General features: G+C 43.1%; 1 protein-coding gene and 1 non-coding gene across 7 annotated transcripts; one reads left to right on the top strand and one right to left on the bottom strand.

The window, feature by feature from the left end:
• The first annotated feature begins 147472 nt into the window (after positions 1 to 147472).
• ETV6 (ETS variant transcription factor 6) lies at positions 147473 to 437537 on the top strand. Of its 6 annotated transcripts, XM_061417838.1 has the most exons (9): positions 147487 to 147815; positions 150190 to 150384; positions 270129 to 270258; positions 378911 to 379075; positions 395604 to 395738; positions 413511 to 414056; positions 427668 to 427810; positions 429689 to 429789; positions 433434 to 437537. In XM_061417838.1, the coding sequence occupies exons 2-9, from the start codon at positions 150250 to 150252 to the stop codon at positions 433537 to 433539; spliced, it is 1461 nt and encodes a 486-aa protein (XP_061273822.1). In that variant the 5' UTR covers positions 147487 to 147815; positions 150190 to 150249; the 3' UTR covers positions 433540 to 437537. The 6 variants fall into 6 exon arrangements, with proteins under 6 accessions (XP_061273828.1, XP_061273822.1, XP_061273824.1 ...); XM_061417840.1 differs by lacking the exon at positions 150190 to 150384 and having other exon boundaries at positions 270132 to 270258; XM_061417839.1 differs by lacking the exon at positions 150190 to 150384.
• A 98939-nt stretch (positions 437538 to 536476) lies between these two features.
• On the bottom strand, positions 536477 to 536549 carry TRNAQ-UUG (transfer RNA glutamine (anticodon UUG)). Its single transcript has one exon. It is a non-coding gene; the product is annotated as a tRNA-Gln (tRNA).
• Between the last annotated feature and the right edge of the window lie 40167 nt (positions 536550 to 576716).

The raw sequence follows: 576716 nt of genomic DNA, 5'->3' as shown, positions 1-576716 counted from the left end.
CAGTCCTGTGAGAGGTTGGAAAAGGTAAATGAAAGAACTTCAGTTTCCCCTATCACATTTCGAGTTACATAAGGAAAAAGAAAGAAAAGGTTTGAGTGTGTTTTGCTGACCTCTCCAAGAGATGTAATACAAATTCACCATGGAATTTTATTCACCATTATTTTCCTTACAAATGAGCCTCCTCTTAACGACAACAAAACTCATTTAGATAAAGTTGAATAGAGGTTAAAGGATCGATAAAGAATGAAAGAGCCCATATTTCATTATAAGATTTTATATAAGATGATGGATGTTCACTGAACTTACTGTGGTAATCATTTCATAATGCATGTTAAGTCAAATCATTGTGCTGTACACCTTAAATTTATACAGTGCTATATATCAATTATATCTCAATAAAACTGTAGAAAAATAACATATTTATTCAAGTAAAATGAACATAGTACCTGATAAAAATTTCAAACAAGGCTTAAAATATAAAATTGTAATGGAAAATACCTCTGCTTCCTAACCCTGAAACCATGATTAACAGTTTCTTCTATTTCTTAAAAAAAATTCATTATTCTTACTGCTCAATACTCATGGAGGATTATAGTCATCCTATATGACTATATATAGTCTCTTAGAATATGAGATATTCTAAATTTTATTCTTAGATTCATACATTTAACAAGTATTTGAGTCTTATTTTATCCAGGCCCTGCTTCACTGCTTAGTTGTTTTTTTTTTTTTTTAAATAAAGTGGGAGGTTCTTTAAAGTCTATAATGCCTTACAGTTTTCATAAGTTTAACACACGTAATTTCATATAATCCCATAATGACCCTTTTTCCCCCTCTAGCCCTTTATTTACCCTCTCCCCTTCCTCTCCCCACTGGTAACCACTAGTTTGTTCTCTATATCTGGGAGTCTGCTTCTTTTTTGTTATATTCACAAGTTTTTTGTATTTTTTAGACACCATGTATAAGTGGTATCCAGAGAAGGCGATGGCACCCCACTCCAGTACTCTTGCCTGGACAATCCCATGGATGGAGGAGCCTAGAAGGCTGCAGTCCATGGGGTCACTGAGGGTCGGACACGACTGAGCAACTTCCCTTTAACTTTTCACTTTCATGCATTGGAGAAGGAAATGGCAACCCACTCCAGTGTTCTTGCCTGGAGAATCCCAGGGACGGGGGAGCCTGGTGGGCTGCCGTCTATGGGGTCGCACAGAGTCGGACACGACTGAAGTGACTTAGCAATTAGCAATAAGTGATATCATACAGTATATGTCTTTTATAATTTATTTCACTTAAAGCATAATGCCCTCCAAGTTCATCCATGTTGCTGTAAATGGCAGAATTTCATTCTTTTTTATGGCTGAGTAGTATTCCATGATGTGTGTGTGTGTGTGTGTGTGTGTGTACCACATCTTCTTTACCCATTTCTCTGTTGCTTACATATTTTGGCAATTGTAAATAATGCTACTATGAACACTGGAGTGCATGCATCTTTTTGAATTAGTGCTTTTGTTTCTTTCAGATATACATCCAGGGGTGGAATTGCTATATCATATGGTAGTTCTATTTTCAATTTTTTGAGAAATCTCTATGCTGTTTTCCATAGTGGCTGCACCAAATTACATTCTCACCAACAGTGTAGGAGTGTTCCCTTTTCTCCTTAGCACCAGTTTTAACCATTTGAGCAAACTTTCTGATTAATAACCCAGCATACTCCCTATGCCCCCTGGAGTTCATTCATTTAACATATATTGATGAATCACCTATTTTTTTTTCAGAATTTTTCACTATTGCAAGGGCTTGAAGCTATGTATACAAATGAAGTAAAAGATATAATATGACAAGAGCCTTAAGGAAGCATAGGGTATTCTGGTGATCCAGAGGAGATAGAGATTACACTCACTAATGATGGTTAAGTCAACAGTTGTTCAAAAACTCAGTGAATCAGGAAGTATGATAGACTCTAGTGACATAAAGACATAAAGACTGTCTCTGACTCTAAAGATATTCTTGGCTAGTTGTTCAGGAAGCTTTCATAAAGGAGGTTACATTTTAATTGGATCTTAGAAGGTGGAAAGATTTCATCAGGGGAAATATGGGTAAAACAGGGAGGATTATCGATGGGTAAAACAGGAAGGATTATCAGGAAGAAGAAATAATCCAACTAAATACACACAGAGGCAAGATAGGAGAGCAGAGGAATATTCAGGGAGTAGCAATTAGGCTCATTTCTCTTACAGGGTGGTTGCAGAAAACATAAGGAATTTGAGACCATAGAATGGAATGCCTACCCTAGACCAAAGAGATCTGACTCATTGGTAGATAATAGCCTGTTAGTGAAGGGCAACCCTGGTGGCTCAGTGGTAAAGAATCCACCTGCAATGCAGGAAATTCAGGTTCAATCTCTGGGGTCTGGAAGATTCCCTGGAGAAGGAAATGGCAACCCACTCCAGTATTCTTGCCTGGGAAATACCATGGACAGAGGAATCTGGCAGTCTACAGTCCATGGGGTTGCAAAGAGTCAGATGCAACCAAGCACACATGCATGAAGGCTTGTTAGTAGATTACGCTGATCCAACTCATATTGTATGAAGACAATCAGAGAGAATTTTAAAGAAGAGAAGAGGTTGTTACAGTAGCACAGTCAAGATGTTAAGTAGAAAGAATAGCATACAATCAGCAAATTAAATTTGTGTGGATGGCATGGGAAGTGAGGGTCCAGGGAGTGGGAAAACAACACCAAATTTTAAAGAGTAAATTATTCCAATGACATACACAGGCGGTCAAACCAGAAACCAATTTCTGAATGCTGTTAGGAAGAGAAGAGCTTGGGTGAGGAGAGAATTTTCAGCAGGGGGCAAGATCAGTTTGGCTAGTGGAAGTTATTTTGCTTTAAGAGAATCTTCATGGGAATATTCCATAAGCAGCAGAAACCATGAGGCTGAAGTCCATGAGATTTTGCTTTATGCGTAGTTATGTGTGATTCATTTGCTCTGAAGTGATGACTGTGACCAAAGAGTAGATATGATTCCAAGACAGATGGGGAAAGACAGGAAGACTAGGAAGAAGCTTGGTATAGGAAGTTCTTTCATTTAGGACGACCAAGGAAAAGTCAGCAAAGGAGACAGAGAAGTAGAAAACCATAATGTTACGTGGACAATGAAAATGAGGAAGGAGAATACTTCAGGGTGATAGTAAACAGCATCAGATGCAGCCAAGACAGGTCAAGAATAAATAAAATTAAGGAAGTAAGCAGAGGAGAAAAACCAATCAAGAGACAATGAGCAGGGGGCAGTCCTAAGATGGAGGAGAAATAGGATGGAGAGACCACTTTCTCCCCCACAAATTCATCAACAGAACATTTGAACACAGCAAATTCCACAAAACAACTTCTGAATACTGGCAGAGGACAACAGGCACCCAGAAAGGCAGCTCATTGTCTTTGAAAGGAGGTAGGACAAAAGATAAAAAGAGAGACAAAAGAGGTAGAGCCAGAGATCCATCCCAGGAAGGGGGTCTTAAGAGAAGTTTCCAAACACCAGGAAACACTCTCACCAGCGGGTCTGTGGGGAATCTTGCAATCTCAGAGGACAACATAACCAGGAGGAAAAATAAATAAGTAATTAATTAAAACCCATAGATTACATGCCTAACGGCAACTCCCAGCGCTGCAAGCTACCAGCAAATGAGGGCTGAACAGGGAGGCACTGGCTGCATTGCTTAGGGCACACCTGGCCAGAGCGCCCTGAGGGCAATCAGGGAACTAATGTAAGATAGCGACCCAAACTCTGGGATAGCCAGAGAAAGAGAGGGAAAAAAAAAAGAGAGAGAGAGAGAGAGAACTGTCCTGCAAAAAGCCCTAAACTGAGGCACTGCCAGGCCCGCTCACAGAACAAAGGACTGAGTGAACACCAGAGGAGAGCTAGCAGGCTGCGGGCTGGTCCATTCCCTGCCGGATACAAGCAGGCGGGGTGGGGGTGGGGGGGTGCGGGCAGCCAGAGCAGGAAAGGGGCAATCGTGGCCCCAGAGAGGCATCCTCTACCACACTGCAAACAGGCTCCATTGCTAACCAAGAGTTCTTGGGACTCTGGACAGTTGACATCCCCAGGAAGGTCGCAGCCAGAGATCAGCTCCCCAGAAGAGACACATGGCACACCTGAGAAGATGCACCCGTTGTACACCCAGAAAACTGAGCGGCTTGGATGGGGAATGCGATAAGACACACCGCCCACCTAGGGGCAACTGCGCTCGCCAAGCACCTGGTCACCTGAGCTGCTCAGACCTGGGAAGGGTACAAAACGCAGGCCCAACCAAGTCTGCACCTTTGGGGAGTACTCCAGAACCTGAACCTCAGCGGCTTAGACCTGGGAAGTGCATGCAACCCAGGCCCCGCCTCAGAGAGTTCCCTGCAGAGCAACCTTGAGTCTGAGCAGTGTAGACCGGGAAAGCACACACACCATGAGTGGGGCAAACCCAGTGTGGCTGAAACACTGCAGCACTCCCCACACACGCCAGTGATATTTGTTTGCAGTGTTCCTCCCTCCCCATAGCACGACTGAACAAGTGAGCCTAAATAAGTGACCACCTTCGCCCTCCTTGTGTCAGGGCAGAAATTAAACAGCGAAGAGACCAGCAAACAGAAGAAGCTAAAATAAACAGAGGGAACCACTCTGGAAGTGACAGGTGCAACAGATTAAAACCCTGTAGTTAGCACCAACTACATTGGAAGGGGCCTATAGATCCTGAGATCTATAAGCTGGATCAAGGAACTATCCGAAACTGAACTAACCCCACACTGTCCACAACAGCTCCAGAAAAATTCCTAGAAATATTTTTACTATTATCACTTTTTTAATTTTAAAATGTTTTTATTTTTAAGTCCTCTATTACCACTTTAATTTTCATTTTTATAATCTATTATCTTGCAAAAAGAAGCCCATATTTTTAAAGCAAACTTCATGTATATATATATTATAATATATATTATATAATATATATTACTATATAATATAATATTATGTGTTTATTGTTATATTATAATATTATTGTAATAAATATTATTATTTATTATAATAATAAAGTGTTGTTATAATATTATTATTTATTATAATAATAAAGTGTTATCATATTATTATTATAAATATTATTATTTATTATAATAATAATAAAGTTTTGTTTTGTTTTTTTAATATTGTATTTTTGAGAGTCTAACCTCTACTCTAGATTTTTAATCTTTGCTTTTTGGTATTTGTTATCAATTTTGTACCTTTAAGAACCCAATCTTCAGTACCCATTTTTACTTGGGAGCGAGATTACTGGCTTCACTGCTCTCTCCCCCTTTTGATTCTCCTTTTTCTCCACCATGTCGCCTCTATCTCCTCCCTCCTCCTTCTCTTCTATTCCCAACTCTATGAATCTCTTTGTGTGTTCTGGGCTGTGGAGAACACTTAGGGAACTGATAACTGGCTGGATCTTTCCCTCTTCTTTTGATTCCCTTTTCTCCTCCTGGTCACCTCTGTCTCCTTCCTCCTTCTTCTCTTCTCTGTATAACTCCGTGAACATCTCTGAGGGGTCCAGACTGTGGAGAGCACATAGGGAAGTAATTACTGGCTAGCTTGCTCTCTCCCCTTTTGATTCTCCCTCTTCTCCTCCTGGTCACTTCTACTTCCCTCCTCCCTCTTCTCTTTTCAATGTAACTCTGTGAACCTCTCTGGGTGTCCCTCACTGTGGAGAAACTTCTCATCATTAACATTGATATTTTATCATCAGTGCTGTACAGATGGAGAAGTCTTGAGGCTACTGTAAGAATAAGACTGAAATCCAGAGTCAGGAGGCTTAAATTCAAAACCTTAGAACACCAGAGGAATCCTGACTCCAGGGAGCATTAATTGATAAGAGCTCATCCAAAAGCCTCCATACCTACACAGAAACCAAACACCACCCAAAAGCCAACAAGTTCCAGAGCAAGATATACCATGCAAATTCTCCAGCAACACAGGAACATAGCCCTGAGCTTCAATATACAGGCTGCCCAAAGTCACACCAAACCCACTGACATCTCAAAACTCACTAGTGGACACGTCATTGCACTCCAGAGAGAAGAAATCCAGCTCCACCCACCAGAACACCAACATAAGCTTCCCTTACCAGGAAATCTTGACAAGCCACCCTTCCAACCCCACTCACAGTGAGGAACCTCCACAATAAAGAGGAACCACAAACTGCCAGAATATGGAAGGGCCACTCCAAACACAGCAATCTAAACAAGATGAAAAGGCAGAGAAATATTCATCAGGTAAAGGAACAGGATAAATGCCCACCAAACCAAACAAAAGAGGAAGAGATAGGAAAATCTACCTGAAAAAGAATTCAGAATAATGATAATGAAAATGATCCAAAATCTTAAAAACAAAAAAGAGTTACAGATAAATAGCCTAGAGACAAGGATTGACGAGATGCAAGAAACCTGGAAGAAGGACCTAGAAGAAATAAAAAACACTCAATATATAATGAATAATGCAATAAATGAGATCAAAAACACTCTGGAGGGAACCAACAATAGGATAATGGAGGCAGAAGATAGGATAAGTGAGGTAGAAGATAGAATAATAGAAAGAAATGAAGCAAAAAAAAAAAAAAGAAAGAAAGAAAGAAATGAAGCAGAGAGGGAAAAAAAAAAAAAGAATTTAAAGAAATGAGGACAACCTCAGAAACCTCTGGGACAATGTTAAACACCCCAACATTCGAATCATAGGGGTCCCAGAAGAAGAAGACAAAAAGAAAGACCATGAGAAAATACTTGAGATAATAGTTGAAAACTTCCCTAAAATGGGGCAGGAAATAATCACGCAAGTCCAAGAAACCCAGAGTCCCAAACAGGATAAACCCAAGGCGAAACACCCAAAGACACATGTTAATCAAATCAACAAAGATCAAATGCAAAGAACAATATTAAAAGCAAGAGAAAAACAACAAATAACACACAAGGGGATTCCCATAAGGATAACAGCTGATTCTTCAATAGAAACTCTTCAGGCCAGTAGAGAATGGCAGGACATACTTAAAGTGATGAAAGAGAAAAACCTACAACCCAGATTACTATACCCAGAAAGGATCTCTTTCAAATATGAAGGAGAAATCAAAAGCTTTACAGATAAGCAAAAGCTGAGAGAATTCAGCACCACCAAACCAGCTCTCCAATAAATGCTAAAGGATCTTCTCTAGATAGGAAACACAGAAAGGGTATATAAACTCGAACCCAAAACAACAAAGTAAATGGCAATGGGATCATACTTACCAATAATTACCTTAAATGTAAATGGGTTGAATGCTCCAACCAAAAGACAAAGACTGGCTGAATGGATACAAAAACAAGACCCCTATATATGTTGTCTACAAGAGCCCCACCTCAAAACAAGGGACACATACAGACTAAAAGTGAAGGGCTGGAAAAAGATATTCCACGCAAATAAAGACCAAAAGAAATCAGGAGTAGCAATACTCACATCAGATATAAATAGACTTTAAAATAAAGTCTGTGAAAAGAAACAAAAGACACTACATAATGATCAAAGGATCAATCCAAGAAGAAGATATAACAATTAAAAATATATATGCACCCAATATAGGAGCACCACAATATGTAAGGCAAATGCTAACAAGTATGAAAGGGGAAATTAATAATAACACAATAATGGTGGGAGACTTTAATACCCCACTCACACCTATGGATAGATCAACCAAACAGAAAATTAACAAGGAAACACAAACTTTAAATGATACAATAGGCCAATTAGACCTAATTGATACCAATAGGACATTTCACCCCAAAACAATGAATTTCACCTTTTTCTCAATTGCACACGGAACCTTCTCCAGGATAGATCACATCCTGGGCCATAAATCTAGCCTTGGTAAATTCAAAAAAAAATGAAATCATCCCAAGCATCTTTTCCGATCACAATGCAGTAAGATTAGATCTCAATTACAGGAGAAAAACTATAAAAAATTCCAACATATGGAGTCTGAACAACACACTGCTGAATAAACAACAAATCACAGAAGAAATTAAAATATGCATATAAACAAAGCAAAATGTAAACACAACAACCCAAAACATATGGGACACTGTAAAAGCAGTGCTAAGGGGAAGGTTCATAGCAAATCAGGCTTACCTCAAGAAATAAGAAAAAAGTCAAATAAATGACCTAACCCTACACCTAAAGCAACTAGAAAAGGAAAAAATGAAGAACCCCAGGGTTAGTAGAAGGAAAGAAATCTTAAAAATTAGGGCAGAAATAAATGCAAAATAAACAAAGAGACCATAGCAAAAATCAACAAAGCCAAAAGCTAGTTCCTTGAGAAGATGAATAAAATTGACAAACCATTAGCCAGACTCATCAAGAAACAAAGGGAGAAGAATCAAATCAACACAATTAGAAATGAAAATGGAGAAATCACAGGAGACAACACAGAAATACAAAGGATCATAAGAGACTACTATCAACAATTATATGCCAATAAAATGGACAACTTGGAAGAAATGGACAAATTCTTAGAAAAGTACAACTTTCCAAAACTGAACCAGGAAGAAATGGAAAATCTTAACAGATCCATCATAAGCAGGGAAATTGAAACTGTAATCAGAAATCTTCCAGCAAACAAAAGCTCAGGACCAGACGGCTTCACAGCTGAATTCTACCAAAAATTTAGAGAAGAACTAACACCTATCCTACTCAAACTCTTCCAGAAAATTGCAGAGGAAGGTAAACTTCCAAACTCATTCTATGAGGCCACTATCACCCTAATACCAAAGCCAGACAAAGATGCCACAAAAAAAGAAAACTACAGGCCAATATCACTGATGAACATAGATGCAAAAATCCTTAACAAAATTCTAGCAAACAGAATCCAACAAAATATTAAAAAGATCATACATCATGACCAAATGGGCTTTATCCCAGGGATGCAAGGATTCTTCAATATCTGCAAATCAATCAACTTAATACACCACATTAACAAACTGAAAGATAAAAACCATATGATTATCTCAATAGATGAAGCCTTTGAAAAAATTCAACATACGTTTATGATAAAAAAAAAAAAAAAAAAAAAACTCCAGAAAGCAAGAATAGAAGGAACATCAGTTCAGTTCAGTTCAGTCACTCAGTCGTGTCCGGCTGTTTGCAACCCCATGAATCACAGCACGCCAGGCCTCCCCGTCCATCACCAACTCCCAGAGTTCACTCAAACTCATGTCCATTGAGTCGGTGATGCCATCCAGCCATCTCATCCTCTGTCGTCCCCTTTTCCTCCTGCCCCCAATCCCTCCCAGCATCAGAGTCTTTTCCAATGAGTCAACTCTTCACATGAGGTGGCCAAAGTACTGGAGTTTCAGCTTTAGCATCATTCCTTCCAAAGAAATCCCAAGGCTGATCTCCTTCAGAATGGACTGGTTGGATCTCCTTGCAGTCCAAGGGACTCTCAAGAGTCTTCTCCAACACCACAGTTCAAAAGCATCAATTCTTCGACGCTCAGCCTTCTTCACAGTCCAACTCTCACATTCATACATGAAACTCAAAATGGATTAGAGATCTAAACGTAAGACCAGAAACTATAAAACTCCTAGAGGAAAACATAGGCAAAACACTCTCTGACATAAATCACAGCAGGATCCTCTATGATCCACCTCCCAGAATAATGGACATAAAAGCAAAATTAAACAAATGTTGGTGGATTCATGTTGATGTATGGCAAAACCAATACAATATTATAAAGTAATTAGCCTCCAATTAAAATAAATAAATTTAAATTTAAAAAATAATAAAAAATTTTTTAAATGGGACCTAATTAAACTTAAAAGCTTTTGAACAACGAAGGAAACTATAAGCAAGGTGAAGAGACAGCCTTCAGAATGGGAGAAAATAATAGTAAATTAAGCAACTGACAAAGAATTAATCTCAAAAATATACAAGCAACTCCTGCAGCTCAATTCCAGAAAAATAAAAGACCCAATCAAAAACTGGGCCAACTGACTAAACAGACATTTCTCCAAAGAAGACATACAGATGGCTAACAAACACATGAAAAGATGCTCAACATCACTCATTATCAGAGAAATGCAAATCAAAACCACAATGAGGTGCCATTTCACGCCAGTCAGAATGGCTGCTATCCAAAAGTCTACGAACAATGAATGCTGGAGAGGGTGTGGAGAAAAGGGAACCCTCTTACACTGTTGGTGGGAATGCAAACTAGTACAGCCACTGTGGAGATACCTTAAAAAACTGAAAATAGAACTGTCATATGTCCCAGCAATCCCACTGCTTGGCATACACACCAAGGAAACCAGAATTGAAAGAGACACGTGTACCCCAATGTTCATCACAGCACTGTTTATAATAGCCAGGACATGGAAGCAACCTAGATGTCCATCAGCAGACGAATAGATAAGAAAGCTGTAGTACATACACATAATGGAGTATTACTCAGCCATTAAAAAGAACACATTTGAGTCAGTTCTAATGAGGTGGATGGAACTGGAGCCTATTATACAGAGTGAACTAAGGCAGAAAGAAAAACATCAATACACCATACTAACACATATATATGGAATTTAGGAAGATAGTAATGATAACCCTATATGCGAAACAGCAGAAGAGACACAGATGTATAGAACAGTCTTTTGGACTCTGTGGGAGAGGGCAAGGGTGGGATGATTTGGGAGAATGGCATTGAACCACGTATATTATCATATGTGAAATGGATCACCAGTCCAGGTTTGATGCATGGGACAGGGTGCTCGGGGCTGGTGCACTGGAATGACCAAGAGTCATGGGATGGGGAGGGAGGTGAGAGAGTTCAGGATGGGGAACACATGTACACCCATGGCTGATTCATGGCAATGTATGGCAAAACCACTACAATATTATAAAGTAATTAGCCTCCAATTAAAATGAATAAATTTATATTTTAAAAAAGAGACAATGAGCAGTTGTTTGTGGGGGGGCAATTATTTGGGGGTTTAGGTAAAAAGTATTGAAATCAAGACAACAAGCCCCAAAAGAAGGTGTTTATGCTAATCCCTATATCACCAAACTGAGACTTAATTACAGTTTCAGTTCTTCTAGAAATGGAATCTTAAAGCAGTCAATCAGGATTCTCTTGATGAGCACTATTTAGGTAATGTGCCTGTTAGACTCTTTGCCAATACCTGAAGGAAAGCAACTTTGCCATAACCAACCTGGTTGGATGGTTGGTTGGTTGGTTGGTTTTTTGCTTGTATAACTTTCTTGTTCCTGCTTGCTTCTGTGTTTGAGTTTTTCACCTAGTACATCTCCCGGGAATTCCTTTCTATCTACTAGATTAGATGCAGCCTGATTCACAAACTGTTGAATGAAGTCAATAAGATCTTTGAATTCACTCAGTTGAATTTTGTTTTTTAACAGTTGGCAAGAGCATAGACAGAGATAAGGGAGAGAAAAGAATAAGAGAATCAAGGTATTAGATGGTGAAAGTGTTGGGATAAATGACCACACAGAGTTGCAAAAAATATGTGTAATTACCTATTTACACTTCTGTTTTCTTCCATTGAAGTAAGCTGCTTTCAGGAAAGGACCAAGAGCTGTTCATGTCTGCACCCCAATTAAAGACTGCTTCTTATCATTAATATGCATTCTTCTATTTTCTCACAGAATCACAGAAGCTCTGATGCTTCACTGGGCATTTATGACAGCCCAACAGAAGACTGCACTTCCCAGAGGATATGAGCAGAAGTAATGTGTGAAACTTCTAGGTTTTGTTCTTAAAGGGAAGAGACATATCCTCATTTCCACTTGCCCCCTTTCTGCTGCATGGATATAGGTATGGTGATGGCTCATCTTGAACCATCTGGATGAGGGCAACACCATAGGGATGGCAGAGAAGATACAAAGGAAGGATTCTGCATTCTTCTCAAAGTTGTAGAACATGGCCATCATACCAGCTCCGAGAAATAAGCCCCTGTCCTGTTCAAGGCCCTGATGGTGTAGTGTGACGAGGGATACACTGGCATTGTACCCCAAGTAGCCCGGACTAATCCACATCCCAACACTCTGCATAGCTTCTACTGGTTGCTTCATAAAGATGCAAGGGAAGGAGGGAAAAGATGTCTAAGAAGACGTTTTAGATGTTGGCAGGACTTTAGCAGGAAAAGGAAATGCTGCTTTGAGTTATGAACACACAGTTTCATTCCTTGTGTCTCCATTTCCTTGTACAAAATGAGGTTACGAAAAAAAAATCTCCAATTTGATCTTGCTTCAATTTGCTATTAATTTAGTGAAAAGTTTTCTTATTACAAGTCTAGTCTTAAAAGAGGCAAGGATTTGTTTTGATTTCTAGCCTTCTGTTCTGAGATGCATGAGATTTACAAATGTTTCAAAGGGCTTCCAAATCCAAATTCACTCTGATACCAATACTGAGAGATTGGCAGAGTGCATATTATTTTTTTTTTACAAGTGAGCCCCCAGCATATTGTTGCCTCCATAAATAGTTAAATATTGAGTGCTAACCAAAGAGATAGAAATCCAAAATGGTTAATGACCTGCTCAAGGTCATAGCTCTTTAGCACAATGCCAAGTGGTAGAACCAAAACTTCTAAAAACCTTTTTTTTAACAACTGCTTATCGATTTATTAAATAAAAGTCTTCTTCTAAAACTCTTTTCACCTCTAATCATAACAGACTTAGTGGACAATAACCTCTGATGGCATAAACCATCTCACCCAGAATAAGGTTTCTCTTGAAACACTTTGAGGCATCCAATTCCTCATTCTTTCTGTTTGAAACCCAAAACATCTCGTGATTGGCATTTTGTTCCACCATCACTTCTGGGGAAGTACATACAAGCACATTTTCCTAATCTATTTTATACCTCAAATGGGAAATTGTGAGAGGCAAGGAAAATTCTAATTCATTTCCAAGAAACTAAGATCGATACTTTCTCAACTTATCCCACTCTTTGCTTCTATGAAAAGCAGTTCTTCCCATAAGAACAAACACCCTGTTCATCTTCATTCTCCATCTTTAGCTGGAAGCCCTACCATGAGCATGTAAGCTTGCAAGTTCTCTTGCTTAAAGCACAAAACCATATTTGATGGCTTAACTGATAATTTTTCTAAGAACTACAGGAAAAATCCATGGAATTTTAATCCTGGGAGCATTTCTAGAAGGAAAGCCAGATAGATGTTTTGCCTTCCAGGCCTTTGTGGTTTATGATAACGGTACCTCATTTGGATGGCCTCTTGCAGGCAATTACTCAATATCAATGATAAGGAAACACTGCTGTGTTCTTTCCATCCTCCGTGGCCAGCAAGAAGTTCCAGTATGCCTAGTAAGATCAATTCCTTTTTTTTATATCCTCAACCACGTTCTTCATATGGTGGGAGACCAATAAAGTAAATACTCATTGAATCCATGAGCGAATAAATGAAGAAACTGACCTTTTCAAACCAACTTTGTTTATAGTCTCTGTCCTCAATTCAGGGGGGCATTCTATGACAGCCATTCTGTGTGATCCAGCAATGGGTACTCCCAAACAAGAAAAGTACATGTAACACAAGCCCAGAGATCCAGGAAGCCAGGAAAAAAGAACCCAGGAAATACCGACATGTATCCTGCTTTTCCATACAAAAAACAAATACAGGTGGGTGATATGGATGGGGTGAGCAGCCTGAGATCAAGCAGAATGCTAAATTCACAATTCAAGCTGCGTTTTAGATGAAACCTGCAGGAATTGTGCCCTGCCTGTACTTCTGTTTTTAACTAGTTAGGGGAATTTAATGGAAAGTGGAGCAGCGTGGTGCCCCTAGGTCTCTGGCTAACGACTAAACATACTAGAGGTCTGTTTATGGAGGTTATTGTGTCCTGACCCTAGAAAAGCAAAATCAAGGCTGGAGTATTTTACCCTTTAGTCAGCACAGATATTAATCCTGGCAGGCAGAATGTATGTTCATTTAGGCTTCCTAAATGCACCATGCATAGAAATCAAAAAGGAAAACTACCCAAATTTCTGACCTGTGAATCAGTATTACATGGCAATACCAATAGTTCCTGCATTTATGTGGAATTTGACAAGTTACAAAACAGTTCCTAAACATCATCTTATTTGAGTCTAACAAGATCCTTGTGTTAGTTATTATTCCAATTTTACTGAGTATCTTCAGGACTTGATTCTGGTTCTTTAGAGGTAGGAAAAACAGGTTGATCCACACTTCCTTTTAAAGAACAGTTATTGGTTCCTTTGTCTGAGGTGATGCCAACTTCACACCCTAAAAAACAGCAACCTGAACCAAAATGACAGGGAGTGAAAAAGGAAAGTTCTTGAAGTCCTGATAAAGGCAGCTATCCAGGCCATTACTACATGAAATCAAACCATCCTGCAATTGTTATGGTCGGGGGAGGGGGACCAGAGACCGGGGTAGGGGTCCCTGTCTGTAAAACCTCAGAAACCCAGAGAGTTTAGGATAGATACGAACTCAGCGATCATCTGGCCTAATACCTTCATTTTAGTGAGGAGGAAATAGAGATTCAGAAAGATTAGGTAAGATTATTTGGCTTCCAATGACAACACTGCCTTTTGGCAAATTCCTTAACATATCTCTGCCTCAGTTTTCCCATAAGGAATATGGGAATACCAATACCTACCTCCTGGGGTTGTGATGAGAATTAGGATACTTAGCAATACTGAATATTTAGTAAGTACTAAAAAATACCATACTGTAACCATCATCATATACCAAGAGCACATAGAAAAGTGGGGGCTAAAATATGACTCTAAATACAGTATTCTTTCCACCACAGGACACTATCTAATTCCTCAGGAGGAGCTCTTCCACCCCCCACTGTGAGGCGCCAAACGCATTAAAAGTAAATTCTTGTTTTCCACATCTAAATGCATGGTAGAAATTGGATACAGAGAAGTGATTCAGAGGCAATGGGCACATAAGAAATTTGGTATTAGATAGACATCCACCATCAAAATCAGGTATCTGAAATCTGTATTTGGATGAGAGTTTCAGACAAAAGAGCTACAGGAAAAGAAAAAAAAAAAAAAACACATGGTAACCTCAGTAGTAACAGGATCAAAGAATATATGATTCACTGTCCTCATTTCTAGTGGCTGTTTTCCCATTGTTCTGTATGTGAAGAGGAGGTGGGGGGGAGTGTTATTGTTGTTGTTGTTGTTGTTTTGAAAGTTATTGCAGACAAAAAATAAAATAAACTTACCCAGGGGATAGAGGGAAGGAAAGAACGAACAGGCAGAGCAGGGTGGTTGTGGTTTAGTTGCTAAGTCATGTCTGACTGACTCTTTGCAACCCCATGGACTGTAGCCCATGCAGCTTCTCTGTCCATGGGTCTTCCCAGGCAAGAATACTGGAGTGGATTGCCATTTCTTTCTCCATGGGATTTTCCGAACCCTGGGAACCTGTGTCTCCTGCATTGCAGGTGGATTCTCTACCAAGAATCCAAGAATTATCTACTGAGCCACCAAGGGAGATTTAAAGGCAATGAAACCACTCTCTGATACTGTAATGGTGGACATGTGTCATCAGTTCAGTTCAGTTCAGTCGCTCAGTTGTGTCCGACTCTTTGTGACCCCATGAACGGCAGCACACCAGGCCTCCCTGTCCATCACCAACTCCCGGAGTCCACTCAGACTCACGTCCATCGAGTCAGTGATGCCATCCAGCCATCTCATCCTCTGTCGTCCCCTTCTCCTCCTGCCCCCAATCCCTCCCAATATCAGAGTCTTTTCCAATGAGTCAACTCTTCGCATGAGGTGGCCAAAGTACTGGAGTTTCAGCTTTAGCATCATTCCTTCCAAAGAAATCCCAGGGCTGATCTCCTTCACAATGGACTGGTTGGATCTCCTTGCAGTCCAAGGGACTCTCAAGAGTCTTCTCCAACACCACAGTTCAAAAGCATCAATTCTTTGGCGCTCAGCCTTCTTCACAGTCCAACTCTCACATCCATACATGACTACAGGAAAAACCATAGCCTTGACTAGACGGAACTTTGTTGGCAAAGTAATGTCTCTGCTTTTCAATATGCTATCTAGGTTAGTCATAACTTTCCTTCCAAGGAGTAAGCGTCTTTTAACTTCACGGCTGCAGTCACCATCTGCAATGATTTTGGAGCCCAAAATAATAAAGTCTGACACTGTTTTCACTCTTTCCCCATCTATTTCCCATGAAGTGATGGGACCAGATGCCATGATCTTCGTTTTCTCAATGTTGAACTTTAAGCCAACTTTTTCACTCTCCTCTTTCACTTTCATCAAGAGTCATAAATTTGTCCAAATTCATAGAATGTACACTAAGCATGAAACCTAATGTGGACTTTGGATGATGGTGTGTGAGAAAACTGTAAAGCATTTAAAGAATATTTCATTCAATAATTTTTTAATTTTAAGCAAACTTAGGTGTCTGAGTGCATGTTAAGTCACTTGAGTCATGTCCAACTCTTTTTGACCCTATGGACTGTAGCCCACCAGGCTCCTCTGTCCACAGAATTCTCCAATCAAGAATACTGGAGTGGGTTGCCATGCCCTCCTCCCAGGGATCTTCCCAACCCAGGAATTGAACCTACATCTCTTATATCTCCTGCATTGGCAGGTGGATTCTTTACCACTACACCATCTGGGAGGCCCATGTCTGAGTATAGCACTGACTGATTCCATCTCAAGGCCAAATGTCCATGAAATAATGTAGGTAACAAAACACAGTTGTTTCACGCAAAAGGAGCCTACTAGACCCCTTACTAGAAAGAGTCTCACTAGAGGAGAAATAAGTCACAGCATCCCAGAAATACTCTGCTACAGATGCATATGGAATAGAGCCACAGACTGTTAGTCTGTAAGAACCTAGAGAAGAAGGTCCATCTAAATATCGCGTCTGTTCTCCAGAACTTAGCCCTATGCCTGGAACATGGTAAGTTTTAAAGCTTAATAAAGAACAGGGAGAAACTCTCTGAGATAGAATATCCATGAGATTAGTATTGGTGTGATCATAAGACCCCATTTATCCAGTGTGGCATCGGGATCTCCTTTGATGAGATGGTCCACAGGAATGAAATCAGATTCTGGAGCCTGTTGATCTAGGTCCCAGGCACCCCCAGCTGCCCCACGAAGCACAGGGCCTTGGTTTCCATGGTGTAGCCAAGCAGCCCTTCCCCATGAGACAGCAGGATAAAGGTCTGATTTTTCAGCTGTCCTCTGATTGGAAGGAGCAGTGTATCACCAGGGCCCAAGCCCCAAGGGCACAGTGCTATGGCTGTAATCCCACTAAAGCCCATAAAAAGAGTTTTAAAATCTTACTGGAAGTAGAGCAAGAATCCCAGACCCCTGAAAACAGTATTCAAAAGAGGAATTTACTTATTAATTTTCCTATTTTTATTTTTTTTTCTCTTTCTCGTCCACTGGATTCCCAAGCAGGCTACTGCTTATCCTCCCACTCATATCAATCAGGATTACCCTTCCAATTGTACTCCTCACTGGAGTTAATTTAGGGCTATTCTGACTTTTCTTTGGATTTCTCAATAGGTTCTTTCCTGGACTCTTCACTCAACAGTTCAAATGACTCTTCGGTGAACTCCCAACTGAAATCTTGTTCCCAAATGTCACTGAATTATCCACCTATGTGTCTCAATCTGTGGGCACTGTCTCATGCAGAAAACATGAAATAAAAGGCAACCAAGCAAATACAAGCCAGAGACTGAGCAGTTCAGCAAAATCTAGGGTAAGCCTTTCTCCCATAGCCCTTACTCTGAGACAGGAGCAGAGGGCACATCCCTGGCTTTCCACCATCTGGAAATTCCTCTATCTGTGCTGTTAGTCATTGGTCACAGTTGGACATTGAGTACTTGCATTTTTCATTTTCTTTAATTTTAATTAATTTATACAGTTAACTACTGATCATGGCTATGGTACTAGACAGTTTATAGCCTTTGCTGCACTACTTGTGTGACAGAGAGAATTAATTCTCATTTAAGGAGCAAAATGCCTTTTCCCTGCTACTTGTCCAGTCAAATTTCTCTTGTCAGGAATGGAAATTTCCTCAGGGGAAAAAAAAATGAAATAACTGAGAGGTTTGGACTTCACTAGCACAAACAGCTGAACCACTCCCATAGGACCATTCTCATGGTCCAGCTCTATCTGACCAAACTGATTGTCATTTTTATTGCCATATTTATTGTCCAAATTTATTCTTATTGCAATGTGTGCATACTCAGTTGTGTCCAATTCTTTGTGACCCCATGGACTGTAGCCTTCCAGGCCCCTCTGCACTCCACTTTCCAGTGGAGAAGAATTGATAGATGAGCCACTAAAATTCATTGGAACAGTCACCAGAGGCTGAATGAGTAGGAATCATTAAGGGACCAAATCAAAGATTTCAAAGCACATCAAGAACAACAAAGACTGTTGATCAAAAGAAAAATACACAACCTAAAAGTTGCAAGTTGAGGGTTTTTTTTTTTAACTTTTTATTTCATATTGGAGTATAGTTGATTGGCTTCCCAGGTGGTGTGGTGGTAAAGAATTCGCCTACCACTGCAGAAGACACAAGAGACACAAGTTCGGTCTCTGGGTCAGGAAGATCCCTGGAGTAGGAAATGGCACAACTGAGCACCCACAGTAATAGTTGATTAACCAATGTTGTATTACTTTCAGGTGTACAACAAAGCGATTCAGTTATACATATACACACATCTGTTCTTTTTTCAAATTCTTAGATTGTTACAGAATATTGAGCAGAGTTCTCTGTGCTAGACAGTAAGTCTTTGTTGGTTATCTATTTTAAATATTTGGGGACCTTATTGAGGGCTTTTGAGCCCAGGAGACAGCCTCTCAGATAACCCTGAGGAACTGCTCCAAAGAGGAAAGGGGAGAGTCAGGATATATATATTAATATTTCATGGGGGGAAAAAACTTGTAGTTGAACATCAAAAGAGTACTGCTAATCAAAAGAACAGACATCTCAAGTTAATGATTTTTGTTCTTTTCAAAGTATGAGAAATGGCAAGGATCTGGGGTCATCCAAATTTTTCCTCAGATGTGCATCATAACCATCTAGGCCAATATCCAGGGCACAGAGTTCTTCCTATTTTCCTCCACCTTGAATTCCCCACAGGGTGCACTGTCCTGGGTGACTGCAGTGGCTGATGGCTTGATCCTGGTAAAACTAGAATGGCAGGCAGTTTTCCTTTCTTTACAGAAGGCAAAAGGGGAAAGATTATTAGAATCATTAAATATAGTTGTCACTTTCAAATAATAATTACTAAGTACCTACTTACAAGTATTAAAAGTATTAAGTATAAGAAATATTAAGTACCTACTGGGAATTGAGCAGAAATAACCAGTTTAGTAATTCAATGGAAGGATTTGTAAGAAAGGCTAGTACAAAGCATCAGAGATTAATCCAAATCATTATGACCAGGTCCTCTTACTTGTAATAATCAGAAAAATAAATAAAACCAAAAGGATTCAGAAAGAAAATACCCACAGATAATGAAAAACATGAAATATATTCTGTAGCTTATAAGGTACATTCTAGAAACATATTAGTATTAGCAAATCCAGCTAGCTGTTAGCTATGTTTTGGCTTTAAAATTAGTTTTCCTCCATTGAGGACATAAATTCAGGGATGGGGAAGGTGAAGATGAGAGGAAGACTGGAATTCAATAAAATCCATTAGAAGGTAAGGAAGAGGTAAAAGGGAAAATCAGAGCTAAACTAGATCTCAGGGGCAAGGTGAGAGGATGAGAAGTTATTGCGTTTGAAGAAACTCTGAGAAGTAACAGGATGAAGGAAATCTTCACATATCCTATGCAAACCAGGCCGGATGAGGAAGCTGAGGCACAAGAGAAGTTAAGTAACTTATCCAAAAACACAGAACTATTTAATGTCAATTTCAAGGGTTAATGAAACATCCATAACAACCTTGCTGTATATTATTTTGATAGAATTTCAATCCTCTTGTTTATGACTTCTGTGGTTTCAATCCACTTGTTTACGGCAAAGACAAAGAGCTTTTTGACAAAGAGCTGATTTTAGGAGTAAAGCTGTTTTGCTATAAGAATGAAGTAAGCTGTGTTAGGATGTCACCATCTCATCTATTCTTGATAAGCACTCAGTGATCAGCTGCTGAGGGGCTGCCTTAGAGACTTATCAATAAAAACATTTGTTGCTCATCACTAAGTCGTGTCCGAGTCTCTGCGACACCATGGACTGCAGCGCACCAGGCTTCCCTGTCCTTCATTGTCTCCAGAGTTTTCTCAAACTCATGTCCATTGAGTCAGTGACGTCATCCAACCATCTCATCCTTGATCTCCTCCTTCTCTTCCTGCCTTCAATCTTTCCCAGCATCAGGGTCTTTCCCAATGAGTCAGCTCTTTGAATCAAGTGGCCAAAGTATTGGAGCTTCAGCTTTAGCATCAGTCTTTCTGATGAATATTCAGGGCTGATTTCTTTTAGGATTGACTGGTTTGATCTCCTTGCAGTCCAGGGACTCTCAAGAGTCTCCTCCAGCACCACAGATGGAAAGCATCGTTCTTTGATGCTCAGCCTTCTTTATGGTCCAACTCTTACATCTGTGCATAACTACTGGAAAAACCATAGCTTTAACTCTAACAGACATTTGTTGGCCAAGTGCTGTCACTGCTTTTTAATATGCTGTCTAGGTTTGTCATATAGCTTTTCTTCCAAGGAGCGTCTTTTCATTTCAAGGCTGTAGTCATCGTCCACAGTGATTTTGGAGCCCAAGAAAATAAAGTCTCTTACTATTTCCATTTTTTCTCATCTATTTGCCATGAGGTGATGGTGCCAGATGCCATGATCTTAGTTTTTTGAATGTTGAGTTTTAAGCCAGCTTTTTCACTCTCCTGAACATATGAGGCACTTAAGTGAAGGAAACATTTAGGCTATAAATACCCAAAGTTTGTAAGGACTACGTGAGAGCTTCCTCTTGGCAAAGCTACCCTTTGCTGATCTAGTCTCTAAAGACCTTAGTGCTTTAGCTCCTGTCTTGGTAAAGTCTACCCTCTCATTGGCAGTGGCCAAAGCTATGCAGCATTCTGAGAAAAAGCCCACCTTGGCCCCCAACACCAATACACCCTTGTTCCTGAGCGCTCTAACCGCTCGAATTTTCACTCGAGTTTCACCACTGCTGGGCAAACCCGATTGTGGTCGGTTAAGCCAACTCTCATAAAACATGTACACCTCATATGAATTTGAACTTTATTTCTATCACCTCCCTTTGCCTGGAAACAACAGTGTAATTAATCTGTCATTTGTTTGGGGTATGTGATTTCTTTATTGGCTTATTGAGATGTTACTAAAATCCTGGTCTACAAGTCCTGGTCTCAGGACTTGAAGCTCAGATTCTTCTCCTTTTTTAAATATTTATTTATTTTGGCTGCACCAGGCCTTTTTTGTAGCACATGGGATCCTCCTCGCTCATATGAGACGTTCCAGTTGTGGGACTCAGACTTCTTAGTTGTGGTGTGAATGTGGGCTCTAGTTCCCCAACCTGGGACTGAACCTCGGGCCCCTACATTGGGAGCACTGAGCCTTATCCACTGGACCACCAGGGGAGTCCCAAGGCTCACGTTCTTGATGTCTTCTCTCAGAAAGAATTCAGTGAGAAATGGAGTGATAGGTAAGAAGTGGATTTATTTAGAGAAAAACACACCCCTCACACAGAGTGTGGATCTATCTCAGAAAACAGGAGGCCCAGAAACATGGGATGGTTAGTTTTTATGGGCTGGGAAATTCCACAGGTTAATGAGTGGGAAGATTATCCCAACTATTTCAGGGAAGGAGTGGGGATTTCCAGGATTGAGCCACTGTCCACTTTTTGACCTTTTATGGTTGGCCTCAGAACTGTGAAGGTGGTGTCACTTAACTTATGCTAATGTATTACAATGAGCATATCATGAAGCCCAAGATCCATTGAAAGTCAGATCTTCTGCCATCTTGGACCTAGTTGGTTCTTCCCAATTTTTGTCATATCCTATGGCTATGTTATTCTTTTAAAGTTTGTGCCCTGCCCCTTCCCTCCTGTTTCATTACCCTATGTGCTGTTGGTTTGTGAAACTGTTGTAATTCCTGCAGTGAACCTGAGTTCAATTAACTACTGGCAGAGACCATTTCAGCCTGAGCATAATTTACTGTTCCCTGAAGCAAAACAAGTATCGACAGATAAGATTCATCAAAAACTGATTCACGGCTTATAAACAAGACCTGAGCTTAGCTCACAACCTTCCGGCAATTTTTCTTTACCCCAAATTCTTCCACCCAAAAACTAAGGGAACAAGGGAGAGGGAAAAAAACTCACATAAACAAGCACATAACCACGGTGATAAGAAGCAAGCCAAGGTCTTTGATCGTTCTCCATTCTGTTTCCAAAAATACACCAGAGAGTAGGAGCCAGGAAAAGGAGTAGAAGAACTGCCAGGACTGTGGGCTTAGTCCAGGGTCCTGGGCCAGGAAGGATGTCATCTTCCTAACTGAGCCCAGCCCACAAGGCCCAGGCTACACGCTGCAATGTTCCTATTCACTGAAAGTGAAACAAGCAAACTTGTGTGGAATAAGAAGAGGAAGAAGAAAAAAAGATGAGAGAGACTCCAGGAGAACAGAACATCAGGGTCAAGTGAGGACTAGATGATTCCCTGAAAAAGCAAGCAAGATTTAAAATGCATGTGACCTGCAGCAGGAAAGCACATTTAAATAGCCAGAGCCTCTGAATGTCGTCAGCCACATGCACTGCTCCTGAGTCACTGAGAAACAAACCTGGAACAGACAATGGAAAGCAGAGAAGACCATCCCCTGCTCCCACAGATTATACCGTTCACTGCTCATGCTGCAAGGCACTTGGGAAAAATTGGTACCTCATTGTGATTTTCACTTCCCAGGTCTCACCTGCCAGGTTCTTTGCTCCTAAACCTTGGCTCAAAGGTTCAGAAACCTCCACAAGGACTCCAAGAGAGATTTGCAATTCTTCCTTTAGATTTTGCACAGCGACAGAGTACACCCACCTGTTCAGAGAATCTGGGCAGTCAGAGTGGCCCTGGCCTCCTTTTCCAACTATCTAACCAATCCCCTCAATTCATCTCTCCCCTTGTTCCTTCAGCTGTTCCATTATTTTAATAATAAATTCATTGAGTGAGCATGATTCACCTTTATGATAAGGGGTAAATTATTTTCTAAAGAAAATATAAACACTGCCATCCTTTTTTACTTGTTCTGACATGCATATTAACTTGTTCAACAAATATATATTGAGTGTCAGACGTTGTTCTAGGTATAATAGTAGTAGAACATGAAATAGGCTTACTTCCTGGCATCATGGTGAAGAAAGACATCAATAAATAAATAAGTAAATATAAGTAAGCTAAATAGAATTAGTGGTATAGAAAAAATCAAGGAAGGTTTATGGATAGTGCAGGTGTGGCAGGTCTGGGGTAAGTTAGTCAGTGGATATGCTATTTTGCATAAAGGCTCCAAGAAGGGCTGTCTGAGAAAGGCTTCAACAAAGTGCGGGAGGGAGACGTGTGCTCTCTGGAGAGGTTTCCAGGCTGCAGGAAGAGTAAATGCAAAGGCCCTGAGGTGACATGGGAATGGGCTTGGTTAATTTTCTTCATTCCAAGTTGCCTGGTCTTCTCCCAATATAGTATGAATAAAATTAAGAGCCACCACAGAGAAAGAAGCATCAGACACAATCCTTGTGGATGAAGGAAGCAGTTAAATGTTAACACAAAGGTCTAAGATCCAAAATGATAGACATCATGCATGCTAAGTCGCTTCAGTCATATCTGACTCTGTGTGACCCCGTGGACATAGCCCACCAGGCTCCTCTGTCCATGGGATTCTCCAGGCAAGAATACTGGAATGAATTGCCATGCCCTTCTCCAGGGGATCTTCCTGACCCAGGGATTGAACCCACGTCTGTTATGTCTCCTGCATTAGCAGGCAGGTTTTTTACCACTAGCGCCACATGGGAAGTCCTTCCTTGGTGAAAGGCCCTCAAGAGGAATCAAATATTCATACAGTTATTAACTAATTTATGTGGTAAGTATTTTTGAAGTAAGCTAAAGAAGAAGGCTGAGGTAAAGCTGGAGAAGAAACTAAACAGACTCAGGGAGCAGAGGGGAAAGAGAGGGAGCCAGGAGAAGGGAAGAGTTAGAAAGGGTTGTGAAAGAACCTCACCAGGGAGGCAATAAAAAACTGTTCAGTTCAGTTGCTCAGTATCGTCCGACTCTTTGTGACCCCATGGACTGCTGCACACCAGGCTTCCCTGTCCCTCACCAGAAACAAAGGTAAAAGGAAACAGGAAAGAATCTGAAGAAACCATGTTGCAGAAAGATTGGAGAAGGCTCAGCATATGCAGTGATGCTAAACTCATACCAAGGATGTCATTATTCACAAAGATCCTGTCAGCCTCTCCTTTGTGGCAGGAATCATTGCCATCTGACATTTCAAGTACTGATTCCCACCTGGCTGGTCACTTGGCTTTGCTGGTAACACATTCCTTGGTTTAATAAATCTCCATACCTCTTATAGTCAAAACAGTAATAACTAAACCATTAATATTGGTGATCCTCTATAGTTTGGTTCTATAACAAGTCCAGCTTCACAAAGTAATAGTCATTCCCAAGTCTGGAAGCAGGGTGATATAACATGGAACAACAGACCGATTCAAAGTCGGGAAAGTAGGACATCAAGGCTGTATTTTGTCACCCCGCTTATGTAACTTCCATGCAGAGTACATCATGAGAAATGCTGGGCTGGAGGAAGGAAAAACTGGAATCAAGATTGCCGGGAGAAATCAATGACCTCAGATATGCAGATGACACCACCCTTATGGCAGAAAGCGAAGAAGAACTAAAGAGCCTCTTGATAAAGGTGAAAGAGGAGAGTGAAAAAGCTGGCTTAAAACTCAAAAAACAAAGATCGTGGCATCCGGTCCCATCATTTCATGGCAAATAGATGGGGAAATGATGGAAACAGTGAGAGAATTTATTTCTGGGGGCTCCAAAATCACTGCAGATGGTGACTGCAGCTATAAAATTAAAAGACGGTTGCACCTTGGAAGAAAAGCTATGACAAACCTAGACAGTGTATTAAAAAGCAAAGACATTACTTTGCCAGCAAAGGTCCATCTGGTCAAAGCTATGGTTTTTCCAGCAGTCACGTATGGATGTGAGCTGGACCATAAAGAAGGCTGAGTGCTGAAGAATTGATGCTTTTGAACTGTGGTGTTGGAGAAGACTCTTAAGAGTCCCTTGAACTGCAAGGAGATCAAAGCAGTCAATCCTAAAGGAAATCAATCCTGAATATTCATTGGAAGGACTGATACTGAAGCTGAAACTCCAATACTCTGGCCACCTGATGCGAAGAACTGACTCATTAGAAAAGACCCTGATGGTGGGAAAGATTGAAGGCAGGGGGAGACAGGGATGACCAAGGATGAGATGGTTGGATGGCATCACCGACTCAATGGACATGAGTTTGGGCAAACTCCAGGAGAAGGTGAAGGACAGGGAAGCCTAGTGTGCTGCACTCCATGGGATCACAAAGAGTCAGACAAGACTGTGTGACTGAACAACAACAACCGTTCATCATTTTTTTTTTTTCTCAAATATTTATCAGGCACTTATGTGCAAACTTGAGAAGAATAAGTAATCCCTCCTCTTACCCTCTCCCATCCTCACTGGTGAGGAAAACAGGGAAGGGAAGAGCATTGGATCCTAGGCTTTGATTTTGCAATCTAGTTTAGGAGGCAGATTCGTATCAAAGCAAGACAAGGAAAAAACAATGCTGAGAGTTCAGAAGGCAAGTGATTAGAATCAGGGTTTGAGAAATTTGTATTACTGACAGTAGCATTTGGTATACATGTTGACAACTGGGAAATTAGGGGAGGTAAATAGCACTCTGAGGCTGAAGTTCATCCTGTGTTCATGTCAAACCACTAAGAAAAGACAAACAGGTAGCCTCTGGGTAGGAGGTGGTTGGCTGACCAGAGACACTTTATCTGAAGGGATATACTGGAAGGATGTCCTAACTCTTCCTTGAGGCCTTAGACTAGGAATTCTTTATGTAATTGCTCCCATTTATACAGAAAGGAAAAATTTTGTTCTGGTTCTTCTGTCCGTAATGATGAAATGAGATTTCCAATTTCATTACTGTCAGGTCCACCCCTCTCCCCACAAATTCTTGCTCATCCACCTTTTACTGAATACCTAGTAATGCCTCACAGGCTGCTGAACAATGCTCAGAAAAAGAAGAAAATTGCTTAAGTTCTTCCTGTCAAGATTTCAGAGACTTATAAGAGAGAGGCCTAACAGAGAAATAATGGCACCTCGATACAGCTGGTGAGAATGCAGGTCTATTTTTTTTTAATTTTTATTTTATTTTTAAACTTTACAGTATTGTATTAGTTTTGCCAAATATCAAAATGAAATAAAATCCAAGGAGATGCAGTGTAAAAATTCAGTAACCGTGGCATTGGGGGAAGGAAGATCTTGAGAAGAGCCTGGTCTGAGACACTTCAGAGACAGGGGATTTGCCAGTAAAGGGTAGAATAAGTGTTGAAGACTGATGGAGGGAACACATGAAACAGATTAAAGGCCAAGTGGGTTTAAAACAAAGTGGTGCTCTGCCTATGTTTTCCTTAAGAGTTTAATGGTGTCCAGCCTTCCATTCAGGTCTTTAATCCATTTTGAGTTTATTTTTGTGTACGGTGTTAGGGAATGTTCTAATTTCATTCTTTTACAGATAGTTGTCCAGTTTTCCCAGCACCATTTATTGAAGATGCTGTCTTTTCTCGATTATATATGTTGTAGATTAGGTGCCATACCTGTGTGGGTTTATCTCTGGGTTTAGTATCCTGTTTCATTTATCTATATTTCTGTTGTTGTGCCACTACCATATTGTCTTGATTACTATAGCTTTGTAGTATAAAATCAGAAAGCCTGAATCCTCCAGCTCCATTTTTCTTTCTCAGGATTGCTTTCGCTATTCAGGGTCTTTTGTGTTTCCATACAAATGGTAAAATTATTTTCTTCTAGTTCTGAAAAAATAACATTTGTTTGACCTGCCTCCTAGAGTCATGAAAATAAAAACAAAAATAAGCAAATAGGATCTAGTGAAGTGAAGTAAAAGTCGCTCAGTCATGTCCGACTCTCTGCGAGTCCATGGAATTCTCCAGGCCAGAATACTGGAGTAGGTAGCCCTTCCCTTCTCCAGGGGATCTTCCCAACCCAGGGATCGAACCCAGGTCTCCCACATTGCATGCGGATTCTTTACCAACTAAGCCACAAGGGAAGCTCAAATAGGACCTAATTAAATTTAAAAGCTTTTGCACAGCAAAGTAAACCATAAACAAGAAGAAAAGACAACCTCAAAATGGGGAAAATGTTTGTAAAATGAAGCAACTGACAATGGATTAATTCTTAAAACATACAAGTAACCCATGCAGCTCAATATAAAAAAAAAAAATGAACAACCTAGTAGATAGCAAGGAGATCAAACCTTTCAATCCTAAAGAAATCAACCCTGAATATTCATTAGAAGGACTGATGCTGAAACTGACTGAGGCCCAAATGTTTGGCCACCTGATGCAAAGAGCCAACTCATTGGAAAAGACCCTGATGCTGGGAAAGATTGAGGGCAGGAGGAGAAGGGGATGACAGAGGATGAGATGGTTGGATGGCATCACTGACTCGATGGACATGAGTTTGAGCAAACTCTGGGAGATGGTGAAGTACAGGGAAGCCTGGCATGCTGCATTCCATGGGAGTCTCAAGCAGACACAACTGAGCAACTGAACTGAACTGAACCAGAAAAATGGGCAGAAGACCTAATAGACATTTCTCCAAAAAAGACATATGGATGATCAATAAACACATGAAAAGATATTCAACAACACTAAATGTTAGAGAAATGCAAATCAAAACTACAATGAGGTTTCACCTCACGTGGTCAGAATGGCCATTATCAAAAAAAAAAAAAAATCTATCAACAATAAATGCTGGAGAGGGTGTGGAGAAAAGGAAACCTCCATGCCCTGTTGCTGGTGCTGCTGCTGCTGTGTCACTTCAGTCGTGTCCAACTGTATGCCCACCAAGCACAGGCATAGACGGCAGCCTACCAGGCTCCACTGTCCCTGGGATTCTCCAGGCAAGAACGCTGGAGTGGGTGGCCATTTCCTTCTCCAATGCATGAAAGTGAAAAGTGAAAGTTAAATTGTTCAGTCGTGTCAGACTCTTCACAACCCCATGGACTGCAGCCTACCAGGCTCCTCCATCCATGGGATTTTCACCATTGCCTTCTCCAAACATGCCCTGTTGATGGGAGTGTAAATTGAGAACACTATGGATAACAGTGTGGAAGTTCCTTATAAACTAAAAATAGAACTACCATATGACCCAGCAATCCCACTAATGGGCACATACCCAGAGAAAACCATAATTCAAAAAGATACATGTGCTCCAATGTTCATATAGCACTATTTACATAGCCAGGACATGAATGTCCATCAACAGAGAAATGGATAAAGAAGATGTGGTACATATGCACAACGGAATATTATTCAGCCATAAAAGGGGACAAAATGTCATTTGTAGAAACACAGATGGACCTAGAGACTGTCATACAGATTGAAGAAAATCAGAAAGAGAAAAACAAATATCATATATTAGTGTATGTATGTGGAAACTAGAAAATGATATAGGTGATCCTATTTACAAAGCAGAAATATAGACACAGGCATAGAGAACAAATATATATATACCAAAGGCAGATAGGGTGGTTTGGAATTGACATATATACACTATTGATATATGTGTTCAGTTCAGTCCAGTCGCTCAGTCGTGTCCAACTCTTTGTGACCCCATGAACCACAGCATGCCAGGCCTCCCTGTCGATCACCAACTCCCGGAGTCCACCCAAACTCATGTCCATTGGGTTGGTGATGCCATCCAACCATCTAATCCTCTGTCGTTCCCTTCTCCTCCTGCCCTCAATCTTTACCAAATCAAGGTCTTTTCAAATGAGTCAGTTCTTCGCATCAGGTAGCAAAGGTATTGGAGCTTCAGTCATCATGTGATGACGGACTTCCACATCAGTCCGTCCAATGAACACCCAGGACTGGTCTCTTTTAGGATGGACTGTTGGATCTCATTGCAGTCCAAGGGACTCTCAAGAGTCTTCTCCAACACCACAGTTCAAAATTATCAATTCTTCAGCACTCAACCTTCTTTATAGTCCAATTCTCACATCCATACATGACCAGTGGAAAAACCATAGCCTTGACTAGACAGACCTTTGTTGGCAAAGTAAAGCAAAGTTTCTGCTTTTCAACATGCTGTCTAGGTTGGTCATAGCTTTCCTTCCAAGGAGTAAGCGTCTTTTAATTTCATGGCTGCAATCACCATCTGCAGTGATTTTGGAGCCCAGAAAAATAGTCAGCCACTGTTTCCCCATCTATTTGCCATGAAGTGATGAGACCAGATGCCATGATCTTAGTTTTCTGAATGTTGAGCTTTAAGCCAACTTTTTCACTCTCCTCTTTCACTTTCATCAAGAGGCTCTTCAGTTCTTCTTCACTTTCTCCCATAAGGGTGGTGTCATCTGCATAGCTGAGGTGATTAATATTTCTCCCGGAAATCTTGATTCCAGCTTGTGGTTCTTCCAGCCCAGCATTACTCATGATGTACTCTGCATATAAGTTAAATAAGCAGGGTGACAATATACAGGCTTGACGTACTTCTTTTCCTTTTTAGAACCAGTCTGTTGCTCCTTGTCCAGTTCTAACTGTTGTTTCCTGACCTGCATACAAGTTTCTCAAGAGGCAGGTCAAGTGGTCTGATATTCCCATCTCTTTCAGAATTTTCCACAGTTTATTGTGATCCACACAGTCAAAGGTTTTGGCATAGTCAATAAAGCAGAAATAGATGTTTTTCTAGAACTCTCTTGCTTTTTCCATGATCCAGTGGATGTTGGCAATTTGATCTCTGGTTCCTCTGCCTTTTCTAAAACCAGCTTGAACATCAGGAAGTTCACAGTTCACATATTGCTGAAGCCTGGCTTGGAGAATTTTGAGCATTACTTTACTAGCGTGTGAGATGAGTGCAATTGTGTGGTAGTTTGAGCATTCTTTGGCATTGCCTTTCTTTGGGATTGGAATGAAAACTGACCTTTTCCAGTCCTGTGGCCACTGCTGAGTTTTCCCAATTTGCTGGCATATTGAGTGCAGCACTTTCACAGCATCATCTTTTAGGATTTGAATTAGCTCAATTGTTATTCCATCACCCCCTCTAGCTTTGTTCATAGTGATGCCTCCTATGGCCCACTTGACTTCACATTCCAGGATGTCTGGCTCTAGGTGAGTGATCACAAAATCATGATTATCTGGGTTGTGAAAATCTTTTTTGTACAGTTCTTTTGTGTATTCTTGGCACTTCTTAATATCTTCTGCTTCTGTCAGGTCCATACCATTTCTGTCCTTTTTGAGCGAGCCCATCTTTGCATGAAATGTTCCCTTGGTATCTCTAATTTTTCTTGATTACACATATTGATATATGTGTAAAAATATGGTAACTAAAGAGAGCCTGCTGTATAGTACAGGGAACTCTGCTTAACACATTGTGGTGACCTAAATGGGAAGGAAAAACAAAAGGGAATGGATATGTGTATATGTATGGCTGATTCATTTTGCTGTTAGAAACTAACACAACATTGCAAAGCAATTATACTCCAATAAAAATTAATTTTTTTAAGAAAAGCAATGGGTTTGGTGAGTCAAGATCACACATTTCAAGACTGGAGATTTACTGGGAAGCCAGAGAGAGATGAAGGGCCCTGAGAGTCCTATTAGGAAGCCTGGGTTCCACCCTGTGAGTCAGTCAGCAAATACTCCTTATTTCAAATCCACAGGGTGACTTGCTGAAAATAGGAATTTCTGAGCCCTACTAAGAGTGTCGAGCCAAGGAATCTACAGGCTGTTTTTAACAGCCTCCTCAAGTGATTCTTTTCTATACAAATTTTTCTAATATAATTTTGTTTATTTTCTTATTTATTTTTGCCTGTGCTGGGTCCTTATTACTGCGGGGGCTCTTCTCTAGCTGTGGTATGCAGGCTTCTCATTGTGATGGCTTCTCTTGTTGTGGAGCATAGGCTCTAGCGTGCACAGACTTCAGTAGTTGCAGCTCCCGGGCTCTGGAGCACGGGCTCAGTAGTTGTGTCTCATGGACTCAGTTGCTCCACAGCAAGTGGGGTCCTCCTCGACCAGGGATTGAACCCGTGTCTCTTGCATTGGCAGACAGATTCGTTATTACTGAGCCACTAGGGAAGCCCCCTCCGCAGGTGATTCTTTAGTAAAGTTTGATAACGAAGGCTAGAGTAGGGGGAGCTTTGAAAAAATTTAACCATGAGAGAAAAGTAAAAAAAATTGACATTTATAAACATTGTATATGTACATACTATATATGGGTATATGTGTGTGTATTATAACTAACCTTTGTACTGGTTTAAAATTATTTTCCATGGGTAGGCATCTCATTTTCCCTATTAGCAGAGAAAGACCATACTTACCCCAACATGCACTATCAACTAATTACTCCTCCTCTGACCACAGCCAACAGTGCTTCAGGGTCTTAAAACACAGAGGCAGGAGTCCCCAAGCAGGGGAAAGGCTGCACCTAAGACCCAGGCTCATCCCGAGATCCACACTGGCTGCAGCATCTTCAGCACCGCATCCAACGGTCCAGTGTTGAAAGGCTGCTACCTGATCTGCCATAAGTCTGGTAAATCTAATCATGGCACTCCCCCTCCTTAATGGCTTTCTACTGTCCACAGGAATAAGGTCAAATGCCAGGGTAAAACATAAAAACCTGTCTCAGTCTATCCCTACCCACTTTTCCTAATTTATTTCTTACCAATATCATGGGTTCACTTGAGGGACCAACCACATGGAACCACTTATCATTCCCAAGTATGTGACGTATATTCCCATCTCTTTATCTTTGCACATGGGGCTTCCCTGATGGCTCAGTGGTAAAGAATATGCCTGCCAAGCAGGAGAAGTGCAGGTTTGATCCCTGGGTTGGGAAGATCACCTGGAGAAGGAAATGTATTCCAATCCAGTATTTTTGCCTGGGAAATCCCATGGACACAGGAGCCTGGTGGGCTATAGTCCATGGGATCGGACATGACTTAGTGGCTAAACAACAACAATCTTTGCACATGCTATATTTCCTGTGAGACACTGACTATCCTGACTCCACACTAGTCTCTGCCTGGGAAACTCTTACTCATGCTTCAAGATACAGCTTAGATGTCATATTCTCAGTGAAGTCTTCCTTGATTCCCTCTGAGAGAAATACTTAAGAACTGTGGTTTTTAAAAGCCCATAATGTAGAATTAACCATCTTAGGATTTCCTTGGTGGCCCAGTGGCTAAGACTCTGCACTCCCAATGCAGGGGGCCCAGGTTCGATCCCTGGTCTGGAAACTAGATCCCGCATGCCGCAACTAAGACTTGGCTCAGCCAAGTAAATAAAAATTACCATCTTATCCATTTTCTTTGTTTTTCAAGGAGTGCTTAATTACAAAGTAGATAACATATGTTTATCTAGCATGTGTTTTTATTGTGATCTTATTTGCATTTTCCAAAGATAATTCTTGTGGCAGTGCAAAGGATGGTTTGGAAAAGGAACCACAGGAGCAGACTCTCTCATCTAGACATTAAAACAAGGACATTCACTGAGAAACACAGGATGCACAGGGTCGGGGCTGGCGTTGGTGGACACACCGTGGGCTGATGGTGTCACTCTAAGACCCAGATCTTTTCTACCACCACCGGCTGCTTTCCCAGGTCTCTTGCCCTGGAAATGGCTGCCCTGGAATGGCTCTCAGAGCAATCATCTCTTTCCAGGGGCAATCACTGAGTGATTAGGACAGTTCTGGACTATGCCCGTTCCAGAGAAAGCAGAGGACTATATTGCTAAAAGGCATCTTAGAATCTAATCCAGTGCTTACTTGAAATTTAGGTCCAGAGAAGTAATAAATCACCCAAGGCCAAGACAGCTAATCACTGAAGTCAGGACTCAAACCTGTCCCAGGACTCTGGTGTTCCCAGCTGTCACACTGCAGAATAAAGACAGAACCAAAGCTCCAAGTCCCTGTTTCCCACTTCTGCTGCTTTTCTCTGACTGAGTCACACCAAAATTCATTAACAGTGATGTGTGGAAGATCCCCTGTGGATCCTGTTGGGTATGGTGCTGTCACAATGGTTGAGGCACCGCACCAAGCTGTGAAATCCACAAATGAAATACAGTTCTTCCCTGTGGGCGTCCACTCACATAGGCAGCTCTGGCAGGACTCCGCTTTGTTCTTTTCTGCATAACATGAGAGGAGGCCCAAAAATTTGTGGACAAGCCTTGGTGAATGCACAGCACCAATCATGGTAGGAGAAAACAAGGTAGCAAGAGAAAAAAAAAATGAGTGTGTGATTTTCAGAGAGGCTGACTTGGAAAAAGGAAATTCAGTAGCAGACAAGTGTGATTATGATTTAATACCTTAAACAAAATAGATGTGGCCTTTCTGATGCAGAATTAGGTAGACAGCCAATGTGGAGTGTGAGAAGCGATAGCCCTGACTAAAATCACATTCTTAACACAACTCCGGAGTGGCCAAAATTTACAAACATGATAGTTTTTTGTGTGGTAAACCATTATCCCTAGAATCTCTGACCTTTCCTTTCCATCCCTATTAAGCTGATGTGCTGCGTTAGCTAATTCATTAATATTAATTATTGTTTTGCCTGGTAATAAGTGGATGCTATGAATGACCATAAGTGCAAAGATTGTTTTAAGCATTTTATCACAAACTTTATCTCCCCTGATTCTAAAATCAGCCCTTGTACATAGAATACATCTTCATTTTAGGACAAGAAAACAAAGGCTCAGAGAGGTTAAGGGGAAAACCGCAAGTCACACAGCCAGGAAATGGCAAAACTGTGAGTTTAATCTATGTCTTCTGATCTTTTTCTTTTTTTTTTTTTAATTTTTTTTAAATTTAATTTTATTTAACTTTACAATATTGTATTGGTTTTGCTATATATCAAAATGAATCTGCCACAGTTATACATGTGTTCCCCATCCTGAACCCTCCTCCCTCCTCCCTCCCCATACCATCCCTCTGGGTCGTCCCAGTGCACCAGCCCCAAGCATCCAGTATCGTGCATCAAACTTGGACTGGCAACTCGTTTCATATATGGTATTATACATATTTCAATGCCATTCTCCCAAATCATCCCACCCTCCCCCTCTCCCATAGAGTCCAAAAGACTGTTCTATACATCAGTGTCTCTTTTGCTGTCTCATATACAGGGTTATTGTTACCATATTTCTAAATTCCATATATATGCGTTAGTATACTGTATTGGTGTTTTTCTTTCTGGCTTACTTCACTTTGTATAATAGGGTCCAGTTTCATCCACCTCATTAGAACTGATTCAAATGTATTCTTTTTAATGGCTGAGTAATACTCCATTGTGTATATGTACCACAGCTTTCTTTATCCATTCATCTGCTGATGGACATCTAGGTTGCTTCCATGTCCTGGCTATTATAAACAGTGCTGCGATGAACATTGGGGTACACGTGTCTCTTTCCCTTCTGGTTTCCTCAGTGTGTATGCCCAGCAGTGGGATTGCTGGATCATAAGGCAGTTCTATTTCCAGTTTTTTAAGGAATCTCCACACTGTTCTCCATAGTGGCTGTACTAGTTTGCATTCAATCTTTTTCTTTTAACTAAGTTTATTTTAATTTTTAACTGAAGGATAATTGCTTTACAGTATTTTGTTTGGTTTCTGCCAAACATCTACATGAATCAGCCATAGGTATACCTATATCCCCTCCCTCTTGAACATCCTCTTCTGGTCTCAAATAGCATATTCTTTCCCCTACGTCTGCTCAGTGTACCAGTAGAACTCTCTAAAACAAACAGAGCTCACATCTCAAAAAAAGAGACTAACACAAGACATAATAGAGTATAAGGTAAATAACAAATCCAGGTTTAAAATACTTTTCAGAAAAAAAACTTGCATCAGTAACTGCCTTAATGTGCCTGTGAATTAAGCACCATATCTAGGAAATCCAAACCCATGGCTCTATTTTCTAAAAAAAATATTTTTTAAAAAATGTATTAGTTTCAGGTGTACAACAGAGTGAATTATTTTTATTCATTGAGAAGTGGTCACCACTATGAGTCTAGTTACCTCCTATCACCACACCACCCAAAGTTATTACCGTATTATTGACTATTCCCTATGCCATTCTTTGCATCCCTGTGATAGTTATCTTATAACTGGAAATGTGTACCTCTTAATCCCTTCACCTGTTTCATTCATTCCTCTCCCCTCTCCCCCCATGGTGACCATCTGTTTGTTCTCTGTATCTTTGAGTCTCTGTTTTATTGCATTTGTTTATTTGTTTTGTTTTGTAGATTCCACATATAAGTGAAATCATATTTCTCTGACTTGTTTCACTTAACATATATCCTCTAGGTTGATCCATATGGTTACAAACGTCAAGAATTTTTTTATGGCTGAGTAATAGTTATCTATCTATATATATTAATATAATAAGTCTTCCCAGGTGGCTCAGTAGTAAAGAATTTACCTGCCAATGCAGAAGACACGAGAGATGAGAGTTTGATCCCTGGGTGGGGAAGATCCCCTGGAGGAGGAAATGATAACCCACTCCAGTATTCTTGCCTGGAAAATTCCATAGACAGAGAGGACTGGCAGGCTATAGTTCATGGAATTGCAAAGAGTCGGACATGATGGAGTGACTGAGTTCACACACACACACACACACACATATATATATATGTATATATACCATATCTTTATCAATCTGTCAATGGGCACTTAGGCTGCTTCCATATCTTGACTATTGTGAATGACGCTGCAATGAACATTGGACTGCATATATGTTTCTGAATTAGTCTTTTTGTTTCTTCCCAATAAATATCCAAAAGTGGAATTGCTGAATCATATGTAATTCTATTTATAGTTTTTTGAGGAGCCTCCACATTGTTTTCCAGAGTTGCTGCTGTGTTCACACTCCCACTAACAGTGCACAAGGATTCCCTTTTCTCTGCATCCTCAGCAACACTTGTTATTTTTTGTGTTTCCAATGACAGCCATTCTGACAGGTTTGAAGTCATGTTGCAGTTGTGACTTGCATTTTCCTGATGATTAGTGATGTTGAGCATATTTTCATGTGTTTGTTGACTGTGAGTCAAGTGAAAGTCGCTCAGTCATGTCCAACTCTTTGCAACCCCATGGACTATACAGTCCATGGAATTCAGAATACTGAGGTGGGTAGCCTTTCCCTTCTTCAGGGGATTTTCCCAACCCAGGGATCAAATCCAGATCTCCTGCATTGCAGGTGGATTCTTTACCAGCTGAGCCACAAGGGAAGCCCTATTGACTGTGGTTCCATACATTATGATATACCACTCATCAGCGATTGTTTCATAGGTATCTCCCAGGAAACACTGGCAGAGGTTTTTTGTTTTTTTTTTTTAATATTTAAATGACTTCAGCAGGTATGTTTCTCCAAATACTCAAAAATTCCATCCATCCTTGGCAAGTAGGCCTGCCTAAAACAAAACTGAAGATTTTCCGAATGAAACACGCTCAAATCCAAATCTTTTTTCTATTCTGTTGGTTTTCATACTAACTAGATAAACTTCAACTAAAAATGAAAGAAACAAAAAGTTTGGTTTGCACTCATTCTTTAGAAGAGAATGAGGTAATGCCCTGAGAATGACACACTTCAGACTTCATTGCCTGAAGGAAGCACAGCATCAACAGGACACTGTGTTAAAGTTCAGAGTCTGGTTCTGTGGGATTTGGATGGGGCCCGAGGCTCTGCATTTTAACAGACCTTACATTTGGAGCAGCAAAACCCTGGAAAACCCCTGAGTGCTCTACTGCTGCTGCTGCTGTTGCTGCTGCTAAGTCGCTTCAGTTGTGTCTGACTCTGTGCGACCCCACAGACGGCAGCCCACCAGGCTCCCCCGCCCCTGGGATTCTCCAGGCAAGAACACTGGAGTGGGTTGCCATTTCCTTCTCCAATGCATGAAAGTGAAAAGTGAAAGGGAAGTCGCTCAGTCGTGTCTGACTCTAGTGACCCCACAGACTGCAGCCTACCAGGCTCCTCCGTCCATGGGATTTTCCAGGCAAGAGTACTGGAGTGGGATGCCATTGCCTTGTCCGCCTGAGTGCTCAGGGTTACATATATTGACAAACGCTGGCTCCCCTCAGTTACCAATAAAATAAATTATTAATCAGACAGGGCTTCTCTGTTGGCTCAGTGACAAAGAATCTGCCTCCATTGTGAGAGACTCCGGTTCAATCCCTGGGTCAGGAAGATCCCCTGGAGAAGGGACTGGCAACCCTCTCCAGTATTCTTGCCCAGAAAATCCCTAGGACAGAGGAGCCTGGTGGGCTAAGTACATGGTGTCACAAAGAGTCGGACACGATTGGGTGACTAACACACAGCACAACAGTTAATCGGGTAAAGTCAAGTTGCTTGCTCACCACCATAAAGGACACACATAACTACCTAGACTAAGTCCTAGTAGCAGCTCAAAGCCAGGGGCAAAGTCCAGATACTTATGACATTTTGAGGGTTTTGTTAAAGGTGGGTCTTTCAATATGAAGACTTGATAACAATTTGCAAAGATTATGAAATAGTAATAATTAAAGATTGGTGGACAGTAAAGATTTCCAGAGAGTCTTGGGGAGTAAACAGCTGTTTGATGCCACCTACTGGGAAGAAGTCTGATTTTGCAGGAGTTTCCTAGAACAGCAAAGACTTGGTGAAGACAATAATAAATAATACATAGTAAATAATACAAGGAGGAGAAGGGGATGACAGAGGATGAGATGGTTGGATGGCATCACCGACTCAATGGACATAAGTTTGAGTAAGCTCCAGGAGTTGGTAATGGACAGGGAGGCCTGGCGTGCTGCAGACCATGGGGTCGCAAAGAGTCAGACATTACTGAGCAACTGAACTGAACTGAACTGAAATAAAACAAATATTAAAGCCTTATTAATAATAAACTGTGTGGGTATAAGTGGTTTTGATTTCTAATAGAGATGTGCACTTGACATATTATGATACACAGTATCCACAGTTTCCTGCAAGGAGTCAGGCTGGGCCTAAAGAAAGCAGGGAGGAACTCCGTGTATCAGAGAGAGCCACCTTCTGGCTCTTACAGGTTTATAAAAACAATCTATGTGCAATGATTGATTTTAACAGAATGACTAGGCTGCCACCTATTGATATATTTTTAAACTTTTCAAACGTTTTACAGAAAGCGTACTTTCAGGTAAGACAGGAATGTGTGTGTGCTCAGTCGTGTCCAACTCTTTGCAACTCCATGGACTGTAGCCCACCAGGCTCCTCTGTCCACGGGATCCTCCAGGCAAGAATACCGGAGTGGGTTGCCATTTCCTACTCCAGTCGTTGGCACTGCTGAATTAGCCCCAGTCGCCCCAGTGGAGGCACAGGATGGTCAGCTCTCCACAGTCTGCCCATGTCTTGGTTTCTCACTCACTGGGAAGGACAACTGGCCTCTTTGACTTCAACAATAGAGTTGTTTGTTTGTTTGTTTGGAGTACAGTTGTTTTATAATGTTTGTGTTAGTTTCTGTTGTTCAGCAAAGTGAATCAGTTATACAAGTACATATAGACAACAGAGTACTAATTAGGGGATCTGTTTGGCTGGAGTAACAAAGACTAAATGTAATGATGACTTAAACAAGGCTGATGTTTCTCCCTCATAACGGTCCATGTTGTTTCCTCTGTGAAGTCAACGAGCCCTGGCCCAAAATCCCTCTGTATTTTCACTTTGTAATCCTCCACAAATAGTTTCCATTTCATGGTCCAAAATGCTGCTCCAGTTCCCATCACTTTTCCATTCCAGTCGAAGGAGAAAGGCAGGGCTTCCTTTTGTGTGAATAAAATAAACTGTTCTCATTTTTAAATTCCAAATATCCAGGCTGGAATTATTTCTTTCCCTACTTCCTTTTCTTCACCATGTAAAATATAGCTGTGGTCTCCATGAAACACTATAGGCAGAGATGAATAGGTTTTAGCCATATGAAGAGTAATTCGCATATAATGTGATGGTCCCAGTAATGTTTTGGGGAGAATATAGAATTTCTGTGCTCTGATCAACTTTATGCATCAATTTTTAAATTAAATTTAATTTATTTTTGGCTATACTGGGTCTTCGTTGCCTTGCATGAGCTTTCTCTAGCTGCAATGCTTTGCATGGGCTTTCTCTAGTTGCAGTGAGTGAGGGCTACTCTGTTGCAGTATGTGGGCTTCTCATTGTGGTGGCTTCTCTCAGTGAGGAGCACAGGCCACGGTGCATGGGCTTCAGTAGTTGCAAATAAGGACTCAGTAGTACTGGCACATGAGCTTAGTTCTCCAAGGCATGTGAAATCTTCCTGGACCAGGAATCCAGTCCATGTCCCCTGCATTGGCAGGGAATTCTCATCTACTGTGCCACCAGGGAAGCCTGTATGCATCAATTTTTAAAGTCAAGCTTATTGAGTTCTAATATCTATACAGTAACATTTACCTTTTTAAAGTGTAGAGCTTGATGAGTTTTGACACTTGAATACAGTTGTTTAATCACCATCACAATGAAGATATAGAAAAATTGGGTCACTCCAAAGAGTTTTCTTATCTTCAAAGTCAATCCCCCCGCCACTATCCACTCCCAACTGCTGCTCCCATTAATCTGATTTATTTTTTTATAGTTTTGCCTTTTCCAGAATGTCATAGGAATTGAAACACATCATACTTGGTTTCTGTGTCTGACTGTTTTCACTTAACGAAATGCTCTCAAGGTTTATTGGCTTTGTTGCTGGGATCTGTAGTTGTTGCTTTTTATTACTGAGTAGTTAGCCACTGTATGGATGCACCACAATTTGTTTATCCTTTGATCAGTGGACAGACATTTAGATTGTTCTGGATTTGAGGTTATTATGAAAGAATCTGCTATAAACATTTTCATGGGGGCCTTGATGTACATCTATGTTTTATTTCCCCTGGCAGTGGGGTTGACATGAACAGTTTTATGCTTAACTTCCTTTTTCTTTTAATCCATTTTTTTGGCTGCACTGGGTCTTCATTGCGATTTGTGGGCTTCTCATTGTGGTGCCTTCTCTTTTGCAGAGCGCAGGCTTCAGTAGTTGAAACTCAGGCTCAGTAGTTGGAGCACACAGGCTTAGTTGCTCCACGGTATGTGGACTCTTCCCAGACGAGGGATCAAATGCATGTCCCCTGCACTGGCAGGTGAATTCTCATCCACTGCCCACCAGGAAGGCCCTATGCCTAACTTTTAAAGTAATAACAAAGCTGTTTTCCAGAGTAGCTCTCCCATTTCATATTCTGCCCAGAAACTCATAACAGCTCCAGTTTTCTCCACTTCCTCAACAGTGCTTGGTATTGTCCACTTAGTATTAGTCATTGTAGTGAGTGACTCATTTAGTGACTATGTAATGGTATCTCCTTGTGGCTTTAACTTTTACTTCCTTGGTGACTAATGATGTTGAGTGTCTTTTCACGTACCTGTTTATCACCTTTATTCAAGTGTCTGCTCACATTTTTTGCCCATTTTTTAATTGGATTGTCTGTCTTAGTATTGAATTGTAACAGTTCTTCATATATTGTGGTTAGTATCCCTTTTTTCATTTATGCTTTACCAATATATTCTCTCAGTCTCTAACTTATCTTTTAATTATCTCAACAATGAAAGATGTTTATATTGATGACGCCTAATTTATCTTATCATTTTTTCTTTTGTAGTTCATGTTTTTTGTATCCTATTTAAGAATTCAAAGAATGACTTAAATTCCTTGCACTTGTTGTTAAATAAAACAAAGCTATATTAACCAATATAGTATAATATTGACATAAATGTAAAAATATAGATCAAAGAAACAGAATAAAGTCCATTTGATGCTTGCTGTTATCACACCTAATATATTCATAATTGCTTAGAACTCATTAAGTAGTCAGTATTCACATTTCTCCCAGTCTCTCAAAATACTTTTTCCACTGGTTTGTTTGAATTGTAGTCAAAATAAGACCCTAACTTTGTAATGAACTGATGTATCTCCTAAGAATTTGTATCTATGCCCCCCCTCTTCATCAGTCTTTTTCTTACTTCTTTATATCAATAGAAGAAACTGATTATTTGTCGTATAGAATTCCCCCACAGTCTAGCTTTTGCTAAGTTGCATCCCTGCAGTGCCATTTAATGCATTCTTCTGTCCCGTTTGCTGTGAACTGGTAGTTATATCCAGGGCCTTGATTAGATTCCAGGTGAATTTTGTTGTTGTTTTTCCACAAGACTATATCATAAGCAGCAGTGCGTTCTCGCTTCAGGAGGCACTTAATATCTGTTCTTCTCTGTTTCAATATTACCAGTCATTGAGAATCATAACACAGACCCTTAAGGGTGTACTCTCTTGCCAGTCCCTTCTTTGTGCCCACTCACCAGACTAGCATGCAGTAATGAGCACCAGACATATAGAAGGGAGTTGGAGACATGAAAATAGGTAACACAGGGATTGGCCCAAAGAAGTTTGCAATCAGCTAGGGAGAAAACCAGGGTGGGAGACATAGGAGAGCTATTACAGTGCCACCTAAGTATTGAAATTGAAGAATCTCAATATAACTAGAAACCATAGAGGGAGGGCAGTCTTCACCTTGCCACTTATTAGCACAAGAAAGCCTTCAAGTTATTTCACACTCATGTTTTCCAATAAATTAATAGGGCAAAAGAGCACCAACTATGAGTGATAGTTGCTCAGTCATGCCTGACTCTTTGCAACCGCATGGACAGTAGCCTGCCAGACTCCTCTGTCCATGAAATTCTCCAGGCAAGATTACTGGAGTGGGTTGCCATTTCCTTCTCCAGGGGATCTTCCCGACCCAGGGATCCTGCATTGCAGGAGAGTCTTTACCATCTGATCCACCAGGGAAGACTACTATTAAGAGACATTTCTAAGTATAAAGACAGGTCAACGTAAAAAGTATCACCAGATACATGCTTGACTTTATCTTATAATCTATAGACAATACATTAGAATATGTAATGAATCCATACACCTTTTCCTAAGGAAAACCCAAGACAGAAGTAGCAATAAAGTTATAAATGGCAGTCATCAATAAGATGAAATAACTTAGATGAAGCTTTTCTCTCTCGAAGAGATGGGGACTGGCAAGTGGTCAGGAAGGAAATACAATGTGCTTTTAACTGTGTATGAAAAATAATGTTCAGTTCCATGTTGCTGAACATAGTTCTGTTTTTGCCAAATAAATCCTCTACTTCAAATTACTGTTCAAATGCTTTATTAAAACTCCTCTTCTGGCCTTTGTTTTAGAATTTGTTACTTTTGTTGCCACCTCCTGATTGTTGTCCTCTGAAGCTTCTACTTTTTTCCCACTGTCCCCTGACACCTCGGTAGCTCTCATGCTGTCCCCTGAAGCCTCCATTGCCTTCCCGCTGTCCTCGGAAGTTGTGATATCCTTCCCGTGGACCTTCTAATTCTGGTTGCTCCGTGGCCACAGAAAGCTTCCAGCGCCATGAATCATGCCACTTGTCCTGTACTTCTGTTACTGATGCAATAGGGATATCAAAGCAAATACCCTGTTTTCCTTTGAGAAAGACCATTCCCTTCACTTTGGAATCAATATCCTCACCCAGCTGCTCTTTAAGTTCCTTCCAAGCATAACTAATGTTTGGCATTTCAATTGAGCACCAAATGAGCCATTAAAACATCTCAGCCCCATATAGTTTGGTTGCAATATGACTTAGTAGAAGAATATGAAGAAAAGATAGAGGACTTCCCTGGTGGTATAGTGGGATGAGAATTCTCTGCCAATGCAGGGGACATGGGTTGAATCCCTAGTCCAGGAAGATTCTGCATGCTGCTGAGCAACTGAAGCCCATGTGCCACAACTACTGAAGCCCGTGTGCCTAAAGCCCATGCTCTGCAACAAGAGAAGCCACTGCAATGAGAAGCAAAGAGTAGCCCCGGCTATCCACAACTAGAGAAAACCTACTCGCAGCAACAAAGACCCAGCCCAACCAAAATAATAATAATTAACAAATAAATAAATAATATAAAAAAGAAAAGATAGGAACGACAAACTTGATATTGTCAATAATCAACATTATTTTACCTCCTGTACCTGTCTTCTGCACCAACATCTAATGTAATCCTAGGTTATCTTAGCAGAATTACCATGTCTCTGTATAATGATTTCAGCTCTATTCTGCCCTGGTCAAGCTATTCCATGAGAACTTCCGGAGGGAGATATGTAAAGAATAATACAGTCTGAGGAGAGAAACCTTTGAAGAAAAGCTATGACAAACCTAGACAGCATATTAAGAAACAGAGACATTACTTTGCCAACAAAGGTCCATCTAGTCAAAGCTATGTTTTTTCTAGTAGTCATCTATGGATATGAGAGTTGGACCATAAAGAACACTGAGCACTGAAGAAGTGATGCTTTTGAACTGTGGTGTTGGAGAAAACTCTTGAGAGTCCCTTGGACTGCAAGGATATCAAACCAGTCAATCCTAAATTAAATCAGTTCTGAATATTCATTGGAAGGACTGATGCTGAAGTTGAAACCCCAATACTTTGGCCACCTGATGAGAAAAACTGACTCTTTGGAAAAGACCCTGATGGTGGGAAAAATTGAAGGCAGGAGGAGAAGGGGACGACAGAGGATGAGATGGTTGAGTGGGATCATCTACTGGATGGACATGATTTTGTGCAAGCTCTGGGAGTTGGTGGATGGACAGGGAGGCCTGGCGGGCTACAGTCCATGGGGTCACAGAGTCAGACATGACTGAGCGACTAAACTGAACTGAACTGATACACCCAGGACTTATTTCTTTTATTTTAGAATTTTGCACCTTTTGACCTGTTTTAACAATTTTACCCATCCCCCCACCACCATCGCCTGGCAACCACCAATGTGTTCTCTGTTTCTATGGGTTTCTGTTCTTAGATTCCACGTGTAAGTGAGACCATACAGTATTTGTTTCTGTCTGACTTACCTCACTTAGCATAGTGCCCTCAAGGTCCACCCAGCTATCAAAAATGGCAGCACTTCCATCCCTACCTTCTTTCTTGACCACATGCACCCTTCCACTTCCCAGATCCTTAGAAGTCCTTCCCTTCCATCTCAAAACTTCCCCCAGTGTTTGCCCATATTTTCCTTCCCTTTTATCTTTTTAAGAACATCTTCAACTGCTTCTGGCTCTTTATTCTCTTCGGCCCTCCATAATCTGAGCTTTTCACATATTCCTATTCTATCAAAAATATTCTTCGCAAAGCTCACTCTTGACCTTCCTAATCATCAGGAAGTAATTCAGCCAAAGTAGAACCTCTGTGGCCCTAGCGGCACGGGGAAAGGAAGTGATGAACCCTGAGATGAAAGAAGGAAGAGACCGACAGAGGCCTGGTCCATGGTTTTGCAAGTGAAGTCCATGGGCCACCTGCATCAGAAACACCTGGGGACTGAGAAAAATGTATGGCCTTAGGGCCCACTCCAGACCAGTGTATCTAGAATTTGGGATTCTTCCCAACCCAGGGATCGAACCCAGGTCTCCTGCATTGCAGGGAATTCTTTAGCAGCTGAGCTACCAGGGAAGCCCATAGAATTTGGGAACATTAATAAATTTTATTTTATTAAGTTTAATAAATTTTATTTATTAAGGTAAAATCAGTATTTTAATCATGTATTTTTGTTGATATTTACATAGGAAATCTAAGAAGCACTGGGCTACATCATGAAGATTTGGCCAGAGGGTGAACACTCAAGCTGGCTTCACATCCACTTGCCATTTTATCATAGTTTGTTGTTGTTACTGTCTTTGGTTTGAATACTTCCTTGTTCGGGAAATGAGGTGTTCTAGGTTCACTTTGTACTTTCTCTACCCAGCCCAATTTGGCCAATACTTCAAGGAGTTCTGATGTCTTTTACTGGAAAATGGCCATTAGAAGTGAATAGCTGGACATGAGATGAACTCTTTGCTATTGGGCTGTCACTGCTCTCAAGCCTCTTCAGTGTACAGAGCTAAGGAACACAGACAATACATGTATACACACAATCATACATGCGATTGCATTCATATCTATGCCTATACCTATCTAAACCAGTCAATCCTACAGGAAATCAACCCTGAATATTCATTGGAAGGACTGATGCTGAAGCTGAGGTTCTAATACTTAGGCCACCTAATGTGAAGAGCTGATTCACTAGAAAAGACCCTGATGCTGGGAGAGATTCAAGGAAAAACTAGAAGGGGACAGCAGAGGATGAGGTGGTTGGATGGCATCACTGACTCAAAGGACATCAGTTTGAGCAAGCTCTGGGAGATAATGAAGAAGAGGGAAGCCTGGCGTGCTACAGTCCATGGGGTCGCAAAGAGTAAAACACGACTTAGAGACAGAACAACAATCTATCAATATCATCCATCAATCTGTCTAATCTATCTGTCTATCATCTATCAGTCTCTATCATCTAACAGTCTCTATCATCTAACAATCTCTATCATCCATCTATCTATTTATGTATCTACATGCTAAAAACCACGAATTGACTGATGGGAAGACAAGAGAAAAGTTACAAGCACAGTGGAAATTACAAGTACACAGAGAGAGGAAACTAGAATGATCCCAGTTTCTTCTCTCTGTATACTTGTAATTTCCATCTGAGACACTGAAAAAAAACTGGCTTATAGTATATTTACCTGTTCTACCAGTCCCAGTGTATGTAACTTTTCTCCCATTTTCCCTGCCAATCCCTCCTGCTCCAGCCCTGAACCCCATTCCAAGCCATCCTCCCTTGGGGTGCCTTCCTTAACTTCCCTGGGCTCGGACACCTCACATCAGGCCACACTCTTGCCTCCACATGCGCAGTCTTCACTGGGTTTAGGCTCGAAAACCCAACTGGGCCACTGAATTCCCCCCTCCTCGACCACACTGCAGATGGTTTAGGACTGAATTTTTTAGGAAGGGATGAGAAAGGAAGGTGAAGAGAAGTGAGAAGAAGGATAAAAGAGAGAAAGGAGTGGGGGAAGAAATAGGAAGGAGACGTAATACATTTAACAGGGAAGCAAAGTAGATAAGAGTGGGTTAGAGACAGCACTAAGGAATCATATTCCAAGCCATGGATGGTGAGTTTTACAGCAGTATGGCAGCAACGGAGAAGAGTCAATATGAGAGATATTTAGGAGGTAAAATGGACCGAACTGGACAATAGATTAAATACAAGGGGCAAGGGAAGGGAGAGGTTCATATTAAGGATGATTCTGAGGTCTCTGACTTCATAATTATATGGATAATTATGCCCTTGCTAGGAAGAATGCTGTAAGAGGACCAAATTCTGTATATGGACACAATTTGTACTTCTCTTTTATAGCATTGCTTCTATATAATAGAAGTAATATACAATGTGTGCAAATAATATACAATAGAAGCATTGTACTTCTATTATAATTATACACGTGTAAAATTTTGAAATCAAGGCTTTTTAAAAATAATCTCTTTATCTTTGGCTGTGCTAGGCCTTCATTGCTATATGGGCTTTCTCCTCATTGCAGTGCATGGGCCTCTTGCAGTGGCTTCTCTTGTTGCAGAGCACAGGCTCTTCGGCATGTGGGCTTCAGCAATTGCAGCACATGGGCTTCAGTAGTTGGAATGAATGGGCTCAATTGTTGAGGTTCCTGGGCTCTAGAGGACAAGCTCAATAATTGTGGCACACAGGCTTAATTGCTCCACAGCATGTGGGATCTTCCTGGATCAGGGATTAAACCCGTGTCTCCTGCATTGGCAGGCAGATTCTTTACCATTGAGCCACCAGGGAAGCCCTGAAATCAAGGCTTTTCAAAGCTTAGCAAACTAAGGCCCACAGGTCAAATGAATCATGGCCCACAAGCTAATAAAAACGGATATACAACAAAGACTGTACGAGATTTGCCAGTCTGAAATATTTACTCTGTGGCCCTTTGTAAAAAGAGTATGTGGACCTTTGCTTTCATAGTTCATCTTGCTTCATGAGATAATGAATACATGTTTATAAAAATAGATTTTATACTTAAAACATTCTCCAAGGAATTTAAATTGTAAAGGAAAAATAATATATAAGGAAGCATAAATTTCATGTATAGAAAAAGAGAAAAATGTGTATTTTAAAACCGGATAAAATGGAGAACTTCCTGTCGATTTAGTCAGTCAATAAAAATTCATGGGGAAGGAGAATTTGTAAGAATTTGAAAGTTCTCCTTGTGTGGTCTAACTGAAAAAATTTAGGCAATCTTGAATTTTTGTGGCAGAATGAACATATTTTTTACTCTTGCAAAATTATACACTGTGAATAAGAAATCATATTCTCCTAAACATCAAGTTTTATTGCTCATGAACTTCTCAGTTTCACCTTTACTTTCCTTTAACTAGCAAAAAATACTCTTTAAACTAAATGTTAGCCCAATAATGGCTCAACAATTTAGTAAATGTGAAGCCATATTCCATTATCTTGCTTACGATTACAATTGCATTTATACAGAACCCAGTAATTTTTCCATGTAAGAACAATTGCTTCACCTCTTCTACAGACCCCCATCAGAGTTTACATTGTTTTAGAGATTACATGTTCTGTAATCACTACTTAGAATTAAGGCTTGGATATTTTTGCAGTTGATTTCCTTGGATAATTAACTTCATTTTGTCTGGTTTTCTTAAGAGGCAGGTTTACAGGAATTGCCATGTAAATGAATATGCAAGTTGGTAACTAAGGATACTATGGTTTTACTAGGACAGCAGCCAAGTCCATCTGTGTACATACAGGTGGTTATAAGCAAAACATACCAGTCATGGAGAAGGAAGTAAGAAAGAAAGAAAAGAGGTAGAAACCCCACCCTGTCCCCTCCATACAAGGAATTCGACTTTAAGCACTTAGTTTAACGAAGGCTTCCTTTATAAGGCATTTCCTTACCCCTCTGCTGTCTGATTTAGAAGTTAGAATCAATTACTTCTTTTCTTATACCCCATTACACCTAGTTCAAGTATCTATTCTAACAATTACAGACAATTGGCTTACATGTCCACTTCCGTCCGCCAGGCTGTAGGCTCCTTAGGGAAAGGACTGTACTTCAGCCTTGCCAAATTCAATGCCAGCCACAGAGCATTTTCAGCAAACCTTTGTAGATGAGTAAATGCACCCCAGTATCTTTGCCTGGAGAATTCCATGGACAGAGGAGCCTGGCGGGCTACAGTCCATGGGGTCGCGGAGTCGAAAATAACTGAAGCGACTTAGCACAGCTCAGACAGCACAACTTGCTCAATGCGGGCTTATCTGCTTTCTCATTTGCAGCCAAACTAAACCAGCCTGAACCCTGAGATCCTTGACTTCCCATGTGCCTTTTCTTGGGGTACCAGGGAATGCTCATAATCCCCCATCATGCCTCTCTGCTCCCAAAATAGTCCCTTTGCCTGGAGCACCCTGGCCTATCCTACCCACACCCACACAAATCAGCAAGAAAGAGTTTTAATGGATTTAGAGATCATGTGCTCCTACCCCTCCTGTCTATCCATAAAAATCCACTTCAAGCACCACTTCCTCCATAAAGACTTTGTGGTCACTCTGTCTCACAATACAGAAAGACACTTGGCACTTTGGAACTCCCCTATGGCAATCATTGTATGTGTTAGACTTATTCCTGGGCATGTTTTTCACATCTGCTACAGGGCCAGGTTGAAAACTATAAATTTTAAAATATTTTGGTGTCCTAAAAATTAAACAGTAACATCTGTAATTTCTACAATTAAAGCTTTTATGCTTTGGGAGGAAAGCACTTCATTCTTTCAAACAAAACGAAAGTTTGTTTCTCTGCTCTTCAAGTTTCCCAAGTGTCAGCTTCGTGTGTGTAATGGGTATTTACTCGTCAACCTTGATTCTCAAGAACACAGCGGCCTGTGAGCATTTTCAGGAAAGACAGCCCTACTCCTCTCAGTGAGCCTTCAAAGGGTAAGCAGGGGACTAACAGCACAGTAAGTGTATGACGAGATGACTAGAACTAGCATTTACTCAATGATGAGCAAGAAATAAGTTTAAACAGCCCCATCCAAATCTTTTTAGTGCGCCATGGAGACCACACATCTCCCATAACACAGGAAACAGCGCAAATCTTGAGAAGCCAGCAGTACAAAAAGCATAGCTTCCTATCTTTCGTCTCCCCACCACTCAGTGCCCTTGGCGGGGAGCCACCTGCTTCCAGCTTTGTTTGGAAAAGGATTTATGGGACAGTGGCATTAACATTGTGCAGACTAACGCATCTTTGGATTTTTCTGGAGGCCACTGCTGTTTCTTCTGCTGGAGTCCACTTAGCAAATATCTTGGGAATGCAGTTTCTCTAATGTCTTGGAAGTTTCTCTACATTTGATTCCTGAAGCATCACTTTCCACATCCTCAATCAGAAATCAGAAGGTACCTAGCCCATTTCCTGTGTTCAAGGCAGCACTAAGCACCAAGAGCTGTAGGCTCCTGGGCTGCTGCCAGGTTGGGGCATGGGCAGAGAGGATGCAGAGCAGAGCAGCACTGACTCTACCTAGTCTTTTAGATCAGTATTTCCAGGACCAGACCAAAACACAGACCCGTGTCTTATCGGGCATCTTCTAGTTAGTCCAGTCAACAGTTTTCAAAACACAATCTGTGGGGCTTCCCTGGAGGCTCAGTGGTAAAGAATCCGCCTGCCAATGCAGGAGACACAGGTTCGATCCCTGATCCGGGAAGGTCCCACGTGCTGCCAAGCAACTAAGCCTGTGCACCACAACTATGGAGCCTGTGTCCTACAGCCCCGTGCTCCACCAGAAAAGCCACTGCAGTGAGGAATCCACACACCGCAACTAGGGAGCAGCCCCTTTTTGACACAGCTAGAGAACAACCTGGACAGCAATGAAGACCCAGCTCAGCCAAAAATAAATGAATGAGCAAATACAATTATATATATATATTAACATATATATGGCTGCCCTGAATTCCTAGAAGTTTTCTGAAGGATGGAGGTCTCTGAGAGATGCCTACAGAAAGGGTAGCACCAGACAGGAGAAAGAATGGAGTGGGCAGAGCTTCAAACCACTGACTCAAAGCAACCCTTCTCTTGTGTGTCTTACTTTATAAAATAGCTTTTAAATTTTATCTTTTATTATTAAAATTGCCCAAAATACATGAAAATAGGGAGAACCCAAAACACTACAGCTTTCAACAAAATAATGCCTTACTTGTTTCTACTTTTCTTATAAGAATTTATGTGAAATAAGACTTCTGCTACTATTTTTTTTTTTAATACTGGGTTAGATAACTCACTTCCAGTATAGATTATAGTTTGCTGGCTCCAATTGCTGCATCGTGAATTTAATCTATTGAAAGGGAAGTGTCAGGTCTAGGGGCCAGTCTTCATATTTGCAGAGCTTCCATTGTTTTAAATATTTATTTATTTGGCTGTATCAGATCTTAGTTGTGGCACACAGGATCTTCGTTGCGTCACGTGGGGTCTCTCTTGTGCACTGACTCTCTAGTTGCGGCACAGGCTTAGTTGCTTCACAGCTTGTGGGATCTTCCCAGATCAGGGATTGAACCTGTGTCCCCTGCATTATAAGATGGATTCTTAACCATTGGACCACCAGGGAAGTCCCATGATTCCATTGTTTTTGACCTGAGGTAATTTCTCTCTTCAAGATATTGCATTGAAACAAACAAACAAAAAAAAGATATTGCATTGAGTTCCCACTACATTATTTTTTCACATTTAAAATCCTCCTCCTCATGGGATTTCCCTGGAAGTGTAGTGGTTAGTACTCTACTCTTTTCTTGCTGGGGGGCCTGGGTTTGATCCCTGGTTAAGGAACTAAGATCCCAAAAGCTGCACAAATAAACAACAAAAAAAAATGCCTCTCCTTCGAAATTCAGTGCTTTTGATTATGGTACTCAAGAGGATCTAACACCTTCCCCTCACAGTCTGTTACTTAGAGTGAATCACCCTCTGTGATGCCCTCGTGTGGTCCCCTCTCAAGTTGCCATGGCAAGCCAAATACAATGGAGCCTTGATAAGCTTGCATGTGGGACTTGTCCCTTTGGAATGCTCTTTGTTGAATCCAAGCCCTCATGCTGGGAGGAAGCCCAAGCGACCACACGAAGAGGCTGCTGGTGAAGAAGATTGAGACGCCTGACTGACAACATCAGCTGAGCAGAGCAACCAGCCAGCAACAAGCACTGACCCCCAGCCACACAAGCAAGACCAGTAGAACCTTCCAGCCACCCCAGGGCCCCAGTCAATGCTCACAGGACGCAGAACTGCCTAGTCAACCTCTAGAATCATGTGAAGCAGTCAACTCCATGTGATATGAAGTTGTTGTGTTAAGCCACTACATTTTAAGATGTCTTATCTTGCAGTGGTAGATAATGAAAGCACATGACTCCACTCTTCCTACACCAAAAAAAAAACCACAAAAATTATCTTTCAGTTCAGTGTGTGTGGGTTTCGGTCATGTCCAACTCTGTGACCCCATGGACTGTAGCCCGCCAGACTCCTCTTTCCATGGAAGTCTCCAGAATACTGGAGTGGGTTGCCATTAACCACTCCAGTGGATCATCTCTACCCAGTGATCCAACCTGCATCTCCTGCTTCTCTTGCATCAGCAGATGGATTCTTTACTACGGAGACATAGCAAATACACAGTTTTTAAAATTTTTTAGCATCAGTTTATTTATTTGGCTGCTCTGGGTCTTAGTTGGGGCATGTGGGATCTTTGATCTTTGCTGTCACATGCAGTATCTTTAGTTGCAGTGTATGGGATCTAGATTCCTGACCAGGGCTCGAATCCTGGTCCCCTTCACCGAAAGGAGCATGGAGTCGTAGCCACTCGACCAACAGGGAAGTCTCTCAATAAGCATATATTAAGCGTATGCACATAGCAGAAGCTAGCTAGATACTGGAACCATGATGGCAAAGAAGTCCATTCCTGTCCCAGGGATTCATTACCCGGTAGGAGAGACAGACATCTAAACAAATAAATACAGTGGAGAGTCACACATGCAATAGTAAATGTGTGTAAAAGAAATAGGACTAATAGGAAGGAGTAATTAACTATTGAGAAAGACTGCCAAGAAAAGTTTCTTAGAGGCAAAAACACCTCAACAGGGTTTATAAGGGTGAATTGGGAAAAAGCAGGTGGGGAATCATGAGAGCGTGATGCAGAAAAGGTAGTAATAGAACATGATGCGTGCAGACACCTGCAAAACCTGTCTCTACTGAAAGGACGAGGGAGGGAAAGGTGAACATGAGAATGTACAGAGGTGCACAGAGGCCGGGTCACGGTAGCCTAGGAGAGCTGCTCCATTCAACTCCAAGGGCAATGCGGAAAGTGAGGAAAGGAATTCCAGGCAGGGTCAGGCTGTTCTTTTTTTTTTTTTTTTTTTTTGGTCTTCGTTGCTGTGCACAGGCTTTCCTTAGTTGTGGCAAGTGGGGCCCACTCTCTAGTTTCCAACTTCTCATTGAGGTGGTCTTTCTTGTTGTGGAACAAGGTTCCAGGCTTGTGGGTGTCAGCAGTTCTGGCACACAGGCTTAGTTGCCCCACACCACGTGGAATCTTCCTGGACCAGGGATCAAACCAGTGTCCCCTGCATTGGCCAGTAGATTCTTAACCACTAGACCACCAGAGAAGTCCCTTAGCTCAGGTATTGAAAGATCGTATGGGCTGCTATTTGCAGGATAGATCATCAGAAGCAAAACCAGAAACAACAGCACTTGTTAGAGGCTTGAATTCGGGCAGTGAAAGTATAACTGAGGGGAGAGAATGGATTTGAGGAATACTGAAAAGGGAAAAATTTGGTAAAAAGAAAAGTGAAAATAATTTTGTGTTTCACCATCCTCTTTTTCAGAGCTGGTGTGCTAGGGCTGCAGACAAGTCTGGCATAGCTGGGAGAATGGCTTCTCACAAGAAGATTAAGCAAGTAAGTAAATATTTTGGAAGTGGCAGAGCAGTTTCTCACTGTTGCAGAAAGGCGTTGTAAATGTGGAGAGAAGAAACTGCAGAATTGGACTGGAATTTGGAGATATCAGTTTGAAGTCATGGTTGTTTAAGATTACATGATAGACGATGGGCTTCCCAGGTGGCGCTGTGGTAAAAAACCCGCCTGCCAATGCAGGAGACTTAAGAGACAGGGGTTCAATCCCTGGGATAGGAAGATCCACTGGAGAAGGAAATGGCAACCCATTTCAGTCTTCTTACCTGGAGAATCCTGTGGACAGAGGAGCCTGGCCAGCTATGACTGAAGTGACTTAGCACTCACGCATTTACATGGTAGGATAGATAGATAGATCCATAGATATGAAAATAGGTATGAACAGAAAAGTGTGTTACATTTCCTAGGTGTGGGCACCAAAAGGGCTCAGAAGCAATGACAGCCGGTTGCACTGAAATCCCACCATCAAAATCTCAGTTTCTGGTTTCTTGGGAAAATGTCTGATTCCAAGGCTAGGGCAGGAAAAAACAAGATTAGTCTGGAAATACAGAAAGTAAAGAAGCATTCAGAGAACTGTGAGGACATGCCCAAAGAACACAGGAGCCCGCTAAACGGGGCTTCCATTAGCCAGAGCTGGGATGATTTGAGCACCAAAATAAATAATGACACTGATTATAATCCATCAGGGAAAAAAAATCAAAATTCATGAGTTCATAATTATATAACTACATAAATAAATAAATATTAGGGAAAAGAGAAAGCCTCTACCTTATAGCAGAATGCCAACCAATAAATATAGACAGAATGATGGAATTAGAAAATCATGACTTGGCAGCCATCCAAGTTATTAGTAATAACTAATAGTAATAACATTATTAGTTATTACTAATAACTAATTTAGGTAGAATCATCATTGGATGCTAAAACTTGCAGGGAACATTTGATAAGGATATGAACATAGTCTCAAGGCACATCCCCAAATATTTATCTGATTATTTAAAAGTACAAAATACTTACTATTTAACTTGAAAATGAACAAAGTTAGCCGGCTCCATCTTAAGTGATAAAATACAACATGACCAGGAACAGGATAAATTGACATTGTTCCTTTTGATAAACTAGAAATTACTTCCAGGAAATTCCTGCCAAAAATGCTCGACCCAAATCTAGTAATGAGAAATATCAAATCAACACGTGGTAAGGGACATTCTACAAAGTAATTATCCTGCTCTTTAAAAATTGTCAAAGTTGTGAAAAACAAGGAAAGAATGAGGAAATGCTCCAGATTGAGGGAAACACTTGCTAAATACAACACATGATCCTGGGTTGGCTTCTGAAATTATAAATCACATTATTGAGATGATGTTGAAATTTGAATGAGGCCTACAGATCAGGTGGCAGTATTACCGCAATATTTCCTGGTCTCGATGGTTTCATTCTGACTAAATAAGTGTCCTTGTTTTGAGGAAATACACACTAAGTGATAAAGGGTGATGGGACATCATGTCTGCACTGCTCTCAACTGGCTCAGGAACAAAACAACAGTACTATGTATAAGCATTCAGATGGAACAGTAAGATACATGAGGCAAGGTGTAAATAACTGAGGAGCCTGGGAAAGGACATGAAAGTTCTTGTGCTACTCTTGCAGTTGTTCTATACACATGCAGTTATTTTTAAACAAAAAAATATGTTTAATGTGTTAATATTCTAGAAAATGCAAACTCATCTAAAGTGACAGAAAGCAGAGATGACTGGTTGTCTGAGTGGGGAGGGACCGAGGAAGGAGCCAGGATTACACAGGGACACAAGGAAACTTTGGGGGCTAATGGATATGTTCATTATCTTGATTGTGGTAATGACTTCCCTGGTGTATGTCAGAACTTACACTGCACCGTTAAAAATCTACTAATAAGTAAAATAGAAGAAATTATTTTAAAAATTCCTGATCCCTGTCTAGGGAATCAAACCAACTTTTTCTGGTCATGTGAGTCCATATTCCTGGAACACCTTATCCCAGGAAACTCCTCTATCTTATCCACTGTTCTGTAAGCAAAAAGACAGTGGACTTCCATCTCCTCCATTGACTCTTCCTTTACCAAAATCTGCTGTCTTTCATTGATTCAGCAAATCTTATTGTTGAATATTTTTAAGGAGTGACTTTTTTTTTAAGTATAGCTGGTTTGCAATGTGGTGTTAATTTCTGCTGTATAGTAAAGTGATTCAGTTATACATATATATTATATATATGTATATATATATTCCTTTTAGTATTTTTATGGGCTTTTTTTCCTATTTCACACACTCCCTAATCAGTACATTTTATTTTTTTTATTTACTTGGCTGCATCGGATATTAGTTGCTCTGCAGCATGTGGGATCTTAGTTCCCCTACCAAGGATCAAACCCATGTGCCCTGCATTGCAAGGTGGATTCTTAACCACTGGACCACCAGGGAAGTCCCCTTATCGTTGAATTTTAAAGTGTACTCACCTTTACCATTCATACAATGGAAGTATACAATCTTTTCTATTGCTATTATTAATCATTTAAGATATTCATTTTTATGTTTCTGGCTTATTTTTACATCAGAATTGAAGGTCAGATGTTTAAGTTTTCAGAGAATATATACTGTGTGATGCAGAATTGTGTGATGTCTACCTTGGTGCAGTCAAGGGAGGAGAGGCAGGCAGGAGGGCAGCACAGGGAACGTGGTTGGATTCCAGGGTGGGCTTCCAGCCCTGGTGCCATCACTAACCAGCTGTCAGCTGTGGGCCAAGAATGCTTTGCCTCCACCTGAAAGTAACACAACACTGTATACCAACTATACTTCAATTAAGAATTTTTCAACATATAGCAAGATTCATCTTACCATTGATGACATCTTACAATTATAAGGGGCTTCCCACGTGGCGCTGGTGGTAAAGAACCTGCCAGGCTACAGGTAAAGAACCAAGTAAAGAGCCTGGCAGGTAAAGAACCTGGCAAAGACCAGGTAAAGAACCAGGCTACAGGTAAAGAACCAGGTAAAGAACCAGGCTACAGGTAAAGAACCAGGTAAAGAACCAGGTAAAGAACCTGGCAGGCTACAGTTCATAGGGTCACACAGAGTCGGACACGACTGAAGCAACTTAGCACACACATGTAAAATTATAAATGGCAACACTTTTTTTCTTAGTGGTGTTTAAACTGAAGGTATATCTTGAATGATTAAAAAAAGCAAGGGGAACTAGTCTGGATTAAAGGAAGTAAAAGAGAAATGACACCTAAAAAAAGAGAATGTTTTGCCTCATCTGTTCGGATCTAGATGTCCCACATGTCAAAACAAGGGGTGGATTAAATGTCATATAATCCACCAGTAAAATGTTCTCCACCTTTAGATTATTTGAGGTGTGACCTCTAGATGGAACCCCTGAGCCCATGTCCATGCTGTTGCTTTATAAGGAGAGGCGGTGAGGCAGCAAGAAGCCCAAAAAGCATGGATGCAGATGATCCTGTGGTTGATGCAACATGCAGAAAGAATGCAAAGTTGTCCCCTGCAAACAACCATATTCTTGTGTCTTTAACATCTGGGCTGGGAAATTAGAGATCAGAGGAAGTCAGGCCAAAGAGAAAGCCACAAATGTTTTTTCATTCTCCCCTTTACTAAACTCCAAGTCCCTTTGACATGAAGTATGCAAATCCTGTGTGATTTTCTGTGTTATCTGAAGTGAAACTTATTTTGAGTTTCACATGTTTTTAGCCAAATGTATTCAAATGAATATTATTTTTTAAAGAAGGGGGATGTGTGTCACTTATGTCAAAGGCATTCAAGGATGCTAAAGAGAAATGTTTTTTTTTTTAATTTGAAAATAAAATTTCTATGAAATCAATCAAAATGGATGAGAATTTTAAAAAAACATATCAAACTATAAGCTGATAGAAAAGATTTTATTTTTGTGGCATTTGTGTATGCTAATACAAAATGTTCTGTTCTATGTTCTGTTAACACTTGAACACAGAAGCAACAAATGCTACAGGATAACTGATTCCTTATTCAGTGTTTACAAGTTACACGTGTAAGAAGTGACATACTCTGTGCCCCTCAAATAATCCTTTGCTCTTATTGCTGAACTTTTCTGATGAATATTTTTCAAAACTCTTTCTAAACTGACTTCAGTGTCTCTATTGGGAGATATTCCCTTCCACTGTGCACCTTTAGCAGTCAGATACTCTGCCTTTGGGAAGAACATATCCAGACACTTAAGGATGATAAATGATAATGGTGGGATTCAGGCAGCATCATTCAGATTCAGCAAGAACTTAATGAGAAAACAGTATGTGGCAGAAATCTCAATTCCTTTATTTATTTCTCATAATACCTTTGTTCATGGCAAATAGATGGGGAAACAATGGAAACAGTGAGAGACTTTATTTTGGGAGGCTCCAAAATCACTGCAGATGGTGACTGCACCCATGAAATTAAAAGACGCTTGCTCCTTGGAAGAAAAGTTATGACCAACCTAGACAGCATATTAAAAAGCAGAGACATTACTTTGCCAACAAAGGTCCATCTAGTCAAAGCTATGGTTTTTCTAGTAGTCATGTATGGATGTGAGAGTTGGACTATAAAGAAAGCTGAGCACCAAAGAATTGATGCTTTTGAACTGTGGTGTTGGAGAAGACTGTTGAGAGTACATTGGACTGCAAGGAGATGAAACCAATCAATCCTAAAGGAAATCAGTCCTGAATATTCATTGGAAGGACTGATGCTAAAGCTGAAACTCCAATACTTTGGCCACCTGACGCGAAGAGCTGACTCATTGGAAAAGACCCTGATGCTGGGAAAGATTGAAGGCAGGAGGACAAGGGGATGACAGAGGATGAGATGATTGGATGGCATCACCGACTCGATGGATATGAGTTTGAGCAAGCTTCAGGAGTTGGTGATGGACAGGGAAGCCTGGCTTCCTGATGCAGTCCATGGGGTTGGGAAGAGTCATCTGACACAACTGAGAGACTGAACTGAACTGAATGTCTTTGTTGATTACCATTTTTAATGACATTTTATAGACTGTGAGACAGACACTTAGAGATGGTAGGTAATTTGCACTAATAACCAAAGTGGGAAAGCCAGAATTCATACCAATGTCTCTTGAGGTCAAACCCAGTGCTTCCCAATTCTCCAAGGTACAACTTATTACCTGAGTCTTAACAGAGAAGGCAGAACTCTCACAGGTGAGTAAGCATGAAGGTATGGAAAGGTTTGGGCTTCCCTGGTGGCTCAGTGGTAAAAAATCCACCTGCCAATGCAGGAGATGTAGGTTCAATCCCTGGGTCAGGAAGATCCCCAGGAGAAGGAAATGGCAGCCCACTCCAGTAATCTTGCCTGGGAAGTCCCGCTGACAGAGGAGACTGGCAAGCTACACTCCATAGGGTTGCAGAGAGTCAGACATGACTTAGCAACTGAGCATGCTCGTACACGTGGAAGGGGTGTCTTCCCTCCTTGTTAGAGATACTCTTCCTTTTCATAATTATCATTCTTCTTTCACCAGCAAAGAGGAATATGTAGGGGACAGACCACATGTAGGCTCTTGTCATCAATAGTGCAGAGCTATATAATGTCAACAGTCAGCAGCAGATGAGGAGAAATCATGTAAAAGCACTGACTGACAAATAGGAACACAAGGAAGGCACCACAGCTGCTGAAGGGTCACCTCCATCGTCCCCAACCCAAGGAAAACGTGTCTGTGGGATTTGGGCTGAAGCTCAACACAGTACCAGAGACCTGGTTTTCCTGTCACTGTTGTTGACAATGATGATCTTGTAAAGGGATGGTGCAGACAATGAATTCTCTGAGCAGCACAGAGAAGGATTTTCTCTAAGTGTTCTTCTTCTCACCCACAAACTAGTGCAGGATGTCCCACTCAGCCTATAGTTAGGAAGGCAGCTAGACCTGATGTTTAGGGAGCTCTGCCTTCCCTCAGGAGGGTGAAGGAGGGGAACCTGAATGCAGAGAGTATCTACCATTTTCCCTAAGGCCTCATAAAGTGTCCGTCTTCCTTACTTCCTGCAGTTCCTGGAACAAGACTGAAGGAATTGTGAGCTGTACTCATCAGCCCTCTAACTTTCATATCAAACTGAGCACATTGTCCTCTAAGTAGAAATCTCTCACAAGGAGAATGTCGGTCCCTGTGAGTAGCCAGAAAGGTTGGTCCATACATCTAACCTGTAGGTAGAAGAGAGAGCTGGGCTGTTCCAGTCCACTCCCCTAATAACTTCCCAGCCCCATTCAGTTCCGTGGGCAGCAGATAAGACAGAGGCTGTTAACCCAGCCTGCTGACCAAGTCTCCACAGGTCCTTTTATCATGGCAAGTCTGAACTGAAAGAGAAATTTTGTTGCAGTGTTTCTTTTCTTTCTCTGAAGCTATCTCTGCTCAGAGTGATGGGTGCAGCCTCCTGCTGCAGATGGCAAACCGCCCCCTCCCATGGTGTTTCTGGTCACTGGCTTTTGTGCTGGCTCCGTGGGAGGAAATTCCTTCTTGACCTCAGCATTCCTTCCTGACAATTACCATATGCCTTTAGAGACCTGGGAAGCTTCACCCTGGTTTGCACTGTCCCTGTGGAGGCCATTCTTATCCAGAGCAGGACTGAAAGCTTGCTTTTTTCATTATAAGCTACCTTGTTTCTGTGAGATTCTGTAGAAGTGAAGGACTAATGCTAAAGCTCCAATTCTTTGGCCACCAGAATGGAAGAGCCAACTCATTGAAAAAGACCCTGATGCTGGGAAAGATTGTGGTCAGAAGAAAAAGGGGCTGACAGAGGATGAGATTATTGGATGGCATCACTGACTCAATAGACACGAGTTTAAGCAAACTCCAGGAGACAGTGAAGGACAGGGAAGAGTGGCGTGCTGCAGCTCATGGGGTCACAAAGAGTAGGATATGACTGAGCAACTGAACAACAACAAAATCGTGAATTGCACAAATTATTCCATCCATTAAAAAAAAAAATATTTCATCTAAATCATTTAAAGCATGTTGCCTTGTTGCTAGGGCTTCCCAAATGACTCAGTGGCAAAGAATCTGCCTGCAGTGCAGAGACTCAAGAGACACGAGTTCAAGCCCTGGCTTGAGAAGATGCCCTGGAGGAGGGAGTGGCAACCCACTTCAGCATTCTTGTGTGGGAAATCCCACATACAGAGGAGCCTGGTGGGCTACAGGCTATGGGGTTGCAAAAGAGTCAGACACAACTGAGCAACCAAACATGCACGCACGCCTAGTTGCTGGCCTGTGATGACTGGCACAGGTAGCCAGGCTGAGTTTAATTAAAGGATTTTCCTGTCAACAGCTGAGAGTAGCATTCTCATCTCTAACTCAGGAGGAGACTTTGATTAAAGTAGACGGCCATTACCTCAGGGAGCAGGCCCTCCTCCTGTCTCTACCCCTAGATTCTCCGCGTGTCATCCTTACCCTACACTCCCCTGGGAAGAAGAGGGGACTGGAAGGAAATGCTATGCTGCCCAGGACCACCATCTGCACAAAGGTAGAGAAGATGTGCTCACAAAACAGTTACACAAGGCTTAAGTGGGTATTCTAAAAGCAATGAAATCTTTAAAAATTAGTAAGGCAGCCTATTTTTTTTTCCAATTTTACTTATTTACAAGGTTACCTGCAAGGTTTTGCTTGTTTCATTTTTGTTGAATTGTTTATTTTGTGAATAGGAAGACATGCATATAGTAAAAGGCTACATAGCGAAAGTAATCTTCCTCCCACAGGTCTGCCAGACTCCTGCCCCAGTTTCCTTGCCCTCCATGTGCTTAGTGACTCGGTCATGTCCATCTCTTTTGCAACCCACCAGGCTCCTTTAGTCCATGAAATTTTAAGAATACTAGAGTGGATAGCCATTTCCTTCTCCAGGGGATCGTCCCAACCCAGGGATTCAACCCTCATCTCCTCCTTTGTAGAGGAGATGCCTCCTGTGTTGTAGGCAGATTCTTTACCGTTGAGCCACCAGGGAAGCCCAGTTTCCTTGTACATTCCTCCAGAGATATTTCCCTCAGTTATAGGCTGTATGTGTGTGCACTCATTGTTTATCTGAAATTCAAATTTAACTGAACATCTTCTATTTTATCTGGCAATCTCACACTGGGCATCTCTGCTTCTAGACCTTCTCTGGAACAGAACTAGAATATACATAATTTTAAAAATATAATATAATGCAGAAATATAACATGTAATATATTAATAGCATAATATATAATAAATAAATATACATATAAAGTATATTAACTCATGTTTATATACATATCTGTTATTTCTTTATTTTATCTATAATATATAGATAGAAATACATCTATTATTTCTATATTTATTATATATCACATATAAATAATATATGTTTATATTAACCTCTTTATATAAATATCCATTATTATTTCTATATCTGTGTGAATATATATCTCATATATATCCAGTCCATCCTAAAGGAGATCAGTCCTGGGTGTTTATTGGAAGGACTGATGTTGAAGCTGCAACTCCAATACTTTGGCCACCTGATGCATAGAGCTGACTCATCTGAAAAGACCCTGATGCTGGGAAAGATTGAAGGCAGGAGGAGAAAGTGACAACAGAGGATGAGATGGTTGGATGGCATCACTGACTGGATGGACATGAGTTTGAGTAAACTCCGGGAGTTGGTGATGGACAGGGAGGCCTGGTTTGCTGTGGTCCATGGGATCATGAAGAGTCAGACATGACTGAAATGAACTGAACTGAATATGTCCATTGAGTCAGTGATGCCATCCAACCATCTCATCCTCTGTCATCCATCCCCTTCTCTTCCCACCTTCAATCTTTCCCAGCATCAGGGTCTTTTCAGATGAGTCCATTCTTCACATAAGGTGGCCAAAGTATCAGAGTTTCAGCTTCAACATCAGTCCTTCCAATGAACACTCAGGACTGATCTACTTTAGGATGGACTGGTTGGATCTCCTTGCTGTCCAAGGGACTCTCAAGAGTCTTCTCCTACACCACAATTCAAAAGCATCAATTCTTCAGCACTCAGCTTTCTTAATAGTCCAACACTCACATCCATATATGACTACTGGAAAAACCATAGCTTTGACTAGATGGACCTTTGTTGGCAAAGTAATGTCTCTGCTTTTTAATATGTTGTCTAGGTTGGTCATAACTTTTCTTCCAAGGAGCAAGTGTCTTTTAACTTCATGGTACTAGATTAGAGTCAGGGATATCATTTATATATGTGCTATATATATTTATAACAAATATAAATGTACATATCAAATATATAAGTTAAATATGAGTTCATAATGATATCCCTGACTCTAATCTAGTATCATAGGGGTCCTTCTAGTGTCCCCCTTGCTTATCTGTAACTTCCTTATTAGACAGTGAAAAACCCAGCCCCACTATCTGCCATCCATTTACTCATGTGTCCATTATTATTACTTACTGTGCATGTAAAGTGGTTTCAGAATTGCTCACTCATACCCGCATGAGAAACAGATTTACCACATGGAGCACACTGTTTACACACAGCTCCTTCTGCCATCAACCTTACAATTCCCAGTCCAGACACCAGTTTCCAAAGTCACTTAGGTGACTCCTCCCTGATTCCCTTCACAGTTGTTATGTTATCCACTCATAATACAGTTGGATTCATACCTCAGTGAAAGTCTGCTTTCCATCCTGGGATCCGCAACATCCTGGTGGATTTTTTAATAACTGTATACATAAAGGTCACTGTTTGTTTTTGGAGCTTTTTAATATTTTTTAGATTTATTATTTGTTTGGCTGCACTGGATCTTAGTTGCAGCATGGGGCATCTTTAGTTGCAGCATGCAAACTCCCAGCTGCAGCCTGTGGGATTTGGTTCTCTGACCAGCCATTGAACCCGAGCCCCCTGCACTGGGGGAGTCTTAGCTACTGGACCACCAGGGAAGTCCCACGGTCACTCTTTGTGTCATATAGTTCTATGGATATTAACAAATGCAAGGTCATTTATCCACCATCTTAGAATCGTAGAGGGGTTCCATCACCCTGAAAATTCTTCCATGAATTTTCTTTGTGGTCAATCCATGTTTTCTACCCTGTGGTGTTTTCTACCCTTAGAGTGTTGCCTTTTCTAGAGTGTTACGTAAATGGAATCATAAAACATGTAGCCTTTGGGATCTGGCTTTATTCACTTAGCAAAACGCATTTAAAATCTATCCATGTCAGTGTGTGAATCAATAAATAGCTTGTTCTTCTTCATAGCTGAATAGTATTCCAGTATATAAAGGTACCACAACTTGATTATCCTTTCACCTTTTGAAGGTCATTTTGGTTGCTCCCTGGTTTGGGAGATTATAAATAAAACTGCCATAAATATTTCCATACAGATTTTTGTGTGAACGTAAATTTTCGGTCCCCTTGGGACCAAAATCTCTAGGAACGTGATTGCTGGGAGGTTGTGTGTGTTTGTCCCTGTTACAGTTACAAATGTGGCAGGACAGTCTGCACATGTAACGGTGAGAGTATAACTCACCACTGAGGTGCAGGAGATAGCAGGTCTAGTAAGTTTGGAAAGTCCAGGCCTCAGAAGGCTCCCTTAAACAGAGGTGGGCAATGAGCAAGCGTTTTTGTTTAAGGGTCAAAAAGAGAATGTCCCAGTTGAGCATCAGCCTGTTGAAGACAATCCATAAACAGAGTCATGTGTCGTGAATCACAGTACCACTCTAGAAGAAATATAATGATTTAATTAGGTATTTTTAAAATATTATTTATTTTTTGTTTATTTCAAGTGCTGTGCTGGGTCTTAGTTGAAACACACAGGATCTTTGATCTTCAGAGCAGCGTGTGGGATCTTTATTTGCAGCATGCAAACTCTTAGTTGCAGCATATGGGATCTAGTTCTAAGACCAGAGATGGAACCCATGTCCCCTGCATTGGGAGCTTGGAGTCTAATTTTATGTTATCTATTCTGGTTCCCTTCGCCAACCCCTGCCTCCTGATCAGTAGGGATGGGGGGAGGAAGATTCAGCTTGCTCTGGTAACTTACACAATCTCTTTAGAAAAATTTTAAGTTATAAATAAGTCTGGGGAGAGGCATGAGGGGCCCTGGTCTCATGACATTCCTTAACATGTGCTGGCTGACATCAGCTCCTCTCCAGAGCGTTGACCCTTCTCCCTCTGGTCACTGAGTTCCCTGAAGGGATCCGATGCTGAGCTCTATAGCTGGAGGACTTGTGACTCCTGTTCTTTGAGCTTGCTTGATTCTCTCGCACTGCGAGGGGACTTGGGGGAGTGCAGGGAAGTGAAACCTCAGGATCTCTGTCTGATCATGCTGGATCAACAGATCTGCTTGGACTAGAGATCTCTTCAAGAAAATTGGAGATACCAAGGGAACATATCATGCAAAGATGGGCACAATAAAAGACATAAATTGTATGGACCTAACAGAAGCAGAAGCCATTAAGAAGAGGTGGCAAGAATACACAGAACTATACAAAAAAGATCTTCATGACCTAGAAAACCACGATGGTGTGATCGTTCACCTAGAGCCAGACATCTTGGAGTGTGAAGTCAAGTGGACCTTAGGAAGCAGCACTATGAACAAAGCTAGTGGAGGTGATGGAATTCCAGCTGAGCTATTTCAAATCTTGAAAGATAATGCTGTGAAAGTGCTGCACTCAATATGCCAGCAAATTTGGAAAACTCAGCAATGGCCACAGGACTGGAAAAGGTCTGTTTTCATTCTAATCCCAAAGAAAGGCAATGCCAAAGAATGCTCAAACTACCACACAATTTTTTGCACTCATCTCACACACTAGTAAAGTAATGCTCAAAATTCTCCAAGCCAGGCTTCAACAGTAAGTGAACTGTGAATTTCCAGATGTTCAAGCTACTTTTAGAAAAGGCAGACGAACCAGAGATCAAATTGCCAACATCTGTGGGATCATCAAAAAAGCAACAGAGTTCCAGAAAAACATCTATTTCTGCTTTATTGACTATGCCAAAGCCTTTGACTGTGTGGATCACAACAAACTATGGAAAATTATTAAAGAGATGGGAATACCATACCACCTGACCTGCCTCCTGAGAAATCTGTATGCAGGTCAGGAAGAAACAGTTAGAACTGGACATGGAACAACAGACTGGTTCCAAATTGGGAAAGGAGTACATCAAGGCTGTATATTGTTACCCTGATCATTTAACTTATATGCAGGGTACATCATGCAAAATGCCAGGCTGGATGAAGCACAGGCTGGAATCAAGATATTGCTGGGAGAAATATCAATAACCTCAGATATGCAGATGACACCACCCTTATGGCAGAAAGTGAAGAAGAACTAAAAATTTCTTGATAAAAGTAAAAGAGGAGAGTAAAAAGGTTGGCTTAAAACTCAACATTCAGAAAACTAAGATCATGGCATCTGGTCCCACCACTTCATGGCAAATAGATGGGGAAAAAATGGAAACAGTGAGAGACTACTTTTGGGGGCTCCAAAATCACTGCAGATGGTGACTGCAGCCATGAAATTAAAAGACGCTTGCTCCTTGGAAGAAAAGCTATGAAAAATCTAGATAGTATATTGAAAAACAGAGACATTACTTTGCCAACAAAGGTCCGTCTAGTCAAAACTATGTTTTTTCCAGTTGTCATGTATGGATGTGAGAGTTGGACCATAGAGAACACTGAGCACAGAAGAATTGATGCTTTTGAACTGTGGTGTTGGAGAAGACCCTTTAGAGTCCCTTGGACTGCAAGGGGATCAAACCAGTCAATCCTAAAGGAAATCAGTCCTGAATATTCATTGCAAGGACTGATGCAGAAGATGAAACCCCACTACTTTGGCCACCCGATGCAAAGAACTGAGTCACTGGAAAAGACCCTGATGCTGGGAAAGATTGAAGGCAGGAGGAGAAATGGACAACAGAGGATGAGATGGCTGGATGGCATCACCGACTCAATGGACATGAGTTTGAGTAAGCTCCGGGAGTTGGTGATGGAGAGGAAGCCTGGCAGGCTGCAGTCCATGAGGTTGCAAAGAGTCAAACATTACAGAGCAACTGAACTGAACTGAATTGATTCTCTATGCACTGTGTGGGGACTTAGGGGAGTGCAGGGAAGTGAAACCTCAGGATCTCTGTCTGATCATGCTGGATCAATAAATCTGCTTTGCATGGCTGCACCTCAGTCCAGCACAAGGCAGCTTGGAAGGCAGTATTCTCACACAGGAGGAGGTGAGGATGGGTAAGGTGAAATTGGCAAGAGGCTGGAGATGGGAGGCTGGAGCCCACCCTACCCTTGGTGACATCATCCTAAGCTATTGCATCTCAGGTCTGTGGACTAAACCTAGGAGACAGCAAATCAGATCACAAGTGCTATACTCTCAGGCACCTCCCTCCATCCTCTATGGGTCTTACCATAATCCTTCGGGGCAAGAAAAGACCTGGCTTTCTCCCTTCCCATTCTTGCCAGACCACCCATAGGTAAAACTCAGTGGTCTATTCCAGGATGGGCAGTTACAGCTTCAAATGTCACACTTGGAAGGCACAGTGGAGTAGGATTTTTTGCTCTTGTGTTTATGAGGACTTCACAGCTGTGCTAAAAGCATATACACAGACATGATCAGACTACTAAACTCTCATCTCAGTATTTCCAACTCACAGGAGAACAGTGGTCAGGGATAAAATTAAACATTTTAAAGGGAATTTCTCATCTGGCAGAATTCTATCACACAAAAAGTCCCTGAAGATGAGACTGCAGAGTAAGATTCTGAGGGACACGTTTATTAACCAATCAAGGAAAGCTGTTCACTGACAGCAAATTAATTAAATCCTGTTTGTTTGTGGCAGCCAAAGAAATGTGTTCAAAGGAAATAAACTTCTTCAAGACTATCAGCCTTTTGGTGACAACAGTTGCTGGCAGAGCTGAGGGCATTGGGAGCAACATCGATCGTCAATTAAAAAAACAAGACAGATGATTGGAGTGGTTTTCCTTGGCTCTGGATGAGTCAACAGATGTTTCAAATGCTCCTCAGTTGTTTATTCAAGGAGTTAGTGCAGAGATGACTGAGAATCAGGCTCTGGGAATAGTCTGAGAGGAAAAAGGCCCTTCATCGTGCACAGAAATCAACCAGGGTGACTTGTGAAAAATGTAGATTCTGATTCTGTAGATTTCAGATTCTGCTTTTCTAACAAGCTCCCCAGGATGTCAGTAGCATTATTCTCCTGGACCACATTTTAATAAGCAAAACTGGCATGTATTTAGCAAGGGACAAGCTTTGCAGCTTAAAGCTGTCACCTGTGGGTCGGGCTAAGAAATGCATAGGGTAGTGAAAATTAAACCTAATGCCTAAAGGTATTTTGTGTAATGTTCTAATTCTCTTTTCTTTTTTTAAAAAAGTGATTTTATTTATTTATCTATTTTTGGCTGTGCTCTGTCTTCGTGACTGCGACGGCTTTTCTCTAATTGTGGCAAGTAGGGCTTGTCTTTAGTTACAGTGCATAGGCTTCTCATTGCGGTGGCTTCTCTTATTGCAGAGCGTGGGCTCTGGGGCACACTGTCTTCCGTAGTTGCAGCACATGGGCTCAGCAGTTGCAGATCCCAGGCTCTAGTGCACAGGCTCAATAGCTGTGGCACACGGGCTCAGTTGCTCTGCAGCATGTGGGATCTTCCCAGATCAGGGATCGAAACCATGTCTCCTGCATGGGCAGGCAGATTCTTTACCACTGAGCCACCAGGGAAGCCTATTTTCTCTTTTTTTTCTAATAACTATGTATTTATTTATTGGCTGCACTGGGTCTTCATTGCTGCACGGGCTTTCTCTTATATGGCAAGTGGGGACATGAGTTTGAGTAAGCTCCAGGAGTTGGTGATGGACAGGGAAGCCTGGTGTGCTGCAGTCCATGGGGCTGCAAAGAGTCAGACACGACTGAGCGACTGAACAGACTCTAGTTGCAGTGTGAAGGACTTCATTGCAGTGACTTCTCTTGTCACAGAGCACAGGCTCGAGGGCGACCAGGCTTCAGCAGTTGTGAGTGCATGGGCTTAGCTGCTCCACGGCATATGGGACTCCTTCAGGACCAGGGGTTGAACCCATTGCCCCTGCATTGGCAGGCAGATTGTTAACCACTAGACCACCAGGGAAGCCCTCTAACTTAATTTTCTTAATTGAAATATTGTTGACCACAGTATCACGTTACTTTCAGGTATCAACATATTGATCTGACATTTAATCACATTATGAAATGATCACCACAATAATTCTAATAGTCATTTGTCACCTTACACAGCTATTATAATATTATTGACTATATTCCTTATCCTGTATATTACCTCCCTGGGACTCATTTATTTTATAACTGGAAGTTTCTGCCTCTTAATCCCCTCCACTTATCTCCCTACTCCCCTCCCCTCTGGCCACCACCAGCTTGTTCTCTGTATCTACAAATGTTTCTGTTTTGTCTGTGTGTTCATTTTTTTATATTTTTAGTTTCCACATATAAATGAAATCGTACAATATTTGTCTTTCTGTGTCCAGCTTACTTCACTTAGCATAATACCCTCTAGATCTATCCATGTTGTCACAAATGGCAGGATTTCATTCTTTTTAAGGCAGAGTAATATAATATATATAACATCTGCTTTATGTGCTCATCCATCGATGATGCTTAGGTTGTTTGCCTTTCTTGGCCATTGTAAGTAATGCTGGGTTCTAACTTTAAATGATTGGAGATGATACGTTGTGTTGAGGTTTTAGCGGGATGGTACATAACACATCTTTTCCCTGTCTGAATTCAAAACTAATTGAGATATAAGGCATATAAAGATCAAAATATCCCGTTTAATACTGATAAAGTTACTTAGAGAGGTTGTCCTAAACATGGGCTTGCTAATGTTCCTCTGAATTGAGTGAAATGAGTTAACTTTCTGAAATAACAAGCCAGACCCAAAGAGACAAAGCCTGGGACACAGACTCACATCAGTAGCCAAGAACTGGTGTGAACACACACTCTCTGCCGACAGCACATCCCCAAAAGAGAAGGAGATGGGCTGAGTTCACACCCTCAGCCCCTGGGGGAGGAGCCAGTGGGGGCTTCAGAGAGAGACTGGGTGTGTGAAAGTTCCTCCACCTGGAGTGAGGAGAACCTGTGACCTGCTCAGTCCTTAGATGGCTGAAGGAGAACCTGGAAGGGGGGTGAGGAATTATAACACATTTGCAAGCAGTAGCTAACTCCCGCATCTATTTATACTCTCAGCCCAAGGTTTTGCTAACATATCTATTACAAAGAGATCTATTCCCCCCCTCCCCAAAAAAAATACAAAATAGAGCATGCATCCACATCCTGACACAAGACTGGGAAAGAAAGTTAATTAGACTTTCCAGTTTCTGGAGACCAAAATTCAGTTCAGCTCAGTTCAGTCGCTCAGTCGTGTCCAACTCTTTGCGACCCCATGAATCGCAGCACGCCAGGCCTCCCTGTCCATCACCTACTCCCGGAGTTCACTCAGACTCACGTCCATCAAGTCAGTGATGCCATCCAGCCATCTCATCCTCTGTCATCCCCTTCTCCTCCTGCTCCCAATCCCTCCCAGCATCTGAGTCTTTTCTAATGAGTCAAATCTTCGCATGAGGTGGCCAAAGTACTGGAGTTTCAGCTTTAGCATCATTCCTTCCAAAGAAATCCCAGGGCTGATCTCCTTCAGAATGGACTGGTTGGATCTCCTTGCAGTCCAAGGGACTCTCAACAGTCTTCTTCAACACCACAGTTCAAAAGCATCAATTCTTCGGCGCTCAGCCTTCTTCACAGTCCAACTCTCACATCCATACATGACCACAGGAAAAACCATAGCCTTGACTAGACGGACCGAAACACCCAAATGGAAGAAGAGTTTCCAAATACTAGAGAATCCAAAAAATTAAATTAAATTAAAACTGACCAATGTCATTTACTCGTGGCCCCACTTGATCATTGATTCTCCATCTATGTATTAACTGTTCACCTGTACCTGTGATAACTCCATGCTCCTCCATGCTCTTGACTTTATAGTAGAGCTGGAGACCCCTTGCCCAGTCCATCTTTATGACCAGACTCAGGAGCCCCTCACTCTTTTTCACATCTTCCAGTGCCTCACCTGAGAGTGTTTTCCACTGTCTCTTTACCTGGAGAGAACTATGTACACCCCCATCAAATTACCATGCATTTTGTTCCTCCAGGACAATTTGACTCACTTCATTCTAGAGGGTCTCCCATTTCTCCTTCGGCAGATTCACTTCTTTGATTGATAAGGTAGTTCACTGCATTTGAATAAGTCACTAAAGTAGTCTGGAGTTGACAAAAAAGTGACACTACATTAACAAAGAAGTGACAGTAAGTTGTTCTCTCTTTTTAAATATTTCTTTATTTGGCTGCCCCGGATCTCCATTGCAGCATGCAGGATCTTTAGTTGTAGTGTGAGAACTTTTAATTGCAGCACATGGGGTCTAGTTCCCTGACCAGAAATCGAACCCAGGCCCCATACATTGAAAACATGAAGTCTCAGCCACTGAACCACCAGAGAAGTCCCAGTAAATTGTTCTTATATGTTCCTTCAACTCTGGAATCCTGTGATTTGGTGATGGTGATTTTGAGTTCTTAAGAAAAAGCAGAGCTATTATTTTCATGATCTTAGCAACCTTTTTTAAATTATTTTAATCTAAATGATTGATAGATTATTTAATCTAAATCAAAATATCATGCAAAGTCTAGACACAGAAATCAGTGGAATAATAAATCAACTATTTAAAACTGAGAATTTGATGGGTGGTTTCTTTGTTTTGAGCTACAAGTGGCTTTGCTAAATGTGACAGCATTTACATCTACTTAATTTAGAGCTCTAGTAGTGGTTTACAAAAAGAGAACTTAAAGCAAGTCAACCATATAATTTTTTGTTAATTTGTATGCTGAATAGCCATTTCTGTTCTAGTAGCATGCAGCTGGAGGTTTTATAGGACAAAATGCTTTTATAGGACAAAAACAATTAATATGTGCTCACTGACATAATTTATCTGCAATCATTCCTCAATTACTGTATTTTATTTAAATTTGGATAGTGTCTCCAAGGGTGTGATTTTTCATAAGACATTGGGGGACAGACTCTTAGAATTAGCTGGAGTCCTAATGTCTAGCTTTGTGTTTGCTGCTTTTTTGCCATCCTCTGAGGGTTTCTTGGATTGCATGCCAATTGTATGCCTTTCCTTTCCAGTTATATTCATCTATTTAATTTGGTGGAACACAGTTAGAGGTTTGGGTCATCCCTGGTGGCTCAGCAGGAAAGAATCTCCCTGCCCGTGCAGGAGACTCGGGTCCTGACCCTGGATCGGGAAGATCCCCCAGAAAAGGAAATGGCAACCCACTCCAGTGTTCTCTGTCCTAGGAAATCTCATGGACAGAGGAGCCTGGCAGGCTACAGTCCCTGAGATCACAGGGTCAGCCACAGCAACTAAACAAGTTAGAGGTTTAACTCCAGAGATTAAGTTGGTGCAGCTAAATATATGAATTCAGAAACAGGAAGTTGAAATCCTATTGCCAGATAACGTCTCCTTTCTTGGGGAAGTAAGAACGAAATTTACTTGCTGAAATTGTCAGCTCTGTGAGAAACCTGAAGATGATCTACCATTCCAGTATTTTTACAGATGATACTACAGGGCAAAGGAGTGGTTTGGTTAACATTTCTCTGAGAAAGTTTCATAGGCAAAAGAACCAGAGAACTCAGGGGTATTTCTTGAGAAAAATAGTAGTTGAGCTTGGAAGTAGACAAGAATAACACTTCCATAAGATAAGTAAGAAGAGCAAAGATGAATTAAAGAAAATGATCTAGAAGATCTTCATGACCCAGATAATCACAATAGTGTGATCACTCACCTAGAGCCAGACATTCTGGAATGTGAAGTCAAGCGGGCCTTAGAAAGCATCACTATGAACAAAGCTAGCAGGAGTGACGGAATTCCAGTTGAGCTATTTCAAATCCTGAAAGATGATGCTGTGAAAGTGCTGCACTCAATATGCCAGCAAATTGGGAAAACTCAGCAGTGGCCACAGGACTAGAAAAGGTCAGTTTTTATTTCAACCCCAAAGAAAGGCAATGCCAAAGAATGCTCAAACTGTCGCACAATTGCACTCATCTCACACACTAGTAAAGTGATGCTCAAAATTCTCCAAGCCAGGCTTCAGTAATACCTGAACCATGAACTTCCAGATGTTCAAGCTGCTTTTAGAAAAGGCAGAGGAACCAGAAATCAAATTGCCAACATCCACTGGATCATCAAAAAAGCAAGAGAGTTCCAGAAAAACATCAATTTCTGCCTTATTGACTATGCCAAAGCCTTTGACTGTATGGAACACAATAAACTGTGGAAAATTCTGAAAGAGATAGGAATACCAGACCACCTGACCTGCCTCTTGAGAAACCTATATGCAGGTCAGGAAGCAACAGTTAGAACTGGACATGGAACAACAGACTGGTTCCAAATAGGAAAAGGAGTACATTAAGGCTGTATATTGTCACCCTGCTTATTTAACTTATATGCAGAGTACATCATGAGAAATGCTGGGCTGCAAGAAGCACAAGCTGGATCAAGATTGCCAGGAGAAATATCAATAACCTGATATGCAGATGACACCACCCTTATGGCAGAGGAACTCTTATGGAAGAAGAACTCAAAAGCCTCTTGATGAAAGTGAAAGAGGAGAGTGAAAAGTTGGCTTAAAGCTCAACATTCAGAAAACGAAGATCATGGCATCTGGTCCCATCACTTCATGGGAAATAGATGGGGAAACAGTGTCAGACTTTATCTTGGGGGGCTCCAAAATCACTGCAGATGGTAATTGCAGCCATGAAATTAAAAGATGCTTACTCCTTGGAAGGAAAGTTATGACCAATCTAGATAGCATATTAAAAAGCAGAGATATTATTTTGCCAACAAAGGTCCATTTAGTCAAGGCTATGGTTTTTCCTGTGGTCATGTATGGATGTGAAAGTTGGACTGTAAAGAAAGCTGAGCACCAAAGAACTGATGCTTTTGAACTGTGGTGCTGGAGAAGACTCTTTCGAGTTCCTTGGACTGCAAGGAGATCCAACCAGTCCATCCTAAAGGAGACTTGTCCTGGGTGTTTATTGGAAGGACTGATGCTGATGGTGAAACTCCAATACTTTGGCCACCTCATGCAAAGAGTTGACTCACTGGAAAAGACCCTGATGCAGGAGGAGAAGGGGACAACAGAGGATGAGATGGCTGTATGGCATCACTGACTCAATGCACATGAGTTTGGGTGAACTCCAGGCGTTGGTGATGGACAAGGAGGCCTGGCATGCTGCAATTCATGGGGTTACAAAGAGTCGGACATGACTGAGCGGCTAAACCGAACTTAACTGACTGATCTAGAAGAAATGATAAATGTCAATTAACTCCAATACTTTAACAGATTAAGAAATGAGGTCAGAGGGGTTAAGTGCTTTACCCCAGGGTCACACAGAGAGTTAATGTCAAGAAAGTCTTAGAACCCAGGGTATCTCTCTCATAGCACCTCATTTTATTCATTTTTTAACTATGAAATTATCTCAAATAATCATTTTTTTTGTCTAAAAAGAGAGGAATTAAGTATCTGTAGTATCTCAGAATGCATTAGAACATGAAGCAGATAGAGGATCCATTTTCTCTCTGATATAGTGATTTCCTGAAAATAATTGAGATAATTTTTTGGTTCAATTAAATTACCATGCACCTTTATGAGAAATGTATTAAGATAGGAGATAAAAGTGGTACAATATGAATAAGAAAATGGCTCTGACCCCTCAAATGTTTATTCATTTACTCTTTGCTGCTGCTGCTGCTGCTAAGTCGCTTCAGTTGTGTCCAACTCTGTGCGATCCCATAGACGGCAGCCCACCAGGCTCCCCTGTCCCTGGGATTCTCCAGGCCAGAACACTGGAGTGGGTTGCCATTTCCTTCTCCGAAGCATGAAAGTGAAAAGTGAAAATGAAGTCAGTCAGTCGTGTCCGACTCTTTGCAACCCCATGGACTGCATCCCACCAGGCCCCTCCATCCATGGAATTTTCCAGGCAAGAGTACTGGAGTGGGTTGCCACTGCCTTCTCCATCCTTTACTCTACTGACTGATAATTGTGAAAAATGACAAATAAGAAGTTTCAAATGTACTGAGGATTTAAGGGGAAAAAGAAATCAGATGTTAGATCCTGATGTTAAAATTATATTGTTAAAAACTTATACTCTTAATAAAGACTTAATCACTTGGGAAGAATGAAAAAGATTGAAAAACATTCTAATTAAAAATAAATCTATCTTACAGAATCTTTTAAGATAGATTAGCTTAATTGTGGTCAAATGAATTTATTTCTTCCCCAAAATGTTGATACAATGTGGTTTCATTTCGTGCCTGTACACAGTCTTCAAGTGTCAGAGCTTATCCATGCACACACAGATCTTCCCCTATGGTTTTTCTTGAGAACTGTTTCAGCTTCCTGACAAGGCACTTTTCATGTCTTGCTTCACCCAACATTGCGACTTTAGATAATCATTTGTTAAATCATCATCTCACCAAAGCAGAACAGCGGGCCCTAAGAAATGTGAGAATGAAAGACTGGGGTCTTAACATTTACAAATCTAAAACAAATCTACTGTATCCATTAAACAATGTATCTTGCATTCACTCAACCAATCAACATTCACTGAGAAAACATTGGAGGTGAAAACATGGTAATAATAGAGCTAGAATCACTAAGAAATACAGAGAAACCAAAATAATAGGTTGTGATGTATCATGAGAAATATGGTCAGGGAACGTAAGTCTTTGTTGGAAGTCAGAGAATGCTTCTTATAGGAGCCAACAAAAGAATTAAACCTTCAGAACTTCCCTGCTGGTTCAGTGGTTAAGAATCCACCTTGTAATGCTGAGATTCAGCCAGATTCTTGGTCAGAGACTTAAGTTCCCACATGCCCTGAAGCAACTGAGCCTGCCAGCCACAAATAGAGAGTCTGTGCACCCCAAGAAAAAGATCCTGAGTGTCGCAACCAGGTCCCAATGCCGCCAAATAAATATTAAATATTTAAAATAGTAAAAATTAATTAAACCTTTAATTACGTTCTCCATCCACGTGACTTCCACTATCCAAAAGCTGCTTTTCACTAAACAAATATTTACTTAGTAACTGTAGACACTATTGGGACCATTAAGAAAAGTGAAGAAAATAGGTGGCATGCTTTGAGTTTAGATTAAGAAGCATGTCTCAGAATGTAAACCTCTTTTCCTCATTCACTATTTATTGTTTTACTTGACAGACTTTAATGAGCAGATGAGAGTCATTGAATACTAGTAATTAATAAGTATATAAACACTTGAGAGTGCTGTTAAAGTGTTTAAAAGTCCTTAAGAGCCGTTACTAGGTCACACATGTCCTGAGTCATCTTATTTACCTTATGAATTCGCCTGGCAAACCTTGTTTTCATATGCAATGCAAAGGTGGGGTTCAGGTCAGTCTATGTGAAAACAATTACAAATGGATGGCCCTGAATGCCTGAGGTTGTACTTTTTTTTTTTTTAATAAAGTTTAGTATCTTTTCTTCTTTTTGCTTCACTGGGTCTTTGTTGCAGCATGCAGGTTTTCTCTAGTTGTGGCTCTTGGGTCCTCTAGTTTCTGTGTGCTGACTTAGTTGTTCTGCAGCATGTGGGATCTTAGCTCCCCAACCAGTGATCAAACTCTCTTTCCCTGCATTGGAAGGTGGATTCTTAACCACTGGACCACTGGAGACGTCCCCAAGGTTGTTTTTTTATATATATATAATTTTATTTGTTTATTTTTATTTTGGCTGTGCTAGGTTGTTGTGGCTGTCGGGCTTTACTCTAGTTGTGGCCAATGGGGGCTACTCTTTAGTTGCAGTGCGCGGTCTTCTCTTTGCGGTGGCTTCTCTTGTTGTAGAGCACAGGCTCGAGGGCACATGGACTTCAGTAGTTGGGGCTTCCGGGCTGTAGAGCACAGGCTCAATAGTTGTGGTGCAGGGGCTTAGTTGTTCCAAGGTATGTGGGATCTTCCTGACTCAGGGATCCAACCTGAGTCCCTGCATTGGCAGGCAGATTCTTTACCACTGAGCCACCAGGGAAGCCCCCAAGGTGCTCTAAATGGAAAAACAATAACAGCATCAGGCATCCCATTTTGGGCCATATTTTTCCCCACATGCTGCACATTATAGAAAATGTATAGTTAGTCCAGTTTTTTTTATTTGCTTGGCCATAAATACTCTGATCTTTGATTACTCAAAACACAGAATTTCCCCCCCTTAGATTACGTTGGTGGGGGGTAGGAAAAAAGTATTCCAGGTAAAAGGACCCAAAGAGAAACACCAAATTATCAATAATAGTTGTCTTTGGATCGTGGGGCTATGGGTCATTTTATTCTGTTGTATATTTTTCTATATGCCCAAGTGCTCTACTGCAGAAGGAAATGGCAACCCACTCCAGTATTCTTGTCTGGAAAATCCCATGGACGGAGGAGCCTGGCGGGCTACAGTCCATGGGTTCGCAAAGAGTTGGACACGACTGAGCAACTTTCACTCACTCAAATGCTCTATAATAAGCATAACGTGTGTAGAATCCAACTAAAATGGAGTCACTCATATCAGGAGCAAAATGAAGATAGTCAGTGCAGGCACATAAAGGAAATTTAACCTAACCTTACAGGAATTTACAGCTCTTCTCAGAAATCAGCAGAGGACAGCAGCCAAGCCCCAAATGCTATCTCAGGACTTCCTTCTTCCCCTGACCCAAATAAAAACAGAGACCTCTAGGCAACCAACAAGCTGAAAAAGCCAAATAACTTCCGTATTTATCCCATAAAAATCCTGGTCTGTGAGCAACTCAGAATTGCTCCCATAACCTTAAGTTTCCTAACTTGCAAGTCAAAAACATTACAATAAACTCATCTTTGTGCTTTGGTTTCTTCAGTATGCAGAGATTGGTTTTCGATACTTGCTTCTTTAAAAACTTGAAACTAAAATTATTAAAAGATCCTAAGACAGTAGCCTAAACACTGAGCAGTACCTTCAAAAGCATTAATACTTTTGTAAGAACAAACTCTTTTTGTAAGCAGTTTGCTGTGGTCTGTGTTTAATTTAGATCTCTTTATTATGCTGGCTACAGTTAGCCCTGAATCAGAGTGCCCAAGGACCAGAAACCTGTCAGGAGACCAAGCAGCAAGAGTAAGCAGACACCAGTGAGGTGGACAGGGTTGTAGAGAACTAACAGTGGGTCTAGAAACTCTGAGTTAAACAGCAGTGGAAAGAGAAGTGGAAGCAGAGAGCAGCTGAATCATCATGATGTCAGGGCATTGCATGCAGAGCCACAGACAAGATGACAGGATGGATAGAGCTGCTTCTTATCAGAAGAGCTTTTTTAGTGCTCATCAAGACCTCCGTGTCTTGCTCCTCAGCCCTGTGGCTGACGAGATCTTGCTGTTCTTTCTCTGCTTTGCATATGTTCTTATACTACAAACCATCAACTGAGACAACCTGAAGATGTAGCTGCTCCTTGCAACCTACAAGAAGCTAACTGGCATAGACAAATATTTAGGTTGTATCCACTGAACCAATAAACAGACAGAGCTCTGTGGTAAACCGCCTAGAAGATAAACATTTCTGTTTAAAGTTATTTGCTTAGGGTTGAGTCCTAGAATAAAAACTGACAGGTCAGAGGGTAAAGAACTTTGTGAATACTGCCAAACAGCTTTTCATAAATTGCTCTAATTTCTATGAGGGTTTTTTTTTATAACTTTTAATTTCTCACATATGCATTTTCTGTTTCCCGTGTCTGGATGGCTGACACTGATTTGGTCGACCCAACTTTCATTTGCATCATGATTCTTCCCTTACTTGACTTTACTATGTTTGGGGCAGAAGCTAAATTGTGATTTCCACTTTCCCTTGTTGATGTGAAAAATAAGTCTTCTAGTTCTTTCTCCAAATTCTGCCTTCTTCCTCCTTGAACTGCAGTGAGACACGGTAGTCATTGTGAAAAACAGAAAGATAAAAGCCACCTGCTAAGATATATGAGCCAAAGGCTTATGCCTTGGCCATTGGTGATGCTTGGAGCCAATGTATCAGCCCTAGACTGATTCCCATGGGACATCTTTTTTTATGTGAATGAAACAGTTCTTTCACTTGTTAAGCCATTGTAGTAGGTTTTTCCATTTCTTGTTGCTAAATGCAATTTTGACTATTATACACACTTTTCATGACTTCTATGTTGCAGATGTCTATGGTTTGCTGCAGAAATTTTCCCAGTTTGTTGTTTGTCTTTTAATTTGTTTTTGATTTTTTAATATACATATGGTTTTATGTTTGTGCTTAAATGTACCCATTTTTCTGTTATTTATTCAGTCAAAAAATTGAAAAATGTTGTTAACAATTTTGAAAGTTATTGAAGAAATAAACAACACATAGTCTATCAACTGTAAAACAGAAGGCAATGAAGAATAAAGACAGAACATATATATATACATATATAACTTAGTATCACAACATGTATATTAATAATAGTGAAAATGGGTTCAATTTCTTAAACTTCCTTATTAAAAAACTGGCTGAACACACACACCTATGCACACACCCACGCACATACAATCGTGCTGTTTATAAAATGTACCCAAACCAAAATGACTAAAAACTTTGAAAGCAAAAAGGTATACAAGGATATACCAAGAAATTAAATTTAAAACAAGGATTAATCTTGGGCAAAATACAACCTAAGGTGAAAAACAATAAATAAGTTCAAAACAACCATTTTGATAAAAGTGCACCATGATATGTCATGTAATTTTATTCATAAACACTAGATAGTTATATACAGAGCAAAACACAATAGAAACACAAGAGGAAAATTACAGAAACACAAATGCTCTGGGACATTTCAGGTAAAATAAGCAATACATAAATATTAAGAGAGCTGAGTAATATAATTAGCATGTTTGATTTAATCAATGCTTACAAAATTATGTTTGCTCCAAAATAGTATGCCTTCTTTTTTAGTGTGCCTGAAGTATTTACAATCATTTAATATTTTGCCAGAAGATAGTTTGGAGAAATTATACGTTGAACAGATCATAACATGTTCTCTCAGCATAAAGCAAGAGAAATTGACTTTAAAATTTAAGTAAGTTCCATAAAATATCTTTTGAGTGAAAGAGGAAATTCACTGCATGCATATGTCACATTTTGCTTATCCATTTATCAGTTTATGAATTTTGGGGTTGTTTCCACTTTGGGGCTTGAAAAAAATCATGTGTAACGCTGCTATGAACATTTGCATCAAGTTTGTGTGTGAACATGTGTTTTCAACTCTCTTGGGTACATACCCAGGATTGGAATTTCTGGTCATATGATAACTATATATTTAATTTTTCAAGGTACAGCCAAACAGTTTTCTAAAGCAACTGCACCATTTTACATTCCAACCAGCAATGTATGAGGGTTCCAACGTCTCTACATCCTCCCCAACACTTGTTATTAAACATCTTTTGATAATACAGTTATCCTAGGGGTGTGTGAGTAATACCTCATTATGTTTTTTATTTTCATTTCCTTGATGATACTGACCTTTTTTCCTGTACTTATTGGTAATTTGTATATCTTTTAAGAAATATCTATTCAAATACTTTGCTCATTTTTACTTGGATTATTTGCCTTTTATTACTGAGTTTTGAGGTTTCTATATACTTTGGTTACAACTTTCTTATTAGATTTGTAAATATGTTCTCCCATAATGTGGAGTTTTTTTCACTTTCTTGCTAGTGTCCTCTGAAACAGAAAAGGTTTTTTTAAAACTTTATTTTATTGAACTATAGTTGATTTACAATGCTGTGTTATTTTCTAAGGTAGAGCCAAATGATTCAGTTATACATACATAAACATTCTTTTTCCTATTCTTTTCCATTATGGTTTACCACAGGATATCGAAGATAGCTCCCTGTGCTCTACCGTAGGACCTTGATGTTTATCTGCACTATATATAACAGCGTATATCTGCTAATCCCAAACTCGCAATCCATTCCTCCCCCACTGCCTTGACAATCTCAAGTCTGTGCTCTATGTCTGTGGGTCTGTTTCAGTTTCGTAGATAAGTTCCTTTGTGCATTATGCATTCTACTGCATTTACCAAATACACATGTGCATGTATGTGTGTGTATGAAAGTATCAGGCATAAGGTTAAGTCAAACACGTATATAACCTCTCATTGCTTGCTGAGGCCAGTAGTGAAAATGGGGAAAAAAAAAAAAAAGACTCTTGGATATATTAAGAGGGTTTGATTTGGTTTTGTTTTTGAGCGATCCCAGAATCAGGTTTATGGATGTGTATGGCTCTCTGAGGCTCATTTGATGCCAAGGAATAAAGGCAGATCTCTTCCATGAAGTTATGAAAGCATGACACCTCCATGGGCAAAGAAAGGTGAGACTGGAGAGGGAAGATATTTAATACTAAACAACAGGGAAGGGCCAGGCAGTTATGGACTTAACAGGGAGGGCTATGTGTGGACCAGGCTTTGCTTGTGCCAGTAACTGGACACCATCTGTTTGTACGGGTTTTGTTTTCCCTGCACCACCCTGGGTGATGCAGAGTTCAGCCACTCACTGTGTCCACTTAGACTAAATATTTTTCTTACAGCTTAGTGGAATTAAACTGGAGACTTAGAAGTCAGAGAATATGACATTCTGTCATCTTGCCATCTGTCTTGCCTTCTGTCTCCTTCGATCTCCTCTTCTCATTAACTTCCCTGCTCCTTCACTGGTATAAAGTCTTCCCTTTGTCTTATATGTACTAGTTTGGACACCAATATTTTTTATAACACGGCCAGTTTAGGAGCCCAGTCCTCCCTTCCAGGACAATTTAAGCATTTTCTTCCAGTCAAATCCCTCTCCCAAAATGCAATTTTTGTGAATTCAAGTTGTCGTATCAGGGGCTTCCCAGGTGGCAAAGAACCTGCCTGCCAATGCAGGAGATGTAAGAGACACGGGTTCAAACCCTGGGTTGGGAAGATCCCCTGAAGGATTCTTGACTGGAGAATCCCATGGACAGAGGTGTCTGGCGGGCTACAGTCCCTAGGGTTGCACAGAGTAGGACACGACTAAAGCCACTTAGCATGCAAAATTGTTTCATCACCTCACATAATTAACTGTGTATTGAATATATTTGTTCTTGTAGTAGGTTAATATTTTGATACTTAACTATGTGTTTTTTTTTTAATTCCTTTTACTCATCTCTTTTTCCCCCACCATTCAAGGAATGTTAGAATTTTTAGAGATACAGATACAGAGATGTTACAGAGAGAACAATTAAATCCTAAACAGTTAAGCTCCTGAAAGTAATTTGTAAAGTCTAATTTGTAAAGCAGACAAAAAGTTCTTAAAATCCAGTAATTGAGAGAAAAAATGGAGGTGTTTTTTTTTTTTAATTCCCAAAGTCTGGCTTTAAATATCCAGAGCCAATGCCTGGAGGATCAAGAACATAGTATCTACACCATAACCACAGAAGTGGAGGCTGCGATGTCAGAAGAGCCTGAAGGAGATAAGAGCTTGATCAGCAGACAGGAAAGTGAGGATTGTGGGGGATGTGCTGAGGGCTCATTTGTGGGGCCTCAGGCTGTTCGAATCCTTCCTTCAAGGTCAAGTCTTTGCAGAAAAGCAGAATAAGCTTTAAATCCGTTTGAGGCATTCCAGAGCAAACAGAACCACTGCACGGCTTCACAGACAACCTAAATGACCGTAAACCTCAGAGAGCAGCCTGAGTTTTCCTGAGCAGCAGAAGGACCAGTAGTGGTCAGGATAGGGGCATCGGGGCCCATGGAGTTCTCCCAGATTCTCCTACATCCACTGGGCATGATACAGGGGCAGGAGCTGCGATCGCCAGGCTCCCTGAGAGGGCAGGGCTTAAACTGAGGATGCCGGATTAGGAAGAGGAAGACAGAATTTAGATGGGACAACTGGGGTCCGTGGCACCGCTCAGCAGGAGCAGAAAGTAACACTCAAGCCTGGAAGGTGTGATTACAGATGTCAGCACAGACAGAGACACCCGCCGTGCAGACTCACACACCCGCCCCGATGCTACGAACATCCCCCAAATAGAGGCCTGCCAGTAGTAAAAGAACTAGAGCAGTAGGGATGGAGGGTGAATTTGAATTACCCGTAGGAAACTGAGTTTTTAACTGATTGTAAATTAAGGATACAAATAGAGAAATCATTAAATTTTTAATAAAGCCATCTTCTGATAGTACAAAGTTTATACTCCCAAATTACTCAGGAAAGTTACTTGGCAGTAGCCACTAAAACTAAAACTGCACAGACCCTTTGACCCAGCAACCCCAGTTTTAAGAATCTACCCTTTAGGGACTTCTCTGGTGGCCCAGTGGTTAAGAACCCACCTGTCAATGCAGGGGACATGGGTTCATTCAATCCCCGGGCCAGGAACCAGGATCCCACATGCCGTGGGGCCACTGAGTCCATGTACCACAACTACTGAGCCCACACTCTAGGGACTGCGAGCTGCGACTGTTGAACCCATGTGCCACAACTAGAGAAAGCCTGCGTGTAGCATCACAGAGCCTGTGCACCGCAGCAAAGACCCAACACAGCCATAAAGAAAGAAAGAACCCATCCTTTAGAAGTAAAAGAGCCGGGATTCAAAGGCATGTGTAAAAAGTCTTTATTTTGACAATATTTGAGGTGCCAAAACCCTGGAAATAGCATGAATATGTATCAGTAGAGGATGGGTGGATAAAGGACTGTGTATCTATTCCCTGAAACGTTATGTTGAAATATTAATAAGTTATTAAATGAAAAAAGCTGTAGTGTAAGTATATTATCTCATTTTTGTTAGCCAAAGAGAGAGAGGTCCTTACATACGCTATTATAAAAATGTAAAAGAGACCTCAAAGTGTAGCCATTGGCTCTTTTATGGGTGGTGTTGTAAGGAGGAAAGAGCACTCATTTTTTATGCACTTCAGTATTGTTTGACTTGAAACAGAGAGAAGGCTCTGATTTTGTAATATGTTTCAAGTAATAAAATAGAAACGTGGGAAAAATGGATGTAAGAAGGAGAAAAAAATCCCTCAGCTTAACAGTTTCAAATGATCCCCTCAAAAGCTTCTGTTTAAGAAATGAATATGATTTTGAAAAATTAGATTTTCATTTCTCTCTTGTCTATCTTCTCTTAACTCTGCAATAAACTATGGTGAAACGGTGTGGGGGATTCTTAAAATAAACCATTCACACTGGAGAATATACTGAAGAATGAAGGTTTGATGTTAACTGCTTCTGAGTCCTACTTTAAGGGCTGCTTTGCGTTTGGGGAGCTGACCCCCCCTCCTTGCCTGGCTAACACCCCCTCACCTGTGAGCTTCTCTCCTCCCCTCTGTCCCATGTCTCCCTGGTCCCACATTTAACCACCTTCCATCTCCAGCCCTCCTTTCCTCTGACTTAACTTCTTTGATCTTTTTAAAAAATTTTTATTGGAGCATAGTTGATTCACAATGTTGTGTTATTTTCAGGTATACACTAAAGTAAGTCAGTTATACATATCCATATATCCACTCTTTTTTTAGATTCTTTTCCCATATAGTTCATTACAGAGTATTGAGTAGAGTTCCCTGTGCTATACACTAAGTAGGTCCTTATTAGTTATCTGTTTTATATATAGTAGAGTGTATATGGAACTTCTCTGGTAGCTCAGTGGGTAAAGAATCTACCTGCAATGCAAGAGACCCCAGTTCGATTCCTGGGTCAGGAAGATCCCCTGGAGAAGGGACAGGCTACCCACTACAGTATTCTTGGGCTTTTCTGGTGGCTCAGACAGTAAAGAATCCACCTGCAATGCAGGAGACATGGGTTTGATCCCTGGGTTAGGGTTTGATCCCCTGGAGGAGGGCATGGCAACCCACTCCAGTATTCTTGTCTGGAGAATCCCAAGGACAGAGGAGCCTGGCAGGCTACAATCCATGGGGTCACAAAGTGTTGGACATGACTAAGCACACTCCCAGTCTCCCAATTTATCCCTCCTCCCCTCACCCCCTGTAACCGTAAGTTTGTTTTCTACATCTGTACCTTTACTTCTGTTTTGTAAGTAAGTTCATTGGTACCGTTTTTTTTAGATTCCACATATAAACAATATGATGTTCATCTTTTTGTGTCTGACTTCTCTCAGTTTGACAATCTGTATGTCCATCCGTGTTGCTGCAAATGGCATTATTTGTTCTTTTTTGTGGCTGAGTACTATTTCTTTGTATATACATACCACATCTTCTTTGGAGGTTCCCAGGTGGCACAGTGGTTAAAAAAAAAATCTGCCTGACAATGCAGGAGATGTAAAAGATGTGGGTTTGATCCCTGGATTGGGAACATCCCCTGGAGTAGGAAATGGTAACCCACTCCAGTATTCTTGCTTGGAAAATTCCATGGACAGAAGAGCCTGGCAGGCTGCAGTCCATGGGATAGCAAAGACTAGGACACAACTTATCAAATGAACGCACATACACTACATCTTCTTTATCCATTATTCTGTGGATGGACATTTGGGTTGCTTCTGCTGTCCTGGCTATTGTAAACAGTGCTGCAATAAGCATTGGGGTGCATAGATCTTTTTGAATTATGGTTTTCTCTGGGTATATGCTCAGGAGTGGGATTGCTGGATTATATAATAGGTCTATTTTTTAGCTTTTTAAGGAGCCTTCATACTGTTCTTAGTGGCTATACTGATTTATATCCCCACCAACAGTGCAGGGAGGTTCCTTTTTCTCCACACCCTCTTCAACATTCATTGTATTTTTTTTTTTTTAATGATGGCCACTCTGACTGGTGTGAAGTGATAGCTCATTGTACTTTTGATTTGCATTTCTGTGATAATGAGCCAGGTTGACCTAACTTATTTCCTCCCCATTCATGGGGGCACCTGGAACCCATGCCAAGTAGCACACAAGCTTTTTTCATGAAAATCACTTCATCTTCAGAAATGGGATGAAGGAAGGGGGCAGGGTTGGATGGGCCACATCTAAGAACAGTTCAGGAGTGGAGGGTTCCAGGCTGTGTTAAAGATGGCCTGTTCAGTTCAGCTCAGTCGCTCAGTCATGTCCGACTCTTTGCCACCCCATGAACCGCAGCACGCCAGGCCTCCCTGTCCATCACCAACTCCCAGAGTTCACCCAAACCCATGTCCATCGAGTCCGTGATGCCATCTAACCATCTCATCCTCTGTCGTGCCCTTCTCCTCCTACCCTCAATCCCTCCCAGCGTCAGGGTCTTTTCAAATGAGTCAACTCTTTGCATCAGGTGGCCAAAGTACTGGAGTTTCAGCTTCAACATCAGTCCTTCCAATGAACATCTCCTTTAGGATGGACTGGTTGGATCTCCTTGCAGTCCAAGGGACTGGCAAGAGTCTTCTCCAACAACACAGTTCAAAAGCATCAATTCTTCGGCACTCAGCTTTCTTTATAGTCCAACTCTCACATCCATACATGACCACTGGAAAAATCATAGCCTTGACTAGACGAACCTTTGTTGGCAAAGTAATGTCTTTGCTTTTTAATATGCTGTCTAGGTTGGTCATAACTTTCCTTCCAAGGAGTAAGCATCTTTTAATTTCATGGCTGCAATCACCATCTGCAGTGATTTTGGAGCCCCAACAAATAAAGTCTGACACTGTTTTCACTGTTTCCCCATCTATTTCCCATGAAGTGATGGGACCAGATGCCATGATCTTCGTTTTCTGAAAGTTGAGCTTTAAGCCAACTTTTTCACTCTCCTCTTTCACCTTCATAAAGAGGCTTTTTAGTTCCTCTTCACTTTCTGCCATAAGGGTGGTGTCATCTGCATATCTGAGGTTATTGATATTTTTCCCGGCAATCTTGATTCCAGCTTGTGTTTCTTCCAGTCCAGCGTTTCTCATGATGTACTCTGCATAGAAGTTAAATAAGCAGGGTGACAATATACAGCCTTAATGTACTCCTTTTCCTATTTGGAACCAGTCTGTTGTTCCTTGTCCAGTTCTGACTGTTGATTCCTGACCTGCATACAGGTTCTCAAGAGGCAGGTCAGGTGGTCTGGTATGCCCATCTCTTTCAGAATTTTCCACAGTTTATTGGGATCCACACAGTCAAAGGCTTTGGCATAGTCAATAAAGCAGAAATAGATATTTTTCTGGAACTCTCTTGATTTTTTGATGATCCAACGGATGTTGTCAACTTGATCTCTGGTTCCTTTGCCTTTTCTAAAACCAGCTTGAACATCAGAAGTTCACGGTTCATGTATTGTTAAAGCCTGGCTTGGAGAATTTAAAGCATTACTTTACTAGCATGTGAGATGAGTGCAATTGTGCAGTAGTTTGAGCATTCTTTGGCATTGCCTTTCTTTGGGATAGGAATGAAAACTGACCTTTTCCAGTCCTGTGGCCACTGCTGAGTTTTCCCAAGTTGCTGGGATATTGAGTGCAGCACTTTCACAGCATCGTCTTTCAGGATCTGAAATAGCTCAACTGGAATTCCATCACCTCCACTATCTTTGTTCGTAGTGATGCTTCCTAAGGCCCTCTTGACTTCACATTCCAGGATATCTGGCTCTACGTGAGTGATCACACCATAATGATTATCTGGGTCGTGAAGATCTTTTTTGTACAGTTCTTCTGTGTATTCTTGCCACCTCTTCTTAATATATTCTGCTTCGGTTAGGTCCATACCATTTCTGTCCTTTATCGAGCCCATCTTTGCATGAAATGTTCCCTTGGTATTTCTAATTTTCTTGAAGAGATCTCTAGTCTTTCCCATTCTATTGTTTTCCTCTATTTCTTTGCATTGATCGCTGAGGAAGGCTTTCTTATCTCTCCTTGCTATTCTTTGGAACTCTGCATTCAAATGGGTATATCTTTCCTTTTCTCCTTTGCTTTTCGCTTCCCTTCTTTTCACAGCTATTTGTAAGGCCTCCCCAGACAGCCATTTTGCTTTTTTGCATTTCTTTTCCATGGGGATAGTCTTGATCCCTGTCTCCTGTACAATGTCACAAACCTCTGTCCATAGTTCATCAGGCACTCTGTCTATCAGATCTAGTCCCTTAAATCTATTTCTCACTTCCACTGTATAATCATAAGGGATTTTGGAAGAGGGCCCGTAACTGCCAGTAATTTTAGCAAGGAAGGAGAGAAAAGGAAAACATGAACTAAAGCCTAAGAAAAGATCAGAATTGGGAGAAGAGGTGATAGAATGGTCTGTCAAGCTAAAGGGCAAAAGAAAAAAAAAAAAAACAATAAACAGTGTATCAGGAAAGAGATTTGACAATTAATTTGTCCAACCTGGTGTCTGCCTCTGGCCCTCCTCCACATAGTGCACACCACTGAGATCAGAATGTGTTCTTCAGTCTCAGAGTCATCAAGAGGAAACCCAGCTTCCTATATTGGAGGTTCTGGGGGTGGGAGTCTACCAGCTAGAAATAAGTATATTTTCCACTTCAGGATTTAATTTAGGGTTAAAGGCATAAAGTAAGAATGCATTTCTTAGACAAACGCGTTTCCGTATTCCAACAGTCATTCTTACCTACTTACTCAGAATATTTTTGGTGTGATGACATGAGATAGAAGAAGGGGGTCTCCCCTACACATGATTTAGTGCAACCAAATAGTCTAATAACCAGTGCATTTGTGCTCAGTCACGTCTGACTCTGCGACTCCACAAACAGTATCCCACCAAGTTCTGTCCGTGGAATTTCCCAGGCAAGAATACTGGAGTGGGTTGCTATCTTATCCTCCAGGGGATCTTGCCTACCCAGGGATCAAACCTGAATCTCCTGTGTTGGCAGAAAGGTTCTTTATCGCTGAGCCCCTGGGGAAGCCCCTAATAACCGAGTAAGTAAATGTTTTCTGGACAAAATATTAGCAATTCTTAGGAAACCCTTGGCTTGAAGCGGGGCCAGATGAGAAGAGGCCTTGCAATCACTGGTGGACTCAGTACTAGGCTCCTCTTCCATGATGAAACCATCCCTGAAGTTGTTCAACTCCCTCTGAGAACGGATAACGCAAAACAAATGACCTATTTAATGCCTCAGCCTCTGAACCCTATCTTCTGCCCCGCATTCTGAAGCAGCCCAGAGGACCTGAACCAGACGACTCATGAGGAAGTAAGTAAACTAGCCCACACAGGACACTGCCCTCCTCACACAGAAGTGAGAGTAAGTTCAAAACTGGATGGAAGTGTTTGCTGCAAAGGCCTTTGCTGCCCATGTTAAGCAACTCAGGCTCACACTCCCAGTGTCCTGGCAAGAAGGTCTCTCATAAGAGCGGGAAAAAGGCCAAAGAAGGACAAAACCTCCAAAACAGAAGCTCGGCAGCAAAACTGTGGGAGGGAGAGAAATGAGGCAATTGCCCTGGGCAAATGGGCAGGTGACTCAGCATGCCTGCAAGAGAGGAGTCAGAGGTTCCGGGGAAGTTAGGGCTCCTGTTCCCATGGGGCTGGTGGAGCGGAAAAGGGAGGGTTTCGTCTTCAAGGAAAACGCCGAGGTCCCAGGGTGCGAAGCTGAAAAGGTGGACGGACCTTCACCAAGGAATTTCTGGTTTCTCCGTCCATACCTAGGGTTAAACGCTGTGAAAAAGCAAATGTCCAGCAGGTGGCAGCACCAGATAACTGGAGTAAACAGAGGCTGCAAAGCGAGGCCGACAGCTCCCCGGCACACTGCAGCGTAAAACACTCCACTCGGTGACTTTCCTGGTGGGATTTCATTTAGTCATCAGCCCGTCGCTCCCTAAAAGGAAGAGCACTGAGTTCATTTGTATGTTCCCAGCACCTATCACCGTGCCTGGCACATGCTTGGCTGTATCTGTAGATTGAATGAATCAATTAATCAATTGTTTCTTTTCCCATATATACAATTTTAAAATTCCCCTAAACTCAGTGGTAAAGAATACGCCTGCCAAGCAGGAGACACAAGTTCAATCCCTGGGTCAGGAAGATCCCCTGGAGAAGGAAATGTATTCTTGCTTGGGAAATCCCATAAACAGAGGAGCCTGGTGGGCTGCAGTCCACCGGGGTTGCAAAAGATTTGGACACAGCTGAGCGACTAAACAACAACAAAAACAAAAAAAAACTAGAGAAAGGTCATCATTGGAAGTGATCCTATTCCCTTCTTATCCCATCACTACTACTGTCGTGTCAATTACAGATTTAATTAGTTTTAGCAGTAGTGATAATAAAGCCCCAGACTGGATTCATTCTCTATCCACCCTTCTGCCTACCTGCATTCTTTTTAATATAAATTTATTTATTTTAATTGGAGGTTAATTACTTTACAATATTGTATTGGTTTTGCCATACATCAACATGAATCCGCCACAGGTATACACATGCCTACCTGCATTCTTAAGTGATAGTCGTTCAGTCGTGTCAGACTCTGCAACCCCATGGACTATAGCGCACCAGACTCCTCTGTCCATGGAATTCTTCAGGCAAGAATACTGGAGTGGGTTGCCATTCTCTACTTAACTAATATATCCCTATCTTTCAGAGACTTTTAAAAAAATCATGGGTTTAAAAAAACAAGCAAACCCTGAGATTTATAAGGAAGGCAGTAATCATTCTCTGATTAGGGTTCTGTTGTTGTTGTTTTTAACCAAGGACTCATTCGCCAGCTATGCTTACTTTAAGTTTTACTCTTAAAAAAATGTTTCTTCCATTGGCCCTTTCCAAAATACATTACTGTGATGTGTGGCTTGTGCTTTTTTAGAATAGTTACTTACTAGTAATTTGAAGTAATAAAGATAAGGATTAAATAAAGTAATATGCGGGGACTCCCTGGTAGCTCAGCTAGTAAAGAATCTGCCTGCTGTGCAGAAGACCCCAGTTCAATTCCTGGGTGGGGAAGATCCCCTGAAGAAGGGATAGGCTACCCACTCCAGTATTCTTGGGCTTCTCTGGTGGCTCAGACAACGGTTAAGAATCCACCTGCAATGCAGGAGACCTGGGTTTGATCCCTGGGTTGGGAAGATCCCTTGGAGGAGGGCATGGCAGCCCACTCCAGTATTCTTTCCTGGAGAATCCCCATGGTCAGAGGAGCCTGGTGGGCTACAGCCCACAGGGTCACAAAGAGTCAGACATGATGAGCTACTTAGCACAGCACAACACAAACTAATGTGTAGTGAGAACCCACTGTGCACCAGGCCTTGTGCTGTACTGGTTTAGGGTGAAGACTGCCTATCACTCCTGACATAGAGTAAAAAAATCCTCACCCTTTGCCTGACCAGCTACACAGAACAGCTATGCTGGACACCAGAATAAGACCTTCCATATCTACCTATCTTTCCCTAAAAGCTAAGGACAGGATCTTTGCTAATAAAACAGTGTCAGTCAACAACAGTGAGTTGGAGTGTGAGGGATGTTTTATGAATACCTGTGAGTTCTTTGAGGGCAAGAATGTCATGTTATATATTTTCATATCCCCTACACCTCACCCAGAGTCTGGAACACATTAAGGCCTCAATAAATATTTGCTGAATGTGTGAAGACTATCAGGGTATTTCTCATTGAACAATGGTACTTGAATCAGAGTCATGTTCTCAGCAGGAGAAAAAAAAATACTAGAGCAGATCATGGGAGCCATCACTCAGTAGACTCATGAAAATGGGCCTAGAACCAAAAAAGTCTGATAGCATCATGTGGAGACAATGACACCCTTGATTATCTCTCCCATCTCAGGAACTCCTATCCTCACCCTGTTCAACTTTGTTACACCTAATCATCTTGCTGTTGCTTTCACACCTTTATTATATATTAAATGCAACTTTCCTGAACTCAAGGAGTCCATATGAGTCCTTTCTATTCATGGGGGAAAGTTCTAAGTTAACATTACTCTCCCTAACTCTAAAAGAATTTTATATCCTGAAAACAGTTATCTTAAATAGTGATGGTTCCCAGCTTTAGGCTTAATTCCTGTTGTCTTCCCATTCTGCACATTCTCCAAAGGTACTCTCATCCACACCCATCATTTCTATACCAGTAACTCCTGATCTTCACCTGTAATTTAGGTTTGTCTCCTGAATTCCAAGTTCATACACACAGCTAATCACCTACTATAAACCTCGACCTCTATGTACCATAGCTACCTTAGATACATCATTTGTGTGTGTGTGTGTGTGTGTGTGTGTGTTGCTTAGTGGTGTCTGACTCTTTGCAACCCCATGGACTACAGCCCACCAGGCTCCTCTGTCCATGGAATTCTCCAGGCAAGAATATTGGAGTGGGTTGCCATTCTCTTCTCCAGGGAATCTTCCCAACCCAGGGATCAAATCCAGGTCTTCTGTATTGCAGGTGGATTCTTTACCATCTGAGCCACCAGGGAAGCCCTAAGTACATCATATCAAAGATCAGTTTCAAGAACTTCTGGTTTAAGATGTAGATTGAGCATATCCATTTATTCTTTTTTCCAAAAACTATATTAAAATCATAGTAAAGAAATAAAAATGTGTGGACACCCTCCACCAACCCCATTCAACAAAGAAAATGGGAGAGAAGCATAGGAGTAGAGATTCCAACACAGTTCTGAAAGTCAGGAGGTGAATGAAGAGGGGAGAGCGATACTCAGAAATGAGCTGCAGCCTAGAACACCAACAGCAAGACCACAGTCAATGGAGGAGTCCGTCTGCCTGAAATAAACACTCTCAACTCACAGATTGCAAACTCTGTAGAGAAGGCAAGAGAATGAGACACGAGTGGAAAACAAACAAAAGCACTTCAGGATCTTCTGAAATATTAGGAGTGATGTTGCATCTATAAAGCAAAACCAGGATAAAAGATGTGAGTGCCACAACTTCACATGTCTCCACCAACCTCCTACCTCAGTAAACACCACCATCATCCACCCAGTTTCCCAAAGCCAGAAAGTTGAAAGTGACCCTTAATTTTTCTCTTCTCCTTATGCCTCAGCCAGTAAGAAAAGAGTTGATTCTGACTTCTCTTTCCCCACAGCCATAGTCTTTAATAGACTTTTATTATGTCTTCTCTGGATTGTCTCAAAAGCTTTGTTACTGTCCCTTCTGACTCTAGGTTGAAGCCTTTTCAAGTAATTCCCTCAGATCTTCTAACTCCTAATCAACCAGCATCTGGAATACTGCCCTTCCATCACTGAGTGCTCAGTGGTTATCTTGAATAATATCTGACCATTTGTCTAGTCCCAGATTTTCACTACTTCATATCTTGTTCGCTGCATCCCACTCATATGAACTTACTTTCAGTTCTTCCTCAAGACGCGTCTCCTTTTTAAAACATGCTCTGTTCTCCCTCCCTGGAACCCCTTTCTCTTTGCTGGCGTGGGAACTCCCTTGAGGCTCAACTTGAGTGTTACTTCCCCTAAGGAAGTTCCCTAACTTCCCTGGACTGGTGTGGGAATCCTGGCCCTTCTATGTCCTCTGTGTATCTCATCCACCTCCACTTACAGCATTTTTGTGTTAAATCATAATTGTATGTTTCCTGTCTCCCTGAGACCAGATGGAAGGCTCTTTGGGTCCCATGAATGAATGACAGCATCCATTCTGTGATAATGATCGTAATCACAGCAGAAGGAAACTCAAGAAACCCTCCATATAGTCCCCACCCTTGGGATCATTGAGATATTATCACTTTCATTTAATTAGAGATTAAGTGAAGAAAGATGGTAATGCTAACCCTATATGTGAGACAGCAAAAGAGACACAGATGTATAGAACAGTCTTTTGGACTCTGTGGGAGAGGGAGAGGGTGGGATGATTTGGGAGAATGGCATTGAAACATGTATATTATCATATGTGAAATGAATCGCCAGTCCAGGATCGATGCATAATACAGGATGCTCGGGGCTGGTGCGCTAGGATGACCCAGGGGGATGGTACGGGGAGGGAGGTGGGAGGGGGGTTCAGGATGGGGAACATATGTACACCCGTGGCTGATTAATGTCGATGTATGGCAAAACCACTACAATATTGTAAAGTAGTTAGCCGCCAATTAAAATTAATTTATATTTTAAAAAAGAGATTAAGTGATTTATTTATGGTTACAAAACTGGAGCATAGGGCTTGTATGTGTGATGGAAAAGAGGCAGGATGGGGAGAGCATGGTGGTTATAACTAAAATCCTGGTTTCCTATCTTTTTAAAAAAAGTTTCATTGGCATATAGTTGTCTTACACGTTGTGTTTAATTTCTGCTGTACAGCAAAGTGACTTAGTTACATACGGTAGTGGTTTAGTCACTAAGTCGTGTCTGACTCTTGTGACCCCATGGACTATAGCCTGCCAGGCTCCTCTGTCCACGGTATTCTCCAGGCAAGAATACTCAGTTATTTTTTTATATATATATATATATATATATATATATATATATAACAAGCAATGCTCCCACAGGTTATCTCATTCATTTCTTCCCCTAATTCTCTCCCTTTAAAAAAAAAATATTTATAGTTTGGCTGCTCCAGGTCTTAGTTGTGATGTGCGGGACATATGATCTTCCTTACAGCATGTATGATCTGTAGTTGCAGCATGTGAACCCTCAGTTGCAGGACCTTTTAGCTGAGCATGTGGGATCTAGTTCCCTGACCAGGAATCACACCCAGGCCCCCATGCGTCAGGAGCTCAGAGTCTTAGCCACGGGACCACCAGGTAAGCTCCCCCTTTTTAACTTTTTAGATGAACCAAGTTGGGCTTTTGTCATTTACAAAATCCCAACTTAAATATTTTATTTTCACCACAGGCTTCTCCTTCCCGTGAACACATAGGAAAGCATTTCACCAGTTACCAAACCATGTGAGTTCTACCTCTTCACCACCTCATTTTCTTCACCAAACTCAGGTGCTAGGTTTCCTTAACCCAGACTCCAGTCTCACCTCCTCTAAACATCGTCCAATTTCTGTCAAATAACTTTCTAGAAAAAAAATTCTTCTTTTCCTTAACCCTCAGTGGCTTCCTAGGACTCAGAATAAAAACAAAGCTGCTCAAACAGGCTCAACATGCTACGATTCTGCATTTGCTTTCTCTTTTGCTTCATCTCTCCTAACATACCCTTCAACCAAAGATGATCACTCACCCACCAGCTAAATATTTTCTGAACTTTCCTGCTTCTGTTCTTGTCATTTTCTCTCCACTTTGCAAAGATACAAATTCTACCCATTCTTCAAATGTCACCTTCTTCAGAAAGCCTAAAGCCTCTCAGACAGCAGAAAACTGCATTTCCTTGGCTTCTACAGTGCTTTAAACCTCTAGCAAAGCACGTTTGCTATGTGCTATAGTACGTTCATACATATTATCTTCCCTGTCCTCAGGGAACTTTATAGCTTAAAAAAGAAAATAATATGGTTAACCATTTGGACTAAAGCTTTCCAGAATGTGCCATCCCAAAATGTGCCTCTTTGGCATATGGATTATTTTCAGCTAAATGCAATTGAAAACCAGCAGATGCAGGAGACTCTTGAGAGTCCCTTGGACAGCAAGGGGATCAAACCAGTCAGTCCTAAAGGAAATCAACCCTGAATATTCATTGGAAAGACTGATGCCGAAAGCTGAAGCTCCAGTAAGTACTTTGGCCACCTGATGTGGAGAGCTGACTCATTGGAAAAGACCCTTATGTTGGGAAAGACTGAGGGCAAGAGGAGAAGGGGACAAGAGGATGAGACTGTTGGAAGGCATCACGGATTCAACGGACGTGAGTTTGAGCAAGCTCCGTGAGACAGTGACGGACAGGGAAGACTGGTGTGCTGCAGCCCATGGGGTCGCAAAGTGTTGGACACGACAGAACGACTGAACAACAACAAGATGCAGGGAAAGCTCTTTACTTCCCCCAACTGCCCAGAAACAGAGTAAAATATTCCCCTTTTGTAATGGAGATTTACATTTATAAAAGAAGTCTCCACTTAGAAAGGGGTCATACCAGCAAGAGAGCTACTCCCTAAGACAATTCACCACCTGGGAGCCTCTTATCTGCTTTACAGGAAAACCTCATAACCCATGTTTACCAGGCTTTCCTCTCCTCCCCTTTCTACAACTTGCCTCCTCCATCCAGAAGCTCAAAATCCCTTTTTCTTTGTTTATCCTAAGATGGTATATAAGCCTCAATCAGCCAGCCACTTCCTTGAGCTTTCATTTCTTTGGAAACTCATTGCACCTATACATAATGAAGTCTGGGGTTTTTGTTGTTCTCTTATTAATCTATTTCTTATCAGTTTGATTGGAGAAGTGGGCAGCCAGTGAACCTAGGGAGGGTAGAGAAGAAAGTTTTCCTCTCTTGCATTACTCAACATAGTCTTTCTGCACTACATACAAACAAACACCTGTGATGCTCTCGATATGACTTGGAGGTTTGGCCAGAGGGATTGTTTCTCCTCTCATTATTTAAAATCTTAGTTCAGTGTTGGAATCAATGCTTATTATGGAATCTGTGAAACAATGATTATGAAATTCCAGATAATTATAGCATTTTCTATTGTTCTGTTCTCATGAATGTTTTCTGCACGAGAAGTACCAATTTAAAATAAAGTCTAGAAGGAAACTGAATGTCTGAGCCTATCCTATTAAGAAAAAAAAAAAATTTGCCTGCTTGTCTCCTTCTTTGTTTTTTTTTTTGTTGTTGTTGTTCTTGTTTCTTCTTTCTTTCTAAGAGACAATCTACATGCAAGCTATGGCTCGGGTGTAATTATAAGTGCCAAATCGAAGTCAGCTCTTATTTACAAGTCCTTTGCCAAGTCAGCAGTCCATCTCCTCCTGTCTGATGTACACAGACTGCACCCAAACCAGTCTGAGTCATATTATTTGTTTGCCATGACAATGGAGCATCTGATAGCATCTACTCCCTTTCTTGGTTCAGATCATGAATGTGGCTCCTCTCAGCTCTCTAAGTCACCAGCTTTTGAGTATTTACAATCTGTGACAGTACAAAGAAATGGATTTTGAACTCTAAGCAGCCCATGGTAGAAGCAGGGAAGCCACAGCGGAAGCAAAACCAGAGTGGGTCCTGATAACAGTGAATTTTCTGTAAGTGGGAAGGAGTTATGAAAGGTGGCAGAGAGGAGTGACGATAGATGACTAAAAGCAAAGGAAGCTTATAAAGAAAGCGGGACATTTGCTTATGGATGGACAGGAAGGAGAGAAAGCATCGTGCCCAGCAGCCACTTAGAGAAGCGTCTGCACAGGGATTAAAAAAGGGCTTTCTTCAAGTTGAGAAGAAATAAGGAAGTTATTCTCTTGAAAAGGTCGTGGTAATTTTAAAGCTGTGAGTGTGTGTATGCTCAGTTGTGTCTGACTCTTTTGTGACCCCCATGGACTGTAGCCCGTCCAGGCTTCTCAGTTCATGGAATTTTCCAGGCAAGAATACTGAAGTGAGTTGCCATTTCTTTCTCCATTTAAGGCTATGGGATGACATATTTAAATGGTTTGACTGGAATTTGGCTAAGTCCCTATCTGCATGCAATTCTATATAAACTGAGTTTTACAGAGTCTTTGTTTCTGGGTGTTTACAGCCTGAATCTCGATCTCCATTTTTGCAGATGAGCTGTATTGAGAACATTGGTTTTCAGACTCTCTAATCCTGGTTTTTCAACCGGGCAGAGCCAATCAGCCAGCCCAGTTTTTGCTGGGTTAGCACAGTTAGTAAGAACCGAAGCAAACCTGATTAACTGGATGGGGACTCCTGCGCCTGGCTTGCTGAGGAAAGTAGGCAGATGTTGCTGATACAGAGTCGAAGAATCTGTGGGTAATTGATCCAACACAGAATCTAAGAGTCAGGATATTGGAGTCAAAGTTGCATCTGGTTTGTGGTCAAAACAGCAGGAATCTGAATCTCTGTAGTGTGGACTTTGAGCAAATCACTCAATTTCTTTATGATTCAGTTTCCTGTGACCTTGAACAAAACACTATTTCTCTCAGATTTGGCTTCCTGTGAAAAATCAGAATATGAAGTTGTTGTGAGGATTAAATGAGATCAAGTATGTGAAAGTGTTTTATAGTCTGCAAAGTGTTATATAAACATAAGGCATTATGAATTTTGGGTTACGGTCTTGAAAACATTATGATTAAGCAATGGTTTCTATGAGTTTCTGAAAGCAGGTGACTCATGCACATTGTGTGTGGAAAGGATGAGCCATTTACTAGCTCAACATTAATTCAAATTAATTCAAATGTTTATTAATGGCATACTAGGTACCAAGAGTGCTTTAAGTGCTGGAGATATGCTGTGAAAAGAACAGGTAAAAATCCCTGTCCTCATGGGCAGGATGAATGATAAGCAGACTAGTAAAAACAGAGGAGGGCTGAAAAAATTCCTCGTGTAAAACCTGGGGATCCATTATTGTGAAGTTAATGTAGAATGGTTTTCAGTTGATAATATAAAGATAATGAGACAGGTAGTCCAGTGGCTAAGACTTCAGGCTCCCAATTCGAGGGAGCGTAGGGGAGGGTGGGAGGAGGGTGGGTGGGCAGGGTACAATCCCTGTCAGGGATCTAGACCCCACAAGTTGTAACTAAGAGTTTGCATGCCATGACTAAAGATCCCACATGCTGCAACTAGCCCCAGTACAGTCAAATAAACAAAAATACATATTAGAAAAAGATAATGAAATACAGTATCAATAGACAGGGAACTGAGGAAATCCCAACTGTCAGGAGGAGGTCACATCCAGACTCCTTTCACCTCCCTGCCCACAAGAACTTTAGCTGGTTAAGAACTGAGAACAAAGGCTGGGCAGAGGCTGGGAGTCAAGGGCTTTATAGCTGGCATTCATGTAAAGAGTTTAAGGGGATATGTCTTAGAGAAAAGTAACACGGGGAAGGGAAATAGGGAGGGACATGGTTGGTGAGGAAGAGAATGGTCAGGATGGCTCACTGAGAAGGTAGCATCTGAGCAGAGGCCTAAAGGAGGGGAGAGAACCATCCGCGCAGACATCTGGGGCATCCCGTGCTCATAGGAAGGACAATGAATGGAAGACCCTGAGAGGGGAGTAGGCCCGCTGTGCGTGAGAGACAGCAAGGTACCAGTGAGCTTGTAGTGAAGTGAATGAGGTGGGGGAAGAGCAAAGCAAAAGGCAGCATCGGAGGGAATGGGGCCACATGTGGGGGCTGGGAAAGACGCTGGATTTTACTTTGGTTGAGATGGTAAACCACTGAAAGATGTTGAGTAGGAGAGTAACATGATCTGAAGGTTCTGACAGGATCACCCAGGCCACCGTGTAGAATACTAATTACAGGGAACAAACGCAGAAGCAGAGAGAGCAGAGGGAAACTATTGAAATAACCCCGAAGAGAGATACAGTGGCTTGGACCAGGGTGGAACCAGTGGTGGTCAGAAGTGGATGAACTTGGAATACATTTTGAAGGTAAGACCAACAGGATTTGCTGACAGATTGGATGCGGGTGTAAGAGAAAGGCAAACATGTAGAACGACTCTAAAGGTTTTAGCCTGAACAACCGGAAGGTCCAATTGACTTTTTACTGCCATGAGGGTGAGTAGGGGTGAGTGGGGTTGGTTTGAGAAGTCAAGGATCATTTTTCTGTTTCTCTTCTGATTCTGTTAAGTGTGGGAGTTCAAATTTAACGAGCAAGTGAAAATCACTCAGTCATGTCCAACTCTTTGCGACCCCATGGACTGTAGCCTGCCATGCTCCTCTGCCCATGGAATTCTCCAGGCAAGAGTACTGGAGTGGGTAGTCGTTCTCTTTTCCAGGGGATCTTCTCAACCCAGGGATCAACCCAGCTCTCCAGCATTGCAGGCAGATCTTTTACTGTCTGAACCACTAGGGAATCCCAAGAATACTGGAGTGGGTGGCCTTATCCCTTCTCCAGGGGATCTTCCTGACTCAGGAATCAAACCAGGGTCTCCTGCATTGTAGGTGGGTTCTTTACCAGCTGAGCTACCATGGGAAGCCCTGGTAAATGAGTAAAGGTGGAGAAAAAAAATAGCAAAGTTAAATAGAAATGGCATTCCAAGAGTAGGTTGAAGCTATAGGTACAAAAATAGAAGGGTAGGGGATAGGTCTACCTAGCAAGCTTTCTAGAAGCAAAGGGAGATAACTGGGTTGAAGAGTTGGGAGGAGCCAGGGAGTTGGGATAACACAACAAAGACTTGCACCTTGCTGTTGTAGGTGTCCATTGCTGGGGCCCAGGAGGGAGTGTCAGGAGAAAACTGGATGGCGGACCATATAATCTCATTAAGTCATAGGATATGTGAGTGAAGAGCTAGCAAGAATTTCAGCAAAGACAAGCCAGTGGTCTTGGGATGGGGGAGGAATTTACGGCATATCTTCAGAAGGCAATGGCAACCCACTCCAGTACTCCTGCCTGGAAAATCCCATGGACGGAGGAGCCTGGTGGGCGGCAGTCCATGCGGTCGCAAAGAGTCGGACACGACTGAGCGACTTCACTTTCACTTTTCACTTTCATGCATTGGAGAAGGAAATGGCAACCCACTCCAGTGTTCTTGCCTGGAGAATCCCAGGGACGGGGGAGCCTGGTGAGCTGCCATCTATGGGGTTGCACAGAGTTGGACACGACTGAAGCGACTTAGCAGCAGCAGTTTGAGGAAAAGGGTTCAGTTGAGAGCATGTCATCCATGTGGCATGAAAACCAATATATTTTTTAGGTGCTCTTCCTTTTGGCTCACTGCCCCATCCAATCTATTTTTTAGTTCTGTAGGTTCTACTTCCAAAGTGTTTCTTGGATCTGTCCATTTCTACTGTTTTCCACTGCTAATACTCTAGTCTAGGTGACTAAAATCTCTTCCCATTAATATCGAAACAGCCTCCTAAATGTTTCTCCGTGTTTATCCTTATCTCTTTTAATCTATTTCCCACATAGATGTAGGAGGGAGCTTATTAAAATGTCAATCAGCTCTTGATAGTTTCCTTAAAATTCCTCACTGACTCCCCATTGCCCTTAGAATAAATAATTGTGATAAAGATAGCACATCTATGATACATACTGGCCCTCTACTAAGAGCATTACGTGTAGAAATTTGCTTAATATTCAACCCTATGAGGCAGGAACTATTATTATAATGTATATGTATCAAATGAGGAAGCTGAAGCACTGAAAGGTAATTTTTTCAAAAGGCCTGCCCTAACCTGTTTTCCCAGAAACAGAGGCTGAAGTAAATGCATATGTCCCACAACTTAACTAGAGAGTGCACCCTCAGGAAGCAGGAGTGAAGTCGGGTCAGGAGGAAGTGATGGGGCCACTGTGTGGTATCCAGTCCTACTGATGGCTTGATTGTGCCTGAACAACTCTGAGAAGCTATGTGAGGGCATCTCTGGTGGTCCAGTGGTTAAGGATCTGCCCTTAGGGATGCAGGGAACATGGGTTCAATCCCTGGTCCAGGAAGATTCCACAAGCCAAGGAGCAATTAAGCCTATGTGCCACAGCTACTACGAGCTATAACTACTGAAGCCCATGCACTCTAGAGCCAGAGCTCCGCAACAAAGTGTAGCCCCCACTTGCCGCAACTAGAGAAAGCCCGAGCACAGCAAAGAAGACCCAGTGTAGCCAAAATAAATAAAATAAAAGACATAGTTATTTGGCATAAGTTAAGGCAAAGTGGTTATCACAATAAATTTAGTTAAAATCCATTACCACACATAGTTAGAATTTTTTTCCTGTGATAAGAACTTTTAAGATTATTCTTTCAGGAAGCTTCAAAGATGCAACATAGTATTGGTAACTATAGTCCCCCTGCCGTACATTACATCTCCAGGATTTATTTATTTTATAACTCTAAGTTTTTACCTTTTAACTGAAACCATGTAACTCAGACTGGGACGTGAACTCAAGCACTGGAACTTGAAGCCAGCCAAAACCCACACTGGGACTTCAACCTTTTAACTGAGATCACACTTGGTCTCAGAACTTAGTGAAGCTCAGGTTCTGGATATCTCATGGCAGAAAGAATTCAGTGAGAAAGTGACAGATAAGAAGTGGAGAAACACATTCCACAGAGACAGTGTGGGCCATCTCAGAAGCTGAGAGTGGCACTAGGGTATGGGGTTGTCAGTTTTTATAGGGATGGGTAATTTCATAGGCTAATGAATAGGAGGGGATTTCAGCGATTTTGGGGAAGGGGTAGGGATTTTCAGGTTTGGGGCCATCACCCACTTTTTGGTGGTCGGCCTTGGGACTGTCATGGCAACTAGCCGGGTTGTTACTTAGCTTACCGTGAGCACATAGGTCCAGTGGAAGCTGACTTGTCCACAGTCTTGAACCTAGTTGGTTCTTACCAGTTTATGTCATGTTATGTCATGCTTTTAAACGTTGTGCGTGTCCCCTTCCCTCCTGTTTCATAACCACCTGCACCCATTTTACCAGCCCTTCTCACCTCCGACCTCTGGCAGCCACCAAAGTCTTCTGTTGATTTATGAGATCTTTTAAATATTTTTAAAAAATTTTAAGCTTTCATTTAAGTAAAATCATACAATATTTTAGTTGGCTAAAAGCTAAAAAGTCTTTGTTCAGTAGGTAACCTAACTTGTTCTACCTATCAGAAACACATTGGGATCCAAATATTTTAGATAAACCAGTACATTCTATATTATTTGTATCTAACTCACATATAAAATTTTTAAATGAATGCTATAAGATTCCTTTGTGCTATAAGATTCATTCATTCATCATATTATTCACTATAATGCTGTTTGTGTCTGTCTGAATGTTTATGTCTACATACGTATATTTTGTATATGTGATATTTTTCTATTTATGGATGGTATTGCCAAAATTCATAAAAGAACTCTGCTTTAATTGGTTTAAAAAGGAACACTGAAATAAGTATTCCTAAAACTGTCAGGAAAAGAGGAATTAACCCAAATTGGTTGACTTTTTTTTTTTTCCAAGTCCATTTGATCTCAGATAATGTATGGTCATAAAACTAGTTTAATATTGCTGGTTAAAGAAAAAAAAAAGTTGTGTCCTGAAAGTTGTTGTCATTAAATATCATGCAGACATACAATTTTATTATATTTGGGTTTTTTAGTCCAATGAGAATATGTTATCTCTACTAGCTGTTTAAAATTATAAATTTATTCTAAGGCATATGTTTAATCCTTAGTTTCTTTACTCTCATGACTTTTAATATTTTCCTAACACACATGTTATAAAATTTGTTAACAAGAAAACAACCTTAGATGAAATTTTCATGAACAATTCAAACATAATTGTTAGCAATATGTGTGTTAAATGGAAGTGGGTAACAAGTTTTTACATGAGCCTTTCTGCTTAAGAATATTTTCCAAAATCTTTTGGGTATCTTAAAACTTTGAAGTTATACTCAGTTAAGTTAAATGATGTTCTTTGATTATCTAAAATCATTTCCAAATAAGATAAAATACCAAACCTTAACTTGCTAAACATTTAGTTTAATTTTATTTACTTTGGCCTCGTTATAGACCAACTTAAGATATTTGGGACTGTCAAAAAATGTATTATTTTATCATATTGAAAAACTTTACTATGAAGAAACAGATGCCTCTAAAAATTATAAAATTGCTATATTCATAAATTTTCTAATTTAACGCAGAATGCTAATATATACATACATACATACATAAAACATGTGTGTGTTCACATGTGTTCACAATTGCTTACTTCCTTGCTTTCCCTGGAAATTAAGGTTACAAAGGGTTAAGAATTCTAATCAACATATGTAAATTAGCTATTAAGAATAATAAAAATGTAGGGAAAACCCCTGTGTACAAAGTATGCAAGAAAAATAAAGCAGGATGTGAGACATGAAGGATGCTTTTTTAAGAAAAAGGAGAGTAATTTTATCCTAAACTATTAGTTTAAGGTTATTTAAAAGTTGTTTCAAATGAGAAAGAGGAAAATAAAGGGCAAAAACCTAGACAGATATATTAGTTCAGTCATGTCAAACTTTATGACCCCATGAACTGTAGCCTGCGAGGCTGCTCTGTCCATGAAATTCTCCAGGCAAGAATACTGGAATGGGTTGCCATTCCCTTCTCCAGGGGATCTTCCTGACCTTAGAATTGAACCTGGATCTCCGCATTGCAGGCAGATTCTTTACCATTTATAGGATGTTTAAAAGGAAAAAGAAAGAAGGTCTTTTCTCACATGGTCAAGCTGGCCAAAAGTATTCATCATAAGGTTTTAAAATGAATTTTAATATCAATAGTGTACTGATACAGAACTGGAGTTTGATTACTGGTCTGTTCTTAATATGATACTGTAACAAATTTTTCTTTACCTGTTGAGTGGTTCAGTGGTAAAAATAATCCACCTACCAATGCAGGAGACCAAGCAAAAGCCATGAAGCTTTCGTGCTCCATCATTTCGCCTCACTTGGCAGCTCCCAGCCCCACTGACGGTGTGCTGTCATCTCCAGAGCCATTGTTCAGCCTGGGTCCCTCCCAAACTAACGAGGAAAGTGAGGGACATGAACATGCAAGAGGTGGCCACAGACTGTGGCCAGAAACACAGGACAAGGAATGACACAGGAAGCTTCAGCTCGCCTTCAGTGGCTTTTTCTTTACAGTATTGTTTCATTTGGGCTTCCCTGGTGGCTCAGTGGTTAAGAATCTGCCTGCCAATGTAAGAGAAGTGGGTTCAATCCCTGGGTCAGGATGATCCCCTGGAAAGGAAAGTAGCAGCCCACTCTGAATTTCCCATTCTTGCCTGGGAGAAATCCCATGGACAGAGGAGCCTGGAGGGCTCCAGTCCGTGCGATCACATAGGAGTCAGACATCCCTTAGTAACTAAACAACAATAATCTGCCTAGGAAACAAAGATTCTGTATCTGATCAAAATAATTGCCTGTGCTTTGTACTCTCTACATTATGTTTTTGATTACTTAAGAATACAGACTTCTAAATATTGGAAGTTCTAAGTTGTGTCTTTTTTTTTTTTTTTAACAGTCATGTGACCTGTATTTGCCCTTGAATCTTTTATTGTCACTTTGGTTATCTTTTATTTTTAATATTATTTATTTCTTTGGCTGCACCAGGTGTTAATTGCAACACTCAGGGTCTTTAGTTGCAGGACTTTTTTTTTTTTTCCTTTGTCAGTTGAGGCATGAGGGATCTAGTTCCCTGATCAGTTGGAAGTGCAGAGTCTTAGCCACTTAGGTCCAGTGGCCCAGGGGCTGGGGACCTCTGCTATAATGAGCTTTCATCAGATTTTTAACCATGGGCATTTTAAAGTTTGTCATTCACACACAAATAATGTCTTACACTTCTTCGTTCTGGAAGTGGTAGCAGTCAACTCAGGTGAAAATGCTTCACCTCAGGGAGATTCACAGAAAAGAGCCTGATGAGTATTCTGGAGAGCAGGTTTCTGATAACATAAAAATCATGACACTGGACTGGGTAAATAAAAATTCAAAAAACTCTAATGGAGCCTTATGGTTAGGCCACCCAAGATGGCTGTTCTCTTGCTCTCTCTACATTCCCTGCTCCACCAGTATCTGCTTCACCTACACTCTGCACATAACTGACCTTAGTTCATACTTGCCCCAGGCCCCAGCTAGTGACTGTTCTTATCAAAGGGGTGGGGAGCGGGCTTGCCCATTTGCTGGTTTCCCTGGTAACTAATAAGCCAACCTGACATCAGTTTCTCCTATACATGGCAATCTCTCCTTTCCCTGCCAGGAGCAAAGACCTCCACCATGTCCTGCCTGTCACCCGCCACACATAGTGGGGTGTTGCTCCAGGACCTTGCTTCAGGCACGTAACTTTCCACCATCCATTAAATCATTGATGTCTCTGTCACTGACACTGGTCTCTTTCTTCAGTCTTAAACCTGGACAAGTACAGCCCTTGTAGGTCTATGGGTTGCAGCCCAACAGAGAATCTGATGAATTTATAAAATTGCTAACTCCAAATCAAGCAAAGCAAGAGTAATTTCCTGGGACTGAATGTACTGATAAGGATTATTATAATTTTTCTGGCCTTTTTGTTTGAAACATCACTGGTTCTTTAATGTTTCATTATTCAGATTTAAGGAACCACTTTTCTTTTTTAAGCTATCTTTAACTCATAGAAATATGTTAAAGTATGCTATGTGAATAAAGATGAAATATTGACTTTTTTCTTTCTACCAGATCCCTCATGAATTTGGAAGCTCTTATTAAATATTCTCATTTTCATGATAATATAATTACTTGTTAAATAAGAATCTGATGTTCTGGGAAAGTACCTGGCAGTCCAGTGGTTAGGACCCCACAGCAGGGGCCATGGGTTTCATCCCTGGCTGATCCCTGATCAGAGAACTGAGATACCAGGCAGCCAAAAAAAAAAAACAAAAAATCTGTTGTGTTTATTAATAGGACACAGTTTGAAACATTGGTTATATTACTAAGGCTTTCATTGGAATGGTGAATTTGAGAATGATGTGCATAAAATAAGATATGACCAGAAAGCTTCAAGAACTAAGGTTCACTGTAGGGAATCCATGCTTACAATGCCCTCTTAGAATACCCACCTGGCTTATACGCTTCCTAGTCTTACAGGTAAGTGAGAAAGATTACTTCCTAATAGACACAGGAGCCTTAAACACCTGAGAAAGGAGGAATGCACCAAATCTATAGGTACTGAAGATGAAGACTGATGATAAATTCTTGGCTTCACATCATACCCTGACAAGGCATTTAAAAATCTAATCTGAGTTCCCTTATTTAAAGTTCCAGCAAAGCAGACTTAAGAGAGCCTAAATCACTTCAGTTCAGTCGCTCAGTAATGTCCAGCTGTTTACAACCCCATGGACTATAGTACGCCAGGCTTCCCTGTCCATTGCCAACTCCTGGAGTTTACTCAAACTCATGTCCATCAGGTCGGTGATGCCTTCCAACCATACCATCCTCTGTCGTCCCCTTCTCCTCCAGCCTTCAATCTTTCCAGACATCAGGGTCTTTTCCAATGAGTCAGTTCTTCACATCAGGTGGCCAAAGTATTGGAGTTTCAGCTTCAGCATCAATCCTTCCAATGAACACCCAGGACTGATCTCCTTTAGAATGGACTGGTTGGCTCTCCCTGCAGTCCAAGGGACTCTCAAGAGTCTTCTCCAACACCACAGTTCAAAAGCATCAATTCTTCGGTGCTCAGCTTTCTTTATAGTCCAACTCTCACATGCATACATGACTACTGGAAAAACCATAGCTTGGACTAGACAGACCTTTGTTGGCAAAATAATGTCTCTGCTTTTTAATATGCTATCTAGGTTGATCATCTTTTCTTCCAAGGAGCAAGTGGCTTTTAATTTCATGGCTGCAATCACCATCTGCAGTGATTTTGGAGCCCAGAAAAATTAAGTTTGTCACTGTTTCCACTGTTTCCCCATCTATTTGCCATCAAGTGATGGGACCAAATGCCATGATCCTCGTTTTCTGAATGTTGAGCTTTAAGCCAACTTTTTCACTTTCCTCTTTCACTTCCAAAAGAGGCTCTTTAGTTCTTCCTTGCTTTCTGCCATAAGGTGGTGTCATCTGCATATCTGACGTTATTGATATTTCTCCAGGCACTCTTGATTCCAGCTTTTGCTTCATCCAACCTGGAATTTCCCATGATGTACTCTGCATATAAGTTAAATAAGTAGGGTGACGATATACAGCCTTGACATACTCCTTTCCTGGTTTGGAACCAGTCTGTTGTTCCATGTTCAGTTCTAACTGTTGTTTCCTGACCTGCATACAGATTTCTCAGGAGGCAGGTAAGGTGGTCTGGTATTCCAGACCATTCCATCTCTTGAAAAATGTTCCAGTTTGTGGTGATCCACACAGTCAAAGGCTTTGGCATAGTCAATAAAGCAGAAATAGATGTTTTTCTGGAACTCCCTTGCTTTTTTGATGATCCAACAGAGGTTGGCAATTTGATCTCTGGTTCCTCTGCCTTTTCTAAGTCCAGCTTGAACATCTGAAAGTTCACGGTTCACATACTGTTGAAGCCTAACTTGGAGAATTTTGAGCATTATTTTCCTAGAGTGTGAGATGAATGCAATTGTGCAGTAATTTGAGCATTCTTTGGCATTGCCTTTCTTTGGGATTGGAATGAAAACTGACCTTTTCCAGTCCTGTGGCCACTGCTGAGTTTTCCAAATTTGCTGGCATATTGAGTGTAGCACTTTCACAGCATCATCTTTTAGGATTTGAAATAGCTCAACTGGAATCCATCACCTCCACTAACTTTGTAGTGATACTTCCTAAGGCCCACTTGACTTCACATTCCAGGATGTCTGGCTCTAGGTGAGTGATCACACCATCATGATTATCTGGGTCATAAAGATCTTTTTGGTACAGTTCTTCTCTGTGTTGTTGCCACCTCTTCTTAATATCTTCTGCTTCTGTTAGGCCCATACCATTTCTGTCCTTTATCGAGCCCATTTTTGCATGAAATGTTCCCTTGGTATCTCTAATTTTCTTGAAGAGATCTCTAGTCTTTCCCATTCTATTGTTTTCCTCTATTCTTTGCACTACCCACTCCAGTGTTCTTGCCTGGAGAAACCCAGGGATGGGGGAGCCTGGTGAGCTTCCGTCTATGGGGTCCCACAGAGTCGGACACGACTGAAGCAACTTAGCAGCAGCAGCAGCAGCAGTCTTTGCACTGATCACTGAGGAAGGCTTTCTTATCTCTCTTTGCTCTTTGGAACTCTGCTTAAAACCAAATAAGTCCAAGATGGTGGAGGAACCAACTTCCACTAGACCTTGAGCCTCAGTATACACTCACTGTAACATATCAGCAAGCTAAATGCCACTCCTTCAGGCACCATTACAGTTCCAAGGCCAACTATAAAGATCAAAAAGTGGGCGGTGGCTCAATTCCTGGAAATCTCTGCCCCTTCTCCAAAATAGTTAGAATCCTCCTCCCACTCATTAGCCTATGAAATTACCCAGCCCATAAAAATAATCACACCATATTTTGAGGCCACTCTTCCCTTCTGAGATGGCCCATACTGTCTGTGGAGTGTGTTTCTCTGTAAATAAATCCACTTCTTACCTGTCACTTTCTCTCTCACTGAATTCTCTCTGTGATAAGAAATCAAGAACCTGAACAGAGTCCTGAGACCAGGAATATGATCTCAGTTAAAAGATTTTGGGTTCAAGTCCCAATCTGGGTTACACTGCTTCAATTCTAGAGAAAGAAATTCTTTCACAATGAAAAATAGAGCACATCCTTATGGGTGGTTGGATTCTAACCATGTTTGCTCACTTCATGCTTTTTTCACCTCTTAGTAAACAGGCTCCTGCTATTTTCTACATTTTGTCAGTAATTAAGATCTCTAATTTATCTCTCAACTTTCTTATTTCACATCACTGAGAATGAAAACCTGACTATCCGGATCTTGATTCAGTTCAGTTCAGTCGCTCAGTCGTGTCCGACTCTTTGCGACCCCGTGAATCGCAGCACACCAGGCCACCCTGTTCATCACCAACTCCCAGAGTTCACTCAGACTCACTTCCATCAATTCAGTGATGCCATCCAGCCATCTCATCCTCTGTTGTCCCCTTCTTCTCCTACCCCCAATCCCTCTCAGCATCAGAGTCTTTTCCAATGAGTCAACTCTTCGCATGAGGTGGCCAAAGTACTGGAGTTTCAGCTTTACCATCATTCCTTCCAAAGAAATCCCAGGGCTGATCTCCTTCAGAATGGACTGGTTGGATCTCCTTGCAGTCCAAGGGACTCTCAAGAGTCTTCTCCAACACCACAGTTCGAAAGCATCAATTCTTTGGCGCTCAGCCTTCTTCACAGTCCAACTCTCACATCCATACATGACCACAGGAAAAACCATAGCCTTGACTAGCTGGATCTTTGTTGGCAAAGTAATGTCCCTGCTTTTGAATATGCTATCTAGGTTGGACATAACTTTCCTTCCAAGGAGTAAGTGTCTTTTAATTTCATGGCTGCAGTCACCATTTGCAGTGATTTTGAAGCCCAAAAAAATAAAGTCTGACACTGTTTCCACTGTTTCCCCATCTATTTCCCATGAAGTGATGGGACCAAATGCCATGATCTTAGTTTTCGGAATGTTGAGCTTTAAGCCAACTTTTTCACTCTCCTCTTTCTCTTTCATTAAGAGGCTTTTTAGTTCCTCTTCACTTTCTGCCATAAGGGTGGTGTCATCTGCATATCTGAGGTTATTGATATTTCTCCCAGCAATCTTGATTTCAGCTTGTGTTTCTTCCAGCCCAGCGTTTCTCATGATGTACTCTGCATATAAGTTAAATAAGCAGGGTGACAATATACAGCCTTGACGTACTCCTTTTCCTATTTGGAACCAGTCTGTTGTTCCGTGTCCAGTTCTAACTGTTGTTTCCTGACCTGCATACAGATTTCTCAAGAGGCAGGTCAGGTGGTCTGGTATTCCCATCTCTTTCAGAATTTTCCACAGTTTCTTGTGATCCACACAATCAAAGGCTTTGGCATAGTCAATAAAGCAGAAATAGATGTTTTTCTGGAACTCCCTCGCTTTTTCAATGATCCAGCAGATGTTGGCAATTTGATCTCTGGTTCCTCTGTCTTTTCTAAAACCAGCTTAAACATCAGGAACGTCACAGTTCACATATTGCTGAAGTCTGACTTGGAGAATTTTGAGCATTACTTTACTAGCATGTGAGATGAGTGCAATTGTGCAGTAGTTTGAGCATTCTTTGGCATTGCCTTTCTTTGGGATAGGAATGAAAACTGACCTTTTCCAGTCCTGTGGCCACTGCTGAGTTGTCCAAATTTGCTAGCATATTGAGTGTAGCACTTTCACAGCATCATCTTTCAGGATTTGAAATAGCTCAACTGGAATTCCATCACCTCCACTATCTTTGTTCGTAGTGATGCTTTCTAAGGCCCACTCGACTTCACATTCCAGGATGTCTGGCTCGAGGTCAGTGATCACACCATCGTGATTATCTTGGTCATGAAGATCTTTTTTGTACAGTTCTTCTGTGTATTCTTGCCACCTCTTCTTAATATATTCTGCTTCAGTTAGGTCCATACCATTTCTGTCCTTTATCGAGCCCATCTTTGCATAAAATGTTCCCTTGGTATTTCTAATTTTCTTGAAGAGATCTCTAGTCTTTCCTATTCTGTTGTTTTCCTCTATTTCTTTGCATTTATGGCTGAGGAAGGCTTTCTTATCTCGTCTTGCTATTCTTTGGAATTCTGCATTCAGATGCTTATATCTTTCCTTTTCTCCTTTGCTTTTCACTTCTCTTCCTTTCACAGCTATTTGTAAGGCCTCCCCAGATAGCCATTTTGCTTTTTCCATGGGGATAGTCTTGATCCCTGTCTCCTGTACAATGTCACGAACCTCCATCCACAGTTCATCAGGCACTCTATCAGATCTAGTCCCTTAAACCTATTTCTCACTTCCACTGTATAATCATAAGGGATTTGATTTAGGTCATACCTGAATGGTCTAGTGCTTTTCCCTACTTTCTTCAATTTCAGTCTGAATTTGGTAATAAAGAGTTCAATGTGTGAGCCACAGTCAGCTCCTGGTCTTGTTTTTGTTGACTGTATAGAGATTCTCCATCTTTGGCTGCAAAGAATATAATCAATCTGATTTCGGTGTTGACCATCTGGTGATGTCCATGTGTAGAGTTTTCTCTTGTGTTGTTGGAAGAGGGTGTTTGCTATGACCAGTGCGTTCTCTTGGCAAAACTCTATTAGTCTTTGCCCTGCTTCATTCCGTATTCCAAGGCCAAATTTGCCTGTTACTCCAGGTGTTTCTTGACTTCCTACTTTTGCATTCCAGTCCCCTGTAATAAAAAGGACATCTTTTTTGGGTGTTAGTTCTAAAAGGTCTTTTAGGTCTTCAGAGAACCGTTCAACTTCAGCTTCTTCAGCGTTACTGGTTGGGGCATAGACTTGGATTACTGTGATATTGAATGGTTTGCCTTGGAAATGAACAGAGATCACTCTGTCCTTTTTGAGATTGCATCCAAGCACTGCATTACAGACTCTTTTGTTGACCATGATGGCTACTCCATTTCTTCTGAGGGATTCCTGCCCGCAGTAGTAGATATAATGGTCATCTGAGTTAAGTTCACCCATTCCAGTCCATTTGAGTTTGCTGATTCCTAGAATGTCAACCTTCACTCTTGCCATCTCTTGTTTGACCACTTCCAATTTGCCTTGATTCATGGACCTGACATTCCAGGTTCTTATGCAATATTGCTCTTTACAGCATCAGACCTTGCTTCTATCACCAGTCACATCCACAGCTGGGTATTGTTTTTGCTTTGGCTCCATCCCTTCATTCTTTCTGGAGTTATTTCTCCACTGATCTCCAGTAGCATATTGGGCACCTATTGATCTGGGGAGTTCCTCTTTCAGTATCCTATTATTTTGCCATTTCATACTGTTCATGGGGTTCTCAAGGCAAGAATACTGAAGTGGTTTGCCATTCCCTTCTCCAGTGGACCACATTCTGTTAGATCTCTCCACCACGACCTGCCCATCTTGAGTTGCCCCACGGACATGGCTTAGTTTCATTGAGTTACATTAGAACTATCTAAAAGCAGACCTTCTTAACTGCCTCCTGAGAAATCTGTATGCAGGTCAAGAAGCAACAGTTAGAACCGGACATAGAACAACAGACTGGCTCATAACTGAGAAAGGAGTATGTAAAGGCTATATATTGTTACCTTGCTTATTTAACTTACATGCAGAGTACATCATGAGAAATGCCAGGTTGGGTGAATCACAAGCTGGAATCCAGATTTCCAGGAGAAATACTTGCATCAGAAAGTGAAGAGGAACTAGAGCCTTTTGATGAAGGTGAAAGAGGAGAGTGAAAAAGGTGGCTTAAAATTCAACATTGAAAAAACTAAGATCATGGCAGCCAATCCCATCATTTCATGGCAGATGGATGGGAGAAAAGGGGAAACAGTGGCAGATGTTATTTTCTTGGGCTACAAAATTGCTGCGGATGGTTACTCCAGCCACAAAATTAAAAGGCACCTACCCTTGGAAGGAAAGCTATGACAAAGCTAGGCATCATGTTAAAAACCTAGACAGAGTGTTAAAAAACAGAGACATCATTTTTCCAATAAATGTCTGTCTAGTCAAAGCTATGGTTTTTCCAGTAGTCATGTATGGATGTGAGAGTTGGACCATAAAGAAGGCTGAGCACCAATGAACTGATGCTTTGTGTGCTGGAGAAGGCTCTTGAGACTCACTTGGATAGCAAGAAAATCAAAACTAATACAATTATGTAAAGTTTAAAAATAAAATAAAATTAGAAAAAATAAATAAAAAAAAAAGAAAATCAAAGCAGTCAATCTTAAAGGAAATCGGTCCTGAATTTTCACTGGAAGAACTGATGCTGAATCTGAAGCTCCAACACTTTGGCCACCTGATACAAAGAGCCAACTAACTGGAAAAGACGCTGATGATGGGAAAGATCGAGAGCAGGAGAAGAAGAGGGCAACACAGGATGAGATGGTTGGATTGCATCACTGACTCAATGGACATGGGTTTGAGCAAACTCCCGGAGACAGTGAAGGACAGGGAAACCTGGAGTTCTGCAGCTCATGGGGTCACAAAGAGTGGGACACAACTTAGTGACTGAGCAACAAAAACAAAAGGGCTCTGCAAGCTAACATCAGACCCTTTCATGCTTTGCTCTGAAAAAAAATAACCATGACTGTGACATTGATATACATGCCATCACCAAAGACATTCAGACTACAAACCAGGAAATTCAAAGTAAGATTGTGACAGTCATCCTCTCTCCATCATCTAACCATGCTTTGAGCCCAACATCCAAAAATAATTTTTATTTCTTTTCTAGTCCTCAAATCTGGGTTTATAATTTGCTCTACCCATGAAACTCTGAGTTTTTGTTTGTTTTGTTTTAATAGAAATGCCTTTTACTGGGTGTGCTCAGTCACTCAGTCATGTCTGACTCTTTGCAACCCCATGGACTGTAGCCTGCCAGGCTCCTCTGTACATGGAATTTTCCAGGCAAGAATACTGGAATGGGTTGCCATTTCCTTTTCCAGGGGAATCTTCCTAATCCAGGGCTTCAATGTGCATCTTCTGTATTGCAAGTGGATTCTTTACCACTGAGCCACCTGGGAAACCCCTTTTTTCCTGGGAGAGAGGGGTATTCAAAAGGCAGACTGAAGGTTGGCAGAATATGCTGCCCCCAAATATGCCTCTTTAGCATATGAATTTTTTTGAGCTAACAGAAGCAGAAGATATCAAGAAGAGGTGGCAAGAATACACAGAACTATACAAAAAAAGATCATCATGACCCAGATAATCATGATGGTGTGATCACTCACCTAGAGCTATACATCTGGGAATGCAAAGTCAAGTGAGCCTTAGGAAGCATCACTACAAACAAAGTTAGTGGAGGTGATAGAATTCCAGTTGAGCTATTTCAGCCCTAAAAGATGATGCTGTGAAAGTGCTACACTCAATATGCCAACAAATTTGGAAAACTCAGCAGTGGCCACAGGACTGGAAAAGGTCAGTTTGCATTCCAATCCCAAAGAAAGGCAATGCCAAAGAATGCTCAAACTACTGCACAATTGCATTCATCTCACACGCTAGGAAAATAATGCTCAAAATTCTCCAAGTTAGGCTTCAACAGTATGTGAACTGTGAACTTTCAGATGTTCAAGCTAGACTTAGAAAAGGCAGAGGAACCAGAGATCAATTTGCCAACCTCTGTTGGATCATCAAAAAAGCAAGGGAGTTCCAGAAAAACATCTATTTCTGCTTTATTGACTATGCCAAGGCCTGTGACTGTGTTGATCACCACAAACTGGAACATTCTTCAAGACATGGGAATACCAGACCACCTTACCTGCCTCCTGAGAAATCTGTATGCAGGTCAGGAAACAACAGTTAGAACTGGACATGGAACAACAGACTGGTTCCAAATGGGAAAAGGAGTACGTCAAGCCTGTATATTGTCACCCTGCTTATTTAACTTATATGCAGAGTACATCATGAGAAACGCTGGGCTGGAAGAAACACAAGCTGGCATCAAGATTGCCGGGAGAAATATCAATAACCTCAAATATGCAGATGACACCACCTTTATGGCAGAAAGTGAGAAAGAACTAAGGAGCCTCTTTTGGAAGTGAAAGAGGAGAGTGAAAAAGTTGGCTTAAAGCTCAACATTCAGAAAATGAAGATCATGGCATTTGGTCCCATCACTTGATGGCAAATAGATGGGAAAACAATGGAAACAGTGACAAACTTAATTTTTCTGGGCTCCAAAATCACTGCAGATGGTGATTGTAGCCATGAAATTAAAAGCCACTTGCTCCTTGGAAGAAAAGATGATCAACCTAGACAGCATATTAAAAAGCAGAGACATTATTTTGCCAACAAAGGTCTGTCTAGTCCAAGCTATGGTTTTTCCAGTAGTCATGTATGCATGTGAGAGTTGGACTATAAAGAAAGCTGAGCACCGAAGAATTGATGCTTTTGAACTGTGGTGTTGGAGAAGACTCTTGAGAGTCCCTTGGACTGCAGGGAGAGCCAACCAGTCCATTCTAAAGGAGATCAGTCCTGGGTGTTCATTGGAAGGATTGATGCTGAAGCTGAAACTCCAATACTTTGGCCACCTGATGTGAAGAACTGACTCATTGGAAAAGACCCTGATGCTGGGAAAGACTGAAGGCGGGAGGAGAAGGGGGATGACAGAGCATGAGATGGTTGGATGGCATCACCAACTGGATGGAGGTGAGGTAGAGTAAACTCCAGGAGTTGGTGATGGCCAGGGAGTCCTGGCATGCTGCAGTCCATGGGGTCGCAAAGATTTGGACATGACTGAGGGACTGAACTGAAAGGCAATTGAGAGCCAAAAGTTGCCGGAAAAAACTCTTTACTTCCTCCTAACTGCCTAAAAATATACTAAAATTTCCCTTTTTGTGCTGGAAATTTACAATTAAAAAGGAAATTTCCATTTGCAAAGGTCTCTCACCAGAGAAATAGCTGCACCCAGAGACAAGTCTTATTTGTCTGAATAAGGACCTGAAGGACTTATTTGCATAAGGAATCAACCCTTAGTTATCTATGGTTCCTCCCTTCTCCTTTCCACAACCTGCCTCCTCCACCCAGAAGCCGCAGCTCTTTTGTTTAGCTTGAAAGTGTTAGTCACTTAATGGTGACTTTGCAACCCCATGGACTGTAGCCCGCCAGGCTACTCTATCCATGAAATTCTAGAGGCAAGAATACTTGAGTGGGTAGCCACTCCATTCTCTGGGGGATCTTCTTGACCAAGGGTCTCCTGCACTGCAGGCAGATTCTTTACTGTCTGAGCCACCAGGGAAGCCCTGCTGCTGCTGCTGCTAAGTCACTTCAGTTGTGTCCGACTCTGTGCGACCCCATAGACGGCAGCCCACCAGGCTCCCCCGTCCCTGGGATTCTCCAGGAAAGAACACTGGAGTGGGTTGCCATTTCCTTCTCCAATGCATGAAAGCGAAAAGTGAAAGTGAAGTCACTCAGCCGTGTCCAATTCTTAGCGACCCCATGGACTGCAGCCTACCAGGCTCCTCCATCCATGGGATTTTCCAGGCAAGAGTACTGGAGTGGGGTGCCATTGCCTTCTCTGAGGGAAGCCCTAAGATGATATATAAGCCTTAATCTGACTGCCTCCTTGAGTTTTCATTTCCTTATAAATCTCTGTGTCTATGTGGGTCTGTGCATGCTAAGTCACTTCAGTTGTGTTGGACTCTGCAACCCTATGGACTGCAGCCTGCCAGGGTTCTCAGTCCATGGGATTCTCCAGGCAAGAATACTGGAGTGGGTATCCACTCCCTCCTTCAGGGGATCTTCCTGACCTAGAGATCCAACCTGCATTGGCAGGTGGGTTCTTTACCACTTGAGCCACCTGGTAAGTCACTGTATTGTCTATGTATATTAGCAAATCTGTGTTGTTGCTTTTTTTTCTCTCTCTCTCTCTTTCTAAACTTGTTCTTATTAGTTTAATGGCGGTGGGGGAGGGAGGATGCCCAGCCAGTGAACCTAGGAAGGTAGAGGGGAAAAATGGGTTTTCCTTCCCTTTGTAGGCAAAGCCCCTGGGGATGACTAAGACCAGAGAATCTGAAGGTAGCTCACAAGAACTGGCTGAGGCATATAGATAGTAAGTAATAAACCTGGGATTGAGGCTCTGGCTGCCTGGCCTCAAAGTCCATCCATTTCGTTGAACTTGAAATAATTTATTAAATTCTTTGGGGAACTTCCCTGGCAGTCCAGTGGTTAAAACTCTGTGCTTCCATCAAAAGGCGTACTGGTGTGATCCCTGGTCAGGGAACTAAGATCCCACATGCCAAGTGGTGCGGCCAAAACAAACTCGTTGGTAACTTGTTTTTTGTCAGTCACTTCAGGAAGCCTGGGCTTCTCTGGTGGCTCAGATAGTAAAGAATCTGCCTGCAATATAGGAGACCCAGGTTCAATCCCTGGGTTGGGAGGATTCCCCTGGAGAAGGAAATGGCAACCCACTCGAGTATCCTTGCCTGTAAAACTCTGCGGACAGAGGAGCCTGGTAGGCTCAGTCCAGGGGTATTGGTAGCAAAGAGTCTGACACAACTGAGCAACTAACACTTTCAAATGTAACTTAGTACAAGTCAGCTATTGGAACCAATATTGCCCGAGAGCCTGCTATGTATCAGGCTTTAAGCTACACTGTGCCTGTTAGTCCTTGCAAAAATGCCGCTGAGAAATCAGGAAGCCTCTTGGGCCTCCCAGATGGTGCTAGTGGTAAAGAAGCTGCCTGCCAATGCTGGAGACCAAGAGGCATGGTTTTAATCCCCGAATTGGGAAGATCCTCTGAAGGAACAAATGGCAACCCACTGCAGTATTCTTGCTGGGAAAATCCACGGACAGAGGAGCCTGTGGGCTGCAGTCCACAGGGTCACTGAGAGTCGGACGTGACTGAGCGACTGAGCACGCATGCAGTCAATACTCCAGAAAGCCTCTTGAGGAAAAGACAGTGTCTATCTTATCTGCCATTATATCTTCAACAAGGAACTCAGTGCCTGACCCAAGGAGATGCCCAATAAATATTGTAGAATGAATGAATTAAAAAGGGTCCCTACATGGGATTTTAATGGGCTATTGTCCATGCCATTATTCAAAATAAAAACACTATTGAGTTACTAAATGGACAGATGAGAAGTACTGGTAAGTGAAGGTAATAGACAGGAAGGCATAAAGCTTGCTCAAATTGTTTTCCAACTCTAGGAGACTTGAACTATGGAGGACATCATTCAGGAAACAGGAAGGAAGCAAAATTAGGAATTCCTTAGGAGGTTCCAGAAGGGAAATATAAAGAATCTGACACATTGTACGACACACAGTAAGTTAGATAAAGATGGTTTTTGAAACTGTGAACCTGAAACGGGTTACAGAAGTCCAAAAGTCCTGTACAGTATTATACAAAAACGTGCTTCTTTACATCCACATGCAAATTTCTAGACAATGATTTGTCTCACATTTAGGAAGAAATCCCGAACTTCCACCTGGGTAGGAAACACTGATTACAGCAACTATAGATTATCTAGACGACATTCTCAGTTTGCAAATAAAGAAATCAACTCCCCCAAATGTTGTGGGACCTGTTGAACAGGCAGACAATAAACTAGGTGACAAGAAGAACCAGAAGTCGGGTCTCTCAATTCCCAAGCCTGTATTCTTTGCTGTGCCTCAACGCCTCCCTGAAATTAAGTTAAATACCATGCAAAGGAAAAAAAAAAAGCTTAATTTCTTTGAAAAATGAAGAAGAAATCCAAAAAGATTAATTACAAAGGTAAAAAGCAATAGAACCATTAGGCTGAAGGAACCCCGAGATGCACCTAGTATTTCCCCAATTTCAGGAAAAGCACCTCTAAATATTCCCGAATGTATGTTTTTCAAGGTGGTTAAGGACTGTGAAAGAAAGAAAAGTGAAGTTGCTTAGTCGTGTCTGACTCTTTGCGACCCCAGGGACTGTAGTCTACCAGGCTCCTTGGTCCATGGGATTTTCCAGGCAAGAGTACTGGAATGGGTTACCATCTCCTTCTCCAAGGACTGTGAAAGAAAGGACCAAAAAAATCAGTCATTCATCTGAGAAACAAAAAGAACTAAGTTATCTTTATTCAAAACATAAGTATGAACGAATATATATCAAAGTTATCCACACCCAAAAAAATTTTAAGACTAATAAAGGCATAAGGTGACAATCTGTCAAAGTCTAAGGCTTATCTATGACACGAAGTATAAGAGCAACACACTGTGTTCATAAATACTAAGATAGCAAAGCATTTTAGACATTTGATCATCTTTCACAATGTGATCTCAAGGATAAAGTAAGTAAATGACATCCACGCCCTCCAGTCCTCATGTTCGGCAATTAATCAACTTTTGCTCAGAAAATATCAGGCTATTTGAAGACCTAAATTCAAATCTTGCGTTTGCCACTAATTCTCGGACTTGGACAAGTCAACTTCTCTGGTTCTCAATTTTTTTGATCTTCAGAGTGGAAAATTTTTCAAACTTTTTTTTTTTTTTTAACGTAAAAAGGGTTTTATTTGCAGGAGAGCCGAACTTGAATCAAACCAGCCAAACCCCATGTGGTCATGTGACTCCTCCTCCTCTTCCTCTGTTGCAGCGGGGCGGAGACTGCCAGGGCTCCGCCCACGGGCACGCTGGCCAGCTTGCCGATACCCTAGACAATGACGTCCTCAGTGTTCTTCCTGTTCAGCTCACTGATGACCTTGTTGAGCCGATCGTCATCTGTCTGGATGCACATGCTGTCCAGGATCTTTCCGATGTCCTTGGAGCTGGGGGAAGAATTGCCCCAGCGGGCGGCAAGCAGGTAGGAGGCCACGTAGCGCAGAGAAGCCTTGCACGTGCGACCTCTTCAAAGTCGGGGGCGGAAATCTCAAGCTATTTTCGATTTTTTTTAATTTAATCTTTTTGGTAACCACTTATAGTAAGATATGTTTCATATTCTCTGCATGAATAAACGTATATGATTATAACTGAAACAAACTTTCCTGAAAGAATATCTACCCTATTCAATGCACCCTGGTATTTTCTATTCTATTAGACTAGGTCCTGCTTCTTTTTTAAGAAATGCAAGTTATGACCCATAAAATTGATTTCATGACCTACACGTGGGTCACAGCCTACAGTTTAAAAAACATTATGAAAAACATGAAAGTCACTAGAAGGTTTTTTATTCTAATAAACTCTCTGTGAGAACCACAGGACAACAGTAAAATCAATTTACTTGAATTTCTGTTTTCCCTCCCCACCCCCATGTTGAAGGTGATGATAGGTTCTGATGAGGAATTACTGGTGGGAAAAGGGAAGGAGAAGATCTGAGCATCCATGAAAGGAAATTCTGCCAATAAGTAATGTAACACTGACACTAGAAAAAAAGACAGAAGACATTTACAACTAAATCAGAAAAGTTTTCATTGATATTTGTAAAGACTTCCCATGATCTGTTTTCAGAGCTTCTTAAGAGAATGTTTAAGAGAAGGAAGAGGCTGAGGGGATAGGAAGGAGAGAGAAGAAGAAAAAGAAGAAAAGGATTAAAATGGGTAAATGCTCTGTGTTGGTGGATGTCCTAACCCCTCTGACCTTCATAGGCGCTAGGCTCAGCTCTCATGAGAAACGCCCTCTGTATGCGTGAACGAGGATCTTCTGAGTCATGTCAGTGGCCCCCACTGCTAGAGCACTCTTTTTAAATCATTAATACAAATCTAATCATTATATTTCTGCTTAAAGTTCTCCAGAATATAACCTGCACCCTTCAGCATGGCACACAAGTCATTCATAATCTGATCACATCTGATTACACATTCCCCCTAACCGCTTCCCATCATCCCCGCCCCCTCTCCCCCAATATCATCAGTTACATCAAGTCCTGGAGTTCCCCAAGGTCCGTTATCATGCCTCTAATTGTTTCTTTCAACTCTTTCCTCTTTCTAGAATGCTTGTGAGAGCTTACCTCTCCAGGTCTTCAAGTCTCAGTGCACATGTCCTCTCTCCATCATTGCCCACCTGGTCTGTTCTCTAACACTGTGCTTACCCCAATCCCAGATGCTAAGGCCATGTATTGCAATATGTTTATCTTCCCCCTAGACAATGATGTCCTTGAGAGCAGGGATCATGTTCACCCTATTCAGGGGTGAACAGTGCCCAGCACATAGTAGAAATTCCACAGGTATTTGTTAACTTAATGAATATGAATAAGGAAGGACTTTCTTGTGTTCTACCTGTTTCAAATGCTGAGAGTGAGTGAAAGTTCTGAAATTCAGTGATGATGCTTGCCAGTCAAGTGTAATCAGATTAAGGACATAATCCTTCAGGCTTCCAACAAAGCCTTAGCTAAATTTTTACGTAACAAGTAAAGTGTAAGCGATCTCTGGTTTAAAAAGATAATGATTAATCGGAATGGGAACGTGAAAATTGAGAGAATGATGTCTTAAAACAGTCCCTCCAAAAAAGTTGGAAATTAGAAGTGGAAAGAAGTCAGAAAACCGCAGTGGAGAGTTACCAGAATTTAGAAAATTTACTATTTCAGCTATATCCCCTTTTTTAATGGTAAACATAAATTTTGCTAATGGTAAAAATCTTATGTGTGAAAGAAAGCAAAACACCTCTAAAACTTTAGCTGTAATCCTACTTTGATTGTTAAAAGAGTACGATTTTACTAAGATGATAGATCCTTTGTGTGAGGAATAAGTAACGTGGGATCAGGATAATTAATTTTTAAATATGGTAAATAAAATAAGAGAGGATAAGCTAAAACCAACAAGGAAAAAATAAGAGGAACAAAGATAATGAGTGTTAGCCCAAGGAAGGAAAAGAATAAAATATCTAAATATTAGAAAGTGAACAGGACTTGGCTGGTGGTCCAGTGGTTGGGAATCTGCCTGCCAATCCTGGGGACATGGATTCAATCCCTGGTCCAGGAGGATCCCACATGCCATGGAGCAACTAAGCCTGTGCGCCTCAACTTGCCAAATCTGTGCTCTAGAGCCTGTGCTCCGCAACAAGGAAAGCCACCACAATGAGAAGTCCAGGCACTTCAACAAAGAGTAGCCCCCTCTCGCCAAAACTAGAGAAAAGCCTGAGCACAGCAGTGAAGACCCAGCTCAGCCAATACACAAATAAATAAAAAGCAGCCTTTAAAAAAAAGGAAAAGAAAATGAACAGAAGTGAGCCCAACAAAAGCCCAAAATAAGGAATAAAAACAGATCATGATTCTAAAGCAGCCAGGCAGACCCTTCTGGAATTGAAGCAATCTTAGATCTGGTGTTTTAACAGGAAACACAGGAAGACATAGGAAGGAAAAAAACATGCTTCCACTAAATTGGTGATAAAATGCAGGTAAGGGACTCTAAAAGCCCAGGGATGTGGCTTAAATCTCCTTGCCTCTGTGACACACAGGATATCTCAATTAGATGATGGTTTCATTTCCTAAAGAACAAAGGAACTGAATAAAGTAAATGAATTTATTGTTCATCATAGAAAATAAAGAAGTCAGATGCCAGAAGTATTTCTCAGTGATTCAAATTCAAATTCTGATCCTTGGGGAACTCTCTGAAAAAAAATCTACGAGCACATGAAAAAATACCAGTAAAATTATATGAATTCATGAGGATAATTCAAGATACTGATATGCTTACACTTTCATTTTTTGGGGGGTTTCAGCCTAAAAATTACAGATGGCTATCTGTTAATGACTGATTTTGGAAATTGTTGACCTATATACCTTATCAAAAGCTTCTACAATGAAAATAGTACTACTTCATTACAATAGTAAGGAAGAAAAATCCCCTGACTTCCAAAAATTCTGAGTTGAATAACATCTAAAAACTTGGTTTATTTGATCTTTTGTGATAGAAATATGAAAAATTTGATCCCATCAACTCAAATGACTACTCAGATAATCTCCAGGAAATCAGAAGAGCATCAAATCCAAACTCTTGAACTAGAACTCGGAGGACACCATGCCAACAGCCATGATGGCTTTCATATGCTTCCTTCTGGGCGGAGGTGAACTTTAATGTTACTTGACAATAAGTAATCAAGTATGGTTAGGAGATTTTTACCTAATTTAGTTATTGACTGTATTATTACCAATTTCCTTGGCTCAAAAACCAGAAACCAACTCAACTTAGACTTTTTTTTTTTTTTAAGTGGGTTTATTTTTAAGCACAGAGAGAACTCATATTAAACACTACTCAATCCAGCTCATGGGAGCTGAGAATAAGAACTGGTAAGCTGTCAGCCTGGAAGTCATGCACTGTAGGTCCTGGAACCCCATGGCCACTCTTCTTTGCTTGTTTTTCGGAATATCTGCCCCCATGCTTATCTTTGCAGACCAGATCCCTTTACTTATTCAGTATTTCTGTTCTATGATTTTGGCCGGCACATGGCTTTTTGTAGCCCATAGAACTGACCCCGAGGATGGTGCTACATAACAGATAGGTACCTCAATTAACATAGACTCTGCGAGACCCAGTTCCATATTGGTTACAAGAGAAACTGCCGATTTTCTCAGCTTGGGTGAGGTATCCATACATCCCTCTTCCAGTCTGCCGTGGAAGAGAAACCAGCATGCATTGTATCCATGTGGCCACCTAGGTTCACCTCTTCCCCAGAGGCTTTTCTGGGGCTCATTTCCAAAGAAAGGGACTTTGTGCTAAAATGCACCCAAAATGTATGTATTGTGTTTTACTGTGCAACTTTGGATAAATCATTATATTTAGTAATGTGATGAACATGTTACTGTGTAGTTTTTCCCTGCCTCTCCCCACCTGGTCACCACATATCCCATTATTCCTTGCTTTGACTGCCAAGAGCCCCAGCCCCAAACTTTTCCTCACAACTACAAAGCCATCTCCAAAAGCATCTGCTCTCTTTCTCCCCGTCCACAGTCTTATTCCTGTTTCAGCCTGCTCTTTCTTTGCTGAAAGACAGCTAATTCATACTAAAGTAGTTACTACTGATGAAGTAACTTTACAGCAAGCCATTCATCTTCTCACTGACTTCATTTACTTAATCTTTAAAAGTGACAGGGCCTGGATTGACTCTTAAGTAAATTTCTAGTATAATACAACTTTTTAACTTCCAAAGATTCCCCCCTACAAGGCTATTTGCATTTTTTAAAAGCATTCTAAATGGTAATAATAGTTAACATCCATTTAGTGTTTCTTATATGCCAGACACTTTTCTAAGAGCTTTACACACAGTAATTACTTTAATCCCTGATAGCTCAGCTGGTAAAGAATCCACCTGCAATGCAGGAGACCCCAGTTCAATTCCTTGGTTGGGAAGACCCGCTGGAGAAGGGATAGGTTACCTACTCCAGTATTCTTGGGTTTCCCTGTGGCTCAGCTGGTAAAGAACCTGCCTAGAGTGCGAGACCTGTGTTCGATCCCTGGGTTGGAAAGATCCCCTGGAGAAGAGAATGGCTGCCCACTCCAGTGTTCTGGCCTGGAGAATTCCATGGACTGTTATAATCCATGGGGTTGTGAAGAGTTGGACATGACTGAGTGACTTTCACTATGTTTAATTGGAAGCATTTTTTCCTATCTTAGTAATACATAAAATTGTGTATTTGACAATCAATAAAATCTTAAGTTAGATGAAATTCACTGTATAATGTGGAAGACGGGGCTGATATTTTGGCTCTTCCTCAGTCTGCCATTCTTTTCACCAAATATTCATGTGCACCCATCTTGTTGAGTTTTAACAACTCAACATTTAAAAAACTAAGATCGTGGCATCTGGTCCCATCACTTTATGGCAAGTAGAAGGAAAAAGTGGAAGCAGTGACAGATTTTAATTTCTTGGGCTCCAAAATCACTGTGGATGGTGACCGCAGCCATGAAATTAAAAGATGCTTGCTCCTTGGAAGGAAAGTCATAACAAACTTATGCATAAACCTCTGCATATTAAAAAGCAGAGACTACTTTGCTGGCAAAGGTCCTTATAGTCAAAGCTATGGTTTTTCCAGTAGTCATGTATGGATGTGAGAGTTGGACCATAAAAAGGCTGAGCACCAAAGAATTCATGCTTGCAAATTGTAGTGCTAGAGAAGACTCTTGAGAGTCCCTTGGACTGCAAGGAAATCAAACCAGTCAATCCTAAAGGAAATCAACCTTGAATATTCATTGTAAGGACTGTTGCTTAAGTTAAAACTCTAATACTTTGGCCACTTGATTGAAGAGCCGACTCACTGGAAAAGACCCTGATACTGGGGAAGTCTGAAGGTGAAAGGAGAAGGGGGCTGCAGAGGATAATATGAATAGATAGCATCACTGACTCAATGGACATGATTTTTGAGCAAACTCTGGGAGATAGTGAAGGACAGAGGAGCCTGGTGTACTGCAGTCCATGGGGTTGCAAAAAATTGGACACGACTTAGCAACTGAATAACATTTTTTCTTACCACCATTGCTACTAATGGTCTGGGTCACTGGGCCAAACACTTTAGTTGTCTAAGGCTCAGCTTCCCCTGCTGTGAAGTGAGGGCTTTGGGCTGATTCTCAAAATGCTGTCTCTAGATCAGCAGCAGCAGCAGAACGGAAGAACTTGTTAAAAATACAGATTCTTAGGTCTCATCCCAGATTTACTGAGGCTCTGCCACCTGTGTTGTAACAAGCCCTCTGTCAGAGAAACCTGTAAAGTTTGAGAACCACTGAGAAAGCCACCAGTCAACTGATCTCTACGTTCCTTACAGCTGTAAACACTCTTTACATGCATGTGTGCTCAGTCATGTCCGACTCTTTGCAACCCCACGCACTGTAGTCTGCCAGGCTTCTCTGTCCATGGGATTTTCTAGGAAAGTATACTGGAGTGGGTTGCCATTTCCTTCTCCAGGGGATCTTCCTGACCTAGGGGATCGAACCCAAGTCCCTGTGTTTCCTGCATTGGCAGGAAGATTCTTTACCACTCCACCACCTGGGAAGCCCTCTAATTCTAAGTAAACACTCTAATTCTGAACAAAAGAGGAAAGACAGCTGGATTAACCTAGTTGCTGGCATGAAAGATGTTTTAAAAGATATTCAATCGGACAGAAAACGACTGTTTCAAATGAGGCAGGTGTTTGCTTAAACTATTCAGTTTTATGAGATTTGAGAACACCATGCACAGGTAAGGAGCTTTCCAACAATGAAATGAAATGAACTGAAGCAAAGTTAGAGACCACAGGTGGCCAGATGAGGACTGTCACAAATGCCCAGCAGCACTTTCCCTAGGAGGGTATATAACACACACAGGTTCATGGCTCACACTAGGTTAGAAGGGTTCCTCCCTTTCAGTGTTGAAGCTCTGCATTAAAAAACAAAACAAAACACTTAGTAAACTGCCTCATAAATGAGCTTCTTTATACTAACCATGCTTACGTTTACAAAAAAATCTTCAAGGTTCATTGTAAATTTTAGTGGTGTCAGAGGGCTCAAAGGTTTTGAGCTATAATACCAAAAAGCAAAGCAAAACAAACAAAAAACACAAGCAAAGAAGAAAAATAAACAAGGAAACCAACCCCAGAATCAACTTCTCTCTGTCCGGCACTGTTGGAAGATGAACAAGACGGCAGAAATGAAAGAGCTCAGCTTACTTTCTATAACATCCCCTTTTGGTCTTCCCTCTTTGCTTTCAGGGTGTGCTGTGCGTGCTCAGTCGCTCAGTGATGTCTGACTCTGCAACCTCATGGACTATAGCCTGCCAGGCGGGACCTGCTCTAATTTCTTTTCCTTATTGGTCATTTATGCCTATTAATTCATTGACTTAACACATAAGTATGAATAAACTTGATGATGTGCTGTGTCAACCACGCATTTTTATTGTGTTTTTCATAATGAATTCTAGAATAAAAGGTTCTGTCATCTGTGAAGGTATCACCTAATAGGTAGGGAAATTTTTGAGTGGCGCAGAAAAGCCTCCAGGGTCAGTAAAGAGAGCTCTGAAAATCATCTTAGTATATTTGGAAGCAATGGTAGCAGGGGAGGTGGAGAAACAGGGGACGTGAAGAAGGGGAAGTGAGTAGCAGAGGAGATAGAGTAGGAAGGAAGATGAAGTGGTGGAGCAGTCCAGGAGCCAGTGGTGAAATATTCATTTTATACTGGCCTCTTTGCTAAAGAACATTCTCCCACAGGAAGTAAAACCTGCAGGTTGATCAGGCAAGACCACCCATATCAGTAGTTATGAAATCTATAAGGAGTCTCTTCCAAGACTGAAGACTTCTTTCCCCACAGGTGAGACCTTTCCCACCTACCTGTTTTTGTGCTCCATCTTTCTGTGCCTGAGTAGAGATCAGCTCCTCTCCCATCCCCCTAATCATAGTCCATTTTCTGTCCCAGGAGCTGGGGCTACTGTGTTAATTGTGTTGGTTGGGCTCATGTAAGTGGTACGATGCAGACAGGGTGGATGGAGGGAGAAACCTAACCCATGCTTTCCTTACCAAACCCTGTGTTAGGGCAGGGGGTGCCTTTTTCTAATTCACACAAAGATACCCTATGAGCTAGCCACAGCCATGCCCCTGCATTCTGTTTTTGGGCATATATGACACTATAGTATTTTTAAAGAAGGTCCTCTTAACGTAGTGCTTAGATTAAGCCAGGCTTCTCGCTCCTTCTGTTAAACATTCTGACAAGTGTCGGTGGCATGTCCTTGCCAGCAGCTGGTAGAGGCCCTCCAGTATGTTCTGTTGTGTTATATGTGTATCAAGCACCCCCATTTGTTCCCAGACTGGTTTCTACTCATAGTACTTGTTGTTTTAATTATCTAAATTAATTAAATATTGAAAATACTGATGACAGCATGAAAAAAAGAATTGTAGTTTCTGTGAAAACTAAGTTTGATACTTTGCAAAGATTGGAAAGAGGTGAGTAGTAGATGTTGATAGAGTTGTGAGGGGCAGCTATAAACACCTGCCAAAAAAAAAAACAAAAACAAAACAACGCAAAGTTTACCATTCTAGGTTTGAATTACTTTATATGTGATTAGAAGTCCTTGATTCACTTGAGAGAAAGTCAAGCAAGAAATCACAAAACATGAATGATGGGCAGAGTTTATGAAAGAAAGGTGTCACTGCAATCCTCAGACCCACATTAACAACAAAAAATAATAAAACTTAAAAACTTACCCCATATCGGAAAACATATATTTATATTTTTTAAATTGAAGTGTAGTTGACTTACATTATTGTATTAATTTCAGGTGTACAACAGTGATTCAGTATTTTTACAGTTTGTACTCCATTAAAAGATATTACAAGATAAAGATAAAAAATTCCCTGTGTTATACAATATATACTTGTAGCTTTTCTGTTTCATACATAGGTATTTTATGGTGTCATGTCTTATATTTAAGTCTTTAAACTATTTTGAGTTTATTTTTGTATATGGTGTGAGGGTCTGTTCTCACTTCGTTGATTTGCATGTAGCTGTCCGACTGTCCCAACACCACTTGCCGAAGTGTATTGTATATTATATATTCTTGCCTCTTTGTCGAAGATTAATTGACCTTAGGTGTGTGGGCTTATTTTCCGGCTATTATGTTCCACTGATCCATATGTCTGTTTTTGTTGCCAGTACCACCCTATTTTGCTTACTGTAGCTTTGTAGTGTTGTCTGAAATCTGGGAGGGTTACGCCTCCTGCTCTGTTCTTTTTCCTCAGGGTGGCTTTGGCAATTCTGGGTCTTTTATGATTCTATATAAAGTCTATGATTATTTGTTCTATTATGGGTAATTTGATAGGGATCTCATTAAATCTGTAGATTGCTTTGAGTAATATGTCCATTTTAAAAGTATTAATTCTTCCTGTCCAAGAGCTTAGGATAGCTTTCCATTTCTTTGAATTATCTTCAGTCTCTTTTATTAATGTGTTGTAATTCTCAGCATGTAAGTCTTTCAACTTCTTAGTGTGGTTTATTCTTAAGTATTTTATTTTCTTTGATGTGATTTTTAAAGGAGGTTATTTATTTACATTCCCTGATATCTCATTGTTAGTGTAAAGGAATGAAACCAATTTCTGTATGTTATTGTTTTTTTAATTTTATTTATTATTTTTTAACACCAAAAGCATTTTGAACTGGGATATAGCCAGTCAACAATGTTGTGACAGTTCCACGCGAACAGCAAAGGCACTCAGCCATCTTTATATTAATCTTGTATCCTGTTATCTTGGTGAATTTGTGTATCAGTTCTAGTGGTTTTTACGTGGAGTCTTTAGAGCAGAGACCCTTAAGTTTGAACGCAGTTGGCTCTGATCCCTTCCCCTGTCCCCACACCTGGATCTTTGCCCGAGTGGGGCCCGTGTGGACTCTCAGCTCATGCTGGTCATGAACAGAGGTCCAGTGTACTGCCTGTGCGGGTGCCCATGGCTCTGCTCAGAGCAAGTCTCCTTTGTCTTTCACAGTCAATTGCTACCCCAGCCTCCACCCTCCTGCCTGGTTGTAAAATCCCTCCACAGAGCTGGCCAGCCGGCGTGGACCCTCAGCATGTACTGGGAGGTGAGCTGCAATGGAGCAGCCATCATCAGAGATCTGGGCTGCTGCTGAGGCCCTGCCTGAGTAAGAGACAACAGTGGGTGCCGCCACCCAACCTGGACTCCTCCCCAGGGTGAGGTTGCTTCTGTGTCCTACAGCTGAGTCTTCCCCCAGCGTCCTAGATCCAGTGCCATGCCATTACATGGAGTGAGTGGGAGCAGATGATTCGCTCAACCATGGCCAGGTGTGCCGATAGGGGTCATGGAAGCCCAGAAGCCACTGGAGCAGACCTCTCTCCTCCTGTTCTGGGGGCAAAGCCAGCGTGTGAGCACTCCTTGCAAGTGGAGTCCAGCCATCTCACAGCCTTTTGTTAGTCTCAGAGTTCCTCCAGTCAGGAAAGTGGGCTGTCTTCCCTGCCTAGGACCCCACGACTGTGGAGTCCAGTGTAGCTCAGACCTCTCCCTCCCCAGGGCGTGTGTCCTCTTCCTCTCCGTCCCCCTCCCAGGGGCACAGGTTCTGACCTGGCAGCTTCTCTTCCTTTCCTACCCAGTTACGTGTGGATCTTTCTTACAGCCTTGTTGGCCCAGAAGTCTTTTTGCCAGTCTCTGGTTCTTTTTCAGTGAGAATTCTTCCATATGTAGATGAATTTTCAATGTGTTTGTGGGAGGAGGTGCGCTCCACCTCCTCCTACTTTGCCAGCTCAATCTGAAACCCCTATTTATGTGCTTTATTTTATTATTATTATTATTATTTTTTGGCTGCATCACATGACTTGTAGGATCTTAGTTCCCCAACCAGGGATTGAACCAGCACCCTTGGCAGCAAAAGCACAGAGTCCCAACCACTGGACTGCCAAGGAATACTCATCTATGTATACATTTTCAGGTAAAACACATGTTTAAGAAAACTGTGTGCTATTTTAATCAGTTTTTCCAATTAATCCAACATTAACCAATACCTAGTCCAGATCATGTCATGTAAGAAGGCTTCTCTAGAAATTTTAGAGTTTAATGAGATTTGTGTATAGTAGCTCTTCCCCTGTGAGATGCCCTTCCATGAAACTTTAAGTATACTGTACTATGTCCGTCTTCGCTAACAATATTTTAAACCTTTTCAAAAATTTTAAAATTTGCTAAACAGTGTTTTCAACAACACAGCAATCACTTATCACACAAGAAAAGAGTCATCCTTGGGGCTTCCCAGGTGGCCCAGCGGTTAAGACTCTGTGCTTCCATTTATTGCAGGAGGTGTGGGTTCGATCCCTAATTGAGGAATTAAGGTTCCATATACTATGGCCCAGCCAAAAAACGAGAAGTCATCCTCAATAGCAGTCACATCTATACCAATTTGAAATATAAAAAGTGTTATTTTGAGTCTAAGTTTATGAAATATTACTTTACTATGGATTAGAACAAGACACACATTCTATCTGGCAACTTCAAATCAATATTTGGCACCTCTGCTGGGAATTCTGTAAAAATTGCCCTTTATGTTCAAACTGACAAAAACAGCTGGATATTACAAACTCAGAACTTTCTTAGGAAAGATGATTTAATGTGTGGTTAATTATTCATTAAGGGAGGAAGGAAGAAGACTGGAAAAGAAGTTTTGTTTCATTATTTCCCAACTATTTGGAATCAAAGAATCATGCAATTTGGAACTAAAGAGAAACTTAGAGGTCAGCAGGTTATGCTTCTGTCTCGTGGCAGAAATTTCTTCTTTAGATCAAATGGTCCCCATTCTGTTTTATTACCATCAAAAATGAGGTGTTCCCCATATTGGAGAGAAATATGCTTCATTCTTGAACAACTCAATTTAGAAAATTCTTTCTTGCTATCAATTTTATGCTGTCATATTGTCACCTCTACTCTTAGATATTAGTTCTGAAATTTGCAGTTTGAACACTTCGATCCTTGCATATTTTGAGGAACTGGATATATTTATCCCAGAGAAAACAAAATGTGTGTGTATGTCCTAGGTGGATTGTGGGTAAGAGTAACCAGCTTTTTAGTACAGAGGAAAATGACCTATGTGTTAGTTTAACAATTAAGCAATGTGGAGGCATGCCTTTGAAAGTAGTAAACTCATTTGTTGCAGAAGAGAGCAGTGATTATTGACTGGGAAATCTTCAGGATGGAATTCTTACATCAGATAGAAGGCCAAGGTAAGAAGCCTCTAAGATTTCTTCTAAAATTCCTTACTATACTTGACACTGTCCATAACTTTCTACTCCATAACATACTTGGTTCCTTCAAATATACATATATGTTATAGCTTCTAGATCTCTACACTATTCTACGTTGATCTGTTGTGAAAGCATGTTGATGTAATAATATCCTTGAAATTTTGTATTCAAAATTAAAATTTATAATTGGCAAACATGTTGCTGAAATAGGTCATCAGGAAATGGCCTCCCCTTGGTGACTTTGATACTGCTATTAAAAACCAATATTTGGGAATTCCCTAGTGGTTCAAGGGTTTGAACAGCACACTTTCACTGACAAGGACCTGGGTTCAATCCCTGTTTGGGGAACTAAGATTCCACAAGCCTGCACCAGGGCGCAATGTATATATGAAATACAATGTATATATGAAATACAATGTATATATGAAATACAATGTATATATGAATACATTGTTGCTAAAGAGCCTTGGAAGACAGCAATTCTACCTAAAATGGCCAGAATTTATCCTTAGAACTAGAATGCCACTGACAAAATAATAATTGATTACTTTGTAGCCTATTTAAGGAAATAAGAACCAAGAATCACTTATTTGTAATTCCAGAAAACCACGAAAAACTATTTTTTAAGACTAATTTGTTGGCAGAATCTGATATGAACCACCAGAGGCTACTTGATTATCTGTATTTATCCTATTTATTCTGAACATTCACATGTTTGACTGCTGAAGTATTTAGATGTTTGATTCAGAAGTATACTGTATTACCTTTCTAAATCCAAAAGATCTGAATTCAGAAACACATCTGGCCAAAGAATTTTGGCTTGGGGGCTATGAGCCTGTCATGTGTGACAGAAGATTGGTGGTGAGCATCTGTGTTACTTGGGGTCATAAGAGTTGGACACAACTTAGCAACTAAACCACTGCCACCAGCGTCTGTATATTAAAAAGAAAAGGATGTGATTCTACTTGCAGGAGTGTGGTGCTCCACACATTCTGAAGGATCCAGCAGTACAAATAAAAGCAATTATATCCTGAGTAAACCACGTCATGCTGGGCTATCAAACAGTAATGGAAATCTTCAACACCCACTCCCCTACCCCTGCATACACACACAAATACAAAATAACTAGATAGAGACCAAACACATTACAAATCAAGGGGGAAAATGGAAAAAAAAATACAATCATTGCAAAGATTTTAAAATGACATATTAATCACAGTAGGCTACCTCATGCTATGATGCTAAATCAGCTTGACTATCTCACTGACGTAACACAAATGAGATTGATTTTCTCTCTTACTGCACAGGAATCCAGATTGGAAGGAGACCCTGCTCCATAGTTACTGAAGGGCTTGGTGGATGAAGGTTTTGCCATGTGGCATATGTTGTTGCAACAGGATAAAAGAACATGTGGAAAACTCTGACCCTTCCAGCTTTGGATGGAAGATGATATGTCACTTGCATTCCTGTTGTTCAGGATTACTCACTTTGCCTCCCCAAACTTAAGTGTTCATATGGGTAAGCATAAGAAATGTTTGCCAATCATGACCATCTTTCCCATAAAAGGAAAAAAAAAAGAAACAGAAAAGATGGGACAAATAGGAATTTAAAACAACATGGTACAAACAAGTTCAGAGAAATCTATAATTACAATACACAAATGGAGTATACTCATAAGTAAAATAGCAGGGCTCCCCAGGTGGCACAGTGGTCAATAATTCGCCTGCCAAGAGGAGACATAAGACACTCAGGTTCAGTCTCTGGGTTGGGAAGATCCAGTGGAAGAGGAAACGGCAACCTACTCCAGTATTCTTGCCTGGGAAATTTCATGGACAGAGGAGCCTAGCAGGCCATAGTCCATGGGGTCACAAAGGGTCAGACATGACTGAGTACGCCTACATAACCAAAAAAACAGGTAATGTCAGAAGGGATTGTTTTAAAAATCTGCTTATATGATGTTTAGAAGAGATCCATCAAACATGTTAGAACAAATAAAGTCTAAAATAAAAAGGCAAAAAAGGATAAAACAGGAAAATATTTAACAGATATGGCTATATTTTTATTAGAAGTATAAAGATTAAAAAATTATTCAGTTCAGTTCAGTTGCTCAGTCGTGTACAAGTCTTTGCAACCCCATGGACTGCAGCATGCCAGGGGTACCCTGTCAATCACCAACTCCCAGAGCTTGCTCAAACTCATGTCCATCCAGTCAGTGATGCCATGCAAACATCTCATCCTCTGTTGTCCCCTTCTTCTCCTGCCTTCAATCTTTCCCAGCATCAGAGTCTTTTCCAATGAGTCAGTTTTTCACATCAGGTGGCCAAAATATTGGAGCTTCAGCTTCAGCATCAGTCCTTCCAGTGAATATTCAGGACTGATTTCCTTTAGGATGGATTGGTTGGATCTCCTTGCAGTCCAACGGACAGACTCTCAAGAGTCTTCTCCAACAGCTCAGTTCAAAAGCATCAATTCTTCAGCATTCAGCTTTCTTTATAGTCCAACTCTCACATACATGACTACTGGAAAAACCATAGCCTTGACTAGATGGGCCTTTGTTGGCAAAGTAATGTCTCTGTTTTTAATATGCTGTCATGGAGAAGGCAATGGCACCCTCCCTCCAGTATTGTTGCCTGGAAAATCCCATGGATGGAGGAGCCTGGTAGGCTGCAGTCCATGGGGTTGCTAAGAGTCGGACACTACTGAGCGACTTCACTTTCACTTTCCACTTTCATGCATTGGAGAAGGAAATGGCAACCCACTCCAGTGTTCTTGCCTGGAGAATCCCATGGACGGAGAAGCCTGGTAGGCTGCAGTCCATGGGGTCGCACAGAGTCAGATACTACTGAAGTGACTTAGCAGCAGCAGCAGCAGCAGCAGCAGCTTGGTCATAGCTTTTCTTCTAAGAAGCAAGCATCTTTTAGTTTCATGGCTGCAATCACCATCTGCAGTGATTTTGGAGCCCCCCAAGATAAAGTCTGACACTGTTTCCACTGTTTCCCCATCTATTTGCCATCAAGTGATGGGACCAAATGCCATGACCTTAGTTTTCTTAATGTTCAGTTTTAAGCCAACTTTTTCACTCTCCTCTTTCACTTTCATCAAGAGGTTCTTTAGTTCTTCTTTGCTTTCTGCCATAAGGGTGGTGTCATCTGCATATGTGAGGTTATTGATATTTCTCCCAACAATCTAGATTCCAGCTTCTAGATTGTGCTTCATCCAGCTGGCATTTCTCATGATGTACTCTGCATATAAGTTAAAAGCAGGGTGACAGTATACAGCCTTGATGTACTTCTTTCCAATTTGGAATCAGTCTGTTTTTCCATGTCCAGTTCTAACTGTTGCTTCTTGACCTGCATACAGATTTCTCAGGAGGCAGGTCAGGTGGTCTGGTATTCTCATATCTTTCAGAATTTTCCAGTTTGTTGTGATCCACACAGTCAAAGGCTGTGGCGTAGTCAATAAAGCAGAGGTAGATGTTTTTCTGGAACTCTCGTGCTTTTTTGATGATCCAACAGATGTTGGCAATTTGATCTCTGGTTCCTCTGCATTTTCTAAAACCAGCTTGAAGTTGGTTCATATACTGTTGAAGCCTAACTTGGAGAAATTTGAGCATTACTTTGCTAGCATGTGAGATGACTGAGATTGTGCAGTAGTTTGGACATTCTTTGGCATTGCCTTTGGGATTGGAATGAAAACTGATCTTTTCCAATCCTGTGGTGACTGCTGAGTTTTCCAAATTTGCTGGCATATTGAGTGCAGCACTTTCACAGCATCATCTTTTAGGATTTGAAATAGCTCAACTGGAATTCCATCACCTCTACTAGCTTTGTTCATAGTGATGCTTCCTAAGGCCCACTTGACTTTGAGTTCCAGGATGTCTGTCTCTAGGTGAGTGATCACACCATTGTGATTACCTGGGTCATGAAGATCTTGTTTTATATAGTTCTCCTGTGTATTCTTGCCACCTTTTCTTAATATCTTCTGCTTTTTTTGGTCCTTTATTGTGCCCATCTTTGCATGAAATGTTCCATTGGTATCTCTAACTTTCTTGAAGAGATCTCTAGTCTTTCCCAATCTATTGTTTTCCTGTATTTCTTTGCACTGGTCACTGAGGAAAGCTTTCTTATCTCTCCTTGCTATTCTTTGGGACTCTGCTTTCAAATGGGTATATCTTTCCCTTATTCCTTTGCCTTTCGCTTCTCTTCTTTTCTCAGCTATTTGTAAGGGCTCCTCAGACAACCATTTTGCCTTTTTGCATTTCTTTTTCTCGGGGATGGTCTTGGTCACTGCCTCCTATACAATGTCACAAACCTCTGTCCATAGTTCTCCACGCACTCTATCAGATCTAATTCCTTAAATCTATTTGTCACTTCCACTGTATAATCGTAAGGAATTTGATTTAGGTCATACCTGAATGGTCTAGTGGTTTTCCCTACTTTCTTCAGTTTAAGTCTGAATTTGGCAAAGGAGTTCATGATGTGAGCCACAGTCAACTCCTGGTCTTGTTTTTGCTGATTGTATAGAGCTTCTCCATCTTTGGCTGCAAATAATATAATCAGTCTGATTTTGGTATTGACCATCTGGTGATGTTTAGAGTCTGGTCCATGTTTCGAGTCTTCTCTTGTGTTATTAGAAGTGGGTATTTGCTATGATCAGTGCATTCTCTTGGCAAAAAAAATGATTAAGTATTAATATAAAGGGGGACATGTAATAGTATTTTAAAAGCCCAATTCTCTAGTAAGATATAAAAATTCTAAACTTATGTGCACCTACTACAACAGTATCAAATTATAAAAGTAAAATTTGATAACATGAAGAGAGAATACGCCTCACAAAGCTTAAAGTAGTTACTACATGACTTTTTATAGAAAAAATTTGTAGTCCACTGTACCTGGACATAAATAATCTCAACAAATTCCAAATATCAGCATCAAGTAATGACCATCTTTGAACTGGAATGCTATTAAGATATCAATAAAAAAAATAAGTTTAAAAATTCCATGCTTCTGAAAAAATGAAAAAGAAACCACAGTTGAAAATAATGCACATGTGAAAGGAGAAATGATAATGGAAATTTTAGACTACTCTGCAGTAAATGACAATGAAACTGTTATATATTAGAATTTGATAGATGGCCAAGGATGAACAATTAGGACCTCAGTAAGGGCACTAATTACAGTGCTTATAAACAGGCCAGATGTGTTTAAATCCAAGAGTTTAGATACATGGGCGGAGACAGTCTAGTAGGTCACCTTGGGAAAACAATAGAGAACCATTCATTATGTTGAGAATAGGTAAGTAAAGTGGGGGTGGGGGTGGGGAATCAAACATTTATCAATCTTTTCCTATGTGATTATACTGGTAAGCAGTCAATGATCAATCAGCTGGAAACACTGGTGCGGGTGGACAAGTTGAGGCTTGCAGAGAAATCCAAGAGAGCAATCATATTCAGATGCCCAAGTGAGCCTCTGAAAGGGAGCTTGTGGAGCAATCTGTGGGCTGGTCATGGGATTCAAGAGCGAGGACTCACTGCAGTCCCGTGGTGACCTCTGAACCTAACCATCACCAAACTTGACTGCAACAAACCTCTGAAAGCTGTGACCACGACTTCCACTCTGTCTTCCAGTTTCCTGCAGGCGTTCCTGTAGCCGATACTAATTCAGAACCAGAAGGGAAAGGGGATTCTAGAAAACAGCCCCATTTAGAGTAGTCCACCGTTTCTTAATCTGGCAGCTGTGCATCTTCTTTTCAACCACTTCTAAATATGGATAATAGCAAAATCATGTTTCCACTTAAGATGTAACTACCCTCACACAACTGCAAAGACACTTACCATCTCCCCCAGATGATCCACACATGAGATCCACTTTTCAATGATAGTCCTACAGCAGGACCTCACTCATCCTTTAATATCCTGTAACTGTTAATATTGTATGTTACATGGTAGATGAATGGGAGAGGAAAAATGAAACAAACAAGCCGTGTGTGTGTGTGTTGCAGACACAGGCAACAGCTCTTCTCACCCCCACACATTCATATCAAAAAGAAAATACACTCAATACTACCATCCTCATTTCTGCAATTGGTCACCTGATCATTAATATTTGTAAATCTCCTTTCCCCACTACCCATTTAGTATTCTCTGCACTCAGGAAGCACCTCAGCTTTCCTGGGGTATCACCCAAATTTTAATTCCCAAAGGATCTGTAGCATTTGCAGTCCTGCTGTATTGGGTTGTTGTTTTCTATCAGGCTTTCCAGATGCTCAGTGGTAAAGAATCTGCCTGCCAATGAGGAGACACAAGACACACGGGTTTGATCCCTGTATCGAGAAGATCCTCTGGAGGAGGAAATGGCAGCCCACTCCAGTATTCTTGCCTGAAGAATCCCATGGACAGAAAAGCCTGGTGGGCTACAGTCCATGGGGTTGCAAAGAGTCAGACAAGACCAAGAACACACAGTTTTCTGTCAACTTTTTCCATGGTGCATATGAATATGAAGAGGTATTCCCAGAGGATCCATTGTTACTCCACCTTGCTCCCATTGTGTGGTAGCAACCCAGTTTCCCCTTGAGGATCAGGATCAGTTACACTAGCTAATATATATTAAGCCCATTTTTTTTTCTCCTGCTGGTTGGTTCAGTGGCATGAGAAACTCAAACTGTCCAGGTTATAGTCTCAGCTTCCACTTTGGTAGAAGCATTGCCATGTCTATGCTGAAAACACACTTCCTTGGGAACTAAGACGTCTAAACCAACAGAGCACACCATTCAGAGGATAGGAAGCATCATTTTTACTAGTGGAGCTCTGGAGTTCAGAATAAAAGCAACCAGTTCCATTTCTACCGCTTGATTCTTGGAATGGAGAGAAGCACCACAGGGTGGCTGCTTGCCCAGTGCATATACACTGGAAGAATTTACTCCACCCTTGCACAGTGGTGCCACCCAGCTGAACCACAACTGAGTCTTCAAAGGGCCATCTCACTACCCTAGCAAGCTAATTGCTTCAAAGTAATGGGGAACATCACAGCTCAGTGAATTCCATAAGCTCAAGCCCATTGCTGCCGTTTGTTTGTGTGCTCAGTCAGTCAGTCGTGTCTGACTCTGCAACCTCATAGACTGTAGCCCGTCAGCTTCCTCTGTCCATGGGATTCTCCAGGCAAGAATACTAGAGTAGGTTGTCATTTCTTCCTCCAGGGGGATCTTCCCGACTCAGGGATCAAACCCGTGTCTCCTGGGTCTCCTGCATTGTAGGTGGATTCTTTACTGCTGAGCCATTGGGTTGCTGTCCTTTACTTGATACAGAATCAACTTCCTGTCCAGAAGTGATGCTGTATCGAATACTCTGAGGATGAAGAGGGCATTTTTTAAGTCCACAATCAGTGATTTTTCTCAAAGCTTGGCAGACAAAAAAGGTAAGTCCATTTCCAGATCTGACCACTGGAAGGGTTTTTTGTGACCACTATCCTTTAGAGCCACTCCAGAGTGGGGCAGTATGGCCACAGTTGTCCACTCTCAGCTGATATCAGCATGTTGACTGAAAACCACCTGAAAACAGGCCTGAACTTTGTCTTCGTTAGTATAGTGGACACAGAGAACTTCCAATGAGGCTGTAGGTGTGGGTTGAGAGACAGGAGGCAGTTTAACAGGAGTAAGAACAATAGGAATCTGAGCCAGTAGCTCAGGCAACTTCCTTGTGCCTTTAGGACCTGCTTGTGCCCAAACCTGTATATACTTCCACTCACACTGGAGCACTGCTGTGTGTGCCCAGCCCAGTGGCTTCCTGGGTTTTGTCATGGGTCTTTCAAATTTCAGTGGGTCTTCTGGATCAAAGGGCTCAAGGGGCAGAGGAGCACCCACACAGCATGGGTCTGTTGTAGAGTCTTCTTTTACACTGGGCCCCACTGAAAACTGGGAGCCAGTAGAAGTAATGCTTCTTCCTCTGGGGTGGGAAGGGTTAGATCCAGCAGCTTATTCTTCCCCTTAATAGAGATATCATGACCATGCCCCAGATCAGAGAGGGTAGTCACTAAGGCAGAAAGCCCCTAAGCTTTTGTGCAATTTATTTTTACCCTCTGGATAGTTGCTACTTCCTGCTGATCAGGTCCGGTCCATATGCTGTCACTGCCATAATGAACGAAAGTGATATTTTGTGGAATGCAGAGGCAATCCATGTCTTTTCAGACTAAATGATGATACAGGGCTGTAGTGTTGATAAAGGCTTGAGACAGGACAGTGAAGTGTATTGTCACCCCTACCAGGTGAAAGCTAACTATTCTTTGTCGTCTTTACTATGAGACAGGGGATCTTCCTGACCCAAGGATCAAACCCAGGTCTCCTGCATTGCAGGCAGACACTTTACCCTCTGAGCTACCAGGGAAGTCCCCCCTTACTATGAGAGATAAGAGAAAAAGTATTCACCAGGTCAAGTGCTACATAATGGGTACCAAGGGTGGTACTGATGTGCTCCAAAAAAGAAAACTCATTTGCAAAAGCAGATACTTTTGGAATCATGACCTGATTAAGTTCACCATAACCCACCAGCATTCACAAAGACCTCTCATTGACAGGCCAATAGGTGAAATGAATGGGAACGTAGTAGAAATCACGACTTCTCCATCCTTTAAGACTTTTATTGTGGCCACAATCTCTGTAATTCCTCCAAGAATGCTATTACCTTTAGTCTGTTATTTTGGCAAGAAAAAGTTATTCTAGGAATATCTTTTTTCTGGCCTTTAGTTTTTATTTTTAACTGGAGGATAATTGCTTTATAATGTTGTGTTGGTTTCTGTATACACTTTCTGGTCTTTTTTTATCATAAATCCCTCACTTCATAATTTGGGGAACAACATGGGGATCCTACCATTTGGTGAATATATAAATTCCAACTCTGTATTTCAGACCTGGGAAAATAATCATGGAGCAGATTTGGGTATCTACCAAGACCACTACTCAAGCCAAAACTCCACTTATTGAGTTTCTAGGACTCAGTGTTAACTCAGAGCCAGTGTGCAGTAACTGCCCCCAATTCTGGTTGCTTCTCCTTCCCTAATACTCAACCATACTGCTAAGTGGCCACAAGTGCCTTCGGGGAATGGTAGGTAGAGGCTTATAGTACATATTTTTGGGCAGTGTAGTGGGTTTCTTTCTTAAGGAGAGCTGCTTCCCCTTAATTTAAGGGGCTCTGTATCTACTCAGTCTGGACCAAATCAAGTCTGGGAATAAGTCAGGGACCCAGCACTGTTACTGGGACACAAATCACAATTTTTGACTCTAGACCTAGAGCTTTTTTTGTGTATACAAACCAAGTAAGACTTTATTAGGATGTCTATTTATTTCAGTCCAAGGGAGATCACAATAAATTAGCCAGTTACAAAGATCAAACCATTCTGATGACCAGTTTAGTTCTGCTGTCCATTATGACAACCATGTTCTCTTTTTTTCTGGTAGGTGACACCATCCTACAGAAAGTGTAGGCAGAAAGTGAAGAGGAACCAAAGAGCCTCTTGATGAAGTTGAAAGAGAAGAGTGAAAAAGCTGGTTTAAAACTCAACAATCAAAAAACAAAGACCAGTCCCATCCGGCAAATGGATGGGGGAAAAATGGAAATAATGACAGATTTCATTTTCTTGGGCTCCAAAATCACTACAGATGGTGACTGTAGCCATGAAATTAAAAGATGCTTGCTCCTTGGTAGAAAAGCTATGACAAACCTAGATAGTGTATTAAAAAGCATAGATAGCACTTTGCTGACAAAGGTCCATCTAGTCAAAGCTATGGGTTTTCCAGTAGTCATGTACGGATGTGAGAGTTGAACCACAAAGAAGGCCGAGTGCCTAAGAATTGATGCTTTCAAACTGTGGTGCTGGAGAAGACTCTTGGACAGCAAGGACATCAAACCAGTCAATCCTAAAAGAAATCAACCCTGAATAGTCATTGGAAGGTTGCTGGAGCTGAAACTCCAATACTTTGGCCACCTGATGTGAAGAGCAGACTCATTGGAAAATACCCTGATGCGGGGAAAGACTGAAGGCAGGAGAAGGGGATGACAGAGGATGAGATGGTTGGATGGCATCACCAATTCAATGGACATGAGTTTGAGCAAAATCTGGGAGACAGTGAAGGACAAGGAAGCCTCGTGTGCTGCAGTCCACGTGGTCACAAAGAGTCAGACAGGACTAAGCGACTGAACAACAACAACAAAGATAGTTAAGCCATGTGACTTAGCACCTGTCACTCCAGTATCCCACCATTGTCAGTGAATTCAATGGCTCACAGAGAAAGACTACTACAGAACTCCACAGGGATGCTGGTGTTTGCTTCAACAATGCACTACTTAAAGCCTCATGGAAGGGAGTGTCTTCTGAACCCTCCCAAATCATAATTAGGGGACAGTTGCACAGTTCTCACAAAACAAATCCACTCCAGCATTCTGATTACTTATCTTTTGGATACCTTCCATCTATGCAGTGTGAGATGGATTTTTAAAAAGGTGATCTTCAGGTACTACTTGATAGAAAACAGTTTCATAGTTTGTGTGTGTGGGTGGAGTTTTGAGTAATATGGGACAAGGCCTGAGGATAGAAATGGGTAATGAACTAAGAGATCTGAGCAGAGATAGGCAATTCAGCAGTGATTATACATGAACTATAGAAGTTAGGTGCTGAAAAAAGGGGAGTGGCAATAATCCAAGCTGAAGAGTTACTACTTCTGGAAAGATTAAGAATCTGTGAAATGAAACAGATTTGGGAAGAGGCAATATTTATGGCATAAAAGAGAGCAGCATGTCAAAAATTATTTTGAGGTTCATTAACTTGGAGGTTGATAATATGGTGGCATTAGGAAGAGAGATGAGGACGCCATGGGGAGAAGGCATATGGAATACAATAGTTTGAAGGTTAGATGGGGAAAGACGTGACAGAGGACTGAAAAATGCTAAAAATATAAATGTCTGGACGGGCCTATGGGAAGCTGATCATTTTGCACAGTGATTTTGTTTTAAACAACTGAAAAAAAATTTATGATTTTTTGGCCAGACTGCATGGCATGTGGGATCTTAGTTCCCTAGCCTCCCTGCATTAGGAGCAGGGAGTCTCGACCACTGGACCACCAGAGAAATCCCTGGCAGGGACTCTTAAGGTTTAAAAACCATTGTCTTATTTGGATAAGCATAAACACTTCTCGTCTTCTTTCCCACCCCACTAGTTATGACAGAACCCTTTTAAAGAAGCATGCCCACTGGGTTAAGGAACGCTGGAGTGGCAGAGATACGTGGATGGTGTTTCTTTTTGCAGTCTATGTTTTTAAAATGTTATTATTTTCATTGTAAAAATATAACTATATTATGATAATGACTATGTTTTTAAATTAAGCACATCCACTTTCCACATGTTCTTAACTGTTCATTCTTCCCCACTATTCCGCCCTCATCACTCTTGTAGGATAAAGATTAAACATTCAGGTTCCTCTTCCAGTTTGTAGAAAGTCACAGGAGACTGTAATTCATTCCCTAACACCCCAAACAAATTACAGAGTCTACATGCTGCTGCTGCTGCAGTTAAGTCGCTTCAGTCGTGTCCAACTCTGTGCGACCCCATAGACAGCAGCCCACCAGGCTCCGCTGTTCCTGGGATTCTCCAGGCAAGAACACTGGAGCAGGTACAGTCTACATAATTACCCCCCCCCCCAAAAAAAAAATCAGAGAGATGAGAGAACAAAGAAACCTCAGTGAATTAAATTTCAGAAAATGACAGTTCTTCAAATGAAAGAAAAGATCCGCATTGGTTCTCACCATTGACTGAATTATAGACAAGAGGACCCCACCACAGATGATGGCAAGGAGAAATCAGCCTAACTTTTAACAAATTTTAATGGCTGAAACAGCCATTTAATGGCTGAAAGCGAAACTATACTATCTCACAATTCTTTCCCACTGATTTTCATGAACCACTGGGATCGGACCACAAATAGAAGGACAGTGAAGAAGAGCTGAGAGACACTTTCAGAGACACATTGGACTTTCAGTTAAGACAGACTTACAGATGGTAGGAGAACTGACAAAACTCATGGCACTCCAGGCCTTCAGCTAACAAAATTGAAGGGCAGGGCAGGAGAGAAGGGAGCACCTACTCAAAGGCTTGAAAGATAATGAAGATACCAAGCAAGGCAGAACAGCTGAGATAACAGCACTCAGACAGTATCTAAGAAAAGTTCTGATCCTGCCTGAATCGAACTGCAAAATTACAACAAAGCTCACATCTGGCTCGATTATAAATTGTATTAACTCAGCTCCAGTTCTTATAGGAGAATGTGTGTACCCCTTTGGGGCGGGGGAAATATCATTTAATTCATTCTCTACTGTGTATTTTTACATAATGTATGTATTTTTATATAAAATGTCCAGTAAAAAAATCAATACACACACACAAAGGTAAGAAAATGTAACCCATGGTCAAGAAAGGAAACCAATAGGAGTTAACCAAGAAAACATTGTATTTGAGAACTGTAACAGTATAACAATGCTAAAGGATTTAAAAGTAGAACTCATGTATAATGATATGGGCAACTTCAGAGAAATGATGAAGAATATTAAAAAATGGAAATGCTAAAAATAAAAAAAAACAGTATCAGAAGTAAAGAACTAGATAGGTTTCATAGTAAGTTGGATGATACAGAGGAAAAAACTTAGAAAAGAGATAAATAGTCATAGAAAGCATCCAAATAGAAAGTTAAAGGGGAAAAAGAGTATTTAGGTCTATGGAACAATGTCATACGGTCTAACACTTGCATCAGCTGGAGTAAAAAAAGAATAGGACAAAGAATGGACAGAAAGAATATTCAAAGAGCTAATACATGAGAATTTTCCAAAACTGATGAAAGATATCAACTTATAGGTCCAGGAATAGTTGCCAACATCAAGAATTAAAAAAACAACTACCAACCCCCTATATGTAGGCAAATCCTAGTCACAATTTTGAAAACCAAATTTATAGAGCACATCTTAAAGACAGCCAGAGAAAAAAAGACATTATGAACTGGGAGCTAAAATATGAACTACAAATGAATCTTAATCAAAAATAATGGAGACAGAGATGGAATGACATGTTTAAAGTGCCAAAAGGAAAAAAAAAATCCATCAACATAAAATTTTATATACAGTTGAAAATTATCCTTCAAAAATGAATGTGAGCTAAAGACATTCTGACAGACAAAGCTGAGAAGACTCTGTCTCCAATAAGAAATGCCAAAGAGGTTCTTGAGGACAAAAAGAAATAATACTAGATCTGCAAGAAGGAATAAGAAAGTACCAAAAAGGATAAATAGTTGGGCAGATGAAAAAGAGACACATATTTTAGTACCTTCATTATACACATATATTTACAATATTAAGAAAAAAGTATCAACCACTATACAATGTATGGTGGGTTTCATAATAGGTAGAAATAAAATATAGGACAATATCATAAAGGATGGGAGAATAATAATGAAATTATACTGTTGTAAGTTTTCTTATATATCCATAAGTTAGAATATTATTTGAAGATCGACTGTGGTAATTAAAGACACAAATTGTAATTTCTAGAGCAACCACTATATTCAGCATAGAAACAGAACACTAGAAAGACCATCTAGGAATTTAAATGGAACATGAAAAAAATACCTTACTACCCCAAAGAAATCAGGAAACAAGGAATAGAGAAACACCTGACAAATGGGAACAAATGAACGAAAAGAACGTCCTTCAACCATAATTACTGAGTAGTTTGGAAATTAGTTTGTTATAGACTTGATAATGTTTTTCATGAATTCAACCTAAAACTGCAAAACAAAATACAGCTAGCTATATGTGAAGCTCATACTGCAGTTAAATTATTTTGACACAATTAACATTGTTTGAATCACAAATAATATCAAGCTGCTTTATACACTTCAGTTCAAACAAGTTTTAAAAAAGTTAAACAAGAAGCAAGATCTCCATTCTAACACAAATTTGCAGCAGTTCTATTTTTCTGAGCTCAAACTACAGTTCCAACAGTGGTTTTGGATTTTGACGCAAGTGAAAAAGACATTTTCGTATTTAAAATCCACTTCACTGTGCAATTGAGGCATTTCCACCTAATTTTCAATTGGAAATGATTAACCTGCAATGTAATGGCATACTAAAGGTGAAATATCAAGAGAATTTATAGAATTCCAATAAAATTGTATAACTGCCTTATAAGCAATAAATACGCTCAAGTAAAACCATATGCTCATGGATTGATGTATTTGGCAGTATCCTACTGGGTGAAAAGATATTTCCAAATGAAATAAGTAAAATCTCATGAGAGATCCACATTAACAGATAAACCTTTGCAATCAATTGTGATGATAGAGAACATTTACTTTAAACTGATGTTTAACTTAGTGAAATGTTATCCCCCTAAAAAAGAGTTCCATTCCTCTCATTGTTAGACTTGTATTACAACTCTTATTATTACACCTTATACCTTGTTTGTTTTCTCAATTGTTACATAAGTAACTACAAAATCTAAATTTTGTCTCTTGGGGCACAAAGCCTAAAATATTTAATATCAGGAGCTTTCTAGAAAGAGATCACCAGCCCCTGGATAAATGCAACATTTGCCACAGCAGCTACTGCAATATTTTGCTTTGGACCACACACACTCATTTAAACTTCTTTTGTGAGTCACCTGGAGAAAGTGAGGAGAGAGAATAAAGTTGAGCGTTAATTCGGTCCTGAGGTTAAATAATTGTAGCTAACATTGAGCAGGTAAAATATATAGCAAGCACTCAGATAATCACTTCGTATATATCTGCTCATTTAACACTCACAGGAATCTTAAGAGATAGGTACTATTCCCCACCCCATTTTACCCAAGCTGAGAACGTGAGCTGTCAAAGATCATACTGGTAAGTAAGGGATGTAGAGGTTTATAGGACTTAACCCAGCAATGGGACATCAGAACCAATGCCAGCAACACCAGCCATGGGATCAAAGGCAGATACGTGTGTGTGGATTGGGATGGGGGGCAGCAGGTGGTTCAAGGCAGAGGAGTTGGTGTGGATGTGAGCCCTCCCGGGAAGAATAGGACTACCAGGTGACAAGGACTTCTGAGGTCCTCGGAGACTCACAAAATCCCATTATTCCCACCTTCCCAGAAACAGGGCTTTCCCATTCCAACCCCTTAAATAAATCCTGGTTCAGAGTGTTCTTCGAATGAGCGTGTAAAAAAGTCTGCACAAGATTTATCACGTGGAGAGATGAAGGGAAGTGGGTAGGAAAATGGGGAGGCTCTGGGAAATGAGTCGTGGTCTATATATTCATAATTTAATACACATCCATACGTTAAAGCCGAAAGTACTAACAGGGTTTAGAATTTACATATAAATTAATGACGTGTCCACTTCAGCGGTGGACGCTTCGGAGCATTTTCAGAGACTATAAACAACAATAAAAATAATAGAGTGATCAGACAACACGTACTCAAGGATAGAACCTTCAGCCCCACCGGCTTTAACCTCCTCTCAATTGTTTTCCCAGCCAAATATTCTTCCCACCCTCCCGGCAGGATCCCGGGGGTCGTCCCATCTGGCAGTGACGGCTTCTGAGAAGCGGTCCGGGGAGGGCTATTATCTCCAGGAACCCGTTCTGTCAACTTTGTACTCGAGTCCCCTTTGTCGGTTGGTAGCGGCCGCTATTGCTTTAAAAGGACAGCGGATTTCGAAAGACGGAGGAAGGGTGGCTGGGGGTGGTGGTGGTCAGGAAAAGGAACTCAACCGCCTTTGATAACTGCCCAGCAGCCTTCCCTTCTCCAGGACGCGTGCTCGGCCGGGCAGCGACCGTATCCCCAGCCGGGCGGGTGCGCGCGCGCACCTAGCGTTTTCTGGGCGCCCACCTCGGCGGGGAATTTCCCCCCGCGGCCGGGCCGGCATCTGCGGGCAGCAGCCCCGCTTTGTCTCCGGCGGCGTCGCGCTCCGCCGCTCGCCCGCTCGCCTCTTTTCCCCGGTGCGGGCTGTAACCCGATCTCCCATTTCCTGGTGGATTCTCTTAAAGAGGCCGCGGTCTAGTAGCAGAACAAAGGCTATTGTTTTATTTCCTCCTTCGGGTTCCGCGTCCTTACCGGAATGTCCCTTCCTATATAATTATTTTCATTGCGTCTGCGCTCGGCTCGGGGTGGCGGGGGAGGGGGGGGGCGGAGGAAAAATTAAAAAAAAAAAAAAAAGCCCTGTGCCTTTCAGTGTATCTAAGAGACGGAACTAGGGGAGGGGGAGGCGTTGATCCTGTCCGGAGGGTTCTGGGGCCCCGAGCGCGAGCCCGGCGGCGGCCCAGCGGAGCTTAGCAGCCCCGCGCCCGGGCCCCGGGGGCCTCGCGCATCGTCCCCCGCCCCCCGACCGCCGCGCCGGCCTCTCTCCCCCTCCCCCCGCGCGGCTTTTATTTCCCGATGCCGGGCTGTAACCCGAGCTTTTATTTCCTGGTGGCTCCTTTAAGAGGCAGAGCTCAGTGCTGGGAATTCACGTCAGTTTCTGCACTGAAACTCTCAAGATCAATGAGCAAAGAGCTTTCTCAGTTCTGCCTTTCAGTTTCTCTCTTCCAGGAAGGAAAACATTCGAGAGAGAGAGAGGGAGGGCGAGGGAGAGCGGCGGGAGGGCGGGGGGCGGGGGCGCCGGCCCGGGTGGGAGGAGAGAGCGGGGCAGGCCGGCCGGGCTAGCGCCCCGGGTCGCCGCGCCGCGACCTGCAGACCCCGCCGCCGCGCCGCCCGCTCCCACGCCCCCGCCACCCCGCGCGCGGCGACTCGGCCGGCGCCCGGCCCGCCCCGCCCCGCCCCGCGCGCTCGCGGCCCCCCGGGGCGGCCGCCGGGAGAGATGCTGCAAGAAACTTCTTAAATGACCGCGTCCGGCTGGCCGTGGAGCGTTTCTGGGTTGGGGAGAGGAAAGGAAAGTGGAAAAAAAACTGAGAACTTCCTGATCTCTCTCGCTGTGAGACATGTCTGAGACTCCTGCTCAGTGTAGCATTAAGGTAAAGATCTTCTCCCCCTCCCTCTCCGGGGTGGAAAGCCTTGAGCTGCACCGGCCCGGCTGATCGTGCCGGGCTCCTCCGATCCGAGGGGGCGGTTGCAGTCGCTCTGTTCGCAGGAAATTATTTGGGGCGCCGGGGAAGGAGATGCAGCTCTCGGCGGCGGCGTACCCTTTAGTGTAACCTTGCTGCTTCCCCGCGCCCGCCGAGCCCCCTGTCGGCTCCTGCGCCCCCACCCCACCTCCTTTGCTTTATTGACAAGGAAATGCCGGTCACAGTCGGTCAGGAGGAACCCGAGTGGTCCTCAGGTCTGCAAAACACCCCGGTAATTAGTGCGCTTAAAAAAAAAAAAAACCTGCTCCCTACTCCTACTCCCAACATGTGATCGAAATGTAACTTTTGTTCCCGAGGGTGGTCTCCTTAGAAAAAAAAAAAGTTCTCCGGCTCTATCGAGGTTGGAATCTTTTTTTTAAGGGTTCCGCGAGTCTGGTCAGACAGTCTCTCCCCCGCGGCCCCCCCCCCCCCCCAATTGTAATTGCAAGCGCTTGTCGGAGAGACAGTAGTGCTGTCAGCTTTTCCTGGGCATTGCACAATGAATTTCTTTCTTTTCTTTCTTTCTTTTTTTTTTTTTTAAACCAAGGTGAATAAAGTTGCTGAATGGTTATTTTACTCTCGTAGACATCTGAACGTTGAGCAATCCAAAAGTAGAAAACTCCTGTGATGCAGGGAGAATGATTGAAGTGACCAGGCAGAATGACCTTCCCACTTTGACAGTGCAGAGAGGGTAGCTAAGAGTAGAAATCTCCCAGTCTCTGGCCAAGATTTGCAGTCTGGTAAATGCAGGATGGTGGAGGATGTTTGCAAACACAGTACTTATCTTCCAAGTAGTGGTGTGTGTGAGCATTTATGTACATGTCTGTATGTCTGTAAAGGCTAATGGTGCTGCGGTTTGTTGCTTCTAAAAAGTTGTAAAGTTTGCCACCGTGAGGAGGCACACTGATTTGTCCATCTCCCCCAATTAATTTTCCCTTCCCTGCGTTCGGTGTGCACTTTGATTTCACTGTTCCATCAATGCTCAGATGGAAAAGCCTTCTTCAGTGAGAAGCTGAAGCTGCTGAAGTTTGTTTGTGGCTTGGCCCATTTAATATGTTCATTGAGGGGACCCTGCAGAGACAATGAACAAATAACCAGTTTTCTTCATCCGTGGGGCATTTTGGGAAACGTCTCTCCTGTTTTAACATGGCATTTACATAGGATCTGTTTAGAGGAAAACACAACATTTTCTCATATTTGCTCATTAGGGTTTCATAATTATACTCAGGTGTTAGTATTTCTTACCAGGCACGATTTCTAAGGGGGTTTGAATTAGGGTTAATGTGAACTGAAAAGGTGGGTTGGGTTTGTTTTTGCCTCGCACAAAAAGCGCTTAGTGGAACTTTCGGGTTTCTGTGTAGGTATCTGGGGATAGCAGTATGTCTGCGGTGGAGAGGGTGTCAGAGTAAAGAATTTAGGTAGGTTGATACTTTAAAACCAATTTCTTTTGCTGAATAAATTCGATTCTATGAGTTCAGAAAAATCCTTGGGTATGCCTAATCTATCTGATACTTCATAACACAGAGGTAACTAAATAATAGGATATTAAATCTGTAAATTGTATTTAGCTCAACGACAATAAATCTGACCTCAGGAGAACTTGAACAACTATGGGAGAGTGATTTTGGAGTGGAGACAACGAACAGCAAGCCGTTTTGTGGTTTGCTAGCTCTTCTAAAGAGACTGCATAAGCCCGCTCTTCTGAGGGGCTCGGGGCTGCAGGCAGAAATACCAATGAGGGGCTCATCTCATGGTACCTCAGTGGAAGACTACAGCAACTCTTTCCTTACATGCACGGAGGGAACCAATCCCAAACCCAGACAGTGCAGTTTCTTCACTGTGACCTAAAAATTGCAGCCACGGTTTGTGTTATCATTTTCTATCTTATCGTTTACCCTCTCCATTCTTTTCGAAAGCTTCTTTTCTTGATTTCTGTGTTTCTCCGTAATTAGAACAGATCCAATGGTCTTCCCTAGTAGTGAAAGTATCACTTTTAATTTGGATTGTCCTTTATAGAATCGGTCTACGACTGCTTACTTGGACCATGCATATGTTTAAACGCACGCACGGGAAGTGCATTTTCTCATGGAGTTTGTTTAGTTTGCAGTGTTCCAGTAAGAAGCTCTGGAGATCAAGGACTGGGATTATTCTAGCTCGTCTGAAAATGTTCTGGTGATTGTGTGCGGTGTTTCCCTGAGTCCCTGGGATGTGGTACAATGACTGCATGATAAAAAATGTTTGCCGGGAACCCACTAGTACAGCGATTTTTTTTTTTTTTTCCTAGAGTCCAGTAAACAATAAAGTTTTCTGTGGAGCAGAGAATGAGTGTCAGGAGCTTTAAAAGATGAGCTCATGGCTCTGCTGTCCTGAGGACATGTGGCATGGAAAGCTCTCTGTGGAGAGTTTTCCCTCACCTCTCCTGTCTGCTCCTAAAATCTTTCACCCTGGCTTGTATCCTCTACGAGCAGCTGGTCAGCAGGCAAGTAAATTCCTCAGCAGCTGGTATGATGGAGCACAGAGGAGCCCGACCAGAGGCAGCCACAGGGGGAAGTACTCTGTTTACTTCTGAGCAGTGTCAGTTCTGCTAGAAAAAGAGTAGTGTATGATTTCGGTGGAATTTCCAAGGTGAAAGTTTCTGAATCAGTCAGTCAGTGACACCTTTATATGTATCGCTTGCGTGGTGGTGGTTGCTGATGAGTGCCTGATACTGGCTCTCATGTTTCTTTTGCACTTTATAACCATCTTCCCGGCACCCTAGGGAAGTTATCAGACACATGTTTACAGCAGAAGACAGGTGGACCAGCCCAAGGTCACCCAGACTAGGACTGCGCCCCTCTGTGTGTCTGCACTGGGCACTTTCATCATGAGAGATTAAATGCTTCCATTCCCGACCATTTGGGGGCTTTTGTTTGTTTGGCTTTTTTTTTTTTTTTTGGTCTTTCTGTGTGGCATAAGGGACTTTATTGCCCCACCAAGGATGGAACCCATGCCCCCTGCATTGGGAGTGTGGCGTCTTAACCACTGGACCACCAGGGAAATCCCTGGGGTTGTTTAAATGTAAGGACTAACTATATAAAAAGTCGACTGTTTTTTATCAGGGGATCGTGTGGCTGACTGCTAGGCATGGGAGGAAGGAAGAGGCTGTCTTTTCCATCATCAGTCTTCACCTTCAAGTCACCTGTTGAGTTCTAAGTTCAGCCAAGTTGTAGTGGAAAGCAGTTATGACCCAGCGGACCCAGCCCTTTCGGGGAGGGCTTCCAGAATACGATAGAAAACAGTCAGATAACTTCCCTGGTCCCCTCCCTCTCTTCCCTCTGTATGGGCTGGCTTTCTTAGTGGAATGAATTCTCTTTCTTACTCTCTAGGAGACTCCCCTCTGGACCCTGAGCTCCTTGGGTTGAGTGGTGATTATCTTTGTGTGTCTGGTGCCCACCTTGGCATCTGGCTTAGATGTATGTGTCAGTCACATTGGCTGACTTGCAGTGAGGCACGGAAGGTGGTCAGGGCCCCTTCCTCTCTGTCCTGTGTGCCTGGAGTGACTTAACGCTGCATCCACAAGCTGGCATGAAGTGGTTGTAGGGTCACTCTGCTGACTCAGGGAGGCCTGGGGCACTCCCTAGGGCATCATCAGTAGAATTTTGACCTTATAATTTTTCTTACTTTGGTGATATTTTCAAAAACTGCTTTAGTGTCTAAAAATAAGCAAAAATGTGGAGTTGAGTAAAAGATAAAGGGGCTTGAGGAATCACTGGAGAAGGTCCAGCTGAGGAGACTTCTAAAGTTTTCACTGGGTTCTTTAGCAATTGAATTAATTAGAGACTCGGAGTTGGGAGGCTATAAAGATCACCTGGGCCAGCGTCTTTTATGGCAAAGAGGTCCACATGGCTAAATGGTTTGCTTCAGCTGATATGTGTCCGAGGCAGAGCAATGCAGTCCTCTTGGTTTTCAATCCCCTGCCCCGTACTGGCTGGGTTCACAGGTTCGTCCCTATAAAAGGCCAAAGAAATTCGATACAATAGACTGTGCGCTCTCTGGCACTTCCTAACTTGGTCCATTTTAATCGCAAGCCAGCTGGTATGAGGGCATGGAGGTCTGTGCCAAGTAAGACGGTGTGTGGGGGAGCCCTGGGTCGAGAGGGTATATTGTTAGATGTGAGAAGAGGAAGGAGTAGGAGTGGGGGGTGAGGGAAGAAGGGCTCGATGGGCTTGTCTTTGCACCACCATCTACCACAATAACTTTTCTCTGTATTGTGGTGAAAAGCATGTAACATTAAGTTTACCCTCTAAACCATTGTTGAGGGTGCAGCTCAGTCATGTTAAGTCTCTTCCCATTGTTGTGCAACTGATCTCTAGAACTTTTCTGTCTTGCAACACTGAAACTCTATACCCGCTCAACACTAGTTTCCCCTCTACCCTCCTCCCAGCCCTCAGTCACCACCTTCCTATTTTCTGTTTCTGTGATTTTTGTCTCCTTTAAAAGTTCATAGAATTATACTGTATTTCACTTAGCAGAATGGCCTGGAGGCTTGTCCATATTGTAGCATGGGACAGGGTTTCCTTTTTTTCAAGGCTGTTTTACATTCCATTTTGGCTTCCCTGGTAGCTCAAATGGTAAAGAATCTGCCTGCAGTGCAGGAGACCTAGGTTCGATTCCTGCATCAGGAAGATCCCTTGGAGAAAGGCATGGCAACCTACTTCAGTGTTCTTGCCTGGAGAATTAATTCCATGGACAGGAGCTTGGCAGGCTACAGTCCATGGGGTCGCAAAGAGTCCGACACGACTGAGCGACTGCCACACACAGCATTCCGTTTTATGTATATGCCATATTTTCTTTAATCCGTTCATCTGTTGAAGGACATCTGTGTTACTTCCATCTCACGGCTGTTGTGAATGAGGCTGCGATAAACATGGGTGTACAAATGACTCTCTTGAGATTCCGCTCTGAGTTTTGGATATATCCCCAATGATGGAGTGCAGTGGTACTTTTTTTTTTTTTTTTATAGTATGTGAGAAGCTGGTACTTGTGTTTTGGGTTGAGGGCTCTGGGCCTCTTTGCTGGGCCTTTTCTGAGAAATCCTGGAGGGGAACCTTGGGCTCAAACATACACCTTAATTTATACATAGTGAGGCTCTGTGTTTCAAACAGCATCAGCTGAAAACATGGCAGCTAGTCCTAGAGAAATAGCTTACCTCTTTAGCATAGGTAAGTCGAGGGGAAAAACAGCCCAGTTTCTAGAATTTCCTAAGGAAGCTAGCACTAAAACAGATTCTGTGCAGCCAAGTTGACCTGCGTTTACTCACGCTGAGGCAGGTTGGAGGCAGGTTGGGGACCAGCATCAAGAGCCTGTGCGCCTGTTATGGATATTGAGAAGTTGCTCTTTGGTGTGACACTCCCAGCAGAGTGAATCAGTGTCAGACGAAGCCCCGTGGGGCATGGGGTGTACAAACAACGTATTTGTGAATGCTACTTTAGGAAAAGCACTGGTGCTGATTTCCTGGCAGAGGCCCTCGCTGCCATATTTGTTATGAGACGTGTGTAAGAAACCAAGCTCTGTGTGGATTTATTGAATAGAATGAGTGTAAGTTGATGCGGGGTTCCCATGCCAGGAGGGACCCGTCATAAAGACCATTCGCTGCCAAACCTAGTATTTGGGGAGAGAAAGACTAAAGTTAGAATGGCAGTCTATTAAAAAACAAACACATTTTTGTTGATTTCGGAACATACAGAAACCAGCCTAATAAATGTGGCTTTCTGGGGGCATCTCAGTCTGCGCCTCCATGAATAGGCAGAAATGACGTGTCCACACCGTCCTCTGATTAGAAATGACGGATGCTGTGTGCTCAAGACGGTGCCTTCTGCATCAAAATAGTACCACCCATGTGTTATTTGCTCTGCTAATTTGCTTGATCAGTCTTTTCTTCTTAGTGAAAGTATACGGTTCAGCCTGGTCTCTGTTTGAGGCAGTGTCCCCAGTCTTTTTGGCACCAAGCACCAGCTTTGTGGAAGACACTTTTTCCGCAGATGGGGGATGGGCGCGTGGTGGTGGTGGTGGGTGGTTTTGGGATGACTGAAGCACATTTCATTCACTGTGGACTTTATTATTGTTACATCAGCTCCACCACAGATCATCAGCATTAGATCCTGGACATTGGGGACCCCTGGGCTAATGATCTGGAATTTGGGGAGTATGGGTGGAAAGGGCGATGAGGCATTAGTCTGTGTTTGTTAGGTATGAACCCCCTAGAAGCACAGACTGCTCAGTCAGGTCTGTGGACTAAACTGGAACACCTGCATTTTGGGAGCTTTCTAAAGTCTCGATGGGCTTCTCTGGTGGCTCAGAGAGTAAAGAATCCACCTGCAGTACAGGAGATCCGGGTTCGATCCCTGGGTTGGGAAGATCTCCTGGAGAAGGGCATGGCAACCCACTCTAGTTTTCTTACCTGGAGAATTCCACGGACAGAGGAGCCGCTTGGGCTACAGTCCATGGGGTTGCAAAGAGTCAGACATGACTAAGCAACTAACACTCTCACTTTTCACTTCCTTTTATAAAATTTTAATTGGAGGATAATTACTTTACAATGTTATAATGGTTTTTTATAATGGTTTTTGCCATACATTGGATGCATAGGCATATATATGTCCCCTCCCTCCTGAACCCCCTTTCCCACCTCCCTCTCCACCCCATCCCTCCAGATCTTCTTGAGCTTTGGGTGCCTCGCTTCATACATCAAACTCCCACTGGCTATCTATTTTATGTATGGTCATATGTATGGTTCAATGATATAAGTCTAGGTAATTAAAGGGGTTTGCGTGCTGCTCTGGAGGTCATCCATCCTGCATTTCTTCCTTCTCCTCATCCTCCATCTCTACTACCATCACTTATTGGATCCTGCTGTGTGCCAGTCCTCAGACGAAGTGTTTTATGTGCATTATCTTATTTCTTCTTCACAACTCCCTCTGGGAGGCAGATTTTCTCCCTATTTTACAGAAGAGGAGCCTGCAGCAGTTAAGCGATGTGTTGGCCTGCCATCTCCCAGGCTGTGCATGGAGAAGCTCAGGGCAGCATCTACCTTCCCTCCTGACCCCAGTCTCAAGGCCAGCCTCCTTTGTGAAGAAAGTTAGAGAACTGAGAGCGATGGGGTGATGGTGGCGCTTCCCACAGGCCAAGCTGAGAGGCGGGAATAGAGCTGGCAGGGAGGTCTCCTTCTGCTTGGGTGGGTGGTTCCTAACCAGCCCTCTGGGGGCAAGGTAGCCAGATGGTCACTTTGCACACAGCACCCTCCCTGGAATGGATGTCCAGGTGTCCTGTTTCTACACCAATCCCTGATGTTGTCTTGTGATGCTTTGTATTTGGGTGGGTTCATTTGGGCCCTTTTCATGTTTTTCTTAGAAACCTTTCCCCTCTCTACTTTCCCGTCTGTGTGTGCTAAGTCGCTTCAGTCGTGTTAGACTCTTTGCGACCGCATGGACCATAGCCTGCCAGGCTCCTCTGTCCATGGGATTCTCCAGGCAAGAATACCAGAGTGAGTTGCCTTGCCCTCCTCCCGGGGATCGTCCTGACCCAGGGATCAAACCCGCATCTCTTAAGTCTCCTGCATTGGCAGGCAGGTTCTTTAGCGTCATCTGGGAAGCCCGCAACATTCCCCCAGTAACTCCTTATGCCATTGTCATGTGATCAGGTGGGTGACAGGCTGGGGCCATGGGAGCCAGACACCTTGGTCATACCTTCCTCAGTCTCTCCTTCCACTGCTTTTTATTTTTTTCCAATTTAAAAATTTTTACACAGTTCATGAATGCAGTACGTTTTAGAGACCTTCCCTCTTAGTTTGCTGTACAATGCAGGGAGCTCAAACCTGTGCTCTGTGACGACCTAGCGGAGTGGGATAAGGTGGAAGGTTCAAGACGGGAGGGGTCATATGTATGCCTGTGGCTGATTCATGTTGATGTGTGGCAGAAACCAATACAATATTGTAAAGCAATTATCCTCCAATTAAAAAATTTTTAAAAACCCATCCCTTTCGCTCATCTAAAGATACTGTGTGATTTCTTGGAATCTGTCTGATGTCGCTTCAGGGATTCCCTGATTTCCCCCACCACCAAAGGAATCGTCTTTTTTGTTTTCCTCTCTCCTGATAACCTGATGCCACTGCCCTTGTTCTGATTTCCTGAAGACAGGCTGTGGGCCCTCTGACTTGATGCATTTCTGGATTTGAGCAGCTTTCACGAAGCCTGTCTTCAGAGCAGATGTAGCGAAGGAAGCAGACAGAGTACGGTGTGGAGGGAGTTGAGGGATTAAGAAACTCTAAGTCCCAGTTCTCATGAAACAGAGGAGGCAACTGAATCCTGCAGTATTTAGATGTGTGTGTGTGCTCAGTCGTGTCTGACTCTGTGACCCCGTGGACTGTAGCCTCCCAGGCTCCATGGGATTTTCCAGGCAAGAACGCTGGAGTGTGTTGCCATTTCTTATAGCATTTCAGTAGTCTGCCTGAAATGGGTAGAGATGTGGTACATATTTACAATGGACTATTACTCAGCCATAAAAAGGAACAAAATTGGGTCATCTTTAGTGACGTGGATGGACCTAGAGTCTGTCAAACAGAGTGAAGTAAGTCAGAAAGAGGAAAACAAATATTGTATAGTAACGTGCATGTGAAATCTTAAAAGCTGGTACAGATGAGTCTATTTGCAGGGCAGGAACGGAGGTACAGCCTTAGAAAACCAGTATGAACACGGTAGGGGATGAATAGGCAGGTTGGGATTGACGTATATACACTACCATGTATAAAAGAGAGAGCTAGTGGGAACCTGCTATATAGCACAGGGAGCTCAGCTCAGTGCTCTGTGGTGACCAGCAGGGCGGAGGGGACTGGAATGGGGTGGGAGGGAGGTCCAAGAGGAAGCGGTATATGTATACATACAGCTGATTCTCTTCTGTGTATGGCAGAAACTAACAGAACACTGTAAAGCAACTATACCCAATTTTAAAAAATGAAAAAAAAAAACCTGCCTGAGATCACATTGCTGTTCGTAGCTGAGCCAGAGTCAGTCAGGTGTTCATGATCCCAGGGCCGTGTCCCACTGACACCAGGAAAGTTGACAAAAAGCAGACAATAACTCAGCCCAGCTTCGTCCTGGGATCTCCTGTCTAGAGAGTGAAACCGGTTTGTCTGGCACCACACAATGACTGATGGTATTAATGATCATCATTATGACCTCCGCGTTAAAGACAGTCTTTATGAGGTTTAGGAAGTGAGGAAATAGTGTTGTGCATTTTGGAAAGCTAGCCAACGAACAGGGCTGGCATAGAAATAACGTTACCTTTTAAAAAGGCTACACTTCGGTTATCTGGACCAGTGACTTACGAAACATATTACTTTCCTCTCCAGTGAAGACAGGAAAGAGCTACTCAATAAATCTGCACGCTCAGCAGACTTTGTGTGTTCCCCGGGGGTGTTTTCCCTTTGTATGTGGGAGTCAGACACACGGAAAACGATCTGATTTCCTGAATGACCCGCAAAGGGCGTGCGGTCCCGCTGGTGTGAGCGCTGTGGGTGCCGGCGCATAGGGATGTGAGCACTGTCATCGTAATCACCGCTGTTTCAGAGTTTGATTTGCATTTTATTCTGCCTGATAGCTGTTCATTGGTTCTTATCTGTAATGCTGATTTCCCTTAAGGGGATTGTAAGTTCTTGAGAAGAGGGTACCAGTCATTGCTGTACCATGAAGGGCTTCTAGGGGAAGGACAGACCCTGGAGTAAATAGACCTGAGTGTGAATCTTGCTTCTTAAACGTATTCATTAAAAAAATATTTTTATTAGAGTATAATTGCTTTACAATGTTGTGTTGGTTTCTGCTGTACAATGGAGTCAGCTATTTGTATACATATATCCCCTCCGTCTTGAACCTCCCTCCCTCCTGAACCTCTCTCCTATCCCCTAACTTGTTCATCTTAAGCTTGAACCTGGTAAGTCATCTGAAGTGGTAATAAAAATATCTATCACAGGACTTACCTGGCTGTCCAGTACTTAAGACTTCATCTTCCAGTGCAGGGGGTTGTGGGTTCGATCCCTGGTTGGGGAGCTAAGATCCCACGTGCCACGGGGCCAAAAAACCAAAACATAAAATAGAAGCAGTAGTATAACACATTCAATAACGAATTTAAAAAATGGACCAACTCAAAAAAATCTTTAAACAAGCAAAAAACAGTCCTTGAAGGCTGTTGGCAGTGCCTTAACATTGTTCAAAGCAAAGCAAAATGTAGTTCTTCTCTCTCTTTGTATATCCTCCCATCAGAGGAATCTAGAAGGGGTGAGAGATTTTCTAGTCCTGTAATTTTCCCAACATTACATCGTTGGGAAAACAGAGGCCAGAGACATCCTGGTATTGCTAGAGCTCCCGTGGCTGGTTCTTGGCCCTGCCTGAACCTCCAGGCCTCTTAGGTTGGCTGACTCCCAGCCAGGGCTCTTGTCACTGTCCCTTTGAGCTTCTCCCAGGCTTGGGGTTACTCAGTCAGCTCTCAGCAAAGCTCCGATTTTTGACTCTCATTGAATACAAGCCTCAACAACAGAAGAGACGAGCCAACTGCAATTACATGGTCGAAACAGATGCCGCTTGCATCTTAAAATTGTGAGGGAATAGCTCGCATGGTTCTGAATAAGTTTCCAGAGATGAAAGGAAAAAAACCCGAAGCCTGCAAATACTGTGCAGTGCCTCTGATGGGCATTATTACTCAGCCCTCAAGTATTCAAACCTATTAAAGGATCTGCTCGTTCATACAGTTACTTATTATTTGCAACCGGGACGAGACTCCGGAGGGAGCATCCATTCTTCAGTCTGCTTTTGTGTGGCAGGCAGCCCCGTGGCTGTCTGACCACAGAGCAGACACTGTTTGCAGTAGATGGTGAATTTTCTGGTTCCAAGAGTCTGAAGTAGATGGTTCTTCTTGGAGGTTTAAATGGGAGAATTTGAAGAAGCTAAATTTGTAACTTTCGGGTATCAAGGAACCTTGATTTGTTGTAGAGGTTAAGGGAGGCTGGGGGTTGGGGGCCTTCCCAGGTGGTGCTAGTGATAAAGAAAGTTCTTGCCAGTACAGGAGATGTAAGAGATGTGGATTTGATCCCTGGGTCGGGAAGATCCCCTGGAGAAGGAAATGGCTACCTACTCCAGTATTCTTGCCTGGAGAATCCCATGAACAGAGGAGCCTGTCAGGCTACAGTCCATGAGGTCGCAAAGAGTCAGACACAACTGATGTGACTTAGCATGCATGCAGGGAGGCTGAAGTATTTGTTATCAGCAGCTGTGATTCCTTTTGCTGTGGACTTACAGTGCGTTCCTGAGTTTTCTGCTGTATATCCATGTTAAATGAGAAGATGACATGGAGCCTGCAAAACCTCCCCCCGCCCCCCGCCGCCCCCCGCCTTCGAAAAAAATTTATTTGGCTGCTCCAGGTCTTAGTTGCGGCATGTTAGACCTAGTTCCCTGACCAGAGATCAAACCTGGGTCCCCTGCTTTGGGAGAGTGGAGTCTTAACCACTGGACCACCAGGGCAGTCCCAAAATGGCCCTTTTTGAGAATACTGTAGAGAATGTTCAAGGCCTCCTGTGTTGACTCCTGGAAGCAGGTGTAGGCACTTTTAAGCTGTTGAGGACAGAGCTTAGGTCTGGAGAGAGACCCAGTTCCTCTGCCCTCGCCCTGTTGGTGATTTTCTGCTCAGCTGTCTGTGCACTCTCCAGTGGGTTATGATGGGACCTGGTGACTTTATCTTTCTGAAGACTTTTCTGTATCATGAGGTCAGTAATCCCCGATTCTGTCACATCCCCTCTGCGAGGAAGCAACAAAGTTGAGATACTGACTCTCAAGTATTTCCGGAAAGAAGTGAGCTACAGATAGAAATCTGCATTGTAACTTAAAAGTCAGCCCCCCAAGAACAGCTTGTCAGTCTCTGAAGTCACCCGTGTGGGTCTAGGTGTGCAGTGGTGGCCTCGCATGTACCTGCCAGACTCTAGTGTGCTAAGAACAGGCATCCCTGGGGTCCCTGTTGAAGATTCCAGGTCAAGAGAAAATTTGGAACCAGTATCATCCAAAGGCTCCTAATAGCTAATAATTAGTACTTGAAGAAATAGATCTGCCACTGGTGTGGGCAAGAGGAGCTGTACCCGAGACTTGATGAAAGAGGAGCAAGCGTTTCCTGAGCACCTTTCTGGGCTTCTCTGGGGATTTTGCACAAGGGAAGGCAACGTTTTTTTTTCCCACGTTACTTCCTTCCTTCATTGTTCTAGACCGTATATCTTTCCCAGACACTATCCTTGAACATCATATCAGCCTCCTGCCGGAGCAAACCACAGGGTAGCGTCTCCTGACTCAGCCATCTGGTCCTGCTCTGTCTTCTCGTGTGCAGGCTTGTGATCACTGGCCGGGCACCCCCAGGGACAGAAGTGAGTTCTCTTTTCTTTGGGCCTCTGTGGGTGCGCTCGTGTCCAGCTTCCTGCCCCAGAGTGGGTACATCTGGTTTTGAGAAGTGGGCATGTGAAGGGATCCCGGGTGCATTTTGTAGTTACCGTATCCTCCTTTTGACTTACGATCTGGGAGATTTTAAAAATCCAGGTCAGGAGTTCACTTGACTGGTGTTCTGCTTGGAGACAGTGGCTCTCCTAACAGCCTTGATAGTCATGGCCAGTGATGGGCAGGGACAGCAGGGTCCCTGCTGGGGACCCTGCAGGGACATCCCTTCAGGGTCACTCTCACTTCATGCCTCTTAATCTAGCCTGTCTCTGAGCCTCGGTGAACTGGGGGGGAGAGCCATCGTTTGGGGATGAAATCTGAATAACAAAGGGCTCCCCCGTCTGGGTGAGTTCCCCTCTTCTCCTGGATGTGGAGACCTGAATGACCTGATGTAGCTGACAACAGCTCAGATTCCCTGGCAAGCTGCCAGCTCCGTATTTGACTCTGTCCAGGGCTTCCCTTGTGGCTCAGCTGGTAAGGAATCCGCCTGCAATGCGGGAGACCTGGGTTCAATCCCTGGGTTGGGAGGATCCCCTGGAGAAGGGAAAGGCTACCCACTCCAGTATTCTGGCCTGGAGAATTCCATGGACTATACAGTCCATGGGGTCGCAAAGAGTCAAACAAGACTGAGTGGCTTTCACTTTCACATCCCCCTGGTCCTTCCTTGGGTCTGCTGACTTGAATGCTTTAGGCTGAGGTGGAAGGAGAGACCATACTTGTTGGGAAGGCAAAGAGTCTTTGCCCTGAGAACCAGGAAACAAAGGCTCGCCCTCTGAAGCTGGCATGCTGCTCTCTTGTGTCTCCGAGGCTCTGTGATCCTGGCCAGGCTGTGTGAGCGGTGAGCGTGCTGCTTGGTGGCAGGAGTCCCCTGTGGGTCAGACGCAGTTTTTGAACACGATGGAATTCAGGGGGAATGCTGGCGAGCCCAGAAAGACTGGAGTGATGATCCTCTAATCTTTTTCAGCATGCTGCAAGGGGATCTTTCACTTTGAGCCAGATGGGAGGGAGATGGGTGTTGGGTTACACCTCAAATAGGGCACCTATTAGTACACCCGTCTATGTGCTCCCACCCTCCCTGGCACCTTGGCTGTTCTAAGCTCCCTATCCTAGAAAAATGCATAAAGAACCACTGACATCGATGGCAGGAGATTTATTTCTCCTTTCTTGGTACAGGGCTGCGGGCCTTGCTTGGAGATGGGTGGTACTTAAAAAGACTTAAAAATGCAAGAAGGGAAAAAGGCAGAAAGCCAGGCAGACCCCACCGAAAGGCCCTGTTATTCCAGCAGAGGGAAGAGGTGGGCCCCCGGGCACCAGTCACTCTTAACCTGAGCTGGCTCTTCTGAGAATTCGTCTGTCTTGAAAACCTTGGTAAAAATGGCCAAATGGAGCTTCTGTTAAGGTAGGGGGAATGCCTGCGTGTGCTTTTGTGGTTAGCCATGGTGTTGAACAGTCCGGTTTAAGGGGAAAATGGTTCTGGGTACGTTTCCATTTCAACTGTGGTCTTTAAAGGTTTACTGCGAAGGGGATGGGTGTGGGAGAATGTGAGTATAGTCGTCTGGCCTCTTGGTTAATTTTATCTAGGTTACAGGTGAGAAATGAGTTCACAACACCTCCTGTTTCTTATTTGGGTCTGTTTTAGGGTGAGTCTAGTTTGGGCAAATCTCCTTTTACCCAATGCACATATTTGTGGACTGCCAGCTTACATACCAAGTGAATTATTAGAAAAAATCCACTTCACAGCTCTGGCCCCTAGAGTGGTGTCTGTGATTCTTACAAGACTTAGGTCTTGTAAACCCTAAGTTTACCTCTTCTCTTCATCCTACTGGGATCCCATGTGGGGCTGTGTTGACAAGATTGTGCCACGTTGGGCAAGTTTTGACCACACACTTTCCCAGGCACGGTGAGGCAAGTGTGGGTTCAGCTGGCTGCTCCTAGGCAGTTGATGGTACTTGGCATATCAAGGGTTTCTGTTATGCTGTTTGCCAGAAAGGTAATCTCTCAACTGGTCCGAGTGTCCCAGGGCACACATGTTCGGCTTTGGGGGAAAAGTCACAATTTCAGGTTCACTCTTTGCTTGCATCTTGTGTACATTAATGGCCTCATAGCTGAAGTGCATTGAACTATTGCTACACTGTCCAAAGCCTGCAGCGTAGCTCCTTTGAGTCAGGGAAAGGTTTCTCTGTAAAGTTACTGAAGGCTGAAGCTTGAAAACTAACACTGGAGGTTAGAATCAGCGTGTTCTAGTGGGAACAGTGCAAGGGCAGCTGACACCAAGCCTTTCTGCACTATTTTTAATCCTAGTCGGGACTATATGGGATGGCTTGTGCCTTCTTGGATGTCATTCTGCTTTTATTCCAGGGGTTTCTTCTTGTGACTCTGTATATATGTGTGTATTGCATGTGCATAGGATCATATGTCCCGGAAATTATGGCATAATCTGTTTTCCAGTTTATAGAGTGAAAGATTGCATGAATCCCAGCCTTGTGACAGGGAAATCTTATATGTAGATGTAAAATACTTCTCCTTGGAGGGCTGGCTTTCTGATGGGCTATAAACGGATTGTTAAACAGCAATGCGAGGGGTTGTTAACAAGCTGTTTCTGAGAGCATCACCCTGGTCTGGTCTGAAAAGGCAATGTGTACATATTGCAGCTATGAAACAGTTTGCCTGTGGTGCTTATATGTTGGTAGGGTGGGTGTGTGTGTATTTTCAGTGGTGAATGAACTGAAAAGATAATTTTTAAAATCAAGGTCCCTGGTGGCTCAGAAGGTAAAGAATCTGCCTGCAGTGCAGGAGATCTAGGTTTGATCCCTTTGTCAGGAAGATCTCCTGGAGAAGGGAATAGCTACCCACTCCAGTATTCTTGCCTGCAGAATCCCATGGACAGAGGAGCCTAGCGGGCTACAGTCCATGGGGTCACAAAGAGTCAGACACGACTGAGCAACTAACACTTTCACTTTCTTTCGTAGTTGATTTACAATATTGTGGTTTCAGGTGTATAGCAAGGTGATTTGGTTATACATGTATGTATGTGTATACGTGTGTATATTCTTTTTTCCGATTCTTTTCCTTTATAGGTTATTAGAAGATACTGAATATAATTTCTTGTGCTATGCAGTAAATTCTTGTTTATTTTGTAATAATGTATATCTGTTAATCTCAGACTCCTAATTTATCCCTTTCCCCCTTTCCCCTTTGGGAATCATAAGTTTGTTTTCTGTCTGTGAGTCTGTTTCTGTTTTATAAATAGTTCATTTATATTTTTTTAGATTCCACATATATGTGATGATGTCATATAATATTTATCTTTCTCTGACTTCACTTTTAGTATAATTTCTAGATCTGTTCATGTTGCTGCAAATGGCATTATTTCATTCTTTTTTATGGCTGAGTGGTATTCCATTGTACCACATCTTCTTTATCCATTCATCCATTGATGGACACGTGTCTTGGCTATCGTAAATAGTCCTGCTATAACACTGGGCTGCATATATCTTGAAAAGATAATTTTAAATGTTTTTTATTTGCTCCTATGTCAGTGTCCACTTTCTCCACTGGGATATGTTTTGGTTGTTGGTTTTTTAAGCTGGCTTAAATGAAGCGGTATTTGGTCAGTACAGTGTGTGAATCAACCAAACTTCAAAAAGCTTTAGTTAATGTTCATGGTAACACCCTGTGTGAATAATAGCTGCCTTAAGGTTTTAGAATCACCTCCCAATAAGCAAACTAACATCTATGTTCCAAGTTCAGCGAAGCAGAGTTCCTCGTATGTGTCAAATCTTATTTGAATTTCTTGTCACATTCACGTGACATAGCTGGAAATTGGTCCATGCCAATTTCTGCTACTATTGGATTTTAATGAGCACGCTTTCTTGTTACTAGGTTGCCATGCTTCTACTGTGTTCACAGCTGCTGTGTTGAAAAACAGGTGTCTGTTATAATCCCCTGCCTGGATCAGTTTGCTAGTCTGGCAATACCTTATTATTATTGTTTTTTATTTATTTATTTTTGTCTCACATAGGTCAGAGGTGTTGATGAGCAGGATTAAGGAGAGAGAAGATGGTAACTTTTCTTGGTGGAGATTTCTGTTAAAAGAATCTAAGAATTGTAGCATGTAAAGATAGAGCTAAAGAAAACTGTTCAGGATTCGAATCACAGGGAGAAGAGCCAGGACGATCATAGTAATAATAGTTCTGCCAAGTCACCTCTGCCTAATTCTTCAAAGGCCAGTGTGGCCACAAAGCCATCCAAGACATGGGGAGTGAGTGATGACTGTCCTCCGGTCCATGGAGCACTCACGGACTCATCCACAGTTGCTTCTCCACACTTCTGGATCCTGTGCAGTCCACACCCCATGTATCTTGTGCTGTCCTTTCTTCTCCATCCTGACTAGCGCTGTCTTCCCTCTGGCCCTGGACTCTTCAGCTGTCTCCCATCTGGTCCTCCTACCTCCACTTCCTGCTCCTTCGAAACCAACCCAGAATAATTTTTTTTTGTTTATTTAGCTGCATCAGGTCATAGTTGCGACACATGGGATCATTGTTGTATTATGCAGGATTTTTCATGGCGGTGCATGGGCTTAGTTGCTCCACAGGCATGTGGGATCTTAGTTCCCCAACCAGGGATCAAACCCACGTCCCCTGGATTGCAAGCCAGATTATTAACCACTGGACCACCAGGGAAGTCCCCGAAATGATTCATTGTAGATAAGAAATTGATCACGTTCTTTCTGACACTGCAGTTCAAAATGCAGCCCAGCTGTTTATCATGGCAGTGAGGCCTTGGACAGGCTGACTTTCTAGAATCATCTCCACTCCCCCTACCCCCATTCCACATTGTACTCCAACCAGTACCTGCCCTCCTCCCAAACCACATGATGAACTTTTTTTATTATTATTATTTTAATTTTTACAGTGCTGTGTTGCACACGATGAACTTTTACGCCTGGAGTCTTGCACAAGTCCTTCTGCTGCCTGGTAGCAACTTGTCATCTTAAGCGTTCCCTGGTGCTGTTGGGTACATCATCCTTCAAAGTCACTGAACTTGTCTCATTACTGGCACTGGTCCCGTTATAGTTTAATTGTGTATCATCCTCCAGCTGAAGTGAAAACACACTGAGAGCAAGAGATTGATGAATGGATTCATTCTCTCTTCTCATTGTGCAGAGCCGTGCCTGGTATAGAGAAGATCCAGTGTCCTTTATTTAAATTGAATTTTTTAAATCAGCAAATATTTATTAAGCTTCTTTATGTGCTTGGTGGTTGCTAGGCTCTGTGCTACATAAGAAAAGTATAAAGTTGAAAACCTTGCACAGTCAGCATGCGTGCTAAGTCGCTTCAGTCATGGCTAACTCTTTGCAACCCCATGGACTGTAGCCCGCCAGGCTCCTCTCTGTCTGTGGAATTTTCCAGGCAAGAATACTAGAGTGGGTTGCCATTTCCTCCTCCAGGGGAAGTTCCTGACCCAGGGATCCAAGTCACCTTTCCTGAGTTGGCAGGTGGGTTCTTTACCACTGAGCCACCAGGGAAGCCCATAGGTTCACATGTTCCCAATGAATAGGCACATCTATGATACTGCTGAGGTCATGAAGGGTGTGCCTTTTCAGAACACTTGGCTCCTACAGCTCATACCTGGATGACGTGGTGGTGTCAAATTTCCTCCTGCCATTGTCCTCCTGGTCTAGTGTCTCCACTGCCAAGACTATTGATGGAGAGGCCGTTCCCTTCTCGTCCACTTCCTCTCTCTTCCTTCCAGCCTTACCAGACCCAACGGTAAGCTTACTCTTCTGGGGACTTGGGAACCTGTGCTTAGCAGTGAGGAGAGCTGGGTTCTTGAGAATTAACGCAAACCATCTAGTCTTAGGATTCTCTGCCTTCTAGTCCTGGAAGGAATTATGGTCCTACTCTAGCAACCTGCTCAAGATGAACTTTCCAACTTCTGTGACTATCTTTAGGGCCATCAGTCACTGTTTTCACTTGAAGTTGCTTAAAAATTGACCTGCCCAGAGGAAGATTTCAGGACATGTTCCTTAGGGAGCTGTTGAAATAGAAACAGGAATGAAGTAACCAATGCCATGCAATTGTGTGGGCGAGGCATCCCCCTCCACCAGGAGTTATCATATTTTCCAAACCCTAAATTGTGACATTTGATCTGATAAAGGACTTCTCAGTGTTTTTCGTTTTATGTGGCAAGGCTTACAGATATTTTAACAGTTTAGCTCTTGTCGAAAAGAAAATCGCGTGAGATTAGGCCTGTTGAGGAACAGGCTTCCTGCCAGCCGGCCCACCAGTGTGGCCAAGGTGACACTTGGTGACCAAAAACACCGCGCTCTGTACTTCCTCCATTTCTACCACCCTTGGCTGGTATCAAGAAGGACGAGTGAGTCTGTTTGTCTTTCTTCTGAATGAAATTTGCAAGGACACTTAAGCCTTCTGCTTTAGGGCAGAATCCGATCATGGGCTGCGATCAGGAAGAAGCTCTCTCCCGAGGTATCAGATTGCGTGCTTGCCCAGTCAGGTGTGTTCCCTCTGTTCAACACTCACAGGATTCTCCCTGGCCATCTTCAGAGCAGGATGTTGGACTGCTTGGCCAGCAGCCTGATTCCTCTGGCAGGTCCTGCACTCTGAGATGGCAGGCAGTTGTCTGGGGTGCTCTTGAACTTGGCTTTTCTCCAGCCATGTTGGACAGACCTCAGGGCCATGTTTTCAGACCCCCACAACTCTTTGCAACTCTCACTTTGCAGGAGACTTTCTCTTAGGTGCTTAGCCCTATTCTAAGAGCTTTATTATTTTTTTTTAACTTTTTATTTTGTATCAAAGTATATATAGCTGATTAACAATGTTGTGATAGTTTCAGCTGGACAGCAAAGGAACTCAGTCACACGTATACATACATGTGTCCATTCTCCCCCAGACTCTGCAGGGGATTTGAAATTGGGTCTAAGTGAATCCGCGTGCCAATGCAGGAGAACCTGGTTCAATCCCTAAGTCGGCAAGATCCTCTGGAGAAGGAAATGGCAAGCCGTTCTAGTATTCTTGCCTGGGAAATCTCATGGACAGAGGAGCCTGGTGGACTTTGGTCCAATGGGATTGTAGAAGAGTCGGGCGCAACTTGGCGACTAAACAAAAACAGCTAAGTGTGTACACACACACTCATGCATGTACACAAACACATATACACACACATTCACCTTTAAAGAGTTTTGCCCCAAAAACGAACAAAAAAAATAGGCAGAGGAGTTTTACATAAATTCACTTTCCTTTTCCTGGGCTTTACTTGGGTTCCAACACCACATTCAACCCACATGCATTCCCAGAACATCAGAATGCTGTTCTCAGCTAATAGTCAAATTCTTTAAGACCTGCAGGAGCCAATCTCAAGCTTGTGTCATAAGTGACTTTGAAGTGTGATTGAAAAGAAGTTGGGGAGTAGGAAGAGACAGACTTTTTCTTTTTCTTTGCTCAGGCCATGGCTGTACAGCCTCTTACACAATAGGATAATTATCCCTGGATTCCCAGGCTGGCCGGCCTGAGTCTTCTTCCTTAGCATCTCTATCTCCTGGGGCCCAGTGTTTCCTTCTGTCTCTATTCTTAGCCGACACAGCTTTCCCGTTCAGTTCCCAGGTCCCTCCTCATCTTCCCCCGGTCTTTCTTCTCCCAGTAAAGTTATTTTGGGGAGCACTTCCCATGTTCTATTCAGATGTGAATCTTCCTTCTCTTTATTAAAATAAGATTTTCTTCTTCATTTCATCATGCATGCTTCTTCCCAGAATATAATAAACCCTTGCCCTCCAGCCACATAATGTCTGGTTTGTGAACCTTTAAAACAGGGTGTGCTGGGAATTCTCTTCAGTAGTTAAGACTATCTGCTTCCACTGCAGGGGGCATGGGTTCAATCCCTGGTTAGGGAACTAAGCTCTCACATGCTGAGCTGTACAGCCAAAAAGTAAAAACAAAAGCAAAACACCAAGCAGTAGGGTGTGCTGATGTGAATTCCCCAAAAACAGGTTTGCTCTATCCCAGGACCAGGCATTCAAATACCCTGGTGCCCACTTGCTCATCTTTGCAGTCTCTTACCCTTTTTCCTTTGATGATTCTGCCCCAATCACGTTCCTCCCCCAAATTACTATTTTATTTATTTATTTTATTTTTAAAAGTTGAGGTATAGTTGCTATATAATATTATAGTGTTGCAGATGTACAGTATAGTGATTCAAACTTTTTAAAGGGTTATATTCCATTTATAGTTGGTATAAAATATTGGCTGTATTCCCTGTGTTGTATATCATTGTGATTTATTTTATACCTAATCGTTTGTGCCTCTGAATTTCTTACCTCTAGATTGCCCCTCCCCCTTTACTCTCTACACTGGCAGCCTCTAGTTTGTTCTCTGTCTCTGTGAGTCTGCTTTTTTTTTGTTACATTCATGAGTTGGTTGTATTTTTTAGATTGTACACACAAGTGATATCATGCAGTATTTGTCTTTCTCTATCTGACTTATTTCACTTAGCATAATGTGCTCCAAATCCATCTGTGTTGTGCAGATGGCAAAATTTCAGTCTTGTTTTATGGCTGAGTAGTATTTCATTGTGGAGAAGGAAATGGCAACCCACTCCAGTATTCTTGCCTGGAGAATCCCAGGGACAGAGGAGCCTAGTGGGCTGCCGTCTATGGAGTCGCACAGAGTCAGACATGACTGAAGCGATTTAGCAGCAGCAGTATTTCATTGTATAGGAATTCTCCAGGCAAGAATACTAAAGTGGGCTGCCATTCCCTTCTCCAGATGATCTTCCTGACCCAGGGGTTGAACGTGGGTCTCCTGTATCACAGGCAGATTCTTTACTGTCTGAGCCACTTTCAAATGACTATATATAAGCCACATCTTCTTTATACATTCATCACACTTGGGTTGCTTCCAAATCTTGGCTATTGGAAGTGGTGCTGCTGTGAGCATTGGGATGCATGTATCTTTTCAAATTCGTGTTTTCTTTTTTTTTTTTTTTGGATATATATCCCGGAGTGGAATTGCTGGGTCATGTGTTAAGTTCTATTTGCAGTTTTTTGAGAAACCTCCATACTGTTTTCAGTACCTCAATTTACATTCCTCCCAACACTGTACAAGAGTTCCCTTTTCTCCATATTCCCACTGGCATTTATTATTTAAATTCTTTTTGATGATAGGCATTTTGACAGCTCTGAGCTGATAGCTCATTGTCCCAAATTACTGTTTTTATACTTACTTGTTCAGCTTGGTTTGTTTATTTTGTAGTTTATTGCTTCGTTTTGTCCTTATAAGTTTTTCTTATTCTTGAGGGTACACTGATATTCCTTCCTGTTAGAGATTTTTTATGCCAGTTTTCATTACCTAAATTTGCTAAATGGACATAATAGTGAGTGTTTGGTACTTATATCAAGCTTGCCTTTCAGAAATAAGGAAAGAAAAAGTAGATTTTTGGCAGCTTTCAGTATAGTGATAATTTCAAATTTATAATAACTGAGAAATAGTTCATGTGATTCTGATAGAGTAGAAGCTTGAAAGTTATTCTTTTTGTAATTTATGTGGCTCTCATTCAGTTTGGGTAAGAAACCGAGTTTAACTGTAAGAGTTTTTCAAATAATGGCCTTAGAAATTATTATAATTACTGCTTTAATTTCAGCAACTAATAATTAATTTCTGTATGTTAAAAGAGTTTTAATGTTGGTGAAATATTACTGTGGAGTATTATCCTATTGGGAATTATAATTTTCCCATTTTATAATAGAGCTTATAGTGCATGATGTATTACATATAAGTACTGAAACTGCACTTCCTTAAATAGGCTTTCCTAGTCAGACTTTTACTGAAGTCACCATACTCTCTGACATTTCATTACTGCCCATTTGTAAGATTTTTTGGTACAAGAGTAGTTTCAACATACTCTGTTCTGGGAATAAAGGGAAAGAGTTGAGGGAATTCTGTTTGAGTCATACCAACCAAAGAGCAGCCTCATTTTGGGAATGAAAGCAGAGAAGTCCTCACTCTTCTAAAAATAGTGGGGAGAAGATTTAGGGAGGTTTGAAGACCAGCACAGCTATCGATTCTGATTGCCTCCTTGTAAATGAGAAGTAAAGCTTGACTTTAGTTTGGTGGGGAGGTGAAATTTCCTTCCACCTAAAAGCATGACACTGCCATAAGCATTACTCTTTGACACTTGTCTTGTAGGGTTAAAAAATGTTCTTTTCAGGATTTCATCATTTCTAAAAGCTACTGGAATTTTATTAAAACCATATGTACTTTTTGGTGAGGGATAAGTGAGGAAGTGGGGCTTCCCTGGTGGCTCAGTGGTAAAGAATCCGTCTAGCAATTCAGGAGACCAAGTCAGGTTCCATCCCTGGGTCAGGAAGATCCACTGGAGAAGGAAATGGCAATCCACTCCAGTATTCTTGCCTGGAAAATTGCATGGACAGAGGAGCCAATGGGGTCGCAAAGAGTCGGACACGACTGAGCGCTCATGCACCAGAGAACTGGGGTCTGGCTCAGCACTGCTGCATGTAGTCTGAGCATTAAGATGGTGCCAGTCAGAAGCCTCGTTGCTTTGACTCTTTCGTTGCACCCAAGCTTGCTGTTCAGACCTTGGGTCTCCTGTGTTGGTGATGAAGGATGGCAACAAGCAGCTTCGTGACATCTGTCTAGCAGTTCTGACTACTGAGCACTTGTAATTCAGAAGATAGTTGTTAGAGTTTAGACACTTAGAGCTCCAGCTTTAAGGAGTTTCAGACAGGGCTCAAAGTAGAACCCAGGTCTTCTGACTCCCTCCCAGTTTACTGATTTCCAACTCAGAAGTTGTTTTCACTTTAGGCGTGTTTTCTAAATAGCAGATCTGCTGCTGCTGCTAAATCGCTTCAGTTGTGTCCGACTCTGTGCGACCCCAGAGATGACAGCCCACCAGGCTCCCCTGTCCCTAGGATTCTCCAGGCAAGAACACTGGAGTGGGTTGCCATTTCCTTCTCCAATGCATGAAAGTGAAAAGTGAAAGTGAAGTCGCTCAGTCGTGTCTGACTCTTAGCGACCCCATGGACTGCAGCCTACCAGGCTCCTCCATCCATGGGATTTTCCAGGCAAGAGTACTGGAGTGGGGTGCCATTGCCTTCTCCAAAATAGCAGATCAGTTCAAGTCAAATCACTCTACTTAGTGGGAAGAAGATTTTTAACCTCAACCAAGTGAACAGAGTGAATACGTCTGCTTTTCAGTTGGGTGTTTTGGTCATGTGAAGAATATCACAAACTCGGAAGGTCTTCATTTTTTTAATTAAAAAAAAATACCCAAAGTGATTAGGACCAGAAGAGTGGGAAATAGACCTTATACATAACACACCATATCCTCCCCTGTTTGGTCACCTGCAGTCCCCTTAGATGTTTCAGGGCTCATTTTATTTATTTATTTTGACTGCCCTGGGTCTTTGTTGCTACATGTGGGCTTTCTCTAGATGTAGAGGGTGGAGGCTACTCTTCAGCTGTCATGTGGGGGCTTCTCATTGTGGTGGCTTCTCTTGTTGCAGAGCACAGGCTCTAGGGCATGCAGGCTCCGTAGTTGTGACATCGGGCTTTAGTTGCTTCACAGCTTGTGGGATCTTCCCAGACCAGGATCAAACCTGTGTCCCCTGCATTGGCAGGCGGGTTCTCAACCACAGAACCACCAGGGAAGTCCTCAGGAAGCCTCCTTTTAAGGTGAGAGGTTGTTTTTGGCCCTCCTGACCACCCTGTTTCCTTCAGCTTAAAAAATGTGATGGTAAGTTTTTAATTTTACAATGTACTTTGATGCTGAAAAGGAACCCATTCCCAGCCCAAACTGAATCGCCTCTGAGATCCTATTAAAACAGCTAATGCCCTGAACACCACTAGATGAAAATGCTTTTCTAGGATGAGCTCAAAGCATTCATCCTCCAAATAAAATCTATCTGCTCGCACTTAGATTGTTCAAAGGCAGATGGTAGGCAATTGAAACAGAGAGGCAAGCTGGCAAAAGGAAAAATAAAACCACAAATATCTGTACATGAAGGTGATATACGCCCTTGCCAGCCCCCCTCCTAACTTCGTTAACACAGCAGTGTAGCAATTAAGTAACACGGGAACTCAGACTCATATGGCTAATACAATTGTCCTCCGTTAATGGGGTGAAACAAAGCTTGCATATGATATACAGTGCTGTTCACTCAGAGGCAGAGCTCAGGGAGACTTTAAAAGGGAATCAGCAGAGGAGCCCATAAAGGATGGTGCCCATACCTGATAGCCACCTTACTGCAGCCTCACTGACCCTCACCTCATGTCATTGGGGTCCCTGGTATGAAATATTTGCTCTTTAGAGTTACCACGTCTTAAGGAAAAGGACCTCACTGTAATACTGAGCTTCAGATTGGAGTGAGGGAAGGAAGGTGCCCAGCAGATTCACTCAGAACATCGCAAGCCTGCACCCCAGTTTCCTTGTTTTTGTTTGGTTGCTAAGTCATGTCCTATTCTTCGTGACCCCATGAACTGCGCACCAGACTTCTTTGTCCTTTACTATCTCCTGGAGTTGCTTTGTGGGAAACTCCAAATTCACCCGGGATGCACACCGTTGCCATCTCATGGCTGCATGATGATGAGAAAGTCCTTTGTGAAACCCTGGCGCTCCTCACTAACCTTGAACTTGAACATTCAGTGACAGAAGGGAAGGGCGAGTGTCTCAGCTGCTGGAGACAGTACTTGTGAGCGGCTCTCTTGTGGCCCATTTGTGTCCCCAGTGGTACCAGGCCTGAGTGCATGGGAATGAGAGGGGTGGGCCAGGCCGTGACGGAACAGCACTTGAGGCAGGTGGGCGGGCTGAGTGAGGAAGGGGTGTGGGGGGCAGGATGCCAGAGGGGTTTCCTCTGCGAGAAACAGTCTGGGACGTCTGTGAGGAGAACTGGGAACCTCTGGGGAATAGTCGGAGGAAAGAGGTGACGGTGCTGAGCAGAATGAAAGAAAGGCTCTCTTAGTATTGAAGGAAACCACTGTGAGGACATTAAACTACAATTTCATTTAAGAAGTCAAGTGTTACAAATTTTTTCTTTAATTTTTAGTTGTGCTGGGTCTTCACTGCTACGTGTGGGCTTTCTCTAGTTGTGGCAAGTCGGGGCTGCTCTTCATTGTGGTGCTTGGGTTTCTCATTGTGGTGGCTTCTCTTGTTGCAGAGCATGGACTTTAGAACACTTGGGCTTCAGTACTTGTGGTGTATGGGCTTAGTTGGCTCATGGCATGTGGGGTCTTCCCAGACCAGGGATCGAACTCATGTCCCTTGCACTGGCAAGTGGATTCCCAACTACTGGACCACCAGGAAAGTCCTGATTTTTTTTTAAATTTTTACTTTTTGCCCGTGGGCACATCAGATCCTAGTTCCCCCACTAGGGAGTGAACCATGCCTCCTGCATTGAAAGTGCAGAGTCTTAACCACTGGAACTCCAGGGAAATCCCAAGACATTAAACCTTCTGCTGACTAAGTAACTGATGGACCACTCAGAAGAGTTCCATATGTGAAAAGATAAGAAAGTGAAAGTTGCTTGGTTGTGTCTGACACTTTGAGGCACCATGGACTATACAGTCCTTGGAATTCTCCAGGCCAGAATAATGGAGTATTTTTCCCTTCTCCAGGCGATCTTCCCAACCCAGAAATCAAACTGGGGTCTCCTGCATTGCAGGTGAATTTTTTACCAGCTGAGCTACCAGGGAAAAGATAGCAAAATCAGGACACAAACCTTGAACTTTTCAGTCCCACGAGTTCACATGAGGAGCAGTGACATTGGAGAAAGGAACACACCCTTCACAAATCAGTGTTTTGTCCGCCAAGCCCTCCACGTCATACAATTGTAGTTGTTCCAAACACGCTGCTTTATCTCTTACATAAGAGAGTTGCTCTCACTTTATTGCTGGATTCCATTTTCAGTTCTTTTTGTGCCTAATGGTCCCGCACGTGATCCTGGTTAGAAATTGCCAGCGAGGGTTGTTAGAATGACCTTTCCTCTCCCCCCAAGCCCAGTCAGAGCCGGGCCCCTGGTCTCCAAAGCAGGATTTGGCAGAGATTCACCACTCTCATGAGCGCAGCTCAGTGATAAAGCTCAGGAATGGCATGGCCGGATTGTGGAATTCGGTTGGAGCAGGTGTCATTCTTATCCCTCCGCCAATGCGCACGTACCCCAGAGACTTTTTCTTTACTCAGAAAGAATGACGTCCCTGCCCCCTTCTCTAAAAGGGACCGGGTAACAGTAACACATGTGTGACTGACACGTTTTACCTTTACCTTGGGGACAGCGAGCCCCCCTTCCCCCCGCCAGCCAACAATAAAGAATCCAGCCAACAATAAAGAGCCTGGGCTCGCGTGGCCAGATCGTTAGCTTCCTTCCTTTCCCGCCTAGATTTTTGGGAAGCCCTGGCTTGCTCACTGCATAGGCCCTGGGACATAGTGATGTAAAATGCCAGAGGATGTGCAAACAGGCGGCTGGAGGGAGAAGGAAAGCAGGAATTCTGGGCCAGAGAGTAGATAGCTGGCTGGTGGCCCAAGAAAGGAAACTCGGGCTTTTTAAAGTAAAAAAAAAAAAAAAAAAAAGTATTCTTTCATGCATGTTTTTCATAGCATCGTAGCTCCACATTAGAGAATTCCAAGAGCGGTCGATCATAGCATGCCTGTCCTCAAGGGTTTACGATCCAAAGAGGTTTTTCGTGTCAGGAAGGTGCACAGAAAACAGAAAAGTAGAAGCACCCTTGGCTCAGTGCCATCTGTGCTTCTGCTAAAATCTGTCCTGTGGCTTCAGGCTTCGGGGATTTTGGGGGGGTTTGTTTCTGGTGTTTTCCCTTCGATGACTCGGTTGGTTGTGCAACCCCACATTTGGAAACAAACTGCTTCCTGCTCCTCTATTCTAGGAGAGCATGAACATCCATCTCCCAGCCTGATGATGGAGGCGCGGGCGAGGGAGGAAACGGCTCAGCCTCTGCTTTCTCACTGCTGTCCCATTCTCCAAGATCCAAGAACGGGGCCCTGGAGCTAAGGAGGCTCCAGGGCCGTGTCCTCGCCTCGATGAGGGTTGTAGGGAGCCTGGCCATGTTGTGATGGGAGATGCCACCATGCCAAGCTCAGTTGTGTCCGACTCTGTGTGACCCCATAGACTGTAGCTCCCAGGCTCCTCTGTCCATGAGATTTCCCAGGCAGGAATACTAGAGTGGGTTGCCATTTTCTTCTTCTCCAGGGATCTTCCCGACCCAGGAATCAAACCCAGATCAAACCCCTGCCTTGGCAGGCAGGGTCTTTACCCCTGAACCACCCTAGAACCCCTGTGATGAGAGTCACGGCCCCCCTGATTTTGGAGGGAAGCCGAAGCCCTGTCTGTCAACACTTACTGAAGGAGCACCTTCTGGGTTGTGCAGGTAAAGCCAGGCCCTCCTATAGCTCCTGGGCGGGCCTCGCCTCTCCGTGTGCACATGTTTGTTTATAGTTACAGACCAAGCTGTAGCCACAGAGGTGAGCCTGGTTCTCCACCCCACACAGGTTTATTACTACAAGGAACAGGAACATGGGAATGTTTTCTTAAGGTTTGCTGTTGCCCTAAAGTACCTGTAGCTTCAGGGTGTTTTTACCTTGATCTCAGAATTGCCCAGAGAGGATTCAGCCAGGAACCAGGTGGAGACGGCCATCTGTACTTGTGCTCCAGAGAGCAAAAAATAAAGCAAGCAATCCAACAACAACAACAAAAGCCCTTGCAAGTCCTTTAGTGATAGTGGTATATGTTTGAAGAGTATTCTGTGCCACTGAGCAGGGGCATCTGTACAGTTCAGTCCTTTGGAAAATGCACTTTCCCAAACTTTATGATACAGCCTTCTAAAGCCAGCACATTGTGTACATGCAGAGGAAACCTGATTTGAAGCCCAAACATGGGCTTCCCCTCCCTCCCTCAGAAAAAATTACCTAAAGAGGAGCTGCATGTACGTAGAAATTAATAAATGAAACAATTGTTGTTAAGTCGCTGAGTCATGTCCAACTCTTTTGGGACCCCATGGAACGTAGCCCTCCAGGCTCCTCTGTCCCTGGAATTCTCCAGGCAAGAATATTGGAGTGGGTTGCCATTTCCTTCTTCAGGGGCTCTTCCTGACCCAGGGATCAAACCCGAGTCTCCTGTATTGGCAGGAAGATCCTTTACTGCTGAGCCACCAGGGGAGCCCAAATGAAACTTGTAAAGAAAAAGCTGCTAAAGGCGAGTTGAAGATTCCTATGTCATTCCTTGCCCTGTGTTTCTGGCCACAGTCTGTGGTCACCTCTTGCTTGTTCATGTCACTGACTTCCCTCATTAGTTTGAAGGGACCCATGCTGGGAGATGCCTCTGAAGGCAGATAGTCAGCTGGGGCTGGGAGCCGTCAAGTGAGGCGAAGTGATGGAGCTCACAAGCTTAATGCCTTTTTCTTGGTCTACGACATCTACCTGTGTTATCTGACTGCGCTTGGACCCCACCCCCTCCTCTTTTCTGGAACTCACTTTACCCACACTGGCTCCCAAAGATTCTAGCAGATACCACTGTCTCCTCTCCCAGCCTTTGCATGTACCATTCAACTTCCAGAAACACCCCTCCCATCTTTCTTCTCCTGACTGCTGTTCATCCTCAATCTCACCTCCAGGAGACTATTCCTAGCTCTCAGAGTCTGGGTGAGATTTCCCACTCAGATACTCCAAGTGCACCCTTTATTATTATTTTTTTGTAATTTATTTACTTTTGGTTGCACTGGGTCTTTATTGCTGCTCACGGGCTTTCTCTAGTTGCTCAGAGTGGGGCGCGGCATGTGGGCTTCTCATTGCAGTGTCTTCTCTTGTTGCAGAGGACAGGATCTAGAGTGCACTGACTCCGTAGTAGGACCTCACAGGTTCTAGAGCATGGGCTTCAGTAGCTGTGGGCCTCCAGCTTAGTTGCTCCGTGGCACGTGAGATCTTCCTGGACGAGGGACAGAACCTGTGTCCCCTGCATTGGCAGGTGGATTCTCAACCCCTGGACCACCAGGGAAGTCCAGTACATCCATTTTGAAACTTCCATCCCCTGCTCTTGGAATTGGCTATTTATATCCATCACCTGACAACAAGCCCATTAAATCAGGGCTCACCCCGGTTTTGTGTCTGTGACCACAGCGTTGGCCATAGGAGGTGCTCGCCCACAAATAAATGACAGGATGTGTAGAAAACAGACCACGGCCTTTGATTCTCTGCGTAGCTCAGTGCCTGATGTTCTGTGTGCCCTGATCCTTCCTGTTGTCAGGCTCCACAGGACTGTCTACTGAGCGGATCTGCAGTGTTGTCAGATGTAGTCAGGTTGTCACAAGTTTGCTTATGCAGAGGACATCATGGAGTTTTTTATTTTTAGTTGTGAATGCAGAATCTTGAGTTTTGAGTTATGCATGAGCTGCAGTGTTTTTTTTTTTTTTTTTAATGGACTTTCTGCTTACTGTGAAATCCAAACCCAGTCATCTGAAGGAAGGTCTCCTTTATCATTTGGTCCTTTCTGCAAAGACACTGCAGGTCTCTGGATGTTCCTGTAAGACAGGAAAAGCCCTCACGGATCAATTCTAGTTGCTGCCCCTGGAAAAGGAGAGGAAATAGATCGGTCTGGCTTTTCAGGAACTTTTCCTCTCTCTCCTCCTGCCCCTTCTCCTACATCACCACCTCCTCCTTCTTTTCCCTGTCTCTCTGCCAGTAATTACAAAGCTGAACCGAAGTCCTGCTGAGAATCCAAATTCTTTCCTGGTCCTGAATAAGAGAATAGCACATGCATCTTGTTGCTTCAAAAATATACATACATATACACACATGTGCACACACAGGCATGCATACACATACGCATACACACACAGACACATACTACCTTTGGCTTGAAATGATGGCCCTATATGGAGACCTGTTTCTTGTTTCCTAAGCAGTTGGCCAGTTAATATGTTTTAACCTTCCTTGCTTGGTATCTTGGGATGTAGCTGAAAGAACATGAGAGATGGGAGTCCAGCAACATGGATTAATTGGATAAATACTGAGCACCTATGTGTGATGTTCAGGATACTGTTGGAATGTCCATAGTGAAGAAGATAGGCCTCTGACTCAGCAGCTTGGCTGTGTAATGAAGTCAAGTTAGTGCCAGTTTGTGACTTAGGGGACCAGTCATTTATCCTCTTTAATCTTCCTGTTTCTTCACTCTAAAAGGATAGTAGCACCTACCTAAGATTGCTGTGAGGAGAGTAACACCTGCTTTATAGAGCTGCTAAGAGCATCTGCTGTGTTAACATTTGTCACATCCCACCTGACAAACTCCTGTTCATCCTCCAGGTCTCTCAAGCCCTCCAATCTCCCCTGGCAGAGCTCTGTGCCCCAGCTCTCCCCGGCCCCTCCCGCAGGTGGCTGTGGCATTTGGCCGCTCGCTGTGGTGCCTGCACCTGGTCCAGACTCTTGTGGATGGACATCCATATTGTACCCATCTCTACAACCCAGGGCCATGGGGTGTCTAGCACACAGCACTTTAAAAAATTTATTTTATTGAAATATAGTTGATTTACAATATTATTTTCAGGTACACAGCAACGTGATGCAGTTCAGATCAGATCAGATCAGTCGCTCAGTCATGTCCGACTCTTTGCGACCCCATGAATCGCAGCATGCCAGGCCTCCCTGTCAATCACCAACTCCCAGAGTTCACTGCGACTCACGTCCATCGAGTCAGTGATGCCATCCAGCCATCTCATCCTCTGTCGTCCCCTTCTCCTCTTGCCCCCAATCCCTCCCAGCATCAGAGTCTTTTCCAATGAGTCAACTCTTCGCATGAGGTGGCCAAAGTACTGGCGTTTCAGCTTTAGCATCATTCCCTCCAAAGAAATCCCAGGGCTGATCTCCCATTCATCTTTTTTAAGATTCTTTTCTCATAGGTTATCCCAGAATATTGAGTAGAGTTCCCTGTGCTATGCAGCAGGTCCTTGTTGGTTATCTGTATAGAGTAGTGTGTATATGTGATATGCATATATGTATGGTTTTTTATATGTATATATGTTCTTTTTTGCATTCTTTTCCATGATGGTTTCTCACAGGACATTGAATATAGTTCCCTGTGCTATATATTAGGACCTTGTTGTTTAACCGTTCTATGTGTAACTTTGTATCTGCTAACCCTGAACTCCTAGTCCATCTCTTCCCAAATCCTCCCTGCCCCTTGGCAACCACAAGTCTGTTCTGTTTCTGTTTCATAGATTAGTTCATTTGTGCCATATTTTAGGTTCCACTTATAATTGATATCATATGGGATTTGTCTCTTCACTTAGTATGACACTTAGTATGACACTTAGTATGACAATCTCTAGATCCATCCATGTTGCTGCAAATGGCATTATTTCATTCTTTTTTATGACTAATATTCCCTTGTATGTTATTGCATCTTTATCCATTCATTTGTGGATGGATATTTAGATTGTTTCCATGTCTTGACTGTTGTGAACAGTAGACATAATGCTCGATGCATGTTTGCTGCTGAATCAATTAAAGAATAAGGCTTATGAATGACCAAGTACCACAGATATCATCTAATGAATATAAGAACTTTGGGCAAGAAAAATAGAACAAAAAGACAGCGTGCTTGGAGGCCCTGGAGAATGAAGGAGAGCCTGGCCTTATTACAAAGGTTGTAAAAGTGTGATGCTTTCTACCATGGATGCCGAGGTAAAGAACCCCCCTGAGATCTGGGAAGAAGTATACTGAGTGTTTAATCTGGAGGTGACCACACAGTTTCATTAGCTAGTGAGGCTCACAGATCTAGGTGGTTGGCAAGGTGAGGCTTATTTTGGTTTTTTTAGGCCATATTCTCCACAACTCACGGGCTGACCTTCTTCCTCCAGTTTCATCTCATCTCGCAAGAAGAAATACGTTTCTCTTCTTGGAGTCACCTTTTTTCTGCTCTGACCCTACCTCTTTGTTGCTGTTGTTGTCCAAGCAAGCAAGAGCATTCATTTGCGTTATTAACGACATTTGAGTTGAAAAGACGGTGTTCTTGTTCATTGTAGGATGTGTGTGTGTGTTTAAGTGTGTAATATCTTCAACGTGGCCTGAATGTGCGGAAAATAAAGAATAAACACATTTGGGAGAAGATTATGCCTTTTTTTTTTTTAAGTCTTCATTGAATTTGGTACAATGCTGCTTTTGTTTTATATTTTGGTTTTTTGGCCCTGAGGCATGTGGGATCTTAGGTGCCTGATGAGGGACTGAAATCTCACTCCCTGTATTGGAAGGTGAAGACTTAACTACTGGACTGCCAGGCAAATTCCAAAGCTCATGTCTTGAAGGATTATTTTTTTTTTCCTTTTTACCCACCTCTCTAGGGCTTCCCCGGAGAAGGCAATGGCACCCCACTCCAGTACTTTGCCTGGAAAATCCCATGGACGGAGGAGCCTGGTAGGCTGCAGTCCATGGGGTCACTAAGAGTCAGGCACGACTGAGCGACTTCCCTTTCACTTTTCACTTTCAGGCATTGGAGAAGGAAATGGCAACCCACTCCAGTGTTCTCGCCTGGAGGATCCCAGGGATGGGGGAGCCTGGTGGCTGCCGTCTGTGGGATCACACAGAGTCAGACACGACTGAAGTGACTTAGCAGCAGCAGCAGCTGGGGCTTCCCAGGTGGTGCTTGTGGTAAAGAACCCACCTGCCAGTGCAGGAGCTGTAAGATCTCTGAGTTGGGAAGATCGCCTGGAGGAGGGCCTGGCAATCCAGTGCAGTATTCTTGCTTAGGGAATCCCATCGACAGAGGGACCTGGCAGGCTACAGTCCACGGGGTCACACAAGAGTCGGACATGAATGAAGCGACTAAGCATGCACCCGCCTCTTTGATCTCAGCATTGAAATGATAGTAAGGTCATATGGTTGTGTGAAAGATCTTCTTTGCAAGGCTGCCGCAAAGTTCACTTAGGGAATGTTAAATGATCTTGATGTCTCTCCAGTCTATAAATAAATCCTTTTTTAAATGGGGCCATCACGGGATTTGACTGTATTTAGTTTTGTCATTCTCTCATTCTCTCCTCTCCTCTGGCACGTTTAGGAAGAATTTCCCTCATTGGTAACATTCAGTGATGTGTGTCTTCCATGGACCATTGTCTCTGTCTAGGTGTCAAAGCTAGAGGAACAGGCAGTTCCTTACTTTCAAGCATGCTTGTTCTAGGGTCCGTGGGGAGGGACCACGCTCCCACTGGGATTCATCATTATGACATCCTCTGGGTCTCATGCAGCTTCTCATCATACTACTCGTATTCTTGAGTTTACAGATCTCTACTCACTGATTTCATTTTCATTTTCCATCACGATGTACTTGGACTAGTACTTGGCTGGGAATTGGGATGAGCTTTGGGTCAGAGACTCAACATTTCCGGTTGGTAATTTTCTCCTGTGTAAAAGCTGAGACATCTAGGTTGATAGCTCCCTGACTTGAAGGGTGTTTTGACCTTTGAATGCTCAAAGGATGGTGTGGGATTTCTGTCTTTCATATCTTATGCTTTGGGGGAGCATTTTGTTCAGCCTGTGAGTTATTAAAAAAATGTGTGTTCTCATGAGAAAGGGAACTACACTGATCCTTTCAGGTGGTGGCCGCTAAAAATACAAACCCTACAGTTGTTGGGGGGCAGTCAGTGTATTTTAGCTCTATCGATAAAAATCTGGAGACCAAATTGCAAAGTTGATCCATGCCTATTATTTAACATCTTCAATGTTTACTTTTTTCTCATTTCTAAGAAGCTTCTGATGGTGGAGTGTTTGCATCCTCTTTTTTTTTAAGATTTATTACTTTTTGACTGCAGTGGTGGTCTTCGATACTGCTTTCTCTAGTTGTGGCAAGCTGGGGCTACTCTTTCTCGTGGTGTGCAGGCTTCCCTTGTTGTAGAACACAGACTCTAGGTGCTCAGGCTCAGTTAATTGTGGCACACGGGCTTAGTTGCTCTGTGGCACGTGGGCTCTTCCTAGACCAGGGATCAAACTAGTGTCCCTTGCACTGCAAGGCGGAATCTTAATCACTGAACCACCAGGGAAGCCCCACGTCCTCTGTTTTTGATTAAAAACCCCTCTGCCCCTTAGTGATGATGCTATAGTCGATCTCATCCCGAAAGGTCCGTATTCCACGTCCAGCTGGGTCTGGGACTGCTGCAGGGCAGTCCTCGAATATAATGTGACTCAGCTGAACACATTGATTTCTCACAGCCAGGGATTAACTCCCTCTATCGAAGGGCCATGCAAGAGGAAGAACAGAGAGCATAGTATTAGTTAAAATGACGGACTGTCCTTATTTCATCTTCCGGCAGCAAAGCGATCTGCTGGGAAATTAATTAGAGCATTTCCCCAATGGTGTGATGATCCACTTCTCCTCCTGGCTATAATTTGAATGCTCCCGGGGTCTTCTAGACAGTCTTGCCTGTGTCGGGACCCAGATGTTGAGTAGCCACCCCGGGACCTCTCCATCATTCCCCGTTTCCTTTGAAGTAGGAGAAGGCAGAGAGAGAGGTCAGTTCCTCCAAGGGACTCTCGGACCTTTTATTTCAGGCTTGTTGTTTAAGAAGGCTTTTCATGCCTCTGTGGGCTTCCCAGGTGGCTCAGTGGTAAAGAATCCACCTGTCAACGCAGTAGATGCAGGAGACTCAGGTTTGATCCCTGGATGGAGAAGATCCCCTGGAGGAGGAAATGGCAACCCACTCCAGTATTCTCGCCTGGAAAATCCCATGGACGGAGGACCCTGGCGGCCTACAGCCCATGAGGTCGCAAGAGTCAGACACGACTGAGCATTTACACACATACTGTGATGCTCCTTACTTTCTTCACCTTTCCTTCTGGATCCCAGGGTTGGCCAGGAAAATATGCTTCATCTTTAGTATCATATATAGGTGTTTAGGAAATTTCACGGTCCTCCAGTTGTGGTCTATGCTTCTTGGTGGCACAGGAGCAAGCTGAACTTTTCTCTGGAAGCCTGCCAGGCCAGCCTGTCTTCTGTGCATCCCATTGAGTGTGGGCTTCACTGCTTTGTAACGTGGCCAGCATGCTCCCCACACGTGAAGCTGAGAGTGGTCTTTGTCAGGCTGAGGCAGCTCTAAGCCACATGCATCTGGGTTCCATAGCAGCTGAAGCGCCAAGTTGGTTGGGTTTCTTTGTTTTTCAGGTTAGTTTTTGTTTGGCTTATATGTTGAGGAGCAGACACAGATGCCCCCCACCCTTTTCTTTCTGTTGCACTTGCTAGAGATTTGAGGTCTGTGGCCTTAGACAGTCGTTTCCCTACATCATTAAAGTTAGCTATTATTGCTTTTCAGTGTTATGCCCCTTTCTGGTGGGTTTCTGGTATTTTTTTGTTTTGTTTCCACACATCATAAAGTGCATGGGAAGTCCAGTGACTTGCGTGGGATGATGCCAAAAAATCAAGAGGTAAGACTGAAGTTGGGAATGAAGTTCCTGACTGTAAGTATGATATTCATCATCACCAGTGGCTAAAGGCTTCAGACCACAATTCAGTGAGCAAATCCGTACTCTTTCTCTCTCTCTCTCTATATATATATGTGTGTGTGTGTGTGTGTGTGTGTGTGTGTATATATACATATATATATGCATTTTGTCAACGCTAGGCCTCGTATTATTTTCTTTAATGTATGTATTTATTCATGGCCGCACTGAGTCTTTGGTGCTGCACTCAAGCTTTCTCGTATTGCAGTGAGTGGGACTACTCTTTAGTTGTGGTGCTCGGACTTCTCATCGTGGTGGCTCCTTTTGTTGTGGAGTGCCGGCTCAAGGATGCTCCGGCTTCAGCAGTTGCGTCACACAGGCTTAGTTGCCACGAGGCATGTGGGATCTTCTCTGACCAGGAGTTGAACCTGTGTCCCCTGCATTGGAAGGTGAGTTCTCAACCCCTGAACCACCAGGGAAGCCCAAAGGCTAGCACTTAGTTCAAGATTGTGCCTTGATTAGATTCAGTTTATTAGACATAAGCTCATGAAATTTGTTTGAATTTCTACCAGACCTTTTTCACTTCACATCTCACAGTTAACGCACAGGTGTAGCCACACTTTTCATACTGATGCCTCCATTATAAATAAGACATGTAAATTATACTGCAATTAAAGTAAAATAAAAATGTAAAAGGAACTCTAACATTAAATGAAGTTTTTCTTCCTTTCTGGAGAAATTATTTCATCCAGTATTCCCATTATTAATCCATTTATTGCTCCATTTTTAGCCGTGATGCATATACCAGTAGACTGTGTGTACATGCAGCTGTGTGTTAGTCGCTCAGTTGTGTCCGACTCTTTGCAACCCCGTGGACTACTGTAGCCCACCAGGCTCCTCTGTCCGTGGAATTCTCCAGGCAAGAATACTGGAGTGGGTAGCCATTCCCTTCTCCAGTAGACTGTATCACTGTCTATCAGTTCAGTTCAGTTGCTCAGTCATGTCTGACTCTTTGCAACCCCTTGGACTGCAGCATGCCAGGCTTCCCTGTCCATCACCAACTCCCGGAGCTTACTCAAACTCATGTCCATCAAGTCAGTGATGCCATCCAATCATCTCATCCTCTGTCATCCCTTTCTCCTCCTGCCTTCAATCTTTCCCAATAAGTCAGTTTTTTTGCATCAGGTGGCCAAAGTACTGGAGCTTCAGCATCAGTCCTTCCAGTGAATATTCAGGACTGATTTCCTTTAGAATTGACTAATTGTCTAATTTATAGGTAGGCTCCGACTACTAGGAATAGAAAAAAGAGAGTGGGCAACAACTTCCCCATCAGACTTCTTTTTAAGTCTGACTGTTCCTTTCTGTAACTCTCACGTCTCAAAGAACTGAGGGCAAACTGTGAACCTGAGTTTAAAGTTTGTCTTCCTAGAAATGTCATCAGAACATAAACTCAGAAACAGACTGCCCACAGAAAAATTCCCTCAAGAATTGTTACTCTCTTCCTGATGTTACTTGTTGTCTTGTGGGGTTCCATACAACAGAATGTACTTCATAAAGTTCCCTCCAAAATTTCCATGTTTAGTTCCTTCCAAAAGGAACTAAATAAATGCCTCTGGGAAGAGGTATTTCATTCATTACTATGCAAACATGGTTATAAAGAAAGCCTGACCTTCCTAAACACTGTGTTGCAAAATGAATTGATAATTAATCCCTCAGGTGTGTGTTGACACATGGACAGAGAATAAGGATGATCATTTGTTACAGACGCGGACAACGGAGTCACAGTGGTTCAAGGAAGTTGGCCCTGAGTGTGAGAAATTTTAGCAACAGCATGACCAATTAATTTCACTTATTTTTCCTTATAGTATTTGCCCAAGATGAATTTAAATGTCATGTATGTATCTAAAAGTTCTTTGAATAACTTACAAAATAATTGTAAGTGATAAAATGGTATTTTTTTCCCTTACTGGTAGATAAATCAGTGTGTCATAGATGAATTCTCATCTATGGCTTGCTTTGACTCATTGCTAATTGGATAAACTCAGTGAGCATATCTACTTTTACTCTGCTCTGAAAACAATTCTTTGTGGGTTTTCTCCTTTGATACTTCCCTGGTGGCTCAGACAGTAAAGTGTCTGCAATGAGGGAGACCCGGGTTCGATCCCTGGGTTGGGAAGTATCCCCTGGAGAAGAAAATGGCAATCCACTCCAGTACTGTTGCCTGGAAAATCCCATGGACAGAGGAGCCTGGTAGGCTACAGTCCATGGGGTCGCAAAGAGTCGGACACAACTGAGCGACTTCACTTACTTCTCTATCCTAAGATTAAATAAGTATTTAGTTAAATATATGGAAAACTACATATTTCATCTTTTCAATTAAGCTTAAGATTTTATTAGAGAAATTTTCTGAAGAAAAGAGAACAGTAGAATGAACTGTATATGCTCATTACTCATTTTCAGTGCTGATCAGTTCATGACTGATCTTGTTCTTTGTAGGTCCTCTGGCCACCCTTCTCACCTCTTTCCCACCCTGTTATTTTGGGATTATTATTGGATTATTTTCCCATCCTTCCCATGGTGTTACCTATGAATACTGACGTATGTGTCTTTAACAGATTTTTTTTTTTTAATATACAAAATGTCATTAGCACACCTAACAAAGCTAACAGTAATTCCTTCATGTTACCTAATTGAAACCTGAATTCAAATATGATAACCTAGTGTTTTAGGCACTAAGAACACAGCTTATAAAGGTAAAGCCTAGAAGGTTTTAATATACGTAAGCCAATGTTCTGGTGTGAGGAGACAGACACAAAAGGAGTAAAACAAAACCAAGATCATTTCTGTGAATGCTGGGCAGCAAACACTGGGTAACAGAGCAGCCCGGGTAGAGGGCAGGGCTGTTCCAGGTACGGTGGTCAGGGGAGCCCTGGGGAGGCATCCTAGGCGCCAAGGCCCATGGGAGGCAGGAGCTGGGAGCAGCTTCCAGGGCAGACAGATGTGTCAGTTAGCATCATCCAACCAAGCAAAATTTTTCACCATTTATATTAGCTTTAGTTATCATCTGTAATATGTAACTTTTCAGTGTTTCCCTTCTTGGCAAGGTCAGTAGAAAGAAGCATCCAGAGTACACTGATATTGAACTATTTTTAAAAAATACTTTTATTTATTTTTTGGCTGTGCTGGGCCTTCTTGCTGTAGTTACCGCGAGCGGGGTCTCCTCTGTAGGTGCGCAGGCTTCTCACTGTGGTGGCTTCTCTTGTTTTGGAGCGTGGACTCTAGGGCCAGCGGGCTTCAGTAGTTTCAACTCATGGGCTCAGTAGGTGTGGCCCCCAGGCTCGAGAGCACAGGCTCAGGAGTTGTGACTCCCGGACTTCGTTGCGCTGCAGCATGTGGGATCTTCCCAGACCAGGGGTCGAACCTGTGTCTCCTGCATTGGCAGGCGGATTCTTTGGCACTGAGCTACCAGGGATGCCCCTGATATTGAACTTTGTGATATTCTTTGGCTTATTTCTTTGTCAGTTATGCTTAATTGCCTCTGGACATTTCAGGGGGAAAACGGAAAATTCAGGCTACTTAAAGACCTTTTAAAATACATAAGCTGCTAAGGGCTCGAATCCTTCTCTGTCTATAATAATAGAGCTCTAATTTCTGCAGGACAGTTTCCCTCTTGAGATTTTGGGCACTTCTTGATTCTGGGTAAATTAAAAGTGACAACTTTTTTTTTTCCTGTAACTTTTTAATACTTCTCCTCCTTCTCTGGGTAAAAACCAGGAAGTGGGAAATGAATGTATAGAAACCAACAATACACATACACAAGTGTATGTTTTCATGAGCATATGAATAGATATGCGGGTAATTGGGAGAAGGGAATGGGTACAAAGGGAAGATGGTCTTTGTCAAATTTTATTTAAATGTAATAGCAAATTAGGGTACATTCTTGTCTTAATCTTTTCTGTAATAAAGATAAAATGGGGTATTATGTTCAAATGATTGAACAAAAGTGGATGATTCTGGCATTTTTCTTCTCAGTCATTAACAGAAGCATTTGAAAGAAGCATTCGTTACATACACACACACACACAGAGTTTGTCAGTCTTTCTTCAAACACAGCCAGCCACAGTCAGACTAAACATTGGTAGACATTTCATTTCGTCCACAGAGGAGATATTTGTTGATTCACATATTTTCTTTGTACAAGAACAGCTTCAAGGTTAGTATTCATCACTGAATGTAACCCAAAGTAAAATTCCATTGTGTCGTAAGACAACTTAAAATGTTATCTTTGATTTAATCTAGAAAGCTATATCATCTTCACTCCTAAAAAGGGTTCTGGTGTTTTAGGTTTAACCATTAGCTACATTAAAGTCTGTGGATAGTTTTGCAATGTATGAAATTACTACTTATTCCCACTTATCTTCTTCATCTGCTAAACATCAGCGCCCGTGTATTCCCTCAGGGACTAACTATTGGATTTTTCTTCCCAGGAGCTGCGATACCCTTAGGTTGGTTAGAGAGGTTATGGTAGATGCAGTTCATCTTTATTTACTTAACCACTCTTTCAGGGCCTGAAGCTGTCAAAGGCAAACCAGAAAATTATTGTTTACATCTGTCAGGAATTCCCCGTTTTCTCTTTTATGAACTTCATGCCCTTCAGAGATCATTCTGCACACCTTGATTGTCAGGAGAGGTCTGGGATGAATTTGGAGTGATACAAGATTGCATATCAACAACTTGGCTGTGATTCTCAATGCTCTGTAGTATATGTTTCCCTTAATATTTTAAGCTTGCTTAGCAAATTTCTTTTTTTTTTAATAAAAAATTGGGAAGACACATCTTTGGGAGTTCAACACTCAGTCAAGTTCATGGAGTGTGAGAAATCAACAGACTGAGTGAGCTAATGCATATGAAGGACTTAGTACAGCTATAGCCTAAGTAGAGCTTCATGGGTATGAATGTGCTGTTGTTAAGTAGCCACCATTTATTGTATTCCTGCATTTAAGACCCTTTCAAACATTGTAGGGAAATAAAAACACATGAGCTGCAGTCTTTACCTCCAAGGAACTTGTAGCCTGATGGGGAGATGAGACATATGTAAGTTTCGTAAGGAACACCAATTGCGAATGTGTGCTAGAGAGGTTTATTTATTTCTTTTTTTAAGTGTTTTTGGGACCATTTTAAAAGTCTTTATTGAATTTGTTACAATATTGCTTCTGCTTTATATGTTTTTTGTTTTTTTTGGCCCTGGGGCATGTGGGATCTTAGCTTCCCTACAGGGATTGAACCCACATTCCCTGCATTGGAAGGCAAAGTCTTAACCACTGGACCACCAGGGAAGTCCTGCTAAAGGGATTTAAAAGGGAGAGAATTCATTGCAGTAGAACTAGAAGACTAATGACAACTGGCAACATTTATTGAGTGCTTACTGTGTATTCAGTACTGTTTGAGGATTTTACAGGTGTTTACACGTCAGCTATGTGAGAAGGACATTATTTTACAGATGAGGAAACTGAGGCAAGGTTTGTTCACTGGCCCAGGGTCACAGGCCAAGGAGATGGTGGAACCCCTATTAGATTCCGGGCTGCCTGACTCCAGAGCCATAGTCTCATCCATACCAGGTGGGCTAGGGACCCTGCTGCAGGGGGCACCTTGTGGGCAAAGGAAGAAGCTGGAGTAGACAGGGAAAGAGTGGAAGGTGAGGTTTCAGAGGCATATTTAAAAGGCCTTCAGTGCAAGTCAGAGGCATTTGGACTCCATGGTAAAAAAGTAATAGAGAAACAGTGAGTGAACTGAACAGGAAAATGACATGGTAACCCAGCACCCTGGGAGCATGGCTCTCACAGTGAATGCTGGGTGTGCTGTAGGGCAACTATTATGGCTTGAGTCTTGTGACTGTCCAGGGCTTCCCTTGTGGCTCAGATGGTAAAGAATCCGCCTGCCATGTAGGAGGCCCTGGTTTGATCCCTGAGTTGGGAAGATCCCCTGGAGGAGGGCACGGCAACCCACTCCAGTATTCTTGCTAGGAGAATTCCATGGACAGAGAAGCCCAACAGGCTACAGTCCATAGGGTTGCAAAGGGTTGGACACGACTGAGTGCCTAACACACACACTTGTGGCTGTCTAGAAGTTTACCTGATTTCCTGCTAGCCCTTTCTCCCTTGGCCTGGAGGGATCAATAACTACCAAATCTCTGTTGTCAGGGTAAGAGTTTGGTGTCCCACACATCTTTATAGCAGCTTGCCCATGGGCTAAATGCTGGAAGATAACCTGCCTTCTTAGCTGGCAGAAGGGAGAGCCCCAGATGATGTCAATACCCCTCTGAGATCCCTTGACTCTTCTCTGGATTTGGGGCCAAAAAATGCAAAACCACATTTCAGAGTAATCTTAGAAACTTGGGAGGAAGGTGGTGGCACATGGAGAACATTCCAGAATAACTGTAGCCCCAGCTGCCCTTCCAGGCCTGGCTCTGGGTCCCCAGGGCCCAGGTAGAAGAATCCTTTGTGATCCCTGCTCAGGACTGCGTGTATTTAGAGATCAAGGTTATGGGGAGTAGCCACAGTTTTCTACTCTATGCTGATTAGATTCATCTAGAATCAAAATAAGGGTCAAAAATAAAGCCGAAGTGGGGAATCACTTGAAGAAGACAGAGCTTCACTTCGGAGGATTTGGGGCTCCTGAAAGTGTGGGAAGAACTGGAAACAAAGGTTGCTTTCCCCATCTATAAAGTTTTAGACCAAGAAAATATGTGATTAAGAAATGTTTTGGCAAGATCTCACCAAGATTATTTACTGGGAAGGAGGCCCAGGGCAGGAAAGGAAAGGCCCAGCCAGGTAGGAAAATGGAGGGTGTTTGCTGGGGGTGTGGAAGAACATTCTCAAGTGTGGAAGTAGCGTGAACATCCGTGTCTGGAGGGCGAGGAGTATCATAGTGCAGTTTTGTGCTGTTGAAGACTTCCCCCCAAAGCCAAAATAAATAGAGAAAGGGACCTGCTTGAAATGTGGGACTTGGAGAGCAGTGGTGGGAGTGGGGGATGGTTAAGCATGCTTTAGTGTTTAAAGGCACAGCACAGAACATTTACGTTACTGTTTTATTTTAAATTATGGTCTACCTCTCCAGGGCTTCCCTGGTAGCTCAGATGGTAAAGAGTCTGCCTGCAATGCCAGAGACCCAGCTTCAATCCTTGGGTTGGGAAGATGCCCTGGAGAAGGAAAAGGCAATCCACTCCAGTATTCTTGCCTGGTACATGCCATGGATGGAGGGTGCTGGTAGGCTGCAGTCCATCGGGTCTCAAAGAGTTGGACACGACTGAGCGACAACACCACTAGCTCCTCTCCTGTCTCGTCCAGGAAGAAAACTCTGATTGTTTGCCATCATCCTGGCATGGGAGTGTGTCCACAGTTATGCTAACGGGCAGGTTTAGGTGAGCAGACAGGATTTGCCTTTCTGGTTCTAGTGTTTCGCTGCCTGGCTTTTTATAAAAGAAAAAATCAACTACCAGCAACTAAAATTTCAGGTTAGGCGCTTGGTTGGAGGGAGTTTGGAGCAGCAGGCATTCTTTGCCATGTTTTGTGTGTGCGTGGACATTGAATGCATTTCACTGTCCTGGCTGACCACGTTTCCCCCTGGGGTACATCCTCTCCAGAGTCCTTTGCCTCCCACTGGGAGACTTGCCTCCCTGCTCTGTGTTTCTCAGACCTCTGCTGCACCTTTTGTCCAGGGCATATGGTCCAGACCATCCCGAGAGCTTGGCCTGCTTAGTTTAACTTCTGGAAGAAGGTAGAACTTATTGATTTTCATACGCTAATACAGGGATATTCTTGCCCAAAGCTCCACATTCTCAGTGTCACAAGCATGAATTTATGATGCCATTTGGAAAGGGTCAGAATATTCAAAAACGAGATTGGTGCTGGTCTGTGAGTGCTGTGTCATGCTGAGGTAGCCCACGTGTATCCTGTGTTCTCCAGAGCTTGTATTCTTCCTGCCAGTGCCAAGAGGAAGAAGAAGGCTCCGAGGATTGACAGTGGGAGGTGTGGATGCAGATTTCTTGCCTTTTTTCAGTTGGTAACCTAGGCTGGGCTCACCCCAGCTGCCAGGGGTGATCCAGGGGAAAGTGCAGAATGGGGCGTGAGTTACCCTCTCTAAGCCCTTCTCACCTCCTTACAGGACACTTTGTAGTTTGCATAGATGCAGGTGCCATACTACGATGTTCCTATAACTTAATTATTATTTGTTTTGTTTTGCTAGTGGACTTCTATATAAACAGTTAGGTTAATCATAGTCCTTACTTCGTGATATTTCCTAAATGCTTCCCTGGTAGCTGAGATGGTAGAGAATCTGCCTGCCATGCAGGAGACCCAGATTTGATCCCTGGGTTGGGAAGATTTCCTGGAGAAAGGAATGGCTTTCCACTCCAGCATTCTTGCCTGGAGAATCCCATAGAGAGGGGAGCTTGACAGACTATAATCGTGGGCTCACAGAGAGTCAGACACGACTGAGTGACTAACAACTTTCACACTTTTACTTCATTATATATTATCTTTATTTAAATACATTTTTAAAAATCTTTGTTTAAATTAAAATAATAAGTAACCATAAACCGATCTCCTGAAACAAAAGCTGAGATCTTAAAACTAACCAACACGTGCTCACCAATATAGAAAATAAACTACTGGATACAGAGGGGAAAAGGAAGGGGAAGGGGGAAATAGGGGCATGGCATTAAGAGATACAAACCATTGTGACGCAAAAGCAATAAAGATATTGGACAACACAGGGATTTGTAGCCATTATTTTGTAATAACCGTAAATGGAATATAATCTATAAAAGTACTGAATCACTATGCTATACACCTGAAACTAATATAATATTGTAAATTAAATATTTTTTAATTTAAAAAGACAAAAAATATAACCTACATGTGATTGGATGATGGTCCTCCCCACATCTTAGTCCCCTTCCTTCCCATCCCCAAAGTAACACGTCACCTGAATCCCGTGTGTGTCATCCCTGACTTTCCTTTCTGTGTTCTCTCTCACCTACAGGTGTCCTAAAAGGGACTCCATAAAACATACAAAAAGTATGTGTTGATACAGATGTGTATTTTAATTTTAGTTGTCTTTTAACGCCGTAGAAAGGGTATCAGGCTGTGTATAGTCTTTGGGGTCTTTTTTACTTAACATTTTCACCGCTGTTGTTCATCTGCATTGTTCCATGTCACCATGCGTCATTGCTTTATCTGCTCTAGAATGTTCCCTTACATGGTGCTACTCTGTTTAGTCGTTCAGCCTCCCGATGATGTGCCCATAGATTGGTGCTGGGATTTTGATAATTGCAAATGTGTTTGCTCTAAGTATTCTCATACATAGGATCAGTTATCTGTGTGCAGGGGATTGCTTTGTATATTTGACCTCCCTCATTGTTTTGGAAACCATCAGTTCTGTGAGCTGGGGAAACATTTAATGGAAGCAAAATCTCAGTGCTTTTTATTTCAGTTGGATGTGAAGAAGTAGCACATAAACTTCGTATGAGACTAGACACCATCCTGTTTCCGCGTTATTCCTCCGACCATCTTCTCAGTCCCACCCGATGCTTGAAATGACTCTGGCGGCACCCAGCAGGCACTTTCCTTATATGTGGCTTCGACGCAGTCAGTGCTTGCTGACTTTGACTTATATTTTAAACTCTTTGATGGGAAAACCATGTCCCTCTGAGACCAGTCTCTTCGGGTCTACTCAGATCAGTTCTTTGCACTGTTTCATTTAGCACCTGCCACGAACCAGGGAGGCACCATCTCAGTAAGGCAGGGTTCTTGCCCTTAAAGAACTTCCTGTCTTGTGGGGAGAAGACGTGTCCAAAGTGAGCATTTTAATGCATTAATGAGGTGTGCTGTAACGCTTGGGTCATAGAGGAAGGGGGCTTACCTCTCCCTGGGAGAGAAGGCTTCTGGGGGAGGGAGGAGGAGAATGCATTGGATCTGATATTTGGAAAATGAGCCTGAGCTCACAGGATAGACGGGGGAGGATGGGGTGGACTATTTTGGGGGAAGTTAGAGGCCTGGAGAGTCTGGCACACTTGGCCCTGGCAAGTGGTTGGCTTTGACTGGAACTTGCACTTCGTTCAGTTAAGTGGAGGCCGTGAGAGATCAAATGTGCGTGTGTTTTGGAAATGTCTTCAGTTTCCACGGTTATGGATCAGGGATCCCTGGCTCCAGGATCTAACAGCTGATGATCTTAGGTGGAGCTGATGTAATAATAATAGAAATAAGTTGTTGTTGTTGTTGAGTTGCTAACTTGTGTCCAACTCTTTGTAACCCCACGGACTGCAAAACTCCAGGCTTCCCTGTCCTTCACCATCTCCTGGAGTTTGCTCAAACTCACATCCGTCGAGTCGGTGATGCTGTCCAACCATCTCATCCTCTGTCGTCCCCTTCTCCACCTGCCTTTTGTCTGTCCCAGCATCAGGGTCTTTTTCAATGAGTTGGCTCTTTGTGGTCAGGTGGTCAAAGTATTGGAGCTTCAGCATCAGTCCTTCCAATGACTATTCAGGGTTGATTACCTTAAGAATTGACTGGTTTCATCTCCTTGCAGTCCACGGGACAGTACACGATATATGTAATATGCTTGAATCATCTGGAAACCATCACCACCAAACTGCCCCCTGGCACCAAAAAGACTGTCCTAGGTAGACCAGAAAAGTCATTTCCAGTCACTTCCAAGCCCTGCCTCCCGGTCAGTTGGGTCTTTGGTCCTCAGTGATGTCCATTGTCCTTCCCTCATGGCACACCCAGTTGGCTAAGAGGGCAGGCCTAAATCTGCGCCCAGAGGAGGGGAATAATCCTGGTGACCTCTGTCCCACTCAGTCTGTTTGCCTGGACAGTGGAGTTCGCCCACCCCAGCATTCAGGACCAGTCTGGGGTCACAGAGTAGTGTTTTCCTTTCCAAGATAACTCCATCAACACAGTACAGGTCACAAAGCCAGCTTCGTACTTCCTGTGTCTTTTCACCCCAGGACGTGCACTCTGCCCTGTCTGTGCCCCCAGCTGCTCTCACATACTTGCTTTCTAGTGATAAGCACTGGGCTTACTCACGGCCGTCCCTGGCCATCTGTTCTCAGAGACTCTGGTGAGCAGAGGGAGCAGTGATTTTGGGGAAGAGAGAGTCCCACAGGGGGCTGATGGGTAGCAGAGGTCTCTTCTCGGAGAAAACAGCCAGTCCTCTACAACCAATTCTCCCTCTAACTAGAGAGATTATGTAGCTACAGTGCGCATATGTACACACCACACACACATATACACACATACTTGGGGACAGCAGATAGAGTTGTACCAAAGAAAAATTTTATTTGAATGGATGCTGGTAGAGAAACACTTTTTATTATGCTGCAGCATAATATAGTGTTATTTTGGATGATTTGGGGGGAAGTCTTTTTTTTTTAAATATTGTTTAAAAATTATTTTTATTAATTTATTTGGCTGTACCAAGTCTTTGTTGCCACATGCAAGCTCTTACTTATGGCATGGGGGATCTAGTTTCCTAATCAGGAATCAAACCCAGTCCCCTGCATTGGGAGCGTGGAGTCTTAAGCTCCTGGACCACCCAGGAAGTCCTTGGGGCATGTCTTTATTTTTTAGGTTTGCCTTGTTAGAGATCTAATGTCTTGGTATACTTCTAATTACCTAGCACAGTGTTTAAAAAATTTTTTTAATTCAGTGGACCTGCCCACCGGGTTTGAATTCTGTCTCTGCCATGATTTAGTTCTGTGACTTTTGGTGTATTATTTAACCTCCGAGGCTCAGTTTGCTCAGCTGAAAATATGGGCCACTAATATATAGCTCCTGCCCGGGGTTATTGTGAGGGTTATGTGAGATGTAATGGATGCAAAATATATTACGGTGGTTTCTATATGAAATGATTTGAATTTTGGACCCACATGATGCTTTGGAAGACAGCTATGCTAAGCCCTATACCACCACCACCTCGGCTCATATGTTGCTTTAATAAGATTCAGTCCCTCCTTTAAGCTTTGCCAGTCAGATGGCCATCTTGAAACCAAGTGGACTGTCTTCTGTAATGCTGGGTACAGTTTTGATATTAGTCAGTGCCAAGACTAAAAAGGAGGGTGATTATATACAGACCGGGTGCCCACATCTGCCTGATCGTGGCTCTCTCCCACTTTCAAAACAGTGCTTGGAAGGTCTCCTCCCATTAGGAACTTTCCCAGTGAAAACGCTTTTTCCACCTGGTTATTGTCTCTGTGTTTGTGACAGCCTTCTCTCTGCTTTCGTATATTTAGCTCTGCAAAGTCACAGTCATTTATCCACATGTACTTAGCTGTGTGTTTGTCCCATCTCTCTCTCTCTAGAAGATATATTCCTGCTCGTCCAGGGAATAAGATGTTCTTTTCCCTCCAGGAAACAGTTGCCGTTGATGTTCATTTTGTGTCCGTGTATCACTGTGCCTTTCTTCCCTTTGATCGCCATGTGATTAGAAAAATAAATGGGGGCACTGCCAGGTGGCTCAGTGGTAAAGATCCGCCTGCAATGCAGGAGACGCAGTTCGATTCCTGGGTCAGGAAGATCCCCTGGAAGAGGAAGTGGCGACCTATTCTACTATTCTTGCCTGGAAAATCCCATGGACAGAGGAGCCTGGTGGGCTAAAGTCCGTGGGGTCACAAATAGTCGGACAGGACTTAGCAATTCAGCAACAACGGCCCACCATGTACGGCATCTGTAACTTTTGTATCCTCAATTTCATTGAAATCTGCCAAAAGATAAGGAAGACGGGCCCATTTGAGACATTTCGTTCCCTGGTGTTTTCCAACATGTCAAACTGATCTCTTGGCCTTTCTTTTCAGGATGTGGCCAAATCTAGCCCCAGTTCAAAGGAAATTACTGTGATTTGAACATATTCTAATAAATGGAAATGTAGATTTCTCAACCTAATGGGAGTTAAATATTGAAGTGGGAAATATGGATCAACAGGGTTATGACGGTGTGGAGAAAGGGGGCCGAGGAACAGTGATGAGGGGAGGAAGGGAGCACAGCCCCCAGGGTCGTGTGCTGTGTGCTGTGTTTAGTCCCTCAGGCGTGTCTGACTCTGCTGTGGACTGTAGCCCGCCAGGCTCCTCTGTCCCTGGAATTCTCCAGGCAAGAATCCTGGAGTGGATTGCCATGCCCTCCCCCAGGGGATCTTCCTAAAGCAGGAATCAAACCCAGGCCTCTCACATTGCAGGCAGATTCTTTACCATCTGAGCCACCAGGGAAGCCCTCAGGGGTCATGGTTTCACACAGTCGGGCCTCTCTCATGGGGTGTTAGAATTGTTTCTGCCGGACGCTTTGTCCTGGGTTCTCTCTGGTTTCAGAAGCATGATTTGTTTCGAGGCAGAGCTGGGACCAGACCTGGGCTTCCGGAATCCTCCTCTAGGCCCATTTCTGTTAATTGACCCCCTTTCTCCCTTCCCCTGTGCATTGGCGGACATGGGGAACCCCAGTAAGGATGTCAGCTGATGAATCTCAAACTGCCATAAGAATAGAAGTTTCTGTGAAAAACCTATATTTAAAAAATTGATTTATGATGTTTTACAATGTTTACATTGATTTACATATAAGTATTGTGTTAGGTGTACAGCCAAGTGATTCAGTCATATATCTCTGTGTGTGTGTGTATTGTTTTTCAGATTCTTTTCCCTTATAGGTTATTATAAAATATTGAGTATAGTTCCCCATGTTATACAATAGGTCCTTGTTTGTTGTCTTTTTTATATATACTATTTTATATCTAGTAGTGTGTATGGTGGCTCAGACAATAAAGAATCCGCCTGCAATTCCGGAGACCTAGGTTTGATCCCTGGGTTGGGAAGGTCCCTGGAGGAGGGCACGGCCACCCACTCCAGTATTCTTGGCTAGAGAATCCTATGGACAGAGGAACCTGGTGGGCTACAGTCTGTGGGGTCACAAAGAGTGGGACACGACTGAGTGATAAGCACATACATGCACAGTGTCTACACGTTAATCCCTAACTCCTAATTTATCCTCTTTCCCACTTCCCCTTTGGTAACCAACCATAAGTTTGTTTTCTCTATCTGTGGATCTATTTCTATTTTGCAAAGACGTTCATTTGTATCATATATTTTTTTTAAAGATTCCACATGAAAACCTTTAAATCCATTTCTTCAATAAAGGCACATGATATTAATATTTATAATCAGAAGAGGACAGTAACAAGTGCTTTTAAGAGATGAATAGAGGGAAGTCACAGCTTCTGTCCCTAGCCTTTTTTGCCCTGCATAGTGTGGCAGGGCAGAAAGTGTCGGGGTGCAGCAGGACTGCCTGCCTGTGTCTCGCTCTGCTGCTTGGGGACCCCCTCTGGTCTCTGCTGAAACCCTCCCAGGACAGTTCTTCCTAAAAATAGCACCTACCCAGCCACCGCCACTCACTCTTAAGTTTCCCTTCCCTGCTTTATTTTTCTGTTTAGCACTTGTCACTCTCTGACTTTGATTCTTTTTTTCATTTTTAAGTCTTTATTGAATTTGTTACAATACTGCTTCTGTTTTTTGTTTTGGTTTTTTGGCCGTGAGCCATGTGGAATCTTAGCTCCCTGACCAGGGATCAAACCCGCACCTTCGTCATTGGAAGGTGATGTCTGAAACACTAGAGCACCAGGGAAGTCCCAATTGTCATTTTTTACTTAATGTTTTTTCCTTCCACTAATACGTAAACTCCACAGGAAGAGGGATTTTCACTTCTTTTGTTTACTGCTGTATCTCCTGCACCCAGAGCAGTGTGCAGAACACAGTAAGCAAATATTTGTTGAAACGATGAACGTGTGAACTTTGGGCAGGAAGCTCAGCCTTCTGTGCCTTCGTTTTGTGAGTCAATGAGGAATCAAAAATAAAGCTGCTTCTTCAAGTGCAATGAGCATTAAGGGATTTCATCCGTGTAAAATACTTAGAACCAGCCTGACACAAAGTAAATGCTCAATAAATGGTCTCTGTTATTAAAATAATTGCTAAATATTTGACTTCTTCACATGAAGAAGTCTCTCCTGCAGGCAGAGACTGTTTGTTTTGTTGTTGTCGTTACATTACTGCTATTTTTCTTTTTTTTTTTTTAATTTTACTTTTTTTTTGGCCGTGAGGCCATGTGGGATCCTAGTTCCCATACCAGGGATCGAACCTGCACCCCTGCTTTGGAAGTCGAAGTCTTAATCACTGGACCACCAATAAAGTCCCCCAGAGACTGTTTCTTTATGTCATCTTTTAATTCCTGGTAGTGATGTGGCAAACACCATGATTGGTATTCAGTGTTTGTTAAATAGATAAATTGTAGAGAAATTGTAGGCAGTCCCTCTGTTACATGTTAGTTACATTTGAATAGGTTTCTTTGCTTTCTCCCCACCCCTCCCCCCACCTCTAGCTGTTGTGGTGAATCCATGTGGAAGGAATATGATTACGATCTGTCTTAGCTCATCCCTTAAGCAGTGGAGCCAGTAATTTATTTTTGTTGCCGTGACTTGGCTGAAATTTCTTGAGGACTGACAGCATTGACGGAAACTTGACGGGTGATGAATGTCACTCCAGCCTGTAAGATCCCCATCAGTTACTTGAGATCTCTTTCATTCATAGTGGTTCATAGAAATCTTTCTCTGCAAGGGGGGCTGCCCAGCAGAGGCTGTCGGCATTCGAATAGACAGAAACGTAAAAAGGAAGGTTAGAAGAGAAACTAACTCCTCCTCCGCTGTTTTCAAGAAAGAGGTTAAAATTTGTCAAAAAGATTCAGCTTTTAAACTTAAGCCAGTCATTTTAATTCCATGGGCCTCATGGTTTTTCCAGTAAAATTAGAGAATAGGACTAGATGATCTCCAAGGAACTATCTTGCTTGTTCAATTTCCTGATTCTGTGCAAAATGTTTCAGAAGGCTCCAGGCTGGTTAAGAACTTAAGGTCAGAAGTTTAAATGAAGATCCTGATAAAATGGAAGGGATCGTCACTGTAGGAGCATCGAGCAAGTGGCGGACTGTGTCTTTTTGCAAGAGGAACTGGGAAATTATAGTATTTAACTAGAAAATGAATCAGAACCCACATCTTAACAGAAGGCTTTTCCGAGTTCCTGGTTTGGGTCTGTTTATTTGACGTGAACTAAGTTGCATGTTGGCTATTCCTTCTGGATGACTGATTTGTGGGCCTTTCCCATAACTTAGTCCCCAGAGACCCCAATCATGCCCATAAGGTAATGCAATTTGGCAGGAGGATTTGGACCCAGACAAAATCTCTTGCCCAATTTGGTTTCCAGAAAGGCTGACTTACCTAATTTGAAAATAAATTGAAAACAAAACCTTTGGTTGTTACTTGTTTGGTGAAATGCCACAGAAAACTGTGGGTTTTTTTTTTTTCCATACCCCATCACTGTGGAGAAGAGTTACCATTCACTCCTAAATACCTTGATTTACTGTCTCTCCTGCCAGCCAAGATGCAACTTAGTTCACGTTAAATAAACAGACCCAGTATGTGTTCTAATAAGCTAAATCACTATAGCAATGACATTAAATCATAGGACTGTGTGTGTGTGAATGTATTTTTGCCCATATATGTATTTTTGTACCATGTGTATCTACTGGCATTCCCAGTCTCCACATTAATACTAATTTTCTATTGTTGCATATTACCTCACCAAAAACTTAGTGGTTTAAAACAACACACATTTATTGGGTTGGCCAAAGAGTTCTTTTGGTTTTCTCCATAAGATGGCTCTAGTAGAGCTTAGTTGTTTTTAACTTTATTCAGAACACTTTTTTTAGATTATATTGTGACAGCTGTCATATCAGAGTACATTATTAAAAAAAAAGATCAAAATTGGCGAATGTTTGTTTAGCCATTTTAATACTAAGGATGGAATAAAACAACATTTTAGGCATATTATGCTTTGTTATTTCAAGAAAGGTAGAAACACAGTTGAAATGCAAAAAATTTGTGCAGTGTATGGAGAAGGTTCTGTGACTGATCGAACATGTCAAAAGTGGTTTGCGAAGTTTCATGCTTGAGATTTCTCATTGGGTGATGCTCCACAGTGGGGTAGACCAGCAATCAAATTGAGGTATTAATTGGAAACAATTAATGTTATACTACTCAGGAGATAGTTGACATATTCAAAATAACTAAATCAAGCATTGAAAGTCATTTGAACCATCTTGGTTATGTTAATCGCTTTGATATTTGGGTTCCACATAAGTTAAGCAAAAAAAAAAAAAAGAAAGTCTTATTGCCACATATGATTCTCTACTTAAACCTAATGAAAATCTCTTTTTAAAACAAATTGTGACAGGCATTGAAAAGTCGATACTGTACAATAATGTGGCATAGAAGTGATTGTGGGGCAACCAAAATTAATACCACCAACCATACTAAAGGCTGGTCTTCAATTCAAAGAAGCTGCTGTTGTGTATATCCACGGTGGGATTGGATGAGACCCGTCTATTATGAGCTCTTTCCAGAAAACGAAGCAATTAATTCCAGCAAGTACGACTCCTAGTTGACCAACTGAAAGCAGTATTTGACAAAAGCATTGGGAATTAGTCAACAGAAAATGCATAATCAATGCGTATGCATTGATGACCAAGCAAACGCTGTTACAGCTTGGCCGGTCAGTTCTGACTCATCCTCCATATTTACCAAATATTGAACCTTTGGATTTCCATTTATTTCTGTCATTACAAAATTCTCTTATAATAGAAAAAACTTAAATTCCTTGGAAGACTATAAAAGACACCTGAAATAGTTCTTTGCTGTAAAAGATTACAGAAGATGGAATTATGAAGCTGCTTGAAAAATGGGCCAAGGTAGTGGAACAAAACAGTGAATACGTTGTTCAAGGATGTTATTGGTGAAAGTGGAAAAAAATATGTTAGTTTTTAAAAAATAAAAGCCAAAGGAACTTTTTGGCCAACCCGGTACTTCCACAGTCTCTGTAGGTCAGGAATCTTGATCATCTGTTTAGGGTCTCACAGCCTGCAATTCCCGTGTCAGCCAGGACTGTGGTCTCATCTGAGGCTTGACTAGGGAAGACTCCACTTCTGTTGGCAGAATAGGGCCTTGTGGCTCTAGGACATTGGGTGTCAGTTTCTTGTTAGCTGTTGGCTGGAGGTTGCCCTCAGCTCCTTATCATGTGGGCCTCCCAACACAGTCATCCCACACATGACAGCTTGTACCCTCAAAACTAGCAAGGGAGTTAATGTTTTCCTATAGTTCAAGTTTCATTATAGATGTAACCTCAGTTTCCCTTCTGTTATTCTTGTTAGGTAGGAGTAGGGAGAACCAGAAAGCTCCAAAAATTTGCAAACCAGCTACTGGTTGCATTGGAGTAAGAATACGATTTGAGTAATAACAAAAACTCACGTTTGTGTGCATGTGTGCAAAGTTGCTTCAGTTGTGCCTGACTCTTTGCGACACTATGGACTGTAGCCCTCCAGACTCCTCTGTCCATAGGGTTCTCCAGGCAGGAATACTGGAAAGAGTTGCCATGCCCTCCTCCAGGGCATCTTCCTGACCCAGGGATCAAACCTGTGTTACTACACACCAGATATGTACTTAGAGCTTTATGCCACTACAGGCTCGTTTAGTTCTGAGCACTACCTTCTGAATAATGGGTTACTATTACTAAACTACTTAACAGGTAGAGAAATTGAGGGTTATAAGTTATATAACCTGCCCAAGGTTCACAGACAGTGTCCAGGCGTGAATATAGGCAGATTACCGAAGGCACTAACATCCTACTCTGAAGATCTTTGAAAGAAAAAGTGAAAGTTGCTCAATCGTTTCCAACTCTTTGTAACCCCGTGAACTGTAGCCCACCAGACTCCTCTGTCTATGGAATTCTCTAGGCAAGAATACTGGAGTGGGTTGCCATTTCCTTTTCCAGGGGATCTTCCCAACCAGGGATTGAACCTGGGACTCCTGCATTGCAGACAGGTTCTTTACTGTTTGAGCCACCAGAGAAGCCCACTACTGAAGATCTTTACATTAGAATATAACGTAGAGAAACAGAATTCTTCCACTCCTTTATCAGATGCTTACATCGCTTCAGCGTTGCAAAAGGATACTTGCAATAAGTTGTGTTGTTTCTTTTCTTTATTTGTTTCTTTGTGGCTGTGCTGGGTCTTTGTTGCTGCATGCAGGCTTTCTCTAGTTGTGCTGCACTGGCTTCTCATTCAGGTGACTTCTCCTGCTGTAGAGCACAGGCTATAGAGTATATGGGCCTCAGTAGTTGTGGCACATCGGCTTAGTTATCCTGTGGCATGTGGAATCTTCCAAAGCAGGGATTGAACCCGCGTCCCCTGCATTGGCAGGTGGATTCTTTACCACTGGACTACCTTCTTTTAAAATAAAATGGAGGGACCGTGTTCTTTCTTTTCTACTGAATGAGGCTTTCTCATTTTCTTGAAGACATATGGGATGAATTGAAGGAAACCATAGTTTAGTGGGATTTGCATGTTTTAATAACACTTCCAAACTTACAAACTCCTTGAAGTTGATAGGCTATAGCTTGTTAATATTAATTCATTGAAAACATTCATTTTAATTCAGCATTGTGCATTTTACTATTCTGTAAAACACCAGTAATCTGGGAAAGACAGAATAAGCCTGTTTCTTCACCCTGTAAAACCATTTATGTAGATGGAGTTTGTTGAGAGATGGGAAGGATTTGATTGGAGTATTAGAAACTGAAATTTTAGAGTAAAAATATCTAGTTGTGTATATGTATTTCTTCTCTATTTCTGGAAACCTAGAGAGTTATCCTGCAAGATACTGTAAAAATCTATAAATACCAAGGGGAAATAAAGTACAGAGAAGATTTGTTGATTATTGAGTTTTTTCAGGAGTAACAGAATGGAACAGCTGCAGATAGAGGTCAAGAGGAGAGAAAAATGTCACACTAGGTCAGATCCAGCCAAAGGGTTGTGGCCACTTTCATGTCATACAGCATGCATTACATATTATTATTAAATATTATATACATGTTATATCTTATGTATATGTATATTTATGTTGTATGTTATATATATGTGTATATACATGTATATACACAATGTGTATCTGTATATATACTTGTATATGTGTATATATATGTTATGTATTATATATATTAGGTATATATGTTACCCATCGTATGGCAAACCTGAATGAACTTTTTAGCCAATCCAATATAGTGCTGCTGCTAAATCACTTCAGTTGTGTCCTTTCTGTGCGATCCCATAGACGGCAGCCCACTAGGCTCCTCTGTCTCTGGGATTGTCCAGGCAAGAATACTGGAGTGGGTTGCCATTTCCGTCTCCAGTGCATGCTAAGTCGCTTCAGTTGTGTCTGACTCTGTGCGACCCTATGGACAGCAGCCCACCAGGCTCCTCCATCCATAGGATTCTCTAGGCAAGAATACTGGAGTTGCCATTTCCTTCTCCAACCCAATATAATAATAGTATATAATATATATAACCAATATAATATATAACAGTATATATATCTATAGCATGTAGGATGCCAGAGTCCTTCAGCTGGAAGGACGTAGAGCGTACCAGGAGCCCTGTCTTTACTTGCTGGTGGGGATGCTAAGGTATATAAATGCACCAGGGTCAGCATCCAACTTCCTTCATTAAATGTCTCTGACATCGCCTTCCCTGAACTTCTGTTGGAAAACTTCCTTGAACCGTCTGTTGTCCTTTCTCCTAGACTATGTTTGTATTTCTTTTTATAAACCTCAATCCAAGTCAGCCCAGTGCTGTAGTTATTTGGGTAGATGTCTCATTCTTCCTAGGATACTCTAAGCTCTTTTCAATCAACTTGGATGTTTTTCAGCATCTGCCGAACATGAGGCCTGGAACATTGGAGATGCTCAAAATCTACTGGTTGTATTGAGTGGAAGGTATTGAATGCATTGCACGTACTCTCACTACTATGGAACTCAGACTTCCAGCCATTAGTTCTAAAACTTCATTATAAGGCTCTGAGGGGGATGCCCTCATTCCTGGAATCAGAGTTTGTGAACCAATTCAAATATACTGTATCTGCTACCCTTCATGTGCCTATACTTTTAAAATTTTAATTATTTTGACTCTCAGCCATTGTCTCTGCACCCCCCCATATGGTAAAATATACATAACATGAAATTTACCATTTTAACCATTTTTATGTGTACAATATAGCATCACTAGCTACATTCACATTGCTGTGCTATAGCCTCCACTATCCATCTCCAGAACTTTTTGATCTTCTCCAGTGAAACTCAGTACCAGTTAAAAAGAATGGCCCTTCCTTATATGCATACAATGGAAACTACTCAGCCATAAAAAAGAATGAAATAATTCCACTTGCAGCAAAATGGATGGACTTAGAGATCTATCATACTAAGTGAAGTCAGAGAGAGGAGAGAGACAAAAACCGTGACATCACTTATATGTGAAACCTAAAATATAACACAAATGACTTCATTTATGAAACTGAAACATACAGACATAGAAAACAAACTTATGATTACCAAAGTGGAAAGGGAGTCGAGAGGGGATAAATCAAGAGTTTGAGATTAGCAGATAGAAATTACTATATATAAAATAGATAAACAACAATGTTCTACTGTATAACACAGTGATGTATTCAGTATCCTACAATAAACCTTAATATTCAGTTCAATTCAGTTGCTCAGTCATGTCTGACTCTTTGCGACCCCATGGACTGCAGCATGCCAGGCTTCCCTGTCCATCACCAGCTCCCGGCGTTTACTCACTCATGTCCATTGAGTCGGTGATGCCATCCAACCATCTCATCCTCTGTCGTCTCCTTCTCCTCCTGCCTTCAATCTCTCCCAGCATCAGGGTCTTTTCAAATGAGTCAGTTCTTTGCACCAGGTGGCCAAAGTATTGGAGTTTCAGTTTTAGCATCAGTCCTTCCAATGAATGTTCAGGACTGATTTCCTTTAGGATTGACTGGTTTGATCTCCTTGCTGTCCAAGGGACTCTCAAAAGTCTTCTCCAACACCACAATTCAAAAGCATCAATTCTTCGGTGCTCAGCTTTTTTTTTAGTCCTACTCTCACATCCATACATGACTACTGGAAAAACCATAGCCTTGACTAGATGGACTTTGTTGGCAAAGTAATGTCTCTGCCTTTTAATATGCTGTCTAGGTTGGTCATACCTTTTCTTCCAAGGAGCAAGCATCTTTTAATTTCATGGCTGCAGTCACTATCTGCAGTAATTTTGGAGTCCCCCAAAATAGTCTCTCACTGTTTCCATTGTTTCCCCATCTATTTGCCATGAAGTGATGGGACCAGAGGCCATGATCTTAGTTTTCTGAATGTTGAGCTTTAAGCCAACTTTTTTACTCTCCTCTTTCACTTTCATCAAGAAACTCTTTAGTTCTTCTTCACTTTCTGCCATAAGGGTGGTATCATCTGCGTATCTGAGGTTATTGATGTTTCTCCTGGCAATCTGGATTCCAGCTTGTGCTTCATCCAGCCCAGCATTTCTCATGATGTACTCTGCATATAAGTACATGATGTACTCTGCATATAAATCATAATGATAAGAATATGAAAAAGGATATATAGAAATATATGAAAAAGTGAAAGTGTCACTTGCTCAGCCATCTCCAACTCTTTGTGACCCATGGACTATAGCCTGTTAGTCTCCTTTGTCCATGGAATTTCCCAGGCAGGAATACTGGAGTGGGTTGCCATGCCCTCCTCCAGGGGATCTTCCCAACCCAGGGATCGACCCATTATATCACTTCCCAAGCCACTAACAGAAACTAATACAACATTATAAATGCACTACACTTCAGTAAGAAATAAAAAGAACATCCACGTCATCCCTCCCTCTCATCCCTTTTCACCACCATTCCCCACTCCAGTACTCTTGCCTGGAAAATCCCATGGATAGAGGAGCCTGGTGGGCTGCAGTCCATGGGGTCGCTAGGAGTCAGACATGGCTGAGCGACTTCACTTTCGCTTTTCACTTTCATGCGTTGGAGAAGGAAATGGCACCCCACTCCAGTGTTCTTGCCTGGAGAGTCCCAGGGACGGGGGAGCCTGGTGGCCTCCCGTCTATGGTGTTACACAGAGTCAGACACGACTGAAGTGACTTAGCAGCAGCAGCAACAGCAGTACCTTTCTTTCTGTGGATTTGACTCTTGTAGGTTCCTCATGTAGTGGAATACTACAATATTTGTCCTTTTGTAACTGACTTATTTCACTTAGTGTTCAGGGTTCATCCATGTCACAGCATGTACTGAATTTCATTCCTTTAAGTCAGCCAATGTCTTTTTTTTTTTAATAATTTTGTTTATTTATTTTTCCTGTGTTAGATCTTGGTTGCTTCGAGGCCTACTCACTAATTGTGTGCAGGCTTCTCACTGTGGTGGCTTCTCTCGTTACAGAGCACAGGTTCTAGGACATGTGGGCTTCAGTAGCTGTGGCTCCTGGGCTTTAGACCACAGGCTCAGTATTTGTGGGGCACAGGACTTAGTTGCTCTGGGATCTTCCTGGACCAGGGTTCGAACCTGTGTCACCTGCATTGCCAGGCGGATTCTTTCCCTCTGAGCCACCAGGGAAGTCCCAGCCATTGTCTTTTAGGACTCGAGAGTTTCAGTGTTTTTAGTTTTTGTAGCCAGAGGTGGGTTTTTCTTCCAGATCTATCCTTGGCCTGTTCCTGGAATGACTGTTCCAAGGGCATGCCCTATTTTTCTTGAATGGTCTTTCTTCTGGGGAGCTGAGTAGCAAAACTGAGGCAATTAATGTCAGAGCAACAAATGAGCACCTACTGTGCATCAGAGGCTCTATGTCTGACCAGAGATTGATGGTGCAGTCTTTTGAAGGAGACAGCTGTATACTCTGCTAACTACAGTGTCATGTGCTAAGTACTAGAAAAAGGACCAGAAGGGATCCAATCATCTGCTGAGGACTGTGAGCAAAATTTAAGAAAGATTCAAAGAAGGGGTCATATTTCAAATGCGCCTTAAAAAAAAGGATGGGATTCCATGAATGGCCTGAACCATGGTGAGGTAAATACGTGGTTCATTGGAAGAATGGAAAAGGACTGTGGATGTAGAAAGCAGAGGAGGGTAGAGGGATGGTGGGGGGCTTAGAGGAGCTTGAACACCTTGCTGAGGAGTTCACTTTGGGGGAATGGGTCACTTGGTGGCTTCATGCAGTTAGACTGACCTGATTGGATCCTGGGTTGACAGGGTGGCAGATGGAACTGAGTAGGAGAGATGGGGATTGGAGAGCAGTGTGTACAGAGGAGAGGGGGAGTGAGGTGACAAGGTGGTTGCTACATTTTAGGCAAGGGATGCTGGTGGCCTGGACCGAGGCAGCTATGGACAAGAGTTTGCTCATGGTCGGTAGCGTTGGGTTTGTTGACATCAGAGTTTGTTGGACCAGCTCTGCCTAACCTTTTTTTTTTTTTTTAAACATTCTGAAATTCTTATTTCAGCTTCAATTTAGAGTTTTGTTTTTGTGAAATTTCCATTAGACCTCTCATTGTAACCAGAGTGGCAAGAAGGGATTGATTTATAAAAGACAGCCAGACAGATTCCTACCTCCAGGCTTTCCACTCAGTAATGCACTTTTTGGAAGTATTTTTTTTTTCCATGTATTATTAGTCTTTATTAATATGAATATATTATAAATACTACTTTAAAGTATTTTAAGATAGTATTTTACCACCCTGTAATTTATTTTTCCCCTTTTCCTTATCCTGCCCACAATATGACAATGAAGACCAATAATTATTAAATCCGTCTGTAAGGTAGATATATTTAACTCAAAATTCCAGTCTTCCCTAACCCCTACCCTAAGTTCTGAAAAAATTATCCACATTTGCTCACTCTATTTTCTCTGGGAAGGGGTAGTTTTTAATAGTCTTCCATGCTCTAAGTGATGTGGGATCTAACAGCTAGAAAAATACGATTGTTACGATTGAAATACACATAGAATAGTTGCAGTCCAACCATAATTAGAACAAATCAGCCGGGGCACCTCGGGGGTTCTCTCTGCTCTCCCCGTGATCTCTTGGTAACTGGAGAACTCAGGCAGACTTTCTTGTGAGTGAGAAAACTGGAACTTTGAAGTGCGTGGGTGCTAAGTTGCTTCAGTCGTGTCCAACTCTTTGCAACCCTATGGACTGTAGCCCCCCAGGGTCTTCTGTCCATGAGATTCTCCAGGCAAGAATACTGGAAGGGATTGCTATTTCCTCCTCCAGGGGATCTTCCCCACCCAGGGATCGAACCCACATCTCTTATATCTCCTGCATTGACAGGTGGGTTCTTTACCACGAGCGGCACCTGGGGAGCCCTGTAACTTTGAAGAACAAAGCTCAAAAATTGTTGGCACAGCCAGTAGAGCTTCTCTAATGGTTCATAAAGAACTCAGGTCTTAGGAAGTGCTTTCATAGTCCACTTAACAGGAAAAGACAGTGTCCCTGCCCATAGGCAGTTTATATTCTAAGTCATAAAATGTTAGCAGTTACGCTGGAAAATTAGAAAAAAATGGAATTCAGTCAATACTCTTAAAGAATGATGTGTCAGAGGTCCCCAAACATTCACATACACAAAGGGAAAATACTACTCAGTACAAATATTGAAAGAAAATACCCAGAAGTCATTAGTCAACTAAAAGCTGATTGAGGAAAAAGTGCTGAAATATACTAAAAATAAGATGAGTTTCAAGGAAAATAACCCTTTTGCTAACCTTTGCATTAGTCAGTTCCTTATTAGAATATTCTTTCCCATTTTAGTCACTGCTTTAAAAGTGTGTCTAAATATAGAAGATCAAGAGGAGTGGGATTAAAATAATTTAAGATGTAGGACATGACTTTTAAAAGAAAAGGTTAGAGAAATCTGGGGAATTAAAACGGGCTGACTTTGTTATCTTCAATATAAAAATAAAAAATAAAAAGACTATTTATGAGTAAGCCAGTGTGAATGATACCAAGAAGTTTAAACCATGCACTCTGCCCTGAGGAAGGTTTAATCCAGTGGCCAGGTTTTTACCATGCAGTTGACTAATCCAAACATTTTTTTTAGGTTCTGAAGAAGCACTCAGTGAAAGAAAATGTTAAGTTCTGGGAGTTATTTTGAATGATCCACAGAGCCTAGCAGAATGCCTTGTAACCACCCAGTGCAAGGTGAGGGGTTTCCTTCCTGGAGGCTAAAAGGGCTGAGCCGGAGAGCTTCCTGAAGGGTTTGGACCGAAGTATCTCGATTATGTAATCCCTTTCCATTTTAAGATTGAAAGGAAAGTTTAGCGAGAGATGGGTCATTGACTGTCCTGTGAGTATAAGAGTCAACAACCAAAATAAATGTATATTTCTAAGGCTTTAAAAAAAAAAAGCTGTCTTGGTCATCCCAAAGGATATTCAGGTTCTCCTTCTGTGGTTTTTTTTTTTAAATTTAATTTTTGTTTTATATTGGAGTATAGTTGATTTACAGTGTTGGGTTAGCTTCAGATGTACAGCAAAGTGATTCAGTTATACATATATCCTCTCTTTTTCAGATTCATTTCCCATGTAGGTTATAACAGAATATTGAGTAGAGTTCCTGGTGCTATATAGTAGGTTCTTGTTGATTATCTGTTTTATGTATATTTCATGTATATGTTAATCCTAAACTCCTAATTAACTCCCCCCACCACCGACCTTTCTCCTTTAATAACCATAAATTTGTTTTCAAAGTCTAAGTCTGTTTCTGTTTTGTGAGTTCATTTGTTTCCTTCTGTAGTTTTTAATCTCACTTGATTGTGGCCTTCTTAACAATGATGACAACTTGCAAATATTCCTTTATTTCCCCTCTCATTCTTTTGTCTGTCTCGCCCTTACAGGATGAGCACCATGAGGACAGGCACCCTGTCTGTTTGGCTCGTTACTATTTTTTCTGGCATCAGGCACAATGTCGACACATAATAGATACTCAAGAATAGTGGTTGACTAAACGGGAAAAGAGCTTGAAAAAAGTACGTGTATATGTGTAACTGAACCACTTCCTTGTACTGAAACTGTGCTGTACCTGAAACCAATACAACATTGTGAATCAACTAGATGACAGTATTAAAAAAAAAAAAAAAGAATAGTGGTTGAATAAATGAACAAGTGGGAGTGCCCCGGGGAGAAGAGGAGGGAAAAGGGAAGGAAGGTGCTACAGAGACCAGTCAGCGGGTCATCGTCTCCTGGAAGGGATGCTTACCTGGGGGTTAAGGGAAGGGAGAGGGCATGAAAGTAGAAGGAAGGAGAGTGAATTCACAAGGCCTTGTCTCCTTCTGTTACCCCTGCATTAGGTAAGAATGAGAGTCATACGGTGTCATAAAAAGCAGGAGACAACATGGGCTAGTCCGCAGACACCAGCTCTTGGAAGCAGTTCATGATGACATGGCACTGGATAAAGTTTGTTAATTTTTTTTTTTTTTAAACAGCCAAAGGCTCTATAAAAACCTAGTTTTCCTGGTTTGTAAATCACCTGAGAATTTATTTGTGTGTGTGTGTGTGTTTTAAGCATCTGACTCCTGTATTTATATTCTCTGTCCCTGGCCTTCAGATATTTTCTGAGTGACTCTAGATTAGATTATCTGCATGGAGCTAATGGAGCAATTTTGCGGCCAACTGCCTCTGTGCTTTGGGCTGTCCAACTCTTTTTGTCCTGAGTAGAGAAAAAAAAAATCTTGATTTAGTCTGGTCTGGTCTGTTTTAGTCTGACTTAAGAACATAAAGTCCCAGATCTTAGGATGCTTCACTCAAAACATTCACATATTAACAAAAGGGCAAAATAAAATAAGAACAAAAAAGCACCTCTTCCCAAACAAACAATCCCACCCGTACCCAAATAATTCACCTTTTACAAGCTGCCCTGTGCTGATGGAGCTTTCCAGGGAAATTTTTTTTTTTTTTTTTTGGAACCACTGAGTTCCCTCCTAGCCAGAACAATATTCCGAGGACTACAGAGACAATTCTGACTCCACCATCCCACCACACTCTTGCCATCTCTGGACTCTCTTTATCATGAGAAGATTGGCTGGGAGCCCATTCAGCTGCCTGCATTTATCTGCTTAAAATTTTTTTTACTTTATAGTTGATTTACAATATTGTGTTTCAGATATACAGCTTCAAATTCTTTTCCATTAAAGGATATCAGAAGATAGTGAATATAGTTTCCTGTGCTATATAGTAGGACCTTGTTGTTTCAGTTCAGTTCAGTCGCTCAGTCATGTCCTACTCTTTGCGACCCCGTGAACCGCAGCACACCAGGCCTCCCTGTCCATCACCAGCTCCCGGAGTCCACCCAAACCCATGTCCATCGAGTCGGTGATGCCATCCAGCCGTCTCATCCTCTGTCATCCCCTTCTCCTCCTGCCCTCTATCTTTCCCAGCATTATGGTCTTTTCAAATGAGTCAGCTCTTTGCATCAGGTGGCCAAAGTATTGGAGTTTCAGCTTCAACATCAGTCCTTCCAAAGAACACTCAGGACTGATCTCCTTTAGGATGGACTGGTTGGATCTCCTTGCAGTCCAAAGGACTCTCAAGAGTCTTCTCCAACACCACAATTCAAAAGCGTCAATTCTTCGGCATTCAGCTTTCTTTATAGTCCAACTCTCACATCCATACATGACCACTGGAAAAACCATAGCCTTGACTAGACAGACCTTTGTTGGCAAAGTAATGTCTCTGCTTTTTAATATGCTGTTTAGGTTGGTCATGACTTTCCTTCCAAGGACTAAGCATCTTTTAATTTTATGGCTGCAATCACCATCTGCAGTGATTTTGGAGCCCCCAGAAAATAAAGTCAGCCACTATTTCCACTGTTTCCCCATCTATTTCCCATGAAGTGATGGGACCAGATGCCGTGATCTTAGTTTTCTGAATGTTGAGCTTTAAGCCAACTTTTTCACTCTCCTCCTTCACTTTCATCAAGAGGCTCTTTAGTTCCTCTTCACTTTCAGCCATAAGGGTGGTGTCATCTGCATATCTGAGGTCATTGATATTTCTCCCTTGTTGTTTATCTATCTTATATATAGTTGTATGTATTTGTTAATTCCAAACTCCTAATTTATCCCTCTGCACCCCTTTTCCTTTTGGGAACCGTAAGTTTTCTATGTCTGTGCGTGTGTTTCTGTTTTGTAAATAAGTTGATGTGTGTTTTGTTTTTTTTTTTAGATTCCACATGTAAGTAATATATAATATCTGCCTTTCTCTGACTTACTTCACTTAGTCACTAAATATAATGATAATCTCTAGGTATATCCTTGTTGCTGTTGCTATAAGTGGTAATATTTCATTCCTTTTTATGGCTGAATAATATTCCATTATATATATGTGTGTGTGTGTGTGTGTGTGTGTGTGTGTAGAGAGAGAGAGAGACACACACACACACACACACATATATATCATATATTCTTTACCCTTTCATCCATCAATGGACACCTAGGTTACTTCCATATCATGACTATTGTAAATAGTGCTGCTGTGAACACTGGAATGCAGGTATCTTTGTTAGAGTTTTCATCTTTTCCAGGTATATACCCGGGAGTGGGGTTGCTGGATCATATGGTAGCTCTATTTTTAGTTTTTTAAGGAACTTCCATACTCTCCTCCATAGTGACTGTGCCAATTTACTTTCCTACAAGTGGCGTAGAAGGGTTCCCTTTTCTCTACACCTTCCGAGCATTTATTATTTGAAGACTTTTGGATGATGACCATTCTGAACCGTATTAAGCGTTTTTAATAACCACAGAAGCACAGAGAAATGACAGTGAGAGACTTGAACCTATGGATTTTTCCAGAATCATTTCAAGAAATTAGTGTTGTGGCAGGGCTCCTGTGTTCTGGAGTTGTCTCTGAGCTTCTGTGGTTTTAAACATCCTTGAGGGTCTGTGGCTCAGAGGTCTCCTGCCAAGACCTCTTCAGCACAAGGATGATAAGAAGCAAGTGTTCCTTCTACCGATGCGCCTGTGTCTGAGCCCTTGGAAGGAGAATAACAGCGCCTTTCATTTGTCAAGCTGCTTCTAAAATATTTGCCTTTGTTATCTGGTTCCATCCTGATAATAACCGTGTGAGAAAAGCGGTGTGGTGTCCTTCTTGTCCTTGTCCACATGCGGGGAAGCTGATGCCCAGGGAGGTTAAGTCACCCTGTTTGGTAAAGGGCAGAGCGGGGAGCAGACTCTGTGTCTTTTGGCTGCAAGAGACACAGAGCCTGCAGTGCCAGGTGGGCTTTCGTGAAGCATCCCGAAAACAAACAGCGGGTGGAGAGCCTGATGCTGAGAACTTTAGCTGTTAGAGGCACGTGCACAATCATTCTTCCTCATCAGTAAAATAGAGAATCCATGTCCTCTGGGCCTCGGTGGTGGTGGCCCATCTCCATGGGCACTCTTCTCTAATGACTTGAAGTTTAAGCGCTGGAGAAACAGCAGGGCCAACTGGACTGTCATTTGAGAGCGGGACAGATAAGAGAGTGAGTCTTAGGTGGACTGAACTCCGAGGAGTTCTTACATTGACAGGTGGCAGGGCTGGCAGAGCCGCTGACAGCCTTACTTCCTGCCCCCTAACTCTCCTTCCAGGCCCAGACAATTAGGAGCTGGGTGTTTCCTTGGACAACTGACTGCATCCAGGCTGTACTTCTTTGCTTTCTGATGGGGCACGTGTTTACCTTTCGAGTTCTATAAACGGAGTCGGGGGGTGACATCTAGTCTGCAGTGGACCTGGGGCCTGAAGTTGGGCTCTCTTGTTCGGGGAGCCCTCTGTTCTCTTGCGAACACTCTGTACAGTCAGGTGGGCCCGCCCGCCAAGGGACCAACTCCCGTGTGTTTGAAAAGGAAGACAAACCTGTATGTTGGAGAAAGGGCCTATTGTTCCCAGAGAGTGCTGGTGGCCAACTTCTCAGGCTCCTTTGGCTGGCTCTGAAGAGGGAGCTGAGGTCAGAATGCTAATCAGTGACTTGCGAGACACCAGCACTCAGACCTCAGGAACTCGCAAGAAAGTAAACAAAAGTGCTCCATTTCAGATTCCAGAAGAAGAGCCAGCGGGATCAGAGAGGTGGAGATGAGAAAAATGTGTGGCTGAGGAAACACAAAAGTTCTCACCCCCTGCTTCTCTGAAGCAAAAGAAAGAAAGCTTGCGGTGGAGAGGCTAGTTCTCCATTAGGGGACTTGCCGAGGTGGGTGGCTCACCCTCTGGGAGGTGGTCTCCTGAGCTCAGAGCGGGCGCGTACCTGTGGGGATTCCCCCTGTTCTGAACTACAGGATTGCCCCACCGGAGCTGGACACAGACTTCTTGACTCTAGTTGTGCCCTGCATTTCCGGTGACTCATTTTATGCCCTCAGTTTCCCCCGCCCTAGTTTCAGGCTGAGGTTGAGAATTCTGTCCTCTTGAAGGAGCACTTTCTGCTATACGTGAGACATCTGTGGGTGGTTGGAACCACGGTGTAGGTCCTAGGGGTGGGTCCGTGAAACGGTCTCAGTTTGGGTTAGCCTGGATGGAGTTCCTTCTCTGTAGGGAGAGAACTCTTTTCCTCTCTATGACTGCCCTTCAGTCTCCTACATGGAGATGTGTATATTCTAATCTGGACCTTTTCTTTAAATTGGGGTATGGTTAACTCACAATGCCCTGTTAGTTTCTGCTGTACAACGAAGTGAATCAGCCACACATACACATATATCCCCTCTGGGGCCTCCCTCCCACCGCTCATTCCACCCCTCATCCCACCCCTCTAGGTCATCACGGAGCACCAAGCTGAGCTCCTTGTGCTATACAGCAGCTTCTACTAGCTGTGTATTTCACACATGGTCAGGTATATATGTCAGTCCCAGTGTCCCAGTTCATCCCCCATCCTGTCCACACATTCATTCTCTCTATTTCTGCCCTGCAAATAGGTTCATCTGTACCATTTTTCTAGATTGCATGTATATGTGTTAACATATGATATTTATTTTTCTTTTTCTGACTTACTTCAGTCTGTATGACAGACTCTAGGTCCATCCATGTCTCTACAAATCACCCAGTTAATTCCTTTTTATTGCTGAGTAATACTCCATTGAATATATGTACCACATCATCTTTATCCATTCACCTGTTGATAAACATCTAGGCAGCTTCCATGTCCTGGCTGTTGTAAAAGTGCTGCGGTAAACATTGGGGTGGACTTTTTTTTTGGGGATTCAGTGCCAGTTCACACAAACTCCAACTCCTCTACATGGCAGGTGGCCAAAATGATCTATCCTTCAGTCCAGCTTGGTGGAAAGAGCACTGGCCATGGAGTGGAGGAATCTGGGTCTAGAGCTTACCCTGTCAGTGACCTGAGTTGTTACTCAGCTGGTTATGTCACCTCACAGGGCCATATTCACCTGTTAATTGAGGCTGGACTAGACCATTACTAGGAGAATTTTAACCTCAGCCTTCTCTCCTTCTAAACTATAGCATATTAATTGGCCTTTGAACAGGATCTGTTCATAAGTGGCTTGAAGCCTATCCATTCCTCTCTAACACCTATATTTGTGATTCTCCCAGCCTGATTCCCTAGTTTGGCAAGTAGGGAAGTCATCTCCATCTGTAGGGAGCACACATCAAAAGCTCCACTTGCTCTCCAGGCTAACATTCTATTCCCACAGAGGAGAGCACACACCACCACACACAACCTTGATCTCCTCTAACCAAGACTGGAATAAGCCAGAGCTGGGATTCATCGGCTTCCCAAGTAGCTCAGCAGTAAAGAATCCACCGGCCAATGCAGGAGACACAGGTTCAATCCCAGGTCAGGAAAATCCCCTGGAGGAGGAAAGGGAAACCCACTCCAGTATCCTTGCCTGGGAAACCCCATCGGCAGAGGAACCTGGTGGGCTACAGTCCATGGGGTCCCCAGAGAGTCAGACACAACTTAGCAACTAAACAACAACAGGGCTTATGGGACTCATGGGGGCAGCTTAAGTTCAGGGTTGTGGAGTCCTGATGAGAAAAATTAACAGTGTATGGACCAGGGATTGAAGACAAATAAAGCACTCCTACTGTTGACTCTTTGGGGGAGTCCTGTTGCCTCCTAGGGACTTCCCAGGTGACACAGTGTTAAAGAATCTGCCTGCCAATGCAGGAGACTCCAGTTTGATCCCTGGGTCCAGAAGATCCCTTGGAGAAGGAAATGGCAACCCACTCCAGTATTCTTGCCTGGGAAATCCCATGGACAGAGGAGCCTGGTGGGTTTCAGTCCGTGGGGTCGCAAACACAAGTGACTGACATGCACACAGGTTGCCTCCTACCTATTGATTAGACTAGGCTGGAAGCTGGATGGAAGATCAGAAATTTGTTTGGGGACTTGGCTAGACTCGCCATGGTGCCATAGTATGTTTCTTAAGGACACTTGAGGGGTGAGGTTCCACATTCCTGGGAGCTGTTTCCTCCTGGTTGCCTGCAATCTGAACATCCCCGAGGCCCTGGGCTCCCATCTGTCTTGTGTACACCTCCTTCTACAAGCCTTGTGTGTTACCCTTATTAACAGGATACCATTTGTGGTACACCACCATGTGGGATGGGCATTGTTTCATTCCAGGCTTCTAAAAAAGTCACGCATGTGACTCTACCTGGGTTCTGATGCCTCCAGCTGACTTTTGGAACTGTTCATGCCTTCTGTACAGCTGAAACCCAGCGCCACTCAGGCCGCTCTGCTATCCCGCCGGTTTATTTTTGTTGCCCTTGCCCCCGCCCACCCTTGCTTTTCAGCCTTCAGTGAGTTTTTATTGAGTTATTCAGACATTCAGTCAGACTCTGGGGGGGAATAAAAAGATGTTGTAAGAAGCTGTCTCAGAAGTTCACAGATTAAAATCCATTTGAGCAGCAAAGGGCTAAGCACATGAAGAGTCATCTAGAGTATCAGTCCACGGATGGAGGAGACGACGTGATTAGAGAAGGCACGAGTTGTGTTCAGGAGTGGTCAGGGGGCTGATCTTGCAAATGGCCTGAAGACTTGGTTTTTCTCCCTTTGTCTCAAATGTAATATTTGATATTATATATAAGAAGATATGTACATTACAGAGCATAGTGATAAAATGACCCTCCAGCCTTGCCACTGAGTTAGCTACCATTCTTTAATTTAGTGGATTTTAGTCCTTTGCCCTTTTTGAAAGTCTTTGTAGAACCCATATGACTTCATTGGAGATCTCATAATTTTCTGTAAAACATGAGAGTTCAGTTGCTCAGTTGTGTCCGACTCTTCATGACCCCATGAACTGCAGCACGCTAGGCCTCCCCGTCCATCACCAATTCCCAGAGTCCACCCAAACCCATGTCCATTGAGTCGGTGATGCCATCCAACCATCTCATCCTCTGTTGTTCCCTTCTCCTCCTGCCCTCAATCTTTCCCAGCATTAGGGTCTTTTCAAATGAGTCAGCTCTTCACATCAGGTGGCCAAAGTATTGGAGTTTCAGTATCTGAAGGCAATAAGGGCATATGTGATGGTTGATATTATGTGTCAACTCGGCTGGGCCACACTGCTCAGATATATGGTCTACTGTTATTCTGGATGTTTCTGTGAAGATGTTTACAGACGAGATTAACATTTAATTTTTTAAAAAGTGGTCTTTATTTTTAGCCGCATTGGGTCTTCATTTCTGTGCACAGACTTTCTCTTGTTGCAGGGAGAGGGGGCTACTCTCTGGTTGCATCGTTTGTGCTTCTCGTTGCTGTGGCTTCTCTCATTGCGGGGCACAGGCTCTAGGCTCACGGGCTCAGTAGTTGTGGCGCATGGGTTTAGTTGCCCCACGGCATGTGGGATCTTCCCATACCAGGGATTGAACCTGTGTCCCCTGCATTGGCAGGTGAATATTAACCACTGGGCCACCAGGGAAGTTCTAACATTTAACTTGGTGGACTTTGAATAAAGCAGGTTGGCCTTCATAATGAGGGTGAGCCTCATCCAATCAGTTGAAGGTCTGAATAGAGGAAAAGACTGACCTCTCCCAGGGAGTAGGGGATCAGCAGACAGCCTTCAAGCTTGAAGGCTTCAAGCTTGAACTCTAGCATGGTCTCCGGCCCAGGTCTCCGGCCCTCCCTGTAGATTTTGGAACTTGTTGGCCTCTGTAAACCTATGAACCAATACTCCTATGTATACACACAGATGCCTTTGGTTTTGTTTCTCTGGAAAGCCCTGACTCATACAGCATGTCACGCTTCTCCACACGCCACATAGGCAGCCTTATAGAACTGACGTGCAGGGACTCCTTACATCAGTAGGGCAGCAGTGTATTAATCACATGCTGGGAAAGCATTTGGCTGACTCTAGCCTAGGCCTGGAAGAAAAGCCCTTGGAGCAAAGGCAGCCCTCTTTTCTCCTCTTTAGTTCCTCTCCCTCCCCGCCGCCCCCACACCCCCGCTGTTTGGCCTGGCTTATGAGATCTTAGTTCCCCAACCAGGGATTGAACCTGTGCCTTCTACAGTGGAAGCATAAAGTCGTAACCACTGGACACACCAGGGAAGTCCCCTTTCTCATCTTTAGTGCTCTGTCCCCATCCAAAGTTCTCTAGCTTTCCCTGATCACTCAGAAACCCTCTCCTACCCCCGACTCCCACCCCAAATACACCCATCTCTTCGCAGCACGTATGCCCAGCCACACCTGTGTGTCCTCATACCTTCTGTGTGGAATCTTGTTCTGCCTGTCACCATGTTCATTTCTCCATCCTAATTGCGGAAGGAGCAGAAGTAACTCCATTTAAGTGTAGAAATCTTGTGTTTTTTACTCTTAACTGTATAAAATACTGTTTTTGTTGGGGGGGGGGGACTTTATTTTTTGCTATATTTGCATAACTTTATTTTTTAAATTAATATTTTGGAGTGCAGTTGATTTACAGTGTTTTGTTAGTTACAGGTATACAGCAAAGTGAATCAGTTATACATATATCCACTCTGTTTTAGGTTATTTTCCCATATAGGCTGTGTCACAGTGTTGAGCAGAGTTGCCTGTGCTATACAGTAGGTCCTTACTAGTTATCTGTTTTATATATAGTAGTGTGTCTATGTCAGAAATATTCTTTCTAAACTACCTCCCTTCTCTCAGTGTGGTGACCTAACTGGGAAGGAAATCCAAAAAAGAGGGGATATATGTATACATACAGCTGATTCACTTTGTTGTACAATAGGAACTAACACAGCATTGTAAAGCAACTATACTGTGATAAAAATTAATTAAAAAGTAAAACACTTCCCTTCGTTTTTCTTCATATATCCTGCTTCCCCCTCTTCTCGACTCTCAGGGAGATGCTGGGATGTGGAAATACTGTTTTTGACCCCAGATTCCTTTTCCGAGGGAGAGAGAATGTTCATGGATGCCATTGTTTTCTGCAAGACATCAGTGCTGCACCCTTGACTTTGCAGACATTTCTCCCTAAAGCGTTTTCAAAACACCTGTCATACGAGGTAACAATGGCTTCTGGGCCCTTTTAGGGGCTCGTTCGTAACTACTCAGAAATGAGTAAAAAAAAAAAAAAAAAAGAATACTCATCTGAAGTGTGATTTGTATGTCATTTCCTTGTTTTCTTCAACATCATTATTTTTGAACCAGCAAGTATTCTGATCAACATTTTTTGAGGAAGAATTGTGCAGTATTTCCCAACCTCCTCTTCCCCCTCTCCCCCCGGCCCGTGGGTGGAATTGCATCACTGAATCACTTTTCTCTATTTTTTTTTTTCCCCGCTTTCTGTCTCCTGTTTTGTCAAGGCTCCAGCAACCCCATTTGGTGTTTTTCAGTCCTGAAGTTTTATCGTGGCATCTGTGATTGTGTCAATTTCCCATCATTATTTCCCAGCCCATCAAGGAAGCCTCCTAGAAACAAAGCACTTTGGTTAATCCTCAGGTGAAAGTGTAAGCCTTAGTAAACAGGGACCCTCCTGTCTCACTTTTTTAGCAGCCCTAGAAGTCAGAGGATGGTGATCTTATTGGCTGTCGGCAAAGTGAAGTGCTCTCCTTTTATTTGCCTTTGCCTTATTCCCTGTTTCATCCACGCATCTGTTTTCACGGATAAAAATGCTATTAAAGCCATCCCACATGTGATCAGAGGTGTAGCATTTTAACCTGGTCTGAGACTTAAGATGAATGCCAGCTCTGCAAGTGGCTTGTGCAGAGTAAAGGGCTGGATCCCAGTCTCCGTCCATCATTTCATAGAAGTGTGACCTCGGGACACCTCTCAGAGATGCATCACGCCATCCTTGGTGGGGATGATGTTACTGGTTGTTCCATCTGTATCAGTCAGGGTTCTCCAGAGAAACAGAACCAATAGGGTGTGTGTGTGTAAGTATGGAGAGAGAAAGACTGAGTTCTTTGGCCGATGAGGTTGTGGAGGCTGGCAAGTTGACTAGACTCAGGGACGAATTGAGGTTGGCAATAAGGAGGGTGAATTCCATCTTCCTGGAGGACCTCAGTCTGTTTGTTTGTTGTTTTTTTTTTCCCCCCGATTAAAAAAGATTTTGTTGGAGCTTATATAGGGGGCTCAGAGGTAAAGAATCCACCTACCAATGCAGGAGACACAGGTTCCATCCCTGGGTCAGGAAGATCCCCTGGAGAAGGAAATGGCAACCCACTCCAGTGTTCTTGCCTGGAAAATCCCATGGACAGAGGAGCCTGGCGGGCTACAGTCCATGATGTTGCAAAAGAATCAGACACGACTTAGTGACTAAACAAGAACAAATATGGTTCATTTACAATGTTGTGTTAATTTCTGCTGTACAGCAAAGTGAATCAGCTATACATATAGCCTCTCTTTTTTTTAGATTCTCTTCTCATGTAGGTCCTTATAGAGTATCGAGTAGAATTCCCTGTACTATACCGTAGGTCCTAGTTTTTATTTTTTGGTCCCACCATGTGGCATGTGGAATCTTAGTTCCCTGACCAGGGATCAAACCTGTGCCCACTGCAGTGAAAGTGCCCAGTCTTAATGTCTAGATGGCCAGAAAATCCCCTGAGTCTCTTTTTAATTAAGGGCTTCAACTAATTGGAAGAGATCCACCCACATTGTAGATGATAATACGCTTTACTCAGAGTCCACTGATTTAAATTTTCGTCTCATCTAAATGTAACCTTCACAGCAACATCTGGACTGGTATTTGACCACATGTCTGGGTTCCATGACTCAGTCACGTCGACATGTAAAATTCACTCTCACACCAGCTCTCAGGGCTTTTTATGAGCATCAACTGTGAATAGTCAGGAGCTGAAGGCATGGGAGGAGAAGGGGACGACAGAGGATGAGGCGGTTGCATGGCATCACCGATGGGATGGGCATGGGTTTAAGTAGGCTCCAGGAGTTGGTGATGGACAGGAAAGCCTGGCGTGCTACAGTCCACGGGGTCACAAAGGTTCGGACACGACGGAGCAACTGAACGGAACTGAAGGCATGTGGGGAGGAGGCAGCCATCCTTTACCTCCTGAATTTTTCTTCTCTTCTCTCACTTTTACCTCTTCCCTCCTGTTTCCCACCTAGACCCTTCTTCTCCCACCCAGTCCACTTGAGATGGGAACACTTGTGAAGTGAGAGTAAAGGAAAGCAAGCCAGTATAGGAAGAATTTATCATGGAAAGAGAAGAGACCTTGAGGTCACACAGACTGGAAGTTGATCTTGCCTTTTTGTGATCAGGGGCAGATGGACAGGTGTCTCTGAGCTTCTGGTCACTTCTCTCTAAAATGAGGATAATATTTATTGGATACAATTCTTGTGGTGATTAAATGACCTCACAGGTCCTTGTGTGTTTCCCTCACTTTCAAACGTTTGCCCATCTCTGAGTGTTTTTTCCTAGATTTAAAACATTACTCATTTTGAACTCCTTCAGGTCTCATATGCCTAGACTTTCCATTAAGGTCAGGTTAACTATTTTACAATGATTGTAAATTATTGTTTCAGTGAAGCCTCCCAATGAATATTCTCATAGGCTAGTCTCCTTTGCTGTGTCTTAAATGTGCAAACCACGCTCTGACCACAGAGCCTTAGCGCTCACTGTTTCCTCTACCTGTAGCCCTTCTCTGTGGCTCAGAGGGTAAAGCATCTGCCTGTAATGCAGGAGACCTGGGTTCGAAATCTGGATCAGGAAGATCTCCTGGAAAAGGGAAATGGCAACCCACTCCAGTATTCTTACCTGGAGAATCCCATGGACAGAGGAGCCTGGTGGGCTGCAGTCCAAGAGGCCACAGAGCGTCAGACACGACTGAGCAACTAACACTCCATGTAGTCCTTCTCTCAGGCCGTGACTTGGCCTATTCTTACACGTCTTTCAGGTATCTTCTCAAATGTCACCTCCTCAGAAAGGTGTTTCCTGAAATCACCTTATATAAAATAATACAATCTCTCACTTTTGCTTGTACTTTGCTTTTTCCTATCATAGTATTCTCTGAAATAAATATCTATTTTCTATCTACACCTTTCACCAGTGGACGTGCTCAACCTTGGATGTGCATTATAATCACCACGGGAGTTTTTTTTTTGTTTGTTTTTACAATCCTAACGCACTCCAGAACATTGAAATCAGAAATTCTGAGGAAGAGGCCCAGGCATCAGTATTTTCAGAAGCTTTCCAGGTGACTCCTGTATGCAGCCCTGTTAAGAACCAGTGCTCTGGTCTAGAACCTTACTCCAGAGAATGAGAACTGCTGGTGTCAGGATCACCCAGAAGCTTATTAGAAATGCAGGTGCCTGGCCCCACCCCAGGCCTCCTGAGTCCAGTCCCACTGCTTGGCAAGATCCCTGAGTGATTCAGATGCCATTGAAGTTGGAGATGCAGTGCCCTGGGATGTAAGTTAGTAGCCACATCCTGTGGCATTCTTAGTGCTCAAACAGTGCCCTGCACATAGTAGGCACTCGTGTGTGTACACGAGCCTGTGTGCTCAGTTGCTTTAGTTGTGTTGGATTCTTTGCAACCCCGTGGACTCTAGTTCATCAGGCTCCTCTGTCCATGGGATTCTCCAGGCAAGAATACTGGAGGGGGTTGCCATGCCCTCCTCCAGGGGATCTCCCTGACCCAGGGATTGAACCTGTGTCTCTTCTTACCTCTCCTGCACTGGCTGGAGAGTTCTTTACCGCTGAGCCACCTGGGATGCCCAGTAGCACTCACTAAACACTTATTAAGCAGATGATGGGTTAAAGTTAGAGATCAGAGGGAGAAGGAGGTGATAAGGGAGAGATAAGGGAGAGGGGACAGAGAAGGAGAGGGAAAGGAAGACAGAGAAGAAAGCCTTGCCCTGCCCATGTTCTCTGGGCACAAGAATGGGCGGGGCTGCTCTCTGCTCTCTCCTCCCAGTGAAAACCTCACCAGCCTCCTGCTTATCATCTCATAGGCTTGCCTCCAGCCCGCTCTACTTTCCAAGGTGATGGCTGACTAATCAAAGATATTGTGATAATGAATTGCCAAACTGCCCGGCCCTGCTTCTTCTCCTCAAGCATAGATTTGATTAGGAGCCTGGTGAAACCAATTAACCAATTAAGTAATAATTCCTAAGGACTTTATGGACTATCTACCACATGTGTGGCTTACCGTGCCTTGGGAGGCTAAGAACCAAAGAGGGAAAAGACACAACTCCCAGTCCAGCAGGAGAGAGATGCGCGGAGGTGAATGATTATAATAGCCACTTGCTGTAAGGCACATGTATACGTGTAGACAGACTATTGTGGAAGGTCAGGAGGAAATGATTATTTCAGTTTAGGGAATTGGAGCAGACTTCCTGGGAGGCTACAGAGGCCTCGTGCATGGACCACACAGCCAGACAGGTCACACATCTAGCTACATGTGCCCTGCAAATGCCTAAATGAACTGTCTAAACAGTTAAGGGGCTTCCAGGTGGCTCAATGATAAAGAATCCTCTTGCCAATGCAGGAGACTTGGGTTTGATCCCTGGGTCCTTGTTGCTTACTTCCCACGACTTAGCGACTTAACAACAACCAGCCCATCTAAGCTGTGTTCTTTATTGCCATGCCCTGCTGGCTCCTGACTCAGCACTCCCTCCCACTCCTGCCGATGAGTTGATCTTTTAAAGGAAGGTCAGACATTGTTCTCCTCATTTCTGGACAAAGGTTTGTTCTCTCTGATTATCATAAATTGGGGTTTTGTGAGAGCTGATTCTCTAACTTGGTCACAGTTAACCCAACATGACCTTTGGAGGTACTAAACTCTCTGAGTTCCTTAAAAAAAACCTGAAGTGTAAGAGGGGAAAACAAACTCAAATCTGAGAATTTCTCTCAGGTTTCCTTATTAGGTTTCTTCTAAAAATTAAATAGTCAGCAGTTCTTTCTTCACATAAACGGGAGAGCCCTGGGAAGAATGGTGACCCTTGACCTGGCTGTATCCAGCCTACCATCTTGGTTAAAGGGAATTTGTTCTCTGGGTCTGATTGCTGGGTAAGATTGAAGGCAAGAGGAGAAAGGGGTAACAGAGGATGAGGTGATTGGATGACATCACCGACTCAATGGACTTGAGTTTGGGCAAACTCCAGGAGATAGTGAAGGACAGGGAACCCTGGCGTGTTGCAGTTCATGGGGTCGCAAAGAGTCGGACATGCCTTAGCCACTGAACAACAACAACAGGGTCTCCTACTGAAAAGTTGAAGAAAGCAACAGCTTGCTCATTACCCTTATGTGTCAGAACATGTGGGCCCAGTTTGGTGGAGATTGGGGAGTTCAAGGCTGTGATCTGGTTACTGGCTTTTGCCACCCAGATGAGTCGACCTGAATGAGTGGGCTGCATCCAGACTGCTTCCGTTTCTGCACTGGTGCTTCTATTAGTGTTGGGTGGAAGTTGGTCCATTTGGGGTTGAAACTGGTGGACGTGGGTGGAGCAGGACTGGTTTCTTTCTTTCATACTCTGTTCTGGGTCTGCTCCAAAGAGGCTCAGAAAGACTCAGCGTGCAGATCAGCTGCCCACCTACCCTCCACATCCCGTTTATCTGGCTGTGAGATAAGGGACCCAGTCAGGAGAGTCACACTTCTCCCTTCCAGCTCTAAAATTCTGGGATTCTTCTTTTAGTTGGTGAGTAGCCTAACCATCAGAGCTGCTGGGTCAGGTTTTACTTCTTTCTTCCTGTATTGAGTAATTCAGCACCTGTTGGCGTCATCCAGTCCTGAGAACACCTTGGTGGCTTCAAAGCAGTGGTATGAAGTCTGTAAAGAACCCTGTCTTATGCGTAGGTGCAGATTTTTATCTCTTATATCTAGAATAATTCTGTGGATTTTGATGAAAGGGCCGGCCTGGCTCAAAGCAGGCTCTCCTCCGAACAGCTGTTTCAGAAGGTGGCGTGGGCACTGCTGGCCTTCTGTGTACAGAGGTGAGAGCTTCCCTGGGCCTCAGGGAACGACCTTTGTTTTGCCTGTCCCTGCTCTTCCCATCTCTGGCATGTTAATCACATTCTTCTGGTCCCAGTACAGCAGCATCTTCTCAACTTCATTTTCTTCCTTTTGCCAAGATGCAGACACCCAGCTCTGCTTTCCTGAGAGAGGACAGACCTGGAGCCTAGGGTACCCTGTTTCCAGTCTTGTTGGCAGTTGCTTCTGGTCTCTCGTCTCACCACTGGTTAGGACGAGTCAGTGCTGAGTGACACACAGCTCGTCAAATATACCTGCTTCCTGCTGATCTCATGGCTTAGGAGGAGAGGCCATGCACGAGGATCAGACAGACAGGGGTGACAGGCAGGGGTGCTCTGAAATATTTCCTTTACTTAAAGAGAGCAACTGCCCTTTTGAGAAGGGCACAGTTGTTTTCCTCCTAGTATAATACTGTCATGTTGTGTGTGTGTGTGTGTGTGTGTGTGTGGAGTAAAGAGCATCCATCCATCTCTTGCTGTCGTGTCTGAGAACATACATAAAAGATGCAACCCTGTATGGCTGCAGGTTATCGCAGGACAGCTGTGGACACGTTCAAAGAAGTAGTGTCTTCTGGAGGTGAAAGCTGAAAGTTGCTCAGTCACCTCCTACTCTTTGCAGCCCCGTGGACTGTAGCCCACCAGGCTCCTCTGTCCATGGGATTCTCCAGGCAAGAATATTGGAGTGGGTAGCCATTTTCTTCTCCAGGGGATCTTCTCAACCTAGGAATCAAACCCAGGTCTCCTGCATTGCAGGCAGATTCTTTACTGTCTGAGCCACCAGGGCTCCTTTTGAAAAAACTTGGGAAAAGGCCACTTCTTAGAAGATACACTTGGGTATAGCTCTCCTGCTATAGTTTATGGTCGTTGATGATCATTGGGGAGTTTGTGCCCAGCCAGACCCTAGACCATGAGTGGCCCCAATATTCCCACCTGTCGTCCTGGTCGCTGTGGGGTCCTGTCCTGTAAGACTACCAGCTCTGTAGCTGACAGAGCCTGGACTGGCGGCCGAGGATGGACAGCCTGAAAGTGTAGTTGTCTCCATTCCAACAGCCCTCATCTGCTGCACATGTCTCTCCAGCTGTGGAGCAAAGGAAAAACCAACAGACGGTGAACTTTTTATTTATTTGGCTGCATCGAGTCTTAATTGCAGCACTTGGGATCTTTCATTGTAGCTCACAAGACTCTCGAGTTGTGGCACACGGGCTCAGTAGTTGTGGCAGGAGGGTTTGGTTGCCCCGAGGCATGTGGGTTCTTAGTTCCCCGACCAAAGACGGAACCTGCAGCCTGCATCGCAAGCCGGATTCTTAACCACTGGACCACCAGGCCAGTCTCTGAAGGCCAACATTTTTAATGAGCTTCTTCTCTGAAACACCAGGGGAAAGTCAGACTTTGTATAAACCAGTGAGTGAGAGAATGAGGCCCGTAATCAAAGATATGAGATGGATGTGGGGAGTGACTGAAGTGAGCAGTACTTGGTGGGGGAGTTTGAGAAGCTGTTGCTGGAGCCACCGTTGCCGGTGGCATTGCCCCCTCCCCGCACCCTGTGCGCCCACCTCTCTGTAGGTCAGTCACCGTTCGCACAGGTCGGAAGCCTCACTCACACCCTCCTTGGCCACACCCTGCTTCTACTGGCACAGCTACCCTGGCTTACTAGGTGGTTCACAGTGATTCTTTGACTGAAGTTCAAGTGCTCGGCAGGACTGGCTGCTCATCTTGTGAGGCCCAGGGCAAAAGGAACGTGCAAGGTCCCTTGTTCAGAAGTTCCAAAGGATTTCAGGATGGCCTCGGCAGACAGGCCCAGACACAGGTCCTGTGGAACTGTACACAGGAAGCCAGCCTGGCACTTAAGATTGTAGCTTGGAATTAGCAGGGGTCGCTTTGAGGGGCTATCTGCCTCTCAAGTCCCATCACTGGGCCATCCCCACCCTGTGATTCAGAAAGAGTCATTCAGACAGGAACTGCCTGGGGTCTGGGCTCACGTCTCTTTTCCCTGGTAGTTGAGGCTGAGCAGGATGCATTTGTCCAGTGTTTCATCTAGTTTGGTAGGGCAGCCAATGGGGTTTCTCTGGCATCTCCAGGCCTGGCAGTAGACCAAGTGAGCTCAAGGATGTTGAGGCTTCCCGGGGGCTGGCCACAGTGCCCTCCTGTCCATGAGTCCATGGGGAGAGGGGACCCACTTTCCTGGAGTCTAGGATCCATTCGCTCCAGGTGGGAGGACTGCATTCAAATTAGGAGGCCCCGCCTGGGTCTCCAGTGTCACATGGATGTCTTTTGGTGGAGAAAACAGGGTCCTTGCTCCAAATTATTTTACAATCTCTCAGGCAAGGGAATGCATAGAAAAATCCCAACAATCTTGAAACATTATGATATTCTAGGCTTAGGATGTGCCAGAGACAACAAATGCTGTGGACTGGGGAGGGAAGAGATTTTTTTTCCCCCCCGAAGGACCAGCTTTTGTGGTATTTCCTGCACTGAGAGTACATCACTCACCAGGAAAGCAAGAAAGGAGCCAATGCCTAGTGATGAAGCAAGCCCATTTGCGTGTTTATAGGATGCTAATTGCTAAGTCACTTCAGTCGTGTCTGACTCTGTGCGACCCCAGAGATGACAGCCCACCAGGCTTCCCCATCCCTGGGATTCTCCAGGCAAGAATGCTGGAGTGGGTTGCCATTTCCTATCCAATGCATGAAAGTGAAAAGTGAAAGTGAAGTCGCTCAGTCGTGTCCGACCCTCAGCAACCCCATGGACTGCAGCCTTCCAGGCTCCTCCATCCATAGGATTTTCCAGGCAAGAGTACTAGAGTGGAGTGCCATTGCCTTCTCCGATAGGATGCTAAATAAAGGTGAATTTCTCTCTGGTCAGTACCTGGAGGCCTTGGTGCTTCTTCCAGTGAGAGACTCAAGGTGCTGTGGCTCTTTGGGGGTGCTGGGGTAGAGTTGCAGCAGACAGCCTGGCTGGTGAGGCTTGGGGAAGAGAAAAGGCAAGTTGAGGCACTAAACCCAGCAGTGGTGGGCTGGGCAAGGGGACAGGAGCAGACACCAGGGAATGGAAGATGGGGATTGAGACTGTAAACAGGTCTCTTCCTCCTTCCTCCCATCTGCTGGACCGTTCAGCTCCTTCCCTCCCTGAAATGGGAAGCAGCCATGTGGTGACACCGAGGGCATGGCTTGGGCTGCGTGGGCATCCTGGCACGCTTGCCTGCCCTGAGTCATCCGGGAAGTCAAGGCGCCTCTTCCGACCTCCTCTCCCCTCCGTGGCCTCAGGCTTCTGCTGTGCAGGAAATGCCTGTTCTCCCAGCAACCCGAAGCTGTGAACGAGATCTGCGGGCGTCTGGACAGATTGGGTAAAGGGGTGGGAGCTGATTTATTAGAGCGGATGGAAAGGAGAAGGGTAGACACCTGAGGATGTTATGAGGGGCTTCTGACCACGCTGTTAGCACATCCAGGTACGGCCTTCATCTTTAAAAATCAAAAATAGCGATTAGCACAGTCATCTCCCAGATGCATTGGGAGCACTGTCTCTGACAGAGTTCTGTGTAGATACAAAAAATCTTATCAATAAGGCTAACTTTTTTTTTAATTGAAGTATGGTTGATTTACAATGTTGTGTGAACTTCAGGTATACAGCAAAATGATTCAATTATTTATATATATATATTTATTTATATGTAAATTTATATATATATATAATACATACATATTTTTCAGATTCTTTTTCAGGTTATTACAAGATATTACATCTAGTTCCCTGTACTTTACAATAAGTGTTTGGGATTAACAGTGGCTGACTTGGGCAGTAGAAAGAGCATAGTTTTGTCAGGCAGAGAAGATAGCTCTGTATTCGGATCTGTGGCACTTACTAACTTAAATTCTCTAAGCCTTGGTTTTCTCTATAAAATCAGGATAAAAGCTTCTTGCCCAGTTTTAGAATTAACTGATTATGTTCCTAAGGTGGCCAACAGAAGTTCTGGCATCCTAGAATATTTTTGTTCTCAGTTGTATCTGACTCTTTGTGACCCCATGGACTGCAGCATGCCAGGCTTCCCTGCTCTTCACTGTCTCCAGGAGTTTGCTCAGACCCACGTCCATTGGGTTGGTGACACCATCCAACCATCTCGTCCGTTGTCGCCCACCCCTGCCCCGCTGCGTCTCCTTCTGGAATATAGCAGGTGCCTAATTCACGTCAGATCTTTTGTTTCTCTTATGAGCATTGAAGATGCATGTATTCCGTTAGGTGAGGTTAAGTTAGAAAGGTAGGGAAAACCAGGGTTGAAAATGGGACCTGTAGAGACATCACCACTTCTGAGCCTCTCTTGCTGTCATCAACATTGTCCATGACCTTGGCATTTTTAAGAGCTGTAATTTAAGAGATCACAGGCTACCTCTAGAAATTCTAGAATGTGAGTTATGCTTCTCTTTACCTGTCAGTGAGCTAAAACTATAAAGTTAGACTGGCCTGATGGTGTGTGATAATTAGGAGTGGGGTTCGGGGTGGTAAGGGCATGGAAAATCAGAGCCTGTAGATCATCCCTGTGTCTCATTTTAGCCGATAACAATTCTTTTCCCACCAAGTCTTCACTAGAACTGCTAACAAGGAGAAAAATTGACTGGTTTGAGGTTAGTCACCTTTCACTCTCCCCTGCTGATCCTCAGCAGAGGTGCTAATGAACAGTGAAATGGCCAAAAGGTGGGCTGCTCCAGGGCCCAGACACACAAGGCTTTGGTCATCTACTCACTGGGTCATTGGTTTGCATCATTGAATTAACTCCTGGAGAAAAGGACAGAGAATGCCACCTGCCCTGTATCACTGGAAGCTAAATTAACACACTAAAGGCAAAGCTCTCAAGTTCCCTTTTCATCTAGTGGTAGATACTTCGGGTCACCGCTCACTGGTGGTGAGTTGCCATGAAGGAGTTAAACCATCCTAAGAATATCCAGGGATTCTCAACCCCTCCTCACTTCTTTATGTCACAGGATGAAATCAGAGAAACCGTATTGACTTTTCTGAAAATGATGACCATTAAGACTGCTCTCCCAAGCCCCAACTGCAGGCTGTGCCCTAAACTAAAAGGAATGGAGGACCCAAGTATTTTGACTTTTGCCCATTGGCTGGTGAAGCCACTGAGGGAGACGTGTTTTCTTATCTGCCTTACTGTAGCCACTCAATGGAAATGCACTGTACCATCATGAGTGGCATGGTGCTCAAGCTTTGCTGTTCGTCACAGTCACCTAGTTGTTTTGTTCCGTCACTCAGTCATGTCTGACTCTTTGTGACCCCATGCATTGCAGCATGGCAGCCTTCCCTGTTCTTCATTATCTCCCTGAGTTTGCTCAAACTCATGTCCAGTGAGTCGGTGATGTGATGCGACCTTCTCATTCTTTGTCGTCTATTTCTCTTCTGTTGTATTGAGTCTGCTTAGGATCAAGGATTTGCGAATCTAAAAAGTTTCCAGGTTCTGGGGACCAAACCTTGAGAAGCTCAGGTTTCATGGATGAAAGGTGAGAAGGGAATTAGACACTTGGGTTTGACTACCCCCTGCCGCCCACTGCCGCCATCTCTCACCTGATGGTTGTGTGACTGGGTAGTTAGAGCTGACATATCCCTTGGTACCCATTTTCCCTCGTGTATGAAGTGGAAATACTGTTATCTCGTAGGCCTGAGCGTTAAATGAATTAACACATGGTAAGCCCTTAGCTTCCCTGGTGGCTCAGATGGTAAAGCATCTGCCTGCAATGCAGGAGACCCGGGTTCAGTCCCTGGGTCAGAAAGATCCCCTGGAGAAGGAAATGCAACCCATTCCAGTATTTCTGCCTGGGAAATCCCATGTACAGAGGAGCCTAGTGGGCTAGTCTATGGGGTTGCAAAGAATCAGATATGACATAACGACTCAACAACAAGCCCTTAGGTTATTACCTGCCATATGGGATGTGTTCAATGTAGCCTAGCACGATGCAGTTCCAGGTCCTTATAACCATGCCCAGGGTTTACTGAGCACTTTCTGTATGCCAGAGACTGATTGAGTACTTTACAAGGATTATCCCGTTTAATACCCACAGTCTCTCCTCCCTTTTTCTCTTCCTGCTTCTCTTCTATTATCCTTTCCTTCCTACCTGCCTCCCATTCTCTTGCTCTCTGTAATCAATACTGTAACAACATTAATAAAATTCTCTCGTTTGTCATCATCAGGTGTGACCTCCAAGAGTCTGGCTCTCTGAGGACTGCCCCCTTCTTCATTTTGATATTCCAGGGTGGTACCAGGCACAAGTAGGAGCTTGGTTTATTACGCTAAATCCTATCATCCTTACAAATCAAACAGGTTTTATCCATCAGGGTTCCCATCTGGTCCTTCATCCTGTCCTGCTTCTCCTTAACTGACACCTTGGTGAGTTTAGCCTCTGTCTCTTCTTCCTCCTAGTGCAGGCACCCACATGCCCAGGTAAGTTGGCATTGCCAACCATCTACAAGGCTTTCTTGTCACTGGCTGCTGCCTGGAGTGAAATGAAAGGTTTTCACACAAGTCATCCCTGGGACAAGGCAAGGTTCTTCCTAAGAACCTCCAGGGAAGTCTGTGGGACTCCTGGTTGGGGAGGGAGGAGCCTACACTCCTGAAGGACCCTGGAGTGAGCTGTGCGCCCTCACCCAATGCCTCCAGCAGCCCCCGCCACCCCACTCCTCACGTGTCAGCCCAACTCTGGGTCTTGTAGGGAAGTGTGTTGCCAGGTATGGCCCAGTTACAGTCGGTTTAAACTCATCCCTAAACTGGGACTGCCTCCAGATCGCAAGCAGGTCAGCTGCCCAGGTCTCCGGTTACTTGTGCAGCTCAGGTTTCCCTCAGACCAGTCCTGATGGGGGCCTGTTTGGCACAGTCGATGTGGTCAGGGCTGATGGCAAGGTTTAAGATTTCCACATGCAGCCTCCTTCGCAGGCAGCACCTAGAGAGTGTGTCCTGAGGCTTGGGAAGGGAGCTGCCTTCCATGCAAGGTGTGTTCATGCACCTTCAGTATCTGGAGCCGATTTTGTGGATCTCTGCAGGTCAGCGCTGCAGAAAGTTATCTCTGGGGAGAGTCCATAAACCATGTGATGTTTCAAGGGTCCATTTTCTCATTGTCTTGCTTAACTTGACCCATGACTGGGTGTTCAGAAGCCTTGATTGAGAAGCTGCCGTGTGTCCGTCTTTCCACTACATATCCATGAGGATGGGTAGGAGGATATGGAGATTGACGAGAGCAGCCCTTCAGGAAGCCTTTTTGCTCTGTGTTATCAGCAGAGGGTTGAATTGCTATAAGAACAAGGAGTTGGGGGAAGAGGACCTGAGATACAATGATAAGCCTTAGAGAAGTAGGGAGAAAGTCTTAACTGTTTAGACAGTTCATTAAGGTATTTGTAGTGGAGTATAGCTTGACACAGGACCTGTCTGGTTGTGTGTTCTACACATGAGACCTTTTGCAGCCTCCTCTGCTTTTTTTTTTTTTTTTAATCTCTCTCCATCTATTTTTTAAAATTTTATTTTATAAATTGGAGTATAGCCGATTAACAATGTTGAGATAGTTTCAGCAAAGGGACTCAGCTATACATATGCAGTGGCAGATTTTATTTTCTTTGGCTCCAAAATTACTGTGGATGGTGACTGCAGCCATGGAATTAAACGATATTTGCTCCTTGGAAGAAAAGCTGATAAACCTAGATAGCGTATTAAAAAGCAGAAACATCACTTTGCTAACAAAGGTCCGTAATAATCAAAGCTATGGTTTTTCCAGTAGTCATGTACGGATGTGAGAGCTGGACAATAACAAAGGGCTGAGCACTGAAGAATCGATGCTTTCAAATCGTGGTGCTGGAGAAAACTCTTGAGAGTCCCATGGACAGCAGGGAGATCAAAGCAGTCAATCCTATTAAGGAAACCAACCCTGAATATTCATTGGAAGGACTGATGCTGAAGCTGAAGCTCCAGTACTTTGGCCCATCTAGCAAAGAACTGCGGAGAAGGCAATGGCAACCCACTCCAGTACTCTTGCCTGGAAAGTCCCATGGACGGAGGAGCCTGGCATGCTGCAGTCCATGGGGTTGCGAAGAGTCGGACATGACTGAGTGAATTCCCTTTCACTTTTCACTTTCATGCATTGGAGAAGGAAATGGCAACCCACTCCAGTGTTCTTGCCTGGAGAATCCCAGGGATGGGGGAGCCTGATGGGCTGCCATCTATGGGGTCGTATAGAGTCGGACACAACTGAAGCGACTTAGCAGCAGCAGCAAAGAACTGACTCATTGGAAAATACCCTGATTCTGGAAAGGATTGAGGGCAGGAGGAAAGGTGGCAGAGGATGAGATGGTTAGATATCATCACCAATGCAGTGGACATGCATGTGAGCAAACTCTGGGAGATAGTAAAGGACAGAGGATATCCTGGTGTGTGCAGTCCATGGGGTCACAGAGTCAGACACAACCTAGCAACCAAACAACAACATACATATATGTGTGTATCCATTCTCCCCCAAACTTCCCTCCCATCGAGGCTGCCACATGGCATCGAGCAGAGTTCCCTGTGGTCTACAGTAGATCCTTGTTAGTTACTTCTCACACCACCTTTGACTGGGTGCTTCGCCTTAGTGTGAATTTAGGTAAGAGGAGACCCCCCTTATCACATGACACCCAGGTTTCAGGTGGGGCTGCTCTAGTGTCCCATAGATGAACTTTGTCCTCCTGCCCTGGGTTCTTCAACTTTCCATCTGGGAAGACTGGAGTCTTATGACCATGCATTTCTTCTATCTAAACTGGATACCACCTGCTTCCTGTCCACTCTGTCATCAGGTTTCTCCAGGATCCTTTCCTTTGCCTAAAATTGGCAGAGAGCTTTAAAGACTTCTGTTTCTTTTTCTTAAAAAAAAAAAAAACTCAATACCTAGTCTGGCACTAAAAACTTACATTTCCTGCTGTTATGTGTGGAATGGATTGGGCAGAATGGAATGGATTGGACAGAATTCCAGGTCTGAGTTGCAGGAAGATTCTTTTGTTTTGCATTGCACATTGCCTAACATGAGAGAAGCTACTGACAAGGACTTGGCAGTCCTGAAGGTTTGTTTGGAATGACATTTGCCTTAATAAGTTTTGTAATAGACAAGGATGGGATTTCCCTTTTACCTCCTTTTTCAACAAAGTTACATGCGTTAAAGGTCCATCTCAAAGGCAGTATGGTGGTGGTGGTTTAGTTGCTAAGTTGTGTCCAACTCTTGCGACCCCATGGACTGTAGCCTGCCAGGCTCCTCTGTCCATGGGATTCTCCAGGCAAGAATACTGGAGTGGTTTGCCATTTCTTTCTCCAGGGAATCTTCCCTACCCAGGAATCAAACCCGGGTCTCCTGCATTGCAGGCAGATTCTTTACTGACTGAGCTACAGCAGAAGCCCCAAAGGTAGTATATATGTTTTTAAATTTCGGAATAGTGTTTCCCGGCTGAATTATGACTTCTTCCTCTTTGTCCCACAGGACTCTCAGATAACACTTTTCTTTCACGTTTGGTGTGCTGTGTCATTTTGAACGTGTATTACCTTCCCGTATGAGTCCCTTTGGCAGCCTCAAGGGCAGGCAGGAATCGCGTCTTGTCGTTTCCATGTATAAGTGTGAATCCACAGTGCCTTCCGTTGGCACAAAGTATGTGCCCAGGAAATGTTTATGGTCTCAACAAGTAGACTCGAGAGGAATGCACTCAAGAAATGATCAAATGAATGGATAACTTGGTTTCTGAGCATTCTTAAGGGCATTCCGGATGGCTGAGGGGTGTGTTAGAAGAAGGGGCGTGAGCAGCTAGTGGGCCAGAAGGGGATCAACCATATCCACAGCTCATAGTAGTTTCCTCTGGAAGCATTACCAGCTATTATGGGATGTTCAGTACCCTGGACCACAGTTGTCAAGTTGGGCACCCACTCGGGGTAGACACGATGAAAGCCATGTCTTCTTCACAGTCTAAGTGGGAAGATAATGTAGAAACACAGAATAATTTGAAAATATGAATCAGTTCAGGCTAGAGAGAGGAAGGCAAATGCCTCCTGTGTGCCAGATGTTGTGTAATTCTGAGGTGGGAGCCCTTGACACACACACACACACACACACACACACACTTTCATTTAATCTGCACAGCCTTCCAAGATGGGTATCTTTATCTTCAGTTTACAGATGAGGAGACTGAGATTCAGGGGCCAGGTCGCTTGTGCCAGGTCTCACAGCTTGTAAATGTCAGTGCTTCTTGTAGGGAAGAGTCTTATGAGTGGAGGGTAGGCAGACGATGCATGAGCAGGGGGTGATGAACACCTGAGGAGGCAGCCTCCTGGCGAATAAACAAACACCACCTGCATGACAAGTTGTTGAACGTGGAGTTTGTCTGACTCTCCCAAGAGGGAGCCTGGTGGGCTTCTCTGGTGGCTCAGACGGTAAAGAATCTGCCTGCAATGCGGGAGACCTGTGTGCAGTCCCTGGGTTGGGAAGATCCCCTGGAGAAGGGCATGGCAACCCACCCCAATATTCTTGCCTGGAGAAGCCCATGGAGAGAGAAACCTGGCGGGCTGGTGTACAGGGTCACAAAGGGTCAGACACAACTGGGCGACTAAGCACAGCGTAGCAGGGAGCCTGGTAGGGAGGGAATCTTGTATGACACAGATGTGCCCACATCCCATACACCCATCCTTTAGGGTCTTCTCCTCTTAAGGGCAGCATAGCTGGGGGCTTCTGCTCTATTTGTGGTGTCCATGTTCCCTTCCATCATTTAACTTCACTGTGTTCCAGGTCCCCCTCATCCATGTCACTTGGAAGGAATAGTAATTCTAAAAAATTAGAGAATAAGGAATAAAAAGAACTAAGAAAATACATCCTCCAGCATATGTAGAGCTGGCTTTCCAGTTACAAGGCTTGATTAAAAGTGTGGGGAATGCATCTGATTTACAAGGTTATAAAAAGTGAAGAAATCTGAGTCTCAAAAGTTCTGTAGTGGCTGCATCACACGTGTGGGGAAGAAGCAGACCTGGTGGTCCACAGGTGTGTGCAGGAGCCCCAGGCAGGTGCCCCTCAGATGCTCCATGGGAGTGGACCCAGGTGGGAGAAACTGGCTCTGTTTCTAGTTATGAGACTTGGTGACCTGTAATGCAGTAAATGGTGCTTATGTAAAGAAATCTGTTGGCTGTGTATCCTTCTTCCAGCTGGACATTTGTTCAACACAGAAGTAAACTTAGGATGGATTGTACACTAGCAAGCACTGGTGAGTCTCACAAGACGACAGTCTACATCTTAGAGAATTGGTTTCCTATAGTTTGTGGTGATAAAGAAGATAGGGCTGGTCTTGAGGCTTCTTGGAGATTGCCCTTCCAAGTTGCGATTATGACAACTGGTTTTACTGTTGAAATTGGATCATAGGCACTTATACTGGAAGGAAATCATTTAAACTTATTTATTGTTTGTTAAACATTCAAACCACTTTAACAGATTTATTTTCAATGGAGCCTTTTTCTGTAGTAACCAATACCTGCTCCTGACCTCTTCAGGTCATCAGCCCTATGCTCACGTAGTCGTTCCATAGTTATTATTGATGTTTATTTACAATTTGATATGCCACTTTTAGCATTGTTTAATATCAAATTAACTGTAGGTAGTATTGTGTGTAGAGCTTTGTAGTTTACAAAATATTTGGCATATGTTCTCTCTCTCTCTCTCGTTTTTTGACTCTGTGACATTCCATGGAACTGATTGGCAGTAGCTGAAGGTTCAGTTTCTAGACTGAGCTCTGCTTTAGGGTGAGAAACCATAGCAATCAATATGAACCAGCTTCAGCCTTATCTCTGTTTCCTGCTCAGGCAGGTAAGATCTGCTAAAGGAAGGAACAGTTGCCAAATAGCCAGGTGTGCCAGTTCGTGGCCTAGAAGGGGCAGCTGTTGGTTGAACTTTGCCCATGTTTTCCAGGTTTTATCTGATCTCGGGGTGTACTCCTGTGGGTGGGAGCATTAGGATCAAAAGACCTGTTCAAAGGCTTTGTTCTTTTAACCATATACTTTCTGCCATCTTGGAACAGGTGAGGGTTGAGTTGCAGAGTGGTAGGTATGGGTTCATGCCTAAAAAAATAGTCTCCCAGGATCTAAGAGGGTTGCTCTGTGGAATCTTTACTATGAATGAAAAGGAGGTGTGACAGGAGTAGTTAGTTTCCATTTCTGTTTGGTGAGATTGCTTCCAGTTTGAGGAGCCTCTTCTTAACCTTGAGGCAGTCTTAGTAGGACTGACTCATACCATGGGTTAGATATAGTGGCTTGGTTCATTCAGTCTTGACCTTGGTTAGATACCGTTTTGAACTCTGGAAAGATCTGCGCCCTGGGCTGCTATTTCATTGGTTTTCCTCTCCACAAAGTAACTGATGTCTTTTAACAATTTTTGGTACCTTATACAACCGAAGTTGAAGGTCATCTCTTTCTTTTTAGTGAAAGGTATCCATTTTCCCCATGTTTTGCTGGATGTGAGGGTCAAGCCAGGAAGACTGGCTGTCCGGGGCTCTATCCCTATGATTTTTTTTGCTGATTCACAAAGGCATTTAATTCCTCTCTCCCAACTTTGTCTAGATCTGAAAAGTAGAGAGGGGAATTCATGAACATTTTTGTCCCATGGGGGATTTTTCTGTGCAACTAAAAATCAGTGTTGATGCAACCACAGGACTTGCCGCTGGGGCAGGGAGGAAGGCAGCATTTTACTCTCTCTGGAAAGAAACCAAAGTAATGACAGAAATGGTGCACTTGACTCTGACCTTACTTTTGACAGTTTTTCCCTTTACCATCCTTCAGAACACACTCCACTCTCTCAGAGACCCGCAGCAGGCCTGTGGCCAAGTCTGTGGCCTACGCTTGCCTGTATAGGCCTCCGGGATTGTGGTGAGAAAACCCTAGCCCTCTCTCGCTTCCTGATACCTTGGCACTTGGGAGGCGTCTGGAAGGAAAAGTGGTAGAAAAGCAGCCCAACCTGCTCGACAAGTCTTGTATAAACAGGGCAAGTCCAATAAGGCTCCTGGTCTGGAATTGCTCAACTCAAAGAGGCCAGTTGTACTGTGTACAAAGGTACAAGTCACCCAGGCCCCTGGGAGCCCTCAGGAGGCCTGCAGGCATGCAAGACCAGGAGTTCTGGGGACTGAGGGGCCATCACAGCCCAGGTGGTGAGCTGAGCTCGTTGACGATGGACTCTTCGGTGAGGTGGCGTCAGTACCTGGACTGGCCGTGTGCCTGGGTGGACATCTGACAGTGTTCCTCCTGTCAAGTCCTCTGGACTTCATCCTGCAGGTGCAGCCCTTTCCACTCAGGAAGTTGGTGGGATTAGCAGGCTTGGTTCCATTTCCCCCTTTTGCTTTGGAGGGCATGTCAGTCAGTGCATTAGAGAGGAAGTGGATGGAGGGGAAGCCTTTCTCAAGGGTCCTCAGTGGGCTACATTTGCCCTTTTCTAGAAGATTACTTTATATTTGAAACATGCTTCCAGGAGATTAGAGGATGGGAGGACGCCTTTTTCAAATATGAGTAGAGGGCAGCGTTAAGCCGTTCTTGTGAGGAGGGAAACCCGTTGACATGCCCCCTCCCCGTGGTGTAAGCCCCTCCTTGACTCACATCCTTACCACTCCATTCTAGGCTGAGTACTTCCCATGTACTTGGTGACCCAGAAAAGGGGAAAGTGAAGCTCCCTTTGGGGCATTGCTGTTTGTGATTAGAAAGCACTGCTCAGGAGAAATTAAATAAATGTGAAGTTTTGGGGGAGGACATGGCAACCCACTCTAGTACTCTTGCCTGGAGAATCCCATGGACAGGATAACCTGGCGGGCTACAGTCCACAGGGCTACACAGAGTCAGACACGACTGAAGTGACAGCACACAGCTCTCTTTCTATGTTTCAGCAAGTATAAGGATTAAGTCCCCAAACCCGTTTTTGATCTTCAGGTGATTGATAAATGAAATGAAAATATACTCTCCTTATTCAGTATTGTATTCTCTGCTACTATCAGAGTACTTAAAAACAACAGAATTTTTTTTTTCTTGAAAATACAACTAGATGCTTGAGTGCACAGGTACTACTTAAGTGCATGTATTTATTGTTTCTAATCAGATGGTTTTCTACTTGTGCACAATTATATGTATAAAGAATTTAGGATGTTTACAGAGAAAAATGGCTATTTATTTCTCCATAATATTTCTATCTGACAGCAAGGGCTGGCTAAACTTTGAAATTCCCCACTGTTCTTAAGAGAAGAGGGAATAGTTTTTTTGTTTTTCCTTTTTTCCTATCTTCTTGGCCAATAAGGAATAGCAAATTTCAGAAAAACATGGGACGGAACAGGAAGTGTTTAGAGGTTTAGTCATACTTGTTAGGTATGAAAAAGCCCCGCTGCCTTCTCATATTGTTTCTTTTATGGACTTAACACTTCCTACTTTGAGAATACCTTCCTCCCCCAGGGCTTGATGCTCTTTACAGTCATTAATCTTCATTCTGCTTCTTTTCGTAAAGACTTGAAATGTTAACTACCGCTTAGCTAGTGTCACACCAGCCAAAACATGCAGCTAAATGCATTTTATCTCTGTGGGTTCATTAGCTCAGTTGAGAAAGTGGCCCTACTCAAAGCAGTTGAGGGGCCCATTTGTCCTGGTTTCTTTGGGACTTTCCTGGCTTTAGCCTTGAAATCCCAACATCCCAGGAATCAACTCAACCCCATAAACTATGGTCTGTCATCCAAGACCATGACAATGAGGGTCACCCTAGGTAAAGAGGCATCCCTTAGCGGACTCCTTCAGAGGAGTCTGGTGGGCTACAGTCCATGGGATCGTGAAGAGTCAGTACAACTGTGACTGAGCATGCATGCACTGCACTGCTCACACAGCACCCTCTAGGTCATTTCAGCACCTGGCCAGCTGTGTGCCTGCTCAGTCGTGTCTGACTCTTGTGACCTCATGGACTCTAGCCTGCAAGGCTCCTCTGTCCATGGGAGTTCCCAGGCAAGAAAACTGGAGTAGATTGCCATTTCCTTCCCCAGGGGATCTTCCTGACCCAGGGATCGAATCTGCGTCTCCTGCACTGGCAGTAGGATTGTTTTCTGCTGAGCCAGCCACGTGGGAAGCTAGAGCAGTTTAGCACACACACCTTTAATGCCATGGCAATGGAATTAGGGAAATTTACAAGATATGTAGGGCTTTCTTTGTGTCTACAAGTTAAAAATTCATGTTTCTTGCTTGTGGATTTTTTGTTTTGTGTTCTGTCTACCCGTTTTTCTTTTTACGGCAGAATATGGTGAAAAATGAAAACAGGAACTGATCACTACCTGATTCCTGAAACAAGAAGTGTGATTGCAGAGACTTCTGTTGGTCTCAGATTTTTCCTCTGAAAAATGAGGATGCTGGTCTCGATTTCTAGGGTCCCTTTCTGCTCATACTTATCGTGAGGAAAGAAGTAGGAAGTAGGAAGCCAGAGAGGCCAGAAAGAAAATGGACTCTGTCTCCTTCCCTAAGCTCTACTCACAAGGAGAACAGTTTACTTTAAGTGTTAATCTCTCCAGATATGCAGGGCATCTTCATCCGTCATATCGCACCCCTTCTTCTTCATCTGTTGTTTGAATGTGCTGCATTTTCAGAGCTGGGGAAGGTGTGGGTGGCTGCCCTGGTTCTCTGGGGGTACCTACCACACAGTCATCCATTCCAAATTCCACCTCTGGAGGTCCTAAGGCAACCCTTGCTCTTAGCACACCTAATGCTGGGCCTCAATACATTATCCCCCTTGTCAGAATGTGCTTTTTTCTGTTTAAGTTACCCAATTCCAGATTTGCAATCACCTTGGGAAACACTGAAACTTTAAAAACCTTTCTTTTTTTTCTTTTTTTTTAACTTTTTTTTAACTTTAACTTTTTTTTATCTTCCCTGAGTCTATGGTACCACTTGTCATTTTGCCAAAGATCCTTCCTCCTCATTTTGGAGGAGAAAAATGTAAAAGCGTGGCTTTAGAATCTGACCTACCTTGATTCAAATTCTAGCCCCACTTGTTGTGTGATGTTGGGAAAACCAGTTTAGCTCGGTGAGACTTGGTGTCTTTATTTCTGAAACAGAAATGTCTCAATGTCTTCGGTATTTGGCACATAGAAGGTGCTGAATGTATTTGGTAGACCTCTTTATTTTCCTTTGGGCTTCTCTTGTGGCTCAGCTGGTAAAGAATCTGCCTGCAATGCAGGAGACCTGGGTTCAATTCCTGGGTTGGGAAGATCCCCTGGAGAAAGGAATGGCTCCCCACTCCAGTATTCTGGCCTGGAGAATTCCATGGGCTGTATAGTCCATGGGGTGGCAAAGAGTTGGACATGACTGGGAGACTTTCATGTTCACTTTCTTTTCCTTTAGCCCTTCTTCCTGTACCATGCTCCCTGGCACATCACTTTGTTTCCATTCTTTACCTTCTGTTTAATTTCAGAGGCTACAGAAAAGGTGTCTGTGACAGGCGAATGGATAATGAGTGGCTGCTCATTAAGTACATCAGACTCTCCTCCTGACAATTCATACTGGGCTATGCTGCCCCCTGAATGTTTGTGTAACCAAGTGGGAAAGAAGCGTCATTAGCAAGAACCAGTTACCTCCATGCAGAGAATGAAGTGTGTTCGTTATTGGAGCAAGGCAGACATTCCCCATACCACCAGCCCCAAGCTCCATGATCCTGAAGTTGTTTAGTCACTCAATCATCCAGTCCACCTCTTTTTGACCCATGGACTGCAGCACGTAGTCCCTCTCTTCACCATCTCCCAGGGTTTGCTCAAGCTCATGTCCATTGAGTCGGTGATGCATCCAACCATCTCATCCTCTGTTGTCCCCTTCTCCTCCTGCTTTCAATCTTTCCCAGCATCAAGATCTTTTCCAAAGAGTCAGCTCTTCACATCAGGTGGCCAAAGTATTGGAGCTTCAGTTTCAGCATCAGTCCTTCCAATGAATATTCAGGACTGATTTCCTTTAGGATTGACTGCTTTGATCTCCTTACTGTCCAATGGATTCTCAAGAGTCTTCTCCAAAATCACAGTTCAAAAGCATCAATTCTTTGTTGCTCAGCTTTCTTTATAGTCCAACTCTCACATCCATACATGACCACTGGAAAAACCATAGCTTTGACTAGACAGACCTTTGTTGGCAAAGTAATGTCTCTGCTTTTTAATATGCTGTCTAGGTTTGTCATAGCTTTTCTTCCAAGGAGCAAGTGTCTTTTAATTTCATGGCTGCAATCACCATCTGCAGTGATTTTGGAGCCCCCAAAAATAAAGTCTGTCACTGTTTCCACTGTTTCCACATCTATTTGCCATGAAGTAATGGGACCAGATGCCATGATCTTAGTTTTCTGAATGTTGGGTTTTAAGCCAAATTTTTCACTCTCCTCTTTCATCTTCATCAAGAGGCTGTTTAATTCCTCTTCACTTTCTGCCATAAGGGTAGTGTTGTCTGCATATCTGAGGTTACTGATATTTCTTCCCAAAATCTTGGTTCCAGGAAGAGTTGATCCATTAACCAGTACAAATGATGCTGAGAGGCAGCCCCCTGCACTGATCCTTGTGACAAACAGTGGGAAACCTCTTCTCAGTGACCTCTTGATGTTCTATCTGTAGCCATTCAAATGCTCATCCAAAGAAGCAAAGGCATGTTTTCTCTTTGGGCAGAGCATGGGTAACAGTGTTACAGAAAGTCCCTTGAGATCTGTCTACCCCATCTAGAGGGATGGAATGTCTGATCCTCCTGAGACATGCAGACCTAGCAGTGGCCATGTCTGCTTATTGCAGGATCTTTATAGGAATTGAGTCTTTTTTTTTTTTTTTTTTCTGTTTTTATTTATTTGGCTGCACCAGGTTTTAATTGTGTCACGTGGTGTCACGTGGGATCTGTTCCCTGACCAGGGATCAAACCTGGGCTCCTTTCATTTGGGAGGGGGGAGTCTTAGCCACTGGACCACCAGGGAAGTCCCAGGAATTGAGTCTTTTGATTTCCATTTTCCCTTTTTTTTTTTTTTTTTCCGCTTGAAAACAGATGATTTGCAAGCTACTTAAAAGTGACTTAAACTTGCTAATGGATAATAGTTTTGTTGGGTTGGCCAAAATGTTTGAGTTTTTCTGTGAGGTCTTACAGAAGTACATGACTATTGTGTCTTTTATTACACGATTCTACGTGTAATTATATAATATTTTGAGCTTACCACAAATGAAACCACCAAACCATTTCAGAAACAACCATCTCTATAGTTGTGCCTATTTGTCAGTCCTGAAGATTTATACCACCACACAGACACGTGTTTTTGTCATTGATATTTGTTAAGCTGTTTACGCACGAGGCCCTGTGCTGAGTTCTAGTGTATTAGCTCCTTCACAACCTTTTGAAATAGATAGAACCAGTGTTTCATTATCACTGGTTCATTACCAGTATCATTATCCCATTTTCAAGAAACTGAGGTATGGGGAGTTTAAAAACTTGTCCAGAGTCATGCACGAGCCAAGGTTCAAAACAAGTCTGAGTATCTCAAAGCTGTAAGCTTTTCACCACCACCCTCTACACTCAAAAATATTTTTAAAACTGAATGAAGAATTCTAAGAGAAAGGAAAGCATGGTCCTTAGATTTTAATGTCTTTTGTGATAACTATACGAAAGCCATACGAAACCTGCTGTTTTTCAAATGTCACTGAAATGAAACTTGAAAGGCTCTGCTTTTCATCTTCTACGTAGTAAGAATGAGTAAATGTCTTGCTAATTTATGGCATGTGTCCTGAAGGTGGCCCCCTTTAGTGACACCAGTTCCTGCTTCTGAGCCGCCTCCTTCCTTCCAGCTCCTGTGTACCGGTGTTTATCTGCTATGTACTCCACCTGCCCCTCTCTAGGCATTTAAAAAAATTATTTGTTTGGCTATGCCAGGCCTTAGTTGCAGCATGTGGAATCTAAGTCCCAACCAGGGATGGAATCCGGGTCCCCTGCGTTGGGAGCGCAGAATCTTAGCCACTGGACCACCAGGGAAATCCCATCTGTAGGCATTTGTAGACCCAGCAACATTCACATTGAAACTTCTACTAAAAACTCTTCGCTGCAACATTGGTGCACAGATCCGGGGTGGTTGACCTCAGACTGGAAAAGCCTCAGGCTTCTTGATACCCATGTATACCATACCTTAGCCAGGGCTAAGGGAGATGGTCTTTGGAGAACTTCTTAGATCAGAGTTGGTGGGTCACCTAACATGCTTTCTGGAGTAGTAAGGGTGGGTTAAGGCTAGGAAAGGTTAGGCCCCATGTCAGCACCCAGTTATCCATGTCAATGTGTCTCCTTCAAAAGAATTTCAAAAGTAGTCCCTTATAAGACAGTACATTTCCTTGAGTTTTACGCCCTTCCTTGGTGTCAAGGAAAAAAGGACCTAGGTTTTTCTGTCCTTAGGCTCTGGGCTCAAAGACCGGCTTGTAACTGATTAACATTATGCAAGGTATGCAGCATTGCTGAATCCTAATTGTTCAGTCTCTAAAATGGGAATTTAAATATCATGCTTATTTGATTGGTGGGACGTTTAAGTGAAATGATGTATGTGTGTGTTACATAAGAGTTGATATTATAGTAAATAATACTTTCTTTTCCTTTTCTTTTAAATTATTTTTCCCCCTTTAGATGTTAAGCTCCTTAAAGATGATAGAATTTTTTTTTTCTTACTCATGTCCATATTCTCAGCAACGGAGGAGCCTGGTAGGCTGCAGTCCATGCTAAGAGTCGGACACGACTGAGCGACTTCACTTTCACTTTTCACTTTCATGCATTGGAGAAGGAAATGGCAACCCACTCCAGTGTTCTTGCCTGGAGAATCCCAGGGATGGGGGAGTCTGGTGGGCTGCTGTCTATGGGATCGCACAGAGTCGGACATGACTAAAGTGACTCAGCAGCAGCAACAATGTCAGACATGTTCTTGATGAAGCAAAGAAAAATCTTTCAGGAAGGTCTTCAGATCATTTGTTCGTTCACTTACCAGTCACTAGCTGTGTGTCTACAGTGTATCAGGTGAATGCGGTCAACAGCAGAAACAAAGACTGTGTCCCCGCTCTTGTAGTCTAGCTGGAAGAGAAACCTTACACAGTTATAGAGTAATGAACAACTTTGATCCTTGAGGTGAGAGCTGAGTTTTGCTGAAATCATTTGGCATCAAGTTCAATGAGTAAGGCTTCCAAGTTAAAATGGTTCTTGGTCAGATCCAAGACATGGTATGAAACTGTTACCTGTTGTTGCTTCTGAAACTCCCAAAGAGGTGTATTTAGGGTGTTCTTAAGGAGTGATGGCATCATTGGAATAAGTATAGTGATAGTCACTCAGTCGTGTCTGACTCTTTGTGACCCACAGACTGTAGCCCACCAGGCTCCTCTGTCCATGGAATTCTCTAGGCAAGAATAGTGGACTGGGTTGCCAGTTGCTTCTCCAGGGGATCTTCCTGACTCAGAGATTGAACCTGGGTCTCCTGCATTCAGGCAGATTCTTTACCATCTGAGCTACATTATCAAGTCTCTCTCTCTCTCTCAGCTGCAGGGTTGAGATAGGAACTTTGTAGGAAAGGTGTTGCAGGAATGTGGAATGGCCTAGAATAAGGCCTAAGAACAAGTTACATTAACTGGATAAGAGGGCAGTGAGCGTGTCTTCTACAGAGAAGTAGCAGGAGAAGGGCAGCATTGGCAGCTTGTAGCAAGACTTTTGTGCAGACAGTTGAACTTAAAACTGTGTCCAAAAGTCACTGGATGGCCCCAGGGGAAAACACAGGACAAAAGATGAGTTTGTATTGGCATCAAGAAGTGCGCTGCATGAGACTGTCTAATGAGGCTCGTTCATTCATTCAGTAAATATGTAACGAGAGTTGTGAGCCCAGAGGTGCTGCTCTGGGTACAGGATGGGCAGTGTCCCCTGCTCAGGCCAAGTTTGCTGCCAATGACAACCTTGCCTTCCGGGTGAGAGGGTGGTCCTGGGGCCCCCATATGTTTTGGGGAACTGAGAGACACGTGAAGGTGAGATAGACCTCCCAACCATGGATGTGGACACAGAAAAATGGAAGTTGAAGCTCTAGCAAATGATTGACCTCAAAACAGGGAATTGGAAAGGAGGAGACCCAGATTCAAAGTCAAGGGCAAGGTCTGCTGAGGGCGTCAGGCAAATGTGGGTGGAAGAGACTTGGCTGGGACAGGGCAGGATAGGAAATTCCAAAGGGGACCATCCAGCTGAGCCCTGGATGGGGGAGGAAATGCTGAAAGCACCGAGCTGGAAGATGGAGTTAAAAATCTTGTTCAGTCGCTAAATTGCGTCCAATTCTTTGGAACAACCCAGAGTCCTAACCCACAGACTGCATCACACCAGGCTCCTTTGTGTTCCACTCTCTCCCAGAGTTTGCTCCAACTCCTGTCCGTTGAGTTGATGATGCCATCCAACCATCTCATGCTCTGCCATACCCTTCTCCTCTTGCCTTCAGTCTCTCCTAGCATCAGGGTCTTTTCCAGTGAGTTGACGCTTCACGTTAGGTGGCCAAAGTACCCACAGTCAGCTGTAAGAATTTTTCTAAACACCCTTATTGAACTAGAAAGTGTGTATCGACGGTGGTTTGAACAGAGTAGGATTTTTTGTTTAGGTCATAGGATACTCGGGGCCAGGCAGAGATTCCCAGCTTATCAAAGTTTGTCCTGTAATCTGATGAATCACACTCCAGGCTGGCTTCTGGACATCAGACTGATGTAGTTTTCTAGTCTGAACTGAGGAAAATTCTACCTGTCCTTCTCTTCCCAACCAAGTAATGCTTAATGTTTGTACATGAAAAGGGTATCATACAGTGAGACAGTGCATATGAATTTTTTTAAGCTCTGCTTGAAAGGAATGGGCAAGCCAATCAGCTTGAGTCTTTGGACCTTGGTCTGAAAGCTCTGAAAACCATTGCATAAAAATAATAAGGTTGGCATAGCCTTTTTACCTATTTTAACTCAATCGATTGACTCAGAACCTCACCAATCAGTGAGCAGAGTTGTCTCCATTTTATAGCTGAGGAAACTGAGATTCAAGTCTGCACTTCCCCACTTTTTGTACATTTTGTGGGTTAAAAATTTTTTTTTCTCATCTTCTTTTTTTTAAATTTTTATTTTATATTGAAATTTAATTGGTTAATAATGTTGTGTTAGTTTCAGGTGTATAGCAAAGTGATTCAGTTACTCATATACATGGATCTGTTCTTTTTCAAATTCTTTTCCCACTTAGGTTACTACAGAATATTGAACAGAGTTCCCTCTGCTATACAGCAGGTCCTTGTTGGTTATCTCTTTTAAATATAGCAATGGGTACATGTCCATCCCTAACTCCCAATCTATCCCTCCCCCACACTCTTCCACACCCCTGCCCCCCGTTCCCGTTAACCATACATTCATTCTCTTAAGTCTGAGTCTGTTTCAAGGTAAATTCATTTGTGTCATATTTTAGTTTCCACATATAAGTGGTATCATATGGTACTTGTCTTTCTCTTTCTAACTTAACATCACTTAGTATGATAATCTCTAGGTCTGTGTATGTTGCTGCAAATGTCATGACTTCATTCCTTTCAACGGCTGAGTAATAGTCCGTTTTATCTAAGTACCACATTTTCTTTACCCATAGTTGCCTATTTTCTATAGCAATTAACTTAGAACCTCATCAACCAGTGAGCACTGTTGTCTCCATTTTGTAGTGGAGGAAACTGAGACTTGAGCCTGCACCTCCCATTTTTATAGTTTTTGTAGTTTTAGAGGGAGTAATCAGTGTGGAATATGGAGTATTTGTTCAGGGTTCTACTTATGTTGTTTTCTCCTCTTGTGAGTAGGGGAAAGGAGATAAGGATGGTTAACATTGTCGAAAGAATAAAGGCAAGTTGCATTAAAATTGTAAGATTAGTCTTAGAAAGAGGCTGAATCTGGTGGTGGGGGGAGGGGATATGCCTTATCAAAGGTCCTTATGAAACATTCTTCCTTTTAGAAGGTCCTTCAGATGGAACATCAGTCATAGCCTAGGGAGCCTGTGTTCCTTTTCAACATCTGTTGTACCTGCTGTGTGGAGTCAGGTCAGGCATGTGAGGATGGGTCAAACCCAGACTTGCTCTCAAGGGGTGTTGAATCGTGTCTTTTACTCCATATGGAGCTTTCCTTCTGCTTCAATTCTGTTTTTTCCTAATTAGAAGCGTCTTGCCTCTGATGAAGGCAAAGTATCTTTTGAGAAGTTTAAACCTCTGTTTTTATGGGACAGAATTCTGGATGGTAGAAATAATTAGTATTAAACCATGTGCCCCAGAGCTGGCTTATATTTCTGGGCCTATCTTAAGGATTGTGGCCAAGTTCAGGAGTGACCCACACGAGGAAAGGTTGCAATGCACAGTGACAGTTCATGCTGGGGAGGACAGCTGAAATGCTGCAGTGTGGTGTCCTGCGAGAACTCGTTTCTCAGCCCCCAGGGAAGTTGGTTAGGTAGTCAAAGGGAGAAAGAGAAAGAGACATATTGATAGAGAAGAAGGCAAAAGACTTGACCTGATGGAAACTCAACTCCTCTATATTTTTGCTGAGTGCTGGGAGCGCATGGTCTCTGAGGACTTCTGGACCCTTCATCCTTCTCTATAGATCGCTGTCAGTCTGGAGAACTCTGATGACTGCCTCTTGCAAGTGGGAGAGGAACACGATCATCTGTAGCCATTGCCCATCCAGAGTTGAGTAGTCTATGAAAGGTTCTGAAGGATGTGCAATCACATCCTGCCTCTGCCTCCTCTCATCCCTGTCTGTGCTCATTGCCCTGAGACCTAGCCCTCAGTGTGCTGTGTATCACCAGCAGCTCCATGAGGCTGTGAGCACTGCAGGTGGCTCGTGCAGTAGAGAAACTGAATTCTTAACCTATTCAGTTTTAATTAATTTGAATTTTTAAATGTACTGGGTCACTTACTAAAAATCTTTTAAAAGCTGTTTGGAACAGCATTGGGTATGCAAATTTACCTTTTCAGCTATAAATTCTGTGGACTTTGAAGACAGATCAAGTTTTTCCAGTGAAAATTTACTGAGAGATTTGAACTGGAAACTAGACAGTACATTTCAGGGACTTGGTATTAAAAAAAAAATTAGCATCTCAATAACGATTTATTGATTATATGTTGAAAAAATAGTTTTGGCATGTTGGCTTAAATGTAATAAACTAATTTTAATTTCTGCATCCACTAGAAAACATAAAATTACACATGTGGCTTGCGTTATATTTCTGTCAGATGTGCTTGTCCGGATAATGCCTTATGGGAAGTGGGATCAAAACTTCCTAGGGGAAGTTGCTAGACTACAAAAGTTAGAGATACATTTTTTTAATTGTCTTACTGTGGTCTTTTATGAGGATGGATTTATGACAGTTGAGGGTAAATTCATTGAGAAGATAGCTTTGCTTGTGTTCGTCAGAATGATTTTTAGATGCTTTTCACCCAGTCAGAAACCACAGGTTCTCATGAGAGCAAAGACCTATATACTACATACTGTCTTGCTGATTCATTCACCTTTCCTTCAGGCAGAAATCTTGGTGATTGTTAGCATCGATTTGATTGGCTTGTGGCAAGGAATATAAAGTAGTACAACTAGAGAGAATTCCTTAGTGATAAAGGAAATATTAGCCCTTTCTAAGCTCTTGTTTCAACCCTACAAGGTGCAATTGATTTTTAGAGCCCGTAGTTTAGCTTTTTGGTTAAACTTTCCAGATCTTCCTATTGATAGATTTCAATTGTTGGCATCTCCATGTTGTAACTGTTGACACCATCCTGAGGCTTGGCTAGCAATGCTTTCATAGTGTAGCTTGCAAGGTGCTTCCTAAAGATGCAAAGAGAATCACTGCCCACCCTAGGACTTTGAACAGCTGAGTGAATTTCAGATGATAAAGCCATCTTTATGCCACCATGCTATCATGTATGTTTTATAACTGTATTTTGCTTAAAGGAACAAGAGTTAAAATACTAATAACCTGAAGATGCTTGGAAACTGTTGAAAATTTTGTTTTATTGGAAAGACTTCAGTTCCCAGTGGCTTCTTTGGAGTATGTTTGTATCAATGAATGAATAAATAAATCAGCCTGGTTCTTAAGTGTGCTCCCATTCTGCTTAAGGGCCACTTTGTGCACAGACCTGACCGTGATGACCAAGAGTTTAAACAACACCATAGGCAGAAAGTTAACTCGGGAGAAAGATGACATCTTTGGGCTTAGGACACTGCTCCCTGCAGAGCAGTTACAGAATTCATTCAAGAACCTTGTCAACCCATCCACCTCAGCTCCTACACCTGTCAAGTAGGTTTTGTGCCTGTTCTGGTGACAGGACTCCTAGGGGTGTTAGGAGGACAGTGCAGTACGTCATGGAAGGACTTCATGATCTTGGTGAAGAACTTGGCAGACTCAAGCCTCTACTACTAGTCTCTTCTAGTTTCGCGTTCCAAGATTTCATGAAGAAGTCAGCTGCTTAGAAGTCAAGACCTTTCTCCAGAGTATAGTTAGTTGACAGTTTATGTGCAAAAGTAGACCCTATCACTAGTAGTAAGGCTGAAAGTCATACTTGTTCAGTCATATCCAACTCTTTGTGACCCCAGAGACTGTAACCCGCCAGGCAGCTCTGTCCATGGGATTTCCCAGGCAAGAATACCAGAGTGGGCTGCCATTTCTTCTCCAGGGGATCTTCCCAACTCAGGAATCAAACCCATGTCTCCTGTGTCTCCTGCATTGTCAGGCGGATTCTTTACCGTCTGAACCACCAGGGTAGTAAGGTTACTTTGGGGATAAGCGGTGTCCCACTTGGCGTTTTTGAGGGGCATATGGGCAGCCCTGACAGCCATTGTGGGGCTCATCCATCTCACCTGGGGAAAAGAGGCTCCCCAGACTCCAAGGTGCTGGATGTGGGTTCATTCTTGAGCTGGAGAAAGGAGGTCTGGGGTCTGAGCATATGGAGACAGACAGACCCTTCTGGGTGGGAGAGGGGAAGGCAGGGCAAGCTGGAAGTGAAGTGGGTCTTTGTGTCCTCTAACTTCTCCACCAATAGGCTTCTGTTAAGTCCAGCTTCTGCTGAGAACAAGGGCTCCGGGTGGAGCTCCAGAAAGTGAAGCCAAGCAGCCTCCCTGGGGGTGGGGCTGGGGGAACTCCAGAGGCAGTTGGGAGGGAAGAGGAACCGCTGTAGACACACCTGTCTGTGGCATCGGCTCCTATGTGGGTCAGGTCCTCATCAGGCAGGAACTTCCTGTATTACACTGATAATCTCTGTTTTATGGTTAAAGGCAGAACAATAGCCGTTTACTCAGCAGGGAAGGACAATTAGTAAATGGGTTAATGAGGTTTCTACAAAACTATTGTGAAAGATACTCATTTAGCCCTTGTCTGGATTTACTCATTTATTGATTGAAGATGCTGATTCTCGGCCTTACCTCTCTGCATATTGGAATCCCGCATAGATTTTTTTGGGGGGGGGGGGCAATTACAGACAACCGTTGTATTTATATTCATATTCTTTTCCATTACGGTTTGTCACAGGGTATTGAATGAAGTTCCCTGTGCTATGCAGTGAGACATTGTTTATCCATCCTACATATATACAATAGTTTCTCTCTGATATAACGGACACTAGAATTTCTTTTGCCTTAAAGTTTCTTCAGATGATTCTGATGTGCAGCCAGGATTCAGAATACCTGTGGTAAAATGTGTGTTTCCCAAAAGCTTAGATGATCGGGAGTCCTTGAAGTACGTGGAAACTTGAGCGTATTTTTCATGTACTATTGAGCACGGTAGTTTTAATGAAGGCACAGGATCTTATGTAAATGATTAATTAGTCTTAATAGGGCTGCAGGAGTGCAGCACATGAGTTTATTATTTCAAGTCACTTTTATTCTGTTAATCACTGTTGTCTCACACGCATGCACACACCATCCTATATTTCACTCTCATTCTTAAGTCATTAAGTTTTTAGAGTGCTGCTGGTACTAATGGTCAGAGAAGGCAATGGCAACCCCCTCCAGTACTCTTGCCTGGAAAATCCCATGGGCGGAGGAGCCTGGTGGGCTGCCGTCTATGGGGTTGCACAGAGTCGGACACGACTGAAGAGACTTAGCAGCAGCAGTACTAATGGTATTTTTCCTATTAGTACTCCTCCTCCTCAGTGGAACTTGTTTTTGATCATCAGTGGCCCAAAAATACAAAAAAAAAAAAAAAAAAACAACCAAACTCCTAGAACTTTCTAACTGTGACCACAATGAAAGGGAAGATGCCTTTTCTGAATCCCTATAAGGAGACGTGTGTCTATAAAAATTAGGAAATTTCTATGGTTCCTGGCAAAGTATATGAGAAATTACTTGCCAAGATGGTCATGACTTCTGGAAAAATTTTTCTAAAAGAGGAAATGTAAGTGTGTGACTCTTAATTGCCATTTGGGGTTGTCTCTAGGTTACTTCTGAGTTACAGAGGCTGCCGGGTGTTGGTGGGGAGGGATCAAATCTGCCCTGATTTCTCAGTCAGTCGTAGAGTGAGGTCATTGTCCATCCTCATTTGTGGTTTCAGTTAACTTAATTTCCCTTTCTATAACATGAAGTCAGGTTGAATTCTTAAGGCATCCATAAAAAGGTAGTGCTTTATTTAGGACTTCTCAAATTTCTCATTGTAATAATGCCTTGCATTTATAGAGAGCCTTCCTTTCAAGAAAGCATAATATTTCATAAGCTTCATCTCACTTATCCTTAAAAATAGCATTCTGTGATGGTAAAGGTTGGAAATTGTAATGCCTGTTTCCTTAGCATATACTGAGACTTATTTCCTTTACATTGATTTTTTTTTAATTGGAGGATAATTGCTTTATAATATTGTGCTAGTTTCTGCTGTACAACAGAGTGAATCAGCTATATGTATACATGTATCCCCTCCCCCTTCAGCCTCTCTGCCACCCCACGTCCATCCCTCCCTTCCAGGTCACCACAAAGCACTGAGCTGAGCTCCCTGTGCTGTACAGCAACTTTCTGCTAGTTATCTATTTTACATATGGTAATGTATATATGACAATGCTACTCTCAATTTTTCTCACCCTCTCCTTCCCTCACCCCATGTCCACAAGTCCATTCGCTGCATGTACATCTCTATTCCTTCCCTGCAAATAGGTTCATCAGTATCATTTTTCTAGATTTCATACATGTGCATTAATACACAGTATTTGTTTTTCTTTTCCTGACTTACTCTATGTGACAGACTCTGGGTTCATCCACATCACTATAAATGACTCAGTTTCTTTCCTTTTTATGGCTGAGTAATATTCCACTGTGGGCTTCCCTGATGGCTCAGATAGTGAAGAATCCACCTGCAATGCAGGAGACCCACGTTCAGCCCCTGGCTTGGGAAGATCCCTCGAAGAAGGTAATGGCTATTCGCTCCAGGATTCTTGCCTGGTTATTTCTTTGGACAGAGAAACCTGGCGAGCTACAGTCCATGGGGTCGCAGAGTCGGACTCTACTGAGTGACTAAAACTTTCACTTTTAAATATTCTGTTGTATGTATGTAACACGTTGTCTTTATCCATTCATCTGTAGATGGACATCTAGGTTGCTTCCATGTCCTAGCTATTGTAAATAGTGCTGCAGTGAACATCAGGGTGATGATTTTCTCAGGGTACATGCCCAGTAGTGGGATTGGTGGATCATATGGTAGTTTTATGTTTGGTGTTTTAAGGAACCTCCATACTGTTCTCCACAGTGGCTGTATCAGCTTACATGCCCACCAACAGTATAAGAGGGTTCCCTTTTCTCCACGCATTTTATGTTGCTTTTTAAGTATAGTGTTCTTATAGGATTTTGTTGAAATTCCTTTGGTAGTAAACATTTTCCAGACCTAAATCTTTTCCAGGCCTAATTTGCACTTGTTACTCTAGGTTTAGTTTACAGACCTTTTTCTATTTCTTTCTCAGCCTGAAGCAACCCAGGAATTATCTGGTATATGCAGAGCAAGGGAAGTGTTCAACTTGCCCCTGGCAGTGGTTCTGACCCAGCCTTTTCCCTTCCTGATTGAGGTGTGGGGGTGGGTGAGTGTCTAGTTCAAATAAGAATACTCCAGAGAAATGCTGAAGAAAGTCTCTCTAAGATAACAGTCCCAGTGAAGTCTGCAGAAGTCCCGCAAGGTCCTAACTCGGTGCAGCCCATTTCCAATGAACTAGGCATGGGGCTGGGTGGGTGGGTGACTCCCAGTTCACTGGAAGTGGGCTACATATAGTTAGGACTTCAAGGGACTTCCTGGGACTGTTATTTTAGAAACTTTCTTCATATTTCTCTGGAATATCTTTACTTGAACTAGAATGCACATCCTGCCCTGGTAACCAATCTTTAAATCCTAATATTTCTCATTCAGGGCTTGCCAGGTGACTCAGTGGTAAAGAATCCCCCAGCCAATGCAGAAGACACCGGTTTGACCCCTGGGTTGGGAAGATCCCCCAGAGCAGGAAATGGCAACCCACTCCAGTATTCCTGCCTGGAGAATTGCATGGGCAGTGGAGCCTGGGAGGCTACAGTCCACTGGGGATGCAAAAGAGTCAGACACGTCTTAGCGACTCACCAACAACAGTTTCTCAATCAGTGTGTGGTCCATTTAAGCTGTCGAGATTTTGTGAAGATGTATCACAAGGCAAAAATATCTTTTCAATTGTAAAGGAGATCTGAGTTGCCTCCCCCTCCAACCATCCCTAGCCACCAGCTGAGGGTGTGAGTTGCAGCCGAAACTTCTCTTACTTTTATTTTTTTTTAACAAGACTTTCAGGTACAATCATTCTGGAAAGAAATGAAGATGGGGGCTAAGCCTAGAGTGATGCTGTAACAGAAAGAAGAGAGCTACTTGGGGTCGGGGAGAAGGTTTATGAGGCAGAAGAAGGCAGGTAGAGAGGGAGGAGGAGCGAATGGTTAAGTACAGATTCAGAGCATCTCTCTGGAGCTGCCTCTGCTGCTTCTGCCTCTGATCTGCAGTCTCCACATGAGCCTGACCCTCATCCTTTCCTCCGCCTAGATCTTAAGGTCCCATGAGTCCCCTGGGACACTGTGAGTGCAGTAGGAGAGCAGCCGTATGGCAGGTAGAACTGCCTGGAAGGTTTCTTTTCTTTAGGGGGAGAAATTGAGAAGCTCTCTCTAATGGCGCCCTTGATACAACTAAATAGTAACACTCGCAGTTCATTACTTGTTAGCCCCAGGCAGGGACACTGCAGACTGGCTAATTTTAATGGCCAAAGCATTAGAGGAAAAAGCATTAATGGAGTAGAAAGCAGCTAATCAAGAGCCGAACTTGGCCGCTCTTGACTGTGCCCTGGATATAAGCTGCTTTTCATTTAAGTTCTTGTTGCTTCTGCTGCTAGAATTAGTTAAGAAGTCCTTTGTTACGGCCTCTTAGACGCATCCATCGTTTGAAAGTGGACATTTAATTTCCAAATATATGGGAATTTTAAAAGTATCTTTGATATTAATTTCTCACTTAGATGCTTTCTTTTCTAAAATCACCCTCTGTGTTTCTTCAGTCTTTTAACTTTACTGAGGCTATCAATGCCTAAGTTAAAGCATTCTCTTGGTATATGTCACATTGGGCTTGAAAATACAAGAGTTATTTTCAAATATCTTCTAATAGGGATTTCTAACATAATTCTGTGGTGATAAGAGAACAGACTCTGCATGATTTCAATACATGAAATTTTTGCACCTTGTTTTATGTCCCTGGATATGTTCCAGTGTCTCCTAGTTTATAGTCTATGGGAACTTGAATAGGATTTCTATCCTGTTATTGTGTGAACACTATATAAATTATGTTGAATTGGTTCATAGTGCTTTTCAGGTCTACTACATCCTTTGACTTTTCTGTCTCTTCATTCTGTTAATTTTTGAGAGTTTGATATTGAAACTCCAACTAAAAGTCTTACTTAAAAAATAATTGTAACATGTAGTTGAACTAGGCTTCCCTGGTGGCTCAGTGGTAAACCTGCCTGCCAATGCAAGAGACGTAAGAAACACGAGTTTGATCCCTGGGTCAGGAAGATCCCCTGGAGAAGGAAAAGGCAACTCACTCCAACCTTCTTGCCTGGGCAATCCCATGGACAGAGCAGCCTGGCTGGCTACAGGCCACTGGATCCCAAAGTGACGGACACGACTCTGACTGAACACACACATATAGTTGAACTTTATGTAACTTTGTTCTGTATTTTCCAAGTCTCCTGTAAATTTGTTATCATACTTTTAAAAAATTAAACAAAAACATTTTAAAAAATTAGGAAGAAAGGATTCGGTGACCCTGCTTTCAAAAGGTGGATCAAAAGCTTAGGGGCATCCATGGATAAATCCCACAGCCTGACTATTTTTCCCAGAGGCCACACTGGCTGCTTCTGTGTGAAGTCCCACCGCCTTTCTTACACCGGAGTGACTCACTATCAGTCATGCACTTCTGGGGTTTGCAGGATGGTGATGTGTGATGTTCACCTCATCTCCACCAGAGATGCCATCATCTGCATCCTGGCAGGGATTAGGGGTATAATCTGGGCTGTGGGGTGGCATGCATCTCATTTTCCCCATCGTGTCTTAAGCCTGTGACCTTGCCTGCCTCGGCACTGGCTTCCAGCCAAAGGAGCTGAGCATCCTTCAAGCATAGGCCTCCCTGGAAACCACAACCTGGCATGAAAAGAAATCACAGCTTGAGAGTCTGCTTACTATTCATGTCAGAAATATTTCAGAAATTCAGAAGAAAAAAAAATTCATAGCATCTCAGGGTTGGAAAGGATCTTAATTAAGATGTTTTACAATTAGAACAATAAAGAAAGCTACTTGCGGATTTGGCTTTGGTGCTTGTCTTCAAAAGGGGTGCTCCAAGTTGTAGATACTAGTGCTTTTTTCTAATTATATTGTGTAGAACCCTTGGATCGTGTGCAGGGCCCCCGGGGTGGAGGGTGGGGGGTGAGTTGATAGAGAAGGGAATCTATCTCCTGATCTTTTTTTTTTTTGGATCTGTTCTGCCCACAATGTAATGAATAAGCATTGACTTGCTGGGAGATATGAGAACATGTAGAAGCAGCATCTTGGAGTTTAGTTATAAGGCACCTTCAGGTTCTACTTTAGTTAATTCCCAGCCCAGGGACCCCTTTCAGAATCACCCTTCAGCCTCAGCTTAAATTGGCTTGTTGTTTAGTCTCTAAGTTACGTCTGACTTTTTTGCAATGCTAAGGACTGTAGCCTACCTTCACTCTGTCTTACATGAGCCTTTATGTATTTTAAAACATCTGCGAGGATCTGTTCAATCTTTCTCCCCCGCAGGCCCCCACAGTGCCTCCATCCCTCCCTCATTTGCCAGAAGGAGAGAGTGAGTCTTCAGACCACTGGACCAGCCTTGCTGGATGGTGGCCATTGTGATGGGCTGTTGGACTCAGCACCTCCTCAGTACAGGGCTCGAGGCACCAATAGACCCCGAGTAGATGTTGACCAGGCCTTTCCTTCCCACTGCTCCTGTTATCTCACCTGCACATTTAGATTTGTCACTCCTGGTTAGATGGAAAGGCATTGAGTAAGGGAAATGGTTTTTGTGTTGAAGAAAATGTTAGAGAAAAAGGAGCATAGAAATCCAGAAATAGAAAAAGGAGCATAAATATTCAGAAATCTCCTAAGATGAGCTTTCTGTACGAGGTGAAGTCCTTATAGGCACCAGTGATCTGTAACTTCCCTGACGGCCCTGCTGAGGGAGCCCTCCAGGTAAATTGCACCCCTGGGTGGATTTCAGGGGTCATGCCAGGGGGCTCCCTCATACGTTCTGTTTAGTCCCCTTCCTTCAGCTAAAGGCACTTACTCCTTGCATCTGTGTTCCCAGTATGAGAAGCCACGGCTTAAGGAAGTCAGCCTCCTGGCTCAGAGGCTTCTGTAGGGTGACCCTCAGGGACCCCACTGGAATATTTGCAATGAAATATTCCAAAACTGCAGCTGTTCTTATAAACTTGAACTTACCTCGTGGAATTCCTCAGAACTTTTGAAGCCACTGTTGATGGACTGGCCCAACTTGCATATAATTTCTCATTTCTCCTCTTTTTACCAGCCATACCATCTCCTGAGCAGGTGCCTTGCAGAAATGGCTTACTCCCTGCCATCTTCAGATCAGGTTCTTCGTGTGGAATGGGGGTCATGAGACTTCCTTGCAGGATTACTGTGAGTCTGAAATAAAATAGAGGGCTCGTGAGAAGCATATACCCAGTGCTCCCTTAGTGATACCAGCTTCCCTCCCTGGTTGTTGCAATGACTTTTTTTTTCCAACAAAGGTTGGAACATGTGTTCTGAGGAGTATATTTATGAGTGTGTATGTGCTCAGTCGCTGAGTCGTGTCTGACTCTTGCAACCCCATGGACCATAGGCCACCAGGCTGTTCTGTCCATGGGATTTCCCAGGCAAGAATACTGGAGTGGGTTGCCGTTTCCTTCTTCAAGGGATCTTCCTGACCCAGGAATCAAACCCGTGTCTCCTGCTTGGCAGGTGGATTCTTTACCACTGTGCCACCTGGGAAGCCCATATTTATATACAAGTACCTATATGTATTTATGGGTAAAGTGATACAGATGTTTTTAAATTAATTTTTATTAGAGTATAGTTGATTTACAATATTGTGTTAGTTTCTGTGGTATAGCAAAGTGAATCAGTTATACATATATCCCCTCTTTTTTAGATTTTATTCCCATATAGGTCATTACAGAGTATTGAATAGAGTTCTGTGTGCTATTTGGTAGGTTCTTTTTTATTTTTATTTTTTAGCATTTATTTATTTGGCTGCATCAGGTCTTGTTGCGGCACACAGGATCTTCAATCTTCACTGTGGCATATGAGGCCATTAGTTGCAACATGCAAACTCTTACCTGCAGCATGTTTGATCTAGCTCCCTGACCATGGGTCAAACTCAGGACCCAGGTCTTAGCTACTGGACCACCATGGAAGTCCCCAGTTGGTTCTTACTAGTTATCCGTTGTATATATAGTAGTGTATGTATGTCAACCCCAATCTCCCAATTTATCCTTTCCCTCCTTTCCCCCTTGATAACCATAAATTTATTCTCTACACCTGTGACACTATTTCTGTTCACTAAATAGATTCATTTGTACCATTTTTTTAAGATCCCACATATAAGCGGTATCATAATATATTTGTATCTCTCCACCTGACTGAGTTTACTCAGAATGACAATCTCTAAATCCATCCATGTTGCTGCAAATAGCATCATTTCATCCTTTTTTTTTTATGGTGGCTGAGTAATATTCCACTGTATACGTATACCACATCTTTTCTATCCATTCCTCTGTCGATGGACGTTTGGGTTGCTTCCATGTCCTGGCCAGAAATTTTTAGTTTTGGGGCCATCTTTGGAATTCCGGGATTTAATGGGGGCAGAATTCATAATGTCTGGTCCAGACCTCGGCTCATAGTGGATGCTTGGTGAATGCTGAACAATTTCATAACAGCCATAGGGAGAATGAACCCTTAATAACATTTTACAGTAGTGCTTGATTGCAGGGCCTGTTGCCAATGCTTCTATTTATTTATCCATTTGTGCACTGATAACTCAGTTCTGGGCAAAAGAAAGATTGAAGGTGCTTTGACTTAATTGTAGCTCTTAAATACAATACGCTGTCTTCTGACTTTAGAATGTAATAGGTAGGCCAGGAAGAGGAGAAAATGGACTATTTCAGTTATAAGTATGTAGTTGTTGTTCAGTCGCTAAGTCATGTCCAACTCTTTGAGACCCCATGGACTATAGGACACCAGGCTTCCCTGTCCTTCATTGTCTCCCAGAGTTTACTCAAACTCATGTTCATTGAGTCAGTGATGCTATCAAATCATCTCATCCTCTGTCACCTGCTTCTCCTCCTGCCTTCAATGTTTTCCAGCATCAAGGTCTTTTCCAGTGAATTGGCTCTTGGCATTAGGTAGCCAAAGTATTGGAGCTTCGGTATCAGACCTTCCAGTGAATATTTGGGATTGATTTCCTTAAGGATTTACTGGCATGTAAGTACGTAGGAAACTACATAATTCAGGTCCTGAATCCATCTTCTTGAGTGTCCAAAGGAAGAGCACTCCTTGAGGGGGTGAAGCTGGGCTCCTAGGAAGGACTCCACTTCAGTGTGAGTGTAGATGGTGAGGTGCACCCTCCCTTCCCGGACTGCATGGGCATCTGGAAGACCAAGCCAGGGGTGTAGCTCCAGAGACCAGGAGTGTAGTTCCTGCCCACCCTGTTTTCATGGAATATTGCCATTTTTCTTATTCATTTATTTTGGGGGGCACTGGGTCTTTGTTGCTGCATGCAGGCTTTCTCTAGTCGTGGCGAGCTGGGGCTACTCTATAGCTATAGTGCTCAGTGGCTTCTCTTGTTGCAGAGCACAGGCTCTAGGGTGAGCGGGCTTTAGTAGTTGTGGCACATGGGCTTAGTTATTCTATGGCACAGGGATCTTCCTGGACTAGGGATGAAATCCATGTCCCCTATATTGGCTGGTGGATTCTTAACCTCTGGACCACCAGGAAAGTCCTCCGTTTTTCTTCTGGAGGTGACAGCAAGCATGTTAAAAGCCAAAGATCAATTGGGGTGTAAAAGTCTATTGTCTCAGCACCCAGAAAGGATGGTTCCCTCAGGAGACGAGCTGGACTCTTAAGAGGAAAGCTGACTCGGGCCACTTGTTGGGACATCTACTGCAGCCTCTGTGGGTAGGAAGGATAGCACCACAACTGCACTGCTGTGATCTGATGGACCTGGTTTTCTCTTCCAAAATTCAGATTTGATTTCCTCAGATCCTAACTTTACTCTCCTCACCCCAGATCCTAAAGTACATGGATTCTTTCTGGAAAGATATCAAAGATGCTGTGAGCTGTGACAGTGTGTACATTTTAGCAAAGAGTGACGTCTACATCTTTTCTCAAGTTCTTTAAGTTGATCTTGCTAAATTTGGGGATGAACAAAATATTCAATGTAGTTTTTCAAGTGAAAGACGCTGGCATTCAAGAATGTGTTAGTTTAGGTTCTCATGTGTGCTATTTGCATCCCTGACACTAAAAACCTAGAAAACTGTGCAGCTCAAAATTCAGTCTTGTTCAGTTTTTTGGTGATGTGTTGCTTTTGCTTATTAATGACAGCTTATTTAATGAAAACCTAAACCACCACTTTGAATTATTTTGCAGCCAGAAGAGTGTAGTTAAATGATTGTGTATGCAGACTTCAGTTTAGTTGTTGTTGTTTAGTCACTTAGTCGTGTCGGACTCTTTGGGACCACATGGACTTTAGCCAGCCAGGTTCCTCTGTCCATGGGAATTCCTAAGTAAGGATACTGGAGTGGGTTGCAATAGTAAATCTCACCGAATAGTTTTTCATAGGAGAGATTTCTTTTAGTCTATAGAAGATGACTATAGTACAAGCCTCAGTTTTCCCAGGCAACTTTCCTCAAAGCCTGCAGGGTAGAAAGGAGATCCTTCCCTGGAAATATTGAATATTACCAGCATGACCACTGTGTCTTTGGTGCCTGTTGCTTTCTCTCTTGTCTGGGTTGCCAGTTTTTAGCACAGTAAAGGGACACCAAAAGTGTAACAGGACAAAAAGTGCACCTGTAGCATTTTTACCGTATTTCCTTGGGAAATGGTCCAGAGATACCACTGTTTCCATGACAGTCTTTGTCCTCAAGGCTTTACTTGGGCTTCAGAAACCTCCACTGGAGTAGTTCTGGCACTCAGTATGGGGATTGTTTTTGGGAAAAGTTCCTAAATCAAGGGCATCTCAGCTCTATGGTTAAGGAATCTTTGAAATTGCCTCTAAAACATCTTTTTACAAATACAGTTGTCCCTAGGTATCTGTGCGAGTCTGGTTCCATGTCCCCTGAGGATACCAGAATCCATGGATGCTTAAGGCCCTTACCAAAAAAGGCCATAGTATTTGCATATAATCAGTACACATCCTCCTGTATACCTTAAACCATCTCTTGATTGCTTATAACAGCAATACCTATACGATGTAAATTGTAGGTAAATAGTTCCAGCACGTGGCAAATTCAACTTTTGCATTTTGGAACTTCCCAAAATTTCTTTTTCCCCTCAAATGTTTTCGATCTGTTGTTGGTTGAATCCCCAGATGGGGAGAGTGGACTGTATAAGCAAACTTTGTTTCTGTTTTTCTTGATTCCAGAAATGCTTTATCTTTATTTCCAGAAGGTTCTTACTTAATGAGGAATAGGCTTTAAGCTCCTCAGGCCTGCAGCTTTTTCAAAGAGCTCATGGTATAAAAACAAATGCATGGATCCCTATGATTTCTAGAAGTGCTATATTAAATCACTTTGAAAAGGAAAGGTTTTTTTTGTGTGATAATAATATTCAGTTTTTAACTCTTGTAGTCTGTAAAATGCAGTCATAGAGAAGACTTGGGAGCAGGAAAAACACCATTCTCCTAACTGAACCCGGAATGCATGAGGTTGATTTACACTATTGTCACAGATTCTAAGCAGTCAGCTTAAAAATCAGCAGAATTATTACTTATTAGATGAATATTCAAACTACAATGAGGTACTACCAAACCTTAGTCAGAATGGCCATCATTTAAAAAAATCTACAAATAACAAATGCGAGAAGGGATGTGGAGAAAAAGGAACCCTCCTACATTGTTGATGGGAATGTAAATTGGTGCAACTACTATGGAAAATGGTATGGAGAGTCCTTAAAAAAATAGAAAAGTTGCCATATGATCCAGCAGTCCCACTCTTGGGTACATATCCAGAAAGAACTATAATTCGAAAAGATACATGCACCCGCTATGTTCACAGCACCAATATTCACTATAGCCAAGACACGGGAACAACCTAAATGTCCATCCACAGATGAATGGATAAAGAAGATGTGGTGTGTCTATAAAATGGAATACTACTCAGCTGTAAAAAAGAAAGAGATAATGCCATTTGCAACTACATGGAGGGTTCTAGAGGTTAACAAACTAAGTGAAGTAAGTCAGACAAAGACAAGTACCATATGTATCACTTATCTGTGGTATTCAAAATATGACACAACTGAATTTATCTGGAAGCAAGTTAGAACTGGACATGGAACAACAGACTGGTTCCAAATAGGAAAAGGAGTACGTCAAGGCTGTATATTGTCACCCTGCTTATTTAACTTATATGCAGAGTACATCATGAGAAACGCTGGGCTGGAAGAAGCACAAGCTAGAATCAAGATTGCTGGGAGAAATATCAATAACCTCAGATATGCAGATGACACCACCCTTATGGCAGAAAGTGAAGAGGAACTAAAAAGCCTCTTGATGAAAGTGAAAGAGGAAAGTGAAAAAGTTGGCTTAAAGCTCAATATTCAAAAATCTAAGATCATAGCATCTGGTCCCATCACTTCATGGCAAATAGATTATTCAAAAATCTAAGATCATGGCATCTGGTCCCATCACTTCATGGCAAATAGATGGGGAAACAGTGGAAACAGTGTCAGACTTTATTTTGGGGGGCTCCAAAATCACTGCAGATGGTGACTGCAGCCATGAAATTAAAAGACGCTTACTCCTTGGAAGGAAAGTTATGACCAACCTAGATAGCATATTCAAAAGCAGAGACATTACTTTGCCAACAAAGGTCCGTCTAGTCAAGGCTATGGTTTTTCCTGTGGTCATGTATGGATGTGAGAGTTGGACTGTGAAGAAGCTGAGTGCTGAAGAATTGATGCTTTTGAACTGTGGTGTTGGAGAAGACTCTTGCGAATCCCTTGGACTGCAAAGAGATCCAACCAGTCCATTCTAAAGGAGATCAGTCCTGGGTGTTCTTTGGAAGGACTGATGCTAAAGCTGAAACTCCCATACTTTGGCCACCGATGCGAAAATTTGACTCATTGGAAAAGACTGATGCTGGGAGGGATTGGGAGCAGGAGGAGAAGGGGACAACAGAGGATGAGATGGCTGGATGGCATCACTGACTCGATGGACATGAGTTTGGGTGAACTCCGGGAGTTGGTGATGGACAGGGAGGCCTGGCGTGCTGCAATTCATGGGGTCAAAAAGAGTCGGACATGACTGAGCGACTGAACTGAACTGAAGTGATAGACTCACAGTCATGGCAACAGACTTGTAGTTGCCAAGGGGAAGGTGGGGATGGGAAGGATGGATTGGGAGTTTGGGATTAGCAGATGCAAACTAGTATATAGACAATGGATAAATGACAGAATCCTACTGTATAGCACAGGGAACTAGTTCAGTATCCTGTGATAAACTATAATGGAAAAGAATATGAAAAATGTGTGTGTGTACACACATATCTGTATATGTGTATACATACATACACATACATGTGTGTACATATATGTGTATATATACGTACACATGTGTATATAAGTATGTGTGTATATAAACATACGTGTGTGTGTGTATATGTATATATATGTGTGTGTAGTTGCTAAGTCATGACAGATATTTTTTGTGACCCCATGGATGGTAGCCCGCCAGGCTCCTCTGTCCATGGGATTTCCCAGGCAAGAATAGTGGATCCCCTGTTCCAGGGGATTTTCAACCCAGAGATTGAACCTGTGTCTCCTGAGTTGGCAGGCAGATTCTTTACTGCTGAGCCACCAGGGAAGCCCCATGTGTGTGTGTGTGTGTGTGTGTAACTTTGCTTTATAGCAGGAATTAATACAGCATTATAAATCAACTACACTTTAATAAAATAAAGCCTTAAAGCAACGAGCAGAATTAGATGGGTACCATGTGATCCTTTGCAGTCAGGGAGGAGTGAGGAAAGGGATGGATGGAGCTCACTTTGGTTTCCGTAGCATGCCTGCTGCAACCCTAACTCCACATTCCATTTTTTAAAAAAATTTAAGCTTTCTATAATGGTGAGTAACATTTACATTTCATCCTTTGCCTAAAACTATTTCTAGCTTTATTTTCTCTTTCCAGAGCTTGGCACCACTCCTTCAACCACCCCCCACCCCTGAGGTATTACCGTCGGCCTTAGAAATGGCATTGCTCCCTTTTGTTCTGCCCGCTGGTTTGATAGGTTGTGTCTGCACATTTGAGAGCAGCATGTTTTCCTTTTTCAGCATCTAAACAATCCTGTAACCGCATCACGGCATTTTTAGTCACATCATTGACCTCCGCCAGTGGTGAACCCCCCTCCAACACTTAAATGCATTAATATCACCGTCTGCAGCATTTTAATTTAATTAGAGCAGTGCTTATAATCCTCCTGAGGAAATGGTTATTCCCCTCTGTAATGTTAAAATAAAACACCTCTGCTTTTCATCCAACTGACAATTTGCTCTCGAGGTGAATGTACCGTAAACGGGTACTCGCCGTCCCTTCCTTGGGGTTGGGCCAGAGAAGCAGTTCTGAGAATGAAGAGGTTTCCTTTATTTGGAGAATTGGATGTTAGTCTCTTTACGTCTCTCTGCTTGGATGTCTCCATCAGAGATATTGGTATTTGTTTCGTATTTCTAACTTTTGACAGTCTGCTGATGTGCCATGGTAGATGGTAAGTGCACTGCTGGAGTAATAGATTTAAAAATGAAGACCACGTCAGTCACCCTAGAGATGAACAGAAAGAGAAACAAGGGAGATAAGTGTGTGGTATGGGATGCCCAAGTGACTGTTTTGTCCTCCTTGCAACGGAACCCATAGGCTGGACAGCATCCTTTCCGTGGTCCGATGAGTGTTGTCCTGGCCGCGGAACCCAGGGTCACAGTCGGTGTGTTACTGCCGCTAGCAAATTGCTCAAGGCCCTAGAAGCACATTTTACTTATCCCCCTCAGTGTCAAGGTACCCATTCTTTCTTTTGTTACTGACAAACCTATTCATTAAATATTTTAACAAGAACTTCCCAACCCAGACTTACTGTGTTGCCACATTGCTGAGTGGAAACCTGTATCAGAAGTGAGAAGCATTCAAGGTCCATGATACTCAGTCTCTGGCCTTCTTTTTTAATAACTTTATTTATTTATTGACTGTGTTGGGTCTTCGTTGCAGCATGGACATTTCTCTAGTTGCAGCGAGCAGGGGCTACTCTCTAGTTTCAGTACGCAGGCTTCACATTGCAGTGGCTTCTCTTACTGTGGAGCACAGGCTCAAGGGCGTGGGGGCTTCAGTGGCTGTGGCTCGAGAGCTCTGTAGTTGTGGTTCCTGGGCTGTGGAGCACAGGTTCAAGAGTTGTGGTGCACTGGCTTAGCTGCTCCTTGGTATGTGGGATCTTCCCGGACCAGGGATCATATTTGTGTCTCCTGCATTGGCAAGCAGATTCTTTACTGCCGAACCACCAGGGAAGACCTGGCCTTCTTTTTATGAAACAGCAAGGTAGTCTTCTTCTGGAATTGTTTGGATGTGGAGGGGAGGGCATGAAATCCCAGAGCAAGCCCTGAAGTGTGACATTCAGTGTCGCAGTAAAGACAGGGAACCACACACACATAAACACGCATGGGGCTGCCTCCGAAAATTATAGTAAAAAGAAACTTGTTGTCATTGAGTCACCAAGTCGTGTCTGACTCTTGCAACCTCATGGACTGTAGCCTGCTATGCTCCTCTGTCCGTGGTATTCTCCAGGCAAGAATACTGGAGTGGGTTGCCATTCCCTTCTCTAGGGGATCTTCTCAACCTAGGGATCGAACACAGGTCTCCTGCACTGCAGGTGAATTCTTTACCACTGAGCCACCAGGGAAGCCCCCAAAGAAGGTACAACATGATAATTTACCAAGTCAGAATATATACATTTTAAAGGTGATACCTGGCTTGACTCTTTTTCTCAGCAGGCTGGTGATACATTTTCCCAAGAAATAAAGTAGAATCTGTTTGGAGAGCTGGGTTTCTCCCTCCTCATCATCCTAGATGGAGATGGTAAGGGGACTGAGGTGGCTTCTCACTCACGAAGACTAGTTATAGAATCTTGTCTTCCAGAGAAAGTCACCGTCTTACGAAATGACATCTTTTTTTCTTCTCGTACTCATGCCTTGCCATTTGAAAGGTCTCTGGTTGCACAGGGTTTTCTTCATCAACAGTTTCACTTCTGCAAAAACCCTAACAAAACAGAAAGCTATTTCTGGGAATAAAGTAACGGTAGATAAGATATCAAGGCGTATGTTGGGACTGGGGTGGGGTGAGGGGTTATTCAAGGGTTGAAGTGTATGAAGAATTTGTTCAACTAGAAAAAACAGACTCCACTTAAAATATTTTAAAAACCTATCTCACCTTGAAAAACCCCTCAACAGATTTCATATGTTTCCCATATGTGTGTTTATGTCTTTTCCTTTTTCACCTCAAAAACCCCAAACCAAACACCGAAAATATAACTCATCCCTAAGTTAGAGTTGCTCAGAATATGTGTGATGTTTGGTAAAGTTCAAGAAAAGTGAAGTTGAAGGTTTTGCCCCTGGGTGACCTTTCACAGGACACCTCAGTCAATCTAGAAATGAAATCTAGGGTGTATGTGTCTTCCCTGAATTAAGAAATTCACCAGGAAACTTTAGGATGTGTGTTTAAGCAGAAATATTCCAAAGGCCCTAGTTGCCAGTTGAGGATGCCTCGGGGAAGGTATAGCAATTCCATTCGGAAATTACAAAAATATGTATATATTCATTTAAAATCGAAACTTCCTACCACAACCGCCTAACTTTCCAGGTTATGAGAAGAGAAGCTTTAATTTGGTTACAGGGCTGGGGGACCCCCCGCTTCCCTTTGCATATTTGATGGAGTATAAAATGTTAGAGAATGCTTTGTAAAACCTAAACACCCCCTTGGCTTTATTTTAATCCGTAATTTTTCTTTTGCTCTTGATTTTTGTTTTCACAATGGCATCTTGCCGATCTCCCCTATCCCCACCCCCAACTTATTTTTGGACTGTGTGTGTCCCACTTTACTTTGCCCAGTTAAACCACAGAAACTAACGGAAGTTGTGTTTATGTATGGACTGCAAGTGAAATCAGTTGGTACACAGATCTAAGATGCAAATTGCACTACTCTCCCCAGTGAACAGCATAGTTAGTTTCTTGCCATTATTTGCCACATTTTAACTTTAAACTAATCCCTCCCAGCCCATGGCATTGTTTTAATCGATGTAACAAACACTGCCCTTTTGAATTTAAACAGGGGAGGTGCTGACTTTCCCCTCCCCCTTTCCTTGTCCGTTGAGTAAGTACCTTCAATTAAACCAAACTTCCTTAAATGCAGAGGATTCTTTGAATGAGCTCTTGAAATGCTTCAGAAGGAAAGGAAATATTGATTCTAAGATGGAGCACGAGGGGAGCAAGGAGATAACTGGTTGATGTGGCAGATAATTCGCAGCTATGAAGGAAAAAGTGAAACCCTGGAGGTTTTTGGTGGTGATGGTTGTATAATGGGATAGGTAGGTGATAGACAAATATTGCTTGTAGATTTATTAACTGAAACCTCAAACTTATAAGCTATCACTTTGGGCTCACCTCTCATTGGATATAAGTATGGAATCCTACTTTGATCAGAAGCTGGGGATATTGCCAGAGAAGAGAAAAATGGTTTTTAATGTATTGGTGACATAAATTATGTGACCGGGAAGAGTAATTTTTGAGAGAGGAGTCTTTAATGACATTCTCTTGGGATATATTGTTTCATCCCCTTCATCTTGCCTCCCCTCTTTACTGGAACAAACCACTAATACAAAGAAGAAAAAAAAAAAAAATGAACACCTATTGACCCCAGTGCACGGGAAAAGCCCTATCTTAAAGCTTTTCAGCATTTTGTTATAAATCCCGAGTGCTGGCGATCTGAAAGGACAACTGCACAGAGAGGGGTCTCCTCTGAGCGGTGACCTGCACCCAGACGCCCCCACCCACCCCCTCGCGGCTGTCACCCCTCAGTTCCAGGCTTTCATTGTCTTTTCTCCCCTTCCCCTCTCTCTGCCCTTCTTTTTAACAGCAGGAACGAATTTCATACACACCCCCCGAGAGCCCGGTGCCCAGCTACGCTTCCTCGACGCCGCTTCATGTGCCAGTGCCCAGAGCGCTCAGGATGGAGGAAGACTCGATCCGCCTGCCCGCGCACCTGCGTGAGTGTTCCTGAGTCCTGGATGGATGGGGGATGGATGGAATGGGTGGACGGACAGACTGTCAAACAGAAGGGTCAACCGCATGGGCTGAGGGAGGTAGGGCTGCAAGCCTGGGCAGGGGGCACGCTCTGAGATGGTTTTCCTACAGTTTCCAGAAACTCTTTTGGCATCATTCACCTCCTGCCGCCCCATCCCCCAAAATGGCTTTGAAAACTGTGAGATTCCGAGATTCCTGGGTGTTCCGTTGTTTCTCTGTGCATTGATTTCACCTCTGACTATGACAGGGGCACTACAGGTTCCACTGAATCTCCCAAGAGGCAAGGTGAACTCTGGGGGAGAGTCTGTCTTCCTAAAGTTCACACTTCCTCCCCTTCTGTGTCTTCATTGCCCCGAAATTTTGCAGGGCTTCTGTGCCGGTCTCCCTCCCCCTCTGCTTTTTGCTGGGTACTTGGATTGAACTTTCTTTGCAGGGCTGTCCCCTCCTCTTCCATGGTCGTCGCTCTGTTCTTTCCTCTTATGCCAACACAGGGCCTTTCTCCCTCCCCACCTGTCTTCTCCACCTCTCTTGTACCTTCATTTCCTCTACGGCTCCCATTGTGGGTACTCAGTCACTCAGTCATGTCCCATTCATTGCAAACCCATGGACTGTAGCTCTCCAGGTTCCTCTGTTCATGGGATTCTCCAGGCAAGGATACTGAAGTGGGTTGCCATTCCCTTCTCCGAGGGATCTTCCGGACCCAGGGATGGGACCCGCATCTCTTGCATTGGCAGGCAGATTCTTTACCGGTGAGCCACCTGACAGCTCCCATTATTTTGTAATAGTTCTACCTTTCTCTTCTGAGTTTCCTCTGCCTCTTCCTCTTCCACTTCCCCTGCCTGAATCCTCAGCTGCAGCTGGGCAGGGCATCAGGGGCCCCACACTTGGGCTGCTGGGGCCAGGCTCCAAAGCACCTGACACCTGTCCCTTTCTTTTTTGTCTCTCTTCTGAGCTGCCACTCAGCCCCGATGATCCAGGGTGCTGGGTGTGGCTGGGGAGAATGGATCACTTGATTTCCACCCTGGCTGCGGTGTCCAAGAAAATGCTGGGTGCTCTGGCTTGACTGTTACCCTCGGAACACAGGTTCAGGTTATGGAGGACTCGGCAGGGGGAGGGAGTCACCTTGGCCCTTCCCTACTTGATTTCTCATGACTTGAATGGTTGTCTGGTTGTACCTGCTGTCTCTTTCTGCCACAGTCGTGCTCCCTGGGTTATTCTGCTCTTCATGGCTTATCCCTCCTGAGAAAGCCCAAGGCTGCCTACTAAGAGTGGGGAGCGAGAAGAGAAGATGCAGGCTTCTGTGTCCTCTGTCTGTGTCTACTCAGCAGATCTGATGACTGTGATGCTAGGAGGTACTGGGGGGTGTTACTGGCATATCCCTTCTCTTTCACAGTGAGGATGGTAGCTGTAAACTTCAAGGGGTTTTGGAGCATCCTTCACCTCCTTCAGCCAGCCTGCCATGTCTATCAATGTTTACAAATCTGGTATACTGTGGTCAGCACCTTCCAGCCTCAGTCTACCATCTTCTCCACAATGAACTTTAAAGAGATTAGGACTGTGAAGGTGTCAGGGTCATGACTGTGGGCACGGTCGTCTGCAGTATACTGGAGCGTTGTGGTACCAGTGAGTGTTGTGAGCAGACAGACTGGGAAAGAGACCACAGCCAGGTGTGAGCCTTCTTTTCTCCAGAAGCTGCTCTGTGATTAGGACATTCACTTCAGGATGGAACAGACTCAGGCCATTCAGACAAAGCATGCCTGCTACTAATCTCATTCATTTATTCATTCCACAAGCAGGTACTGATTACCTGCACTATGCCAGGCACTTTGAAGTAAATAGAGTAGACCCAACTCCTCGCCCTTGTGGAGCTTGGAGTCTCCATAAAGAGAGAAAAGGAAATAATAAACTCCTGTTCCAAATAGGCTGAGGTTTCTTTCATGGCTTTTGAATTCTGTACTATGACACATTCACTGCCCCCCAACCCCGCCCCGCATCCCAAGAAAGCCCTAACTCTTGGTTTGCCGCTGGATGACTTTCACATATGGAGGCTCTTTTACCCTAGTGCTGCCACTCCATAAAAAGTTATCATGATAAAATGCACTAACAAACAATGAACCGGCGCTCAGATCTTAATCCTTAACTAGTTCTGCTGTTAGACAAGCTGTTTGACTGTGAGTCAGTCATCATAACACTCAGTTTTCCTACCATGCAAGATGGCAATTGGGCAGGAGAATGTTTAACAGCCCTCTTACCTTGAAAATATTATGACCTCACCTAAGACATCATTTTCCCTACTTGGATCTGTTTCTTCCATACAGACATTTTAACGTTTTTTCTTGAGTAGACAGTTTCCTCGTTGAGTCACAGCTGTGCTGTTCACCACTGTTTGGCCAGGTCCTGCCATGTGCCTAGCACATATACATCATAGCTAATATTTATTTATTGGGATGACTCTGTAGCAGGCACTGTGTGAAGTCCTTGATGGAAATTATTTTATTTATTCTCCCAGCAATACTTGTAGATATTTTTTGTATATCCATGTCACACATAAGGAATTCAGGGTTTAAAAGAATGTGAGCAAACTAACAAGGTCACCCAGTCAGCGAGAGAGTCAGGGTTCAAACTCAGTTCTGTCTGACTGCAGAGCCTGTGTGTCTGTGTGTGTGCTCAGTCATGTCCAACTCTTCTGGAAACCATGGGCCATAGCTGGCCAGGCTCCTCTGTCCATGGAATTCTCCAGGCAAGAATACTGGAGTGTGTTGCCATTTCCTTCTCCAGGGGATCTTCCCAACCCAGGAATTGAACCCACGTCTCCCAAGTCTCTTGCATTGACAGGCAGATTCTTTACCACTGCGCCACCTGGGCTCTTATCTATCCTGCCACGATGTAAGTATATTTACTATGTACCTTTTGGATGGATGGATGAGTTCAGGGTTGACACTTAGCCAGTATTCACTGATGTGGCCAGAGGGCTGGTTTCTGGCTGAAATCTGTTCTAACTGGTGGATCAGTTGTCGAATAGTTTGCATTTCTTGCTTGGATAATGGATGGATGAGTAGATGGATGGTTGGATGGATACCCACGTAGAGAATTATCCAATATAGAACTGTAGCAGGGCACTGCTGGCCTTAAAACATAGTCAGTCGTTAGGTGATGGATTTAGGTTTCATGGTGATAGTTTTGTCTGAGTGCTACTCTCTGGGCAGCCTGACGTTAGGGCCCTCCTTGGCATCTGCATTGGCCATCTCGTAACACCACTGGTTCCCACATCTGGAACGAATCCTCCAGTTCCCAGGCTCTTGCCATCTGTCCTCAGCTGGGACTTTCCACGAGAGGCTGAGCTGCCCGCCTCTCTCGCAAGTTCCAAAACTCAGCTGCCCGTTGTGCTGTTTGAGAAACATCTCCTGAAGCCTCTAGGTTGGTTGCGGCTGGGCTGTACACTTGAGGATGCCTCCCAGCTGGGTTTCCAAGCTGAAAAGAAAATAAATCTTCTGACAAGGGAATTTGGTTATTGCTGTTCAAATCTGGGATTCCAGACAATTCCCAGTGGAATGCTCATGGAAAGTACGGGGAAGAATCCGAGAGCCAAGACAGCAGCGGGACATTTATGGTATTGCTAGTTCGAAAGCTTTTTTAGCTGCTTGTTTTAAAGAGACACTCACCAGCTTGGTATGCCTCCAGTGGCTTCTTTTCTCCCCTTTATCCTCATTGATCTGCAGATAAATCCTCTCTCTCTTTTAACCCTTCCGTTTCCTCCTTTCTGAAGTCGATATCTAGCCTTTCCTGGTTAAAAGGGAAGGCGAGGATAGTAATATTCTTGTAAGGTTCTTGTATGGTGGGTTTCTCACCATTTTGTTCTGCAAACACAGGGCCAAATGGAAGACACAGTGTGACAAATTAGGAAGCTGTTAAGAAGTAGAAAGTAATGCCTTTTCCTCTTACTTGCCTGTGATTAAAAAAAAAAAAAAAACCAGACAGTGATAAATAGGGCAACCTGTTAAATAGTGATTCTAGAGAACTTGATAGGGGCAGGCAGGGCAGTTTGGGCCCAGGAGAGGAGGGGAGCCCAGAGGAAAAGGGCTTGCCTGCCGTCCTTGTCTGGCCTCCTGGTCTGGCCTCCTGACCCCCACTCCCCACTCCCTTGCAGGAGTCCTCCAGCAGCTTCTTGGAACTTCCCTGCTGCACCAGGAAGCAAACACAAGTATGTTTATTGAAAAGACAGAAAGATATTTTTTTCCCCTTCCTTCCGTCTAAGGTATTAAAAAAAATTTTTTTTTTTAAGCTTGAGGCTAGAGGAGCTGAAGTGTGACAATTACAGCAGGTAGACGAAAACGAAAAGTTCCATTCTTTAAAGGGGACATAATCCTTTCATGCGTCTGTGCTAAGTCCCTTCAGTCATGTCCAACTCTTTGCAGCCCCATGGACAGTAAACTGCCAGGCTCCTCTGTCCATGAAATTCTCCAGGCAAGAATATTAGAATGGGCTGCCATTTCCTTCTCCAGGGGATCTTTCCAACCCAGGGACTCAACCCAAGTCTCTAACATCTCCTGCACTGCAGGCAGATTCTTTACCATTAGTACCACCTGGGAAGTCCCCAAACCTTTCATGATACCTTGAAAAACTCATAGGACTGTGGTGCCCCCGAGAGTGGCTGGACAAGGCCGGTTTTGATTCTCTGAGCAGTGAAGGGCCTCATTGGACCTTCACGGTGTGAAGGAGAGATTCTTTCTAGTTTGTCTGCCCAGGGGTCACTTTTTTTCCCCTAAATTCATGGGTGGTGGGTGGCAAGGAGGACAGCAGAGATACCTTATGGGCTGATGCCAGCCCTGTGACATACTCAGCCTCAAATCACGATGTCCAGGGCCACCTAAGTGGTCACAAAGCATATATTTCAGATCTATGGGGCAGAATTGAAATCACTAAATGCCTTTACTTTATTAAATTCCTTTTCACATAATCATCTTGCATTTAGTTGACATGATCACCTCTAATCACAGGCTGAGATGATGCCATCTGCCTAGAGTCTCTGCCTTCCGTGGTGCCAATTTGTTCTTGTAAAATTCCTGTGGTTGATATTTAAAAATCAGAACCCAGGGCTCATTCATCACATTGAATCGGGTTATGGTGTATGATGTTGCAGGTTAATAAATAGCCGTAATAGCCACTCAGAGTTTTCTAGCGTCAGAACACCAGAAATAGTCCCTTAACTCTCTCCTTCCTATGCTTGTGAATCTTCCAGAAATCTTGCATTACGGCTCCTACTTGCGTGTGTTTAATAATTTAATTTAATGCCTTCCTATGGAAACGTTCCCTGGTTGCTCACCCTCTTTGGCGATTTTGCACTCTCAGCAGAGTGTTGGAGTGTCAGAGAGTCATGTGACATACAGCACCCGGTTAGAGCCAGGGAGTGAAAGGAGATGCTGTGTCTCTCTTAGTTACTGAGTGGAGCAACCAACAATTTTATATACTTTCAAGCTCTTCCCTGTCCCAGAGAAGAGACAAAAAATGGGAATTAAGTATAATCATAGTTAGCGTTTTACACTATTGTAAGTAACAAAACGTGTTCATTTAATCATGCAGCCCTCCTAGGTGTTATTAATCCTATTTTATTGATTAGATTACCGGGTCTCAGATATTTTTACTGAATACGGCGCCTGAAGAATCTGATGTGATTTCTGTTCCCAAAGTCACCACTTAGCCTTTTGGGGAGAAAACATGATGACAGAGTGTCACAGACTTGAAAGCAGAGGCAATGCTGACCTTTGGTGTCTGGGCGGCTGTGGGTGCGGGGACTTGGGGCAGCAAGGGCTCTAGGAATGCACTAGCCCGTTCATTGGTGCTGATCCTCCAGCAGGCTGGCTTCTGGCAGGAACAGGCGCCTGTCCTGATGGATAATCATTTTGGTTTTTCTCACCCGTTTCTCCTGCTCCTCCCTCTTTACTGTCCTGTGAGCTGAGGTTAAAGACCAGTATCTCTCTTGCCACTAGAAGAACAGCGCTAGCCACAGAGGACTCACCCAAGTCCACAACTTTCCTGGCATTTCATCAGGAGTTACCTCTCGGGATCAGGGCTCACTGCTCTTTCTGAGTTTCCGAGTGAAAAAGCACAGCAATAGAAAAGACTTGGGCTGGGACAAATGCAAGAGACTGGCCTCCCAGGGCTGCCTCTGTTAGATGAGTTCCCCTCTCCAAGACTCAAATTGCATAACACACCTACTGATGAGGGTTTCTTTTTAAATCTTTATCCCTAAATACTTCTGTGTATTTTTCTAAGAACAAGGGTATTCTCTTACATAATCACAGTATGATTATCAAAATCCAGAAAATTTTTTGAAATATATTAATTTCAGATGTACAGTAATTCAATATATGTATATATTGTGAAGTGATCATAATAATCTGAAAAGGGAAAGTGTTAATTGCTCAGTCATATCTGACTCTTTGTGACCCCATGGACTGTAACCCATCAGGCTCCTGTGTCCATGGGATTCTCCAGGCAAGAGTACTGGAGTGGGTTGCCATGCCCTCCTCCAGGGGATCTTCCTAACCCAGGAATCGAATCTAGGTCTCCTGCATTGCAGACACTCTTTACCACTGAGCCACCAGTGAAGCCCATAATAAATCTAGTTAAGATCTGTTACTACATGTAGTTTCTCTTGTGATGAGAACTTTTAAGATCTGCTCTCTTAGCAACTTTTGTTTTTCAAGGGTTTAAAAAAATTTTTTTTATTGAAATAGAGTTGATGAGTGTTTCCTATACGTATCAGAGGTAGTTTGCGTGTAGCACCTAGCACAGTGCCTGGCAAACAGTGACCACAAACTCACTGAGAGCTCTATTTCAGTTTTCACAGCTAGTGAATCGCCTGTTTAGGAGGGGCATCCTCCCTTTCAAGGGCGGAGAGGAGCATGGATGTGCTTGCTTGCTTCATTAAAGAAAGGGCCTGGGGTTCTGCCTGCATGTTCTGAGGCTATTTCCTGAAGTCACAATGGAAATGAGGTCTATTTTCTAACTCGGTGATTCCTGGGAACTTGGTCCTGCACTGGGGCACTCCACCCCAGGGCCTTGACCATTCCCACACCGCAAGTGTACTTCTGTCTGAAACTACTTTCTTTCCTTGCCTGGATCTGTCATCTTTTTCTTCAACCGTCCCCATTCTCCTCCCCAGACCCAGCAGATCCTCCCTGTCCTCAGCCAAATGTCAGGGCTCCCCAGATGCCTGTGGTGTGCTGTGACGTCACTGGCAGAGTTGAGGCAAGGACACAGAGAAGGATTTTCTTCTCAGTATCTCGACAAAGCAGTCGTGACTTCTAACAACGATGGCCAGCCACCAGCATTTTCTGTTGTGTTGCCCGCAAGCCTTCTTTGGGGGCCTTTATTTTCTAGTTTCAAATGCTTGAAGGCTCTCTGCTTTTCCAGCCTCGTGGGGTCCTGGGTAGCTACTTCAAAGAGCTCGAAGAGAAAAAACAGGCCACAACAGAACAGCCAGGATGCTTTTGGAAGGGAAATTTCCTTTTTGGGTTTGCTGTCTGCAAGAATTTCCGATGCAGGCAGACATTAATTCCTAGCTCCATGCTTCCTGATAAGGAAGCAACTTCAATAAATGCAGCTATTTATAGATGTCTTTTTTAAAAAAAAAGAAAAAAATATATAACCAGAGGTCTATTGACCTTTTCTTTCGCTTCGCATTTCATGCCGTGTGCTCCGTGTGCATTTAAGGCAGTTCCTCTGGCAAACGCTCCAACACAGTGGCTCTGGTCCTGCAAGGAATGGGGGAAAGGCTCTCACTTTCCTTGAAATTTTGAAGTAAACATCAGAAGCCTCTGGCTGTGGGTTGTCCTTACCTGGTGCTGTGGGTTATTTACCATGAGAGAGATAGAGAGATACCTGGCTCCATTCTACACCCAGTGTTGAATGCTTATGACAGATTAAGCGAGAGAGCCATCTAAAAAGCAGAGCCGATGGGAACCAGTCTGTTCTATGAATAGACTTGAACAACAGGAAGTAAGAAATGTTATTTCCATTTCTTCTGTGTCCCTTCTCCCATCTCCCCTTGGATCTTCCCCACTATCGGTACCACTGTGATCTTTCTCTTCGTGTTTTCGGGGGTTCTGCAGATTGACGGCTCCCTGTCCATCATCCTCACGTCTGTCTACCTAACACTTGCCGGCTGGTCTGATAAAGATTCAGCGTCACGTTGGCTCAGATGTGCTCGGCCTAGGTTCCTCCCCACCTCCTCTATGTTATCACAAAGCATATTGATTGGGCCAAGTCTGTACAAATGTGAGCAAGTTTCCATCATCAAGTAACAGGTATTTTTTTTCCCCCATTTGCTTCATGCCTGAGTTCACAGTAGCTCAGACTCTTGGAGTTTCTTTCTTTCTTTGTTTTTGGCTGTGCTGGGTTTTTGTTGTGGTGCACGGGCTTCTCATCGCGGTGGCTTCTCTTGTTGCAGAGCATGGGCTCTAGGGGCACAGGCTTCAGTATCTTCTCGCACCAGGGATCAAATCTGTGTCTCCTGCATTGGCAGGCAGATTCTTGACTACTGAGCCACTAGGTAAGCCCCCGCTTGGAGTTTCTGACATGACTTTGTGTGGTTTATCTTTATGTATTTCCAGAGGTCAGTGTTACCAAGGACCATTGAGTGTTGCTGATTTCACTTGTTAGCATCAGAGGATTCTGGTTCGGTAACCTGAAGCATCCATGTGTGTTTTGTTGGGGGGAGGCAGGGGACTGATTTTTCTGGTCTCTTCTGAAGGAAGATAGGGTAGGATTTGAGAGATTTAAGCAATCCCTGTCCCTAACCACATGCTGACTGTAAATTCCCAAGAATAATTAGTCACCCCACCCCAATATTTACTGCTGCCAGCTTGGGTAGCTGGACTGAACCCCATTCTTCTGAAATTAGTCCTTGTTTCCTCTAGATCATGAACAGTTGTTGTTCAGTCACTAAGTTGTGTCTGACTGTTTGCGACCCTATGGACTGCAGCACATCAGACTTTCCTGTCCTTCACTATATCCTGGCGTTTGCTCAAATCCATTGAGTTGGTGATGCCATCCAACCATCTCATCCTCTGCCGCCCCTTCTCCTTTTGCCTTCAGTCTTCCCCAGCATCAGAATCTTTTCCAATGAGTCGGCTCTTTGCATCAGCTGGCCACAGTATTGGAGCCTCAGCTTCAGTCCTTTCAGGATCATGCATAGAAATAGCCTCAAATGGGGCACTAAGATTTCAATCCTAGAAATGCAGACCACATGTGTGGATCCTGGATGAAGAGCTCTGGGTATGTGGTGGGTACAGATAGGATGCCTGTGAGGAAAATCCTCACCCATGCAGGGCTGTGCAGAGAACATGTTGTTTGATCAGTTTCTGCTGGGGCTGGATTCTCTGGGCTGGAGTAGGAGCTTTCACTATAATGGTTCACTTCAAACAAGAAGGGGAAGGTTTGCAAGGGGATAGATAACAGTCACTTTTTAAAACAAAAGATACCTAGGTAAGTGTTGGCGAACAGCATGCTCTTAAAAAATATTAGAGGGCTATCGGGTAATTATGTAGCTCTACTTGGCACCCCACTCCAGTACTCTTGCCTAGAAAATCCCATGGACGGAGGAGCCTGGTAGGCTGCAGTCCATGGGGTCGCTAAGAGTCAGACATGACTGAGCGACTTCACTTTCATGCATTGGAGAAGGAAATGGCAACCCACTCCAGCGTTCTTGCCTGGAGAATCCCAGGGATGGGGGAGCCTGGTGGGCTGCTGTCTATGGGGTCGCACAGAGTCGGACACGACTGAAGTGACTTAGCAGCAACTTTATTTTATTTCATTTGTTTATTTATTTATTTGGCTGTGTTGGGTCTTGGTTGTGGCACTCAAGATCTTCATCGTGTCACGGGGGCTTCTCTAGTTGTGTGCTCTCTCTGGAGCACGTGGGCTCAGTAGTTGTGGCACTTGGACTTTTCAGTGGCCCCCTGGCCTGTGGCATCTTAGTTCCCTGACCAGAGATCGAACCTGTGTCCCCTGCATTGGAAGGTGGATTCTTAACTGCTGGACCCCAGGGAAGTCCCTGTAGCTCCACTTTAGAAGTAACAGGGTTAGGGTTTACCCATTTGTTTTCCAAGAGTGGCTTACCTTTGCAAATCAGTTTCTTTTTTTGTCATCACCCCCCACCTTACAGTTTATAAATGCTTTGGTTTTCCTAGGAGCCGTTCTGAGGTCGACTGTGTATGAGATACCACCTTAGGGAATCTGTTGCAATAGAGTGTGGAATGAGAAATCGTTGTCACTACAGCTTACTGAACACTTTCTCAATGCCAGAAACTTTATGTATATGATTTTAAATAATCACTAATACTGCATGGTAGATGTTTGTCTGGTTTGTGTCTGAGTGGTGCATCACTTGCTAGAGTTCACACAGAGAAAGTGGAGGAGCCACAATTTGAATCCAGATCTAATTCCAAAACCCAGGCTTTTATTCACTTCACCATGTTGCTTCATAAAAATACTAGGAACTGTTGAAAATCATTTCCCTCTAGCTGTTGGTTAGAAAGAGAAAATGCAGACTTACAGGTTGATTTTATTTTTTCTAATTTAGGCAAAACTTATATATTTTTGCCAACAAGAAATGCCAAAGGAATAAAATCAGAGACAGACACTAAATCATCTTTTGAATTTAGAAGAAGATAAACTTTCAAATTCAAGCCTCTTTGTAGACTGGTATCTGTAACTTATTTTCAGGTGTCGATAAAGGCTGGAGTGTTAAAAACAAAATGAAGTGAAAAGAGGTTCCTGTTGTTCACAATTTTCCATCTTTTTAAAAGTGATAATCTGCCTCACAGATTATTATTCAGCAGTAGAAATGTTGATGGGCTTACGAATGAAAACATTTCACTTCCTAATGCTTTTCGTTAATCTCACACGCTTCTTCAGAAAAGTTGTCTGGCCTGTTGATGTCTTGGGTTTTACCCTCATGACCTGCATTCCAGGAAGCTCTATTGCAGAGTCACAGAGCCGTGGACGCCCTTGACAGGGGTCAGCCCTCCCAGCGTTGGCCCAGTGTGGTCAGTAGTAGGTGGGGTCGTCTTTAACACTTCACTCTTCCTCCCAGGGTCATCATTTCCTCACCCTGTGTATGTAACGTCCCTGGGTTCTTCCCAGCTTAACCACTTTTTTTTTGTTCTTTAATTCCAGAAGAGAAATACAAGGCGTATCAGCAGTGGTGCATTATCTATAAAATGCTCATGATTATTCACTTGATTTCATGTGCTCAACATCACATTTTAGTGCAGATGGTGGTATTTTAATGACGCAGGAAATTGTCTTCGGCTTTGGCTGTGATGGTTTTGTGAGGATGTTCTCCTGCAAAGAAATTTGGAAATTCAACTCCCTGACGCCAAAGGGTGCTTCCCCACGCTGCCCATGCTGAGATCAGTTGATGCTTTTGTGGGTTGGGAACCCGAGCCAGCTCGTGGGCTTTGCAGGTCTCCTGAAGGCTGCCTCAGCCACTTGCATCTTCCCTTGGTTCCCAGGACCTCAGAGTAGAACTACAGGCCCACTCCCCTGTCCTCCAAGCACCCCCCACCCCGACCCCGTTCCGGCTTGAGAATCGGCTGTGAGCCTGGCTCTTGGCCCAGTGCATTACGCACAGGTGTGACTTCTGGTAATTACCTCCTTGACCCCAATTGCATGATTTGTGGGAATCCCCTTAGCAGCTAGGGGCACGTCTGCCTTTCCTGTAACCTGTACAAATGATGGACTCGCTGTGCTCCCTCTCTCGGTGGCGTCCATTGGGTTTCAGGCTTTCCAGATTGGCCACGCTCCCCTTCTTCTGCTGGTCCCATGCACATGCACAATTAATTCCACATTAATAGTGGGAGTGGGGAAGCCCAGTTGGCCAGGGAATGGAGGCTTTCAGCTTCTCCAGTGAAAGCTTTCATGCTGAGCTTTAATGTATATTTCTATTCGCACAGCTCAGCAGAGAGAATCCGTGACACTTAGACCATCCCCTGAGTATGAAAGCTCACACCCAAGAAGCTATTTCTAAATGGAACCCCTGTACCAGTTACTCGAATCCTCTGCTCATTGCCACAGGCTGTGAAAAGGGGGTGTAGGATGAGGGAGAAAAGAATCAGCCGTGCTGATTCGTGAACAAAGCTGACGAGGGGTTTTATTTTGCTTCCTTCAGTAGCTCTCGAGTCACCAACATTGAGAGCTCTTTGCAGGGAAACAAATATGAGCCGATGATCTGGTGCCAGCCCTCTTGGGGACATGAAACGACTCTTTCTCCTCACGAGCCTGACTTGAGGAAGCAACCGTGTGGCCAGGCAGGTTTGCAAACCTGTTATTCTGATGACGAGCTGGAGGGTTCATCTGTCTTGGACGTATTTTCCTGGTAGATGACAACCAAGGGGAAGGAGGATAAATTGCTTCTCTTTCTTTTTTCACTCTGATTCCTTACACAGCGCTGTTCTCACAGCTCTGAACTCTCACACTTACTCTTTTCACTTCTCCTGTGAAGTGGCCGTGAGGTTGGCTCACGAAATCCCCACCCGGACAGACAGCAAGCTTATGTTCCCCTGTTTGCAGTTCCGCCCCGTGTGGTGGGGGCCACTTGCTGATCTTACAGTCTGGCTGTGATTCAATGGTTCACCCAGATATTTGGGGTTTACTTTTAGGAACACGAAACTAGAAATTCCCTGAGAGAGAGACACCCCACTTGAGAGTCATGGGTTAATCTTCCTCGTGTTCTCTGATGGTGCTGAGAGGAACTTCAGAGACCCACAGAAATCTGAACAGGTGTGAAATGTGTTTGGACTTTATAAAAGAAGAATTTTTTTTTTTATCTTTTGATTCCTTAGTAAAGAAGAATTTCACTTCAGATAAATCCAAATGAGTGTGCATGTATGTTTGAGTGTGTATATATGTTTGAGTGTGTATATAGGGGAGGATGGGGGGCTTCCCAGGTGGCGCTGGTGGTAAAGAACTTGCCCCCCAATGCAGGAGACATAAGAGACACAGGTTCAATCCCTGGGTTGGGAAGATCCCCTGGAGACAGGCATGGCAACCCACTCCAGTGTTCTTGCCTGGAGAATCTCATAGACAGAGGAGCCTGACAGGCTACAGTCTATTGAGTTACAAAGAGTTGGACATGACTGAAGCAACTTAACATGCACACACTAAGGGGTGGGGGGGTTTGGTTGGGAACTGTCTCAAAGCTAATACTCCAGACATCTGCTTCTTGGAGCTTCTGTGATGACTCCTACCACTCAGAGGGATCCAGGGAATGAAGTTGAACAAGTACAACTGGGCATTGTCGCGTTGGCATTGTACATTCAGCTGGGTAGCCATCTCTCATCTGCTGCTCCTTTGTTTGCTGAAGGAGTATTGAGATTCAGAAAGAGGCTGCCTTCTGCACTTGTATTGTCCAGACAGCACTACTCTGACTCCAGAACTGAGGGCTTATCATTGTCTGTGAACAGGGCCCATGTTATGCTTTAGAAAGTGTGATCACCAGCTGCCGTGGGATAAGAGTGCCTCGAACTTGAATATCTCCCAAGATGAACTCCTGTGGTACCTGAAATTCTTCTAAGATATATTCCTTTGGATCAAGCATTTTTTCCACCTAGCTCCACTTTTTTTTTTTTTAATTTATTTGGCTACTTTGGGTCTCAGTTGTATCATGTGAGATCTTTCATTGCAGCATACAGACTCTCTAGCTATGGACCATGGGCTTAGTTGTTCCCTGGCATGTGGGATCTTAGTTCCCTGACCAGGGATCAAACCCAAGTCCCCTGCATTGCAAGGTGTATTCCTAACCACTGGACTACCAGGGAAGTCCCAACCTAGCTCCACTTTTAAAAGTGAATAATTGTGATAGCACATGATACATTGGATTGAGGTAGTTGATACCTGACATCCTTGATGTCTTAATGAAAATTAGTTTAACAAATCTCTTGAATCTTTTAAATTAGACAATCCATGGTTAGATCCATGGTCAGCACAGAAGGTCAAAGTGAGGGATCTGAGTTGGAAATAAACCCCATGATTTTGCTGGGGGCTGGCTTTCCCCATGGAGGAGACTAAATAAGATTAGATGGAAAATCCAGATCCCTAGATTTAGACAAAACATTGTGAACCTGGATCTGTGAGACCAAGATGAATCATCTGATGCTTCTTATGTCTAGCTGTTGGTCTCAAGACGTTGCCTGAATCTTTATTAGCTGAACAATGTTGGACCTCTCTAGCTCACTGTCAGCCTGAGAAGGTGTAAGTCATCTGCATTTTCTTGAGAGGAGTAGTGAACTTGGAGATGTAAGTCTAGATCCTTAAGCCTTTCAACCGTTCTTACCAGAGTGTCTCTGAGACTCTGGAATGACTAAATCATTGATTGCATATGTATAAGGGAGCTGTTAATCCAAGGCTCAAGTTGAAGGGGCCAGGAACACCTTGGCTTGTGTGGAAATTGAAGCAACTGGCCGAGCTGGGTGGCTTCTACAAGGAGTGGGCATTTGGCTTTGGGAGAAAGAGTCTTCAGAGCGTTCCATATGGAGCAGTAACTTCATTTATTGAGTGCTTACGGTAGGCACTTTTCACATGTATTATATTATTTAATCCTCACAACAGACCTATGAACTGAGTTTTATTGCCCTCACTTTACTGATGAAAGGTCAGGTTTAAAGAGGTTACGGAACTTGGCCGAAGTTACAGAGCTGGTAGGTGGCCTAGCAGGTCAGACCCTTCTCTTTACACCTCTCCTCTCGGTCTGAGCCAAAGACTGAGTCCCTAGACCAGTCTCTTAAAGAACTTGAAAAATGGTGTTGGATCCCCCTCTGTGATCCAACTGTGGTTAAAACGTCATAAATTTTAGAAAAACAGAATAACTCGCTAAACTAGAATCGTAAATTCACTCCTCAGAAAACATCCACCGCAACCTCAAACCTCAGGGTTAATATATTCAGATTTCAGTGGGCTATAGGAGTCTTGCTAGTCCCTTAAATATCTCTCTGTTTCCTGGTAAATAATATCCCTTACCGATTCCTGGCACATGAATAGCGTAACCAGATCAGATCCTATGACTCGGCCATTCAAGTTCAGTCTGAAGTACAGAGTGAAAATCCAGGATTGCCTTAGTTCCTCCTCTGTCCCTGTCTCTCTCTGTCCTGTCTCTTGTGATACAGTTTGAAGTTCATTATCACTCCCTCGTTTTGTTCTTTAGGTCTCTGTGTCGTTTTCCTTTTCACAACTTTTTTCTTTTAATGAAATAATTTGAAATGGAAAATTAAAAACTTAACTGTGAGTCTGGCAGTTTTCTGCTAATGCCTCTGTACTAAGAAGCTTCATAAAATATTATATATTATTCTTCACTTCAGCCCAGCTGCTCTGGGTGCTTACCCACTGAGTCATTCACAGTATGTCTGAGAGATTAATTTTTATAAGGCTGTGGTTTGGGATCTTTTCTCCCCTTCCATGTTTTACTTTAAGTCCTCACCGGGAAAGTTTGTGTAGGAAAAAAAAAACCTACCACCCTTGATAAAAGGTCATTTGTCAATATACGTGCTTTAGGAACTGTAATTGGCTGTTTTATTTTTGTGTACCCTCTTGGTTTGAAATACTGCCGTCTTTCTACCAGAAGTCTAAAATGTGTGTGGGCTTGAGGACAAGAATGGGTGCTTTGTATTGAAGTCTGTTGTGTGAAGTAGGTACGTCTTCATAGATGATTTTCTTTTTTTTTTTTTTTTTTGAGTTTGCGCTTTTTGGAAGAAGTGGATTAAATACATAGTACATCAAATTCTACTTTAAATAATCCTGTGCAAACAGTGCAAACTCCGTTCCCTTTTCAGATTAGCCCCTTCCATTGATTCACATCAAAATTGTGCATGTGCAGAGTTTAAAAAATTAAATAATTCAGTAAAGCTTACGGTGAAAAATAATCAGAGATGCCTATTTCTTGATGAGAGTCACAGACACGATTCCCTCTTGGAGAATTAAAGCTCTGGGTGTGACACAGGGTGGTGGGGTTACAGGGCTCAGGAGAAGGAGGAAGATGGGGTGCCAGGGTTCATTTCAGTGGGGTCCCCACCCCCTGGGGGAGAGCCACACTGTTTATTCCAGCAGCCCAGCCGCTGCCAGCCAGCCAGGGGTGTTTTCAGGACTCAGCTGCCAAATTTCTTGAAGCAGCTCTGCTCAAAGGCATATGCTGGGCTCACTTCTGAGGGAAATTTCCTTTTTGGGGAAGTTGAAGCAAAGGAATTTCCTGTGTGGGCAGACAGAGCTTCCTGACTTGAAGGCTTCTTGGAAGGGAAACAGTTTCATAATGAAATGACAAATTAAAGACATACCAGCCGGGTTCACTTCAAAACAGCTATTGAGAGCGCAGGCAAAGCCCTATTATACTCCCTCACAGAACAAAAATAAATCCCATCCTGACAGGTTTCTGTATGCTGGATTATATCCGTCCCCCCACACCTTCCCTCACAGCCCTCAGCATCTCCCTTCCTCCCACCCCCGCCATTAGTCTCTATCTTTAACAGGCTCTGAGCAGCCAGCCGGGAGGCTGGGAGCATCGCTAGCCGCCTTTCTTTGTGGCTTCACCCAATCCTGACCAACACGGAGGCCTTATAGGTTCTGTGAGAGCCCCAGACTGCCAAGAAATGACCCCTTTCCTTCCTGCTTTGACACAAAGCGATAATTGAAAGTGTCTTCAACCATGGGGTTTAAAAAAAAAAAACAAAAAACCATTTCCTCAGGCTGGCCTTTACAATCTTGTAGGCAGTAAATGTAAGTGTTCTGGTCCTTGGAGCTGGGTTTCAAGTCTGGTTTGTTGAAGAAAATTAGGGTCTGTGTTGGGCAGATGATGTTCTTATAACCTGAACTTATAATTTTATGTATATGTATATATATGTTTATGTATAATTTTATGTAGTCAGCCAGCATTTTTTTTTAATTGACTTGAATATGCCTTATGCATTAAGTTTCTTCTTTGGTGGAACAGACTAGGAAAAGGAACAATGGCAGTATTATCTGAAGTCATTATTAATTGGTGGCCCAGAGGTTAAAGCATCTGCCTGCAATGCGGGAGACCCGGGTTCAATCCCTGGGTTGGGAAGATCCCCTGGAGAAGGAAATGGCAACCCACTCCAGTATTCTTGCCTGGAGAATCCCATGGAGAGAGGAGCCTGGTAGGCTACAGTCCACAGGGTCGACACAACTGAGCTACTTCACTTCACTTCTTCACTTTAATTAAGTAGAAAAAGTACAGATTTTGGAATCAGATGTCAAGCACCAGCTCTAACAAGAGACAGCAGTTGGGATGAGTCCATTTAACTTCCTGGCCTCAGTTTCCTTATCTCTGAAGTGGGTACAGCAACACCCGTTTTCACCTTGTTGTGAAGAAATTGAATTAGTCGCTCAGTTGTGTCCGACTCTTTGAGACCTCATGGAGCCCACCAGGCTCCTCTGTCCATGGAATTCTCCAGACAAGAATACTGGAGTGGGTTGCCATGCCCTTCTCCAGGGTATCTTCCCGACCTGGGGATCAAACCCCCGTCTCCCACATTGCAGGCAGATTCTTTACCATCTGAGCCACCAAGGAAGCCCGTTGTGAAGAAATGAGGAATTGTGATTTCAAAAACACTTCATACATTTATCTGAAGCCTTGGCCAAATATTAATAGCACTTATTCTTTAGTCACTATTGGGATCTTCAGGGATTGAAATACAATATTGGGTTGAAATAGCAGAACTGTAGAATTTGTAGGTCAGTTTGGCAGATGTTTATTAGAGTTGGGGAGGAATCAACAAAGTGTGAAGTGTAGAGAGGTCATGTGGTGTAGCAGAAAGAATCTTGAACTTGGGATCAGGAGGCCAAGGTTCAATCCTGGCTGCCACCCAGTGCTCGGTGGCTCAGGGTGAGCTGTTTAACCCTTATGAGACTCCATTGCTCATCTCTAAACTTAGGGGAACTCAAACTCTATGACTTTAATAAGTTCTGTCTGCTCTGACATTGTCTGATCAATTTTAAAAGGCCCCTGCCTTTTGCTGATAGGATTTATTCTGGAGAGGAAGGAAGAAATACTCCCTGTATAACTGATGAAGAAACTTGCTCAAGAAGCTAGATAATTAGTGTATATGATGTAAACAAAAAAAACCTGGGGCATACCAGATATGTCAGCAATAGCGATTCGTTTGTGTGTATGTAGGTAGGGGGGCAGTGTTTCTGAGTGAATAATGACTTGAAAATGACTAGGGTTGTGGGTTGAAGGTGGCTGTTTCCTTAAGAGAACGTGTCCCAGGATTTTGGTTTACCTTCTCCCAGCTGCTCTGGGGGATACTCGGCTTGTTTCCAAATGGTTGTTTGTTTAAGCCGTCCCCGTTGTGGATATCCTTGTCCAAAGAGGCTTCCAGGATAGAGGGTGTGATGCTGACCGGTCCTGCCAATTAGGTTTTATGATGTGCTGATGTGTATTCATTTTAGGGCTGCCACGTTATTCTTCCTCTCATCTTACATTTGTATGAGTGAAGAACTATTACTGATTTTGCCTCAAAACAGTCTTTTCAGTACCTATTTTTTTTTTAACTTTTTATTTTCTTTTGGGAGTATAGCCAATTCACAATGTTGTGATAGTTCCAGGTGGACAGCAAAGGAACTCAGCCACACACATACATGTATCCATTCTCCCCTAAACTCTCCTCCCATCCAGGCTGCCACATAACACTGAGCAGAGTTCCCTGTGCTCTACAGTAGGTCCTTGCTGGTTATCCATTTTAAATACAGTGGTATGTACATGTGCATTCCAAACTCCCTGACCATCCTTTCTCTACATCCTTCCCCTCTGGCAATCATAGGTTTGTCCTCTAAGTCTGGGAATGTGTTTCTAGTTTGTAAATAAATTCATTTGTATGATTTCTTTTTCGATTCTGCATATAAGGGATGTAGTAGGAAATTTCTCCTTCTCTGTCTGAATTTTACACATTATGACAATCTCTAGGTTCCATACATGTCGCTACGAATGGCATTCATTCTTTTTCGTGACTGAGTAATATTCCATCGCACGTATGTACCACATTTTTTTTTATCCTTTCCTCTGTCAGGGGAAACTTGGGTTACTTCCATGTCTTGGCTTTTGTAAACAGTGCTGCAGTGAGCGTTGGGGTCAGCACTCATTTTTTATTTGACAAAACCAAAGTGCTAGAAAAACTAGATACCATGTAGAAGATGACAGTTGTAAAATGGTGACAAGTTGAGCCTTGAGTCAAAAGAGCTAATGTTTACTGAGTGTGTACTGTGTGTTACTGGAGCTTTAGTAAATCATCTCCTTCCTGTTATTCTGCCAACAAGCCTGAGAGGTAGGTGATAATATGTTCATTTTATAGATTCAGAAACTAGGGCTTTGAAATGTTAGTAACTGGCTCCAGGATACAGAACTGGTTGGTGGTAGAGTCAGACTTTGAATGCAGATCTGTCTGCTCTTGAACTTGTGTTCTTCCATGCTGCCCATCTGTGTCGTCCATTGTTATGAAATTGACCTCAGTGCCTAGAAGTGGAGTCAAAACTGTATCAGGTCCTGATAGTCAACATGCTCCTGAAAGGGCAGAAAAGCCTGCAGCTTTCCAATGGTGGAAAATCATATACCTGGGCGTAAACCAAGCAAACAGAGCCCTGCCCCTTGCCTCTGGAAGATAACCTGTTTGAGTTCATCACAGGGCCAAACTGGTCTAGAACCTCATTGGCCAGTTCTGGTCACACCTTGAAAAGTAGATCAGAAATCTGCTGACCATGTTTCAGGTGGTTAAGAACAATGCCCAGTGACAGACTGCATCCTTTTCCTTGTGAAATTCCTTGGATATATTGTTTGTGGCTCTCTGGGCTTGTTGGGAAGAAAATTAAAATCTGGTTCTGTTCAAGAAACATTGATTTGAACAAACACTATGCTCAGTGCTAGGAATACAAAGATGAGCAAGGTAGGAACTTGGTCTAAGGGAGCAAAGACTTGGATAATGATTCAACAAAACCAGTAATTACTGAGCTCTTACTGTGCCAGTAAATGGTAATTATAAGAGACAAATAAATATCTAAAAAACTTCCATCCAAAGATGTGTTTTAAATCTCTACAGAAAGAACTTTTTTTTTGTCTTGATCCTGTTTGATTTTATTAACTTTACAAGTAAGCTTTTAATGTGCGCTCTATTGTTTAAGCCCATTTTATTATTATTTTTACTTATTTGACTGTTGTGAAAATAGCTTTGGACTTTCTCCTCCTCATTATCATTATTAATCTCACTTTTCTTCCCCCAAGAATATAAACTTTCAAAACAATTTTTCAATAAAGGCCACAATATTTTTAAAAAGTCACGTCTATTTAAAACACAGATAATATCCTAGAGAAAATCTGAGAGAAACATACGATTTTGACAGTATCTAATAATAAAAAGACAGTACTAAGCTGTTCTTTGGCAAATGTAGCAAAATACCACATGTATGTCATTTTGAGTTCATATTAAGGGTAGACCTGGTGTCACTTCTGCAGAGAAATGTAATCGCTCATGTTGATGTTTCATTGGCCTTCTAGCTGCCATGGTGTCTGGTTTTTTTTTTTCCCCTTTAAATCCTTTTCTTCATTACTTCATTATTCCCCATTTGGTCTTAAGGTAGAAAAAAAGAAAGTACTGTTGAAACGCGTGCATGCTCAATCGTGTCCGACTCTTTGCAATCCCATGGACTGTAGCCCGCCAGACTGCTCTGCCCATGGGATTTTCTAAGCAAGAACACTGTTGAAATCCTCTGATCCAGTCTACACTTTAATGGGCTCCTGTGCTCTTCTGGTGGAGTAAGTAGGAGGGAAATGGAAGAGATGGATGATTATTTATTCTGTTTGGATGCGAGGAGCAGGGAGGCAGGGCCGGTTTAGAATAAGAGCTGGTGTACACTCTTCTGCATCCTAGTCCCATGGATGGGATGATTCCCTGGATGCTTTTCTTACCTGGCAGCATTGCAAGGGGAGAATCCATTAGGAGGAAGAACATATTAGTGGAGGAGCTGCAGGAGCTGAAGAGGTAGAACAGGGAGCAAGATGACTGACAGGTGGATGGAATTCAACATCCTTTCTGTTCAAAGTTTTTTCTAAAAAAGGAAGTTGCTAATTAATGAGTTTGAATTATAGCTGTTATTTGGGGCTTCCCTGGTAGCTCAGTGGTAAAAGAATCTGCCTGCCAATGCAGGAGACATGGGTTAGATCCCTGGGTTGGGAAGATCCCCTGGAGAAGGAAATGGCTACCCACTCCAGTATCCTTGTCTGGAGAATCCCATGGACAGAGGAGCCTAGCGGGCTACAGCCCATGGGGTTGCAAAAAAGTCGGACACAACTGAGCGATTAAACAACAATGCCACATAGCTCCTGTTTAATGCTTCTTGCTTTTCAGATCAGTAGAATATCAGTGAGCAGCTGTGGGGAGGAAGAACTAAATTCGCTGGGTCTTGAGATCCCTAAGTGGACTGCCAGGCTTTGAATGTTGGCAATTGATAGTGTCTAACTGGTGGCTCCAATGGTAAAGAATCTGCCTGCAGTTCAGGAGACCCAGGTTTGATCCCTGGGTCAGGAAGATCCTCTGGAGAAGGGAATGGCCACCACTCCCGTATTCTTGCCTGGAGAATTCCACGGACAGAGGAGCCTGGCAGGCAGCAGTCCATGGAATCACAAAGAGTTAGACACAACTGAGCCACTAATGCTTCAGCAACCACTTGCTTAACCATTTCACTGGCCATCAAGGCCCCAAGGGCTGAGGCAGTAGCCTAGGTTCAATTCTGATTTCGCGGAGCAACAGAAGCCCCGCCTCCTTTGCTCTCCTCACCCAGCGGGAGTTGCCTCCGCTCATCATAAAGGAAACCAGAGAACTTTGTGTTCTTATGTGGTCCAGGCCCAGCTTGAAGCCTGAGCTTGTGAACATAAGCCTGGCAGTCCCAGCCTCCCTCCCTTCCAGGACCCCTGTTAGAGGATCACAGGGAAGTCACATCTAGCTACTATCAACCAGATAGTCCACAGCCTACCTGCCAGAAACCTTAAGATTTAGGGGAAGTTAAAATAGACTTTCTTCTAGAAAGATGGAGGTCTCGCACAAATGTAGCCTTTTTCACCACTACCGAAAGAAAACCTTTTTGACTTCTCTGAATAAAAAATAAATAATGGCTTGGTTCCACCTTCCTGGTTGAGCCAGGGCACTTGCGTGGGACCCAGAGTGATTCTGGCAGGCTTGAACTGATGACCAACGTCAAGTCTCTTTGTCTTCACATTAGAGACTTATTGTGACAATATTGCCATCGACCTGCCCCATCTAGGAAAGAACTCCAGTTTCTAAAAATGTAGAGATTAACTCCCAGTAATGCTTTAACAGTCCACAGCTCACAGTAATGAGCTAGTGTGTCAACAATATGTTGCCGATGATCAATAAGCGTTACCACCCTCCACATTTTACTCTGGTTCTTTGTGAAGTAGTGTAACAACTGAGTCAATCACTCCAACCTAGGGAGCAGTTGCTATGTGTGAACTTTGTTGTGTTAAAATCTTGAGACATCCTTTCTTTCCCTCTTTTCTTGTCTCTGACTATTTAGACTTCTAATGACATTTAAAAGTCAGTCTTCAAACAACTTTAGAGCTAAATCCTAGCAGAGACAAACTTTAAACTGGTGGGACTAGAGAGGAGGATAGAGTAATCCTCCTGGGAGTCAAAATGAGACACTTGTGTGTCTGGACTCGTGGCAGGTTTGTATGTTACCACAGTGATCTCCGTGGTAACAGATCAACATGGCGCAAGTGACAGCTCTATACTCAGAGCTTAAGGTTCCCATGAGAAAGTGGATCCTCACAGCAGATAGAGGGGAAGAAATCAAGAAATTAGGGGTGCATGGTCCCCTTCCTTGCAGAATTCTGAACATGCAGTTTCAGTTCAAATAACCACTGATACATCCTATTTAACCACTTGGGTTCCTCTGAGAAAGCTAAGATTCTTTCTAGAATGCATGGTGTTCTCTCGAATTCCAACTAAACTTGCATGAGGTTTAAACAGGCTTTCTTACTTAGCAAAGAATTATGTTGCCGTGGAATGAGAGTGTGATCTGGAGTTGGGAAGCCAGGCTTCCAGACCCGGCTGACTTGACCTGCAGGTCCTTACTTTATAGTTTCTTGGATTCCCACTAGTTCTAATCATCCAACTATACTGAAAAGCCCTAGAAGGATACACTGGCAGTCAAAAAAGCTGGTTAATATAATCTAGTGTATCATCCCCACCACCATCAAAGCTGTGAAGATGTGCCTGGAAACTTAGAAACACCAAGAAGTGGAAGGTGGGATTCACCTCTATTAAAGACTCATCTTTGAAACTAACAACTGCAATCTGCAGGCTGAGCAGCCACCAGAAGAATTTATTTTTCTGGAACCTTGGTGGTGGTAGTGGTGGTTCAGTCACTAAGTTGTGTCCAACTCTTTGTGAGCCCATGGACTGTAGCTTGCCAGGCTTCCCTGTCCTTCACTGTCTCCTGGAGTTTGCTCAAATTTGTGTCCATTGAGTCAGTGATGTTATCCAACCATCTCATCCTCTATTTCCCCCCTTGCCCTCCTACCCTCAGTCTTTCCCAACAGTTCATTTGAAGAAAGAATCAGCAATCACACACTTATCTTAAACCACAAGAGAACCCTTAAACTTGTGAATTCAGAAGAACAATTATATAATTCAATGATTTTAAGAGCATCTTCCCTGGGGCCTTCAGAGGTATCAGAGCAGCAAAGATAGTTTTCCGAGGTCAGGTCTGTGCCCGTGGTTGGGCTTGGGTCCACTCTGAAGTGAGCTTCTTTGTGACCAAGACCGCAGAGAGATTGGGTGATGGTGTCTGCTGTATACACTTAAAGGGAACTAGTTTTTCCCCTAAAGAGAAATTTCTTTTCTAAGGAATTTATTCCTGGGACTATGGGGAAATTAAATCCACTGTGAGTCAAGGAAGCAAGAGCATATTTCCTTTATAAGTCAGGTAGTGAACTTGGTATTAACCAAAGCAAACTGGCAGCCCCTTCTACCACCAAGTCAGAATAGTTCTTTACCCGCACTTTGCAAGGTTACAAAGAACTAACTAATGATGGCAGTGCTCAGTTTAAACGTGCTGTCACTCTCTCTGGTCTGTCTTTAACCAACAAAAGTATAAAGTATTTTAGAGTCATAATGTTGGAAGATTTGTTGATTACCTACATTGTAACTCTGCTTCCAGGATTGTTTTTAGGAAGGTCCATGGTCAGGATTTAAGTATAAAAATCTTCATCTAGATAATTTATCTAGTCACTTCTTTGTCTTTAGTTTACTTTATTGACATAATTTTAGTTCAGCAAGTGCTAAAAGAGCCATATGTGTGTGTGTGTGTGTGTTTGAAGTGAAGTGAAAGTCACTGAGTCGTGTCCGACTCTTTGCAACCCCGTGGACTATACACTCTATGGAATTCTCCAGGACAGGATACTGGAGTGGGTAGCTTTTCCCTTCTCCAGGGGATTTTCCCAACCCAGGGATCAAACCCCGGTCTCTCGCATTGCAGGCGGATTCTTTACCAGCTGAACCACAAGGGAAGTCCAAGAATACTGGAGTGGGTAGCCTATCCCTTCTCCGGGGGATCTTCCTGACCCAGGAATTGAACCAAGGTCTCCTGCACTGCAGGTGGATTCTTTACCAACTGGGCTATCAGGGAAGATATATGTATATGTGTGTGTTTATGTATGTATATGCATGAATATGTATATATGTATGTATATAAGTTAAGTTTTTTGTTTTTGTTTTTTTTGCTTGAGTATCAGCTTGAGTATGGTCTGTTGAAAATGGAAGAATTTTTTTTGCACATATATATATTCTTGTTAAAGTATTCTTTTCCATTATGGTTTACCCCAGGAGATTGGATATAGTTCCCTGTGCTATACAATAGGATCTTGTTCATCCATTCTAAATGGAATAGTTTGCATCTATCTGCCAACCCCAGATTCCCAGTCCATCCCTCCCTCACCCCTACTTCCCCTTGGCGGTAAGTCTGTTCTCTTATGTTTCTGTTTCATAGAGAGGTTCATTTGTGTCCTATTTTAGATCCACGTATAAGTGATGTCATATAGTATTTGTCTTTTTCTGACTTACTTCACGTATGATAATCTCTCATTGCATCCATGTTGCTGCAAATGACATCATTTCATTCTTTTTTATGACTGGGTAGTATTCAAAATTAGAAAAATTCTTCAAGTGGTATCAGAATGAACAACATGGAGAGTTAGACTTTTAGAGCACAATTTATTATATCATTCCTATTCTAGAACATTAGCTGTCTCTGTTCAAATGTAAATATGCGTTGTTTTATTGATATCTGATGGACAGGGAGGCCTGGCGTGCTGTGATTCATGGGGTCTCAAAGAGTCGGACATAACTGAGTGACTGAACTGAACTGATTTCATATTTTTGGTTGTACTCAGAGATAATTGAGAGTCATGATCCATTTGGGAGATTTTCTACATGGATCTGTCCAGCTGATATTCAAAGCACCTTTCATAAGCTCTGACTGCTAGAGCTTTCGGAAGAAAAGGTTCTCATAGAAAAAGGAGGGCAGTTGAGTAAAACAGAGCATGTATTTATGAGAGCAAACTTCTTCCCCTCAAAAGAACAAATAAATAAACAAACAAACCCCAGGCCCCGTGATGAGGGCTGAGGTTATCCTGTGAATAAAATACAGGCACCCCTCTCTTTATTTCTTATGAAAATGTCTTTCAGAAAGTTTGTGTTCACAAGTATTAACTGAGCATCTCATGTGCCAGCACTGTGGAAAGCACGGTGAATGAGAGCAGATGGTTTTCCCTGTTAATTTGTGGAGCTTATAATGTAGAGGGAAGACACCCAGATGCCAAAATAAGACATTCTTAACGCCCAGTGTTGTCTTTGTACATTTATACACATTTCTGTTGTGGGAGCCACTGAAGAGCCCGAGGCACCTGAAAAAGCACCACACAAGCATCACATTTAAGCAATGGTCAGGGAGCCACTTGTGGCAGGAGTCCCCCGCACTGAGCATTGTGGTCTTATCACGTCCGTGTGTTACTGACTGCTTCATTGTGCTGAGCTGTTTCTTATAGTTCTTCAGGTCTGTCCCAGCTACTGTAATCTGTTTGTTTGTTTTAATCAATTCAGTTTTTTAGAAAAGTACAGTTCAGTCACTGAGTCGTGTCCGACTCTTTGCAACCCCATGGACTACAGCACGCCAGGCTTCTCTGTCCATCACCAACTCTCAGAGCCTGCTCAAACTCATGCCCATCGAGTCGGTGATGCCGTCCAACCATCTCATCCTCTGTCATCCCTTTCTCTGGCCTTCGATCTTTCCCAGCATCAGGGTCTTTTCCAGTGAGTCAGTTCTTTGCATCAGGTGGCCAAAGTATTGGAGCTTCAGCTTCAGCATCAGTCCTTCCAATGAACATTCAGGACTGATTTTCTTTAGAATTGACTGGTTTGATCTCCTTGCAGTTTAAGGGACTCTCTCAAGAGTCTTCTCCAACACCACAGTTCAAAAGCATCAATTCTTTGGCAGTCAGCTTTCTTTATAGTCCAACTCTCACCTCCATACATGACTGCTGGAAAAAACATAGCTTTGACTAGACAGACCTTTGTTGGAAAAGTAATGTCTTAGAAAATTTATTTATCTATTTATTTATTTATTTATTTTTGGCCATGCTGGGTCTTCACTGATGCTTGAACTTTTCCCTAGTTGGGTGAGCTGGGACTAATCTCTAGTTGCTGTGTGTGGGCTTCACAATGCAGTGGCTTCTGTTGTGGAACATGGGCTCTTGGGCATGAGGACTTCAGTAGTTGCAGTGTGTGGACTCCCAGACTCTAGAGCACAGGCTCAGTAGTTGTTGCAGATGGGCTTAGTTGCTCCACTGCAATGTGGGCTTCTCAGACCAGGGGTCAAACCCATCTTACTTGCATTGGCTGGCAGATTCTACCCCTGAGCCATTAGGAAAGCCCTAATATGATCTGTTTGTTTGTTTGTTTTTAATTCATTTATTTTTTAATTGAAGGATAATTTCTTTACATAATTTTGTTGTTTTCTGTCAAACCTCAACATGAATCAGCCATAGGTATACATATGTCCCTTTCCTTTTGAAATTCCCTCCCATCTCCCTGACCATCCCACCCCACTAGGTTGATACAGAGCCCCTGTATGAGTTTCCTGAGCCAAACAGCAAATTCCTGTTGGCTATCTAATTTACATATGGTAATGTAAGTTTCCATGTCACTCTTTCCATACATCTCACCGTCTCCGAGGTTCCTAGAGTTTGGGGAACTGTTTAATCCACTTTCTGCACCATCAGCTGCAGCTCAGAGCTCCAGGCCTGGTACCTATGCTTGATGGGGATGCTGAAGCAGTACTGGGTCTGCAGACCATTTATCAGTGATGGAGTTGTCAGAGCTCAGAGTGTTTCCAAAGAGGGAGCTCAGGACCACACTGAAGAAGTAGTTATGGAGTTATGGAAATTGATCTCTTCTTTGAAAGTGACCCTGCCAGCACTAAGTCCTTCCATGGTGGTGGTTTAGTCACTAAGTCATGTTCAACTCTTTGCCACCCCATGGACTATAGCCCACCAGGCTCCTCTGTCCATGGGATTCTCCAGGCAAGAATACTGAAGAGGGTTGCCATTTTCTCCTCTAGGAGATCTTCCTGACCCAAGGATTGAACCTGGACCTCCTGCATTGCAGGCAGATTCTTTACCAACTGAGCAAGTCACAGTGTGGGGACCTGACTTCTACCTCAGATTGGTTTTTTTAAAACCAATTAAAAAACCAATTTAAAACCATTAAAAATTTTTTTCTAACTGTTTAAGCCCATTTATTATAAAAAATTTTTATTGAGATATAGTTGATATACAATATTATCATTGTTTCGGGTCTTTAACATAGTGATTGACAACTTGTAAAGCTTATATTCCATTTATAGTTTAAAAACATTGGCTATTATTTCACGCACTGTACAATATTTCCTTGTAGCTTTTTTTTTCCTTTTTAATTAAAACTTTGTATTTTTTATTGGGGTATAACCGATTAACAATATTGTGATAGTTTCAGGTGAACGGTGAAGGGACTTAGCCATTTATATACATGTACCGATTATTTTATGCATAGTAGTCTTTACCTCCTAATTCCTTACCCCTATCTTGACCTTCTCACTTTTCCTCTCCCCACTGGTAACCATTAATTTGTTCTCTTTATGAGTGTATTTCTTTTCTTGTTATATTCACCAGTTTCACTTTTTTGACTCCACATATAAGTAATATCATACAGTGTCTGTCTTTGACTTTTTTCACTTAGCATAATACCATTCAAGTTCATCTGTGTTATTATGAATAGCAAACTTTCATTCTTCTTTGTGGCTGTGTAGTGTTCCTGTGTGTGTGTGTGTGTGTGTGTGTGTGTGTGTATCACATCTTCTTAATACATTCATCTGTTGATGGACACTTCCTTTGCTTCCATCCTTGGCGGTTGTAAATAGTGCTGCTGGGAACATTGTGGTGCACGTATCTTTTCATGTTAGTGTTTTCATTTTTTTTTCAAATATATATCCAGGGATTGCTGGGTCATATGGTTGTTCTATTTTTAGTTGTTTTTGGAAAACCTCCATACTGTTTTCCAAAAACCTCCATACTGTTTTCCAAAAACCTCCATACTGTTTTCCATGGTGGCTGTGCCAATTTACATTCCCACCAGCAGTGTATAAGGTTCTGTTTTCTCCACATCCTCACCAATATTTGTTACTTGTGTTCTTTTTGATGATAGCCATTCTGAAGTATGAGATGACATCTTCTTGTTTGCATTTACATTTCTCTGATGATTAACGATGTTGAGCATCTTTTTACATGATTGAGCACTAAGATTAAATAACTCGCCAATAACAAATACCTATATACATACACAATTTAATACCTATGAACAAATACTTATATTATTTCTAGTGTGTAATATATATATATTTATTTATAGGTATTAAATAATATATATACTAGAAATAATAAAATGACAAAATACAAATTTGTATTTTTTTTAAACTAGCAGGATTTTTTTTTTAATGTTAATTCTCAATTTAGATGGAGAGGGGGCTTCCCTGATAGCTCAGTTGGTAAGGAATCCGCCTGCAATGCAGAAGTGAAGTGAAAGTGAAGTCGCTCAGTCGTGTACGACTCTTTGCAACCCCGTGGACTATAGCCTACAATGCTCCTCTGTCCATGGGATTTTCCATGCAAGAGTACTGGAGTGGGTTGTCATTTCCTTCTCCAGAGGATCTTCCCAACCCAGGGATCAAACCTGGGTCTCCCGCATCATAGGCAGATGCTTTACCATCTGAGCCACCAGGGAAGTCCTGCAATGCAGAAGCAATGCAGAAGACCACGATTCAATGCCTGGGTCAGGAAGATCCGCTGGAAAAGTGGAAGGTTACTCACTCCAGTGTTCTGGCCTAGAGAATTCCATGAATCGTATAGTCCATGGGGCTGCGTAGAGTCGGACACAACTGGGCGACTTTCATTTTCACGTTCACTTGTGGAGAAGACAAGAGATGTTACTTGCACCTGGCACAGCCGGTTACTCTAGACTTGCAGCAGCTCACACGCAGGAGACCTCCATATACACGTGGAAAAGAGGAGACACTAGCAGTGACGTGAGAACAAAAATATAATTCAGGGAGCATAACCATTGTAGAAACACTTCGATCGTGTGCAGAAAGAACCTTCAAACAGCTTTATCCATTGGCTCAGGAATTCTTTTCAAAAAACCTGTCACTGGGAAACAATATCAGATGCTGACAAAAAATTCTTACATGCGGATGAGCAGTGCAGCAGGAGCCAACAACACTGGATTGCTTAAGGAAATTGGGGCCGGGCTTGAAGCTGGAAAATTACCCAGCAGTTAAAAATCAGGTTTTTTAAATGCTCGTGTAATGTATTCGAAAAGGCAAGATACAGATCTCTCTCCTGAAAATAATCTCCTCTCTCCCCTCATTTTTAAACTATAAATAATAGACCAGAAGGAAATGCAAGGAAATAGTTACTCTAGGTGGTTATCTCTGAGTGAAAGGATTGTGGAAATAATTTTTTTCTCCTTTATATTATAATTTTTTTCTAGCATAATTTTCTAGCATAATTTTTTTTCTAGCTGCCCATGGGGACCTGTGAAATAGTGGTCACTTCTGTCTCCAGCTTTGCACCGAGATTGTGTTGAAATGCAGATCTGGGCTTGTATTCTTCAGCATCCTTCTCAGGACTGATCTGCTACATGCAGCATGAATGCAGCAGCCTGCAAAACCCGGTGGGCTCTGGGTCCCACTCCCTTGCCAAACGGGGCCTTTTCCCATTTCCTGTATGGATCACATTCTCTCTCTTCTTCTTCTGGCGGCCCCTCTCTACACTGAGCCCTTACCCTGTGCCACCACCTACCCCTAACTCAGCAAGATAAATTCAGTATCGTTCCAGTAGGTCCTTTAGTCCGGGGTTCCCAACCCCCCAGTACCATCCGTGGCCTGTTAGAAGCTGGGCTGCACAGCAGGAGATAAGCAACGAATAACTGAGCACAGCTTTATACCTGCTCCCCATCACTTGAGTTACTGTGTGAGCTCCACCTCCTGTCAGATCAGCAGTGGAATTACTGATGCAGTAGAACCCTACTGTACTTAATTCATTACCAAACCATCCCTCCCCACCATCCTGGTCTGTGAAAAAACTATCTTCCACAAAAGCAGTCCCTGGTGGCAGAAAAGTTGGGGACCACTGCTTTAGGCCTCAGCTTAAGTCACTTACTCAGGCCGGGCTTCCCCAAGGACTCACCAGCACCCTCACTGTGCTTCCAACATGCTCTCAGCTTCCCTGCTTAGAACACGGGTGCCCAGTCTGTCCTCCTCCCTGAACCACACAAGGCCCACAAGGGCTGGGACTACGCCTCCTGGGTTACCACTGCCTTCCCGCAACACAACAAGGGCTCAGCTCCCCAGGGATGCTTTCTGAGTACTGATGCGTGGCTGGATCTCCTGTGGTGGGACTGGGCCTTCTTTTCTCAAGAGGAGCCATGTCCAGTATAGGCAGAAGCCTTGGAGCCCTGCAGACCAGAATGTCACAGGGTCACATTTTCCTCACCCCTAAGAGGAGGATCTCATGCCTGTCATTTGCAGGGCTTGTGAGCTTACCCGAGTCACCATCTAATGCATGTCAGGCACTCAGTAAGTGATCCTGTTTCCTGGGCAGCAGGCTTGGCACACTGCTCTTTTTGATATCACCTTGTCTATTGTAAGTCACTTGAGAGATTTCCCCAAAAGAAACTCCCCCACCTCCGAGAATCAGGTCTGGTCAGTGTTCCTCCTGAACCCTAAGGCCATGTGAGGTTTCTGGGGGGCAACACAGTTTCCCATGTGTTGTTCAGTTGCTAAGTCATGGTCCAACGCTTTGCAACCCCGTGGACTGTAGTCTGCCAGGCTTTTCTGTCCATGGGATTCTCCAGTCAAGAATACTGGAGTGGGTTGCCATTTCCTTCTTCAGAGGATCTTCTGATCCAGGGGTCAAACCCAGGTCTCCTGCCTGGCAGGCGGATCCTTTACCACTGAGCCACCTGGGGAGCCTGTCCATGTGTATTTGGGCTGAATTGACAGAACCAGACTGAAGCTCTGAGTGATACCTACGTGTCCACCTGCCACCTTCTCGTGCATACAAATCACCCCTCACTCAGCTTGCAACTGCTTGACACCGGCTTGGAAGAGGAGAAAGAGATCTCCCCTCCGGGACCCAAGAGCTCTTGTTTTATCCTTTCTGAAAATCACTCTTTCAAACACTGTTCAACCAGCCCTGTTGTGTCCACCTGGTTTGAATTGCACGGTATAAAAGCCAAGTTCTATCTCTGGATTGGAGCCCTCAATGTGGTTCGTTTCAGGTAAAGGTCTTAGAGGCTCAGCTGTGCACCTCTAGGGCTGTCCCTTATCATAGTTTCCTGAGCATTGCCAAACTGTCAGACCAGGGCTGGTATAGTTGGTTTATCTCCCAGACAACCAGAACCAGATTTATGTGGGAAGTAGATATTAGTGTGGTTTTCATCCTTCCTGTAGCTGGGCCCCAAATAGTTCAGAACTGGATCCAGTATTTTGCTCTGTTGGTGATACAGCTATTTGTTTTCACAGATTTGTGCTTTCAGCAAACCAGGAAACAGGTCTTTGCCTCTTCTCTGTGTATCTGTACACACACATCTCTGGGTTGGTCCATGCCTGTTTTCCTGAAGAAGTCCTCCTCCAAAACTCAACTTTTTATCACCCAAGCAATAATTTGCTATTTCACAGCTTGTACTTTCTCTGGTTCTCGGAGGATCATTGCAACAGAAAGGCAGCACGCAGGCCATTCCCCAAAACTCAGGGCCAAATCTGCTGAGTTCCCATCTCAAAACCTTAAAATTCCTTTGACTTTTCCCGTGATGTGTGCTCATTTCAGATCTAAAACTGTACTTGAAAGCTAGTCTTGGTAATCATTCACATCAAGAGAGAAGTGAATTTCTCAGAAAAGAAATTGTGCTAAAAATAGTTCTTCCACAAAGGCCCACTTTCTTTTCTACCTGGGGAACCAAGACAGAGACTTTTCCAGGCTGGAAATGGCATAGTTCAAGTGATGCAACTATTTGGCTGCCTGCTGTTTTTCTCTTTTCTGCCAGAAGAAAAGCATATAATGTCATATTGAAGAATTTCCCCAGAGTTGGTAAAATAAGCACCGAGATAACCTTGCGTGCTTATTACTATGATACCCTGTAAACTTGGAGCCTTAGCATGGTTCATGTCTCAGATTTTCCAGAGAGCCAGGTTTTTACTCAAAACCTGGTTGCAGGATTTCCCTAGCGGCCCATGGTTAAGAGTATGCCTTCCAATGCAGGGGGTCTTCCCTTGTGGCTCAGCTGGTAAAGAATCCACCTGCAGTGTGGGAGACCTGGGTTTGGTCCCTGGGTTGGGAAGATCCCCTGGAGAAGGGAAAGGCTACCCACTCCAGTATTCTGGCCTAGAGAATTCCATGGACTGTATAGTCCATGGGGTCGCAAAAGTCAGACATGACTGAGCAACTTTCACTTTTTCCAATGCAAGGGATGCAGTTTTAGTCCCTGGTCGGGGAACTAAGATGCCACATGCTGCAGAGCAACTAAGCCTGAGTGCTACAACTAAGACTGAGATAGCTAAATAAATGAATTAAAAAAAAAACAAAAACTGGTTGCGTAGCAGTTCTCACTGTTACAGTTCAGCACATTATAAGAATCCTTTATGGGGGTAAAATGTATAAAGAGCATTGTGGAGGGTGACCTGTTTTCTTCTTCTGTGTTTGCCTAGTGTGCTGGATAATTAAATGAGTAGATAAAGTCTATATGAAGTAAAGTCTTATGTAATATCAAAGAAAAAAACGTGATTTTTGGAAAGGTTTTGCCTAAGTGACTTTTTTCTGTGTTTATAACATTACAAATGTTCTGCCTTCAACCTTCTCGGATCATGCTGCTGCTGCTAGATTCCTCAAAACAAAAGGGTTCATTAGGAATCATCCCTTATCTCTCTTCCTGGCACAGAGAAGGCTTTCAGTAAATACGTGCCCTGTGAATGAGCCAGTCGGTGAGTCATCATTTATCACACAGTCGATTAATTGAAGTGTAATTGTTATCTCTTATAATTTAATAGGATTTTGTTTTTTAACTTGGGATTTTTCTCTGTCACCAGGATGCCAGCTTTTGAGAAGAAGGAACATCTGGGTTTATGTCTGAGGTAGTTTTTAGGTTTAGTAACCTGTACCTTTTTTTTTTTTTTAAATCGTACTGGGGCAATAGTAAGTATACAGCCAAACTCATTCCATGATTTCACTGTTAGAAGTGAATAACAACAACAACAAATGTTATGTATAACTTAATCAGAAAAATTTATTGGAAAGATAGGTAAATCGTTGGCTCAACTGGAGAAAGGAAAAAAAAAAAAAACGTAATGGAGTCTGAGGTAGGCTGTGCAGCCAGGATCTCAGCCAGAATCATACCCCGGGGACAGTCCTCTTAGAATGCCACTGTGGCATGGCTGCCAGTGGACGTGCAGATTTCTGAGGCTGATGGTACCGCCATGCATACTTGCTCACCGTCCTGGGGAATCAGTCACTCCCTTCAGATTCAAACACCTGGGCGAGTACATCTGATTGGTCCAGGCTATTTCAGGGAACAGGTGAAAAAGCCCTGCCAATGTTGGGATTTCCCCAAGCAGAAGGGGTTTGTGGATGTTGAGCAGACAAAAGGATTCTAGTATAAGATTGTAAGTTGTTGCAAAGCAGTGGGTTTTGTTTTGTTTTATGTCCTGTGGACACTATTCACAGCAGAGTTAAGGGGGTTCACATGTATATTCCCCGGGTCAGCATACAGACTATCAGTAGATTGTCTTCTCTGCTGGGGCTCCTCCACTCTCATGTATGAGGCGTTAGCAAATTAGACAGATCCCAACGAGCTTTTGTTTCCCTGTTCCCTGGTGTGCCAAGAAGCTGGCCTCTACCAGGAAACAAAGGCAAAGCCTGAGTGCAAGACATAAATAGAGACACAGACGCAGAGAACAAACATGTGGACACCTAGGGAGGAAGAGGAGGTGGGGTGAATTGGGAAATTGGGATTGACATATATACACTTACATTTATGCTATGTATAAAATACATAACTAACGAGAACCTACTGTATAGCACAGGCAACTCTACTCCATGCTCTGTGGTGACCTAAATGGGGAGGAAATCCAAAAAGGAGGAGATATATGTATACATACAGCTGAGCACTTTGCTGTACAGTAGAAACCAACACAACATTGTAAAGCAACTATACTCAAAAAAAAATTAAGAAAAAGATGGGCCTGGTGGTTTGACACAGGCAACTCTGTGGAAGTGTTTATTATACTTTTTTTAAAATGGCTTTTAATAATTTCTGATCCATACCAATGAGTCTGGAGCTGTGAAGGACTTCAAAGATGACATTTTTTCACCTTATCACCGAAGTCACATATGTGTCTCCGGCATCCCAGGTAGAGCGAAACTTTCGCCTTCTACCTGGATGTGTTCAGCAAGGTGCACATTCCCCCCTCTTTTCCATCCTATTCTTGGAGATGTCTAGGTGGGATAAAGCTTTTCTGAAATTCTCTCTGAAATTCCTTGAAATTCTCTGTCCCTTCGCTCTTTGGTGCTAGTCTTGTAGGTGCTACTCTTTGCTAGTCTTTGGTGCTAGTCTTGTAGTCTTTCGTCATGTAGGACCAAACGGGGCATGTTCCATCTACATTAATTCTAGAAACAGACAAAATTTTAGAATCAAATATGGATTCGATTCCCCTTTTTGCCATTTACCAGCTGGGTAAATTTTAGGCAAATATGTAATCTGATTTTTTTTTTCTTTTAAAAATGTTACTGAAGTATAGTTGACTCACAATGTTAGTTAGTTAGCCTATAAACAATAAATGCTGGAGAGGGTGTGGAGAAAAGGGAACCCTCTTACACTGTTGGTGGGAATGCAAACTAGTACAGCCACTATGGAGAACAGTGTGGAGATTCCTTAAAAAACTGGAAATAGAACTGCCTTATGATCCAGCAATCCCACTGCTGGGCATACACACTGAGGAAACCAGACACATGTACCCCAATGTTCATCGCAGCACTGTTTATAATAGCCAGGACATGGAAACAACCTAGATGTCCATCAGCAGATGAATGGATAAGAAAGCTGTGGTACATATACACAATGGAGTATTACTCAGCCATTAAGAAGAATACATTTGAATCAGTTCTAATGAGGTGGATGAAACTGGAGCCTATTATACAGAGTGAAGTAAGCCAGAAGGACAAACACCAATACAGTATACTAACGCATATATATGGAATTTAGAAAGATGGTAACGATAACCCTGTATACGAGACAGCAAAAGAGACACTGATGTATAGAACAGGCTTATGGACTCTGTGGGAGAGGGAGAGGGTGGGAAGATTTGGGAGAATGGCATTGAAACATGTGAAATGTCATGTATGAAACGAGATGCCAGTCCAGGTTCAATGCACGATGCTGGATGCTTGGGGCTGGTGCACTGGGATGACCCAGAGGGATGGTATGGGGAGGGAGGAGGGAGGAGGGTTCAGGATGGGGAACACATGTATAATTTTTTTTTAATTAAAATTGAATAAAAAAAATAATAAAAAAAATTATGTATTTGGCTGCAAAAAAAAAAAAAGAAAAGAAAAAAATGTTACTGAAGTGTAGTTGACTCACAATGTTAGTTTTCAGGGGTACAGCAAGGGGAGTCAGTTGTACATGTACATATAATCATTCTTATTCAGATTTTTTTTCTTAGAGGTTATTACAGAATACTGAGTAGCATTCACTGTGCTATACCGTAGGTCCTTGTTTGTTTTCTACTTGATGTATAGTAGTGTGTGTATGTTAAGCCCAAGATCCTAATTTATACTCCTCACCACATTTCCCCTTTGGAAACAAAAAGCTTGTTTGCAAAATCTGTGAGCCTGTTTCTGTTTTGTAAATAAGTTAATTTATATCTTTTTTTAAAACTTAGATTCCACCTGTGAGTGATATTATATGGCAATTGCCTTTCTCTGACTTACTTCACTTAGTATGGTGAAGTGAGGTCTATTGGTGTTGCTGCAAATGGCGTTATTTTGTTCCTTTTTATGGCTGAGTAATACTCCATTCTGGATATGTATCACATCTTTATCCACTCCTCTGTTGATGGGCATGTAATTTGCTTCCATGTCCTGGCTATTGTAAATAGTGCTGCAGTGAACATTGGAGCACATGTATCTTTTTGAATTATGGCTTTCTCTGGATATATGCCCAGGAGTGGGATCAGTAGCTCTGTTTTAGTGTTTTAAGGAACTTCCATACTGTTTTGCATACAGTCTCTTCAATAAGTGGTGCTGGGAAAACTGGATAGCTACATGTAAAAGAATTAAATTAGAACACACTCACTCGAATACCATACACAAAATAAACTAAGAATGTAATCTTTTTTGAAATGTTTTCTCCTTGGTAAAATAAGAAAATTAGTACCTACGGTTGCAGGGATTAAAATATAATAGAAAGGACCTTGCCCTATGCCTGGTCTTTAGCAGATCTTTGATAGATGCTTAGCATGCTCCTTATTATTGGTCATATATTTGAAGATGATTCTCTTGACCCTTCAGGCCTGTTTTCTGTGTTAAACCTCTTTTCATTTGAAATGAACCCTCCCAAGTAACCGACCATTCTCATCTGCCTCCCAAGCTCCCTTCAGTCCCTGTTCTCCCAGCTTTACTAATGTTTGTGTGACAGTGTGGTCAGCGCACTCTTTGGTTTAACAGAATGGGACTCTTACATCTTCTACAAGTATTTTTCTTCCAGTAGGTGCAAACTAATTGTTGAATGAGTAAACATGCAATTATTTTATCAGTGTGATGTAAAGTTACGTTAGCACTTTAGTATCTGTGTTATACTCACATTGATCATTTTGTTTTTGTTTTTTTTTTAGTTTTCTTTTTTTTTATTTTATTTTTAAACTTTACAATATTGTATTAGTTTTGCCAAATATCAAAATGAATCCGCCACAGGTATACCTGTTTTCCTCATCCTGAACCCTCCTCCCTCCTCCCTCCCCATACCCTCCCTCTGGGTCGTCCCAGTGCACCAGCCCCAAGCATCCAGTATCGTGCATCAAACCTAGACTGGCGACTCGTTTCATACATGATATTATACATGTTTCAATGCCATTCTCCCAAATCTCCCCACCCTCTCCCTCTCCCACAGAGTCCATAAGACTGATCTATACATCAGTGTCTCTTTTGCTGTCTCGTACACAGGGTTATTGTTACCATCTTTCTAAATTCCATATATATGCGTTAGTATACTGTATTGGTGTTTGTCCTTCTGGCTTACTTCACTCTGTATAATAGGTTCCAGTTTCATCCATCTCATTAGAACTGATTCAAATGTATTCTTTTTAATTTTGATTTGACATATAGCCAAAGTCAGAATTCTCCTCTCTCAAGCTTTTATGGGTCTTTTTTTTTTTTTTAAAGTTAAATATTTGTTTTTACTTGTAATCCTATTAAATTTGCTTTAAATTGGCTGAGGTAATTTTGATCTTACATCTTCATCCCTGTCTAGAATTGCTTCTTTTTTGCTTTAGATGAGTATTCCCTGTAGGTCTTTATGTTAATCGTTTGGAAGCAAAAAAGATTGAATGGGATGGGATGAGTGAAAAACACTGTGGCATGCTGCTGGAGACTGCCTTCCAGGTGGGCACTGACGATCTTTATCATTAACAAGCGTATTGTGGTTATGTAGTGTTTTATGGCATATACATCTCTTTATATGCCCATGTACCACATATACCATAAATGACACATTGTCATTTTTACCAGTATGTCCAGTGGTACTACATTTCAGTTTAACCCATAAGAAAGTGTCAAGACAAACTGTCAGACTATTTGCTGAAGTCAAAATGTACTTTTTGGCGCTCCTGAAAAATCTTTCCCAAGTACCCCCATTTTTGCTTTGCTAATCTCATGGTGAACCTAAAACCTTATAGTTAGGCTTACAGAAAAAAATCTTGGGTCAGAGATAATAATCAGATGGCTAGTCAATTTACATACGCTCTGTGCTTTCAGCAGAGACACAGAAGAATTGTAGTTTTGTGTGAGCAGAGTTTTTAAGCTGGAAAAACAGCTAGAACATATCTGAAATCCACTGAGAGAAAGTGTCTTGTACTCTTTTACTCGTGACCGTGTGTATATTTGTGTTTTCTACCCCATTGAAAACTTGTGGGGTTTTATATTTTATTTTTCATCTTAAAATGGACTCTGTGGAATGTTCAGTAATGTCATGAAAAAATGGACTTGAGGATCACTGGGAAAGGCTTGGGAACAATTCATTATGTAGATGTTTATGGTAACAGTTCAGGAGGAGACAGCGTTTCTTGCTTAACGTGCTTTTTCTTTCTTTTCAGAATATTCTCCAAAAATTAACTTGTAACTATGGTATCAAAAGAATATGTCCCCTTACTGTATAGCTCAGGGAACTCTACTCAATGCTCTGTGGTGACCTAAATAGGAAAGAAGTCAAAAAAAGGGAGGATATATGTATACGTATAACTGGTTCACTGTGCTGTGAAGCAGAAACTAATACAACATTGTAAAACAACTATACTCCAATACAATTTTAAAAAATCATCAATGCCCCACTGAGGCATATTATGGGATGTCTCACCCTCAGCCCCAAGAGAGGATTGGCATTGTGGGGCCCTGGCCATCCACTTGACAGGGCAAAAGTAGGAACTCGTAGGAGTAGATGGTCATATCTGTGATTTAACAGGAAGAACATAAGAGCAGGAAGAAGAAAACTTGAATTTTAATCCTGACTCTTCAGAGAATTAGCTCTGTGATATTTGGTCAACTCAGCTTTGCCTCTTTGTCTTAAGCAGGAATTTTTATCCCAAAGAGTTGATTCAAATGAAACTTACAAAACTGTATTTCAAGTTGTAAAGCAAAATCAAATAGAAGCATTTTCAGCATTGTTTTAAATTATTTTCACATAGAATGACTAAATATCTGTTGGAAGAACAAAAAAAAACATGCCACCTTGGCTTGTATGTGTATAAAATGGTATCTAGGATGACCTCAGGAGTACTGATACAAGAATTGGAATTAAAGTATTTTGAGTGTGTAAGAAAAATATGGGAAGTGTACATATATGTAAAATAAAAACTGCAAATCTATTGACTCACTGAAGAAGGAGATAGGAAATAGTTTTTAGGAGACTAAGGGTATGTCATTCTAAGGAGTTTAGATTTAACCCTGAAAGCCAGGGAATTTAAAGAGGGGAGAGGAACTACCCTGGTAGTCCAGTAGTTAAGACTCTGTGCTTCCAATGCAGGGGCGCGGGTTCAATCCCTGGTTGGGGAACTAAGATCCCACATGCCTCACATCGCAGAATAAAGATTAAAATAAAGGAATGACCAGATTCATGTCTAAAAGCTTTCATAGGCAGTAACACAGAGGATGAAATGAGATAAGAAGCTATGTATATGAAATGAATTTGAGCCAGTTCTAGTGAGGCAGATGAACCTAGAAACTATTGTACAGAGTTAAGTAAGTCGGAAAGACAAAATAATGTATATTAACATATATGTATGGAATCTAGAGTAATGATGCTGATGAACCTATTTGCAGGGCAGGAATAGAGACACAGACGTAGAGAGCAGACCTAGGGACAGAGCAGGGGAAGGGTGGGACAAACTGAGAGAGTAACACTGAAACTTGTACACTACCATATGTGAAATAGATTGCTAGAGGAAAGCTGCTGCGTAACACGGGAGCTCAACTCTGTGCTCTGATTTCCTAGAGGGGTGGGATGGAGTAAAGGGTGGGAGGTGGGAGGGAGGTTTAGGAGAGAGGGGGATATATGTATACTCATGGCTGATTCATGTTGTTGTGTGGCAGAAACCAACACGGTGTTGTAAAGCAATTATCCTCCAATTAAAAAAAAATTTTTTTAATAAAGTACAAAAAAAAAGATATATATGGGAAAAAATGCAAGTCCAAACTGAAATAACATCGAGAAGGGGGGATGTTGTGAATGGGAAATACTCAAGTGATATTGTGTGTTCAGTGAGGCAGGTTCGGAGACAGATCAGATGAGGAGGGTAAGGGAAAGAAGTTGAAAAGATGACTCTTTGGGGAGCCCATTATCTTGGGTGGCAAGATGTGAAGGAGGATGTTGCCGAGAGGGGCTCCCCAAGAGGTGGGAGGGAAATCACAGACCAATGCAAGAGAATTTCGGGAGGGAAAGAATAATCCCGCAGAGCCATATGCTATGGGGAAGTGTGGTAAAAGGAGGACTGAAGATGCCCTTGGCTTTTACAAGCAAGGAAGTCATCAGGGACCCAGGAAAAAACAATTGTTGAGGTGAGGAGAGGTGGGTAGAAACCTTATTTCTGTGGTTAATGTGGATAAAAGTGATTATAGGTGTCTCTTTGATAGACTATGAGTTGGAATCCATAAGAGAGAAGCCAGAGGGCAGCAGTGGTTGAAAAGAGTGTTTTGATTTTTTCTTTAAAAAAAAAAAAAAAGTCTACAGGGGGAGTATAGTTGGCTTACACTCTTCTGTTAGTTTCAGGGGTACAGCAAGGTGAATCAGTTATATATATATTTATCTCCACTCTTTTTTAGATCCTTTCCCCATGTAAGTCATTACAGAGTACCGAGTAGAGGTCCCTGTGCTGTGCGGCAGGTTCTCATTAGTTGTCTATTTTATATACAGTAGTGTGTATACGTCAGTCCCAACCTCCTAGTTTATCCCTCTTCCCCCTGGGAACCATACATTTGTTTTCTACATCTGTAACACGATTTCTGTTTTGTAGATCCATTCATTTGTAGCGTTTCTTTTTAGATTCCACATATAAGCAATATCATGTGGTATTTGTCTTTCTCTGTCTGACTTAGTTCACTCAGTATGATAGTCTCTAGGCCTATCCGTGTTGCTGCAGATGCCATTATTTTGTTCTTTGTTGTGGCTTGGTATATATCTATGTATCCCAGCTTTTTAATCTCTTGATGGATAGGTTTCCATGTCCTGGCTGTTGTAAATAGTGCTGCATTGAACATGGGGGTGCATGTATCGTTTTGAATCACAGTTTTCTGTAGATGATATGCCCAGGAATGGGATTGCTGGATCATATGGTAGTTCTATTTTTAGTTTTTTAAAGAACCTCTGTGCTATTCTCCATAACAGCTGTACCAATTTACAGTCCTACCAAAGGTGTAGGAGGGTTTCCTTAATGTTTTCTTTGTGTAACGGAAGATATTTGGCCATGAAGAATTGTTGGTGAGAGCTGAAAATATGGGAGAAATTGGAGGCGATTTACGGAACTGGGTCTTGCAGAAGTGGGAGAAAGGGCAAGATACAAATTAAAAATGGAGGTAGGTATTCTTTAGTGTTCAATAGGCGGAATAGCTATTCATTCCACTGGAACTAGAAGAAAAGCGGGTATAAATATAGGATAATTGTTTGAATGAGAGCAGGCTTAATAATTGATGGGAATTCCCCACAAAAATTCCTTTTTTTTTTTTTTTCCCCCGAGAAGATTGGATGGAGGGGATGGTGGTGAAGGAGATGGGAGAGTGGCTGATGGTTCAAGGTCCTGGCATTGAGTCCCAGTGGGAGACCGTGGCTTTGTCTTGGTACCAGTCTGTCTGTCTGTCTGTGTGGTCTTCCCTGTGCTGTTCAACAGCATGGTGTCGGAGGGGAGGCAGGACACGGTGAGACCCAGGCTGTCAGTAAATATGGAGTAGCAGCCATAGGAGAGGCAGCAGTTAACAATACAAAGAAGTGAGGAAGTGAGCTGTGTGCTTTCCCAGGTCAATGGGTTCCAAGTGCAGAGGGCAGCAAAGGCCTTGGGGAGGGAATATGTTCAGTGTATTAAAAGGAGAGCAAGGAAGCAGAGGACTGGCATACAGGAAGTCCCTTACGAACCAGCCTTTAAAGATGTGAACTTTTGAAGATGGGAACATACGCTGTCACGCCCAGTCACGTCGATTAGTTCATGTGTCTGGGGTGCGTCGTCACATGTGTGCGTCCTCTACAAGTGCTTGTGCTTTTGTGTACTGTACAGGACTCTAGAGTACAGTAGTATAGTATCTTTTTAAAATTAATTTTATTTTTGGCTGTGCTGGGTCTTCGTTACTGTGCAGGCTTTCTCTAGTTGCAGTGAGCAGGGGCTGCTCTCTAGTTGCTGCATGCAAGCCTCTCATTGTGATAGCAGAGCGGGAGATCTATGGTACACGAGCTTCAGTAGTTGTGGCACGTGGACTTAGTTGCCCTTTGGTATATGGGGTCTTCCTGGACCAGGGACCGAACCTGTGTCCCCTGCACTGACAGGCGGATTCTTAACCACTGGACCACCAGGGAAGTCCAGTAGCATAGTATCCTTATTTCAAGTCCAGGATATCTGGAAGCAAGAATAAAAGCAGCAGTGGTGTAACTTCTCAAGGTCCTGAAAATGTTTTCTTTATTTTTTGTTTTCTGTGTATTATTCGTGTGAAAAGTATTGCAAACCTATTACAGTACAGTACTGAATAACCGATTATGTTAGTTGGGGACCAAGGCTAACTTTGTTGAACTTACGAACATGTTCTCTCAATTGGAACTCATTCATATGTAGGAAAGAAAAATGAAGTCGCTCAGTCATGTCTGACTCTTTGCGACCCCATGGACTGTAGCCTACCAAGTTCCTCAGCCCATGGGATTTTCCAGGGCAAGAATACTGGAGCAGGTTGCCATTTCCTTCTCCAGGTAACCTTCTTGACTCAGGGATTGAACCTGGGTCTCCTGCATTGTAGGCAGACGCTTTATTGTCTGAGTCACCAGGGAAGTCCATTGGCAGGTCGATATAAACCCCCGACAGGGTTTCTGCCATTAGCCGTATGAGGTCACCGTGGGACCGCAGAGCAGGGCTCCTCACTTGCTTCATGCAGGGCGTGTCATTCATTCACACAAGCACACTGCAGAGTTAGTAAAGTACAGCAGAAAACATGTTCACTAGGAGAACAAAGAACTAGAGCTCATTTGTAGGGGACTTACTGTATTCTGACTTAGATTTTTAAAGGGTGATTCTAGCTGCTGTGGGGATAAGAGGAAGATTGGAGTGTTGAAAACAGAGTGGCCCCTTAGGAGCTGGTGAACATTAAGTCTGGAAAGACATGATGGAAGGTCAGACCAAGCATGTTCTACCTCAGGGCCTTTGCACTTTCTGCTTTCTGTGTCTGGGCTGCTCTTCTCCCCCATAGTCCCATGGTCCACCCTCCCCACCTTCAGATGAATGCTTAAATGTGAGGTCTTCGTAGCAGCCCTTACCCCTTCAACCCACATACGCAGTGCCACCTCCACCATTGTAACTCAGGGCTAATGGCAATGCTGATATTAGTTTTCCTTACTGTAGCTCCCATTTTGAAAAGGTGTGGTACATCAAGCTTCACATACCTTCCTCTGCAGAGTAGAAGAATGCCATGAAACCATGGGGCTGGTTTCTTGGCTCCTCATGTAGCAAACAGCCTTGCATTCGGCTGGCGCCAGTCTTTGCATCTTTTTTTAGCCCCGTCGCTCACACTCTTCACAATCTTCCAGCTTAAACTCTTGAGTAACTCTGGACATTGGAGTTAGCTGGGAACTTGAGAACCAGATGAAGGATACTGCCAATAGCATGCCTTATGTGCTTGGCATCTAATTTTGGCACTTGCTTTAGCAGGTTTGATTGCATAATTCAGCCATTGGCTACAAAAAATGACCACATATCCAGGGGGAAAGGAGGATTTGGAAGCACAGGATTCAGAGGATATGCTGGGTTTCTTGTTTTTTAAAATGTACCTGCATATCCAACACTCTTGGGATTATTCCAGATCTTACACATCAACCATCACTTCCTTTGGGGAATATGGTGTGCTGCTGTTATTCATGGTCCTTTCTACGAAGTCTCCATTTTTATTATATCTTTTGTGCCTGAATCCCATGTTTTGCAATAGTTTCTCTCCTACAAAATCTGTATCAATTAAGTACAACTTAATTTGTTTTCCCACTTTTCCCTAATTAAAGACATGCTATATAAACTGCTATTTAGAACGTCTGATAAATATGAAATAACTGAAAATAGCACATGTAATTGACACCATTCCAGAATAAAGCAAGCAATTTTCAGATTTAGTCCTTATATTCTCATTGTGTATCAATAATAGGATTTCTGACATATATACATGTCAGATGTATACATACACACACACACACACACACATATATATAGGGGAGATACTATTTTCATGATTTATTTTACTTTCATTTAAATTTCACCTTTAAATACTGAGTGTAAGTATATGCTGGCCTTGTTTTCATATATTTGAAGTAAAGATAAATGGACAGCTTTTAAGGAGCACTGTATTGAACATGGCACAATATGTTAAACAATTAGATAATCTAAGGGATGGTATAACTCTGTATCCTTTTACACATTTAGTGGCACAAGGAAACCATAGGGACAAGACAGCAATTGGAGAGGAAACCCATTCGGGACTGAAATGAGAGCCCTTGGTTGCGGACAGAATCTCCCCTTGACTTCAGAATCGAGACAGACTAAGAAGTCTGTCCGTATACAGAAACCACTGGATTCCTGGTTGGCAGGATGAACAGTGGCATCAGCAGAGATGATAAGAAATTGGCTCGTGCCAGTTGGGGTTGTGGGGGCCAGTCTGAAGTAAACATGGTGGGCAGGAGGCTGGAAATCGAGTTGAGTGTTGCGGCTGCAGGCCAGGAGCTGGAGATCAGAACCAGAGGCTGGAAGCTGAGTCTAGAGGTGGAATGATTAATGCATTCTCTGAGAATCCTGTTTCCCAGATAAGTTCCTAGGATGCTTTCCTTAAACAGGGGAATTTCTATGTTTTGGGGTGTTTTTTTTTTCTATTTATTTTTTTTATTGTTTTTTTTTATTTTATTTTTTAACTTTATTGTATTGGTTTTGCCATATATCAAAATGAATCCACCACAGGTATACATGTGTTCCCCATCCTGAACCCTCCTCCCTCCTCCCTCCCCATACCATCCCTCTGGGTGGTCCCAGTGCACCAGCCCCAAGCATCCAGTATCGTGGATTTCTATATTTTTGAATGCACAAACATGATGTTTCTTGAGAACCTGCAGCTCATTTCTAGGGAGAGATTTTTATGGTTGTTTGTTTTGGTTTTATTTCTTAAAAAAATATTTATTTGTTTATTTGGCTGCGTCAGGTCTTTGTTGCGTCACTTGGGTTCTTTCGTTGAGGTGCATGGACTCTCTAGTTGGGGCACACGTGCGCCAGAGCCGGGGCTCAGTCGTTAGAGCACATGGGCTTAGTTGCTCCGCAGCATGTGGAATCTTAGTTCCCCGACCAGGGATCACACCCACGTCCCCTGCATTGCAAGGCAGATTCTTAACCACTGGACCACCACCTGAATATTTACATCACTAATAAGTACCTGCATAATTGATACTGTTGCCAGTACTCAGATGCTGAAATTACCAACAGAGGTTGCTGGAGGAGACCTTAAGTCCAGTTGTGACCCCCAGACCCCAAAGAGTCTGAAAAGAGTAAGGGGGAGTATGTCCATGAGTCAAATTTAATATTCCACATGCCCCATGGTAATTCTATATTTGAGGACAATATTGTAAGGTTGGTTAAGCTAGGGAAGCCCGAGATCACTTGCTTTTGGCTGGAGTTACAGACGTGAGAGTAAATCAGTTATTCCTTGTAACTGTTCTTGGGGAAGAAAAATCTTTCAAAAACAGTGCCTGTAGCTACATTGTACAGTACAGTTAGCCACTGGCCACATACGGCTGAAGAGCACTTAAAACACAGCTAATCCTTCTTGAGCTCTGCTCTAAGTATAAATGTACTCCAGGCTTCAAAAACTCAGTATTAAAAACCTTACAGATCTCATTACTCTTCAAACTGGTTACATGTTTAAATGATAATATTTTACATGTTGTTGTTGTTCAGTCGCTCAGTCGCATCCAACTCTTTGAGACCCCATGGACTGTAGCCCACCAGACTCCTCTGTCCACAGAATTTACCAAGCAAGAGTCTTGAGTAGTCTAGAGTAGGTTGTCATTTCCTGCACCAAGGGATCTTCTCAAGCGAGGGGTTGAACCCACATCTCCTGAATTAGCAGGCTGATTCTTTACCACTGAGCTACCTGGGAAGCCTATTTTACATATAGTTTGGGTTAAATGAAATGTTTTATTAAGGGTAATTTCAATTGTTTCTTATTCTTTTTTCCTTGGGGACTAAAACAATGAAAATCACATTATCTGGTTCATGTTAGATTTCTATCAGAAGTGCTTGTCAACAGTGAGAGATTTGTGGGTGGTGAAAAGGCTGGGACAGGTTCTTTTTGCCCACAAACAAAGTAAGATCAGAGAAGTTAGACCACTTGCTCAAGATTACACAGCAAGTTGGGAACTAAGCTAGGATTAAGCCAGTATGTTTTATATTACCCAAAACAGCCTCAAGGATCACAGCGATTTGTTTTACTGGTAAAATGGCTGCTTTGAGTAAAAGCCAAGACTCTTGTGTATAGATTGCTAGCAGTTTTCTGAAGCACAAGCCCTCAGTTCTGTCCTCCAGTATCAAATACAACCAAAAACAAAGAGAAAAATAGAAAAGGAAAGAAAAAAGCTTCCTCTTAAAGGGCCTAGGGAGAAATCCCAGTTTTCCTTCTTGAGTAGATTTCTTTCACACCAGCATCCTGGAATGGAACATTAATTACTGAAGAAAACCGCAGTAAGAAAACACTGACCAGGAGTCCAGCCTTCATTCATCATGCTTTCCCCTTCAACACAGCAAGAGTCGTTTCAACAAATAGCCATTAAGAGATTAAGGCCAACTAGGAATAAAATGTTTTGGTCCCCAGGCAGCTCATTTGACCTCATTTTCTCAGAATTAGGGCCCCCAATGGTATGTGTTTAGCATGAGGCTATGTTAATTCTACATCGTGTTACTCTGAAAAGCTTTTAAATATATTTCTAAAAATACTGAACTAATAAGACTTTAATGTGGCTAATAATCTTAGTAATATCTTGCCCACAAATGGGGTCTTTTTTTTCCCTCCATGGTGTGTAACCAAACCCAATAATTCTATCATTTTAAAAAAATTGTAAAAAGTGATCTGTGAAGTGCAGCAACATTATGGGCACTTGTGGATTGTCATTGGATGAAAGGAAGCTTAGCATCTTGTGTGGTTGGCCCTGCGTCCCTTCTCCCCAGAGCCATGGTCACTTCTCCTCTGATCATTTTGATTCTTCTGATTATCAACATTGTTATGTATGGAGTTTAAATAGGTAACAATTCTACAACGTTAGTTACAAAAACCTTCCATGCCCCTACTCTGTTGTTCCCACTCTTGATTTCCTGCTCATTGGAGGCGAACACTTGTAAATGTTTGAACTGGTTCTTTTGTCATTTACCTCCAATTCTTGAACCACCTGCCAGTGTTGCTATTTTTTCATTTTTCACCTCTAGACATTATCTCATGTTATCCCATCATGGAAGATGACTGTTTATCCTTTTGTCCTCTACTGCAGCCCCTACTATGGAAGCATTCCAATAATCATAATTTTGGATAGATCAGTATTTAGTGTTTACATCTTGTGATTAGATAAAGTTATTTGCATCATATACTCTGGTGGCTTATACAGTGAAGGATCTGCCTGCAATGCTAGGGGGCCCAGGTTCGATCCCTGAGTCGGGAAGATCCACTGGAGAAGGGAATGGCTACCAACTCCAGGTTCTTGCCTGGAGAATCCCATGGGTAGAGGAACCTGGCAGACTGTATAGTCTTTGGGGTCACAAAGAGTCAGACAGGACGTAGCTGAGCGACTAACACTTTCACTTTCATATACTCTATTAAGATGACTTTTCCTGTAACTTTGTTTCCGCTGGGGTTGATACCTATGATGTCCTTACCATTTTACTGCCCATAGTACTTACTTTTTCATGTGCTTGTTGCTAATTCAGACTCTGCCTCACCTCCCTCTTGGTTATTCGGATGCAGTAGGTGTCACAAACCTGAAACAGAGCCTCTCAGAGCCTTCCACCTGCTCTGATCTTGGTTTAACTTGGTGCCCAACAGCCATCTGGACCTTTCTTCCCTTTATCTCTTCTTTGAGTCTGATTCAGTTTCCTGAATGCCATGCTTTTCTCTGCTTTAGTTTATTCCCTATTTTAATAGAGAACCATTTCCAATAGCTTCCTGGAAGGGAGAGGGTAGCTAGTAAATTTTTTGAGACCTTGACTGTCTGAAAATATCTTTTTTCCCTATCCTTGATCACTTGAGTATACAGCTCCAGGCAGGAAATGATTTTTCCCCCAGAATTTTGAAGGCATCGCTCCATCACGTATGGTCCAGTGGCGCCTTTGAGAAGAGCATGCCATTCTGACTCTTAGTCCTTGGTGTGTAACTATTTTTGTTTGCCTGTTTGTCCTCTGAGAAAATGTTTATCCTCCAGGTTGTAGGATTTCCCTGTCATGTTCCATGGTATTGGGTCTGTGTTAATTGTTTCATGTCCTTTCAATCTGCCTGTTCATTTCTTTCAATTCTGGGAAATTTCCTCTTCTGTTTTCTTTCCCTGGGATTCCCATTATTAGGGAATCGGACCTGTAATTGTCTCACCTTTTTTGTGTTCCACCTACTTATATTTTGAGATCTTCTTTGAGAGATCTCTGCACTTTATTTCCTACTATTTCTATTCAATTTTTATTCCTGACATCTTATCTTTAATATACAACTGCACTTTTTTTGTCATTGTTCTGGACATGTTCCTCATTATAGCATTTTGTCTTTGTTTCAGAGTTACAATATCTTCTCTTATCAAAACATAATTATTCTACTCTTTTCCATCTTCCCTACATTGTCTCTGTTTTCTCCATATTGCCGTTTTCTGTTTCTTGGCTCATTGGTTTTGTTTTGCTGTCTGCCTTTTATGCTCAAACTTCTGGCGATCTCTGCTTATTTGCTCATGTTGTCTGCTTGTCTGCTCAGTTGGTGGCACACTGAATGGAAATTCTACATCCATGGTTGGGCTTGTCCATAAGAGTAACCAGCCTGGGCATTTCCTTGAAATACCTATAGTGTGAATATCTCCGGGTTTTGGCTGCTCAGATTCCCCAGAGATGAATGATGCCAAGTCCAGCTGCCAACATCCTGGGAACGTAGTCTCCCAGGTCGGGAGGTCTCAATGGTCAATGTACACACATTCTTTTAATCCTCTGTGTATAAATGTTCAGTTAATTCCACTTAGTCGTTAGGTGTCAACTCTTTTGGATGTATTGTACTTTACTGACTCTGGTGCATGAACTTGTAATCTCCTGCCAGGGTAGGGGAGGCGCAGTAATACGATGGTCCAGGATTTCAGATGTAACCCACGCCACTAGTTCCAGGGTGCTGCCGTCTACATCGAACTATTTCACAGCTTTCCCTTCTATGAGAGTATAATTCTGCCTTCCCGGCTCTTCAAAGTAAATTACCATTGGTTCATCTGCTGTCAAGTTTTTGGCTTGTTTCTCTTTTATTCTCCACCCTTTCCCCCTGTAATTTCTTCCTCTCATCTCCTCTTCCTGGTGTCTTTGTCTTTGTGTCTTCTTAAAAATCTCTTTGCCGTTGTTTTAGAGGAGTCTGGGAAAAGAGAGTAGAGCTAAAATTAACTTCTTCAAACTCTGATAAACTCTGACAATCTCTCTGCCATAGGGAGATTGTCTAAAATATATGTTTCTTATATATGTCAACCTAAACCTTCTCAGGAAGAAACTTCACTGTCAGTTGAAATTATTATTACTATCAATAATTTTTTTTTAACCCTTGACAAGTTCAACTTGTATCACAAATGTTGCTTGTGTATAATTTTTGCAAGTTGTTCCTTAAGGGGCAGGTAGTTATCTCTTTGTGTTCCTATGTCCAGTGAATGGAAACAAGTTGTTTCATCTCCTTTGTTATAAGAAATCAAAGGAATAATCTGAGACTCTGTCCATCTCTTCCAGGTTGTCCACTTTATTGGCATATAGTTGCTCATAACAGTCTCTCATGATCCTTTGTATTTCTACATAGTCTATTGTAACCGCTCCTTCATTTCTAGTTTTGTCAATTTGATTCTTCTTCCTTTTCCCTCTTGATGAGCCTGGCTAATGGTTTGTCAATTTTGTTCATTTTCTCAAAGAACCAGCTTTTAGTTTCATTAATCTTTACTATTGTTTCCTTCATTTCTTTTTCATTTATTTCTGCTCTGATCTTTACAATTTCTTTCCTTCTACTAACTTTGGGGTTTTTTTGTTCTTCTTTTTCCAGTTGTTTTGGGTCTATAGTTTAAAGGCATAATTTAGATAAAATCCAGTTAGTTCAATTTTTTTGTTCTGTTTTTACACCAGCACCTTTTAATTCAATAAAGAAATCAACATGCAAATTAATAACAGACTAGTTAGCTTCTGTAAAGCTCTTAGTACCATGACTACCACATAGCACCATGTCAGTGTTAATTTCTACTGTTATTTTCATACTTGTTCATACTTCTGTTTCCCAGTACTTAAACCAAGGGTCCTCAGGTCCAGGTGTACAAGAGAGTCACCTGATGAGCTTTTTAAAAAGATTCCATTTTCCACCTTGGACCTACTTAATTAGAATCTTTGGTTGTGGATTCCAAGCACATAACAAGTTAGAACTCTAGTTTTGGGGAGAAGAGATAAGTGAGACATTTCAAGGATCCCTTAGAAGAAAGAAGACATCAGTGGATCATTGATGACACTTACCATGTGGAGGGTAGTTCAAGAAGATAGCAAAGGAGTCAGTTCTGAGAGCTGAGACGAGGAACAAAGTACATATACAAAACAAAGAAATTTGTTTTATATTTATATATTTTTAATATATAATACACACACACACGTATATACACACACACACAGTGAATACATGCACACAGAGCTTAGAAACCGAAGGTTGTGCTTGGCCCTCTTTCTGTTCATAGCATTTATTTATTTTTATTGGATTTTTGTGTTGTTTTTTTTTTTTTTTTTTGGCTGCTCTGTGTTTCATGAGGAATCTTAATTCCCCTACCAGGGATTGAACCCACAGCCTCTTCAGTGGAAGTGCAGAGCATTAACCACTGGACCATCAGGGAAGCCCTGGTACAGAACATTTAGATAATGTGTTGCTCTCTTTCTTTATGCTGTTTTGTCCCTTTGTTCAAATCAGGTTTTACCTGGAGAGAGTTAGAGGAGGTTCGTGTGGATAGGCATGCCTTTATTCCTGCTCTCACAGTGGCAGAAGTATTGGCCAGAGTCAGCTAAGCACTTACTTTAGACAAAATCCACACTCCTGAATGGGAGCCATGTGATTCTGATAGATTACATTTAAATTAATCCTTGTTCAGATTCAGGTCTCATCTGCTAATGGGGTTCAATTTTCATTCATCTACTATAAGACCAAATAACCCTTATTTGCACCAAAGGGAGAGAATAGGAAGGAAATTTAAAAGCATTAGGTTTTATTTCCATCTAAGTGACTCAGAAAGCTCTAAACAGTTATTTTATTTGAGAATTAATAGCAACCCTTTGTTTAACAAAAGCAGTCAATGTTGGAAAAATAATTTATAGAATAGGAAATAGAATGATAGAATTGTATGTTATATGATTATAGTATAATTGGTAGAAATCCTAGTTGGTGGGGTGGGGGGTGCACTATTAAAGAATAACCAGGTTCACACCTGCTAATACTTTAGGCTGTAAAAATTTTAACATCTGACTCTAAGGAATAATCCTTTAAAATCTATTTTTTCAAGTATTTTGAAATTCTGTATTCTAGTGTTGGAACAGTAGAGAATAATATCAGAGCTTTTGGTGGGTGAAATAATAATAGCAAACACTCCATGCTGGCTATGTGCCAGGCGTTGCTCTGAGCATTGTACATCCACTTACTTGTTGGAACCTTTAATTTATTGAATTTTTTTAAGCTTTTAATTTTCTACTTGTGTTTAGCCAATTAACAATGTTATGATAGCTTCAGGTGAACAAAAAAGGGACTCAGCAATACATATACATGTATCTATTCTCCTCCAAACTCCCCTCCCATCCAGGCTGTCACATAACATTGAGCAGAGTTCCATGTGCTATACAGAAGGTCCTTGTTGATTATCCATTTTAAATATAGCAGTGTGTACATGTCCATCCCAAACTCTGTAACTATCCCTTCCCCTTATCCTTCCCCGCTGGCAACCATAAGTTCTCAAGTCTATGAGTCTCTTTCTTTTTGTAAATAAGTTCATTTGTATCATTTCATTTTTAGATTCCACATATAAGGAATGTCATATGATATTTCTCCTCTGTTTGACTTACTTCACTCAGTAAAACAATCTCTAGGTCCATTAGACACCAGTTTTCTGGACTTCCTTGGACTGCTCACTCCAGGTGCCTGGTCCAAAGGACATTATGCTCCAGGCTGGGCTGGGCAGGACTGTAGAAAGTGTTTTAGAAAAACTCAAAGGAAGCCAATGGATGCCCACTCTTCCTTCTGCATGTCATCTCATAAAAACCAAGTTACTCTCTTAGGGGCCTATTAGAACAGGTGACTTCAGAAAACTCGAGGACATTACTCAAGGTCACACAGATGGACAGTAGCAGCCAGGATTCAGTCCAAGTCGGATTCCAAAGCCAGCAGCATACCTCCCTGCCTCTGTTAATACCTTCTGCTCCGGTTTGCCTCTTGGAAGGTGGGAAGAAAGCCAGGGATGCATAGCTTCCTCAACTTGCAGTTTCCTTGTGCGGTGCTGTTTGACTCTTTGGTGGATTTCCCAGGTATCAACCTGGCTGCATGGTAAAGAAAGCCCAGGGAGGAAGGTACCATCCTCCTTTTGTGTCTAGAAGAAATAACCCTCTTTTGCATCAGAGAACTGTGCCCACTACCTCTGGGTTTTTCCTTCTCTCCTTTTCTTTTTTTCCTTTATCAAAAAGATACGACTGCTGAGATCATCCCAGAGAGATCTAGAATAAATACCATGAGAAAACGGTCCCTCTGGAAGGCGTCTTGTTCTCTCGCTGTTTGTAATTGTGAAAAGCTCAGCAACTGGGCAGCTGGATGGGGATAAATATAGCCCACAGCACTGACGCCCGCTGAATCCTGCTTTCTTAGAAGCACAATGGGAGTCCACGGAAGTCCGGGGTAGGAGCAGTAAAGCCCAGCCAGTCAGCCAGCCTCCTTCCCTCCCTCCGCCCCTTTCTCTCTCTCCATCCTAGACCTCGGTGTGGGTGTGCTGGTAGAGGTAGCTCCAAGGTGCACTTAAAATAGCTGTGGGACCTGCGTGCTGGCTGAGCTCAAAGACAGGGGAGATGCTGCCTATAAAGCCAGCCCCTGTCTGACGCTCAGGACAATTTTGACCATTCTGGTCCGGGGACTCCGGGAGCACGTTCTTTTCTCTGCTGCGTGGGTACAAGCAAGTTTTATAATGTGAGCTCTGGGTGTCTGGTGCTTCACTGATGCTTGCATGCTTAGATATCTTATTCTAACCAGACTCAGCTGTCTAAAGCCTCAGAAATTAAAAATAGCCTCCCAGTGCTAGCTGTGGAATCAAAGGAGAGATACTCAGCAGAGAGGTCAGCGTTGCTCATGGCACCTGACTCTCATACCTGTGGATTTCATTGCACCTATGTGTTTAATCTCTCAAGATCATTTTAGCCTTATGCAAAACTGTTGCCCCTTTGTTGGGGCTATGCAGAATAAAACAGTCATCTTGGATTTGTGGGCATCAGTTTCATTAGGAGTCTGGATGTTGGCAGGAGAGAGCCATTATTTTCCTTGGTGGTTCCCAGAGACAAATGGTACCTTGTTATCTCCCCATGCAGATGTCAGTGGTATTGGCTATTGATGCATACATTTATTTGTCTTCTCTCTCCCACTTGGGAGTAAATACTTCAAAGGAAAGAACCACACTGTCTATGCTCATTGTAACTGCCCACAAAACTTAATTAAGCATCTTACACATCTTAACATGTTTTGTGACCATTGAATGGACCAAGGCAATATTTCACTAGTGTTCATGGTCCCCCTCTAGAAATAGCATAAATACTATGTTATTTGCTTACCCTTCCATTGTTTGAGGTTCTGTGTTCATGAGTTGTCTAGAGTAAATCAGCATGCGCACATTTGTGTGTGTGTCATTGGATGCAAATTGCATTGATGCTATTTTTTTTTCTTTAATCTCGATGACTGCTTCCTTCAAATTGAACCTCAGAGTGTAATATTTGTAAAAACAAAGCAAGAGCAATTAAAGCAGAATATATTTAAAAGATAAATTTAAACATGAATAAAACTGGAGGGGACGACCCTGAAATTGATGTCCAAGAGCTCTGTCTGTCCGTTGGTGGACAGGGTGCCCCAGGGCATGGCCTACCTTATGAAACTTCTTGCCTGCAATTCCCCGCCCTTGGAACTAGAGCCTTGTTAGCAGCAGAACACCAGCTGTTCTGGCCCTGGTAGTGACTCAGGGAGGAGGGACACTCTCCAGGGAAATCAGGCCACCACATGGGAAGTCTTGGTGCCAAAGTGGAACATCTTGAGTTACAGTTGGGAGCCACTGCAGGTTATACAGAGTTGACTTCCTAAAGACATTCACTGAGGACAGTGCCTGGCCTATAGTGAGAACCCAATGATCACTGGCCAAGGTGCAAAGAGGCCCCCGCCCTTATCTGTTAGCTCAAATTCAGAAAGCCAAGGAAGATAACACAGTGAACTTGATCTAAGCGTCCACAGCAAATCCATCCTTTCAGCTGGTGGTGCTCAGATGACCTTGACCACATTTTTCAGATTTTTTCCCCTTTGTCTCTGAATGAAGACTCCTCTTTACACAAATAAAATGCAGACATCCCAGCCTCCAGTTCAGCTACTGACCTGTATAGAAGGAAGACGTTGCGAATGAAACTCATACGAAAAGGACTAGTTGTGATACGTTGGAGGCAAGAGGGTAGATTGAGTTTGAGGCTTTTCTGCCCAGAGCATGAAGGAAAGGAGAAAAGCACATTGAATAAGTCATCTTCTCCTCTTCGGCCAAGATTGACATTCACCTGTTATGCTTCATCTTCACAGTGTTACATACCAGCCCCGTGACATTTGTCATTTTTCTTAGCCCTCACAACAACCCACAAGCTCATTGGTATTACCCATAGCCTACAGATGGGGAAACTGAGTCTTGGTGGACAGATAGATGACTCGTCTGAGGTCTTCGAGCTAGTAAGTAGCAGAGTGAGAATCTCAACCCATGTCTTCTCAACCCTGCCTGATGGAGTAGGAATAAAAGAGTGGAAACAACTGACCAGCTCTCCCAGAGTGACCACAGGCATTAAAGGTCCAGATTGTCTTAAAGGTGGCACAAATTCTTATCCATCACTTACCATTTTTTCCCTGTATAATTAGAGAGTAAAGTCAGGTACAATTTACTGATTTGTCTGACTTAGTAAACGCCATTTTTGGTACATCCCCTAATGAAGGGCTTCCCTGGTGGCTCAGCTGGTAAAGAATCCGCTTCCAATGCATGAGACCTGGGTTTGATCCCTGGGTTGGGAAGATCCCCTGGAGAAAGAAACAGCTACCCACTCCAGTATTCTGGCCTGGAGAATTCCATGGACTATATAGTCCATGGGGTCGTAAAGAGCTGGACATGACTAAGTGACTTTCACTAATGAAGCCAATAGGGATCCCATAAATAACCATTAGATTAAGAAAAAGTACTTGCCCTTGGATTTGATCCCTAACGTGGGATAACTGAGATGCATTGTATGTAAGACATGGTGGTGTCCACAGTCAAGGCTGATGGGGCTGGAGACCTGCAGTTAGACACATGCAGTGGGCTTACTCTGTTATAACAACTTTATTGACAGACCATACAGTTCACCTATTTAGAGTTCAGTGGCTTTTAGTATATTCACAGAGTTGCATCACTTAGCATTGAAACAGAGCACTAGCTGTGTATTGTCTGTGCCTAGAACCCACCAAGGACACTGAGGCTGTGCATTGACAGGTTTTCTCTCTACAAGCTTCCTTCATCTCTTTCGTTTTAAGGAATTGAACAGCACTGTGGGATAATTCCTTAAAGGAGGGCTTTATCTCCTTCTTTTTAGGATATATTTATTTATTTGTCTAAGTCGGCTCTTAGTTGTGGCATGCAAGATCTTCACAGCATCATGCGGAATCTTTCTCTGTGGTTCATGGGCTCTAGTTGTGGTGCAAAGGCTCAGTAGTTGCAGTGTGTAGGCTTAGTGTAGGCTTAGTTGCTCCACGGCCTGTGGGATCTTAATTTCCCAACCGGGGATCAAACCCACGTCCCCTGCATTGTAAGGTGAATGCTTATCCACTGGACCACCAGGGAAGTCCCTCCTCCTCCTCCTTGAGAAGCATTTAGACGTCCTTTCTTCAGTGGCAGATCCTCTGTCTCCTGTAAAAACCTGGATGTCATTTGTTGGTCTTCCACTATGATGTTTCCAGCAAATCCAACTCATGCCATAGATAGGGCTGTTTTTGAGAGCCGGTTCATTCTTTCAGATACTAGTATTTTTAGTCATACAAAGCCTAACTCTAGTCTAGGCACTGGAAATGTAGAAATGAAAGAATGTTCTGTTTCAGAAATTCAGTTTCCAGACCTCAGCTGTGCCCACAGAGTCAGGGAAATTGGGAAAGTTTCAGTATCAGACCATGGGAGGAAAGCTGGGACTGTCATTGGTGAGCGTGGTAGGCAAGCCAGCTGTTGGTAGTTGGGATCTGGGGTCTAGCGTTAACTTTGGAAACATGGCTCCAGAAGCAGATAGCAGTTAATGTGTATCCCTCACATTGTATATTATATCCTTGGAGATTATTTTGTACCTAATAGTATACTGCTACCCCTGTATTAACCTGACCCTTTACAAGGTGTTTTCTTGGTTTGTTTTTGATAAAGGACAGGTTTGGGCCTGGAATCTGGGCAAGGCTGCACTTACAGAGAAAGGGGTTAAGTAAGCCCAGCAGGAAAGATTATAGGGTCATAAGGGCAGACCACCAGGCATCCCACTACAGCTAAAACCCAAGTAAAATAAATAGGGCTGATGTTACACACAGGAGAAAATGGACATCCCAAGACTGCATGACCTGAGGGAAAGGATTTCAGTTCTGTGGGTTTCATAGACTAAAATACAAGATTGATCAAATGCTTATGATACAAGATAGCTTTGGAGAAGGAAATGGCAACCCACTCCAGTACTCTTGCCTAGAGAATTCCGTGAACAGAGGAGCCTGGTAGGCTGCTGTCCATGGGGTTGCACAGAGTCGGACACGACTGAAGCAACTTAACATGCATGCATGCATTGGAGAAGGAAATGGCAACCCACTCCAGTGTTCTTGCCTGGAGAATCCCAGGGACAGAAGAGCCTGGTGGGCTCTATGGGGTCGCACAGAGTCGGACACGACTGAAGTGACTTAGCAGCACCAGCAGGAAGATAGCTTTGTGTGGTCTGTTTATTTTTTTATTTATAGTAGAAACAAAAGAATATTCCCCTAGCTTTTCTTACCACACAAAAGAGTATCTTTACCCTTCAGACTATCTTTCTAACAAATACCTATCAACTATTATGTGTTAGGCACAGTCCTTTGTACTGAGATTCCAAAAGCAAATAAGATGGTTCTTGCCCTCAAAGACCTGGCCTCTGTGGAAGACAGATAACTAACCAGCAAATTAGAATATAGGGTGATCAGGGATGCAGTTCATGTCATTGATCCACAGAGGAGAAGCAAGTGCCTTAGGGAAAGAGAACGTGTTTAAGGTGGAATCATGAAGGACTGGTTTCTCCAGTAGGCATGTTCAGATGTGAGAGTTGGACCGTAAAGATACTTGAGCGCTGAAGAATTGATGCTTTTGAACTGTGGTGCTGAAGAAGACTCTTGAGAGTCCCTTGAACTATAAGGAGATCAAACCAGTCAATCCTAAAGGAAATCATTCCTGAATATTCATTGGAAGGACTGATGCTGAAGCTGAAGCTCCAGTACTTTGGCCACCTGATGTGAAGAACTGACTCATTGGAAAAGACCCTAATGCTGGGAAAGATTGAAGGCAGGAGGAGAAGGGGGCAGCAGAGGATGAGATGGCAGAGGATGGCATCACCAACTCCATAGACATGAGTTTGAGCAAACTCTGTGAGATAGTGAAGGACAGAGGAGGACTGCATGCAGCAGTCCATGGGGTCACAGAGAGTCAGGCACGACTTAGCAAGTGAATAACAGCAACAAATGAAGGAACATCAAGGTCAAGATGGGTCTGAGGAAGACAAAAAGAAATGATGCATGCTAGTAAAATAAAACTGGGAAGGTAGGCCGAAAGGGCCTGCTATGCTTAGTGGAGGAATAAAATTTTACCCTCAAACCTGTGGGTGTCCTTGAAGGAGTTTAGGCAAGGAATTGACATGCTCCTTTTTTGTATTTAGAAAAAATACCTTGGGAATTATGTGAAGAATGATGTATGGTAAGACAGGAGTCAGAAACACCAGTTAGGAGGGAAAATGATGCTGGTAATTCACAAGTACTGCCTATGGCAGCTTCCCAAACTGTGGGCTCAGCTACAGAGAAGAAAGACAGGTGTGAAATAACTGGTTTGTGAGACACTCAGAAAAGTGTAGACTGAGGCCTTAGAAGTGGCGGGAGATAGGAAGGATTCTGAAATGAGGAAGTAAGTTCTATTAGGGCATAATTGGTAGCGCTTCCCAGGTGGCTCAATGGGTAAAGAACCTGCCTGCAAGTCAGGAGATGGAGGAGACATGGGTTCAGTCCTTTTGTTGGGAAGATCCCATGGAGGAGGGCATGGCAACCTACTCCAGTATTCTTGCCTGGAGAATCCCAGGGACAGAGGAGCCTGGTGGGCTCCCGTCCGTAGGGTCGCTAAGAGTTGGACACGACTGGAGTGACTGAGCAGGCACAGGGCATGTAGGTAAGGAAGTTGTAAAAGTGTTTGAAATCTAAATCCCTTTGCAGCCATGCTAATTATCAGGACCAAAATTTTCTCCAAGTGAAATTTTGCTAAGTGCTTTGAAGTTGGTCCCTGCCACTGCTCCCCACCCCACCCCAAGAAGTCTTTACTGTTACAAACTAAAATTCACATGTTACATAGCCATGGGAGTGATATTTACATTCTCACACATTTCAGATCTCTTGAGTCCATTTTGCAAGTTATTTATTTTCCTTTGAGATGGGAGTTAATTCAGTCACACTTTCTTCTCCTGACAATAACTGCTTTTTTTTAATTTTTTTTTTTTTGCCCGAGGTAGCTTTCCCTCCAACCGTTTCTTGTTGTTCTTACCCAAGACCCAGTATCTGCCAAAACAAATGTATGTGAGTGATAAACGCTGAGAGGAATGTCTGTTGGACCACAGGAAATTTCCTGTTCAGGAAGAGATCTTGGGAACTTCCTGTGGAGGAGTGCATTGTGGGACTTTTGGCTGCAGGCCCTTGACCACAGCTGCAATTAACTAAAGGCAGGAGGGGGAAGGGAGAGGAAGAAGAGGAGACAGCTACCCACAGACATTTTTATCCATGTAGGTTGAGGAGAGAATGGGCTAATACAGCTTTAGAACTTGCCAAGAGCACTCCTTCATTGCCTCCCATCTTTCATGGCATTCCAGACACTTCCTTAGGGTTTTCCAAACAAGCAGTGTCCCATTGTCCGTGTGTGTCCTTCTGCCCCCCACCCCACACCTGGTAGCCTGCATGAAGCGCCTACCTCCTCGAGCACCCCCAACTAGTTGGAATCCACTCATCAGCCTCAGGGCTCCCTCATGACTACTGGTATCCAAGCCTTGGAGCGGGTAGTGTGTGTTCTTCCCAGATACAAAAGAGAGTAGACATTGGGGTGTTTGATTTATTTCTATTTGACTCAGAAAACATGAGCTGTTATGGATTATAATGAAAGACAAGAGTGATAAATCCAGCTGATAAGCATGACCAAAACCAACAGAAGAACCTTGCATTTTGGTTGGTTCAGTCAAGTATGAAGTTCTGAGGAATGCCTCATAGCCACACTTCTCAGCCCCTGAGTGGTCTGCCCAATAGAGCTGGACATCACCCCCCGCCCCCACCCCAACCGGCCTGGAAACTTCAGTGGCACTTTGGCTAGGAGGTTGGTGGCAGACCTTGTCAAGGCCAGTAGGACTATGACTAGCTTTCCAAGCCCCAACTTAGGAAGGAAAAGTCCTTAAAAGGGAAAGTCACTTTATCTCTCTTTGCAGTTTCTCTGTCTAACCTGGGGAATTGAAAAAAAAAAAAAAAATTCCCCTCTCAGAATTGGGGTGAGAATTAAATCATGGACAGAAAAGTGCCAAACCCAAGGCAGAGGCTGAAAAGGCTAGATGGATTTTTCCCTCAAGTCTCTCATTGGTACAAATTGAAGGTCACTGAGGTGTGGTTCTGGCCTGAGTCAGAGGGAAGGCTTTGAGCCTCAGCTCCTGTGATTTGCATTGAAGGAAGTTTGTCCTAGAGCATCTGTTTTGCATCCAGGTACCTGTTATTTCTTTACAGCCTCCACTCACCGCTGTGGGGAGTCCATCTCTGAACAGCAGGGCTATGTTTGAGTTTCAGAACCAGTCACAGCCTGGTAGCAGCTTATGTCCTTGGGGAGTTTCAGCTGGGGTGGGGGAGGGGAGTGACCAGCTAAGGACTGACGAGTAGTCCACGCCGTGTTCTGGGTCACATAGCAGGACCTTGTCCTTTTGTGCATCACCTGCCTCGCCATCCACCCCTCTCCCTCTCCCCTGATGGGCAGAGCCCCTGTCCTCTCCAGGGCTGGTCCCTGAACAGGAATTCATTGCTGTATGCTACTCAGTGCCATGTCCACATCACCTGCTAGAAAGTGACTTCCTAGGGACAGGGGCCACGTCTGCCTCATGGTTTGTGCTCAATAAAGGCTTGGAAAGTGGAATCCACTTGATTTTAAGGGGAGGCTCCAGGGAGGCCTTCACAATGGGGCTGAACCAAAAGACACTCGTAATAATATCATACAGTCCCATAACAACCAGGCTGAACATCATTTATTATTAAAAATATATGTCTGTGTACTCTGCTGACTGTATTGTCCTCTTTTGTTATTTGACCTACAGGCTCCACTGCACATGTTTAGTCTCTGTTTTCATGGCCTCCTTTCTTCAAAAGTTGCATTTTCTTTTTTCTCCCTCTCTCTTGGGTGGGGGGATTCCCCTCTTTGTAGTCTAGAAACTTGAAATGCAGGCCTATTTTTGCAACAGGTCAGTAAACAAAAGACAGTGGTATTGACCCTTGAAAGAATGAACCTGCAGAATTATCTTGAAACGTGAGGTTCCAGTTTTAAAATTTTCTTCAAGGTTATGTGGCCAGAGGTTCACCAGAAAGAATTAAAAAGCCAGAGTATTGTGTGGCCAACATTTTCTGAGTGTGGAGTCTACCCCCTCAAGTAGTGTAAGTATCAATATGTGCTCAGTTGCTCAGTCATATCCAACTCTTTGTGACCCCCTGGACTGTAGCCCACCAGGCTCCTCTGTCCATGGAATTCCATGGCAAGAATACTGGAGTGGGTTGTCATGCCCTCCTCCAGGGGGTCTTCCCAACCTAAAGATCAAACCCATGTCTCTTGCATCTCATACGTTGGCCCACCACCGGGGAAGCCCACAAGTATCAATATATCATGGTTTTAAAAATAAAATTAAAAAATCAAGATGAGACAAAGAATTAGCTGTGTTCACTGAAAAGTTGTCCTCATCATGGGGGACGAGTGATTTTGTTTTACGTTATCCTGAGGAGACTTCCCGCATGAGAATGGCAAGTCTGTGAACAGAGAAACACGAATTCACTGGAAGAGAGCAAAATAGACCTCTCAATTGACCTTTCTAAAACTCTGACCTTGGCAAAGTTTTTTTTCCCAAAGTTATCTGACTTGATTCAGGAGGCTGCTCTCTGGCTATGGCTTAGAACATTCAGGCCAGTTTCCTACATTTTGAAGATATTCCTTACAGTTGGGAAAATAAAAGCTTGTTTAAGAAATCTTGATGCCTCCCCCCAAATATCCAGGTGTGTAATCAGAGTGCTCCCTTACCACAGCTGGTGCTCTGATTCATTCCGAGGGTCTTGACAGAGACTGGGAAACAGAACAGTCATCCCAGGGAGAGACCAAGCTATTCTTCAGGTAACACACTGTCATCCAGGCATTTGCTGTGGTGGAGATACTGTTATGATGAAGTGAAGAGGTGAAAGTCACTCAGTCACGTCCGACTCTTTGCAACCACATGGACTATAGAGTCCATGGAATTCCTCAGGCCAGAATACTGGAGTGGGTAGCTGTTCCCTTCTCCAGGGGATTTTACCAACCCAGGGGTTGAACCCAGGTCTCCCACGCTGCAGACAGATTCTTTACCAGCTGAGCCACAGGGCTAGTCCTATTTTACATTTATATGATACTTTTGTTCTTGTTCTTGTTTAGTCGCCAAGTTTTGTGTGGCTGTTTTGTGACCCCATGGATTGGGATTTTCCAGGCAAGAATACTGGAGTGTGTTGCCATTTTCTTTCCCCAGGGTATCTTCCCAACCCAGGAATCAAACCCCTGTCTCCTGCCTGAGTCTCCTACATTGCAGGAAGATTCTTTACCACTGAACCACCTATGGCTTCCTAGTAGTGCTAGTGGTAAAGAACCTGCCTGCCACTGCAGGTAGACATAGGAGATGTGGGTTCAGTCTCTGGTCAGGAGGATCCCTTGGAGGAGGGCACAGCAACCCACTCTAATATTCATGGCTAGAGAATCCCATGGACAGAGGAGCCTGGTGGGCAACAGTCCATAAGGTCACAGAGAGTCAAACACGACTGAAGCAACTTAGCCCGCAAGCATGAACCACCTATAGTTCACCAATGTGAATGTATGGATTAAATTATCTCATTTAATCATCACCATCCTCCCTCGTTGTACAGTTGGGGGAAACAGACTTGGAGGTTAAGAGTGGAGGTTGACCAGCAGACCCTTCACTCTCTTTAGGTCTTTTCTCCCCAAGTTCAGTGTGGTCAGGCCAAGAGGTGAAAATGAATATGCACCAGTTAGTACGCAACATTCTAACAAACTCCAGGCCAAAGGAAGTAAAAGGGCTTCTTTGTTCCCCTTCATTTCTCCCCATGCTGTCTGCCCCTGCCCCTCAGCTCCTGTTTGCACCCACCCCTGTCTGCCCACTCTGCCTTAGCCTCCTCTGCAGGTTCTGGTGGGGGTCGGGTAGGGGTGCTGAGGAGCTCTTTGTTTGTGCAGTAAGGGCTTCCTCACAGGAAATTTCCGGTGATGGAAACTCTGCGGAAACTTCCTGTTGGTGAGGACGCTGCAGAGATCTGATAACACTAACCACTTAAACCTCCAAACTTCAGCTGCCCTGGAGGCTGGGAAGGTCCATCCCTGCTTTCTCACAGTCTGAGAGGGCAAGAAAGTACAAGTGTACAGAAGCCTCAAGAGTCTCACTCGGGCAGCATTTTCTCGAAGCAAAAACTTGTGATCAGCAAGTTGTCCTAGAAGATCAGCCCTCACAGTTAAATGGACTACTTAGATCATTTCTTAAAAAAAAAAAATTTATATATATATATATATATTTGGATGCACTGGGTCCTAGTTCCAGCACGTGGGAGCTAGTTCCCCGACCAGGGATGGAACCCTGGGCCCCCTGGATTGGGAGCACAGAGTCTTAGCCACTGGACCACCAGGAAAGTCCCCTGACTAGATTTCTAAAGAGACTGGTGTCTGCAGGGACCTTCTGTGTGGAAGCATTGAGGGGGCTCTGAAACATGTCTTGAGGTTCTTCCTAATCATATTAAATCCGGTTCTTTCTCATCATGTTAAAATACATCCCTATGACTCTTCAATGTTATGGGTTCGTGAGTACTACAGACACTTCAGCCATCACATATGGACAGGGAATTGTAATTAATCCTTTTTATTGGTAGACACAGTTGACAATGTATGTGACGTGGTTCTCTTAACACCAAGTGTAAATTATATTCGGTATGTACCGCAGAACGACCAACCTTGAGCACCAAGTTCTCCAGCAGGCATTGTGTTCATTCGACCTGCTCTGGACCTCTGCTGCTTTTTGTTGTTGTTTGTTATCATTTGGGCAAAGTTAATTATTCCTAACTCATCCCTTGGAGTAAAACTGAACTCTGAATATCTCCAGTGTTGAGAATTCTATAGGTTTCTGTAGGTGACTCTCATAGCCCAGCTCATTGTTTAAAAGCTTGGTCTCCTAATTAGGCTAAATTCACCCTGGTGACCTATAGCCTCATTACCACTTGCCCTGCCCTTGTCATATAATAAAAATAGTTGACCCCCCCCGTCCTCTTTCTAGCTATTCCCATTTGCTTAGACAGTTACTGGAAGAATGTCTCTTAATCACTTGACCTGCCCCAAGCCAAGTTCATTTCTCTACAAATTTCTTAATAGGTGTTATTTCCTGGTTAGGGGCTAGGTGGCCTTCCTTTCCAAAGTGTCCTAGATTCAGTGGAAGCTTCTATGAGTCCCACCTCCCCAAACTTCTGCCACAAACTGGGGGTCTTTCTTGCTTTCTTGATAGGAAATGATCATTCCAGCATCAGAATAAATCAATGAACTGGACTATTTATAGGTGGGGTTTTGTGGTTACATTCTTGCAAATTAGGGAAGCATGAAAAAAATTACAATTAGCCAGGAAGAAATTTGTTGGCTGATAAGAAGTCTGCCTGTTAGATTCCTAGAAGACAGAGACCATTGTTTATCATTGTATACGTGATATTTTTCCATCTTGGCATATAGTCTTAGTACATGTTTGTTGAATAAATGAATCATAAAGGTAAAAAAGGAGCAAGGTTTTAGACAGTGTAAAATGCATAAAAGTTGTGAATGTTTTCACCTTATTTTAAGGATCAGCTGTCCTCATGAATTGAGTATTGATTTTCAAAGTGGTAAATTATCATTGATGAATGATACTGCATATACTTAAAGGCGAAGAAAAACATTTTTTAAAAATGCCTCAGAATAAGTTTTAAATATGGAAATGCAAAATAACGAATTAGTCTGGGCCACTTGGGAAAAAAGAAGGCCTGTTTGCAATATAACTTACTGTTGGTTTTATGTTTGAGTTCATAGTGTAGACTGGGATTAACTGGAACAGGTTATAGAGGCTGTCATTATAAACACTAATTAGCACAATTTGTCTACATAAGAATAATTGCCATTTTCAAAGTACTCTACCTTAAAATAGATTGCAGTGATGTCATAATAGCTATAGACCAGACTAAGATATTATTATTATGTCATTCTGCTGCTGCTGCTGAGTCGCTGCAGTTGTGTCCGACTCTGTGCAACCCCATAGACAGCAGCCCACCAGGCTCCCCCGTCCCTGGGATTCTCCAGGCAAGAACACTGGAGTGGGTTGCCGTTTCCTTCTGCAATGTGTGAAAGTGAAAAGTGAAAGTGAAGTCGCTCAGTGGTGTCTGACTCTTAGCGACCCCATGGACTGCAGCCCACCAGGCTTCATCAAAATTGTATTAAAGTACCATAAGACTGTCTGCTAGGTAGCCTTATATTTTCTGGAAGTCTAGTGTGTTAGAGGGACCACAAGCTTGGGATTCTCAGAACTAATTTTAGTTCTACCTTTGCTGTTCTAGTCATCCTTTCAACAGGTAATTTACTGGGTGAGTACCGTCTCCCATGAGGTGCTAGATGTGTATCGGTGACCTAGACAAATATGGCCCTTTCCTTCATGTTGCCCATAACAGTGTATAGTGAGGGAGAGTCCGGCTTCCCCAAGAATGAACACCAGCACGTAGTCCATTTTCTGCAGAGTAATCTGCTGTAAAATAGAAACCAAATAGGGTCATTTCACTGCTACAGAACCTCCACTGGCTTCCAGTTACATTTAGAAACATTGTGAGCGTGAACCACCTGGCCCTGTATGATCTGGACCCGATAAACCCTGTGAACCTCTCCAGTCTCACCTCCTGTGTCACCTTGTGTTTTGCTCAGTCCTCTCCAGCCTTACTAGTCTTGCTTTTCTTACACCACCTTGCCTGTGCTCTCCCACCTCAGAGCCTCTGCGCTTGCCATCTGTCTGCCTATAAGGCAGTTCCTCCAGTTATTCCCATGGCGCAGTCTTTGCTCAAATATCAACTCCTAGAGAAGCTTCTCTGACAGCTTTATCCAAAATGGTATCTGCCTTCACTCCCTGTCCTCTTTACCCTGTGCTGTTTTCCCGTGTAGCACTTTTCACCACCTGATTTGTCTTTTTTTTTTTTTTAATTGGGTGGTGACTCTTAGGAGTCTATTCAAAAAGGTGATTGGCAATTCAGTGTGCACAGATTGGGCTTGATGCCTTCTGGGATCAACTGGGGTCCAGTTGGATGGGAATCTGGCTGTCTCATGGGAGGCTCCAGAAGTTTTGGAGCAAATGAGTTTGTCCCCAAAGAAGTCCTGTGGTCTCTGGCTTGTAAGGAGCCTGGCTGGGGAGGGGCTTGAGCTTGTAGAAGTCATTATGTGGATTCTCATTAAAATCCCCTGTGTTCTTACCTGTCCTCTCTCCTGGACCTTCTCATCTTCTGACTAAACCTGGTTCCAGCCAGCAAATGTTCTGTCATCTCCCCAAAGGAGCAGCTTCTGGACGGGGGGCAGGGCAATGGAGTACAGACACCCCCAGTGCCTCCCCTTGCCCTCCTGTCTTCAGAAGCACTTAGAACCTCTAGTGTCTGAGGTTTGGGGGGTTCTGCCAGGAAAACCAGCTTGTTTCTTGCTGTCATATCCCCCCACAGGCAGATAGGGTTCAACTGTCCCGCTCCACTGAGTCAGATAGCAATTGTGCTCAGTCACTCAGTTGCATCTGACTCTTTGTGACCCCGTGGACTGTAGCCCACCAGGCTCCTCTGTCCTTGGGATTTTCCAGGCAAGAATACTGGAGTTGGTTGCCATTCCTACTCCAGGAGATACCAATTGTCCATCTGTTTTTCATGCTCTAAAATCTTGCGTACCCCTCTTAATTGCCACTGCTGCATCTCCCATTCTGTCTCTTCATGGGTTTGTACCTTTTTATTCCTTCTCTATGGTTTAGTGAGACCTCGGACAGGGGCAGGGAGAGACACAGGTATGACTCAGACAGATAGTTACACTCCGGGGTAAGTGTATCCATGCAGCCCTCCAGGAGGCTTCAAAAGCACAAAACATGCAAACTTGGCCTAGTCTCTCGCATACATTGAAGAGATTTAAAAGCTTAGCAGGCGTTAGTTGGGTCAAGAGGAGGCAAGATTATTTCTGGGAAGGAGAACAAGGTGTGTGAAAACTCTGAGCCCAGAAGAGGATATGATCTTAAAGAAATAGAAAGATCAGCCAAATTCACATTTGGTGAATTTGCTGCAGGAAACCAGAGCAACATGTTATAGAACTGCAAGGGGCGAAGATGGTGAGGGAGAGTGAGGCAAAGTCACATTAAGGATATTGGTCTTTGTCCTAAAAGCAATGAGCAACCATGACTGTTTCAGGAGTAACCTTGGACCTCACAAAATCTCAGTTCTTCTTTTGTAAACCAGACACTCTACCTCATAAGAGTTATGAGCATGAAATGATATCGTCTATTAATATTTACTGTTCTGCTAAGGGGCTGCAATGATCTTTTGGGACAAGTCACTGTAGCCCCTCAGCAGAACAGTATAATCAAGATGTCAAGTTGGGGAACAGTCTTTGCAGTCAAGTTAAGTGAGAGGTATAAAGAAATAGTTGAAAGTCATGGTTCTGGGACCTAAAAGTCTAATGAAAGGAAGTTTCTGTTGTTCACACCTCAGATGAAAGTTGACTTGGAAGATGGTGGAAAGGTTAAAGGTTTGACAGTATTCCAGTCATTTTGCGGAACATGCTGCAGGAAGATTAAGAAGCTTACCAATTAAAGAGAAAGACAAATACCATATGATACCACCTATAGGTGGTATCTAAAATAATATCACAAATGAGCTTACCTACAAAACAGAAACAGACTCAGAGATGTAGAAAACAGATTTGTGGTTGCCAAGGGGGCAGCGGTAGGGGAGGGATGGATTGGGAGCTTTGGATTAGCAGATACAAACTATTATATATAGGATGAATAAACAAGGTCTTACTGTATAGCACAGGGAACTATATTCAATATCCTATGATAATCCATAATGGAAAATAATATATACATATGTATAACTGAATCACTTTGCTGCACAGCAGAAACTAACAGAACATTGTAAATCAACTATATTTCAATAACATAAATTTTTTAACATAGAAACTTATCAGTTGGTAGTTGGGAACGATGAGGAAGCAGACACCAAAGAAAGATGGGTAGCTCTTTAGCCCTTTGTCCTGTGTAATCAGTGTTGTTTGATAATGAAGCAGCCAGTCTAGGTTTCCATGTGAAAAAGTTTCATGAAAAGGTGCTAAATGCTATAGACAATAGACAGTAAAATATAAGAGGAGCGCTCCAGGAGCTTTTAAGCTTTAGTATATTTTTATTTGAATTGTAATATATTTGCTCTGTACAGAATTGGTCATTGAGCTGCACTATCAGCGCAGGGATAAATTGACAGGTTTTGGTTCTCTGAACTTCACAGTGTACATACATGGTGTTCATCCTGCCAGCACCAAAGAAGCTGATGAGCTCAACTCTGTGAGCTCTTCATTTGAGCAGGGGAATCAGCTTTCATTCAAAACCTGACATTTCTTTTTTTTTTTTTTTTTTAGATTTTTTAAATTTTTTGATGTGGACCATTTTTAAAGCCTTTATTGAATTTGTTACAATATTGTTTCTGTGTTATAGTTTTTTGGTTTCTGGCTGTGAGGCACATGGGATCTTAGCTCCCTGACCAGGGATCGAACCCGCAGCTGCTTGCTTTGGAAGGTGAAGGCTTAACCACCAGACCACCAGGGAAGTCCCAAGACCTGACATTTCTGAATATGCCAAATATTCTTTAGAAGACAGCAGTGACTTTTATAGTCCCTTGGTGGTGTCCCTCCCCAGTCAAGTCAACACACGGAATTGTAACACAGGTGAATGGTCTCAGTCTCTTAGAATTCTTTCTGGGTTTTAAAGATGTAGGCAGAGTCTGAGACCCACCAATGGCAAATCTCCAGGTAAGCTTAGGCTGTAAAGTTGTCTTTAAATAGTCTTGCAACTGCAGTAACTGTGTGGCTTTTTACAGCTCAGTACGAATGACTTGCAGTTGTAAATTGTAGTAGAAACAGGCATCTACTTAATTTTGATCTTAAAGAATTTCAAAGAAAATAAGTGCACGCTGGAGAGTAGGTGGATTTTGAGATCGCATGCTGAGCATCACTTTTTATGAAGCGCCTGCGGAAATGGGTAGTAGCAGGGAGAATTGGTAGAGTGAAGAAAAATCTAGATTCATAGGGGCTTTCAATGAACACGTGCGAGGCCAGGCTTCCGTGGCCAGGTTTCCGCTTAGGAAGCGGTGGCTCTGGCAAGGATCTCTAAGTGTGCAGGGCTCATTAGTCATGAGCAGGTGGGGCCCCAAGCTATTAGGGTGACAGCTGTGCCGTGAAACCTCAGAAATGAAAGTTGTTTTTTTTTCATTTCTGAACCTGTTGAAAGGTGGATGAGAGAGAAAAAATAGTAGTCACATAATAAAATCATATGTAAAGACTAACCAAATAACCCATTTCGGGTTTTAGTCACTGCCAGGCAGGAACACATATTTAAAGAGGGGGAGGCTTTACCTCCATGTATCTATGTAAACTAACCACCTTTCCAGGGAACCACGATGCACCTGGCCAGGGGTGTTTTTGTTACTAGGGTAATGGCTGTTTGATTGGACTCACAGATTTTATTTTCTTTTTGGAACAGAAGAATGGCAGGTGGTATCCAATCACCGTTACTCTTGCCCCCAAGAAGTTTTGCAAAAGTAGGAGTTAACTTCCTGAACCAGAGGTACCTTAGCACATTCTGAAGTACTGGATTAGCCAAAAAACTCATTCAAGGGACTTCCCTGGTGGTCCAGTGGTTAAGACTCCATGTTCCCAATGCAAGGGGCCTGGGTTCAACCCCTGGTCAGGGAACTAGATCCTACATGTCGAAACAAGGACCTGATACAGCCAAATAAATAATTTGTTTTCCCTTTTTTAAAAGTTTGAGTTTTTCTGTAACATCTTACGCACTTTTTGGTCAACCCAATAATAGGAGCATATGTTTTTCTCTTTCCAAGCCTGCAGTGGCCTTTCCTGATGATCATCAACAATACACCCACCCATAAATCAAGGAAAGGATTATGAAAGGAAAACATGAAATTCACTTGAAAAAGAATAGCTCTAAGCCTTTTCTAGAATTTTCAGACTAAACCCTTTTTTTTTTTTTTTTTTTTTGGTCATCAAAGTTCATTGTTTGCAAACATTTGTTAGCAAGAGTGGCATATGTAGTTCGGTCCAAAAGTCTCAACTCTGGGATTGGGCCCCACAAACCGCTGTTACTATGTAAGCAACTCTCGCTTTAACGTGAATTTTGTATTTTTCGCCACAATTGTGGTCACACCACCTCCGTCCACCCACCCCACCCCCGTTTCCCCCATGGGATGCAATAAGAAGGAAAAAGTGCCTGTTGCGGTATCCTAGAGAAATACATTGAAGGGGATAATAGCAGGCAACAAAGCACTAAGAGGAAAACAGTAGCTGAGAGGAGATGTGATATTGTAATTTATAATAAGCAGTAAGTATTTGGTCCCTATTTCTGGCGCAGGGTTCCTAAAACCCTTGGAATTTCCTAAGTACTGAGTGTGGTACAGGTGTCTTTTGTTGTTAATGAGGCGGCTTTTGGAGACACTTAAAGATTCAGGTTGACTGCCAGGGGAACCAGTCCTGTGATTATAGAGGGGATTCATTATAGAGGGGCTGAAGGTTGAATCAGTAATCCATGGCCAATGATTTAATCAATCATGCCTATTTAAGGAAGCCTCCATAAAAATCCAAGAGGACTGGGTTCAGAGAGGGTTCTGGGATGGTGACCATGTGGAGGTGCTGGGAGGGGGCATGGAGCTCCTGCCCTTTCCCCAGACCTTGCCCTCTTCACTTCTTCCATCTGGCTTTTCCTGAGTTACATCCTTTTATGCTAAACCAGTGATCTAGTACGTAAAATCTTTGTTGAGTTCTGTGAGCCACTATAGCATGTGAATCAAACCCTAGGAAGAAGAAGGTGGTAGGACTTTCTGATTTATACTTCATTGGTTAGAAGCACAGCTGACAATCTGGACTTGTGACCGGCGGCTTAAGTTGTGGGGGAGGCACAGTCCTGTAAGACTGAGCCCTCTACCTGTGGAACCTGATGTTCCCTCTGGGTAGATAGTATCAGACTTGTTGAATCCTAGGACACCATGCTGGTGTCCCAAACACTGTTTGATTTTGTGTGGGAAGTGGCCCTGCCCTCCCCCTAAAGAACCCCATACATTGGAATTGAATCAGTGAACCCAGGAGGGTACCTAGGAAATATAAAGGAGCCCTGGGAAGAGGAAGGATGGGTAGAGGAATGCGACTTTAGGGAATCATGGATACCTGGGTGACCTATTTGTAATGATAGAAATGGGAGGAAGGGGGGCTGGAGGTAAAGGGATGCTGGGATAAGTAATGTTCAGCAAGGAGGAAGGAAAGAATAAAGAGGAGGGAAAAAGTACTGTGAAATGGGAAGGAAAAGCACAAAAGGAATATAAGAAAGAACGCAGAGAGACATGAGGGACAAGAAGAAAAGATGTAAGAGGGGAGGAATGAAAATAAACAAGTAAAGTGGGAGAAGTGTATACTCAACTATTGATTTTCTATTCTAAGAAGTGGAGAATGATACAGATAATCCAAAATAATGGGTCCTTTCCAAGCCGTCAATATGTTTTGACCTAGTATGCATCTTTATAATGTCATTGTTTTGTTTTTAATTTTTTTTAAATAAAACAGAGAAGCCACAGATGCATAGCTGATTGAGTAGCCCCAGCTCCTTATCTTCAATTTAGTTCCTTCCTGCATCTTCCTTTGGGTTGGGAGGGATCAATATCTACAGACGGCCGTTATTCTATAAGGAAGCCAAATCCCCACCCACCCACCCACCATAAAGCCCTGATCTTGGTGGCTGCTTGGGAAGGGTGGGGGTGGTTAGAGCGGTTGACTTCAAGATGTCTGTGAGCTGACCCTGAGCCTGGCTGTGAACCCCAACCCCTTTTTCTCCTGAGTCCTTCAGGATTGTGATGTGCCAAAGTGAGACTTCACAGAGGGGTTGAGAGGACCACCAGAGCACCATGTTTCAAATAGAAAACCCCTGAATGTAAACCCAAGAGGAAAAACACTTCTTTATTCCAGAAAGAGCCCAGAAGACTCATTATTCACGTGCATCTGTGAAGACCTAGAAAGAGCTGAGCATAGGTGTGTGGGGGGTGGTGAGGGAGTGCAGGCATGAATATCTGTATCTCTGTCAGAGAGGCCCTGCAGCTCAGAACCAAGTACCTGTGTGCCATGATCCATGGTTTCTTTAAAAATTTAAGTGTAAGTTAGTATAAGACTTAGCCACTCTTGACCAAAAATACCTGTTGTGTCTTGAGGTTCTAGTTGGCAAGAGCCAATCTAAAACATGATGACTGTCACCATTAGTAGAATCCATGTGTCAGATTTTACTCTTTCTGATGAGGATTAACCTCCAAATGAATCCTGGATTGGGTCCATCTTTAATAATAACCTATACTTTCTGGAAGGCTCAAACTTACTGTTTCCTTTTCCAATGCTTTTATGACTTTAAGAGTAGGATTCCTGGATTAGATGGACATTCCTGGTCATCTTGTCTACCCCTGCTGGGTTTTTGTTTTTGTTTTTTCCCACCTGTAGCTTCATTGAGTGGTGACCATCCACTTTCTGCCTAAGACTTCAGAGGGTGGGATATCCCACAGGCAGTCTTGTCATTTTGAAACACCACCGTCTGTCAGAAAGTTCTTTAAACTCTTTGTCATGTGACATTTGTTAACACAAAATCTCATGTGTTACGTGAGTAGTACAGCAAATGATTGGTCCTCATGTGTTGTTTTTTTTCTTCGCCAACTCTGATCATTGCCCAGATATTGTTTTTAACAGGATCTCAACCTCAACTGATCTTTTTCTGCTTTTACTTCACTCTCTGGTGGTATCTAGATTATGAGTTTCATTTAGAATCTAACTAAAGAATGAGAAATCCTCTGTTACCATAAATATAATACTTGGCAGTCAATAGAAGAAGGAAAAATGATTTAGCAAAGACTTGTGACAATTCCAAGAAGCAGTGTCTTTTGGAACATTCCATGGTGACCCTGCCCCTGGAGTTATTTGCTTATCTGTCTGGTTTTGGAGTTTCCAGAAAAGACTTGCTGCCTTCAGAATACTTTCTGGCCCTCCCTTTAGTGCCTAAATTTCTACTCTTAGTATTTTACCCCTTGAACATGGATTTTTGTTTTAAAAAGCCCATAGCCTGGGAGATGGCTCATTAAGCGCTGGGGGGTCATTTCACAAGAACATTAATTATTTTTAGATCTCTTTCTGGAAGCATGTTTTAATTGATAGGGGGATGTGTAGATCATTAGACACACATTTTGAGAAGGGGTGGTGGGAAGGGAGGAAAGAAGAAAGGCAACATTTCTGAGTGCCTGTTGGGGACCAAGCACTTTCACACATGTAATTTTCCCAACAGTCCCTGTGAGTTGAATTCTACTTTTTGTTATTGTTGTTCAATTACCTAAGTTGTGTCCAATTCTTTTGCCACCCCATGGACTGTAGCCCACCAGGCTCCTCTGTCCATGGGATTTCCCAGGCAAGAATACTGGAGTTGGTTGCCATTCTCTTGTCCAGGGGACCTTCCTGACCCCAGGATCGAACCTGGATGTCCTGCATTTTAGGCAGATTCTTTACCATCTGAGCCACCATGGAAGCCCCCTATCTCCCTGAATTTGCTGAAGTTCATGTCCATTGAGTTAGTGATGCTACCTAACCATTGCATCTTCTGCTGCCCTTTTCTCCTTTTGCTTTCAATCTCTCCTAGCATCAGGGTCTTTTCCAATGAGCTGGCTCTTCGCATCAGCAGCAAGACAGAGTGTCCTGCTCAGGTCATGGGCTAGTCAGGGACAGGGCTGGGACTTAAACCAGAGCTGCATGATCTAAAGCCTGTGCTGCTGCTTATTCTGTGATATTAATACCTTGTGCTGTCGTCAAAGGGAAAAGGGCAGAGATCTGGGGAGGTGAGATGGAGTTTGCCTCCTTCCGAATTTTGCATAAGGCTGACCTTGTCTGACAGCATCCCTGTGAAATCAGATGCACGTGCATGGCAGTAAAAATGTCCTCATGCCTTGGCTTTACCTAAAATTTATGTACCACTGTAAAGCGTTTTATTTGGAATGAGGTATTTGTTCATCAAGAACCTTTCTCCACATGATCAGGATGCTTTTTATCACTTCCTTGTTCATTCTCATAGCTGGTCCCCCCTGTTGGAGAAATGGACGGTATTCCTACTCCTCGTGTGAACTGGCACAGATCTTGCCTGATTACCGGAAGGCTGGTGATGATCCCCTCTGAGGTCCCCTCCACCTCTAATTTCTTGTGGCGTTTTGGCTCTGTGCTGTCAGACTTGATCACAGTAAGCAGACTGCCTGTTTTCTACACTGGTCCCCTGAGGAAGGATATGGAAATGATTCTTAGGTACCTCCCTCATCAGTCACAGCCAGCAGTGCAGCCAACCTCCTTTAACTCCCCTCTTCTTTCCCATACTCAATCAAGGACATTCACTGCTTGTCTGGGGTTCTTTCTTGCCCCTCTCTCAGTCACTTCTCGGGAGAGCTTTGGGGTGGGAACACAGTCTCTGGTGAATTTTCCTGTTTCCCTGACACAGGCCACCATCAGACTTTGGGAAGCAGGTCTCTTCCACCCACCTCAGCATCCTTTCACGGCACCTACAAAACCACGGTTTCTCTGTTAAGTACACATCCCTAGGACTGTAACAAAAGGCATCTGTGAGCCCGAGAGCAGCAGGGGAGGGTACCACGAGAAGGACTGAAGATTTAAAGGGTTTCATTTCTTCCTTGCTGCAGACCGTATTGTGTCTGAATGCAGTTTGGAATCTGCTTCTCCAGCACGAGGGAAATAGAAATGAGTCCTAAAGCTGCCCAGGGACCCCAGCTGGTCTTTATCCTTAGAGCTTAGTGATTTCCTGCCACGCGATTGAGCGGCAGAGCTCCCTGACCTTCATGAGGCCCCAGGAAGCCCCGTGTGAATGTCCTCCCTTTGCCGAGCAGCTCCCCAGCCAGGCCAGGTCTTTCCAGCCAGAGCCCACAGCCACAGCTAAGCTGCCCTCCTGGGATGGCGGGATGCATTGTTTTAGAAGAGACGCAGGAAATCAGAAATCTCTGTCCTCCCCCAATTGGGGAGAATTGAATTCTACGGAGCAAGTGGCCCATATTGAAAAAGAAAGCCTCTTCTCTTCCCTGCTTCTTTCCTCATCCCACCCCCAGGTCACCCCACCCCACCGTCCTGCATTTGCAGGAAGCTCCCCTGCCTAGGGATGCTGCTCCTTGTGACTGTGGATTTGGCTGTGCTGCCAGGTTCTTGCTTTTTCAGTAGCAGAGTTAATGTGGCCATGACTCAGAATGATGGGACCCCAGATGCTAAGGAAGTGAACTGACTTCTTTTCGGCTCACAGTGGACTCATAGCCAACAGAAGAGGTTTCATGTTCTAATGAAATGGCGCAGAAACTCTGTCCTTGGTGGCTAAGTGGTGTGTGTTATGGCTCTGATTCTCTCTCTCTCTCTCTTCTCCCTCCCTCCTTTCATCACCTCCTCCCTCTCTTTCTTCAAGTCAGAGCTAAGAACTCTAATTCCAGCCCAAATTCCTGTACGCAAAGGGTCCTTCTGAACATGACCTTAAAAGAGTTCTTCTTTTAAGAATCCAAGTTGCATGTTGTTCCTTGGATGTAGGAAAGGCTGGAGAAATCTTCCACTCCATTTAAGGAGAGGCTGGATGCATGGTGGATAAGACCGCAGGCACAGGATGAACAACTTACAATTATATAATACCTTTCTTCCAGGGAGTACTGAGCACTTCCTTGTAAACCCTGCCCTATTCTCATAGAGCATGAGTTATTTCCTAGAAGTGATTTAGTCTTTTTTGGAAAAAAGCATTGATTTCTTTCAACTATTATGAACCCAGTTACAGTAAAACCTCTATTATCTGATCTTCTGTGACTTTGTAAAGCTATTATTAACTGGCACGTTATATATTTCACCAGTACAGTGACGACTGATGTTTTTAATAGTGACCTCAAACTTCTGTAATATCCTGCATTATCCACTCAGGAATCAAAGAAAAATAAAATTATCTTCACTAGAGTTTGTTATGTTGTATCTATTTTGTTATATTTAAATCTTTTTTAAGGAAATTCAGGTCTACTGTGACTTCCCAGAGTAGTACCAATTTTATTTCTTTTTAATAATTTTTAATGAAATACAGTTGCTTTACAGTGTTGTTAGTTTCTACTGTACAACAAAGTCAATCAGCTATACATATACGTATATCCCCTCTTTTTTGAGTTTCCTTCCCTTTTAGATCTCACCGCAGAGCACTGAGTGGAGCTCCCTGTGCTCTACAGTGGGTTCTCATTAGTTACCTACTTTATACATAGTATCAGTAGGGTATATATGTTAATCCCCATCTCCCAGTTCATCCCACGCCCCTTGGTGTCCATATGTTTGTTATCTATGTCTGTGTCTCTATTTCTGTTTTGCAAAAAAGATCATCTATATCATTTCTGTAGATTCCACTCCAATTTTAAACATTTTATCCTTTCCTGGCTTTGTAAACCAAACCTTGTTTAAAAAAGAGAGAGATTCCAGTATTTTGGACCCAAACTACAGGTGATCATTCAAACCTGACCAGGAGACAAAATTTCTTTCTCAGAGCAGGTATATCTCACCACCGTGTGGACAGGGCATCGTAAACACTGCCCACAGTTCCTCTCTGAGATCTTAGCCCATCTCTGCTAGGCGTTCTGAGTCATGCCAGGGTTTGACACCATCATTCACTGACTGGCAATAGTTTAGTATCCACATCACGATAGCTCAGATCCATGACCCTGCTTCTCGAGCTCTGCACCTCTCTCTCAGGCTTCACCGTGAGATCCGGTTTGTATCCTTTCCCCTGAAGGAAACCTTATATAGAAAGACAAATGCAAAAAACAATGTGGAGAGCTTAGGAAATTAGAATTCTACCAGCATCTTGGAAGGGGGTTAGTAATGACAAAAGACACCTGAGGAGAAAGAGATGTGAGCAGAATGCCCCTCCCCACTGCCTCTGCCTTGCCTCCAGCCTGATGCCAGCTGCCACCAGGGTAGTCCTGGTATGGGGCAGGGGACCTTGGTGATGCTTCTGCAGGCTCAGCTCAGAAAACCGAGAGCTGGCGCCCAGCCAGAGCAAAGGGAGAAGGAAACAGAGGCCCTAAAGCAACAGAAAAGGACATGCCCAGCTCTCCTGAGGGCAAGCAGTTCACGCACTTGGCTGGAGAAGTCAAAGCATACCATGAACAGGGTATGTGCTTATCACTGCATGCGTGCTAAGTCGCTTCAGTTGTGTCCAACTCTTTGAAACCCAGTGGACCTAACCTGGCCAGGCTCCTCTGTCCATGGGATTCTTCAGGCACAAATACTGGAGAGGGTTGCTGTGTCCTCCTCCAGGGGGTCTTTCCAACCCAGGGATCAAACCCATGTCTCTTTATGTCTCCTGCATTGGCAGGCAGACAGTTCTTGAATGCTGCCTATTGTAACGTTTAAGAACCTTCTTGTCTATCGTCTCATGTGATCTCACAACAGCCCCGGGAGGCGGGCTTGATAGAAAGAGTCACTCCCATGTTACAGAGACGGAAACAGCCTCAAAGACAGTGATGCCTTAGCTCAGCCCTTGTCAAACAAGGCAGGTGACAACCAGGACCAAAACACGAGGCTTTTGATTCCCTGGTGGCTCAGAGGGTAAAGCATCTGCCTGCAATGACGGAGACCTGGGCTCAATCCCTGGGTCAGGAAGATCCCCTGGAGAAGAAAAAGGCAACCCACTCCAGTACTCTTGCCTGGAAAATCCCATGGAGAAGAAAAAGGCAACCCACTCCAGTACTCTTGCCTGGAAAATCCCATGGACGGAGAAGCCTGGTAGGCTACAGTCCATAGGGTCACAAAGAGTCAGACACGACTGAGCGACTCACTTTCACTTTCACTTTTCAGTTCATTATCCAGAATCTCCTGATTGAATAGGGTCACCCTTTCAGGTGACTGGTCCCCCAGGGACTGTTTATTAACAGGTGGATACATGTGGAGAGTACCTTTGAGGACACTGAGCCAGGGGACCACCTCTGCTTTCAGAGTTCAGAGTATTAGACAAATCCTTGACTGAGAGCCAGAGCCCTTACTTCTTATCCTGGCCCTGCCTCAAACTAGTTGGGCAGCTTTGAGCAAGCAACCAGTTACATCCCCCCCTTCTGGGTGCTCAGCTGGAAGTAAGAACAGTAATGTCTGTACCACTGACCCCTCTGGCTGTTGTGAAAGCTGCAACTTTTGAAAGCCCTTTGTTGCCAGAGGTCTCCATTTCCCATGACTTGGTTCAAAGGAAAAGGGCATCCAGGTATAGGGTGTGGTGACTTAGATTTGAGAATTTTTTTGAACAGAATACAACAGATTCATTTGACCAGAAGCAAGTAAGGAACCCGCCTGCCAATGCAGGAGGTACAAGAGACACAGGTTCCAGAAGATCCGCTGGAGGAGGGCATGGCTACCCACTCCAGTATTCTTGCCTGGAGGATCCCATGGACACAGGAGCCTGGAGGGCTACAGTCCACGGGGTTGCAAAGAGTCACACACGTCTGAAGTGACTTAGCACAAGCATGGAGAACCGTATGCTGGATGTGGTAGAAATGCCTGGAACCCTCAGCCATCGTAGGATTCGAAACTCAAAAATGATGCAAAAGGCAGTTCCCTCCCAGTTTTTCTTTGTTCTGAGGATGACACCCCCGAGGATGACATGGCACACGTCTAATCCTTCCAGGGGATTTAATTTATGAAAGACCTCACCAAGAAGCTGAGCCTTGAGAGATCTGAGTACATTTTGAAGGGTGCCTGGTTCACTGGACCAACAGCAGAAGCAGCCCATCCCGGGCAGAGCGGGTGGCATGCACAAAGGCCGGAGAACGCAGTGCCTCTGGGAACTGCAAGCCTGGCCACGCGGCTGGAGCCAGGTCAGCCAGAGGGCGACGTGGTGAGTTAGGCAGGCACTGAGGTGGCCCTGGGAAGCTTCTGAAAACATTTAAGCAAAGCAGGAACACAGCTCTGTGTCTGACAGAGATCGCTGCCTGAGACTCAGTGCTCAGCTAAGTTTTATTGGCTGGAGGGCAGATCTCAAGGTGTGTGGAGACCAAAGGGATAGGGAGTCCGAGGTTCTGCCTGGCCGTCCCTCCAGGAGCCCACCCTCAGCCATCCTTGTCTGTTGAGGCCAAAGGATGATGGGTCCCCGGGAGCCTGGAGCTCACTAAAAAAGGGTAGGAAGGAGCCGACCGAAGGGTCCACGCCACAGTTGATAACTTGCTAGCTTTAAGTCACTCAGATTCAACCATCTCCTGCTTTTCCTGGATGTTTCTCTGAAGCAAATGGAAACTTCAGTCAGACACCAACTTCCTTCTGTCCTTCCACTGGACTCAAAGCCCGCCCAGAATTCAGGTGTTCAAAGTCCCAAGCCACAGATAGCGTGTGCCATTAGGGGAGAGAGCGAGGGGTATACTCTCCAGGCTTTAGAACTGCCTGGTGATATGCTGTGAACTGGGGGTGTGGGAACATGAACTGTGGAGTCGGGCGGTCTGGGCTGAGTCCTGGTCTCAGCGCTCAGCGGACACAGGATCTCTGTAAGTCATGGAACCCCTTTGCCTGTGTAGGCACTTTATCATCTGAAAAATAAATGAGAACAGTAGCATTCACCTCCGAATGTGCAGGAGGATCCCACAGATAGAATCTCCAAAGCACCAGGTATACAGTAAAATCTCAGTTTATGTTTTGCCTTTTCACATTGGAAGTTTTCAGTAATTAATCTCTTAGAAACAAACAGAAGAGAGCCTGCGTATGTGGTGCTCCTACTTTACGGAAGCTGAAGAAGTAGGAGTTCGTGATGAACTACTTCAGAAAGAAAAATGTTTCTTAAGAGCCAAGCAAGGAAAACTTAGGATGAAGAGCCAATGAATAAATCAATTGATTAGAGTCCAAAATGCCCTATAGACTGACCTAATATTATGGTCCTAAGATCTCATCTCCAGCTCATTGCCTACCCAACCTATAGTAGGCTTTTCTAGCCAGAGACACAGACCTCATAGGGTGTATTCAATTTCAATGCATAAGTCATTATTACTGGTCAAAAAGCCTTCTTGTTCTTTCCGTGGCCGCAAAAAGCACACCTCAAGCCTGGCCCCATGCCAAGTCAAATGTGTGAACACAGGCAGAGTGGGTTCCGTGGAGGGGGTGGAGGGACCACCTCCAACATGAGTAGGCTTGTGTTTAGAGCTTATTGCATAGTGGAGAAGAAGGCACAGATGTGGATAACTCTTAATTTATCACAGCTTCTGCGAGTCCTGTATACATCTTCAGAGCATTCTGGAAGCAGAAAGGCAGGAGAGACATTTTTGGAAGAAGGTTTCAGGGAAAGAGTGATTTTAGTGCCAGGCCTTAAAAGAGGGGTGAGTTCCAGCAGGCAGTGCTGGAGGGAGATTGGGGTGCAGTCAGAAGCAGCAAGGCCATGCTGAGCAGAGGGCGAGGGGCTGGTCCCGGGCAGGAAGGACGGAAAGTCAGGTGAAAGGTCTTGGACAGGGTCTGCGTTAGAGTGTTCAATGCCCCTGTCAAGAGAGTGGTTTTATTCTGATGCATATTCAGTGCAGAGCCTTGAAGGTGTTTCATCAGAGGAGCAATGGGGATGGTACTTGAGGAGGTTTCTCTGGGAACACTGTATAGTCTCACTGTGTACTTGTTGTGTTTTGGTTTTATACCAGTTGCAGTCTGGAGCTCCGTGTCTGTGAGCCTACAGTCTGCATTTCCAGAAGAGACCGGGTTTTTGTGCTTCCTCCACTATCCCCAGTCAGCGCCTTCCTCTCTGATATGCAGTTGATATGCAGTCAGGCCTACAATTACCCTCCGTCCTCCCCTCATTCCCTCCCACTGTCTTTTCTTTTCCCCTCTCCCTCCTCCCCTCTCCCTCCTCTCTTTCCCCCTGTTCCCCTTCCTCCTCTCCTTGTCCTCCCCCTCCTCCCCTCTCCCCCTCCCCTCCTCCTCTTCCCCTCTTCCTCCTCCCCCTCCCTCCTCCCTTTCCCCCTGTTCCCCCTCCTCCCTTCTCTCCTTGTCCTCCCCCTCCTCCCCTGTCTCCCCTCCTTCCTCCCCCCAGCTTGTCTGCACTCAGGCCCAGCTCACTGCTCCCTCCAGTCACCGTGCAGCAGGTCTCCCCTGGCTGCACACAGCACCCTTTCCCCCTGAGCCCAGCTCCTGTGCCCCGGCCTCCCCAGCTGGTTATCCTCTCCCTTCTCTGCTCTCAGCCCTCTTTCTCATGTTCATCTCATTCCCTTCCATCTTGAAAGAAACCTGCCTGGACTCAACATTGCTCTTCACTACCACCCCAGCTCTTTTTCTCTCCTCCCAGCCAAGTTTTTTAAAAGAATCCTTGACACACGCTTCCCATTTCCTCACCTCCCGTGAATGCCTCCACCCTCTGTGAGCTGGTTTCTGTCCCCACAACACCTCTGCTCTGGCTAGAATCCCCAGATGCTAAATTCACTGGACGGGCCTTGGCCCTTCTTATCTTGCCTCTCGTAGTGAGTCTCACTGTCTCCTGAGATTCCCTCTGTCTTGGTCTGCAAGGTACCACCCTCCCTTGCTGTCCCTTCCATTCCTTCAAGAATACACTTGGGTTTTTTTTGTTTGTTTGTTTGTTTTTAAATTTGGCTATGTCAGGTGTTAGTCACGACATGTGGACTCTTCATTGCGTCACACAGGATTTTTCATTGTGGCTTGAGGACTCTCTAGTTGCACCACGGCTCTAGTTCTGGCACGGCATGTAGGCTCCTAGTTCCCCGACCAGGGATTGAACCCACATCCCCTGCATTACAAGGCAGATTCTTAACCACTGGGTGGCCAGCAAAGTCCCAGGTTTTTAAAACAGTTTGCTCCTTAAATGTTTTCCTTAAAACTCATCTAAGAATCACCAGTGTGATAGTGACTCCCAAATATCTTTTGTATCTCACCAAGATTTTTCTCTTAAGTACCAGATGGATACCACCTGGGGCTCAGTGCCAAAGAATCCACCTGCCAATGCAGGAGACATAAGAGATGTGGGTTTGATCCCTGGGTCGGGAAGACCCCCTTGGAAAGAAAATGCAGATCCATTCCAGTATTCTTGCCTGGGAAATTCCACGAACAGAGGAGCCTGCCAGGCTATAGTCCATGGGAACACCACTGACCGTACACAGAGTGGGCGTGTGTGCACAGCTGTGTGGCGCTGGACCTCCCCACCTCCACCTTGCTAGCCTGCAGTCACCTCTGGTGAAACAGAATGACATATACTTTCTCCCTGTCAGTCCTCTGTGGACTGGGGTGGCCGGGCCCCCCTGTTTGGTGGCAGAAATCAGAAGCCTGGATTTTGCCTTTGCCGGCTTCCTCCACATTGAGTTCCTCTCCAAGTTCTGACAGTTCTGCCTCCATGACATCTTGAGCCCTCTCTTTCTTTCTCCATTCTTTCTGCTTTGGTTCAGGCTAATGATATCTGTCATCTCCATGTCTACAGCAGCCCTCAGACTGATCTGGTACCAGTCTGGCCCTGTTCTTATTCATCCTCCGCTTGCAGCTGGAATGACCATTGGAAAACAAGATCTGATTGTGTTACTCCCTTGTTTAAAATCCTTCAATGACTCCAAGTAGCCTTAGGATAAAGTCTAAACTCCTTAGTACAACAGACAGGCCCTTTCTAATAACGGCTAACATTTATCAAGTGCCTCATCATTGCCAGGCTCTGATCTAAGAGCCTGACACACGTCTCAGCATCCTGAGTGCTCACAGCGCCCCAGTGTGTCTTCTGTCACTGTCGCACTTTTACAGTTGTGGAAACTGTGTGGTCTTACCTAAGATCACACAGTTAGTGAGGTGGGGAGCCAAGACTTAAATCCACACTATGATACACCGTCTTTTCTTCACAGGTCATAGCTTCTCATTCATTCAAAAATACTTATTGAGTGCCTGCAATGTGCCAGAAACTGCTTGACACATCAGAGATAGAGTCAGAATCAGAACAGTTCTTTCACTGCCATCTTAAATTTTTATTTGTTTCTTTATTTTTGGTTATGCTGGGTCTTTGTTACTGTGCGGGCTTTCTCTAGTTGTGGTAAATGGGGGCTACTCTTTGTTGCAGTCCATGGGCTTCTCTTGTTGCCGTGGTTTCTCTTGTTGCAAAGTACGGACTCTAGGGCATGTGAACTTCAGTAGTGGTGGCTCGCGGACTCTAGAACACAGACTCAGGAGCTGTGGCACACTGGCATAGCTGCCCCACGGCACCTGGGATCTTCCCAGACCGGGGATGGAACCTGTGTCTCCTGCATTGGCAGGCAGATTCTTTACCACGGAGCCGTCAGGGAACCCTCCTCTCTGCTATGGAACCTGTGTCTCCTGCATTGGCAGGCAGATTCTTTACCACGGAGCCATCAGGGAACCCTCCTCTCTGCTATCCTAGATTTGTATAACTAATTATACTAAACATCAAAAGATGTTTAATCAGGAGTCTACCTCGAACTTGTAACAGGCTTTTTGCAAGCATATTCAGAGGTTGGATGTCAGCATGAAGTAACTTTAATGATAGTAATATTTGCTTCATTTAGATAGTTTGCAGAATATATAATTATATTTAAAGGATTTTAAAATGTGCATAGTCTTCAATCCATTGAACACCAAAAAGATAAATAATAAAGCAGAAGATAAAAATTGTTTACATCCTAATGAATAAAATGAATAGTAAACAAGATAAATAGTAAAATATATAGATTTGATTGTGATAGATGCTAAGGAAGAAAATAAAGCAGGAAGGAGAATAAGGAGGCGTCAGAGGACAGAGATTTGTAGTTTTATATGGAATGTCTGGGAAGGACTTGGAGAAAGTGAGGATGTCTGAGATCAGAATACTCCAGCTAAAGCAAAGCAAGTACAAAGGCCTCACATGAGGTAGAAATATGCCTGGTGTGTGAGGGGAGACACGGGTCAGGTGGCTCGAGCAGAATGAGGGAAGGGACAGGTAGGAGGAAGCAGGTTTGGACAGAGGTTAGATCCTGTGGGGCCCAAAGGTCATTTTAAGGACTTTGACCTTGACCGAGTGAGAGGGAGATCCCTGGGGGATTTTGAACAGAGGAGTGACATGTTTTACATGGCTCCTCTGGCTGATATATGGAGGATAGACTGTAGGGGAACAAGGGTGGAAGCTGGGCGACCAGTTCGGGACCAGCAGCAGTAATTCCAGGTGAGAGGTGATGGTGAGGGGGACTGAGTGGCAGAGCAGAGGTGACAGGAGTGGTCAGATTCTGGATGCCTTTTGAAGGCAGAGCCAGTAGCACTTGCTGCTGATTGAATGACTGCAAGGTGTGGGGCGCTGGCGTGGGAAGAGTGGACTTGGCATTCTCTGAGGAGGGAGAGACTGGGGACAGCAGGTCTGGTCAGGGGACAGAGGAAGGGCAGTTTGGGATGCCCTAAGCCTAACATGCCTGTTAGGCATCAGCATGGAGTTGCTCTGTCAGTTTCTCTCCTCATTTATTTATTTTTTTTAATGTATTGCTTTTAAAATTTTACTTATTATTACTATTCTTATTATGGCCATGCTGTGCAGCTTGTGGGATCTTAGTTCCTCAACCGGGGATTGAACCCACACCTCCTGCTTTGGGAATGCAGAGTCTTAACCACTGGACCACCAGGGAAGTCCCTATTTTTTTTAAATATATTGTATATTAGTTTATTTGACTGCGCCGGGTCTTCTGTCTTCTTTGCAGCACGTGGGATCTAGTTCCCTGACCAGGGATTGAACCCTGGGGCCCCTGCATTGGGAGCACAGAGTCTTAGCCGCTGGACCAGTAGGGAACCCCTTGTCTCTCCTCCTTTAACACGTTCCATGTACATCTCATGTTTTGTCCCACTGAGCTACTCTATGGTTCCTAAATTGGCTTTGCTCTTTCATGTGTCCAGATTTTTATATCCACCTTAAAAAATTTCCTCTGCCAAGAAAGCAGTCACCCCTTCCTTCAGTTCACAAACTCTTCCCCCGTCCTGCACTAATGCATGGATTTGTCAGTGTCTCTTTACATTCCTTTCTTCCTACCAGCATCCCTGTGTCATTCACCTGGGTGTACCCTGCCCCTGACACGGGATGTGGTGCACTGGGGGAGGGAGGGGCCCCTGGTTCTGTTAGATGTCTGGGTGAGTGGGAGAATAGGTGGACAGATGGACAGGAGAGCCCTCAGCACGGTTAGACCAACCATGTTTTGATGGTAATGATGGAAATTCCCCTGGAGCAGTGCCAGGTGACATGATCGCCCCAGACTGAAATGAAAGAAACAGCAGGTGTCAGGAAGTTTCTGTGTTCATGCTGCCGTCTGTGCTAGAACACTCCAGCGTGGGTCCCTCTTCCCCACACTCTCCCCACCCTCCTGCCCCCATCCCGGCCCCTGATTTTATTGATCACAAGCCTCAGTGAACACACACCCTGTCGTGTATACATCCACGTCTGCGGGGGAGATTTCTTTATGAAACCGTAAGAGTGTTTAACCTAAGGACAAGATGTGAGCCTGCTTCCCCAAGCCCCGTCTGCTCTGCTAAAAAATAATAGGTCCTCATTCTTTGGGAAGCTGCCTCGGCCAGCCGTTACTAACTTGGGCATCACTAATTCGGATGCCCATTCAGGCAAATGAGGAATGGCTGCAAAGTGCTTTTGTCTGTGACTTGCAAGCGGAGGGGAGAGCTGGGGGCGTGAAGTGAAGGGAAGGAGGTTAGATCGTTTTGAGCTTCATTTCATTTCCAGAAAGGACAGTCATCGCTTCCTGGAAGCAGCACTTGGCAACAGGCGTGGAGAATGGGAAAGATTTATTTATTTCTCTTTGCCAGAGCTCAATAACTCAGCTCAAGGATCGCAAATCGATACATTGCTTGCAAAGTTTCCAGGGACTGCATTAAAAAAGCCATTTTTTAAAAAAAGATCATTCTACGGCGACAGCCTCTGATGAGACCAGCCAGTCAGGGTTGGGTCAGGTCTTCCAAAGCCACCAGACCCTAATGAGAAAGGAAGGCTTTTGAAAAAGCAGGAAAGCGAAGTTTAGAGCTGACAGCAAACGGGCCACACTTGCAAGGGCTCCGACAGCCACACCCGGCTGCTCTGTGGGGCTCCTTCTCAGACGAGCAGCTGCGTCGCTCCCCCCGGGCTTCTGTGGGAAATATGTGACTAATGCATGGCTAGCTCCATCTTTCTTGGAGCTGGAATTGGTCACTGAGCAGAGGAAAGACTCACTCGGAGACACCATCACCATGATCTAGGGCTTCTGACATGTCTGGCCTGCAGGCCGAGTCACTCACAACTTGGTGAATTTTTAAAAATGCTGTAGTTTTTTGACATCTGGCAGTCTTGACTTTTTCGTGTGAGGAGGTGTGGAAAGACAGTGAAGAGGTCAGCTGTCTGTATTGTGGTCATCGAGGCTATTGTTTTCATCCCCATTAGAAAGTCCTTCCCTTTGGAAGTGTTATCTTCACTGGAATAGTTCCGTAGTCTTCTCCATAAGAGAAGCTGGGTGCCCTCTGCCTGGAGACCCAGTGCCAACCGAAGCTCAGAGACATTTGCTATTGTGTCTTCTGTCCAGGTGCTGTGTCTGTGCTCCCTGCACTTGGGGCTGTCACCCCCTCTGGTGTGATCAGAGACCCCCCTCACATTTTTAATTCTTATTGGAATATAGTTGATTACAGTGTTATGTTAGTTTCTGCTGTACAGCAAAGTGAGTCAGTTTTTTATATATATGTATATATCCACTCTCTTTTAGATTCTTTTCCCATATAGGTCATTACAAACTATTGAGTTCCCTATGCTATACAGTAGGTCCTTATTAGTTACCTACTTTATACACAGTAGTGTCAATCCTGCTGCTGCTGCTAAGTCACTTCAGTCGTGTCCGACTCTCTGTGACAATCCTAGTCTCCCAATTTATCCCTCCCCTGCTCCTTACCCCCCAGTAATCATAAGTGTGTTTTCTACATATGCAACTCTATTTCTGTTTTATAAATAAGCTCATTTATACCCCTTTATTTTAGATTCCACATATAAGCAATATCATATATTTGTCTTTCTTGGTCTGACTTACTTCACTCAGTATGACAACCTCTAGGTCCATCCATGTTGAAGCAAATGGCATTATTTCATTCTTTTTATGGCTGAGTAATATTCCACTGTATATATGTACTGCATCTTCTGTACCTACTCTTCTGTTGATGGGCATTTAGGTTGCTTCCATGTCCTGACTGTTGTAAATAGTGCTGTGATGAACATTGGGGTACATGTATCTTTTTGAAGTAATGGTTTTCTCCATATATATGCCCAGGACTGGAACTGTTGTATCATATGGTAGCTGTATTACTAGTTTTTTAAGGAAGCTTCATACTGTTCTCCATAGTGGCAGTACCAATTTACATTCCCACCAACAGTGTAGGAGGGTTCCCTTTTCTCGACACCCTCTCCAGCATTTATTGTTTGTAGATTTTTTGATGATGGCAGATTTTTTGATGATGGCCATTCTGACCGGTGTGACATGATACCTCATTGTATTGATAGTTTTGATTTGCGTTTCTCTAATAATTAATGATGTTGAGCATCCTTTTCTGTGCTTTTTAGCCATCTATATGACAGACCCCTTAGATTATCACACTTCCGCTTATTGCCATAAAACCCAGTGACAATTCACCAAGAGACACACAAAGTTTGGTGCCCTTTTTTTATGAGACACCAGAGGAACCCTGGCCTTGCCAATAGGAAGTGTCCTGAGATAGACTCTGGGGAGACAGCACTGGCAGCAGCATAGTTTTCAATCTCTTAGAACCCCTGGGAAAGAGCAGAGCATCTTAGTATCAAAACTTCATACCCATGAGCAGTGACAAAACTAGGGGACAAGATATCCCCAAGGAACAGTGGGACTTTTGGATGTTAGAACAGGAAAAGCACCCCAAATAGTGACTACTGCAAAGCATAGAGGGTCAGTATGAGAGGAACAGCTGAAAGTGGGAGTCCTTTTACTGATTCCAAGAGTGATGAGTACAAGTAGCCTGCAGAGAGGGGGCTTCCCTGATAGCTCAGCTGGTAAAGAATCAATCCACCTGCAATGCAGGGGACCCCAGTTCGATTCCTGGGGACCCCAGTTCGATTCCTGGGTTGGGAAGATCTGCTGGAAAGGGATAGGCTATCCACTCCAGTATTCTTGTACTTCCCTGGTGGCTCAGCTGGCAAAGAATCTGTACACAATGCGGGAGACCTGGGTTCCATCCCCGGGCTGGGAAGATCCCCCAGAGAAGGGAACGGCTACACACTCCAGTATTCTGGCCTGAAGAATTCCATGGACTGTATAGTCCATGGGATTGCAACAAGTTGGATACAACTGAGCAACTTTCACTTTCACAGCGTGCAAGGGAGGTCTAAAGCAGCAGTTCCCAACTCTTTTGGCACCTGGGACCAGTTTCATGGAAGACAATTTTTCCATGGATCTTGGTGGGAGGATGCAAGTGATGGGGAGCAGCTGTAAATACAAGTGAAGCTCTACTCACTCACCCACTGCTCACCTCTTGCTGTGTGGCCCAGTTCCTAACAGGCCACAGACCGATGCTGGTCCATGGCCCGGGGGTTGGGGATCCCTGATCTAAAGGATCTAGAGCCTTCCAGCCACTTCGAACTCTGGAACTAACCAATCAAGTCCTCCTCTAGGATGGCCATGTAGTGAGAAGCTGCCTGAAGTGAAATCAAGCTGAACAGGATAGGGACAGCAGAGACTTACAGGAGAAAAAACTCCATAAGGGAACAGAACCTGGAAACTTCAGCAGTCATATATTTGAACACACATGAACGAAATGGCAGAGAAGTGAAAATGAAAGTGTTAGTCACTCAGTTGTATCCAACTCTTTGAAACCCCGTGGACTGTAGCCTGCCAGGCTCCTCTGTCCATGGAATTCTCCAGGCAAGAATACTGGAGTGGGTTGCCATTCCCTTCTCCAGGAGCTTTGTAAAGTTAGAACGACACTGTTCTAAAAGTTCAGGAAAATGAATTTCACATGGAAACAAGCAATTGCAAAGCAGCGAGGTCAAATCCCGTACAAAGCTTTTATATAAAAAGAAAATAAGGAGCAGACTACATTTCTAAAGAAAGCATGCCAAAAAGACATGGCTTTGGAACAATTCAGAACTATGACCCAGGTCCAAATGAGCTGAAAGGCATTAAGAAATGATATAAAACATGAGGGAGGGAGGAACCAACATAAATCAGAATTATGAAAACTTAGAAATTAGATGACAGAGATCAGGAAAGAATTTAAAATTAAAAAAAAATGATAAGTAAACTAGTAAGACTAAAAGATGAATATATATAAAAGGTAATTTTTAAGAGAAAAACTGGAACATTTTTAAAGTAAAAGAAAAAAAGGGATTTCCCTGGCAGTCCAGAGGTTAAGACTTCACCTTCCAATGCAGGGGCACGGGTTCAATCCCTGGTCAGGGTGCTAAGATCCCACATGCCTTGCAGCCAAAAACCAAAAGGTAAAACAGAAGCAATATTGTAACAAATTCAATAAACACTTTTAAAATGGACCACATCAAAAAAAAATCTTAAAAACATAAATTTCAAGAGAAAGTGACACATGTTGAAGGGGGACAAAGGCATTTCAATATGTGGATAATAGGAACCTGTGAGGAAGGAAAACAGCAGTCTTGGGTCTGCATCACTCCCATCTCTGCCTCTGCAGTCACGTAGCTGTCTCTTCTTCCTTGTCTCTCCTCCATGTTCCCTCATGAGGACCCTTGTCCTTAGATTTAGTGTGTTAGTCGCTCAGTTATGTTCAACTCTTTGTGACCCCATGGACTGTACTCTGCCAGGCTCCTCTGTCCATGGAATTCTCCAGGCAAGAATACTAGAGTAGGTAGCTTTCCCCTTCTCCAGGGGATCTTCCCAGCCCGGGGATCAAACCCAGGTCTCCCACATTGCAGGCAGATTTTTTACCAGCTGAGCCACAAGGGAAGCCCAAGAATACTGGAGTGTGTAGCCTATCCCTTTGCCGGTGGATCTTCCTGACCCAGAAATTGAACCGGGGTCTCCTGCATTGCAAGTGGATTCTTTACCTACTGAGCTGTCAGGGAAACTCCCAGAGAGTCAGACGCCATAACCAAACCAGCGTGCAAGTCTTCTCCTCTCAGTGCCTCTAGCATCCTACTACCTGTGGGCTGCAGCAACTCCCACCAGCCCTAAAACTCGAGGGTTGCTCACGCTTCCCTTCTGACTCTTTTATCCAACTACCTCACAAAGCTAAGGTGTGAACCATTATGTTGATTTGATGTGTTCCTTTTGCTTCCCTGATAGCTCAGTTGGTAAAGAATCCGCCTGCAATGCAGGACACCTCCGTTTGATTCCTGGGTTGGGAAGATCCGCTAGAGAAGCGAAAGGCTACCCACCCCAGTATTCTGGCCTGGAAAATTTCATGGACTGTATAGTCATGGGGTTGCAAAGAGTCGGACACAACTGAGCGACTTTCACTTTGCACTTTTTTCCAGCAACCCCCTCCATAGAAGGCTCCATGCTTTCGTCCAAAGGGGTGAATAATATACAACTTAAGCTGGGATGACAGAACCAATGAGAAAGATATTTTGTGGCCAGGGAGAGTCCCTCAGTGCCCCATTGTGCCATGAGCTGGCCAGAGAGGGTCTACTGTGGCTCCCAGGCCTGCCCAGCCACCCCACCTCCCAGCATCTCAAGTCTTAGCCCAGCCCCGGGCCAGGTGTATAGCGGAAGGCATGTGTCATTGTCTCCAGCTGCATGTCTGCAGCTCTGTTGAAGGAGGTAAGGACTTGGTTTGGTTTTTAAATTTTTATGACTCTGTCTTAAGCCTGGAAATATTAGTAACGTTCACAGCTCTAACACTAGGGCATACAGCTGATAAGAAAAAAAGACAACTTTTTTTTTTCTGAAAAAATTTTTTCATTGAAATATAAAAGTGCTTTACAAGGTTGTATTAGTTTCTGCGGTACAACAACATGAATCAGCTATAAGTATACATATATCCCCTCCCTTTTGAGCCTCCCTCCCACCCCACACCATCCCACCCCACTAGGGCATCACCGAGCACTGAGCTGAGCTCCCTGTGCTGCACAGTAGCTTCCCACTGGTTATCCATGGGACACATGCTGGAGTATATATGTCAGTGCTCCTCTCTCAGTTTGTGTACTACAACATTTTAAGTGATTACATCTGTGGAAATAGATTCACATTTCCCCACAAATCCTCGAGGAAATGAAGGACCAATGGGATGAGGAGTGGAGTGAAATCTTGACACACATGAACATGCACACTCACACACACAATCATCTTTAAACACAGGTTGCTTCTCCGGGTTTGATGGGTTTTTTGTTCTGTGAGGCCTCCACAAAAACCCTTAAAGTGACTGCATCCTGCCTGTGTTCAGTCCACCTGCCCCTCTTCTTGCTGAGTCAGCATCTGCTTGGGCAACCTCGGAAAACATTGACTGCCTCCCCAGGGAAGAGTCAGGGAAGAAGAGAAGGAAGACAGGGTCAGGGGAGTGTGGAATTCTCCATCAAAGAAGACATTTTCCAGTGAAGCATGGTTTTGCCAAGTGTGTTAGGTTTCTTGAACCCCTGGTGCCATCTGCCTTTTGGACCCTGGACGTGTTTGCTGAGGACTGTGAAGTTAGCATTGTGAAAGATAAAGGCTTCCTAGGGTCTCCCCATCCACCCCCAGTCTTCACTCCATCCTCAGAAGATGCAGTGACCATATTGACTGAGAAAGGCATCCTGAAAAAGGCAGCCTGCTTTTTTATTTTTTTAACTTTTTATTTTGTATTGGGGTATAGCTGATTAACAATGTTGGGATAGTTTCAGGTGAACAGTGAAGGGATTCAGCCACACATATCCATGTATCCATTCTCTCCCAAATGGATACATGTATGTGTATATATGTGTGTGTGTGTATATATATATGTATGTATGTATGGCTGAATCTCCCCTCTCCTTGGGGCAAGGCAGCCTGCTTTAAAATCCGGGAGAGAAGGGACCAGGCACAACTGAACCACACATGGGAGAGACCCCGGCTGCCAGTGACAGGGCTCATCAGCCCAGCCAGAGGGAGAGTGAGTTCTGCTCTGGTTACACTTTGCAAAGGAATGTTCTGCAGACCAGCAGGCACACAAGATGATCCTGTGTGGTTTAAGAGAAGAAGAGCAGAACAGATAAAGAAGATGTGGTACAATGAAATATTACTCAGCCATGAAAATGAATGAAGTTGTATCATTTGTAGAGATGTGGATGGACTTGGAGACTGTCACACAGAGTGAAGTAAGTCAGAAAGAAAAAAACTCATACTGTATATTAATGCATATATGTGGAACCTAGAAAAATGGTACAGAGAGCCTGTTTGCAGGGCAGTAGTAGAGACACTACTTTGGCCACCTGATGCGGAGAGCTGACTCATTTGAAAAGACCCTGATGCTGGGAAAGATTGAGGGCAGGAGGAGAAGGGGACGACAGAGGATGAGATGGTTGGATGGCATCACCGACACAATGGACATGGGTTTGGGTGAACTCCAGGAGTTGGTGATGGACAGGGAGGCCTGGCGTACTGTGGTTTATGGGGTCACAAAGAGTCAGACACGACTGAGCGACTGAACTGAACTGAATAGAGACACAGACATAGAAAACAGACATGTGGACATGGAGAGGTGGGGAGGAGAGATGAGATAAATTGGGAAAGAAGTGGTGGCGTATATATATGTGACCGTGTGTAAAACAGATAGTTGGTGGGAACCTGCTGTATAACACAGGGGGCTCAGCTTGGTGCTCTGTGGTGACCTAGAGGGCTGTGATGGCATGATGGCAGGGGAGGGGGAGATCCAAGAAGGAGGGATATGTGTGTACGTACATAGAGTTGATTTGCTTCGTTGTACAGCAGAAACTAATACAATGTTGTAAAGCAACTATATACCCCAGGAAATTTCTTAAAAAGTGAGGGCACACAAAGGATATTCATTCTTCTTTATCCAGACACCCAGAGTGGATCGTCTGTGTTCCATGACTCTTGCAAATCCAGCGAGATCTTTAGGTCCTCTGCGCCCCATCCATTTCCACGGAGGAGTAAAAAACCTTGCACCAGCTTTCCCAACCCATTCTGATTTGCTTGCTAAATCTATTTGAGGAATGTTTCAACTCTCTTCATGTCTATTTTCCTACATATTTATTTCTTCTTAAAATTGGGCTTTTTGTGTGTGTGCATAAATATCAGTAGAGTTGAAAATAAAAATGTGTCTCTCCACCCAGCAATATGAGAAATTCTGCCCTTCATCGCCTCCTTCCTTTAGAAATTCATCTCAGTGGTCTCTTTCCATGCCAGCCCAGTTGCTTCAGCATTCATAAAGTTAAGATAATTTGCAGTGATTAACCTTCAACACTATGAATAAAAACTTGCAATATGTTAGCAATGAGTTCCAAAATACCTGAAGACGGGTCATCCCGTGTTTAAGGTCAGATATGTGCATTTCACAAGGAAATGACGTCCAAGTTGGCTTTCATCATTGCATTGCCTGCCCCCACCCGCCCTCCCACCCTTTGCAGAGTGAGAGGAGGTCAGCCTGCCAGCCTCTCTCTTCTCTTCTCCTCCCCCAAAATATCAGGAGAGATGTGTGTGTTTCTGTCCTCAAACCTAACTTGGTTTTTGCATTATAACCCTAATATATATCATCAGATCTCTTTGCATGTACAAGGCTAAAAAGTTCTCAACTGATTGTCCAAGTGTCCATAGGTAAACTGGAGCTAGTCCACAAACTTTGAAATTGTAGGGGAATGTTGGTGCGCATGGGTCTATGGGTCTATGCATTTTCAAAGATCGGTTGTTGTCATTCAGTCACTCAGTCATGTCCGACTCTTTGCGACCCTATAGACTGTAGCCCACCAAGCTCATCTGTCCATGGAATTCTCCAGGCAAGAATATTCCAGGCAAGAATACTGGAGTGGGTTGCCATTTCCTTCTCCCGAGGATCTTCCCAACCCAAGGATCGAACCTATATCCTCTGCATTGACAGGCAGATTCTTTACCACTGAGCCACTGGGAAAGCCCAAAAAGGGTCAGTAGCGCTCACTGAATTCTCAAAGGGGTCCATTATCTCCCGGATCACTCTAGTCTGTCCTCTTCCTCTTCATCACAACACCATCCCCATTATCTCTTTTTTCAATGTAACTTTAGTTAAAATGTTGATATTTTGTTCATTATGAATTTTTTTTGCATTTATTGGGCAGGTCAAAAAATTCCTTCGGGTTTTTCCATAACATTGTACAGAAAAACCCAAAAGAACTTTTTGGCCAGCACAGTAGTTTGAGTTTAAAATAACGCATTAAAACTATCATTATTGTTTGTGATTCCTGAGCTTTCGGGCACTGCCTTCAATTCTGCACCCGAAGTAAGCGCCTCACTTACCTCACCCTAATCACAGGCCTGAGTGGACTCTTACCCTGGCCTTTTTGCCTCCAGCCTCTCACCTGCTCCCTGCCTGTCTCTACATCTCCTCCTGAGCTGTCTTCCCGGCCTGCACACAGATGATGCCCACCCCTCCTTAAAACCCCATGGTGGGCTCGTACCTCCCACCAGACCCTTCACACGGCTCACAAGAACCCTTGCTTCAGCTTCTGAGGCTCCAGTGAGCTTTAGAAAACATTTCAGTCTCCTGAACAGATGACAAAACGCAACAGATTTGCTTTGGGGTCTCTGCCCTACCCAGCTCCCCAGAATGCATTGAGCACTTTCCATGGACCAGCTATAGTGCAGAGTCCTTTTTTAAAATTATTTATTTGTTTTATTTATGGCTGTGCTGGGTCTTCCTTGCAGCACACAGGCTTTCTCTAGTGCAGTGAGCAGAGGCTACTCTCCAGCTATAGGCTCGGGCTTCTCATTGCGGTGGCTTCTTTTGTTGCAGAGCATGGTCTCCAGGTCTTGCGGGCTCAGTGGTTGCGGCTCACAGGCTACAGTGTGTGGAATCTTCCCAGGCCAGGGATTGAACTCGTGTCCCCTGCATTTCAGGTGGATTCTTCACCACTGGACCCTCAGGGGAAGTTCAGTGCAGAGCCTTTGTATGAGTTATCTTACTTCATATTTAATTTTGCCCAAGGAGGTAAATACTGTTCTTGGCCTCATTTTACTGCTGAGGAAATTGAGATCCAGAGACATAACTTATGCAAGGCTACTGAGCAGGTGGCAGAACCAGTCTTTGAACTCAGGACTATCTGACTCCAAAACCCAAGTTTTTAATCTAAAATATTCCATGCCTCTCACCACATTGGGCTTGCTGCCTAAAGGCAGGAATGTAGGGGAATCGTCGAACTCATGTTTGTAAGAATGAATAGCGGGCCCTGGGCCAGTTTTGCTGTCAATAGGTTTGCTGATAAAAAACCCCTCTGTGGCTAAAACTGAATGAAAGCCAGAAAAAATCCACAAAATGAAGTGTATAGGGAAAATTTTTTCCAGGGACTAGAGTGGGACTTTGGATCAAAACATGAACGTGTAGTATTCTTGTTCTTGGGGGGGTTTGGCTGAAAAGACACTGTTATAATCTTCCAACCTCCACTTGGAAACTGAGTACTGAGATATAGGGTGACCCTGAGGACAAAAATAGGAAATGTTTGAGAACGTCCCATCCCCTGGTGATAGAATCTGTGTGCCAAGAGCAGTGATGAACAGATAGCCGCCCATCCAGGGTTAGGGGCAGACCCAGAGGAATGAGAATGCTGAAGTTTATCAGAGTCCATCCAGGACTGGGGTGGGGGCCAGAACTTGGCCTGCAGGGAAGGGAAAGGCATCAGAAAAGACCCCTGGGAAATGCTCTGGGAAGCAGCAGCTTAACAGGATCTGATGATAGTTTGTTTTATTTTGGAAGGTTTGTTTATCCTGAGGGAAACCCTGCCCCCTGTACCCCCTTCACAGAGGTCAGAAAGGGCTAGATTTCTGGATCCGCAGCTAAGCCAGACCTGCCAGGAGTTGAGTTTATGGTTAATTATTCCTAATCCCCTTGCATTTTTACAGTGCATTTTAGCGTGCATTAGAATGCAAGGGGCTTTTGTATCCTTTATTTGCTTTGACGGAGAGGAAGTTCACTAGGCAGATATAGAAGACCAGAAACAATTCTGGTTCTGGGGCCCATTGTGACCTTGGGGAAGTAACTCAACCTCTCTGAGCTTCAGTGTCTTCTGCAGATGCAGTTGTGCCAACCTGAGCTCTTTCACAGAATAGTTGCTAGGATGGCATAGGTGTGGAAGTGTTACCCACCTGGATTCTTGGCCTCCTTAATCAATAGAAATCAATCAGGGGCCAGATAGGAAATTCAGACAAGCCTTTATCGGGGTCCCTGCTGCAGCAGAGGGGAACGAGAACACATATGTTTCCTTTGCTTGCTTGCCAAGGAGGGGCGAACTGGTTCCTTATATGGGGTAAGGGTGTGTCCAGGGGTCGGGCCGGAGGGGTGGCTTAGGTGGTCTGCCCACCCCTTTGGTGGTGTTGAGTGCGGGGGTATGTGCAGTACCCTGCTTTTGCTTCCAACACCCTGTTTTTGCTCCAGCTCTTCATAAGTGGCTAAAGTTGGATTTTGGTCTTTTTGTATCTTGTCCTTAATTTTATTGCCCCAACCACGCATGCACACCATTCTTTTTAATCCCTTATTCTTGTATTCTGTTGCTCACGGAGATTTGTCCAGGTACAAGCACTGCAGCAATGAGCCCCAGATCCCAACCTGTCTCAGAAGCATCTGGTAGTGGCAGTGAACCTCACGGATCAGAAGTGTCCTACCTGGTGAGAAGGGTGTTAGGAGAGGGTGGCAGTGCAGAGCTGTCCCATGGGTAGGTTACTAGTATTGGGGTTCTTTTGTCTTACAGTCTGGCATTACCAGGGGACCATTGTGTGCCAGGCATGATGTGAGTATCACTGAGCAGTTGTCTTCAGCTACACGATTAGCGCTTTGACTTCCCAGAAGGTAGAAGCAGCAGTTGAGGGGCACTGGTAATTCGGTCTCAGGTCTAACAGATGAGGAATTGGTTGGCCAAGTAGAAATGATGGGGAATTGTGGTGAGAATGAAAACATCATCTTGGAATTGGGGAAGGGAATTAAAAGGCATGAGCAGATGTCTTCTCTTGACTAGAAGAAGACAAATGATTTCAGTTGAGGGGAAAAAGTACCTAAGGATCCGTGATCTGAAAGGAGGCAAAACCAAGTCTAAAGAATCAGCATGCTCTTGAAAATGAAATTCTGGCGTATCAACTGCTCGGGGCATGAGCAGGAAGAAGACGATGAAAGAATCTGATGAAGCTGTTGAGGGGACATTCTCTGATGAGCTCCATTTTTAAACAGATCTTTTTAAATATAAAAGTAACACATGCTTAATAGGGAGTATTAGGAAAAAAGAATGAAAAGGAGACAGTAAACATCATCTGTCATTTGGTTGAGTGACGGTTGTTAATATTTTTATGTTGCATTATATTTTCCATAAGTTGTTTGAGATTATAATACATATGTACACATGTTATGTGGTGATTTTTCCATATGTGTAGATACTTTTTATAAATATTATGTTATTGGCTGCATCATATCCTACCAGAGATGTTGTTTATAGATTCCTTAACTATTTCCTTATGGATGTTCCCAGTTTTTTAAACTATTAAAAATAATACTGCAGTGAACATCTTTGTGCATGAACAGTTTCTCTTTGTCTGAAATTATTTTCTTAAGGTAAATTCCCCAAAGTTAACATTTATAGGGCCCTTGAACTATCACCACATTATTTACCAGAAGGATCATGCCAATTTATCATCCCACTATTTTCTGTGTACCAGTCTAATGAGCTCAGATTTTCTAAGAGGATGAAAGAACAACTTACTGGAAATAAAAAAAATTTTTAATACAAAAAATGACATTTTGCAATCTGCAACAACATGGATATACCCAGCAGGTATTTTGCTAAGTGAAATAAATCAGAAAGAGAAAGACAAATACTGTATAATATCACTTATATGTAGAATCTAAAAAGTACAACCTACTAGGGAATATAACAAAAAAGCAATAGACACACAGGTGTAGAGAAGAAATCAGTGGTCACCAGTGGAGAGGATGGGGAGGGAGGGGAAAAGATAGGAGGAAGGGAACAAGAAGTACAAACTACTAAGTGTAAAATAAGCTACAAGGATATATTATACAACACAGAGAATATGGCCAGTATGTTATAATAACTATATGTGGAGTATAATCTTTAAAGATTGTGAATTACTGTACACTTGTATAATATCCTACAACAACTATGTGTCAACAAAAAAATTTTGGATATATAATGGAGAGATTTTTATTTTTTTTTAACTTTATTTTGTATTTGAGTATGGCTGATTAACAATGTTGTGATAGTTTCACGTGAACAGCGAAGGGACTCAGCCATACATACACATGTATTATTCTCCCGCAAACTCCCCTCCTGTCCAGCCTGCCGCATAACACTGAGCAGAGTCCCATGTGCCATACAGTAGGTCCTTGCTGGTTATCCATTTTAAACACAGCAGTGTGTACATGTCCATCCCAAACTCCCTAACTATCCCTTCTCCCGCCCCCTCCGGCAACCGTAAGTTTGTTCTCCAGGTCTGTGAGTCTCTTTCTGTTTTGTAAGTTCCTTTGTATCCTTTCTTTTCAGATTTCACATATAAGGGATGTCATACGATATTTCTCTTAAAGGAGAGATTTTTTTAGATCTAGAATGTTAAAGCTAAGTAAGCTAAAAACAATGGGAGATACTTAAGAAAATGGTGTGTTTGGAGGGACAGTAAGAGAACAAGCGTGGTCTCAGCACCTAGACTGAGTTGGTGGCAAAGAGAGAACAAAACTGTACAACTTCTCTCTTTCCTCCCCCTCTTCCATCAAGGAGGGTGATTGTCAGACTGAAACAGGTAGTACAAACTGCCATAAGGGAATTGAAGCCCAAGGCGGATGAGTCGATTGTAGAAACGAATCTAAGTCATTCTAAATAGATTCAAGGCTCTTGGCCCAGACAGATGACACCCCAGAATAGAGAATTTACAAGGGTGAAAAGTCACTGATAGTGATCCCTAAGGTTTGCAGGAAATGAAAGAGATCCTAAAAGAGAGAATACGAACCACTGTTTACCCTACACTCAGAAAAGGAGAAAAGGGAATATGTACAGACTAAAAATAGCTGACCTGATACAACTTACAGATGAAATTCAGGAGAGATTTTCAAACATGTATGTTATGAGCACTTAGGAAAAGTTATTCCTTAGGCCCCAATCACCTTCTCCCTTTTTTCATCTTATTCAATAAAGGTGCTATAGATTTTGTAGTTATTGTATTTCTGGACATCAAGAAAGCATTTTATTTGAATTTTGGATGGTTCCTTTTATGGCTGAACTAGAAAGATGTATCTAAATACCGGAGTAGTTAGGGGGGTTGATCATTGAACACCTGTATGCAAATGGGGCCAGGGCTTCCCAGGTGGCACAGTAGTAAAGAACCCACCTGCCACGCAGGAGATGTGGGTTATAGCCCTGGGTCAATAAGATCCCCTGGAGAAGGGAATAGCTACTCATTCCAGTATTTTTGCCTGGAGAATTCCATGGACAGAGGAGCCTAGTGGGCTACAGTTCATGGCGTTGCAAAGACTCAGACGCAACTGAGTGCGGGCACACACATACTCCAAATGGAGCCAATAACTTGATCAGTATCCGTCTAAAAGGAGGTGGCTGGTTTGTCACCAGAAGGCTCTCTTTCAGCCCTCAGCTAATCAGCACTTTGTCAGTAACCTGTTGAGGTAACAGATGCTTATCAAAGGCAAAGTTGACATGAAGCTGTGAAGTATAGATGATACTGGATATAGGTCTCAGTCTGGAGTGACTGCTGCAGGCTGGAATGATGATGGAAAATGGCAAGGTAAAAATCTAATACTGGCTAATATACATGTCCTTTCTCCACAGGTGGGTTACAAACAGCAGCTATTATGTGCAGGATAGGGAGATTATAAAAATAATCATGGTGGTAACTATAAAATGCTCGCTCTATGCCAAATACTGTCCTTTGTATCTTCTATCATCATTGAATCATCTTACTCTATACTAGCTTTATGTCATCTGCACATTTGACAAACACATCATCTGTGATTCAGTGGCACTCGCTTGTCAACTTGAGAGTTGTCCTCATTCTCCAGTTGAGGCAAGTGAGACACAGAGAAGTTAAGAAACTTGTCTGAGATCACACAGCAGGGACACGGAGTTTCCAAGCTGGTGCCCCGTGCCTACTTGCTTAAATACTGTGAAAGTTCACACAATCACTGAAACTTCTCTGTCTCTCTCTTTTTTTTTTAATCCTGAATTTAATTTAACGTCCTGCCAAAACACCAAAATAACCTTAGAGAGGCAAGGAACTAATAGGAACTTTGGGCTAGACCAACCGGGTTCAAATGTTGGCTCTTCCACTGGGTGTGTGACTTTGGCCAAGTCGCTTAACTTCCTAGTGTTCCAGTTTTCTCCTCTGTAAATAAGGATGGTGAATGTTTCTATTGTATAGCATCCCTGTGGGGATTACATGAGTTACAAACAGAAGACATTTAGAAAAGCGCCTGGCACACAATAAATGCTTCTAAGTGTCTGCTGTTCCAGACATCCCTGAGTATCCACGTGGCAGACTGATTCCAGGACCGCCCCCCGGCCCCCACTAGATACTAAAATCCATAGATGCTCAAGCCCCTTACATAAAATCACATAGTATTTGCATATAACCTACACATACCTTCCCATGTACTTTAAGTTATCTCTAGATAACATTATAATTCCTCACACAATGTAAATGCTATGTAATCTGTTGTGACTATGATGTAAACGCAGCGTGAATAGTTGCCAGCACACAGCAAATTCGAGTTACGCCTTTGGGAGCTTTCCGAAATTTTTTTATTCTGAACAGTCTAAGGGGCCACTTGAGAATCCATATGGTGGGGTGTTGAGTGGGTCTGATTTTCAGTCCCAGCCCCACCAATTCCGTTTATCGTGTACTGCAGTTTTGTCCTCTACAAAATGAGAAGAATCATCATTGTAGTGAAGACTTGTGTAAATGCTCAGTGTTCGCTATTATGAATAAAAACATTGTCCAGAGATACAAAGGTTCTAGTCCTGCCTCTGGCACTATGTTTAGGAATGGGAGCCACAGAGGATCTCAGGAGGAGGCAGGCAGGCTGGTGAGGCTCTGAAAAAGGCCGTACTGAACTTCTGTTTGGACCAGTGAAGGATGTTTAATCCAAAGGCAAGATGACTAAGCAAGGAAGTGATAGCTGTCCTCACTGTCAAGGGTGACAGAATGCTTCTTTGTCATCAGATCAAGTTATGAGACCCCATGGGAGGTTGGAAAGAGGAAACCTGGGGCAGCTTGAGGAGGGTTCAAACTCAACTTTTCCCAGCTTCAGTTTCCTCATGAGTCAGATGGGTGGGGGTTGTCTTCTGTCTTTTCTGCTTCTGTCCTCTAAGCCACTGATTCTGTAGCCAATTTCTGTGTATACAGACCGTTTAGCATAAAGGCTGCTTCTGATGAATGTTTACTACAGCAAAAGAGCTTGAATTGACTATTATGCAAACCAGCAAAATCCTCTAATGACTCTGAGCCCCTATTTCCTCATCTTTCAACTTGAAGTGAGACTGCAGTGGGTTTCACAGGGCTTTTTGGAGAATAACCTGAGGTCATCCATGTGAAAGCACCTTCTTAAAATGTTATGTTTATTATTGGGTAATTATAACCCATTACCAGGTTATAAATTTTCAAGAATTAGAATATAATAAAAACACTCATAAGCACCAACATCTATTTAAAGTAACTTAATCTGTTTTCCGTGATTCAGAGGAGCCTTCAGGAAGTTACAGTCTCTGGGTCATGGTCGTGAGCATGGAGTTGCTCTGTAGAAAAAGGTCCTGGCTGTTTAAGTTCTTTGGATTTTAGGATTCATATTAAGTGGAAGCATGTTGACCATATTAAACCCAAAAGGGAATAGAAATCACATACTCTAAGCCCCTCATTTAACAGATGAAACCACTGAACCACAGAGAAACTGAGTGACTGGCCCAGAAACACATGTTACTTAAAGGCAGATCTGGGAGTAAGATCTAGGTCCCTGACTCCCAGCACGCTTTCCATCATTAGTTTAAACACAACTCAGAAAGTCTGAAATGAGGCTAAGCGTGTACTGATGAACGTGGCTGCTCCTTTGAACGTGGAATTGGAGAACTATCAGACGGAAGTTTAAGGGTCTGGGTATGTCATTAAAGGGTACGGCCCCATGAACTTGACTTGACCCACTTGGGGGAAAAAAAAGTGCGGTGGAATGCTTAGTAATTTTCTTAAGCATAGCAGTTCATTTCTTCTGTATAAAATCATCTCAGCTACCCTCTGAAATTAAATGACATTCCAAATGCGGGTCTTAGGGTGGCTTTCGCAGGCTTGTTATGTACACAGGGAACAACATGATGTAGGTACAGTATAATAATGGTCTCTGTCTTTTTTCTTTTCACTAATGATCATTAACATATAAGTTCTCTAACTTAATTGTTTTTTTTTTTTTTGGCTTTGCCGGGGTTTGGTTGTGGCATGCTGGCTCTAATTCCCTGACCAGGGATCAAACCCAGGCCCCCTGTATTGGGAGCTCAGAGTCAGCTACTTGACCATCAGGGAAGTCCCTTTGTTAATGTTGCAAGTTAACGTTGCAAGAGATAAGTGTGAAACAAGTTACTTGTGATGCAGCCTCCCTGGTCTTGCCTGTGTGCTATTACGCTGCTGCTGCTGCTGCTGCTGCTAAGTCGCTTCAGTCGTGTCCGACTCTGTGCAACCCCATAGACAGCAGCCCACCAGGCTGCCCCGTCCCTGGGATTCTCCAGGCAAGAACACTGGAGGGGTTGCCATCTCCTTCTCCAGTGCATGAAAGTGAAAAGTGAAAGTGAAGTCGCTCAGTCGTGTCCAATTCTTTGCGACCCCATGGACTGCAGCCTATCAGGCTCCTCCGCCCATGGGATTTTCCAGGCAAGAGTACTGTAGCAGCTGTCTACTCAGGATCAGTGTCTACGCGGCAAATGCCTATGAGCAAGTAGCTGGTGATGCAAAGCCTTCCTGGATGAGTTAAAAGCAGAGTCTCGCCTCCACCTCCTTACTCCCTTGTATAAATGTATTTCTCCAGGGATCTACAGGATTTTTGGCTCTATTTTTAGTTCGTTGATAACTTGAGAAACCTCCGAGGATCAAAATCTTGAATAGGGAGGATTCAGTTCACTCAGTCTTTTCTGAATCCCTAATAGATGTTGAAAATGAATCTGAATGGGAAGTGCGTGGGTCAGAGAATGTGGTGCGGAAGAACACAGACTCAGAAACCAAAACAGCCTGGTTTCGAATCCCAGGTCCTTTTGTGACTCTGGTTGCATGCCTTTGGGCAAATCCCTTAAATGCACTGGGCCTCAGTTTCCTCACCCTGAAACCTTATCTCATAGGGTTGCTGTGAGCATGCAGTCAAATCAACTGATACTCATAAAGTGCTCAAAATAGTGCTGGATGGTCAAAGTGTTTAAAAGATGACTCTGAGTCCAAGGCTATAACACACAGGCCTTAGGGTCTTAAGGTTTGAGCAAAGGGGGCTTGTTTTTCCTCAGTCAGAGTAGCCAAGCACATCCTACACCAGGACTTTTTAAGGAACTAGCAGGGGGACTTGCCTGTGAAGACCAGAGTTTGTTTGTTTTATTTTAAATGTGTTTATTTTTGGCTGTGCTGGGTCTTCATTGCTGCACACTGGCTTTCTCTAGTTGCGGTGAGCAGGGGCTGCTCTCCAGTTGCGGTGCACGGGCCTCTCATTGCAGTGGCTTCTCTTGTTGCAGAGCATGGGCTTTCGGGTGTTCAGGCTTCAGTAGCTGTGCACGGGCTTAGCTGTCCTGCAGCACTGTGGAATCTTCCCAGCCCACAGGGACTGAACCCGTGTCCCCCCGCATTGGCAGGTGGATTCTTAACCACTGGACCACCCTGGAAGTCCTGAACACCAGAGTTTATCATCAAGCCTCTTTCCAGCTCAGTGAATGTGTCCACATTCTCTCCTGGGAAGAGTGGTGGCGATTCCGATAAATGTGTAGCCTGGCCTCCAGCAGGTAGCTTGGTCTGTCGGGGTCACTTTTGTAAAACTGCTGGAATTGCCATGGTGTTTCCTGAACTGACTGGGACTCACCGGGTCCCCTGAGCCCACAAGCCCAGAGCCTTCAGTGGATCCCCTGGCAAGGGGGTTTCCGAGTTATGGTTTTGCTTTCTTCGGGGGCTGGGCTGTAGGAGAGATTAATGGGAAGTGAAAAGAGAAACAGTTGTTCTCAACCGGCAGGTCTGTTTGGAGTGTGTGACTCTTCTTGTATTTAGGGAAAAGATTACTCATGAGTATTTTCTTCCATAGAATATAAAGAACCTCAAATTACTACTTGCATCCCCCACCCCCTTCTCACCCGCCTCTCTTGTTTCAGTGTCTCCTCTGCAGAAACTTCAGCATTTTACTCTCGTTTCCCCTCCCGAGTGGGATTCGGTTCTGTATTTGCTTTGGCACTCGCACTTCCAATAAGCAGCCCCATCCTTTTTCCTGTTTCTGACCGAGCATCTTCTGCTCTGTGGTCCTCTCACCACCAGGCACTTCCTTCAGCCACGCTTGGCCGGTCCTCATATTTGTCCCCAAAGTGCTGGCTGTGCTCTCGCTGTTCGTGTGAAGGAGAAGAAAAGTCCCTAATAACTAGACACCCCGCTGTTCCTCTTCAGAGGTGACACCATGACTGTGGACTCTTAAGGCCTTTCTTCACTGGTTCAGAAGTTGAGATTTTGCTGAGCCTTTTTCATGCCCGTCCCCACCTCTCTATGGTCCCAGATATGCATCTTTAAGGTCATTGGAAAGAGTTGGGGTACCTCCTATGTCCAAGAACCATTTTTTTTTAACTTTTTAAACCATTTTTTAAACTTTTAAGAATACAGTTCTTAAAGATCACAGTTATCACCGAATATTGGCTATATTTCCCCATCTTGTACCAGACATCCTTGAGCCTGTACATCCTTCGTACCTCCCACTTCACCCACCCCTGTGTTGCCCCCCTGCCACTAGTAACTACTAGTTTCTTCTCTATGCCTGTCAGTCTGCTTCTGTTTTGTTATATTCACTAGTTTATTTTTCAGATTCCACATATAAGTGATATCATACATTATTTGTCTTCCTCCAGTTTATTTCACTTAGCATAAGGCCCTCCAAGTCCATCCATGTCCAAGGACCATTTTTCATAGGCATTGCTTCTTGGCCCAGTCAAGAGTCCAAAACAAAACCCTGAATTCTTTAGTTGCTGTGTGTATTCTAAAGATCGTAAAGCAGTAACATATTGCATGGTATTATTTTACAGTGCCCCTTTATTCCCCATGTGACAAAAAAATACTGTGAAACTTAAAAACCAAGAAAAAAACTCTATGATGCTGTATTAGTCACTCAGTCATGTCAGACTCTTTGTGACCCCATGGACTGTAGCCCACCAGGCTCCTCTATCCATGGAATTCTCCAGGCAAGAATACTGGAGTGGGTAGCCATTCCCTTGTCCAGGGGATCTTTCCCAGCCAGGGATCGAACCTGGGTCTTCTGCAAAGCAGGCAGATTCTTTACCATCTGAGCCACCAGGGAAGCTCATCTCTAATTTCAGTGCCCATAGTTCTTTATCCATGCCCAACACAGTGGACCAGTTTCAGAAGGACTCCCCAGAGTTCAAGGGAACCAGCTGCCATTCCGTAAAACTAGACTTTGCAAAGGAGCCACCTGAAAGATAGAGCCACCGGTCATGCCCAGAGACCCTGGATCTTCTCAAGGGCACTGAGCTATTCCATTTCCTCATCCACCCAGAAGGAAAAGTAGCCCATCCAAATAGACCAGTTCTTTATGATGCCTGACAAATGAAAGGTCCTTTTTTCCAGGATCAGACTGAAGGACGCTGTCAGAGCACACTCACAGAGTCCCCTTAGCAAGTTGAAGTAACCACCAATAAATAACAGACTGAAGTTCCTTTTAGCAAACGTTGATTCTGTTGTATTTGAGCTATTAGATCATACAATATTTTAGAGAATAAAGCACTCCTGAGCATCTGGCTTTTAACCCATCAGTTCTCAAACAGTTGGTTTCAGGATTTCTTTTAATCCCTTAAAATTATTGAAGACCCCCAAAAAGCTTTGCTCATGTGGCTTTTATCTATCTATGTGTACTGTATTGGAAATTAAAACCAAAAATTTTTACTATTTGTTGTAATACATATCAAAATATGTGTCAACTCGCTAAAAAGTAATAAGCCAAGTATATGTTAACATAAATATGTATTTATGAATATGTTTTCCAAAACCAAAAAAAAAATCAGTGAAAAGGTGGCATTGTCTTACATTTTTGCAAGTCTTTTTAATGTCTGGCTTCATTTAAAAAAAGGCTGGATTCTTGTGTCTGCTTTAATATCACATGCTGTGTAGCTGCTAGGAAATTCCACTGTGTGCTCATGAAAGATTGAGAATAGAACAACAGAAAAAACAAGTAACCTCTTCATATGGTTACAAAAAGTTTTGACTTCTTAGACACGCTGAGATGGTCTTGGGAACCCAGAAGGGTACCTGGTACACACTTTGAGAATTACTGTTCTCTAAACCACTCATATGATATGTCAAAGGTTTCCCGCAACCACAGAATAAAATGAAAACACAGACTCACAGTCAGGCTTCCAGACAGAGATCCAGCCTGAGCCATCCTCTTGGGGGGCTGCCCTCCCTCCAACCCATTCCTGCCCCTACTCAGAGTTCAAGTGCCACCCCCACCAGGAAGTTGTAACATGAACAAGTACCTGTTATCCTTACCTTGCCCTCTCATTCCCAGAGGCTAGGCTGATAGTGTCCTCGAGACGAGTGAGTTGCTCTTTCTGGAAGAACTTGCAGGGAACACTATATTATTTGGCATCTCTGGCAGGTCAAGCCCCACTCTGGAACATTCTCACTTCAAAAGGACACTGGGCTGCCATCAAATCAGTTCTGTGCATGGAATTCTCCAGGCAAGAATACTGGAGTGGGTTGTCATGTCATACTCCATGGGATCTTCCCGGCCCAGGGATCAAACCTAGGTCTCCTGCATTGCAGGCAGATTCTTTACCCTCTGAGCCACCAGGGAAGCCCTGTGATTCTAGAGTTGCATCCAAAGCCCACTGACATTATTATGACTCCGCATCCCCTCAGTGCTTCAGGCCTCTATAGAGCTGCACCTTCAGGACCGACTGGGAATCCGCATACCCCTGGAACTGCAGCTGGGCAAGGAAGAACAGGGCTGTGAGACCTATGGTTCCTTAGAGACACAAAAAGCAATTCTGTCCCCTCACACACACTTTGCCTCTAAATAAAAAATTCATTTGATATCACACTTTGACACTCATGAAGCTGGAGTTCTACCTGAGATTCAGAGTTGAACCCTAAGGGCTCTTCAGACATGGAGACTCAGTTTTGTTAACCATTCAGAAATCTTTTCCCTTTATCTCGGCTGTCTAACTGATGAGATCTTTTTTCTCTCTTTTCTTTCTGCCTTGCTCTCTCTCCAACAGGCTTGCAGCCAATGTTCTGGAGCAGAGATGACGTAGCCCAGTGGCTCAAGTGGGCTGAAAACGAGTTTTCTCTAAGGCCGATTGACAGCAACACATTTGAGATGAACGGCAAGGCTCTCCTACTCCTGACCAAAGAGGACTTTCGCTACCGGTCTCCTCATTCAGGTGAGAGTCTGGACTCTGGACCTGGGCTCAGTCTGGGAAGTCTGGTCTCCAGCGCTGGCCTTTGTCACCACTCACGCTCCCAGGAGATCTCCACGTCAGGTCGCCGTGAATGCAAGGACAGTGACCCTGCTTAGTGGAGCGTGGATCCTGCTGATGAGGGCCAGTGTGAGGGGAGAAGAGGAAGGGTTTCCAGGTCCAGGAGAGACTTTTAGGAGAAGTGACCGAGTTCAGACCCACAGACCCTGGAACTTAAGGGATCCAAGTGTACCACCATAAAAGGAAGAAAATCCGTTCAAGAAGCCCTTTCTCTCCACCTTGCTTCTGATTCTGAAGTCTTTCAGAAGAGATGCAAACTGCTCAGTTAAAAACAAAGACAGGAGAGGGCAGGGAATGAGTGGTGCTGAGGCAGGAGGAGTAAAAGGGGAAGGAGAAACAAGAGAATGGGTGAGAAGGGCTGGGGAAGGTGGAGATCCTTGTAACTCAGACAACTTGAGACCTAAATTCAAAGGGCTTTAGGTGATTTCTTTTGGAAGTTGTGAATTTTTTGAAGTATGAATCTTATGTTGAATACTTTGTGTGTTGGTATTAGTCGTTCAGTCGTGTCCAACTCTTTGCAACCACACGGACTGTAGCCCGCCAGGCACCTCTGTCCATGGGATTCTCCAGGCAAGAATACTGGAATGGGTTGCCATTACCTTCTCCAGGGGATCTTCCCGACCCAGGGATCAAACCTAGGTTTCCTGCATTGCTGGCACATTCTTTACCGTCTGAGCCACCAGGGAAACCCGAATAGTTTGTACAAATCTTGAAGGATACAGGTGACAGTTTCCCCTGGCTCATCTAACAAGAAAGATTTCTCGAAATAAGGGCTCCTAAAACCACATGTAAAAGTTTCCTTTAGTAGGAAGCTTTAGTACCTACAAAATGTATTGGTGATATGGATAAGAACTCAAACAGACTTTCTAATTTCATTTCTCACACTTGATGGATTTTTTTTTTCTTAAATTTTTTGTGATGTGGACCATTACCAAAGTCTTTATTGAATTTGTTATAATATTGCCTCTGTTTTATGTTTTGGCTGCAAGGTATGTGGGATCTCAGCTCCCCGGCCAGGGATTGAACCCACTCCACTCCCCTTGTGTTGGAAGGTGAAGTCTTAACCTCTGAACCACCGAGGAAGTCCCCTTGATGGATTTTTAGAAGAGATTTGGGAACTCCGTATGTCCAAGGGGAACCCGGGTCTCGGGTTCTGCCTCTTGAGGACAGTTATTCGAGGACCCACGGGTCCTGCCTTGTCAAGTCTCCTTGCCACCCCCACTTTGAGGTCACTTGCCTGGCAGAGCTCCTTTCTTCCTTGACTTAAGGGCAAAGGTCCTGCACAAGGTCTTGGCTTTGTCCCCAACTGTGTTCACCCTTCTTTACTCCTGGAGGCTGGCCAGGAGTTAATAAACTAGCTAACCGTCCTGAGGAAACGGCCTGTCACACAGGGCAAGATAAGGATGTGTATGGAACTGTAGCGTTGCCCAGCTTTTCCCAGTTGCAGCAGAACCGTTTAGAGGAGGAAATGATAAAAGGGAAGTTTCCCCCAGAAGTACAGATGTTCATGGAAACTTGAAAACTTCTACAGCTGAGAACCAGGGCACTGTGAAGGTTTTAGAAGGGACACAGACATACTTGAAACATTTCATCTTCCCTCATTGATTCTTTCTGTAGCCTCAGGATAAGAAAACTGTAAAACAACAATATAAATAAATAAAACCAACCTGAAAGGAACCTTGAGAGTTCCTTTTAATTTAATGCAAAAACACTTCCCTTTTCTGTTCCAGTGGGAACTCAGAGATTAGACTCAAAGGGGCAAAGTTACCCATCTGGAGGGAAATGTATGCTAACTCGTCAGTGTTCAGGAGAAGTCATTCATGTCGGGCAAACAAAGGAAAACACAATGATGTGTTTTAAGTTGACTTGATTTAGACCTTGGGCATGCTTTCCTCTTTGTAAATCTCTCTCTGCCTCCCCTCATATCTCAGGTATGCCCTTTTTTATATTTTATTTTTTTAACTTTCTGTTTTGTGCTGGAATGTAGCCGATTAACAGTGATATAATAGTTTCAGGTGGACAGCAAAGGGGCTTAGTCATACATATACACATGTCTATTCTCCTCCAAACTCCCTTCTTATCCAGGCTGCCACAGAATCATTGTCAGGTGCTCCTTTTTGTTGCTGATTTTTTATTTCTCCAATGACCTCTCAGCTTTCCTTAAAGCTGGGAGCAGAGACATAGCAAACCTGTCAGTACATCCTTGCCAGTTTGTCGGGTCTGTGCAGGGTGAGCCATGTGGGAGGCTGGAAGGGAGCTCACCACCCCATTGAAGGCAGGATCACACTGAACCTGAAGGCAGAGGCAGCTGGGGAAGGAGAGAGCAGCATGAATGGGCCTCAGAAAAGGAGTGGAGCTGGTCTGGAACGTGAAGGATGGAACTGCATGACGGGTCATTGCAGCAGCGTTAACTTAGTGGGTTTGGGCGGCCGTGAGGAATCCCACCTGGAGATGGAAGAGGCAGCATTAGGCTGGTGCGCTAGTTGGGACATGGTTATCATAGCCACGGTTAAGAGGGAGCAGTAGAAATTCATTCTGTGAGTGTTCCCTGAGTAGCTCCATGCCAGAGGACAAGAGAGCTGGCTGAGGAAGTTAAGGGAGAGAGAGGTGATTTCTAGCCGGGTTGTCAGATGAGGCTCAATTGTGTGGTAGCCGAGCCAGACTTTGAAAGCTGTGAAAGGTGAACAAGAAGCGGGAGGGAAAGGTGTTGAAGAGGAAGTGAGGCCAGTTCATGTGGAGGAGGACCTTGGAGACGAGTTTTCGTTTGAAACACTGTTCATCATTACTCATCACCCCTCACCCTTGTCTGCTTGCCTCTTCAAGTTCTGCTACTTTCTCCAGGAACACTTTCCCTGACTCTCCCGTCCCCACATCCCTGGTTCCGCACATCCCTGGTTCCACCCTACCTTCCTTTCCTCCACGTCTCCCTGCCTCAATCTGGGTGAGGTGCTGGTCCTCATGTTTTTTCCTTTTGGCTGCACCACATGTGGGATCTTACTTCCCTGACAGCGAGTGAACCTGTTCCTCCTGCATTGGAAGCACTGAGTCTTAACAGCTGGATCACCAGGGAAGTCCTGTTGATCCTCTTTTCTGTTCAGTCGCTCAGTTGTGTCCGATTCTTTCTGATCCCATGGACCGCAGCACGCCAGGCATCCCTGTCCTTCACCATCTCCCGGAGCTTGCTCAAACTCATGTCCATCGAGTTGGTGATGCCATCCAGCCATCTCTGTCATCCCCTTCTTCTCCTGCCTTCAATCTTTCCCAACATCAGGGTCTTTTCTAATGAGTCAGTTCTTTGCATCAGGTGGCCAAAGTATTTGAGCTTCAGCATCAGTCCTTCCAATGATATTCAGGACTGATTTCCTTTAGGATGGACTGGTTGCATCTCTTGCAGTCCAAGGACTTCAGATCTCCTTGCAGTCCAAGACTCTCAAGAGTCTTCTCTAGCATCAGAATTCAAAAGCATCAATTCTTTGGCACTCAGATTTCTTTATGGTCCAATTCTCACATGCATGACTACTGGAAAAATCATAGGTTTGACTAGATGGACCTTTGTCAGTAAAGTAATGTCTCTGCTTTTTAATATGCTGTCTAGGTTTGTCATAGCTTTTCTTCCAAGGAGCAAGTGTCTTTTGATTTCATGGCTGCAGTCACCATCTGCAGTGATTTTGAAGCCCAAAAGAATAAAGTCTGTCACTGTTTCAGTTGTTTCCCTGTCTATTTGCCATGAAGTGATGGGACCAGATGCCATGATCTTCGTTTTTTGAATGTTGAGTTTTAAGCCAGCTTATTTACTCTCCTCTTTCATTTTCACTTTCATCAAGAGGCTTTTTAGTTCCTCTTTGCTTTCTGCCATGAGGGTGGTGTCATCTGCGTGTCTGAGGTTATTGATTTCTCCCAGCAATCTTGATTCCAGCCTGTGTTTCATCCAGCCTGGCATCTGGCGTGATGTACTCTGCATATAAGTTAAATAAGCAGGGTGACAATATACAGCCTTGACGTACTCCTTTCCCAGTTTGGAACCAGTCTGTTGTTCCATGTCTGATTCTAACTGTTGCTTCTCAACCTGCATACAAGTTTCTCAGGAGGCAGGTAAGGTGGTCTGGTACTCCATCTCTTTAAGAATTTTCCACAGTTTGTTTTATCTCAGAACATTTCCTAATTCTGTCATGGCCCCTGACACACATACACAGGGTTCACACTGTGATACATGAGATTGTTTTCTATTCCATATCCTCTCTCAGAGTAGAAAGTTCAGGCTGCGTCCTGTTCAGCTGCCATGTCTCCAGTGTCTAGCACAGGGCATGACATCTGGTTGGCACTCAATAAATATGAGATGAATTATGACCCAATCCAAGAGTATCTTACAGCCAGTTAAGGAGTTTGGATGTTATTTTGCAAATAATAGGAAACCACTGAAAGGTTCTGATCAGGAGAAAGATATGATTGAAGCTCTCCCTTTGGTACAGTCAGTCCCCTACATACAAATGAGTTCTATTCTGAGAGCATATTCGTTAAGTCCAGTTTGTGCATAAGTTCAACATACTTAGCCTCAGTACCTAACACAATCTGCTATTTAGTACTGTACGATAATAGGTTTATAATACTTTTCACACAAATAATACATTTAAAAAAGCAATAAATAAAGCATTTTTTATCTTACACTATAGTACCTAGACAGAGAAGGCAATGGCACCCCACTCCAGTACTCTTGCCTGGAAAATCCTATGGACAGAGGAGCCTGGTGGGCTGCAGTCCATGGGGTCGCTAAGAGTCGGACACGACTGAGTGACTTAGCAGCAGCAGCAGCAGCATAGTACCTTGGAAAGTATAGTAGTGTAGTCCAATGGCTGGCATACAGGGGCTGGCCTCCAGTGAACAGGTAAGAAGAGTTACTGATTGGAGGAGGGAGAGGAGGCAGTAGATGGTGGAACAGAAGGACCATCAGCAATAAGAGATGGAGGGCAAGCGCATTCACGTCTTTGAAAGTTTGCAACTTGAAGGTTTGTATGTAGGGGACTTGCTCTCTAGACACTTGCCATCAGTGCGTAGCGTAGATTCACTGGGTCACTAAAAGCAGGAAAACCAGGTACAGTGCTACTGCTACAGTCCTAATTTGAGACTCTGAAGTCCAGGACGGAATCAGTGACACCAAAATAATATGCTTTAGGCATGAAATGGTTATCCTGGCATTTTGGCCAAGTGATGCCAGAGCATTCAGGAAGATGTGCCCTTTTCTGCACAAGTCTGAGACAGAAGCCAGGCCAAGCTGGGAATAATAGATTTCAGAGCATCCCCCATTACATCGAGCTGAGACTAAAGATAAATCTATGCGGTAGGTAATTTAATTTTAAGGCAGCAACCAGAAAGCCATGGACAGAATATCAAGGTGATACCTGCCAGTAGGGGCTATCAGAAAACTTGCCACAGAACAGGAGTATTGTCAGAGGAATTGGAAGACAGAAATAAGAAGATGATGAGATGACCCTTCCCATGAGGTAGGTAGCCAGCCAGCAAGGTGATGAGGGCGTGATATACCTGCTCACCTTCTCCTTAGGTAGAGACAATGTATAAATAGAAAACCTTGTTTCTCTCTCATATGAAACATTTGGCACTGCTTCTATTGACCTGCACTTTGCTCTTGCCTTCAACGTAGTAGATGTCACAAGGTCCAGATTCTACACATGTCTCTTCCACATATATCATCACCTCGTTTGCTCTTATCTTCCTTGTCCATAAAATGGAATTTTCACCCTGGGGATCCCAAACTCTCTTTATAGTTCAACCCAACTTCAACCACTGAAAGTGTTAAGCTTTGAGTAAGCATTACGACTTCCCACCTATAGGCAGTAAATAGATACTTTAGTCTCCTTCATGACTGTATACCATGAAAAAACCTAGACTTTACCCAGTTTTTTCCTGTCTTTCTTTAACCTTTATTGCTGCCTAAGACAAAGCAGCAGCAGCTTCTCACTAGTCATAGTGTTGCTAGAATGAAACAAAAGGATCTGATGGGCCATCACCATGAATGGAAGTTTACAGCTTCCTCCCGGCCATGTTTCCTGCCTGGCCTCACCCAGAGTTATGTTTTCTGTGCATAGAAATAACATTCCTTGACACAACTCATCCCATATGTAGACAGGAGAGAACAAGAGTTCGATGAATTATAATTAGTTGAACTATTAAGATACCTTCAGTCAAATACAGTAGCCTCCTTGAACCCCACATTCTCCAACCAATTAAACAAACTACATTTATGCTGTCCACTTTAAGGACAAATGTCCTCCCTTTTCAACCACTAGACTAAAACAGGGAACGTTCACAATATAGTTTAAGATATTATCTCCAACAGAAGATGTCAAGGTTGAATATAAATGGTAGCTTTTCTTTGAAATAATCTTCTAATCAGGATATAGCAGGATGACAAATTTATAATATTCACAAAGTTAAAGGAAAAGTGTAAAAAAATCTCTATTTTATAAACCTTATCCAGACAGGATTATTTTACCTAGTCCTTGGGCAACTGGGTAGTTATCACATTAAATGGTCTGGGATGATTCAATTCAAAGGAGTTTCATTGAATTTTATGAATTTATTGAATGCCTTGAAATGAATAACTCCAATTGTTACTTGACCTCTTTGAGACTCTGAGAAAACACATTAATCCGAAGGAACAGACAAGTTAGCATTGATATTAACACTCTCATTTAGAGTTATCCATTGCAAGATACTCAGGTGGGATGTATTTAAGTATTCCTTATTTAAATGAACAAAAAGTGTTATTAATTTAATTCATATTAGACTTTTTATCAATGCTTTGTAAAAAACAAGAAATGTTCAAAGATCCTTCAGGTTAATTCAGCAAAAAATGTATTGGGGTTTTACTAAGTAAATGAGTTTTTAACATACTGGAGTGTGATGTTACAAAGTGTTTCTTCCTCTCCAGCCCACCAGCATCTTTTTCTTTGGAAATGTGTTTTGCTTGTGACTTTCAGATATATTAAATTTCTTTTAAAGGTTAAACTTAAATACTGGTCTGTATCTACATATGTTTCCTAGGAAACCAACCTGCCTATTAATCTCTATTAAGCAGTGGTAGGTGGTTTGCTGGCTTGAGTCCACTGGCTGCTTTAGTCTCAACTCACTGGGTTTCAGGGCATGGGTAACAGAGGGGAATTTTAGCCCTAAAGTGTGGGAGTTCCAACAAACATGACCCTTGACTGAAGATACCCAGAGTTGCCTCTCTCTTCTCTTCCTGTGTCTTTGAGCAAAACAAGCCAAAAATATGTGTATTGCCCATCAGCAAAATGCTCAGATAAATCAATTACAGGAGAGTCATGGAATTTGTTAGCATTTTGCTTATCCCATTGGTGAAACGTTGGTGATGACTGACTGATCGCTCTGCTATGCAGAGTCATATTTTAACATGTGAAACATACAGCACTTCCTGTAACTGACAGTGCATACTTATGTCACAATATTTAGATTTTCTCACAAACTTATTCTTTGGTTTACCTTACTTTATCTTCTGTATGCAGGAAAAGGCAGTTGTCTTTCTAGATGTCTTCCTGAGTGAGTCTCCTCTTAAATTTTCAGAGACTTCTCTGGTGGTTCAGTGGCTAAGACTCCATGCTCCCAATGCAGGGGGCCTAGGTTCAATCCTTGGCTGGAAACTAGATCCCACATGCTGCAACTAATTAAGATTTCACATACCCCAACTAAAAATCCTCCATGCTGCAACTAAGACCTGGCTCAGCCAAATAAATAAATAAGTAAATAATTAAATATATATAAAATATTTATGTTAGATATATATTATATATATAATATCCCAATTTTCCCACAACCTGCTCCCTTTTTTTCCCCAGGATCTCTGTGTCCAAGACATAGATATCAAATAAATTTCAAATATTTGTTCCTAAGTGAAAGACGAATTCATTTTTATGGTCACAGAAAGCACTCTGTATTAAATTAAAAGATTTGTAATTCAATCAGGCTATAAAAATGGATTGAGTGGAATGCTTGGAAACGAAGATAGAGCAGAGCTGGAATACCAAGCAGTCCCACGATGGGAATGTTCTTAGACCACCAGTGGGATCTCCCAGGCCTGTGTCTGAGTTGGATTTTTCACTGTTGAATTTATGAAACTGAAGGGACTGAGGCCTCAGATGTCATTTTGAACCTGTCACGGGCGGGAAAGAGCAGCAGAGAGTTGAATAGTGTCCCTCCCACACCATATATGCTGTTATTTTTTTGTAACTGGTCAGAGGGAAACTAAAATCTCTGAATAAAAACAGAAGAGAGAGAAAAAGAGAAGAGAACGCTTTGCACATGTAAGAATGTGTTACTTCTGATTATCTTCGTAGGAGGGTGTGTACATAGTAAATTGTCACCTCTGAAAAATGCCAGCTTTTAATAATGTGAAGATTCCGCTTTAAACCTACTGAACTCAAGGTAAACGCCGTGAAACCCCACGGGGAGGGGCTCTGGGTACCCCTGTTGATGACACTCTTCATTGGTCCGATTCTTCTGGAGAATCAGCACTGTATAATAAGAACTTTAAAACTAATCGTACCCTTTCACTGATAACACCATTTTAGGAAAAGAAAAATCCCGTGGAAGCAATCCAATAGGAAGTCAAAAAAGATACCCTTAGTAATTCTATTCATGACAGTGAAGACTGGAAATGCCCATACCACCCCCAGTAGGGGACTGACTGGCTTTAAAAAAACATGGAGAATATAAAAATAGAGGCATACACTGTAGCTTTGCAGCCATTCATTGAGTCACTTCAGTAGATCATTACAGGCCTTGTGGATCATGTTCGGAACTTTAAATGTTATTTTAAAAACAGGTGGAAGCCATTCATGGTCTGAAGCAGAGACTGGCATGGTGAAACACAGAATTGAGAAGTGGGATGTAGAGCAGTCGGTAGACGCAATGGCAAGTGACCGAAACTAAGACATCCATCGGGGAAAAGCAGGGGATTCAAGGACTGTTTAGAAGGCAGAGTCTTGGTGATGTTGAATGAGAAGGAGAGAGTCAAGGATGAGTCCTGGTTTCCGACCCAGACAGCTGGGGATTTACTGCACTAGGAAGCACCGATGGTTGTAAAGGCGTTTATGTCGAACATGTAAGACATGTGGTGCCCGGGTGACAGGCAAGAGGACGTGTGTAGGAGGTAACCGAAGGTTCTGAAGGTGAGGAGGGGTGTCTGACTGAGCAGATGTAGTGGAGACCAGCTGACAGCAGCCATGGAGGGGCTGAGATGACCCAGGAGAAAGGCGATGAGAGGCCTGGGAGCCTTAAAGGGTGAGGAAGCAGCGAGAGCAGAAAACCAGGAGATGAGGCATGTCTGAAGCTGTGGGGTGTTCTAAGCGAGGGGGAGACAGTGACTAGTGTTAATGATGTTGCTGAGAGGCAGGTACGTCACTCTTTGGCTTTGATGACCTGGAGGTGACCTCGGCAAGAGCACCGTTGTACCTTCCTCCCACCTTCCCCCCATCCCACCCCTCTGAGTCATCACAGAGCACCAAGCTGCGCTTCCTGAGCTGTACGACAGGTTTCCACTAGCTAGTTACGTTACACCGGAGAAGGCAATGGCACCACCCCACTCCAGTGTTCTTGCCTGGAGAATCCCAGAGACGGGGGAGCCTGGTGGGCTGCCGTCTGTGGGGTCGCGCAGTCAGACACAACTGAAGCGACTTAGCAGCAGCAGCAGCAGCTGTGTTACACATGGCAGTGCATGTACATCAGTCCCAACCTCCCAGTTCATCCCCTCCCCCACCCCATGTCCACATGTCCATTCCCTACATCTGCATCTCGATTCCTGCAAATAGGGAGGGGATATACATCCATGGCTAGCTGATTCACTTCCTTGTACAGCAGAAACCAACACAGCATTGTAAAGCAACTATACCTCAATTTAAAAAAAAAAGCACTTTGGAGAGGGTTGGACTGGAGACCAGAGGGCCCGGAGAAGTGCACAGAGAGGGGCGTAGTGATAACAGAGTTGGACAGCTCTTCGGGAAGTTTGGCTGCAATGGGAAGAGAAACGGGGACAGCACCTGGAGGGAAAGATGAGGACAGAGGAGGGTGTGTGTGTGTGTGTGTGTGTGTGTGTGAGCACGTGTGTGTATGTGTGTGTAGAAGACAGAAAACACTTGAAGCTGCTTAAATGCTAAAGGGAAGAGACCCATAGGAAGAAGTTGACGATATACTGCACACTGGGACAGGGAAAGAAACGGTGAACTCGAAATATGTGTGTGAAATGATGTCCGCTATAAAAAAAATTCCATTCTTATGACTTTATGAAACTTATGTGTGTCCTTGAAAGACAAAAAGTACTGAAGCAGAGCAGATAGTTTCCAGATTTTTTTGGAGACATGTCAGTTAATAATCATCATAGTCACAAGGAATACCATCTCCTGATCACACAGGAGAGAAGACCTGGGGCTGACGCTCATTCACATCATCTCGTTTATTCCTCATAACAGCCCTGCCAAGTCTAGGCATTGTTCTCATTTGATACAAAAGAATATTTAAGCCTTGAACTAAGGCTCAAAGACAAAAGGTAATTTGCCTCAGGACATGCAGCTGATGAATAAAGGAACCGGGATTCAAACCTGGGACTCCCTTGCTCCAGAGCCCAAGCTCTGTCTTCTAAAAGTAAAGAAACTTAGGTAAATTTAACCCTCTAAACAGTATCTTTATGTTCTTGGTCTTCAGACACTAGTAAAATTGCTAAGGCAACTTGCAGCAGTTTTGTTCACTATCTCTACTGCTTGTTTCAAACAAATTGCAAATAATAGAATTTAGGATTCTCGAAGTAGATGCCTAGGTTTTAACACCAAGGTCACTGATACAAAATTGTGTATGTGTTTAGTTTGTGGGTTTCTGTGTGTGTATGCAGGTATCTAGGAGTGTATCTAGGGTTTATAGGACCTGAAGTTATAATGTGAAGACACACAGTTCTAGGTTTCCTTTTTTTTAATTTGCATTTATTTATGGTGTGCCAGCTCTCCGTTGCTGTGCACGGGCCTTCTCTAGTTGTGACAAGTGGGGCTCCTCTCTAGTTGCAGTGTGCGGGCTTCTCATTGTGGTGGCTTCTGTTGTTGCAGAACACAGGCTGTAGGCCGTGTGGGCTTCAGTAGTTGTGGCGAAGGGGCTTAGGTACCCCATGGGCATGTGGGCTCTTCCTGGACCAGGGATCAAACCCATGACCCCTGCATTGGCAGGTGGATCCTTAACCACTGAGCCTGGAGGAAAAGTCCCTTAGGTTTCCTTTCATGGGACTATGCAAACAAAGGCCCCTGAAACTCACTGGCTTCACAGCAAACCCACCTGTGCATGTGGATACATGAACTATGTGTGTATGCCTGAAGATAGCGGGAGAAACCAACAAAAGCTATTGTCCCTTAAACAATAGCCTTGGTTTCATTGCTTAGTACAATGGAAGCATCTTTTAGGGTTAGTACTAGTTATGTCTTTTCTGGGAAGACAGGGAAGATTTATCAAGGATTGAACAGGCCAAGAGTTTCTTGAACAAGTGCCTTGAATTCAGGCCAGTGGTCATTGGCTTTGTTAGATATGTAGCACTATGGCTCCTGCTCTTTATACAGCAGGCAAATAAATATAACTTCTTTTTAAATATCTTCTTTATTCCAGAGATCTTTTTGTTAATATCACTTTTGCGATGTCATCTCCTGTGTGTATAAAGATTTTCAGAATGTAGCCAGAAAGCATACTGGCTGCTGGAGGAACTGGGGGCCAGTGAAGATGGAAAAGGATGGGGGGGCACCTTTATTTATTTAGGAAATGGTTGCAGATGGGACACACGTGCTGTGCTGCTCCAAAAGCCAAAAACTAGGAACCGAGGTACATGAGATTACAGAGGACGCCAGCTTCCAGCCCAACAGAAGAACCTTCTAGCGACTAGAGCTGTCCAAAAATGGTTTGCTTATGCTGTGGCCGGCTGCCTGTCATGGAAGTACTCAGCCAAAGCTACTTCTTGGCAGGGGGCTTTTGCTGAACACAAGTTCGAATCCTTCTAAGAAACTTGTAGAATCCTAAGATTCCAAGTCATTATCGGCCACAAAATATTCCTGCCAGGCACACACAGCGACACACGCAGTGGGTTGGTTTTGCCCCAGAGTAGTGATGTTTGTGCTAAGCCAGCCCCGTTCCCCAACTGAGCTCCTGGTCGCCAAGGAAACATGTCTGTGGATGGACTGGTTCAGTACTCTGCGGTCTTAGAAGTACGTTTTTCCCTAACCTGGGACCCTGGGCCCAGGCTCCTACCCTTTAGCTAGCTGTCACAGGTGTCACTTCTGAATGCTGTCTTACCAGTTCTTGCAATTTAGGTAAGGAACTGGCCGAGCTCTGCCTGACCTCCTCTCCCCCACTCACTCAGAGAGAAGCCTTCTCTGCCTGGCTCCCTTTGCCAATTTTGGGATGAAAGGCTGCAGAGAGGCAGCACAAGGGCCTGGGGGAAGTACAGGGCAGAGCACAAGTTGGTCCGGCTTAGCCCATCAAGCCAGGGTGAGGCATCCGGAGAGACCAAGATGGGCGAATGACCTCAGTCCACCTTGCCCTTTCTGAAAGGGGAACATAAACATGACCATGACCCAGATACTCCTGCTTTGTTCTCCCTCGGGATCCACAGGTCTGTCCTAAACCACTTCAGTAATATCTGCAATAATAGTGGAGATAGTGGTGGTCACACAGCAACTGGTGTTTGCTGGGTTCTCACTGTCAGATGCTGTGATGACTGTATTACATGATTACCTTGTTGGGTCCTCATAGGCACCCTGAAAGGTAGTGATGGTTGTTTAGCTGTTCAGTCATGTCCAACTCTTTGTGACCCCAGGATTGTAGCCTGCCAGGCTCCTTTGTCCATGGGATTTCTCAGGCAGGAACACTGGAGTGGGTTGCCATTTCCTTCTCCAGGGGCTTCCCTGGTGGCTCAGACGGTAAAGCATCTGCCTGCAATGTTCAGTCCCTAGGTCAGGAAGATCCTCTGGAGAAGGAAATGGCAACCCACTCCAGTACCCTTGCCTGGAAAATCCCATGGACAGAGGAGCCTTGTATGCTACAGTCCATGGAGTCGCAGAGTTGGACACAGCTGAGTGACTTCACTTTCCTTTCTCCAGGGGATCTTCCCAACCCAGTGCTCGAACCCACGTCTCCTACATCGGCAGGCAGGTTCTTTACCACTGAGCCACCTGGGAAGCCCTCCTGGGAGGAAGATGCTACTGTGCTGTGTTGTGCTTAGTCTCTCAGTTGTGTCTGACTCTTTGTGGCCCCATGGTCTGTAGCCTCCCCAGGGTCCTCTGTCCATGGAATTCTCCAGGCAAGAATATTGGAGTGGGTTGCTATTCCCTTCTCCAGGGGATCTTCCCAACCCAGGAATTGAACCCAGGTCTCCCACATTGTGGGTGGATTCTTTACTGTCTGAGCCACCAGGGAAGCCCAAGAATACTGGAGTGGGTAGCCTATCCCTTTTCCAGGGGATCTTCCCGACCCAAAAATTGAACCACCTCCTGCATTGGAGGTGGATTCTTTACCAGCTGAGCTATCAGGGAAGCCCAGATGCTGCTAATACTGCCGTTTTACAGATGAGGAACTGATGCCTGGAGAACTTAAAGGACATCCGCTTTGTTGACTCGCTTTCTCTGTACCCACAGAGAAATGGAAAGAAAGTGATGGCCACTCCCCACTCAGAGCCCTTGGAGTGACCCCCAAGGAGGGGCCAGGTGTCATGTGCACCCAGACCCTGCTGCTTGACATCCTCCTCTGAGGGGAATGTTTGCATTTCGCAGAAAGTTCAGAGACCTGCTCAAGGTCGCCTGGTGCAGCGAGGCTCGTCCCGCAGGCCAGGCCCCAGGGCCCTCCCCGCACACCAGCCTGCCTCCAAACCCGCAGTCCACCACCCTCACACACACTCAATCTGCATTTCCTGGCCTCCCCTTTCTAAACGGGCACATTAATTACTGCCCATTTGTCTTAGTAATCATCTGGAACACTTTTTTTTTTTCAGGGTTTTCATTTTCTCTCGGGCTACTACTGAAATAAAGCTTTGCTCAAACCCACGGGATAGAACACCAGCTATGCGAGGCCATGTAAATAGGAAAAGTTCAGGAAGACATTTACGCTAAACCCCAAGAAACAAAGTGTTGATTAGGGACTTATTTTTGTGAGCGATTAAAATATGAATCATTAAAATAGGACGGTATTTCAGGCTCTGTATCCTGATCTCGTCAGCGACAGCATCACCATGACTACTGGGTCTGAATTAGATGAGCTCCAGAGCCTTTCCCAGCCTCTCGCAGTTGTGTGTCATCGCTCTCCCTTATACACACAACGCTCTCAAGTCTGGTTCAGAACACCTCTGCGGCTCCTCGCCCGTGTCAATGAAAGCAAAGACCCAGTGATATAAGGCCTTCCGTTCTTAAAGGTTTTTTGCTCTGTTTGATCACAGTCATAAAGAGTGGCAATAAAAGTGTTGTTCAGTTGTGTCCAACTCTTCTTGACCCCTTGGACTGTAGCCCACCAGGCTCCTCTGTCCATGGGATTCTCCAGGCAAGAATACTGGAGTGGGTTGCCATGCCCTAACAGTGGCAGTAAGTTATATTAATATAACGACCAAAATTCGAAGATAGAGGAAGAAACAAAAGTGAAACCCAAGGGAATCTCAGGGATCACTTAGGATGGAGTATTATGGAGCTTTATTTGGTACAGATAGAAAAGGTGCAGAAGTTTGCAGAAACAAAGGAATTCATTTGGAGTGTTTCTCAGGTTCAGACTGAGTTGAAGGGAAAAAAAAAAAAAGTTTAGCCATAGCCCAAAATATGCAGTTAAATTAAGTTGTTAATTAAAGTATCTGTTAAAAATGGCTAAAATTAGAGACAAAAAGCCCATTGTTTGGTACAATTGTTGACTGCGTATCTGTGTGTGGAAGGGCGTAGGGGGACAGTCAGAAAAGCCTGTGGTATTTTTAAGATTAATCACCCACGTCGAAGGGGTGTTGAGGCACCCACCTGCGTTTTTGAACTTGGAGCTAAGTCAAAGGGGAGGGACAAGACCAGAACAGCTTTTCTTTCTTTCTTTTTTTTTTTTTGCTAATTAACTACTCAGTGGACACTTCAAATACAAAATATATCAGCACAGAAGGCCCCCAGTTCAAACCAGCCCCTACCATCCTCTGCGAGAGGCTGACATCCAAAGATGATTTTTAGAGCTGATGGAACCTGGGAGCAATGCCTGTGTATATTTTTAGAAGGAAGCATAAGTTTTAGCTTCCCAGAATATGCTAGTTCATTATAGGGTATCTTTAATATTAATAGTTAGCACCTCTGATTGGACGTGTAAATTTTTTTTTCTGTATTTATTCTTTTCCTGCCTGGGATTGGGGTGGATTAGAAAAAGGCACTTTTTTTTTTTTTTCCTGTTGGGAAGATTTCTATGAAGAATCCATGAGTTGTCATTGAAACATTAAAACTTTTCATCCTTAATGACTTTATCTTCTTTGAATAATCTAAAATGCAAATAAATACAAAAAGTATTTTTTTTAAATAAAAGGAATAGCAATAAGTTGGGACAATTTAAGTTTCCAGTAAAGTCTGGTACATCCCTATGACAGGCTGTTATATTGCAGTTACTAAAGCAGTTGAATGATGTGGAGGGAAAAAGATACTCAACTATGATAAGCTTGATTCTCATTCTATAACTATATCATATACTGTTGTTGTTGTTCAGTCGCTCAGTTGTGTCCAACTCTTTGCAACCCCATGAACTGCAGCACACCAGGCTTCCCCATCCTTCACCATCTCCTGGAGTTTGCTCAAACTCATGTCCATTGAGTCAGTGATGCCATCCCGCCATCTCATCCTCTGTCACCCCCTTCTCCTCCTGCCCTCAAACTTCCCAGCATCAGGGTCTTTTCCAGTGAGTCAGTTCTTTGCATCAGGTGGCCAAAGTATTGGAGCTTCAGCTTCAGCACCAGTCCCTCCAGTGAATATTCAGGTTTGATTTCCTTTAAGATTGACTGGTTTGATTTCCTTCCTGTCTAAGGGACTCTCAAGAGTCTTCTCCAGCACCACAGTTTGAAAGCATCAATTCTTCAGCAAAAACATACTGTATATAGTATTAACAGGGTCCGTGTTTTTTAGGAATAGGATTATAGATAACTTTTGTTTTCTTTCTCCCTTCCTATTCCTTTTTTGTATATGACTTTCATAATTAAAAAAGTTTTTTAAAAGTCCCACATGGCTCTGACCATCTGAGTATTAGTGCCACATCCTATCCCCTGCAAGCTCCTGGTGGACAGACCTACCTTCCTCAACACTGTGCCAGGCTCAGAGTCAGAGCTCAGCAAATAGTTGTTGAACGGAACACTCCCATTTCCCTGTTTCTTTCTCCTTTTTCTCTCCAGGTGATGTGCTCTATGAACTCCTTCAGCATATTCTGAAGCAGAGGAAACCTCGGATTCTTTTCTCACCGTTCTTTCACCCCGGAAACTCGATACACACGCAGCAGGAAGTCATCCTTCACCAGAACCATGAAGAAGGTACCCGGGAGGCGTCTCTCTCGTCCGAGATGTAGCCCAACCCCAAAGCTTCCGCTGTCTCTGTGTTCTTATTCACGTGATTCATTTTTCATTTGACCAACATTTATTGAGTACTGACTGTGTTTGAGACCCTAGGGGAAATGCCAAGGTGAATAATAAGATCTCTCTTTGGTTCTCTGCAACTCCCAGTCTCGTGGAGGAGATGAGATAGATACGCATGTCAATAACAAAGAATAGCTATAACAGGCACCATAAAGAGATGATGGAAGGGGAGATGACAGCCAGTGCAGGCATCAGGTTCAGCGTCACGAAGGAGGTGACCTGCAGGACTCCTTGAAGGTCTGATAAGCCGGAATGAAGTGGGGGAACATTCCAGGAGGACCCAAAATGGAGTTAGAGAGCAATCTCTAACTGGAATTGAGAGCAATAGAATAGAGAGCAATCACGTACCTTTGATGAAGAAAGATTTCAAACAGACCCCAAATAGGGAGAATAAACTAACGAGAGCCCTGTGAGCCATCCCCCTGTCTCAACAGTGATCCACATTTCGCTGCTGTAGAACCAGTCCAAGGAGGTAAGATTAGAAGCAGGATGTGGAGGACTTTGATTTCTGGGCTGTGGAGCAAAGTAATGGGGAGTCATTGAAGATTTTGAGCAGAGGGTCACATATGCTGGGGGAAGAAAAGAGACCCAAACCCTGTGAACTCGATGGGGATCCGGGGGGGGGTCTCGTCCTCGTGCTCCGAAGGCGGCGTCTTGCCGTGTGTTTGGTGGGAGGACTTAGTTCAGACGTTCAGGCAACGCTCTGCTCTGTCCAGTTACATGGTTCTTATCAAATTACTGGTAGAAAACAGAACAAAAGACCAGAATTGAATTGTGGCCCCAGACAGAGTTCCACAGCAGGTGTTTGGGGACAAAAATAGGGTGTAAAAAATCTTCCTCTGCTCCCTGTTCTGTTAAACTGCAATGTATCAGGCCTCCTGGGAGCATTTCCTCCACATCTTTCTGCCTGAATTGGAAACCAAAGTAATTCTTTTAAATGTATCCTTCAGACCAGATTATGAGGGGCCTAAAACCCTGTGTTTTTTGTTTGTTTGTTTTTCTAGAGGCATTTCCTTAAACTGATGGAGCATCCCCCAGAGCAGCACTATTTTTGTTTCATTGTTGGCAAATTAAAAAATGAGAAGTTATGTGTTTTCTTAATTAACACTTCACCAAACAGAGCCTGGCTCCAGGCGACCTGACCGGCATCTCTTTCGTGTGCCAGGCATTTCACAGTGGGTTCCCTCGCCTCCATGATGGAGAATAAACCTGTGCTTCTTGCAGGCTCCCTGCCTGTGCCTCTCAGCCTGTCTTCCCCCAGCGTTACCTTTGCTGAATTTACCTGCTGCCTCTCAATCCCAGTTTGGTTTCTCTGCTCTTTTACCCTTCCTGCCCTATACATTTGCATAGTAGCCAATAGCTACTCCAGAGAACAGGAGGTGAGTTTACTGAAGCTTGATATTAGGGCAAGAAGCAGAGTATGTAGGCTGCGTCTTCAAATACAAAATGTGTGTGATGGCTTGTTGGGGGTGGTGCATGCGTGCTGGTCACTTCAGTTGTGACCCTGCGACCCCATGGACTATAGCCCACCAGGCTCCTCTGTCCATGGGGATTCTCCAGGCAAGAATACTGGAGTGGGTTGCCGTTCCCTTCTCCAGGGGATCTTCCCAACCCAGGGATTGAACCCTCATCTCTTACGCCTCCTGCATTGCAGGCAGGTTCTTTACCATTAGTGCCACCTGGGAAATCCAGCTGGGGGCGGGGTTGTCTTTTATTTGTTTTCTCTTTGTCCTTTTGTCGGTTTTCTCTCTCTTTTTCTCATTATTTATAAAAAGGAAAATTCCTATTTGGAATTTCTCTTCCCCTTTTTATCCTCAGCTGTGATTGGTGGCCGATGGCCTCGCCTCATGACAACTCCCTCCTCCCCTCGGCCTGACCTGACTCCTGAGCAGGTGTGTTTGTTGTTCTCATTGGCAGGAGCCACTCGGTAGGGAACGCCAGCCCCTCTCTGAGCCCGTCTCCCACCAAGAAAATACAAATGCACTACCAAACATGCCCTAGTGAGCCATGCCCTCAAGTGCTGTGCTGTTGGCAGTAGTGAGCTCAGCAGGTAAAAAGATGGAGCTAAGGAGGCCAAGGTCAAGGGCTGATCAATCGCCCTGTGGACTAGATAGCTCTGCTTCAGACCTGCCCTTAAAAGTAGCCCCATCTCAGAGATGGTTCCTTCAAGCTGTTGGCCAGGAATCATGATCGTGCTACCTGCCCTGCTCCTCCACCTGCTCTCACATAAGCAGGTGGACACACAGAAAGGAGCCTAGGTCTGCGTCAGATGGGATCACGTGAGAAGAGCTGTACTAGCCACAAGGTGATATGAGGCGCCTGCCGGCCCCCAGAACTCCAGATGTATGGGTGGATTTGGCGACAGAAAGGGACCAACTCGAGAGGTGAATGATGTGTACAAGGTCCCTACCTCCAACCACCTTTCCTTTCTTTTCCATCAAAAAAAATATATATCCAGCTTAACGTGAGTTGGCCCTAGGATCAATACTGTTATATCATGAATGAAAGGAAAACTGTTAGTTGCTCAGTCATTTCTGACTCATTGCCACCCCATGGACTGTAGCCCCCCCGCCCCAGGCTCCTCTGTCTAAAGAATTCTCCAGGCAAGACCACTGGAGTGGGTTGCCATTCCCTTCTCCAGGGGATCTTCGCGACCTAGGCATCAAACCTGGGTCTCGCATGTTGCAGGCAGACACTTTACCGTCTGAGCCACCAGGGAAAACTGGTAACACATTAATATGGGCATGTGTTCACATACAGAAAGATCTGATCTTGCGGGGGAGAAAGTTTGTAAAGTGAAATTATAAGCATCCAATATTACATCCCTAATGATTTGTGTTACATAATTGGGGTTACAGAACAATGTAAAAGTGTGTTGCTGTTGACTTGACACAGAGCTGAGAATGAAAAAACAGGACACTCCAGAGAGAATCAACTCAGCCCCTCAACAGGCTGGCACCGTGAGGCATGCAGAGACATGGAAACACAAAGCTTCATTCACTCCTCCACCCCACCTCCCCCAGGGTCTTCACCTCATCACTGCCATCGACTTGACCAATTCAGACATTCATGATTTCACAGCGGGAATTTATATCACAGGACAAGCGTATCTTGTTTATCCCAGCAACAGTTCCTTGCAGATACCCCAAGTGAGTACATTACACTGCAGTCTCGCCTTCTGTACTAGCATCCACATGGCAGTACCAAGCCAGGAGGTCACTGTTAGCTCAGAGGCTCTGATGGGAGAGAAAGGTGACCTATGAATTCAGATCTTTCATTCTGTAAACATTCATTGTCTCTACGATGTACACTGTTCTACAACTGTGTTATAACTTGGGCCTAAGCAGTACTCAAATTACCACCTTCGTCTAGGAGAACCAGCATTCTTCTCTTCCCTTACTTAGTTACTGAGCTTCCCTGGTGGCTCAGATGGTAAAGAATCTGCCTGCAGTGTGGGAGACCCAGGTTCGATCCCTGGGTTGGAAAGATCCTCTGGAGAAGGGAATGACTCCAGTATTCTTGCCTGGAGAATCCCATAGACAGAGGAGCGTGGTGGGCTACAGTTCATGGAGGTCGCAACAAGTCAGGCATGACTGAGGGACTAACATTTTCACTCTTACATAGCTATGGAAGGGCTGGGGAAGGCACTATTATATAAGTAAGATAACTATTTAACTTTTCATCTGTACCCAGACACTTACGCCACTGAAATGGGACTCTAGACACATGGTCAGCTTAGAAATAATGTTCTAAAGAATGGGACCTGGCCATCAGGAAACCAGGTTCTAATCCTCTCTTCTGCTGTAACAGTCATAAGGGCTCAGTTTCTCATTTCTGTCACTCACCCCAGTTACAAGACAGGAAATTCAACCAAATGGTCTCAGATCTTAAGAACTCTCAAGTCCTAAGGACTGAGTCTCCCTGGGTGATACAAAGATGAATAAGACACGTTCTCTACCTTCAGAGTCATGAGCGACTAAAATCCAGAAAAACACAACAGTGTCCTGTCTGGTGATGCTCAGAAATGCTGAGCATCAATTCTCGTTTATCTCATCTTATCAAGAACTTTTGATAATATTACCCCTCTTAGTAGTCAGACCAAGAGTAGCGTCATTCACTTGTTTCATGATGAAAACCTCATTTTAAATAGATTGCTTTTCTTTGGTGGGTGACCCATTTTATCTGCATGAGATGAGTTAGGTGTAAGTTAGATAGCAATGTGGGGTATAGCTATGTGGGGTAAAGAACCTGCCTACCAATGCAGGAGATGTGAGTTCAATCCCTGGGTTGGGAAGATCCCCTGGAGAAGGAAATGGCAACGCACTCTAATATTCTTGCCTGGAGAATCCTGTAGACAGAGGAGCCTGCCAGGCTACACTCTATGGGATCACAAGAGTGGGACACAACTGAGCGACTGAACAACAACAGATAGCTATGCAGGCAGGAGACTACATATTTCACCAAAACCAGGAGGCACAACGTCTTTAGAAATTTCAGACCCACAAATGGTCGTGATGATGGTTATTTAGTTGCTAAGTTGTGTCCAACTCTTGGGACATCGTGGACTGTAGCCCAAAAGGCTCCTCTGACCCTAGGATTTTCCAAGCAGGAATACTGGAGTGGGTTGCCATTTCCTTCTCCAAGGAATCTTCCCTACCCAGGGATCAAACCTGGCTCTCCTGCACTGCAGGCAGATTCTTTACCGACTAAGCTACCAGGGAAGCCCCTACAAATGCTTATAAAAATACATTTGTTTTGTTACAGTTATGATTAACTTTTGATACTTTGGGTTCTGAAAGCAGTGACTTTGGGCTCTGATGGAATATTTAAGGAGATAAGCTTTGTCCCAAAATATACACTGGATTGCCACTGGTCCTTTGGTATTAGAACTGCTTGAATGAGTGATTCCCTAAAAGCTCATTGAGTGATTAAAATATGCTTCTAATCCGGGCTGGTCTCTGAATGAGATCAGTTCTGCAAAGCCACCCATGTTGGACTGGATGTGCACAAGCTTCCAGGGAGGAAGAACAGGATCTATGTTTCTCAAATATGCCCATCTCACTACCTCTTTGGGGGACCCTCCTATAATGTCAGCCCTTCAGTCCCACCCTCTCCTGTGCTCCCATCTGAGAGACGGAGGTGATTTTTCATCACTTGAGTTTGAAACTGTTTGCACCTGCTGTGCTGTCACTGCTTTCTGCAGCCGTCAGCACGGTTCTAAGGTGAAAACTCTGCTCTGGGGCAGCTCCTTGCCACCAGGTTCTAAGGTGAAAACTCTACTCTGGGGCAGCTCCTTGCCACCAGGTTCTAAGGTGAAAACTCTGCTCTGGGGCAGCTCCTTGCCACCAGGTTCTAAGGTGAAAACTCTGCTCTGAGGCAGCCCCTTGCCACCGGGTGAATGTGGAAACTGGAAGTGAGGACTGGAAATTTTAGGTGTCAATGTGCTGCCATTCTCAGTTCTCCTCCCAGCTAGCCCATGGTCATGGCCCAGATAATACAGAGAAATCATTTCTTTGTGTAGGGTGGGGAGAGTGACTTGTATTCTGGGATAGACCACAGAAATTTTATTTACATGTCTGTTTTACTGAGGGAAACATTATCCCACTTCCCTCCCCTGGACTTCACCCATCAAATCCAGCTGCCCAAAGACTGCTTTGGAGGAAGGAATTCTTCTACAATTTTAATGAGATAATTAAAGGAGATGAGGTATATGAATCTACTTCATAATCCCAAAATAATAGTTAACATTTATTGGGTTTTTATTGTATGCCAGGTCCTTTTAAGCATGTAAGCTTTTCCATGTTTAAATCATTTAATCCTCACGACCACCCTATGAAGAGGGTAATATTATTTCCACTTTATAGATGAGACAGTCGAGGCTACCAGTGATAAAGTAGCCTGCCTCCAAATCACGTAGCTACCAAGTGGCAAAGCTCGACTTAACCCCAGGCCCGCTTGGCTCCAGCGCCTGTGTTCATTTCACAGCAATATCGATGAGCTGACCGGAATCATGTTTTTATTAGTTTTTTGTGTATTTGCAAGTACCCTGAAAATAGCACAAATGATTAAACAATGAGTAGAAAAATTATGGAGATTAGGATGCTAAGACAGATTCTCTGAATGGGGTACAAAAGACTGGCAGGTCCCAGCACTCCTGCTTATAATGTTCCTGTTTCACAATATAGATCTTCTCAGACTTAGGATGGGGGTGATAAATGCATGATAATAGCCTGATAAATGCATCTTTAAGCTGAAAATATCCTAAGGTGAAAATGCATTTACTACTCCTAGCTTGTCAAACAGCATGGCTTAGCCTAGCCTATCTTAAACGTGCTAGGAACACTTAGATTAGCCTGCAGTTGGGCAAAATCATCTAATGCAAAGTCTGTCTGATAATAAAGTGTTGAGACTTCCCTGGTGGTCCGGTGGTTAGGACTCGGTTCTTCCAATGCAGGGACCATGGGTTCAATCCCTGCTCAGGGAACTAAGATCACACATGCCATGCAGTGCAGCCAAAAGATTTAATGATGATGATAAAGTGTCGACTATCTCATGTAATTTATTGAACACTGTACTGCAAGTGAAAATCAGAATGGTCATCTGGGTGCAGGGTGGCATCAGCTGTTTACCCTCGTGATCACGAGGCTGACTGAGAGCGGTTCTCACCGCCACCACCCAGCACCACAGGAGTATTCTCCTGTACATCACTAGCCCCGGAAAAAGACTGAAATTCAAAATTTTGAAGTGTCATTTCCACCTAATGAGTATCACTGTCCCACCACTGTAAAGTCAAAAAATTGCTAAGTCAATCCATCATATGTCTGGGACCATCTATACTTGAAGCTGTCATATGTAAACCAAAAAAAGTCAGAGGTAACTTTTGAGACCCTAGTGTATGTCTTCAGTTAATGATGTTAAAACCTCATACTAAATTGGACTGAATTAACCCATTTGGATCATTGACTGCCCCAGGATAAATGGACTTAACAGGACAAAAATCTACCATAGACAGACAGACAAGCAGACATAGATGTATCTATATATATATATTTTCCAATTATTTTCCCTTATAGGTTTTCACAAAATATTGATTACAGTTCCCTATGCTATTCCGATTCCAATTTTCTTAACCATTCCCTTTATTGCAACAACATGTACTTTGTGCAAACACCAGGTTTCTGCATCCAGACATAGGAAAGGCCTGTTCCCTGCCCACACCATTATCCTAGGACTTCCTCATGGGTTAACCAGGTGCCATCTATACCAGGACTTGTATGGGGAAATGCATTTAAAGTGCCAGCCTTAATCGAGAACACAGGCTGTTTTGAAAATAAGCGATGCCTACTCTTTGTGTACCTCACACATGATAGGTTCCCCACGAACCTTTGGAATCTTTCTATTAATCTGTCCATCTCCTCTCACCCTCAGCTCTGACAGTCACCATTTTATGCTACCCTTTCATCCCTGTGACTGTGGAGTCCAGCAGAGGTAACAAGGTCCCACCAGGACTTAATGTTGTCCCCGGTGTCAGAGTACCCAAGCACCAGTTTACACTTTCCTCTGCACTAAGCTTCATTCCTCTCTTCCTTACCCCGCTTTCCTCTCCAGGGCCACCTCTTCCTGCTTTGCCTCTTATGTGTCATAGCCCAGGGCAGCATGACCTTTCACCCTTGGCCCGGTCCCTGATGCAGAATGAGGTTGTGATGGGACCTCGCGGAGACCCTGGGTGGTGCACAGAACTGCTTTTCATCCATCTGTATCATCAGCCTCCTGCTGAGGGGGACCCATGCCCCTTCCCTGCCTCCTCTGTCCTCCAGGGTTGTGGAGGCTATACTTAATCCAGAGGCTAGCTTGCTATATTGAGCTAAATGTTTTAGGGTCCAGAGATCCTTAATACACAGGAATAATTCTCCCTAGGTAACCAGGAAGTGTTCAGGAGACTTCCTCTTCAGTTCAGTTACGCAGTCGTGTCTGACTCTTTGCCACCCCATGGACCGCAGCACGCCAGGCCTCCCTGTCCATCACCAACTCCCAGAGTTTACTCAAACTCATGTCCATTGAGTCAGTGATGCCATCCAACCATTTCATCCTCTGTCGTCCCCTTCTCCTCCTGCCTTCAACCTTTCCCAGCATCAGGGTCTTTTCCAATGAGTCAGCTCTTCCCATCAGGTGGCCAAAGTATTGGAGTTTCAGCTTCAACATCAGTCCCTTCTCTTACCCCTTGGGAAATGCCACCTGATTTCTTTGAGATAAGGACTCAGAGGACTTCCCAGGTGACGCTAGTGGTAAAGAAACTGCCTGCCAATGCAGGAGAGATAAGAGACAAAGGTTCAGTCCCTGAGTTGGGAAAATCCCCAGGAGGAGGGCATGGCAATCCACTCCAGTGTTCTTACCTGGAGAATCCCATGAACAGAGGAGCCTGGTGGGCTACAGTCCATGGGGTCGCAAAGAGTTGGACATGACTGAAGCAACTTAGCAGGCGCTCACACAAGGGAGCTAGTGGGGGACTGGGTTCACCTCCAGAGAAGGAAGTCCTCTGATGACGTCATCTTGCTCTTTCCCCTCTGACCTTCGTGCTACCTTACCCCCTCCCTGTAAATGGCTCACAGTGTTTACCTCCAAATGGCCACTTGGCTCATCTGCAGCCTGATTGCTTGATTTCTCCATTCACTTCTCTTGTGGGGCTTTCTTGAGACTGAGGGAAACTCTTCCGCACCCCCTGCGAAGAGCAGAGCCAGTGTCCAGCCAGGAGCACAAAGCCTCCTCTATGGCTGCCGTGGACTTGCCCACGCTGTCTGCTCTGAACCGCCAACAGCGGTGGCCCTTTGGAGGCCATCTGCACACAGTGATGAAGATTAAGCCTCAGAGCCCTACACGTCCCCTGTTTTGTTTCCCTTTTTAGTTTTTGGCTGCAACACAGAGCTTGTGTGATCTTAGTTCCCCGACCAGGGATCAAACCTGTGCCCTCAGCAGTGAGAGCGCAGAGTCCTAACCACTGGACAGCCAGGGAATTCCCATGTTTATTTTCTTTCAATCCCTTTCACCAAATGATTATAAAATTCTAGACACTTCCAGAGGATTTACTGTGTTTGACCTCGGACCTGTGTGAATCCTACACTCCAAGCGAGGGCAGTTTTCTTCTTGGGGCCTACAGGGGAATTCAGTGACCGCTGAATGTGACAGAGGAATTGAGTGAAATGGGAACACTGAAATGGGCAGGCACAGAGTCGGTGGGAAGTCTTAGCTGAACGTCTTGGAAAGGCGATACCGGGCATAGTCTCTAGGGCTGCCACACGCTGGATGGCTTGAACAACAGAAGTGCGTTGCCTCATAGTTCTAGAGGCCGGAAGTCCAAGAGCAAGGCCTCAGCAGGATGGGTCCCTTCTGAAGCTGGGGGGATATCTGTGCTATGTCTCTCCCAGCATCTGGTGGTTTGCCAGCAATTTTTGGAGATCCTTGGCTTATGGGTCTTGCGTGGCTTACCTCCTGTGTCTCTTGATTCTTCATTCAGCACCTGTAGGCTTTTGTTGCTGTTTTGCCATGTCTGCCTTCTCCATGAAACTATGATACCCTTGAGAGCCAGGACCACGTTTCCTTACTGTTCATATACTGTACATCTGAAAGACTACCACACATATGGTTGGCATCGCCGAAAGGTCTTTGCTGCAGTTCGTATCATAAGGACTGTGACAAAACATACCTCTCTGGTCGTGCAGCGTGTGCATGTCTGTGTCCAGCCTCCCCTATTCAGGGGGGCAGCAGTCATGTCAGAATAAGGGGCCCCCTACTCCAGTATGACCTTCTCTTACCTAAATATATCTGCAATGACCCTTTTCCCAAATAAGATCTCTTTCTGGAGTTCTAGGGGGTGGTGACTTCAACACATGAATTTGGGGGTGGGGAGCACAAATCAACTCATAACAGAAGTGACAGAGCCTGACTATATGTATGAAATCTATTTTCAATTCCATCTCAAGACCTAGAGTCTTTAATTTTTGTGTAGGTCTTTATATCACACATGATTTCTGCTACTCCTTTACAAAACAGCTGGGAAATGGTGTTTTCAGTGAGAAAAAAATCTGGATCCCAGTGTACTGAGGATGATGAGTGAGAGTTAGCTGCTGGGCCTGTTGATTTGTATCTCCCTGACCAATGGCTCTTATCATCATCCATAGCCTTAGGGATAACACAACAGGGAGATGTGATCCTGGTGCAGGAGACATAACTTGACCTTAGCCTCTTCTCTACCCTGGAAATTTCCTAGTCAAAAACTAAGAGTTTAACCAAAGGCAGTTTTGCTTTGTTTTTAAGGTCTACTAGTTATTTATTGGAGAAGGCAATGGCACCCCACTCCAATACTCTTGCCTAGAAAATCCCATGGATGGAGGAGCCTGGTAGGCTGCAGTCCATGGGGTCGAGAAGAGTCGGACACGACTGAGTGACTTCACTTTCACTTTTCACTTTCATGCATTGGAGAAGGAAATGGCAACCCACTCCAGTGTTCTTGCCTGGAGAATCCCAGGGACGGGGAGCCTGGTGGGCTGCCGTCTATGGGGTCGCACAGAGTCGGACATGACTGAAGCGACTTAGCAGCAGCAGCAGCAGCAGTTATTCATTACATAATGTGAATAAGTGGAAAGTGTTAGTCACTCAGTCACATCGGACTCTTTGGGACTGTATGGACTGTCCATGCAGTTCTCCAGGCAAGAATACCGGAGTGGGTAGGCATTTCCTTCTCCAGAGGATCTTCTCCACCCAGGGATCAAACCTGGGTCTCCTGCATCGCAGGCAGATTCTTTACCATCTGAGCCACCAAGGAAGCCCAGTGTGATTAAATGGGGTTGAATTTTGATGAATTTTAAGTAGAGAAACTTTACTAATAAATAAAAGGAAAAAGGATGAGAAAAGAAATCAGACTTCTTTTTGTGACCATCACATTTAAGGTCCTACCTTACTGGGGGCTTTTTGGTAGTGAGAAGAAGGGGTTATTTGTGTCTAGAAGAGGTCTACAAGGAGAAGAGTTTGGGGTCAGAAAGTACTTTCCACCAGAAGGAGGTCCCCTACCAGTCCCAGCTACATTCCCTGCCCCACCGCACCCCACCCCCTTTCTAAATCCCAAGTGACAAATTGTATGTGGCCTTTCCTCTCTCTTCCTTGTACGTTGCCCTACTGTATCAAGACCTTCAGACCAAGGGCAATGTGGATAATTTCCCAGTTTTCCAGCTGGGCAGTTCACCAAGAACAAACCCAGACATCAAGGCCAGACCAAAAAAACATCTTCTTGTTTTAGACAGAAGACTCCTACATCTAGGGGATTTAATGCACCCACTGTCCGCTGAGTGCATTTCCTGTGTCCGGAGCTTCTCTGCCTGGCGGCTCTGGTCTCATAAGTTTCCATACCCTGCTGCCAACTTATAATAACAGAGGCAGCAGGGTAGCAACATCAGAGCCCTCTCCATACGTGGGCGCGTGCTTTTTGCAAACTGAAACAAAGCTTGGAAGGGCTCATTGCAGACCTTTCAGCCTTGACAGTGCTTGTACCCAGACCACCAGGAGCCTGGAATTAAATACCCTCTGTTCCAGTTCTCCACAGTTAATGTTATCAACTTCATCAAGTACTTCCTCTTTCAGTGGTGTCTGCAGAGAAATAAATAAATCAAGCCCATCCAAGTCCTGTTTCTGCCCAGATCCTGAGTCAAAAGTAACATCAGAGTTGGATAAGCCAGAGCACTGTCTCCCTCCCTCATTGTTCCCAAAATCTGGGCAGGAACAGAGAGTGAAATCTCTCCAGGACATTACATCAGTTCCTCTTTTACCCTTGGCATGAAAAGTTCTTCCTCTCATAGTCCTCCCAGACTTCCTAAGGCTTGCCCCAAGTGCACACCCATCCACTGAGCCTTGACGCCTGGGACATCAAAGAAAACCTGCAGGTAACCAGGCTGCTGGCCAAAGCCTGTGTCCATTTTGAAATTTGTAAGACAGGAAATGGATTCAGGAAATAGGATTTCTCGGTACATGGTCTTCATCATCCTTAAGTATTTTTAAACCTTAATAAGCTTTTAAGGAAAGGGAGACATTCTATAAACGGCATTTAGAATAAAATATATGAAACTTCAAAATGTAACTGTCTTAAATATTGCTTACAGTGATGATATTCTGTGACGTGGACAAAAGAGAAATTCATTTTTGTGGATGCAGAATTGAGATCTATATTAGCTATGAAAAGAAAAATTTGCCTCATTCCCAGATGATTGCAGGTCATTTCTGTCATACTAATAATTTCAACCATTAAAGTTAACTCCCTGGGCTAATCAGTGTCCTGCAAGCTTTTGTCTGCACTGAGATTAAAGTGAGGAAGTTAGGACTTGTCATCCCAGCGTGTACCCTTGCAAGGTTGATTAAGCACTTTAATTCCTTTATAAAATCATAACCACTGAGCCATCATATCACCTGAAAACTAATAGTTCCTCAGTATCATCAGCTATTTTCTTAATGTCACATTTTTCCAGCTATTGCATAAATGTTTTTACAGTTGGTTTGAATCACAATCTAAGCAAGGATCTGTTTGTTCATTGCAAACAGTTGACGTGTTTCTTGAGTCTCTTTCAATCTATAGGTCTCCAGCCATATCTTTTCTAATATTTTGTTTTTTATTATCTGTTTATTTGGCAGCACTGGGTCTTAGCTGAGGCATGCACACTCTTTGGTTGCAGCATGTGGGGTCTAGTTCCCTGACCAGGGATCAAATTCAGGCCCCCTGCCTTGGGAGCAGAGAGTCTTAGCTACTGCACCACCAGGGAAGTCTGTCCTTATTTTTCTTGTGCACACGCTTGCACACTCTCTTTCTAGGTGTTTAAAAAAGAAGTGAGCCATAGTTGGTATAACTTTCCCCCTGTGTATTTTCTCTCTGGTTGCTTTCAAAATTTTCTGTTTATTTTTGGTTTTCAGCAGTTTGTGTGCCTGGATGTGGCTTTCTTTGTATTTATCCTATTTGGAATTTGCTGAGCTTCTTGGATCTTTAAGTTTGTCTATTGCTGCTGCTGTTAACAAATTGAGGACAGTTTGGCCATTATTTCTTCTTCTTCTTCTTTTTTTTTTTTTGCCTCATTCTTTGTTTTTCCTTGTTTGACAATGTTACAGTGACTGTGCAGGAAAATCATCTCATTTTCTTAGATGAGCACATAAGTATTTAGGGTAGGATATCAGAATTTCTGGGGCTTCCCTGGTGGCTCAGTGGTAAAGAATCTGCCTGCCAATGCAGGAGATGTGGGTTCAGTCCCTGGGTAGGGAAGATCCCCTGGAGAAAGAAATGGCAATCTACTCCAGTGTTCTTGCCTAGGAAATCCCATGGACAGAGGAGCCTGGCAGGCTACAGTCCATAGAGTCACAAGACTCAAACACAACTTAGCAACTAAACCACCACCATCAGAATCTCTAATTTGCTTTAAAATAATACAGTTTTTAAGAATGTGTTCAGTTTGGTTCAGTCGTGTCCAACTCCTTGCAACCCCATGAATCGCAGCACGCCAGGCCTCCCTGTCCAATGTGTTGGTGGGAGGTAAAAACCCTCCTCCATTAAAAACAAAAAAATTCTCACTTTCTTGAACTCCAATTACATCTCTTTTAGACCATTTCATACTGTTCCCACAGGTCTCTGAAGATCTATTTCTTTGTCTTTAATCTTTATTGATCTGTTTTCATATTTGCTAACCCATCTCCCATCTGCTAAGTCTGTCCAGTCCAGTATTTCAAGTACTGTATTTTTCAGTTCAAAAACCTTTTTTGAGAGTTTCCTTTTCTCTTCTGATGATCTTCATCTGTTATCAGTCATTACCACCATCATCTTTAAGTACTTGAACTTATTTATAATAGCTACTTTAAAGTTCTTATTTGCTCCTTCCAGTATCTAGATTATCTGAGTCTATTTCTATTGCCTGCCTTCCCTCTTGAATATGGGTCATATTTTTATGTTTCTTTACATGTCTAGGAAATCTTTAGTGGATACTTAATATTAGTTATAGAGACTCTGGATTATGTTATATTCCCCTGAAGAGTGTTGATTTTTCTGCTAGCAGGCAGTTAAATAACTGGCTGATCACTTTGGTTTTGTGGAGGCTAGATCTTATAATTGGCTAGGGAACATCTACTTCAGTTTTACCTTAAGTCCTCAGGCAGATCCCTTTTTCCTAGAGCACTAGTCCTTACTCCAAAGGTATGACCATTCTGGGGTAATAAATAGCCTGAGGTGTTTTCAGAGTCTTCCTTGATAGATCTCCAACTCTGAACTCTACCTCTAGTACTGTGACCAGCAGCTGAAATTTCTGCTCATGTCTTTAAACCATACAGCCGTTCCCTTTCATTGAGCTCCTTGGAGTTTCCCCTGCACATTGCTGTTCGGGAGCACATGTTAAGGATTTGGGAGAATTTTATGTGCCCGTTAGTGGCTACTCCTTCTGAGGCTCCCTTCTTTATGGAAATTTTCTCACTCAGGTTGTTTTTTTTTTTTTTTCCCCCTTCTGGTAGATTCATACTCTACTCCCTGGCATCTCAAGCAACTTTCTGTTCTTTTTCTAGCTGCCCCAGACTACATGGACTGGGGAGGTCACTCTGGGTGAAAAAGTGAGTCACTGAGTCACGTCCGATTCTTTTCAACCCATAAGACTGTAGCCCACCAGGCTCCTCTGTCCATGGAATTCTCCAGGCCAGAATACTGCTGAGTGGGTAGCTATTCCCTTCTCCAGGGGATCTTCCCAACCCAGGCATCAAACCCAGTTCTCCCACATTGCAGGTAGATTCTTTACTGTCTGGGTGAAAGCTGTATAAATTTGGATCTCACTCTGGACAGTTCCTTTCTTGCAAGACTAAAATCCCCTCAATAACTTTTTTTTTTTGGCCACACCTCAAAGCATGTGGGATCTTAGTTCCCTGACCAGGGATTGAATCCATACCCCCTGCATTGGAAGCACTGAGTCTTAACCACTGAACCACCAAGGAAGTCTCTCAATAACTTTTATAAATACATTTTATCCAGACACACAGGAAAGTTAGTCTGCTACAAGTCACTCTGCCATTATTGAAACTGGAATCCTCTTTATGAGGAGAAAAATGATAGCATACCGTAGTACTTCACCGTACTTTACTTATCTAACCATAGAGCCTGGAGACTGGTCCTTAGCACAACATCAAGGTACTCCTCATTCCATTTTATAGCTGTGTATCCTTCATCATTTAGAGAGAGACTCTCATTTGTTAAATCAGTCTTCTATTGGTAGCTATTCCAATGATTGTGTGGACCCTTAACCATGTCCAACTCTTTGTGACTTTATGGACTGTAGCCTGCCAGGCTTCTCTGCCCATGGGATTCTCCAGGGAAAAATATTGGAGTGGGTTGCCATTTCTTCCTCCAAGGGATCTTCCTGACCCAGGGACCAAACCTGTATTTCTGGCATCTCCTGCATTGCAGGCTGAACCACCACTGAACCACCTGGGAAGCCAGTCCAGTGATTAAGCACTTTCATAGCAGCATGTTATATAGTGATTACAAAGTAAGCCCTTTGCCTTCAGGCAGACGATCATGAACAATATTCCTTTTGTTCACCATCTCATATGATTGGTGAGATCTAGTGGAGTCCCCATTTTCCTGTTATCCCTGTGTTAAGAAACCATCACCTTTGACTCTTGTGTGCTAACCCTATCAGATTCCCAGATCCCCTTTATATGTTCTTCATATAGATACTGACGTCATGGTGAAAGGAGATGACTTTGTCTTGCTTTACTTAGAACCATGGACAAGTCTTTGACCAGAACAAGGACCTGCAGGTATATGCATGCTCTTGGTGAAACAGCTCTGGGAATAGATGTGGCCAGAGAAACCTCACTGAGATGAGTGGGGGACTCTGGAGAAAGCTCCGTGTCTGTAGGCAGATGTCTGCACTTCTGACCCTGTTAAGAACAGGGCCTCCTAAAGCCACGTGTTTTCTGGTCCCTCCCTCATCCCAGCCCATGGAGCTACTTCTGCCACTGAGCTGTATACACTCCTGATGTTGTCTTTGTTCAAACGTCTCCAGCTGGAGAGTTCCGGTGGGATAGGGTGGAGTCATCTATCATCAGGGGTCCACTCTTCCTCCTGTACTCTACTTGTCTGACCATTTGTAGGGACTGTGCATTCAGAAACAACATGCTCCTAGATGTTCTTTAAAGTGCAAGACTGTCATTCTGTAAATCAGGCCCACTGTGCCTGCTCAGAGCAGGGTTTAATATGACCCCCTCCCACCCCCCGCTGCCCCCCGCTGCCCCCAGTTTCTACATAGCAGAGAGGTAGACGCTGTAATGGACATATAAGGCTATAGAATCTGACTGGAGTCTGTCTGGCTGGGTGACCTTGGGCAAGTTGCTTAACTTTTTATTTAAGAATATTTGTTTATTTGACTGTGTCAGTCTTAGTTGGGGCACACAAGATCTTCATTGCATCATGTGGGGTCTTTTGCCGTGCGTGCTCGGGCTCTCAACTTGTGGTCCATGCGCTATAGACCGTGCGGGCTTAGTTGCCTGGTGATATGCGGAATCATAGTTCCCTGACAGGGATCAAATCCTTCTCCCCTTCATTGCAAGGCCGATTCTTTTTTTTTTTTTTTTAATTTTATTTAATTTTTAAACTTTACAATATTGTATTAGTTTTGCCAAATATCAAAATGAATCCACCACAGGTATACATGTGTTCCCCATCCTGAACCCTCCTCCCTCCCCATACCATCCCTCTGGGTCGTCCCAGTGCACTAGCCCCAAGCATCCAGTATCGTGCATCGAACCTGGACTGGCATCTCGTTTCATACATGATATTTTACATGTTTCAATGCGCAAGGCAGATTCTTAACCACTGGACTACCAGGGAAGTCCCTGCTCAACTTCTTTATGCCCCCATTTTTCTCTCCTGTTATAAACAGGAGTAACGGTAGCATCCTCTACTTGTGTGAAAGTATTAGTGGCTTCAATTGTGTCCGATGCGTGGTGACTCCATGAACTGTAGTCCGCCAGGCTCTTCTAACCATGGAATTCTCCAGGAAAGAATACTGGAGTGGGTTGCCATTCCCTTCTGTAGGGGATCTTCCTGATCCAGGGGTCAAACCTGGGGTCTCTTGCATTGCAGGCAGATTCTTTACCATCTGAGTCACCAGGGTGTGTTGTAAATTTTAAACAATATAATCCAATCCATAGAATATACAGTAATTGCTTTATTATTTTCCTCATCTTTATCATTAATAGCAACAACTCCTGGAAGCAGAGAATATGAAAATTGGGTTATGAAAATGTAAGTCGGTGAAAGCCTCTCGCGAGACCCTCAAGGGCCCTGAAAAACCACACTAAAGAGTCAAGTAACAAAAAGATAAATGAATAAAGAATGAGTGTGTGGCTTCCTTGTGTTTATAAGCGACGAATGGGTGATAAATGGAATACTTGTAGACATTCTTAGCTTCTCCAGGGGCAGGAAAAGAATTTCAAGTATGTGCAATTTAATGTTTTTTTAAGCGGGGAAGAAGACCCCACATCTGGGGGAAAAGGGTCTTCCTACACCCGCACGTGCTCCATGCTTGTCACCTTTAGGACTGCTGTGGGGTTCCCTCCCCTGAGCATCCATCAGGGTCTCTGACTGTCCTTCCCTCTTCCCCACAGATAACGGTGTCCAGAGGACCTCAAGGCCGTCGGCCGAGAACGTACACCAGAACCCTCCCACCATTGAACTGTTGCACCGTTCCAGGTCGCCCATCACAACAAACCACCGGCCTTCTCCCGACCCCGAGCAGCGGCCCCTCCGGTCCCCCCTGGACAACATGATCCGCCGCCTCTCCCCAGCCGAGAGGGCCCAGGGACCGAGGCTCCACCAGGAGAACAACCACCAGGAGCCCTACCCGCTGTCAGTGTCTCCCATGGAGAACAACCACTGCCCACCGTCATCCGAGCCCCACCCGAGGCCCTCCAGCCCCCGGCAGGAGGGCACGCGGGTCATCCAGCTGATGCCCAGCCCAATCATGCACCCTCTGATCCTGAACCCCCGACACTCCGTGGATTTCAAGCAGCCGCGGCTCTCCGAGGACGGGCTGCACCGGGAAGGGAAGCCCATCAACCTCTCGCATCGGGAGGACCTGGCCTACATGAACCACATCATGGTCTCCGTCTCACCGCCCGAGGAGCACGCCGTGCCCATCGGGAGGATAGCAGGTGGGTGAGCCCCCCGCCCTCCCAGGAGCCCCCACGCCGTCCCAATTAGGTGCCCTCCAGAGGCTCTGGGAGGCCAGGGGGAGGGAGGCTTTGCCAGCAGGAGACGAAATTCCCTAAATGGGCTAGTTAATGAGGAGCTGGGCTGCCGGAGTTAATGAGCCTCAGAAATGTGAAGAAACAAATGTCCTCCGACCAGCTTACAAGGGGAGTCACGTTACGACTGTGGCTAAGCAAAAACATTTAAAATCAAAGGTTTATGAGCATGTTAATGGCTCTGTCCCGGAGTTTCCAGTGGCTAATTAATGAGCAGGCACAGCACAGAGGACCTCTGTCTCAGATTCGGGCCTGGATTTCCATCCTCTGGGCAGTAACTCCATGTAGCCTTCACCTTGGGAAGAGGCAGGAGAGAAAAGTAGGATTAGGGTGTTATTCGTCATTTGGACAGAGGAAGCCACGCCCGAATTCTTTTCCTTTGATGATGACAAGCCCAAATTTGTTTCCCTAAGATGAGAAACCAGTGAAAAAAATCACCATGTGGTATTTCTGCTCATGTGCCCATAATTTACATGAAGTCATTCTCCAGAAGCTTTTATAATCCTCTCACCTCTTGGCAAAGTTAGGGCTTTTCCTAGAGCTTCTCTCTGGTCACGAGACACTTTTTGAGCACCTACTGTGTGCAGATAAACTCATTAGGACATAGAGGACACAGAGCTGATTAAACACAATTACTTCCTCAGGGATTTAAATTTACTCTAAGAGACAGGTGTGAAAACCACTAAGGTATAAGACAGAAGGAGATAAGCCCTCTGCCCCATTCAGTCAAAGCACAAGTATTTATTGAGTACCTATTGTGTGGTGTGGATGCAATGCAGAGAGAAAGGTTTTTAATATTTTACTTATTTGACTGCGCTGGATCTTAGTTGTGGAATGCAAACTTTTAGTTGTGGCATGTGGGATCTGGTTCCCCCACCAAGGATGGAACCCAGGCCCCTTGCATTGGGAGTGTGGAATCTTAGCCACTGGACCACCAGAAAAGTCCCAATAAGGAGCATTTTGACTGGAGGAATTGAGGAAGGAAGATAGCTCGAAGTTGAAAGTGGTTATGGGTCCAGTAACGGGAGGACCGGCTAACCTGGTGGCTCCGTGGTAAAGAATCTGCCTGACAGTGCTGGAGACACAGGAGACATGGGTTTGATCCCTAGGTCAGGAAGATTCCCCTGGAGGAGAAAATGGCAACCCACTCCAGTATTTTTGCATGGGAAATCCCATGGATAGAGGAGCCTGGCGGGCTACAGTCCAGGGGGTCGCAAAAAGTCAGACACAGCTTAGCAACTAAAGAACAGTGCAAGAGAGACATGGAGGCAGGAGAGAGGTCAGACTGTTCAGGGAAACGTGAGGCATTCTCCTGCCTCCTTGACCTGATGCTGTAGGACTGAGATCCAGCTGAACCACAGGAGGAAGCAGGGCTCACAACATCATGATAACACAGGTCCTAAGGCTACTTTACCTCTGTCTTGACTCGCTGTCTCTTTTTTATTGGAGTCATTTGTTTCTAAATTTTTCTCTGGCCCCAAGGGCACCTCTGGTATCACCTCAATTTTACCACTATAAATAAGTTACATCAAGAATGTTGAATCAAGAAAACAAAGAGCTATGACTTACATGTTTCAAAAAGAAAAAAAAAAAAAACTATGAAAAGTGAAATGGTCTATGCTTGGAATGTGATTCAAAAGCATCCCACAGGGCTGGAAGAGAGGAATGCATAGTTGTGGTGGTTCATTTTCTAAGTCATGTCCAACTCTGCAATCCCATGGACCGTAGCCCACCAGGCTCCTCTGTCTATGGGATTTCCCAGGCAGGAATACTGGAGTGGGTTGCCATTTCCTTCTGTGGGTAAAATAAGGTTAGTTATGACCCAAGGGCCATATGGCTGGGTATTGGATGCACAGAGATTTACATTAGTGTTCTGTCTACCTTTACATAAAGTTTTTTTAATGATGGAGAAAGAAAAAAAAAACTGTGAAAAGAAAGAACAGGGGTTAATGTAGCTTTGCTTATTCTGCAAAGCATGTGCGTTTCCCATATAGTTGGAGGAAGAGGATGGGGTCAGTGTATTCCTGTGAATAATATAAATGACCTGCTTTGAGCTTTCCAGGCATCCCCTTCTTGTCTGTATCTGCCGTGTTTGTCTTTTTTTCTTGCATGGTCTGTACTGCAGTTCTGAACATTCTGAGGGTACTTGCTACTTGTTTCAGGACTGCTCTGCAAAAGGAGCTAGTCATTGCTGAATTCATTTTGTATGGAAGGGATCATTTACGGGGGAAACGATGGAGGAAACTGAGTGCAGAGAAGTGGAGGCCACGTAGTGGCTGGACGATGTGGCTGCAGGACAGCCCTTGCTAGCACCATCCCCCCAACTTCCTAATCACATTTGTCTTGTCACCTCCTCTGTAATGCTGTCTTCGCCACAGACTTCTTAGGAATCCAAGATAAGCCCCATGTGTCAAGTTAAATTGTTTCGACTTAGAGCTGTTTTTCCCTTGTTTAGTAGGTCTAGAAATTTTTTAATATGGCTGTCTTAAAAATCGTTCTACTCTGTTGGTATATTCCCAGATTTCATAATCTCCATATGTCCGTGTTCAGTAATATGACCAAATCCAGGATTAGCTAATATAATCAAAAGGCAGTGTTTCTGAAGGGTGAAACAAGAGGGAAATCTATGGTCTAATATTTAGTCTTAATCCTGTGACCCTCTGAATAGAACCCATCATAATTCCAGGCTCCTTTGTTTCATTTGGGAGCTCCCTGTCTCTCCACCCCATTTTGGTATCTTCTTGGACAGCTCACATCCTTGTGGAATTTATTCTTTTATTGGCAGTTGAATTCATTGGGTGATTCTTATGTACAATGTAAAGTCCTTTCATTACTGAACAGTCATAAAAGCCCTTCAGATCTCTATAAAGCAGCTTTTAGGTGAGAAAACTTAGCTCCTTATGCTTCTTTTTTATATTTATTTATTTTGAGAAGATAATTACAACATTGTGATGGTTTTTGCCGTACATCAACATGAATTGGCCACAGGTATACATATGTCCCCTCCATCCTGACCCCCCCCCACCCCATCCCTCTGGGTTGTCCCAGAGCACCAGCTTTGAGTGCCCTGCTTCATGCATCGAACTTGCACTGGCCAGCTGAGCTGAGAGGGCACCAAACCTGCTGCTGTGTCACACTGACAGAGACTGTAGCTGGAGAATATGGGTAAGAACAGTACTTGTGACTGTGGATGAAAAGGTAAGGTCTTGTCCACTCAGACAGTCCTGGGGATATGCCTTTGGACACCTTCTGTGTTTATGGCGCTGCTCTGCATTCATAGGGATTGGGTGTTCAAGGAGATTGTAAGACACGATCTTTGTTGCGAAAGAGCTGAAGACAATTGACTACAACTGCAGCTCATGGTACCTTCCAGGGACTCCCATTAAATGCTGTAAGAGGTCAGAGCAGGGGTGTCAGGAGGCCTTCACGGGGAAGCTGGCTTTTGGCTGGGCTTAGATGAATGCTTAGAATATGAACAAGTAGAGATTAGAAGGAAAAGAGGTCATTCCAGATGGAGAAAACTCCAAAGCAAGATAAGCCCCAGTATATTTGTTCTAGGTTTCACATAGAAATGTAAACTCCAGAATCCAGGTTTGTTAAAAACTGAATTTTTCAGTTCAGTTTTCTCATGTTTTAATCTCTCCAAAATAGGGACGCATCATACACTTAAGAGATTACATGCAAGTTGTGATGGTTTGCTTAGGTATTTACCTGGTGGAAAAACTAAAATATTCAGTAAATATTCATCTAGGAGGTAGTTGACAGTTTAAATACAAACCACAAATTACATCAATTGAAATAGAACATGTAGCTTATTTTGAAAGGTGGTGTTTATTTTTCAAAGAATAAGAAGGATGTTACTGAGTTTAACAAGTTGGAATGGCTGGCATTTGTGGGATAGAATGAGAAGATTCCTGGATTCTGTTTAATTTATTTTTAATTAGGGGATAATTGCTTTACAGTGCTGCTTTGGTTTCTGCCATACAATAATGTGAATCAGCTATAAGTACACATGTATCTCTCCCTCCTGGGTTGTTTTTTTTTTTTTTTAAACTGAAGAGCCAGTGGTGTGTGCGATGCTGAGCAAGTTGCTTCTTTCTGTGCTATTTTCTATTATCTTCAGGAAAGGATTACTTGGGGGAGGTGAGAGCATCTGTCCACCTTTCTAGCATTTTCTTAGCCCACCAAAGTTTTACTGGCCTGCGTCTCACTGATGTGTTTCAGAGCCAAAGACTGGTACTGGCCGTGAGCGCCATGAATTGAGGAAGGGTAACAAGGGTAATGTTGTGTTTTCAGTGTAATATTGGAAACCACTCTTACAACTCATTGACTTCAAAGCTAGAAGCATCTTTTACAGATGGAGAAACTGAGCTGCGGGCACGTCAAGCATTCAGCCTCGAGCTTCATCCAGGGTTCTTTCCAGCGCGTTTGTTTCCTTAGGCCCAGGGACTGGAAACGCTGGCCTATGGGCCAAGTCAGCCACCGCCTGTTTTTGTAAGTCAAGTTTCATTGGCACACGGCCACAGCCATTCACTTAGTATTGTCTGTGGCTGCTTTGGCGGGGTTGAGGAGGTACAGCTGACACAGGATGGCCCGCAAAGCCTGAAATATTATATTTACTGATGGGCCTTTTACAGAAAGAGTCCGCCACTCCCTGTTCTGCGGCACTGTCTGCTTTGAAATCATAGGTATAACGGAGGATTCAGGGGGTAGAAAATGCCGTCGTTGCTCTCCAGGAATTACACCTCAAAGAATGAGGCATGCCCGAGACATGTGGAGGGAACAATGGCAAGCAATGTAAGGAGGGAGATAAGTCCTGATGGCGGGCTGATTGCTGAGCCGCCCAGAGTACTTACAATAACATCATTAACATAAAATATAGCTGAAGAACAGAAAGGGTCAGGCTGCCTACTTGAACTGTGTGGTTCAGATCATTCACTCATTCCGAAATTCTCCCGTCTCTCTCTGTGCCAGGCATTTTGCTCGGTGATAGGGTGAAGCTTCTCTAAATGCCAAATGTTGTGTCTTCGCTGGCAGAAGGCAGTGTGCTTCTTACTTTATGCCATCAGACAAGCTAAGCGCCCCGCTTTGGTTTTAACCATAGACACCTCAGTTTTAAAAGAAAAAAATTGAAGTCATTTTGGCTTTCTTAAACTTCTACAATTCCACTAAAACCTGAGTTACCAGACTTCCTGTCTGCTTATCCCTTCCTTGGCCTTAATCCAAAAAGTCAGCTAAGGAAGCGAGATTCATTGGCAATGTGGTGATAATCCATTCAAAGTCATTCATCTGTTCCACAAAATTGGGGGCTGTAGAAGCCTGTACAGAGTTGGTTGTTCAAAGCCCATGGGCCATGCTAATAGAGAACATCTTGTCTTATGCTTACCTCACAAGTTTTGCTGCTGTTGTTCAGTTGTGTCTGACTCTTTGCAACCCCATGGACTGTAGCACACCAGACTTCCCTGTTCTTCACTATCTCCCTGAGTTTGCTCAGACACATGTTCATTGAGTCAGTGATGACATCTCTCGCTTTTTTCTGCAAACGTGAGCTTCTTCATGGTTTATGAGGATCTCACTGGTGAGTTGATTCTACTGCAGATAAAACAGAATTCTCCCCCACGCCACCCCCAGGCCCTGTGCACTTCACTTCCAACCCTCTGATAATGCTGGCCTGGCAATCTGAGATCCTCAAAGGATCTGAGAATATATGTATTCTCTCTCAAGGTTGTATTTTTAACAGAAACAAAAGGTTTCTCATCAAGGAGACATCGAATCTCCCATATTGTTTGCCTGTCACAGAGCACCGTCCTCTTTTGATCTGGCTTTATTGGCTGGATGAGCTCTGTGAGCACAGACGTTCACAGCTCTGGAGCCTCTAATCATGTGATCAGACATCAGATAAGCCCAAGACTCCAGGGACAGCACCTGGGGGCTCATCCTCACAACTCACATGGACTTATATTGCTTCAGGAGCAGCCCTGAAGAGAGAAAGACCTCCTAAAAGGCCAGTCTTAATGGATTGTATCAAAGTGCTGAGGGCAGCCCTTGTGGTAAGGTGTGGCAGTATGCACACACACAGTTGTAGACACTGTATTTGGAAAAAAGGACAGGGTCGTGGGATATCTCCGTAAGCCAAGGGGCCTCGGGGATTTATTACCGGCTGGGAGAGCCATGTCCTCCCACACCGTCTCAGGCAGGTGACCCTCTGCTGACCCAGAGCCCTCTCTGGCGCCCGGCCCGGGGCCTTCATCCACGGCTGCTTCATATATGCTGCTCCTGGGGAAGAGCATATAGCCTCTGGAATCAACACGATTAGAATGTAGCCTTTGACTCCCAGGCTGAGGTACTTAAGATTGCTGAAGCCCAGTTGCCTTATCCATAAAAATGCAGATACTAATACCCATTTCTGGGCACTTTTGAGCACTAAAGAAACACTATGCAAATATTAGCACAAACAGGTTAATTTCTACGAGTTAGTGTCCCTGCTCTGCTCAAGGGTTGAACAAGGGGAGGGCAATGGATACGGCCAGCACCACTGCCCGCCAGAGTGGGTGTGGGGGCCTTGACCCAAACAAAGCCTTGTGTCTGAACGTTTGTTCCAAGTGGCCTCTGACGTGCAGACCTCCAAAGAACCCTAGGTTCCTTGGAGACTGACTTCTTCCCTCCTGCTCACCTCCCCCGAGGCTTTGCCCACTGTATTTTGAGGAGACCCTTGGAGACTCTGGCAGACTCCACCCCAACAGGAGTCTCCCAAGTGTCCTGGCTTCACACACTCTATCTGAGTCACTGCACTTTCTTTTCATTGGGACCTCTAAGAAATCAGCCCTAAAAGAGAGGGAAGTTTCAGGATGGCCTTTTTAAAAAGATAACACAGTACCAGCACAGTAACGGGTAGGAAATAAGAGAAGGGGCTTGAGGAGACTATAGGTTCCAGTTTTTTTTAAGGGCATGCGTTTCTGGAACAGCATCCCTAGTCCCAGTGGTGCCTGGATGCAAATTCCCTGGCTGCCACCACATTTGGAGGAGGGGGCCGGGTCTTACTGGAATCTGTCCGGGGGCTTGATCTCAGCTATAAGGCATGATTGCAGATTCCTGCCTTTCCCAGCGTTGCTCCACACCTCCTGCCACCAACGGTGAGAAGGTTTAGCGGCGTTTGCAGCTGCGGTCCCTCTGCTTCAGTGAAGCCAGGAAGCACAGATTTGTGTTCTCTGCCTCGGCTTCTCCCCCTCCCGGCTGGCTGCTGTGCACATATGGCTTCTGTTTCCCTACGCCACAGCAGAGCACAAGCAGTTGCCTGCTGTAAACACACCTCTGCGTATCAGCACAGGGTTGGCTGCACTGAATTTATCAGCTTTCTGCTTCTAGGTAATGGCCCGTCTAGAATCAAGGCAGGAAAAAAAAAAAAAAATAGCTGCAGACAGCCACCCCCCTGCAATGATGTAAAACCCATGCTTCTGTAAGCAGGGTTTCTCAAGCTGGGCAGTCTCGGTATTTCAGCTAAATAATCCTTTGTTGGCGGAGGGATGGCATTCTTTTGTGCATTACAGTAAGTCCCCTACATACAAATCTTCCATGTTGCAAGCTTTCAAAGATGCAAACGTGGGATCCCACGTCTGGCGTGTATTCTCTAAAGTGGTTGTGCTCTTGTATACTTTGCTGTACAGCACTGTACAGAGTACAATATAGTAAGGACTCTATATCTTTATGCAAGCCCGGGCTGTCCAGAAGCAAGCATAAAAGCAGCGGTGATGTAGCTGGTACTGCTGTACTTTTCAAGATACTGTGTGTGAGAACTCAGTCACTCAGTCATGTCTGACTCTCCTGTGAGCCCATGGACTCTATAGCCCACCAGGCTCTTCTGTCCCTGGAATTTCTCAGCAAGAATACTAGAGTGGGTTGCCATTTCCCTCTCCAGGGGATCTTCCTGACCCAGGGATCGAAACCCATGTCTCCTGCATTGGCAGGCAGATTCTTTACTGTTGCACCACCAGGGAAGCCTTCAAGGTACTATACTGTAATATTAAAAATGTTCATATTTTTTATGTACTATTTATGTACAATTTGTGTGAAAAGTATTATAAACCTATTACAGTACAGTACTATACAGCCGATTGTGTTCATTGGGTACCTAGACACTGTTGGACTTGTGAACAAGTTGGACTTAAACAAATGCACTCTTGGAATGGAACTCATTCGTATATAGGGGACTTGCTATATATTGTATAAGCTCTTTAGCAGCATCCCAGGCCTCTGTCACAGCATCCTCCGCCCCAGATATAATGACCAAAATTGTCCCCAGACATTGTCAAATGCCTCCCCCACCGCCCCACCCCCCACAGCAGGCAAGATTGCCCCTAGTTTAGAACCACTGCTGTAAAGCAGAGAAGCAACTTTTTTGTTTTGCATATTACCTACATGTTGCTTAATCTGAAATAAATTGGTTAGCTTTTCATAATAATTTGAAAGCAGTGAGACTGGGGCACTAGGCCCCTCCTTGTTGGTGATTATACCCACAGAACTCCAGTTTACAGACCTTCATTTAAAATTCCATTTGGGCAGTTAAGACAACCTAAAATTGCTTTCTTAGACTCTTTCCTGAAATTTAAATTAACCACCATCATTAAACATTCCCTGGTCAATGACTGGCCCACTCAGATTTTTTGAACATCAGTTTTGTCTAGCATGGTTTTTTTTTTTTTTTTTTTGAAACCATGTTGCTTATGTGTGACCTGCCCATCTTTTTACAGTGTCTGCTCAATAAGCTTGTACAACGAGTCTCTGGTAAGAGACAGGCGTGGGAGGGAAAATATTTCTCCCTAACCACAGAAAGGGTTTTTCTTTTTTTTCTTTTCTTTTTGACAATGCCTTTTAACTGTGGATACCCAGGGTACCTCACCCAGCAGGAAAGAGAACTCTCTTTCTGCAATTGGAAAATAACACTTCACTCCACTAAACCCTTTTATAAGCTTCCTCCCGTGGAAGAGAGAATCAAAATCATGCCCATTTGTTTAAAGGGCCTTCCTTCTCAAGGCACGTGGGAATTTTAGTTTGAGACATGCACATAAAAGTAATGAACACTTTGTGATATAAGATTATTTTTCACATGCCTAGTCAAGTGTTTTGTAATGTGATGAACCTTTGTTTTCAAAGCCTGATGCTTTTTATTATATAGTAGTGTTAAGCATTTTTATTAATGACCAAAGAACATTGTATCTGTGCAGACTATGGATGGATTTTAACAAAACTGAAAAACAGCCGGTAGGCCATGGCAACAGCCTTCCGAGGACCCAGGGAACTAAAAAGAATCTGCCTTTTTATTTAACTAAAGTCTTAAAAATAACTCACTGGGCTTTGAATTTCAATTGTTTTTTTTTTAAAGGAAAAAAAACTGTCAGGTAGTTATTTTTATCATCTGGCATAATTTTTAACTAAAGCAACAAAAGAATCAATAGTGTTATAAAAGCCACTTATACTGTGAGCTTGAACAACTGCTTTGTGCCACAAAATTCCTGTTGCTACCTCTGTTAGTGACCGAGTAATTCAGTGTCTTGAATGTCAACATATTTTTATTACTCGGCTAAAGTTGACTTTGCTGGATTAAATGTCATTTAAAATTATCAATTGGCAGCTTGTTTGGGGCTCTTTTCACATTTATGAAAGGGAAAAGTTTGCAGGCTACAAATGGTCTTACAACTCGAGGTAAAGTCCATTCTCTGGAAAACCCTGCCTTCCAGGTACCAACCAAACACAGATCACATTCTAGACCTTTTTCAGTAAATGATCTACGGTGTGAAGTTCTCAGTTTGATGCCTCTGAAGAACCCAGCGTGGTAGGTACCCAGAACTGGTTAAGCCCTTACTTTGAGAAATGGTCTGGTTCTCACGTCACCATTTTATGAGAAATAGAATGTACAAGGCAGTAAAAGAGAAGCAACAGAAACACTGAAAGTGAAAAATCCTTGAGCAGATGGTGTCAAGACAACACTCATCTTCCATTTTAGCTCCAGGAAGTTCTCGAGGTTGAGAGGACTGCCCATATATCGTGGGCACAAAAAGTTCTTTCTATCAAACTGCTAAAGATAACCAAATCAGTTTTTTTTAATTATTAAACTCTATTAAAATGATTCACTCTAGAGAATCTTATACCCCATCCACAAGCATCCAAAAGGTGTCATCAAGCCTCTGGTGGTAAAAAAGATTGTAACCCTGTCAAGAAACACGGACAAGAAGCTCTTCACAAACCAACTTCCTTCCTCCTAGTGGAAGGGCATATTTTATGATACTGTTTGGTTCTGTCAGATGGCTTCCACTTGGAAGAGATTGTCAGAAATTAAAACCCATCTGCTGTTTGACGGTAAGACACAAACTGGACAATTAAACCGCAATTCAGTTCTCTATTGGAGAAGGAAATGGCAACCCACTCCAGTACTCTTGCCTGGAGAATCCCATGGATGGAGGAGCCTGGTAGGCTACAGTCCATAGGGTCGCAGAGTCGGACATGACTGAGCGACTTCACTCTTTCACTTCAGTTCTCTATTTTTTCACCGATAATAAAATGATATAAGACGAGGAGGTGGCAGGGAGAATGACACTGCCTGCTTCACCACTTTGCCTGGAGTCGCCCTCTTACAAGTGCCTTCATAATGAGCTCGATTATTCTCAATCTGGGATCATGAGGCACTCACTTCCCAAGGTACTTCCTCTTGCTGGGACTGGTCCCCTTGCTGTCTCTCTGCTCCCCCTCTGGCAACCATGAGCACAGCGTCAGGCAGGGTTGGTAACAGATCGCTGGCCAGCTTTCATAAGCGTAGGGTTCAAACGCCAGAAATTCTCTAAGAAGAAGACCACGGGTCCTTTGGTGAAACACAAGAAACCACATGTCAACTTAATTTTTTTTTTTAACGTGCACCATTTTAAAAATCTTTATTGAATTTGTTACACAGTATTGCTCCTGTATTATGTTTTGAGTTTTTGGCTGCAAGCCATATGGGATCTTAGCTTCCCTGATCAGGGAACGAAACAGCACTCCCTGCAGTGGAAGGGGGCTGGGTCTTAACCACTGGACTGCCAGAGAAGTCTCCACATTACATTTTAGACGCAGATCAATCAGGGAAAAAAAGGATACAGTAAGGGAAACTAAAGATGTATGGTCAGACTTCCTGGCAGTCCAGTGGTTAAGACTCCATGCTTCCACTCAGGCACCTCATGTTGGATCCCTGGGCAGGGAAGTTCCACATGCCTCTCAGTGCACCCCCCCAAAAAAATAAATAACTGAAAATGTAAAACTCTTAGAAGAGAACATAGGCAGCAGTATTTGTGACCATGGATTAAGCAACTATTTCTTAGATATGACATTTAAAGCATAAGTAATTGACGAAAAAATAGATTTAAAAAAAAAAAATCTGGTCATTTTAATGGATGTCCAATTTAAGTTTCACAGTTGCTGCCTAAAAGATACTCCCCTGGTGGCTCAGATGGTAAAGAATCTGCCTGCAATTCAGGAAGCCCAGTTCAATCCATGGGTGGGGAAGATCCCCTGGAGAAGGGAATGACAACCCCTCCAGTATTCTTGCCTGGAGAATCCCGTGGACAGAGGAGCCTGGCGGGCTACAGTCCATGGGGGTCACAGAGTCAGACACAACTGAGCGACTAACACTTTCACACTTTGCCCTCCTGGAAAATGCTGTGCTGGGTGCCAGCTCCTTCTGCTGTTCAGAGGGAAAGCTGGGTTTCACAAAGGACACACTCATCTTGCTTGGAAAAGTCCTAAGGCTTGACTCATAGACACCTGTGAACCAACTTCTCTGAGAACAGAGTTCTCAGCAGGATGTGTGGCACAGACTGTGACCTGTGTCATAAGCTGTGCCTTTGAGCTGATGACCAAACCCTCTAAACCCCAGCTTCCTCAGCCATGAAGTAGGAATAGCAAGAGCGCCGGCTGCACCGGGCGTCCTGAGGGTCAGAAGCAAGTGGCTGGAGGCATGCGTGGCCCCATGCCTGCAAGCAGAGCCCAGCACGCACCATCATCGTGACACTCCTTACTGTCTTCTTCACTCGCATCATCGCTCATACAGTAGTCCCGGAAGGACGCACTCCCCTTTCATAAAGGAGGAACCTCAGGGAGATTTAAAACACTTGCTCAGTGCGACCTGACTCGATTCCTCCTGTAAACGTGTGCCCAAGGAGGGTGTGTTTTGTGCTCTGGGAGGTGAATGTGTTGGCTCTGAGATAGCCCAAGTCAAGATTAGACATTCCCCTTGCCCAGGTGTGCCAGGCCTCACCTGGCATCAGGAAGTGGCTCCTGGCCATACAGAAGGCCCACAGTTCAGATCCTCTTGTGACCTGGGGCACAAGAGGATTAGGAAGGAGGTGGCGCGCCAAGTGAGGGTTAGAAATAACACTGGTAAAGTGAAGAACATACGTACTGTGTCCAATAATTACGCATTTACGACCAGCCATGCTGGCCAGTGCTCCCGAAAACAACAGTGCACACCTGGGAACGTGAGTCTCTGACTCTCATCCCGAGGCTGGTCCTGCATCAGCTGGAGCCGCAAAGTCCACATCTGTCCCCATGCACCTGTCAAGGCTGTGCCAGGGGAGCAGGCCACATCCCGTCTGGCACTAATCCAGTAAGCACTAGAACAAGGTCAAGGAGTGCAGTCTGCCTCTTCTTGTGGAATTTGCCAACCCGTAGCCAAAAGGCAAGGCCTAGCCCAGCACCCGGCCTGTGCTAAGGAAGATGTGTTGCATGACCAAGTGATCCAACATCTGTTCTGCACATGGAGAAACGGATTTTTTTTTTTTTTCCCTCCTGGGTTCCTTTCTACCCTGATTCCATTATAATAAAATGATTTTTAAAACTTCCAAAGTAGCTGTAAGGTGACTGTTTTCTTAAACCACATGAGTCTTCCTTTCCCACAGCCAACTTCAGTCGTCACATCTCCATCTGTTCACTGTCTCCCCCCACCAAAGGACCTTCCACCCCACCACTGACACCACACCACCCTCTCTGGAACACGAGGGCACTCTCTGCCCTTTTACCTGCCAGCCTGTCTTCAGCCCCTTTTCAGAACCGATTCATTTCCTGTTAGAGCTTGTTCTTTCCCTCCTGTGGTCTCTACTCCAGTTCAAATCATGGGTCATGACCATAGACCAGTCCTTTCCTCTTTCCGGGTTGCTGCGTCCTTATCTGAGGTTGTGGGGAGGGAGGGGCTGGGCCAGGATGGTCTCGAAGGCCTCCACAGGTCAAAGGTCACCATCTCCCAGATCTCTCTGTGCCTTGGTCTCCTCACTGTAAAAGTTTTGTTGTTTTTGTTTTGGCTTGCGGGATTGAACCCTGGCCCTCCGCAGGGAAAACGCAGAGTCCTAACCACTGGACTGCCAAGGAATTCCCAAAACAAGGAGCTTGGACTCAATCCGAAGAAGGCAAAAGCGGTTCCTCGATTATTTTCTTGATTCTTGCTCTTCATACTTACAAGCAGCCTTGTCAACGGTGTTTTCTTGCCCTTTTCCTCTGTAGACTGTAGACTGCTTTGGGATTACGTCTATCAGTTGCTTTCTGACAGCCGGTACGAAAACTTCATCCGATGGGAGGACAAAGAATCCAAAATATTCCGGATAGTGGATCCCAATGGACTGGCTCGACTGTGGGGAAACCATAAGGTAAAAAGAGCATCAGACATTTGTCCCATAAACTAGGGCCCAAATCCAGTTTTTGTCCCTGGGTTGGAGGGTAATTGTCTGTCCTCTGCTTCCTAAGTCGGCCTGTAATTATTCAGTTTATTCCTCACTGGACAAACAATTAAGACAGTTGCAAAGGGAAGGAAGTAATTAAAGATGCCCCTTTCCATGTGTTCCTCGTGCCAGGCTACAGTTAACTCGGCATCTCCCGGTCTGATCGGCCTCGTGATGAGTAACCATTATTCCCTCACCACGGCCTGGGTCTGCTGCTGCCCACGCCAGCATTAAGAACTGGGGACCAGAGATGCACTGCGGCACTTTGTAACTCACGAGGGGCCTTTGGGAGGTGCCGCTTCTGTTCCACTCCGTTAGATACTCCCATGGTCACAAAAGCCCAGTTCTACACGGAAAATGCTTATCCTCTGAGTGTAAAACATCTTCCTGAAAAGCAAACCCTGCAAGAATTCTGACTGCCCCACAGCTTTTCCAGCTTGGGAAGAGGGAATAGAATTTAAAAGATTTAGTCTTTTACAGTTTAAAAAAAAATCATTAAAGTAGATGTACTTTACATAGTACTTTTACATAGATGTAAAAGGTGGGTACAACAACCTCAACATCACGGATAGATGAATGGATAATGAAATCGAGCTATATACACACAATGGAGTATTATTACGCTTTTAAAAAAGATTCGGCTGCATGTGGCAACATGGATGAACCTTGAGGACAGGATGCTGAGTGAAATAAGCCAGTCACAGGAAGACAAATACTGTCTGATTTCACTTAAATGAAGTTAGATCTAAAATAGACAAATTTCACTGAGTCCGGGAGTGGACTGGTGTTGCCAGGGGTTGGGAAGAAGGGGAGAAATGGGGAGTTACCAACCAGTGGACAGAAAGCTTCCGTTAATCAAGATGAGTAAGTTCTAGAGTCTGATGTACAACAGTGTACCCATAGTTAACACTGTATTAAGTGCTGTATTACCCACTTAAAACTTTAAGAGGATAGATCTCATGGTTGGTGTTCTTATCACAGTAAAATAAACAAAGAGTTCCCCTGTTTAAAAAAAAATTGAGATAAATCAGTATTCCTACTTTAAAAAGTCACCAAGATCCAGGCCTGGCCACAGGCAGATAGACATGGGACAGAGCTAACAAGACACCATGAAGGCCCCACTCCAGATCAGCCAAAGGGGAGGGCCCAGGGGAGGCCCGGCCGAGCTCTGCCCCAGCTGCAGTTTCCCGGACGGCAGGCAGCCCGTGCTCTGGCCCCGCTAAGGAGAACCTGCCAGAGGCCATGACCAAATATGGCCAGGCCCCACGGACACCCTCCATCCCGTGAGTCACTGAGAAAAATCGCTCCACAGCTCCCACAGGGTGCCCTTGCCCCAGGGCTCGGAACCACTGTATTCTTGCTTCCACAACAGGAATTTAAACAAAAAAATCTCTTCCTTAAAATGACAAACGAGAAGCACAAGTTTGAGAAAGGTCACTTTTTTGTGTGTTGTTTTTTCTTTTTTAAAAAGGGCAAAAGGAAGAGAAATTCTCTGTGGGTCAGAAGGTGAAGGATGACCCCAGATAGGGGGACCCGCAGGAAATTCCTCGGGCACAACAGAGCGCAGTCCTGGGAGAGGAAGTCGGGGAGGCCGAGGCGGGATGTGCTTTGTTGGCTGGACTCACCTTAGGAGAGACCTCAGCCAGGGACACGTGGGACAAAGCCCGGGGTGGGCCTGGCAGGGCCACGGGAGCACCCTGTGGAGCTGGATGTGAATAACTCCTCCAGCCCCTATTGCTGAGGTTCATTTCATTGTGTCTTTGTGCTTTTTTTTTCTCTCTCTCTCTTCCTCCTTTGAACAAACAGAACAGAACAAACATGACCTATGAGAAAATGTCCAGAGCCCTGCGCCACTACTACAAACTAAACATTATCAGGAAGGAGCCGGGACAAAGGCTTTTGTTCAGGTAGCACTTCCTTTTTCTCCTTTCCTTCTTCTGGGAGGATATTGTTTTCTTGAAATAAGACGGAGGAGGGAGACTCTTGAGGTCTCTACCTGCCTGTCTGATCCTCAAAGCTATCAGTTGCTGCTCACTGGAGACAAGGTTGCTGGTTGGTTAGAATTTAAGAAGAAAAAATTTTTGTTTGCTTATGTCTGTCCTAGAAGAAAGCCAAAAGTAAATCAACACAGTCTGACTCACCTTTAAAATAATGCAGTGATCAAACAGTATTATCTGACATTTATATCCAGTATAGTTAAAGGGAGCAATCAGAGGAGCTAATGGCAAAGAAAGGGACTAAACAAACCTAGACCTCTAGGTTTCCAAACTGGACCAGTGTTTGTCATGACCTGTTAGTGAGTCATAAAACAGATTTAATGAATCAGTTTTTTTTTTTTTTTTTAATGAAATAGAACAGAACTGAATAGGAAAATATCAGACTGTGCCATATGAATTAAGAGTGTGGATTCATGATGAAAATTATCTTTCTGGGGTAGTCGGGTGTGTGTGTGAGCACGTGTGTGATGAGTCATAGTGTAAAATATATTTATGACAATGCATTGTAAATATCTGAAAGCTGCTGGACTAGACATTCCTCTTTCTAGAATCCCTCCCAGCTTACAAGTTCTAACCACTTAAGCTACCGCCATAGATTGTGATTCCCAGGGAATCACATAGAGTTAGAAGAGGAAGAAGAAGGTATCTAAGGGACCAATCAGGAGAGGTAGACGTAGTCCTCTGACACTGGTGGTAATTGATGTGTTGAGACCACGTGAAACTGAGGAGAAGGTGGGCCCCAGACCTTAGGTTCTGGGTTTTGGCAGGTGGGACAGAAGAGAGTTACAAATGGGGCTTGAGATGTAGATTGGGGTAGAAAGAGACTGAATGACTCTGTGTATGAGTGCACGAGCTCACTGGGATAATTATCCAAAAGAGCAGAGAGCCTGGGTGTGAGTGCTGGGAAGGCATGGTAACCTAGGGGCAGTAAAAACAATTGTGATCTTCAAAAGAAACAGAGAAGGCTTTTCAAGAGCTGGAAATAGAATAAAATGCAAAAAAGACCCCTCCTTTCTCTGGCTCTGCTGATGCCTTCTCTTCATCCTCCACCCTAAACTCAGTCCTTGGCTTCTGTTCCTCGCACGCTATACTAGTTTCCAGGATGAATGGATCCCATGACACAGCTTAGTTATCACCTCCACGATGGGGCTCTCAAGTCTCTACATGCAGCTATAAAATCTCCCTGGAATTCTAAATCTTAACACATGATTGACCAGGGGATTTTTACAGAATCGAATTTATTATGGAATTGAAATACTGAAACACTCCAATCAATAACATTCGGGGAACAAAAAATGTATGAGTAAAGTCTCTGGTCAGTAAGTGACTAATGTTCAAGAGCTTCTTGTAAGAAAGATCCACTTAAATATCACATTAGTATCTCAGACATGAAATGTTCAAGACCAGCCTTCTTCCCATACTGGACATCCCCCTACCCTCAGAATTCCTGTTACATCAGCAGTGGCATCACCATTGTTTAAGCAACCAACCTTTATACCAGAGTTATCTTTGAGCCTTCCTACATCCCAGTCACCCCTGTGCTGGACTGTCCACTGGCTCCATTCCTACTCCAGTCTGTGTTGCAGGGGCTAGAAGACTGGGAACCTCATTTCCTGACATTTCTTACCACCAGGTTTCAGGTTAGAATCTACCAATGGCAAGTACTCCCATGAGACCTGGAAGATGAAAGCAAGGCAGACACATTATTATTGCTTCCCGGGCAGTGGAGGCTGATGTCTGTTCTTCACAATTGACACCTAGATTCAACAATCTCTCCCTCTGGTCCATTCCCCTGCCACCTAGATTCTTAATACACATTGCCAGCTGCCCTCCAACACTAATATGGTTCCCTATGTTAGAAATGTAAATCACTTTAACGTTTTAAATATACAAACCACCAAGTCTACCTCAAGTCTACTTCTCTTTATGAGGCCACCTTCAGTGGCTCAAACACAGCCAAATATCTTCTTCCATCATCTCTTGAGTTCCCTTGGCCCTATGCCACACCATGATTTACATTTTTAATAGCTGTACATGTGAACTCCTCCCCTCAAGTAGGTCATAAGTTCCTAGAAGGTAGAGGGTTACATTTTATAGCAGTTTTATATAACCTCAGGAGGCTTTCAATAATGTTTCTGGACAAGCCTGGTGGGAAGTATCAGAAACTTAATATGGAAGAGCCATCCAAAGATAAGGTCAGACACAGCACATCTGAGGACTCAGCCTGGAGGGGATGATTAGTGACTTCAGATGTCGAGGGAGAAGTTTTAGCTACAGGATAAAAGCGGAAGATAGGCTGTGGATGCTACAGATCACCCTGCTTGAAAAGATGAGCAATAATGGGCAGAAAAGTAGTCAGAGGTGGAAGGCTCACAGGCTTCCAGTAGTGATTTCAATAAGACAGAAGGAAAGAAGAGCACTATTTGTGACAAGGGATTAGTCATTTTTGAGGAAATGAATGTCGAAAACCAGACTCACCCCAAAACGAAGGCTTCTCAGTATGGAACCGGGTATGTAATTGAGTAAAGTGTTCAATTGTAGGGACGCTTGGAGATTTTTGGCTCTTTGATGGTGAGACTGAGCTCAGAGAATGAGTCAGTCTCAGACAGGGGAAGGAGTCAAGAGGGTTCCAAACAAAGGCAAAGCTAAAGGTTTGGAGGTCAGCATGAGCTGTGACTTGCATCAGAAAAAAAGACTGGCCGGACTGGAATAGAGTTCACGCTCGTAAACAGTGGAACACAGGAGTTTCCTGGGTTGAGACGACAGAGAGGCCCAAGGAGCAGGCCAAAGAGTGAATCCTTGACAAGTCATCATAGGCTTTTGAATGTGGAGTGAGGACAGAAAATGCCTGTTCTAAGACAGGTCATATGGTACCAGGCAGACTATAGGGGAAGGGAATGGTGTGTAGGCTGTGGAAAGGGCCTTCCTACCGTAAGGATGGAACTTTTGCACCCAGGCTCCCTTCCTGAACCATGGTCATGGTCAGAATGTGCCACTGATGTTAATTCCATATGAACCCAGTGACCGAGAAGATGAGGCTTGCTGCAGGCACCCAGCTGCCAAGGAAGACAGAATAAAGGGAGTGAATGGCTAGCATTTAGGGTGCATCAGTGATAACACCAAGAAATGTCTTTCTCTCGGCCTTTCTAATTTCCAAAAGCTCCATTGTCTGGCCCTGTTACCCATTCCATCCAGCGTTTAATTGTATCCTTCAAGTTAGATTCAAGTTTTGAATACCATCACTTGAGCTTATAGTCTGGGATGGAGATGGGTATATATCTCCCAGGGTCCTCTCAGATGGTCGTGCAGCAATGCACTGCCTGCTCCATCTTCTTCACCATCCTCCCAGCCTTTTTTATAGTTATTTTGCCAGCTTTCAAGCAGTGAGAGCCTGGGGTATCTTTTTCTAAGAAAATGCTAGGTTAGCATTAACAACCAGGTTCAGTAGCCCTCCAGCTACGTAAAAGTGACGGGCTCCTCTTTTTAAAGAGTTCAAGATGAAGACAGCTTTAGGGAACTGTAACCTCTTCATGCCACCGTTTCCTCTTCCAAAGGTTTATGAAGACCCCAGATGAAATCATGAGTGGCCGAACAGACCGTCTGGAGCACCTTGAGTCCCAGGAGCTGGATGAACAAATATACCAAGAAGACGAGTGTTGAAGGAAGTGGTTCCCAGCTTAGTGGGCCAGCAGCCAAGGGCACCCCCCCTCCCCAGGATGGATGGGGCAAGATGAAGCAGAAAAGAAGAGACATGGATGTGGCAGTAACACTCCTCTCGCCCAGCGCGAGGGATCCCGCGGAGCACCTTAGACAAACCACTCAGCAAAGACGGCGCTGGAATTCTGGCCGAGGGCACCAGCCTGGGACTCGCGTTCACGGTTCCTTCTCGATCGGAATCTCTTGTCTGTGATTCCTCCCCCTCCCCCTCTTGTTAGTTTCATGGTGTTTTTGTTCTTTTTTTTAAAAAGACCATGCAGTTTGACTTTTCATCATTCATATAGGGGAAGACATCCGAGGCTGTTTTCCTATGGAAATACGTATCTATTATATATATATATATCTATTTTTTGCAAATCTCACAAAGTGCAGAAGCCCAGCTGGTCAAGAGAGAGAATATTTGCAAAAGGGTTCAGGTTCCTCTTGACCCTGCCATGTGGATCAGGTTTGTTCCCATTGCTGTTGGGTCTTGGCTGGAAAAAAGAAAAAAAAAAAAAAAGATGCTCTTACAAAAGATAAAGTGAAAAGGAGAGCTCTCTTCTCTCTCTGGCTCCCTTTCCTTCCTGGCCCCAGCTCTGTCCTCCCTCCTCACTGGCTGTTGAACTTCAGATGCCCTTTCAGCAGAGTTCAGCCTCTTGGAGAGTCTTGGGAATTTTCGGCACCTGTACATTGGAATATGTGGTCTGGGTGCTTTGCAGCTGGCACCACAGAAATCAAACCCACATCCCAACGTCTGGCTCCCTGCCGGAGAGGCCCCAGAGATGCTGCTGTCCTCTGGAAAGATACATGTGAATCCAGCAGGCCACCCCAACCAGCTGTGAGGACCATGAGGCTTGGTGGTTCCCTGGAGCATAAGGCTGTCCAGATTATCTGGAAGCCCCAGCATCATGGGATTAGTTTGCAAGTGCTGCAGAGCAAAAAAAAAAAAAAAAAGACAGCACAAGTCTTACGGTCCAGAGACTAGATGACAGGTCTTTGGTGGTGGTGTGGATTATCCCAGAGCAGGTTACAGAGGGTCTTCTCTGCTCTATCCCAAAGGCCATCTCGCAGTCAGTTTCATATCCTCACTTAATTTTTTTCCCCCCAATTCCTAGCATTTTTTTTTAAAGTTTCCTGGTCCCCACGGGACACAGGGCATTTGAGAGGGAGGATCCAGGAGTGTGTCGTCTCAGTTGTCAGCGGTGTTTGCCAAGCCTGGGCAGACGGGAAATTCCTCAGATTCCTCACTTTTTCCCTTTTTCCTTCTTCCCTTGCTGTGTTTCAAAATGGACTCGTGTGTGGCTCTTTTTCACCTCAAAGTAAGATCAGTCACATCTTACAAGGAAGGTGCCACCTCTTAGTACTTTTGATGATAACAGATATTTTTAGAAAGCTCTTGTTAGATTTTTTTTTTTTTTCCTTTTCTAGCCACTTAAATCAACTCTTCCAATACAGGCTCGGAATCCAATATTAGGAGTATGGTCTTTTTGTACTGGGAAGATTAGACCTGCCTTACAAAGCACCCCCTCCTGGTTTCTCTCCGCTTCTTCTACTCCGTTGGGCGAGCATCTCATGGCCCCCCGGGTACGTGTCTGCACTGTCAGCAGCACTTGCAGATGAAGCCAGCAGACCTCCAGGCATGTCCTCAAGCCATTTCTGATGGAGTCAGGCCGGCTGGGGTTGTGGGCACCCAGGCAGGAGGAATTCTCCCATCCCCTCCCGCACCCCCTAGCCCTACCAACAAGGGCACCAGCCTGCAGGGAGTGGGAGAGGACAAACAGATTGACTATTGTTCAAGGACAGTGGAAACGTACCTGCGTCTTATGCAACCACAGAGAGATGCATGGAGGTGGCCGGCCTCCTCCCACCGTCGCACACTCCCCTCTAGTCCACCTTCTAGAATGCTGGGCCTGAAGTGAGGTCAGGGACCTCCAGTGTGGGCTCGAGGGTCCCCTGATGAAGGAAGGGTTTGGGCTCAGTCTGCTCGAATGGGGATGAAACCCAGCGTGCTACAGATGTCTTTCAAGAGTGTCAGCAGCACACAGGGATAACCTTCCAGCCTGGAAGGTGACTGATGTTGGCTCTCAAATGGGGAGATTAAGCCAAATACCTGGGGAAGTCACTGAGTTGAAGGGCTGGAGAGAGAGGGTGGATCATCACTGAGTCTTTTTGTGTGATGTGACATCAGAGACCTGGGTGTGTCGCTGCTCTTCCCTGAGATCAGAGCATCTCACTCTGTTCACCCAGGTGTAAGGACTCGGGCTCTTGTGGTCCAAAGAATCTTAACAAACAGTTGAATTGTGGAGGGGAAATTCCCCTTTGCCCCTAGGGTTTCTGTATTTAAAGCAATATCCTCTAAGAGTCTGTAAGACATAGGCTGGCACCGTCAGCCACTTGGAGAAATAGAAGGTGTCAACTCCAATCCAGTCTTTATTGTCCATCCGGATATTACCGTTACTGGTTTTCTGTTCATTCCCTTAATGGCAGAGGTTCTTCTCATTGGTTCTTTGAGGGAATCTTTGAGTGATGCTGACAGTAGGGACACAGCAGACCCGAAAGATTGCAGGTTCAGTTTAGCCAACTTGGGTGGAGCATCTGCTCGACACTGAATCCCAAGAGTCAGGCACCATCCTTGCCCTCTGAGCTCACCTCCTTCCTGCAGAATATCTCCAGCATGAAATGTCTCACTTCAACACTAAGCACTAGAGGTGACGAAAATCTCACCTGGGACCAAATTAAGGGTACGTTCATGGTCGGAATAGTTGGCCTTTCCCTGCTGCCATCATGGGAGCGCTTGGCTTGCAACATGAGAAACTGGAAAGGAAGGTGTAAAACAGTGCTGCCGGAGCAACCTTACCCACCAGCAGTGTCCAAGGCGGACATTCTCGCTTGGATCTTGAAATTCTCTAGCATCTTCTTTTCCCTACACCTTGAGGTAGCCAGGGTGTCTCCTTTCCATCAGAAGAAAGCAGTGGTAAGTGGCTGGACTGGCTCCAGGGGAGTAAAGTTATCTCTAAGATCTTTCTGTCCCCAGGTGACTTTGTCTTGCCTGAGGTAGCATCACGGATGCTCCGAATCCTTTGGCGGGCGGGCGTGGCCCCACGAGCAATGAGGAGTAACAACTAATGGATTACTCTCCTTTCAACAGTATGTTTAGAACCCCTGCCCCATCTTCCTACACTGAACTTTGTCCAGATGAGAATGTAGATTTAGCTCAAACTTAAAGGCCATGATAGGATGTACCTAAATGCCTAAGTAACCACCACCTCCACCGTTCACTGCCTAGGGTCCGACATATGTTTGAAAAGTTAGCTCTCCTTTTGAAGAAGGGAAATCTGAGTATCAGGCCATGTGACTTGTCCCAGGAGCAGACGGCATGCCAGGGTCAGAATTAGGACTGGGATCCAGCCCCAGTTATCCCCCCATCTGACCCATTCCCACCCAGGAAGCTGAAGATAAAAATTTGGGGAAACACACAAAGAACAAAGGGCAGTTTCTTGGCCCAAGCATTCGGTGCTAGTTTTCACCCACTCAGCCTGTTCCTCTTCTGAGCAGTAATGAAGGGATTGATCCAAGGAGCCGTGGGGGGTGAGCCGGGGGCGGGGGTGGTAACAGTGGTCCCTGCAAACCACAGAAGACTAACCTTATACTCTTTTGGCCTCATCTGCATCAACACTAAACAACTCCCTGAATCTTTCGCACATGCCAAGTGGACACTTCACCATTTCTCTCTGTGACTGCAACCACCTGCAAACCAGACTGAATCTAGAATTTTTTTTTAATTTCTAATCTCTTGTTGTTTTATGAGGTGTGGGGTTTATAAGGGACTGAATCAAATGAATGTAACAAAAAAAAAGAAAAACAAAAAAAAATGCCTTTTCTCAGGGCCAGTGAGTTGCAAATAATTTTTAAAGAAAAGCCTATAATTGCATCATCTCAATAAATTTTTTATAAAAAAAAAATCTGAGTCTTTGTTTTTAATAATATGGAGTCAGGCAGGCCAGGTGGTCCAGTGAGGTGCATCCTGTCTACACTCAGTTATGGTGGGAAGTGTGGTCCTGGATTCTCACTGGCAGGAAGCCTCCATCACAGAGAGGTCTGCAGGCAATCTTTGAACAAGCGGCACCGGAAAGGTCAGAGCACATAGTTCAAATCTGAGCGCCTGCCACAGGTGGAGAAATCTTCCAGAAGGAATCCCAATCAGAGATGCCTGGGTGCTGTGCTGTGCCAAAGCTTTGTCAGTTTGCTGCAGACTGACTTGACTCCAGGAGTTAAAGATCCCTGGGTCCTCCCACAGTAGAAGTGCTCCCTCAATTGAAATCACGGGTGTGCAAGTGTAGGTGATGAGGTCAGGAATGTAGGGTAGAACCTGTGACTATACCCAGGGCAATAAAGACCTGGAAGCCCAACCATCACACAACTCAGAGCCACCCCCACACTCAGAAGGTCTCCACCACGCTGACCAGTGGAGCCGCCTGCCCACCAGTAGCTGTTTATGACCCCAACATCAGACATCCTGCAGTGGATCAGAACTATCTACCTGCCATCAGCGGTGGGTAGAAACTAAAAATAAAGCAATGAAAGCAATTTACATTGTTTATAAGCAACTTGGATATAGGTTGCAGAAGCAGAAATTTAGAATCAATGTTTGAAAACAACACTCAGAGAATGTTGTGAGGTTATTTTTATATTTTAACTTGTCCTATGTTATTCTATGACCCATGACCTGGAGGTCTTCTCAGGTGGCGCTAGTGGTAAAGAACCCACTTACCAATGCAGGAGACTTAAGGGACATGGGTTCCATCCCTGGGTTGGGACGATCCCCTGGAGGAGGGCATAGCAACCCACTCCAATATTCTTGCCTGGAGAAACCCCATGGACAGAGGAGCCTGGTGGGGTACAGTCCATAGGGTCGCAGAGAGTCAGACAAAACTAAAGCTACTTAACATGCATGCACACCACATCTAAGACCCAGTGCAGCCAAATAAACATTTTAAAAATACAATAATAAGGGTCTATGGGGTCACACAGAGTCGGACACAACTGAAGCGACTTAGCAGCAGCATGTATTTCCTAAGGTGGTAACAATGCATCTGAAGCTACTACTATAACCAGTATCATATCCCCTGAGAACTGCTAGAAATGGAAATGATGGTTCCTGTGCCATCAACTGAATCGAAAACTTTGGGAATAGGGCTTAGAAATCTTGTTTACAAAGCTGTCTGTGTGATCTGATGCACACTCAAGTCTGGGAGCCACTGCTAGCATCAATCTATTCATCATAGTATGAAAAAGAGCATGTGGCCAATTAAAGTAAATACATTAATTGATGACAACTAATTGTCATGAATCATTCTCACAATAATGCTAGCTTTTTTCCCAATACTGTATATACTGTGGAAGGAGGCGAAATGGACCAAAGTCCTTTTCCTGCTTCCTCCAAACCTTTTAGGACATCTGTGTGCTATAAAGATTAGCTGTTTCAAAGGGTGACTCTAACTACTGACCTCCACTTGCAAATTAGAGCACAGCAATTCATCCCCTTCTATCCGCTATCTGCCTAACTAGCCTAGTCTAAAAAGAATCGTTCTCATGTACTGACTGCCCTTGGCTGGCTGTCTCTGGAATTGTTAAGCAGAGCCCAGGTGAGCACATGGCCCGGGGTTTTTTACAAGAGACTCCAGAACCACTGGACCAGATCAGCGCTTCTCAAACCTAAAAGTGCTTCAAATCACCTGGGGATCTGGATAAAAAGCAGATTTTGTCAGTAATGTCACCATCTTTGGAAGCAGAGGCAGAAGATCTACTCTGCTCCCCTACTTTATGGGTGAGGCTGGAGATACAGACTTTTTAACAGAAGATGCCCAGTAATTCTGATGAGGCTGATCCTTGAACCACACTTTGAGTAGCACAAGGCCAGCGATCTCCCGTGAAGCCCTGAGATTCTGACCTTCAAGCCACGCTGAGCTTGCCCTCTCTCTCTCTGGTGTATCCTGTTGCCAATTCCTTCTCTAGAATCGTCCCCAGGGCCAGGCCTGCTCTTCAACAAAGTTTGCTTGCTCTCCTTTTAGAGCAGCCCCAAAAGTAAACACGGTGATCAAACATCTGCTGAGTAAAGGAATAACTACTCACATCCTGGACCTTCACACAGACGTTCACAAGATGATTCATGGTCAGCATCATGGCAGGAAGGGAGAGAATTCCTGGCATCACTGCCTCTCTTTTAGCCTCTAGAAAGATCTTTTTTTTTTTCCAAAAATAATAAGAGAGTTACCAATATAACACTGTAAAGCAATTTTCCTCCAATTATAAAACAACCACAAAAAAGGGTAGAGAGTTAGAGTTCACGTACATTCTTCACCCAGCTATCTCTAATGGTGACAACTTAGAAAGACCAATCCTGAGTAGTGTGAGCAGACGGAAAGCTGAGGAAGCCGTTCTTGTTCCAAAAGACAACAGGACAGATGACAGATCTTCTATGGTGCTAACAGCGGACAGTCCCAGGCAGCGTCCTCAGGGTTGCCTCTTATATTCATCTTTTTTAAGGACCTCATTCCCGCTGGACTGATGAGGTAGATATCTGCTAGTATAAACCATTGCATTCAGTTCAGTCACTCAGTCATGTCCAACTCTTTGCAGTCCCATGAATCACAACATGCCAGGCCTCCTTGTCCAACACCAACTCCCGGACTTCACCCAAACCCACGTCCATCGAGTCAGTGATGCCATCCAGCCATCTCATCCTCTGTTGTCCCCTTCTCCTCCTGCCCCCAATCCCTTCCAGCATCAGAGTCTTTTCCAATGAGTCAACTCTTTGCATGAGGTGGCCAAAGTACTGGAGTTACAGCTTTAGCAGCATTCCTTCCAAAGAAATCCCAGGGCTGATGTCCTTCAGAATGGACTGGTTGGATCTCCTTGCAGTCCAAGGGACTCTCAAGAGTCTTCTCCAACACCACAGTTCAAAAGCATCAATTCTTTGGTGCTCAGCTTTCTTCACAGTCCAACTCTCACATGCATACATGACCACTGGAAAAACCATAGCCTTGACTAGATGGACTTTTGTTGGCAAAATAATGTTTCTGCTTTTCAATATGCTATCTAGGTTGGTCATAACTTTCCTTCCAAGGAGTAGGCGTCTTTTAATTTCATGGCTGAAGTCGCCATCTGCAGTTGTTTTGGAGCCCAAAAAATAAAGTCTGACACTGTTTCCACTGTTTCCCCATCTATTTCCCATGAAGTGATGGGACCAGATGCCATGATCTTCATTTTCTGAATGTTGAGCTTTAAGCCAACTTTTCCACCCTCCTCTTTCACTTTCATCAAGAGGCTTTTTAGTTCCTCTTCACTTTCTGCCATAAGGGTGGTGTCATCTGCATATCTGAGGTTATTGATATTTCTCCCGGCAATCTTGATTCCAGCTTGTGCTTCTTCCAGCCCAGTGTTTCTCATGATGTACTCTGCATAGAAGTTAAATAAGCAGGGTGACAATATACAGCCTTGACGTACTCCTTTTCCAATTTGGAATCAGTTTGTTGTTCCATCTCCAGTTCTAACTGTTGCTTCCTGGCCTGCATACAGGTTTCTCAAGAATCAGGTCAAGTGGTCTGGTATTCCCATCTCTTTCAGAATTTTCCACAGTTTCTTGTGATCCACACAATCAAAGGCTTTGGCATAGTCAATAAAGCAGAAATAGATGTTTTTCTGGAACTCTCTTGCTTTTTCCATGATCCAGTGGATGTTGGCGATTTGATCTCTGGTTTCTCTGCCTTTTCTAAAACCAGCTTGAACATCTGGAAGTTCACGCATAAATTCTGCCAAATATTTATCAAGGTAGTAGATGACTACTCTCTCTTTCCCCAAACCCTCTTAGCAACACTCTTCAAGAATCCCCCGAGAGTCTCCATGCCTGTCCCTTCAACTAGAGTTTTGGCCATGAGATTCCATGTCAGATTACTTGAGTTGGTCTCTGCTTCCTGGGAGCACTAAGCACCCGCTCCTTGCTGACCCAATGGCAAGCGCTCTATGAGTGCAACTAGATGCCCATCTGCCATGGACTGCTCACCACCCTGTCCTTACTAGGGCTCTCAAAGGGCAAGAGGGTGTTTTATGCACTTTCATATGACCAGCCCCTCATGTGCTGCCTGGCACGTCTTTTTCTGAACAAGTGCTTTGATTGAGAGTAGAGTGAGAGTTCACTTGAGTTAGACAAAGATTTCTTAGATATGACACCAAAAACACAATCCATAAAAGAAAAAAATGCCGGGGGCCCAGTTTGTTCCCTGGTCGGACCTAGATCCCACATGCCACAGCTAAAGATCTTGCCTGCCTATTGCAATTAAAGCACCCATACATGGCAATGAAGATCCTGCACAATGCAAGTAAGTCCTGGCACAGCCAAATAAATGATTTCTTTAAGATTAACATTTCCATTAAGATAACTATCATTTAAATTATAATTTTAAAAATAAATTATAATCCATTAACATTTCCCTTAAGATAATTATAAATTATCATTTTAAAAATTAAGTATAATTTTTTTAATTGTTGACAAATTGGACTTTATCAAAATTAAAATTTATTCTTCAGAAGTCACCATTAAATGAAAAGACAAGCTACAGACTGGGAGAAAACACTTCTCTTTTAGGTACAAAATAAATTAATCACGTGCACTGAACATATCGACATTTTTACTTTATCTAAAGCTACTCTGAAAGACAGTTATCTTTCCATTCATAACAGGTAGTTTTAGTCACTCACACAGAAAAGACAGAGATATATTACACGTCTGCTGAAATGAAACCATCTTCCAAATGTATTTTAAAATGATTTCTTCTGTCTGTCATGTTGGCAAAATAGTTTGCACTGTTCAGTAATTCGCATTCCCTCTTCCCTTTCCTTCTGCAAATCTCTGAAGTAGGAAGCATCCTGGGAAGCATATTAAAGGGTTTTTAAATGAGTTAATAAAAGAAATCCCTCAATCCTGATAAACAGCATTATTGGCTGAATCTTTGGTCTCAGAACTCAACCTATTGCAATTACAGGCAAAGAGATATATCCAGACAGTGGACCTTTGGGCTGGAGGAACAGCCTGCAACGTCATCAAGGAATGATCTGCTGTGTCAGGAGCAGAACAGTGTTCGAGACAGGGCAGGATCAGTAAGGATGCTGATTTTTGTCCACCTGAGGATCCTGTCAGCTTGAGCATCAGTGTCCAACCTTCATTCTGCCAGTCACATCAGAGATCCCAGGTACAGACCTGAATTCATTGGTACCAAGTCTCTAATTCTGTATCCCTCACATAGTGAAAGTCACTCAGTGGTATCTGACTCTTTGCGACCCCATGGACTACACAGTCCAGAGAATTCTTCAGGCCAGAATACTGGAGTGGGTAGTCATTCCCTTCTCCAGGGGATCTTCCCAACCCAGGGATCAAAGCCAGGTCTCCCGAATTGCAGGTGGACTCTTTACCAGCTTAGCCACAAGGGAAACCCAAGAATACTGGCATGGGAAGCCATTCCCTTCGCCAGCAGATCTTCGCAACTCAAGAATCAAACCAGGGTCTCCTACACTGCAGGAGAATTCTTTACCACTGAACCACTGGGGATGCCCTTACATAGACTGGTTCCCAACACAGCAGTCATAGAGTGTTTAAACAAGAGCAGTCAAAACACCTGCCTCCTTGCTCCCCGACCTCAGACAGTTGGCTTAACCTCTCTCTGCCTCCATGTCTTCAAATATCAGCTCTGCTTTTTATCAGTTCTACATGTTAGGAATACCCAAATAGATAACCTTCTGAAAAAGTTTCTATTGGTTTCGTTTTATTTAGCTTGAGTTTGGACACCATGCACCAAGTACAACCCCGTTGCTCTACAGATGAGGGGTCAGAGCTTGACCAGGTGAGGGGCAGTGTAAGCCACCCACACCCTGGGGGTGTCTGAGCCAGGGTCCCCAGCTCAGGATGCTCCCTGGACCACATTTTCAGCCTCAAAGAGCCCTTGAGCAGTCAATGAAATTAATCTGTTGCTCTGGACTCAAGGGAAACAATTGCCTTGATTCAGCTTTACTGAAGATGTTTTGATCCAGTTTTGTCCCGGTTCGATAGCTTTAGGAAATGTGTAGGTTTTGTTCTATTTTAAATTGCTTTGTGAGGTTCTTTGGTTTTGTTTTCTCCTTCTTGTTAAGGAAGTCCCAGCTCAGCCCAGTGCACAAAACAATGTTATTTGGGTTCAGTCTGGGGACTGGGAAATGAGAATGACACCCCTGAAAAGAGCCCCAGACACAGGGAAGCCCTAGAAGTCTGGGCGTTTGGAAAACTGGAAGGTCCAGCTGTGAGACACCCTGACCGTCTTTGCCCATGGCTGGCCTCCTGCTTTTCTGGAGTCCATGCACATGACCAAGGAAGAATCTCTTCTTTCCAGAGATGTGTGGGGAAGCAGGAGGAACAGCTGCTGTACTGGGTTCTAATCCCATCTAACCACTATCTCAAGCAGTTCACTGAAGTCTTGAGCCTTTGTTTCCTGGAGGACTATTTTCATCAATGAACCACTGAAATGGTTCAATGAAGAACATGTGTAACAATCTGGCACATCCACGTTATTTCTTTTCCCTCTTTCCTGCCTGCCAAACTCCACTCCACCTCAGTGTATATACACACTGCCCCGCCAGCACCTCGGTGGCTAAGTGGTTAAGAATCCGCCTGCCAATGCAGGACTCATGGGTTCAATCCCTGGTTTGGGAAGATCCCCTGGAGAAGAAAATGGCAACCTATTCCAGTATTCTTGCTTGGGAAATCCCATGGATAGGAGAGCCCGGCAGGCTACAGCCCATGGGGTCTCAAAAAGTGAAACACAACTTAGCGACTGGACAACAACTGCCAGCATTACATTTCTATAGTTCTGATTTTATAGAACTCCACATGGGAAAATCAGCCAATGACAATTCCTGAGGGATATTAGACCTTTAGTTTCTAGTCAACTGAATTGTCCTGTCCCCTTCTCAAGGTACATACGGCCCTTAGTCAAAACCTTGAACAAAATGAGGTAGTTACCTTGCAATACAACCTGGGGAGTCCTAACCGAGGAACCTCCCCCAGGATTAGAAATTTGCAATCTTATCCCCTCCCTGAGCCTCTTCCTCCTAGTAAAAGCCTGCAGAGGCCATTTGCATCCACTTGGAACTGGTTAGTCAAATCAGCAAATGAATGCAAACTCTCCAAGGAATTTGAAACCTGCTTTGGGCAATTCAGCTTGGAGTTCTTTCCTTTCCTTTCTCTAATAGCCCCTAACTCAGTTCCCTGCCTGAGGAAAACCCAGGAGAAAGGGAAAACTCCAGTGAGAGCTTTCTCCAAATTCACCTCCACCAACAGAAAGGTTTTCTATTGAAAGGGAAATTGGGTTTTGGATTAGGTGTAATCAGGGTTTTAGATGCTCAGATATAGCTCCCTTGTTGGGAAATGCCTAATTCTCTCCCTCTACTGCCAGTGTGACCACCATGGTCATCGTCAAATATTGCTTGGGTACCCATGGGCACCTGACCATCCTTGAGGACCATGGAGTCCTTTCCCATGAAGGGTATGGACTGACTCATCCAATATAAGTGTAGGAAGAGACTTTAGGGACTCCTGCACCTTGTCCTGCCTCTTGGCTAAGACATTTGCCATGAAGAACACCCAGTTCAATGGAAACAATATAAATGTCCATCAACAGTTGAATGGATAATGATATATATGTACACACACACACACACGATGGAATATTACTCAGCCATAAAAAAGAATAAAATAATGCCATTTGCAACAATATGGATGAAACTAGAGATTATCATACCAAGCAAATTAAGTCAGAAAGGAAAAACAAATCCCGTATGATATCACTTACATGTGGAATCCAAAATATGACACAAATGAACTTATGTATGAAACAGAAACAGAGTCACAGGCATTGAGAACAGCTTGTAGTGGTCAAGAGGGGATGGAGGAGGATAGACTGGATGTCTGGGATTAGCAGGTCTTACACACAGAACAGATATCTTAGTCTGTATTACATATAGACTATTACATACAGAACAGATAAACAACATGGCCCTATTGTATCACACAGGGAACTGTGTTATATATCCTACAATAAACCATAATGGAAAAGAAAAAAAATAAATAAACAAGGAGAAAAAAAGGATACCCAGTTCAGTTCTACGCTCACCTACAAAGACTTCTTCCATCTCAGACACTAAGGTGGCTTAACCAGTAGTCAAGCAGAAATTACACCAATGTGAAATAATTATATGGTGTCATGATGCAGCGGCTCCTTTAGTCTCCCTCCCTTTATAATTCTGGGTGCCAAGGTGCCAACCTTTAGGTGGCTCCAACTTGCCAAAGCACATCCCCTACTGGGAGCTCCACAGAGGAATCCTGTTCTTGGGAGACTGCTCAGGCCACAGCACAGTTCTAACAGGTCCAGCCCAACAACCCCAGGCCAGTCAACCTCAAATTATTTTGAAACATTCCTGTCCTTTGTTTTTTGAACTTTTTTTTTTTTTTTTTTTTTTTTGAAGGAGCTCCAGGTGCCCCTGGTGATATGCAGCTTCTGAGATGGATCAGTAAGCCTCTTCAAATTAAGTAAGAGGAGGGTGGTCTGGAGAAAGAGACATAGGCTTTGGGATTAGCCAGAGCTGAGTTTGGAACCAGCTCTACCCACCCCTATAGAAATAAAGCATTAGTCACTAAGTCATGTCTGACTCTTCTCTGACCCAATGGACTATAGCACATCAGGCTCCTCTGTCCATAGGATTGTCCAGGCAAGACTACAGGGATGAACAGGCATTTCCTTCTTCAGGGGATCTTGCCCACCCAGGGATCTAATCCAGGTGTCCCGCACTGCAGGCAGACTCTTAATCAACTGAACCACCAATGTGACCTTGAAAAAACTACTCATTCCTTTTAAGTAGCCACTTTCTTTCCTACAGTTATGAACGGTTTCTTTGAAAAGTGGAGAAAATGTATGTAAATGCCTGGCACATTACAGTTCAGTTCAGTCGCTCAGTCGTGTCCGACTCTTTGCGACCCCATGAATCGCAGCACGCCAGGCCTCCCTGTCCATCACGAACTCCCGGAGTTCACTCAGACTCACGTCCATCAAGTCAGTGATGCCATCCAGCCATCTCATCCTCTGTCGTCCCCTTCTCCTCCTGCCCCCAATCCCTCCCAGCATCAGAGTCTTTTCTAATGAGTCAAATCTTCACATGAGGTGGCCAAAGTACTGGAGTTTCAGCTTTATCATCATTCCTTCCAAAGAAATCCCAGGGCTGATTTCCTTTAGGATGAACTGGTTGGATCTCCTTGCAGTCCAAGGGACTCTCAAGAGTCTTCTCCAACACCACAGTTCAAAAGCATCAATTCTTCAGCGCTAAGCCTTCTTCACAGTCCAACTCTCACATCCATACATGACCACTGGAAAAACCATAGCCTTGACTAGATGGACCTTTGTTGGCAAAGTAATGTCTCTGCTTTTCAATATGCTATCTAGGTTGGTCATAACTTTTCTTCCAAGGAGTAAGCGTCTTTTAATTTCATGGCTGCAGTCACCATCTGCAGTGATTTTGGAGCCCCAAAAAATAAAGTCTGACACTGTTTCCACTGTTTCCCCATCTATTTCCCATGAAGTGATGGGACCAGATGCCATGATCTTCGTTTTCTGAATGTTGAGCTTTAAGCCAACTTTTTCACTCTCCACTTTCACTTTCATCAAGAGGCTTTTTAGTTCCTCTTCACTTTCTGCCATAAGGGTGGTGTCATCTGCATATCTGAGGTTATTGATATTTCTCCTGGCAATCTTGATTTCAGCTTGTGTTTCTTCCAGCCCAGCGTTTCTCATGATGTACTCTGCATAGAAGTTAAATAAGCAGGGTGACAATATATAGCCTTGACATACTCCTTTTCCTATTTGGAACCAGTCTGTTGTCCCATGTCCAGTTCTAACTGTTGCTTTCTGACCTGCATATAGGTTTCTCAAGAGGCAGGTCAGGTGCTCTGGTATTCCCATCTCTTTCAGAATTTTCCACAGTTTATTGTGATCCACACAGTCAAAGGCTTTGGCATAGTCAATAAAGCAGAAATAGATGTTTTTCTGGAACTCTCTTGCTTTTTCCATGATCCAGCAGATGTTGGCAATTTGATCTCTGGTTCCTCTGCCTTTTCTAAAACCAGCTTGAACATCTGGAAGTTCACAGTTCACATATTACTAAAGCCTGGCTTGGAGAATTTTGAGCATTACTTTACTAGCATGTGAGATAAGTGTAATTGTGCAGTAGTTTGAGCATTCTTTGGCATTGCCTTTCTTTGGGATTGGAATGCAAACTGACCTTTTCCAGTCCTGTGGCCACTGCTGAGTTGTCCAAATTTGCTGGCATATTGCATGCAGCACTTTCACAGCATCATCTTTCAGGATCTGAAACAGCTCAACTGGAATTCTATCACCTCCACTAGCTTTGTTCATACTGATGCTTTCTAAGGCCCACTTGACTTCACATTCCAGGATGCCTGGCTCTAGGTGAGTGATCACAGCATCGTGATTATCTGGGTTGTGAAGATCTTTTTGTACAGTTCTTCTGTGTATTCTTTCCACCTCTTCTTAATATCTTCTGCTTCTGTTAGGTCCATACCATTTCTGTCCTTTATTGAGCCCATCTTTGCATGAAATGTTCCCTTGGTATCTCTAATTTTCTTGAAGAGATCTTTAGTCTTTCCCATTCTGTTGTTTTCCTCTATTTCTTTGCATTGATTGCTAAGGAAGGCTTTCTTATCTCTTCTTGGTATTCTGTGGAACTCTGCATTCAGATGCTTATATCTTTCCTTTTCTCCTTTGCTTTTCTCTTCTCTTCTTTTCATAGCTATTTGTAAGTCCTCCCCAGACAGCCATTTTGCATTTTTGCATTTCTTTTCCATGGGGATGGTCTTGATCCCTGTCTCCTGTACAATGTCACGAACCTCATTCCATAGTTCATCAGGCACTCTATCTATCAGATCTAGGCCCTTAAATCTATTTCTCACTTCCTCTGTATAATCATAAGGGATTTGATTTAGGTCATACCTAAATGATCTAGTGGTTTTCCCTACTTTCTTCAATTTCAGTCTGAATTTGGCAATAAGGAGTTCATGCTCTGAGCCACAGTCAGCTCCTGGTCTTGTTTTTGTTGACTGTATAGAGCTTCTCCATCTTTGGCTGCAAAGAACATAATCAATCTGATTTCAGTGTTGACCATCTGGTGATGTCCATGTGTAGAGTCTTCTCTTGTGTTGTTGGAAGAGGGTGTTTGCTATGACCAGTGCATTTTCTTGGCAAAACTCTATTAGTCTTTGCCGTGCTTCATTCTGGCACATTACAGGTATTCAACAAATGATACAATTCTTCATGGATCCTTTCTCCAGAAAGTGGATGGATAGGTAGATATGGGATCTTCTATCCAAAGGCCTTATCTTCCATTCATCAAATCTTACCTAGCATCTCTCTTCACATTTTATTCTTTTTTCTATTCATTAGTCAAGGGAAAAAGATTATAAGAAATAACTTCAGCGTGGAGGCTGTTCTAGATCTATCTTTTTCCAAATGAACTGAACTCTTTCCCAATTAACAATGTATTAATATATGGTGGGGCTGAGAAGCATTGTAGATTCCCAAGTAAAAACTTCATGCTTACATTATACTTACAAGAAGTGTTTGCACATACTATAAATCCTTATAGTATAAAGGATTATAATAATCCTTTATAGTATACTATAAAACCCCATGAAAGGGACTTCCCTAGTGGCCTAGAGGCAAAGGGTCTGCACTCCCAGTACAGGGGCCCCAGGTTCGATCCCTGGTCAGGGAACTAGATCCCACATGCCACAACTAAGAGTTTGCATGCTGCCACTAAAGATCTTGCATGCCACAAGGAAAACTGGAGATCACACATGCTACAATGAATACCTGGCACAGCTGAATAAATAAAAATAAATATATATTTTAAAACCATGAAAAAAGAGACACAAGAAGGGGTGAAGTTACTTCGTAAAGTTCACATAGATAGAAGCAGGAGAGCTCGGTTTCAAACCAAGACCTTCCAATTCTCCTTTGCTTTTTTCTCATGCTCTATCATGTTATCCAGGACAGGAAACTCTTCAAACCACTGTCAGCCTTTGACACAGATCCCTCTTGATCTGGCTATTACAGAAGAGAACTCTTAAAGGAGTGAACACAGGATAAGTAAGTCAAGCTGGTGGGAAGAGTTGGGCATGGCCATGATGTAGAATTTGGAGTCCTGAGATCTAAGTGAAGGTGCCTCTGGTGTCCACTAAGGCAGCAAGGAATAGTATAAGAGCACCAGATGTGGGGCAACAGAGAAAGGGAACGCATCTGAAAGAAACATGGGAAAATACTGGAAATAAACTTCTTGTAAGTCTTCATCTCACCCTGGGCCAGCCTCAGCTCTCTTTGGTACTATACTGACTTCACAGACTTCAATTTTTTTTCCCATGGCCTTTTCTTGGGAAGGTGAGGGTATGGTGAAGGGATTGAGGAGGAAAACTTGGGTGAACTCAGCAGGCAGAGGTGGAATATAGCCAGGAGCAGAGCTGTGTGCATTATCAGGGTAGGTGAAAAGGGCCAAAGCCCCAGTCAAGAATATAAGCATTGAGGATATTTGAAGAGCCAGGAATAGCAATACACAGAAGCAGCTTCTAAGAGTGGGGATGATCAAAACCATAAGTGTCAGAAGGTAATAAGAGAGGAGGGTGTGTGTGTGTGTGTGTGTGTGTGTGTGTGTGTGTGTATGAACAAGTGATCATAGCAGTTTCAACCCCCACCACCCCACACACACTAGGCAATGTTTGTATGTCACTAAAAGTTCAGTTCGAGTCATAGGAATACAGAACATTAGAACTAGAAGGAATCTTACATCATTTCATGTAAATTGGAGCTCAAAGGAATTAATGACTGACCTGAAGCCACACAGCTACCCAGTGGCATAGCTAGCATGCTTCTGTATGGTTCACTGACTTTGGCACAAAGAGTAGGGAAAACACCTCGGCAAGGAATTAAAGGCAAAGAATAAAGAAAACAGTCAAGAGTTACCAACCAACAGCATAAATACAAAGGCGAAAGAAATGAGGAAAATATTCTGAAAAGACCACATTCAGATATGAAAAGTCCCATACTTAAGAAAATGATTTTGTCTTAGGAAAAACAGATCCTGAAAGCAAAAAAGGCATAAGATATAGTTCAGAAGGAAATGCAAAAAAAAAATAAAAATATTAAGTTTATGGACAGTTTGATGCCAAAGTGTTATAATAAAGTGCATGCCATAAATATTTGATTTTTCATGAAGAAATACAGGCAACTGGTTTGTGTGGGAGGAAAGAGGCTTTATCTGTGATTTAAATTTAAAAAGAGGATGAATAAACCAAGTTTATTAGCAGAAAGCTTGCAATTGGGTGTTCCAATAGAGTGGCTTCCTGCAGGCTTCTCAGCAATTTATAAATGTATCTGGACAGTTCCAGAAACAAGAAGTCTACTGAAGCTATAAACCAACCTTGGTTTTCACTCTTGTCCCAGAAATGATTAGGTAGACTAGTGCCTAAAATCTCAAAACTTTGAATGAACTGAAGTTGAAGCAAAAGTTATAGTATCGTAGTGTGGGGTAACATACAAAAATGTAATCCATATGACAAATATGGCAAGAATGATAGCAAGGAAGGTGATAAATGGATCTATATGGTTACCAGGTTCTTATATTTTACAGGAAGCAATATAACAGTAACTCTGGAATTCTAAACAGTTAAGAATATTATAACATCTAAACAATCATTTTAAAAATGAAAATAGGATAATAGATTAATTAAAATGAAATTGTTAAAAGTATACATTTAACCCAAAAGAAACCAGAAGAGAAACAATAGAACAGATGAGACAAATAGAAAACAATAGAACGTGGACAATCAAATTAATAAACACAATAAATGTGAAAAGACTAAACACTCCAGATAAAAGAGACTGCCAGAATGGCTAAAAAAGGCAAAATCCAAGTATGTGATGTCTATAAGAAACACACTTTAAATATAAGGACAAAGGTAGACTAAAAATAAGTGGATAAGGGGGGGACTCTAACATTCCACTTACACCAATGGACAGATCATCCAGACAGAAAATAAGGAAACACAAGCTTTAAATGATACAATAGAACAGATAGACTTAATTTATATTTATAAGACATCCCATCCAAAAGCAGAATATACTTTCTTCTCAAGTGCATAAGGAACATTCTCAAGGAAAGATCACATCTTGGATCACAAATCAAGCCTCAGCAAATTTTTAAAAATTGAAATCACATCAAGTATCTTTTCTGACCACAATGCTATGAGATTAGAAATCAATTACAGGAAAAAAAAAAAAAACTATTAAAAAACACAAACATATGGAGGCTAAACAATACACTACTAAATAACCAAGAGATTACTGAAGAAATCAAAGAACAAATCAAAAAACACATACAAACAAATGACAATGAAAACACAATGACCCAAAACCTATGGGATGCAGCAAAAGCAGTTCTAAGGAGGATTTATAGCAATACAACCCAACCTCAAGAAACAATAAAAATCTAAAACAACCTAACCTTACATTTAAAGTAACTAGAGAAAGAAGAAAAAGCAAAACCCAAAGTTAACAGAAGGAAAGAAATCATAAAAATTGGAGCAGAAATAAATGATATAGAAATGAAAAAAAGAAATAGAAAAAAATCAATGAAACTAAAAGCTGGTTCTTTGAGAAGATAAAAAAAATTGATAAACCTTTACCTTATCAAGAGAAAAAAAGAGGATTCAAGTCAATAAAATTAGAAATGAAAACAGACACTACAGAAATACAAAGGATCATAAGAGACTACTATAATCTACTATTTGCCAATAGAATGGACAACCTGGAAGAAACTGACAAATTCTTAAAAAGATACAACCTTCCAAGACTGAACCAGGAAGAAATCAAAAATATAAACAAATCACAAATACTGAAATTGAAACAGTGATTTAAAATCTTCCTACAAACAAAAATCCAGGACCAGATGGCTTCGCAGGTGAATTCTACCAAACATTTAGAGAAGAGTAACACTCAGCCTTCTCAAATTCTTCCAAAAAATTGCAGAGGAAGGAACACTTACAAGCTCATACCATGAAACCACCATCACCTTGGTATTAAAATCAGAAAAGATATCACACAAATAAGAAAATTACAGAGCAGTATCATTGATGAATATAGACACCAAAATCCTCAACAAAATATTAACAAACAGAATCCAACAATACATAAAAAGGATGATTAAAAGGATCACACATCATGAACAAGTGGTATTTATTCCAAGGATGCAAGGACTCTGATTCAATATATGCAAATCAATCAATGTGATACATTATATTAACAAACTAAAGAATAAAAACCGTATGATCATTTCAATAGATGCAGGAAAAGCTTTGGACAAAATTCAACACCCGTTTATGATAAAAACTCCAGAAAGAGGACATAGAGAGAACCTATTGTTAGTTTTGTTTAGTTGCTAAGTTGTGCCCGACTCTTTTGTGACCCCATGGACTGTAGCATGCCAGGTTCCTATGTCCATGGGATTTCCAAGGCAAGAATACTGGAGTGACTTGCCAGTTCCTTCTCCAGTGGATCTTCCTGACCCAAGGATAAAATCTGCATCTTCTGCATTGGCAGGTGGGTTCTTTACTACTGAGCCATCAGGGAAGCCCAGAGGGAACTTACCTCAACATAATAAAGGTTATATATGACAAACCCACAGCAAACATCTCTCTCAATGGTAAAAAAAAAAAAAAAAAAAACTGAAAACATTTCCACTAAGATCAGGAAAAGACAAGGATGTCCACTTTTGCAATTTTTATTCAAGATAGTTTTGAAAGTCCTAGCCACGGCAATCAGAGAAGAAAAAGAAACAAAAGAAATCCAAATTGTAAAATAAGTAAAACTGTCACTGTTCACAGATGACATGATACTATACATGGAGAATCCTAAAGACACCACCAGAAAACTACAGGGTCAATCAATGAATTTAGTAAAGCTGCAGGATACAATATTAATGCACAGAAATCTCTTGCATTCCCATACGCTAACAATGAAAAATCAGAAAGAGAAATTAAGGAAACAATCCCATTTACCGTTGCAACAAAAAGAATAAAATACCTAGGAATAAACCTACCTAAGGAGGCAAAAGATCTGTACTCAGAAAACTATAAGATAATGATAGAAGAAATCAAAGATGATACAAATAGATGGAGAGGTATACCATGTTCTTGGATTGGAAGAATCAATATTGTGAAAATAACTATATTACCCAAAGCAATCTACAGATTCAATGCAACCTCTATCAAATGGCACTTTTCACAGAATTAGAACAAAAATGTTTACAATTTGTATGGAAACACAAAAGACCCTGAACAATCAAAGCAACCTTAAGAAAACTGGAGCTGGAGGAATCCCGCTCCCTGACTGTAGGCTATACTACAAAGCTACAGTAATCAAGACAGTAAGTATTGGCACAAAGAGAGAAATATAGGTCAATGGAATAGGATAGAAAACCTAGAGATAAGCTCACACACCTATGGTCACCTAATCTATGACAAAGGAGGCAAAAATATACAATGGAGAAAAGACAGTCTCTTCAATAAGTGGTACTGGAAAAACACAACATGTAAAAGAAGGAAGTTAGAACATTCCCTAACACCATACACAAAAATAAACTCAAAATGGACTAACAATCTAAATGTAAGACCGGACACTACAAAACTTTTAGAGGAAAACATAGGCATAATACTCTTTGACATAAATCACAGCAATATCTTTTTTTGACCCACCTCCTATAGTAATGAAAATAAAAACAAAAATAAACAAATGGGACCAAATTAGACTTAAAACCTTTTGTATTGCAAAAACCATCACAATATTCTAAGGTAATAATCCTCCAATTAAAATACTTACTTAAAAATAAAAATTGAAAAAAAAAAAAACCTTTTGCAAAGAAAACTGTGAAAGTGAAGTCACTCAGTCGTGTCCGACTCTTTGTGACCCCTTGGACTGTAGCTCACCAGGCTCCTCCGTCTATGAGATTTTCCAGGCAAGAGTACTGGAGTGGGTTGCCATTTCCTTCTCCAAAGAAAACCATAAACAAGATGAAAAGACCATGCTCAGAATGGGAGAAAATATTTACAAATGAAGAAACCTAAAAGGAATTAATCTCCAAATATACAAAGAGCTCATGCGGCTCAATATCAAAAAAACAAAGAAGCCAATCAAAAAATGGATGGAAGATCTAAACAGACATTTCTCCAAGGAAGACATATAGATGGCCAAGAGGCACGTGAAAAGATGCTCAACATCACTAATTATTAGAAAAATGCAAATTAAAACTACAATGTGTCTACAAAAAAAATTACAATGTGATATCACCTCACACTGACCAGAAAGGCCATCATCAGAAAATCTACAAATAGTAAACATCAGAGAGGGTGTGGAGAAAAGGGTGTGCTCTTGGTGGGAATGTAAATTAATACAGCCAGAATGGAGAACAATATGGAGGTTCCTTAAAAAATTAAAAGCAAAACTACCATATGATCCAGCAATTCCACTACTGGCCATATACCTCAGAAAATCATAATTCACAAACATGCACTCTAATGTTCATTGCAGTACTAATTACAACGGCCAAGATATGGAAGCAACATAAATGTCTGTTAGTGGATGAACAGATCAAGAAGATTGGTACATATACACAATGGAATACTACTCAGCCATTAAAAGGAATGAAACTGAGTAGAGACATGGATGGACCTAGAGACTGTCATACACAGTGAAGTCAGAAAGAGAAAAAACAAATATCATATATTAATGCACATATGTGGAACCTAGAAAAATGGTACAGATAAACTTAAATGCAGGGCAGGAATAGATATGCAGACATAGAGAACAGATGTGTGGACAGGGGAATGGAAGGTGGTATGGAATGAACTGGATGATAGGGATTGACATATATACAGTACCACGTGTAAAACAGATAGCTAGTGGGAACCTGCTGTAGAGCATAGGGAGTTCAGTTTGGTGTTCTGTGGTAACCTAGATGAGTGGAATGGGGAAGATGGGAGGGAGGCCCAAAACAGAGGGGATATATTTATACACATAGCTGATTCACTTCACTGTATGGCAGAAACTAGCCCAATATTATAAATCAACTACACACCAATTTTTTTTAATGCATAAAAAATATGCTATACAAGCAGCAAGCATAGGAAGACAGAAGTGGCTATGTTAACAGAAGACAAAGTAGACTATTACTGGTGATAAAATCAGAGCCTCTGTAAATAGACATTAGTTAGCTGACTATAGAACCTAAAGAGTGAAAAAATTAAAAAAAAAAAGTTAAAGGGAGGACAAGATACAGTATGTACAGCATTTCCCCTAATTGCCTTTGCTAAGCTGCTTCAGTCATGTCCAACTCTTTGCAACCCCATGGACTACAGCCCCCCAAGCTCCTCTGTCCATGGGATTCTCCAGGAAAGAATACTGAAGTGGGTTGCTATGCCCTTCTCCAGGGGATCTTCCTGACCCAGTGATTGAACCCAGGTCTCCTATGCTGCCTGCATTTGCAGGTGGATTCTTTACCATTATCACCACCTGGGAAGCATAAAATTGCCTCTAGTGTATCTTGAAAATAATTTAAGACAACATGGTTCAAGCACACTCAAATTTCTGAGTGCTCATTATGAAAAATGAAAGACTTTAATTAGAAAATAAACTCAGGAAACACTGAGCTGGGTAGACCCTCCAGCCTTAGGTACAATTCAAATGAATGACGAATAATATATATTCATTAAGCAAATGTTTTGTTAAGTTCCTGCCATGTGCCAGATACCAGGCTAAGCATTGGATGAAGAGCATAAACACAGCCCCTGAAGCAGATAAACCAACAAGTCACTAAAGCAGCTATAAGTTGTGATCATTGTTATCAAGAAAATACTTATGATGCTGATATAGAGAACAACAGATAAGAGAGGAAACCTGCTTAATATAGGTTGATCAGAGAAGGGCTTCAAAGGGGGTTGACATTTAGAAAAAGCCTGCACAGTGGGGTACAAAGGCACCCAGGGAGGAAAGGACTTCAGAGATTTTAAGTAACTGAGTCAGAGTGACTGGAGCCTTGAATAAGGGAGATAGGGAATCAACCTTATGGGAGAGTTCTGCCAAATCTTTAAGGACAAATCTTACATAAAAGTAGCCACAAAGTAAAAAAGAAGTAATACCTTCCTAACTCAAAAGTTCAATATAACCTTGACATTAAAATCATATAAGAAAAAAAATAAGGATGACATAAAAATGGAAATCATGGAACATCTCATTCATCAAATAGATATTAAAAATTCTAAACCAAGGGACCTTCTTGGTGGTCCAGTGGCTAAGAATCTACCTTGCAATGCAGGGGATGTGGGTTCAATCCCTGGTCCAGGAACTAAGATCCCACATGCTAGGGAACAACTAAGCCCAACTACTGAGTCCAGGCTCTCTAGAAACCTCCCTCACACCACAACTGGAGAGTCCATGCGCCGCAACGAAAGATCCCGCGAGAAGCCATGAAGATCCCGCATGCTGCTACTAAGATCTGACACGACAAAATAAATAATAAATATGTTTTTAAAAATCCCAGATTCAGCAAAATAATAAGACTTCATAGGCCCTGGAAGGTATTATGAAACAGCCCGAAGCATTACACTTTGAACAGGGGCAAAACAATTCACAGTTGCTCATGATACTGAAATATTGACATCTGACTGGGATGTAGGACTTATGGTCCCGAAGACACCCAGCTTTCAGATTTATACTGCAAGAGAGAACTGGCTCCATGCAAATAGGTAGATTTTGCCTTTGCAACAGTAGCTTCTTTCCTATCCCTCAGCCCATGAGGTCACCTTGGGGGTAAAGTATTCACTAGCTGTAAAAATTCTCTATAAAATCATGGTAATACCCAGTTCCTTTGGCTGCTGTGATATAACTAAAAGAAACAATGCATGTGCTAAGTCACTTCAATCATGTCCAGTTGGTTTGCAACCCTACAGACTGTAGCCCACCAGGCTCCTCTGTCCAGGGGATGCTCCAGGCACGAATACTGAACTGGGTTTTCCATGCCCTCCTTCCAGGAGATCTTTATGACCCAGGGATTGAAAACACATCTCTTACACCTCTTGCATGGGCAGGCAGGTTGTTTACTGCTAGTGCCACCTGGGAAGCCCAGAATAATGCATGGGAGATGTCCATTAGAGCATTTGGAAAAGAGCAGGAATTCAACCTTTTTGTTCTATCTGAAGAATGAAAGTTTTTGCCCCATGTTCTAGGATTGCTAAATTTTCAGGAGCACAGAGAGGGATGATTGAAACAGTGCTCCTGATGTAAAATCTCGATGAGGGTGGTGGTCCAGTGGTTAAGAATCCACCTGCCAATGCAGAGGACACAGGTTCAATCCCATCCAGGAAGACTTCACAGACCACATGGCAACTAAGCCCATGTGCCACAACTACTGAGCCCACACTCTAGAGCCCATGCTCTGCAACAAGAGAAGCCACTGCAACTAGAGAAAGCCTGTGTACTGCAATGAAGACCCAGCATAACAAAAAATAAAATAATTTTAAAAATAAAGCTTTAAAACATCTCAATGAGTGACACAAAGAGCAATAAATCAACCAGATTACAGAGCATACTTTGAGAGCAAAGTATCAGTTAAGAGATTAATTTTATTTATTCTCACTTTGAATTGCCTTTGGTCAGTTTTTTTCTCACTTATAAACATTCTCTTTAATAAAACTTAGTCCCCAACAAATGATCTCATTAAATCCCTTCTCTTAATGACAGTAAAATTTACGAGATTGAATGTAGCAAATATAATAAACGTATTGCTTTTAAAGGACATCTCTGCCAATCCTTGGTCCACCTAAGTGAGTATCATTAAGTCCACACCAAAGCCATCTAACACTTAACATCTTGGGAGTTCAAAGTTCAGAGTCAGGTAGCATCCAAAAGACGAATCAAAAGGAGGAGCTCAGTCTGTTTCACTACTAGATAAAGCCCACTGACATTTTGTGAACCCTCCATGCCTAGTTCTCTCTGTTCACTTCTATAGTGAGGGGGAAATGATGGAATGATCTAGAAGCATCTGGAATAGCTAAGGCATTCATCATGCGAGTCCATTACTGGGACAAGGTATATATCACCTCTGAGAAAGCTATCACCCCATCTCTTCTTATAGCTCTTTCCATTATATTGCTGCTGCTGCTGCTGCTGCTAAGTCACTTCAGTCGTGTCCGACTCTGTGTGACCCCATGGACAGCAGCCCACAAGGCTCCCCTGTCCCTGGGATTCTCCAGGCAAGAACACTGGAGTGGGTTGCCATCTCCTTCTCCAGTTCATGAAAGTGAAAAGTGAAAGTGAAGTCACTCAGTCGTGTCTGACTCTTAGCGACCCCATGGACTGCAGCCTACCAGGCTCCTCTGTCCATGGGATTTTCCAGGCAATTGGGCACTCTAAAATTGCATCAGTCAGAAAGAAGACTATCTTTTTTAAAAAGCATCCAGAAACTAGATTCCAAACCACAAAAAGCTCAAAATTAGCTTTGATAGTGATTGGCTGACTGACTACTTAAATTATACTGGTTTCCAATAAAGAATTTTTTTATTCTGACTTGTTATATAATTATTTATTCATGTCTTTAAAAATTGCTGCTGCTCACCTCACTCCAAATTTCTTAAGCTCCAGGAAGGCAGGACCATAATTCACTCGTGTTATCTATGCTTTATTGCTCTTGTATCTGGGAAATATTCTCAGAAAAAAGAATCAAGACCTAAATGTCCCTGTGGGAGTTCTGAAGAAGGAACTCGGGCAGAAAGGCTGATCTGGTCATCCAAAAAAAGCAATCCAAAAGGGGAGTGGCAAGCTGGGATCTGAACCAGGCAAATCAATAGCCAAGAACTGGGATGGAGGGAGTTGGGGAGAGGGGAAGAAACTCAAATGGGAAAGTGGAGTGGGGTTCCCAAAAGGTTCAGGCTTTTCCAACCACAAGATCACTGCTGTGGTCCTATTTCTAAGCCAGTCCTGTCTGGTTGGAGGAAGGGTATGGCCAGCAGTTTGAGGAAATGGGAAAATAAAATCAACTCCCAAAAGTAAAGAGATCCCATTAGACACAAGATATCTCTTAATGAGACAATAAATAGACTGACAGTAAGTAGATTGGGCTTCCCTGGTGGCTCAGAGGTTAAAGCGTCTGCCTGCAATGTGGGAGACCTGGGTTCGATCCCTGGGTTAGGAAGATCCCCTGGAGAAGGAAATGGCAACCCACTCCAGTATTCTTGCCTGGAGAATCCCATGGACGGAGGAGCCTGGTTGGCTGCAGTCCATGGGGTCGCAAAGAGTTGGACACAACTGAGCGACTTCACTTACTTACTCACTTAAGTAGATTGAACGATAAATAGACTGAAAAGATCAAATGTAAACACATTGCTTTTAAAGATACTTTTGTCATTCCTTGATCCATCTTAGAGTTCCTTGGGCTTTCCATTGGTAAGATTCACCTGTGTGTTACCTAAGAGAAGCCAGAGAGTTGACAATGCCTTCTAAGTAATTCTGACCTTCTGGTTGTATCCCATCCAGGCAAGCTGCCCAGCCACTCATTAGCCTGAATGGCTTGGTCAGGACTAGAGTCAGTCCTACCAGCTTGGTAGAACATATATCTCCACAGCCATCTTTGTTTCTCCCTGTCATAAACTGTATCCTTTCATCCCCCTTTAAAAACAGCTGGAGTAACAGGTATGGAATCCAGTTCAAGTGGCAATAAGCTATCCAGTTTTGAGGCAACAGCCTGTGCATGGTATGGCCAGTCTCTCTGAAACTAACCTAGGGCTTGCACTATGAGTCACCCACTGGAATCTCCTTTCTCCTTGCTGCTCTACTTGTTCCTGGAGTGTGATTCCTTGCACCTTTCTTTGGGGTAACCCCCAGCCTCTACCAAACTTTACCCTTGCCAATGGGGAAAAATTCCCAGCCCCTAACTGTACACAGACTTATTGAATATTCCATCCAAGCCCTCAGCTGAGACACTCCCCAGGCAGTAAAAAATAAACAAAGATAAAAGGAGCCATATCTAAATGCAACCCCTATGAAGTTCTCTGCAGTAATTTCATCTTCCAATAGGTATGCAAGGGCTTTGCTCCTTCACACAAATCACCAATTAAAGCTTAGCTGTCAGGGTAGCCAGTCCATTCTCACATTTACCTAAATATAAATCTGTAACAGAGGGATTTCTAGGAAGTAGAAGGTCAGAGAATGTGCTTTCTTCTAGAAACATATATTCCCTGGGTCAAACAGGAAAATAACTCAAGGAGAATATTCTTACCCTCCTTTCGAACTCATATTTGTAAAATTCCCTACTGGATTCACTGTAGCCCTAGTGAAATCCCAAACTAAAATTTTTAGCAAAATCCCCAAACTTATCCTATCTTCAATATTTTTAGAATTCAAAAAAAACCTAACAAATAATTCATTTGTCAGGCATACTGTTGATATAAAGTGTAAAAAAAAAAAAAAGTTTCCGAAAACTGAAATTACAATTTTAAGTCCTGAATAACATATTTTTATCTTTGTTTTAATATACTTTATTTTTTAAGGGCCATTTTAGGTTCACAGCAAAACTTAGCAAAGGATAGATTTCTCATAAACTCCCTGCCTCTACACATCCACAGCCTCCCCATTAGCACTATCCCCCAGCAGAGTGGTACATCTGTCACAATTGATGAATTTATACTGACACTTCATTATTACCCAAAGTTCATAGTTTACATTATGATTAACTCTTGGTGTATATTTTATGATTTTGGACAGATACATCAAGACATGTTTCTGCCATTATAATATCACACAGAATAGTTTCACTGTCCTAAAAATCTCTGTGTTCTGGCTATTCATCCTTTCCTCCCCTCAACCCCTGGCAACCACTGACCTTTTTACTGTCTCCACAGTTTTGTCTTTCTCATAATTTTATTGAATATATAGTTGGAATCATATAGTACCTAGCCTTTTCACTTGGCAATATGCATTATGTCCTTGAATTCCATGGACAGAGGAGCCTGGCAGGCTATAGTCCACAGGGCTACAAAGAGTTGGACAGGACTCAGTGACTAACACTTTCCCTTCATGCCTTTTCATGGCTTGAAAAATCATTTTCACTGCTGAATCATATTCCATTGCCTGGATGAAAAGTTTTTATCCACTTACCTACTGGAGAATATCTTGGTGGCTTTCAAGCTTTGCCAATTATAAATAAAGCTGCTATAAACATCTGTGGAACATTTTTGTTTGGACATATGTTTTCAATTCATTTGGATAAATACCATGGAACATGATTGCTGGATCATATGGTAAGACTATGCAAAGTACTGTGCCATTTTGTATGTCCATATTCCTTAGCAGTGAATGAGAGTTCCTATTGTTCCAAGTCCTTGTCAACATTGTGTTGTTCAGTTCAGTTCAGTCGCTCAGTCGTGTCTGACTCTCTGTGACCCCATGAATCGCAGCACCCCAGGCCTCCCTGTCCATCACCAACTCCCGGAGTTCACTCAGACTCACGTCCATCGAGTCAGTGATACCATCCAGCCATCTCATCCTCTGTCATCCCCTTCTCCTCTTGCCCCCAATCCCTCCCAGCATCAGAGTCTTTTCCAATGAGTCGACTCTTCACATGAGGTAGCCAAAGTACTGGAGTTTCAGCTTTAGCATCAGTCCTTCCAAAGAACACCCAGGACTGATCTTCTTCAGAAGGGACTGGTTGGATCTCCTTGCAGTCCAAGGGACTCTCAAGAGTCTTCTCCAACACCACAATTCAAAAGCATCAATTCTTTGGCGCTCAGCTTTCTTCACAGTCCAACTCTCACATCCATACATGACCACTGGAAAAATCAAGGCCTTGACTAGATGGACCTTTGTTGGCAAAGTAATGTCTCCGCTTTTCAATATGCTATCTAAGTTGGTCATAAGTTTCCTTCCAAGGAGTAAGCATCTTTTAATTTCACGGCTGCAGTCACCATCTGCAGTGATTTTGGAGCCCCAAAAATAAAATCTGACACTGTTTCCACTATTTCCCCATCTATTTCCCATGAAGTGATGGGACCAGATGTCATAATCTTCATTTTCTGAATGTTGAGCTTTAAGCCAACTCTTCCACTCTCCTCTTTCACTTTCATTGTGTTGTTAGTGGTCTGGATTTTGGCCATTTTAAAGGGTGTGTAGAGATCAGACCAGATCAGATCAGTCGTTCAGTCGTGTCCGACTCTTTGTGACCCCATGAATGGCAGCACGCCAGGCCTCCCTGTCCATCACCAACTCCCGGAGTTCACTCAGACTCATGTCCATCGAGTCAGTGATGCCATCCAGCCATCTCATCCTCTGTCGTCCCCTTCTCCTCCTGCCCCCAATCCCTCCCAGCATCAGAGTCTTCTCCAATGAGTCAACTCTTCTCATGAGGTGGCCAAAGTACTGGAGTTTCAGCTTTAGCATCATTTCTTCCAAAGATATCCCAGGGCTGATGTCCTTCAGAATGGACTGATTGGATCTCCTTGCAGTCCAAGGGACTCTCAAGAGTCTTCTCCAACACCACAGTTCAAAAGCATCAATTCTTCGTGTAGTGATACTTCATTATTATCTTAATTCCCTAATGACATATGCTGTGGAGCATCTTTTCACATGCTTATCATCCGCATATGTTCTTTGGTGAGGTTTTGTTTGTGTTTTGGTTGCACCAGGCAGTTTGTGGAATTTCAGTTCCCTGACCAGGTATTGAACCCAGGCCCCTGGCAGTGAAAGTGTGGATTCCTAACCACTGAAGCTGACTCATTTTTTAATGGAGCTAATTTCTTATTGTTGAGTTTTAATAGTTATTTGCATATTTGGGGAAACGGTCCTTTATCAGATATATCTTTTGCAAATGTTTTCTCCTGCTCTGTGGATTGTCTTTTTGTTCTGCTGACAGTGTCTTTGGCAGAACAGAATTTAATTTTAAGTAATCCAACTGATCAATGCCTCCTTTCATGGACTGTGCTTTCGCTGTTGTGTCAAAAAACTCATCACCAAACCCAAGGTCATTCTGTGTTAGATTTCCTCCTGTGTCACCTTCTAGACGTTTTATAGTTTTGTATCTACATTTAAATATGTGATCCATTTTGAGTTAATTTTTGTGAGGCATGTAAGGTCTAGGTTTAAATGCCCTTTTTTTTTTTTTTACATGAAGTTTTCAGCACCATTTGTTAAAAATATCTTTGATCTATTACATTGCCTTTGCTCTTTTGTAATGATCAGTCAGCTATATTTGTGTAGGTCTTTTCTGGGCTCTCTGTTCTGACCTACTGGCCTATCTGTTCTTTTGCCAGAACCACACTGTCCTGATTACCATAGCTTTACAGTAAGTCTTAAAGTTGGGTAGTGTTGGTCCTCCAACTTTCCACTTCAATATTGTGTTGTCTGGCTGACTTTTAAAATTTATTAAAGTCTTTTTTGGGGGGATGGAAGCTTTACCACTGTAATAGTTCCTCAGTTTATCAAACATTTGTGTGTTTTAATTTTTTGCTGACCCAGGAACATGTGTGTTATTCTTCCACCCACACATAAGAAGACTCCAGATTACATTATACTTTGGTGATTGTGCTGTTTTCATAACCTCTACTCTGCTTCTCATCCCTTCAGTTTCCATCCAGCCTTTCTCCTTCATACCCAGTACCATCTAATTTTGTAGGAATAAATAGAGGTTTCCATAGGAACTATGGAAACTTTTACACTCAAGTTTAAGATAAATGGTCTGAGAGGTGCCGAGAGGAAGCTTGTGTTCCTTCTGTGGAGTGAGTTAGTCTCCTGCAGAAGCTCTAGATTTGGAAGCCTGATCTGGGCTGCCTCAGCACCCCAGATCCTTATCTCAGGATGTGAGTCACTATTCAGATACAACTATAATAATGACAACCACAATTAGCGGGTAAATACAAACTCCATCTTTCTTTCGCAAAAACTCAATTCTGGGAGTTTTTCCTTATCCCTTCCCCTTTCCCTTACTTCACTTTTTATGAAAATAAGCAACTTAACATCTCTCAGAAACTTTAAAATTATATAATAGATGCCACTATCAATAGTCCCCATAACCTGTGCCTGCCAGTGATACATTCCTCCCCAAATCCTCCATCCAGACACCTGCAGGTTACCTTTCAAATGTTTCTTTGCATCAAGAGATATGGGGAGGACTATAGCTTGGGAAGAATTACACAGTTCAGGGATTAGAATTGATCTAATGAAAGTGGATAAGACTAGTTTGCCTGGGGTCATTGAGTTGTAGCCAAGCCAGTTCAATGCGTCCAATTTCTATCTTATCACTTTTCACCCTTCATCAGGAGCAGGTGTACTGGAGAGACAGCTGAATCCACAAAGCCAGTATTGTCCATTGTGATTAAAAGAAGTGTGGGATTCACTTTTCCTAACACAAGGGGGAAACCAAAGCTGAGTCAACTGAGAGGAGGGCAAGAGGAGTCCCAGCCAGTGTCACCTCACCTGGAGAGGGACTCCAGGGAAGACTGGGGCTTCCATTGTACAGGGTTGGGGAAACACTAGAGGAACAGGGCTCTCATTGTTCCTCTTCCAGCACTGAACTACCAAAGATGAGAGCTTCCTTTCTACTTATTACCTATTTGGTCCAGAGTTGCTGGGGGAGGTAATCAGACCGTATTGTCACATCCTGTGAACTCCCTGGAGAACTTAAGCAATAGTAAAGCATGTGGGATCCTTATCAACACTAACTCTCTCGGGTCCTCCTCTCCCATCTTTGTCACCTGGGCACAGCCACTCAACTCGGTTCAGCCATTCATTCACTGCTGCTGCTTTTTATTTCAAGTCCATTAGAAAGCTGATTCTAGGAAGTACAAAATAACATAAAAACCTGTGTCAGCCTCCCAAGTTTCAAAGCACAACCTGGGGATGGGGGGTGTTTAACATGAACTTGATCTCTTTGCAAATACCAGATCAACAGCAGTACATATTGATTCTGCAAACTTAAAACCATTACAAGAACCCTTGGTCTTCAGTCAACATTACTGTCCCTATTTTTAACTTTCCCCAGAAGCAAAAACACTAACTTTTTTTCCCTCTAGATTCTCTACATTCTTTTCCTTCCTTAACTTCAAGTCAGGACTTTTATTATTTTTCACATCAAAAAGGTGGCTTTACAAAATTTCTACAGATTTTAAGGATGTTAACAGAAAAAGCAAACAGAAATGGAAACATTACTTTTAAAAAAATGTATTCCTTCCCAGGAAGATCTGAACAGTGCAGGTAGTGGAAGAATATGGAGTTATTTCAAAATGTAGCATATTGGATTTAATCGTTAATTATGAGCACCAATCCAGTGTGACAATAAATTACCAGAACAATACAACAATAGATCCCAGTTACCAGTAAATAAAACACCTTTTACTTCAACAGGCTTCATTCTGAAAACATTCTCCTAAACCTCTTATAAACCTGATAATTACACTACTGTCGAGATAGAATTTTTTTTTTTTCCTAACTTTTCCCCCATACCACTTGGACTATCTCACATCTGGTCAATAAATCTAAAATTCAGAGACTTAAATCTTAATTTTCTAAAATAAAGTTTATAAAAAGGCATCCATCAAAAGTTCTTATAATAGACTAAGCAATCTTGAGAAAGAAGAATGGAACTGGAGGAATCAACCTGCCTGACTTCAGGCTCTACTACAAAGCAACAGTCATGAAGACAGTATGTTACTAGCACAAAGACAGAAACATACATCAATAGAACAAAATAGAAAGCCCAGAGAGAAATCCACGCACCTATGGACACCTTATCTTTGACAAAGGAAGCAAGAATATACAATGGGGAAAAGACAATCTCTTTAACAAGTGGTGCTGGGGAAACTGGTCAACCACTTGTAAAAGAACGAAACTAGAACACTTTCTAACACCATACACAAAAATAAACTCAAAATGGATTAAAGATCTAAACGTAAGACCAGAAACTATAAAACTCCTAGAGGAAAGCATAGACAAAACACTCTGACATAAATCACAGCAGGATCCTCTATGACCCACCTCCCAGAATATTGGAAATAAAAGCAAAAATAAACAAATGGGACCTAATTAAACTTAAAAGCTTCTGCACAACAAAGGAAACTATAAGCAATGTGGAAAGACAGTCTTCAGAATGGGAGAAAATAATAGCAAACGAAGCAACTGACAAAGAATTAATCTCAAAAATATACAAGCAACTCCTGCAACTCAATTCTAGAAAAATAAACTACTTAATCAAAAAATGGGCCAACGAACTAAACAGACATTTCTCCAAAGAAGACATACAGATGGCTAACAAACACATGAAAAGATGCTCAACATCACTCATTACCAGAGAAATGCAAATCAAAAACACAATGAGGTACCGTCTCACGCCGGTCAAATGGCTGCTATCCAAAAGCCTATAAACAATAAATGCTGGAGAGGGTGCGGAGAAAAAGGAACCCTCTTACACTGTTCGTGGGAATGCAAACTAGTACAGCCACTATGGAGAACAGTGTGGAGATTCCTTAAAAAATTGGAAATACGACCATAAGACCCAGCAATCCCACTGCTGGGCATACACATCGAGGAAACCAGAAGGGAAAGAGACACGTGTACCCCAATGTTCATCACAGCACTGTTTATAATAGCCAGGACATGGAAGCAACCTAGATGTCCATCGGCAGACGAATGGATAAGAAAACTGTGGTACATATACACAATGGAATATTACTCAGCTATTAAAAAGAATGCATTTGAATCAGTTCTAATGAGGTGGATGAACCTGGAGCCTATTATACAGAGTGAAGTCAGAAAGAAAAACACCAATACAGTATACTAATGCATATATATGGAATTTAGAAAGATGATAATGATGACCCTATATGTGAGACAGCAAAATAGACACAGCTATAAAGAACAGACTGTTGGACTCTGTGGGAGAAGGCAAGGGTGGGATGATTTTAGAAAATAGCATTGAAACATGTATATTATATGAAACAGATAGCCAGTCCAGGTTTGATGCATGATGCAGGGTGCTCAGGGCTGGTGCACTTGGATGACCCTGAGGGATGGGATGGGGAGGGAGGTGGGAGGGAGGGTCAGGATGGGGAACACATGTACACCCATGGCTGATTCATGTGAATGTATGGCAAAACCCAACACAATATTGTAAAGTAATTAGCCTCCAATTTAAAAAAATCGAAAAATAAAATTCATATAATAGAAATAGATGGATACTCCCTTGACAGCATTACATATTAATATATATATACACACACAAGATTACATAATATAGAAAAAATGTAAACACATTATATACATAAATATTTATCTTTATATACTTTCAACGTGTACCGCTTTTGATTTGGTATTTGCAAAGAGATCAAGTTTATGTTAAAACTCCCCAGGTTGTGCTTTGACACTTGGGTGGCTGACACAGTCTCTAATAAATTCATAAATAAGACAAGGCTGTCAACTATCACTATTTGTTCAATATCACTCTGTATTATTCAAATGATTTGGACAAAAAGAAAAAAATAGCAAGTGTATCCTTTGATGATACTATATTTTCTTGGAGAATGCACAAAAATTCACTAAAATTATAACAATAAGAAATTAAAGTTTCTACATATGTTTTCTACATAAGTTTTTAATATGCTGTCTAGGTTGGTCATAACTTTTCTTCCAATGATGCTACTGAGGGAATCCCCCCAAATTTCAAATACATAAAAATAATGTGTTCTTAGACAGGAAAACTCAGTATCATAAAGATGTCAATTCTTCCTAAATTAATCTAAAATATATGTCATCCTCAAAGATCAACAGAATTTTTTTTTTTTGAAGTAGACAAAGTGATTCTAATGTTCATATGGGGAATAAACAGGCAAGAATTGCCAGGATAATTCTAGGGTGGAAAATAGTGAAAGAAATCTATTCTACCAATTTTTAGCTAATTAAAACGTTGTGAGACTGGTACATAAATACATGAATAAAATAGCCTAGAAAATCAAGAAATTGATTCAAATTCATATAGGAATTTTGTATAAGATGTATAAGATAAAGGTAGAATTTTAAATCTGTGAAGAGAAATTATTCAATAGTATTAAGACAACCAAAAAGAAAAAAGAAAACTGAGCTGTCATCTCATAAAAAAATACTTGTATTCCAAAATTAGTAAAATAAAAAACAAGTGACTCAAAGATCAAAATGTAAAAAGTTAAGCTTTAAAAGCATTAGAAGGAAACAGGAGGAAATTGTTTCCATAATCTTGAAGCGACGAGAAGTCCTCTCTAATGCACCAAATGGTGTGACTCGTTTGTCCATTATATCCATCATCCACTCCCCCATTTCTTTGCCGGAGAAGGCAATGGCAACCCACTCCAGTGTTCTTGCCTGGAGAATCCCAGGGACGGCGGAGCCTGGTGGGCTGCCGTCTATGGGGTCGCACAGAGTCGGACACGACTGAAGCGACTTAGCAGCAGCAGCAGCAGCAGTATTTCTTTCCAGGTAAATACAACCCTAATTCTTCTCAGGATGGCAAGAGGCTCAACCTGCAAAGATGGGTCATGATGACAGTTCTCCACCCTGTTCTCCACCTTCCTAGCCTCCCTTACAGCTATGGTGGTTGTGTGACTTGGCCTCAGCCATTAAGACTTTGGTGGAAATCTGCTGGGAAAAATTCTAACTTTTCCAAGAAAAATATTATAAAACATGCCAGTACCTATGTCCTTGGAAAGGCTAGTCCTAAAGAAATCCTCTTGGGAACAGAAGGGAAAGATCAAGAAAGTAAAATAAGAGACACTGGACCTGAAATGGCTGAACAGTAGAACACTGCTAACAGCCACCTATCCCTACACTTCTCACCGTGAGACACACACACCCCTCCACACACACATGTCTAGTTACTTGAGCCACTGTGTTCAGACTTCCATTTCATGTAGTTGTGTGATATTTGCAATCCTAACTGACACGCTAAGAATATCATGGAACTCAGAAACCTTAAAGTAAAGCCTGAACAATTTAACAACATTGAATAGACATTCTTCCAAAGAAGACATACAGACGGCCAATGGGCACATGAGAAGATGTTTAATACCACTAATCATCAGGGAAACTGCAAATCAAAACCACAATGAGATAATTACCTCACACCTGTCAGAATGGATAGTCTCAAAAAGACAAACAACGAGTGTTGGTGAGGGTCTGGAGAAAAAGGAACCCTGACACACTCTGGGAATGTGAACTGCTGCAGCAACTATGGAAAATGGTATGGAGGTTCCTCAAAAACTTTACAATTAAACTATCACATGATCCAGCATATGGGGTTTTTATCCAAAGAAAGCAAAGCACTAATTAGAAAAGATATATGTACCCCTATGTTCGCTGCAGCATTATTTACAATAACCATGATATGAGAGCAACCCAAATGCCCAGTGAAAGATGAATGGATAAAGAAGATGCATGTGTGCATGACACACAGCAGAAGTATTACTCAGCCGTAAAAGCGAAATCCTGCCATTTGTGACAACATACCAGAACATAAAGTGTACTGTGCTAAGTGAAATGAGTCTAAGATAAATGTCATTAAGATTTCACTTACATGTGGAATCTAGAAACAAAACAACGGAACAAATAGAACAGTCACAGAGCTGTAGTTACAGAGAACAAATAGGCGGCTGCCAGAGGGGAGGTAGGTGGCAGGGTCGGGGGACAGGTGAGAGATTAAGAGATACAACGTTCCAGCAGCAAAATAAATGAGCTATGGGTAAGAAATGTACAGTCTGGGGACTACAGTCAAAAATTGTATAATATTTTGTATGGTGACATAACTAGACCTATACTAGACTTACTGTGGTAATAATTTTGAAAAGTATGGGAACACCAAATTACAAATTGTGTGTAGGAACTAACATAGTGTTGTAGATCAATTATACTTCAAAAACGATAAAATAAACCAACCCATAGAAACAGAAAACAGATGAATAGTTACCAGAAGCATGGGGTGGGGTAAAGCGAATTGGATGAAGGTTGTCTACAGATGAAAAAAAAAAAACAGTTTAAGAGAAATAAATACTAGGGATGTGATATATTCAACTATTGTTCTTTATTAAGTTGTGTCTGACTCTTTGAGACCCCATGGAATGTAGTCTGCCAGGCTCCCCTGTCCATGGGATTTCCCAGGCAAGAACACTGGAGTGGGCTGCCATTCCCTTCTCCAGGGGATCTTCCTGACCCAGGGATTGAATCCACATCTCCCGCTTAAGCAAGCAGGTTATCACTACCCCACCTTAGAAGCCGCTTTCTTCTTGCAGCCTACCTTTATTTCCTAATTTCTCTAAATAATCAAGTACTACCTGTTATAAGGTATTATAAGTGTTTAGCAAAATCATGGATCTATTTTAAGTGTTTCTTGTGTGCCGTATAGCAAAACTATATTTCCCTTGCATTTTCCTTGGGAGTTTGAAGTAGTGACACAGTTTAGAGATACCTCCTTGCATATTCTTTCTACACAAAGATGCATCATCTAAGAAGCATTATTTATAATAGCCGGGACACTGAAACAACTTAAATGTCCATCAACAGATGAATGGATAAAGAAGATACGGGACATATATACAATGGAGTACTACTCAGCCACAAAAGGAAACAAAACTGGGTCATTTTTAGATGTGGGTGGACTAGAGTCTGTCATACAGAGTGAAGTAAGTCAGGAAGAGAAAAACAAATTTGCATATTAACTCATACATGTAGAATCTAGAAAAATGGTTCAGATGAACTTATTTGTAAGGCAAAAATGGAGACACAGACATACAGAATGGACAGGCAGACACAGAGGAAGAAGGTGAGGGTGGGGTGAATTGGGAAAGGAGCATTGGCGTAAATACACTGCCATGCGCAGACTAGACAGCTAGCGGGAAGCTGCTGTACAGCACAGGGCACTCAGCTCAGTGCTCTGCATCGACTTAGAGAGGCAGGATGAGGGCTGAGGCGAGAGGGAGGGGATACATGTATTTGTTGTTGTTGTTCAGTTGCTCAGTCGTGTCTGACTGTTTGCAACCCCATGGACTGCAACATGCCAGGCTTCCCTGTCCTTCACAGTCTCCTGGAGTTTGCTCAAGCTCATGTCTGTTCAATCGGTGATGCCAGCCAACCATCTCATCCTCTGTCATCCCCTTCTTCTCCTGCCCTCTATTTTTCCCAGGATGGGGTCTTTTCCAATGAATTAGCTCTTTGCATTAGATGGCCAGATTATTGGAGCTTCAGCTTCAGCATCAGTCCTTCCAATGAATATTCAGGGTTGATTTACTTTAGAATTGACTATTTTGATCTCCTTGCTGTCCAAGGGACTCTCAAGAGTCTTCTCCAGCACCACAGCTTGAAAGCATCAATTCTTCGGTGCTCAGCTTTCTTTACCATCCAATTCTCACATCCATACATATAGCTGATTCACTTGGTTGTACAGCAGAAACTAACGTAACATTGTAAAGCAATTATATTCCAATTGAAAAAAAAAAAATTAAGAGGCATTATGGTTGCATACGCCCTCACACGAGTGAATATATTTTATTCATTTGTAGCATTTGATTCATTTACAGAATCAGGTTCTACAGGCACAGACAGATACTGTTTCCATGGACTTTACCTGGACCACATCCAGCTGTGTGGCTGAGCTCTGTATCACCTACATCCTTGTCATGTGGGCATGAAGCAGGCCCAGGACAATGAGAGACTGGCCTGCCTTTGTCCTCTTGCCTGCCTGTCACACCTCTAGAAGCGGTTATTCTCCCTCAGTCTCTGTCTCTCCTACATTTCTTCTTTCTCTCTCCACACATGCACCTTCCCCAGATGTTTATTCTTTAATCTATGTCCTCTCCAGCCCTATCTACTCTCTCCTCTCTTCCCTCACCACACCCACCTTCAAAAGCACTAGACAAAGATCCCAGGTAAGGGTGGGCAAGGCAGCGGGGGAAAGAGGAAAAGAGCCTCAATCAAAACAGGTTTACAGGGCTCTGAAACCTTCTCTCAGTACCCGTTTGGGGTAATTTTTTTTAAGGGAAATATAGGTGATTTACACTTTGTGCTACCTTCAGCTGCACAGCAAAGTGATTCAGCCATATGTATATACACATTCTTTAATTATTTTATTTTTGGCTGCTCTGTGCCTTCGTTGCTGCACACGGGCTTTCTCTAACTGTGGCAAGCAGGGGTTATTCTTCCTTGTGGTGCACGGGTTTCTCGGAGCATAGGCTCAGTAGACGCAGCACGCGGGCTTGGTTGTTCCTCGGCACGTGGAATCTTCCTGTGCCAGGGATTGAACACACATCCCGTGTGCTGGCAGGCAGACTCTCAACCACTGGACCACCAGGGAAGGTCACATACAGTTTTTATATTGTTTTCCATTATGGTTTCTCCCAGAAGATTGGATATAGTTCCCTGTGCCATATGTTAGGACCTTGTTGTTTATCCATTCTAAATGCAATCGTTTACATCTACTAATCCCAAATTCTCAGTCCATGCCTTTCCCTCCCCTGATCCCACCTACCAATCAAAGTCTGCCCTGTATCTATGAGTCTGTTTCTGTCTTGTAAATAGGTTCATTTAATAAAATAATGTCATTCGCAGCAACACGAACACAACTAGAGATTATCATACTAAGTGAAGTCAGAAAGAGAAAGACAAATACCATATGATATCACTTACATGTGGAATCTAAAATATGGGTGGCGTTTTTTTTTTTTTTTTTTTTTTGGTATCACTCTGCTTTATTTTATTGGTGCTCTTAACTGACACTTTCTAATTTTCTTTTTTTTTTTTTAATTGTGATAAAATATACATAACATGAAATACACCGTTGAGCCATTTTGAAGTGTACAGCTCAGTGGCATTAAGTATATTCAATGGTTATACAACCATCACCAACATCATCTCTGGAACTTTTTCATCATCTAAAAATGAAACTACACCCATTAAAAATGAATTCCCCATACCTCACTCCCTGAATCTGGCAACTACCCTTTCTACTTTAAGTATCCATAAATTTGACTACACTAGATATTTCATATAAGCAGAATCACACAGTAATTGTTCTATTTGTGTCTCATTTGTTTCATTTAACATAACGTCTTCAAAGTTGATACGCATCAGAATGTCAGAATTCCTTTCCAAGGAATGTCAGAATTCCTTCTCAAGCCTCAACAGTATTCCATTGTTTGTACATACAGTATTTGCTTTATCCATTCATGTCTTAGTGGACCTGGGTTCTCAGCTATCAGTTTTTTCCCAAACAAAGTGAGGATTCCCTCCCTGCCCAGATCTTTCATTCCTCGCCCACAAGCTCCCTGCTCAGGCACCGGGTCCTATACCCACCTCTCCCCTTTTTCTATACTCTCCCAAATGACAGCATCTATTTTCATGGTCTCAAATACCCTCTAGTGCTGATGGCTTCAGACATATCCATTCAAACAGAACTTTTCAAAGAGCCCCCAAACTTCCACCGACCTTCACACCTGACACCTCTCTTCATGCATGTCTCATCATGTATTCAAAACCAGACTTCCTGATTTTTCCTCACCCCTCCATTCTCAGGATAAAAGCAATCAGAGAACCCTTTTCTCAATCAGCTAGGAGACTAGAGGTTTAGCCTTTGGAGAAACTGAAGCTTGCCACCTCTGGACACCAGTCACAGAGGAGGGCAAGTGTAAGATTCAGATCTGAAAATCAGGCAATTTTTTTGGCTTGCACTGTGCAGCGTGTGGAATCTTAGTTCTCCCAACCAGGGATCAAACCCATGCCCCCTGCATTGCAAGCACAGAGGCTTAAGCCCTGGACCACCAGGGAAGTCCTAAAAATGAGGTAATTAAGAGAAAATCTGCATGTGCTGTGGCAGGAAGCAGACCCAGCCCCTTCCCCCTGCCATGCTCCCAGAACAATAAGAGTCAAAGGTGTGTTTCCAGACAAGAGACTGGAATTTTCTTCCCTGGAGAAACTGAGCGGCCCCACAGAAACGATCTTCAGACACTGATACAGGACCAGTTCACTGTCCATTTCCTCTCCTGAGGGGCCTCCTAGTCACCAAGAACAAAGCCAGCCATGCACACAGAGCTTTAATCCATGCACTAGGGTCTCTCTCTTGAATGTCAACAAACAGCCAAGGGTCAACAGGCATTTAAGGAAAACAGTGATCACGGATACGATCTAGAAACTTAGAGAAAAACACTGAGAAAATGGCTAATTCAAGACGGTGTCTTCTGGGGGACAACACCAGGGGAGGGGACTGGCACTTACAGTCATACCTTTTTTTTTGAGTATTGATTTTTAAAAATATGTATATATGTGTATTTTAATAAAAATAAATTTTTAAAAGGAGTACCATCATCTACCAAGCTGTTCAAGAGTGGAGAAATCTAGAAACTATTTCTGATTCCTCTCTTTTTCTCCTCCCATAATATCTATTCTATCTCTAAGACCCAACTACTTTCTCATCCTAAGTAGTTCTTGATCCATCTTTGCCACCATGATCCTCAAACAAGCTCCCAGGACCTGTCCCCAGCTACACACAGTCCCTTATTGGTCTCCTTTCCAATCCTGCCCCCAATTAATTCTCCTTTAGGGCATTAAAAGTGATATTTTTTAAAAAGTCTTTGTTTGTTACAATATTGTTTCTATTTGCTGTTTTGGTTTTTTGACCAAGAGGCATGTGGGATCTCAGCTCCCCGACCAGGGATGGAAACGGCACCCCCTGCATTGGAAGGCAAAATCCCAACCCCTGGACTACTAGGGAAGTTCCCCAAAGTGATCTTCTTAAAATTTTGGTCACTAGGGTCACATAAAACCCTACCCTGAGAATGGATTGCATTGCAACAGTAACCCCAAGGCTGCTTGATCTGAACCCTGCCTGCCTCTTCAACCACAGCTGGCTTTGTTCACTCTTTCTTGGTCATTAGGCTTCAGTCTCACTATTTTCCTTTCCTTCAATACCTTTTAAAAGGCCAAAATCATTGCTGTTGTAGTCTTTGCATCTTCTCTTCCATATCCTTGGAGAGCTTTTGTCCTACTCTTTAGCTGCTGCTCCCTTCCTGTCCTTCACATCTCAGTATAAAATATCACTTCCCCAGGGAGGCTTTCTCCGACCAAACTCTCCAAAATGAGTCGCCTATACTATTCTCCCATTCACCCTCCTATTGCTTCCTTCATGACACTTTAAAATTGTTTTTATTTTTTATCTAGCCATTTGCTTTATTTTTCTGCTCCCCTAGTAGAAAATTACCTCCATGAAGGCATGAACCATGCCCTACCTCTAGTATCTGCCCCAGCAGCTGTTTGAATCAATTATACCCCAAACTGAATGAAAATCTCAATGTGCATCTCTCCAGGCAGTTTTCCAGGTTGTGCTGCTCTTCAGAGTACAGCCAACTTAAAGGTTAAAGGAGTTAACAGATGTTCCCCACTGTGTGAGCATCATCCCCACTCCAAACTGCTAAGACAGTTCCCTATCTATATTGAAGGGAGCAGAGAACAGAAAAAAACATACATAAAAATTGATTCGGGGGTAGGGAGACCACTACTTTTTTAATGATTCAATAAATCTTTCTTAGATAATAGAGAAGAAATCCTATCTTGAAGAGCTTTGGGGCATGGGAGTCAAATGTCAGTTTTCATTTGAATTGTATTAGGATGGGTGACATGATGGCTTAGTATTTAATCGTCATGATGACTATTACAATTATAATAATGTGATTTTATTATTTATTAGGAGAACAGGTACCCAGATGTGAAAAGGGATGGACAGGTGAGAAACCCTCAGCTGTGCTCTTTGACATTTTCAGTTATGTCTAAACTCATATCTGCATTTAAAAAGACCTATAGATTGGACAGTGCTGGAGACAAAATGTTTGTACTTTGTCTGACTTGGAAAGAAATATCTACTTTGTTACCTTAAAGTTCAATCCATGTCATCCCTATAACCTATCTTGCCCAAAGTCACAGTGACTTATTTCAGGCACTATTGAACACATACTTGAAAAGAAAAGAATATACTCAGCTAATGCTGAAATCTGAAATCACACAATCTTCTCTCCTACTTATTATGGGGCAGAAGATGAAGTCCTATCTTGAGGGGAAAAGAAGGGTCAAATGATTCTTCAACATCCCTTCCAGCTCTAAGATTCCATAACTGTATGGTTCATGATTTGCTGAAGGAAACTAGCTTAGAAGATTGGGTTGTAGTAAGCTGTGAAACTCTCATAAACCCAGTCATAATTACTGAGCTACTAAATCTATACATTTAGTATCCTAGAAGATGCTTACTCCTTGGAAGAAAAGTTATGACCAACCTAGATAGCATATTGAAAAGCAGAGACATTACTTTGCCAAGAAAGGTCCATCTAGTCAAGGCTATGGTTTTTCCAGTGGTCATGTATGCATGTGACAGTTAGACTGTGAAGAAAGCTGAGCACCGAAGAATTGATGCTTTTGAACTGTGGTGTTGGAGAAGACTCTTGAGAGTCCCTTGGACTGCAAGGAGATCCAACCAGTCCATTCTGAAGGAGATCAGCCCTGGGATTTCTTTGGAAGGAATGATGCTAAAGCTGAAACTCCAGTACTTTGGCCACCTCATGCAAAGAGTTGATTCATTGGAAAAGACTCTGATGCTGGGAGGGATTGGGGGCAAGAGGAGAAGGGGATAACAGAGGATGAGATGGCTGGATGGCATCACTGACTCGATGGACGTGAGTCTGAGTGAACTCCGAGAGTTGGTGATGGACAGGGAGGCCTGGCGTGCTGCAATTCATGGGGTTGCAAAGAGTCAGACATGACTGAGTGACTGAACTGAACTGATTCTAGAAAAAGGGAATGCCAGAGGAGCAAATATCAAATTTTGTATCAGCAGAAACCAGCAGGAATGAAATTCTACTTATTTGTTTATTAGGCAAAAATTCATTTAGCATTCACTATATAACTGGCACATCAGCCCCATCATTTCATGGCAAATAGATGGGGAAACAATGGAAACAGTAACAGACTTTATTTTCTTGGACTCCAGAATCACTGCAGATGTGGTGACTACAGCCATGAAATTAAAAGACGCTTGTTCCTTGGAAGGAAAGCTATGACAAACCTAGACAGCATAATAAAAAGCAGAGACATTACTTTGCCAACAAAGGTCCATTTAGTCAAAGCTATGGTTTATTCAGTAGTCATGTATGGATGTGAAAGCTGGACCATAAAGAAGGCTGAGCACCAAAAAATTGATGCCTTTGAACTGTGGTGTTGGAGAAGACTCTTGAGAATCCCTTGGACTGAAAGGAGATCCAACCAGTCCATCCTAAAGGAAATCAGTCCTAAATATTCATTGGAAGGACTGATGCTGAAGCTGAAGCTCCAATACTTTGGCCACCTGATGCAAAGAGCTGACTCTTTAGAAAAGACCCTGATGCTGCAAAAGATTGAGGGCAGAAGAGAAGGGGATGACAGAAGATCAGATGGTTGGATGACATCACCAACTCAGTGGACATGAGTTTCAGCAACCTCCAGGAGATGGTGAAGGACAGGAAAGCCTGGCGTGCTGCAGTCCATGGGGTCACAAAGGGTTGGACATGACTGGCTGAACAACAATATAACTGGCACAATGCTTGAAATGAGGGACAGATACATTTTTTTTTTAAGTTGCTATGCTCAGTGAGTAGTCGAGATAGACTAAAAATATGCAATTGTAGCACAGTCAGGTGAATGCTATTGTTGGAGTCAGAGCTGCAAAATTGTATAAGAATCCAGAGTAATGTGTAGCTCTATTGAGAAAGAGAAGACTTTATCAAGGAGATGCTATTTGAGCTGGGCTTTGAAGGATGAGTAGAAGTTTTCTCATGATGAAGGGAAAGAGATTCCAAAAGGAAGGAATTGAGAACAAAAACTTAGAGGAATGAATCAGAAGGATAGGAAAAGAAAAAGGAAATATTTGGAGTAAAGCAGGGGGTATATAGGGATGAGAGACTAAAATCAATCCAAACATGGAACAGATCATCAAGGAGTTTCCATGTCACACCAAAAGATTGCATTTTCCCCCTACAAACAGAGAGAAACTGACAATGATGCAATAATAGTAGGGGATTTTAACACCTCACTGGCATCAGTGGACAGATCATCCAGACAGAAAATCAATAAGTAGTCTTAAATGACATATTAAGAAAGCTGGACTTAATACATGTCTATAGAACAGCCCATCCATAAACAGCAGAATACGCATTCATTTCAAGTTCACATGGAACACTCTTCAGGACAGATTATATGCTAAGCCACAAAACAAGCCTCAACAAATTAAGAAAATTAGAAATTATATCAAGCATTTTTCTAATCACAAAAGTATGAAACTAGAAATCAGCTACAGAATAAACAAGAGAAGAACACACACGTGCAGACTAAACAGCATGATACTGAAAAAGAAAACAATAGGTCAATGAGGAAATCAAAGAGGAAATTAGAAAATACCTTGAGATAAATGAAAATAAAAACATAGTTTTTCAAAAACTATGGGATGCCATGAAAGCAGTTCTAAGAGGGAAGTATGCAACAATACAGGCCTTCCTTAAGAGAAAATAAAAATCTCATATAAGCAATCTAACCTACCATCTAAGGAATAAGAAAAGGAAGAACAAATAAAGCCCAACATCACCAAAAGAAAGGAAATAATAATTATTAGAGAGGAAAAAATAAAGACCAAGAAAATAATAGAAAATATCAATGAAACCAAGAGTCCGTTTTTGAAAAAATAAATGAAATTGATATGTTTTTAGACAAGCTCATTAAGAAAAAAATGGGAGAGGACCTAACCAAACTAAGAAATGAAAGAGGAGGAATTACAATCAATAAAAAAAAATCATAATACTATGAACAGTTATATTTCAACAAATTGGACAACCTAGAAGAAATAGATAAATTTCTAAAAACATACAGTGTTCCAAGACTGAATCAGGAAGAGAAATAAACAGTTTGAACAGACCAAGCACTAGTACTGAAATTGAATTAATAATCAAAAAACTCCCAGCAAATGAAAAGCCCTGGACTGGATGGTGTCATGATGGAATTCTAACAGACAGAAAAGGAAGAGCTATTATCTGTCCTATCACACTATTCCAAAAAATTGAAGAGGGAGCACTTAAGACATTCATTCTAAAAGGTTGCCATTACCCTTTGTCTGGATACTAAAACCAAACAACACTATTAAAAAAAAAAAAGAAGAAATAAAGAAAATATACAGGCCAATATCACTGGTAAATTCAGATACTATTTATACCATGCCAGTATTCTTGCCTGAAGAGGATTCTGTCAGGATACAGTGCATAGGGTTGCAAAGAGTCAGACACAACTGAGTTACTAACTCTTTCAATAGGAAAACAGTTTTCTCAAAAAAACTAAAAATATAACTACCATATAATCCAACAATTCCACCCGGGGTATATATCCAAAGAAAATGAAAAACACTAATTTGAAAAGATACATGCACCCCAATATTCATAACAGCATTATTTAATAATAGACTAGATATGGAAGCAACCTAAGTGTCAATTAACAAATGAGAGGATAAAGAAAATGTGAGATATCCATATATAAATATATATTTATATACATTTATTCATACTTACATATAAATGTAAATACATACAAACACATGAAGGTGAAAGTGAAAGTTGCTCAGTCACGTCTGACTCTTTGCAACCCCATGGACTATACAGTCCATGGAATTCTCCAGGCCAACACACTGGAGTGGGTAGCCATTTGCTTCTCCAGGGGATCTTCCCAACCCAGGGATTAAACCCAGGTCTCCTGCACTGCAGGCGGATTCTTTACTACCTGACCACAAGAGAAGCCCATACATACAAACACATGCTGCTGCTGCTGCTGCTGCTAAGGCACTTCAGTCGTGTCCGACTCTGTGTGACCCCATAGACGGCAGCCCACCAGGCTCCTCCATCCCTGGGATTCTCCAGGCAAGAACACTGGAGTGGGTTGCCATTTCCTTCTCCAATGCAGGAAAGTGAAAAGTAAAAGTGAAGTCGCTTAGTCGTGTCCGACTCTTAGCGACCCCATGGACTGCAGCCTACCAGGCTCCTCCATCCATGGGATTTTCCAGGCAAGAGTACTGGAGTGGGGTGCCATTGCCTTCTCCCATACATCCACACAAAATGAAATATTACTCAGTCATTAAAAAGAATGAAATTTTGCCATTTGCAACCACCTGGATGGACCTAGAGGACATTATGCTCAGCAGAATAAGTCAGAGAAAGATAAATACTGAACATTATGAGTTACATGTGGAATCTAAAAAATAAAATGAATGAATGTAACAAAAACAGACTCACAAACATAGAGAACAAACTAGTAGTTACCAACGGGGAGAGGGAAAGGGAGGGGCAAGATGGGGGAGGGAATTAAGAGATACAAACTATTATGTGTAAAATAAACAAGTGACAATATATTGTACAGCACAGGGAATATAGCCAATATGTTATAATAACTTTAAATGGAGTATAATCTATAAAAATATTGAATCACTATGGTATACACCTGAAATTAATTTAACATTAGAAATCAACTATGCTTCGATTTTTTAAAAAAGAAAAAAGGGCCTGCTTTAGCACATGACAATATGCTCAACTTCACATAAAGAGAGAAATTCAAGCTTCTGTAACTTGAAACTAAACTCACAATGAGTATCATTTCTCATCTATCAAGATGGCAAAAATTCCAATATTTGAGAACACACTCCGTTGATGAGGCTATGGGAAAACAGACCTAGTATGCCGCATTTTAAGAATAAAGGGAAAATAAAAATGAATATTATTTGCTTGTTTTTACAAAAAAGAAACACAAATATGAATCAGAAACAAATGCAAATGGTTACTAAGAAAGAGTGGATGAGAATGAAGTAGAAAGGATAAGAAAAAGAGTGATAGGCACAGAGTTTTGTTTTGTTTTGTTTTAAGTAAAACCTAAAATTGAATGCAAATGTCAAAAAGTAACCTTAGGAACAAGGAAAGGATGTTCCTCTCACCACTGTTTTTCATCATCATTCTGGATGTTCTAGCTAAAGCAAGAAGACAAGCAAAGAAGAGATGACGTATTTGAAAGGAAGAAATTAAACTGTCTTTGTTCACAGATAACAAGTCACCTATACAGAAAATCCAAAAAAATCAACAGAAGACTCCTGGAACTAACAAGTGATTGTAGCAAGGTTGTGGGATACAAGGTTAACATGAAAAAGTCAATCACTTTTCTACATATAAGCAACGAACAAGTGGAATTTTATATTAAAGATGCATTACCATTCATAGTAACACCCTTCAAAAAAGAAATCTTAGTTAGATCAATGGAATAGAATAGAGAGCCCAGAAACTGACCCACATAATAGAGTCAATTGATCTTTACAAAAAGCAAATGAAAATCCGTCTAACTTGTTGAAATATAACTGTTCATGATATTCTTTTATGATTGTTTTGGTGTTGGTTGTAGTACCTACTTTTTCATTTCTTACTTTGAGTCAACTCTCAATTTTGTTGTTGTTGGAAAAAACTATTTCATTTAACAAATGGTGCTGGAACAACTGAACATCCACATGGGAAAAAATGAAAATCTACACATAAACCTTACACCCTTCATGAAACTCAAAATAGTTCACAGATGGAAATGCAAAATGCAAAACTATAAAACTCTTAAGAGGTAACATCGGAGAAAAACTGGATGGCCTTAGGTTTGATGATGACTTGTTAGACACAGCACCAAAGTCATGATCCATGAAAAAATGAATAAGCTGGACTTCATTAATATTAAAAAAGATTCTGCTCTGTGAAAGAATGTCAAAAGAACGAGAAGATAAGTCACAGACAGGGAGAAAAATATTTACAAAAGACACATTTTAAAAAAAAAAGACAGTTATCCAAAACATACAAAGAACTTTTAAAAAATTCAATAGGAAAACAACTTGACTTTTAAATAGACAAAAGCTCTGAACAGACACCTCACCAAAGAAGATATACAGATGGCAAACAAGCATATGAAAAGATGTTCAACATCATATATCATGAGGAACTGCATATTAAAATGATAAGATACCAGTACACACATATTAGAAAAGTCAAAGTCCAAAACACTGATAATACCAAACACTGGCAAGGATGCAGAGCACTAGGAACATCCATTCACTGGTGGTGGAAATGCAAAATGGTACAAACACTTTGGAAGATAATTTAGCACTTTCTTACTAAACATAATCTTTATAATAAGGACAGAGATTAACAGAAGATGCTAAATGCTGAAACTACCAGCATATTCACATCATCTCAAAGCATTATCCATTGCTTAACAATTATGATTGCTTAACAATTGCTTAACAATTATGAAGGCAGAGTTACTTTTGCAATTGAAGGTATAATTGATATTTTCTTTCTCTCCTCTAGGGCTTTCTTTCTCTAGGGTGCTAACCAAGATTATTATCTGTGGTGCCTTTGTGTTGTATCAGTTTAGCTAAGCTGGTGTTCCATCTCTCAGAATTCCCTACCTTTACATCCTGGAGTAGAGCTGGCCACGAGAGAAACTGTCAGTGATTTAGAAGATGGACGTCAAGTGGCATAGTCAAAGAAATGTCAAGGGTTGAAATACTACTGGGTTAAGGGCCATTCAGCCTGTCTGCTCCTCCTTCTAATCCTCAGTGTTTCCTAGGCATTTCTAGGCTGTGAGGCCACTGATCTGGCTTAGGAAAGAAGCTCAGAATTAGACTGGCTTTTAAAATCTTCCTCCTTAACTTCTCTCATCATATCACAGCTTGTCCTGAAAGCCATGAAAAGAAAGAAAAAAAAAAAAAAAACCACTATTGGAAACATCAACCTCACCCACAATGAGGGATCTGGGGATTACATAAAGCCCCTGCGTGTGTTGGCATAAAGGAAAAAGCTAATTTGAATATCTGTGACATCAATGGAACAGACACTAATTAGACAGATGGACGGTGGCATTTTTAGTATAACATGCCCTATAGGCCCCCAGAAAAATCGCTCAGCCCACCATGATGTTAGTGACTCATGGGTGTTAATAGTGACAGTTCATAACTCTGAGAATACAGCCAATTTATGCTTATCCACAAATAGATTATTACTTTGCCAAGTATTTGCACAGCAATCTGTTCCAGCCTAGGCTACCATAGTCGGCCCCAGTTTGGGTGAAGTGAGGGCTTTATAAGGGAACATCAACAGCAGGGGCAGGAGAGAAATATAGAGTGAAGGGTAAGGGGGTATTTTTACCTCAACATGTGTCTGACCATAGTCTAAAGTGACATATTAGTCCTCTGTGTCACCAGATATTTACTGAGTATTTAATATGCTTGGGATGCTGTGCAAGCCAGAAGGGACTCAAAGCTATAAAACAGGATTCCCTACTTCAGGGCTTACAGTTCAAACCAAAAACAGAAATACATGTATCAATATTCATCAAGATGCCAAGTGCATGATGCAGCCAGTAAGTAGAAAACAGAAGAGATATTCCCTGTGCAGGTTTGACAGGTGAATCACAGGAATCAGGGAATTCTCCAGGGAGAAAGAAGAAAGCAAGAGGAGCAAGAAATACATATTCAGCATCTATCTACTAACAATAGGGCTTCCCTGGTGGCTCAGTGGTAAAGAATCCACAGGAGATGTGGGTTCAGTCCCTGGATGAGGAAGATCCCCTGGAGAAGGAAATGGCAATCTCTTCAGTATTCTTGCCTGACGAATTACATGGACACAGGAGCCTGGCGGGCTACAGTCCATGGGGTCACAAAGAGTTGGACATGACTGAGTGATTGGAGAAGGAAATGGCAAACCACTTCAGTATTCTTGCCTTGAGAACCCCATGAACAGTATGAAAAGGCAAAATTATAGGATACTGAAAGAGAACTCCCCAGGTCGGTAGGTGCCCAATATGCTACTGGAGATCAGTGGAGAAATAACTCCAGAAAGAATGAAGGGATGGAGCCAAAGCAAAAACAATACCCAGTTGTGGATGTGACTGGTGATAGAAGCAAGGTCCGATGCTGTAAGAGCAATATTGCATAGGAACCTGGAATGTCAGGTCCATGAATCAAGGCAAATTAGAAGTGGTCAAACAGGAGATGGCAAGAGTGAACGTCGATATTCTAGGAATCCCTTAGAAGAAATGGAGTAGCCATGATGGCCAACAAAAGAGTCCGAACTGCAGTACTTGGATGCAATCTCAAAAATGACAGAATGATCTCTGTTCATTTTCAAGGCAAACCATTCAATATCACAGAAATCCAAGTCTATGCCCCAACCAGTAACACTGAAGAAGCTGAAGTTTAACGGTCCTATGAAGACCTCCAAGACCTTTTAGAACTAACACCAAAAAAAGATGTCCTTTCATTATAGGGGACTGGAATGCAAAAGTAGGAAGTCAAGAAACACCTGGAGTAACAGGCAAATTTGGCCTTGGAATACAGAACGAAGCAGGGCAAAGACTAATAGAGTTTTGCCAAGAGAACACCCTGGTCAAAGCAAACACCCTCTTCCAACAACACAAGAGAAGACGCTACACATGGACATCACCGGATGGTCAACACTGAAATCAGATTGATTATATTCTTTGCAGCCAAAGATGGAGAAGCTCTATACAGTCAGCAAAAACAAGACCAGGAGCTGACGGGCTCAGAGCATGAACTCCTTATTGCCAAATTCAGACTGAAATTGAAGAAAGTAGGGAAAACCACTAGATCATTTAGGTATGACCTAAATCAAACCCCTTATGATTATACAGTGGAAGTAAGAAATAGATTTAAGGGACTAGATCTGATAGATAGAGTGTCTTATGAGCTATGGAATGAGGTTCGTGACATTGTACAGGAGACAGGGATCAAGACCATCCCCATGGAAAAGAAATGCAAAAAAGCAAAATGGCTGTCTGGGGAGGCATTACAAATAGCTGTGAAAAGAAGAGAAGCAAAAAGCAAAGGAGAAAAGGAAAGGTATAAGCATCTGAATGCAGAGTTCCAAAGAATAGCAAGAAGAGATAAGAAAGCCTTCCTCAGCGATCAATGCAAAGAAATAGAGGAAAACAACAGAATGGGAAAGACTAGAGATCTCTTCAAGAAAATTAGAGATACCAAGGGAACATTTCATGCAAAGATGGGCTCAATAAAGGGCAGAAATGGTACGGACCTAACAGAAGCAGAAGATATTAAGAAGAGGTGGCAAGAATACACAGAAGAACTGTACAAAAAAGATCTTCACAACCCAGATAATCACAATGGTGTGATCACTGACCTAGAGCCAAACATCCTGGAATCTGAAGTCAAGTGGGCCTTGGAAAGCATCACTACAAACAAAGCTAGTGGAGGTGATGGAATTCCAGCTGAGCTATTTCAAATCCTGAAAGATGACCCTGTGAAAGTGCTGCCCTCAATATGCCAGCAAATTTGGAAAACTCAGCAGTGGCCACAGGACTGGAAAAGGTCCGTTTTCATTCCAATCCCAAAGAAAGGCAATGCCAGAGAATGTTCAAACTACCACACAGTTGCACTCATCTCATACGCTAAGTAAAGTAATGCTCAAAATTCTCCAAGCCAGGCTTCAGCAATATGTGAATCATGAACTTCCAGATGTTCAAACTGCTTTTAGAAAAGGCAGAGGAACCAGGGATCAAATTGCCAACATCCACTGGATAATGGAAAAAACAAGAGAGTTCCAGAAAAACTTCTACTTCTGCTTTATTGACTATGCCAAAGCCTTTGACTGTGTGGATCACAGTAAACTGTGGAAAATTCTGAAAGAGATGAGACTACCAAACCTTACCTGACCTGCCTCTTGAGAAAAATTTGTATGCCAGTCAGGAAGCAAGAGTTAGAACTGGACATGGAACAACAGACTGGTTCCAAATAGGAAAAGGAGTACATCAAGGCTGTATATTGTCACCCTGCTTTTTTAACTTATATGCAGAGTACATCATGAGAAACACTAGGCTGGAAGAAGCACAAGCTGGAATCAAGATTGCCGGGAGAAATATCAATAACCTCAGGTATGCAGATGACACCACCCTTATGGCACAAAGTGAAGAGGAACTAAAAAGCCTCTTGATGAAAGTGAAAGTGGAGAGTGAAAAAGTTGGCTTAAAGCTCAACATTCAGAAAACTAAGATCATGGCATTTGGTCCCATCACTTCATGGGAAATAGATGGGGAAACAGTGGAAACAGTGTCAGACTTTATTTTTTTGGAGCTCCAAAATCACTGCAGATGGTGACTGCAGCCATGAAATTAAAAGACACTTACTCCTTGGAAGGAAAGTTATGACCAACCTAGATAGCATTTTGAAAAGCAGAGACATTACTTTGCCAACAAAGGTCTGTCTAGTCAAGGCTATGATTTTTCCTGTGGTCATGTATGGATGTGAGAGTTGGACTGTGAAGAAGGCTTGGCGCCGAAGAATTGATGCTTTTGAACTGTGGTGTGGAGAAGACTGTTGAGAGTCCCTTGGACTGCAAGGAGATCCAACCAGTCCATTCTGAAGGAGATCAGCCCTGGGATTTCTTGGAAGGAATGCTGCTAAAGCTGAAACTCCAGTACTTTGGCCACCTCATGCGAAGAGTTGACTCATTGGAAAAGACTCTGATGCTGGGAGGGATTGGGGGCAGGAGCAGAAGGGGACGACAGAGGATGAGATGGCTGGATGGCATCACTGACTCGATGGACGTGAGTCTGAGTGGACTCTGGGAGTTGGTGATGGACAGGGAGGCCTGGCATGCTGCAATTAATGGGATCGCAAAGAGTCAGACACGACTAAGCGACTGAACTGAATTGAGTGACTGAGCAAACATGCACTAATTTTACTATTAACAGCTACAATTTGGGGGCATTTAATAAATGCCAGCTGCTTTATCTGTCTCCCTCATTTAACTCTGCCACTATCCTGTGATAGTGGTGCTTATCCTCTGTGATAAGCAAACAAGTATGGTCTCAAATGGGAGGCTTCCCTGATGACTCAGGTGATGAAGTATCCACGTGCAAAGCAGGAGACCCAGGTTCAATCCCTGGGTTAGGAAGACCTCCTGGAGGAGGGAATGGCAACCCACTCCAGGATTCTTGCCTGGAGAATCCCACAAACAGAGGAGCCTGATGGGCTCCAGTGCATAAGGTCGCAAAGAGTCAGACATGACTGAGCGACTAAGCACACGCACATGGTCTCAGATATTACTCCCTAAAGGTCACACAATCTGTGGACAACTGAGGAGAACTCACAGAGGTTGGCCTGACTCAGAGCGCACGCTCTGCTTCATGGTCTGGACTCACTCTCTTGGATCTTTCCACTCTAGCAATGTGTCATATATGTCAGGTGTAATCCCCACGGGCTCTCCCTTCAAGGAGAAAGTCATGCACACAAGATGATGGGGAACACGAAAATGCCACACCAAGGGTGACTTAATGCCCAAATGTGTGGAAGAGCTCATCTGCGCTGGCAGAGGAGAGCTTGGGGGTGATCATGGTACCATGGGGTGGAGATGCCGTTCTTAAGGCATCAGGTCCCTCAGGCTGCCTCCATGGAGCCTGGCAGGTGCTCTCAGACAAATTTCAGTTAAAAAAAAATCATAAACTGCAAGAAGCACTCCTCAAAGAGTCTCTTTATGTGATGCTGCACAATGGGGCACCCTGATTATGCCGCAGTAGACACACGGCCTGTGAGTGGTCTGACCGGGCCAGGAGATTATTGACAGAAGGCGTGGCTGCCATCCCCAAGGCTGAACCTCCCATCTGAGTGATGGCAGCTCTCCAGGGACAGAGGACACGTCCTGTGACTACAATGGGCCTAACAAGTGTCAGTATTTGCAGAGGAACTCAAGGGACAACAGATGAACAAAATGAACCCAAAGATGGCTACTTCCCAGCCTTCACTTTGAAGTCTCTGCCCCAGGAAAGGAAGAACAATTTGGGGAAAGAGGTTTAACTCCTCAGTGAAAGGTGAATAATAAGTGGCAGTAGTTCAGTAAAGTTTAGCATTTCTGTCTTAGGATAAGACAAATCATCTCCCTTCCCCCACGACTATAATTTTCTTCTGTATAATTTTCTAGCAGTACTCAGTAGGTTTGAAAGTCCCCAGCACATAGTCATTAGCTGTATAAACAAAAGCAGATTCAGAAGGAAGAGAACTGGCCAATAAAAACCCCAGGGATATGAACACATAAGAGTGTGATGTGAAGATGAACCCATAAACACGATGTGATCATGGACCTACATCAAGAACCAGGACTTCAGTCTCCAGGTATCCTGGGAGGCTCAAAGGGTCAGGAGTAGCAGGGAAATCCAGGAAGAAATCAAGTAAAAAATGGCTCTCACAGAACCCTTCTATCCTGTAGAACCCATTTTACACATAGATGGAGATGTAAACTGGTGAAGCCACTATGGAGAACAGTATGGAGGATCTTTAAAAAACTAGATGACTACATGAGCCAGTAAACTACCATATGCTTCAGCATACATTCAGAAAATACGAAAACTCTAATCCAAAAAGATACATGCACCCCAGTGCTGACAGCAGCACTATTTGCAATAACCAAGCCATGGAGGCAACCTAAATGCCCATTGACAGATGAACAGTTGGATAAGTGTGGTATATACATATACACACAGAAATATTGCTCAACCATAAAAAGGAAGGAAATAATGCCTTTTGCAGCAACATGGATGGACCTAGAGATTATTACAGTAAGTGAACTCAAAGATAAATATCATATGGTCACTTATATGAGGAATCTAAAAAATAATACAAATGAACTTATTTACAAAACAAAAGCTGACTCATAGAAAACAAAATTACAGATAAATTACTGGGGTGGGGAGAATCCTTCCTTTTTCTGAGAAGCTCAATGGAAGAGGAAGCACAGTTCTTTTTGAGTGATTGGAAGGGCTCAGTTGAGGTGAGATTTGAGCTGGTCTTGGGAAGATTTGTAGGAGCAAAGAAGCTGCAGGAGATGCAGAACCTTAGATTTTGATCTAAGGAAAATTTTTCTGGCATTTCCACAGAAAAGGATAAACTATTGGTTTGGCCAAAAGGTTCATTCAGGCCATTACCAATGTCTCTTCATACAAATGAACACCTTGAACAGGAAACAGAGAGCAAGGCCTGAGCCTTTGGAGTGGAAGCACTAATTCCAAGACTCTAGACTACCAGACAACTAACCCTAGGGAATATCAGATAGTGAGAACTCACACAAAGGAAACCACGTGAATACAAGACCTGGCATCACCCAACCACCAGTAGCACCCTGTGCGGGACGTTTCATCTAAACAACAAACAAAACAAAAATACAAACCCAAGCATCAGCAGACAGGATTAGTACCTCACCCAGCCTTGTCCATCAGAGGGAAAAAAAAAAAAAAAACTCAGCACAAATCTCACCCTATACTAAGCTTACACAAACCACTGGACCAACCTGAGGAAGGCAGAAGTCAAAAGGAAGAGAGAATTCAAACTTGAAGCCTGGAAAAAGGAGACCTCAGACACAATCAGTTTTTAAAAAGTAATGAAAAGACAGAGAAATACTACACAAGAGAAGAAACAAATTAGAAACACAGAAGCACAAATAAAGGAACAGGAAATAGGGAAACTACCTGAAAAAGAATTCAGAATAATGATAGTAAAGATGATCAAAAACCTTGAAAACAGAATGGAGAAAATGCAATAATCAGTTAACAAAGACCTAGAAGAATTAAAGAATACACATACGAGACAAACAACACAATTACTGAAAATAGAAGGAATCAATAGCAGAATATCTGAAGCAGAAGAATGAATCAGTGAGCTGGAAGATACACTGGTGGAAATAACTTCTGAAGAGCAGAATAAAGTAAAAAGAATGAAAAGAACTGAGGATAGTCTCAGAGACCCCTGGGACAATATCAAATGCACCAACATTTGAATTATAGGATTCCCAGAAAAAGAAGAGAAAAAAAAAGGGGGGAGGGTATGAGAAAATTTTTGAAGAGATTATAGTTGAAAATTTCCCCAACATGGAAAAGGAAATAGTCAATCAAGTCCAAGAGGAGCAAAGAATCCCATACAGGATAAACCCAAGGAGAAACACGCCAAGACACATACTAATCAAACTAATGAAACAAAGACTAAACACAAAGAAAGAATATTAAAATCAGAAAGGGAAAAGCAACAAGTAACATACAAGGGAAACCCCACACATTTAACAGCTCATCTTTCAGCAGAAACTCTGCAAGCCAGAAGGGAATGGTAGGATGTGTTTAAAGAACTGAAAGGGAAAAATCTACAACCAAGATTACTGTACCCAGCAAGGATCTCATTCAAAATTGATGGAGAAATAAAAAGCTTTTCAGACAAGCAAAAGTTAAGAGAATTGAGTACCACCAAACCAGCTTTACAACAAATGATAAAAGGACTTATATAGTCAAGAAATACAAGAGGAGAAAAAGATCTACAAAATCAACCCCAAACAATTAAGAAAATGACAATAGGAACATACATGTATATCAATAATTACCTTAAATGTAAACGGATTAAATGCTCCAATGAAAGATACAGACTGACTGAATGGATACAAGAACAAGACACATATATATGCTGCCTACAAGAAACCCACTTCATACCTAAAGACACATATAGACTGAAAATGAGAGGAAAAATACATTCCATGCAAATGGGAAGCAAAGGAAAGCTAGAGTAGCAATCCTCATATCAGACAAAATCGATCTTAAAATAAAAATTACAAGAGACAAGGGAGAACACTACACAATGATCAAGGGAACAGTCCAAGAGGAAGACATAACAATTGTAAACATCTAAGCACCCAACATAGGAGCACCTCAATGCACAAGACAAACACTAACAATCATAAAAGGAGAAATTGACAGTAGTACAGTAATAGTAGGAGACGTTAACACCCCACTGACACCAATGGAGAAATCATCAAAACAGAAAATTAATAAGGAAACACAAGTCGTAAATGATACATTAGATGAGATGGATCTAATCGACATCTTCAGGACATTCCTTCCAAATGATGAAGAATACACCTTCTTCTCAAGTGCACATGGAATATTCTCCAGGATAGGTCTACCCACATCTTGGGTCACAAATCAAACCTCAGTAAATTTAAGAAAATTGAAATCATATCAAGCAAATTCTCTGACCACAACGCTATGAGACTAGATATCAATTACAAGAAAAAAAAAACTGTAAAAAACACAAACACATGGAGATTAACAATACATTTCTAAATAATCAACAGGTTACTGAAGAAATCAAAAGGGAAATCAAAAAATTTCCAGAAACAAATGACAATGAAGAGATGACAACTCAAAAGCTATGGGATGCAGCAAAAGCAGTTCTAAGAGTGAAGTTTATAACAATACAATCCTGCCTCAAGAAACAAGAAAACTATCAAATAGACAACCTAACTTTACACCTAAAACAACTGGCAGAAGACCCCCCCCAAAAAAAAAAAAATAGTGGAAGGAAAGAAATCATAAATACCAGAGCAGAAATAAATGAAAAAGAAATGAAAGAAACAATAGTAAAGATTAATAAAACTAAAAGCTGTTTCTTTGAGAAGATAAACAGAATTGACAAAACTTTAGCCCAACTTATCAAGAAAAAAAGAGATAAGAATCAAATCAACAGAATTAAAAATGAAAAAGGAGAGGTTACAATGGACAGTGCAGAAATACAAAGGATTATAAGAGACTATTATGAACGACTATAGAGCAATAAAATGGATACCCTGGAAGAAATGGACAGATTCTTAGAAAAGTTCAATCTTCCAAGACTGTACCAGGAAGAAATAGAAATTGTGAACAACCCAATTACAAGCACTGAAATTGAAGCTGTGATCAAAAATCTCCCAAAAAACAAAAGCCCAGGACTAAATGAATTCACAAAAGAATTCTATCAAACCTTTCGAGAAGAGCTAACGCGTATCCTTCTAAAACTCTTTCAAAAAATTGCAGAGGAAAAAACATGTCTAAACTCGTTCTATGAGGCCACTATCACCCTGATATCAAAACCAGACAAAGACAACACAAAAAAAAGAAAATGACAGGCCAACGTCACTGATGAACATAGATGCAAAAATCCTCAACAAAATTTTACCAAACAGAATTCAGCAACACATCAAAAAGCTCATACACCATGATCAAGTTGGGTTTATTCCAGGGATTCAAATTGCCAACATCTGCTAGATCATGGAAAAAGCAAGAGAGTTCCAGAAAAACATCTATTTCTGCTTTATTGACTATGCCAAAGCCTTTGATTGTGTGGATCACAAGAAACTGTGGAAAATTCTGAAAGAGATGGGAATACCAGAGCACCTGACCTGCCTCTTGAGAAACCTGTATGCAGGTCAGGAAGCAACAGTTAGAACTGGACATGGAACAACAGACTGGTTCCAAATAGGAAAAGGAGTACATCAAGGCTGTATATTGTCATCCTACTTATTTAACTTATATGCAGAGTACATCATGAGAAACACTGGGCTGGAAGAAGCACAAGCTGGAATCAAGATTGCCAGGAGAAATATCAATAACCTCAGGTATGCAGATGACACCACCCTTATGGCACAAAGTGAAGAGGAACTAAAAAGCCTCTTGATGAAAGTGAAAGAGGAGAGTGAAAAAGTTGGCTTAAAGCTCAACATTCAGAAAACTAAGATCATGGCATCTGGTCCCATCAGTTCACTTCAGTTCAGCTGCTCAGTCTTGTCTGACCCTTTGTGACCCCATGAACCGTAGCATGCCAGGCCTCCCTGTCCATCACCAACTGCCAAAGTCTACCTAAACCTGTGTCCACTGAGTCAGTGATGCCATCCAATCATCTCATCCTCTGTCGTCCCCTTCTCCTCCTGCCCTCAATCTTTCCCAGCATCAAGGTCTTTTCAAATAAGTCAGCTCTTCACATCAGGTGGCCAAAGTATTGGAGTTTCAGCTTCATGGCAAATAGATGGGGAAACAGTGGAAACAGTGGCTGACTTTATTTTTGGGGCTCTAAAAATCACTGCAGATGGTGATTGCAGCCATGAAGTTAAAAGATGCTTACTCCTTGGAAGGAAAGTTATGACCAACCTAGATAGCATATTAAAAAGCAGAGACATTACTTTGCCAACAAAGGTCCATCTAGTCAAGGCTATGATTTTTCCAGTGGTCATGTATGGATGTGAGAGTTGGACTGTGAAGAAGGCTTAGCGCCAAAGAATTGATGCTTTTGAACTGTGGTGTTGGAGAAGACTCTTGAGAGTCCCTTGGACTGCAAGGAGATCCAACCAGTCCATCCTAAAGGAGATCAGTCCTGGGTGTTCATTGGAAGCACTGATGTTGAAGTTGAATGCACATGAGTTTGGGTAGGCTCCAGGAGTTGGTGATGGACAGGGAGGCCTGGCATGCTGCAATTCATGGGGTCACAAAGAGTCAGACACGACTGAGCGAATTAACCGAACTGACTGAGAACATGGAAGCAACCTAGATGTCCATCAATAGATGAATGGATAAAGAAGTTTTTGTACATATACACAATGGAATATTCCTCAGCCATAAAAATGAATGCATTTGAGTCAATTCTATGAGGTGGATGAATCTAGAGCCTATTATACAGAGTGAAGTAAGTCAGAAAGAGAAAGATAAATATCGTATTCTAATGCATATACACAGAATCTAGAAAAATTATATTGAAGAATTTATTTACAGGGCAGCAATGGAGAAACAGACATAGAGAATAGACTTATGGACATGTGGAGTGGGGAAGAGAGGATGAGATGTATGGAAAGAGTAACATGGAAACTTACATTACCGTGTGTAAAATAGATCGCCAACGGGAATTTGCTGTATGGCTCATGAAACTCAAACAGTGGCTCTGGATCTACCTAGAGGGGTTAGATGGGGAGGGAGATGGGTGGGAGTTTCAAAAGGGAGGGGCTATATGTATACCTATGGCTGATTCATGATGAGATTTGACAGAAAACAACAAAATTCTGTATAGCAATTATCCTTCAATTAAAAAATAAATTAATTTTTTAAAAATTACTGAGGGGTAAATTAGGAGTATGAGATTAACAGACAGGCACCAACATATAAAATAAACAGCAAAGATTTGCTTTACAGCTCAGGCAACTATATTCAATATCTTGTAATAACCTGTAATGAAAAAAAATCTGAAAAAAAGTATGTAAATATATACAACTGAATCACTTTACTGTACATTTGAAACACATTGTCAAGCACCTCTACTTCAATAAAAATATTGGTCCTTATGTTTGATATGCAGGTCATGATTGATCTTAGCATGAGTTTTGGTGGAATGATGGGGTTCAGAAGACAGACTAAGGTGGAATAAAGGGCAGAGACCAAGAAGACAGGGAAGCTTTCAGAGGAGTGTGACCATGCTATCAAGGGAGGGTCGTGTATTTTTCCAAGACAGAAATTAGTTGAGTGTGATGAACAGTTCAGGGGCATGATCCAGTGGGGAATGAGGATTGATTATGGGGTCAAGAAGCTAATGGATGGACACTAGTAGACATTATACAAAGAGAGCCTGGAACTGTGCTCCTCAGCCAAGGTTTTCTCAAGAATCCACAATTGGAGGACCTCCCTGGTAGCTCAGGGATAAAGAATCCACCTGCCAATGCAGGGGACACGGCTTCCATCCCTGGTCTGGGAAGATCTCACATGCCACGGAGTGCCTAAGTCCGTGTGCCACAACTACTGAGCTTGTGCTCTAGTGCCCAGGAACTGCAACTGTGGAAGCCCATGCACCCTAGAGCCCATGCTTGGCAACAAGCGAAGCCACTTCAATGAGAAACCTATGCACCGCAACTCAAGAGTAGCCCCTACTCTCCACAACCAGAGAAAAAGCCCTCGTAGCAATGAAGATCCAGCACAGCCAAAAAGGAAAAAAAAATATTTTTTTAAAAAGAATCCATAATCAACTGATATTGTTTTCCTTGATCTCCCTTTTGACCTGCTCAAGGACAAGAGGCTCAGACTGGCCATCTTTTCTGGCTGCCAGCTAATGAGTTTACCCCCTCAAAAGTGCAGACAAGATCTACTGTGTACAGACCGTCTACAGTGCTTCCTAACCTACTCCACCTGAAAACACATGAGGAGACACTTCACATATGAAATAACCAACATGCAAACTAAGTAAATGTTTTTGTGATTTTTTGAGAAAGGCAGAACGAGACCGGGCCAGAGGTGCCATATGAGGTTGCCTATATGTAGGAAAAAAGGTGCCCCTTGTTCTCCCCCTAAGGAAAGCCAGGGAGCATGCAAAAGATGGTGGTGGGGAGTGGGTGTGGAAGGGGTGAGTAGAACAGAAAGTTAAAGGGTTATCTAAGAAGGAGAAATACCCTATGGCCTTCCTTATGTGTGGAATCTAAAAAGAAATGATACAAATGTTACAAAATAGAAAGAGGCTCACAGACTTAAAGAACCAACTTATGGTTGCAGGGTGGAAGGATAGGGGAAAGGGATGGTTAGGGAGTTTAGGACGGAAATGTACACACTGCTGTATTTAAAACGGATGACCAACAAGGTCCTACTGTATACCACAGGGAACTCGGCTCAATGTTATTTGGCAGCCTGAACGGGAGGGGTGTTTGGGGGAGAATGAATACATTTACAAGGATAATTGAGCCCCTTCGCTGTTCACTTGAAATTATCACATTATTAATCAGCGATGTGTGCTAAGTCACTTCAGTTCTTTCAAACTCTTTGTGACCCTATGGACTGTAGCCCGCCAGGCTCCTCTGTCCATGGATTCTCCAGGCTATACTCCGATGTAAAATAAGAAGTTTCTTTTTTAAAGTTAAAGGGCTATCTGCTAAGAATGAAGAGCCCACATATGTAAGAGATAGTAGAAGTTCTAAATCGTTGAAAAGAATGGGAGATGGACATGACAAAAGAAAGAAAAAGATTCCTGGGTATCCAGTGACCCAGTTGAGGTTGAGACACAAATAACAGTTTACCTGGCTCTGCGATTTCCTCCCACAAAGTGCTGAACTGCTCAGAGGTAGAGAGAAAGGAGGGGCAGGTATTTTGTTGGGTGGGTGCAGGAGGCAAGGAAGTGGAGAAGAGAGAAGCTCAGATGACCACAGGACATGAAAAGGGAAGGGAAAGAGGCACAGAGGGTACCTATAGGGTGTCCTAGTTAGAATCCACTTCTGCTGACTTAAACAGAGAGGGATATACACAGCTCAAAAAAATCACCGAGTGGTGTCAAGAAATAGCCTCTAGTTGGTGTTCAGGAACGACTCACCCCAACACACCATAGGCCTGGTCCATCAGATAGGCTGAGACTCCAACCCTAATCATTAAGCTTTAGCTCCAAGGTGCCCACCACAGCTGCTGGCTATAGAACCAAATGCCCCCAACAGCCTGTTCCAAGGAAAACAGAGGCCCCTACTCAGCCCTCTCTGTGTTAATATAACTCAGTTTTGAGTCAAAGTCTCTTACAGATGCATTAGGTTGGTGGAACTAAACCAAGTCTCTGCCCCAGGAAGCAAGGGAGATTGAGGACTGAACTGTGTGTTGCACACAGGACTGGCAAGGTCTGTCCTTTCTAAGAAGACAGAGGTGCTCCTTCTTCCAGGGGGACATGGCCCTGCCCCTGTGTCCGGCTTCCTGAGCAACGTGTAGATTGGGCTTCAGTCCACCCTTCACCCCTACCTCTTCAGGTGGCAGATTCCCTGCAGAACAGAAAGGATACACCCTTTCTGGGGCTTACTGATCCAGGAGAAGTCTTACAGGAGTCAAAAGTGAGTCTCCACAAAGTCAAGAGTACATGTGTGATGGGAAAGAGACCATGGGCTGAGGTAGGGGGAGGTGGGCAGAGCAGTGGGTATCATGGTCACAGCACAAAACACAGAAGCGGGGGGTATTCAGTGTGGGAACAAGAAGTTCCTGTTGGAGGTGGGCGAAGTACACGAGAGTCGAGGAAGCCTTGACCTCAAGGAAGCTGTTGGAGAGACACAGCATCTCTGTGGATGTAAAAAACCAGCCTGAAGGAAGAATAGGGGAGTCGGATTCCACAGTCTCTGTGAGAAAATGACAGGGAGACAGGCTGATGGCAACCAGCAGTGACCTCAAAACAGGAGGGGCTTCCTGCAAGGACAGACGTTGCAGCAAGGAGCAGACAAACCACCACACATCCCAGCTTTCCTCTCCTCGTCCACTTAGGCCTTCATTTAAGCAAATACTTACCAAACTTCCAAGTCTTAGCTCTAGCAGCCATAACAAAACACCACAGATGGGGTGGCTTAAACAACAGAAATCGATCACTTACAGTTCTGGAGGTCTGGCTGCAGGTCCTAGAGGATACACAGCACTGGCCTGGCCAGGTTCTGGAGAGGAGAGCTGTCTCTTTCCTGCCTCTGCCCCCACTTCCCCGTGGAGGGAGAGCGGCAGGTTCTCAGGTGTTTCTTTTTAAGGACACTAATCCCCTTGCAAGAGTCTCACCCTCCTGATCTCATTTAACCCTGATTACCACCCAAAGCCCCACTTCCTAATATCACTGTACTGGGGGTTAGGATTTCAGAATATGAATTTGTGGGCCTCCCTGGTGGCTCAGTGGTAAAGAATCCGCCTGCCAATGGAGGAGATGAGGGTTCAGTCCCTAGGTCAGGAAGATCCCCTGGAGAAGGAAATGCAACCCACTCCAGTATTCTTGCCTGGAGAAGTCCATGGACAGAGGAGACTGGTGGGCTATAATCTATGGGGTTGTAAAAGAGTCAGACATGAGTTAGTGACTAAAAAACAACAATATCAATTTGTAAGGGTCACAAATTCCACTCCACTGTCTGTGAACAAAGTCTATTCTCATGGATTTTACTTATGCAGGGAGGCAGACAATAAACAAACAAACAAAAAAAACTGGAAAAATAACTGCCATATGACCCAGTAATCCCACTGCTGGGGATACACACCAAAAAACCAGAATTGATAGAGACACATGTACCCCAGTGTTCACTGCAGCACTGTTTACAATAGCTGGACATGGAAGCAACCTAGATGTCCTAGATGGCAGATCAACAGATAAGGAAGTTGTGGTACATATACAAATGGAATATAACTCAGCTATAAAAAAGAATACATTTGAGTTGGTTCTAATAAGGTGGGTGAAACTGGAGCCCATTATACAGAGTGAAGTAAGTCAGAAAGAGCAACACCAATACAGTGTATTAATGTATATATATGGAATTTAGAAAGACAGTAATGACGACCCTATATGCAAAACAGCAAGAGAGACACAGATGTAAAGAATGGACTTTTGGACTATGTGGGAGAAGGTGAGGGTGGGATGATTTGAGAGAATAGCCTTGAAACATGTATGTTACCATATGTGAAATGGATGACCAGTGCACGTTCGATGCATGAACACACAAAGCCCGTGCTCTGGGAAAACCCAGAGGAATGGGGTGGGAGGGTGGTGGGAGGGAAGTTCAGGATGTTGGGGCACATGTACACCTGTGGCTGATTCATGTCAATGTATGGAATAACCACCACAATATTGTAAAGAAATTATCCTGTAATCAAAATAAATACATTTTCTAAAATGAAATTTTAAATAAATAAATATATATATTATGTTAGGGTCACCAGTGCTATAAAAAAGTTAGTTTGGTGGGGAGAGGGGAAGCCAGGGTATTATAGTGTACAGAGCTGATATTGAAGAAGGGAGTGGGGCATCAAATATATGGCGCAAGGGTACAAAGTGCACAAGTCCTGAGACAAGACCAAATTTGACTTGAGAAAATGGGGCAAAGAGATGGGAGAAGAGGACAGTGGTAGGGTTTACTGTAGTTGGAGTATAATAGGGGCGAGCCACAGAGGAACACTGTAAGGACTTCAGCTTTTCCTCTGAGTGAGGTGAAAGCCACCACAGGTTAATGAAGAGAAAAATGACACGACCCGGAAACCGGAGAATGGAAAATCTACAGTGGAGAAAAGCTACACATGTGGTGTTGCAAGGAAGCAGGCGGGGTTGGGGGTAAGCGGAAAGTGGATTGAGGAGGCTGAGCACACAGAGGTAAGGGCTCACAGGGCCCTGTGGACTTAGAGATGGGGAGGATAGAGGTGGGAGGATGCCTGGGAGATGCAGGGTTAAAGAGGTGAGAGGTGGCACCAGGCCAAGATGCTTTGAGGCAGGATGTGGCCAGAGTAGCAGGGAGATACCAGGGTCTGCGGGCAGAGGGCAGAACAGACTGTCCTGTGGAGCTGGGTTCTGGGCAAAGACTGTGGTAGATCATGGAAGCCACCAGGAGAAATTCCCATGTGGCCCAGGACCTCTGGGGGGATGTGAGAGGTGGGGACACCTCCCAAAAGTGCAGCATGGTGCTCTGGGTTCCAGGAGGTCAACAGACTGTCTGGCCAACATCTCTCTTGTGGTAAATGTGGGGAGGTGGGAAGTAGAAATAAAGGAAACCTGGAAAGCTGTGCAGCCCAGGAAAGTCCTCACCCTGTGATGACTGATGAGGAGGGAGGAAGAGGTTTGGGGAGAGAGATGCTGAGCCAGGAAGGGAAAAGGAAAGTGAAAGGCTGCAACCTGGGATACTTCCTCCTCCCGGCTTCACCCTCCCGATGACCTAGACCCGCTGAGGACTCACAGGGAGGAGGCCACAGATTGTGGAGGCAAAAAGCCAGCGCGGATCTGATCAAGAACCAAGCCTCCAGAACTTCATTTGCAATTCGGCTGCTCCTTTGGCAAAAGGTCCCCTGTGCAGCTGTTCCACCCAGAGAGCCTCTGCCAGGTAAACTGCACGATGCCTCCCCAACACCAGCCTGATGGCTACAGAATGTCGCTCCCGCTCCCAGCATTCCTAGCTCCGGGCAGGCTCTCTGGCCAGAGTTACAGTGGGCAGCAGGTGAGGGAGGGAGCCCAGGCTCAAGCAGGGAGCACTGGCCTGCTCTTCCTCGCCTGGTTGAGGCGAGCCCCAAAACGCTCTCTGATCTGAGCCCTCTGCCAGTTCTGGAAAGGTTGGGCTTGTCAGAACTCCAAAAAAGAGCAGGAGGCTACTTAGCTATAGATGAATAATAATTGGGCCTTTGTCTAACAGCGACTGTGCTGATGAATAATTAAAATTTTTATTACAATTGAGAAGCACTCTGCCCACATGGATGGTCCTGTGGGCTGTGCCAGGGGAAACACAGGTAATGAAAGAGTGCCTTTCAGGTTCTGAAGTCACAGTCATCATTGTGTTTAAGATGGTTGGGGTCTTCAGAAAAGTTATGCGTTAAGCAGACCCAAACACTCTCTTCCTTTACACTTCTTTTCAGGATCTAATAAGATAAATCAGTTCGAGCAGAACATGGGCATGCAAATGGCTGAAGTAGCTAGAAGTGAAAACCAGGAGGCAAGAGATAAATAGGCCATTAGCCATTAGACAGACAAATATCCTTGAGTCATAGCCGATGATAAGGATGGTGATAATGATAAGAGGGCACAGCTGGCGTATAATGGGAGGCAAACTGACCTCAGGAGTCAGAACACCTAAGTTCAATAGCTTGCCTACTTCTCACCTGTGGCCTTGGGCAAACTCAACTCTGCAGACCTCCCTTTTTGAACCTATAAAATGGGGAAAATACTACTCGGTCCTTGTGATACCCTGAGGGCTTAACAAAGTAGTGTTAATGAGAGTATTTGGTGATTCTAAAGACAGCGAATGCAAGTAATTATAGCTTACAAATCAGAATTAAAGGCAACTGAGTCCAATCAGCTTGAGTTGTGATAGGCTGAGCGAATCAGGATTCAGAAATAGTGGAAAAGAAAATCTGTAGTATTTGGATTAGATATGAAATTACTGCAAAAATTCTATAGGGTTCAACTTAAATGCATTGAAAAAGGTAAATAAATCCCTCTCGTTGTTAAACAGCATTTCATCTTTCTCTAGTTTGTGAAGAGGGTAGAACACTTAAAGCGGGACCACTAGATGTTAATTATTTTTATGGAACAGTGCCTACAGAATTCATACATCCACCAATATATTCACGCAGTGGGAAGTAACCATGGGCAGGAGGAGCTGTTTTTGTTAAATGTATAAAAACTGAACGTTGACCATACCTCATCTCCTTTAATGCTCATAACACAGAATGAAACTAAGGCTCAGAGGAGCTCAGGTAACAAGATCAAGGTCCCAAGGTTACCAATGCATAGACCCACAATTAGAAGTTTTTTTCTCTCTTAAAAGCCATCAAAGCATTCACTACACTATTCTTCATAATTCAGGTGGAGAGGCACCATTTACCATCACATGGTCCCTTTCCCTTATAATCTCCTGGGAGAGATGACAGTGCAACAGATGAATTCAGCAAGTATTTATTAAGTTCCTTTATTCAAAGTGCTGGGGAACCACTGATAAAGGAAAGAGATGAAACCCTGTTCTTGGGAGCAGCTATGAGGTGAGGACCAAGTGCGTGGTCTAGAGCCAGTGCTGGAGATCCTGAAAGCCCCTCATGACCCTTGGTGGTGAACCCTTACATTCTTGCTATTAGGTGTCCATGGATGCAGCTACCCCACCCCCACCCCCAGGATCCCCCACCAGACTGCAGCATCCAGAAGCTGGCTGACAGCGGGCAGACCAGCATGGAAATGGACAGAGCAGGGATCTGAAGTCCTGTTCTGGCTTCACCATTAGTGGGTCTGTGAACTTCTGTCTACCCCTCATCCACTGAACCAGTTTCCTTGTTTGTAAATGTGAATATTGTTGACTAGAGAGGGGCTGGTAAGACATAGTCCAAAAGGACTTGAACAATAATACTAAAAGTTCACTTGTATTCACTGGCAACCCACTCCAGTATTCTTGCCTGGGAAATCCCTTGGACAGAGGAGTCTGGTGGGCTATAGTCTACAGGGCTGCAAGAGCCAGACATGACTTAGTGATTAAACCACCACCACCCATTATCCCTTTATGTTTCTGTTAATCAAACTCAGGATAGTTGGTTCTTAGCCATCTGTGGGGCTCCATTAAATACAAACTTCGAATATTCCAAACTGCTCCTATGTAGCAGGAGGAGGGTCTACCCCATAAGGAGTGGGTGCAGAAAGTGAAGGACCAGAAAAATGAGGCATCTTTTCAGGCCAGATCCTTCCTTCCACCTCTTCTTGGGCCCAGATCTATGTAACATATGCTGGAAGTCTGGGTATCTGCAATTAACAAAGGGTCAAATGGGAAGAGGAGGAATTTCTAAAACTTTTGATAGAAATGCTGAGGTATAGACAATGGAATACTACTCAGCCACAAAAAAAGAATGAAATGATGCATTGGCAGCAACATGAATGCAAACAGATATGATTACATTAAGGGAAGTAAGTCAGAAAAAGACAAATACCATGTGACATCACTTATACATGGAGTCTAAAATATGACACAAGTGTTTCTGTTTTGTAGATAGGTTCAGACTCATGGACATAGACATCAGACTTGTCGTTGCCAAGGGGAAGGAGGTTGAGGGAGGGATGGAGTAGGAAGTTGGGGTTAGCAGATGTAAGCTATTAGACATAGAATGGATATACAACAAGGTCCCACTGTATAGCATAGGGAACTATGTTCAATATCCTATGGTAAACCATATGGAAAATAAAAATAATATAAAGAATAAAAAGAATAGCTAGTGGGAAGCTGCTATATAACACAGAAAGCTTAGTCTGGTGCTCTGTGATGACCTAGAGGGGTGGGATGGGGGAGGGGGGAAGGAGGCTCAAGAGGGAGGGGATATATGTAGACTTATGGCTCATTCACATTTTTGTATGGCAGAAACCAACACAACACTGTTATGCAATTATCCTCCAATTAAAAATAACTTATTAAAAAGTGCCAAAGGAAAAAAAGACATAAAAAATATAAAGAAAGAATATATATATATATGTAATTGAGTCATTTTACAGCAGAAAGCAACACAACATTATAAATCAACTATTTTCCACTTAAAAAAAAAGATCTGCTGAAGTATTTAGCTACACTGGAACTTCCTTGATGCCAGGAGCTGCCCTCCTGTGACTGTGCCCTTATCACTGAGCTCCATGGCTTGGAAATGCTGCCTCATCTCACAGAACAACAGACCAGCTGTCCCCCAGCCAACCATCCAAATGGGCCTGGACATCTGGCCCATGTCGCTCCGAAGGGCCCCATCCTGAGCAACCCTCAAGTAAAATACTCTAATCTGCCATGTGGACTTGGTTGGCCGCCAGCCGATGAGCTCCCCTTGACACAGGTCATGAAGAGTTGGCTGGTAGCTCAGTCCTTCTAACAACGAAATCAGATGTGACAGACAAGCAGTCAAATTTATTTGTGAAGCTCTCAACTCCTGTACTTAATCAGAAAGAAACAGAAACCAACCCTAAAAGGTGAACTTGGGGTGTTATGTAAACATGGACTTCGTTGTTCTTGCTCTTTCCTTCTTAGCTGCCTCAAGTTATCTGAACAGGGAACTAGGCAATCTGCCCACAGGTCTCCAGGGATGAACCTGGATGAATGTCTGCTACCATTTTACTGAATTTGCAATCTTCTGAAATTCAAAAACATTTGCAGTTGGCTCATCTCATGCCTGGTCTCCCCTGGTGGCTCAGTGGTAAAGAATTGACTTGCAACGCAGGAGACACAGCTTCAATCCCTAGGTCAGGAAGATCCCCTGGAGTAGGAAATGGCAACCCACTGCAGTACTCTTGCCTGGGAAATCCCATGGACAGAGGAGCCTGGAGGGCTACAGTCCATGGGGTCACAAAAGAGTCTGACACAACTTAAGGATTGAACAACATCTCATGTACATTGTCCCTACAGCATCACAGTGGGAGACTGTGATACTCGTGTCCTCAGCCTCCATCCTGGTGCCAGTGGGAAGAAGGGAGAGGAGACGGGGCAGTGAGAACAGGGGAGAGGGTCCTTGCCATTCAGGGAATCTGTCCATCCCTGGAGCTAGACCTGCTCACACAACCTCCTCCAAACAGCAAATCTGAAACCACCTAAGATGCCATCACAAGAAGCCTCCTGGTAACCACTGCATGAAGAAACACCATGACTTCATAGGCATCCAATTATTTAAAACAAACTTCCTTATACTGACATGAAACCAGCTTCTCTAGTACTTTCTTTCATTGGTCCATTAGATATACCATATTTATATCAGACCTTCAGAAAATATAAGTGGCCAAAAGAAGAGGAACAGGGGCCTCGATGCTCCCTTGCAGATCCTCCTCCTAATCCATCCCCACAGAGGCGTTTTAACTTCTTTCTTGAATTGTTTTGAAAAGTCAGGTCCTCAGACTCACATCTGCTGCTGCTGCTGCTGCTGCTGCTAAGTCGCTTCAGTCGTGTCCGACTCTGTGCAACCCCATAGACGGCAACCCAACAGGCTCCCCCGTCCCTGGGATTCTCTAGGCAAGAATAGTGGAGTGGGTTGCCATTTCCTTCTCCAATGCATGGAAGTGAAAAGTGAAATTGAAGTCGCTCAGTCGTGTCCAACTCTTAGTGACCCCATGGACTGCAACCTACCAGGCTCCTCCATCCATGGGATTTTCCAGGCAAGAGTACTGGAGTGGGGTGCCATTGCCTTCTCCGGACTCACATCTTGATCAGTTATAAAAGATTTTCCCTCCAGCGTACTGCTTTTCCTGGGCCCCTCATCTGTCTCCCTAGAAATCACATAACCCTCCAATCACTGTAATCCAGTCCATGGACACTAGAGAATTCGAGGCAAAGCCCAACATTAGTGACTGTGAACATCAGAAGCACAGTTTTGGCTGCTTCTTGATGCTTATTAGGGGCAAAATAAAACCCACAATGATAAACTTTCCATTTCCCAGTGGTGAGATCACGTGGTTCAATCCAGCAATGGCTTCTAGCTTTAACTTTTCTCCAAAATTATTTCTGCACACATATCAAGTCAGTTCAGTTCAGCCACTCAGTCATATCTGACTCTTTGCAACCCCACAGACTACAGCACACCAGGCTTCCCTGTCCATCACCAACTCCCAGAGCTTGCTCAAACTCATGTCCATCGAGTCAGTGATGCCATCCAACCATCTCATCCTCTGTTGTCTCCTCCTCCTCCTGCCTTCAATCTTTCCCAGCATCTGCAAACATGTCAAATGCTGCTCTAAATGATAGGGATATACTCTATGGACCTGAACCATCATCAGAAAAAAAATCACCCCCTCTTCTCACAGTCATCTCCATCTGCCAGTACACTCCCTCACAGTGAGAAGGGAGATGGTAGAGAGCCAAATAGTAACTAGTTAATAATCCTGGGGACTTCCCTGGTGGTCCAGTGATTAAGACTTTGCCTTCCAAAGCAAGGGTTGCAGGTTCAAACCCTGGTTGGGAAGCTAAGATCCCTTATGCCTCTGGCCAAAAAACCAAAACATGAAACAGAAGCAACGTTGTAATAAAGACTTTTTAAAAAATGGTCCACATAAAAAAAAAAAAAATCTTTGACTCCACACATTTGCATGGAACAAACCTTTTGTTTTCAGAGCATTAAGTGGCTGAGAAAAAAGATCTTATAAAATCATAACCCATATCCATATATTCTGGAAGCTCTGTGGTGTCTTTCCAGTGGGAAAGGATTCCTTTATTGTTGACGTGGATGATATTTTTGGCTCATTTTATGTTATCCAGTATTTCACTGTGGAGAGTAAAGTACAGACTGTAAGAAATCAAATATCTGTGTATCCAACACCTAGCTTTCATATTATTAGCAAGTTACCATATATTGTTCAGGCTTTTTCTCTTCTTTTTGTAAAAGAAGAAAGCATCTAGGTACATGTAACGCTCTGTGAATGTTTTTCCCTGATCTCATGCACTTCCTTCCACTCCAGTAGGTAATCATTGGCCTGAGGCGAATGGTATCAGTCCCATAAAGACCTTTACAAAATACTTACTACATATATACACATATGGAAATGATGGGGGGCTTCCCTGGTGATCCAGTGGTTCGGAATCTGCCTTGCAATGGAGGGGACACTGGTTCGATTCCTGGTTCGGAAGATCCCACATGCTGAGGAGCAACTAAACCCTTGTGTGACGATTACTGAAGCCTGTGCGACCTAGAGCTCATGCCCCGCAACAAGTGAAGTCACTGCAGTGAGAAGCCCGTCCACTGCAACTAAAGAGAAGCCCCTGCTCACCGACCACAACTAGAGAAAGCCCGTTAAGCAACAGTCAGTGTAGCCAAAAATAAAAATAATAAATTTTAAAAAGAAATGATAGGATTTGGAGTGGATATTTTACATTTTTAGTAAAATTATATCATTCTGTATGTACTATTCTGTACTTGCTTTTTTCACTGCACATTATGCTTTTGAAATGTATCCATAATGGTCCATGCAACTCTAAGCCACATATCCCAGCTGCTATTATTTCTATCTTTAAAAAGAAAAATTTCATTGACTTTGCCAGCCACTTGCTTCCCTGTCCTTTGTTCTCTTTACCCTTTTGGCAATAAAATTCCTTGAAAGTGCTGTCTACTCTCACTGACTCTAAGTTTTCTTTTGAACCCTTTCACTCCATTGCAGTCAGGCCCTCGACTCCCCTAGCAAGAGACCCTGATGTTGACAGCTATAAATCCTTCTCTCAAGAGTGGCTGCCCTGCTTCATGAGTGGCCAACAAGAAGCCTCTCATCTCAGCATCTGCTGGCCCCACAGTTTAGAGGGACTCTCTTGGCTTCTCTGTCTGGAACTCTCGGACCTGGGGCCACACACCTCTGTAGGCTGGCTCACCTCAAGAGATCATCATTGCAGTTTGGCTGCCTCTGCTGCTGTGTGATCGTCCTAATAACACTGCACAAGTGAAGATGCCCAGTCTAGAAGTCCATTGTGATATCTTCCAAGGACTTGCAGAAACATTATGTTGAGTTTTCCCTTCCTTTGTGGACACTGTCTCCTGAGAGATGGACAAAGAGCCTCTCTCCAGGACTTCCTACCCTCAGTGGCCCTTGGCTTCCACTCAGCCGTCCAGCAAAGCCCCTAGCATCTAGAAGGCTAGAGGCCCACAGGTGGGCCAAGAAGATTTTCCAGCCCATTTCTTCCATTCCTGGAAACATACTTCGTCGCAGTTTGCACTAAGGGTCTATGAATGCGGGCTTAGATTCCCATCAGGGAGAGGACTTGGAGCTTGAGAAGGAGCAAGAATGAACCATTTTCAGAGAATCTCAACTGTGAAAGGACACCTTTCTCATCCATGCAGATGCTACCCAGACCTTATCTGTGTACCCCACTCATGGAGAAAGATAGAGTCATACACCAAGAAAGGCTTCCCTGGTGGCTCAGATGGTAAAGAATCTGCCTGCAATGCAGGAGACCCAGGTTCGATGCATGGATCAGGAAGATCCCCTGGAGAAGAGAATGGCAACCCACTCCAGAATTCTTGCCTGGAGAATTCCATGGACAGAGGAGCATGGCTGGCTACAGTCCATGGGTTCTCAAAGAGTCGGACACGACTGAGTGACTAACACTGTATACCAGGAAGCCTAACTGTACTGATAAATTGCCTAGATGCACTAGCCAGATTCATGGAGCTGACAAGGCAGTTTCTTTCTTTTTCTTTTGTTCTGTTCAATTGCTTTGCATCTCAATTTATACTGAAATATGGGTAGATACACCTGAGTTCCAAGAGTCCCAGTGTCCTGCTCAGGAAATGTTGTAGAAAAACAAAACAGACACTGTAAATATTCTCTCCAAAGCCCAGCGCTGAGAAACAAATTACCTGTGCAGAGAAAACTGCAAATAGATGCTGCTTATCCTGTCAATATGTTTCCTAGACTGATTTTTGTTTTGCATTATGCTTTTCATAAAATGCATCCTAAAAAGATTTTCACAATGAAGCATGTAAATGTTGTAAGGACTGCAGAGAGAGGAAAATAACAAGAGATAGGGACAAAGAGAAAAATCTGAACCAAAGATTTTGGAAAGAAGGGTTATTGGGGACAAATAGAACATTTAAAAGTGGGTCCTATTTAATTAAATAATCAGAGAAGTAACTCAAGACAAGTAAACTGGCTTTCTTCTCCTTTCTGGACATTTCTCGTCTTGAGTTATTTCTCCCCTGGGTAAGACAGCCAGGGTTTGAGTCTTGGCTCCCTCACATGTTATCTGTGACCTTGGGTGATTTATTTTACCTCCGTAAGATTCAGCCTCATTATCTGTAAAATAAAAGATAATTACAGGGACGTCTCTAGTGATCCAGTGGTTAAGCCTTTGCCTTCCAATACAGAGGGTACAGGTTCCATCCCTGGATGGGGTGCTAAGATCTCACATGCCTTGCAGCCAAAAACCAAAACATAAAACAGAAGCAGTATTCTAACAAATTCAATAAAGACTTGAAAAAAAAAAAAAAGGTAATTACAGCACCTATCTTTATAGTTAGCTATGAGCATTATACTGAATGAAGCACACTGCCTGGCACATCAAATGAATTCAGTTCATATCACTGGTAATAGTATTAATAGTCCCTTCATAAATTTTTCAGTACTCATTTCCTCCCATTTTAAACCTCCCTTGACCCCTCATCCACTCCGTCTACCTTCAGCCTCCCACCTCATCACTGCTTTCATTCCCATCTCTCTAAGCCAGGCTGACAAACTCCTTCACAATCTTTCCCAATCTCCCTTTCCAGCCACAGATACTTCCCTCACTCCGTAAACATCCTCCGTGCTGACCACACACTTCTTCCCTGACCTCAGTGATGACGGCTCTGTAGTGGTGCTCTGTCCTTACCTCCTTTGTGCTCTTTCCCTGGAATGCCCTTCTCCTCCTGCCATCTGACCCAAGATGATCAGTCCTCTCTCCAAGGCTCCAGAACCCACTTCTGATACTGCACTTGTCTCTTTGTATTGCCAAGTTCTGTCTCTGAAATATACTTCTCACCCAAATTGTGAGCAGTAGATCACTATATATTGGGTTGGCCAAAAATTTCCTTCACATTTGTCCATAACATCTTATGGAAAAACCCAAACAAACATTTTGTCCAACCCAATAGATCAAGATTGATAGACAGACAGATAGATGATAGAGACAGATTGCTGTGTTAGTTGCTCAGTCACATCCAACTCTTTGCAACCCCATGGACTACAGCCTGCCAGGTTCCTCTGTCCACAGAATTTTCTCAGCAAGAATACTGCAGTGGGCTGCCATTCCCTTCTCCAGGGGATCTTCCCATGTAGGGATCTAACTGGGATCTCCTGCATTGCAGTCAGACTCTTTACCATCTAAGCCACCAGGGAAGCCATAGAGACAGATTGACAGATGAAAAATAGATGATAAAGACAGATCAATAGAGAGATAGGAAGGTAGGCAGACAGATAACTACATATATTAATCAAAGTATCTCCAATCAGTAAATACTTAGACATGCTAATAGGATAACTGTGTGAGCAGGCTATTTCTTCTGAGCCATTCCAGTCTTTCTAGGCCACTTGGAAGAACTTTCAGGGACACACAATCAATGCTGTCTTCTCTTGTCACTTACAAAACCAAAGTACATAGGACCCTCAGATCATTCAAGCAAACGTTCCAGATTGAAAACACCAAGCCTGCATTTGTTTCTCAAGTCAGGGTGAGTCTCCTCAGAAGAGGAAATGGAGTTGAGGGGTGAGATGCCACCAAGGGCCCAATTCCCCACTGTGAGATCCTCTGGTGACTTAAAAAAGTATCCTGGAAAGAATTACATGGTACATGCCTCACCCACTCCAGACCGTGACAAGATCAAGCTCTCAGCAGTCAGCGTGGCTCCATCCTAGGAGAGGCAACATGAGAGCAGAGATTTCCTGGGAAACCCTGGAGATTCTTTATCATCTCAGTGCAGCTGTTGGGAACCCAGAAAGGATCCACAGCTGAAGCCACTGTCCCAGATCAACATGTCACATAGCCACTTAAACTAGAAACCTGATGGCCATCTGGATGCAATCTATTCATACTTTGTGAGGTTGTAAATATACAGTGAGTAGGAGTCCAGTAAAATCTTATCATAGTGTTGATGCCCGGATACATGAAGAGTGCCTGTGACGGACGTTCCCTGATCTAAAGAAAGACATACTGTCTACACAGTCCAGGGTCCTGGGTGAAAGGATGCCATTGGCTAGAAAAATGAGAGAGAGGAGAGATGCATTTTCCAAAGGAGAGAGAGGAAATATACATTTCCCAGTATATTTTTTGCCTTTTTTTTTTTTTTTGGTTGTTGACTTTGTTCTATTTTACTATAATTCAGTTCTACTGGTAGCAGAGTAGGACTTACACATGAGGGGCACAGTTTCCCTGACTTTTAGTAAAAGATAGGTTAAAACAATGGCCTCAGAGCTTCCCTGATAGCTCAGTGGTGAACAATCTGACTGCCAGTGCAGAAGACATGGGTCCCATCCCTGGTCCCAAAAGATCCCACAGGCTGCAGAACAACTAAGCCCGGATACCACAACTACTGAGCCTGTGCTCTGGAGCCTGGGAACCACAGCTATCGAAGCCCACAAGCCTAGAGCCCATGCTTGACAACAAGAGAAGCCCCCGCAAGGAGAAGTCTGCACACCGCAACTAGAGAAAAGCCCACGCGGCAATGAAGACCCAGCACAGCCACAAATAAAATAACTAGTTAAATTATTAAAAGGAAAAAGAAAAAACAATGGCCTCCATGGCAGCCTCAGAAATAACAGATTAGCAAGTGAAAAACCAGGAAAGGTAAGTGACCCTCCCAAGGTCACCTGGTTAGTGGCAGAGTGGGGACCAGAGTCCAGGTGTCCTGGCCACTCGCCACCAGCCCTCGTTCCTCTGACAAAAATCCCTTCGAGGTCAGAGCCGGGAACCCAGGAATGGTGTCACGGGGTGGAGACGGGGCAGATAGGGGGCAGAGGCAGCAAAAAAGGCAGGGAAGGCACCCGGAGAGCCAGTTCTAGCATGAACTCCAACAGCCTGGGCTCCAACATTCCAGCTCTCCTTAGTGGCTGTGAGTGAGATGTTGGGCCCATTTACTTCATTTCCTGTGCCTCTATTTCCTTATCTGGAAAGTGGACGGATGATAATCTGGGTCACTCTAAGATCTGGGGGACTCATTAAAGCTTTGGGAAGCAGGCCTGACAAACAGTGAGGATGGTGTTAAGTGTTATTATTCTGAAAGTGGCTTTACTCCTAGCCTTCTCCCAGTGCGGGAGAGACTGGCTTCCACCTGTTCCTTTCATCGTGGCCGTGAATTGCTCTGGCATCAGTACTCCCAGAGTGGAATCCTCTATTAACTTTCCCAGGCCCGTGACCCATCTCCGCTTGGGAAACTTCAGTAGCTGCTTGCTTACTTCTTCTTCTTTTTAATATTTATTTATTTGGCCATGTCAGGTCTTAGTTGGTGGCACACAGGGTTTTTGTTGTGGCACACAGACTCTCACGTTGTGGCTCAAGGGCTTAGCTGCCCCGTGGCATCAGTTGCCCCTACTTCCCCAACCAGGGATCAAACCCATGTCCACTGTGTTGCAAGGGAGATTCTTAACCACTGGACCACCAGGGAAGTCCCCCTACTACTTCTTTAGAGGTTCCCTTCCACTGATGGGAAACAGCACCTATTAGAAAGATTCCTCTGTCATTGGAGTAACACAGATCTGCCTCTCTCTAACTTCTCTGGGATTGTCTTTTTTCTTTTCTTTTCTTTTCTTTTCCTTAGCTTGTGGGATCTTAATTCCCTGACCAGGGATTGAGCCAGGGCCCACAGCAGCAAAAAACCAGAGCTATCACTTTGATGACAAATGTCAGTACAGTCAAAGCTACGATTTTACCAGTAGTCATGTACGGATGTGAGGGACCATAAAGAAAGCTGAGCACTGACAAATTGATGCTTTTGAACTGTGGTGCTGGTGAAGACTCTTGAGAGTCCTTTGGACAGCAAGGAGATCAAACTAGTCAATCGTAAAGGAAATCAACCCTGAATATTCACTGGAAGGACTGATGCTGAAGCTCCCATACTTTGGCCACCTGATGCAAGAGCTGACTCATTGGAAAAGACCCTAATGCTGGGAAAGACTGAAGGCAGGAGGAGAAGGGGACAACAGAGGATAAGATAGCTGGATAGCATCAACGACTCAGTGGACATGGGTTTGAGAAAATCTGGGAGATAGTGAAGGGCAGGGAAACCTGTCGCGCTGCAGTCCACAGGGTCACCAAGAGTCTAACAACTTTGCAACTGAACAACATAACGGCAGCAAAAGCTCTGAGTCCTAACCACTGGACCTCCAGAGAACTCCCCTCCCCGTTGGTCTATACTCCTGCCTTGCTTCTTGTACTAAGATAAACTTTCTCCCCAGACACTTGGTGATGGGTTGGAAACATAAACTCAAACAGTACATGTGGCATGTTTTCCTAATGAACCAAACTGAAACAAAGACTTAGGAAGAGTAAGGGGGAGTTGGATTTTAGACTTGACCCTGAATGTCTTAATATTTTTAAAAATTTTCTAATTTAAAATGCTTTCCAAACAAACAAGCATATTTTCATGGATAACTATAAAGTTCAGATCATTTCCTTATCAGAGATGACACAAAATTTTGCTTCCAAAAGCTCTGCCCTGGGCCCCCAGGAGTATCTATTCACTTGCCTTTGACATTGGGAATTTCTAGATGGAAAAGCCTGAAACAGGCTGCTCTGCTGTGCAGCACTACAAAGAACAAGTCTAATTCCTCTCCCATGAGACCACTGGGTGAAATTTTCATAAAATCTTACAGCTGGAAGGAGACTCAGAAGTTGTCTAAATGTATCTTTCTTCTGCAGCAGGCCTGACAGATGGACACCCAGCCTCTCCTGGAGCAGGCTCAGAGCAGAGACCACATGGTAAACGCTGCCATCCCATCGCCGGCCAGCTCGAAATGTTAGGATGTTCTTTTCTTAAGCCGAGCAACATGCCCGAAGGCCTGGGAACGAGGCAGACCTGAGCTGGGCTTCAGGATGAGTCACTTAACCTCACTGGGCCTCAGTTTCCTCAGCTGTAAAATGGGGTGAATGGTGTTGGTCACCCCATAGGGACACTTAAAAGTGAAAATGCATTTAAATCACTTTACATTCTTCTTGACACATTGAAGGACTCAGTAAATGTGCACCATCATCACCAGCACCATCTCCCTAAGAGCTTCCACCAGCCAACGTTCCAGAGCCCACCTTGACAGCTCTGCTCCAAAACCATGTTTTAGACATTTGGTAACAGTTCATACACCCCAACTGTGCCTAAAAAGGCACTTGCCCTCAGTTAAATATACCTCCACCTTCCTCAACAAAGAAACATTCAGATGTTTCAGTAATGTCTCTTTATCAGAAAGCCACTTGAATGAAACCAGAACACTTTCTAACACCATACACAAAAATAAACTCAAAGTGGATTAAAGATCTAAACGTAAGACCAGAAACTATAAAACTCCTAGAGGAGAACATAGGCAAAACACTCTCCAACATAAATCACAGCAGGATCCTCTATGACCCACCTCCCAGAATATTGGAAATAAAAGCAAAAATAAACAAATGGGACCTAATTAAAATTAAAAGCTCATGCACAACAAAGGAAACTATAAGCAAGGTGAAAAGACAGCCTTCAGAATGGGAGAAAATAATAGCAAATGAAGCAACTGACAAAGAATTAATCTCAAAAATATACAAGCAGCTTCTGCAGCTCAATTCCAGAAAAATAAACGACCCAATCAAAAAATGGGCCAAAGAACTAAACAGACATTTCTCCAAAGAAGACATACAGATGGCTAACAAACACATGAAAAGATGCTCAACATCACTCATTATCAGAGAAATGCAAATCAGAACCACAATGAGGTACCATTTCATGCCAGTCAGAATGGCTGCAATCCAAAAGTCTACAAGCAATAAATGCTGGAGAGGGTGTGGAGAAAAGGGAACCCTCTTACACTGTTGGTGGGAATGCAAACTAATACAGCCACTATGGAGAACAGTGTGGAGATTCCTTAAAAAACTGGAAATAGAACTGCCTTATGATCCAGCAATCCCACTGCTGGGCATACACACTGAGGAAACCAGAACTGAAAGAGACACATATACCCCAATGTTCATCGCAGCACTGTTTATAATAGCCAGGACATGGAAGCAACCTAGATGTCCATCAGCAGACGAATGGATAAGAAAGCTGTGGTACATATACACAATGGAGTATTACTCAGCCATTAAAAAGAATACATTTGAATCAGTTCTAATGAGGTGAATTAAACTGGAGCCTATTATACAGAGTGAAGTAAGCCAGAAGGAAAAACACCAATACAGTATACTAATGCATATATATGGAATTTAGAAAGATGGTAACAATAACCCTGTATGCAAGATAGCAAAAGAGATACAGATGTATAGAACAGTCTTTTGGAGTCTGTGGGAGAGGGAGAGGGTGGGATGATTTGGGAGAATGGCATTGAAACATGTATAATATCATATAAGAAACGAATCACCAGTCCAGGTTCAATGCAGGATACAGGATGCCTGGGGCTGGTGCACTGGGATAACCCAGAGGGATGGTACGGGGAGGGAGGTGGGAGGGGGGTTCAGGATGGGGAGCACATGTACACCCGTGGCGGATTCATGTTGATGTATGGCAAAACCAATACAATATTAAAAAAAAAAAAAAAGCCACTTGAAAGTGTATTAAAAGATCCATATGGATGAACTAGAGAAATGGTTGAAGGTGAAAAGTGCCATGGGGGGGAAAAAAAAGTGAAACAGCAGACAAAGTAAAAAAAAATGGGAAAATCAAGGATGGGTGGGGGTGGCAGAGATGAAATTTAAAAATATGTGGTCAGGCATACACTGTGCTGTACTAAGCTGCTTCACTTCGTGTCCTGCTTTTTGCAACCCCATGGACTGTAGCCTGCCAGGCTCCTCTGTCCATGGGATTCTCCAGGCAGGAATACTGGAGTGGGTTGCCATGTGCTCTTCACAGATAGCTGGTGGGAAGCTTCTGTATAGCACAGAGAGCTCAGCTTGATGCTCTGTGATGACCTACAGGGGTGGAATAGAGGGGTAAGAGAGAGGGGATATATGTATACATATAGCTGATGCATGCTGTGGTACAGGAGAAACTAACACAACATCGTGAAAGCAATTATACCCCAATAAATAAATAAATATGTGGTCAGGTAGCTCCAGAGCTCAAGAGACTGAGCTTTCTCATATCTGATTGGAGGACAGGGCTTGGATCAGAGTTGAGGGGGACATCCTGCTCCTCCTGGGAGCTGAATCTGAGCACAACACTGGCCTGATTTACCCACCCTGCTGCAGCTGATAGCAGGAAGGGATGCAACAGAGTCCAGCTGGGGCAGCCTAAGCCTCCTTGCTGTCCTGTTTCCAGCGTGTGGCTGCACAACGCCAGCCTCGGAGGAAAGGAGCAGAGGAGCAGGAGGCGGGGCACAGGCCTTCATCTTTACAACACACCTTGGCCCCTAAAAATCAGCCTGATGGGTGTTTCAGGCTCTCAGTTATTCAGTTAACTCCTCCTCTGGAAGGGAGGTGTGACCTGGGTGCTATGGATGGGATTGTGTCCCCCTAACATTCACAGTGAAGCTCCTACTGCCAGTGTGACTGTACTTGGAGATGGAGGTGGGTAAGTGAGGTCACTGGGGAAGCGGGGGAGGGTATCTGATTGAAATGTTGTCCTTATAAGAAGAGAGACACAAGAGTTCTCTGCCCTGTCCCTGAGTGCCTCCCCCCTATACATTGCAAAGAAAAGGCCCCAACAAAAGGGCAGCCATCTGCAAGCTAGGAAGAGAGCTCCCCCTGGAACCCAATCAGATCATACCTTGATCAAGGACTTCTAGCCTCCAGAAGTATGAGAAAATTAATTTCTGTTGCTTACGCCTCTCAGTCTGCAATATTTTGTTACAGCAGCTGCAGCTGACAGATACACACAGCAGAGCAGGTCCCCAAGAGAGTGATATTGTCAGTGGGAACTTTTTCCTTTATGGGTGGAGACAGAACACAGGGAGAGAAGAGGTCCCCACTGGAGAAAGAGTTAAAATAATTCAGAGCTGTGATTATAAAAGGTAAGAATGGAGAATAAAGCAAAATTTAAATAGAATGTTAGGATGTCCCTAGCTATGTGCTCGATATGTCAATTTATTCTTGGAAAAGGAGAAAGTGAAAGAAAGCCTTGAATAGATGAAACATAAAGAAAGAAAACATTCAGTTAGAAGTTAAGTACTCTTAGAAGGAAAAAATGTAGAAGCGGTGATAGATTTTATTTTCTTAGGCTCCAAAATCACCATCGTCAGTGACTGCAGCCATGAAATTAAAACACTCCTTGGAAGGAAAGCTGTGACTAATCTGCTGCTGCGTCACTTCAGTCGTGTCCGACTCTGTGCGACCCCATAGACGGCAGCCCACCAGGCTTCCCTGTCCCTGGGATTCTCCAGGCAAGAACACTGGAGTGGGTTGCCATTTCCTTCTCCATTGCATGAAAGTGAAAAGTGAAAGTGAAATCGCTCAGTCGTGTCCGACTCTAGCGACCCCATGGATTGCAGCCTACCAGGCTCCTCCATCCATGGGATTTTCTAGGCAAAATTACTGGAATGGGGTGCCATTGCCTTCTCCAATGACTAATCTAGACAGTATTAAAAAGCAGAGACATTCACTTTGCCAACAAAGGTCAATATAGTCAAAGCTATGGTGTTTCCCAGGTGGTACTAGTGGTAAAGAACCTGCTCACCAATGCAGGAGACTTAAGAGATGTGGGTTCAATGCCTGGGTTGGGAAGACCTCCTGGAGAAGGGCATGACAACCCACTCAGTATTCTTGCCTGGAGAATCCCATGGACAGAGAAGCCTCGAAGGCTACAGTCCATCGGGTCTCAGAGAGTCAGACACGACTGAAGTGACTTAGCACACACATGGTATTTCCATTAATCATGAATGGATGTGAGAGCTGGACCATAAGGAAGGCTGAGAGCTGAGGAACTGATGCTTTTGAACTGTGGTGTTGGAGAAAACTCTTGAGAGGACAGCAAGGAGATCAAACTAGTCAATCCTAATGGAAATCAACCCTGAATATTCACATTCAGGACTGTTGCTGAAGCTAAAGCTCCAATACTTTGGCCACTGCTTATAAAGAATTGACTTACCAGAAAAGACCCTGATGCTGGGAAAGACTGAAGGCAAAAGGAGAAGGGGACGGCGGAGAATGAGATGGTTAGATAGGATCACCAACTCAACAGACATGAATCTGAGCAAACTCCAGGAGACAGTGGAGGACAGAGGAGTTTGGTGGGCTACAGTCTAAGGGGTCCAAAGAGTCAGACACACTTAATAACTGAACAGCAACCCTCTTTAAACCATACTCAGATGATGCAAATTCTAATGGAAAGGTTTTGAGAAATATTTACTGATTGCCTGATGTATTCTTGGTGCTGAGCTAAGTGCAGAAGATACAATTAAAGAGTGGGATATACATCCTGCTTTCCAGAAACTTCAGTGTTGTTTTGTTTTTTGTTTTTTTTCCTTCAGGAAATACTTATTTTATTTTATTTATTTTTTTTAGTTTTTTTAAAATTTAATTTTATTTTTTAACTTTACAATATTGTATTGGTTTTGCCATATATCAAAATGAATCCACCACAGGTATACATGTGTTCCCCATCCTGAACCCTCCTCTCTCCTCCCTCCCCATACCATCCCTCTGGGTCATTTTAAAATGCAAGTCTATCCTTCCATCCTCCCTCCCCCTCTCTCTTTCTCCATAATTTATCAAACATTTATTGAGCCGGACCTTGGCTGTACAGCACAAAAGATATATAAAGGTAAGTTATTGGTCATATTCTTGAGGTATTCAAAGTCTCAAAACAAAACCAAGTTCAAAATAAAATCAGCCTGTGGAAGGGCCATTAGCTTTACAAAGATGAAAAAACTTAAAGATGATATCAAATTCCTCAGACGGGATCAGAGAAGAAGAAGAACATTCTGGGCAGAGGAGATGGCTTGAGCTCCAGGTCAGAGAGACCTGGACACACAGTGATCTTCTGAGAAGCCAAGTCCAGTCCTAGGAGTTCTGGGTGGGAGGGGCTGAGCCCTCAGTGGAGGTTTCCTCTCTGCCTGCAAAACCCTTCTGAGATGTGATTTTTGCCTGGAATGACTAACCTGATAAAACATCCAGAAATAGCTATTCTGATAAAAATAGCCAACCCCCCTCCCTTCAACAGCTTCTCCAAAGCTGCTTCGGTGCCTCCATCCTCCACGAACCCCCACCCCTTCCCAAGTTCATGACTGATAGCCTAGGCAGAGAGGAGCCAAAAGGGAAAACAGCTTAGTTTCTCTGCCCTGCTTTTCATTCCCTTTATGATTACAGTGTTTCCAGACCTTTAAGCCGCCTATTCCTGCTGCATCCCTAACAACTACTCATAAAGTTACCTCTTTAAAATGTTGGGCACTTAAATATATTTTTAAACTGATATTCAAAGCAAGTCCAATAAGTATTATTCGTCTTTTACAAATGGGAAGACTGAAGCTCACAAGATTCAATTCACTTGCCTAAGGTTATGAAAGTGGCTGCTGTTGGAAATTTACAACCAAGTCCATCTGACTATATAGCTGTGGTTATCAAAGTGTGGTCTCTGGGCCAGTTGCACCTCCTGGGAACTCCTCGCAGACCTACTGAATCAGAAATGGTATTGGAGGTGAGGCCTAGCAGTCTGTATTCCACCAAGCCCATGAGGTGATGCTAATAACACTAATGACTGAGAACCTTTGCTTTAAGTGTATACTCTTATCCCATTGTACATTCCTACATTCCTACTATCCAAATGCAAAAAATCACCATGGGGGAGTCATCTAGAGAAATACATCATTTTCACTTCTCCACCTTGATGCTTCCAAGGAATTAAAGGTAACACTTCACTCTAGGGGCTTCCCAGGTGGCTCAGTGGTAAAGAATCTGCCTGAAGATGCAGGAGACACATGTTCAATCCCTGGGTCTGGAAGGTCACCTGGAGGAGGAAAAGACAACCCACTCCAGTATCCTTGCCTGGAAAATTCCATGGACAGAGGAGCCTGGCGGGCTACAGTCCATGGGGTCACAAAGCGTTGGACACAACTTAGTAATTCAGCTAGCACACTGCACTCTAAACTCAAACACCATTCTCAGTTGGCTATCCCAGATTACTTATCAGAACAATCCGTCAACTGTTTAGGGTGGAAATCTGTGTTCCCATCCTGTAAGGAATTCCAGGACACTAGCATCTCAGCTTAGCTACTGAATCCAACCTGGAGTCAAGTTTCCTTTATTGGCACAACCCAACCCTCTGGAGACTAGCAGCTCATTCTAGGCACCACCCCAGAGGTGCTGCTCCAACTGCCCCCAGTCAATATTTACTGATTGAGTATTCCTCTGGGTGAGGTCCCTCGCTAGGCTAGCACTTGAGATGCATTATCTCAATTAATTCTTACAACAGCCTAAGATGCAGATACTATCAGCCCCATTTCAAAAATGAAGAAACAAAGACACAGAAAGATTAAGTAATTTTAAGAAGACTACCAGCTAACAAATTGTTACACTGAGACTCAAACTCAATTTTTTGTTAAACTTTTTTATTTTGTATTGGGGTATAGCCAATTATATAGACTATATAATCTAGACTACTAAAAGTCTCTTGGACAGCAAGAAGATCAAGCCAGCCAATCTCAAGGGAGACCAACCCTGAATATTCACTGGAAGGACTGATGCTAAAGCTAAAGTTCCAGTATTTTGGTCATCTGATGCAAATAGCCAACTCATCAGAAAAGTCCTAATGCTGGGAAAGATCAGTGGCAGAAGAAGAGGGAGTCAGAGGATGAGATGGTTAGAGGGCATCACCAATGCAATGAACATGAACTTGGGCAAACTCCAAGAGTTGGTGATGGACAGGGAGCCCTGCTGTGCTGCAGTCCATGGCATCACAAAGAGTTAGACATGATTGGGCGGCTGAACAACAACACAGTTGATTAACAATGTTGTAATAGTTTCAGGTGAACAGCAAAGGGACTCAGCCATACATATACGTGTATCCATTCTCCCCCAAACTCCCCTCCCATCCAGGCTGCCATAGAGCATTGAGCAGAGTTCCCTGTGCTCTACAGGAGGTCCTTGTTGGTTATGCATTTTATAGATAGCAGTTCAAACCCAATTTTTGTCCCCCAAGCACTACCACATTTCTAAAACAAGTCTTCTTTTTTGGTATACTTCAGGCATAACCTCTACATTTCAAGTTTCGAGTCCTCTTTGCAGCTAGGGGATCCAGTTTCCGGCTCAACCAGATTCTTCTCTGGCACCACTCTCCCAGCTGCCTTTCATCATCCCCTCCCCACCTGAGTGACACTCCATCTGGACCTACTTCCTGCTCACCAGGCTTTCACCCCCTGGTCACTCACTTTGTCTTCCTTCAGACCAGCTTAACCCCCTCTATGTGCTGCTCAGCATGGCATACATGCTAGCTTCTGCCAGTTCCCAGTTTCTAAGGCAATTTTTTTCTTATCTTACCATCTCTGCTTTGACCAGACACTTGGTACAACTTCAAACATTGTCGCCTGTTGTCTGGCTGCCTCACAAGAAACTCTTGGCCCACTCTGAAGCCAGCGCTCTTGAAGCCACTGTCACATTTAGCACCCTTAATATAGACGTTGTCTACCACAGAGTGGGGTGCGCTGTGAAGACAGATGAGCCTCTGGGAAGAGGCTGTTTCTCTGCTTGTGATTTCTAGCCTGGTGGTGGAACCAATGCTTCCCAGGAGGTGCAGTGGTAAAGAACCTGCCTGCCAATGCAGGAGACACAAGAGACATGGGTTCAATCCCTGGGTTGAGAAGATTCCCCTGGAGAAGGAAATGGCAACCCACTCCAGTATTCTTGCCTGGAAAATTCCATGGACAGAGGAGCCTGATGGGCTACAGTCCATGGGGTTGCAAAGAGTCAGACACAACCGAGTGCACACACATACACAGTGGAACCAATACTGATTGGTGATAGAAACTGAAATGCCAAAAAAAAGTGTGGGGGGTGCAGAGGGGATCGCAACTCCTCAGACTTGGCCACTAGAGTTCACTGTAGATGCCCAGTAAACCAACAAAGTTGGGGAGAAGCCCCTTGGAGGGTCCTTTCCTCCAAGAATGATTAGGGGATAGGCCAGCTCAACCTTACTGGCAACAGGAAACTCTGCCCACAAACAAAAGGAAAAAGGAAGCTTCCAGAGTCCTGTTCCAAGTAGCCTCCCTAGAAGGACTTTATCTTTGGGGAAAATTCTGCAGAAGGAAATCTGAACTGAAGTTGTGAGTTTCCTTTGTTAAGAAAAGCAAATAACATGAAAAGAGAGAGAAGCAACGAGACAAAAGATTGGTCATCACAGATACAGATCTAATCTCTGGGATAAAATATACTGGAAAGAATCTAGATTTAAATATACAGAGAGAAGAGGTGGGAGAGGCAGGCAGAGGAGTTGAGGTGGGCAGGAACAGGGCAACAAGAGCCAAGGCTCAAGACAGGATGGGCCTGAACTCCAAGAGGGGCCATAAGGCGTCCTGGCCAACCAGAGAGGACAGTACAGAGTCAGGCCTGCAAGGGCAGATTAACATCCTGTGGTATCAGGATAGTGTTTACTCAACCCATGGGCCATAGAGAGTTCTGGCTCCAAGTATCTAGGAAATGAGATCAAAGCATAGTAATAACAGTCAACATTTTTAAACATATACTCAAAGCTTCTTAAGCCTTTTGCATGTATTAACTTATTTAAACCTGGCATGGAATAGATATCATTATTGTCATTCCCCTTTATAAGACACAGAAAGGTTGACTATCTCTCAAGTTCACAGTATGCAAGGCTCAGAAGCAGACGTGAATGCAGACCATCTGTTTGCAAGGTCCCTACTCTTGACCACCACAGTTGACAGCAAAGAAGTCCACGAAGTTAGGAAAGTCTATCATCTTCTCTCTGTTGAGAAGAATGCAGGCCACTCCTGGAATGCCAAAAAGCTACAGCAGAAAAAACTTGGATTGGAATCCTAACTCTACAACTGGACCTTGGATCTTGAACCTTATAGGGTTATTTGAAGTATTAAATGAGATTAGGCATGTCAAACCAGTCAATCCGAAAGCAAATCAACCCTGAATATTCATTGGAAGGACTGAAGCTGAAGCTCCAATACTTTGGGCAACTGATGGGAAAAGCTGACTCCTTGGAAAAGACCCTGATGCTGGGAAAGATTGAAGGCAGGAGGAGAAGGGAGCAACAGAGGATGAGATGGATGGATGGCATCACCGACTCAATGGACATAAGTTGGACAAGCTCCAGGAGATGGTGAAGGACAGGGAAGTCTGGCATGCGGCAGTCCATTGGGTTGCAAAGAGTTGGACATGACTGAGCGACTGAACAACAACAGCAATAAGGCATGTCTCTGGCACAGTGGATGTAGATGGGAGATGGCACAGTAGATGCCCAGTAAATCATTAACACTAGCTTATATTCCTTGATGCTTCTCAGGGTCAGGCATTTTTTTTCAGGGGCTTAATACAATACATGTTTATTGCTCATAACAAAACTGAGAGGGTAACAGGCAGGAAGGCCAGAGGTCTCCAAAGGAAGGAAATAGCCTGCAAGTGTCAGACATTTTTATCTCTCTTAAGCGGCAGAAGGAAACAAACTAGCTATATTTTTTCCTTCTCTATACAAATTTAAAAGGAGGTTTCTCTTAAAATTCTGTGTTGCCATAATGACACCTGGTTTCACCTGAAGTTAACTATTCTCAAACCTTGAGACAACCAATGCATTTTTCTTATGGAAATGTTTGTCTTAAGCTATGCTAATGTACCATACATTTACCCCAAACTCTGTCTTCAAGTTGGTTCCACCTCATGCCTCAGAACCTACTTGACAAACTAGTATGTTATACTCAGATATTGTTCCCCTAATCTATGTAAATGAAACTATTTGTATGGTAATCTGTCCTTCTACAAGATTTAAGTTAATCATTTTATGGCCCAGGATGAACCATTTGGTGCCAAGATTATCCCAAAATGCATCTTATGGGTGAGGGGCCTGGTGCCATTCTGAGTTTTAAGACATTCCTTTCTTTCACTAACAGACTGCTGCTGCTGCTGCTGCTGCTGTAGTCACTTCAGTTGTGTCCGACTCTGTGCGACCCCATGGACAGCAGCCCACCAGGCTCCCCTGTCCCTGGGATTCTCCAGGCAAGAACACTGGAGTGGGTTGCCATTTCCTTCTCCAATGCAGGAAAGTGAAAAGTGAAAGTGAAGTCGCTCAGTCGTGTCTGACTCTTAGCAACCCCATGGACTGCAGCCTACCAGGCTCCTCCATCCATGAGATTTTCCAGGCAAGAGTACTGGATTGGGGTGCCACTGTCTTCTCCATAACAGACTGCTAGTGACTATATAACATCCAGCTGAAGACTAGCAGGGGGTACTCTTTCTGCCCCCTTCTGATGCCTATGTCAGAAGCTTTCTCTATCTCCTTTATACTTTAATAAAACTTTATTACACAAAAGTTCTGAGCAATCAAGCCTCGTCTCTGACCCCAGATTGAATTCTTCTCCTCTGGAGGCAAAGAATCCCTGCGTCTTTTCATTCAGCAACAATCTTTCAAAACCCAACATGGATTTTTTCTGGATAGGTAGCTTTCTAGATCACTCTCTTCTGATTAGTGACACAGGATATTGTTTCTGTCTTGCAAGAGAATGGTCTTCTGCAAAAACCCTCCATGGTTTCACATTCCAGAAGGCAGCTGATTCAATTCTCATTTCTGTTTCAGGAAGGAATTGAAATCTTTCTGATGAATTCAGGAGCCCTCAGAGCCTGTTGGGTTCTTGCATGTTCGTGGGTCAGGAATGCAGGAAGGGCTTGCCTGGGTTCCTCTCTGATGGAACCTAGATACTGTACATGCCTTCTGAATTGAATTAAATGTGTGTCGGGGGGTGGTGAGTTTTATACCTGCTACACTGTAGGGCATGAAAAATGGTTCTGTTCAGCATCTTGCGAAACTGCTCAACACCTCACACTAGTAAGAGTTGCTGAGCCCCATACAGATGAGGCTGTCATGTCCATTCTCTTTTAGTCATACATTAATGAATGAAAGAGGTTCAAAAGGTTACAGTCATAAAGCAGCTTTCTTTTTTCTCCCACTGTCCTCTGTAAGTGGTTCTTTCTCTGGCATTAGCTGATATTTCAGACAGATCTAAGAGCTCTCCTGTCCTTCCAAGGCACATGGGTCATTTTCAGTCACAAAATAGCCTCATTTCAGTATTTGAAATGTAGTATGGTAGTAATCACAATTCTGAACTTTTATCTAAATGAGTGCCTCTCTCTTTCCAGTAGGGCAGTATTTCAGGGCACTTAGGGTTTGCCTACAGACAGGGAGGGCCGTGGGGACATCTTTCTCCCTGTCTTAACCCCTCTTCCTGGGACCCTCTCCCACTCACCAGCTGCTACTTCTGACCCCTTCTGGTCAGAATCAAGGAGGATGGGAATTAGAGAAAAAGAGCATCTGTCTTGTATGGCTGGGACTAGTAAGACCTGGACTCGGGGCCATGGGGCCTGGAACACTTGTGAAGTTAACCACTGTGTGTGAGGGGATACAGGTGGCTATGGGAACCTCCCACTCAGTTACCTTAACACCAGGGTGACTGTATGGCCTGTGTGCATAGGCAATTCCGGTTTAACAGTTGCCCCAGCATACCTGTTAATAGCATCCCCTTTCTTTCTTTCTTTCTCAAAAGTGGCCCCATTTTGATAATCCACAAGGACCTACTGTATAGCACATGGAACCCTGCTCTATGTTATGTGGCAGCCTGGATGGGAGGGGAGTTTGGGGGAGAATGGATACATGTATATGTATGGCTGAGTCCCTTTGCTGTTCACCTGAAACTATCACTACTTTGTCTGTTAAACAGCTATATCCCAATGCAAAATAAAAAGGTTGTTAAAAGAAAGAAAAAATAAATCTGTAGATTGTAAAAAAAAAATAATAATAATCAAAATGAAAAAAAAAGTGGTCCCATTTCAATGATAAGCTAAATAACCATCCTACTTAACATGGATGACCACATTTCAACTTCCCCCTGACCTACTGGCTCCCAACAATCCACTCTACTGGTCACTGCATCCTTCCAGTGAGTCCCCATGGATGAGGTCCTCTCAAGAAACCTCCAGGCAGGCTCACCATCCACATGGCTCACGTCTGGTGTCCACTGAAATGGATCCCCTTTTTCAGCTGGCCTAATAAACACAGCTCACAAGGACCACAGTCCCCTTGGTCTGTTGCCATTTCTCTCCCTTCTCAGGACTATCTTTTTCCCTACATCTTCACACTCCTCCTACTCTGGAGACTGTCCAGAACCACCCTGAAGCCCCTCCCACTTTGCCCTAAAGTGACAAGGGAACTCCTATTTCTCACCCCTGTGGTGGGAGTGAGGCCAGCACTCCAACAGCTGCCCCCTAGAGGAACCCTCAATCCAGGCTCTCCATTTCTGCTCTTTTTAAAGGCTGCCAGTGGGTGACTATCGATGCTGTCAGACCTGGTTTTACCATTTCTCAGCATGTCTTGAATAGTGATCCCACTTCATATTCCTTTATAACATGGTGTTACTTAGCACCTATTGTAGTATTCTCAGACTTCAGGGACTCTGCCCATCTCCTAAGCAACAAGAAGAGTTGAATTTAACATCTAGTTACGTCTGATTTAATAAAGACGTGAGGGGAAAAAATACACCACCCGGGTCTCCTAAACTTTACAAAGAAGGTGATTCTTGTAGCAGGCTGTGGCCCAAAGCCAGGTCAGCTGCCAGAAACGCAATATGGACAATCCAAGGAAGGAGCAGAGCAAGTGCAGGGTCCCCACCACCAAGAAGAGGAGACAGATTCCATCAGGGCTTCAGTCACTGTCCTTAATTATTGAATTTTGCCCAAAAAGTTTGTTCGGGTTTGGCCACACATTGGAACAGAAAAACCCGAGTGAACTTTTTGGCCAACCCAATACTTCTTGAAGATGCCAGTGCATGTAGAATCTGAAAACCTAAAGCAGGCCTCTGGCATTCCATGTCTGAAATAAAGGATCTGTGCAAATTCTGTCTCAGCTTTGAGTGGGTGAACAGAAAATCTGCCTTAACACTAACCCTGTAATCGGGGAGAGCTGGCCACATTGCTAACTGAGACATGCACAGAGGTGTCAATCTCATTGGTTCAGTTTTCAGACTCCTGTCCAATTCGAAGAGCAGAGAGTGAAGTAGAGGGAGGATTCCTCCTGTGTCTGCCGCCGGGGGATCACAGTGGTACCCCTGAAAGCTGACAACAGAAATCTACAAGTGTGACCTTATAGAGGCATCCCTGAGCTGTCTCCATTTTCCTGGGAGTAACCCGAGAGGCCTTGCGGGTATGCCTGAGCCACAGGCTGGATCAGAGGCTTAGCCAGGAACAATTTGCAAGGCCTGACTTTTTGCCTCATCCTGATCACTACACAACTTAAGCTCTGTAGAGCAGAGTGTCTTCAGAAACAAAGGAAAGCTTTTAGGATAATCCCACCTTTTCCCACAAGCCATGTTTTTATAGGAGGTTTTGTTTTTCTCCCAGCAGCAAGGTAAAGCAAGCAATTGAACCAACTTGTTCTTGGATCAATGACTCCATTGTGTGTCTCAGGGAGCCAAAGGGTTTTTTGTTGTTGGGTTTTTTCCTCCTCTTTCAATGTTGGTTTGGAGCAGGAATTAAACTTGGCCATGGGGTATGAGGAAAAAGAACTAGAGAGACAAAGCTTCTCTTTCTTTGGTTGGGATTTGGATTTCTGTAAAAATCTATAGGTTTATAACTAAAATGGTTATTAAATATGTATTCACTTATACACATGTACTCTTTCAACCCTCCTTCCTGGTTCCCTCCCCTTACTCCTCACAGATGCACCAGCGGAGCTCTACGACCCTAGAATACCCTTTATTAAGGTGCTAAAGTATTATGTGCCTGACATAGCTTGATCATCTTGCCAATAGAAACAGATGCAAGGTTACTGAGGTTCTGTCAAATGCTGGCAAAGAAAGGGAGATTCAAAAGTTCACATCAAACATGAACAAAGCTCCACATCAAAATTCTAGAATGCCTGATCTACTTATGAACTGAGGAAGGAAATGGAGTTGTTCAGTTCACTGTTTCTTCTCTGTTCACAGACAGTGTGGGTAGATTCTACTCACAGCTCTGAGCTAGTTTGAGTAACTGGTATGAAGACAATTCAGTGTGAAAGTCTTTTAGCCAAATGGCACTGGGACAACTGGATGTCCACATGCAAAAGAATGAAGTTGGATCCTATATTGGTCAACTCTGGCCACCAGGACAAAATACCAAGACTGGGCGGCTTAAACAACAGAAATGTATTTTCTGTTCTGGAGGCAGAGAGTCTAAGATCAGGGTGCCATCATGGTCAAATTCTGGTAAGAGCTCTTTTCCTGACCTGAAGAAGGCTGCTTTCTCACTGTGTCCTCACATAGTGAGTAAAGTGGGGAGAGAAAGGTATCTCTCTCTCCCTCTTCTTATAAGGCCACAGTCCTACTGGAGTAAGGCCCAACCCTTATAACTTCATATCTTTAACTACCTCTTAAAGACCCTGTCTCCAGATTGGGGGTTACAGCTTCAACATATGAATTAGGAGGTGGACACAGTTCAGCCCATTGCAGTCCCTTCCTCACACTGTACACAAAAAATGAATTCAAAATAGATCAGAGGCCTAAATGTAAAAGCAAAACTATAAAACTTTCAGAAGAAAATATGGGAATAAATCTTTATGACCTCAACTTAGAAAAAAACTTAGAAATGACACCAAAAGGATAAATGGCAGAAAAAAAAGATACATTGGACTCCACGAAAATTAAACACTTTTGAGCAATGGACACCATCAAAAAAAGTGGAAGAACACCCCACAAAAAGACAGACATTTGCAAATCATTTATCTGATAAGTGACTTCTATCTAGAAGACATAAGCTCTCACAACTCAATAATGAAAAGGCAAATAGCCCAATTAAAACATAGTCAAAGGCTCTAAATAGACACTTCTCCAAAGAAGATACAAAAATGGCCAAAAACCAGGTAAAAAAATGTTTTTTATCATAAAACATTTGGTTCAGTTCAGTTCAGTCGCGCAGTCATGTCCGACTCTTTGTGACCCCATGAATCGCAGCACACCAGACCTCCCTGTCCATCACCAACTCCCGGAGTTCATTCAAACTCACGTCCATCAAGTTGGTGATGCCATCCAGCCATCTCATCCTCTGTCGTCCCCTTCTCCTCCTGTCCCCAATTCCTCCCAGCATCAGGGTCTTTTCCAATGAGTCAGCTCTTCGCATGAGGTGGCCAAAGTATTGGAGTTTCAGCTTCAGCATCAGTCCTTCCAATGAACACCCAGGACTGATCTCCTTTAGGATGGACTGGTTGGATCTCCTTGCAGTCCAAGGGACTCTCAAGAGTCTTCGCCAGCACCACAGTTCAAAAGCATCAATTCTTCAGCACTCAGCTTTCTTCATAGTCCAGCGCTCACATCCATACATGACCACTGGAAAAACCATAGCCTTGACTAGATGGACCTTTGTTGGCAAAGTAATGTCTCTGCTTTATATGCCATCTAGGTTGATAATAACTTTCCTTCCAAGGAGTAAGCGTCTTTTAATTTCATGGCTGCAGTCACCATCTGCAGTGATTTTGGAGCCCAAAAAAATAAAGTCAGCCACTGTTTCCACTGTTTTCCCATCCATTTCCCATGAAGTGATGGGACCAGATGCCATGATCTTCGTTTTCTGAATGTTGAACTTTAAGCCAACTTCTTCACTCTCCACTTTCACTTTCATCAAGAGGCTTTTTAGTTCTTCTTCACTTTCTGCCATAAGGGTGGTGTCATCTGCATATCTGAGGTTATTGATATTTCTCCTGGCAATCTTGATTCTAGCCTGTGCTTCTTCCAGCCCAGCGTTTCTCATGATGTACTCTGCATATAAGTTAAATAAGCAGGGTGACAATATACAGCCTTGATGTACTCCTTTTCCTATTTGGAACCAGTCTGTTGTGCCAGGTCCAGTTCTAATTCTTGCTTCCACCTGCATCAGATTTCTCAAGAGGCAGGTCAGGTGGTCTGGTATTCCCATCTCTTTCAGAATTTTCCACAGTTTTTTGTGATCCACACAAAGGCTTTGGCATAGTCCATAAAGCAGAAATAGATGTTTTTCTGGAACTCTCTTGCTTTTTCCATGATCCAGCGGATGTTGGCAATTTGATCTCTGGTTCCTCTGCCTTTTCTAAAACCAGCTTGAACATCAGGAAGTTCACGGTTCACATATTGCTGAAGCCTGGCTTGGAGAATTTTGAGCTTTACTTTACTAACATGTGAGATGAGTGCAATCGTGTGGTAGTTTGAGCATTCTTTGCCATTGCCTTTCTTTGGGATTGGAATGAAAACAGACCTTTTCCAGTCCTGTGGCCACTGCTGAGTTTTCCAAATACTTTCACAGCATCGTCTTTCAGGATTTGAAATAGCTCAACTGGAATTCCATCACCTCCACTAGCTTTGTTTGTAGTGATGCTTCCTAAGGCCCACTTGACTTCACATTCCAGGATGTCTGGCTCTAGGTGAGTGATCACACCATCGTGATTATCTGGGTCGTGAAGATCTTTTTTGTACAGTTCTTCTGTGTATTCTTGCCACCTCTTCTTAATATCTTCTGCTTCTGTTAGGTCCATACCATTTCTGTCCTTTATCGAGCCCATCTTTGCATGAAATGTTCCCTTGGTATCTCTAATTTTCTTGAAGAGATCTCTAGTCATTCCCATTCTATTATTTTCCTCTATTTCTTTGCACTGATCACTGAGGAAGGCTTTCTTATCTCTCGTTGCTATTCTTTGGAACTCTGCATTCAAATGGGAATATCTTTCCTTTTCTCCTTAGGAAAATGCAAATCAAAACCACTATGAGATATCATTTCACACCCTAGGATCACTAAAATCAGAAAGATGGATAATAACAAGTGTTGGCAACCACATAGAGAAATTAGAACCTTCATACATGCCTGGCAGGGACATAAAATGGTGCAGTTACTTTAGAAAACGGTCAGCAGTTCCTCAAGGTTAAACATAGAGTTATCATAAGAACCAGAAGTTTCACTCCTACCCAAGAGAAATGAAAACACACCTTCACACAAACATTTGTACACAATGTTCACAGCAGCATTAGTCATACTATCCAAAAAGTGGGAACAATCCAAATATCCATCAACTGAGGAATAAATAAAACGTGGTAAGTCTATACAATAGAGTATTATACGGCAATAAAAAGACTGAAATAATGACACCTGCTACAACACAGAGGAAACGTGAAAACACACAGATTCAAAGAAGCCAGTCACAAAAACTCCACATTGTGTTAACATGAGTTGATTTATATGAAATGTCCAGAGTAGGCAAGTCTATAGAGACAGAAAGATTAGTGGGTTTCCTAGGGTGGAGTGAGCTAAAGATACATAGACACACCCAACTTGAAAAACTACTTCACCTGAGATTTGAAACAAAATAAAAATTTAGGATAAAAATAGACGGGTTTGACACAACATATGGGATTTTACTCACTCTGGAAAAAGCATCAAAATATCTGACAGCTAGAAAAATTGAATTAGGGAAAAATATTCTCAGGAAAATGAAACCAGAGTTCAGATTATGTTAAGCTGAACCAAAGAAGACACTGATCTTGTTTAAAGGGCTGAGAGCACAGGGACACAGATTTGACCAAGCTCTGAATGCCTCTCGTTAGGAAGGAAACGGAACCCACACAGTCATGCCTTCCTTCCCAGGAAATGACCTCATCTGTAACATATGACTATACAGAATAACAACACACTCTTTTTCCTGATAATAAAAGTAAGGTATTTAAGATACCAGAAAAAGTACAGAGAGAATAAAAAGATCATTTGATCCTATACTGGGCTTCCCTGGTGGCTCAGATAGTAAAGAATTTGCCCACAATGTGGGAGACCTGGGTTTGATCCCTGGGTTAGGAAGATCCCATGGAGAAGGGCATGGCAACACACTCCAGTATTCTTGCCTGGAAAATCCCATGGACAGAGGAGCCTGGCAGGCTGTGGGTCCCAAAGAGTCTCCTCCTATACTAATATTTAGCAGAGTTCTTTCCTGTACATGTGGCTTCAGCGTCAAACTCATACAATACATAAAATGTTATATTCTTATTTTGCATTTACTATCAACATTTCTAGGCTTCCCTGATGTTTCAGTGGTAAAAGAATCTGCCTGTCAATGCGGTAGACATAGATTTGAACCCTGGGACAGGAAGATGCCCTGGAGAAGGAAACGGCAACCCACTCCAGTATTCTTGCCTGGAGAATCCCATGGACAAAGGAACCCGGCAGGCTACAGTCCATGGGGTCACAAGAGTCAGACACAACTTAGCAATTAAACAACAATCAATATTTCCATTATTTAAAACTCACGTAAGTATCACTTTCAACCAGAAGAACAAGCTGTCATTTATTTAACTAATTTCCTAATATGGGGAATTTCTCTTCTCAATCTTTTGCTGTCATTAAAAACAAAATGAAGCAAAAGAAATTTTGAGCATAGGTTTAGGTCATGTTTCAAATTATTTTCTGGGATATAAATAATTTTATAGTCAAAAGGTAGGAAACTGCTTAATGATTCTTGCAGTATTTATCAAAAGTGTAATATAAACTAATCTATAAACAGTGTTGACAAGCCCATCACATAGCATGAGGACTTTTAAAAGTAACTCCCATTCCCTTTCTGGAAAAGAATTCTCATCACAGCATTATTGATGATAATGAAAACTGGATGAATAATAAATACCCATCAAGAGTAAAAAAGTTCAATAGATCATGATGGGTTATTTTTCAATTAAAACTTGGTATTTTCAAAGAATATTAAACAGCAAAGCAAAGTGATTTCTACAAAAATTTTTAAATGAAATGATGTGTATGACAAACACCAAATTGCTGGTGAGTTCAGGTAACAAAAAAGCACACCAGCAAGTGCCTGCATCTGGTCTGTGAGATCACAGGTGACTTTGTTTTCTGTTTGCACCCTTCTATATTTTCCAACTACCTAAACTGACAATGTGGACCATGTTTTAAAGTTCATTGCTTTAAAATACTAGCCTCATAAGTGAATTCCCATTCAGTGTGTATCCTGCAGAGAAAAGGTAAGAAAGGCCAAAAACATATGGGTACCAGTGAAAGCTGGGCTTCCCAGGTGGCTCAAGTTTAAAGAATCCAACTGCCAATGCAGGAGACACAGGTTTGATCTCTGGATCAGGATGATCCCCTAGAGAAGGAAACAGCAACCCACTCCATTATTCTTCCCCAGGAAAACCATGGACAGAGGAGGCTGGCGGGCTACAGTACATGAGTCACATAAGAGTTGGACATGACGTGGCAACTAAACAGCAACCATTGAAAGTCAGGGGGAAAGGTCTTGCTGCTCTGGCTTCTAGCTCAGCTCCAGCCCTACTGTTTGCAGGGTGTGCTGTATGTGGAGGCTTCACTTCCTCGCTGTTATAGGGAGCAATCTGATGACGTCCGGGTGTTCTGTCCCCAAGTCTTTGTCCTTGAGTGTGGCCCCCCACCCGGGACTGTGCTGCAGCCATCTAATGAGCATTAAACATTGATTGCACACAAGGCAAGCATCCAAGAGAGTTCCACATTTCTTGCCAAGCACAGAAGGAGACGGTGAACCTTAGGGCAACACATGCATTTGGCAATCTAAACACGATCCTGGCTTCAAGGAAACCTCTCAGCTTGGCCAGAAAGCGAAACACACCCAATATCACTGCCACTGTGTCTGTGAGTTTTCTAATACCATTCCCTCCAATGACCTCGGACTTGTCCAGCAGCCTCCTGGAGGTTAGAGCAAAGCTAAAATGAGAGGAAGGAGTTTCTCTGAAAAACAATAAGGTTGACAGAAAGTCCAGAGTCAGTGGTATAGTTGGGGCTTCCTGGCTTGTACACTGTTCCTAATGACTCATTAACTTTTCAGGCATTGACCACAAACTGAACTTCCCTGGACCTAGGGTTAGAATATTAGTAATGTATTCCTTAATGTATTCAGTTCCTTAACTGAAATGCTGGAATTCATTTATAATCAAGGAGGGAAAGTTATATTTGCCCTGGATGCGAAGTCAGGCTGACCATATTCTTTTCTTTCCAGGTTATCATCATCACATTTTTGGATGGTTTTTGCATATTTATCACACACAGGCAGGGAGAAATCTCTTTTCAGCCAGCAAGGACTCCGGTGGGTCTGTTTAACAGACCTAGACCAGTGTACCAACCAGTTACAGCCTCAGGGAAGTTACACAATAAACCACCCCAAAACTCAGTGGTTTCAAACAGCTAGGATTTAGTCTCCTACTCACGAGTCTGCAAGACTGATTACGGTTTGGCTAGTCCAGGCTGGGCTGGGCTGGGGGAACTTGCTTCAGGCAGCCGTTCAGCAGCGCTTGGCTCCAGACTACAGGCTGGGTTGAAGGCATTATATTTATTCTGGAGCCCAGGCTGATGGGGCAACAGCTGCCTGGAGGAAGTTCTCATGGTGGGTCACGGATGTACAAAAATTGCAGCCTGAATGTATGGGCTCTTCAAGCCTCTGTAATCCCCCATCCACTAATATTCCCTTTGGCCAAACCCAAAGTTAAGGGGCAGAACATATACTGCAACCACCTTTGCTATGAGGCCATAGCAAGGGCATTGATGAATACTCTCTTTGAATGCTGTGAAGAATTGAGAACAGTAATTTGATTTTCCACAGTGGTGATTAAATCTCCTCATATCAACCACTTCTTCGTCCTCTGCCTACTGCTGGTTTTCTCTAGTTTCCCAGGCAATGTCTGCACCCCTGCCAACAGGTGAGCCAAACTGCCAAGAGGTCAGGATTATCCACCCAAATGGAGGAGGACCAACTTTTCTTTTGGACGGTTCCGCCCAATCTGCCACATGTCAAGCTATCTTCATGGCTGGAAAGGGACACAGATACGCAAAATAACAGAGTAGAAAGAACTCAGAGCCAAAAAAGAGTAAGGGGGAAAAGAAGATTCAGCCATCTGAACTAGAAATGAAGCTCAAATTAATCTCAACCAAGATATCCAAAGCAAAGGAGCGTCTCCTGGACCCCTTTTTCTAATTTTTGCTATTTTGTCAGAGAGGCAATAAATGTTCACTGTAGAAAAAAAAAAAAATCAGCTTGCCAAGCAGAAAACACATCATCCATATTTCCTATCACCACAGTTGTCCACTGCTCAATTTTTTCTTTGAACATGAAGTATAGAGGATCGGAAACCAAAGTAACAGTGCTGAAACAGTGTGGCGAAAATGTTAAGGCCTGAGGTCCAGACCACATGGACACAGAACCTCTTTTCAGCCCCCAAATACACATGCCTAGGTGAGTCCTCTCTTACAGACTTTTTTAAGGCTTATAGTATATGCATATATACTTTTGTCTTTGCAAAAACAGGATCATCTAATACATATAGTTTTAACCTGTTTCACATATCAGAATACTTTTTCATATCAACAAAGATGTATCTATATCATCATTTTATTTTTAGTTAAGCATAGTTGATTTACAATGTTGTGTTAATATCTGCGATTGAGCAAAATGAGGCCTATGTACACATTCTTTTTTATATTCTTTTCCATTATGGTTTTAAATGCTGCCTTATATTTCATGTGTGAATTACTATCAATTATCAAATCTCCATTGAAGGAAATTTAGGTTATTTCCAATTTTTCAGAATTACTTTCTGCATGTATTTTAACCCACATCATTTCATATATAAACTAAGGCATTTATTTTCATTTTCATATCTAAGCAATCTAAGAAGTGCCTTTATTGACAATAAATAGAAACCACCCTTGGGGGTGTTAGAATGTGGGCAGAAAGAAAGGAAACAGCGTGGTTGAGTGAGATTAGTCATTTTTGAAAGAGCATGTATGTGTATTTCACATATTGACTCCAATCCACTCAAAAGTTTAGAAGGCAGCTTAAGATTTGAATCAGCGTTAAGCACTCTTAAATTCAGATGTTTATTTGAGCCTCTCGGGTCTGCCAACCAGCTGGAAACAAAACAAGGGCAGCCTCCCTGTCTGCCTCCTGGCTATCCTGCCCTTGGAGTCATTTCTGGAAGGGCAAAGGAGTCCCACAGTCTCTTGTGCCACGGGGACAGAAACACCACCCAGCTCCTCAGCCCAGCTCCATCACCACAGCAGGCAGGGTAGGCCGGTCATTACTGCATTGGTCAGGAATCGCTCAAAGCCAGTATCAAGCTGGCTGACTGTAAGCAAACTCAGGCATTCAAGGGAAGGTTTTGGAAGGAAATAAGCCAACAAAACAGCACCAGAGACTAAGGGAGCATTCCTTTTCCAGCTCTCTTCCTAAAGAGCTAGCAAGGTGACACAGCCTAAAGTGGGTATTGAGATTATTACCACTATGCCACAGAGTTTCAGGCACCAGGAGGATTTATTCTCTTCCTTCCACCCTTCTTTCCCCTAGAGTTTATTTTCTCTCTTTCCCATGGTAAACCAAGATTGTCCAGCATGTTAATGTGGACAAACATGTTTGTTCCAAAAATTGCAGTGCCATTCAGAAGCAAGAAAGAGCAACTCTCCCATTAGTCTTTTTTTGGGTTTTGTTTTGTTTGTTTGTTTGGCCATACTGCATGGCTTGTGGGATCTTAGTTCCCTGATCAGGGACTGAACCTGGGCCCTTGGCAGTCAAAGTGCCAAGTCCTAATCACTGGACCATCAGGGAATTTCCTCATTAGTCTATTTTATAACCTTAGATCAATGCTGCGACCTTCTTATTTTGAAATGTGGGCTCAAAATAATACATTTATAGAACATTGGCGCGTATGAGGTCCAAAGAGTTTTTATCCAATACCCTCATCCTTTTGGTGAACAATAAAGGTCTCGGAGAGGGGAAAAGACCTTCCTACGATCCCACAAAGCTGGTGGCAGAGCCCAAGAGTCTCGGCCCCCAAGCACTCTGTCCAGACTCCAAACTGATGCTCTTGCCAATGCCCCACCATTGTAACAGCCTTTTTGCCTGAATGCCTCCTAGGTGTGTCATGAAGACAAATTACTCTCTGGCTGTATGGCTCTTGAATTGTTTGGATAAACACTGAGTGTCAGTGTGCCTGATGGGCCCTAGTGGGAACTAAAGCTGGGAAGAAATGAAGCCCACCTTGGCAAAAACCACGGACAGAACACTCACCCCAGAGCCCAAGCTCTCTAGACACCCAGCAGGTAAATGACAGAGAGTTAAATCTCATCTATCAGTTAGGCTAAAAGAACAGTTAATTTCACACTTATCCACTTTACAGAAATAGAACCCAAGCTACAAGGCAGAAAGAACAAAAGGAACAGACCAGATACAGAGATTTTTCAGAAATTTTAAGCTACGGAAGAACAAAAAAATTTTTCTTCAAAGAAAATTTGGGGGCAGGGGACTGAAATACATGCAAAGCTTATTTTTAGTGCCCTTTACAGATATAAAGTCATGCTGTTCGTTTAGGAACATAAAAATGCATTATGTATAACTTGTTTCACTCATAAAATTACCATGTTTTTGTATATTGATATATTTAGACTGAGAGAACTGAAAAAAAGTTTTTATCATTTCTTTCTTGGTTATTTTCTTGGGCAAAAGGGAGTTATGGGTTTTTTGGTTGTTTTTTTTAAGTCCTCAGTGGGAAAACTTTTCAGAATTTTCAGAAACTTTTTACAATACTTACAGATTTTAGAGGATCTTTTAGTTCTTCCAAATCAACTAGCTCAAGTCTTTTTTTTTTTTCTAATTTTATTTTATTTTTAAATTTTACATAATTGTATTAGTTTTGCCAAATATCAAAATGAATCCGCCACAGGTATACATGTGTTCCCCATCCTGAACCCTCCTCCCTCCTCCCTCCCCATACCATCCCTCTGGGTCGTCCCAGTGCACTAGCCCCAAGCATCCAGTATCGTGCATCGAACCTGGACTGGTAGCTCAAGTCTTTTAGGTCTTCAAGTTGTTGAATTCACATGGGTTCAACCAACATTCTCTCTCCAGGCAAGAGGTTAGCACAACCTGGTTTAGTGATGGTAAACCACTGTGAAACTTTAAAAAGTCCATTTTATCAATAGAAGTCCCACAGATCTGGAATTCGCTTTGCCCTCCAAGGCAAATTTCTTCCCTTCTATCCACTGCAGCACTACCTAGAACACATTTCTAGAAATGAGCAGGAGAAACCATAAGTTTAGACCTGACAGAAGCACACATCCTCTGCTGCTGCTGCTGCTAAGTCACCTCAGTCGTGTCCAAGTCTGTGCGACCCCATAGACAGCAGCCCGCCAGGCTCCCCCGTTCCTGGGATTCTCCTGGCAAGAACACTGGAGTGGGTTGCCATTTCCTTCTCCAATGCATGAAAGTGAAAAGTGAAAGTGAAGTCGCTCAGTTGTGTCCGACTCTTAGCGACCCCACCAGGCTCCTCCGTCCATGGAATTTTCCAGGCAAGAGTACTGGAATGGGGTGCCACTGCCTTCTCCGACACATCCTCTGGAAGGTCTACAAATGGGTGCCTGTCCCTTACTTCAACCACTGTCAACGTTCTAAGTCCTAGTTGTTACATTTGATGATCTGCATTCATATGTGTGTGATTATCTGATCAACTTCTGACTTCCTTGCTAGAGCATAGCTGCCATCCTGGTAGGAGCCAGACCTTCTTGCTGACTATTTTGTCCTCAACACCTATCAATGACAGGAGATGACAGCAGTAAATATGTGCTCACTACCTCTTTTTGACAGCTCTTATTACTAGGGTTTTCCTCTGTACATTGAACTCGTATTACTCTCCCTGTATCTTCCACTCACTGGCTGGATTCTGCCCTTCTCATCCATCCAGACTTCACAAGACACCACTTCAAATATGTGAAGACATGGGTCATTACCAACTCTTCTTTCCTCTAAGCTAAAGATCCTCAGTTTCTTCAGCAGGTCCCTGTGTGACATGATATTTTAGATCCTTTGTTATCTAGTGGCTCAGATGGTAAAGAATCTGCCTGCAATGCGGGAGACCAAGGTTCAATCCCTGGGTCAGGAAGATCCCCTGGAGAAGGGAATGGCAGCCCACTCCAGTATTCCTGCCTGGAGAATACCATGGACAGAGGAGCCTGGAGGCCTACAGTCCGTGAAGTCACAAAGAATCGAACACAACTGAGCAGTTACACTACTACTACTACTACTATCCTATCACTGCTCTGGTTCTACAGACCCACAGAGCTACCAGGGAAGGGGAGCAGTTATCAGAATACAGGTTATTGACATATTAAATACTCTTCTGTCAAAAGTGATTTCAAGGTCCAGGACTAGGCTGGAACTCTGTAATATTCTTTCCGAGAGAGCTGACTGGTGACCAAGACTGCTGGTTAACCCTCAATATATAATACATTCTTCTCTTTCTCTATGACAGTAGGGACTTCCCTGGTGGCTCAGATGGTAAAGCGTTTGCCTACAATGCAGAAGACCCAAGTTCAATCCCTGGGTCAGGAAGATCCTCTAGAGCAGGAAATGGCAACCTACTCTAGTACTCTTGCCTGGAAAATCCCATGGACGGAGGAGCATGGTAGGCTACAGTCCATGGGGTCGAAAAGAGTCAGACACGACTGAGTGACTTCACTTTTTTTCTATGGCAGTAGAACCCCTGATTTTCAGCTGGACAAACAGCTGCCTACAGTAAAGGCTCTGTTCCTCAGCCTCTCGTGCTGCTAAGTATTACCACATGAAAAAGTTCTTGTCAATGGAGTGAGTAGGAATGTACTGGACAACCCTTAAGGACCTTCCCTAAGAGGTGGTATACACCTGTACCCTTTGTCCAGCTTCTTTACATTTCTTTTTTTCCTTTTCCTAGAATCTGAATGCCACCATCTTAGACTATGAGCCCAAGATCACACATGGCTGAGAAATAAGGTAAAGAGATCCTGGATCCCTCACACCTTGGGTTGTTTTTTTTGTTTTGTTTTGTTTTGTTTTGGTCACACACAGCCAGATCCTAATGGATAGTCTATTGCTTTGTCTTCAAGTAGTCTTGCTACTGAACCAAAACATAGTATAATTAGACTTGATCTTGCAAGCTGAGGACTCTCCCAGAACTTGTTACTTCCACGGGTGATGGTGGGTAGGGACACGGAGGGTATGACATGCTCTCTATGGCTTGACTGCAAAGAGGTTCCAAGAGCTGACTCTCTGCCCAGTTAAAAAAAAAAACTACAAAGTAAAAGAAAGGAAGAGGTGCAAGCATATGAAGAAGGCATAGATGATATTTATGCTTAAGAGGATTAAGCAAAAGAGGATATACTATTTTTCTTCTCCTTCCAAAGTTTTGCTATCTAATGGTTGATTTCAAAGATTACTGAGTCAACAAGACAGGCCCCAGACAGAGAGGCTTACATGGGGACTTACCTGGTAGTCCAGTGGTTAAGACTTTACCTTCCAGTGCAGGCGGGGTGGGTTCAATCCCTGCTTGGGAAACCAAGACCCCACATGCCTCGTAGCCAAAAGCCAAAACATAAAACAGAAGCAATATTGTAACAAATTCAATAAAGACTTTAAAAAATAGTCTACATAAAAAAAAAAAAAAAACAGAGAGATGCTCACATGGAAACCACTGAGAAAATGAGCAGGAGGAGCGCCATACTGCCAGTGTGGCTAAGGCTGGAGCCAATGCCATTTCAGAAGATGCCCCATCTTTGTGGGCAGAGGTGACTTGATGGGCTCCCAAAGACTGGAGTTTCAGCTTCCGTGTGACATTTCCTGACTTAACACCAGTTATCTGGTATTTCTTGCTAAAACTAAACTTTTATTACAAAACCATAACAATGGTCAAAGTATCAGTAAGACGCAAATTATGACAGTTCCAAATTTTAAAATATTCCCAGCTATTATGCTTCCATTTAGAATACAGAAATTCACAAGAGATCATTGTTGCCCGCTAACATTAACAACAAGCTAGAGAAGCTACTAATCATAATTTTAAAATTCATCTGAATGCTGAGGACACAAGGAAATCTAAAGTAAATGAGAAACAATTGTAGAAAGTGATAAACACTTCTTAGGAGAGACCGTGGCTGTCTTCATCCCTGGCAGAGTGAAAAGGAGGAACAGACAGACAGACTGTTTGAAACCAGTCAAACTTCATAAACTTCTAGCTCTGTGTGGACAAGCTTGACAGATTAGAATCCCAGTGAGCTCTGGCCGCAGAGCAAGTTGACACCACCCACCTGTTCTCCACAGGCCTTCAGTGAGTGAAGGGCAGCAGGCAGAAAGCTGGAGGTGAGACACTACCCCTACTTCCTACCCTACCAAGATGCACAAAGCCCTTTACTACGGCAAGGCAGCACCTGCTAAAGGCCGAGAGTGGGGCTGGAGAGCCAAGGGGAGGCACCTGGGGCACTTCGCTAAGAACCCTGAGGGCAGCAACATTCCCAAGGCTGGAGGTGAGGCTAGAGAGTGGGAAGAGACCCCTCCCAATTTCTCCAGGCCTTCGCTGATTGTAAGCCAGAGTCCCTCAATGGCCGGGGATGGCAGGAGAGCAGAAAGAAATACCTCAGAGGCACCTGAGTCTTTACCAACTATACCTCAGCAGCCTTCCAGAGGCCAGGAAAGCATGGGAGAGCTGAGAGGAACCCCTGCAAAATACTCTGAGACTTCACGGCCTACACTGCCGAGGGGATGGGGGCCAGGTAGAAAGAGATCTCCTTCGAAACTGAAAGCTAGAGGAACAGAGAGCAAAGAAAACTCCCAGACATGCAAAAAAGCTGGCAACTGGCTATGAAATATAAGAACAAGAGTCTACCAGTGTTTAGGTCCAAGCATCTCTGAAAGGAAAGGCCCACTCCTGCTTTGATCCTGAAGGTAATGGTGAGCTGAGTCTAACTTAAACTATGACGAAGTAACTAAAACTACAACCAAGACCAACCCAAGTTCAGCTACAGAGCAGACCAACTCAGCTCCTTTAGTGGTGTGACCTGCTGCCCCTGCCCCACCAAAAAAAAAAAAAAGAGAGAGTATATTTTTCTGGAGGTAAATATTATTAATTTTTATCCACTGCTCTTTGTTACACAAAGTCCAGCATACAATTAAGATTTATAAGACATGTGAGGAAACAAGAAAATGTGAACCATGGTTAAGGAAGGAAAGGGTGACTAGAAACAGATCCTGAGATGGGTTTCCAGACGTTGGAACGGTCAGACACAGACATCAAAAGAATTACGACAGAGATATTAAAGGATACTGCAGAAATGTTGGGCAACAAGAGTGAACAGCTAGGGAATTTCAGCAGAAAGATGAAAAATATTTTTGAAGACCCAAGTGGAAAGGCTAGAAATAAGTAAATAAATATCAATATCTGAAATTAAGAATTCACTCAGTGGTCTTAAAAATAATTCCAGTATTGCTCACATGGAAAGAATGTGCTGCTAAGGCAACAATGCATAAAACTGACTTGGGTCTTCCAGAAAGGAAATGTTTACAAATGCTTTGCCTCCATTCTTTTTTTTTCTGGCAAACTGAAGCTGAGGAAAGTGCTAAGGTGTATCCCTAACTCAATCAGCCACTTAAGAAATGTTTGTTCTGGCAAGTTCTTGATGAAGTCAGAAAAAAACAAGAGTCTTACAGTAAACTATAGACGAAGTAAAAATTATTGGAAATTTATTTTAAATGTTTGGTTTATTTTTATCATGCTGCATGGCATATGGGATGTTAGTTCCCTGACCAGGGATCAAACCTGAGCCCCCTGCATTCGAAGTGTGAAGCCTTAACAACTGGACTGCCAAGGAAGTCCTGGAAATTTTTTTATATTAGGATATTCATGTACTGTTTTTCTTAAGGAAAATTTCAAATCCCATTAGCTGGCCAGTAATCATGTTTTTAGATGCTAGATTAGATTACAAAGGAGGGCCGTGCACATTAACTCCTTATTCTTCTCTTCTCACTACCAAACGACACCCATCCAATCTGGGCAGGTTTACTTCTCTTTGGCTGAATTAAGGGGTAGGAAGAGCAAGTAAGGGCTTCCCTGGTAACTCCGATGGCAGATAATCTGCCTTCAATGCAGGAGACCTGGGTTCAATCCCTGGGTGGGGAAGATCCCCTGTAGAAGGGGATGGCTACCCATGCCTGTATTCTTGCCTGGAGAATCCCATAGACAGAGGGGCCTGGAGGGCTATAGTCCCTGGGGTCACAAAGGGCCGGACACGACTGAGCAACTAGCGCTAAAAACAAGCAAAGCAACAGGCTTCCATGCATAAAAGCTAGTGACTGAGCAAAACCCCCAGGAGAATGACGACTGTCATCTCCTAGTTCAGGACTGCTTCCAAGCTGCCATGCTGACAGATGGAGCAACATGGATTTAGGGATTATTTATGCTGCTTCACCCACACTAACAGGAGAAATAACCACACAGGCCACATCCAAGAAGCTGTTGAGTTTGCAAGATCAATGTAATATCTCCTTTTAGCCATAGTTTGAACACTTTCCCACACAATCCACATCACTGACTTCAATACGAAACTCCTCCAAAAGTCCATCCAGAGCTCCCCTTTCTCTAGAGTCACAAACAAGTCAACACTACAAGATCTTTAACTTCTTTTTTTTTTAATCACATGTATCTCTCCAAGCATCTTGTTGAATATTATTGCTGATCAGGTCATGTTTGCCTCAGTTCAGTTCAGTCGCTCAGTAGTGTCCGACTCTTTGCGACCCCATGAATCGCAGCACGCCAGGCCTCCCTGTCCATCACCAACTCCGGGAGTTCACTCAGGCTCACGTCCGTCGAGTCAGTGATGCCATCCAGCCATCTCATCCTCTGTCGTCCCCTTCTCCTCCTGCCCCCAATCCCTCCCAGCATCAGAGTCTTTTCCAATGAGTCAACTCTTCGCATGAGGTGGCCAAAGTACTGGAGCTTCAGCTTTAGCATCAGTCCTTCCAAAGAACACCCAGGGCTGATCTCCTTCAGGATGGACTGGTTGGATCTCCTTGCAGTCCAAGGGACTCTCAAGAGTCTTCTCCAACACCACAGTTCAAAAGCATCAATTCTTCGGCGCTCAGCTTTCTTCACAGTCCAACTCTCACATCCATACATGTTTGCCTAATTTCACTCATTTATTTTATTTGTGCCAAAAGCATCATATGTGAAATATTCCCAAATGAGTATTGCCACATTGTTGAATCTCTTGAAAAAGTTATTTCCCATATATATTACCTAACCAAACAATTTAATACCACATACATCAAAGTTAAGATACCAAATCAATTATAAGATGCACCATTATCTTAGTACAGTAACATCTACATAATGTATTAAGAACAGTCACATTCACACAGCCTCTTGTTATTTCGAAATCTACAATTTGCCTATTTCTCCTGCCTTAGGCTGCACTGTTTAGTGTGTGATAATGTAGTCATAGTGTAAATCTTACTGAAGATACTTCAAATACCAATTGAATTCAACATTTATACTCCTGAGTGAGCATAACCCACGTGAAGTGGAGATATCATGAAAAGCTGTGAACTAGCTCACACATGTAGACAACAATGACTATGTTCTGATGGCTGCCTGGCAGTGTTTACGAGACATCATTGCATACGAAACACTTGCTGATTTCAGGGAGGTTAAGATGAGCAAATCAAATGTGCATTTTAGAATCATTACAATATGAACAATAAATTTCCCTCCTGATCAGTACTAACCATCTGCCTTCATCTGTTATAAGCATCTTTCTATATGTTTCAAGTAGCTATGAAAAGGATCCTGCACTTGAATTTCCCTTTCTCTTATGATCAGTATACACATTTAGAGTTCTATCCTTTAGTGGTGATATTTTAAAACAAAGAGTAAAATGTGTGTAGAAGACAGTTGGGAGGCATATACCCCAAAATATAAATAGTTATCTGTGGGTGGTTATCTATGAGTGGTGTGAAAATGAGTGATTTTTGTAGTCTTCTTTTGGCTTATTGTATTTAATAATTGTCTATAAAGAAAACTAATATTACCTGGGTAGTTTTTAAATTATCTGGTACATTTTTTTAAACAATCTTTTGACTCAATGGAAAAGACACTGATTCTGGGAAAGATTGAGGGCAGAAGGAAAAGGGGGTGAAAGAGAATGAGATGGTTGGATGGCATCATTAACTCAATGGACATGAGTTTGAGCAAACTCCGGGAGACAGTGAAGGACAGGGAAGCCTGGCGTGCTGCAGTTCTTGGGGTCGCGAAGAGGCAGATATGACTTAGCAACATAACAACAACAAAGGTAAACAAAGCCAAAGTCAAATGATAGCTGGGGAGAAAATGTCTGCAACACACAACACGTAATATCCAACTGAATACAACAGACCATTCCCACAAGAGGAAATCCAAATGGCCAATGGACATATGAAAAGATGCCTGTCCTCGCTGGCAGATAAGGAAAAGCAAATTAAAGCAATAAGGAGGGACTCTCCTGCTAGTCCAGTGGCTAAGCCTCCGCACTCCCAGTGCAGGGGGCCCGGGGTTCAATCCCTGGTCAGGGAAAAAGATCCCACATGCCACAACTAAGAATTTGCATGCTACAACTAAAGATCCCACATACTGCAACCAAGACCCAGCAAGCCAAATAAATTAATATTTGTTTCTAAAAAAAGCAATAAGGAGGTGCCATTTTTCCCTACCCCTCAGATTGACGAAAGAACATTTTTTTTTTAACATTTTTAACTCAAAACATATAGCATTCTGTGCTAGCAACCACTCTCACATGCTGCTATTAGAACGGGAATTGCTACACTTTTTGGAATGCTAGCTGGCAATGGCACCCCATCCAGTCCTCTTGCCTGGAAAATCCCCTGGGCGGAGGAGCCTGGTAGGCTGCAGTCCATGGGGTCGCTAAGAGTCGGACACGACTGAGTGACTTCACTTTCACTTTTCACTTTCACGCGTTGGAGAAGGAAATGGCAACTCACTCCAGTGTTCTTGCCTGGAGAATCCCAGGGATGGGGGAGCCTGGTGGGCTGCCGTCTATGGGGTCGCACAGAGTCGGACACGACTGAAGCGACTTAGCAGCAGCAGCAGCTGGCAATAGCTACTGAAAATTCAAATACATATAACCTTTGACCCAGTGACCCCATTTCAAGGGATAGGTCCTATGGGGGTGAGGGGGGAAAGCACTAGTTCATAATGATATATTTAAAGAATATTTACTGCTGCATCATTCCTAAAGGTGAAAACCTTGAAACTTTCTGACTGTCTATCAAGTGGACATTAAGTGGATTTTGGTCCATCTATACCTTGGATTACTGTGAAGCTATTAATATAATGACTTAACTATATTGATCTAGACGGATATCCACAGAAAATTGTCATGTGAGAAAAACAGGTTGCACAAAACTGTATACAGGGGGAGTCCAATTTTCAGGAGTCAAAATCACATCTACTTGCATTTACTTGGGAAAGATGTGAAAAGATACACAATAGGTCATTCTCCTTGTTTATCTTAGAGGAGCAAGAGGTGGGAATGGGAACGCAGGAATCATGAGAAAGATGTTTAATTTTTTGCCTTCTTTCTTCATATTATTTCACTTGTTATAGAGAACATATGTGAATTCTCTATTTTTAGAAATGGAATTTAATGAGAGATTTTTAAAATTGAAGAATGTGCGTCATGCATTCTTATCACTCTGGAACGACAAGATTAGGTCTCCCTCCAAGTGACAGAACGAATTCTTCCTATGCCCAGATGATCACAGTCAGTGAGTCTCCTCAGGTAACCTGGTTCTCTGGTTGATCTTTTGATGCATGAATAGTTTTACACTTTTATTTACTGAAAAAAATAACGGTGGCCAATGAACATATGAAAAGATGCTTGTCCTCACTGGCAGGTAAGTGAGGACAAGCAGGAAGTCACTCCCTCATGAGGCTAACTGGACACAGCATCTCTGTCTAAATCACATCCCCCCATCACATGTACCCCAGTAATTCCAGGAAGCGTGTTGTTCTGTGGCTCTGTGAGAAGGAATCCACGGCAAGAAATGAGGGGTGTTCCTGAAAGTGAACACGAGACTGAGATCTGACAACCATGCAAATAGGATCTTTTGGGTTCCTCTCATTCCAGCCCCTCTCTCCTGTTTACATGAGCCACCACTGCAGTCCAGTCAAATCCAACAGCTGTACCACCGATAAGGATTTAAAGAGTCACCCATGCTTGCTGGCTGTGCTTCCCCACAGCTCTTCTGAAGACACCAACAACTGCCATATACCCATCAATGAGAAAGGCCCTGACCGCTGTCACAACCATCCAGAGGAACTTGGTATCAAGAACCTAATTAAGAGATCATCCATTCATCCAGCAATCCCACTCCTGGGAATATATCCAGACAAAACTATAATTCAAAAAGATAAATGTACCCCTATGCTTACAGCAGTATTATTCACAAAAGCAAAAGCATGAAAGCAACTTAAATGTCCACAGACAGATGAATGGATAAAGAAGATGTGGGGTGTGTGTGTGTGTGTGTGTGTGTGTGTGTGTATATACTGCATATACACAATAGAAAACATTAATACTCAGCCATAAATAGGAATAAAATAATGTCATTTGCAGCAACATGAATGCAACTAGAGATTATCATACTAAATGAACTAATAAGTCAGATAGAGAAAGACAAATACCATATGATATCCTCAGATGTGGAATCTAATATATTACACAAATGAATTTATTCAAGAAGCAAAAACAGACTCATGGACACAGATAACAGACTTGTGGTTGCCAAGAGGGAAGGGGTTGGGGGAGAGATGGATTGGGAGGTTGGGATTAGCAGGATGTAAACTATAACATATAGAATGGATAAACAACAGGGTCCTACAGGAAACTAAATGCAATATCCTGTGATAAACCATAACATAAAATATTTTAAAAAGAATGTAATATGTGTATAACTGAATTACTTTGCTCTATAGCAGAAATTAACACAACACTGTAAACCAATTACACTTCAATTTTTTAAAATTCCAAAAAAAAAAAAAGAGAGATAATCAATGAAGAGAAACTCTGATTGCTATCTGTCCAGCCTTTATGTGTTAAAAAAAAAAAATGTGGGCTTAACAGTGGTCAAGTCTCTCTCAAAACTATGGAATCCTGTGGAAAAAACAGTGATATTCTTCTACTTGTTCCTTTCCTAGGAGTAAGGAACCAAAATTACTCTCCTCTGTTTTTCAGTCATAAGCAAATCAAATGGCCTGAGACATTCTGATAGCAAACCAGGAAGAGGACCACTGCCGGATTCCTAGTTGATAAAGTCATCACCAGACACCACGCTGTGACTCCCATGCCTTCCATCTGGGGACAGAGATCGAGAAGAGACAAGGTGCAGACCTTTACTGGTCTCAGAATTGCCAGGTGCTAAAATACAGGCCTCTGCAGTTGAATGGTAGAACCAACACCGAAAAAAGATGTCCTTTTCATTACAAGGGACTGGAATGCAAAAGTAGGAAGTCAAGAAACACCTGGAGTAACAGGCAAATTTGGCCATGGACTACAGAACGAAGCAGGGCAAAGAGTTTTGCCAAGAGAACGCACTGGTCATACCAAACACCCTCTTCCAACAACAAGAGAAGACTCTACACATGGACATCACCAGATGGCCAACACGAAAATCAGATTGATTATATTCTTTGCAGCCAAAGATGGAGAAGCTCTATACAGTCAGCAAAAACAAAACCAGGAGCAGACTGTGGCTCAGATCATGAACTCCTTATTGCCAAATACAGACTTAAATTGAAGAAAGTAGGGAAAACCACTAAACCATTCAGGTACAACCTAAATCAAATCCCTTATGATTATACAGTGGAACTGAGAAATAGATTTAAGAAACTAGATCTGATAGAGTGCCTGATGAACTATGGACGGAGGTTCGAGACATTGTACACGAGACAGGGATCAAGACCATCCCCAGAGAAAAGAAATGCAAAAAAGCAAAATGGCTATCTGACAAGGCCTTACTTACAAATAGCTGTGAAAAGAAGAGAAGTGAAAAGCAAAGGAGAAAAGGAAAGATATACCCATTTGAATGCAGAGTTCTAAAGAACAGCAAGGAGAGATAAGAGAGCCTTCCTCAGTGATCAATGCAAAGAAATAGAGGGAAACAATAGAATCGGAAAGACTAGAGATCTCTTCAAGAACATTAGAGATACCAAGGGAACATTCCATGCAAAGATGGGCTCAATAAAGGACAGAAATGGTATGGACCTAACAGAAGCAGAAGATATTAAGAAGAGGTGGCAAGAATACACAGAAGAACTGTACAAAAAAGATCTTCACAACCCAGATAATCACAATGGTGTGATCACTCACCTAGAGCCAGACATCCTGGAATGTGAAGTCAAGTGGGCCTTAGGAAGCATCACTATGTTCAAAGCTAGTGGAGGTGATGGAATTCCAGTTGAGCTATTTCACATCCGAAAACATGATGCTGTGAAAGCGCCACACTCAATAGCCAGCAAATTTGGAAAACTCAGCCGTGGCCACAGGACTGGAAAAGTTCAGTTTTCATTCTAATCCCAAAGAAAGGCAGTGCCAAAGAATGCTCAAATTACTGCACAATTGCACTCATCTCACATGCTAGTAAAGTAATGCTCAGAATTCTCCAAGCCAGGCTTCAGCAATACGTGAACTGTGAACTTCCAGATGTTCAAGCTGGTTTTAGAAAAGGCAGAGGAACCAGAGATCAAACTGCCAACATCCGCTGGGTCATCAAAAAAGCAAGAGAGTTCCAGAAAAACATCTATTTCTGCTTTATTGACTATGCCAAAGCCTTTGACTGTGTGGATCACAAGAAACTGTGCCGGGGACCAGCCCCGGCTGATCCAGGGTATTCGAAGGAGAGACGGCATAGGCGAGGATCAGGATACGATAGCTTCAATTAGATATTAATTAGAGATATAAAGAGTAATAGAATAAGGATAGCTCAGTAGGGAAATTCAGTGGAGAAAAGAGGCTGAGTAGCTTGGTTTACGCGGGGGACCAATAAAACTTCAAGACAAGAAGCTTGCACCACTTACGTAGGCCGCAGGCGTCCTTCCGTTCTCCCGAAGGAGAGGAGACACTGAGGCCTCCCCGGTCGGATCTTAGAAGCCCAGGCATAATTAGTAAGCATGGTGGGTTCCGCGCTCCAGATGGAGACTCAGCCAGAGTGAGAGAGAGAGCGACGTGGGGAGACCAGTATTTCAAGAAACTGATCCCAATTCTTTATTTTCCAGAGTCTGTTTTTATACACTGAGATGTTATACAAAAGTCACGTGGGGACAGCAGTCCTGACTTTTATTAAAGTCAGGTGCTTCACACAAATGTATACAGAGGTCTTAGGGGTGTTACATCATCTTCTGGCCAGGGGGGCCTGCTGACAATTTACGACCCTCTCCTTGTGACAGCGGTCAGTCAATCAGGACACTTATTTCTCCAGGGCTGATTATTCTCAAAACAGACGCCACCCAAATAAAGTTACATTCCTACAGGGTGAGGGTGTAGTGGGTTTTAGTTAAGGAAAGAATTTACTTAGCCTAAGGTCTAACGTGATTAATATCAAAGGTTAATACTTATTTCTTCTATATATTCATTAATGTGTGTAAGGGCAGGGGATATGGAGACTTAGCAACAAACATTGGCTCAACAAATGAAAAACCCTTCACCAATACAATTTCTAATCAGCCCATTATACTTATACTAATAGTTTTCTAACTTTTCTAAGGAACCTGTTTTTAGAAGGTTTAAAGCATCTCGTGCCTCTCATGGTTGGGAGGCTGTGAGCAATCACATGTGGCCCGACAAGCCTGTCAGGCAGGCTAGAGAACCTTCAGAGGAGTTTGTAGGTTAAAACACTCTTGTCACACCCAAGAGTTTTTATTGACTGGAGCTCTAGGTTAACTCCTTCTCCGAAAGAGGTGGTGGGGGACAGCCCCCCGTAAAGTCAGAGGTGTAGGTAAGAGCACAAAGTAGTAAAGTAGGCAGGCTCTGGTTATGGGGGTAGACGCTCGAGGATTTCCAGGGGGACTCCTGAGGCTCGATCCCGCCTTTGCGTATGTCGAGCCTCCTTCCTCATGACCTTTGTCACGGGCGGAGTACCTCACTCTGGCCCCCAACAAAACTGTGGAAAATTCTGAAAGAGATGGGAATACCAGACCACCTGACCTGCCTCTTGAGAAATCTGATGCAGGTAGAAGCAAGAATTAGAACTGGACCTGGAACAACAGACTGGTTCCAAATAGGAAAAGGAGTACGTCAAGGCTGTATATTGTCACCCTGCTTATTTAACTTCTATGCAGAGTACATCATGAGAAATGCTGGGCTGGATGAAGCACAGGCTGGAATCAAGATTGCCAGGAGAAATATCAATAACCTCAGATATGCAGATGACACCACCCTTATGGCAGAAAGCAAAGAAGAACTAAAGAGCCTCTTGATCAAAGTGAAAGTGGAGAGTGAAAAAGTTGGCTTAAAGCTCAACATTCAGAAAACGAAGATCATGGCAACCAGTCCCATCACTTCATGGGAAATAGATGGGGAAACAGTGGCTGACTTTATTTTTGAGGCTCCAAAATCACTGCAGATGGTGATTGCATCCATGAAATTAAAAGACATTTACTCCTTGGAAGGAAAGTTATGACCAACCTAGATAGCATATTCAAAAGCAGAGACATTACTTTGCCAACAAAGGTCTGTCTAGTCAAGGCTATAGTTTTTCCAGTGGTCATGTATGTATGTGAGAGTTGGACTATAAGGAAGGCTGAGCGCTAAAGAATTGATGCTTTTGAACTGTGGTGTCGGAGAAGACTCTTGAGAGTCCCTTGGACTACAAGGAGATCCAACCAGTCCATCCTAAAGGAGATTAGTCCTGGGTGTTCATTGGAAGGACTGATGTTGAAGCTGAAACTCCAATACTTTGGCCATCTGATGCGAAGAGCTGACTCATTTAAAAAGACCCTAATGCTGGGAAAGATTTGAGGGCAGGAGGAGAAGGGGACGACAGAGGATGAGATGGTTAGATGGCATCACCAACTCAAATAGACATGAGTTTGGGTAGGCTCCGGGAGCTGGTGATGGACAGGGAGGCCTGGCATGCTGCAGTTCATGGTGTCACAAAGAGTTGGACACAACTGAGCAACTGAACTGAACTGAACTGATAGGCCACCAAGACCCTGCTGGGAAACAAAGATCATCTGACACTAATTGTTCTTATATGCCTGATAGTTCAGGAAGATTGGGCTTCCCTGCTGACTCAGACAGTAAAGAATCTGCCTGCAACAAATTGAGACCTGGGTTCAATCCCTGGGTCGGAAAGATCCCCTAGAGGAGGAAAATATTATTGGAGAATGCCTCCTTCCCCGCCAAGCTTCAGCAGCGCCTATGCTGTTTATACCAACTCTGTCCTCTGGGCAGTGTTTTCTGAAGAGAGCAACAGGAGTGTAGAGTCAACCCTGGTGTAAACCAGCCTCCAGAAACAACCCCACGCACCCTGTCCTACCCCATGTTTTCTGACCTTAAACAAAAAAGTCAAAAGATCCCAGAGAACAGCAGGGTTCTAGAGCTGGGTTCACATATAGAGTAAACAATCTGGTTTGTGTCCTTAACATTCATTTCCCCTTCTGCCAACAGCCCCCAGTTTTTGTCTGAGGGCTCACCTCTCCTTCACTCTTAGTCAATTAAAGCACTGCAATCTCTGGCCACAGCAAGCATAAAATCCCACAGCACCCATGAGATGAAATGGGACTTTTGCTGGGATTCTGGAAAAGGGGGCTTTCCCCCTGAGATTTGAGGGCAAGAAGACTTGAGGTCTGGAGCTGGGCGGCCAATACATCCCTGAAATGAGAACCTCTGATGAAGGTGGGTAGAGTCAGGGTGCCCACAGACAGAAAGGGTATGTGATGACATTAGTGCAACAACAAGATGCCCCTGAAGCCAGGCATGGTCACATCAGTAATAAATTCCCTTTTTGCTTAAGCCATTTGGGGTACAACTGTCTTTGCGTCTTGCAACAGATGCATCCTGGTTCACAAGACATGAAGTGCCAAAAAGCCTGGGTCAACACGAGGACAGCCACACGACCCTTTTGTTCCATTTGTTCCATTTTTTCCCTTGCATTGTGCTCACTATTCACACACCTGGGGAAGGTGTAACATTCTCACCTGGGAACAGGCTCCTTCAATTCTGGTTAAACCTGCTCCTGGAGACATTTATCTTCCTGAACAAGATATTCTGGTGGGAAGTCAAAAGCGTTGTTTACTGTCACTTTTATTTTATTCTTATTAAGAGTAATTATGAAGCATCTCTCAATGTTCAGTCATCATTCCGTTGGTCCAGCCCCAGCAGGAGGTTTGCGCCCCCCAGTTGTAGAGCATTTTGCTCTGAGTCACCCACATTCTCCCATGGCCCCATGGTGACAAGGACACACACTGCACAACACTTTCCAAATCCTCCCCAGTCCTCCTGTGTGGTTTAATTAAATTGGCCACTCTACAGGAGCCATGTTTAGAAGACAGGATATTGAGAATTATAAACAAAAAAAAGGGAGGAAATACAGAAAGTAGCACTCTATTCTCTTGCTCCAGGCCCCAGGGCAGGATATTCTTCCAAACTGGTGTTGCTCGATTAGGATAAATGAGGCATGAAGTTGTTAATGACGCCTCTCAAGTTACACTTGGCTATTGACAGAACTCTGTTCTTTTTTTTTTTTCCCTTCTCGATTGCCTGCCTTTTTATGGGCAAAGTTATAAACATCAAGTTGGGTCTTGAAGATGATCCGATTAAAAAAGACGTGTCCCTAAGCATTCACCTGACCAGGGCTCACAGGAACTCCCATCCTATTGGCTAAGACATGGCTGGCTTCTAAAAGGTCCCCCTCTCTCCTGGCCTTTCATTGGCTGGTTTCTTCTTACGATCCAGTCAGAGGAACTGAGAACTAACAGTGATTGGCCGCATTGGTTTATTGTGCCAAGGTTCCTTTACCTCCAAAGCAAAGGATTTTTGGAGGAGTGGGGTCTCAGTAAATAGGATAAATTAACTGCTATGTGAGTCGCCATTAATGTCAAACCAGTTCATACCTCCTATTGGCACTAAACATGATCAAGGTGGCTTTTTCTTCATCTTTCTCCAACGGCAAAAGTCTAATAACAATATTCTGCAGAAAATTTCAGATCTAACATATCTAAACCCTCCCAAACTGATACATATATTCCATTCTCTTGCTTTTCTCAAGGGAAGACCATCACAAGAGCTTAATGAGATCTCACAGGCACTGCAGGATGGATGGTGAGGATGCCTAATGGGATGAAGTAAAGAGACACCAGGTTCTTCTTCACCTGGTCCCAGTGTGTCCCACCAGCTTCAGCTCCAGAAGGAAGTGCTCTAATGGGTCCAGCTCCCCTCTTCACCAGGAGGGAATGGAACTCCTGATGGCTTGCAGCTGAACCTGTGATACCCTCCAGGACAGCACATCAAAAGAATGAATCCAAATAACAATACAAAGGAAAGTAAAGAAATACTAACCAAAAAAATCCAAGAAATTAAAGCCAGTGAGCATCAATACACAGAAAATTAAAACAAACTCCTTTCCAAACTCGGACAGATTCTATCAGCAAAACATGAAGTAAAGTGAAAAGTGTTAGTCACTCAGTTGTGTCTGACTCTTTGTGACTCCATGAACATGTAACCCACCAGGCTCCTCTGTCCATGGAATTCTCCAGGCAAGAATACTGGAGTGGGTTGCCATACGCTTCTCCAGGGGATCTTCCCGACCCAGGGATCAAACCCAGGTTTGTTGCATTGCAGGTAAATTCTTTACCATCTGAGCCACCAGGGAAGCCCCAGTAAAATATATCTTCTCATTAAAAAAACAAAAATTAAGGGGAGAAGAACTAAGGTAGTCTCTTTAAACTCTGTAATCAGTTCAAGGACTCTGGCTCTATTTCTTGGTGGTGTCTCTCAAAGTGTGTGCGTAATACATACAACACTGGCAGTATGAGCAAACAGGCTAAGGTGGAAATTGAGAACTCTGAGATCGGTCTGAGACAAAGGAATCTTATGTCATTTTTTTCTTTTTTGGAAAATAATAATTACATTAACAAAACACAGCAAAAGCATGAAAACCTATCACAAGTATGAAAATCATAAAATTATTAACAATCACAAATATTCTGGATTTCACACCCATGAAATTTACCATGCTTTTCATCATATTAAGTGCTTCCCTGGTGGCTCAGATGGTAAAGAACCTGCCTGCAATGTAGGAGATCTGGGTTCAATCCCTAGGTCAGCAAGATTCCCTGGAGAAGGAAATGGCAACCCACCCCAGTATTCTTGCCTGGAGAATTCCATGGACAGAGGAGCCTAGTAGGCTACAGTCCATGGGGTCCCAAAGAGTTGGACATGACTAAGCAACTAACACTTTCACTTTTGTCATCGTATTATAAGATTTATGTAATAGCTATCCAAAAGACATGTACTAACATCCCCATTTTTGTTGAGAGGGAAACTAGGGATAAGAGGTTGCATGGCCAGTTCAAACCCAGGTATTTCTGACTCCAAAATTCATGGTCAGTTAGACAATTCTGCCTCTTTTCAAAATATTCTAAACTGCTCGAGAAAAACCCAGCCCCATCACTGACAGTCTCCTGAAGAAGGAAGAAGTCTTCTCCTACTTGGGACTCTTCAGGAAGGACCTCACCAACCATCACCAAGACCACACTGCCTGCAATGCTATCAGCCCCATGTGCAGCTGTGGGAGGAATCCTGGTCTTGTCACCACCTTGAATACGTACATGCCCATAATCCTAACCCTCTGCATGTGGTCTCTGCACTCCTCCATGAGTTCCCAACCAGCTGGCCTCTTCCATGGTATCCACCCCTTTCCCAAAGCAGCTTTGTTACCCTCTAGTTAAGGAGAAACCACCTTGTTCCTGTTGTGGCTTGGTCTTCCCTATGTTGGGTTTCCTACCCTGATACTCTCAGATGTCCTTGTGTTGGTGTGACAAGGTTGTAGCAACTCTAACCCAAACTAGCTGCCTCTACCTCCATCAAATCTTCAATCCATCAGCAATATCCACCAAATCCTGGCCTTCCCAAGGTACACCCTGGCTCAGTCTGGGAGCTTGGTTAAAGTCATAGCCAGTTTCCTCCTTCCCTCCTTCCAATGGTTAAGCATATATTAGAATGTTTTAATAAAACAAATGAGAAATTACAGCCTTCTGATGACAGTTTAATTTTTAGAGAACTATTCAATTTTATGAGAACACTCAGATGAAAATAAAATAAAAATATTTTAAATGAAAATGTAAATAAAAACAGTAAAGATGAGTAATAAAATAATAGATATCATCCTGCCATCATGAAACAAAGTATAACAAAAATAAAATAAAAAGATCACATCAAAAGCAGTCATTAATTCTTTAAGACGAAGAGAAGGATACATTTCAGATAGAAGTAATGGTAAGTAATAAGCTTTTAGAACATTTGATAATCCAATTAATGAGAAATGAATCATAAGAATAGAGGAAATATGTAAGTTTCTTGCTGATTTGACAGAAAATACTACTATGAATGAAGATAACATAAAATTCATAACATACGAGGAAAATGAGGACATCAGTGTCATTGATTCAAAGAGCATTTAAGATAGAAAATCAGAATAAAACCTCAAATGTCCTGAAATCTTACAGCTCCTCTATGAAAGAAACATGGTAGTTGGTTTGCTTAGGTTTGACAATTCTAAACATTTTCTTGGCAATACTGCTCATGAAGCTAGAAAAACTTTCCTAAGCTCTCCACAATAAACATAAATATTTCATCAACTATACTAGGTAAATAACTGAATAATCTGTTTTTTCTACAGAAAATATCACAAAACTACTGTCAGATAAAACCACAATCAAAAAGTATGTTGATAAAATAACTTTTAAAACAATGTTATAAAACTGTGTTTGGTACTTAGTTGACAAAAATATTATCATGATTTCTGTTCTCATTATAAATACTCTATTATCACACCTAACTTTGCATTCTTTCAAAGAGGGCTTCAAAAATTATCAGAGCTTCAGCTCTATAAGCCCTGGATTCATCCTCACAATGAGATCTTAGATTTGCCCCTTCCTCCCTCCTCACCACTGGAGAAGGTTCTTAAGAGTCCCTTGGACAGCAAGAAGATCAAATCAGTCAATCCTAAAGGAAATCAACCCTGAATATTCATTGGAGGGACTGATGCTGAGTGGAGGGACTGATGCTGAGCTGAAGCTCCAATACTTTGGCCACCTTCTGTGAACAGCCAACTCTCGAAAAAGATCCTGATGCTGGGAAAGACTGAGAGCAGAAGAAGAAGAGGGTGACAGAGGATGAGATTGTTGGATGGCATCATCGACTCAATGGACATGAGTTTGAGCAAGTTCTGGGAGATGGTGAGGGACAGAGAGTCCTGGCATGCTGTGGTCTATGCAGTCGCAAAGAGTTGGACACAACTGAATGACTGAATAACAAAAACCCTCCTCAGAATAACTCAGGGCTGACCTTCTTCCAGACAGTGGCCATGACAGAACCAAAGCAGAATGAACTAAAATGCTACCAGGTGTGTTCTCCTTAAAATTCAGACAATGTCAACAACAAAGTAAATGGTAACAGGATCATACTTATCAATAATTACCTTAAATGCAAATTGGTTAAATGCTCCAACCAAAAGACAAAGACTTGCAAAATGGTTACAAAAACAAGACCCTACATATGCTATCTACAAGAGTCCCACCTCAAACCCAGGGACACAGACTGAAAGTGAAGGGCTGGAAAAAGATATTTCATGCATGGAGACCAAAAGAAAGCAGGAGTGGCAATACTCATATCAAATAAAATAGGCTTTGAAATAAAGACAGTGATAAGAGACAAAGAAGGACACTGAATAATGATCAAAGGATCAATCAAAGAAGAAGTTATAACAATTATAAATATATATGCACTCAACATAGGAGCATGACAAATGCTAACAAGTATGAAAGGGAAAATTAACAGTAACACAATAATAATGGAGGACTTTAATGTCCCATTCACACCTGTGAATAGATTAGCAAAACAGAAAATTAGCAAGGAAATATAAGCTTTAAGTGAAACAATGGACCAGTTAGACCTAATTGATACCTATAGAGCATTTCACCCCAAAACAATGGATTTCACCTTTTTATCAAGTGCACACAGAACATTCTCCAGGATGGATCACATCCTGGGCCATAAATCTAGTCTTGGTAAATTTTTAAAAATTGAAATCATTTCAAGCATCTTTTCTGATCACAATGCATTAAGGTCAGTTCAGTTCAGTTCAGTCGCTCAGTCTTGTCTGACTCTTTGCGACCCCATGAATTGCAGCATGCCAGGCCTCCCTGTCCATCACCAACTCCCAGAGTCCACTCAAACTAATGTCCATCGAGTCAGCGATGCCATCCAGCCATCTCATCCTCTGTTGTCCCCTTCTCCTCCTGCCCCCAATCCCTCCCAGCATCAGAGTCTTTTCCAATGAGTCAACACTTCGCATGAGGTGGCCAAAGTACTGGAGTTTCAGCTTCAGCATCAGTCCTTCCAATGAACACCCAGAACTGATCTCCTTTAGGATGGACTGGTTGGATCTCCTTGCAACTTGGATCTCTCAAGAGTCTTCTCCAGCACCACAGTTCAAAAGCATCAATTCTTTGGTGCTCAGCTTTCTTCACAGTCCAACTCGCACATTCATTCATGACCACTGGAAAAACCATAGCCTTGACTAGACAGACCTTCGTTGGCAAAGTAATGTCTCTGCTTTTGAATATGCTATCTAGGTTGCTCATAACTTTCCTTCCAAGGAGTAAGCATCTTTTAATTTCATGGCTGCAGTCACCATCTGCAATGATTTTGGAGCCCCCAAAAATAAAGTCTGACACTGTTTCCACTGTTTCCCCATCTATTTCCCATGAAGTGATGGGACCAGATGCCATGATCTTAGTTTTCTGAATGTTGAGCTTTAAGCCAACTTTTTCACTCTCCACTTTCACTTTCATCAAAAGGCTTTTTAGTTCTTCTTCACTTTCTGCCATAAGGGTGGTCTCATCTGCATATCTGAGGTTATTGATATTTCTCCCGGCAATCTTGATTCCAGCTTGTGCTTCTTCCAGCCCAGCATTTCTCATGATGTACTCTGCATAGAAGTTAAATAAACAGGGTGACAACATACAGCCTTGACGTACTCCTTTTCCTATTTGGAACCAGTCTGTTGTTCCATGTCCAGTTCTAACTGTTGTTTCCTGACCTGCATACAGATTTCTCAAGAGGCAGGTCAGGTGGTCTGGTATTCCCATCTCTTTCAGAATTTTCCACAGTTTATTGTGATCCACACAGTCAAAAGTTTTGGCATAGTCAATAAAGCAGAAACAGATATTTTTCTGGAACTCCCTTGCTTTTTTGGTGATCCAGCGGATATTGGCAATTTGATCTCTGGTTCCTCTGCCTTTTCTAAAACCAGCTTGAACATCTGGAAGTTCACGGTTCACGTATTGCTGGAGCCTAGCTTTGGAGAATTTTGAGCATTACTTTACTAGCATGTGAGATGAGTGCAATCGTGCGGTAGTTTGAGCATTCTTTGCCATTGCCTTTCTTTGGGATTGGAATGAAAACTGACCTTTTCCAGTCCTGTGTCCATGGCTGAGTTTTCCAAATTTGTTGGCATATTTAGTGCAGCACTTTCACAGCATCATCTTTCAGGATCTGAAACAGCTCAACTGGAATTCTATCACCTCCACTAGCTTTGTTCATACTGATGCTTTCTAAGGCCCACTTGACTTCACATTCCAGGATGTCTGGCTCTAGGTGAGTGATCACACCATCGTGATTATCTAGGTAGTGAAGTTCTTTTTTGTACAGTTCTTCTGTGTATTCTTGCCACCTCCTCTTAATATCTTCTGCTTCTGTTAGGTCCATACCATTTCTGTCCTTTATGGTGCCCATCTTTGCATGAAATGTTCCCTTGGTATCTCTAATTTTCTTGAAGAGATCTCTAGTCTTTCCCATTCTGTTGTTTTCCTCTATTTCTTTGCATTGATCGCTGAGGAAGGCTTTCTTATCTCTCCTTTCTATTCTTTGGAACTCTGCATTCAGATTCTTATATCTTTCCTTTAATTACAGGGGGGAAAAGCTATTAAAAATACAAACATATGGAGGTTAAACAACACGCTTCTGAATAAACAACAAATCACAGAAGAAATCAAAAAGGAAATCAAAATATGCATAGAAACAAATGAAAATGGAAAAACGACAACCCAAAACCTATGAGATTCAGTAAAAGCAGTGCTAAGAGGGAGGTGCATAGCAATATAAGCCTATCTCAAAAAACAAGAGAAACATCAAATAAACAACCTAACTTTACACCTAAGCAACTAGAAAAAGAAAATAAGAATCCAAAATTTAGTAGAAGGAAAAAAATTGTGAAAATCAGAGCAGAAATAAATGGGAAAAAATGAAGACTATGGCAAAAATCAACAAAACTAAAAGCTGGTTCTTTGAGAAGATAAATAAAATAGACAAACCGTTAGCCAGACTCATCAAGAAAAAAAGGGAGAAGAATCAAATCAATAAAATTAGAAATGAAAATGGAGAAATCACAACAGACAACCCAAAACTACAAACAATCATAAGAGACTACTATGAGCAATTATATGTCAATAAACTGGACAACTTGGAAAAAATGGACATATTCTAAGAAAAGTATTGAACCAGGAAGAAATAGAAAATCTTAACAGGCCCATCACAAGCATGTAAATCAAAGTAATTAAAAATCTTCCAACAAACAAAAGCCCAGGACCAGATGGCTTCACAGGTGAATTCTACCAAAAATTTAGAAAAAAGGAAGGTAAACTGCCTAACTCATTCTATGAGGCCACCATCACCCTAATACCAAAACCAGACAAAGATGCCACAAAAAAAGAAAACTACAGGCCAATATCCGTGATGAATATAGGTACAAAAATACTCAACAAATTTCTAGCAAACAGAATCCAACAACATATTAAAAAGATCATACGTCATGACTAAATGGACTGTATCCCAAGGATGCAAGGATTCTTCAATATTTGCAAATCAATCAATGTGATACACCATATTAATAAATTGAAAGATAAAAACCATATGATTATCTCAATAGATGCAGAGAAAACCTTTGACAAAATTCAACATCCAGCCTCCAAAAAGCAGGCATAGAAGGAACATACCTCAACATAGTAAAAGCTATATATGACAAACCCACAGCAAACATTATGCTCAATGGCAAAAAATTGAAAGTATTTCCTCTAAAATCAGGAACAAGACAAGGGTGCCCACTCTCACCACTACTATTCAACATAGTTTTGGAAGTCCTAGCCACAGCAGTCAGAGAAGAAAAAGAAATAAAAGGAATCCAGATTGGAAAAGAAGAAATAAAACTCTCACTGTTTGCAGATGACATGATTCTCTACATAGAAAATCCTAAAGACACCACCAGAAAATTACTAGAGCTAATCAATGAATATAGTAAAGTTTCAGGATATACAATTAATACACAGAAATCCCTTGCATTCCTATACACTAACAATGAGAAAACAGAAAGAGAAGTTAAGGAAACAATTCCATTCACCACTGCAACGAAAAGAATAAAATAGCAATAAATCTACCTAAAGAAAAAAAAGACCTATATATAGAAAACTATAAAACACTGCTGAAAGAAATCGAAGATGACACAAATAGATGGAGAAATATACCATTGTTCATGGATCAGAAGAATCAATATAGTGAAAATGAGTACACTACCCAAAGCAATCTATAGATTCGATGCAATCCCTATCAAGCTACCAATGGTATTTTTCACAGAACTAGAACAAATAATTTCAGAATTTGTATGGAAACACACACAAAAAAACTCAAAGAGCCAAAGCAATCTTGATAAAAAAGAATGGAACTGGAGGAATAAACCTGCCTGATTTCAGACTATACTACAAAGCAACAGTCATCAAGACAGTATGGTACTGGCACAAAGACAGAAATATAGATCAATGGAACAAAATAGAAAGCCCAGAGATAATTCCACACACCTATGGACACCTTATCTTTGACAAAGGAGGCACGAATATACAATGAAGAAAAGACAATCTCTTTAACAAGTGGTGCTGGGAAAACTGGTCAACCGCTTGTAAAAGAATGAAACTAGAATACTTTCTAACACCATACACAAAAATAAACTCAAAATGGATTAAAGATCTAAATGTAAGACCAGAAACTATAAAACTCCTAGAGGAAAACATAGGCAAAACACTCCCTGCCATAAATCACAGCAGGATCCTCTATGACCCACCTCCCAGAGTAATGGAAATAAAAGAAAAAATAAACAAATGGGACCAAATTAAACTTAAAAGCTTTTGAACAATGAAGGAAATTATAAGCAAGGTGAAAAGACAGCCTTCAGAATGGGAGAAAATAACAGCAAACGAAGCAACTGACAAAGAAATAATCTCAAAAATATACAAGCAACTCCTGCAGCTCAATTCCAGAAAAATAAACGACCCAATTAAAAAATGGGCCAAAGAAATAAACAGACATTTCTCCAAAGAAGACATACAGATGGCTAACAAACACATGAAAAGATGCTCAACATCACTCATTATCAGAGAAATGCAAATCAAAACCAGAATGAGGTACCATCTCACACCAGTCAGAATGGCTGCCACTAAAAAGTCTACAAACAATAAATTCTGGAGAGGGTGCAGAGAAAAGGGAACCCTCTTACACTGTTGGTGGGAATGCAAACACAGTACAGCCACTATGGAGAACAGTGTAGAGATTCCTTAAAAAACTGGAAACAGAACTGCCATATGACCCAGCAATCCCACTGCTGGGCATACACACCAAGAAAACTAGAATTGAAAGAGACACTTTCAATTGAAAGAGACCCCAATGTTCACTGCAGCACTGTTTACAATAGCTAGGATATGGAAGCAACCTAGATGTCCATTGGCAGATGAATGGATAAGGAAGTTGTGGCACATATACAAATGGAATATTACTCAGCTATAAAAAAGAGTGCATTTGAGTCAGTTCTAATGAGGTGAATGAAACTGGAGCCTAATACACAGAGTGAAGTAAGTCAATACAGTATGTTAACACATGTATATGCAATTTAGAAAGACGGTAATGACAACCCTATATGCAAGACAGCAAGAGAGACATCGATGTAAAGAAGAGACTTTTGGACTATGTGGGAGGTGAGGCTGGGATGATTTGAGAGAATAGCATTGAAACATGTCTATTATCATATGTAAAACAGATGATCAAAGCAACTTCAATGCATGAAGCAGGGAACTCAAAGCCTGTGCTCTGAGACAACCCAAGAGGGATGGGTTGGGGAGGGTGGTGGGAGGGGAGTTCAGGATGGGGGGACACATGTATGCCCATGGCTGATTCATATTGATATATGGAAAAAACCACCACAATATTGTAAAATAATTAGCCTCCAATTAAAGTAAATAATTGTTTTAAGTCAGACAAATTCATTTTTAAACAAGAAGAAAGCCTCATGAAAATGCAATAACCAACAAGACCTACTGCATAGCACAGGAAACTCTGCTTAATGTTATATGGCAGGCTGGATGGGAGAGTAATTTGAGGGAGAATGGATTCATGTATATATATGGATGGCTGAGTCCCTTTGCTGTCCACCTGAAATTATCACAACATTGTTAATCAGCTATACTCCAACACAAAATAAGTTTTTAAAAAAAATTTAAGTAGTTTTTGAGAAAAAGAAAGGAAAAAGGAAATTCAGAAAACTGTTACTCAAAATTCCAGGGACTATTGTTTTCATCAAATCACCTATGAACTCCACACAGATAATAGCTAGAAAGGAAAACCAAAATAATTTTTTAAAGCTATTTTGTTTTTTCAAAAGCAAATATTTCCCTGGCATAAGTTAGCAGATTAAACACAGACTTTTCCTTCCCTGCCTGATGAAAACACAGGTGACTGAATGGATTTACATACTTGAAGAAGACCTGGCAACCTTCTCACTCTAATTTCAAGAATATTATTTATTTGGACTGAAGTCTCCTTTCTAAGAAAAAGCTCTTTGTGTCTTGAATAAGCATGTGTTGATACATTAGACAAACCAAAACAAACTCAAGCTAAGACTGTTGCACTACAGAAAGAGTTATCCTTTTATTTCATTATTTCCTTGATTCTTCTTTGCTTGTGGTTATGTCTCAGGAACTATTTCATTAACATAAAAATGCAAAGCTTTACCAAAGAATGTAATTTTATAATTATTTCATTGATGTGTTTTTCACATCAATTAAATTCAAGCCTGCAAACACTGGTTGAGAGCCTTCCAGTGTGCTGGGCCCTAATGAATATAAAGATGAAGATTAATATGAGTTAAGGTGATAAATGCTGCTTTGGTGATAAGATCAAAATGTTGAGAGAACAGAGGAAGGAGCAATTAATCTTGTGTGGCCCAAGTGGGAAAAGAAAAGTGGATTCAGAGTAAGGTTGCTGGCTTTCAAGAGCTCCAGGGAGCAGTCTCTGGGTGTTTTCTGGGACAGAATGGTGCTTGGGGGCAGGGCGCCCAGCGCTCACTGTTGCTTCAATCCAAGTATATCTCCTTCCATCTGGTTTCTGGGTTGGAAGTCTGCATTAGACTTCTCTGACAAAATGCTTGTCTTTTGAAAAGTAATTTTTTAAAACTACTAAAACAAGATGCCCTTTGATCTGAGCTTTCAAGGTTAAAGAATTTATCCAAATAGAGATGAAATGCAGTGGTTTCAGCTCCCTTCATATGTTCAAATTCCCAAGCCCAAGTATTTAACCCTAACCTTTCTCCTAGCTCTAGTATCCCCCTTCTCCAGTCTACCCTCTATACTCTCTACCACATCCTAGCACTACCAATGGCTCCCCACTGCCTACCAGATAAAGTCTGGTCTCCTGACATGGCCTATGATCTAAATGCTTCCATCACCCATTTTCTCCACTTACCCAAAGATATTGTTGGAGACAGTTCTCCACAGGTCTTCCACGTTTCTGTACTTTCTGCAAATGGAGGCATTCACACATGTTGTCCCAGAGTATCTCTCCAAGAATATTTGTAAAGTGAGCAACCTTGGAAAACAGTGACAGTGAGTCTTCCCAGAATGGAGGGAAAGTCTGCTTGCTTTCCAGTAAAGATAATATCTCCAGATGAATGACGAAGATGCAGTGCACATATACAATGAAATATTCAATTCAGTCAATTCAGTCGCTCAGTCGTGTCCGACTCTTTGCGACCCCATGAATCGCAGCACACCAGGCCTCCCTGTCCATCACTGACTCCCGGAGTTCACCCAGACTCACGTCCATCGAGTAAGTGATGCCATCCAGCCATCTCATCCTCTGTCGTCCCCTTCTCCTCCTGCCCCCAATCCCTCCCAGCATCACAGTCTTTTCCAATGAGTCAACTCTTCGCATGAGGTGGCCAAAGTATTAGAGTTTCAGCTTTAGCATCAGTCCTTCCAATGAACACCCAGGACTGATCTCCTTTAGAATGGACTGGTTGGATCTCTTTGCAGTCCAAGGGACTCTCAAGAGTCTTCTCCAACACCACAGTTCAAAAGCATCAATTCTTTGGCACTCAGTTTTCTTCACAGTCCAACTCTCACATCCATACATAACCACAGGGAAAACCATAGCCTTGACTAGATGGACCTTTGTTGGCAAAGTAATATCTCTGCTTACAATGAAATATTACTCAGCCATAAAAAAGGAATGGAATTGGGTCATCTGTAGAGACATGGACGGACCTAGAGTCTGTCGTACAGAGTGAAGTAAGTCAGGAAAAGAACAGCAAATACATTAACGCATGTATGTGGAATTTAGAAAAATGATACAGATAAATCTGTTTCCAGGGCAAGAATAGATATGTCAACATACAGAACAGACATGTGGACACAGGAGGAAGGGAAGAGAGGATGGGAATAATTGGGAGAGTAGCACTGACATATACACAATACCACGTGTACAACAAAAAGCTAGTGGGAAGCTGCTGTGTAGCACAGGGAGCTCAGCCGGGTGCTCTGTGATGACCTACAGGGGTAGGAGGGAGGCCCAAGAGGGAGGGGATATATGTACACATACAGCTGATACACTTCATTGTACAGCAGAAACTAACACAACATCATAAAGCAACTATATCCCATTCAAAAAACAAACAAAAAAAGATAGTATGTCCTTTCAGGACAAAGTTTGGGCAGGTTGGTTCTAGTCCATTACAAAAGACTTGGGTTTCCCAAGCTTGAGGTTCCTTGGCTGTGACACACACCCACTGGATACAGCATCCATCTGGGCCTGGAGGAAAGTGAAAAGCTGCCAACCACATGCCTAGAAGGATTGAGAGTTGGGCTATTCCTATCAGTAAGTCCACCCAATGACCACCAGAGCACATTGGTCTCCATTTGCATGAGATGACAGGTCTTCATGCAAACCTGCTGAACTCTCTCAGGTCTGTGTGTCTGGATTTGCAATTTCTTCTTCCCAGAATGCACTGCTTACTCTGATTTCTTCACCATTCCCATACCTCTTATTACCAGGGAAATTCCTAATATTTTTCAACACCTAGCCTAAATATCACCTCTTTTTTAATGCTTTTTCTAACCACCCTTACCCAGAAAAATCTCTTATTTACGCTTCCCTGGCACTCTATAATTCTATCAAGGCAATGAACACATTGTTTCATAATGACTCATGAATTTAAGGTCTTCCATAAACCAAGATCTCCTGAGTAGAGAAGATAGAGATAAGCCTATCTTCTAAAAGATCATAAAAAGATGATTATTTTTATCTTTATGCAAATCTATTATTTTTATTAAAATATTTCAAGGACTTCCATTACTTAAGATTAAAAACAAAAACAAAATCCTTAACACATCTACAAAGCCCACAAAATCTAGTCACCTCCAGCCTTCAAACCCCACACCTTTGCCTCTGCCTGAAATCCCCTTGTTTCCCCATCCCCAGCCTTGTCTAATTAACCCTACCTCATCCTTCAGATGAGCAGCAGCATGGCTTCCTCAGGTAAGTCCTCCTGCCACCCACCCCCAGCCTAGACCAAATCCCCACCTTGCCCCCATTATAAGATCTCATGGTGCTGTGGACTTTCCATCACTGCACTTGGTGTAGCTAGTATTTCAGTTATTTGTTTGACCATTTTATTGTGATTCATTCTCTCTTGACCTAAAGACATGAGTTCATAAGGGCAGGAACCTTGCCTGATTTTGCCCATCATTGGATCTCTAGCACTTTCGGTATATTGTCTGTCACGTGATAGGACTCAGCAAATACAGGGTGGGTGAATAAATGAATGAGTGAATATAATAAGACATTCAATGTATGTGGGCTGGATTGAAGAATTCTAAGCAGAGGGGACAACAGAAAAGAAAAAGAAAAAGAAAAAAAAAAGAGGTGTACAGCCTGCAGGAAAAACTCTTTTTGAATAAAAAGAATAGCCAGGGAGACAAACCAAACTTTTCATAAATCCTCCATGGTTTTCATCTCAGTTTAGAATCTGAATTCTGAACAATCAACTCAGCAGACACTGGATTTCCAGGAGAGCTTAAGGATTTAATCTCATCATTTTGCAACTTCCGTCTCCATGTATAGTTTATATCTAATTCTTTAAACAAAAAGAGATCTTCAAAGCCTGTCACTGTCATTATCTAATATTTATTTGATTATCTACCACTTACAAAGAATATTCTCTTATGCTGCTATATTTTACACTAAACAACCCTAATAATCAAGATTAAAGTCATAGGCTCTGACTTTGATATCTTTATGGGATAATCTTTGGCTATATTTGTGTAATAACTATATGACAGGTCAGGCAGAAAAGAGGCCCCCCCCCACCAAAGGCAAGAAGAGCAGACAGCAGAGACACAGGGAGGAAGATCAGAAAACAAAGAATCGAAAGGGGACAGGATATAACCTACAAGTCATGCGGGGGTGGTCTATGCAGTTGACTGACTGCTTGTGTCCCCTCTAAATCCTTAGGTCAAAATCCTAGCTCCCAATGTGAAAGTATTAGAAAGTGGAGTCTTTGGGGGATAATTAGCTCATGAGGGTGGCCCCTCATGAATGAGGTTAGCGCCCTTACAAGAGAGATGCCCCTCCCCCCAGAGAGCTCTCTTGCCTTCTTTCTGCCCTTTGAGAGCACAGAGGAAAAACTCACAGTCTGGAACTCAGAACCACGCTCTCACTGGAACCCAATCAAGCTGGCAACCTGACTTTGAACTTCCAGTCTCCAGAACTGTGAGAAATAAGTGTTCATTGTTTAAGCCACCTGATCTACAATAATTGATTATAGCAGCCTGAACTAAGACCACCCACAAAGTAGGGAAGAGGGGGTGGTGATCTTTGAAGCTGGCATTAGTGAGTTGTAGGGAGTGGAGACAAACAACTGTGTGGGATAAGAAATGAGTGAGCATCTTATTAAAGGGACAAATCTTAGAGGGGCAAGTCCCTGAGGCAAGAAAGACATAGAGTCTATAGGGAGCTTATAGGGACAAGAACTTGTCAACGGGAACATAAAATATAATTTAAGGTGGTGGTGGTGTTGTTTAGTTACTCATTCATGTATGACTCTTTGTGACCCCATGGACTGTAGCCCGCCAGGCTCCTCTGTCCATGGGATTTCCCAGGCAAGCATACTGGAGTGGATTGCCATTTCCTTCTCCAGGAGATCTTCCCAACCCAGGCATTGAACCGGGGTCTCCTGCATTAGCAGGCAGATTCTTTACTACTGAGCCACCAGGGAAGCCCATAGTTTTAGGTATGCATGCCATTAACAGATTTCTTATATGGGTGGATGGGGGTTGGAAGTTTTATCTAGAATTATAAAATTCTAGAGATTAGGTAAAAGGTCACAGAAAATGGGAATTAGTTATTACTGTTTGTCTTTGGGATTCCATCAGTATCTGGGGATGGGTAGTTGGGGAAATGAGCAACCTGAGAGTGTGTAGGTGAGAATGGAGGTGGAAGGTGGAGGACACAACAGGATCCAAACAGGCTGGCAAGCTGTGAAGTAGAGGATAAACACCCTACTCATTTCACTGAGATACACGCCATCTCCTGATGCTCCCAGGAGCTCTGAGCCACTTGTGGGAGGCTTAGGGAGACCCAGGAGCCCGAGCTGCCAACAGAGGGCCCCTGTGGTCCTGGTTGGCACGGAGGCAACCCTACTCCCCGAGTCGAGAGGCTCCAGCATGGCCAGCCCAGGGAACAGTATGACCTTCCAGCCCCTAGCAAACACCTGGACATTCTCCTTGACTTTTCTCTCACTTTCCTCCCCACGTCAGGTTGATTCTATGTTCTTACATCTATCAAATCTACCCACCTCTAGCTATGCTGCTGCTAAGTCGCTTCAGTCGCGTCCGACTCTGTGCAACCCCATAGATGGCAGCTCACCAGGCTCCCCCGTCCCTGGGATTCTCCAGGCAAGAACACTGAAGTGGGTTTCCATTTCCTTCTCCAAAGTCGCTCAGTCGTGTCCGACTCTTAGCGACCCCATGGACTGCAGCCTACCAGGCTCCTCTGTCCATGGGATTTTCCAGGCAAGAGTGCTGGATTGGGGTGCCATTGCCTTCTCCGACCTCTAGCTATGCCCACAACCTTAACACAGTTCAGGAAACCAGCCCTGAAGCAGGTTCAAACTTCCACTCCACCTGGCTCCATTCCCATCTGTTTCTCATGCTGCAAAACTGCTCAAAGTCCCTTCTCTGATTACTCTTTGTGAGCTCCCTTTGACCCTCAGGATAAAGTCCAAAGTTCCTAGCATGTCTTCAATACCCCTAGTGAGCTGGCCTCTGGTCCCACCTCCAGGACTGGGTCCCTCACCGGCTTTTGCAGCCACACTGATCTACCTGAATCCCACCCAAGAGCCTTGCTATTTTTCACTCCTGGACTCGGAATATGCTTCTTGCTTTCCCTGGAAATCCTCTTAACCTCACCTGCACTCCGTCCTGATTCCACCTGGTCAATTCCTACTCTTGACATCTCAGCTGTGATCTTCTCCACTTTACAAAATCACCCCAACACTCTAGGCTGGTTAAGTTGCCCTGTCTATATGCTCCCATAGCACCTTGTATTTGCCAAAATCAGAGCATATGATGCTCTATGTTGTCAGGTTTTTTTTTTTAAGCTTATCTGTATCTCCATCTAAATCAGTGAATCTCTACTCTGCATGGTAGAATCACCTAGAGACCTTATTAAAAAAAACATGAATGCCAGTTAAACAAGAAATTCTTAAGGTGGATCTGGACATAGGTGTTTTGTTTTTGTTGTTCAGCCGCTAAGTCATGTCCGACTCTTTGCAACCCCATGGACTACAGCACACCAGGCTTCCCTGTCCTTCACTATCTCCCAGAGTGCTCAAACACATCTAATGAGTGGATGATGCCATCCAACCCCCTCATCCTCTGTCACCCCCTTCTCCTCCTGCCCTCAATCTTTCCCCACAACAGGATATTTTCCAATGAGTCAGCTGTTTGCATCAGGTGGCCCAAGTACTGGCCCTTCAGCATCTGTCCTTCCAATGAACATCCAGGGTGTTTTGTAAGTGTCCCCAAATAATTCTAATGGGTAGCACCCACCAGAATATCACACTCAGATGTGGGTAGCTAGGCACCACCTAGTAAACCATAATTCTTTGCTCTCAGAGAACATGCCAGATCAGTATCTGCTCCCCAGCGCCCAGCAGAGGAGACAACTCTCAGTGTTTGTCACCCAAACAAATCTTTGATCGCTCCATTTGGGTCTGCAGGGTGGAAGCTCTGCTGAGCTGGTGTGGAGAAGAAGAGGTAGGTCTGGGAGGATACCCTTCCCCTTCAAGATAGAGTGAGTTGGGGTGGAAATCAGTCTCTTCAGCTTGTTCTGGTACAAAATCACACTCATATACAAGTTTGTCCTATTAGGAAAGCATTGAGGTCAAACGGCAACATATTTCCCTGCACAGAGGAGACAGTACCTTGGAAGGATGAGTTTACTTTTCAGAGCTCTTCATATGTCACTACCTCTCCAGAGAAAGCAGACAGATGGGTGAACTGAAGCTCCATGAGTGGCCCACACTGCCATCCTCTCTAGCACAACACAGAGCACAAATACACAGATGACTCACCAAGAATTCTCAGCCTCACAGCAGGGGACACAGACCCCCACTTTCCTGCCTCCCAGAGCAGGGCTTGCCCACTGTGCAATCCTGCCTCCCAGTGTTGATGGAGACACATCTGCGGGGCAGGAATCTACCCAGGAAGGCGGCAGAAAGCCAGAGGAGGAAGAGGAGTTTGCACCTGAGTGACTCTTAATAAAAACAGGATCATGTTAGTTCCTCCTAAGGGAGGTAGCTGTTGATTTTATCAGGGAACCTATGGGTCGCAGTGGGAATGCTCTGGGATCCGTCTGTATGAGCTTGAGAGCCCAGCGCTAGAGCGACCCGGTGAGGGATGGCGGCCACTGGGACTGCGGCCACCGCGGCCACAGGCAAACTCCTGGTCATGCTGCTGCTCGGGCTCACAGCTCCCGCCATGGTGCTGGCCAGCTACATTAGTCACAGGAGGGCCTAGAGGAGCTATTCCACGTTCAAGGTCAGGAGGGGTGGCGGTGAGGAGATACCCCTTGTCCAAGGTAAGGAGCAGTGGATGCACTTTGCTGGAGCAGCCATGAAGATATACCCCACATCCAAGGTAAGAGAAACCCAAGTAAGATGGTAGATGTTGCAAGAGGGCATCAGAGGGCAGACACACTGAAACCATAATCACAGAAAACTAGTCAATCTAATCACACTAGGACCACAGCCTTGTCTAACTCAATGAAACTAAGCCATGCCCTGTGGGGCCACCCAAGACGGGCGGGTCGTGGTGGAGAGGGCTGACAGAATGTGGTCCACTGGAGAAGGGAATGGTAAACCACTTCAGTATTCTTGCCTTGAGAACCCCATGAACATTATGAATAGGCAAAATAATATGATACTGAAAGAGGAGCTCCCCAGGTCAGTAGGTGCCCAATATGCTACTGGAGATCAGTGGAGAAATAACTCCAGAAAGAATGAAGGGATGGAGCCAAAGCAAAAACAACACCCAGTTGTGGATGTGACTGGTGATAGAAGCAAGGTCCGATACTGTAAAGAGCAATATTGCATAGGAACCTGGAATGTCAGGTCCATGAATCAAGGCAAATTGGAAGTGGTCAAACAGGAGATGGCAAGAGTGAACGTCGACATTCTAGGAATCAGCGAACTACAATGGACTGGAATGGGTGAATTTAACTCAGATCACCATTATATCTACTACTACAGGCAGAAATCGCTTAGAAGAAATGGAGTAGCCATCATGGTCAACAAAAGACTGAAATGCAGTACTTGGATGCAATCTCACAAACGACAGAATGATCTCTGTTTGTTTCCAAGGCAAACCATTCAATATCACAGTAATCCAAGTCTATGCCCCAACCAGTAACGCTGAAGAAGCTGAAGTTGAATGGTTCTATGAAGACCTACAAGACCTTTTAGAACTAACACCCAAAAAAGATGTCCTTTTCATTATAGGGGACTGGAATGCAAAAGTAGGAAGTCAAGTAACACCTGAAATAACAGGCAAATTTGGCCTTGGAATACAGAATGAAGCAGGGCAAAGACTAATAGAGTTTTGCCAAGAAAATGCACTGGTGTTAGCAAACACCCTCTTCCAACAACACAAGAGAAGACTCTATACATGGACATCACCAGATGGTCAACACCGAAATCAGATTGATTATATTCTTTGCAGCCAAACATGGAGAAGCTCTATACAGTCAACAAAAACAAGACCAGGAGCTGACTGTGGCTCAGATCATGAGCTCCTTATTGCCAAATTCAGACTGAAATTGAAGAAAGTAGGGAAAATCACTACACCACTCAGGTATGACCTAAATCAAATCCCTTATGATTATACAGAGGAAGTGAGAAATAGATTTAAGGGACTAGATCTAATAGACAGAGTGCCTGATGAACTATGGAATGAGGTTCGTGACATTGTACAGGAGACAGAGATCAAGACCATCCCCATGGAAAAGAAATGCAAAAAAGCAAAATGGCTGTCTGGGGAGGTCGTACAAATAGCTGTGAAAAGAAGAGAAGGGAAAAGCAAAGGAGAAAAGGAAAGATATAAGCATCTGAATGCAGAGTTTCAAAGAATAGCAAGAAGAGATAAGAAAGACTTCCTCAGTGATCAATGCAAAGAAATAGAGGAAAACAACAGAATGGGAAAGACTAGAGATCTCTTCAAGAAAATTAGAGATACCAAGGGAACATTTCATGCAAAGATGGGCTCGATAAAGGACAGAAATATTAAGCAGAAGATATTAAGAAGAAAGATATTAAGCAGAATATATTAAGAAGAAGTGGCAGAAATACACAGAAGAACTGTACAAAAAAGATCTTCATGACCAAGATAATCATGATGGTGTGATCACTGACCTAGAGCCAGACATCCTGGAATGTGAAGTCAAGTGGGCCTTAGAAAGCATGACTATGAACAAAGCTAGTGGAGGTGATGGAATTCCAATTGAGCTATTTCAAATCCTGAAAGATGATGCTGTGAAAGTGCTGCACTAAATATGCCAGCAAATTTGGAAAACTCAGCCATGGCCACAGGACTGGAAAAGGTCAGTTTTCATTCCAATCCCAAAGAAAGACAATGCCAAAGAATGCTCAAACTACCACACAATTGCACTCATCTCACATGCTAGTAAAGTAATGCTCAAAATTCTCCAAGCTAGGCTTCAGCAATACGTGAACTGTGAACTTCCAGATGATCAAGCTGGTTTTAGAAAAGGCAGAGGAACCAGAGATCAAATTGCCAACATCCACTGGATCATCGAAAAACAAGAGAGTGCCAGAAAAACATCTATTTCTGCTTTATTGACTATGTCAACGCCTTTGACTGTGTGGATCACAATAAACTGTGGAAAATTCTGAAAGAGATAGGAATACCAGACCACCTGATCTGCCTCTTGAGAAATCTGTATGCAGGTCAGGAAGCAACAGTTAGCACTGGACATAGAACAACAGACTGGTTCCAAACAGGAAAAGGAGTACGTCAAGGCTGTATATTGTCACCCTGTTTATTTAACTTCTATGCAGAGTACATCATGAGAAACGCTGGGCTGGAAGAAGCACAAGCTGGAATCAAGATTGCCAGGAGAAATATCAATAACCTCAGATATGCAGATGACACCACCATTATGGCAGAAAGTGAAGAGGAACTAAAAAGTCTCTTGATGAAAGTGAAAGTGGAGAGTGAAAAAGTTGGCTTAAAGCTCAACATTCAGAAAATGAAGATTATGGCATCTGGTCCCATCACTTCATGGGAATAGATAGGAAAATAGTGGAAACAGTGTCAGACTTTATTTTTGGGGACTCCAAAATCACTGCAGATGGTGACTGCAGCCATGAAATTAAAAGACGCTTACTCCTTGGAAGAAAAGTTATGACCAACCTAGATAGCATATTGAAAAACAGAGACATTACTTTGCCAACAAAGGTCCATCTAGTCAAGCCTATGGTTTTTCCTGTGGTCATGTATGGATGTGAGAGTTGGACTGGGAAGAAAGCTGAGCACCAAAGAATTGATGCCTTTGAACTGTGGTGTTGGAGAAGACTCTTGAGAGTCCCTTGGACTGCAAGGAGACCCAACCAGTCCATTCTGAAGATCAGCCCTGGGATTTCTTTGGAAGGAGTGATGCTGAAGCTGAAACTCCAATACTTTGGCCACCTCACGCGAAGAGTTGACTCATTGGAAAAGACTCTGATGCTGGGAGGGATTGGGGGCAGGAGGAGAAGGGGACAACAGAGGATGAGATGGCTGGATGGCATCACTGACTCGATGGACACAAGTCTGAGTGATCTCCGGGATTTGGTGATGGACAGGGAGGCCTGGTGTGCTGCCATTCATGGGGTCGCAAAGAGTCGGACACTGAACTGGACTGAACTGATGGTCCTAATTAACTTCCCAGGTGGTGCTAATGGTAAAGAATCCGCCTGCCAATGCAGAAGATGTAAGAGATGCAGGTTAAATCCCTGGGTCAGGAAGATCCCCTGGAGAAGGGCATGACAACCTGTTCCAATATTCTTGCCTGGAGAATCCCACGGACAGAGGAGCCTGGCTGACTACAGTCCATGGCATCGCAAAGAGTCAGGCATGATGGAAGCGACTTAGCTCCCACACATGGTTCTAATTAATATTGGAAGATAGATGTCTGTTAACATCACACTGACTGGCCTCCCCAACACCACTCCCCCAGGGGGGCTCACAGTTAGAATCCCGGAGCTCCCTTCCCTGCCCAGTGGGTGTGACAGAGGCTGGGCAAGCAGGCAGGGCCAGGGCTGTATTGACTGCTAGATTCCTGTGGGGCAGGATGGCTTCAGCAAGGACACACGGAACTCGAATCCTGCCTGGCTCTGACCCTAAGCAGCTCTTGACCCTGAGCAAGTAAAAATCATGAGTCTAGACTGTTTACCTCTTAACAATGTCAGGATTTATTGTTGTTGTCATTGCTGTCATTTTTGTTTTTACAAGGAACCCACTTTGCAGCTGCACTGAAAGCCCCTCATCCCAAAAGGGCAACAATAAACTACAAAAATGGAGAAGAACCCAGTGACCTAGCAAAGCTGCAAGCGAAACCAAACACGGTGTCTCACTGTGGTTTGTGGTGTTGAATGCTCTTCCTCTGCTGATCATCGGGGAGGAGGTCAATGACCCTCCAAGGACCATCCATGCTCCCTTCAAAGTCTCACTCTGACCAGGTGGCCCTGGGTTTGGCCACCCCCGGCTGATGCTGTGGCTCAGAATGCCTGGGACCTCGGGCAGGCATCCACACATTTCCTGCCTGCCTGTCCCCACATGCAGTGGCTCCTGTGAAAGCGGAACCAAGGGCCATCCAGAATCCTTCCATAGCTGACGACAGTTGGGTTCCTGTTCTGAGCAGCCAGGCCCTGAACATTCTCTGCCACTTCTGTTCACAGTCAGCAGGGAAATGAGCGGACAGAGGGGTCCTTGAGCCACGGACCACCTCGGCCGTCAGGAAATAGAGATGGTGCTCCTTTAAGATGAAGGTGGTGGGCAGCCACCCATCTTCCCTAAACACAGACTCGCCTTGTTCTTCCATTTCTGGCTCAGTGATAAAAACGTTAAATGTCATTTCCTGTATCAGTGGTTAACCACGAGATGCTGGATCAGAGATTTACCAGAAGTGCTGAAGTTAAGGAAAAAAAAAAAAAAGAAAACAACCCTGCTGTTTTCAATAACCCTTTCTTGCACCCTGTGGGAACTATTTAGCCTTTCTGGTAGGTGGGAGGGGAGCGGGGGAAAGGAGCGGGTTGCTGGATTTGGCCTGAGCAATAAACTTCAGATTAGATTGGCTAAAGGCTTCCTCGTGCCACAGACAGGAAGTGGATGAAGGCATGATTTCACCGTTCTGCATTCCTCTCCGGAGAGTGAGTGTGTGTGCAGGGAAAGTGGGAGAAGACAGGAGGAACAGTCTTCCACGAGCATTCAGCGCCCACCTCTCTCTCAGGACATCCGTGGTCATTTGGTTTTATTCACCTGATGTTTTTGTGGAGGACTGCGGCTCTGGTTACTTGTTTCCCCAGCTTCCTGCAGCAGCATCCAGTGACAAGGAAGCATCCCAGTGTCCCGAGAAAGAGATACTCCCAGGACCAGGATGAGCAGCTCTGGTCTTAAGGATGGAGAGCCCAGCTTGATTCCATGCTGTGTCTTCTTGGATTTCTCCATCATCTTCTTCATTTGTGGGTTAGATCCCTGGGTGGGGAAGATCCCCTGGA

Source organism: Bos javanicus, chromosome 5 (genome assembly GCF_032452875.1).
Source record: "Bos javanicus breed banteng chromosome 5, ARS-OSU_banteng_1.0, whole genome shotgun sequence".
In the NCBI taxonomy this organism is placed as follows: Eukaryota; Metazoa; Chordata; class Mammalia; order Artiodactyla; family Bovidae; genus Bos; species Bos javanicus.
Note: the sequence above shows the minus strand (reverse complement) of the source record. Positions and strands in the feature narration are given on the sequence as shown.

Bases quoted from the DNA above. Each gene is read 5' to 3' on its own strand.
- ETV6 (XM_061417838.1), top strand. From the start codon at position 150,250: ATGAGCTCATGGCTCTGCTGTCCTGAGGACATGTGGCATGGAAAGCTC. The intron at 270,259-378,910 runs GTGAGTGTTCCT...TCTCTCCAACAG, and splicing joins CCGCCTGCCCGCGCACCTGC to GCTTGCAGCCAATGTTCTGG. The intron at 429,790-433,433 runs GTAGCACTTCCT...CCTCTTCCAAAG, and splicing joins GGACAAAGGCTTTTGTTCAG to GTTTATGAAGACCCCAGATG.